This window comes from Lagenorhynchus albirostris, chromosome 9 (genome assembly GCF_949774975.1).
Source record: "Lagenorhynchus albirostris chromosome 9, mLagAlb1.1, whole genome shotgun sequence".
Taxonomy (NCBI): Eukaryota; Metazoa; Chordata; class Mammalia; order Artiodactyla; family Delphinidae; genus Lagenorhynchus; species Lagenorhynchus albirostris.
The window spans coordinates 56,301,513-56,878,228 of NC_083103.1; positions in this window are offsets into that span (position 1 = coordinate 56,301,513).

The following is a 576,716-nucleotide window of genomic DNA, read 5'->3' on the forward strand; positions in this document are numbered from 1 at the left end:
ATGGAGCTTACATTCCAATGGGGAAGAACAGAAAACAGACAATTAAATTTATAGAGTAATATACAATGTGTTAGGTGGAGATAAATGCTACCTAGAAACACTGAAACAGAAGAGGGGCACAGAAAGACCCAGAGAGTGAGGACCGCCTTCCATTCTCGCCTCCTCTATAGCCACTTTTGCTCACGCTGGTGGCCTCCTGCTTCTCCTTGAGCAGCAAACACACTGGTTTGCTGATTCAGCCGCATCTGTGCTTTGCTCCCTTGGACGGTGACCTGGAGATCTATTTACTGCTGTTCCCTCTGCATGAAGAATTCTCTCCAAGACTGGAAAAAGGCTTCTATGACTTATGCTTTGAGGTGGGAGTGTGTTTACGGTTCAAGGAAGAGCAAAGAGGCCACTGGCATGAGTGAGGAATGGGGTTGGCAGGGAAAAGGGGCCGGGTCAGGTGAGTCCTGGTGGGTCAGGGTTAGGCCTGTGGCTTTTCCTCTACATGAGCTGGGGAGCCATTAGCGGGCTCTGAGTCGAAGAGTGATCTGATCTGATTGATGTCTTAACAGACGCCTCTGTGTCAGATCCTGGGAGGGAAGGGTGGCAGCAAAGCCCCCTGAGGAGGCCACTGTAAGAATTCAGGTCTGAGATGGTGGCTTGGGCAGAGTGGGGACAGAGGTGGTGGTCACACGTGCTGAGGAGGGGAGAAAAGTGATGAGGTCAGTGTAAATGTAGCACGAAGTGCGAGGGGAGGGCAGGGGGGCGATGAGGCCAGAGAGAAAAGGGGGACCATTCCCGACAGAAGAACCCACCAGTGCCAAGGCTCAAATTCAACCCCATCCTGCCAGGCTCAGATCCTACTACCTATGTTTCTGCATTTCTTCTCTCTCTCATTGCAGGTGAGTTCAAGAAGCCTTGCTCTGGGCCCAGCTCTCTGGGTGGGGATGAGCGACTCCATCTCCAGGCTCCAAGAGGCCCCTCTGTCAGAGCTGAGAGCTGCGTTCACATGTAACACCATGGGATGTTGGGGGAACCAACGAGACAAAGGCCCTGGATGGGGGGATTTAGAGGAGACCACATTTCTTGGGTTTAGATGCAGTGGAGGAGGAGATTCAACGTTTAATTTTAACAGTCACATCCTCCTTACAAGTGAGCATGGATGGGGCTGAAGAGTTTACCTCCAGCCCAATCATCTTCCCTTGCTGAGTGAACCTCAGTTTTCTTATCTTAAAAATGGAATTGTGGGGCTTCCCTGGTGGCGCAGTGGTTGAGAGTCCGCCTGCCGATGCAGGGGACACGGGTTCGTGCCCCGGTCCGGGAGGATCCCACATGCCGCGGAGCGGCTGGGCCCGTGAACCATGGCCGCTGAGCCTGCGCGTCCGGAGCCTGTGCTCCGCAGCGGCAGAGGCCACAACAGTGAGAGGCCCGCGTACCGCAAAAAAAAAAAAAAAAAAAAAAAAAAATGGAATTGTAAGAACTACCTCTTGGGGTTGCGGCAGTTCGATGAGATGCATCAGTCAAGTACTCGGCACAATGCGTCAGTAAATGTGACCTAGTTTACTTGTCCCTCTCTATGAAAGGCAAACATCTTAACAGGTGTCCTCAGAGAACCACTATGTCTCCACTGCCGAGAATTTATCCAAGTTTGTAGTTATAAACATTCATCGGGCTGAGAGCAGAGGCTTCCTTCGTTGTTGTTTTCGTTCCCTGTTATATCCTGAGAGTCTAGCACGGTGCTGGGCCTTTTTTGTCAATATTCAATATGTCTCTGCTGAATTGCTAAATAAATGACTGAATCAGAGGTTATGAATGATCTAGCCTCTGGTGCTTTTTAGCTGGGAGACCTCAGACAAGATAATTAATGTCTCTGAGTCAAAAAAAAATAAATTACTGATAATCCCTTTAGAATGTGTTCATATTATTAGGTCCGAATATGAGTGATTTGGTAGGTACACCAGATTAAAACAACTAAATGAAATGTACAAAAAAAAAATTCTCTGAGTCTCAGTTATCTTACCTGTAAAATGGAAATCATAATATCTACTATGGCAGAAACAGTTACTGCGCATCAAACATCGACATTTCCCAGAGGCCTAGAAGTCAGGCAGGACCACGGGACTAGTTTTGGCCCACCGGCTGCGTGTCACTTCTGGGCCAAAGCATTTCAGAGCCAGTGCCTAACCTTCTGACTACCTCTTCCCCTGCTGCGGAGACCAAGGTGGCCACTTGTTCCCGAGGCTACACCTAAAACACGGCAGAGCTTTCATCAGGCTGGCCTGTGAGTCACTAGGTAGAGCAGAGCCCTCCACCTCCCCGGGTTAGAGCAAGAAATAAACCACTGTGTTAAGCCGCTGAGATTCTGGAGTTCATTTATTACTGCAGCATTAACTGAGCCGAGACAGACTCAGACTTCTACCCTACGAGATTGCCCCGAAGATAAAAAGTGCTTGGCTCTTAGTAGGTTTTCAATACAGGGCTCGCTCCCTGGGTCCTGGCTCCTTCCTCGGCTTCTGTAGCCTTCCTCACGACCCAGACTCTATGTACGATTCTCCCTCTCAAGCCAGAGAAGAAACATGGCAGACAGAACAGAGAGAACATTCTCTCTGCCGTGTTTCTTCTCTAGCTTGAAACATCCTTCTACTTCCCCCCAACCCCCGAAGTGTGTTCTGTTTCTGTCATTGCACAGCAGTATAAGAAAAGTCTCTGGAGAGCCATTCTGGCCAGCTGGACCTGGTCCCTGGACTGCCTGTCCTCTGGGCAGCCGCCCACTCACCTGCTCCTACCTCATTCCCAGCTACGCCTCTGATCCCGCTCCAACTCAGTTTGAAATGTAACCACCAAACTCTGGACCCCGCCCTTGGTGACCTGGGCCCCAGAATGACTCTCATGGCCACTGCGGCCTCTGTGGGCCCGGACCTGCACGGTGCTTCCCGGCTGCCGGCTCCTCCATCACATCCTCACTGGATGGCTGGTGCGTGCCTGTTCTGTCCGCCCACCACACTGGCTGCTGGCTTTGGCTTCCAGCAGCCACCAGTCCTGCTACTGCATCCGCTTCCCGAGAAAGCCACCTCCACCTGGGCCTGACCTTCTCCACTCCCCATGTGGCTAGCGGCAAAAGCCTTCAAACAGAAAGTACGCCTCTTTTCAGATTCCAAGATGACATTTCTCATCAAGACCGCAGGTTTGCAGTCGATGATGCAGAAAATCACAGCAGACAAGGGGACTGACCTGGCTCCATGTCAGCATGTTCTGAAGAGTCAGCAGTGTCCGTGGGCCCTGCAGCCCTCTCTCCGGGGCCATCGGATCCTGGAGGATGAGACGGGATCCTTTCTGTTAAAGCAGAGAACACAGACCCGAGTGAGCGGGGTGGCAAGGTGTCCTTGACCCGGCCTCACAGATCTGTCCCTGGCAGTCAGGGCAAATGCACACCAGTAGGGAGAGGGGGCTTGTTACTGGTCCCACACCCATGAAGAGAAGCAAGTGGGGTCCCAGACACCCTGGGAATCCCACACAAACGTACTCTCTGCAACCTTCCTTTCTTCTCCCATCTCATCTGGTCTTGTCTGACAGCCATTGTTGACATCTTTCCTCAAGCTGACCAAACCCCTCAAGGGCAGGGACTGCAGATCCGTCCTCTTTACAACCCAGGCAAAGGCAGCTTGGAGCAAAGTAGAGTGTTTCGTGAAGGACTGCCTGTACGCTGTGACGGGGGTGGGGAGCGTGTGGAACATGTGGCTGAGGCACTGGCCCCTGCAACGGTTCTACCATTGATTCACTGGGCAAATAAATACATCACTGAACCTTTTGAACCTTAGTGTCCCGCCCTATAGGATGGGCCCATCTTCCCTGTGATCTACCGTATGGGAGTACTGGGAGTCACACAGGCAGAATTCCTTACACACAAGAGCCTGGCCCTGGCCCACTTGTTTATCACTCTGCAAACCTCTAGTAAATCACTTCCCCTCCTTGAGCCTCTGTCTGAAAGAGAAAAATTCTGAACTAGGCTACTTGTCAGGTCCTTTCTGCCCCTAGAATTCTGTGACAATGTTGATTCATCTCTGCACCTCCAGTGCCCCAGGAGATATCTGTACACAATAAAGGTTTGTGAAATGAATAAAAGAAAGCCTATCTCACTCAAAAGAAGAGTGTGGAGAGGCTGAAAGGTTGTAAGCCATTTGCCTTAGGTCATTGCAAAAGGAGGAGCTGGGATTTGATCGCAGGTCCTCACATATTTAGGTCATTGCAAGAGGAGGAGCTTTTTATATAAAAGACACTCTAGGCTAAAGGACAATGCATGAAGGATACATTTAGGCATGTGAGGTAAAAAGTCATTGTTGGAGAAATTCCCTGAATACCTATTTGCCAAATATACCTAGGAGCCTAGCTAAGAAGACATTACTGTCTATCATAAGGTGAGGAATGACTGGTAATCGTCATTAAAGACAAAATTCTCCTAGCTGTGAGATTTTGCTAGTTTCATCTGCATTTCCTGTTTCTTTATTGTAAATTCTCATTATTCTAAACACAGAGTGACTATATTAGGTGGGAACATTCGCCAGCCTCTGCCCAAGTGCAGAGTACCCCTTCCCTCGGGGGTTAGGCTCCCGAACACCCTCCAGGTAGAAGACCTGATGGGCCGAAAGAGAATCAACAAGACAAAGTTTAGAGGTAAACCTAGAAAAGTCCTGATAAATCATGCTATATTCACTAAAATAAACAATTGGCAGTACACTCCATAGGAGATGACTATCATTTTATTGAGCAGTAATAGTTATTGTGCCCTTAATTTCTATTTACTACGCCTTGTTCATTATCAGTTTACTCTCCAAATTTTCAGAGAGGAGCAGGAAATTGTTTTACTGTAACAATGGACATGGTAAGAGGCCCTTTCTCTTGTGTACGGGCCTCTCCCCATATGCCAGAGCCTTGAGAATTTTAGGACTCAAAGCTGTTGGCTTTGCCCCCAAGGGTCCTGCTGGGGTCCCAGTCCTATCCTGTGACTTGGATGAAACACTCAGGGTCTTTCTCAAACCCCTCTCCTTTGTGCAGGTCACACAATTCCACTCTGCCTCCACAGCTTCAGGCCAAAGCTTGTGCTTTGGGCCGTCATCTGTGTCTCATTTGATCCAAGCCACCCCCCGTCCCTTTAAGAAGCTGCAGAACTGCAGTTCTACCCCTCTTCCACCATCTTTGCCACGCTTCCAGGGAAAGCCTCAACTTCTTTTCTTCTATTTACTTTATTTTCAAGGTGTATCCCTGAATTCCCTCTTTTTCAAGGTACAGTCATCACGTGGCACATGCAGGAGGACTGGTTCCAGGACCCCCTCGTGGACACCAAAATCCATGGATGCTTATATAAAACAGTGCAGTATTTGTATAAAACCTACACGCACCCTCCCAATATACATTAAATGACCTCTAGATTACCTATGATACCTGATACAAGGTAAATGATACGGAAGTAGTCGTAAATACAATGTAACTGCTACGTAAGTGGTTGCCAGTGGGGCAAATTCCAGTTTGGTTTTTGGAACTTTCTAGAAATTTTCCCCCCAAGTATTTTTGATCCGTGGTTGGTCGAATCCACAGATGTGGAACCCAATGGATATAAACAGCCGGCTGTACCTCCAATAAGCATCACATGACTGTTAATGAAACCCAAACTGTTAATGAAACCAAATGCCCATGGGTTGGCCAAAGGTTTTAGAAGTATTATACTTCTGCCCTAGCACTTTGTGAAGGGAAATCCAGTTAGGTGGGAATGAGGGTGTATCCATTCCTTTACTTGTTCACTCACTCATTCATCTCTATGCTGAGTGTTAGGTGTGATTCAGGACACACCGGTGACTCAGAAGCAAACCACGCCCTCGGGAAACTCACAGGATGACAAGGAAAATATGACAACACGGCCACAGGTAATGGAAATACTTGGCAGTTTTGTAAGTGGATACAGAAAAAACAGTGAGAGGAGGGAGGAATGGAGAGGCCCCACTCTGGCTCACAAATTAGGGAGCAAACCGTCACAGCATGCCGTTCAAGCCCAGCCTTGCACCAGAGATAGTGTCAGGTGGGGTAGCATGGGCACAGGGCAGGGCACTCGTGTGAGGAAGGACGTCACAGGAGGAGAAAGCGTGACAAAGAATGAGTGCGGGCTGTGTGGAGGGAAGCAGAGGATATCACACCTGACAGGGGACGTGGACCCCAGTGAGCAGGGCCCTGCAAGCCAAGGCAGAGAAAGTAGCCATCATTCAATGAGCGATAGAGAGGCACCGAAGGCTTTGGAGCAGAGACGGGATGTAACTGGAGATGTGCTGTAGGAAGAGGGATCTGGCAAGCTCGCACAGCTTGAGCTGGAAGGGGAGGGAGCTAATTGTGTGCCAGGCACTGGGCAGAGTGTTCGGTGCTGGTACGTATTTGATCTCAGTTAACCTTCTAAACAACCGTAGGAAGCACGCCTATTCCTTCCAGACGAGAAAATGAGGCTTTGGGGGATTTCAGCAGCTTGCCCCTAAGCCCCCAGCTAGGAAGCGGTGGAGACGACATCTGGATCCTGTGTTTTCCCTTTCCAGGTGAGCCTTAAAGCATGCTGTGACCCTGCACAGACACGTACACCGGACCCCCCAGTACACCTTCTGCTCCCAGCATACCTCCCACCCGCCCCAGGATGGGGGGAAGCAGGATATTTCCTGGGCTGCCCTTTGAGAGGCTCAGATGGAATTAAGTGCCAAGGGCCTTTGCTCCTGCTAGCTTTCCCCAAAGTGACCCCAAATCAAGCAAAAAAGACAATACCTTGACTTGGGTCCGAAACAACATGGACTACAGTCGCTTGCAGAGAATTTCAAAGGTAGCGGGAGACCACACTCCTGTCTTATAAGGAATGCTTGCTCTGTCTTTCCCTTCTCAGCTAAGCTTCACAGGAGCAGTGGACCCAGGAGCCCAGGGGAACATATTTCAATACCCAAGACTCTGCTGGACCATGGAGGATGTCAATGAAGAACCCAGCATCTATGGGCTGACTTCACTGTTTGGGAGAACTGCTCAGAGGACTCGATGGACTCCACCTGCAGCCTGGAGCCGATGATTATGAATCCCTCCCATCAAGATGCCTGCTGCTAAAACTTGTTTTTTTTCAGGGGGAAAAAAAAGATTTCCTCATTCTAAGTACGGGACATGGTGATGGCTGTACCATGCACCTGACAATCGAGGGTGCAGGCTTTCTTCGAGGAAGCCTGGCACAGTGGCATGAGCAGCGACTTTGGAAGCAAATCGGGTGGGTCTTAATCACACCCCACCGGTTACCAGCTATGTGGTTTTGGGCAGGCCATTTAGCTCCTTAAATTTCCTCATTATTAAATGGGAATGATAACAAGGGATTAGAGAGACTAAGTGCCAGGCACTTGGTACATACATAAGAATGTGTAATGATTTCTTCTTGTCTTTATGTTCAACATTCTGGCTTCACTCTCCCAGTGAGGTTGCTCTCCTCCTCACAAAGTTACCAACTGAAGAAATGGATATTTGGAGAAAAAAATGCTGCAGCTATAGCAGGTTGTTCATACCCTTGACCTAGTGCTTATTACCAGTGTCTTAGAATTATTTGTCAACACGTCCTTCTCCTCCACCAGACTGGAACCTCCTTGAAGACGCTGACCACAGTGGCTTCAATTCCTGGCACACAGATGTCCCGTTCTACCTTATTTCCGTTAGATTAAGATCCAAGCAAACCACACCGTCTGCAGTTCTTCTGGGATTTTATTTTCCCAGCCTGGTTTGAAGAGTGACTTCTAAGCAACGCCTTCAAGAGCAAATCCAATCCTCTGAAAACCATCTCCTTAGCATGGAATCATTAGCATGGAATGCTTCACCTTGTTACTCTGCTAAGACCTTTGGTTCCTAATCCAAGCCCGTTACATGTACCAACATATTCAATAACATCTTAATAATGCCAAACCACCCGGGTCTCTGGACAGAATCGGATGAGGTTGAGAGAGCTGGGGTCTAACAAGATACCAGAATGGCGCATAGCAGACAGGAAGGAGATGAAGCATTAAAACTAGATTCAAACCCTGGCTTGTACAGTTGGGACAGCCCTGTGTAGTGCCTGGGATGGGGATACATGTTCAGCAAAGGTTCATTCCCTTCTCTTCCTCTGACTCCAAAGAAAAGCAAAGCCATGAAACTCGTTTCAAGCAAACGGGGAGAGAAGAGAAGATTCGCCACATTCCTGAGTCCACTTAGAAAATTGATTTTTTTTTAAGCTTTTCTCCCTGAGGACTGAAGGAAGCAGGTTATTTCATTTTAATTATGGTTGCTCCAGCTGCCGCTTGTGAATCGCCAGACCAATTTTCAGATTAAAAAGAAAAACACACATACACACCCCCAAAGACAAACTCACCGACAGAATCTACTACGTTCGCAGAAGGACACCTCCTTCAGAGAGCACACCCAGAGGGCGGAGAAATCTGGACTGTCCTGCTCGAGACACTCAGGTCCAGGCAGAAATCCCTGGACGTGCTCACCACCTGCCTCCCCTCCCACATCGCCTCCTCTCGGCCCCCAGCGTCCAAACCCAGCTGGTGAGCCACACAGCAGCATAATGGAATGTTTCATGTCGAGCAGCTGTGCACTTTTAATGCACACAGGGGGAAATAAAGGCAGCAGATGGTTTTATGTAATCTTCCTGTGAATTTTTCACTGGGTATCCTCATTCACAAAGGCCTGAGAGAGTTTTTTTTTACAGGACCTCCATGGGTCCAGTGAGCCAGCCCCAGACTTGGGGGCCGGTGAGGATGGGTCTCTCATGCAGGGAAGGTGGGTGGAGCTCATTTGCCATTTTCTGGCCCATAGGCTGTATCCAGGTTTCCACTCAGTATTCTCCTGTGCGGTTCTCCCCCTGTGGCCTCCCCAGCAGCTCTCAATGTTAGCCACGGCAGACGATGGCTCATGAATCCTTCACAGGTGAGCTGCCCAAATCCGCACCACATGCGGATTTTTCCTGCAAAGGATTGAGGCGGATCCATGCTATTGCAGGGACCTTTGTCAGGGAGAATACTGGGTGGAGCAGATGGGGGCATCAGCGTTCAGCTGCCTGAGGGTAAGACAAAAGAGACTGGGCTCTCACCAGACAAAGATCATCTGCTTACGGCGATGCGTAAGAACTCTGCCTATAAGAGGTGGCACAGAAGCAAGCACAGGGTGGAGGGTAAACAGTTCTCAGGCACTACAAAGCAACTTGCTGATGTCTGTGGAAGCAGTGGAAAGCTTTCTCCGTTTTCTGAATCTTGCTTTTACTGCACCAATGTTCACCTTTAAGCCCTTCAAGCACACCATCAAAAATTCTGCGATTTGGGCTTCCCTGGTGGCGCAGTGGTTGAGAGTCCGCCTGCCGATGCAGGGGACGCGGGTTCGTGCCCCGGTCCGGGAAGATCCCACATGCCACGGAGCGGCTGGGCCCGTGAGCCATGGCCGCTGAGCCTGCGGGTCCGGAGCCTGTGCTCCGCAACGGGAGAGGCCACAACAGTGAGAGGCCCACGTACCGCAAAAAAAAAAAAAAAAAGAGAGAGAATGAAACCCTTTGTTGTTATAAGCCACTATGATTTGGGGGTGATGTGTACCTAGCATTAACGAGCTGATCTGACAGATTCATGGCTTCTATGAGAATTGTCGTATTCTTTTTTTTTAATTGAAGAATAGTTGCTTTACAATATTGTGTTAGTTTCAGGTGTAGAGCAAAGTGATTCAGTTATATAAATTCATTTTTTCCCGATTCTTTTCCATTATAGTTTATTAAAAGATATTGAATATAGTTCCCTGTGATGTACAGTAAATTCTTGTTTATCTATTTTAAATATGGTAGTGTGCATCTGTTAATCCCAAACTCCCAATGTATCCCTCCCTCCACTTCCCCTTTGGTAACCATAAGTTCGTTTTCTATGTCTGTGCGTCTGTTTCTGTTTCGTAAATAAGTTCATTTGTCCTGTTTTTTTAGATGGAATTGTCATATTCTTGAAGGACCCTGCCTCCCTGGCCATCACTGATTGGTTCAAGGCCGGGTGCCTTAGTAAAGCCAGATGAATCACAGTTGTGGGGGAGAGCAGAACCTGGTCAAAGCTGGACCAGTTGGAATTCTTCCCTGGGATTTTTGAAAACAGGAAGTGAAGAAGAATGTAGTCTCTAGTAGTGACGATTGTAAGAGATGAAAATTTGCTAGCTATTGGTGGCCATGTGAGTGTTACGGGTTGAATTGTGTCCTCCAAAAAAGGTTATGTTGGCATCCTAGCCCCCATGCCTGAGAATGGGACCTTACTTGGAGATAGGTTCTTTGCAGAGGTCATCAAGTTAAAATGAGGTTACTGGGGTGAGCCCTCATCCAATATGGCTTGTGTCCTTATAAAAACAGGAAAATTTGGACACAGAGAAGATCAGAGTTATGCTGCCACGAGCCAAGGAACTACCAGAAGCCCTGAGAGAGGCCTGGGGTAGACCCTTCCCTTCAGAGGGAACACGGTCCTTCTGACACCTTGATCTTGGACTTCTAGCCTCCAGAACGGTGAGACGAGGAATTTCTGTTGTTTAAGCCTCTCAGTTGCAGTGCTTTGCTATGGCAGCCCTGCAAACTAACACGGAAAAAATAGGGAGAGCTGGTTTGCAGGGAGAGAAAGAAGCTCACAAGGATAAGAGAAGTGACCAGAGCAGCAAAAAGAAACAGAACAAATCTTAACAGAATTAGAAGTGTGAACCCAATTCCACTGCATCGCTGCATTTTCTCTGGCTGCAAGGTTCGACTCCTTGGATTTGATGAGGTAGTAGTAAAAGTCCCTCTGTTTTGAGGAAGTTGATTCCGAGGTTTCTGTCACTTTGAATCAAAAGTCCTAAGCGGCGCTGTTATTCATATTTAATCATCATCATTAATGTTAAGAAAAGAAAAGAAATGTAGGTGGCTCCAAGCAGTGCTGAACTGACCAGAATGGTGACGGATGGACAAGCAAGCCCACTGCTTCCAAACGCTGTCCAAACATGTCCCAGGAAGAGACAGGGTTCCCTCCTGTCTGGGTACGACAGCTTTCATATACTCACACAGATTAATCCTCTTGCTGTTCTCTTTAATCCAGTAACAGCCAGAATAAAATCTGAAAAGGATTTTCTTCTGCACAGTTATGCCTTTCTTCCCAATCCAAACACAACTGCGTGCCTGGCCCCTTGAAATGCTCCAAAACAAAACAAGTCCAGCCCAAATCCCTCATCTCTTTTCATGTTATTTTCTTGGCTGCACAAACTTAGGGGCCTTTGTTTCTTCTGCTCTGCCCTTGGACGCTTCCTGTCCACATTCCCCTCTGTGTGACCTCCTACGTCAGCGGCAAGGGCTCCAAGCTAGCAGGAGAGAGGCAGTCAGAGGGAAGGCAGCTTGGAAAGTATTCACCATCCTGGACAAGAGCTGAGGTCCCCTGAAGCAACTCACCAGCCCTCTGGAATAACCAGCGCACACGGGCCCTCCAGGGCAGAATGTGGCTGCATAGCGGGGTCTGGCTTATGAGTTTGCTCTTGTAGAATAGAAGATAATCGTTCAAGCTGTCCTTGAGCCTCTGGGGCTGCAACCATTGTAAGAATAAGCGGAATCATTCTACCTTGACGATCCCACAAAAGAAGAGAGAAACGGCTCTCCTCCAAAGGACTAGGGACAGCAATTATCCACATGAGCAAGATTTGATGACTGCAGAGATTACAGAGCTCACTGCCCTGCCCCAAAGTAAAGGAGGATCCTGGTTTTTTTCCACATCTGTTCAATCCAGGAGAACAAACAAGAATATGATGCCTGTATCAAGCTGCCAGCTGTCTTGATGAGAGAAATTAGAAAAAAAAAGCAGTTTTCTGGGAGGGGTGAGGGCCAACTCAGCCTTGAACAAAGAGGGTGGGGAGGGTGAGAGGACTGAATGGATGCTGTGTCCTTCGTTTGTTTGCTCTCAGGCCCCATCCCCACACTTGCTCTATCTCATGGGGAACTGCAATGCTCACTGGCTTCTGGACAGGTGGGCTTATGAATGGAGGACACTGGCAGCAGATTGGAGGTAAGAAGAAGAGAGAAGCGAGGGTATCTCTCCCTCTCTTGCTTGTTTTAGACAGCATCCCTGGCAGTGGCCACATAACATCTGTCGCTTCAGGTCCTGACCCTGTAAAATGGTTCTGTCTCCTGCTGGATGGTCCCAGCTTTGGGGCTCTAGAAACATCACCTGCTCTCATTGTACCTCCAGGTCTAGGGGTGATAGTGGTTCCCTGTTGTTGTTGATCTCTGGGATGACTCAACTTGTACCATTTAGCTTCTTAGCCTTTGAATTAACTGTGCGGCCAACTCCCTCTATTAAATTCCCTCTGTTGAAAGACCTATGGTGGTTTCCATTTCCCTGCCTAGACTCTGATGGATAGAGGTGCTGAGAAAGAATCTGCAGGTGGAAGTGCCGCTCTGCAGCCTCGAGGACAATGAACGCATGAAGCCTCCCAGTGCTTGGGCTGGGATAGGGAGCCACTGCTAAACTGACCACTGCAGTCAAGCCCAGGAGGGAATAAGTGATCGGTGAAGCACCTGCCAGGCACTGGAAGGTTGGAAAGGCATCCCTGGAAGGAGGACAAAGTCAGGTCTCTGCGCTTTTTTTTGCCCCCATGAACTTAGGTAGCTTGAATGTGACTTCTTGTGTCGGTCAGTAAACTAATGTGGGAAAGGCCAATTACTGATGCAAGGGATGTGGGAAAGGCCAATTACTGATGCAAGGGATGCTGGGTTGTGAAGCTTCAGAATCCTTTGGCAGGTTAGGGTGGACTGAGTCTCTGTAGGGAAACCAGGCGTTTAGTGAAACTGAGACAGATCCAGAAAGACATCTCTTAGCAGATTCAGTGAGATGTTTGAGACTTAATGTGATGTGGCTGGATCTTGTCTCTGTTGACACCTACAACTGTTAAGGGTTATTATTGGTCCTTCCAAATTCAGACAGGTGGGAGAAGCCATGCTTTCTTGAGAGAGGATGGGGACAGGAATAAAATAGGAGAACATTTTTGGGACTGCTGAGAGAACATTCTTGGTTAGTCAAGAAGAATTTAGATGTGAAAAAGTATACATACACAGACAGACACAGGCTGGGACAGAGGAGACAATGGTGGAAAGAGTGCACCAGAAACTGAGGGAGAGTGGCTTTGCAAGCTCTCCTTGTGAGCTAGCCCCATGGTGGCAGGCAAGTTTCCCAGCAAAGGTCAGCTTCTTACAGTCAGAACGGGGGCTCTGAACCCTGACGCATTTGCCTTCTGCTTCTGCTCAGGCCCTTTGTCACAGGTGGCCTTTCAGTGACTGATCCAATTGTCCGAGACCAATGTCCCGCACAGGAACTGAAAGGACCACCAGGTGTGGAAGAGCAGGGCTGTTAACGAACTTCCACGTGCCTCACCTCCCTGGAAACCTCTATTGGTCCCAGAGGAAAAACCAGTGCTGGGACTTCAGCAAAGACGTGGTCTGGACCTCAGCATCCCCACCCACGCTGACACACGTGCTTGTTTCTATGTTCACGAAGCTGAAAACATTTGTGGGGGGAGAAACTGAATTGGAAAAGAACCAGTCCTTCCAGAGATGAGGAAACCCAAGTAAACTGGGGGGTTACAAAGGTTTCCCCACTTTAATTTTTTTCCATGTTATCACGTCTATTATGTTTTTTAATAAAACATATTGTAGAAGAGTTTTAGATTACAGAAAAATTGCAAACATAGTACAGACAGTTCCCATATACCCTGCTTCTATTTTCCCCTGGATTAACATCTTACAGGATGGTTCATTTGTCACAATTAATGAACCAATATTAATGTTATTATTAACTGAAGCCTATAGTTTATTTGAATTTCCTTAGTGTTTCCCTAGTGTCGTTTTTGTTTCAGGATCCCACGCAGAACGCCACATGCCATTCAGTCATCACAGGTTCTCAGGCTCCTCTTGGCTATGACGGTTTCTCGGATTTTCCTTGTTTTTGATGACCTTGACACTTTGGGGGAATACTGGAAGAGTATTTTGTAGGATGCCCCACTACTGGAATTTGTCTAATAAGACTCGGGTTATGGGCCATTGGGAGGAAATGTGCCTTGTTTTTAACTCTTTCTTTGTTTTAACTCTTTCTTATGGCTCTAGCCCAGCTGGGGCCACTGGTCACCAGCTCAGGAAGGCAGCTGCGGTAGATGTGCCCTGGAGTCACCACAGCACCTACGGAGTCACACTGTACACCCCAAAGTCCTCACAACGTGGCCACAACCGACCTCTCCAGCATCAAGTGCTGCATTTTCCTTTCCTTTTTCTCTTGCCGTATCAGACCTGCTTGCAATTTCCCAAACACACCCATACCTTCAGATCTTTATGCCTATGCAGTTGCTGTTTCCTCTGCCAAAAATGCATCCCTCCCCTTGGCTACCTGGAAACCCTCACTTGAAAGACAGGACCTAGCACAAAAGAAAGCATCCTCTTTGGAGTCTTCTCTGATCCCAAACAGGATTACTGGCCTTCTTCTCTGTGCTTCTTTGTACATTTCTGTGCGTTCCTGATCACCCTGCTTAGAACCGTGACACCCTCCGACACTCCCAGCCCCTTCCCTATCTCTTTCCGTAGTACTCTTCAGCATCTGACGTGCTCTATGTTTAACTTATTTATTGCTTGTCTCCCCTGTCAGAATATGAGCCTCTTGATGTTTGGGTATGTCTCTGTCTCTTCACGTGACGATGAACTTCCAGGGGAATGACCAGATCCCATTTAACAAGGGAAGCCCTGTGTTGAAGCCATGTCCTGCAGACCATTTCAGGACACCCTGATTATCATTAACTGCTGTCCCTTCTTTCAGGACGTCCCCCACACTCTCTGGAGTACCATCTCCTTGTGGCTGGAAGGGACAGGCAGTGTATTATTATGCAAGATCTTCTCCAGAAGTTTACAATCTAAGAGCTTCTAAGCAGGGGTGAGGCCGTTCTCTTTCTAGAGCTGGATTTCTGGCCTGGAACAATGCCCCTGCTCCAGTACTGGATGGTTGGGACCATCCCCAGGAGCTAACTTGGCCCTGACACCTAAGGAGAGGAGACCAGTCTCTGCCAGCGACTAGCATGAGGACACGGACATCCTCCCTGAGCCCCAGTTCCCTCAGCAGATAATGGAAATAACATCATTACCTACACTACTGCTACAGGGCTGTTGTGGGGATGGATTGAAAAATGGGTGGCAAAGCACTTTACAATCTGTCAAACCCAATCTAAAGCACTTTTGCTGACATCACCAACAACTAGCCCAGGGGTCAAGTTTTCCGAGACCATGACACTGCAGGAGCCCTTGGGCTCTCCATAACCCATAATGCAGTCAGGCAGCACGTGGGGGGGATGGGCATTACCAGGTTAAACTTTATAAACAAGTCGCTGGGCCTTTTGACTTAGATCAAAATCAAGTGTTTACTATAAAACATACACATAAGCCAATCATATGTTTATGGTACAAAAGATGTGTCCTCTGGCTGCTTATCAAAGGGTCTTGGGCTTAGTCTGCCTCTGATGTTCCTTTCAACCCACTGGACCCACTGGGAAAGAGGTATGTGCTGGGGAAGAGGTATGTGCTGCCTGGGAAAACCTGCTTCCAAACCTTGGCTGGGGTTTTAGCACACTGATTGTACAAGTTAATGTAAGCGGAAATTAATTTTGCTTTACAATTCTACACAATGAAAAGGAAAGAAAATAAAGTGAAAAAGACATCAAGCAGGAAACATATCTGTAGCATAGAAGAGGGTTAATGTCCATTCAAAAAAGATCTGGTGCAAATTGATGTGGGAACAAATTTAAGGACACCAATAAATAAATTGGGAGCAGACATGGGCATGTTACCCATTAAGTATATTAAGCAAATACACACATGGAAAAAATATTCAGTTACGCTAGTAACCAAAGAAATACAAATTAGAACAAAAAATAAAATGCCATTATACCTAAATTAGTAACCTTTCTTTTCCTCATAATGCTTTGGAGCCAGTTAGTTAAGTGTACTTATTTAGCACCTACTGTATACCAGCCACAATCCACTTTCTAGTTGTGTGACCTGGGACAAGTTATTTAACATCTCTGAGCTTCCCATCTCCTTATCTGTAAAATAAGGATAATGATACCTCTCCGTAGGGCAGTTGTGACAATTACAAAGTTTATTCACATATGCTAACACTTGTGATTCACCCAGCTCTGAAACTGGCAGGCAGGGGGCATTAGCCCTGAGCTTTAAGTGTGGAAGCCCACACTCAGAGGGGTGAAGTTACTCGCCCCAAGTCATATAGCCAAAGTGTCCAACACAGTTCTTCCTGCTTCCTGCATAAGCAGGAATGTGTAAGGGACTCTGAAGAGAGGCTGGTGAGTTGACCACTTCAGGTGGCTCAGAGGCTGGGGGGAGGTTAGGAGAGAGGGCCAGGTGGGGCCGGACTGTACGGGGGTGGGGGTGGAATGCAGGGGGTGGTCCACTCCCTAAGCCCTTCCTCTTAACTTGTTCCTGAACTGAAGATGTGCTTGTGGACCCCATCTGCGTTCAGCAATGACAGTGAGTGGGTTTTCCATTTCTTTGATAGATGATTAGAAAAGCAGGAGGTGGCAGCTGGCCTGTGTATTATCTGCTCCTCTTAGACACTCTGGAGTGATGGGCAGATGTAGTGAGGCAGGAATGACTGAGCACATCCCTGAACAATGTGCTCTCCACACGCTCAACAGCCACGGGCCCAGATACTAAATTCAAGACACGTTGTGTCCGGGAACAGAGAGAATGAAAAGGCATCTCTCTGAGTGTGGTTCAGAACTCTTATGGATAAGCAGTGTCTAGGAGAGCACAAGTGTCCTTCAGGCAGAACCTCAGCCAGCCGGAAAAGAAGCCTAATCCGTGATTTGTTTGGAGGTCGGAGCCTGGACCCAAAATGGCCAGGAGGCACGGAGAGTGGGTGGCTGAGAGCCCTCTGTCCATGCTGCTCCTTTTCTGAAAACCATCCACGAGGAAATTCCAGACTCACAGAACAAGGTGCTTCATGATCCAGCAACCACTGTCCTCTCTAACCTCACCAGGCACTTGCAGTTCCCCAAAGGTGTAAGGCAGTGTCAAGCCTTTGTAAGTGTGCAGTCGCTCTGCCTAGATTGTCTCCCCTTTCCCCACCCTCACCTTAAAAATTCTGCTCCCATGTCAGCTCCTCCAGAAGCCTCTGCTGAGGATGCCACCTGAGTCAGACATCACTCCTTTGGGTTCCCTTCACCTGCAGTTGACTTTGTTTATTTCTCTCTCTCTTCCACGAGAGACTGGACCACTTCTTATCTAATGCTGCATCCTAAGTCTAGCATGAAGCCTGACAGAGGCCGAGTACTCATATATCCCACAAATAGTTATTGGACGGATGGAAGGCTGGTTGGATGGATAAAATCAATGTTTTAACAAAGCTCGCCTGTAACTGTATGGAAGACGGAGGGGGTGGGTGGGGTATGGAAAGAGAGATGAACAAGACAAGTGGGGAGGCCGGTGCAGTAGTCTAGACTACGGCAGAGGCAGGGAGATGGGAAGGACGCAGAGGACTCCAGCGAGTTCGGTCGAGGGACTTAATAGAAACTGGTAAGCTCACAGAGAGGAAAGGTTGAGAGAGATGGTGCAGGGAAGCTGATCCCTAGCTTCCAGATGGAGCAGAATGTGATGCACTTAGGCAAGATAGGGACCCAGTGGTAACAATTCATATTGGGCGTGAGGGGTGGGGAACTGGGAGAGGAGATGGTGAACCCAGTTTTATCGGCATGGAAGGAGGCCTGGCAGAGTTCCAGTACATATTCTTCCCCTGCCTCTGGTGGCCCTTCGTGAACTTTCAGTGGGCAAGCCGTGGTTAAGATGGCCCGACAGGGTTTAGGTGATTAGAGCAAACAGAAGGCTCTTCTGACTCAGCACAGCATCTGGGGACCTTCCAATAAGCAGGAAGAAAGGGGCTCTTTCTATATGGCTGCAGGGAAGAGTCTGACAGCCCTGAATTCACCGCCCACACCGCATCCCCAAGGGGAGTACGTGGGCACCTCTGCCATGTGATGGATTCCAAGGGAGGCCATTCAGTGACTGCAAGGCACGCAGACTCTGGAGTCAGGCAGACCTGGGTTCCAATCCTAGGTCTACTGCTAAGTAGCCAAGCAGTCTTGGGCAATTCCCTTCACTTCTCTTAGCCTCAGATTCCTCATCCATAAAAGCGGGTGATAATTCTCACTTTCGATTGTAAATTTCTATTTAAATAAGCCTGCATTCTTTCCTCTGGGTACCTCATTCATCATTAGAGCCATGGGGAGAAAACTGTCATAAAGAAGCCTGTTAAGTACTTACTGGGCACTTGCTTTACGCTGGGTACCATGAAAGCTAGAGAAAAGTCTAACAGAGGGTCTGGTCCTCTCTGGACTTAAAGGAAATGGATGGCTACACACACGCCATTCCCTTTATAGACATGCGCACCTCCTGTCCCGCTGGCTCATCCTTCCTGGCCAAGTCACCTCGGGCAATTCACTGCAGGGCTCGGAGCTCAGCTTTCTCACAGGTTCAAACAGGGCCTGTTAACCTCTGCACCGAGGGCTGTCCCCAGGCTGGAATGAGATCACTTACGGCAAAGTGAGTGCCAAGGGGCAACTGCTCAGGGCACGTCCGAGTTCGTTTCCTGAACCTCAGCAGCTTTCCCAGCCTTCCCACAGGCTCCCTTCCACTTTCTCATTTGAACGCTTAATGGGTTTCACCCTCTTAAGTGACACCTGCTGGAAATGTAATTGTGCACATAATTGCTATGAGGAAAAGGAGGCAGCTCTATCTCCCAGTGCTGGTGCTTTAGGAAAAGAAAGAGCGCGCCCACGAAGGCTTTCCTGCATCCTGGCTGCTGGAGCTCTGCCCTGGGCTCCTTCCCTGGGTGCAGGGCACCTGCCCGGAGGACCGACCAGGCAAGGAGCAAATACCTGTGGAAGCATTCAGATTTCCAGAACCAAAGAGCTGGCATGGAGTCCGGGGAGGCGACGGGGCCATGTCATCACACTAAGAGGAGAAGCCTAAAAATTCCACTAGAATTTCCCCGACAAATTCTGATTAATTTCACAAGGCAGGTCGGTCCTGTGGTAGGGCAGAAGTGAGAGAGGTGGGGTTGAGATCTGGGATAGGGGTCCTGTCTGCCTCTCTAGTTGTGGGGTCTGTTACTGACTGTTACTGATTTTCTATTACTACTGATGGTCTATTACCAACGCCCCTCCCGACGGAGTGAGTACCTCTGTAGGGGTATTTGCTCCTAAATGAAATGGCCCCAGTGTTTTGTGCCCGTGAAGTTTCTATGCTTACTCTTTCTCGTGCTGGCATCTCCTCCCTGACCATCAGCGCTCAGGGGACACCTCGTGCGGGGATCTGTCATGCACCTTGTCCGTTGAGTCAGCCCTCAAACAACTCTACAACAGGACTTGGCTCACTGGGCTGTAGTTATCTGGCCCCAACTCAGCAGATTCCACAGACAGGCTTTCCCAACACCCTTGTCCACCCCTACCCACCCCGGCCCAGTGTGCTTTCTGTTCTACAGAGGCTAGATAGCTGGAAACATCACACAGACTCCCTTGTAGCTACACCCAGGCTCTCCTGAGCAAACACACCCACAGGATCACAGAGGGCAGACACTGGCTTGGGACGTGGTGGCTGGGCTCAGGTGAATCAGGGCTTCCCGTAAGCACAGTGGCCAAGGTGATCATTTATCTGGACGGCTGCATGGAGGTTTTACTGTTTAGTTCCTAGAGTTTTGAGTCCCATGGGGTGGGAATAAAGGAGACTCCAGTCCAATAGGCCTATGCAGTGTTTGGGTACTTCTCTGGTTCTGCGGCATCCAAGCTTGGGTCCCTGGCATTCCTGGAAAGTTTTCAAGCCACCTAATATCCTGTTCGAAATCCCTTTCTGTTTAAACTATCCAGAGTAGCTTGTCTGAAATTAAGAATCTTGACTGAGACAACATCTGTCCGCCCCCAAACTGTAAGCTCCTTAAGAGCCGGGATTCTCCTGCGTCCTTCTCTCCCCTGGGGCCAAAACATACTCCGTGCCTTTAAGATCTCTACTGACTATGGGACTAAACTCAGGTTGGGGTGGACAGACAGGTATCTCCTGAGGCCCCGCCCACTACTGCCAGGATGCTTTGTTGCTATCCTGCTAATGCCTGGGAAATCAGATCACCTCCTTTATTAAGATCTTGTGCAAAGGAAGAATAAACAAATAGGTTGTGATGTGGGTTGAGAGGACTTCTTATCAGAGAAGTGAAAGGATCGCAGTGCACAGACAAATTGAAATGTGTTCTGGTCGCCGCAGAGGCTTTTTTTCCCCGCTTCCCGCCTGGCTGGCTCTCTGCCGTGTTCCAAGTAGCTGAGGGACTTCCAGATAATCAAAGTTCTCTAACCATACATACTGTTAGTAACTCCTTTCAGACCCCTTCCTCTCCAGATGTACAAAGAGAATAACAAAGGGAAATAAATCCAACACTTCCTCGCTACACCCCCTAAACCTCTAAATCTCAGCAGTTCTGAATCATCAAACCTTGCATTTCTCATTAACTGCCCTCATATGCAGCATTTTCAATTAAGCTGGGAGCACTGCTATACTGATTATGTTATGATATTTGTCCTTGCAGATTAATATGCAGCTAACAGTTTGGGACTGCTGTCTGGATTGTATTCCTCTACCTACTTGAAAATAAACATTTCCTTGAAAGCTGTCCTTGACTTAGGGACTCAAGGCAATGGGACCCCAAAATTAGGTGCTCGCAGATGAGTTCTCTCTGCAGAGCCAGCTCTGGTTGTACCGGAATCTGATCCCATTGAGCTACCGGCAAAACATCACACGACGCCCTGGGCAGGGGCACACTTATATTTTCTCTGTATCCCCACATAGCCCTGTACTCATAGTAGGTGCTCAGTTAATGCTTTCTCATCAGACCAGCCATGAAATGTCCTACTAAAAACACAACAGAAACCCTGCAATATGTCTGCTTTTTGTTGAAAACATGGCTCTGTTCCATGAAAAACACAACCAAGGAAGGGCAAGGAAGTCATACATGCTGTTGCACGTTCTGAGTCAGACACTTTTAAAATACATCGGCTCATAAATCCTCCCAAGTACCCTGTGGGGCAGATGTTATCATCCTCATTTTACAGATGCAAAAACTGAGGTTCAAGGAGGTCAATCACAAAGTGTGGGACCAACGTAGGAGGCCACAGAGACCTGGAGGCATTGAATCTAGGGCCCATGCTCTGTCCAGGACAACTGGCATTCATTAACTCTGTTATGACAGTGCATTGATACGGACTGGGCGTCACAGAGCATATAAGATACATGTCCCTGTGCTCCAGGAGGGCAAAGGGAATAACAGTCATTTAATAATAATAATAACAACAGTTACACTCATTATTGACGTTCACTCAGCACTCATTACACAAAGGGCTGCTAAGGAGCATCAGGGCTACAGGACATCAGAGAGGTGAGAAATTGGATGCAGAGGTTGGGAAGGCTTCTGGAAGGTGGTGGACTTGATGCGTGCAGAAAGCAGGCCTGGCAAGTCCTGGGGGCAAATCAACGAGCACTGCTGCTACGTTAGCTGTGCTCACATGCTGTGTTCCATAAGTAGACTACGAGTTACTTAGGGACAGGGATGTCTTATCATGAACCTGTATTCCCCACAGTTCTGGGGCCTCCAAAAGCCACAGGGAAGCCTTAGTGGTAGATCCTGGATCTATCACTTTTTAGCAGAATGACTCTGGGTAAGTCATTTCAGAGCTCTCCAGGCCTGTTTCCTCCTTTGTAAAGGCGAGAACTCCTGATTGCTGCAGTGTTCAAATGAGCAGGGGTATATGACCTCATGCCATCAACTGTCAAAAGCTCTGCAAAGCTAACCAAATGTTGTACATCAACTATACTCCAATAAAATTCAAACAAACAAACAAACCAAAAATAAAACACCACATGCTGAAAACCGAAAAAAAAAAAAAGGCAGAAGAGCTAAATAGACATTTCTCCAAAGAAGACATACAGGTGGTTGAAAAGCACATGAAAAGATGCTTAACATCACTAATTATTAGAGAAAGGCAAATCAGAACTACAATGAGGTATCACCTCACACGGGTCAGAATGGCCATCATCAAAAAATCTTTAAACAATAAATGCTGGAGAGGGTGTGGAGAAAAGGGAACCCTCCTGCACTGTTGGTGGGAATGTAAACTGATACAGCCACTATGGAGAACAGTATGGAGATTCCTTAGAAAACTAAAAATAGAACTACCATACGACCCAGCAATGCCACTCCTGGGCATATATCTGGAGAAAATCATAATTCGAAAAGATACATGCACCCCCAATGTTCATTGCAGCACTATTTACAATAGCCAGGACATGGAAGCAACCTAAATATCCATCAACAGAGGAATGGATAAAGAAGATGTGGTACATATATACAATGGAATATTACTCAACCATAAAAAAGATGAAATAATGCTATTTGCAGCAACATGGATGGACCTAGAGATTGCCATACTGAGTGAAGTAAGTCAGACTGGGAAAGACAAATATCATATGAAATCACTTATATGTGGAATCTAAAAAAAGGCTACAAGTGAACTTATCTACAAAACAGAAATAGAGTTACAGATGTGGAAAATAAACTTACGGTTACTGGGAGGTAAGGAGGGTAGGAGGGATAAATTGGAAGATTGGGATTGACATATACACACTACTATATATAAAATAGGTAACTAATAAGGATCTACTGTACAGCACAGGGAACTCTACTCAATACTCTGTCATGGCCTATATGGGAAAATAATCTAAAAAAGAGTAGATATATATGTATATGTATGACAGATCCACTTTGCTGTACACCTGAGACTAACACAACATTGTAAATCAACTATACCCCTATAAAAATTTTAAAAATAATAAAATATACAAAAAAGAAAAAAAAAAGCTCTGCAAAGTAAGACACTAATTGAAGCTGAAAACTATGGTGGTTAAGTGCTCTGGAGCTAGACAGCCTGAGTTCCAATCCTGGCCATTTAATATCTGTTATCTGATAGCGGGACCTTAGGTAAGGCACGTTGTCATGGTTTCTTCATCTTTTTTTTTTTTTTTTTTTTTTTGGCCTTGCTGCGCAGCTCGCAGGGTCTTACTTCACTGACCAGGGATTGAACCCGTGCCCCCTGCAGTGGAAGCACGGAGACCTAACCACTGGACCACCAGGGAATTGCCTGGTTTCTTCCTCTTTAAAATGGGGGCAATAATAGCATCTACTTCATAGGGTTGTTTTGAGGATTAACTGGGCTACTGCATGTAGAATTTAGCCTTGTGCCTAACACAGGAATCTCAATCGTCATGAGCAGTGCTGGAAGTTCTGCTATTGATATCCAAGAATTAATAATAGAACTTGCGAATCTTCGGCCCTTCTATGACATGGACTCTACCCTAACTTTGGCCAGGCAAATTGTAAGTCCACCCCTTAATTGTAAGGGGTCTGAGCAAGGATGAGAAAGGCTCCTGATAACCACTGCTCATAAATGAAATCCATCACAGACCAGCTCCTCCAGAAAGCGCACCTGGACCACTCTGTCTCACCATAACCACTTCCTTTGCTGAATTCCCGTGGAAACTGAGATTCATCACAGACCAGCTCCTCCAGAAAGCTCACCTGGACCACTCTGTCTCACCATAACCACTTCCTTTGCTGAATTCCCGTGGAAACCGAGATTCATCACAGACCAGCTCCTCCAGAAAGCTCACCTGGACCACTCTGTCTTACCATAACCACTTCCTTTGCTGAATTCCCGTGGAAACTGAGATTCATCACAGACTAGCTCCTCCAGAAAGCTCACCTGGACCACTCTGTCTTCCCATAACCACTTCCTTTGCTGAATTCCCGTGGAAACCGAGATTCATCACAGACCAGCTCCTCCAGAAAGCTCACCTGGACCACTCTGTCTTACCATAACCACTTCCTTTGCTGAATTCCCGTGGAAACTGAGATTCATCACAGACTAGCTCCTCCAGAAAGCTCACCTGGACCACTCTGTCTTCCCATAACCACTTCCTTTGCTGAATTCCTGTGGAAACCGAGATTCATCACAGACTAGCTCCTCCAGAAAGCTCACCTGGACCACTCTGTCTTCCCATAACCACTTCCTTTGCTGAATTCCCGTGGACACTGAGATTCAGAGATTTTTACCTCATCGATGGCTATGCAACTAGTAAATGGTAAACTAGGATTTAAACTCAGGACACTGGATCCCAAAACTTGTCCAATGCAAGCATGGGAATCATTTGAGCATCTGTGCCCTGATACTTGGAGAGTTTTAGCATGAAATCATCTTAACCTGGGGTCTTTTAAAAAGCAATCATTTCATTAAAACTTCTCTCTCAATGTTCCCCCCTACACAGGATCTTTTTTAAGTTTTTCTACTTTTTCTTGAGTCAGTTTGAGAAGCTTGTATTGAATACTTTCCCAGAAAACAGCCTGTTTTATGGAGACTTGCAAACTTGTTAGAGTACACTAGTGCATTGTATTGTTACCATTTTAAATCACATCATTGCTTTATTTCCTTTCTCATGTATTTAGTTCTCCTCTTTTTAACAGATGATTTTCCAGTGCTACATCTATTTTGCAGTATACGGTTCAATACGAAGTGCACACACACGCACAAAGTTATTTTAAAATGCTGGTCACAGAGAAAGCTGCCTGGCTTGAAAAAAAGTCAGAATATATCTTTGAGAGAGGACTCTTTTGGTGAGGATAAAGCCATCATAAGACTGTTTGGCTCCGAAAGGGGAGGCCTTCTGGGTTTAAACAAACAATGAATGAATCTGACCGTGGACTGCTGGAAGAGGGGTTCTGGGGGGACCCAAAGGGAAGAGGACAGGAAGAGAGGGCCAGGCACCAAGGTGGCAAGCAGGGAAAGGTTGGCCAGGGAGACTTGGGGTGACAAGGGAGGGCCTGGGCATCATGCAGTCTGTGGGTTGGGGCCTGGGCTGTTTGCTTTTAACATGAAGAGGATTGGTCCCTTCAAGGTTGGAGGAGATCCCAGTGAGGAGACTAGGCTCACCCCTGAAATCATGGGAGCTTCCTAAGCAGATAGAAGGAAGAATGCTTAACTGAGTTTTTTACACTTGATTAATACTTAACTCATAGGGTCACTGTGGGGATTAAACAAGATGATGCAGCCTAGAGGCCTAGCATGGTGCCTGCTTGTTGCAGACCATCACTAAATGTCATATACACTCTGTAGATGGATGGACACATGCATGATATGTGCAAACGTGACGTGAGTGAGTGCGCACGTGGTGGGGCAGGGGAATGTTGGTAGGGTTGAGGCTGAACCCTTCAACCACAAGCCTTCAGAGAATACTTGCAGGCCGAGGAAGTATAACATCAACCACTACTCAGCCCTTAGCTAGGTAAAGCAAAACAAAACACCCCAAAAACAGTCAACGGGTGGCGGGACCCTGGAGTCCTTTGTGAAAGGCAGCAGGTGAAACCTGGCCCTGTGAAATTACCCCCCATCTGTGACCTGGGATTTGCAGGGTCCCATCAACAGGCTAGTCCATGGGCGGCCCTCCCGAATTTCATTTCTAAGCCTTGCATTTGGGCCCCATCTCAATTAAAATCAGTTAGAAGTCAATTTCACAGTGGTTGGTTTTATAAGATCCCTGAAAAATGATAAGCGGGAGACAGACAATCTCTTGTTTGGGGAGCAGAGGCCTTCCTCAGATGCTTTATTTATTTATTTTTATTTGATTTTAATTTGGTCAATAATGTTTATTTAATTTTTTTCTCTGAGTCCAAAAACAATATATGGGCAAGAGGGGAAAACAGCTGTCTTAGCCCTCACCAGCCCTCAGACTAATGGTGATTTTTCCCTTCACCGCCTGTGAAGCTTAAATAAATACAGTTCCCAAAGCTGACGAGAAATCATTTCCAAATGTAGAACCCCAGAAAGGTGGAAAGAAAAGGCAAAACAATCATCCACAGTCTTGCTACCCAAGGACAACCACGGTTAACAGTTTTTTTGTGTGTTTTTCCTTTCTGTAATTTTTCTCTAATTGTTTTACGTGGCTGAGATCACACTGTATGTGTGATTTTATATACCGCCTTCTGCACTTCCTGGTATATACCATAAACATTTCTGCATGTCGTTAAAATCTCTGTAAACATCATTTTTAACGGCTACAAAATATTCCATTCTATGAATGAACTGTAATTTACCTAACCAATTCACCAAAGTGGAGCATTTAGTGGTTTCCAATTTTTCACTCTTATAAATATAGCTGCAGGGAACACCCACGTGTATAAATTTTTGTCTGCATTTCAGATTGTTTTCTTAGGACAGATTCCCAGAAGTAGAATTACTGGGTCAAAGGATATAGACTTTTTTTGCAGCTCTTGAATCTTCTTGCCAGACTGCTTTTCTGAGCAGCAGTCCCAACCTCTGCACCGGCCCCAACCCCCTGCAGTGTGTGAGGGCCCCTCCGTGCATACAGGCAGCCCTGTCTGGTGCATTTTTTAAACCCTACACCCTGGGAAGGGACATTGCCATTTGTCTGGGGCCTGGAGCCTGAGGAGGGCTTTAATTCCTCTGAATCCCCTTTGGTGGCCCCAGGAAGGGTCAGTGGTCTTCTGTCCCCCCTGTCCCCTCCCCTTGTGTCTGGCTTCAGGCCTTTCATCTGGGGCACTGAGAGGGCTCTGTGAGTCTCTTGTTCCCAGCAAGGATCCGTGACACAGTAGGAGGCGGGGAATGGGGGAGGTGTCTGTGATTCCGAGGTCATTGTTCAGCACCTCTCAGCAATTTATCAGACTCAAGGTGTCCTGTTTGCTCCCTTTCTTAAGTATCACCACCAAGCGCATGAGAAGACTTTGTTGCACAAGTCTAATTGGCTGTACTCAAACCCATCCTCACCCAGTGTGTTTTGGGGTCTGTTTTGGAGAACCCTGGAGAAACCCTCTTTCTGATTTGTACTATACAGGTCACCGGTCATGCCCTGATTCAAGGGCAGTGCTGAATTTAAAGAAAAAAACAAAACACTTCAAAGGGGACACTGTGTGAGCCTTTCCACAAGCAGAATCGGAGAGCTCCAGCCAAACGCCATGGGGGATATTTAATCATGAGAAAAACATAAACACAAGAGGAGGGAGGGCTGCAGGAACAGAGCCGCTGGCATCCAGGGAGGGAGGGCGAGTGTCAGCGGGGCAGGAGGTTATATGCTCACCAGGGAGAGGCAGAAAGAAAAGATCTGAGCGCCTCCTGGGGAAGTGGGATTGTGGGAGGTCTTTCTCGTAAATGCTGGGACAGCCAGAAGAGCCAAGACTTCCCTTTTTACCTATCGGGACACTGTGGCTGGGAGGAGTCATGTGTCTATAGCCATAATCGCACAGCTAGTAAGAGACAGAGCGAGAATTCAATGTAGGACCAGCTGAGGCTGGGTCCAACGATGTCCTACAGGAGAGTTTCTCAAACTTTCACATACATGAGATTCAACTGGGGGTCTTGCTAAAAAACAGATCCTTTGGACTGGAAGAATCAACATTGTGAAAATGACTCTACTACCGAAAGCAATCTATAGATTCAATGCAATCCCTATCAAACTACCACTGGCATTTTTCACAGAACTAGAACAAAAAAATTTGCAATTTGTATGGAAACACAAAAGACCCCGAATAGCCAAAGCAATTTTGAGAACGAAAGAAGGAACTGGAGGAATCAGGCTCCCAGACTTCAGACTACACTACAAAGCTACAGTTATCAAGACGGTATGGTACTGGCACAAAAACAGAAAGATAGATCAATGGAACAGGATAGAAAGCCCAGAGATAAACCCACACACATATGGTCACCTTATCTTTGACAAAGGAGGCAGAAATGTACAGTGGAGAAAGGACAGCCTATTCAATAAGTGGTGCTGGGAAAACTGGACAGCTACATGTAAAGGTATGAAATTAGATCACTCCCTAACACCATACACAAAAATAAGCTCAAAATGGATTAAAGACCTAAATGTAAGGCCAGAAACTATCAAACTCTTAGAGGAAAACATAGGCAGAACACTCTATGACATAAATCACAGCAAGGTCCTTTTTGACCCACCTCCTAGAGAAATGGAAATAAAAACAAGAGTAAACAAATGGGACCTAATGAAACTTCAAAGCTTTTGCGCAGCAAAGGAAACCATAAAGAAGACCAAAAGACAACCCTCAGAATGGGAGAAAATATTTGCAAATGAAGCAACTGACAAAGGATTGATCTCCAAAATTTATAAGCAGCTCATGCAGCTTAATAACAAAAAAACAAACAACCCAATCCAAAAATGGGCAGAAGACCTAAATAGACATTTCTCCAAAGAAGATATACAGACTGCCAACAAACACATGAAAGAATGCTCAACATCACTAATCATGAGAGAAATGCAAATCAAAACTACAATGAGATATCATCTCACACCAGTCAGAATGGCCATCATCAAAAAATCTAGAAACAATAAATGCTGGAGAGGGTGTGGAGAAAAGGGAACCCTCTTACACTGTTGGTGGGAATGTAAATTGATACAGCCACTGTGGAGAACAGTATGGAGGTTCCTTAAAAAGCTACAAATAGAACTACCATATGACCCAGCAATCCCACTACTGGGCATATACCCTGAGAAAACCATAATTCAAAAAGAGTCATGTACCAAAATGTTCATTGCAGCTCTATTTACAATAGCCCGGAGATGGAAACAACCTAAGTGTCCATCATCGGATAAATGGATAAAGAAGATGTGGCACATATATACAATGGAATATTACTCAGCCATAAAAAGAGACGAAATTGAGCTATTTGTAATGAGGTGGATAGACCTAGAGTCTGTCATACAGAGTGAAGTAAGTCAGAAAGAGAGAGACAAATACCGTATGCTAACACATATATATGGAATTAAAAAAAAATGTCATGAAAAACCTAGGGGTGAAACAGGAATAAAGACACAGACTTACTAGAGAATGGACTTGAGGTTATGGGGAGGGGGAAGGGTAAACGGTGACAAAGCGATAAAGAGGCATGGACATATATACACTACCAAACGTAAGGTAAATAGCTAGTGGGAAGCAGCCGCATAGCACAGGGAGATCAGCTCGGTGCTTTGTGACCGCCTGGAGGGGTGGGATAGGGAGGGTGGGAGGGAGGGAGACGCAAGCGGGAAGAGATATGGGAATATATGTATGTATATAACTGATTCATTTTGTTGTGAAGCTGAAGCTAACATACCATTGTAAAGCAATTATACTCCAATAAAGATGTTAAAAAAAAAAAAAAACAGATCCTGATTCAGCAGGTCTGTGGAGGGCCTCGAGAGTCTGCATTTCCAACAAGCTCCCAAGTGACACTGATGCTGCGGGTCTAGGGACCACACTTGGAGTAGCAAGACCCTATCACTGTGGTTCCAAACTTTAGTTAGCATCAGATTACCTAGAGAATCCCTTAAAATACAAGTTTCTGGGCCTCACTTCCAGAGTCTGTGACTCAGTAAGTCTGGGATGGGGCCTGAGAATCTGGTTCCAGGTGATGCTGCTGCTGCAGGTCTGGGTACCACCCTCGGAGAATCCTGCTTTACACTATAGCTCTATTGGGGTGGTGGGGGAACAGTTCTCAGACTGCTCAGATGCTGCTTTGGGGGACTTCCTGCGTTCTGGAGAATACCGTAGGCCCTGGTTCTTAGGAAGGTCTGGAAGTGGGACTGCAAAGAGGCACTACTTTTGTCCTGAGACCCTCAGCACTTGGCTACAGCATTAGGAGGGACAGGACGTGTGCGTGTGTGTGTGTCTGTGTCTGTGTGTGTGTGTCTGTGTGTGTGTGTGTGTGTGTGTGTGTTGGGAATTGGTATGATGAGTCTCCAAAGCCCTTGTAATCTCCTTCCAGAACCAGACAGTGATAGGAGAGGCCAGAGAGTTTCTGCAGCAGCTTGAAGACTCACCCATTAAAAAAGTCCACTTTGCAGTACATCAGTTATATTATGTTGTCGAACAGAGCTTCCTGCTTGTTGGGTCTTGGAGTTTAATAAAAAAATATATTATGACTCATTCCAAACTTTACAAAAGTCCTTGGGGAATCTGAAATGAATCATGTTAAGCTCCTGTTATAAAACAAACAGTCCTCTCTTTCACAAGCCTGTATCTGCAGCAGCCCCGCAGTGCGGGGGAAGGAAAGGGAAGACAGGGAAGGAGACTTAGAGTGAGGGGTGAACTCTCTGCCCCGGGCCTTTCTTAATCAACCAGAGATTTCTGGGATGAAGGAAGGCAGAGCCCAGAGAGGTTGCCTGAGGAAAAAGCCTTCTTTAATGGTGGGCCTACTTGCTAAGAGTAGCGGTAGCTTGAAGAAGAAAGGCCTCGGAGGTCAACTCCTCCAGACAGCCTTCCCTGATTTCTCCAGGCAGACATGCTCTCAACTGCATGGCCCTTTATCTCTGCCTCTGAGCACAGAGGACCATCTCCTTCTGTGCCAGCTCTTTATGGCCATGATCACTCTTCAATGGCACTGTGACCCTGCATGTCTAACTGACTGATTGACTCTATAAAGACCCTCAGTCTCCATGTCTGTTTTCAGACACTGAAGGAGGAAACCTCCTCGGTGGAAGTAAGCCCAGGCTGCGCGAACAAAACCCAAACTAGGAAGAGGGTCAGTGCACAGACGTCAATCGGGCGTTAACTGACACCACATCTGTTCCTCCATGCTGCGTCCTGGCTGGGTACCCTCCGTGGAGGCGGAAAGCAAGCCTATGAACCCCGCTCCACCTCGTTCAGGCTGGGGGACTTAGAGAAAGCCACTTCACCTCTCTGTGCCTCAGTTCCTTCGTGTGAAAATCAGAGATAATAACAGAATTGGCACCATGGTTATTGTTGGGAAAGTTAAATCAGATGACACATGAAAAACACAGCACACAGTCAAAAAAAAAAGAAAAGAAAAGAAAGGATCCAGTTACTAGAACATGAGACCCGAAATCTGAGACAGAGAGAGCAGTGTAAGAGGTGAAGTCCTTATATAATTTCAGGCCAAAACCCACAGGTATGTGTATGGAAAGTGTGTTCCTGCCTCCCATGTCTTATAGGAAAGGAAGCTAAAGAAAGGGCATGAGCTGCAGAGTGGCCCGTACCTTTGGCTGGGTCTTCACAAGCGGGCACAGAAGCCCTGTTCACCCTGAGGGCTCATACTCTGGCCCTTTACAAAGGCACAGGACCAAGCCTTCTGTCTTGCTGAAGATACAAAAGCCTGAGGTTACAAGGATCTTCTGCAACTTTGAGGTGACCTAGTGGAACTTCACTGAGCTTCTCCGAGGCCCAGACCCCTCCAAAGTGAGGTACTACCACTCTAACTCAGAATTAGGTGGGCTACCGGTGCAAAGCCCCCAGCAAGGCGCCTGACACACAGTAGGCATTTAATAAATAAACACCTGTTGACCGAGTTTTCACTGAGTGGCCTAGATGATGAAGGGGTTAGAGCAGGGGTCCTGCAGACCTCTCCCTCCTGAGAGTTTGCACAGTTCTGGCAATCTGAATAAGCAAATCCTTCCCTTCGTGGCCAGGGACCACAGCGTTACAGAATTCCCATCAGGGCCAGAGGAGGGCGTTCTGCTGGCGCACAGGGTAAAGGTATTGGAGATCCTTCCAGAAGTGTCCACCACGCCTCAGAGACAGCCTATTTTGGGTGTCTCAATTGTATCTATAATTCTACCCCTGAAGTCATTCTGCACATCTTTCCAAGTATTCAAAAATAAAACTCCTGCCTGATAGAGGTGGTAAAAGGATTTTCAGTAAAATCAACAACAACAACAAAAACCCTTCAAATACTATTTTTAAACACACACACACACCTTCCTCCCTTCTCCTTTTCCATCTTCACCAAAGACCTTTGAGTTATGAAGCGCACTTAACACCATTAATTGCCATGGAAACCAAAGCATCTTCCACTGAATATGGTCAACTTTTTCTGCAGAGGATATTCTTTTTTTCCCTTTCAGCAGAGACGTTGAATAATGGGCTGTTTTTGTTCCTTTTGTGGGAAGACAAGGCTCCCCTCCTCTGCCCCATTCCTTTTGATGTGGTTACTTCCTCGGCCATAGTACTTCTTCCTCTGTGATAGTAGAAGCTGGCTCCCGGGTTTCCAGAAGGCTGAGAAAGAGGAAGAATGTCCTTGGAATTCCTACTTTCGGAGGATGCTACCTGTGGGATCCAGGTGTTCTCACCTGTTCTTCGGCAATGATTTACTCTTCTCCCATTTTATTCAGCGTCATTAACAACAACCCTAGCTGCATGCAGTAACAATTATTAGTAATTCCATTTGCTGGAGCACTTACAATGAGAATGATAGTTTTTATCTAGTACTTACTATCTGCAGGGACTAGTATATGTGAACTACATGTGCTTCACAGGGACCGTGTAGATATTAAGATTATCCCCATTTTACAGATGAGGAAACTGAGGCACAAAGAGATTAATCCACCTGCCCACAGGCACCAAGCTAATAAACACCCTAAGCAAGATCTGGACATGGGTCCCTCAAATCCAAACCTAGTCTACACATTTTCTACCATGCTTCTAGTCTACCTTTGAAAAGAAATGATAGTATAACCCTCAGTCAGTCACTAAATTATGAATGAATTGATTGACTCAATAGTTATTAAGCCTCAACTATATATCAGGCACAGTACTGGGTCCTCTTTCAAATCATGTACTCAGCAAACTCAGCTGTCTGAAACTCTTGTGAGAAAAAAGAATTATGCAAAAAAGTCTCTGAGCCACCCAAACATACCATAACATTCACACACTACATTTATTTGAGAAATACTCCCCCAACTTCTTTACTTTCTCTATACACAATGTAAATAAGCTGGTCATCTAAAATCAGAGATCTGGGTTTGGATTCCAGGTCCATCACTCCCTAGCTATGGAGTACTGGGTGATTTACCTAACGCCTTCAAGCTTGTTTGTAATATTTAAAATAGAAGTAATATCTCTGAGGTGGTTTTAAAGATTAAATCAGAAAATAGATGTAAGGTGACTATTCTTAAAACTGACACTTAGTAGGAGCTGAAAAATCTGTTATTAGCAGTAGTTGTGGCATTATTAATTCACTACAGAAACACTTACTATGTGTTGATGATTCCCAGCACTCTGTCTATGCTCTGCACTTATTTTCATCTAAGAAAATACCCAGGAAGTCAGTTGTGAGACTCATGAGATAATCAGTATACAGGCTAAACAGGGTACCAGGCATAGGACAGGCACACAGATGGTTTCGGTTCTGCCCATTGAAGGCTCTTCTCTGGCTACAGGGCCATTGTTTTTGTTGGAGCCGAGGACACAAGGTAGGAAGTGGCAGAGCTAAAATTTGAACACACATCTGGTGGCTTCCAATCCTGCACCCGGGAATAATTAGATTGGAGACATTTGTCCCAAATGGGGAATAGATTCTCACACATTCCCAAGTCACTGAAGCCAACTCAGCTGACCTACATTCCTTTTTGCAACTTTCAAAATTTCTGCCGTAACTTCTGCTCTTCTCGTTGAGGATGCCTGGTTTCTAGGCATTAAAGAAAGGAGTGGTCCTGGGGAAATACTGCCTTCTATCAATCCAACATTAGACACAGTTCAATTTCTTAATGACATTTCTGATCATTATGCCATGCTTCTAATTGAAAATTAATAATTGAAACTCCAATTATTACAAGAGTCAATAGAAGGCAACTCTAGACAGCAACTTGCTAGGCAAAAGCTTTAATTCTCATTCGCTTTTTAAATTCAATAGGTGTCTGGTTATTCAATTATTTAATGAACATGCATTTCTTTCGGCTATATCCTGGGAAGAAGTTTAAAAATAAAAGGACCTAGAAGTGATTTTTTTGATAAGCTGTAAGTGTTATTTAGACTTCCAGTTCTGGCAATATGGTAGACTGAATTTACGGAGAGAATTCAGTACCAAGGCCAAAGCCATATAGAAATGTGGAACAAAATAAAATGGAAGAAAATTAAGGAAGGAATGTTTAACCGGAGCATTAAGTGAAAGAACTGAAGCTGTGATGGCCCAGAAGTATAAAGACATAAGCATGAACCTTAACAGCTAAGAGCTGGGGTTTGAACATTCGTGTCAGCGGAATAAGATGTGGCCCCAGGGCCACATGAGGCAGCGAGTTAGAACAGAGAGCCTGAAACCCCTGCATGATGTCAGGACCTTGGAAGAGTCTCCTCCATCCATGCATGAGATCTCTGCCCATCGAGTTACAGAGGAGGCAAAGAAGCTCGTTTTCGCTCAGGTCTTTGGATAGAAAAAGAAACAGATTATGGCAGGATATAGAAAAACTCAAGCCTGTGGCACATGCAAGTATGAAATCTAAATTTGCACCAACTGTGGGTTACTAGAATCCTAAACCAAGAAATTAATGTAAAAACTGGCCCAGGGCCAATGAAACCTCTGTGGTGCTTGGTTACATCCAGCACAAAACAGCTCTATCGACTCTGTAAGGACACTTCCATAACCTTGAATGCAAGAAAATCCCATTGGAAAAAATAAAAACAAGAACAAAAACCACAGCACCTGAACATGAGTTTACCAAAAATAAAAATCACAAATCACCCAAGAAAGCACTTCACCAGCAGGCACAATAAGGAGGCTTACCACCCTTGAAATACTTAAATAGTCTGAGAGATCACAAATGTATTTCAACGACTAAAAAGATAAATGAAGGGATAACAATCTATTAAAAGGACAAGACACTACGAAGGCAGGTTTGAAAAAGAACCAAATAAAACTTGAGAAATGAAAAAACACAGTCATCATTACAATTAAAATTCACAGGCTGAATAAAATGGCAGATTGAGCACCGCTCAAGAGGGATACAATGAACTCAAAGAGAGGTTTGAGGAAGTTTCCCATAACGTAGTGCAGGGAGATGGATGGAAAATATGACAGACCTGTTAAGACAAAGGAGGAGAGAATCAGAAGATCCAATGTACATCTATCTAATGGAAATTTCAAAAGGAGAGAATGGGGGAGAGGGACTATTTGAAGTGATAACAGAGGAGAATGTTCCAAAAATGATGAATAACATGAAACTATGGAATAGTAAAGGCAAAGAAAAAATTATAAAAGCTCTTAAGTGTCGGTTTCTTTGAGTTTTCTCAAAGGGATCAATCTTTGGCCAGCTGAAGAATTAAGAAATAAGAAGCGTCCATGGATTAAAAGAAACACAAGACTGGGCAATCATCCCTGGGGAGACTGGTGCTCTGTCAAGCAATTCTGTTCTCTATCGTATCAGTCTGAAAACCAGGGTAACTACTATGTACCATGAATGCTATAGAGTGGAAGATTTCATTAGTGTTCCTAATTCTTCATTCCTCACCTCATGCCCTTTGCCCTGAACTTTTCAGTACTTCCTATTAAAGGCAGAGGGAAAAATGTGCCCCAGCTACCCTGCTAGTTCAAGGGAGATGAGAGACGTACACAGCCAATACGGATCCAACCCACAGGTTGGAGTCAAACCCAGCTAAGCCCAGTTTAGTTCAGCGGGCACCAACTGAGCCCTAGCCACATGAGTGGGAATAAATGATCATTTTAAACCCCTGAATTTTCCAGTTGCTTGTTCATGCAACATGATTGCGGCAACAGTTGCCCGAATGCATATATTATCTCAAAAGACTTCACAACTCTGGTACAGGCATCGTGGCCCCTATTTTACAGTTAAGGAAACTCAGAGGCTCCAAGAGTCAAGAAGTAACGCAACGTGCCCTGTGTCACGCAAGAGCAGATTCAAGAACTGAGGCTTCTTCAGCCTGTACAGCCCAAAGTTTTAGCTTCTATATCAAACTGCTTCTCAACAAATGTTTGGATGGATGAATGAATGAACAGATGAATAACATTTCATCGCCTGCACTCACCCAAATGCATGCTTAGGGCCTGTCCACCTTAAGGCCACAACACACTCATCAACGTATCCGAAGAGGCTCGTTTTCCTTTTATGAGGTGTCTGCTACACAAAGAGCTTGCCCAGGAAATGAATCCCCTTCATGCCAGGGGGAAGAAAAGACTGCACTGGAGTGGAAGATAATCACAGACTGTCAGGCTTGCTGGCAAGCGGATGGTCTTCACGGTCCAACAGAGGGTGTCAAGGATGTGACCTCTGGGGGTTGACAACAGGCAGCTGACGAAGGCCTCATCTAAATGGACGACACGGAGGCCCACAGCTGATCCGTGTCTTAGAGTCTGGTACTCAGCAGCTGCAGAAGCACAGTCTGACTGGAAGAGCTCCCCTTCTGAACCGCTGGGATGGTAAATAATTAATCGCCTTGTTCTACTTGGGGTGGGAACAGGCAGACCCTTCTGAGAGGCTACAGAGGGTCCCTGTTCAAGTAGCAGAGGAGAAACGTGTTTAGACCCTCATCCCTCTGTGAGATTGGCCATCTCAACATAAACAGAATTAAAATCGATGATAACATTTTAAAACTTGAGATTTGGATCCTGCTTCTGATTCCACAAAATAGTTTAAAAGTTATTTCTGGTTCAGTAGAAAAAAATTAGACAAAGGATAGGAACAGTCTATTCGGAGAAGAACAAACACAAACAGCTAATAAACATATGAAAAGATGTTTGGCCGCACTGATAATTAAAGAAATGCGGATCAAAACAATAATGAAATGCCATTTTTTTTTCCCCATCAGGCTGATAAAATTGGAAAAGCTTGATAATTCCCAGTGTCTGTCCCTAGGGAAGGGGCGATCTCATCTGCTACTGATGGGAGCACAGGCTGGTGGAACGTTTTAAGGGACACCTTGGCAACATCCAACAAAATTTAACTACATACGTTTTAGCCTATCAGTTCTTTTACTGGAAATTTACTCTCCAGCTATACCCACCTCCCCACATAGGTCAAGATAGGCGTGTCAGGAATTCACTAAGAAGTTACTGGTAATGGCAAAAATCTAGAAATACTTAAGTGTCTGTGGACAGAGGGTGAAGTTAACAATCTCAGGTACGTTGAAACAATGGAAGAATATCCAGCAGTGAACAAGAGTGAGTTAGTTCTGCAGGGATTGAAAGCAAAACATCTAGACGTGTCATCAAGGGGAAACCACGAGGTACAGAGCAATGGGTAGAGAAACCTCTTTCGTGTAAATAAAACTTGGGTCTACATTTTTTTTTCCTGGAAGAATAACAAGAAAATCTTTTACAGTCGTCACCTTTGGAGAGAGGCAATTAGGAACCTAAGATGATTGTATGTTTTATCTTTCTGTACACGCTGCACTTTCTGATCATGCAGGTCTACGCTTTTTTTTTTTTTTTTTTTTTTTTTTGGCCATGCTGCGCAGCCTGCGGGATCTCAGTTCCCTAACCAGGGATTGAACCTGGGCCATGGCAGTGAAAGCCCAGAATCCCCAATCACTAGGCCACCAGGGAACTCCTCCATGTCTATTTTTTTTTTTTTTTAACTTAACAGGAATTATCTGGGCAAGGAGATTAAAGGTCTTTTTTGTTTTCCTTACCCTCACACACGTTAAAAATGTAATAAATGTTACAATTTATTATAAAAAAGATGTGTTAACCCTAACATATTCAAGTGCCAGGCTGGGAGTCACACACGCGCGTGGAAGTGGCCTCGTGTACAGGGAAGGACATGAAGGAGAGACCGAATCCTCTAAGTGGGTTTCTTTGGAAAGCCCGAGTTGTCCTCTCTGGGGACAATCAGAAAAAAGACAAAACTGGGGCTTGGGAGGTGGAAAGGAGACAGTGGATGGCAGAGTTGGGCAGATGCTTCCACGTGCAGCCTTGAAAGACACGAAGGGAATAGAAGAAAGTCTCAAGATACTGCAAGGGCGCAGCGTGCCTTCCAGGCAACAGGGAGGGGAAGGATCCCAGGAGGGCCATGGCGAGAGCCCAGGAGAGGGCCCCCTGGGTTGAGAAGCATAAGCAGCAAACCCATGGGCGACTGGAAAGTTCTGGAAGCCACTGGGGAGGGGTGGGCATGGTGCAAATCCTCCCGCAGTTAGTTACGCAGGGTGAGGGGGGAAAATAAAGGTGCCTCCTATTATTCTATCTCAAGTGTCCATGTTTATTTTCCCACTGGACTCTAACTGAGAAGCCCAGGAAGATTCTCTGTCTCCTTTACCGCCCAGCACACAGTAGGACCTGTTTGTGGAACAAATGGGATGCCTGACACCTGCTGCTCAGTCTGGCCTCTCATTTTCCCGACACCTTGTTTGCATCTCACACACATCCCTGCAACACTGCAGCCAGGTAGCCTTCAGAGCACAGGCTCTGTGGCCAGAAGTTATTTATCCATGCAGAGAAGTTCAGAGAACTCCTGGAAAGGCTGACCTATTTCACCAGTTAGGCGATATCTAAACAATAAAGATTCATTTGACTCTATGAGATCAAATGTAAAATTAAAATTAATTTAAAACTACAGCATACAGCTCCTTACAAAAACACCTTTGATGTGCATTCAGTGCACTGAACAGCTGCAGTTAGGGAAGGCAAGAAGGTTTCAATTATCCCGGCTACTGGCGGAAAGAGATAACGTGGATAAAAGAAATCCACAGATAATCAAAATTAACAATCCTTTATTCTTTCTCTCCATTTCAATGTTGTCCCGAACACGCTCTTGTGAGGACCTATAAGAAATACTCCGATTTGTTGAATCTTCTATTCTGTCCCTTTTTCTGTAGAGGTAGACGTGTTGATAAGGTCAGGGACAGAAGTGGTCTGTGCTGAGAATCTACCGTGTGTCAGGCCAGGGCTGGGCTGGGCATTCTCTGTTTGCCCCTCCACCTCCTTTTTCTGCTTTCTCCTACCTTGTTCTGTGCCCCAGGAGGCTGACCTTTGGAGGTACTGTCACTGGTGTTCCTTTCCCTCTGACTTCTGCCTGGGTTTAGCCCACGGGAGGCACTGGCATCGGAGGGCCAGAGGAGAGAGAGGCTGGGGAATTTCCTCCCCCCCACACCTCCCTGCTAGGCTGTGAGTTGGCAAGGGCTTCTTTCTTCTTTCCAAGGCCATGGGTCCCCATCCGGCATCCTCTCCTGTAGACACAGTTCTTTCTCAGTAATTGCTCCCACCCATTCCCTTGTAGGCCTAGGGGTGGTGATGATTCCCTGCTATTGCTAATCCTGGGCTATTGCACCGTCCCTTACTTGTTTCCTGACAACCTGACATTAATTAAACTCTCCTCAATCACCCCATTTGAGTGTGGCCATCAGCGCCCTGCACTTATCATTCATTGTCTCATGTAGTGTCCCCATTTCCAAGAGAAGAGAGAGCCTCAAAGAGGATGACCCCTTGCCTGTGGTTGTACCTCTAGGAAACGGCAGAACCAGAATCCCCAGCCTGGTATGTCTAACCCTAAACCTTAGTGATCTGACAGCCTGATTATACTGCTGAGAAACCAAAGCAATCAGTGAGAATTTGCAAAATGTACAAGAGAACCACTGGAAATTTTCTCAGAGTTGGAAGGATTAGAAGGCTGGGTCTTTAAGACTGTTCATGATAGGTGTGTCTAGATCTGGTAGGAACCCTGCATTTTACCAATTACTTTGCCTCTTGGATTCCAACTCTTAAAGGTCTTGTTTCTGGACTCCAAGTCTCACAAGGCAAGCCGCCTTCAGATTTTGTGACTTCCATTGGGCTATCGGGCTTTCTGGGGACGGGGCTTGGGAGTGAGGGAGATGCTCAGCTAGGTAATTAATCAATCCTCTATGTCTTTACTCATCCATTCGTCTGGTCACTCCATTTACTAAGGGACTGCTCTGTTTCAGGTCCCGTGGGGTTGCTAAGATGAGCAAAACACAGCAGAATGTCTGATGTGGTGGAAAGAGATCTGTACAAGACGTAGTGTGAGCACAGAAGAGGGCAGTTCACCTAGCCAGGATCAGTGGCAGAGGCGTCCTGAGAAAGCAACCCCTGAGCTGCATTTTAGGATGTGTAGGAGTTAGGGTAGTGGGGGTATGGGCGGGGCCGGGGGGGGAGGGCAGGGACAGTCCAGGCAGAGGAAGTAGCCTGAGCAAAGGATGAGTGCCCGGGAATGCCAGAAGTTCAGCATTTCCAGTGGTGGAAAATGGGCTGGAAAGGCACCCAAGGAACAGACATGGTGGGTCTTGCTCAGGGTACTAAGGGACTAGGCCTAAGTTCTAAGATTAGGGTTCAGTGTCGAGGGCGGCCTAGAAGCCTCAAGAACTGGATGGTTCTCTCCCCAAAGACTGCTTTACCTTCTTAAAGAACTTATTTAAAGAGTTTTCAAACCTGGTCAGAAGTAAAGACAATACTTTAATGAACCCCTACAGACCTATGACTCAGGGTGCTGTTCCGTAATCTCCTCCAGTTTCAGATCAGGATTGGACCTAGGGCCTGAAGCTCACCTGGCCTGCAGGTGCAAAGACCCTCAGTTACAAGGACAGGACGGTGGGAGGCATCAAGGGTCAGCCAGCTGAACCGCAGCCAGAGGCGCTCCATTGTAAATCAACTCTACTCTAATTAAAAAAAAAAAAATGACAAACAAATACTGATCCACTTGATTCTGTTCACCTGCCCTATAGAAGGGTGGAGGGTTAGGGGCACAGAGCTAATGAAATAAAAGTAATAAATGAGAAAGAGCCGACACATGTCTTTGGCACATGGGCTACCAACCCCCGCCCCCCGCCCCCGCCCCGCACCACCTCCTGCTCCAAATAGAGGCTCCTGGAGTAAAGGAGAATATACAGGCAGGCAGAGCAGATCACACAGAATCTCCACCCGACCTGTTATCAAGGCCACTGCATGTGCTGTTCAGAAGGGAAAACTTCAAGCTGAACTTGAGACCAGAGAGGATCCCGATTCCACAAATGCTATCATTAAGAATCATCATAGATAATGCGGTTTTAATTAGAAGGGCTGAGATATTGGCAAGTGTTCAAGAAGCTCATCATCTGAGACTCCGCCAGCATCGTGGGTGCAGACAGCCTGCAGGATGTGAGGCTGCGCAGGTGGATGAGTTCAAACCTTCTTCCTGCACCCCCGGGGGTGAGGGGTCGCTCCATTCACAGTGCAGACAGAGGGGATAGAAAAAGCCTTGCATGAATGAGGAGAGGAAGAGAGGCTGGGTGGCTTGTCATGTGCTGAGGTAGAAAGGGGTTTTGAGGTCAGACAGGCCTCTCTATCAGATACTGACAGCGAGACCTTGGACAAGATTATAACCTTTCGGAGCCTTGGTTTCCTTGTGCGTCAAACGGAGACAACTACACCTATGCACCGCAGGGCTAACGGAAGGATTAAATGAATTAACGCACCTCAACAATGGTCCAAGTGACCTGGTACGAACTGGATGCCCAGAAAGCATTTCCCATTTACGTCCTTCTCCTGAGTCCCCAAGCTAGGAGGCAGGGGCCACATCGGAGCCCAAGTCTTTGTGAAGCCAGAGGTTAAGCCCCTTCAACAACTGCACACAACCTCTCATCCACTGCTGGCGAGGAACAGGGACAAGGCTTTATCTCACGGGGGTCAAGTCTGCAGTAAGTAAAAGTGAACTTGACTTGTAAAACGCCAGTTTTCAAGTGTGAGAAGTTTCCTGTTGCATCTCGAAATCCTATTAGCCTCCTGCACCAGGGAATCTTTAGGAATCTTTACCAGCAGTGATTCCATTAAATACCAATAGATGGCCAGCCTTCGGAGCACATCACATAATCCTTTCCTGCTAACAAAGCTGGGGGCTTAGGCAGACGCCCCCAGTTATTTCAACCAGGGTGCCAGGGAAAGCGGCTTGCCATTGTATGCAAGTGCCCCGTTGTCTCCTGGCCGCCCGAGAATGATGTGTCTGTCACTCACGTGAGCCCGCACCTCTCTAGGCAGGCAAATCACCTTCATGCTGGTCTGTACCTGGCAAAGTGCGTAGCTTTTACAATACCTGGCAATCACCTTACGTAGCTTTTATACTAATCCTACAAAATAGATTTTATCAGCCCCATTTTACAGGAGAGCAGACTGAGGCTACAGAAAGCATGTGATTTACGGAAGGGCACAGGATGAGGAAATCCATGGAACCCAGATTTGCCTCTTTTCTGGCTAGAGACCCCCTCGAGGGCAGACAATGTGACTCGGCCCCCTTGTGAGCCAGCAGGCAGTGGAGCGCCTCCTGGAGAAGACACGTGCTCGAGGGATCAGTGATCAACCCCTTGCCTTAATTCATCTCCCTTCCCCCTCCCTGGACAGCTCACCTCCTGGTGGCAGCTCAAGGCTCTCCAAGGCTGCCCCCCATTATCTCACCCTCCCTGGAGTCCCTGCTCCCGACACAGAGGGCCTGCGGCTCTGCTTGGGACCCAAACCCGACAGTGCCCGGTCTTCCCCGAGCTCTTCCATTCCTTTCTCCAGCAACTCCTTGAGCAAAGAAGACGACTGAGCTGTGTAAATGATGCTTTTGGAGCCTGGCTTTTCTTCTTCTTGGGAGAAGAGGAAAAGAAAAGGGAGAAAATGAAGCTGCTTTGAGAGGGCAGCCCAGGCAGTGTGTAATCACCTGGGCTCTGAAGTGGTTCTAAATGAACGACAATTTGCCATGAGGCACAGGGACCCATGTTCCCGTGTACCTTGATCTGACAGGTATGGAGAGGGAGGCTGCCTAGCGGGTAATTTCTGACAATGAGCCCTGCAGACTGGACCTCATGTATGGGAAATTTCCGGGGCAATACCTCCCCCATCCACTGACCCCCTCGCCCCAACACCTTTGCACCCCACGTTCGACCATAACGCAGTACCTGGCAGTGGACCTGGGCCTCCTTGGGCTTCTGGGGGGTGACCCAGCAGAGCTGCCGTCATGCTTCTGGGGTGAGGGAAAGCTGTAGAATTTGACCTCACAAACCTGCACGAAGGCCTGTGTTGGGGACCGTGGAACAGACACTAATTAGGCACCGACCATGTTCCTGGCCCTGTGCTAAGGCCTGTTTCCATGTATTCATCACCATCCCATGAAGGGCTACAGGGAATGGGGATGGCTTTCTTCCTGGGGTGATGAAAATGTCCTAAAATTGATGATGGTGACAGTTTCACGACTTGATGAATCTACTAAAAGCCACTGAACTGTGTATGATCTGCCTTGTGAATATTTCAATAAAGCTGTTATCAAAAAAAAAAGGAGAAAGAAAAAGAAAAGGTGTATCACTAATAGGATATTATTTGAATCCATGTTTTCTAACTCAAGGTGTGAATCTCTAACTAAATAAAATACAGTTCCTGCTCTCAGGTTTCTTTTCTTTTTTTTCTTTTTTTTTTTTTTTTTTTTTTTTTGCGGTACACGGGCCTCTCACTGTTGTGGCCTCTCCCGTTGCGGAGCACAGGCTCCGGACGCGCAGGCTCAGCGGCCATGGCTCACGGGCCTACCCACTCCGCGGCATGTGGGATCTTCCCGGACCGGGGCACGAACCCGTGTTCCCTGCATCGGCAGGCGGACTCTCAACCACTGCACCACCAGGGAAGCCCTCTTTTCTTTTTTTGAATTTTATTTTATTTATTTTTTTTATACAGCAGGTTCTTACTAGTTATCCATTTTATACATATTAGTGTATATATGTCAATCCCAATCCCTATTTTCTAACAGGGAAGAGAAGGAAAATACTCAAATTATTAAAAACATAAGATGGAACAGGGTAAGTGCTCCATGGGAGATTAAAGCAGGAACATGAGAGTTTGTCAGAACCAGCTCAGAGGGGTCATGGATTCGAGGTTTTCTAAGTTGCGCTGGGAATGCAAAACTTCTGCCCCAGTGTCCCCGCTGGTACACATGTCAGATCACATGTCCAGCTCTGGAACAGGGGACAAATCATGATAACACAACCCTTACATAGTTATAAGTGCTTTTGATAACGCCAGATACTCTTCTAAAGGCTTCAGATTTAACAACCAGTTTACACCCCACCGCAACCGGACGAGGTAGGTACTATAATCTCATTTAGATCTGAAGGTCAGAGAAGTGTGGTAAGTCGCCAGAGGCCATACAGCAAGTAAGTGGCAGAGTTCCAGCCCTGGTTTTCTGGCTTGAGTTAACACAACCTCTACACTATGAGGCTGACGGGCCCCCTTACACCCTGTCTCACTACCACTGACTCTGCCCTGTGCCCTCCCTCCCCGAGATCTAAATTCTGTAAGGCTGCTGGGATTGGAGTGACCCTTGGGGTGAGTGTTACAGAGGAGTAGGGAATGTGGACTCAGAATAAAACGCAGTCCTTCAGACACAGCACAGGAAAGGGAAGGGCCCTGGCCCGGGAGCTGGTGCCTGGGTTCTGAATACAGCCCTGCCACCAAGTCCTGCTGTTCCTTGCTTCTGTCTGGGCCTCGGGTTCGTCCTCTGTGAAATGAAAGGGTCAGACGGGAAACCTTTAAGCTTCCTTTTGCCCTAAAACCCCAGGATTCTCAGTCCAAGGCCTGGTCCCCACTCAATTTGCTGTCTCAGGGCTACACACTGGCCCTACCTGTGACCTTCCTGATTCTCAGTATCCAAGGAGGCCCCCTGACCACACAGAGTTGGGGCTATGCTCCCCAGAAACCTTGTCAATTCCTGACTTCATCTTCCCCCTTGTCCTACCTATGCAGGATGGCCACTCCCTCCTAAATATCGCTATTTTTGTCTTCAGTTATGGTAGTTGCCAAATTGTTAATGAATGAATGAATGAATGAGTGAATGAGCGAGTGACTAAATGCCTGCCTGTAAGTTACCCTTATCACAAGGCTGTAATGACTGCTTACTCATCTGTCTTCTTCAAAGAGCTATGATTTCACCAATGCCTAGGGCTTTTGTGCTGGGTTCTGTTCTGCACATATTCAGGATAAAATGATTGTGGTGAAATGTTCTAAAAGGTGCAGTAGCACAAAATATGTGACTTTGGAGCTGACTCAGGAAATCTGGGGAAGCTGCAGGACACACACAGCTGATACTGACAAGCCCGGCCAAGGGAAGCAAAATGCTGGACACACAAGGGTCACAGGACTCTGAGCTCCAGAGCCACCAACAGCACCTGGAGGAGGGGCCAGGGTTGTTCATGCCGCTCTGGGCCAGGCCCAGGAGGGGGTTCAGACCCAGAGGTGATTCAAACTGTTCGCTTTTGCAACTGGCTGGCTCTGAACCCCTCTAGACCAGCACTGTCCCATAGAACTTTCTGCACTGACAGCATGTTTTATACACCTGTGCTGTCCAATACAGTACTCGTCACATGTAGACTAAAACACTTGAAATGTGACTAATGCAATTCAGGCACTGAATTTCTCATCTTATTTTCTTTTAACTAAATTAAAATAGTCCATATGGCTAGCGGCTACCACGTTGGACAGCACAGGTCTGGACCTTTAATACATACGACGTGTCTGAATAGATGCACACCTGACTTCATGATCGCACACCTCTGACCCCACACGATACACCAGGCCAGGCCCCCGAGGACCGCGTGCTGCTCAGTTAGCAAGCCTGGCTACTCCCTGACCTCCAGCTCTGGCATTGGAAACCTGGGCTCTGGTCTCAGCTCTGCCTCTGACAAGCTACGGATGGCGCTGTTGGGCCTCTGAGCCTCAACTTCCTTATCTTGCAACTTCACAGGCTCGTTGGGGAAAAAGAGGAGAACATGTATGGCAATTAGCTGGCCCATACAGGGCACTCCACAAGCATTGGTGCCCTCCTCTGGTCCCCTCCTCCACCCAGGTCCTCACCCCTGCTCTTTACTCTGAAGGGTCCCATGATCTGTTGGAATTCAAGGACTCTCAACCATGGGACGGTTCCTCTAGAGTCCAACCTGCCTTTTCCCTCTGGGTGTGGCGTGGGTCTGAGCCCTTGGCCCATCCTCAGCTCCCTCTGCATCCCACACCACTGACCCCCGAGAAGCGCTCTCCCCACTCTCCACTGGGTCTGGGGGCCAGTCGAGGATACCCAAGGACAGAGAGAGCGAGCTGTGGGTGCAGCAGGATGTGGCAGCTCACACTTTTTTTGGACTGTTTTCTTCTTTAGGAGGAGGGATGTTATGGGTTTGGGGATGAAACTGCTTAAAAAGCACAGATCTCGACAAAACAAAGCCAGTGCTTCTTCCACAGTCGGTCTCTCAAATTTCTTCCCCAGCCCCCAGAGACAAATCCTGGGGTAGGCCTCCGAGTTCCTCCGAAGAAAGATGTTACGCTGCCAACATTTGGTTTCTTATAACCTCTGGATGGATGAAAGCAAGTCATAGGCATGCTCCATGGAGGCTCCAAAGGGGCCTGTGAGGAACATGAGATCACAGCCCAGCAAGGGTTTCCTTACTTTTTGAGAAAAACAGCCTTCAGGATAGATTACTTTTTCTCGAGGTGGAGACAGCGTGATGGAAGGAAAAAGCCTCAGAGCTAGGAATCTGAAGTTCCAATGGTTTGTGAATGCCCAGATATGCCAGGCACCAAGCCTGCACCTTCCTACACACAATGGGTCCGAGCTCTGCACGCACTTGACCGGGGGGCGTCTTGGGGGCTCAGTTTGCCCTCCCATACAATGAGGCCAGTAATGAGCCTGCCTCACGGGGCTGCTGTGAGAGCCCCGAGAGGCTGAGGAGTTGTAAAGTGCCACATAGCACACTGTTTATGGGAGGTTTCCCATGGTCTTCCACGAGCTCTATTCATGGAGACCAGCCTGGACCTTTCTTTGAAAATTACCAGATTCAACAAAAAACATCTGGCTCAGGGCAGGGAGCCCCCCAGGAAGTGGACATTGGCCCTGACGATTAAATTACCACTAACCCTTGGCTAGAACCGAACACAAATTTTCTAAGTGTAAACTGCTCCTTCCATCCATTTCTCCCAATGCTTTGAAGATCAGGCTCTTTCATACCCCCATTTCCTCACTACAGCAAGAAGAGATGCTTCGGAAATGAGACCTCGAGATGCAACCCTGAAAACAATTTTAAAAGGAATGTGTGACACAGCGAGTGGTCGAACCACTTGGAGAAGCGGCGTGATGTATTAGGTCTAAAGAGAGGGAAAAATTTAGATTCGAATCCCAGCTGAGTTCTAGGCTGGCTGTGTGATCTTGGCCAAGTTACTTAACGTCTCTGAGTCTTTTAAGTAGCTTAGCTATAAAACAGGGATAATGATAACTACATGGAAGGGTATTTTGGAGGCATATGTGGGGGTGGGGTGATACATAAAGGTGACTAGCGTAAGAGATGCTTAATAAATATTCAGTGAATTGAGATGAATCGAATCAGTGCACACCATTCTTGCTTCCCTGCCTCCCCCCAACACCTCTGGTGAAAGCTCAGCTTCACTAGCTCTCCCTGCCCCACCCGCCCAGCACAACATTCTTTTCCGGTGGACTCAGTGGCTACAGGAAGATGGAAAGCATTTGGCCAGAACGCCGACCTCATTAACTCCCTCGTCTCTCCATCTGTTATCTATCAGGAATCCCTTGCAAGGAGGCAGGTGACCAATAAAAGCCCTCCCGTTTCCCTTTGTCTCTGGGCCAGTGCGTGACCGCGCAAAGCCGTCTGCAACCGTGGGCCCCCGTCAGGGCTCAGCTCTGGCCTGTGATTCGTAGCTAGAGCAGGGTTTTTTTCTGGGCTCAGGAAAGGAAAGCTAAGTTCACAGCCAACTCGGAGGCAGCAGCCATCCCAGCTGGCCTCCTCTGTAGGTCAAGAGAGAGTCTGAAAACCAGCAGATGACACTGCAAACACGGTGGAGTAAGGAGGTCATTATTCACAGCACCAGGATCTCGGATTTAAATGAGTTCTTTATTCTCCTAGGGCATTAAAAACATTACTTGATTTATAAAAGGGAGAGCTGCCTTGTAGTTTTCCAGGAACTTGAAGCTTGCAGAAAGTAAGTTACATAAAGGGAGTCCATGTAGACAGTAAATGCTCAACAAATGTGAACTGTTATTACATCAAACATTTGCTGAGGACTTTATATTTCCTGCTGGTAGGACATGGGTTTGACTCCGAGTTTCCTGATGTCCAATGGGAAACAGCAAACATTATCAAGTTCACAATTTCCCAGTGTCTGCAAGTGTGTGTACAATACTACCAGGATGAGTGCAACCATTACTGGTACTGATACCAGAGAGAGATATTTCCCACACGTCCTCATAGGACAGACATTGCATAACATGAAGAAAAGGGTGTTCAGGAATAGCCCTGCAGGAAGACTCAGGGGCCATCTTCCTGAAGTTGCTGTAGCCCTTGCTTATCAGTACCCGATGGCAGAGAAGCCGTTGCTACTCTTCTCTCTGAGATGCCAGAGCAGCAGCTAAAAATGGACGAAATTGAGATATTTGTAGTGAGGTGGATGGACCTAGAGTCTGTCATACAGAGTGAAGTAAGCCAGAAAGAGAAAAACAAATACCGTATGCTAACACATATATATGGAATCTAAAAAAAAAAAAAGTCATGAAGAACCTAGGGGCTGTAAGGCGGGAATAAAGACACAGACCTACTAGAAAAGGGACTTGAGGATATGGGGAGGGGGCAGGGGAAGCTGTGACAAAGCGAGAGAGTGGCATGGACATATATACACTACCAAACGTAAGGTAGATAGCTAGTGGGAAGCAGCCGCATAGCACAGGGAGATCAGCTTGGTGCTTTGTGACCACCTAGAGGGGTGGGATAGGGAGGGTGGGAGGGAGGGAGACGCAAGAGGGAGGAGATATGGGAACATGTATATGTATAACTGATTCACTTTGTTATAAAGCAGAAACTAACACGCCATTGTAAAGCAATTATACTCCAATAAAGATGTTAAAAAAAAAAAAAAAGGCTGGAATGGCTGCTTCACATCCCAAGCTACTAGCACCCAGCGTCCATCATTTGGCCTTCGTGTTTTGTCGGTAAAGAAATTAGAGTATTATTAATCAACAAATCAGTCCAATAAGCCTCATTACCATTAAAGAAGAGAAAGTAAGCTTTATTTATGCAGTTATAAGGCATTTAAAAAACAAAGAGATTATTATTAATACTTGAGCCTGGCAGTCTTCCCAGAGTGGTAAACCGGCAAGGGCTTTGTTCTTCAAGAGGCGACACAGCAGTTACAGATTCCCGCCTCCCCTGCTCCAAGCTCCTAATGTGTGGGACGCCGCCTGAATATTCAGGGAGGTTAGGGGGGCCCCTCTGCCTTCAGGGCTGTTTGGGGGAAACAGCAGTGGGTTGGAAGTTAGGGGGCTAGTGTATTTTGTGACTCTGGCCAAAACAAACAGCCTCTCTGAGCTGCAGTTTCTCAGCAGGAGCATGTTAGAAACTGAACTAAAATTACTGGTAGGGCTTTTAAAAAAAGACTGGGTCTCCATCCCATTTCAGACCAACTGAATCAGATCCCTGAGAGCGGGGCCCAGGAAACGGTATGTTTAAGAAGAGCTCCAGGTGACTCTAGAACGCAAGCGGGGATGGCCAACCACAGCCTGGTGGTTCTCTAGGTCCATCCTATCTTTGGTCTTATCAACGCTTGGGATTTCTTAGAGAGTTCTCATCCAGGGCTCTCAGACACCAATGCCTGCAGTGGGCCCACCGGTAACCTAATGAGTGAAGCGTACCAGGTACAGGAAAAAGATGCTAACCTGCCTCGAGACTACGCATAACACCTGCTGGGTTATATTGTTTTTAAGATATGGTATAGGAAAATTCAAACAGCCAAACCCAAAGTATTTGCCAGCCACAGACAGCCCACAGGCCCTGGTTTGAGACCACTGATAAACAGACATATCCCAGGCCCCTGTAGATGGCCAACTCACTGGCCTGTGATTCATGAAACTGCACGCTTGCTGGTGACACACACCATCCCTTGTTTGACGTCATATCAGAAGCCCCAGGTGCAGAGGGGACATTCAATAAACGCTGTGTGTATGTAGAACAGGTGAACAAAGGTGTATGAATGGGAATGGGTGAGCCCCGGACATTCCTTAATTCTTCAGTTCTGCACTGTGTACTAAACTAAAAAGCGTAGGTGTCTAGGTCTGCACTGTCCAATACAGCAGCCACTGGCCATGCGTGGCTATTGCGCCCTTGAAATACGGCTAGTCCGAATTGCTGTGTGCGGTAAGTATAAAATATATAACGTTTTAAAGAAGGAGAATGAAAAACAAGAATTTAAATGTTTCACTGATAAATCTTATATTAATTACAGGTTGAAATGATAGAATATTTTGAATATTTTATGTTAAATAAAATATATTATTAAAGTTAACTTCACTTGTTTACATGTGACTACTAGAAAATGTTGAATACTATATTTCTATTGGAAAGTGTTGCTCTGAGCCATTTTTTTTCAGGTATGTATCCATGTCTTTCTTGTGCATGCCTTTTTACCCCAACATTTCTCTCCCACCAATAAACTTTATCCCCCTCTCTTCTCCTCTCCTTCTCATCTTCTAGAAGGATGATAATATGAGAGATGGGGAGGGAGCAGGTATTTAGATGAAAAAAAACTAGTCTTTCCCTAGGGCTCGGAGGATAGACTGTCTATTCCCACCTCCCAGCCACTGGCCAACATGTTTCCTTGTAAATGACCAGAACAACTGTCTCAGCTCCCTCAGCCCCAGATTTCCTCTGTCTGGATACCCTTCCCATTGCCCACTCAGGGAACTGTTACTCATCCCTCAAGACCAGCTCAAATGCTGCCTCCTCTGTGAAGCCCGCCCCAATCTCCCAGCTGGAGTCAAGAGGACCCCCTCTTGCCTCTCTTAGTACTCAGCTCCTATTACTATAGTAACACTTCTCTCAGGAACGTTCGTGATCTTTTGACCAGCTGGTCTCTTTCATAATACATCTTGAGTGTGGGGCTGGTCTACGCTTCAGTGTGTTCCCAAGGTCTGACTCAAGATCTGACACATGCTGAATAAGTGTTGGAGGACGGACTGGATCTTCCTTGTCATGGGGAAGTATCTTTTTTCACTCCTTCATCCCCTCAACAAATACTTCCTGAGGACCTACCATGTATCAAGCATACGAAGTACAGTCTAGGCCCAGAGAATACAGCAATTCTCAAATGCCTGCTCTCAGGAGCTTCCACGCTAGTGCTGGTAAGTACCTTGCATCATCCTGATGCCCAGATGTTCAATAAATATTCATAAATGTTGCTGCTGGAGAAGAGGAATGATGGGGGTGGGGGGTGGGGAGAAGTTCCTGTGCTCCAGAGCCCATCCTTCTGAAAGGCACAGGCCCTTACATCTGCTACTGGTCTCACTAGACACATCCTTAACAAAGTCTTTACAGCCCTCCCCTTACACCGTGTACTCAAGAGTTTAGGAGGTGCTGTAGCAGTAGGACAGTAGATATTTGTGGATTCTGATGGAGACGGAGGAGGTTCTGAATTGACCCAAGCACAGCTTTCCCTTTTCTTACAGGCATAGCAGAAGTGACCAAGAAGACTGGTAAGACTTTCAGGATAATCTAGAAAGAGGAACAATTAAAATTTTTTTTTTAACTGAAGCCATCACATTCATTAAACAAAGGCTCTCTGCCCTTCAATCCCACAGAGTTTTGAGTGAGAGACATACATTATGAAATACATACAAGTGACGGACAAAGGCTCCCAGCGCTCGCGAGTGAGCATTTCCTCTGAACGTCTCATGGAGCCTCAAGCTCAGTCCACACGGAACCAGCTCCTCGTCTTCTCTCCAATCTCAGAGAACTGAGATTCACGCCAGCCACCATCACCACATCCCCCGGATGCTGCAGAGCCTTCTCGCCAAACCCCGTGAGTCTGCTCTGGACACGGTCCCCTTTCCCGCCCCACCCCGATGCTCTGCAAAGGACACCCACCCGGTTCAGATCCAAAGATGGATGTCCTAGCATGAGAGGAATGTCAGAAACGCCTCACTGCCTAGCCCATAGTCCTGATTCTGCGAGTTGGAAGGATGAAGGTTGATGCTGGGTAACTATCTAGAATGATGGAGTAGGGTGTAGGGAATAAGTTTTGGAGTTAGACACACCTGGCTTCAAATCTCTCACTGCCTTGCTTTGTGACCTAGGACACATCAACATCTTTGGTCCTTGGTTTTCTCATCTGTAAAAAGGGATAATGACACTGAGCTCTGTGGCACAGACTCTCTTGGCCTATATACTACCTACCATAGAGAAAAAATGATGTCAGCCATGAATAGCACTCACACATAATGAGTTCTCAGTAAATGGTCATGAGCTAAAAAGATTATTTTCAGATAGTAAGTCTTTTTCTCCTTAGTGAAAACTACCATCCCTATAGAATCCTGGTCCTGCTCCAGATGAAACACTTCATTACTGGAAAGTTCAGATGCCTGTATAACCTTCTCTAAATTGATCACATTTTTGTGTGGAGATAATCTAACCCCCTTTCTAGTGTAACTGAGATGGAAGATCCTTTCTGTTCCTAACATGTGAGAGCCAGTTATCTCTAGTTTTTTTAGGCTTTGAGCTTCTTTTTTTTGTTTTGTTTAATTTATAAATTTATTTATTTTATTTTTGTCTGTGTTGGGTCTTTCATTGTGCGTGGGCTTTCTCTAGTTGTGGGGAGCGGGCTTCTCATTGCGGTGGCTTCTCTTGTTACGGAGCATGGGCTCCAGGTGCGCGGGCTTCAGTAGTTGTGGCTCTCGGGCTCTAGAGCACAGGCTCAGTAGTTGTGGCGCACGGGCTTAGCTGCTCCACGGCATGTGGGATCTTCCCGGACCAGGGATTGAATCCGTGTCCCCTGCATTGGCAGGCGGATTCTTAACCACTGTGCCACTAGGGAAGCCCAGGCTTTGAGCTTCTTTACGTCAATGTAAAGAAGGAAACATAATCAGTTATAAAATTCCCATTCTTCAAGAGAGAAAAACAGAGTGTTTAGGAAAAGCACAAACCATTCCGGTACTGAGACCAGAGAGAACGTTCTCGCCTCTGAACTAAAAAGGAGAGAATTTGGGATAATACAGGGATGGGCCAGCTTTTTCCTAAAGGGCTGGATTGTAACTATTCTAGGCTTTGTGGGCTATCTGATCTCCGTGGCAACTGCTCAACTCTGCCACTGTGGCGCAAAAGCAGCCACGTAGACAGGATGTAGACACATGAGTATGACTGTGTTTCAGTAAAACTTTATTTACAAAAACAGGCAGCTGGCCCCTGGGCTGCAATTCACTGACCCCTGGTGTCATATGATGAACCACAATCCAGCTATGTGACTTTGAACAATTTACTTCTGCTCTTTGAAACTTAGTTCAAAATACCAAAAGATGGGAGTTACTGGCTTGATTGAGAACTAAGTGAAATAAAAGCTAGCCAACCCTCATTTGTGGAATATGTATTTGCGAATTTGCCTACAATTTATTTGTCACCCCCGTGTCAATACTCGTGGGCTCTTGTGGTCATTCAGGGACACACACAGGATGGGGGAATTTGAGTCTCCGGATGCTCGAGTTCCCAGCTGAGGCAGAGCCAGGCAAGGCTCTGTGGTCTAGTTTCTGCTCTGATCCTGTAAACAAGTATCCTTTTCGCGGTCTATTTAGCGCCACATTTTTCACATTTTTGTTGGTGATTTTGCTGTTTAAAGTGGCCCCAGGCATAGCGCTGAAGTGCTGTTTAGTGTTCCTAAGTAAGAAGGCTCTGATGTGCCTTCCGAGAAAATACGTGCATTAGATAAGCTTCGTGCAGGCATCAGCTACAGCACCGTTAGCTCTGAGTTCAATGTTAACGAATCAACAAAATATACTTTAAAAGGTGCTTTGACACAGAAATAGCCACGAAAAAAGATGATGTATTGATCAGCTGATGAAAACGTGACCAGAGGCTCGCAGGCACCTCACTCTGTATTTCTCTAGGAGCAGTGGTTCAGCGTTCATTCATTCAGTGTTTGCGGCTACTTAGGACATAACTGCCAGGAATAAGGAGAATCGCCTGTATAGGAACATGTTGTCCAAAGCAGTGGGCGACAGTCATGCTATTACAAAACTCTCAGTAAGTAACAATGCTGTGACGATGCTATTCTTACTAGTGAATCACAATAGTCTTATCTCCTTACGCTGCCACGATGCTATTACTAATTAACCATGCTACTTCAATTCTATTTGTATTATTTAATAAGAGTGCTATAGTGCTGTTATTAAGTGCTTGTAGACAAAATCAGCTAGAGAATGTGTTCATGTCTTTTTTTCCCCTTGACATCCTGCAGGTAAAATACCAAAAAGAAAGCCTTTCTACTGACCATCTTCCAGGGGCTTCTGCAGACAGAAAACAGAAATAAGGGCTCTCTGGAGCAGTGATTTGGGGTAACGGTCTGAGTGGCTCCATCCAGGAGAGAAGCAGGGAGCTGTACCTGGTGGGGACTTGCGGCTGGGCCCTCCCGGAGAACACAGGCCTGTCCAGGACCTCCCTGCTCGGAGGGCCGAGCAGACTCTGGAAAGCAGCATCCGTCTCCTTGCTGGCCTAGTTAAAATGCCAGCCTGGTATTTATTTATTTGCTCCCACACAGATGCCAATTATGGGGGGCTGGGGAAAGAGACAATGGCCTCGGTCTGATTGACAACGGCTGCTAAACAAGGGGCCTCTGTGGCATGTTTAATGAAAAGACCACTGCGTTTTTATTGCATCTATTTGATTTTAGAGTGTCGTTTATAAAACAATTCAACGGGCAGGATTAACTGCTTCTGGGCTTTCTCTTCTCCCTGCGGCTCTGTGGGTGTCCCCTCTCTCTCCCCCCAGCAGGTTCCTTTCTAGACCTTCACGGGCCTCACGGAGAGACCAAGGCCTGCACAGAGCCTCGCCGGGCTAGGACTCCCCAGTGGCTCCTGGATTTGTCCCCATCGCCCTCTCTCCCCAGCACCACCTCTAAACTGGCCGCCAACAAGAGCCTCTCAAGCTTGCTTCCCTCACTTGTTCACGATCCAGGAGGCTCCTTCCCCCACCAGGCTTTTGGAAGCCTGTGGGGCAGGTTTGCATTGTGAGCCACAAGACAGGGAGTGTAACTGGTGCTTGGGGCCTGGGGGTGAGCACGACACAGAACGTGCCATCCAGGATGATCCCCCAGTGATTTTACCCCCTTGCCACCTTACAGCCAAGGTGATTTAGTTTCTAGTCCCACAATCTAATTACCAACTGGCATGGTATGTGAATTATATCCAAATAAATCTGCTATATATATTTTGAAAATCCAGTTACCATACTTCCTTACTCAAAACTCTTACATGACTAGGTATCATCTCATACAAGCTCCTCAAGTTGTAGGCCTGTCTATCTCCCCCATTTATCTCTTCTCGCTGCTCCCCACTGGTTCCCAGCCCCACTCCAACACCCCCTTCACTTAGATTCCAGCTCTGTCTGCTGTCCAGAGCCTATCTTCCAGCTTACCTCCTTCCCTGACAAATGCCTACTCATCCTTCAAGGCTCTCAAGGCATCACCTCCTCCAGGAAGCTGACCATGACTCCTCTCATCCTCAGGCTGCCTTCTCTGAGCTCCCCTTGTATAATCTGTATAATTTGCAGGGCAGTTACCCTACTCGACAGGCCCAGGCAGGAAGCAGATGGGATTCAGTGCCCAGCAGAGAGCCAGGTTGACAGAAGCAGCCCATCAGGAGGGAGAACAGCCCCTCTCTTCCCAACTAGAAGCAGCTCTGCCTCGTCCTGTTGTATTTATTCAGATTTCATGAGAGAATTTGTTTGAAGAAAAGTTCTACTGTCACAAACATTTTGGAAATGTCCTAAGTCATTGAGTTCGCCCGATGTGGAAACTGAGACAAACTCAAACTTCTTCATGACGGTGTTAAGTCAGTCTGAGGGTAAAAGACCTGCAGGTAACTGTACACCTCACTGGCCAATGAGGACTCTGAGATCTGGAGTGAGAGAAAGCTGGAAGGGGAAGGTTCAGACTGCCCTCAACAGCCAGCTATCCTGACCTGTCACATAAGCTTCCCAAGAGGACTCATGCCTTGGAAGAGGCCACGGAATGTTGACTAGGAAGACAGGTTTATGCTTCTAGAGCCTTTCTCGTGTCTTTCTAAAGGACTTCAGAGACTGTAAAGCCATTTGCTCCTCTGGGTTCTTGTGTGTCTGTGCATTTATCTGTACCTTCCACACCGTTCCAGAATGTTCTATTAACTGATCCTTTATCTGTAAGAGACCATGGGCTCTCTCTGGGGGAGAGGGGGTGAACTGTGTTCATACTTGTCCCCTGAGGGACACTGGGTCTGCTGAGGCCACCTCTTCATCTTACCACAGGGACCCCAGGTCCAGCCTGCAGGGGGCTCTGACCAAGGCACCCAATGTTCAACGGTGGAGCTGGGTGGAACCCAACTTCCACTGCTCACCCACGAGTCCTGGACTTGGCGAATGGCACCAGCATGGGCTCCTCAGCACACAAGCTTCCCACCGGGGCTGGGGGCAGAGGGAGTGGTGGTGTGTGACCTGGCATTGCCTCTTGGGGGAGACCACCTTGTAACCATATTCCCCAGCCCCAGAAAAGGGAAACAGAAGCAAATATATATTCACTGTGCACTAAGCACCAACTATGTACCAGATACCTTGTCTCTCTCTCTCTCTCTCTCTCTCTCTCTCTCTCACACACACACACACACACACACACACACACAGCCTATAGCCAAGTAGCATGATAACACAGGTTATCTCATTTGGTTCCCATAACAACCCCAGGAGGTCGTGATTTCTGTCCCCATTCTCCAGATGACAAAATCAAGGCCAAGAGTAAATGGCAAAATAGGGGTTTTCAGACTCAAGTCTTCATGACTCCAAAGTCTGGGTGCTTCTAACACCACCTACATCCCCAACCTCCTGGGCTGACTCACTCCATCTTGAGCTCCACTTCACAGAATCATGAGGTCCAGTCAGTGCAAGTTCAGCCCCATTCAGTAATCATTCCCTGAGAGCCAGCTGGATGTGATCCCCCACCCCAGGGCCATGGGACAGAGATAATTAAGGCACAGTCCTGCCCTCCCAACGTGGAAAGCCTTCCTTTCAGCAGGAAGTGGTGCATGCTAGGAAGTAAGGCAAGGCAAAGACTTCAAAAGCAACTAGCGTCTACTGAGTGCTTACTGTAGGCTAGACGTGTTCTGAAGGCTTTTTATTGATTCCTTGTAACGACACCATGGGGATATACTATTGTTATTCCCCACATTACAGATGGAGGGATTTGAGACTCAAGGTGATTTTGTCATCTGTCCATGGCCACACTGTTGTGAGGACTAAGGCCTGGCCAGGTCAGCCCAAAGACAAAGTCTGTGCTACAATCAACTGTGCATTATACCCGAGGGTCAAGAAAGGCTTCTTGGGAGCAGGTGGCTTTCTAGCCCCAAATAGTATTCCAGTCTCTTTCTTCTAGGACTCCTCACAAAAGCAAAGGTAATTCGCTGAAGATTTTAAAAGTTCTCCCCTGATTTTGGTCCTAAGAAACACAACGTTCTCCTCTAGTGTGCCACAGGCGTTGTCACCACACACCTCCTGGGTTCTCCCGCCTTCCTCACCCTGCAAGGTCCAGATCACTGCCAGCCTCCCTTGGAGGCTTCCCCCCTCCATTTCAGATAAATGATCACCTCTTCCTCTAAACTCCCCTAGCAGGTCTCAGATCTGGGGGTTGGAGGAAAAAAAGGGGGACTCAACTTATGAACAGTTTAGCATTTACAAGGCATTGGGTTGGGGGGTTCACATAATTACATTTTTTTAATCTCACTTTGCTTCTACACTTCTTACTGCATGAAGCAGGTGTTACCATGATACAGAAGAGAAAACAAGTCACAGAGGAGTGTCATGGCTTGCTCAAGGTCATCCAGCTCGTGAGCAACAGAGTGAGAATTACAGGCAGACCTCAGAGACATGGCAGGTTTGGTTCCAGACCACAGCAATAAAACAAATATCACAATAAAGCGAGTCACATGAATTTTTTGGTTCTCCAGTGTACGTAAAAGTTATATTTACACTATACCGTAGTCTACTGAGTGTGCAATAGTATTGTCTAAAAAAACCGAAGTACATACCTTAATGAAAGAATACCCTATTGCTGAAAAGTGCTTACCATCATCTGAGCCTTCAGCGAGTTGTCATCTTTGCTACAGTAACATCAAAGATCACTGATCACAGAGCACCCTAATAAGTATAATAATCACGAAAATGTTTGAAATATGGCCAGAATTACCAAAATGTGACACAGAGACATGGAGTGAGCAAGCGCTGTTAGAAAAATGGCACTGATAGATTTGCTCCATGCACGGTTGCCACAAACCTTCAATTTGTAAAGAGTGCAATACAGTCGTCCCTCGGTATCTGTGGGGCATTGGTTCCAGAAGCCCCTGGGTACACCAAAATAGAAGGATGCTCAGGTCTCGTACATAAGATGGCGTAGTATAATGAATACAGTCGGCCCTCTGTATCCTCAACTTTCGCACCCTTGGATTCAACCAACCAGCCAGCGGAAACATCCGCGGTTGGTTGGTTGAACCTGAAGAGTCAAACCTTGCTAATAAGGAGGGCTGACTGCATATTTATTGGTAAAAATCTGCATATCAGTGGACCACGCAGTTCAAACCCATGCTATTCAAGGGTCAACTGTACCTGCCAAGCACGATAAAATGATCCGTGCCAGTGATCTGTCTGACCCTTACGTCCACACTCTTACTTTATTGTGCTGGTATTGTATTTGTCTTCTTCTGTAGATGTCTATCCACCGGTGAACAGATGGTGCACTCCTTGAAGGCCGGAATAGCGTCACTGATTTATCTTCTAAGGCCTGCATTGCATTTGGATGTCCTAGTCATTACTTACTAGAATTTTATCAAATGAATATTTTAAGTGTTCCTATATCTTCAGTGTTCAGCAGAGTGCCCTACATACTATCGGTCTCTAATGAAACGTGTTTCTTATTTTCTAAAAATTAAGACAAATATTTTATTAACTGTTAAGCTTAGCATTAATGATTTTGCACCCCCTCACTCCCACCCACACACATACATAAAGTCCAAGACAGCGCTGTTCCTGCTAAAATTTCATTGCTATTTCAACTTACTTATTATAACCCTGGTTAACTCCAGACCTTGGTAGAAAGTTAACTTCCACCTATTCTGAACTTTGCTCTTAGCCTTTTCTGTGGCATGCAGATGACTTTGGAAATCCCAGGCTTATGGAAGGTGTAATGTGATAGAAATGCACTATTTCCTGTATCACATTTGGAAGAACTGGGTTTCTAGAACCTGCTCTAAGTAGCTTATTAACCTGATTCTCTCTAGTTCATCTCCCTATACCTTAGTTCTTCCAAAGAAAAACACAGTCAGGCTCCAGCTAAAACTCTGATGTTCTATGAATCAGGCAAGAGGACCTCTGAGGGTCTAGTGAAGGGTCTTTTCAATGGTGGAAATGAGTAAGCTTTCTTAACCACAACTGCACATTTGGCAAGATGCATTCCAGTGCTTTCCAACAGCCCTACCATCCCCCTATCCTCCTGCACGGTAGAAATTCAAACTTTGAAGAATTAATGAGAGCTATCCACCTCAAAATACTAAGAACAAGCACCCTTTAGGTGCTATGCATATAACAATTCTTTCTCTAAAGGAGCCTTTCTGCAGAAAGCTATCTTATGGCTGGAAGAGAAGCTTTGGAGAAATGCGTCCAGGGGAAGAAGCCACCCTTCAGAACCACTGTCTTCAGTATATTATTTAGAGTTACAAAGGTAACCAGAGGAAGAACTAAAAATGTGATAATACTGACTCCTAATTGCAAGTGCACCCTGGGAGAAGGTGGGAGAAGGTGGGAGAGGTGGGGTGTCAGTGAGCTAAGCCTTCACTTAATCCAGCAGGGAGGCAACAGATACCGTGTAAAGTTGATACATCACTTTGGAGCAGTTTAAGCAAATGCTATTTAATGACGTGGAAGCAACCACCATAAGAACTAAAAACAGAAGTGGTTAAATGTGGCTGCCTTCGGGGAGGGGGTATGAGGTTGGGGAAGGATTTTGCTTTTTACTACGAGACATTCTGCACTATTTTATTTTGCAATCATTTGTAAGTACATCTTTGATTTTAGAAAATTAAAACAAAATGCTGCTCCCCAGGAAGACGCTGTCCTTTAAGGAGTTTGGAACCATTCCCATGTCTCTGTTCAGCTGCCTCTCAACCCTGTGGCTTCTGGTGAACAGGATATGGTACTAAGAGAGAACAGGGTGTGTTATATGTTCATGTCAAGGCGGTGGGCACAAAGCAATGTTTCTAGAAGTGGTGGTGAACGCTCAGAAGTGCTCCGGGTTCTTTCAGAAAGTACATTTTCTGAAAACAGTTATGATCTAAACCATCAATAATGAAGCTGGGGAAATAGCCAGGCATCAGAGCGCATTTACAGGGGGGAGTAATTGCCAGGTGTCACATCTTTGCTAATTGCTTGGAGTAAGGGACCTAGGAAAGCACCTGCAAAACGGAACCCCATCACAGGGATGGTGTGAAAAGTTTAGATTCAGATGATCCGGGCGTCTGTGTCCTAAGCTGCATGGTCATTTTCAGGCTGGCAGCCAGAGATGGGGTATAAGAAGTGGGAAGGGTGCCAGCTTGGATTCAGAAGACCTGGGTTCTTGCTGTGCCCCTGGCAATACTGGGCTGTGGGCTCTGAGCTGCTTATAGATGGCCCTGCACAGAGCAGCGTCACGTGGGTCACCTGGTAAAGTCATCCTCCTTTCTCAGCTTCTGTCTCTTTAGCTGTACACGCGAATTTAACAATTTCTACTTCTAGAGTTGCTCTGAGGATTACGTGAGTTAACATGGCAAATGCACTGGAATTCTGCACCTTCTTAACTGATATCCCTAGCTTTATCTTCCCCAGGTTACACTCCTTTAATAACTTCCCATTTCCTGGTGCACTGTGTCCCACAATAACGTGAGCCACAAATCTGGGCCACACATGCGGTTTTAAATATTCTAGAAGCCACTCTTTAAAAAAGTAATTAAAATGTCATTAATTTTCACATTATCTAAAACATAATTTTAATGCATAATCAATATAAAATTATGAATGAGACATTTTACATTTGTTGTCATACTAAGTCTCTGGAATCCAGTGTGTATTTTACACTTACAGTACGTTTTCGTTCAGACTAGCCACATTTCAAGTGCTCAAAAGCTTCATGTGGCTGCTGGCTACCATACTGGATAGTGTGGATCTAGTTCTTCTTTCAGCTTCTCCAACGGGCCACACACTCTCTGGCCTCTTCTCACATGCTCTTCCCTCTGCCTGGAACATGCCCTCCACCACCTCCAACCCACATTGCTGGGCTAAACTTTCAAATCAGGTCACTTTCTCCTAGAAATTCCCCATGGGTCCATTAGCCTAGGGTAAGGGTCCCTCCTACATGCTCCCACAGCATTCTGTAGAGTCCCATTAAAACACTTATTAAATGGGTTGTAATTGCTCAGACTTCTTGGACTTTAAGCTCCACATGTATTTTATTTATCACTGAACCTCCAATGCCTATGACATACCTAGTTCATAACAGACACCCAGTAAATGTATGTGATTTTGCTTGTTAAAATAAAGCACCCTCCGGACCTTGGACACGGATCCACTCAAGGATGGTCCTAAGAAGCAAAGAGAAACTAGCTTTTAATATATGCACCCCTATGCTCATAGCAGCATTATTCACAATAGCCAAGACATGGAAACAACCTAAATGTCCATCAACAGATGAATGGATAAAGATGTGGTGTATATATATACAATGGAATATTACTCAGCCATAAAAAAAGAATGAAATAATGCCATTTGCAGCAACATGGGTGGACCTAGAGATTATCCTACTAAGTGAAGTAAGCCAGACAGAGAAAGACAAATACAGTATGATATCACTTATATGTAGAATCTAAAATATGACACAAATGAACTTATCTACAAAACAGAAACAGACTCACAGATATAGAGAACAGCCTTGTGGTCACCAAGGGGCGGGTGGGAGAGGGATGGATTGGGAGTTTGGGATTAGCGGATGTAAACTATTATATATAGGATGGATAAACAACAAGTTCCTACTGTATAGTGCAGGGAACTATATTCAATATCTTGTGATAAACCATAATGGAAAAGAATATGAAAAAGAATGTATAGATACGTATAACTGAATCACTTTGCTGTAGAGCAGAAATTAATATAACATTGTAAATCAACTATACATCAATAAAATAAATTGCCAATAACAAGAAGAAACTAGATTTTCCTCTCGACACACCTACCAACCTATCCACAGGTCTTGGAGTCAGGCAGTTCTCCGTTCCAATTCTGATTCCACAACTTAATAAATTTGTGCCCTGGCCGAGTCCCTTTACCTCTTGGAACCACAGTTTCTCCATCTGTAAAGTGGGGCTATCAATCTCTACCTTGCATGGTTGTTGCACAGATTAAGCAACTGATGTAAAGTGGTTGAGAATAGCAACGGGCACATGGTAAGTACCTAACACCCAATTTCATCTCATTGAAGATGACATCAATGACAATTCCTCCAGTCGTAAGACACATAGTTACTTTATTAGCCACTGAGAAAAGAGCAAAAAACTTCAACAACAGTACCAATTAAACTCTGATATGCCTATGACGTGTAACACGCATCTCGATTTCAGAGATGTTAAAATGTTAAATTGCATGTGTCTTTAATTGAGGACATATGGTAAGAGCTCCCCTCTTCCCCTGGAGAGTACCCCAGCAGAACTCTTAGGGAGAAGATGCTAATAAGCTCTGATTTGTGTCAAATTACATGGAGTCATGAGACTAGGGCTTCACTGGAAGGTGAGGAATGACTTCTAACTGAGTGCCCACTATTGTTTTATTTACTCCTCAAAACAATCTTCTTGGGTATACTCCTCATTTTTAAAAGGAAGAAATGGCGGCTCAGAGAGGGTAAGTTGCCCAGCTAGCATACTGTAGCCTGGGCCTGTGTCAGCAGAGCCCCGCTATCTCTAGCCGGCCCAGCCAGTATGAAAGCCCTGGGCTCCTGAGGCTGAGGCAGGCTCCCCAAGCCTTGTCAGCAGCATCCTGTTAATGCCCCGTAAAGGCCTAACGTCCTCAAACAAGCTCAGGATCAAACTGCCAGGCGTGAGCTTATTAGATTTAATGCCAGGAACAAACCTTGCAAACTACAGGTTAAGGAGACCCCTGCAAAGATCTGTGAAAGGAGTGGAGCCTCGCTCTCCAGGGGCTGCAGGCTGGCAGAAAGAGGGGTTTGCACAGCTCTGCTCACTCCACAACCAGTGGAAGGGAAGAAAGAACACTGGTCTCCCCCTCCACGGCCTCAGCAAGCCTCAACCTTCCTCCAGAGCACCCATTTGTGGGTGGGGAGAAAGGTGAAGGGTCCAAGGGGCTGGGATGGCCAGGGGTGGAAAATTGGGGGTGCTGTCAGAAGGGAGGCCCTAGTGTGTATGTGTGTGTGTGTGTGTGTGTGTGTGTGTGTGTGTGTGTGTCGGGGGGGTCACCTGAAGTCATCAGTGCTTGAAATTTACACGTCAAATGCAAACACCTAGTTGGTAGCAGGGGCGGGGGACAAAAACCAAAAAAGCAGAAGCTTCACGCTAGCCATGGGGGACCGGATTTGCTCTTAAATCCCTGTGAGGGTCTTTCGCAGGAGGCATCAGCCTTTTGCTCTCCCAGGCTCACTGAGGCTGAGATGGATGTCAAACGCTGTTCCTGCAGATTGAAGATACAGGGGGTTTGCGCCTTTAATTCTCTTGCCTTTGAAAGTTCAGCCTCTTTCCATGGTGTCAAATAAACCAGGTCCCTGATTTCTTCATCTACGGAAGTTTAGACTTCATGAGAATGTCTCAGGCCTTCTCTTTGTTTAAAGTAGCTCCCTCCATCCCCGTCATAATTTTTCTAGAATACCTCTTTGGAAATCAGGTAAGAGGAGCTAGTCTGGCCACGTGGAGGACAGGACTCGACAGGCTACCCATCAGACCCCTCCCCTCCCCTCCTCTGCTGAAACCCCAACACTGGCTGAACAGAGAAACCCCTGAGCGGGCACTTCCGGCTGTGGCCTTCAATGATTCTCCTATAAATTAGGGGGGGAAAAGCCTAGCCGTGTAAGAGTGCAGCCTGATGGAGTAGAAAGATGGCTGGCTTCGGATCACAGAGGGAAGCGGTATTTTCATCGTAGTTCAGCTGTGACCTGACCTTCCTCATGGTTTGGCTTGGGAGCACTCTAGGTTCCGCCATTCACTTGGACACCTTAGCCAGGGTACGTCTCTCTGGGCCTCAATTTCCTTCAGGAGCTGGGAGAGCTCAGTGTCTTTCACACTGTACTCATGAGTGTCCTGAGGCCTCCCATCCCCTTCCTCCCCCACCCTATCCTGCTTTCTCTATTTTATACACTGTGGGACCCTATAAAATTTCCTTTGAAGACAGGTTTTTGTGGCCAATAAAAGTTGGGAATCCGCCAGACTGAATAATCTCGTGTATTGCTTTCAGACTTGACATTCTCTGATTCTAAAAATCTCCAAGTTACACTCTATTTGCCGGAACAAACAACGCCCAAAGAAGTCTCAAGCTGCTGGATATGGGTAAGGTAGGGGTGTGTGTGTGTGTGTGTGTGTGTGTGTGTGTGTGTGTGTGTGTGTGTGTGTGTGTGTGTGTGTGTGTGTGTGTGTGTGTGTGTGTGTGTGTGTGTGTGTGTGTGTGTGTGTGTGTGTGTGTGTGTGTGTGTGTGTGTGTGTGTTTTCAATCCTTCAACATTTTTGGGGGATGCCTCAGTCTCTCAGACACAAACCACATGCAAACATGTCACCTGGGAAGTTTGGCTGCTCTCTACTTATTTCTGTGCACAGCATGCCCACAGGTGATGTGAGACACATGCGTGTCTGTGCCCAGGCCAGCTCTCTGCTTTGTCCTCTGCAGGTGGGGAGGACACTGCTGCCCCGTGGCTTACAAACGAGCAAACCAACTGAGAGAAACACAGCTCTGCCAGGCAGGTACCCACATCCTGGGCTTTCTACTTCTCCTGATGGGCTCCCTCCTTCCCCCAAGCCTTCCCTGATTCCTTCTCATCTCTCCAAGATGGAGAAAGGAAGATAGAAAATGCAATCTGGTAATCATTTCAAGATGGGGATGTGATACTAGAAAACCTGCACGGAAAGGGCTGCAGACTTACAAAGTTTCCCAAGGCTTATTGGGTGAAACTTCCAGCCCCAGGCCCATCCCAGCACCACAGCTGCAGAGACAGCCTGAGGGAAAATAAGATTTGAGGCTGGTTCTCCCTGGGTGACAGGTAATCCTCAGCATCCTGCACAGACAGGCCTTCTGGTCCAGCCTAAGACTCCAGCAGAGGGGAGCGAATGACAGGAAAGCCAGACTGTGAATAAATCTACAATAATAATAATAATATATATATAATAATCTATTTCTCTGGATCGTGTGGGTTTTATTTGGGGGAAGGGTAGAGCACACATGCTTTTCTGATTATACCTTCACTATGCCACCTAAAAATGGGGAGACACATAGACTATAAACCTGAAAGGGGCCCTAGAGATCATCTAGTTCACCTGCCTCATTTGAAGGATGAGAAAACTGAGACCCCATGTAAGGAAGCTCCTTGCTGGAGATCATCCAGCTAGTCTGGACCTCAGGCCATTGGCCATTTTATTCACCTGCTAAGGCTCAAGTCTCCTGCTGTGGCCTTCATTTGGTCACAGCACACTGTGGTAAGACAGGACAGAAGGGCTGTGCACAGCACGTGTGGAGACATGGTACCCGTGTGTAGGAGGAGCGTCAGGGCTGCCACGCACGGTTGGTCAGCTTGTTCCCTGCACAAGGGGCACCCACTCTGGAGTGAATGAGACCTGATACCTGGCTCCCACTCTGCCCGCCCAGCTGTGTGCCCTGGTGCAGGGCTGTGTCTGCCTGGAGGAAGGGCATCTTTTCCTCATTCTCACAGAAGTGCTGCAAGGGCCAGCAGGGTTTCCGGGGAGCAGGAAGTGTTTACAGGGGAAAGACTGGAGCAAGGCCCTGAGGTGAGTTTATGAGGCAAAGAAAGGGAGGGCAGACATTCTGTGAGAGGAGGACGTGCAAAGGGATGTATCAGAGTCCGCAGTCTCTGCAACTCTCTCCTGGCCCAGGCCCAGTGCCCTGGAACACATGGGCCCTGACTGCAGGCATCTCTAGGAGGACCAGGCCAGGAGAATCCCTCTCTGGACACCATCAGACTAGACGGTTACAGACGCTGCACATCTGGGCCACCTCCCCCCCCCGTTCCAATCGCTCTGGGATCCCAGTGGGAACCCCAAGGCCTCTGTCACTATCACACTCCTTGCTGCTCTGTGGGGCACCCTCTGCAGTCACCCTCCCTCCCCGCCGGCCTTCTTTCCTGCTCCTCTACTTGCCGAGGAGAGAGGAAAGGAGAACCAGCCCAGCTGTTCTGCCTGCCCCTGGGGGTCGACTGGCTGCAAACACTCCTCCCCTTCTCCCCTCAACTTCTGCTGCTTCAGGAAAGGGCTGAAGACACAGATTCTAAATATAGGTACATTGCCTGTCCTTCTGCCCAGCTAATATGAGCACGTTTGTGGAAGCCACTGATAATATTATTCCCTTTTTTTTGGCTGCACTGGTGGGAATTCTTCTGCTTACCGTAAGGTAGGCTGAGCCAGCAGAAGACTAGGGACCACACTGAGCCACACGCAGCGAGAGCTCTGCGAACCAGGGGCTGCGCCGGTTGATTTATGGAGCTCCGTTCCAACACAAGATTTATGAGTCTGTGAAGGGGGAGGCTCGGGAAGCGGGGGTGGGGGGGCCAGTTCTGGTTAATTGAATTTGTCACCTTCCAGATGGAGGGGGCACTAACAATTGTTGATACTTTACTCTGAGCCAGGGATACTAGAAGGATTGCAAATAGGGGGTTTCCTCGAATCTTCCCAAGGGCTATGAGAGGAGGCAGAACCCTTGTCCCTGTTTTACAGATGAGGGCACTGAGGCTCGACTGACGGGACCTGGCCTATGACTAACAGCGGGTCAATGGAAAGATGAGATGTGAACCCAGGTTTGGGGGACGGCAGAGCCTCGGCTTTTTATCCTGCTGTCAGGACTAGCTGCTTCAACGCTGGCTGAAAATCTTTTGAGAATGGTGTGCTTTGCTCCCTCTGTATGGTCTGCAGTCAGGGTCAGAGAAGTAAAGCAGCAACTCTGGAGTCCGGGTACTTGAACTCTGGGCCTGCCTCCATCAGGCCAACTTGGAGTAACTGCTTAAGCCTCTCTGAACCTCCGTTTCCCATCTGGAAAAGAGGGGTGCAGGTAAAGGAACTCCAAAGTCAATTTAAGCCCTGGCTCTTGGAGTCTGTGTTGCATTTCTTGGCAGGGAGGAGGGTCTTCTTTATATTGATGGTCAGTTATCACCATCCCAGCTCAGAAATGTAGCCTGAAAAGAGCACGGGGTGGGGGGATGAGGTGGGGGCCGAGGGCCAACTGAACATGTTATTGACCAGGAGGCCCCGGAAGCTGCCTTCCTACAAGACTGCAGCTCAGCTGTCCTGCAGTGCCTCTCTATGAAGTAAAAGAAAATGAGAAAAGCGAATGCTGCCTCAGGCAGCTTTAATACAAATGAGGTCCTCTCCGTTTCTCAAATACACTCAGAGAAGAGAAAAGGGGAAAGCAGATTGGAGGGAGCTTGTGAGCGACCGGTAACACGTGGGGGAACAGTAGGTATTGATTTCAGTCAATTGTTTCTTTTCTCATCCTGTTCCAGGGAGGATTGAAAGCATGGAGATTTAGGAGCTGGTGATGCCTGAGAGGAAGGCAATGCCATTCACCAGGAAAGGAGTCTATGAAGATGGCTGAGTCTAGAAACAAAGTTATAAGTGCCTGTCTCCAGTGGGAAAATGAGGCTGGCTGGACAAATTGACTCATGACTGCTGGGTTACTCTCTGGCACCTGCGGAAATGCACCCTTTAGGGCACCTGGCCTCACTGTCAGCATTTTGATGAAAGGCTCAGGACCAAAAGCAGGACCTCCTGTCCCACTTAATCTTCCCGAAGCTCTCTTCTCCAGAGGCCCCTGGGTATAAAACATCATTAAGGACACACACATTTTGGGTTTTATTGAGTCCCTAGAACCTCATGGAAGGATTCTCTTCCCAGACGCCAGACGCTGGAGGAGATTTCCCACCAAGCAGAGACAGAGGAAGTTCCCAAATCCTCGCTACTTCATCTTTGTTGTATTTTACCGAAGTTAAACCAATACTGAAATTTAATTTCCAGAAACGTTTCCTGGACCATTTCTCCGAGGAAGGAAGCGAGCCCATTAGTGAGCCACTAAGGGGGCCCGTGGCAGTCTCTCAGGAATTCCCAGAGCAGGCAGCTCCGGAGCACTGCCGGGTGTGTGTGTGCTTGTGCACAAGTGACAGGCGGGTGCGGCGACACTGTCACCATCAGGAAATCACAAACAACGGGATTGTTTCCAAGGTGAGACAGGGGTTCTTCATCCTCACAGAAACAGACAGAGCCTGAAGGGAAATCGCACAGACGTGCCAACATGCGCAGACTCAGACAAGTGCACAGGGTCCAGGAACACAGATGTATCCAACAAGTACCTACAAGGCCCAGACGCACATGTCCGCACAGCAGACATGTGCACACGCGTCTCCACCTGCAGAGTCCCCGGACACACAGGCATACAACTGTGGCTCAGCCCTCCAAGTGTCCGCAGACTTTGTTACTGGGGCCAGGGCGGGTAGTCCCTCCAGACTGAAGTCTGCCACCTTAGGGACTCCCCTCTAGGTACCAGCTCGGGAGGCACCCATCCCCAGCCCCCCGCAAAGTGTCAGTAGGTTCGTTTTCAAAGCTGTTTTCTCATCACCTCTGCCCAGAAGATCTTGGAGCAAGTGCTCCAGGCAGAAGATGAATAACACAGACTTTAGGGGGCTTAACATCGTATAAGAAGGACAGGGGATAGGGTAAGATGGTGTTAAAGAGAGAGTGGCAGGCAGTCAGGGAGATGGAGAGTAAGCCTGCTCAGAGGCAAGCCTGCTTCTGTACTCTTGGATCCCCAGAGCTCAGCAAGGCAGCGGCACCTGGTAGTGCTTCATAAATCGGGGGTCCGCGGCCCGTTAGGAAGCGGGCCGCACAGCAGGAGGTGAGCGGCAAGTGAGGGAGCGAAGCTTCATCTGCCGTGGTTCTCCCCATCGCTCGCATAACCGCCTGCACCATCCTCCCCCGCCTGCTGTGGAAAAACTGTCTTCCACGAAACCGGTCCCTGGTGCCAAAAAGGTTGGGGACCGCTGTCATAGATGATTACTTGATGCATTCATTCAGGGCTATTTCAGGCCAAACTCACTTGGTCTCTCTACCTTGCCTCCCCACTCCCCAGAGTATCAAGTCCACGTTCATTACAGCCCAGCCTACAGGACACTTCCTAACGAGGCAGAACCTGTCCTCCCATGGCATCCCTCCCACCTCCACCACGTCTGCCCTTCACTCACTGTTCCTGTTTCATTGAACTTCTTCCCATTTCTCCAGGACTCCAGGTCCATCAGGTCTAAGAGCCTCTGCCAGGAATACCCTCCACTTCCTCCTCTGCCTGATAAACTCTCATCCTTCAAGATGCACATGGACCATCCCCGGCTCTTCTGCAGCTTTCACCCTTCCTCCCCGCCCCTTGCTCTCCCTCTACGCAGATTCACTGCAGCCTCCAAAGAGCTCCTGAAGACCTTCCTTCATCCCTTTGTGGCTATTCCCCACGCAGAGAGCAACTCTGGGGGGGGGGGGAGCCCTGTCTCACTCAGCCCAAAGCCTGGCACTCGGTAAGCGACACTGGTGGGGACTTAGGGAAGTGGGTACCATCGCTCCCGGGCCTCATTCTGGGCTTTATTGAGTCCTGTAGCAAGTCCTCTCCTCATCTGGGAGAGGAGGGGAACAGAAGAAGCAGGGAAAGCCAAGAATGGGGATCAGACTGGAGATGGAACAAGTCTGGGACACAGACTGTACTAAGTCTGCTTCTAGGGCTGCTGTAATCACACGCGCCCTCCCCTGGGGCACATTCGAGGGTGTAATTCCCATTGCTCCACACCCTTGCCCCTTGGCAGGTAGCTCCTGCAGCCTCCTGTCCCACTTAATCTTCCTGAAGCTCTCTTCTCCAGAGGCCCCTGGGTATAAAACATCATTAAGGACATATTTCTCCCAGGTTAAACTTCCTAACTCCTCAGTGTGCAAGAGATACTGCTCTGCCTTTTGGCTGGAGAAACTGGGGCAGCCACACCAGGTCTGTGGAAGCAGGAGCTGTGAGCTCTTCCTGTTCCCTTAAGGAAGCCCCCAGTTGACCAATACCTGCTTAGCCCACTCAGCAAAATAAACGTATAAAATGAGATGATTTAATATGTTTTTTCAGGCTTCCCTGGTGCCGCAGTGGTTAAGAATCTGCCTGCCAATGCAGGGGACACGGGTTCGAGCCCTGGTCCGCGAAGATCCCACATGCCGCGGAGCAACTAAGCCCGTGCGCCACAACTACTGAGCCTGCGCTCTAGAGCCCGTGAGCCACGACTACTGAGGCCTGCATGCCTACAGCCCGTGCTCTGCAACAAGAGAAGCCACCGCAATGAGAAGCCCAGAGAAACCCCGCACACAGCAACGAAGACCCAACGTAGCCAAAAATAAATAAATAAAATAAATAAATTTATTAAAAAATAAATAAAATCTCTTTTCTTTATTGATTTATTTTTATTTCCAAAAGGTCACAGTCAATTCTTTTTTCAACTGGATAGAAACCTGGATTGAGAGGAGGAAGTAAATTCAACTGCAAAAACAACGGAATATCTTTAATATGCTGATCATCGTTATATGTTAGGCTCTAAACACAGAGCAATGAAGGAGATGTGTGTCCAACCCTCCAGGAGCCTCCAGGAAAAGCAGAGCTCCCTGTTCACATTCAGATTCAAAAGGCAATTCTTCAGCACCTTTGATGTGCCTGGGGATGTCACAGGGACAATAACACTTCCTTCTCATCGCAACCCCAAAGGGAGGTATTATGATCATTTCTATTTCACTGACAAGGAAACTGAGGCTCAGAGAGTGAAGATAATTTGTCCAGGGTCAGGCAGCCGGGGCTGCATTGGAATTTGAATCCAGGTCTATGCAGCTCCCAACACTGATGGTCTTACTTCCATAACGGACGTGGCACGTCTTTCGTCTAGCTTGGAGTGGAGATTTCTGAAGATGTTTAGAGAACCCTTATTTCATTTTGTTAGCACGACAACCCTAGGAAGGAGGCATCAATGTCCCTATTTTACCAACGAGCATGATAGGATTCAGTGCTATCCACTCCAGAATTCAATATTTTTGAGTCTGACCTCCTAGTGAGCTGGGATGGCTCTTCCAGGGCGATGGAAGGGAAGACAAGGTCCAGGAGATGGGGTATGCTGGATGAAAGGCCGTAGGAGACCTGCTTTCTATTCAAGGACAATTCTCCAAGGTCTAGACCTGACTTTTTCTATCAGATATGGTTTTAGTTCCGCCTCTCTGGTACCCTTGGGCTGCTGTCCAGGAAAGGTCACGAGTCATTAAAACATTTACCACCCCAGGATAAAGTGCAGACTTCTTCAAAAAGCACACAAGCTTTTTGGATTTAGGATTTGCCTCCTGGGGTCTCTCCACGTCATCTTTCAACACTGTTCCTTTAAGCCCCTGTGAATGACTGAATGTGGAGACAGACTGTTCTCAGTGACCTCCTGGTTCTGCCTGGGCCTCCATCAGGCCAATTCCTATGCATGCTTCAAGTTTCCCAGTGGACCATATCTCCTCTGACACTGTCTCTCCTTGATATCTCCTCCCTCTACATTCCTGGGACCTCCTTTTATGCCTGTGTTATGGCCATGATCATGCTTGGTAGTGACTATTGGCTTAGAGTCTGATCTTCCCCACCAGACTGGCTTCTCCCTTGGGACTGAAATGCATTCCCATCTGTGTGACCTGACACTGCAGTACAGGGCCTGCCATAGAAAAGGAGCTCAATATGGAATTGCTGAGTGAATTAATGAAGTGACTGAAGGCATGAGTGAATGACCACCACTCAAAGCGTCTTTCCTTTAGAAAAGCTCAGGGACTGAACATCGTGATCTGTCCTGTAATGTAGTGAAAGCTCAGATTCTGGTTTCTTGTTCCAAGCAATTTCAGTCAGGAATAGTCTTTCCTCATTTTCACATGTTAAAAAGTAACAAAAAACAAACACTCAACTCTTTTGTTAACATGGATGCCGAGCTATTAATATGTATGGATATTTTGATTTTCTAGGAGGACAATGACAGGTTTCAGCGGAGATAATGGTGTAAGCATTGGTCTTGTTCAGCATGTGGTCAAGAGGCCAACCTGTTGTCTGTTTTGGAGAAGGTTTTGCTTCAACAGAATATTCATCCAGGCATTTGTGCAGAAATGTTTAAAACAGTAAAAAATTTAAAAGAAAAAGAGGAAGGAACCATGTCTGTCTGTCCACCCCAGTTTCCAAGTACTGAATGTCTTGTGGCGTAATGGTAGGAGACTACTGTCCTACTCATAGGGAAATGTTCAGGCTTTAATCTAGTGTCAAGTTTCTGTGGTCATAGACTCACCCAGCACAGGCACATGATAAGGCATAACTGTGAGCTGTCATAAGCTTTGTCCTCATTACAACTCTTTAAAGTTCTCAAAAAAAGAGGCAAGATGAACATAAGTCCTTCATGAACTCTTGCAAAAAAACAGAAGGAGGAACGCTTTCCAACTCATTTTATGAGGGCAGCATTACCCTGACACCAAAATCAGTCAAATATATCTCAAGGCATAAAAACCTACAGATCATGATCCCCTTTGATTATACACACAAAGCTCCTCGACAAAATAATACTGAACTGAATCCAACAAATATGAAAAGGATTATACACCATAATCAAGTGGGGTTTTCCTAGGAATGCAAAGTTGGTTTAACATACAAAACCAATCAACATAATACACCACATTACGAGAATAAAGGAGAAAAATCTCACGATCCTGTCAGTAGACACAGAAAAGCATTGACAAAATCCAGCACTGCTTTATGACAAAAATACTCAATAAACAATGAATACAAGGACTCTTCAGCCGAACAAAGATCATCTTTGAAGAACTCACAGCTAATATCATACTTAACGGTGAAAGGCTGAAAACATTCCCCCTAAGATTAGAAACAAGACAAGGTGTCTGCTCTCACCACTTCTATTCAACATTGTACTGGAGGTTCGAATCAGGGAAATTAGTCAAGAGAAAGTAAAAAAAGGAATCCAGTTTAGGTAAGGGAAGAAATAAAACCATCTCTACTCAGAGATGACAAATCTTTTATATAGAAAATCCTAATAAATGCAGAAAAACTATTAGAACTAATAAACAAGTTCAGAAAGTTTGCAGGATATAAGTTCAATGTACAAAAATCATTTGTTTTCTATATACCAGCAATGAACAACCAAAAAATGATGTCAAGAAAGCAATTCTATCTGCAACGACATCAAAAAGAATACAATATTTAGGAATACTTTTTTTTTAAAGGACAGGCTTCTTCACAAGTGCAAGACTTCCTTACATGTTATATGTCTGATAATATTGAACATTATAAAACACCACAGAAAAGGAGAGACATTCCATGAATGTGGGATATCTCTCCTTTTCTGGTGGAAATCCCAGGTGGATATATTTTTTTAAGAAATTGGTAAGTAGATCCTAAAATTCACATAAAAATGCAAGAAACACAGAACACCCAAAGTAATCTTGAAAAAGAACAACGTTGGAGGACCCACACTTTCCAATTTCGAAACTTACTCTGAAGCTACAGTAATCAAAGCAGTGTGATATTGGCATCAGGATAGAGAGATTAATCAAATAGAATTGAGAGTCCATAAATCAACCTTCACTGGGGAAATAATAGTCTCTTTAACAAATGAGGCTAGGACAACAGGATATACACATGCAAAAGAATGAAGTTGGTCCTGTACCTCACACAAGATACAAAGCTTAACTCAAAGTGGATCATAGACTTACACGTAAGAACTAAAACTATAACACTCTTAGAAGAAAATATGGGAGTAGGTCTTCATGGCTTGGGATTAAGCAAAGGTTTCTTAGATGTGATACTCAAAGCACAAGTGACAAAAGAAAAAAACAGACAAATTTCATCAAAATTTAAAACTTCTGTGCTTCAAAGAACATTATGAAGAAAGTGATAAGACAACTCAGAGCATGGGAGAAAATATTTGCAAATCATATGTTGGATAAGTGACTTGTATCTGGAATACATAAAGAACTCACAATGCAACAGTAAAAAGAAAAATAACCCAATTAAGAAATGGGCAAAGGACTTGAATAGACATTTCTCCAAAAAAAGATATAAAAATGGCCAAAAAGCACATGTAGAGATGCTGAACATCATCAGTCTTTAGGGAAACCTGAATCAAAGCCACAATGAGATATTTCAAATCCAGGAGAATGGCTAAAAAAATAGCGAGAGAGACAATGAAAAGAGTTGCAAAGGATGTGAAAAAATTGGAAACTTCATACATTGCTGGTGGGATTGTAAAACGGTGCAGTTACTTTTGAAAACAGACTGGCAGTTCCTAAAAGTGTTCATCATAGAGTATGACCTAGCAATATCATTTACAGGCATGTACCCCAAAGAACTAAAAGTATACATCCACACAAAAATTTGTACACAAATGTTCACAGCAGCATTATTCATAATAGCTGAAAAGTAGAAATAACCCAAATATGCATCAACTGATAAATAGAAAAACAAAACAAGGGTGTGTGTGTGTGTGTGTGTGTGTGTGTGTGTGTATGTACATGTGTGTATTATTCAGCCACAGAAAGGAATGAAGCACTGATACATGCTACAACATGGATGTATAAGAAACCAGACACAAAGGCAACATATTATAGGATTCTATTTATATAAAACATCCAGGATAGGCAATCTATAGACAGAGAAAGTAGCTTAGTGGCTGCCAGGGGCTGGGGGCAGGGGGAGCAGGGAATGGGGGGGGTGACTGCTAATGAGGATGGGGTTTCATTTTGGGGGTGGACTGTTTTAAAATTAGATAGTGGTGATGGTTAAATATTTCTAGAAAATACTGAATCGTACAATTTAAAAGAGTGAATTTTATGGCCTGTGAATTGTATCTCAATAATGCTGTTATTAAAAAAGAACAAATGCAAGAAAGAGACAGCAGGGATGTGGAAAAATGGAAACAACTGACTTGCTAGAAGTGCGAAATTGGAAGGTAAGTTTTCTTCCTGTTATTGTTGTTTTAATGTTGTTTGTACAATAAAATGTGGAAAGGAGAGAGAGAGAGAGAGAGAGAGAACCTAGTAGAGGAAGTAAGAACTAGTTTGGAGTCCAGGGCTCTGAAGCTGGTGTCCCTACTCTGCTAGTTACTGACTCTTGAGTAAGTGGCTTCACCTCTCTGGGCCTCAATTTCCCTTTGCTCGAGAGTGGGATAATATCAGCCTCCTAGGCCTGTAGGATTACGTGAGACCTTATATCCCCAAAGCAGATATATAGCAGATACCCATAGTTTTTATTATCTTTCATCTTCGTTTATTTCTTCAAACAATTACGACACCTCTGTTATATCCTGGAGATATAGATAAATTAAGATTGGACCTTGTCCTTAAATATCTTGGAGTTTAGAGAAGTAGACAGACATAAATAACTAAAACAAGTTCTTAGGGAAGGGTCATAGTACAGATTTCCACAAACAGCTGGTTGGACAGTTTTCTGCACAGTCCCGAAACATTTGGGAACTTCTGCTGGGAGCTATCGGTGAAGGGGCCAGACCAAGAGGTGGAAACTCACAGAAGAAAGACAGCATCTGTAATCACCAAGTACAGGTTTGTTCAAAGCCTGTTCTCACGTGTGTTATCACATGCAATCCTCAGACAATGCCCGCAAGGAAAGTATTATTACCCTATGTTATAAATGAGAAGACTTAAGTCTTAGAGAGGGCAAAAGAGTGTCCTGTTCTCACAATGCCAGCTCACGGTGCAGGACCCCTTCCCTTTGCCATAGCCACCTCTTCTTCTGAGCAATCTTGGCCACATCCCACTAGGAAGGAATATTGGGGTGGTCGTGAAGAATCAGAAAATGCAGAGGAGTCCTCTGAAAATCAGAGCTGGTAGGAGGTATTGAGGATGTAACCTCCTCCCTTGGAGTCCAGTGAGAAAGCATACTGGATGGAGACCGGAGAACCCATTCAGCCCTGGATCACCCAATGAAGATTGAAAGCACTCCTTGAGGAAATCCCTGCTCTACAGGTCATCAATGTCTAGTAAATTCTTCACTGATCTCGCTAAGAAAGGAAGTGGGGGTGGGGAAGGAAAACATGGTATCATTTATAGAGTGCCTACTGTGTACGAGGCATTATACAAGGTGCTTTCCCAACAGCAGGCACTTGAGGCATTACAGTGGCCACTTTCTATATCGACTCTGAGGTAACACTGAGGACCAGAGAGGTCAAGTGCCCTGTCCAAGGTCACACAGAAAATCTGTTATCAGAGAGAGGAGTGAGGACTCAAATCAGACTCTCTTTCCACTCACCCTGAGGATCCTAAAGTCCTCCCTGTGCAAAGAAGTCATGGTCTGAAGGGCAGAGGGCTGAATCGAGGAACTGGCTGTAAGAGCTCAGAAGCCTCACAGCATCAGGAGGTGGTCGAGCCCTTGTCTTCCATCTACACAACAGTAAAAAAAACACCAGCTCACGTTTTAAGCGTGAGGGGTGGTAACAATGGTTTTATTTTTTTATCTCTAAGTGCTTAGCTTCAGAATAAAAGTATCTGTCACAGAATAGGAGCCTCTATAAGTGTTCTTTAACAACAACCAAATTTACCTTTGGTTTTGATGGAATCAGCCCTCGGCTAAAAGCAAAAGACCTTCCTTTACCAAATGCATCTTCCTTAAAGGAGGATTACAGATCACAGCATAGGCGCTCGGCTCAGAGACCCAGGTGGGTCCCTCAGTGATGCTGCCAGGCTTTCGGCAGCTGGCCAGCTGGACCAACTGAAGTCTTATTTATCAAGAGTTAAAACAAGTCAGTTGTTGGCTTCAGTGTCAGCCCCATCCCATCAATCATGACAGCGAGTCTGATCCCAAAGGCTCCCCACCACCGGAGCATCTCCGGAATTCAATAAAAACTGAATACCCCCAGCTGATGGGCCCAGGGGCCAGGCTGTGCCCAGCACTCTATAATTAGCTATACCCTGTTCAGGGAAAGCAGAAGGGTCTCCAACCCACCCAGCGGTGTGGGGTGGCCCCAACACTCTGCAATGGTTCATAATGACCAATGGGATTAGCAACTGAAGTTTGTAGAGTTCTCAGCCAGGCAAGACTCAAAAAGGAGAACCTAGAGTCATCACCTCAACAAATATCTCAAAGGTAGAGAAAAAAGGACACAGACTTTGGGAGCTAACAGATCTAAGATAAAGCCCACCCCAGTCATTTGCAAGATGTCTCATCTTCAAAAAGCATCTTAACCTCTCTAAGCATCTGTTTCCTCATGGGCTAACCACGGGTGCCGTTTATTGCTATTCTGGGGGCTAGAGAGGCGAGTCATATGGACAGATCTAGCAGGTGACCAGTAGTTGTGAACTGGGTGAAGAAGGGACATCTGAAGTGGCCGATGGTTGAAATAAGAATGGATGATATGACAAGAGAATACGTAGTAAAAAGTAAATTATTTTTTTAAAAAAATTAAAAAGAGAGGGAGAAGAAAAGGAAATGAATCATGGGGAAAACTGCATTTAGTTGCGGAAAAGAAAAACAAGCCACGATTCAAATAAATGGAATGTGGTCAAAGGGAATAATGAAATATATTTTAAAAATCACATTTTCCACTAGGCATATCAGGGAACTTGTCTAAGGTTTTCCAACTGTCCAATGTTGAAACATAAATCATAACACTGAAGGCTTATTGTTACACCATCAATGAACGTCTCCTACAGATGGAGAGGCCAAAGGGAGCCAATGGGTTCCTTCTCACGTGCCAATCCCAGCTGGTTGATAACGTTTATCTAGCATTGTTTTTGAAAAAATTCTGAGACCGCATCTGAACACAGTGGTAAAGAGAGCTGCTTCAATTAGTGACGTGTGCAGTAGGATGTACGGAAAGAAGGGCAGCCTGCATGCCATGTGTAGTGGATGCTGTGATGTGCTGCCCAGAGGAGCCCTTTGGGACTGAGGCACTCAGTGCCCCAGCTGTGGGGACTGTTGCTGCCGGCTGCTGACAGCTCTCAGTGGAGTCCCTCTCCAGGAATGGTCCTCAGCCCAAGGGAGCTGCCTTACCCAGGGGCAGTACCCAGCTGTTGCTGCCGAGGGCAGTAAGGTCAACTTCCCTTGACTCAATGCAGGGAACTGAAGGACCATCCCAGCTCCACAGCTCCCCGTGGGATCGGTTGATGCCTCTGTTGTGACCGCAATGCCGCTCAACTCCTCCCTCGATCTAATCTTACTTCCCTTACTCCCGGACAGGTGCTGATCCCGAGGGCAAGCCCCGTAAACTTTCAGCACACAAATCTCTGTCCCAGAGTCTGGTCCCAGGAACCCAACCTAATACATCATGTATCTGCCATTCCTGCACAAGCTATACCTCCCTATGTCTAGCTAATAGCTTATCATCTGTGCTTACTTACCCCTCAACAAAGACTCAGTGTTAGCCAATGAGAACATGTAATCTATCAGCTTTCCCTTTTCCCCTTGTTTGCAAGGAAACTCAAAGATAAGTTCTCCATTCTTTCCTCTCTTGCCTGTGCTAGAGGTTCTGCTTTAGGCTTGGAGGCTCTCTAAACTAAAAATGATGGATTGGCTCTTTTCCTCTCATTTTTCAGTCTCTCCTCCCAGGCTCTAGCCCTGGAAGAGATAGCATTTGCCACTGACTCACTTTTTGGAATCGTTATAGATTGAAAATGTCACCAGAAAGAGGGACAATATATGTTAATGACTTTCATTGGCATGGCACCTTCAACTTACATGTATGTATTATTTTATAGACCCAGCAACTCTTTAGAGTTATTATTATTTCTTTTGAACAGAAGGTGCAGAGAGGTTAAATGATTCCCCTCAGGTCAAACAGCTAATGAGGAGCAGAGGCTGGATATAAATCCTGATCCGCCTGAATCTCAAATGCATGCACTTTTATCTAACATTTCTTCTGCTATTCCTTCTGCCTTTCCTTTTATTTTGAAGAAAAGGGGGAAGGAAAGAACAAATGCTCATAAGGAATTCTGCCAGCAAAGCTGGTACATCCTGCCCATTTGAGAAAGCAGCTTGTTCGGAAAGGCACAGCTGAGTGAATCTGGGAATCATGTCCACAGGCAGGCAGTAAAGCCTGCGACCTGTCTGCTAAAGAGCAATGCCAGGCGCTGGGACAGAAAAGACCAGCGACCAGCCCCAGCTCCCACGTCCGCCACGGCAACATAACCAGGGCTTCTGCTTTGGTGGCGGTGGGCATGGTAGACAAATCGCTGAGCCCCGCACGGCCATGTGGGCTGGTGACGTTCGGGTGACTCTGTGGCCCTAGCATGGATGAGGGAGCACAGCGAGAACTTCTCAAAGGCAGCCAAACTGCTTTGGTTCTGTGCAGCCTGTGGTTCACAACGTGCCTACACTGGGATGCAGCTGGCTCTGCACAAAAGGGAGGCTTGCAACCGGGAGCGAAATTCAAAATATTTAACAACGGATACGGCACAGACGGCAACCAATCAGAACAGACACAAGAGCCAAGGAGAGCACATGTTGGCTGTAAACAAACAGCGCGGCCATGGAGTACATCCCAGCCGAACACCAGTCTTGGCAACAAGGAAGCCCAGTGAGCAAACAAGGGGAAGAGGATGAGCAAGGCCGGTGTCCAGGAGCCAATAGGGAACTGTCTGCCTATCTCCAGGGGAGGTCTCAGAGAGGATTTCACTCACCCCCCAGGGTTCTGCAGGGTATGGTTTAAAAATCATTGCTATGAGGGAAAAAGGAAATACCCTCGAGGCCCAGCTTCAAGAACCAGTATCACCACTGCTTTTGGGGTGCACAGGGCCAGCCTCCCAAGGAGTGAAGCCCTGAGCCACCCAAAGACATGTCCATGAAGGCTTCAACTGATGTGTCATCATGCTGTCGTCCTGCCTGCTCTTCTCTTGGCCGAGGAGTGTTCATGTGTGGTCTCCCAAAGAAGCTGTTCTGCTGTAGCATTTAGAAGAGGGCACCGGCATACCTCACTAGCGTCCCCGGGACACAGAACACACACCTGGATTCATGCAAAGTGGGCCCTGGCCCTGTCGGGAGTCAATAGTCAGAATCCTCGTCCCACCCGGGCAGCCTCCAGAGTAATTCCAAGTCCCTCTCTTTCCCAGCTCAAATTCTCCTCCCTGCCCCTTAACTTTCACTAAGAGCACATGCTCCCGCCCCCCTTCAGACAAAGTCACAAGGGGTCAATTATCCTGTGGCAACGTAGGTGGAGTACCATTTCTTCAGCTTGCGTAAGATGAAGCTCCCCATGATGAAGTAAGTCATTGGTCCATGAGGGCTTGTGGGAAGTTCCCAGCAGGCAAGGCCCTCCCTGGAGAGCAAGGCACCAAGGCCTTTCCCTCGCCCAACCTTACCCACCAACAAGTCCGCGGCAGGCTAGGTGCCAAGCCTAAGAAATGCCCCCAGAAAACGTCCCTGAAGTGCTTCACCACCACTGTTCTCAAAAGGTTGTGCCTCTTGATATATTGACTTCACCCCCACTTGTGTCCTATAAATCAGGTCTACTCTCCAGAAAGGAAACCCTCGTCTCGTCCATCTTATTAGTAGTTCTTCATACTGTCTTTCATATGTGACTGTGGCCCCCCCAGCCTTCACCAGCTTTCTCCCTTCTGGATGGAAACTTCACACAGCTCCAGATAGGCAGGCACTAAGATTTGAGTGACAGCTTCACAGGAAGTCACTGGAGGAGCCCTGGGCATCAGCTGTGGTGTGAGGGATGCTGGGACATCTGGGGGAGGCCAGAGCACAGAGGCAAGGCAAGACACCACAGGTAAGCAGTCAGCCGGGGTCCTATTTCCAGCTTTGCCACTTAGCAGCTGTGTAACCTGGGAACGTGACTCAAAACTCTTCAAGCCTCTATTTTCCTTATTATAAATATTATTGTAATAATAGTATCTATCTCACAGGGTTGTTTCAAGAATTAAACAAAATAATATACATATAAAGCATTCAGCACTTTGCCCAGCCCATAGTCAGCAATCAGTACAGGGAGGCATTATGAATCTTGTTAATCATTCAAACATTTATTGATCAGTTGCTCTAAACCCTGTACCTTGCCAGGGGCTGGGGCTTCCAGTTTCTGCCCTCAAGAACCTCACAGTCCAGTGAGAGAGGACCACAGAAGAACCATCGATTAGGATGCCATGTGGTAAGTGCTTTATTAAATAATTACTTTTAAAAGAACTGTCACGAATAGGTGACAACCATTTTCTGCTCACCATTGTGTGCTACGTGCTTTATAGAAACCGAGAGTATATGCTTTCTAATCCAAACACCTGGGTTCAAATCCTAGCATTATCACCGAATACTCAGGTACTCTTGGGTATGTTAACATCTTTGAAACTTAGTTATCTCATTTGGAAAATGGGTATAAAGTTAGAAAAAATATACTTAATATCACAGTGCCTTGCACACAGTAGGTGCTTAACAAAATAGATGTCCCTTAAAGCAACGACTAAGGGTGTTTGGAGAACTGACACTGGATGGCTGTTGCTCCAGCCCTGGAGCACTGCCCGGGTAAGCCTCAAGGTCAAGGCAGCACATCCACCCAGGATGTGTAGCAGGACTTTAACGTTCAGTGGCTTGTCCGGTTTGGAGCCAGTTCTGAGCCAGCCAACAACTGGAGCCATAGGGACCAGAGGCTAGTCCCTGCAAAGGAGCTGCTGGCAAGAACTAGATAGAACGTCCCAAATAGGGCAGCCCTTCCAGGACCAACCAAGGCACAGAGAAACTGAGTAGTTGGTGCAGTAAGAGGCCAAGCTAGGACTCTAATGAGCGCCTGGTATATTAATCAAGGCAGGAATACCCCCACTCAGGACCACTCTGCAGCCTGGAGCTACAGTGGCTTCTACGTAGACCACAGACACTGCACACTCAGCCCTGTGCCCGGTACCCCCGGGCTGGGTCCTGTGGAGGGAACAAGGAGGACCCAGGCAGAGCTCCACACCCTACGGAGTGCTTCACCTCTGGGAAGGAGCCGAGCAAATCAGAACACACCAGCCCCAGAACTGATCCCGTGCACAGAGAAGAACAAAATTACACAAACCCAGACCTGTTGACACAAATGAACATTCCTGCAGTGCAGCCTGATAAGCCTGTTGCTAAGCCTACCTGGTTTCCTGTCACGGAGCACCTCGTTCTCAGCTCAGGAAAGATAATAACTCTGGGAACCAGCTTCCTTAGGAGACCTGGCAGAATGCTTTCAGTCCAGAGCAAAACCTGTCTTTCAACACAGCTTCTCCTCCTCCCGTGTCAGACAAGAGGAAACCCAAGCCATGCAGGAAAGGGTTTGCACACATGCACACACAGCCCTGCTGGGTGTCAGTGGCTGTAAGTGACCCTCAGGGAAAGGAAGGAGCCCCGGATCTCTGGGCTCAGAGTACCTCCTAAACAAAGACTCTAAAGTTTCCTGCTGGGACAGGGCGAGACACAGGACGCTCAGATTCCAGGCGTACCCGCAGCTATCATCTGTCAGTCCTGACACCAGCCCTGTCTGTGTCGAGGTCCAAGCAGAGAGATCAGAAAGCGCGGGGTAGGGGCAGGGGCTGGGGAGGGCAAGAAAGGGGAGAAAGGCCTTTGGAGAGACCAATATGAATAGTAGGAGTTTTTATCTGACCCCAAAGAACAGGGCAAGGGAGAGCTGTGTGATCTAAGCCAGGATGAAACAAACAATGGCTGGCCTCCCCTTGTAATCAAAGAGTTTAATGATGCTTATTAAAAGCCCATTTCTGGGTCCTGTTGAAAAATTATACCCGTTAAGTGTTTTCTTTTTTTCACGAGAATTGCTTCCTAGAGATTAAACACACACACACGTGCGCGCGCGCGCGCACACACACACACACACACACACACACTCATCCCTTACAAACCCCACTCCCCACCGAGGCACACACATTCCCCACAAATCCCGCACATCCCAGATATCACACACATGCTAGTCATCTTCATTAAAGATGGCCACAATTCACAGCGTACACACGCACAGTAAAACAGAGAAACCAGGCCCAGTCCCTGCGGTGATTCACGCACCCTTTGAAATTCCAGACTTTGAGGGAGCCCAGGAGCTTCCTGCTCAAGCAGTTGTCATCCCACAGACCAACAGCACAGCCTCTAATCCACATCATTCTCCCTGTCTTGCCTGAGGCCAGGCAACTCTGCGAAAGCAGAGGCTCCCAGGATCGTTAAGCTTTGGTGGAAAGCAACCGTGTTCAGTAGGGTCACTGCGGAAGAGGGGGGCTGTGTCCCTCTGGCCCATGGCAGGCTTTCTCTGATATGCTGAATCGCAGCCACCTGAAGGAGGTGGCCCTGGGCCTGCGGCATGTTTTCCTCTGGTTATCAGCTTACCCAGAGCCCAAGGCTGCCTTCACTCTCAGGCACAGAAGACATTGCTTTCTGGAATAATCAGTTAGACACAGGAAAGTACTCCTTGCAGAAAAGTATCCCTGCACCAGCGTGGGTTTCCTCTGGGTGCCGATGTGCCCAACATTTTACTCACTGCTAAGGGACAGGGTACAAAAACGCCCATTCAAATGCCCAAACCTTCAGTGGAACAGTGTGCTGTTCTCAACAACAAATGCTTAGGAGCAAGTAAATCTAGCTCAAGGGTTTCAAGGGCAGCTCTAAACCTTACTCACTCAAGGGCCTGAGCCAACTCTCTAAGCCATAGTTTTCTCCTCTGCAAAATGGTAATAACAACTTCTTTCCATCTTACGGAGTTTCGGGGAAGATCACAAAATGCCCTAGAGATTGTAAACTCCAAAGCAGATGTTAGAAGTTCTCATGATGAGACAGTAATGAGGAAATGCAGGAGCTCATAAATTGGGCTGTGAGTGCCTCCCGGGCAAAGCTTATGTTGTGTTTACCTTGTTATCCTCAGTGCCTGACACAGAGGGCAGCACCACACATTCTGGGGAAAAACAGTTTGAAAGAAAGAATGAAAAATGAGTGAATCCCTGAGTTAAGTGGTTTGTTCAAGGTCACAGAGCAGCTCACTGTGGGACAGGAAGCCAGATCTCCTGACACCCGTAGTCCAGGGCTCTCTGTTCTAGATGAACCAAACTCTTAGATCTGTTGAAGACAGGGCAGTGATATCCCATTAGCCCCAGCACGGGCCTGGTTTGCTTACGAGGCCTTCACAAACCCACCTGTTAAACATTCCAACTCAACAGTGGGAACAAACAGAAACCACACGTGCAAATAATACCCAAACGCCTCTGACCAACTCATCTCCTGACTTCAATTGCACAAATCAGAAAAATCGCAAGATTGGGGAGATGGGGCTTCAGAGACTGAATCACAGAGACTAGACATAGATCTCATTTTAGGTTCACTTTCAGCATTATCACTTACCTACTGACCACGTGTCCGAGAGATCACCAGCCCTCTCTGATTCTCAGTTTTTCCATCTGCAAAACAAGAAGAAGATCACAATTAATCCCTTGAGACCACTGGACTAAAAGACGTCATAAGTTTTATACCCAATATTGGCTACCAACCGCTTATGAGCCCATGTAACTGGGGAAGTTGCTAATGATTAGGGGCTGGAAGAGAATTACTTCAAAAATGAAGCATGACAATTAAAATAGTTACATGCCAAGAAGGGCACCAATGGCACCCATCTCTCAGTACAGAAAATTCAGCTTTCCATTTTGGCAACTTTATTTTTCATAGATGTCAAAATGCAAGCAATCATTGATTACCAGGAGAAACAGAGCAAAGAAAAATGCTACTACATCAACATACTCACTTCTGACATTTGGGGGTAATTTTCCAATTTCTTTCCTTCTCTACATAGAGTTTACCCCTTTGCAGAGTAGGGTCTATGAAGATGTACTACACTGGAAAGTAGCCCTTAGATCACGACTACCCCCTCCACACCCCCATGACTGTTGCCTGTGTAATTAACTCATTTTCATTCCCACGCCTTTTGTCAGTTTCCCAAGACCTTTCAGGCCTGTGGTCAAGTCTCTGCCCCCGCACTGCACACACCTGAGCCCAGTGGAGTGAGCATCACATGACTTTAGGAGCCCTCAGCTGGTCTTTCCCCAATCAGGGTTCCCTTACCTCATCTGGAAAGTGAGGAAACTGGCCTGGCCAATCTCAGAGATCACTTTCAACTTCGAAAGGTGAGGCTAAGGAAAAAGGAAGGAAACATAGATTCGAGTCCCTACTATGTGACAGCTATTGAGCCGATAATATCTATGGATATTATCTCACGATCCTCATAACCACCTTGGGAGATGTTACGGGCAAGAGAATGGTAACTCAGTGAGGTTTGGCCATCTAGCCAGTGTCCACTGCAGTCACGTTGGCACCACTTTCACGATTTTCGCCGTCAATGTCTCACTGCTATTACCATTTACTAATTTTTCCAAATCAATTCACATATTTTACTTAACTCTAATTTTAATGGATTTTTAAAAACGTTTCTCACACTACTATATATAAAATAGATAACTAATAAGGACCTACTGTATAGCACAGGGAACTCTACTCAATACTCTGTAATGACCTATATGGGAAAAGGTCATTTGTATATGTATAACTGATTCACTTTGCTATACAGCAGAAACTAACACAACATGGCAAATCAACTATACTCCAATAAAAGTTTTTTAAAAGTTTCTGCAGTTCATTATTTCTTCCTCTTTTCTCTATAGCCCAATGGAAGACCACCTTTCAATTAACATAGATTCTATAATTGCAAAATGGTTGCTATTCAAAGGAATTTTTAATCACAATTATTTTTTGTAAAAATATCTATGAAGTCATAGGTTTGATGTGCTATGCATATACTTTTTCCAATACTCATTAAAATAAATGACGTTTGAAATTTAAAATGCTCATCCATTTCTACCCTCCTCCCAGCAGTGCCCCTGCTTTACCTTGGCAAAGCTGGTTTAAGTTCCCTCACTTTGCTGCAGTCAGACCTTGGAATCTAAGTCTGTCCTATTTCAAAGCTGAAACTGCAAGAACACCTGACGCTTATTATGTGTCAGGAAAGTTGCCAGAGGTCACACAGCTGGTAACTGAAGGATCTGGGACTGGGACCCCCACTGGCCTACTTCTGACCCTGTGCTCTGTGAGTGTATTAGGTTTCCCCTCTGGCCTTCCTCAGACCCCAAATTTTCAATTTCATGTCATAAGGCCACCAATTAAGTTCTGTTTGCAAATCAAGGCAGAGGTATCCCGTTCTGTTAGGTCACCAGTTTTTCCACAGTCACTATACCTATCAATGCATGTTTAAATTCCCCAAAGGGCACTTTGGTAGGCAGCTGCATAGTTTCTAAAAACAAGTTTAGGAAATGTGAAGTGAAAGCGACTCCTTATTCAAAGATCCAAGATAGTAACCAAGTAAATAGAAAGAGCTGATAACATAATATCGAGGAATGCCATTGCTACTGCAAATGAGTATAAGATCCAACCAGGTCAGGTGAGGGGCGAAACAGTGGCACAGTGACTATACTGGACCCTCTTCAAAGCTGTCGTTGAGTCTTTCTAGAGCTTTACGCTTCCATTTCCTGTCATCTGGTTTAAAATTAATTGCCATGAATGTTTTATGACCAGGGAGCAAACAGACTGAAAGGTCTGCAGAACCGGATCAATCAGTCCTTCTATCTGTGGAGTTCCCTATTTCTCTTGAATACGAGCTACAAAACTGTGCAGAAACAGGAAAACAAACCTATCCCTGATTATTCATTCTCGGTCCAATGACACCTCTTTCGTGAAGCCTGCTCCCGCCGAGTGAGAATTAGTTACTCCCTTCCTTGGGTTTCCTCGCACTAACACTTTAATTACAATCTCTCTTACATTGCAGTTATTGTCTTCTCATCTTTTAAAGTATCATTTTTTGAACTATTTACCCAAATACAATAAAAAGTCACCTGCCACTAGCAATGTGATGTGAGATAGATTTCCTTCTAAACCTCTTTGTATACATACCCACATATACAGACATTCACATACATACACACCCAGATACTTTATAAAATGGGACCATACTGTACACACTAATATTAATCTACTTTTTAAACGGTTACATAGATGTGTAATTAATTCCCTACAGATGGACATTTGGGTTGTCTGCAATTTTTCACTGGTGTAAATACTCTAATATCTTTGCACGTACATCTTTTTTTTTTTTTTTTTTGGCGGTACGCGGGCCTCTCACTGCTGTGGCCTCTCCCGTTGCGGAGCACAGGCTCCGGACACGCAGGCTCAGCGGCCATGGCTCACGGGCCCAGCCGCTCCGTGGCACGTGGGATCTTCCTGGACCGGGGCACGAACCCGCATCCGCTGCATAGGCAGGCGGACTCTCATCCACTGCGCCACCAGGGAAGCCCTGCACGTATATCTTTGTGTGGCTGTTGGTTAAGTACTTAAAATATATTTTTTTAACATTTTAAAAAAATTATAATTGCCACTACCCCCAACACACACAAGACCATATCACTTTCAATTTCTACCAGCAGCATACCGGGATGCCACTTCCTTGTGCTCGCAACAGTGTTAGCCATTAGCCATTAGGTAAAGGGAGTCTAGGTATTTTAAACTGCAACTGTTGGACATCTTTTTCTGTTTCTTGGCCTCATTTTTCTTCCTCTCCAGTGCCTCCACTCTCACCAAGCCACCACCATCTCTCATCTGGACTCCTAACTGGTCTCCCCACATCCTCTACTCCACTTCTCTCCACCCAGAAGCTAGAGGGATTAAAAAATAATAATAATACAAATGGAATCATGCCCCCTGCCTAAAACCCTTTGACAGCTTTCTATTCTTTTGAAGATCAAATCCAAAGTCCATAATGTGCCCTTGTGCCTTGAGAGGCTGCTTCTAGGACCCGGTTTCTGCACTGCCTGGTTTGTCAATGCATCCATCTGCCTCCAGTCTCTGCTCTTAGCAGGCTGGCTTCCCTTTAGGTCCTCTTCTTCCCAACTCAAGGCCCTGGACATGCTGTTCCCCTGCCTGGAGACTTGTTTGCTCTCCCCTGTGCTGCCTAATCCCGACTCATCCTGCCTCTCTCTGGGCTTAAACACCATCCCCTCAGAGAAGCCCTGAACCCCCAGACTAAGTGAGCTCCTCTGGCTACTTACCGGAGATTTCCTTTGCGGCCCATCTCACAACTGTAATTAGGTACTGTCTGGCACGGTTTGTTCAGTGAGTACCACACTGCAGGCTCCATGAGGACAGGGCTGGGGACTCTTCCCAGCACCATCCACTCAGAACTCAGCATGGGCGCTAGCACAGACTAGGCACTCAACAAATACTCACTGAATTAATTTCTTTCTTAAGTTAAAATAAAATCAAATAACCTGTCTACTCCAAGGGCCAAGCAATCAACTCTAGGTTTTGTGAATAAAGGAAGGTGGGTTTTCACACAGAAAGCAGACGATGTGAAAAACCAGGCCTGTTTTTAAGGGTACAGTCTCTGGTTGAATTAAGCCCAATCATGAAGGACTGTCTCCTCTCTTTCCATGGAAACATTTGGAAGCCTTGCCTTTGGCAACCACAAGATCACTGGGGTGGAAGGATGTGGAAGCAGGGTCCACATCTTGGGCCTTTCTGTAGCTCCCTTTTTTCCTCTCTACCTTGTGTTTTGCCCACATTCAAAGCATGTCTCTTAAATGGATTTCATTTCAAGTCAAATTACATAGTAATTACGGCTAATTCACTGCCTTTTCTACTGTCTAACATTTAAAAATAAATTTGCATTATCTAGCACAACTGACTTGATGGTCTTTCCCTCTATAGATCAATACCTACATTTAGGAGTACTTCCTCTTAGGTTACTTTCTGAAAACCAAAACCAGTGAATTACAGGTCAGAGAGCCTTGGCTCTCCTGCAGCTACATCTCTGCCCTGCTCCCTAAGTCTACCTTGTTCTCAGCTCAGCGTTCCGTGCACTGAATTTGGTGTTCTCAGCTCTGCGATCCAAGTCTGAGATCAGGCCAGGCTGTGGAGGCACCATTTCCCTGGCTTAATCTGGACTCTTCTCAAGTTAATCATGGAGCACAACATTGGTTATAACGATCAGTTGCAGGTAAAGTGTGGATGGACTCACTCTGGTCAACTCTAGCCACTGATTTCCTGGGCTAGATCAAGGATTTGCTGGGGTCTATTGTGGAGGGCTCAGATGTCCATCCATTCTAAGGGAGGTACAGAAGAAGAAGAAAAGCTTGTTTCCTGCCCTGGGGGAGATTGTGTTTCAGTTGGGAAGACAAGACCAAGATGCCACAGTCTCAGTCCCACCAATGTCTGAAGCCCCATCTGACCACTCCTCTAGTTGCTGCTCGAAGATTCCTTTCCTATGAACATCTCTCTATCTGAAGTGTCCTTCTCCATCTAAAGATCCAAAGAAGAATGACTGGGACACCTACTAGGGCTCAGTAAGTCCTTGTTAAATGTTGTTCAGAGGCATTGGCTCTGGAATCAGAGTCTGGCTTTGACCTCTGGCTCTATTCCCTCCCAGCTGGGTGACCTTGGGCTGTATCCTTCACCTTCCCATGCCTCTGTGTTTTTATCTGAAATGCAGGGATAGTAAAAAGGACCCACATTTTGGGTTGCTGCAATGCTCATGTGCCTATCACCTAGCAAAGGCTCAACAAATTTTTGGTGAATATTATTATTACTGCTACTATTGTAATTTTAGTTAACAGTGTAGTACTTATCATGTGCTAGGCTTTGTCCTAAACACTTTACAATATTAACTCATTTAATCCTCATAAACAATGCTGTGAAGTAGGAACTATTATTTTTCTCATTTAATAGACAGAAACTTCAGTATTAAGAGGCTAATAAAATTGCCCAAAGTCATACAATGAATAGTGAAGCCAGGATTTTGAACCCAGGCAGTTTGGCCTGGAAGTCATGCTCTAAACCACTAGATTATTAACCATAACAATTGTTATTTAATGAATTACCAGAATTCTTAGTTGTTAATAACTATTCATTTTTATTAATGATGGGTGCCTGCCCACTCATAGGTCCCCAGACACCTGGGGTGACAAAGATGCGGTTTAGGTCTGGCAGCCAAGCTCACTGAGCTTCAGAAGAGTCATCCAGTCCCAGGTTGGAACCACGGACAAGAAGAGGAAACAGGGGCAGAAGGCCAGTGTTGTGGGCTGGGCCATTATAGTGGGGATGGCAGAGGACCATGGGTGTCCAGTTAGCCCTAGGAGCTCTGGCTGCAAAAAGTGCACTGAACTTCCAGGCCCTACCGATTAGGAGGGCTGGGGTTTTCCCCTGAGCTTCCTACTACATCCTGATGGACTCTAGGCCTGAGTGGGTCAGGACCTGCAAGGGAAAGGACATCCGTGACTCAGTCAAGCAAGGCTGGAGAAGGCTCAGGGTCACGCCACCTTTCTGGGAGTCCCTGCTGCTCCTGCTTACGACGTCCCATTGACCCTCAGCTCAGAGATGCTTTTTGAGCTTTAAGTATCTCCTTTTCAGATGTGGAGGCTGTTGATCCAAGCTAAGCTGGTCGTGTTGCTGCCAGACGTCTGAGCGAGGAGGAGCTCTCCCCCGAGGACCATGGTCTGTCATTTTCAACCTCATCATGGTTGTGCATGGATTTTAATTTCTTTTTTAATTTTGCCTGTGTTGGATCTTCTCTGCTGCATGCAGGGTTTCTCCCGTTGCGGTGAGCGGGGGCTACTCTTCGTTGCAGTGTGCGGGCTTCTCATGGCGGTGGCTTCTCTTGTTGCAGAGCACGGGCTCTAGGTACGCGGGCTTCAGCAGTTGCGGCACACAGGCTCAGTAGTTGTGACGCATGGGGCTTAGTTGCTCCGCGGCATGTGGGATCTTCCCAGACCAGGGATCGAACCTGTGTCCCCTGCATTGGCAGGCGGATTCACAACCACTGCACCACCAGGGAAGCCCTGTGCATTGATTTGTTTTTCCTGGACTTCTGCTGCTTATTAGAGCCTCAAAACATGCTCACTTTAGCTTTCTTCTGGGTATTGCAAAGTTTCTGTCCTTCTTCACTCCCTCTTGGTTAGACTTCATTTTTTGGTGGGAAATCACAAAAGGGAAGCATTTTAGGCATGAAGCAATTTGGGAGAGAAAACTGGACTCTAGCCACAGGGGCTTGGCCTACACAACCTAACAACCCACCATGGCTTGGCAGGGTCAAGAAGAAAACCCTTAACTGGCCTTCCAAAGACAAGCTGTGTCCTCCTCTGGGCACCCTCACCTCAGCTGCTCCCAGCTGGGGACATGACATGAAGTTGCTTCCAGAGTCACGTAGTTTTCCATGTTGTAGAGCAGAGATAATGATGCTTTTATTATTTGCCTAAAAATGTGGATAGTCCAATAACAATCTAAAATGTTGCATGACACGATCACTTCTTTTCAACCACGCCCACAGAACCATGGGAGAGAGCCTTTCTAATTTTTAAAAACCAAGGAAGTCAGCTCTCCTTGACACATCAACTTTTCCACCCAGCAGCCGCGTGCTCACCCTTTCATCAGCAAGCAACTGCTGGCTGCTTCCTCTGTGTGTCAAACCCAGACTGGAACTGGTGGCTAGGAAAACGGAGAAAGCAGGGACCTGACCCATGTTTGAATCCCAGCTCTGACTCAGATGAGCTGTGTGACACAGAGAAAGTTAATTAACCTCTCTGAGCCTCACCTTCCTCATCCGCAAAGGGAGGTCCTTATCCCAACCTTCCAGGGCTGTTGTAAGAATTCTAAGGAATGGCATTTCTCAAACACTTAGCTGGGGCCTGCATGTCAGTCCTGAACAGCACGCACTGCTTTATAAAGTCCACTACTGGAATTTCCTGGTGGTCCAGTGGTTAGGACTCCAAGCTTTCACTGCTGAGGGCCCGATTTCGATCCCTGGTCGGGGAACTAGGATCCCACAAGCCACGTGGCACAGCCAAAAATAAAAATAAAAAAATAAAGTCCACTACTAATGATGGTCCATGTGACATGCTCCCTGCACTAAAAGGTACACAGTGTTACAGGTAGAATGCGGCAGTCTGTGGTCCACAGGGAGATCCAGCCCGGAAGGGGTCAGTCCTACCACAGTGGGACTGGGTAAAGCAGGCTCCAAGCAAGACTTCAAGTGAGCACAATGTTTTCAAAAGAAAAAGGTCCACGGCACGAAGTATGAAATGCAGACCTGTCCTGAGAAATGTGAGCAGCGGAAGGAACAGTGGACACTCTGACAGCACGGATGCTATGAAGGATGCAGGGCTGGAGCCAGGAAGGCCTCCTGGGCCAGGTTCTAGCAACAGGTTCATCCATCAGAGGGTTTTAAGCTGGGCAATCATAGGCCAGGTTTGTCCTTGAGACTAATTACTGCCTGCAGTGAGGCTGGACTGGAGGGGTGAGCCTGGGGCAGGGAGAGCCACGGAGCTGAGGCTGATCCAGGCTCAAGGGAAGGGTCCCTCACTTTGTTCGACAGGCTGCTAGTTGCCCGTGCCCAGCTCCTCATAGCAGCCTGACTGCAATGACCCAGATACCAGAGGCTGTGGGCACGGCTGCTCCATTGCTGCTCTGAGAAGGGTCCTTTTGGCATCAACTACAAAACCATCTGCCTAAAACAACCCGTTCCTTTCTGACGTGCCTGGGACAGCACCTGCTCGGCTACAGGGCACAGCCCTTGCCTGGAGCCACTGACAGGGTGACGGGGCCGCTGCCCCAGCCTCCATCACTCAAATTAATTCAATTCCATCCAGTTGGATGATTTTTGTGTGTGGACCCATGCTCAGTTTTGAAGCCCGTATGAGGTTGTAACAGAAAAGGTCATGGGCCCAAGAGGTTTATAATCAAGGACACAGGTCTGCGCTGTGACCCAAGGCTGAGCACTGGCTGTGTTCAGGGCCGAGTGACAGTGCTGTGGGGATAAGAGAGATGGAGCCGTGAACCCTCCTTGGCAGCATCAGAAAAGCTCCATGCAAGAGGTGTCACTTGCCTGGGCCCTGGAGACAAAGAAGGCATCTGACAGGCAAGGGGTGAGAAAAGAGCCTTCATTCCAGGCTGAGGGAGGGCACGTGAGGAGGAATTAGCGTTGCTTTCTAGAGCTGAACCACAGCGGGAGAAGAGGAGGTGACAGGAGGCAAAGACCAGGGGGGGCTGAGGTCCCGCTGGGAGGGGCCTGAGGTCACTTTCTACTTTCTTCCCCGAGGCACAAGAACGAGGGTCACGTAAGGAACAGCAAAAGCAGTAACTTTTATTAAACACCACTCTGCATCTGGCAATGTGCATTCCATTAACTCTACACAAGTCATTTGGTTTGAATGTTATAACCATCCTGGGAGGGACATATTGTCACCGTCCCCCTTTTACATGGGAAGAAACTAAGGTTGAGAGAGATTACATGACTGCCGAGGCTGCTGAGGCAGGAACAGAGCTAAATATGTGAACCTGAGCCCAGTGGTCCTTCCTCTGCACAACACCAGCTCCCTACATGAGGGAGACAGATGCCTGATACCTTGGCTTCAAACAGCCGAGGAGACAGGATCATCAACATCACCACCACCGCCTTCACCATCGTCATGACCACCGTTGTCATGGACTCCAAATTGTATTTCACAAAGGAGAAAGGGAACCATATGTGCCCCTTTGTAATAGGATCTTATAAGATTCCTGAGCATATATGTTTAATTAAAATCAACTGCTACCAGTGACCGCCTATGGTCACTGCCAGCTTACAACTTGGGAGGTGCTTCATGATGTGTTTCTAATAAGCTTTACAACCACCCTATAAAGCAGGCTTTATTTCCCGGGTCTTATAGTTGAGGGAATGGAGGCTCAGAGAGGCAAAGCGATCTGCCTTGGTTGTACAGAGCGGGAACTAGACACACACACCTCAGTGCTCAGCCCCACCTGCCATGTTCAAACTCAACACGTCCACGGCGCAGTCTCTACCTCCAAAGGGGCCTCTTCTGCTCGCCCATCTCAGTGAGTGATGCACTCTCCACCAGCACATGCTGGAAACCTAGGCCACCTCTCAATACGCCTCCCCTTTGTTTCACCCCCATATGAACCCCTCATCAAACCCTGCTGGTTCTCACTCTCCCTGTCCTATCCACTTCTCACCCCCTCCGCCTCCACTACCCAAGTCCAGGCCACAGCCAGCTCTCACCTGAGCTTCTGCAATGGCCTCCCAACCAGTCTCCCAGCATGCGAGCCCTTCCCTGGCTCCAGGGCCCAGAGAGCCTGGCTCCTGCTGTAGTAGCTCTGCTACCTCTGACCACACGCCCCGCCCCGCCCCTTTTACGTCCTCAAACACCACACTGTGTGGCCTGCTTCAGAGCATTTACACAGGCTGTTTCTTCCAGCTCTGCTCCCGGCTTTGCAGGCCCTGCCTTCAGATCTTAGCTCAAACGTCACTTCTTCCAGGAAGTCTTCCCAGACCCCCATCTCAATCAGTAGGTACACACCAGGACAGTTGTGCCTGAGACATGGAAACGCTTCCACATCAGTTGCTACGTAGTCACTGCCCTGAGCCCTGAGATACTGCCCACCACGACCTCAGCTCCTCCCCAGGGTCCTCCAGCCCTTGCCACAAGCCAGAGGATAAGGCATGTGTGGCAAGTGGAAGGCTCCCGGGCCCCGCCTGGGCATTATGGCAGAAGCCATTTCTGACTGGCCTGTGCACCTGCAGTCCCAGTTGTTAAATATTTTGAAGGCCACCTCCGCTCTTGATCCTGCACTTCTCACAGTTCATGGTTATGTATTTATTTGGGTGACTATTTGAGGCATGAACTCTGGGAGGGCAGGAAGCACAAAAGTTTGCTTTACCATGTCCAGGCTCAGTAGAGAAGGCCGAAGTGATATAATGAATTAAATGAATAAGAAGTGCTGCTTCCTCCACCTTTCTGGCTGTATCTGCTCAGCTTTTCCAATAACTTCAGGGACCAAGCAATGAAAGAAGCTGGGCGGATACAACCGAACACCAAGGTGCGTTCAGCAGCTGAGGTGAGGCAGGTGAGGAGAGGGGAGGGAAGGGGGCTACCTGTCCTGCAGCAGTGAGGTCATGGTCTCCGCTACGTACAGACACTGGGGAGAGAGGAGGAAGGTAGTCTTTCTGGGCTTGACTTTTTCCTGTTCCTTAGTCACTTTATCCATCTCATAAAGAGCTCTCAAGCCCAGCCCAGGCCCTTATCAATCAGGCAACGCCTTAGTCCCAAAGCTATCTTCTCTCATGGTTGCTACTGCAAGACTCTCTTAGCGAGTCACCCTGTCTCACCTCTCACTCCCTCTGATTCTTCTCCTGTACCAAGCATGGTCTTAAAATGTGCATCTGATCATGTCTTCCTTCTGTTGAAAATTTTGTGGCTTCCCACCATCCTCAAGATACGTTCAGAGCCTCCCCTAATTTACAAGGTCTTCCTCTCTGAGTCTTATCTATCCCTCTAACCTCACCATCTGTTCTCCTCATTCTCCTCTATTTCCTCCATCAAAACACACTTCTCCCTGTCTCAGGGCCTTTGCACATGCTATCCTGATTTCCAGAATTTTCCCAGCTCACTGTCATCAACCTTCTGTGTTTTAGCTAAAAAGCCATCTACTTTGAAAAGTCTTTGCTGACTAACACCAGTCGGTCAGCTCCTCCTATGACCCACTACCTTTCTTCTGATACACTCAGCCTGCCTGAACTAGCTGTTCAATGTCTGTCTTGAATAGAAGCCCCTTGAGGGCAGGGACTGGGCCATCTTATCTAGCCGGTTGCTCAGCCTGGTTCCTGACGCAGAGTGCTCAATCAATATTTGATGAAAGAATAATCGATATGATGAGGCTGTAAACTCGGACTTTGTCTCCAGGGTCAATGCTGAAATGTAAATTCTAACGGTTACTGTAGAGATCTCAGGAATGAGCCAGTCAATTTATCTCCCTTCATCTGAGGTATGGGAGGGGTCTGAAAACTCAGTGATGCAGCTAAGGGACCAGACTGAACTCTTAGGAGAGAACTTGAAAAATAAATAAATAAATAAATAAATAAGAAAGAAGGACTAAAAAGGAAGGCAGGAGGGAAGGAAAAGAATAGAAGATGAGCTCTCCGAAGCAAAAGATTGAGTAAAAGTGTAGGAAAGGACTCACTGAAGATGCTTTTCACGGTAAAGGAAGCCCCTTGGCAAGCTGAGAACCAGGTCATGCTGTTCCAGGACATGGGACTCACCCAGGATGTCCCATCCCTCCTCTGACCCTGACAAGCCGTGTGACCCTCTGTCAGGCATTTGTCCTCTACATCTTGCTTTCCTTCCCTGCAAAACAAGAAGCGCCCAGGTTCCCCAGATCTGGGATTTCTGCACAGGAGCCTCAGGGAAGACTCAGAGTGAGGGGGATGGAAACCATGGGGGTATGGAGAGTTAGGGCTGGAGTAGCACAGCGCCTTCCACGCAGGACACAAGGGGGGGCCCAGGCCCATGGCGGGGTGGGGGTGGGGGTGGGGCAGTGGGCGTTGCAGGAAGCCTCCATCCCCTCTCCTCCCACCCCATCCCAGGCTTGTCTGACGTCCTCGGCCACCAACAAATTGGGAGACGTTGGTCTGATGTAACCGAACATCAACCAGGCTGCACACGGCCTAGGAAATTGCCTCTGAAGCCACTACAGGTGTGGAAGGAGAGGAGGCTGGGAGGACGGCAGAAGTCAAGGCTGCGTGCTGAATGGGTGGCCCCAGGCCTGATACCCTTGGATCCTGGAGTCCAGGTGTTCAGGTGGCCTAGAGATCACCTGGGACATGGATCTCGGCCTTTTTGTCTCATGGAGCCCTTTGGCAGTCTCCTGAAGCTTAGAGACCCTTTCTCAGAAAAATGTTTCCAAATGCATAAAATAAAATCCATAGGCTTACAATGGAAACCAATTATATTAAGATGGTTACTGAAATGTTAAACTGATAAATTTCTGGTACAGTAATATTTTTATTTCTCTTTAAAGTCAAGATTTATAACAAACTCTAGTGGCAGGTCTAATAACTCTCATAACCTGGGAGTAATAATGAACGTAAATGATATTTTGAAGTACCTCTAACAACTGTAATGGGATACAAAAATGTCTGATTCCTCCTGGTAACAAAGTCCCAGAGACTTCAAATGCCATTGTGGTTTACTGCCTATATTCACAATGGGAGAAAATGCTAACTTTTTTCCCAGCCATGTGTTCACATTAAGAACCTCTACTTTAGGGCCATGACCTGACTTTACAGAGGAGGTGGCTGGAGCCCCTAGAGGGGCTCAGAGCTGTACAGAGCTACCCAGCAAGTTAGAGTTAAAAGCAGACTCAGCACAGCCTCCTGCTGTCTCCCAGCCAAGCTCCGCCCACTTGGTAGAGCCATCTCCGCATGCATGATTTTCCGAACACGTAACGCAGGACTGTCCCTACGATTCCCTGAGCCTTGGTTTCCTCATCAGTGAAATGGGAACAAGCACACCCCCCTCTGCAGGCTGCTGTGAGGACAGAATGAGAAAACGAATAGGAAAGGGACTTGATACCTGGACAGTGCTCTGTACTTGTGTAGATCAGTGACATAGGAGTACGTATTATACATCGCCTCACAGAAAATTAAAGGGTATGAACTTTGGGTTTCGGTAAGTGGGCAGGTCCGTGGTGGCAACCCCAAATGCTTATAGGGGTAAGGTAATAAGGAGGTGCAGGGACTGTGGCAAAGCCAAGAACTCACGCCCATCTGAAAGGGGCAGCCACCATTCGGTACCAGTGGAGGATGCCACCCAGGAAGGTGGGCCTAGTGTTGCCAAAACTGATTTTCTAAGAGATGGCAGAAATCCATATTCTTGGCAAAATGTCCTGATTTTTATATTAAACATCTTTATAATTAAAACAGGATGAGAGCCCAAAAACATGTCTATAGGCTGTCAGTTTGCAGCCTCTGGGGGGTACAGGTTTCACAGCCTGGGAAAGGAGATGAAACAGGTCAGTGCTTCCCATACAAGCAAGAGGGTCCTCACCCCAACCTGGCTTTGGAAGTCAGGTGGTACCCATATGGGATAAGCATTCTTGTCAGGGCAACCGAGGCCTCCCCAGTGGAGACAGCTGGTCCTAAAATTGTACTCCCCTCCGCTCGCTATGAGGCTTTGTTTTATTCATAAACTTGGATCGTGCTCACAGCACATCAAGGTAAACAGAGATGCTTCCAGGGCAGGTAATGCAGGCAGTTCTAATAGACGGAGAAACAGGCTTCCAAATATAAATAGGAAAATAAGATAAAGAGATGGAGATCCAAGTCTGCTTCATGCTAATTTGCAGGCTGTGAGCCACAGACTTAAGAGAACCGTGGATCATCTGGTCTGGAATGGACCTTTGTTCAGAGGATGGGGAAACAGGCCCAGAAATGGGAAAAGACTTGCCAAGGGTCACATTCCTTATGTGAACACTTCTGATTTCTCATAGCATCAGCTTTGTCATCTGAAGACTCTAACAGAGCCACACACAGTTTCCTGAGTGTGTTGTATTCTCTCCAGCCCAGCGCTGCTGCCCGCCCCCTGCTGTTCCCTCCTTCATCTGGCCGTCTCTGACTTGACCTTCAAGGGCAGCTTGAGTTTGTCCTTGGGAACCTGCCCTCACTCCTTCCTCCATGCCTTCATCAACCACAGCACATGCATACAGGATTGTCGCTGTTGGTGTAGGCGTCTGCCCCTCCAGCCAGCTGGGCGCTCCTGAGGGCAGGACCCTGCCTTATCCAGCTCTGTCTACCGAGAACCTAGCACAGGACCGGGCATATGGGAGATGCTTTCCAAACCTCCGCTGAGTGAAGCATTGAACAACGTAAGACCCTCTTGCAGAGGGAGAAGGACGTTGCAAACACAGATTATTACGGGAGAGCTCATCAAACACCACCTTGATATCGAGTTAACATGCCAAATGATCCCAAGCTTAAGATAACATAGAGACTTTGGTCTATAACATCAAAGACCAGCCAAAATGCAGGTGAGGAAAAGTACGCCAGTGACTTGGATAATATAATCCCTCTTGTGAACAAAAGAGATGCAAACCAGTTACTTCCGGAGGATTCAACATGTGCCAGGCTCCATGATAGATGCTTTCCCACATGGCCTCCCTTAACTCCCAGGAGCTTTAGAAGTAGGTGATACACCTATCTTACAGGTGTGGAATGAGGAAAGCAAGGTCCACCCATGACAGGAAGGAGAGAAGGCAGGATGGAAGGCAATCCATCCCACTCCAGAGTTCCTCCCATTCTATCAAAGTCATCACTATCATTAACAATGGAGTCCTCATCCTGCCTGTTCTAACCATGGCTTATCTCTTACAGGGACTGGAGCTTTGAATAAATCATTTCCCCACCTCCACTCCCAGGCCTGCTATTCCAGACCTGCCACTGCCACAGGTCCGGGGGCTTGGGAGGAGTGGGGTCAATGTGGGGGGTCTCTCTGGTCCTCTTGTGAGGGGGAGGGTGTGAAGAATAAAATGCGTAAGGCAGAAGAAGCCCAATCCCCTTCCCACCCTTCCCCCCTCCCAACCCCAGGCAATAACTACAGCCATGGAGTGGATAGGAGGGAGAGGGTTCTGTTCAGCTCTCTTTAGATTTTATTTTTAAAGTATTATTTACATTTGTGGATTACCCCCAGAAAACTTTGGTTTCAAGGGTACCTACTCTGAGACAGAAGTCCTCAGGTTCACACATTCCTTCATCAGCCTACTAGTAATAACTCAAGTAGCAGTAAGATGGGACGTGAAAAGGGGTTTGTGAATGTCACGGAAACCATTCTGATTGCTCAGTGCGTACACTGGGCATTTCCAGCTTCTAAGTGGACAAGCTCCTGCATCCAACAGTAACCAGTACATTGCATTCCCTTGTGTCATAAATGTTTGAGGAAGAGGCTTGGAGTAAGATACTGAAATCTCAAACCCAACTAACCTCTCTGAGTCAGTTTCTATGCCCAGACCTCACAGGAGTTCAGCGATGATGAGTAAGTGCAGGATGCCGGGCAAGTGGCCAGCACAGTATCCGACACGTTGCAGGCTGGTCTCCCGTTTCCCACCGCTTTCACTTCAGAGTTGCTGGTCCTGAGTGCCAGGGTCAGCTGAGACATGGAAGCAAACCTCCATGTACAGTACAGTGGATGTGCTATTTATTTCCACAGGCTTCACCTCTATTTGACCTTGTTACTCCTACTTTGTCGATTGGGCTAGTATTTTACAAGCCCACAATACATAGTTTTTTACGAGCCCATAAAAACTCTTCAGAGTGAAATCAGATTCATCTGCCACTCTCTGGCTTGAAGACTAAAGCCCAACACTTGGGCTTTCCCTCCTGGGCTCTCTGTTTCCTCCTGTGCATCCCCTCCCAGCATGCACTTGGGGGCCTCCATCCAGGTGGGCTCACCCTTCTCTAGACGTGTTCGGCCCATTCCTGCCACTGCACCTTTGCTTATGTTCTTCCTCTTCTGGAACAGTCTAAACCCTTCCTTCTCTCCCCACCACCTGTGAGAAGCATTCCCTTGCAATTTAAATTCCTGCTGCCTCTCTCTCTCCTCAGAATCCCACGATGCTCAGAGAAGCAGCATCGTTTGTATTTTCTTCCTGGCGACTGTTTTACTTGCTGCAGGGCCCTAAGTGAGATCTTTCAAGGTCTCTACATACTCTCCCAAAGAAGGAGAGCTCCTCTAAGGCAGGGCCAATGCAGACCCTCCCCCAAATGCATTCATCTGTACGTTCCCAGTGTCTAGCAGAGAATGAGGCAGGCAGCACGGGCTCAATTAGCAAATGCTCCCAACGCCCCCGGTTGGAAGGCTGCCACCAGGCATGGTGAGACACAAGATGGGATGAGCACCTGTCAGAGTGGATACAATCCCTGCCAAGCCTGCCACAAGCATATTCTGAAGTGGGCTGTTCTGCTTCTCTTAATGAGATGCACCAACCACAGAGTGGGAGCAAGCAAATTCATTCTTAGCAGCACGGCTAGACTTAGAGGCTATATGCTTTGTTACCACCGGGACTGGCTGCCCACCTATTTCTACATTCATTCAGGCTTCCACACACTCGGTTTGTTTTCCAGAAGGCCCCATCCTTAGTCACTGTCAGAAATGATAAGTCTGTGTGACTGGTGACGGTCCCCGACCCAAACTAGACGGCAAGGAAGTAGACCCTACATCGTACTTCTCTGACTTTGGTTGTTTTTATAACCTTAAGCCCCTGTTCATACGTGCAGTGTTGACCTTTCCACAGATTACAAAATGCGGGGTTTTCCAGTGTTACAGAATATGATTCCAAAGCCAAGTAAAATTAATCCTTTGGCTTATTTATTCCCAGACCAGGGTTCCAGACAGACAAAGAAAACGCCAGTTGATGAATCTGAAGCTACTGGTCCAGGTCTCCCCACCCCAGTTCTTCACCACAAAGCACAGTAAATTACATGTATTAGGCCCTTCCTCCCTACCAAAATATATCCCATGTAATGTTTTCCAAATGGATAATCCTCTGCTAAATCCTACATAATCGTCTCCAATGTTTGCTGGTAATGGACACCAGGAAGCCATCGAACTTGCCTCAGCTCTAAATACATTTGTGCTAATAACTCTTGTACAGAAAGAGCTCCATTGCTGCCAATTTCAAGGCTCTAGAAATCAGACTCCTAACAAATTTCCTTTGGCTTCGTTTCACATAATCCCGCTGCTGTCTGCTTCATGCTCTTCTCCAAATGTGTTGGGTCCCAATGGGCCATTGTCCTCCATGAATGATGGCTTCAGGCTCGACAAACAGCCCTCCATCCATCATCGCGGAGCTCCAGTGGCAACAACAGAGGCTGCTCTGTCTCCCTCGCAATCAGGCAGAGTGATGGTCCTGCCTTGGACTTGCCTCCCCCACCGTCTTGGGAGGGTTACCAGAGTTCGCTGGGAACTCTGAGGAAGGGGGTCAAGGCTGAGCTACTTCCCCTTTGAGTGTGCAGCCCTTCTGGTCTGGGGAGATCCCACTTATGCTCCCTTCTCCAGGTGGCCAATCCCCGAGGTCATCCATCCTCCCCTTTGCAACCTGAGCCCTTCTTCCAATCATGCCATTCATCTCCCTGTGAGGCTCTGAGAATCTAATGAGATAATCCTGCCAAGAGTGGTTTGCAAATGCAGAATGGACAGAGCGGTTAAGGAGAATTGGCTTTGCAGTCAGGAAAGCCTGGGTTTGAATCTGACTTGTCACTTTCAGACTGTGTGATCTTGGAAGAGCCGCTTAATCTCTCTCAGCCTCAGTATTCTCATCTGCAAAACAGGAATAATAATGCCTGCCTCATAGTACCAGCATGAAGCTCAGGTGGATATGGAGGTGATGGAAATAAAGCACTAAGCACAGCACCTGGCAAACAGGAGGCACTTAATAACGTGTTCTATTATTTTAAAAATTAATAGCATCATAATATTAGTAAGAATTCAATATTTCCCCTAAAACTCTAGAAAAATTGACGGTGAAGAGAAATCATCGTATTCACCTGTGGTTTTGGGTCTCCCTTCAGAGATGCTGGAGCCCGAGCCTGAGAAGCCTGGTGGTACCAGTCCCAAGTTGCCCCAGCACACCCCTGGATCAAGCTCAGACCCTGGCTCTGCCACTTGCTCTGTGACCTTGGCTAAGTGAGTTAAACTTTCTAAGCCTCAGCTCCTTCCAGTGCCAACTAGGATCAGTAAGGTCTACCTTATACGGCTGTGGTGAGTACCAGTGAGGTAATGCAGGGGAAAACACTAGCCTTTAGTTCCTGGCCTACAGCAGGTGCTAAAGAAACTTAAGCTAGTTACTGATTCACTAGACACTTAATAGCAGCCTAGGGCATTGTGCTGGGTGCTGAAAGAAGAAGAAAGAAGAGAAGGAGAAGGAGGGGGAGTGTAGCAAAGGGGGAGGGGAAGAAGAGGTGAATAAGACTTGATCTGTACCCTCATGGAGCTCACAGACTAATGCAGTGATTCTCGGTCCCAGCTACACATCACAGTCATTCAGAAAACTTCAGAAAACTATATATATATATATATATATATATATATATATATATATATATATATATATATATATATATATATATAATCTGCCCAGGCTCCATACCCAGAGATTCTGACTTAATTGGTCTGGGGTGAGACCTGGGCATCAGTATTTTGCAGAAGCTCCCGACATCCTTCCAATGTGTCCAGGGCCAAGAAAGACTGGCCTCTTAGGGGGAAGATAGGAGCACATAGATGGTTTAATAATATATGCTTAGGGCTCCAACAGAGTTATATACAAAGAGTGACAGGAACACAGACAAAGGCAAAGGTAATCCCCTATCACTTAAGCTGAGTAGTAGCGTGGGAGTAGGGCTTCATCAGAAGGAGGATCTGAGAGAAGGGCATTCTGAGACTTTTCTGCACGACCTTAAATAAAGGCAGAGCTGCAGTGAGTCACCAGGCAGGGCCTGGAGCAAACCAGGGCAGCAGGAGGAAAGTGAGATAAGTTGGATTATTTCCCATGTGCAGAGCTCCTCAGGGGACCCCAGCCCTGTGCTCTGTGCCCCAGTGCTTGGCTGGGGCCTTGGTCCAAGAGTTTCACCACTCAGGGAGAGAGACAGAAAGGAGAGAGCACTTCTGTCTGGTCAGGCAGCCTCTGGGAAGTTCCTCTGCTTCCGCATCAACAGCGTCACAAGCCTTGCAGAGAGACCAAACACTTAGGGTGACTCAAAGGTTGGTTGGTTTGTTGGGAGGGCCTCCTGTCCATGGTGCTGAACAGTCCCTATGCTGAAGAACCAGGCTGTTCCAGGTGTGTGTGTGTGGTCTGTAGACAGGCAGCATCAGTGCCACCTGGGAGCTTAGTAGAAATGCAGGATCATGGGCCCTGCCCCAGGCCTAAAGAATCAGAATCTGTCACTTATCACATCCCTAGCTGGTGTAAGTAAAGAAATGAATTTAATGCTTTGGAAACAGCATTTTCAAAGAAAAAAATGGAATGGTATAGAAAAGAATAAAAAATGTCAGCTTTCTTCACATCTAAGAGAAAGTTTTGTTATTACATGTATGGGTATACTGAGCAGGGTCCAAGAAGTGTCTATTCCTATGAGCTGCATTTTAAACAATGTCTGAAAGACCCTGCTTGCTTTTCCTAATCCCGGAACACTGATGATTTTTATCTAATACCTTCTAGAATTCTGAGCCAGATGAGAGGACACAGACAGTGGGATAAAAACAGGGTATAGGGCTTCCCTGGTGGCGCATTGGTTGAGAGTCCGCCTGCCGATGCAGGGGACACCGGTTCGTGCCCCGGTCCGGGAAGATCCCACATGCCGCGGAGCAGCTGGGCCCGTGAGCCATGGCCGCTGAGCCTGCGCCTCCGGAGCCTGTGCTTCGCAACGGGAGAGGCCACACCAGTGAGGCCCGCGTACCGCAAAAAAAAAAAACAAAACAGGGTATAGATCGACAGAGGAAGAGAACGAGAATGAGACAGAGACTGGACCTGCTGAAGAGGTAGATGCTGAGAGAACAATGGAGAAAGTAAAAAAATAGAAAAAAAAAAAAAGGCAGAGGAGACCAGATTTGAGTGTTAATGTCTATAGAGTTACTTCTTTAAAGTGCTTTTGGCTTTCTCCCTTCCTTTTTCTTTTTCTTTCTTCCTTCCTTCCTTCCTTCCTTTTTTTTTTTTTGTCAATGACATTTTGCAAAATTTTATACCACCCTTAGAACAAATTTTACAGTCAGTTTCTATTTCTTAAGGCACGCAGTTGTTTTACTTGAGAAATCCCTCACATTTCCGATGGTTTCCTCCTACCAGCTCCAGGGAAGCTGGTGGGGGGCAAAGGGTGGAGAGGGCCCATGACTTGAAGTCAGTGGTTCCTCCTCCCCCCTGCTAGGTTTTTTAGGTTTGCCACTGCTCACCATCAACCAAAACAATCAGAGACACAGCTCTAAAGAACTTTGCAGGGAACGAAATGGAGGCCTCTTTAAAATGCAAAGACATTTTGTTTGCTTCAAGGGGTGACAGAAAACAAAATGTCAAGAGTAGAAGTGACACCGTGATTTTTCTTCCTTTCAGAACCGGGCAATGGGAGTTATTAACCTCTTGCCACGAGCCTGTTCTTTCATTTATACAAAAGTGTTCTACAGGGCTTCCCTGGTGGTGCAGTGGTTGAGAGTCCGCCTGCCACTGCAGGGGACACGGGTTCGTGCCCCGGTCTGGGAAGATCCCACATGCCGCGGAGCAGCTGGGCCCTTGAGCCATGGCCGCTGAGCCTGCGCGCCCGGAGCCTGTGCTCCGCAACGGGAGAGCCCACAGCAGTGAGAGGCCCGAGTACCGCAAAAAAAGTGTTCTACATTTGATTTTGCCTAGGAAATTGGTGTCTAATGGAAGATGACCAAAAATGACTTTTAAAATAATTTTCTCTCAGGCTAGTACAGTTTAGAAAACACTGAGCTCAGTACTCTCACTTAGGGAAATTCTGCCTGAAGGTCACGATGTGGGACAAAAGTTTGTTAACACCTGCACATGGTTTCAGCTCCAAGGAAGACACAACTCCATGTACTGACACTTGTGTTTGTTCTGTAAAATGGCAGAATTAAGACCACGATCTCCTCCGTAATGAGCTACGATAAAGCCAACAGGGACAGTTTTAGTTTATTTTTCAAATAAAAAAATGACAAAGTAACATATATCTACTGCCTCTAAAGACAGATTCTTTTTGATGCAAAGAGAGTACCTGACTCTTCAGGGGCAGTTTAAGTCCCTCAAACCCTAAGTGAGCTGGCATGACTTTTGATATAAGTAGAGTAGCTTACTATGTTCTGGAGCCTTCATATCTTTATCTTATTTCATGCACTTGACACATAATAGGATGCGTGTTACAATCCCTATTTTCAGAGATGGTAAAATGGAAGCTCAGAGAGGTTTAGTGACCTGCCTAAGGTCACACAGCTCATCAGAGCAACACAGCCAGAACCTGAACTCCAGCATGTCAAGTCCCAAACTCCAACCAAGTTGACCAAGTGTCATCTTGTTCAGCTGCCTTTCTGCTAAGTCTCAAAAGCCTCAGTCTTTCACAATAAGTTTCTTCCCCAAGGGCTCCTGGTTATTTTACCAACTTGCCGCTTTCAACTCTCTGGGTCTTGCTGCTAAGCAGGCTGACATTTCTGTCTGGTTTTGTCTGGCACTGAAGAAACTGTCCTGGGTGCATGGCTGGTCACTCACAGAGATGGATGTCTGGAAGGGCACTGGATTTCCACAGTGGCCCCAAATGAGACCTGCTCTCCCTTTATTCAGTCAATGATTTTACAGTCCAATAGCATTTACTCAAAGTGGGAATATGTAAGTACCTTTCAGCTTCAAGGCTGGATTTCTTCAACATCACAATTCAAGCATTTCTAAAACTGGTAAATGCTTAGAGGGAAAAGTCCCATCTGAGAAATGACAGTTTTAAAATCCTGATCTGAATACGAAGACAGCTTAACACAACAATAATTTCTCCAGGGTGTCCCATGCTCCATGTACTGTGGAAAGGCACCAAGACATCATCTTAGACCGGGGTATTTATTGATAGTATTTTCACCAGTTAAAAAACTAGTATTTTTACCAGTAAAAAAAAAAAAAATCACTGAAAAATTCTAAGTAGAATTCAAGCAAGAAGGAACACATTCGAGCTCAATATAATAAATAATTCTCTGACCATCAGCACTTGTTCAACGATGAAACAGCTGACTTTATTAGTAAGTTTTACCCAAAGTGTGCTGATAAATATTTAACTGGATCTCCAGGAGACAAACAAACAAGCCTGATTTGTAGCATTTGCTGATTTCTGTGGTGTAAATACTCCTACCGTGGCCGATTTCAAGCTCTCCAAGTGGAGCCATTGAAAGTGGAGCTGGGGGGCTTCCCTGGTGGCGCAGTGGTTGAGAATCCGCCTGCCAATGCAGGGGACACGGGTTCGAGCCCTGGTCTGGGAGGATCCCACATGCCGCGGAGCACCTGGGCCCATGAGCCACAACTACTGAGCCTGCGCATCTGGAGCCTGTGCTCCGCAACAGGAGAGGCCGCGACAGTGAGAGGCCCGCGCACCGCGATGAAGAGTGGCCCCTGCTCGCCGCAACCAGAGAAAGCCCTCGCACAGAAACGAAGACCCAACACAGCCAAATAAATAAATAAATAAAACGAATTTATATTAAAAAAAAAAAAAAAGTGGAGTTGGGAGAGGATGAAGGACTGCAACTATCATGAGTATTTCCATCACACAGACAAAATGGATGTAAATAACCTCGGCAGCAAAGTAGAATGCACTAAAATAATCAGGAAGTGGTGAATGTCAAGTATTTTTCCCTTTTTCATATAATTTACTTAAGTGTAAATTTATACGATTTGATTTTTAAGTAATGGCTGTGTTTAATAACTGGCTCACAACATCCCTGAAAAAGGAACAATCGGTGCTTGTGAGCCAGGCTGGCGGGCTCTGCCATTCCTTGGGGCCTTTACCATAGCGGGGTGGGGGACGATCAGAGGCTGGGGGGCCATTTGTCATGGATATAATTACCTGAGTCTTTAAGCGTATCTGACTGCAGCAGCATCGTTGCTGACACTGCTGGCATTTCAGCGCCTAACATGTGACGAGAGTACTGTATGCCTTGTCTCATTTATATAATATCTTGACGAAAACCCCATCAGGTAGATGGGACTAACATCATCCCATGATAGAGCTGAGGAAGCTGAGACTTAGAAAGCTTAAGTAACTCACCAAGAGTCACAGAATAGTCAGTGGCACTATTGAAATGTTTGACTCCAAATCTCTTTTCCTTAAACCACGATGTTACACTGATATTATGAGAAATGCACTATACCTACTGGTTCGTGAACCTCCGTTATCCCTCAGGGCACTGTGATCTGTGAAGTAAGAGTAAAGAAGAGATGGGCTGCTCCCAGTTGCAGATTTCAGAAGGGCTGGCTAATGCATCTGAATTCAGAGACTTAAACTGAACCAACAGTACACCAAGGAAGTGTTTAAATGAATAGCACCTTCCTTTCTTTGGCAGCACTAAACAAACAACTAAAACCTGAAGTAGATTCACATAAAATCACCATCTTTATAAGCAAAAAAAAAAGTCGAATATCTACAGCTTAATTTTGTTCCACCGAATGGAACCTTTTGGACATACCTTAGGGACTGCCAGCAACATGCAGCCTGATCTAAAGTCTTGTGTCTCTGTGCTAACAGATAACAAACTTTTCCTTTAATCAAACTAAATAGCTAACATGAGTGGGGCACCGTATCTGTGTATCACAAAGGTGCAGGTGAGTAGAGACATCTTGCCCAGGATGGCCACCACATTCTCTACTGTATGCTCAAAGAGTGGAAATTCCAGGCTAAGCAAGCAGCCTCCCGACCTGCCCCATCCTCAAGCCCCGACCTTAGTCCCTGAATCCACACTAGGTGAGCACCCCGATGGGGCATGCGGTTGGCTGATAAGATGTTCTCACCGGGTGGAGGTTCCCTGGTGATTAAGAGGCCTGTAGGGTCACTCACTCCCTCTATGCATTGCCCACCTACCTTCTACTATGATGGAGGGTCCCAGCAGGGCAGAAAGAATGTCACCCACATTCAGTGGAGCAGCTTGGCCCCAGAGCCCACTGGGAGAGGCACAGCCAACTGGCTCCCCTTCCTCCCATCTTCTGCAGCCTCCTACCTCAGTAAAATCCCAGGACTGCAATTGAATGTAAGTGTTTGCACTCGGTGTTTACCTGCAGAGGCTCTGGTCATCGGCTTAACCAAGATCCCTGGGCTGTGCATGCTAGTTGCATTTTCATCATGCCTCCGTTGCATGGAATTATCGAGGTACAGCTGCATGATGCAAACTACCTAAATTCTGGGCAAGCGCTCCTGTAGCAAGAGACGCAGGGTAGGGGGAGGGCTGCTTGGCTCTTGGCCTGGAGGAATTTTACTTTGAAATCAATCAAAATTGCAGTCGAGAAAGATATAATCACCATCATAAATTTGTGAGCATAAACAATATGACAGGTGAGTTATTTGCAGTCCTCACAGCAGCTCTTCAAAGTAACTATTGCTACCCTACCTCTTGGATGGGGAAAGTAAGGTTCGGGAAAGTTGAGAAGCTTGTCCAGTATCACACTGGCAGTCAATGGCAGAACCAGATTTTAAACTCATGTTCGTTTACATCCAGAGCCCTTATTCTAGGCACCCTGCAACTCTGCCTACACAAAAGGGGAAAAACAATTACTAGAGGTCTGCTTACTCCACGACAACAATAGGGAGGATGATGATGACAATGAGAACAGCTAACATTTACATAGTGCTTACAAGGCTCCAGGTACTGTTGAAATTCGGGTGTTTAAATTTTCCCAACAGCCTTCATCTTAGAGAGCAGGAAACTGAGGCTCAGAAAGGGTCAGTCCTACCAAGGTCACAGTTAAGGACTGACCTAGGTGGCTCTGAATAATACTTCTCATAGCATCCTCTTATCAATCTTGAGGAAAAGGTGGTTAGCATGCCCAATTCACAGATGAGAAAAGTGAGGCTCAGAGAAGTCAAGAGACTTGCTCAGAGACACCCAGCTAAAGAGGTTGGAACCATTTATCCCAGCAGCGAATACATCTCAGGAGTAAAAGATCTGGCTTGGAGGTTAGCTCACCACTTGCTATCCGTAGCACCACAGACAAGTCCCTTGGCCTTTCTGAGCCTCGGTTTACCCCTGATGACAGTGAGGGCCTTGAAGCAGGGGCCTTCTGATCCCTCCCGCCTGGATGCACCAGAAGCCTGGGGCTGGAATGACCTATGTGAGATGTGCTCTCAGCTGAGAGGAGGAAAAAAGTACTACTTTCAGACTCAACCCATGTGTCTCCACCACCTCCCTGGCTGTTATATTTTCAAGCAAATAAACAGCCTCAAATGCTTCCCAAATCGCTGCTTAATGCTCTCCTTAGAGCATGATCTCGTTTATGGATCTGTAGAAAGGGTTTATGGCATCGCCGTTGATAGCACAACATCCCAAATGATTTATCAGAGAAGGTGATGTTAAAAGCAGCAAGAAAGCACAGGGGGGAGGCAGGGGGTTAACTACTCGGTTTTTGCCGGGAAGGAGAAGGGCAGACTGTGCTGGAGGGAGCAGGCCATATGTACGAGTTGAAACAACTTGTCACAGGGCTGCCTTTAGGTGACTTCCTGTACAAGCAGGGAACTGCAAAACGTGGATAGTTGGGAAATGCTGAAGGAGCTGACTGAAATTCACGGCGCCTGCTGATGACTCAAAGTCACAGAAAATCTGTGGGACACTGAGTGTGAAACGTGTCTCACAGCTTTCCTCATCGTAGTAGCTAGTTTGGGGCAGCCAGGAGCTTGAGGTATTAAGAGGCCTGTGTACGGATTTCGCATTAACAATGACGGGTTAGCCTGTCCCAGTGCATTGTGGGAATATCAGGCTGCATGGGAGAGTTGGGCAAAGGTCAGATGAGGATGTCTCGGGTCATGCGGACCCTCTGGGATTGAGATTGATATAAATTCCAGGTAACAGGCATGGCTCTTGGTGATTTATAGAGTCTGGCTGGTCTCACCTATTTTTACCTCCCCTGCATCGTCTCCTGCTACATCCCCTCTCACGACTCAACTCCCACATCCCCGTGTCTTAGCACCAGCTGTTCCCTCTGCCAGGATGGCCCCCCTAACCGTGCTTTGCTAGCAAAGTTCTACCCTTCCCTCCGGCTTGTTCGAGTGTCACCTGACTTGGAAATCCTCCTTCCTAGCCAGGGCTGGATGTGCAGGCATGAAATGTGGGCAGTGGTACAGGGCTCATGTTCAGAAGAGCCCTCCGCTTGGTTTAATGGTCTGCTACTGCTGTCTTCAAATTCTTAATAATTTTTACGGAAGGGGCTCTGCATTGTTGATTTGCACTGGGACCTGCAAATTATGAAACTAGACCTGCTCCCACGCCCTGAGATGGAGTCAGGTGCTCTCTACTCTGTGGTCTCAGCACCTTGGACGCTCCTCCAGGTGGGACCTGTCATCGTGCTTAGTTATTTGTCTGTGTCTTTCCACAATGCCTTGTTGCCAAAGAACAGAGTGTTCAGGTAGTTAAAAAGGATGCAAAAAGGGCTTCCCTGATGGCGCAGTGGTTGAGAGTCCGCCTGCCAATGCAGGGGACACGGGTTCGTGCCCCGGTCCGGGAAGATCCCACATGCCACGGAGCGGCTGGGCCCGTGAGCCATGGCCGCTGAGCCTGCGCGTCTGGAGCCTGTGCTCCACAACGGGAGAGGACACAACAGTGAGAGGCCCGTGTACCGCAAAAAAGAAAAAGATGCAAAAAAGTAAAAAAATAAATCCAACACAACAACAACAAACAGCAGTTTGGCATAAACTGGTAGTAGGTTAGCAATAAAACAGGAAAAAGAAAGGCAGGACGTAACCAAACTTACACCAGGAATGAGGTTAATTCTCTTAACAGGCAGACTGCAGGTTTGGCCCTGTGTTCCCTAGCAGTCTATAGGGAAAATGAGACAGTACTGTTCACACAGTTCTGTGTTTACAAGATAAAAACAAGCCAACTTCTCTGGAGAGACATATTTATTCTCAACATTGAGAAGAGGTGAAATTTTTCTGAGAATCTTCATAAAGAGGACCTTGTCAACCAGAGGGATCTTGCCTGGTGTCTGTACCTCCTGAAACAGTCACAACATTTGGTATATCTTGGGGCGAGCACTGTTTTGAAGGAAGGCTCCATGGCTTGGGCTGGATTCTCAGATGCACCTACAGCTCACAAAGGATTAAGATTCACGGGGCTGTAACGACAGGCACAGTAGATGCTTTCTCATAACAACCCTCAATCCAGGGTGATGGAATTTCCATAAAGCACAGTTTCCACAACAAGTCATCAGTTTGGTACTGAGAACTTACTATAATGTAATTGTTTACGTGTGGGCCCATCTCCTTAAGGCAGTGGCCTTTTCCTTTTCACCTCTGGTCCCAGAAGGCCTAACCTGAGACTCAACAGATAATCAGCATCTAGTAAAAGTGGCTACACAGCTGGATGGACAGCTGGATGGCTGGACAAAGGAGCAAATGGATAAGTGAACCGACCTTCTAACGATCCACTGAAAGCTCTTTTCACCCCAGCATGGGACTCTTGCTCGGAAACATCAGCCCACTCTCTGGCTGCGCATCTGGTACTCATTCCCTGGGTCTGAGAATTCAGCAAAGTGGGTGCTCACCAGGCCCTTGAGCTTCCTAAGAAAGGTGCTTTGCGCTCTACAGCAAGCTTCTCAGGGACTGTGATGGTTCATTTTACGGGTCAGCTTGGTCAGGTTACGGCGCCAGTGGTTTGGTCAAAGGCTAGTCTAGACGTTGCTCTGAACACCTTTTTGTAGATATGCTAAACACTCACATTCAGTTGACTTTAAGTAAAGCAGATTACCCTCCATAATGCAGGTGGGCCTCATCCAATCAGCTGAAGGCCTTAAGAACCAAGACTGAGGTTGAAGAAGCCATCCTGCTTCAAGATGCAACATTGAAATCCTGCCTACGTTTCCAGCTGACCTGCCCTGCCCTGCAGATTTTGGACCCAAGACTGCAACTCCAACTTTTTCTTGGATCTCCAGCCTGCTTGCCCTGCCCTACAGATTTTAGCCCAAAACTATGTGAGCCAATTCCTTAAAATAAATTTCTGTCTTGGTCTCTGTCTCATTCTCTTTCCTGATCTCTGTGTATGTGTATACGTGCACACACATACACACACACGTACGTATGCATATATGTCGATGTATAAAGAATGCATAAACAGATATATACACCCTATTGCTTCCATTCCTGTGGAGAACCCTGCACAGGACTTAGGACTCAATATCCTGAGCAGGTGACACTGCTGCTCTCCCCAGGGTTCCACAGAAGGAAAACAGTGTGTGAGAAAGGTGATTTCCAGAACCACAAGGAGTGTGATGGACCAGCTTCTTGGCCTTAGGTCACAAGAAATGGAAGTCAGAAGTGGCCACCGTCAGGGGACAGGCTCAGCCCCTCTGTGCCTTCTTCCATTCTTGGGGAAGGTCCTAGTAAGGGCAAACATGGCCAGTGATGGGTTTTCTAGGGAGGAGGCCGCTGTGGTGCCCCTGCCCCATCTACCTGTCTGGGTAAGTCGCTGAGAGGTGTACAGGTTGGCATGTGATGCGGGAGAGAGAGGCTGTTACAGGGAAAAGCTGGTTTAGGCCGGCTCTGCCTTGTCCTGAGAAGTGAGTGCTGTCCTGTTCCAGCGGGGTGGGGATCCCGGCCTCCTGACACTTAGTGACTCCTCAGGGGAAGCTCACATCTGCGGATGCCTGATGGGGGCCAGACTGGCTCGTTTAACCTCGTCATGGCTACTGTGAAGGAGGAATGACCACATCCATTTTACCGTCGAGGAAACCCAGAGAAGCAAGGTGGATTTGGGATGCACAGCAGAACTGAAAGACCATAACGGTTCCCCTCTGCTTTGTCCTTTGCTGGCTCATGTTCTGCTCTGAATAGAACGTCTGGTTGGTGTAATTCTGACTCCGCCTCCCAGCCATTCAGCGACCAGCTGTGCGAGCATGGACACGGACGCGCTGCCTCTGGACAGCAGCGTCCTCTGTCAAATGCCCACCTTTCAAGACGGTGCTAAGTGTGAACTGAAGCCCTGCTGCCCCGTCCTTGGAGGGCACTCGGTGAGCAGAGGTTATGGTCGCTGCGTTACCCTCCCCAGGTCAGGGATGCGGATGCCCAGTGACTGGCTCCCACGCCTACAAGGATGCACCCACACGGCTCCACAGCCCCCAGCAGAGGTTACACCGCCACCCCCTGAGGCTCCTGCCATCCTCAAGGGATCATGAGATGCCAGCTCCATCAGGGAATTTTTTGCACCAGGGTGGGAGGGGTGGGGGTGTGTGTGAAAATTAGGAAACAAAACAGCTCTGTGAACTCATTAAACGTGTGCCTGCTTGCATCTCCACGTGCTTCTCCTGCTTCCGCTTCGGGTCGGGCGCCTATTATTAACCACCACCCGCAGAGAGGAAACGTGCGTCTCGCCCCAGGAACATATTGTGTGGGGAGAAGCTGCCTGATATAGTGTAACCAACAAGTTTTTTTAAAAGTCCCACCTCTCTGAAGTAGAAGCTGGCTCAAAATCCAGCTTGGGCTCCCCACTGCCTGGAGAATACACTACAAGCTCCTGGATGGACACGCAAGGCCGTTATGACTAAGGTTCCGCAATCTCCTTTCCACTTGCTTCCACTCTCCTGCTATACGTAACCCAGCCCATGGGCCACCCGAGGTTAACCCAACAACTCGGCCCACGTGGTGCCTTGCTCAGTGTCACTGCCTGAAGCCCTTCCCATCGTATCCTTGCCCATCAGGTGTCCATCCGACCCTCACCGCCCTCCCCAAAGGCTTCCTTTTCTGCCAAGCCAGTCTGGACTCTCCAGTCCGAAGTAAACCCCCCTCACCTGAAGTCCCATAGCTCTTGGCTCATTTGTCTCCCACGGCACTTACTGTACTAGATGACAAACTGTCACTTTCTTGTATGTGTCTCATCCCCTCTTCCTGTCCCACCTGCTGCCAGATTGAGGCTGGATTCTCCAACAGCAACTACCCACCAGGCATGGGACTTATAAGCCACCCCTCTCCCATCAGAATCTCAACACTGACCGAGAGCCATGAAACTTAGTGCCTCATATTGGGTTCCCACTCAACTGTGTCTCTTTCCCCCGTTTCCTGGAAGCTTTTCATGTTCATGACTGTCTCCTTAGCCAGGCAGACACCTCCTTTTAGGAAGGGGCTGGGTCTCATTCTTCCCTGTCCCCACAGCCCAGTGCTACTTATAGTAAGTTTGGGAAAATACCTATCAACCATGGAAGAAATTAGGAAACGATCTAATCAACCAGTGAAAAAAGAAAAAAAAAAACAAAACCCTGGATCTCAAGCTCCTTAAGGGCAGGGGCCCCATCTTAGTTTTCTCTCTTCCCTTTAACGCTTTGGCTGTAGCAGATGCTCAATAAAAGAGAGGGGTTGCCCTGAACTGAACTATACGCAGGTCTTAATACTTAAAGCAGATCATTAATCTTCGCAAGCACTCAGACATTTTCCCGCCAGCCCTAGCGAAGTGAGGTTATGTAAGTCAGCCAGAAGGTGAAGCAGAAAGACTATGTGGACAATTCCAAGTGCCACAGAAATAGATAATTTTAATGGATACAGTATTTCTACAGAAATAAAACACTATGATTGAGATAGAAGCCAAGGGTTTCACCGCTGGATGACAGTGAACTTTAATTTGAATCAGTGAGGAAGGTCTACAAGTCAATTATCTTTCATTTCACTCCTGTGCAATAAATGAAGGTTTAGGGCCAGTAGCAAAAGAATCTTGGAAAGGAGCATTTTGCAACGTATCAATTCATACATAACCACCGGCACAACAAACTTTCTGTAGAAAACACTTTCCCATTGATTAGCCCATTGAGTTTAAGTCAATTTCAACTTGAAGTTCACAGTGAGTGAAGCAAACCTGTGTTTAGTCCCATTATCATTCCCATTTTACAGCTGAGAAAACTGAGTCTTGGTGAATTTGTGCATCTTGCCCAAAGCCACTCATAGATCCAAAAAAGGCAGAGTCAGAATTTCAAATGAGATTGTTCTGAACTCACCCAAGTACTACGGCATTTGTACAAAACCAGATCTACCTAAGAAACCAGTGGAAGAAGGGGTGGTGGTAAAAGGCAGCTTGGGGAAGGAATGTAAGCCCAGTGATCTGCACCCAGGGACCTCAAAGGCCTCTGTGTGTCCCCAAAGAGGCGATTCCACCACTGTCTTTTAAATGTCACTAAAGTAGGAAACTGCCTGAGAGCTAAAGGTTTTCAGGCTCTGCCCATATGGACTGGGAGGGAAAATGCTTCCCAGGCACAATTTAGGAAGCGAATGCTTCAGGGCGCTTAATGACAGCCCCGTGACCTGATCAAGCTCCTTCTGTCACCCAGAGGGACCATAGGCATGGGGAAACTGTTTCAAAAACTTCCTTTGCAAAACGTCTCTTCCCCTTGTTTTCTCTTTCAGACCCATCCCAACATACAGCCAGAACTTCCACTGAAGTGCCCTGGGCTCAGCAGTGCTGGGAGAGACCTTCTCCAGAGTGCCTTCTCTTGGAAAAGTGAGACATTCGTTCATCCATCAGGTATATTTGCTAAGCACCTCTGATATCCCAACCTCAGTCACAGACAACGTGAGGCTTTTATTTCAATGGAGAGATGGCAAATGAAGTAGGAAACAGAAGGCCTGGGGAGCTACCATAGAAAGTAACCTGGGGCAGGTGCAGGGGTAGGCAGGCAGGTGGACTTGTCTATATTGGGAGGGAGGGGTGGTCAAAGAAGTCTTCTCCAAGGAAGTGGCACTTGAGTAAAGAGCTGGAAAAGTAGAAGGAGCAGCCATGCAAAGACCTGGGGGCAGAGTACTCCCAACAGCAGGAGAAGTGCAAAGCCTTGAGGTGGGAAGGTGCTGGCTTTTTCCGGTAACAGTAAGCCCAGCGTGTTGGAGGCCAGGTTAACAGGGGAGATGGGGAGATGAGATCAGAAGTTGGCAGGGAAGGTAGAGTAGGCTGTGTGGGCCTCAGCAAGACATTTGGTTTTTATTCTGAGGGTTCCAGGAAGCCACAGGAAGGTTTTTACAGAAGGGAGTGACAGGAGCTGACTTACATTTTTAAAAGGTCTCTCCAGCTGCCTTGTAGGAATGGGTAGTAGAAGGGCAAGCAGGGGAGCCACGTAAAACCCGCTGAGTAAGAGGTGAAAGTGGTTTCTGCTAAAATGGCAGAAATGGAAATAAAGGGAAGTGGAGAGATTCGGGTTACGCCATTGATAAATGTTTAGTAAGTGGCTCTCAGGGGAAAAAAGTCCAGTTTGCCAATTTCTGTGGTGTAAATACTCCCACCATTGCTGATTTCAGCGTGACATCAAGGAAAGCAGAGCTGGAAAGAGCTGTGCAGAATCCGTTCTTGTGAGCCAGGGGAGGCGGCCAGCACACCACTGGGCTGTGGGTAGACCTGCAGGACTTGCTAACGGCCTGACCGTGGGCTGAGGGAAATGGAGGGATGAAGGGTGACTTCTAGGATTTGGGCTCCGGTGACAGGAAGGATGGAGAAGCCACTCTAGAATCATAGCTTCTGTCCATTGCCTGGACTCCTGAGTTTCTGAAAGGCAGGAGGCTTTGGGGAATGAGGGCGCCCACCAGGCTCTGGGCTCCCTGGGAGCTGACCCCAGGCTTAGACCTCCCTGTTTCCTCAGCACCCAGCACTCAGGGTGGTACACAAATGGAACTTATAAAGGACAAATCCAAGACAGAGTGACCTCAACTTCCTGATCTGCAAAATGGAACAGTGATACTAACACTCCCCAAGGGTCACTGTGAGAATCAAACGGGAACTAATATAACAGCCAGCAGAGTCGAGAGCTATGGGGCCCACAGGCATTACCCCATGATCCTCACATCAGCCCTGTGATGTTTTTCTACCCCATTTGACAGACAAAAAAATGAAGCTCAGAGCCATTAAGCTATGTGTCCAAATTCATTCAGCTTATATGTGGCAGAGCCGGATTCAAGCAGCCCCAGTCAGACGGACATTCTCAGCTGCTGAGGCCACCCAGCCAAGGGCTGGTCAGTTTCCACTCTGTCACCAGGAACAGCAGGGGCCACATGGAGTCATGGGGACACATAAGCCACCCCTTCCTTGCCCAGTTCTGCAGGGGAAACAACATGAGTGAAACACTATGGAGTCATGGGGACACATAAGCCACCCCTTCCTTGCCCAGTTCTGCAGGGGAAACAACATGAGTGAAACACTATGGAGTCATGGGGACACATAAGCCACCCCTTCCTTGCCCAGTTCTGCAGGGGAAACAACATGAGTGAAACCCAGGCAAGAGTTGGGAGCCAGAGCTTTCCTTCTGCTGACCAGGAAGGAGGAAAAGAGAGGCCCACCAGGATGGAAGAGCATTTGCTCGCCCTGTTTAGGATGAAGGATTCCAAGTGAGGGCAAGTGCAGGGATGGAGGCATGGCAGCCGGGCTGGAAAAAGCCCTAACTGTGCTCGGCACAATGGCGAGTGTGTTCCCCTGGTGGAGACGGCCTGCCCTGTCCCTGACTGATAAGTGATTTTTTTTTTTACCCTTTTGCATGGCCAACATTTTTTTCCCAGGCTGATAGAGATTTATGAGCCCTGGCCGTGGGGTCAGAGTCCCGAGTATGGACGATGGTCTTGCTACTCAAGGGCTGTGAGAGCAAGCAGTTCAGGTAAGCGTCCTGCACCTCCACTTTCTCATCTGTAAAATAGGGGTCCAAAAGAGCCCTCACCTCCAGGGGCTGTGGTGAGGACAGAGTGGGCTCACAGGCTGGGTCAGGAGGAGAGCTGGGGTGCAGACCATGTCAAGAGGCATCCCCTTCCTCCCCAACGTGTCAATAAACTGAGCAGAGGAAAAAAAAAAAAAAAAAGAACAGGAGGGGAAAAAGTCCCACCAACTCACTCGGAAGTGTAATACAAATGGAAGCGACATATTCGTTTACCTCGCACCCTGGGAAGGCTATACATTTTTTGATGTCAAACAGAGCCTAATGGCCCTGGTAAATCACAGCGCTTCCTGCAACTACCAGGCAGGGGAGCCTCAAAGGGGCAGAGGAGCCTCAGAGGGCCAGCCAGCCTCTCCTGCTCAGTCGGAGGCAGTGGGGTCTCCAGGCAGAATCCCCGCTTTGCCATACAATGGCTGCAGTCCCAGCAGCCTCTGCTACTCGTGCGGAGAGGACACCTGTTCTGAAATCACTGTTGTTGAAATACTTCTCAGGTTTTGGTGCTCAGGGGCACCACAGCAAAAACCCAACCAGCTTTAGGAAAGGATGATTCATATTATAACAGGATGCTTTGCTTTAACAAATAGATCCTGTTTGCTAAGCACTTACTCAGAGCCAGGTACCCATTTGATCCTCACACAAGCTGTAAAGCAGGTTTGATTACTATCCCCATTGTACAGCTGAAGAAACTGAGATCAGAGAGATTAAGTAACTCACCAGGATCAGCCTGGCAAGAAAGTAGCAGAGCTGGGACATGACCCAAGGCAGCCCAGCACCGGAAGCCAAACCCTCAGCCACCACTCCAGGCTGCCTCTTCAGCCCCTCCGGTGCTGTAGTGCTTTATTCCCAGGTGAGAGAGGCTGGATTTCGAGGCTAAGTCCAGCATTTAGCATAGAGAGCTAAGGGTACAAATCAAATGTCTTTAGAGACCAGAAAGCAGGTCTGGCCTGGGTTTCAAAGAGACAACTTGAAGTGGTAGGGAATGTGGCAAACTACAGAGGCATGCCATAGCTCAGCAATATGTGGCCAGGTGAAAATGAGGGCCCAGTTCCCATATCGTCCCTCTTTTTTTTCAAAAAAGTTGAACAACCTGAATTTTCATGTGAAATCTCTAAGAAAATAATAGGCCGACATTATGCAGGCCCACCAAAACCCAGCTGAGGGCCCAGCGTGGCCTCAGGGTCACGGTTTCCAACCCCTGTTGTTACTTTACTGTTCACAAGCCTTCTTCACACCCATTGCCTCCTTTTCCTTGGATATCCAATGATGTTTTACCCCCATTTCACAGATGGATAAGTTGAGACTAAGAGCTTCGCAACGATTGAATATTAGAGACGTTGAAGATACAGTCTGTACCTCTCTGTTGTCCTGGTCAAGCAGCCCACAACCTCAGCTTACACACCTCCTCCAGGGCCATGAAGTTCACGCCTGTGACAACACCTCAAATCATTTTTAAGCAGTTCTAACCTTGAGGAAGTCACCTGAACTTCCACCTGCCCGTCCCACTCTGGAATGCTGGAGATATATGCCCAATTCCCCGGCCACGTGACAGGCTTTGCCAACCAGACAGCAGTGAATATGCAGGGTAACAAAGAGGAATTGTCATTGAACACTTCCAGGGCAGTAAGCTCAGTGTTCAGAACTTAACACACATGTTTTCACTGAATCCTCAGAAAGAAGAGCACAGCACAGTAGGCGTCTCCATCACCATGTGTAATTAAGGTACAGGGAAGCCGAATACCATCCCCAAGGCCACAGTTGGCGTATGATGCCAAGGGGATTCAAAATGAGGTCTGCCCAATTCCATGGCCACCTTTCCATCCATCCATCCATCCATCCACCCACCCACCCGACCAACAAACATTTTTTGAGAACTTACTATATATCAGACACTGGCTCTAGATACAGAAGCATCTACCATACCACCTCCCATCATCTTCTTTTTCAGGCTAAGACGTGCGCTCTTTCATCTACTCTTTGTATAGTCAAGTTTCTGGGCCCTTCTCCTTCCCTGACTTGTTAGTACCAACAAGTGTCAACGTTCCTATTACAGTTATTGCCTGGAATGGAAGGCGATCTTTGAACAGAGCCTGAACAAGCACGTGGCTGGGAGTATCCCCTGCCTGACTTGGGTTCTCTCCTTTTCCTGATGGAGCCCATGCTCATATCAGCTTTTCTGGAGGCCTTCCCACAAGCAACTTTTCAACCAAAACCGTGAAGACTGCTTTCACAGCTGCTGCTACTAAACCATGTCTGGTTTGGGGATGTTGAGTTTAAAGACCCAAGAAAAATGGAACAATCCCTGATATCTACTGAGCCAATTTTATATGCAAAACATCTTACAAACATTTTAAAATTCATATGACTATTTCCATTTTCTAGAAAGAAAAGTGAGGCTCAGAGAGGTTAAGTGACTTTCCTATGATTATCCAGCAAGTCATGGAGCTGGGATATGGGTCCATGACTGTCTGACTCCAGGGCTTATGTTTTCCCAATGGGTTTCATTTTCATACCTATTAAATTTCCTCTCCTTTGAATAGGACTATTGCTTTGGGCTACTGTCTTTGATCCAATATCCTGGTGACTCTTTCTGCCTTTCTTAGCACAAAGAATAATCTGTGTAAGTCAGCTATAGTTCCTGAGCACGTCGACACTGAACATGGCAAACACCACTGACTACCTAACTGGGCTTGTGGCAGAAAGTAGACAGAGTGACAGCCCTAACAAAAACAAGCACCAGAACCAATAAGCAGGTCCCAGCCACCTTCCAAGTAAAGAGCTGCTACTAAACCCGGGAATGCCTTACATCGTCACATGCCGTCCAGCAGAACTCAGCTGGACCTCAGTGTGGGCTAGTCTGGGGGTCCTCAACGTCTCTGAGTGTGACTGTCTTGGGTTAGGGCTGAATCCCCTGACCTAGGCCAGGTGCCAGGGGATGCCTACATGTCCACAGAGAGAGACACCAAAAAGTAACTATCACACAGCCTCCAACCTGGAATCCCAACCTCCAGGCTCCCCTCCCTGGCCCACTTTCCCTCTGTGCCCTGAGTACTTTATAATACAGGCCCTGTTGGAAATCTTTCCTTGGCTACCCATCACCTTCAGGATAAAATTCCATCCTCACTCTATGCTATCAGAGGCCCCTCAGGAGTTGGCCCTGCCTCTCTTCAACCATCCCCAGGAAACAACCCTATAAGGTAGCTTAGCATTTTCCAAGATAGATTCCAAGGAACCCTACACTTAAAAGATGCTCTAAGTGTCATTAAGTCTGGAAAATGCTACAATTTCATGATTTTGAAAAATCACAATAAACAATAGCAAGTTGCATATGGCTGAAAAGTCCTGTCATTAAAAAGATCTATTCAACTTTAAGCCTGAATTTCTTGTTTGGTGACAGAACCTCATATCTGAATAATACCCATTAAAGTCCCAAGGGAAATATTTTTTTTTTTTTTTTTTTTGATTCACTGGTGATGTCACCAACTTCCCACTGCTTCTTTCATGCCTTTAGGGTACTGCATTATGCTGTCCCCTCCAACAAATACCTTATTCTTATTTCAACACCTACAACACTCATTCATACTTCAAAGCCTGGTTCAACTTACAACTCTTCTGAAAAATATTCCTATAAACTCAGGCTTGATTTTGTTCTTGCCTTCATGATTGCACGTATCGCAGGACCTGTTACAAGCCTGTCTCTCCGCAAGGACAGGAACCAGGCCTGGTGTTTCCCTAGAAACACCAGTGTCTGGCACAGTCTCCTGGAATAGTGGTCCACAGTCATCGTGTGATGGGCTATATGAGTCCATGAATGAATGAGGAAGTAAACAAGTCCAAGTGCATGACAGGGATTTGGTTCAGCCTGGCCCAGCTACAGAACCCTGCCAGGGATCCTGCCTACATGACTGGGGAAAGCCCCTCCCCTTGGCCAAGCAACACGATCTCAAGGCAACGGCTGCCACCCTCAACGGGAGTCAACAGGTCACTTCAGGAAGATTCCAAATAGATGCCATCCTGCTACATCACTTGGTGTTGCTAGGAAACAGCTAGTTTGCTACAAGGCAGGTTGATTAGCTTTGCGAAGAAGATCCAAACTAAGAAATGGCTGCGTCGTCTCACCCTTTCTAGACCAACCATCGACACAATTGCATCCATTTCTTATTCAGCCTAGCTGGAAAGGCAAAATTTGAAGTCAGGATTAAAGACCTGTGAAGGCTACTCGGAACACTCTGAGAAGCACTTCCTGAAGCATGGCAGTGACTCCGTAAGCACTGAGCCCACAGAAGGATGTGCTTCATTCCACCTTAGCCCTTTGCTTAGGGCCTTTGTGCATCTTAGCCTGGAGGAGGCACAGGATGGGAAAGATGAACATCCAGAGAGAAAGAGGGGGCCTAGATGCCTGCTGCTCCCTCTCCCGACTCTAAGTTATAGAGACCCAGGGGTTGGAGTGACTCACTCAACCCAGAAGATTGGGAGCGGTTTCCTGGGGCTTTCAAAAGGCAGATAGAAATGACTAGACCATGACAGGATGAAGTCTTACAGGCGGTTTCCTTTCAAGGAGGCCATCTTGGGAATCACTTCCTCTAAGAAGCCCTCTTTGCCGACTCCCTGTCTAAACTTCCAGAGCAGTGTGCTAGGTGCTGTCACAAGGACTATCACCCATTTATGGATGAGAAGCTCACAGTGAGCACACTACAAGTAATTGGCAGGCCAGGACTTGAACCCAAGCCTGACTAACATATGTGCTATGACATCACTTAAATCTGAACGAAACGGGAAACAAACAAATGCAATATTTTATCTTTCGATATTTTCCTTCTCCTATATATGGAAGAGTGTCTTGAAGGGTGGGAGGAAAGCACACTTTGGTCCACAGAGCCCCACATGTGTAGTCATGGGATCAGGTTGCAGGCCCTGCTCTGCCTTGAGTCTCCTCTGGGCCTCTAGCTTCTGATGTTAAATACGGACAACAAGAACCATCCTGTATACTTGCTTCTCTGGGTACTGGATGGTAAGTGGGAAAAGAGCTTTAAAAGGCATAACACACTGTGAATACATAGCACACAGTATGTGCTCAGAAAGAACTGGCTGGTTGAATGCTTGTAAGCTAGTACTGCAATGCCCTAAGGAGCGCAGACAGCCAGGATTGGGTTCCCACTTGGTTTCCACCATTTTGAGCAAAGCACTTAATCTCTCTAAGCCTCATTACTTCCATCTGTAAAATGGGGATTATAATGCTCCCTCGATAATATCGCTAAGAAGGTACAATAAGTTAAGGTCTATGTAAAGATCCAGGCCCTATAGGGATGCAACATATTTGAGTTACTCTCCACCCTTCTGTCCTCTGTCTAGAACCCCTGGAAGGCAGAAGCAGCCTGGAGCTGCCTGTCACTCCTGCTGGCCAGCTGCCTGGGAGGCCCCCAGCTGTTGGGATTGACCAGTACACATGACGGCACTTACTCAGTCGTGCCCAGCAGGATGAGACAGACTGTAATTTCCAAGGCTGAGCCCTAGCCTCACGCAGGGACACAGCATGAAGCCACTTTGAGAAATCCACATGCAAGGCACCGTCTCCCCAGGCCCCAGGGAAACGCAATAGCTGAGGGAACAAGAAGGTTACCAAGCTAATTGCTCCCCGATTAAAGCTACTGGCTGAAATCCAGCCAAACCAGCCTTTGCAAAGTTTAAGTTCTGTCAGTAACCAACAGAAATGCTCACACCTCACATCTGCACAGCATCTTACCAAAGGCCTCTGCAAAGAGTATTCATTCAATAAATCCTGGCATCGTACAGGGAATCAGCATGCTAGGCATTAAAACAACAACAACAACAAAAAACCCCGAAACAAAAACCAAAAAAAACCCGCCTCATTTAATTGGTCAGGGTAGCCTGGGAGGAGCAGGTGTGTACCAGATGTTTTATGGTGACTGCACATACCACCACTACCTTCTAAGAGAAGCTGTCCTATACACAGCCACCATGTTTTATACCAGGGGACCTGTAGCAGCCATTTTTTTGTATCACGTAACCAGGTCCCACTGTGCTCGTAGCTGATTGGACCAGAGGTGGGCACCTGTTCCATGCACAGTCCAACGATTGGCTGTTCAGTAACCTGCAGTTTGTCTCACTTCAATTTCTCCTTCATGGATTGGGACCTAGATTTGGGGAACAGAGACCGGGTAGCTAGCTAGCAGAGGGGAGAAAAACCCAAAGGAGTTACTATGAGCTGTTAGGTCATTGAGAAGGCCAGGATGGCGGGGACGGGCCTTTGCAAGTCAAAGCTTTGTGGGACTGTGATCTACGAAAAAGCAAAAGAAATGGGTGAGCAGAGAGGAAGACAGAGTAGAAATGCAGAGGGGAAAAAGGGCCACTAAGAGAGACCACCTGGATGCCTTAGCTACTGGTAACTTCCCATTCTGGGTTTCCACGAGGTCCTGCTGCATTATGCTTCTTGCCTGTGGACTCCCAGAAAGATCCTGCCTCGTTATCACCAGCCGTCCTTTCCCTTTTCCTGAGTTGGCTTGAGTGGGTCTCTGTTCCTTGTCAAGAAAGACCCTGAGCAGGACAGTACCAAGTGGGTACTGCTGTCCTCCCTTTGCAGACTAAGAACCTGAGCCACAGAGAATTGACGCTTGCTGGCTTCTCACAGCTAGATCCGGGTCAGTCCTGACGCAAGCCCAGCTAGGTCCTCAGAACACAGCTCTGTTGCTTTTCTGCTGTACTTCATTGCTTTTCAGGCTGCAAGAAGATGGAAAACTATTCTCTGAGTCTCAGAGGAAAGAAGAGATAGTACTAGACAGACAGATATTGTGCCCATCTGTTTCTCATCTATTTCTTCCACTAGAATGTGAGTGCCGAGAGGGTGGGGACAGTGTTATCTTGTTTACTGCTGTCTCCCCACAGCCTAGACTAAGGCTGATGGCAGAAGAGATGTCTAAGATTGTTTGCCAAATGAATAACCGAATCAATTAGTCAGTCCCAGGACCTTCCGGCCATGATGAGTCTTGCATATCCTCACCCACAGACAGCAGTTAAGTGCTGCTTCACTGGAAATTCCAGATACTTCTGGGGAAAAAAATTTTCACTTCCTACTCCCTTGGGAATTGTTTGTGAAAAGCAGCTGCTGTAAGCTTGAGTTCAACTCCCGGTCATCGCTGGGAGTAAGAGGCACAGAGGACCATTGGATCCTTGGAACGGGCTGGGCCCTGACTGCCACCCAGACATCAGATGCAGGAATTCCTGCCACAGCATCTCCAGCAAGTGACCTGTGCCCCTGCCCAAACAGCTGTGTCAGGAAGCAAACCACGAAGGTTGTCCCTTTCACCACAGAGCCACCCTGGCTGGTGGAAATTTGACTTAAAACTCACTGTTAACTTCTTTCCACTTGGCCCTGGATCTAGGTCTCAGGGCTTCACACAAGAACCCTAAACTATCGTAAGTGGAGTATGGAATGAACAAATGTTCTGGAATGGGGTCTAGGGAGACATGATTTCCAAATTTGCTGGGTGACCTTGAGGCAGTCGCTGACACCGTGAAACCAACAGTCCTGAAGTCTGGTAGACCTGGGTTCTCGTCTCAGCTGAACCTTGGGCTGATAGCTTTAGCTGAGCCTCAGTTTCCTTAACTCTAGGAGAATAAGACCATCCAGCTGAGAGTAACATCTGCCTGCGCAGAGCATTCAAATGGGCTGTCGAGTCAAGGCCAGCATGGAAGTCGGGTTTACTCTGGTGATGGACTCAGTTCACTTTGGGGCTACAGGACCACAGACTGATCCTTGAAGTGGGAAATGATGGAGGCCAGCTTGCAACCCCTTCTCAAATCTCAAACAGGACACAGTAACGGAGCTGGGGCTTGGAGGGCTGGGGAGACCCAGGACAACCTGATTTTCCCCAGACTACAACTCCAGGGTCAGGAGAGAGGCAGGAGGCCAAGTGGGAGAGGGTCGGTTGGATGGGCCGTGCTTGCATCCCATTCCATGATCCAGCGGAGAAAATTACACAGGCTCGGGGGACAGGCGATTCGAGTTGGGTAACGTGGGACGGATAACTAACATTTTGAGAGCCTTGGTTTCCTCATTACAGGCCAGGCTGGGTTACCTGCTCGATCCCCATCAAAGCATTGCCATGGAGATCAAGCATGGTAATGGGTTCAGAAAACTCTTGGTAAACTGAAAAGTGCCGTTCCTTCAAAAAGTATCACCCTGTCTCATGGTTTACCAGCAGCTCTGTGCCTTCCTCGTCTGGTGCCAAGTTCAGGGGCTCCTGTGCAGAGCTGCCTGGCTAGCACTGGCCCCCTTCCACTCTGCATATCCCTGTCTCCCTGGGGACTACTGAACAACTAACTGTGGAATCCTGGTCACAATCCTGTGAAACGCACATTATAATCCCCCCTTTACAGATAAAGAAGCTGAGATCCAGGGAGACCGAGTAACCTGCTGGGTCACATGATTGTTGAGTGATGGATACACCCCCAAGGAAAGAGTATGCGCCGCGGGGGGTTGAGTGGCGTTGAGAAATGAAAGAGCAAGACAGGGACAAAAATGGAAGGAAGTCAATATCAAAAAAGAAAGAAAGAGGAGAAAAGGCAGGATGGGGAGAGGGATGGGGAAGGAAGAGCAAAGGAGAATAGGCCTCCCCATGTTGGGGACCAGAGTGGACACCGGCCAGCCACTCCCTGGGGTTGGGTATGGGATTTGAGGCTCCCCTGACCCCCAGCCTCGGGCCTTTGGAAGTGACAGGTCAGCAGAACCATTCAGCTGAGCTAAAAAAGCCTTCTGCCAGGGTGGAGAAAAAACATTAAATGAGACTTCCTCGGGCTTTAGAAATTGCTGAAATACAGAGGTCACAATGGAAGATGAAGTGTCCTACAAAGGGAGTTCCGAATGGAATCAATTTCCCTGGGCCGACTTTTTTTTTATTGTATTTTTTTTAACATCTTTATTGGAGTATAATTGCTTTACAATGGTGTGTTAGTTTCTGCTTTATAACAAAGTGAATCAGCTATACATATACATATGTTCCCATATGTCTTCCCTCTTGCGTCTCCCTCCCTCCGACCCTCCGTATCCCACCCCTCTAGGTGGACACAAAGCACCGAGCTGATCTCCCTGTGCTACGCGGCTGCTTCCCACTAGCTATCTACCTTATGTTTGGTAGTGTATATATGTCCATGCCACTCTCTCACTTTGTCCCAGCTAACCCTTCCCCCTCCCCATATCCTCAAGTCCATTCTCTAGTAGGTCTGTGTCTTTATTCCCGTCTTACCCCTAGGTTCTTCATGACTTTTTTGGGTTTTTTTCTTAGATTCCATATATATGTGTTAGCATACGGTATTTGTTTTTCTCTTTCGGACTTACTTCACTCTGTATGACAGACTCTAGGTCCATCCACCTCACAACAAATAACTCAATTTCACTTCTTTTTATGGCTGAGTAATATTCCATTGTATATATGTGCCACATCTTCTTTATCCTTTCATCTGCTGATGGACACTTAGGTTGCTTCCATGTCCTGGCTATTGTAAATAGAGCTGCAATGAACATTTTGGTACATGACTCTTTTTGAATTATGGTTTTCTCAGGGTATATGCCCCTGGGCCGACTTTTATGTCCTATTATAAGAAATTGAAAAACTACTTCTGTGGGAATTTCGCTTTGCTGGTCCATCTCAGCAGAAGATATTAAGAAGGAAAATGGCTTCCAATAAGGGGGCCCCGGGTCTGGTCCTCCATCACTGGAGTTGATCCTCTCTTCTGTGGCTTGGGAGCCAGGGGAGGTGGGGTCAGGAGGAGTCTGGGAGGTGGTTATGGTTTGGGGGCTGGAGGGAAGGCAAGGAAATGGAGACAAATATGACAGCCCCAGGAACACCATCTCCTGATGGCCAGACACCCATGCTACCCAGCTGGAACTTGACACCCTTGAGGCTGGCCAGACTGGGCCAGAGTGGAATATCAGGATGCCCTGGGCAGGACGTCACACCGCAGAGAGGACTCCAACAGCTGCTGCCTCACCACACCTGCTTGCTTCCAGGGTCACGGCATCAAAGGGCTGCCCCCCACAGTGTTCCTTCCCTCACACCACACTCCTGTCGCCATGATCTTCTCACCTCTCCCTAAACATGGCAGGCTTTCCCTCCACACCTTGGGGCCTTCCCTGGAGGGCTCTCCTCTATCTGGATGCCCTTTCTTGCACCTCAATCTGGAAAGCTCCTCCAACCAGCTGAAATGTGCTTCCACAGGAAGGCATTCCTGACCTCCCTCCCTTGGGCAGCAGCCTTCTGTCCCCCGGTACAGCAACCTAAATAATGCCCTCCCCACCAACTGCCCATATCCTAATCCCCAGAACCTGTAAATAGGTTACCTTACATGGCAAAGGGACTTTGCTGATGTGAATGAGTTTTCTAGGAACACCTGATGGGACAGTTTTCTAGGAACACCAGCCTGTGACAGTCAGAAATAGGTGGGACCTGATGGACATGGTGAGAGGAGGGATTGGAGGGGGCGCACGTGGGCTGAGCAAGGAGCAGAGCCCAAGGGAGAGGGGAGGCTCTGAGACCCTGGGAGCGTGGGGTATGTGGCAAAGGTCACAGGGTCCTACAAGACCTGGGAGTCAGACCGGGGTGGTCAAATGGAGGTGGAGAGGGAGGGAGCAGGTGGGTTCCAGGGAGAACAGTGGGACCACCAGGAAATGAGGCACTGCAGCGCCTCTAGAAGCCTTTTGTATGACCAGAAGCTAGAAGTCCCAGGGCCTCTCAGTCCTGAAAGGACTGCAGACAAAAATCACCTGGAAAGTTTTCAAACTCCCGATGCCCAGGCTGCACTCTGGTCCAGTTAAGTCCAGTCTCCAGGGTTGGGAAGGGGGGACCCAGGCATCAGGGGGTATCTGTCACAGCTCCCCACGTGATACCAAAGTACCCGCACAGCTGAGAAGCACTGCTTCTAGGGCTCGGATCCAGGGCCCAGCCGATGCCAGCCTGGAGTCTCCTGGATTCCAATTTGGTGAATTCCTTCAGCCATTCTCAGTGCTATTTAAATGCGTCCCTTTCCCCTGCTCACCCCCTCAAGCCCTGCAGCTTGGCCTGAGCACGATACTTCACTTCCTGTCCTTGGCCTGAACTGGGTCTTTGTGTGTGTGTCCGGGGGGGGGGTAGGGAGGTGGTGCTGTCAGTCGTTTGAGGATAAGGTTCCAGCCTCCTCAAATCCCTGTGCCTGTGAAAGTGGTCTGAGGGCCCCACCTGCGGCACCCCACTTGCTGGGGGCTGGCGAGTTGGGGGCTCCAGAGGCCTAAGCGCTCCCAGCTCACCTGGAGCATCACTAAGTGTCTCTGCGGCTGACCCCTAACAGGAGAGGCCTGAGAACAAGGGGAAGGGGACGACGAGCTTCTTCCTACTGGCCCCGGAGAAAGAAAGAAAGAGCGTTTACTTAGCACTTGTTCTGTGGCTGGCATTGCATGAGGTGCTTCTTATGCACTCCAGTTAATTTATCCTTATTATACCTTACGAAGCAGATATTTGAAATCATCCTGTTCTACAAATGAGAACACAGAGGCTCAGGCAGTTGAAGTGACTTGGCCTAAGGTTTCCCAGATGGGAAATGTGAGGGCTGGGTCTCAGCCCCAGGTCTGCTGACTCCAGGGGCTTTAATGCTCACCGTCTCCATTTCCCACTTGTAACATGGGAATCACAGTATTTCCTCCTTCATAGGGTTATTGTGAGCATTAAACATGTAGCATGTTAACCTACATAAAACAGAGAATAGGCTGTTTAGAATTCAGCTGATGCTTCATAAAAAGGGCCCTGATTCACATTTTAAATAAAGGACTCCATCCTAATGTGTAGATGGTTTGAAGAGGTAGTAGAGCTACGTTTGAAGGAAAAAAAAAAAAAAAAAAGATGGAGACCAGAGTATTCTCTTTTCCCATCTGCACGTTGATTCTTCCTTCTCCATGCTCTTTGAAAGCTTGTCACCAGTGCTGATTAGCTTTTGTCCTGGCACCCAATCAATGAGAAAATGTGTAAGGTCAGCCACCTGGGGTCCTTTGGGTGCAAGCTGAGAGATGAGAGGCAGGGCTGATTCTCCAGGCCAATGCCTGGATCTGCTGGGGCTTGGGTCCACCAGGCCTCTGCTCAGAGGCACGAAGACCACATATGAGGTCTTGGGCATCCCAGACAGTGCCTGGCTACATTCACAAAGATGCAATTTTAGTGTTTATCCTTTTCAATTACCAATGTTTTCTTCCTATTCTAAGCCAGTCTCCTGTCAGTGAGGCATCCCAGATCCCACAGTGAGAAATATGTTTCAAATAGTCCCAGACCTGGGACAGAAGAGGTACCTAATAAATGTACTGACTGAATGAACGTGTGAAAACTCACTTATGCTGCCTATGACACCCCGTTTCCAGACGAAGTACCCTGGAGTTTTGTGGCCATTACTCACACAGGTGGTAAGGGGGGCTACTCAGAGCATGAGGCTTCCATGAACCTGAGATCAAGAACTCTCTCTCCCCCAAAGTCTGCGGGAGGTGAGATCAGGAAACAAGGGAAGAGAGTCTGACCTGGGCACACAAATAAGTACCTGGGAAGACAGGGAGGGGCTGAGGGTAGAGCCAGGGAATGGAAAGGACAGGGAGCTGTGAAAAGTCTCACATGGCTGAGTTGGCTGCAACTACAGAGCTTTCAGAAACAGATGGCATGGGAGGGCTATAGTTAGACACCCACAGAAGGGGCCAGTGTATGTCTGGCCATGGCGGAATGGCACTGGAGTTTTTGAACACGAAACTCCTCTTTGACCAACACTCAAGAATGCAGACCACTTTGAGAGGCTCCAAATCCTTCTCTACCTTCTCCCATCCCTCCCTGGCTCTTCCTTTTGACCCTTCCTGAAGAGCAACATTTCATTTTTCTATGAAAAGCCATCAGCCCAAGGCAGGAAGCAGAGTAGACAGGCCACCTTCCCAATTCTACATAAATTTCCTACCTAAATTACCAAGACAAATATTTCGGGAAACTGCACTTGGCTGCAATGGTCGGGTAATTCATTTTATTTACCATCTAAACACACTTGAGAGCTGAGATAGATTCATTCAAGTTGCCGCTTCTTAGTCGGATGCAATTCACAGTAGAAATCACTGCCATCCGAAGCTTCCGTAGCTTCCAAAATGTAATGGATTTTCTTCAGCCCATCTTTCTTCCCAGCTCATATTTGCTTGAGGATTCCAAATGGATTCTATTTACTGTAATTACTGTTCTAACTGCAGCTCACTTGCAATGGATCAGGTTAACGTTAACAAGATACCCAGCTGATGCTGGTAATGTGTATTCATTGTTCAAACTCTTTACCCGCCCCCTTTGGTGTTGTCTCAATCCTATTTTCTGAACCCGAAGGGGAGGGAGCAAAGGCTGGTGTTTCTTTCTCTGTTTCATTCTTCTCTAAAGCCATGGGCTTTTTTTCTCAATGGCTATCCACTGTTCTTGGGTTTTCCTGCTCCTGTATTTACATGGCATCATTACAAATGTTATGCTTTGCTTAAATACTGATTTACATGCTTACCCTCTCAATTTTTTTCATGTTATTAGTGTCATTAAATTTCCTATTATTTATTGATGATAACAATTAGCATCAACAAAGATCCCAACAATTTGAAAGACATATTTTGCCTCGATATCTCTATAATAAAGCAGAGAAATAATGGCCCAGTGTATCGAGAGTCTTCATCTCTCAATTATTGAGTAGGGTTATATTTATGTGTGAAAAAAGCACATTTCAGAGTAGGGAAGACTAGGCTTCAAATTCTAGTTTCACCACTTATTAACTATATATATAGAGTTTAGGTGAACTGATCTCTCTGTACTTGAATTTCCTCATCTGTAAAAGAACAAAACTAACACAACACCGATCGCATATTGTTGGGAAGTTCCTTGCACATAGCTAAGATGCTTAAATTACATCTGTTATTATTATACCTTATCAATAATTTCAATCATGTAGCCAGATCTTAGGGCCACAGCACACACAGGTATGGCTGTATTTTAACGGGGGTGTATTTAGGATTTCCAAACGGACTTATTGAACTGGAAGGATTTTAGAGATAAACCTCTCTTACTACTCAAAAGTGTGGTTCAGAAATCAGCAGCACTGGCATCATCTGGGAACTCCTGAAATGCAGACTCTTAGTTCCTTCCCCAAGAAAAAAAAAATTATAACTCCATGTAGGTGACAGAAAAAAGAGATTGCCCCTAGAAAGTGTCCTGACTTCCTGGACAATATGTTTCAAGCTGAAGGTCTTAGGAGATGCCAAGAGGAGACATTCCCAAAGAAAACCCTCAAGTCCATTCTGGCTTATTCCATTATACAAGCAGCTATAACCGCCCCGCCCCCACAGAGAACATTTTGCTCTCCTCCCAAGAGCAATGATCATTCAGCATGATGGAAACGAATGCCATTTGTCGATTCAGGTAGAGTCCGAGACACATCGCTTTGATGTAAGTCGAGCAGTTGCCCTCAGACTCTGGGTAAGTCTCTTTTCCTTTTCGCCTAGGTCACCTCATCTGTAAAGTGAGGATAGCAATACCTACCTCCAGGGTTGCTTGAGGATTAATGCAAACAGATGCCAAGCCTGATGTCTGGCACATTTAATTATGGCTGCAGCGGCAACAGCCTTAGTATTAGTAATAATGTGTGAGGCTGCAGTGGGAGGCAGGGATCGGATCTGCTGCTGCCATTATTACCATGTCTGCAAAAGCAGCGACCACGTCCCCGTCTGCAAAGCCAGATTCTTAGAGTCAGTCACCTCCTGTCATCAGAGAAGGCAAAGAAGAACTAGAGTTGGAATAAAAAAAAATTCAGCTTCCCTTCCTGTCTCCTAGTAACTTTCTCGGGAAAGCCACTTAACCACTGACAATATCACTTTCCTCATCTATAAAATGGACATAATACCATTTCCTCTGAGTGCCTCAGGGCTGGAGTGAAGAGCTCATAAAATAAAGCATCTGAAAGTGATTTGTAACCGTACAACCAGGCGATGCCAGTTGAACAAATGTAAGCGATCCCTGTGATCTCTGCTTCCTCCTAGGCCCCAAGCGCTAGTCTTGCAATGCTTCTCATCTGTTTTCTCTCATTCTTCTCTCTTTCCCCCTTTCCCATCAAACCCCCTGCCTTTGCAGAGGCCTCCTCTACCACACAGGTTCCCTGGAAGCTCCATCCTGGGTCCTACTCTCTTCCCTCTTCAGATCGATTTACTCATCACTGGGGATGAATCTTTCTTAGGGACACTGCCCTTTCTCTTCTAAATCAGAGGTGGCACGATCAGGGATGGGAGTGGGGTGATTCAGCCTCCATAAACCCCATTAGTCTCCACTATGCATTGCCTGCTATGCCAGTGAACTTCGAGGCAGTTCCTCCAGCCCTCTGCCCCACGCCCCACCCCAGGCCCCCAAAACATGCTTCTCCTCTGGTCCTACAGAGATTCTAAGCCGCCTCTCCATTTTCTGAACCCCTGCCGTGCCTAGGTCTGAGGGTAAGGCTATAAAGGCTGACGTTGACGCATCTCTTCCCCATGGTGAATTCAGAGACAATGGAAGAGACCCAGGTGACTGGCTGACTTTAGGGCCAAGGTGCTTGCAGCCACTAAAGGAGGCGTGGTGGGTGGGAGCTGGCCTCAGTGCCCCCCACCCAGGAGGGCCTCACTCGCATGGGACTTTGGCATCACTCTGCCTGCAGGTGGGGCCTGCCGGCAGCCACACCTTCCAGTACCTATGTGAACTTCGGCACGTGGCTTCTCTGTTCCTCAGCTCCTGGGCCTCTGAGCTTGTCTCAGCCTCTGTTTCCTTGTCTATTAAAAGAGGAACTTATCTCAGGGTTGGTGTGACGTTTGAATGAGGTAAAATGTGTGAAAAGAAGCTGGGAGGTTGTGGCACATATCGGACGTTTATTGCTCTTCTCCTCGCTTCCGTTGATGAGACCTCAAGGGGCCCCATCTTCGCAGGGTACATGAACAAATCCATTTTTTTCTTTGGCCGCGCGGCTTGCAGAATATTAGTTTCCCGAATATTCCCAGAATTAATTAATTCCCAGAATTAATAATTATTAATTATTAATATTCCCAGAATATTAGAACCCAGGCCCCCTGCAGTGGAAGCACCGAGTCCTAACCACTGGACTGCCAAGGATGTCCCCCAAACCTTTTTTTGAGCTTTCTATATTCAACCATAGTTATCAGTCTTTAACAGAGCTATTCACTTATATAGTGACTATTTAGTGAGTTTCTCCCACGTCTGGCACAAGGCTGCGTGCTAAGGACGTAGTGGTGAACAACATTCCCGTGGTCTCTGAGCTCATGGAGGTTGTCCTCTGACTGCAAGCTCTAGCCCTCTCCCAAGGACCCGTCCAGTCTCCAACCCAGGAGAATCTCCTAATTGGTATCTGGTATCAAAGCAGAGGGATCATGCAAGATGCCTTAGAGTCACAGTGAGGGAGCAGCGAATGATTGCAGTTAAGTTCTATCACTTGCTAGCCTTGTGACTGTTATGGACTGAATGTTTATGTTCCCTCACCCCAAATTCCTATGTTGAAGTCCTAACCCCCAATGTGATGATATCTGAAGATGGTATCTGGGAGGTAATTAGGGTTAGATTAGGTCATGAGGGTGAGGTCCTCAAGATGGAATTAGAGAGTTTCTAAGAAGAGAGAGAGAAAGATAGCTCTCTCCATCCGCATGCACAGAGGAAACACCATGTGAGGACATGGCAAGAAGGTGGCTATTCGCAAACCAGGAAGAGAACCCTCAACAAAAACCAAATTAGCTGGCACCTTGATCTTGGACCAGTCTCCAGGACTGTAAGAAATAAATTTCTGCTGTTTAAGCCACCCATAAAGTATTTTGTTATGGCAGCCTCTAATGCAGTGACCTGAGTTACTTAGCTTCTATATGCCTCAGTTTCCTCACCTGGAAAATGGGGATAATTACAATCGTATCCACGAGTTGAAGTGAGGATTAGATGAAATAATGTAAAATGCTTAGCCTAAGGACTTGCTCAACAAATGGTAGTTATTACCATACGATCCAGCAATTCCATTCCTGGGCATATATCCAGAAAAAAAGAAACCACTGATTTGAAAAGATGTATGCACCTCAACGTTCATAGCAGCACTATCTACAATAGCCAAGACATGGAAGCAACCTAAATGCCCATCAACAGATGAATGGATTGAGAAGATGTGGGGTGTGTGTGTGTGTGTGTGTGTGTGTGTGTGTGTGTGTGTATACATACACACACATATATATAAAATGGAATATTACTCAGTCATAAAAAAGAATGAAATTCTGCTATTTGGAGCAACAGGGATGGACCTAGAGAATATTAGGCTTAGTGAAATAAGTCAGACAGAGAAAGGCAAATACCATATGATATCACTTATATGTGGAATCTAAAAGACAATACAGAGAGAAGAGATATGGGAACATATGTATATGTATAACTGATTCACTTTGTTATAAAGCAGAAACTAACACACCATTGTAAAGCAATTATACCCCAATAAAGATGTTAAAAAAAAAAAGACAATACAAATGAATGTATACACAAAAAAGGCACAGACTCAGATACAGAAAACAAACTTGGGGTTACCAAAGAGGAGAGGGAAGGGATGAGGGACAAATTAGGGGTATGGGATTAACGGATACAAACTACTATGTATAAAATTGATAAGCAACAAAGATATATTGTGTAGCGCAAGGAATTAAATCCATTATCTTGTAATAACCTATAATGGAGTATAATCTGCAAAAATACTAGATTACTACGTTGTACACCTGAAACTAACACAGTATTGTAAATCAACTCTACTTGATTAAAATTTTTTTAATTAAAAAAATAAATAAATGATAGTTATCCTCTCTGTGCCCAATTGGAAATGTAAATCATAGGATGATAGAGCTGGAAAGGGTCTTGTCAGTCCCCTCATTGTATGGAGGAAACAAGGCTCAGAGAGAACGGCTTGCCCAGGACCACACAGCGAGAGAGAGTCTACCCTGGGGTCTCTCCCTCCTGATCCAGGCCTGTTGCCATCCACCATCCGGTAAAGTCTCGTCCTCCCTCCTCACCACCCATCCCAGCCTTCTGCTCATCCCTGCCACGTGGTACATCCAGTGGAAACTGCCACCTCTCACGTGGTGAGTGGCTCCTGTGTGAGGTTGCTAGGAGATGAGGATCCATCACTGAATTCCGCACCTGGAAATTCTCTTAAATTAGGTTGTTGGAATTCTTCTCTTTGAAGAAAACCCAAATAGAAAAAAAAAAAAAAATCTCATCCATGTTTGCCTTGAAAAATGCTGTGGGCGGCATCAGGGCTACGCTAGAGTGTGAAGCACATTTATAATAATAGCCCAACACCTTCCATTGGTTTTGCCCTTTATGGTTTGCAAAGCATGTTTCCCCAGATTGTTGGGCTAAGCCTCTGGAATCATTCATCCATTCATCCATCTATTCATCCATTTATTCATAAATATAAATTTAGCCCCTTCCATGTACCAGGCACTGTTTTGGTGCCAGGGGTTTAGCAGTGAACAAGCAGACAAAACCCTCTGCCTTCATGGGGTTTCTGCTCTACCAGGAGAGACAGACAATATATAAGTAAATAAATAAATATGTAATACAGAAGTACTGGCAAATGTTATGAAAAACATAAAGCTGGAGGAGGGAAGAGAGAGGGAATTGTTTCGAGTAGCCAGGAAAGCTTTCTCTGAGATACGTTCTGGGCAGGGATTATTCACATTGCTGGATAAATGACTGACCCTCAGTTTATAGATATAGAAACATGGCCCAGACTCACAGTGCAGGTAGACGGTAGACTGGGACGAGAATTCATATTCTGTCCATCCAGTCCTGTGACAATGCAAAGACTCAGGTCTGGATCCAGGAAGCCAGATGCAGGGACAAGGTAAACTCAGTCTGCAAGGAGATCAAGCACTTGTGTCCCATCCGGTCTCACCACCCACTAGCACTGTGCACTGGACCCTAGGCTGGGCGCTGGGGCTAAAGAGATGAAGCACGTGGTCCCTGCACTCAGGGAGCTTCCAGGCTAGAGAGGAATATAAGACAAGTTCACATGTAACTGTGAGTTGCGTTACAAAGGACATGTCTACTCCAGGCCCTTCAGAATGGGGCTGCCTCTCCAGCACACACTAAGAAAAAGCTCTCCAGTCTCCCGGATTTTCCCCTCTTTAATCAACAAATGTGAATTACGTGCTGACTCCAGGTTGCTCACTGCGAGGGATCACCTGCACAGTCTCTACCACCCGGGCACCTCTACAGCTGGCCCCCTTCTCCACACCATGGCCCCTTGCCTGGAATACCATTCCAGCCTCCTAACTTCTGCTTCTCCCCTTGCCTGTGACCAGCACACACTTTCAGCATGTCGTCCACTCAGCAGCAATCCTGTTAAAACTTGTATCAGTCATGCCACTCCTCTGTTCAGAACCCTCCAGCAGTGCCCAAATCATTCAGAGGAAAAGCTAAATCCTATGTTAGCCTCCAAGACTCTACGGGATCTGCCCCCATCTCACATCTAGGACTTTACTTCCCTCTTACTACTCTCCCCTTCCCTTCCTTCCCTCAGTCACACCCACCCCCTCGTTCTGCTTCCCATGCACCGGGCGTGGGCCCACCTCAGGGCTGTTATACACTTGACCCTTGAACAACGCTGAGGCTGAGTCACATGGAACTTACAGTTGGCCCCCTGTGTCCCAGGTTCCTCTGTATCTGCAGATTCAACCAACCACGGGCCACATCATACTGTAGTATTAATACTTACTGCTGAAAAAGATCTATGTGTAAGTGGACCCACACAGTTCAAACCCACGTTGTTCAAGGGTCAACTGTACTTGCTATTCTGCCTGGAATGTTCTTCCTACAGGTATTCACAGGACTTGCTCTCTTACCTCCTCTGAGTCTTTGTCCAAATCTCTTTTTTTTTTTTTTTTTTTTTTGCGGTACGCGGGCCTCTCACTGTTGTGGCCTCTCCCGCTGCGGAGCACAGGCTCCAGACGCGCAGGCTCAGCGGCCATGGCTCAGGGGCGCAGCCGCTCCGCGGCATGTGGGATCTTCCCGGACCCGGGCACGAACCCGTGTCCCCTGCATCGGCAGGCGGACTCTCGACCACTGCGCCACCGGGGAAGCCCCAAATCTCTATTTTGATTTGCGGCCTCCAGTCCATCCCCATCTCAACGTTCCTATTCCCAGCTTCTTCTCCCTGTCATTTATCACCTTCTCCTATATGGTATCATTTACTCATCTATTTTGCTTACTGTCTGTCTCCCCTTACTAGAACGCAAGCGCCATGAGGACAGGGATTTCTGTCTGATTTGCTTAGTCCATATCCAAATAGCCCAATGGGACAGTGCCAGTCATATAGAAGGCGGCTGATAAATATCTGTTGAATAAATAAATATCTAGACCAATCACCTTCCCCACACCAAGCCTATTTCTCCTCCGATATCCCTTTTTTTCTGTTGATGGCAGGATCCTCCCCAGCTCAGCAAGCCTTGCTTGGAGCCAGTGATGAAAATATTTTATCTACGCTGTGGTGATGGTTCCAGGACTCTGTGCATTTGTCAGAACTAATCCAATGGTACTTTATTATATGTAAATTATACTTCAATAAAGCTTGACATTAAGGGGAAAAAAAGGTCCAACAAGCCTTGCTTGGAGCTGAGATGATGACCCTGCACTAGTGCCATGGGAATGAAGTGAAACCTTGTAGTTCCTCTTCTTTCCCCACTCCTCAAATCCAAATGAAACCTCAGTCTTTACATCTGTAAACTCAAGGTAATACTACCTATTTCATAAAATGAAATGAGACCATGTGAATAAAGATTCCAGGAAAAATATGTGCCACAAAGCAGATGCCTAATAAAAAGTAATCCAGCTGGTACTGAATCCTGGGGAGACCTGCTCCAGAATGTCTCCAAACGATGTCAATTTCTCACCCTCTTTCCCATCCCTGCTGCTGCCGGGATGAGTTAGGAGGCTGGAAGGAGCCGTGCTTGGAGGAACAGAAAGCACTGAGGGGCAGAAAGGAGAGGCGTATGGCGGGGGGTGGGCGGGGGGTGACCCCGAATGCCAACAGGCAGTTGGTTTTAGTTGAATTCCCAAACCAGACACGATCAGCGGCAGTCATGTGTACCAGGGGTGAGACCACAACTCTCCAGGGCCACAGAACCCCCCGGGCTCCCAGAGCACCGAGGGAGCCCTCCTCCCTCCTGTCTCCTCTGCCTCAGTCACACCCAACCTCCATCCAATAGGTCTCCTCTCTCTAGAGGGGCGCTTTACACCACTGCCCGGGCGACGGCTGTGGGAACAGAAGAAGCCACAGAGTGTGACTGCCTGCAGCTAATTGATTTGTGTGAGCGGCTGACAGAAGGATGTGCACAGTCCCCACGGAAGATCAGGGGTGGGGGCATTCCAGGCAGAGAGGGTGGGGGGAATCCGCCTTGGTTCTCTCCGCCAGCCTGCTGTGTAGTCCCACAGCAGACTCCCTGTCTGGCCTCTGTGAGTTTATTCCAAGGGAAAGAAAAGGAGAGAGACAAGCAGGAAGGGAAGAAAGGATAAAGAGAGGGAGGGAGAGAGAGAGAGGGAGAGAGGCAAACCGTAGGAGACAGACATAAAAATAGACGCACAACAAATTAAGGTTTTTGAGCATTTACTATGCACCAGGCCCAAGTTCTCACTAAAGAAGTAGACAACAAAAAGGCAAGGGAAGAGAGGTGGACCAGAGAATGAGGTGGGGACAGAAAAAATGATGGAGGGACCCAGGCCACTTGGTACCCCCTCTGACCAGGCTGGTGACGGATGGACAAGATCAGTCCTGAATACTGGGGTAAACCTGTCTCTGAGTTAGAGGTCTGTGAGGGGGAAAGGACATGGAGCTCTTTGGACCCTAAATACTTTTACCTAATGGGAGAGGAAAACAAGGATTAGCCAGCACAGAGGCACAGAGGAGCAATGCCCACCGCAGGCAGAAGAGGGGGAGGAAACATTATGAACACCACGCATCTCCCTCCCTGGACCAGATCATCTCTGACATCTCATGACCTTGTGCTTCAATCGAGTGTAGTTTACAGATCTTCCTCGACTTACGATGGGGTTATGTCCCAATAAACCCATTGTAAGTTGAAAATATATAAGTCGAACATGTATTTAACACACCTAGCCTACCAAACACCACAGCTTAGCCTCACCTACCTTAAACGTGCTCAGAACACTTACATTAGCCTACAGTTGGGCAAAATGATCTAACACAGAGCCTATTTTATAATAAAAGGTTGACTGTCTCATGTAATTTGTCCACTACTGTACTGAAAGTGAAAAACAGGAAGGCTGTAAGTGTATCGGTTGTTTACCCTCGTGATCGCGTGGCTGTCTGGGGGCTGTGGCTGCCGTTGCCCAGCATCACCAGAGAGCAACGTACGGCTCATCACCCACCCGGGAAAAGATCAAAATTCAAGATGCAAAGTACACTGAATTATGTATCACTTTCGCACCATCATGAAGTCTAACCATCCTAAGTTGAACCACCATAAGTGGACCATCTGTAGTTTAAACTTGTTTTCTCTGGGGATTTTCCTTCTCTTCAAACCCATCTGATAAAACCGAGTGTACAGGGAAAACTCCTGGTGATGATTCGTAGAGAGGGAGCATCTTCACTCAGACGACCAAGCCCAGGAAGGTTTTCTGACCTAAGCAATCTCATTTCTGGACTGGCTCTCAATGTGGCTGTCAGGGAAAGACTAATCTTCGCCTTAAACCTGACACATCAGACACTGCTTAGACATCCTAAGCCTCATCTGTCACTCCATAAACAACGCCATCCTGGAGCTGTGACGATCTCTAATGCATCATGGTTTATAAATGAGTCTGACATATCACCTGGTACATGAAAAACACTTGTAATCAATCAGGTAAATCTGAAACACTGTAAAAATAGCTTATAGGTTATGTACCTAGTGCCAAGAAAAGCTACAAAGTAAATACACATGACCCACCAGCCAGAGATGTGCAATTAAAATAAAAGAAGGAAAAAGGGGGAAATGAGAGGACAGTGTAGTGCAGTGGCTTACACCAGGGGTTGCCAAACTCCGGCCCATGGGCTTTTGCGAATAAAGTTTTATTGGCACACAGCCACACCCATTTGTTTACACATCCTCTACGGCTGCTTTCCTCTACAAGGCAGAGTCCAGCAGTTGTGACAGAAACTGTGTGACCTGCAAAACCTAAAACATTTGCCATCAAGGTCTTTACAGAAGAAGCTTGCTGACCCCCAGGATACAACATGGGTTCATGCTTTGCGTTCACAGAGGCTAAACCCAGGGCGTGTTGTTTTCTGTGACCTCGGCTTTTCCACTGATAAAATGGGTTTATAATAACGATCTCCCAGGCTGAGAATTAAGTTTTTTTAAAACGTTACGTAACAGCACTTTACCCTGCTTGTCACACAGGAAGCGTTCATCAAATAGCGCCTTTGTGTTACCAGCATCATTTTAGCAGATGCTGCTTCCAGGAGACACAGAAGTGCAGGGGAGGCAGGGCTGGTTGACAAACTGCACCGTGATAAATGCATCCCAGGGACTCTCGAAGGAAGCTGAGGGAAGCCCCCGCTTAGTGAGTGGCGCTCTGTGGCAAGTTCATATTATTTCGTCTCTGATTCTTGGAAGAACTCTGTGCCATGTAACAGGGAGGATGCGGAGGCTCAGTGAAGTCAAAGCCACACAAAGCCAAGGAAAGCAAGCCCAGCTCTGTGTGCTTCAAAGCTTATACCATTAATCTGAGTGTTTGAAGGTGCCGGCGGTATTTTACTTAGAAGAAGAAGAATTAGTGGTGACACAGTGGCCTGCCTCCAAATACTTGTGTCTCTGTGTCTGCAAGGGCCCTGATTTACAGGAGCTTCAGAGGAGAAAACCAGGACAAAATCTGTCCCTTTTCTGATCTCATTCTGTCTCGAGGATACATGATAATCTCAATGTGAAATGCACAGAAACACAAAAAGCAAAGCAAAAAGAATCAAGTCCAAAAGGTTTAAGTCTGTTCTAAACATAATCTGACAAGAAGAAAATAATATTCTATGCGTGTAGAGTATTGGTGAGTTACAAAGAATTTCCATGTATATGATTTTATTTGATCCTCACAAAAATCATGAGGTGATGATATTTAATAATACTGTGTTGTATACTTGTAATTTGTTAAGAGGATAGATCTTAACTCTTCTCACCACACACACACACACACACACACACACACACACAATGGTAACCATAGAGAGGTGGTGGATCTGTTAATTAGCTTGATGTAGTGATCATTTCACAATGTATGTGTATACCAAAGCATCAAGTTGTATACCTTAAATGTATACAATTTTTATGCCAATGGTATCTCCATAAAGCTGTTAAAAATAATTTATAGGGCTTCCCTGGTGGCACAGTGGTTGAGAGTCTGCCTGCCAATGCAGGGGACACGGGTTCGTGCCCCAGTCCGGGAGGATCCCACATGCCGCGGAGCAGCTGGGCCCGTGAGCCATGGCCGCTGAGCCTGCGCGTCCGGAGCCTGTGCTCCACAACGGGAGAGGCCACAACAGTGAGAGGCCCGCGTACCGCAAAATAATAATAATAATAATTTATAGCATAAATGTAAAATAATATGAGATTTAAAAATAAAAAGTAAAGCACACAGAAAATAAAAAATTTCCTAAAAGTGTAAAATCCAATCATGTAAGGAAGGTGAGATACATGTCATATCCTCCCATTTTACAGAGAAGAAAAACCAAGTCCTAGAACCGTAAGTGCCTTAGCCAAAGTCACAGGGCTCGCTGGCTATAAATCAGAGCTTTGGCTCAAACCTGAGTTCTCTGAGACAAGAGTGGTCGATCACGGGGCCGCAGCAGAAGAAATGTACACAACTGAGTGTTTGTCAAGATGAGAAATGAAAATTACTCTGGTCCTTTTAGCAGCCAGAGTCAAAAACTTGCAGGGAAAAAATAAAAAAGCATTTTCTACCCTCAGAGGTCTGAGGGGCCCAAGCGTGACAGAACCTCTCCTATTCCTTAGATCTACAGCTAGCTTTGGAGGCCCCCATGGGCACCCACATGGGGTGTTCCCTGGTCGTGGGTCTCATCAGTGGTCACGGGCATCTGGGCAAGATAAGTGCAAGGCGTGGTGCCTGTCAGCCTTACATCTAGACACGGATCCAAGGAGAGGAAAGAGAACTCTCCCTCCTGTATTTAAACTTCTCCTGCAAGAGCGTGGGTAGCAATAATAAGGGAGCTCTGGAGGCTGGGATTCAAGTCCCCCTAACTAGTTGGGTCACCTTAGGCAAGTGACATGACCACCTTCTCCAACCTCAAGCTGTACGGACCAAACAAGCAAATGCATGTGAAATAAGTGTCCAAGTGTCTGGTGCAGAGTCCGCAATAAAAGCACGGTGGTTATCCCTGTTGCCACTGTCACCACCACTACCACACTGGACTGCATGACAGCACACTGGAAGAGAAGCACCACTTCTGGGACTGCTCAGGCTCCCAGTCTGACTCTTCTCACTATTTGACCCGAGCTAAGCCACCTAAGCCCTCTGAGCTTTAGTTTTCTCCTCTATCAGATGGAAATAATAAGCCCGTAATATCTGTGTAATGGGGTCATTAGGGGGATCAAGGAAGACAATAGATATGAAAGGGCTTTGCAAACAGTGAAGTGGTGATCACAAATGAATCAAGGTCACTGCCAGCATCACCACTGTTAGTCCGCAATGACGGAAGTGTTATTGTATTGGGTAAGGAACTAACCTGCAGAACCATTCCTATTCTTTTTTTTAAAAAAAACCTTTATTGGAGTGTAATTGCTTTACGCTGCTGTGTTAGTTGCTGCTGTATAACTCATTTTTGTATCTAATAGAACAATACCTTTTTTTCCCCTTTGGTCTTTTGTTTCATGATTTGGTGCTTGCTCTCGGCAATCATGTGCATACTATATACTCATAATGGATATGATGAGACAATGACAGCTCTCTCTTTTTTCGATCCTACTACTGTATCCCAGGAAGAGAGACTTCTTCTGTGACATCGCAAAGCCACTAGGAGTCAGGCATTATCCTCATTTTACAGACAAAGCTGCCCTGGGTCCCAGGCAGGGACCGGACTCTCCTCTCCTCTCCTCTCCTCTCTCTCCCCTCCCCACCACACCCCAGCAGGCCAGAAGACAGAGCAGATGAGGTGCTGGTTACACATGGTGGGAGAAGCTTCAGCAAGTGACCACAGGCAGCCCTCTTCAAAAGGTCCCACTAAACAAGGCAGTAACTGACATATGCCTTGGCTAAGGGCTATAGTCTCTTAACCTAGAAGTTTCCAAAGAAATGGCACGCCCTCGAATGCTACACGCTCTCTTAAGAGTCTCCAAAGAGGCATGTATTGCAGACTTAGCTCAGGATATCTCTCCCTCTGTTTTGAGGCCACTTTCATGGCCAGCTCTGACATCAGCCTGACTTCAGAGACGGCCCTGTTGGTAGAGATGTACAGGCGAGGCACACAGCCTGCCAGGGGGTGGGGGAGGCAATCCCCCACCAGTCCCCAGGGCACAGGTTGAGGCCATCTTAAATATCACCTGGAGATGTCCTCCACTCCACTTAGTGTCCCAGCTCAACCCAGCTATGAGTGTGACGGGGCAGCAGTCAGCGCGAGACCGTTAGCGCAAGACCCGCTCCACCAATGGTCCATCTCCCAGTGGTCCTCGCTGCAGACAGTGCTGTGAGAGGGCGGATCGTGGCCTTCTCCCTGGTGTCCCCCAGGCCCTCCAGGCTCAGGCTGGCGAGTGAACTGGGGGCCGCGGGGGACAGGCTAGGGGCTGTGTCCTGCAGAGCTCCAGAGCCCTCGCCGTGGCCTCCACTGGCCAGGCCCAGGCCTTGAAGCAGCAGCAAACCTCTTCCCCGATCCCCATCTCTACGACCTAGTGGTAGCAGCGGCTCCTTGGGTCACCGTCTGCGGGACCAGCCTGGTGGCCTGAGGAGCCTGTGGGCCGGCCGGGTCCTGGGCGCCTGGCTCCCTCAGTGATGGTGGCTGGGTGGGGTCTGGGGACCGGACCCTGAGGGCACTGCCACCTGAGATCTGCCTCCTCAGCTGGGCCTGGGCAGTGGCGAGAGGACCCAGACTGGGTGCTGGACTAACGCTCCCGGGCAGGGTAACAGGCGGTGCAGGGACCCCCTCCTCTTAGCCAGGGCCTGGACCTCGGAGGGCGAAAGGTGAGCCTTGGGACCTGGCCCTTTCTTCTCAGAGCAGAGAATAACATTTGTTTTGGTGGAGGTTTACAGGAACATCATGACCTGACTTCAAGAATAAAGGATCTGACACCAAGAAGCTGGCAAACGAACCTCATGCCCCCCTCACCCTTCCCATAAAAGGGCTTTGCTGAAAGCTTTCGGGGAGTTCAGGGTTTTTAAGGCATGAGCCACCCGTCTCCTTGCACGGCCCTGCAATAAACCTTTCTCTGCTCCAAACTCCGATGTATTGGTCTCGTGTGTCGGGCACAAGGACTTGCGTTCTGTACTATGAGGACCCAGGATCTTGCAGACGTATTGACTCGATCATTCTCGTTCTTGACCACCCTGACGGTAACCCACTGTCTTGGCAGTTCCTGTAGCGTGTATAAGGGGGACATTTTGAACAGCCAAGTGACTACCGATACAGCATAATCACAAAATGCTGTCCACGGTACAGAAGGTATGAAATCATTCTAGAAACAATCACTTTACACCAAGTTCTCCCACCCTCCCAAAAGAAAAAAAGGGAGGAAATGAGTGTAACTGATGACATTTTTGGGGTCAAATTTACGCCTGGGGTTGATAACCCCGAAATTATCTCACTCACTCCTACCAACAACTACCGGAGTTTAATGTGTCCAAGAGTGGTGTGTGTTTATAGGTAAATAAGCACTGTAAGACATACCACAAGAACAAACATTCGATTCCTGGAACATCAAAATAGCTCCTGTACCACTGTGCATTAGGTTAACTGAGAGATGGAAACAGACTAAATGGAATGGAAATGTTTCCCCATTGATGTTAACACAGTAATTACCAGGCCCAGAGCCTGATCTGCCATGATCTGAGGCTACCAGATCACTCCTTTACAGCGCTCCCATCCTAAAGGCTTCTGGGCTCTGGTAGAATCAGGGCTATAATCACAGCAGTCCTGCTAGATGAAGAATCCTCCAAAATGCCTTAGAATTATTAGCTCTTCATTCACTTAGCAAACTGCCCCCCTGCAACACGGCGTTGACAATTTCAGGAATTAAATGATATTTTTAAAATGAACTTCAGCACAGTGCCACCTGTGTGAATGCCAACATTCAATCACATTGCTCAGAGGCCTGGGCAGCCTGTGAGGTGAAGGTCTCTCCCCAGGGAGCTCTCGCCCGATGCAGAAGAGGTTACTGTCAGGCCTAGGGACTCCCAGGATGGGATATATGTCAATCACTCATGGGCCCAGTGAAAAACGTTTAGGTCACCACATGTAAAAAGTAGGATACCTACACGCAGTATGATCACAAGAGTTCCAAATTATGCATTTGTAAGACGTTGCATTCAAAAATTGATGTGGGCAGTGAGGCTAGGAAGTGCCTTCCTTCCTCCTTTCCTTTCCTTCCCTCCCCTTCCCTTTATTTCCTTCCTTCCTTCGTTCCTCCCTACTTTCTGTCCTAACTTACCAACTTCCTATATCCCTCCTTCCCTCCTTTCATTCAATAAATACTATGGGTCAGGCACTGTACCAGATACTGATGGTAATATAGTAAAAATGAAAAAAACCTTTATCTTTCATTGTATATTTATGCATTTTCACAAGCCACTTTTTTAAATAATAAAAAGACATTTCTTCTTTCTTGACATAAAAATAAATGTATTATTAAAAATAACTGGTTGTGAAACTTTAAAAAAACAATCATGGAACCTGGTATATTGACTGGATAGCTGTGGCTATTAAGGATCTATTGGCAATAAGCTACCCATGATCAATGTTTTAGGGCTTTCTTTAAGGTGAGGAAATCTTAATTTTCTAGAGGTATGCAACTGAAGTATTTACAGATGAAATAATATGATGTCTGGGATTTTGACTCAAAGCAATCCAATGGCCAGGTACTGATAATTGTTGATGCTGGGTGGCGAGTACATGGGGGTTATTACAGGAGCTTTCAGTTTTGCATAAGTTTGAAATTTTCTATAATAAAAGCAAAACGAAACAAAAACAAAAATTATCATATAAAAGTAAATGGGACAAGTCTGCTGGGAAGTGCTGAGGTCCTGCGGGTGGGGGAGGGTGGAGAAAAGGAAAGTAGTTAAAAATTATTTTTAACCTTCCTCTACCTCCTCATTTAGATAGACACTATCATTGTGAAGTTTATCCAAACACAAAAACATTCTTCCTGTTTTCAAGTTCTTCGTTACAGACCCACAGCCTCTACCTCAGTGGGTCCCCACAGTACTCTGCACGGTTTGATGATGGTATTTATTCTGCCATATTATCGTTCATTTATGTGTCTGACATCTCTGTTGACTCCAGGAAGGCAGAAGTTACCTCTTGCCATTCCTGAGTCCCAGTTCTTCATACTGGGCTGGGCCTACAGTGAATGCCTGGTTGAAGTGATCTCACAAAATCCTGGTACAATTTGTAAGTTTTAAAATGTTTCCCCTAAGGGAGATCAGCTCGGTGCTTCGTGACCCCCTAGAGGGGTGGGATAGGGAGGATGAGAGGGAGGGAGATGCAAGAGGGAAGAGATATGGGAACATAGGTATATGTATAACTGATTCACTTTGTTATAAAGCAGAAACTAACACACCATTGTAAAGCAATTATACTCCAATAAAGATGTTAAAAAAAATTTTTTTCCCCTAAAATTGCAATAACTGATGTCATAGGTCAGAAAGAAAGGCTCTACATATGAAGTGTAAAAGCAGATTGGCATTTTTCCCCACGTCAGAGCAGCATGTCGATTCTGCCCACACAAAGAACCTCTCCCTTTGCAGCTGGAGTAGGAATCTGTCTTTGGCCAGGTTTGCAACCAATGGAACTACCAAAGAGCACGCAGGACTGTGCAAAACCAACTACAGAAGCAAATTCCAATTCCAATGATCAAGTTAAATACCTCTGTTCGGGATTTGAGTGGCTAGACGAACTGTCAGATATTTAGCCATCTCAAGACCCAATTCTCTTAAGACTTTAAGGGTAATTTTTATGAATGAATGGGCTAGCAATGAGACCTTTTCATTATTTATGAGATATCTTAAAGTGAGAAGGGGAATTTCTTAAATCTAAACCTCACACCTACATTGCACAATGTATTATAGGAATCTCAACTCCACTGTGTCCCGAAATGAACTAAGACCTGTCCCCAAGTGACCTCTTCCTCCTGTAAGCCTCACCTTGCTGAAAGGTGGAAACCACCCCTGTTGAGTGGTAGCATTCGCCAGGCCTGCCCTGCCCAGTACCCGCAGCAGACCAAACTACTGGGCACACCACAGGCTGGTCACATTACATACAGAGCTGCATGAGATGGTACATGCATGATGCCTAGCAATTATCAGGCAACTGTGACAATGTGGCAAGATGGCACTGGGGGCACAGATGGCAGAACCTAGATGTCAGGTCCAGATGACGTTGAAGGCAACAACGTTAGACTTTTGGAGTCAAGTGGGTGCAGACCTAAGATCTGAGAGGCATAATATTAGTGCCACCACTGTGAGGAATTTGGGGAAGCCTGAGAAGCTGAACTCAACGATCATCTCCCAGACTCACCTGGTGTCTTCAGCTGTAGAAGGATCCTTTGCGTTTATTGCAGTAAAATGTCACTTGTATCAGATTTAGGAGTTTAGAGTGCTCATTTTCACCACGCCTCAAGCCTCTGCTGGGCTAGTTCCCACCCCCACAACAATGTCAGAGTGAAATCTTTTAAGTCTGAAGCCAAACAATGCTATCACCTCTTCAAACCCTTCCATACATCCCCATCCACGGAGCTATTTTCTCTGGGTTCCAGTCCTTGTACCCTCCCCTCCCCCTCTAGGCCCAGGGTGATAACAGCTCCCCACTGTTGCCATCTGCTGGGAACTTCACCATCACCTACGGGGGGCCCTGTCCTTGCCCACACCTCTATAAATAGACCATTCATTAAACCCTCCTCAGTCACCCTATTTGAATGTGCCATCTATTTCCTGCAGAGAAATACATGGACTACTTTGTAAAATAAGAATAAAGATGGGGCAGTTGCTCCTCCAGATATCAAGCTATGCTCCTTCAAAAGTGTGGTATAGATGAGGAGATAAATAGGTCAATAGGAGAGGATCAGAGGCCTTGCATATGTGGGATATGATATATGCTGGAAGGGGCAATTCAATGAATGAGGGGGAAAGAACACACTCTTCAATAAACAGTGTCAGGACCACTAGCCAGCCACATACAAAAGTAAAACCTGTACCACACACACTGTGCAGATGCTTACTTACTTATAAGCCAAGTCTAAAAACTAGGCCCTGAGTTCCTCAATACTTAGCCCACATTCAGAGACTTAAAGAATCATCGGAGTTGGGACAAAAACAGATGTATCTCAAGAGATTTTCTGGACCAGATCCCTGCATCCTGTTAGGAAGAAGGATCATTCCCATTTAACAGATAAAGAAACTGAAACCCAGACTGATTATATGGCTTAACCGGGTTCCCCTAAGCAGTAGCAAAGGAGACACAATCAGTAGGGCCTCGTCTCACACAGCTTTGAACTTGAAGACAAGACTCGTAACTGCTGAGTTTTGCACTGTTTTCCCCGGCAGCCCAGTTTTTAGTGCAGAGGCTTGGACACGAGTACAGACAGCTGCTGCATGTCAGCAGAGGGGGAAATAATACCTGTTCATCAGGGAGCTAATTCTGCAAAGCACACCATCTAATTGGTACCATATACACATAAATAGGATGCTCTAATCAGCAGGAGGACATGAACTGCAATCTATCCCTCGTGGACCCAAAGTATAATGGAGCAAAACTGAATACGACGTACAAAGCACTTTACTTGGAAGACTGATGCTTTTCTAGGCAAGGTGTTCATTTCCAGAACAAGTTCCCACACTGTCGGACATCCAATCCCAGAAAACAATGGACACCGAACAAAGAAGTGTCTGGGGCAGCTTTTCTGTATTTCTGGAGTCTGTGGGACTCTTTGCACAGTGCAAAGAGTAAAAAGCACAAATTTAGAAGCAAGGCAGATCGGGGTTCAAGCCCTGCTCTGCTATTTCATAACTCTGTGACCCTAGGTAAGTCTCAGCATCTCCAATCCTGCTCTCTCGCCGGAAAGAGAAGGATAATAATAGCCCACTGGAGTGCTGGGATATTCAATAAAATAACAGAGGTAAAGTGCCGGCACATCCTCAACAGTCAACAAGCTTTAGCCGTTACTATTAGACTGATTTCTTTGTGTGGCCCGTTGTCTTGTTAAACAACATTCCCAGGGCAGCGTTCTAAAATGTGAGCAAGGCCAATACTGCTGGATTCAGCACATTGCCTCTTGGAATGCAGCCCTGCCAGTATTATTGGTCTGCAAAGTTGTTGCTTTTTTTCTTTCTTTAAATTTAGTTAATCGACAATAAATTAAAATCCTAACATTTCACATAAAAATCTGGATTTCCAGGTTCTCTTGGAACAATAAAAGGTGTGGTGACAGAATATCAGCATTCCCTCTTTGCCGCAATGAGCTGGAGCTGAATGGCAGCTGCCCCCTTTAGAAGGGCCACCGTGGATTCTCCACTGCCATAGTCCCTACCCAGCCCAACCGCCCCACCTGCCTGATCCTTTGCAATATCTGAGTTTGGCACTCATCCTGATGTGAAGCTTTCTGTCCCCAACCTGAAGGTAAAAATAATGTGAATTTGGCAAATGTAACACTTTGTCAGAAGGCAACTTCTGATGTAGTAACTGTGGATTTTGGAACTTGGATTTTGGAATTTGACGGACTTGAGTTTGACTGGGGCTCTGACACTTCCTAGCTGCGTGGCTTTGGGAGAGTTTGTCTCTGAAACTCAGCTGTCTCTGAATTATCCCTGAAATTCACATTTCTTCATCTGAAAAAGGGGGCTCAAACCCTTATCTCCCAAAGCAGGTATGAGGATGAGATCAGTGAGATGCCTGTGACTTTGTTGGCTTAGTTGAAAGTAGTACATTAGTCAGAGGAATTTTTTCCAGATCTGGTCCTTCATCTTAACGAATGTGAAGTTTTCACCTGGAGCCACTGGCTCCCATTGTCCGAATTCCATTGCGTTCCCAGAGATGAAAGGTCACTTCACTGATTGAGATGGAAAAATCCTCTGGGGGACCCTTATTTTACCTACTTGACTTGGCTTGAGGGGGTGTTTTTCAAACACCGTCCACAAAACAGAAGGCTACTGTGTAATCTTAACTTTGGTTCTGGAAACTAGTCACTAAACGCACACATGATGCACATCTACACGGGCCAGATGTTACACTTGCTGGACAGTGGGGATAAAGCAGTGAATGGGACAGACGCGGTCCTTGAACCCATGGATCATACGTACTTGACTGGGCACGTCAGAACCTGGTCACCTTCCTTACATTCAGCTCCTCTATCGGTCCCACATAGATGATAAGACATTGGAGGTATGGGGCAGAGCTCCTCCCTCCAACTTTCTCCTCTTGCTGCCTCATCGATCTTATTTATTCCCTGCCCATGTCTGAAACTTTTTTTTCCTAGTTATCTCCATCAAGAGTGATGTCAAGAGTCATATGTATCTAACTAAAATCCTCACAGGTGTGGAAAAGATATGTTAAAAAAATGAATGAGGGAAATTTACTGGTGGGCAATGAATGATCATATTAACATGATCATTAACATGATCATTAACATGGTCATATTAACAGTGACAACAAAAATAATGAGCACTTATTAAACATCTGTCACTTGCCAGGCACTGCACTATCTCATTTAATCCAGCAACCACTTCCTCAAGGTATTAGAATCCCAGTTTTACAGATAAGGAAGCTGAGGCTCAGATCACACGGAGGCCCATAGTCACACAGCTGTAAATCCCAGAGTGAAGGCTTTACCCCAGGCCAGTCTGACTCTCAGGCCAGTGGGCCTCTCTTCTATATATTATCCAATATCTGCGTCAAAAATCAGTCTGTATAATTTACCACCTTATAAATTCTCTCTTCTCAAGTGGATATAATAGGAATAGTTAAAACCACTCAGCTGGAGACATGTACAATACAACAGATACATTGCTTTTTCTTTAAAATTTAGTTATCTTTAAAAGGAAAACAAAAACCTTTGGGAGACATGTTTCCAAATCTTCCTAATGAGGTATTCAGCTGATAATCCACAATGGCTTTGACTGTGGGATAAACATGGGATTGCCATCCAGACTTTCCGGAAGACATATGTAATTACAAAGACGTAGCAAAGTATGAATAACAAATTGTTTTTCCACTCCTGGCACTGAAAATTGCAGCATCAAGAGGCTTTAGGCTGGGAGGATAAGCATCACATCTGCCCCAAATACCCATTAGACTGTAGGTAAGCACCTTTCTCTTGTGCCAACTCTCTTCCCAAAGATTGGGATAAGGTGTCTGCAGGGTCTTTGATGAAGTAAAAACCCAGCCCATTGGCCCTCCTTCCTTCTCGGGCTCACCACTGCCCCCTAATGAGTTAGCCAGCTTCAGAGCTCCCAGCAGAAATTACATTATGACTGATTCCAGGTTCTTTGTATCAGGAAGGTTTTGAAGTCATGAGATTTTAAAGCAAACAGGACCCTGGGTATTTAAATCCTGCCAGATGGGAGGAAACTTCCAGGGCTGATGGATCAGTTGATGGCACTGATAATGATGATGGTTTCATCAGTCTATACTTATCTCCAAACACATCAAGTTGTATATATTAATTACCTACAGCTTTTTGAATGTTAATCATATCTCAATAAAGTGGTTAAAAAATGTTATATTGGTTAGATACTGGATGTGTAATAGGCCAAGTGTGCTTCAAGACAGGTTCTTTGTCCTAAAGAAGATTTTGTTCAGAAGGTGTGGTTGAAAGTTGTGACTGTCTTACTTCTTCCCCCCATGGACAGTCTGAAAACCAACCCCAGGCGGTCTCCTAATAAAATATATCCTGAGCAGTTAAAAAAAAAAAATCCTGTCAGAGACAGAAGTCAAATACCCATATGAGGCTGACCTCTGCCACCTTCCAACCATGCTCCCTAAATTCCATCGTCTGCTCCAGAACCTCATTTGGCCAAGCTCTGGGCCACAGGCCCAGGACACAAAGATGAACAGCACGGCTACTACCCTTTGGAGTTTATATTCCAGTGGAGAGACAAGTATTAACAACCAATTACTGGGTCCGTGACAAGGGCAGAGAGACATAGGAGAAGTCAAGAAAGCAGATGGGGGACTTCCCTGGTGGCGCAGTGGTTAAGAATCCGCCTGCCAATGCCGGGGACACGGGTTCAAGCCCTGGTCCGGGAAGATCCCACATGCCGCGGAGCAACTAAGCCCGTGCGCCACAACTACCGAGACTGCACTCTAGAGCCTGCGAGCCACAACTACTGAGCCTGTGTGCTACAACTACTGAAGCCCACACACCTAGAGGCCATGCTCCTCAACAAGAGAAGCCACCACAGTGAGAAGTCTGCACAGTGCAACGAAGAGCAGCCCCCACTCACTCCAACTAGAGAAAGCTCGCGTGCAGCAAGGAAGACCCAACCAGCCAAAAATAGAAAAGAAAAGAAAGAAAGGAAGGAAGGAAGGAAGAAAGAAAGAAAAGAGAGAGAGAGAGAGAGAGAGAGAAAGAGAGAAAGAAAGCAAGCAGATGAACATGGGCAGTTCAGCCAGATCTTGGGAGGGTTTGGGACGGTCCATGGAGGAAGTGACACTGGAGAAGCAGAGTACATTGGAAGAACCTGAGGATGCCCAGTCGGGCTGCAGCGGGGGAGCCTATGGTGGGGATAAGGCTGGTGAGGCTGCAGGGATTGGGTAAAAACGTGCTGAGGGCTCTGAACTCTATTTTGAGCTCAGCGGGAAGCCACTGATGGGCTCTAGGCAGGGCGTCCACTGTGAAAGGTGACCGCAGCACAGTGGGGTAGATGGTGAGGTGGAGGCAGTGGTGAGCTGGAGTGAGCTCGCCCAGCTCGAGAGAGCCACACGTGCATCTCTTCCCAACTCCATGTCCAGTCCCCTCGTGTTGGCGGCAGGAAATCAGCCATGGTGGGAATATTTGCATGTCAGAAATCAGAAAACACTTCAAATCAGGGATCCCCCTGCCTCAAGAGCGCCAGTTGCTAAATATTTACCGCAGCGCACCACTGGTTTAAGAGGACAAGGATGGTGGGGGGAAGAGCGCTTAGGAACAGGAACCCGGCAGGAGAGGGGTTTTCAGGGTGGCGGCAGTGGGGATGAAGGAAAGGAGGTGAGTGTATGTTTGTCTACCAGCTGTGTAGGATGAAACGGAGAGACTCATAGGCGTCACAAATATTCCTAAGCCCCTCCCACGTCCAGGCTGTGGATACAGAAGGGAGAGGACGGACTGCAGGCCCTCAAAGAGAACACAGCCATGTGAGAACTACTTTAGTTCATGGTCAGATATGCCCAGTTTCAGAATGCATTAAATCCTCTAAGATACATTCCGGCAATAATAATAACAGCAGCAGTGGCAGGTATAATACTTACTGAGTGCTCACTGAGAGACCAGCACTAAACACTATTTAATTCCTATTACTACTCAGTGGAGTACGTTTTACAGATGAGAAAACTGCGGCTCAAATGACTGAGTAATAGCCTCACAGACATAGAAAACAAATTTATGGTTACTAAAGGGGAAAGGGGGGTGCTTAAATGAGGAGTTTGGAATTAACACATACACACTACCATATATAAAATAGATAAACAACAAGGGGACTATAGCACAGGGAACTATATTCAATATCTTATAATATAATGGAAAGAATCTGAAAAAGAATATATATATACACACACACATATATGTATGTATATATATTATATATACACATATATATATAAAACTGAATCACTTTGTTGTACACCTGAAACTAACACAACATTGTAAATCAACTATACTTCAATTAAAAAATCAACATCTGGGCTTCCCTGGTGGTGCAGTGGTTAAGAATCCACCTGCCAATGCAGGGGACACTGGTTCGAGCCCTGGTCCGGGAAGATCCCACATGCCGCGGAGCAACTAAGCCCGTGCACCACAACTACCGAGCCTGCGCTCTAGAGCCCGTGAGCCACAACTACTGAGCCCACGTGCCACAACTACTGAAGCCTGCGCGCCTAGAGCCCGTGCTCCACAACAAGGGAAGCCACCTCAATGAGAAGCCCTCGCACCGCAACGGAGAGTAGCCCTCACTCGCCACAACTAGAGAAAGCCTGCGCGCAGCAACGAAGACCCAACGCAGCCAAAAATAAATAAATAAATTTATTAAAAAAAAAAAATCAACACCTAAGGAAAAAAAAATCAACACCTAACATAACAAAAAGGTTGAGAACTTTCCCTCACCACCTACTGGTGTTGGAAGCACCAATGGAGGAAGAAGATCCCTTTCCAGGGAAGGCGGCACTGAGCTCTGCTCTGAAGGACGGGAGCACGTGAGGAACTGCAGGCAGAGGGAACAGAGTGAGCGAAGGTGAGGAGGTGGGGAGACAGGACTCCCAGGCCCCTGAGTGCACCACGGTCTCTGTCACCAGTACTCACTTCTAGCCCTGCAGCACTAAAATAGCCACAGACAATACAGAAACAAATGAGCATAGCTGTGCCCCAACAGAACTTTGAGGACGCTAAAATTTGAATTTCATATAATTTACACATGTCACAAATACCATTCTCCTTTTGATTTTTCCCCCCAGTCATTTACAGTGTAAAAACTTTCCTTACACAGACCATGAACAAACAGGTGGTGCGCCAGATGTGGCCCTTGAGCTGTAGTTTGCAGATCCTAGTCTACACCTGAGCTGTCCAAGAGAAATAAAATGTGAGCCACAGCAGTAATTTAACATTTTCCAGTAGCCGCCCTTTAGAAAGTAAAAGGAAACAAGTGAAATTAATTTAATAAGAGATCTTATTTAACCCAGTATATATAAAATTTTACCATCTTGATGGGTAGCCAACATAAAAATTATTACTGGGAAGTACATCTTTTTAAAAAATTGGTACCAAGGCCCTGAAATCTGGTGTGTATTTTATACTTACAGAATATCTTAATTTGGACTGCCACACTCAATGGCCAAGGGCCACCGGAAGCAGGACTAGACTCTCTACATTTTTCTTGTTTAATCCTTAAAACAACCTGCACAACAGACAACTGTGTGCCCATGTTACAGACCGTGCTTTTTCCACTGGGACTCCCCACCACTGCTCCACCCCCAGCTCTGACAGTGTGGCAGGACCGCCCCTGATGACTCAGGGCAGCGTTCGTGGAGGTACAGAGTTTTCCAGTCATTCTCCAAGACCCTTCTCAGGGATTGCCCCCTGCATGTCACCTTCTTGATGAGGGCCCAGGCTGGTCGGGTCCTGGGAGTAAGTTTACCATGGCATTTGCTACCCTGCACGGGGGAGGGGCCTCATAGGAGCATATTTCTTTTGCAACTTCAACTATACAGTTGTAGGGGCTGTTCGAGACAGAAAGACTTGAATACTGTAAGAAACCTACCAGCCCCTGGCGCTCACCATACACATGCCCCGGACTGACGGGGTGCCTTGGAGTGACATGACTGGAATGTAAATTCAGTGTTCCCTCAAGCCTCACTTGGTGTGATCATCTCTCTGCTTCCAGGGCAATTTAAGGGGTTTTCGAGGGTAATGTAACCTACAGGCAATTTTATAAATTGAAGTATAGTTAATTTACAATGTTATTTTAGTTTCAAGTATACAGCAAAGTGATTCAGTTATAATACATATATACATATATATTGTTTTTCAGATTCTTTTCCATTATAAGTTATTACAAGATATTGAGTATAGTCCCTGTGCTATACAGTAGGTCCTTGCTGTTTACCAGTTTTATATATACTAGTGTGTATGTGTTAATCCCAAACTCCTAATTTATCTCCCCCCATCATATCCCCTTTGATAACCATAAGTTTGTTTTCTATGTCTGTGAGTCTATTTCTGTTTTATAAATAAATTCATTTGGATCATTTTTTTAGATTCTACATATAAGTGATAGCATATGATATTTGTCTTTGTCTGACTTATTTCACTTAATATGATAATCTCTAGGTCCATCCATGTTGCTGCAGATAGCATTATTTCATTCTTTTTTATGGCTGAGTAATATTCTACTGTGTGTGTGTGTATGTGTGTGTGTGTATATATGTGCGTATATATACACACACACACCACATCTTTAGCCATTCATTTATCGACGGACACTTAGATTGCTTCCATGTCTTGGCTATTGTAAATAGTGCCACTATGAACACTGGGGTGCATGTACCTTTTCCAATTAGAGTTTTCTCTACATGCATGTCCAGGAGTGGTATTACAGGATCATATGGTAACTCTATTTTTAGTTTTTTAAGGAGACTTTATACTGTTCTCCATAGTGGCTGTACCAATTTACATGCCCACCAACAGTGTAGGAGGGTCCCTTTTCTCCACACCCTCTCCAGCATTTATTGTTTGTAGACTTTTTGATGATGGCCATTCTGACCGGTGTGAGGTGGTACCTCACTGTAGTTTTGATTTGCATTTCTCTAATAATTAGGAATATTGAGCATCTTTTCATGTGCCCGTTGGCCAACGTACAGGCAATTTTTACTTCTGGTCCTGACGTTAGATGTTAACTCCACCCCCACTACTCCACAGTATTGTGCCCCAGCTGTCAGCCTCCCTGTCTCCCCACATTCACTGCAAGCTCCGTGTGGACAGGGGACGTGTTCTATTCCCCCTGGGATCTCTAGGCCCTGGAAGAGTAGCCAGCAGCTGAAATACATCAAACCACAGAGATATCACATTATGGTAGATGGTTGATGAATGAATGATACAAGTCTCTTCAGAAAAGCCCTATCATTCATTCCACAGCTCTGCCAGAAGACACAGGCCCATAGATCAGTCAACGACTAGTCACCCGCTCACAAATCTCATCTGAGATTTATCCATATGTGCTTCTCGCTTGGATCAGAGAATAATAATAAGGTAGGTATCATTGACATAGCTCAGGCAAAAAAAAAAAGGACTACAAAAGGCAGAAACAACACTTTGGGATTTTCAGACCTGGGTTCACACCCTTATCCCGATGCAGATCAGTTGAAGCACCTTAGACAAGCCTTGCCTTGGGCCTTGGGCCTTCATTTCCTATCTGTACAACGACGAGATGGAGCTCTAGCTAGTTTGGCAAAACTGGGAAGATAAAATGAGCAAATCTATGTGTGCACATCTGCAAAGGAATCCCTGCTCAATAAATGTGGTGTTTTCTTTCTTTCCTTCTGACCTTAATATGCGTGTGTACGCTAGAAGCCCTGATGCTCCCATTGGAGGGTTCCTTTACAAGCAGCTACTTCCCATGAGTCAGCCAGAAAGAGGGCATTTGATGGTGCAAGATTATTTTTGTTTTCTCTCTCTCCCTGCTTCCTTCCCTCTTCCTCTTTCCAAGAGAGTCTAAGAAAATGGTTCCTTTAAACATCTATTCCTCCTGCCAGGAGTTAATAGACATCACACCTTCCCTGATGCACATCTGTAATTCATTAGATATATGAATTGGGGCTTTGGAAATAACTTATTTATGCTAATCCAATGTGTCAACAGCCTGCTGAAATCACCTAAAATGGAGTAATTTTACGATCATTTTGATCCAAATTATTGGAAGAAAAGAAAAAGTGTGACATTCAAATGGCCTGCTTTGACCAAAAAAAAACAAACAAAAAACACAACTTCTTCCTTGAAGGCTTCAAATAGCCACAATTTGGCCGGTTACTGATCTTCCTTTTTGGGAGGTCTTTTATTCCTCAGGATCAAGAGTTTCATACCTTCTCTGTGTCAGATTAATAGCAATAATAATATAGTCTCTTGCTGTAACTAGATCTGACTAAAGCGGGTGGAGGTTGCTGTTTCTTTATTCGAAAGAGAGCCAGCCTGGTGTTGAGAGAGTCAAAGTCCTGCCCTTTCCATCCCTCAGTGTCTGTGGGGGGAGGGAGGATTTGGTCCCAAGGCCAGGGGCTCCTCCAGGGCAGGACTACTGGGCAGGTCCCATCTCCGGTCCCTCAGCACACGGCCTCACCCAGAGCACCCAAGAGCAGACACTCACTGTTTGAGTTCGTTCCACAGATCAAGCTTCCAGGAATGATCCCATGACTGTAATGCAATGAACCAGTAAGTGAACCCCTCCTATTAGAAAGTGGCCCAGAGCCACTATTAGTGGTGTGACCTTGGGCAGAACATGTGGCGTCTCTGAGCCTCAGTCTCCATCTACCTCAATGGGAGATGGTAAGAATTAACTACACAGCCATGGGAAGCAACAAGCACAGCGCCCACTCACGCTCAGCACTCAATAAATGGCCACCTGTGATATTATTTATAATAGTAATATCCTTATCAAGGAGCGGGGTGAGAGGCTGTGGTTGAAAGGGCAAGGACTTTTCAAGTATATCAGACCTGCTTTCCAACCTCCATCCTAGTGGTTAAAGCACAGGATTGGAATTGGCCTAAAAACAGTCTCCCTGTTTTTACGCCAATTCTGCCATTTATTGGCTCAGGGCAAGACTCTCAACCTTTTCATGCCTTACTTTCCTCATCTGAAAAATGCAGATCATACCAGCACCTACCCTACAGGGTTACCGTGAGGATTAAATCAGTTACACATGGCAAGACCTTAGAATAGCGTCTGGCACATGAATATCAATTGCTCTCATCATCGTCATCATCACTGTATTGGGCACGTTAATTAACCTAGTTTCCCCACCTGCAAAATGGGAATAACAACGCCTGCCCACAGAGATGTGAGGAGTCAATAACAGGAACCTAGTACACAGTAAATGCCAAATAAATGTTAGTTTTCCCCCTCCTTCCTTTTCTCATTCCAGTAACTAGCGAGCTTTGTCAGAGGGGCTGTGGCATTTGTAATGCATACTAGGTCATTCTTGCCTGCTTTTATTTCTTTGCAGAGTCCCTTTCTAACTATCTTTTCTTTTAATAGTCTCAGGTCCCCAGACAACAAAGAATAGGCCACATCCTAGGCAGGAATGAAATCTTTTTTTGACTGGGCAGGGCCAGGAGCCAATGGAAAGGACGCCACCAAATTACCAACTGGTCTCGGAGGTTTCTGAGAGAGGATTAAGAACCTGGGCAAGGTTTGCAGCACTTAACTTGCCCAAGCCTCGTCAATTGCAGCTTGTCATCCCCTGAGTGAAGTAGTGGATGAAATCAGCATGTATAATTTCTCATCTTCCAAAGGTTCAGAGAGGAGCGTTACATTTCAGCATGATTAACACTGCATTTACTTTTTTTTTTGCTTTTGCATATTCCTTTCCCAAGGATCAGTGATAGCTTTCAAAGAAGCGAATAGGGACAGAGATGAGTACTTCCATAGAACAGCTGCCCAGCTTTAAGTGAAACACTCAAAGGATTGATAGTTAGGGAGAGTAATCTTCCTTTCCTCGCGCTTTGCCAGATTTAGCAAATTACCAGCGACAGAGAGAGAGAGAGAGAGAGGGAGGGAGGGAGGGAGGGAGAGAGAGAGGGAGAGGAGAGAGAGAGAGAGAGAGAGAGAGAGAGAGAGAGAGAGAGAGAGAGAGAGAGACAGACAGACAGACAGACAGACAGACAGACAGACCAGGGTGCGTGCGGAAACAACCAGCCTCTTAAACCCAGGCTCACAGTCATTCATTCATCCATCCATCCACCCATTTGTTCAACAACCTCTCACCTCTACTAGGTTAAGCTGGACTCATCTGCAGACTTCAGGCCATTTCCTTCTAGAACCTTCTCTGATCTGAGACAAGGTCAAATTCCTCCAAGATCTCACAGCTCTGAGCATATCTCATCTAAAGCACTGGCCACAGTGGCAAATACAACATTTATTTATGTAATTATGAAATGAACAGCTGTTAGAGTGAGGTTCAAACCCAGGACCCTCTGTCTCCAAAGCCTGGGATCCTTCCAAGTGGAGCAGTCAGAGCTCTGGCCTGACGCTAGGAAGCCTGGGTTCTAGCCCTGGGTCTCCAATTCACAAGCTGTGTGATATTTCATAAGCTACTTCCTCACTCTGGGTCTGTTTCCTCGTCCTGCTTTGATCTTCTAGAATTCGTCGTCACGTAGAATCGATGTGTACAAGGAAGGGGTCCTGGGAGTGAAGCCCAGCAAATGTCAGAGGCCCCTTGACTCTCGGAGCCAGGCTCCTGCTCACATCCCACGGCAGCCTTTCTGTCCAGAGATGGGCTCACTAACGTGGAGGCCTGGGCCCTCACGCCATTACCACGACAGCACAAGCCCGTCTCCTCCCTCTTTTCCTCTGACTTTGAATCTCACAGGTGCCTCTGTGCCAGACACCAGGAGCGATCAGACTTCACTGGGGATGGGCGCCATGGGCCTCCTCATCTCAAGATGTTATAGCAGCAGAGGTCCATAGCGACACATCTGCTCATTAACTATTGCCTCTGTGATATGAGGTATGGGCACCCCTGAAGTTCAGAAAAATTAGAAAGTGGAAAATTTAAGTAAAGCCCTGTCCATCTAATTGCCTTCCTGTTGGCTTATACGGTCCTTCGAAGGAAAGAAAACAAAACCCTCTACCCTCCATGTAGGCCTGGGATTCATAAAACTTGAGCATTCTGCTAGCAGGAACACAAGGCTGATGTCCCCTCTGCCTCTGTAGGCTATTAGAAGGAAATACTGAAGAATGTCTTTGTGACCAGCTGATGGGAACAGACTTCTCAAACCACCCCACAATGCCCAAATTCTAAGGTAAAAAATATGAAAAAAAAGATGAATTTGGGGCTTCCCTGGTGGCGCAGTGGTTGAGAGTCCGCCTGCCGGTGCAGGGGATGCGGGTTCGTGCCCCGGTCTGGGAGGATCCCACATGCCGCGGAGCGCCTTGGCCCGTGCGCCATGGCCGCTGAGCCTGTGCGTCCGGAGCCTGTGCTCCGCGACGGGAGAGGCCGCGGCGGTGAGAGGCCCACGTACCGCAAAAAAAAAAAAAAAAAAAAAAAAAAAAAAAGATGAATTTGATAATCCCGGAATTAAAGTGATTGCTTAACAAAATCAATAGAGTTTGAGAGAAGATACTTGTCTACAAGAGACAAGGGTTTAGTATTTAGAACACACCAAGAACTCCTTGCAGTGAACAAGAAAATGTCAGCAACCCTAACTGACAAATATACAAAGGATTTGGAGAAGTAGTTCAGTGAAGAGAAATGCAAAAGGCCAACTTGCTATGTAGATACTCAGACTTATTTATAGTCAAATAAATAAAAAGAAAGTTGTTGTTTTTTTTAAAGCTATGCCTACACCCATCAGATTGGCACAAAATTCCACCCCAAGTGTCAGAGGCTACGAGGAGGTATAGGAAAGAGGAAGCTTCATGTTAGGGTGAGCGCAGACAGGAGCACAGCCTTGGAGGAGAGCCATCTGGAACTACTTAGCCAAGTTAAATACGCATGTGCTCTCTACCCCTGGTAGACAGCCTGGAACAATTAAACAATTCTCACACAGGTCTGTTGGGGGTGTGCAGGAGGATGCCCACTGCAGTGCTGTTTATAATGGCAGGGAGTTGGAAACCCTCCTGGTGTCCCTCTCTGGAGAAATGTGTATGTAGAACATCATGTATGCAGAGAGGGACAATTCTGTATACACAGCAACACGGATGGATCTTAAAAATGAAGCACAACAAGAAAAAAGTAGGAAACAGGATGAGGTCTACAGGGCAATGTCATCTATGTCAATTAAAAATATTTGAACACAAAACAATACCTGTTTTAAAAGAACACACATAAACAAACCTATGGGGGAGGGCAATAAGAGTGGGGAATGGAGATAAAAGAGAATGATTAGCTCAAAAAAGTGGGCCTAGCAAGGCTCAAGGATGATCTTTCATAACAGGAAGAGAACAATGAACTCAACATTCAGCGCCTGAAGTTTAAAAACAGCAATAGCATTGACCTGCCTCGCTGACGGCGGCTGCTGCTTTGTCCTTCTCACCCAGCAGAGGCAGAGACTTATACTGAGAGAGCACCATGGCCTACCAACAGTCCCCATGAGACGTTCCAGGGAAGTTCTTGGGACTCAGGGGAATGTGATGGGCCTGGAAATCTGACTGACCTGGTGTCAACCTCCCCTCTTTCACAGAGCAGATGCGGGACTCAGCTAAGCCTCGGTTTCCTCCTTGTGAGATGGGGTACTGACCCCACCCTGCTTTGAGTAATTATGAGATTTTAATTGGACACATATGAAACACCTGATCCCTGGGCCATGCTTGGTCTATAGCAGGTACTCAATAAATGATAGTGTCACTTCTATGCCCTCTAAGGTGTCCAATGTCCCCATGGTTTCCTCCCCATTTCCATTCCTAGCAAACCCTCCTCAAGAAGGATCTAGAACTCACACTAACAACAATGATGAATGCCCTCTTCTAGGCCAGTCATTGATCTAAGTGACAGAAAGACATCATAAAGTTGGTAGTCTAATCCCTACTCTGTGGATGAAGAAACAGAACATTAGTGAACTCACAGACTTATTCAGACTTTGTGACCAACTCTTCCCTTTAGTGAAGTTCATCCAGGAATGAGGCTGAGAGTAAGAAGCAGCTTTCCCAGGACCATGTAGTCCAGCCAGCATGGTACGTGTTCGTAGTTCGTAAGATCAGTACATTATCCAGATTAAGCCTCTCTATGCTAGGGTCTGCCTTATTTCCTAGTGGATCATTTTTCTTCTCAAAGCAGGGCTTCTTAGTGAAGACAGAACAACAATGTAGACATTCTTTCATATCACAAATGCTTACTGAGCACCTACTGCATACTAGTAGAAGCAGTTCCAGGCACTGGGGGTGTAGCAATGAACAAATGGGACATCACCCTTGCCTTCATGGAGCTTACATTCTAATAGGAGAGGAAAGACCACAGAGAACAATGAATAGATAACAATATAATGTCAGGGAGTGACGACTGCTGAGAAGAAAAATAAAATAGAAAGAAAGAAGGATTGGGGATGGGTACTATTATAAAAGTTAGGACTGAACTCTGACCAATTATAAACAACAAGGGCAGGGCAGGTGGACATGAAGAGGGGTGTGTGCCTAGATTCCCCAACCACTAATTGATTTAATAGTAAGTCTTACAGGGAATAGTAAACATGCATCTCACAAGATTCTTCTCCCTCATCTCAAGAATGTGCAGAAAACACAACCATAAGAATCTAATGGGGAGCAGCAAAAGCAGTCCTAAGAAGGAAGTTCATAGCAATACAGGTCTTCCTCAAAAAACAGGGAAAATCCCAAATAAACAACCTAGCCTACTACCTAAAAGAATTAGAAAAAGAAGAACAAGCAAAACCTAAAGTCAGCAGAAGGAAGGAAATAATAAAGATCAGAGAGGAAATGAATAAAATAGAGGTTAAAAATAGAAAAAAAGTCAATAAAACCAATAGCTGGTTCTTTGAAAAGATAAACAAAATCCACAAACCTCTGGACAGGCTCAGCAAGAAGAAAAGATAGGGGACCCAAATAAACAAAATAGGAAATGAAAGAGAAGAAATAAGAACCAATAGTGCAGAAACACAAAAAATCATAAGAAAATAATATGGACAGTTACATGCCAACAAAATGGACAACCTACAAGAAATGGACAAGTTCCTAGAAACATACAGCCTGCCAAAACTGAATCAAGAAGAAACAGATAATTTGAACAGACCAATTACTAGAAGTAAAATAGAATCTATAAAAAACAAACTAATACACAAACAAACAAACAAACATGAAAAATCCAGGACCAGATGGCTTCACTGGGTAGGGAATTCTACCAAACATACAAAGTAGAACTTATACTGATTCTTAAAACCCTAAGGTCTCCACAAAAAAAACAATTAGACTCATAAATGAATTCAGCAAGGTAGCAGGATACAAGATTAATATACAGAAATCTGTTGTGTTTCTTTACACTAACAATGAAATATCAGAAAAAGAAAGTAAAAAAAAAAAATCCCACTTAAAATTTCATCCAAAAAAACCCCAAACATACCTAGGAATAAACCTAACCAAGGAGATGAAAGACTTATATGCTGAGAACTATAAAACATTGATAAAGAAAATCTTAGGTTATTCAAGGAAATGGAAAGATATCCCATGCTCTTAGATTGGAAGAATAAATATAATTAAAATGGCCATAGTACCCAAAGCAATCTACAGATTTAATACGATACCCATCAAATTACCTATGACGTTTTTCACAGAACCAGTTTAAATAATACTAAAATTTACATGGAACCACAAAAGAACAAAGCTGAAGGCATAACCCTTCCAGACTTTAGACAATACTACAAAGCTACGGTAATCAAAACAGTGTGGTATTGGCACAAAAACAGACATATAGATCAGTGGAACAGAATAGAGAACCCAGAAATAAACCCACACACCTATAGTCAATTAATCTTCAACAAAGGAGACAAGAATATACAATGAAGAAAAGAAAGTCTTTCCAGCAAGTGGTGTTGGGAAAGCTGAGCAGCTGCACATAACTCAATGAAGTTAGAACACTCCCCCTCACACCATACACAAAAATAAACTCAAAATGGCTTAAAGACTTAAATATAAGAATGACATCATAAAACTCCCAGAAGAGAACATAGGCAAAACATTCTCTGACATAAATCATAGCAATATTTTCTTAGGTCAGTCTCCCAAGGCAAAATAAATAAAAGCAAAAATAAACAAATGGGACTTAATCAAACTTATAAGCTTTTGCAAAGGAAACCACAGACAAAACGAAAAGACAACCTATGGACTGGGAGAAAATATTTGCAAGCAATGCAACAAACAAGGGCTTAATTTCCAATATGTACAAACATCTCATACAACTCAATATCAGAAAAACAAAAAACCCAATCTAATAATGGGCAGAAGACTTAAATAGACATTTCTTCAAAGAAGACATACTGATGGCCAACAGGCACATGAAAAGATACTCAACATCACTAATTACTAGAGAAATGCAAATCAAAACTACAATGATGTACCACTTCACACTGGTCAGAGTGGTCATCATTAAAAAGTCTATAAATAATAAATGCTGGAGAGGGTGTGGAGAAAAGGGAACCTTCCTACACTGTTGGTGGGAATGTAAATTGGTGCAGTCACTATGGAGGTTCCTTAAAAAACTAAGACTTATATGATCCAGCAATCCCATTCCTGGGCATACATCTGGAAGGACGAAAACTCTAATTGGAAAAGACACATGCACCCCAATGTTCATAGCAGCATTATTTACAATAACCAAGACATGGAAGCAACCTAAATGTCCAACAACAGATGAATGTATAAAAAAGATGTGGTATATATACAACGGACTATTACTCAGCCATAAAAAAGAATGAAATAATGCCATTTGCAGCAACAAGGATGGACCTAGAGATTATTATACTAAGTGAAGTAAGTCAGACAAAGAAAAATATTATCTGATATCACTTATATATGAAATCTAAAAAAAGTAATACAAATGAACTTACTTACAAAGCAGAAACAGACTCACACACATAGACAACAAACATGGTTAGCAAAGGGAAGTGGCAGGTGAGGGATAAATTCAAAGCATAGGATTAAAACGATCAAAAAAAAAAAAGAGTGTGCAGATAAAGTTCTACAATATGCACTCCCATCTTCTAACTCTGATCCAGGTAGAAGTGGGCTCCATTTTACAGATACAGGAATTGAGCTCAGAAAAGAGAAATGACTTGCACCAGATCATCCAGCAATTAAGCACCAGAGGCAGGAATTAAAGCTCAGTCCCACAACCCCTGCTCCAATGCCATCTCTACTAGGTAACACTGCCTGACTTGCTGATCAATAAAACAAGGCTGGTTTGTTGGCGTGTTGGCACCAAGAACAAGAATGTTAATCGCATTGCATGATCACTTTATAGTTGCAAAGTGCTTTCATGGCAAAATTTCATTGGATACTTTCAAGAAATGGGTCAGAGAAGAGCCAGGCTTGATCTTGGTCACATGGTAGAAAGCAACATGGGTTCAGTTCCAGGGCTCTGACATACTGAAACTATCACCTTTACCATCATAGGACGGGCCTCACTACCAAGACAAGAGCATAACAAACGCTTAAACACAGGGCTCACAGTTGGTTTTGAGTTCTCCTAAGACTCACTCGTGCCCCCCCCCCTGCTCCCCGCGGGCTTTCTTACCTCCCCTTCTGGAAGAAGAAAATCTGCATGAAGGGTCTGCCCTTCCCAACAGCCCAGACCTCTTCACCCCTGCTGTCCTAACAGCCCCTCTCGCTGAGATGGGCTTTGAGACAAGCTAGGGAATTGTGGTCCCCTACAAGGCACAAAGGAAATATGAGCTGTTGTCAGGATGATGCTGGTTATTACTAGTGAAGGCAAGAAACCTCCAGGGAATGTACACAGCAAATGTGATCACCCACAGCCCCAAACCCTGTAATTCTGAAGAAAAGAGACTTCATTTTACCTCCCAAGCTCAGAGTGACACTTTTGCCCTGATGAGTGGGGCAAATGGTCCCTAAAGAGCATTTAGAAATATGTGGGGATGAGAGGTGGGTGTGAATGCATGACAGCTGCCATTAACTGGTTACAAGCCCAAGATGTCGGGGCTAGAACTTGGATTTGGAAATGGCAAGGGATCCTTTAAGAGCCGCATGAGCAGAGCTCCTGCTCTGCCCTACCCCCCTCGTGGAGACGAACTTCTGGACTTTTACAAGGGTCAACAAAAGTGGCCTAGACAAAATGACTTTTGCATCATTATGTCAGCTTATGAAATATGTTTTGAGTGGCGGTTTTATTTTTATTTTTTCCAATCTCGACCTCGAAAGGTCAATCCAATACTTAATAGATGGACATCCCAGGGCTTGTAATAAAGTCAGGACCCGTATGATGGGATTTGGATGGCAGGACCATTTTCTTTTGCAGAAAAAATGTAATGAGAGAATCTGTAAGAAGGGGAGGTTAAAATTATATTTTGAGGGTAGTGTATAGTGCTGTTCTGTCAGAAGCGCAAAAGCCCCTGCCCCTCTGGTAGAACCAGGCCTCTCCCTTCCCGGGGTTCCTACAGAAAAGCAGCCCAGGAAGCGGGGGGGTGGGGGGCAGTTAGGGAGATGGGGCCAGTCCCCCGGCTGCTAATTACGACACGTGAAACCAGAAACTGATCTTTTTCTCCAAGCCAATGATGGAAGCAGAGAGGACTGTAACAGAATCAGGCAGAACTGGTGTGAATCCTGGTCTGCAGCCACCAGCTTTGAGAATATGGACAAGTCATTGCCTTTCCTAAATCTAAGTTTCCTGTGCTATAAAATGGGAACAAAATGCTTGTTTGGCAGGATACACAAGCTCATGAAGCTATGAGGCTTAGCATGCAGTAGGTTCTCAATAAATGTCAGGTTCCACATGACTCCCCTTTCTTTTGACAAATTCACTTATAATATTATACATAAGGGAGATGGATATGAGCCTGGGCGGGGTGAATACCAGCTGACTTGGGCAGGGGTCCTCTTCCACAGGCTGGTGGGAAATCAGCCATGAAGCCAATAAAGTATATTAACGAAGCCATTTTCAAAGCCCAGAGGAGAGATGACTAAATGCTTTAGGACAGGAAGTTTATGCCTGTTTTGTCAATAGTGCAGATTTTTTTAACTGAAAAAAATATATGTATAACAAAAGACATTATACGTGTGTGTGTGTGTGTGTGTGTGTGTGTGTGTGTGTGTGTGTGTGTATAAAGAGATTTTTATCTTTATTATTCACTGCTGTATCTGCAGTGGCTAGAATAGTATCTGATATATAGTACATCCTCACTAAACATCCGTTGGATGGATGGATGGGCGGATGGACGAATGGAGGTGTGAACAGATGGATGAACGGGTGGGTGGGTGGATGGATGGTCACGGAGCACTTCAGAGAGGGGATAAGAAAGAAACCAGCAGGGAGACGCAATGCAGGAAAGAAGAGGGAGGTAGAGGGAGCATATGTAAGATTACCAAATCCCTGCACTTTCTCCAACAATACAAATTATCATCTAAAAGAACAAAAAACATTTTGTTAATCTAAAATGTAAAATATGGTGAGATGGCTGATTCCTAAAATAGTTGTTTTATATAAAAGGCCCAACACACCACGGGGTTCAAAGTAATCTCCGTGCAGCCATTAAGTTAAAGGCCACGATACTTATTTCCAAGCTCAAGGGTCTAGTGATTGCTTTCAATTCCGTGCATTCCCAGCAGAGGAAGGCAAGTATTCCAGGATATTCAGGGTGGAGGGCTATCCAAGGGGTTAATTAATATGTAATTAATGGTGATATCAGCAGAAAAGCTCCCCGTGCACTTTTGCAGGTTTGGGGTGGGTGTGGGGAGAACATGTGTCCTTATGTGACCAAGTCACTAGTCATATAAATCTTTATACATATATTTACATCTACCCATACACTAACGTAGAAACTGAATCTACAGTAAGAAATATTTCACATACTGTCTCCTATTATTTAAAACCATCATTTCAAATGGTAACATTTAGCCCACTGAGTGAACACAATTACTGGAAAACCCATTCCCTTACTGCCAGAGATTTAGTTCACCTTGTTTCCAACTTTTCTCTACTATAGTGGATAGGGTAATACTTCCTTTAGGTATAAAAAATTCTTTTCACCTTAGATCATATCCTTAAGGTAAGAATTCAAAAATGGCATAATTGAGTCCGGGATATAAGCTTTGTCAAAAAGTTTTCCAAAGGGGTTGAGATTACATGAGGATGCTAGTTTTACACAGACTCACTAATAGAAATAACTACTAAAATTTTCACTTAGTAGTTTCATAGGAAAAATGATGACAGGTTAATTTCTAAAATAGCTGTAATATATAGAAAGGCATAATAGCACAATAAAGTTTTAACAGACTCTAAGAACGCATGACAAAGAAGGTAAATGAAGATGAAAGTCTGGCATAATTAGTAAAATACACACACACACTTGATGAGAATTCTGCTCTGGCTGTGACTATGGGCACGCCTAGAACTCAATCTCCTTTCAAAGCCACTAATGCCACTTTCCCCCTTTCTGGGCGTTAGTCCCTGTGGGAATTCCATGAGAAAGGCTGGAAAGGAATGAGAGAGAGGGATTTCAAATATTCCCTTTGTACAGCCCATAATAAGGATTATTCTAAATCTTTTGTCCAGCATATATCAGATACCATGGCAGTTAATGAATAAGTTAATTGGTTAAATCATTCTAGTGCGGACCTCCAATTCATTCCGAGTAAGCCTGTAATGTGTGTGTAAAAGATTAGGACTGTGTACAAGAAAAGACCAAGACACCAGATGGCTCAAAGGAGCCTCACCGATATTTTAATTTTTTTACAGAAGTGGTATGTTCTCATTAAAGAAAACCTGGAAAAAAGTAAAACAAAAACAATTATCCTAAAGTTTCACAATCCATGGCCAATATGTTTATAGATTTTCCAGTAAATATACATGAATTTTATAAAATTGAGATTAGACTGTATATAGATTTTTATCTTGCTTCTTCCATTAAACAATATAAGCATTTCTAATAAAAAGAATTCTTCCAAGATGTCTTTAAGGCTAAAGATTATTATCTAGTATGGATGTATCACGAATGTTAAGCCATTTTCTTTGTTTAATACTTCTGAAGTTTTCTTTGATTTTTATTATTCTTTCATCCACTCAACGTATATTTAGTATATGTTTGCTATGGGGTATGGACTGGGTCAGTAAGACAGTCTTAGGCCCCCGCACTCAAGAAAAAAATTAAGCACTTAACACACAGATTTAATCGAAGCTGTGTAAGTGCAGTAAGAGGTGTGCCCCTTAAGCTGAGAGGGGACAGTTGACAGTGGATAGCGGGGTCAAATGGGAGGAAGCATGTCCCAGCCCAGGGTAACACACGTGCAAAGACTAGGCAGGGAGGAGCTGGTGTCGCTGGTGGAAGGACTGTGGCAGTGTGATGGGAGGGGCAGAAAGCCACATAGCTGGTCACTCCATACTAAGTGCATCGAAAAGCCATTCACACTGTGAGAAACACAGGACGTGCTTTTACATTTAAAAAAAAAAAAAGATGCGTTAACACTGAGATCACCATGGGACTGGATTCCTTAGACCTGACAAGCCTCTAATTAGCAGCTGGTTTGCGTTCAGATTTCATGGCTGGCCAGCCTGCCCATCTGCCGACTGCAGGCCACCTGGACAGGAGAGCAGGGCAGGCATCCAATGGGAGACGAGCCCAGTCACCCTGCAGAGACTCCAAGAATCTGTTCTTTCCCGTTTCGGGGGTTTCACCCAGAACGAGGGCTAGGAGGGGGAAGTATACCAGGCACACTGCAAACAACAACAAGATGAAGTATCTGGCTCCAGGCATCCTTGTCCACAATTGAACTCAGTCCTACGATGACTGAAGTGGAGCAGGCATAAGACATTTGCTCAATAACTTTTTGATGAATGAATGAATGAACTGTGGTCCCAACATCTCAAATTTAATTCTTGTTAAGAGCTGGCCAAAGTGCACCTCCCTCTGCACCCAAAGTGCATCGCCCTGCTGACTGCTTATCCTGCCTCTGCCAGGGTGGCATGTCCCCTCTGAGGGGCTCACTTTCAGCCCCGCCTCCTGCCCCACCCATATCTGTGTTCAGCAGAGGATCTGAGCTTTTTTTGTGCAGCCTCTAGAGCTGATGTGGTAGGCTGAACAATCAAAGACATCAAGTCCTAATCCCTGGAACCTGTAAATGTTACCCTATTTGGAAGAAGGGTCTCTGCAGGTGTGATTAAGAACCTTTAAAAGGGGGGATTATTCTGGATTATCTGGGTGGGCACTAAATGCCATCACTAATGTCCTTAGAAGAGAGAGGCAGAGGAAGATTGAACATACACATAAGGAGAAGGTGATACGAAGATGAGGCAAAGATTGGAGTGATGTGGCCGGAAGCCAAGGACTGCTGGCAGCCACCAGAGGCTCGATGAGGCAAGGAATGAATTCTCCCCTAGAGGGAGCACAGTACTGGTGAAACCTTGATTTCAGCCCAGTGGTACTGATTTTAGACTTCTGGCTTCCAGAAAAGCAAGAGAATAAATTCCTGCTGTTTTTAAGCCACCAGGTTTGTGGTAATTTGTTATAGCTGCCACAGGAAACTAATACCTCTGCGTATTGGATGGTTGTGAGGTCAGCACACCTGGCATGTCATCCTAGCTCTGAAACTCACTCAGCAAGTCTCTTTTGGAACTGGGATTCTTGCCCAGGCTTCAACTTGACTCACAGCTAACGCTGGGCAAGACTTTAGTTTCCTGGCCAGCAAGGTGGGAGAGTAGCAGTGACCAGCTGGCAGAGTTGCTGGGGATTGAGTGGGACATGTACAGTACAAGGCCAGGCACACAGCACTCACTCCGTGTGATGACCTCTGCTCTCCCTTTAATATTACCAAAAAAAAGCCAGCACTGGCTGAGTGCTCACTGTGTACCAGGCAGGAGCTCAGCCTTCACTTGCGAAGGAGTTTCTGGCCAGCATTTCCAAAAGGGGAATTGGAAGGGTTAAGTGCGCCCCTAAAAGAGAGGCACTTTGAGCTCCCTAGAAAGAAGGATGACAGAATGGGATTTACTGAAAAGGTACAATGTCCCAGAAAGAAACACAAGGCCAAAAAAATGTACAGCCCTGTCACCAAATATAGAATTCTTTTTTTTTTTTTTTTTTTGCGGTACGTGGGCCTCTCACTGCTGTGGCCTCTCCCGTTGCGGAGCACAGGCTCCGGACGCGCAGGCTCAGCAGCCATGGCTCACGGGCCCAGCCGCTCCGCGGCACATGGGATCTTCCCGGACCGGGGCACAAACCCGTGTCCCCTGCATCGGCAGGCGGACTCTCAACCACTGCGCCACCAGGGAAGCCCCCAGAATATAGAATTCTTTACTCTGCCAGGCTACCCTTCCCATCCTCTGGGGAAACCATGACAGTATATTTTCCTAGGAAGTGTGTCTTTCCCGTAACACAGAGGTCAGATGCAAACACTAAACACAACTGGGCATCTTTTCATTTTGTCAGTTCCACCCTCTGTGCCTTCCTTGAGAATTGACTTTTCTGGACTCACTGGTCTAAAATGAAGGAAAAAAAGGTAAACCAAAACAGAAAGTTGCGGGTATCAACTACAAATCTGGGAGCTAAAAGGATGGCTATTTTCCCCTAAGTACTAACTCTTTGCTCTCTTGTGTGAACTCTCTCTCACCCATGCCATGGATCCTAAAGACGTGGAGAAAACCTGCCAAAGCCCCCAGGCCATCCTGTGCCCTTGGGGCCAGCTGCAGGCTGGAAGCAAAGCGCTGGGCCGCGAGGGCCCCGTCTCGTTCCTCCTCCTGGTCTCTGGGTGAGGCCTCACAGCGTGGATGTGGGATCAAGCCCTCCCACAGGTTTGAATACCAGTCCCACCACTGATGAACTAGGAGACCTCGGGAAAGCATCTCAACCTTCTCATCCTTTAAGTGGCGACAATACAAGGAAGACGGGGAAAGCACTGCTCAGCCAGGCTGTTACTCATTCCTTCTTTGTCCCTCCTACTGCATTCATCCTGGAAACACAGTGGTCAAGCCGAGTCCCTGTTCTCAAGGAGGGCAAAGGGCCAGTAGGGGTGCCTGACAATAAATGAGAAAATAAACACTATGATTACCACCGGGGGGAAGTATTTTGATGAGAAAGACAGTCAAAGGGGAAGGCCTTCCTAAGAGAGAATGCTGAACAGGTGCACTGGTAAGAATAAGTCAGTATTCAAGAATGAGCCAGCAGCATAGGCAAATTCCACTATCTGGCGAAGGGCTGGAGGGATTCAAGAAACACAGCAGAGGTGTTAGAGTGCCTGGAACAGCACAGCAGGGTGAGAACGGCACAAGGAAGGCCAGAGAGCTACCTCACAGCCCAGGTCACGTCGGAGTGGTTTACATTTCATTTTAATTGTGATGCAAAAGCTACTTCGAAGGCTTGAGGCAGTGGAGTAAGGCTGTCACATCTGGGTTGTAAGAAGATCACTCTGGCTGCTGTATGGAGACCATCCGAGAACAGATTGGAAATGGGAACCCGTTTGGAGGCTACTGCAATGGTTCAGGGAGAGATGACAGTGTGGACTGCACTAGGGTGGTACCAGTGGAGATGGAGAGAGACGGACAGGTCCAAGAGGAGTACTGATAACGGCTGCCATGAACTTGAGTGCTGTGCAGCACGGTAGAAAGCACTATGCACTCCTATCTCGTGTGATCCTCCTGGCAGCCCTGTGAGGTCAGTACTTTGATTTTCTCCAGGGGAGGAAACTGAGGACCAGAGAGGTTAGGTAACTTCCTTAAGACCACACAGTTAGGAAGCGGTAGAGGCAGCCTCTGAACTGAGGCTATCGGGTTCCAGAGCCCACACACCAAACTGCTCTTCCTCCAACAGGCTGGCCAGTGGGTGGGCTGAGGGTAGTGCAGGGAAGGAAAATGGGGAAGACTTCTAGGCTTTAGGCTTGAACGCCTGGGCCGATGGTGGTGCTGTTTACAGATAGGGATGAGTTGAGGAAGGGACTGGCTGGAGGAAGGTGGGTGGGCTGACTGGGAGTGGAGGATCACTGGTTTCGAGAGCTCTGTTTTGCACATGTTGAGGCCCTGTCCCCTTCACTTACTCCTCACTCCTTTTCTGTTCCCTGCAAAGCAGTGAGTGGTGGGGCGAGTACAGGGGGTGGGCTGGTGGGACAGAAAAAGCGGGGCCAATTGTCTTCTGTCTACGTGACCCTCCCTCCCCCAGCAGACACAGGTGTGAGCCTCCCAATGTCCTTTTATAAGAGGAGGTAGGATGGCAGACCTGTTCAGAAATGCAGGAAACGTTTAGTGAAAAGAGCAAAGCAAAACTACCCAAATGCATTTTTTTTTGTTTTCTCATAAGTTATCAGGGCATTTTCCACATCAAGACCGTGTGAAGAAGAAATGGGAATGAGTGACAGTACAGGACTGTGCTGCGTTTCTGAATCCCAGAGGCAGGAGTCCAAAGCTATTTCAGGGGTTGGCACAGTATCATAAGAGGATCCTGTCCTCGGAGGCCCACTTGCTGAGCCTCCGAGCCCTGGGAACGAGGCTGATTCACCTATTTCAGCGTTTACTTGGCTCTGTAGGGCTTTAATAGCATTAACAAAACAAAGGTGCTTGTTCACATAGGCTCGGGAAAAGCTGGCTTAACAAGGCTTGTTTACTGCAGGTCTTCTCAGAATCTTGAACCTGGGAGTGTGCGTTGTGACTCTCCAAGAAGGAGACCCATTTCCCAAACGTATCTGATCACAGGAGGTTTTTGCAGGCAAGCATCACGTGGTACAAGTGCTCCAGGGAAAAGATTTTGGGAAACGTTCAGCTAATCCGTTCCATTCTTAAGGGAAAGGCAATGCTGAAGGTTCCAGAGTATGTGATGGGAAGCCTTGGAGGGAGTATAGAGTGTTAGAGGCCGTGTGGTAAGGCTTGGGGCCAAGTGCATGCTGTGTGACCGTGAATGAGCTAATGAACCATCCTGAATCTTGGTTTCTCAACTGTCTGTTGAAGGTGAGAATAACACAGATTTCTGTGAGAATTACAGGAGTTAACTTATAATGAGGCCCAACTGCAGGAGACCAGCACACAGTCGGCCCCTCTGGAGCTCAGAGATACGGAGGTCTCCAGCAGGCTCCTTGCCGGCATGACTCTTCAGCACCTGATTTGTGCAGGTCAGATACCCCTGCTGACTCCCCTGCTACCCCAGCTCCACCTTCCCTTGGCAACAGTGCCCCTCGGGTGGCCCAATTCCAGGCTATTATCAAGCTTCTCAAGTGGTCACTCAGGAGGCAGCTAAATCCAACCTGGAACTTCAAAACAAGCCCCCCTCTGGCAGGCGGTAATTGTAGCCAACGATGCAATCATGTGCCACAGCTTAAATGGCCTGAAAAAACTCCAGGAGGAAAGAGTCAGTGTGCCCAGCTTTCTACATGCATCGGCGTTCTGGAACGCTCCAAGGCCTCTCTACTTACGGCAGCCGTGGCTTCTGCAGTGGCTCAAACATGACAGACCTAGACTCGTACTTCAAGAATCCCCATCATTTGCTCACCACTCAATCATTCATTCAACACAACTTGACGGATCCTCTCTCTGGACTGGACTGAACATGGGTACAAAGGACCTGTTAGTCCAAGTGGAGAAGGTAGACAAGTGAGTCTGTAAGCATTGGGACAGAGCTGTGAACAAAGGTGTATGAGAACAGGAAGCACCAGGCTTCGGTTCATTCCAAAAGGTGGCTTTAAAATCAGCTCCCGTTTAGGGAGCATTCGGCGTGGGCCAGAGAGCGGGGAAGAAGATTTTTGCGTCAAGAGCTCAGCTCAGATACAATTATGAGGCCTTTTTGCTAAGGAGAAAACTGAGAAGCAGAGAGGTATGGGAGGTTGCCCAAGGCCTCACAGATAATTAGGGGAGAGGCGAGATTCAAATTTACGTCCTCGGTCTGGGCGCCCTTCTGCAGGTGACCCCTGAGCTGACTCAGCTGAGCAGACAGTTCCCATGCCAGGGGTTCCCTGAAGATTAGATGAGATGGTGTCTGGGAACATCCTTCATTAACCCAGGAGCTTCAAACACATGCCCTTGTTTCTTTGGCTTTGTATTTTTTTCCTCTGTCATGTGCAAGCTTTGCTTTTGATGGAATAAAAGCCTGCCACTTAGGCAAATGCCACTCTCGGTCTAACATTTAGAGAAAATGAGCAAACATAGATTCCCAAAGAAGCTTTTACCAGTGCTCACATGTCCCCAAGCCCTGAGAGATGAAATTCAGTAACTCCACTGCCAGCCTCTGGGAAGACTTCCTGGAGGAGGCTCCCCAGGAGGCAGAATCAAAGGGATTCGAAGTCCAGAGCCCCTGCAGCCCACGCTCCTGAGCCCTCAGTGGAGCCGGGGTGGGACGAGGTGGATGGGGAGGGATGCTACCATGAGATTTCCCCCCCCCAGAAGAGGCTGGGAGGCTCACCCCTAAAGGCTTGGGGCTGGCTCCGGGCCTGGGAAACCAAACCCCCCCCTCTCTTGTGGGGAGAACCCTTAGAGAAATATTTAGGAGACATTAAAACTACTGTCCTCAACTCTTTAAAAAATTCCTGTACATGTAATTATGGGTCCAGGATGAGATTCCTGGATATAGTATAATTACTTCCCCGAAGCTCACATTCCCAGGGACGGAGGGCAGGAACACTCTGCCTGCAGATATGCTTCCTCGTCTCCCGGGTTCTCCCTCTGCGCCCACAAACTCCTCCTCTCGTGAGTGTGCTGCTGCTCTCCCACCTGTCACCCCCGCCCCCTCTGTCCATTCCCCACCCCTCGCCGCCCTGTGCTGAGCTGGGGAGGATGACGCAGCGGATGGACGGCCCTGTCCTCCTGCAGACCAGCCCCCGGCACCTGTGGGCTCTGGCTGCTGGGAGGATGGGAAGGTGGGGAGGCGAGAGGAGAAGAGGCGGAGGCATTTCCCACCTGCTCCCCCTCTGCTTTGGTGCCGCCTCCCACGCCCCCTCAACAACCACGGCCTCTTCAACCAGGACCCCGCTCTCCTCCGGCTCCAGAAACACGACTTTCTCTCCTGCCTCTCAGACCTGGGGCGGTTTTGGGCCCACCCACCTAAGGTGGCCCAGCATCCCTTGCTGGTTTCCTCAACCCTTTCCATCCCATTAAAGTCACTTAATTTGAACCCTCTGGGATGAATTCTCTTTTCTGATGGGAATCTGACAATCAGCAAATCAGGAAGAGGAGTACAATATTTCAGGATCAGGCCACAAACTAGGTGAGGAATAAACTCGCTCAGTCATCACCTCACTGGTGTGTACCGGCACCTGTGCCACGTGCGAGCGCTGGAGATGCAGGGGTGCTGGGCAGGGGAGGGTGTCCCACAGCCAGGGAGGCGCGCCGGTTCCTGTTTCTCTCTCCTCTCCTCCCCTCCCTGCCCACCCTGTGTGTATGGGCGGTGGGGGGGGGGTGTATATGATTTTATATATATATTTATACACACATATATGTGCAGATATGATTTTTTTTACCCTAGTCTGAAAGAGAACACCACACTACCCACATCCTTGGTCAATAAAATATTAGAAAGAATTACAGATTTTTCAATTTTTCATTCATTCACCAAACCTGCCTGAGAACCTTCTCTGTGTCAAGCCCAGTACCAGAAGCTGCGGAACCAAAGTGAATAGCTACGTAAGGTGTGATCCCTGCCAGGCTCCTGAACCTCCCATTTCTACTGAGCGACCGAGGAAACCTTCTCCACTAGGATAAAGAAAACCTGTGCCTTGTCCTTCCCTCCCCACTGGTTCACCTGGTGGGACACACACACACACACACACACACACACGCACACACGCACACACGCACACACGCACACACGCATGCTTCAGCCCCATGACCAGGAATTCTCACCCAGTGCCACAGCAGTACCGACCTGCAGCATATTAGACGCAGGCGGGCCCCAGGGCACACAATTCCTTCACTTTCCTCCACTGACACCTAATCAGTGTTTCTCTGGTGAGAAGAGTATTCACATGAGGCTTTGCAGGCGAGCAGGGTTCATTCACCAACACTCACGGAGCCCTGGTCTGTGCCCAGCCTGGCACTTGCCCCTCGGTCTGCACAGCTTCCCTGTTCGATGTCCTTCCGTCTAGTCAGGGCACACCCCCGCCCCTGCTACCGTCCTGCTCTGCAACCCTGCCCCTCTGCTGACTCTGCCAGGTTGTCAGCTCCTGCTCTGTGACTCAGGAGGCCTGGATTTCTGTCCCGGCCCATTACTGACTCACCTGCTGTATGAACGCGCACAAACCACTGCCTCTTTGTGATCCTCGGATTCCCCACCTGCGCAATGAGGCATCTGAATGGATGGTCAGGAAGACCCCTTAGTGAAAAATCACTGCACATCCCAAAGCCCGTTGTCACTGAGCGATGAGAGGGATAGTAAGACAAAGCTGCCTAAAGACACAAGGTGAGGTTGCAGCCCAAGGAGGTGCGGGAGGAGCTGTAAGGTGAGTCCCAGGAACGTGAATTCATTCTCTCTGGGCCAGTGGGTTTCTCCTTGCCTGCACATTACCATCATCAGAGGAGATTTCAGGAATCTTGATGCCCACGCTGCTCCCGAGAGCAATCAAATCAGAACCTTTAGGGCTGCAACCCAGGCATCAGTAATCTTTTCAAAGTTCCCTGTGTGATTCAAACGTGCAGTGAAGACTGAGAACTGCTGATGTACACTCACTGTCCACATTTGGGGCAACTTCCACCAGATAGTCAGTCATGTCCATTTAAAACATATATTTTAGATTCAGAGGGTAAGGTGGCTTTTAATCGTAGAAAATTAAAAGCAGCTAGGTTATTAAACACTCTCCACTTACTTGTGCCTCATCTACCAAAATATAATCCCCTATTAAGAAGAGAGCATATACGGATTAACATCTATCATCAAAAAATGTAATTAATAACCCAGTTAGAACAAGATTTTGAAGAGCTAATAATTGCTAAGTACAAATTATGTATTCTCATTAAAATCTAGCTGTTACAAACTCCACTTAACCAATAAACCCTTGTCTAACAATTTGCTTTACTCTAGAGCTATTAGAAAAAGCATAATTTTTCCCCTGTCCTTTGGGATTACCTCCCAGAGCTTTGCAAAGGTTCATGGGCTTCAGCGTGTTGCCAGCACTTTTCCCCAATACGTCCCTCTCAGTGTGTAAACACAGGCTCTAATTGTCCCTCTTCCCTCCAAGTTATACCAAATCCCCACACAGCCAACCCCCATTTGCCATTTGGGACTTTGAGTACCTGACACATCTCTGTTAGATAGCACAGAACAATCCCACTCAAACATAGCATATTATGTCCTTTCATACTTAGCTTGCTCCAAAATCACTTACTCAAATTTGTTCCATTATAAAACAATGAAAAGAAGATACAACACTTTGAAATCAGATAGCTTTGGCCTAAAAATTTGACTCGAGGATTCCAGAAGCAGACTCCCAAATGTGTAGTCACCTGACGGCTGACGAAGTTGCTACTAAAATACAGTGGGGAAAAGGGAGTCTTTTCAAGAGATGTTACTAAGCCAATTGATTATTCATATAAAAAAAAATGAACCTTGACCTCTATTTCACACCATATAGAAAAATCAATTCCAGATGGACTGTGGATCTAAACATAAAAGGCAAAACAATAAAACTTTTACAAGGAAACGCAGGAGAACATCTTCATGACCTTGGAGTAGGCAAACTTTTCTTACACAAGACATAAAATGTTCTAACCATAAAGGAAAAAAAATTGATAAACTGAACTTCATCAAAACTAGGAACTTCTCTTTATCAAATGATACCATTAAGAGAGTAAACATAAACCACAGAATAGGAGAAGCTATTGACAGTATCTGACAAATGACTTGTGCCAGAATATATAAAGAATTCCTAAAGATAAATAAGAAGAGGGACTTCCCTGGTGGCACAGTGGATAAGACTCTGCGCTCCCAATGCAGGGGGCCTGGGTTCGATCCCTGGTCAGGGAACTAGATTCCACATTCATGCCGCAACTAAGAGTTTGCATGCCACAACTAACGAGTCTGCGTGCCACAACTAAGGAGGCTGCCTGATGCAGCTAAGGAGCCTACGTGCCGCAACTAAGGAGTCCATGTGCTGCAACTAAGGAGCCGGCGAGCCGCAACTAATAGCTGGTACAACCAAATAAATAAATAAATATTTTTTAAAAAGAAGAAGGAAATCAGACAATCTAATTTTTTAAAAGTCTTGAATAGGCACTTCACAAAAGAGGCTATCCAAATGTTCCAATAAACACATAAAAAAGGTGCCTTACTTCATCAGATACTGGGAAAATGAAAAGTAAACCACAATGATATATAATTATACAACTACCAGAACAGCTAAAATGGAAAAGGAGGTTGTTAGGGAATACATAGAGGAATCAGAACCCTCATACACTCCTGGTGGGAGTATAAGTTAGTGCAGTCACTCTGGAAAACGCTCTGGAAGTATCTACTAAATTAGAACTTACATGTATCCTATAACCCTGAAACTCCAACCCTAGGACCAAATTAACGCCCAGAGACATGTAAAGAATATTCATTGAAGCACCACTGGTAACAGCCCCAAACTGGAAAATAACTGAATGTCCACCAACAGCAGAGTGGATAAATAAACTATGTGTACTCACACCAGGCAGTACGTACAGAGCCACAAAAATGAATGAACTCCAGTTCCACGGAACAACATGGCTGAATCTCACAGACATAATGCCGAGTGAAAGCAGCAGACACAAAAGAGTGCGTGCTCTATGATTTCACTTAGATGAAATTAGAAAACAGGCAAAACTAATCTATAGGATTACATGTCAGGATAGCAGTTATCCTCACAGGAACTGAGGGGAAAAAGAGCCTGAAGGGGGACACGAAGGGACCCCAGGAGGTGGCAATATTCTGTTTCACGATGAACTTTCTGGTTACGTGGTATGTTCCCTGTGCAAAAAATTCACTAAGCTATGCACTTACGAGTGGTATACATCGATAAAAAGTTTACACACACACACACAATTTGGCTGTTCAACCTTTTCACTGTGTGTAACCTTGGGCAAGGCACTTACTCTACCTGATAGTAAGTTTCCTTTTCTGTAAAAATTGGAATTATGATACCACCTACTTTGAAGGGTTGTTGCAGGGATAAAATGGAAAAAAAAAAAGAAAAGTAGATTCACGTATGTAGCACCTGGCACACAGAGCATGCACTCCATAAATGAATTTCCCCACCCTTCCCTAATGTAACTCTATAATAGTCTCATGTAACAGGGGACTTGAGGACTTTCCTTTTTGTATATTTAAAAATAACCAAACCAATACCAAAACAAAGCAAAAGATATTTTGAGTGTTAAAGGTGGCACAGGGCCCTTCATAGATAGTCTTGAAATGTTTGGAGAGTCTGTCTATGGGTGGAAACAATCCCCACCTCCAGCGAGGTTAGAACCAGGCGTTGGTCACAGCAACAGGGCTGTGAGTTAAACACAAGGACTGCCCCCAAACCCGGTTAATCCATAAATGGCGACAGCAAGCACTGCACTAAGAAAGAGGACAGAAAGAATGCAGGCTCTTGCCTGCCAACGTGGCAGCCACTATCTTTTAACCACACATGGGCTGAATTTTCCAGCAGCAACGTTCTTCACAGACAGAAAAAATGAAGAAAAAAACACTGTTTCCTTAAAACAAGTGCCAAGTCACAATGTGAGAAATAGCAAGTCACAGAAAACATGAGATACCCAGAAAGTAAACTTGTGATTACGAGGAATTGGAAACCAACCATGGTCACACCTTCATCCCCACCCCTCCAGACCTGGCTCCTTTGAGTGTGCGGGGAGTCCTCTGACCTGCATGAGGCCAGGGCCCTACGCAGGCCACTGAGTTTGTTCCTTAATTCTTACATTCGCCCAGAAAACATTTATTGATGGGGGTGCGGGGGCAGCCTTGTGTTTGCTGGACACACGGCATCCAGAGAAGAATGCGCCTGGACCCTGCCCTCACGGAGCTTACGGCCTGTGGAGTATTCAAGAGGTAAACAGGCAAATACAATGCAGGGTGTTGTATGCTAAAATGCAGAGAAATACAAGGGACTTAGGGCCCAGAGAGGAGAAGACAACTTCCTAGAGAAGGGGACACCTGAGCTAAAGCTTAAAGGATAAAGAGTCAGATGTCCCCAAACAGAGGGGACAGTGTGAGCAAAACCCAAAGGAAGAAATTGCTATTGGTATTGCTGGAACAGAGAGCAGAGACAAGGAGTGCCAGGAAAGGAGGCTGGGAGGTTGGCAGCACCAGATCAAGGTGGGCCTTCCGTGGACTCTGTCCTGTGGGCCAGCAGTTCTCAGTCCTGGCTGCATATCACACTCCCTGAGCATCTTTCAAACCACACGGATGTCGGTGTGGTCCAGGCTCATGCTCAGAGGTGCTTGCTTAATGGGCCCAGGCTTGGGCCCCATCATGAGTGATTGGATGCATCTGGTGTTGAGAAGCATTGCTGTCATCCAGGGGTCTGCAAACCACAGTCCCGGGGCCAAATCCATTTCTTTATGACGTGAGAACTAAGAATGGTTTTTACAGATAAACACTTGTGATCAATTTCATGGTAGGGAATACTAACTCCACTTAGCAAAATGTTATCCCCCACCAAAAAAATGAAATTCCATTCTTCTCCTCAGTCAACTTGTATTGCAAAAAAGTATTCAGTTATTATTATAATCTGAATTTCATCACTTAAAAAACTCATGAAGTTTGCCTTCGCCCTTATTATATAAGGACTCACATAACACCCTCAGTTTTGCCTCTTGGCCTGCAAAACCTAAAATATTTATTATCCGGCCATTTACAGATGAATGTTTGCTGACCCCTGCCACAGTTGATGGGGAGAGATGGACTGGTTTTGAGCAGAATAACATGGTGGGTTTGTGTGAAAAAAGAGGCCCCTGGCAGCTGTGTGGGGACAGACTTGGGGAGAAAAGACTGGAGAGAGGGAGGCCGGGAAGTGGCCATTGTTTAGTCTTGGCCCAGAAAAGAGCAGCAAAGCCTGGAGCTGTGCAGTGGAGGTGGGGCAGCAGGCCTGGATCTCGCAGGTTAGAGGAGAGGGTGACACACACAGGCTTGGTGGCTGATGTATGTGTGAGGTGAGGACAAGAGGGAGGTCCAGGAGATGTCCTTGGACCACCAAGGACCATACAGGTGGCCAGCACCACCACTTCCCCACCCTGGTCGGGAAGGGGAGCCCTGAGGCTGTCCCAGCACAACTAGAGGGAGGCGACTAGAGCCTCTTTGTCTTCTATTCTCTGAAGATGCCATTTGCTTTTTGTAGCCCTTGGAGATAGTTCCCTTCCTGATACATGTGTACAAGACAAAAAAGCACAAAAAACAACATACTGTGCTATGGTATCCTTTGGCACCTTAAATCCCAAGGACCATCCAGCATGGCAGTCTGACCCCATTTTACAGACAGGAAGCGGGGGCCGAGAGGGCCGCTGCACCTTGCCCTAGTGAAGTCTTCCTATTCCCCCTTCATGTGCTGATATGCAACCCAGACTGCATGTCCGGCCCCGAACCGTTCTCAGACTGTCCTCCTTATCTCTGTGTCACACGTGTCCCTGAATCTCCGCATAAGCTCCTGTAGGCCAGCACCTGTGATCTCACGCCCTCAGATCCTTGGCTCCCATGCCAGTCGGCCTTGGGTTCAAATCCTTGTCCCGCCATGTCCTCACGGCTCTGAGTCTCGGTCTCTCCACCTGGTAAGTGGGGTTGAGACTCTTCCATATATGGTTGTTGACAGGCTTAAGCAGTATCCTACAAAGTGCTTAGTCCAGTGTCTAGCGCATGGTAAGTGCTCAGCAATGCACAGTATTTCATTAGGGCCTTTCCCTCTTGGCAATCCGAATTCCTATTCGTGTGAGTCTGGCTGGAGTGGACGTATGCAGAGACGCAGTATAGTTAGAAGTGTCAACTCAGGAGCCAAAAGGCTTGGGTCCCAAGCTCAGCTCTGCCACTTAATAGCTGTGTGACCTTGGGTGAGTCACTTACAAAAATAGTTGGTATCTCATAGTGTAGTCATGAGAATTCAGTGAGTTAAAATACGTAGGGCATTTGGAACAGTGCCTGTCGATAGCAAGTGTTCTATAAGTGTCAGCTATTGTTAATGTTTCATGGTTATTTTTATTTTCCATGGTAATGTGAACATCAGGCCAGGTACAGGGGTCCAACAGAACATATACCAACAGTGAGCCTGGTGCGTTAGTTAACCCAGAATTTTCCAGGTGCTGCCTCAGTGCCTGGCCTGCGCTAGCCTTTGGGATGTCAAGTTGAATCAGGCTCCCCCAGCATATCTGAGGTCCTCACTTCTCTGTGAACTGCTAAAAAATGACTTATACAGCCTCACCCAGGTGGTCCTCATCTCTGTATGGATTTATACCGTGAAGTAGTAAATACTTATAGAGTCACAGGTTCTTATCAGTCCTGACCCTCAAAAAGTCCTAAAGCCAAAAGATATTTCTTTCTTTTAATAACTCATTTGCTGGCAAAACCTGGCCTGAAGTGATGGGAAGCTATTTATTGTCTTTATTTTTCCCACTTAGTGTGAACAGTTCACTGCAGGGAAATGAATGGGTTTGATTATGGAGCACTGCCCCAGACTCCAGCGGGGGTATTACGTCGTATACAGTATATATGCCCTCGCTCCTCTCTAAAATCTAAAAATGCACCAAGTTCCAAAACACGTCTGACCCCCAAGGGCTTCGGATGACAGATTGTGGACATTCATTTATTATTTCCGTGGGACAGCTGTAACCACTCTTATCGTTCCCTTCAACCAAAAGATACAGAAAACTGGTGTTTGCCCATAACCAAACGACTTTTTATTTCTCTCTGAAACAGAAATCTGGGGTGTTTTCCAGAGTGATCTGAGAAGTGAAATCGGCTTTCCTCTTTTTAATGCAGCTGATATTTCAGAAAACATGTACCTTATAACCAGCACAGACTCCAAGACAGGAAAACCCAGGTCTGAGGTCAAGGACAGCCCCTGTCTCAGATGGCTGAGCCCAGGAACACTACAGGATGGGTGCAGAGTCTCCCTGAGCAGAAGCCTTAATCCTCTGTCTCATAACCCAAGATAACACTCTCCTATGATGTCTGCTCACTGTGAAATTCTGGGCGGGCGCAGAAGGCTTGTGCTGAAGCTGGGCAGGAGAGAGGCATACTGTGAACTTGGAGGCAGAAAGAGCAAGGCCAATGGAACCGATTACTTCATAGGCTAATTGGGAGAGACCCACTTTGTAAATTGCTAATAGCCTTGGGGCACTGGAGTGACAGGCTAAATTAGCAAGCAGGATGGCTGGTCTGCTTGCTAGTGAATACCCTACTCAATAAAGGAAAGTCTCAGAAAGGAAATGCACCATATGATACTTCTATATATGTGCTCCCAGACTGCAAAGTTTGGGGTAAGGAAAGTAGGAAGTAGCAATCAGCCTACAGGGTTCCATTTCCCCTGAACGTCTGGCCACCAGCCCCCTGGCCCCAATCCTGTGGCATGCAGGGGCAGAGGGGACTGAGCCGGTGATGGGAAACGTGAGTACTGATCTCCACCTACTTGCTGAGCGACTCAACTCGGGGCAAAGTCCAGAGCCCTCCGCGTGTCACCTTACAGACTTGTGAGGCAGGAGGCATGGACCTTTAAGCTTCCTAATCAAACAGGCTTTGATGCCTGGGCTGCTTCAATCACTAGCCTGCCTTTTCTTTCTCCCTTTTCTCTCTTCTCACCCACAATGAAATATGGAATTCCCAGCATTTGAACGTCCAGGAGGGACAGAGTGATGCATACACATCAGAGAGTGAAGAGACAACTAAGAATTCAGGGAGAGATTCATGTTGGCCCCATGGTTCTCCACTGAATGTTATTCAGCTGGGACCTGGCTTCACCTCTAATCCTCCCACCCCCCACCCAGTGCCCAGACAGCACCTGATCTCTTCCACACCCTCCAGCATCCTGACCTCCTTTCCCTGTAGCCATTATTTTTTCCCATAATTCCCTGCTCCTTCCACTCTGAAATCCAGCTACGACCGACTAAGTGCCTACCGTGTACCAGCTTAGTACCCACACAGAGATTACTGGGCTTGCTCCCCCAATCGGCCTGTGGCATAGACAGCCTTCCTTTTAGAGAAGGGGAGGTCGTGGCTTAGAGATGAAGAAGCTCACCCAGAGTGACATGCCCGGCAGGTGGTGGAGGAGATATCTAAACTCAGGTCCTTGGGAAGGCCAAGGCATCCCTGGGCCTCCACTTCCTCATCTGACCAAATAAATACTACCTTCTTCACAGGATGCTTCGAAAAACTAAATGGGACAGCAAAGCCGCCCATCAGTCCTCAGTGGCTACCAGAGTGTCATTATATCCCAAGAAGGGGTGAAAGCACGGCTTCTGTTTCCCATCTGTGGTCTCTGCATGACAGGACCACACCAGCCCTCCTGGCAGCTCAGCTCCTGCATCTCAACAATAGCAAATGAAAGGAAAGAAAGGCAGGCTGAGGAGATGGGAGTGGTGGGGCTGCTGGGGAAGAGCCTGCCCAAAGGAGCAGAGGTGGGAACTCCAAGACGTACATGGGAACAAGAGAGGAGCTGAGTCTCACTGCTAGGCAGAAGGGGGAAGGAACGTTCTAGAAGGTGGGGGAGCCAGGGGAGTCTGGACTAAGCCCTGGGGCAGTGGGGAGCTCAGTTGGGGAGCGAGAAGCAGATGTCCAGCTCTGGCAGTCACCAGGTGGGGGAAGGAATGAGGTGAGGGTGGGCCTGAGGGAGGGGGTGAGACTGAAGGAGGGAGGGGGCCAGACAAGAGCAGAGGAGGCTGCTGAAGCCTGACCTCTGGCAGAGGCCTCGGGCTCGTTCTGTGAAAGGGAGAAAATGAGAGTTGCAACCCTGGCTCCCCACAACCTGGAGTGAAATCAGCACAGAATCGCCCAAAGACCCTCTCAACCCTAGTTCTTCCCAAATTTGGCGTGCCCTCTCTGGCATGTTAGATAATGGTCATGTTTGCTACCCTTGAAGGTTCTCTCCAGGGCAAGGGTGAGCTCCCAAGTGCACTTACAGACTGCCTGGCTCTCACCGAGCACCCATGAGCCCTACCTGCCCCTGCATCCCAGCAGCTGCCACAGGGCAGATGCACAGCGGGAAACGGGCAGCTTCCAGTCAATGTCCCAGCTTCAGGTCCTTCTCTGTCACTTCCTAGCTGCATGGTTTTGAGCAGGTTGGGTTTTTTTTGTTTGTTTGTTATGTTTTTTTGTTTTTTGCAGTACGCGGGCCTCTCACTGCCGTGGCCTCTCCCGTTGCGGAGCACAGGCGCCGGACGCGCAGGCTCAGCGGCCATGGCTCACGGGCCCAGCCGCTCCGCGGCATGTGGGATCTTCCCGGACCGGGGCACGAACCCGCGTCCCCTGCATCGGCAGGCGGACTCTCAACCACTGCGCCACCAGGGAAGCCCCTGAGCAGGTTGCTTTTTGAACCTCAGTTTCTGCATCTCTAATCAGGCCAGTGAGGCCACCTACTCTTACGATTTTTGTGAGACTTTAATGCGATAATCAGTGCTTCACGAGCTATAAATCACCCTGTAAATATACTATTCTGTTTACCACTACTATGTGATGACTACTGAGGGTTGGATTCGTGTCCCCTAAAAAAAAGATGTTGAAGTCCTTATCCCTGGTTCCAGTGAATGTGACCTCATTTGGAAACAGGGCCTTTGCAGGTGTAATTAAGATGTAACTTAGGGGCTTCCCTGGTTGGGAGTCCGCCTGCCGATGCAGGGGACGCGGGTTCGTGCCCCGGTCAGGGAGGATCCCACATGCCGCGGTGCGGCTGGGCCCGTGAGCCATGGCTGCTGAGCCTGTGCATCCAGAGCCTGTGCTCCGCAACGGGAGAGGCCACAACAGTGAGAGGCCCGCGTACCGCAAAAAAAAAAAAAAAAAAGATGTAACTTAGGTTGAGGTCACACTGCATTAGAGCGAACTCTTATTCCAGTATGAGTGTGAGACAGACACGCAGAGAGGTGAGAATGCTGTGAAGACACAGAGGTGCACAGAGGGAAGACGGCCACGTGAGGACAGAGGCAGAGACTGGAGTTATCAGCCGCAAGCCAAGGAACACCAAGGACTGTTGGCGACCACCGGAAGCCAGGAGAGAGACGTGGGACAGATGCTCCCCGCTGGAGCCCCCAAGAAGGAACCAACCCTGCCAACACATCGATTTTGGACTTCTAGCCCCTAGAACTGTAAGAGGATAAATTTCTATTGTTTTAAGCCGCTTAGTTTGTGGTACTCTGTGAGGGCAGCTCTAAAAAACAAACACACCAACAATGCTACCATGTAGAAAGTACCCTAACAGAAGAACAAGGTGTGAAGCACAGAGAAAGAAGCACTCAGTTCCTCCCCAGCTGCTTGCATCTGTTGCCGACTCCTTCACGCCAGGCCCTTGCCTTCCCACCCTGTGCTCAGTCAGACTTGTCAGGAAGGTCTCTCTGGAAACGAGCCTAACTGGTACTGACCAGCATTTTCTAAAATGGATACATCCAATAATAGCTAAGCACCCACTACATCCTGGGGCCAGGCATTGAGGGTACAGAGATACACCATACAGATCCCATTCCCACCTGCACCGAGTTCACAGTCTAGAGGGAGGATACTTTGAACAAGACATTGCAAGTGGGAAACAGGCATCCAGACACCGCAGAGGAAGTAGCATGTGAGGTTCTCGGGGGTAATGCAGCAAGAGGATAAAACATCACCCACTGCGTCTGTCAGCAGCTCCGTGTTGACAAATTCACACAAGTCCCAAAAGGCCACAGGCATCAGATCACTCCACAGTTCAAGAATTTTCTATGACTCCCAGTGGCTATAGCCTCAGGTCCCATCTTTGTAGGTTTTATTCTTAATTCTCCCCATCCCTCTCTAGACTCTTGTCACTCAACTCTCTTTTACAAACACTTTATACCCACTCCGGCAAACAGGTAACGCAGGCTTTGGAGAATCCCGAGTTAGAATCCATACCCTTGAGTATGCTGTATGCCTTTTAATATCATTGAATATTTGTCAGAGGCCTATTCTGGGGCTCTGTACTCAGGATACAGAGATTAATAAGACATGTTTCTCCTTGATTGCCAGCAGCTAAAGAGCTAGTTAGAGCTCCTGGGCCTCAGTTTGCTCATCTGTAAAATGGAGGCATAATATCAGTCCTACCCTACCTGTATAAGAAGTGTTGAATGCTCTGCAGGTATGTGATAAACACCAGATCCTCAGGCATTTATTTCCCTGGCTGTATCTTTTCTCAAACCTTCCCCATGCCTATGTCCTTTCCTTTCGTCTCTACTTCCCCGTGGCAAATACATTTTTAAGACTCAGATGAAATCCTGGTCCTTCTGCAAGCTTTTCTTGACCAGTTTAACCACTCCTCAGCAACCTAACCTCTATAACACATGAATCTCAGTACTCTCCCCAGTTGTATGGTCCAGTTAGGCATCTTTTCCTTGGCTTGGGTCTTAACCCTGTCCTAGGCTCCTTGCCTCTCTTAGCTCTTTGTATCATGCTTTCTATCTGGTTCTTATTCAAGGAACTCTGGAGATTAGCTGCTGATTGCGTCATTATTGCAAGTCCCCCCAAAAGAGGGAGAAAGTCAAGTAAACCCCCCCCACAAATACTGAGCCACTCAGGAGCCCACCCTGCCTCAAGGTTAAGACAAGGGGACTGTCTGCACTAGAAGCCTTGTGATCCCCAGACCTGAATGGCCTCTTCCCTTCTGCCTTCCTGGCTCTCAAAGTAGCCCAGCTGCTCACACTCTTGCAGTGGCCCCTCCTGCCCGGGGGCAAGGAAATGGTTACCAAAGTGCAGCTCTGATTGGGAGGCAGCAGGGGAATGGCTGGGGACACAACCGCCCATGGTGGCCAAACTGAAACATCTGTCCCCCTCCTTATGTGTCATTCCCAGCGCATTAAATCGCACAGACGCCTCTGACTTTCAGGCATGGCGGCTACTGGGTCTCCCAACCCCTCTCCTCTCTGGTTCACACTCCATGGGGTCATCTCACCTCTCAGGGGTAGAGAAGGGAGAGTGGCTTGAATAACTCTCTGAGTCACCGAAGCCCAGAAGGACACACCCAAGGGAAAGCCGCTCTCTGGGTCAGCAGGGGCAACAGCGGCAGGGAACTGGGCCATCGTCATGGACAGAGGGACTCTGCCCCTCATTCTCTCTGTACATGAGTTTCTCCTGAACGCTGCATCAAGGGGCTTCAGGGTCAACTCAAGGACACAGGAGTTTCAGCAGGGACTTTATATTCAGATGGAAGATCTACAGGGCACAGAGAAGGAAGCCACTGGCTTTGGCTTTGAGGAGTTAGGGAAGGATTCAATGGGCTGGCATCCAGGGAAAAGCAGGGGCTAAGAAAGCAAAGTCCATCAGGTTAGCCAGGGCTGGGGACATAACATTCATGGTCGCCTACTCTGTACTAGGCAGAGCGCTCATTGATTTTTACACGATTTTACTTTATCATCAGGTTAGCCCTCTGTCATAGGAATTACTGTTATTAACATCTCCATTTTGCAAATGAAGGAACCCAAGCACAGGGGACCTGAACAAGCTGAAAGCCGGTAAGGGGAAGAGGCAGGATTCTAATCCAGGTCTGAGGAACCCCAAAGCCTGCCCTCTCTACCATGTGCTACACAGCTACTGGGTGACAGCACACACGTTCCTATCATGCTTCGTCTCTGGATGCTGTTTCCTGAGTTAACCTGCTATTCCCAAGTATTCAGCATCTGGATAATCCCTTTCCGGGCCAGAGGTAGCTGCCACTCATGGTTCATAAGACAGGACATGCCCGTAAGCAGGCACAGTGTAAGATTAAGTGGGGGAGTGCAAACAGCCAGGCTGCTCTGAGAGCCACAAGGCAGAAGCGACAAGGCCATTCAGGTCTGGAGATCACAGGACTTCTGTGGAGAATGTTCCTCTTGTCCCAGAATTTTTAGGGAGGGCTAGCTTCTGGGTGGTCCAACACTTGGGGAGGGGGGAGGTTATATGACTTTTTTTCTCCCTTCTTCTGAGGCTTGCAAGCAATCAGCAAACCATCCCATAGATACTGCCAAAGGGAGGCTGCAGGGTGGAGAGTTAGAAAGAAAACAGCGTTTCAAAATGCCAGCTTTACGGCGCATGCAAGACCTCTTTGTATGTGGTTTCTCATTAAATCTGCATGACAACCTTGCACAGAAGCTATTATTGTTCTCATTCCTACGGAAGAAAGATTAAAGTTCAGACAGACTGTTTCTTAAATTAATGAACTTCCATATGCGTGTTTATTTACTTCTACCCCAACTTGTGCAAGAAAAATTATACAGAGTCCTGTGCAGACAGAAGGTATGACATCTCAAATGTGGCCCCAGGTTGCTGCGAGTTCTGTGCTTTCCTGTCTCTCCTGTGCTCTGCAGCACCGGCGGCACGTGTCCTTTAATCTAGGACACCCCCAGCCCTCCCCTCCCAACCCCACGGGTCTAAGATAGGATTCAGTATGGAAAGGTTCCATCTGCCTGTGAATTTTCAGAAGCAGCAGACAAGCACGAGTGGGGATGTCTCATCTGGGTTGAGAATTTAGGTGAGCAATGTTCACCCAGCCCCACCTCTCAGAGCCCTGAGAGAGACATGAACTTGAGGCCGCTGCTGCACTCGCAAACTGCGTGATCCTGCCTGGAACACTTAATCTCTCTGTGATTTTGTTTTCTCATCCGTATCATGAGACTATTAATAGCCCTGACTACTGCTCACTGACAGAGCTGTTCAGGGGTGTGAGTGGGGAGACGGGTGTAAACACACTTTGTCAGCCATAAACTGCTAAACAAACGTGAGGGCTTACTTTCATCCCTACCCAGGTAACCACACTCAGCAGTATGGACCCAGCGAGACCGAACCTTAAGTGCAACACGCTCAGGGCTGACAGCAGAATTCAGCTATGTTCAACAGTCATATTGGAGTAGCTGGCCCTGGGATGGGAGATCAAAGACAGACACTGAACAAAATAAGGGCCACAGTGCGTTAGGTTCTAGAACTGACATGGAGGCCCACAGAGGAGGCTGGTAAAGTGGACCAAGGATAGACAGGGCAGGAGCTGCTGCTGAAAGGATCTTGGAACTATGTCTTAAAGAATAAGTAGATTTGGCACAAGGGACACAGAAAAGGCATTCCGAGCAGAGGGAACAGCACGGCCAAGGCACAGAGATCTGACCAGGACAGTGTGTAGACAGAAGTGTGCTAATTCAGTGGCGGGGGGGCAGGGGGTGAGCCTCCCAGGTGCCCAGTGGGCAGCAAGCCTGGCCCCCATCCTTCATCTGAAGGGAACAGCATTTACTCGTCAGTGGAACATCATTGCAACTGCCCTGCATGACTTCTCACAGCCAGACCCAGGGAGACAGCCCCATATCTCACCAACCCACAGGATTGCCAGCATTTCTCTAGCCATTTGTTACCCTGATTTGCTAGCAGTTTTCTGAAGTCAAACCAATCTACTGGGCACATAAGTTCCCACTGCTTTAGCGAGCAGAAATCTACCGGTTCCATTTTCTTCCCTGGGGAAGGAGGAAAGGCTGAAATGAGTAGTCATTTCGCATATTTACATAGTTCCTTTCTTCTTGCTTGCAGTGACTTATGGACAAGCATTAATCTGTTAGGAAGGCAGAGAAAAATTACGACCTCTGCCACACTGGCTAAGGAAGAGGGACTGGGGGCAGGAGGGTCATATTTCTGCTTTGTCAGAACAATTAAAGACTTCGATTCTTTGAAATCTGAGATGAGGGCTTAAAGCGAGAACAGATCTTGGATGTGATCTTGTCCAACATACAAGTGCAAGACTCCCTTATAAAACCGCCTGTCCAACCAACAGGCACCAAGACCTTGCTTGACTGACTTTTGTTTATTAATTTGACGATCTGATGTATCTTACTTCTGACGGGAACACAAACACTGCACATCAAGGAAAAGGGGGAAACGGGAAAATGGGGATTTTTGGAAAGAGGCCTGGAGTCAAATTTGGCTTTTCTGCTTCCATATATTAAGCTACTATAACCTTAGGCAAGACATCGAAACTCTCTGAGTTTCCTCCTCTGCAGAGAGTGGGTTATAAAACCTTCCTTGCTGGGGTTGATGTAAGGATTAAATGGACCAGTTTATATAGAGTGCCCAGTAGAGTTGCCTGGCGCGCAGCCGACACTCAATAAATGGTAATTATCATTCTCTCATTAGCCCAAATGCCCACCCAAGGCAGAAATCCTTCTTTACACAACCCTGACACACTAAAGAGCTATCAGATCGCTACTTGAATAAATATTTGTTGATTGATTTGGTAATCCGTGGGTTCTAAGTACCCAAGGACACACATAGCCTACCTTTATTCCTCCAAATTCTTAGAGATGCTTTAGTAACAAGACCACATACCTCTCCACTGGGTGGCACTTAATGGCGAAATCCTCCGCACGGAGCCAGACTCTAGTCACTACAACTCTTCTCCAGTCCGTGGTTTGCTTCCTTAACCACTTTTGTTTTAAACATGCAGTCTCCTTTGAAGAACTTCCCAGAAAGCTGCACATACGTGGAACCAGTTGCCTACAACTTCAGGGGTGTCTCAGACCTCGTGAAGGGCTCTATGTGTTCCAGGCTGAGCACTAGTGTTATGGAACCTAACCAAACAAGGTGCAGACGCTACTGCTCTGGTTCACCAAACATCCTCTCATCCTCTCTGCCCAGCACTCTCCCTGTACCTTCAGAAGAGGACGCAATCTCTGTCATCAGTAGACCACAGTTCAGATTCCAGTTTCCCCATGTAGTTTGTCCTTAAGCCTCAGTTTCCTCATCTACAAAATGGGGATAATCACAGTACCTACCCTGCAGGGCTGTTCTGAGGGTTGAGGGGGATCATGCACATGGATGCTTAGCACAGTGCCCGGCACAGTGTAAACACACAATAGAAGTCAGCTATTGTTATTTGTCCTAGTATATCTGTTCCCTTGCCCCCATTCCCTCCATAGACACTACAGCTTGGCATTGCTCCACTTAAAGGGATGCTCCGGAACATACATTCAACTCTAGGACTCAGGATAGGCCTGGGTGTCATGCCCGGGGTGTCAGGCAGGGGGCGCTCTGCCCAAGTCAGACTTGGGACAGCAGCTAACAGGTGTCAGACTCAGCCCCAGAGGACCTCTGATTGGCATGTGTATGGTCTTTGATTAATAAAGATGAGAAAAATTGAAGCACTGATTTAAAAATGCAGTTGTTTCCGCAGATTAAAATTTAATAAACAAATGGTCCTGGAGAAGGGAAAGATGAAATGGGATCTACGGAGATTAAAAAAAGAGAGAGAATCCCAATGTCCTTTCCTCTTTATTCTCCAACCTCCTTTCCTCCCTCTCGTCCTTCCTTACAAAAAACAAACATGTATTGAGTGGTTACCTGTGTCAGCCTTGTGCTAGGCACCGGGAATACAAGATGAATAAGCCCTGGTTTCTGCCCTCAAGGAGCTCACAGTCTTGGGGTGGGAGTGAGGAGGGGTGGCGGGCACAGACTTAGAAAGAGAACACAGTGGGGCAAGTCCAACAACAGTATAAGTACAGGTGCTCAGGCTGCTGAGGACAGAGCCTCAGACTCCAGGTGAGACACAGAGGAATAGGGGTATTTCCCCAAGAAGGGGACATTCAAATTGAGACCTTTTAACCATTTCTTACTAGACATGTTTGCTGGTTATAAAGGTAATATATACTTACTACGAGAGACTTAGAAAGCACAACAGTGCCAGACAAAAAAAATCAACCATTTCTCACCAGAGAAAGCAACCACTGATACATTCGTGAGCATTTCTCCATCTTTCAACCTATATATTTAACATAAATGAGCTCATGATGTCTAAACAATTTGATAGGCTCCCCTTTTCACTTAACATCGAAACATAAGCATTTTTCCTTCAAGTTCAGTCCATAAGAGTGACCTCTGGATCTCTGATTTGGGGGACAGCGCCCCCGGGGCAGCCAGGGTTGGTTGGCCCAGAAGAGACTGGACCAGCTGGGTTTCGGCAAGCAGGTCGAGTCAGCAGAGCATCCCACGTCCCACAACTGTGGAACGGTTGGAGAGCAGGGCGTGGCACGCAGGAGAACGTCCAGGCCGAGAGGGTCCTCGGCACACAGGCGGTGGTCGACGCCATGGGATGGATGAGACCCCTCAGGGAGGGTGTGCAGGGTGAGAAGAGAGATGACTTAGGGTAAGGTCCCTGCCCTCTAGAAGCTCACAGTCTAGATGCGTTCATGTGCAAGTCGTTTACCCCCAGCTAGATTGTAAGCTCCTTGAGGGCAGTTACCACTTCACACACAGCGGTCCCTCGCCAACCATGGGGGTTGGGTTTCTGAAAACCCCTGGGGAGGAAAAGTCAGGCTTGAGGAATTTAGGACCTTACTGGGGAAAAAACAGGGTTAGGGGAATGAAGTCACGAGTGAACTTATGAAAGCTTCACATTTTTACATTGATGGAAAGAAAAACAACAAGCACAGCATATTCAAAACATCGAGTAGCAATGACTCTTCAATTATCAACGTGCCCTTCAATTAACAACACAGACTTTGCAATTTATTTTCATTTACCATCCATCCCTTGCATTGAGCCCTCCCCTTCGCAGGTATAACAATATGCTTGTATATCCATTTGTTTTCATTGCTAGAAAAAATACACTAGCTAAGAGTCATCTTCTTTGGTATGTTTCCCCATGCAAAGGTTCAATGCCTTTCGGGGTTTTTACGACTCTGAGCTACTAATTCCTATCTCTTGGTCCCCCCCTGCAAGCACACTCCCACATCTTAACAGGTAGGAGTGGGCTTTTGGTGTCTGATGGACCCCCCTCCCACTCTTTTCTCTTCCCTGCTTTGGCAAACATCTCTCTCCTCGTCTGCCATCCACTTCACCTACTTCCCTCTTCCCAACCTCTGGGCAGATTTCATCATCCCCACGGGAATGACCTCAGATTCTCCATGGCTTCTGAAAGAATATGCAAACATGAAGTTGTCAGTATTAGAATCTGGTGTCTTTCTTCCATAGCGCCTAGTACATCGTGCACTCGCTAACTCACAGTAGGTGCTCAGAGGACTCCTGCTGAACTGAGCCATCTCCTAGCCCAAAGGAAAGGATGTGCATTTTATTTCTCTTTGCACTCACTGCTCCAGATGAATGTTAAACCTTGCACACAGCGTAAATATTGAAATATCTGTAGGCACATTTAATTTTCCCTTCTGACAGGTCATGATGGCAAGAAGGAACTAATAGATGCAATCTACCTGCATTCACGAAGGCAATTTTGAGGTCCACATGACATGCTGTCAATAGACTCAAAAGATATGGCCCTTTAGTGAAGGAATTCTCCATCTTTTCCAGCTCAGAGACCACTTGGATAAAGCAAAAGACCTACTAACCCACAATTCCCCCATGCACATTCAGGACACAAAAAGTGATCACCACCTGACTACATGGCAGAACTAGCTCTGTTTTTGATGAGTACCAGCAAAACAATACCTTTTAAATGAAATGATAATCAGTTACATTTACATAGCACTTTATAGTTTACAAAACGCTTTCATGTACATTTTTTTAAATCTCACTTGTTTTTCACAGCTACTCTGTGAGGTGGTCAGAGAAAGCACTGATATCTCCATTTTGCAGATGAAGAAACTGAGGCTTATTCTAAAGAAAGGGGTCAAAAGGGGAACAACTCACTAATTCAATTTGAGTTCTCACCATGTTGTTACAGGCTGGATTACACAGAAAGAAACAACTCAATTACAATGCTGTTTCACGTCCTATAACTGCCGCTGCCCAAGACAAAGCCTCCCCCTACTTACTCCCCTCCCCGCCACCTGTCTTCTGCTCTCCTGGCCACGAACTAACCAGCCTGGCGCATGAAGACATTTGAGTCCATGACCTACGAGGAAAGGTAATGAAGACATGTCAAGTACCACACGTCCACATGTACCAGAAATTGCATTCTGCACTTCTTATGCATGATCTCATTTTAGCCCCAAAACAGCCCTGCAGAGGAGGTCCATCTGACTGAAGCCTGTGATTGGAGGAGGGACACAGAGTATATTCAATGTTTCCAATTGTGGAAAAAGTCTTAAAATATAAAAAAAGCATTTTGAAAAGACACATAGTCACATTAGCCAGAAATAACCACTATTAACACTCTAATGCGTTCACTTATGATTGCTTCTGCATTTTATATAGTTAAAATAAAGCTATAGGTGCAATTACATATTCTGGGTTTTTTCCCCTTACAGTGGACTCAACATTTGCCCACATCTCCACAAGTCCCATGCATCTTATTTTGAATAGTTATATCTATTCTGTCCCAGGGATGCCATAACTAACTTTTATCTTAATGTTGACCAGGTGAGTGCTTTCCAGTCCTTTGTGTATATAAATAATATATAAATAAAATATATAAATAATATTATATTATTTATGAATAAGAAATATTTGAACATTTTTGTCCATCCATTTCCTCTGCATTTCTGCTTTTTTCCTAAGGATTTTTGTATTCTCAAAGTGCAATGAACCCCATTTCCTCATCTGGAACCCTGCCCGGCAAAAGCATCATCTGTGGAGGTTTCTCCAAATACACACCCCTGGCTCCACCCCAGAGCTAGGACCCTAATCTCCTGAGTGGGGTGGGCTCACTCTGGTGGCTCTGGTCCCCCCACTGTGCCAGGACCGATGCTCCCCAGCCTCCTACCTGGCCTGACTGCACTGCACGGACATACAGTCTTGACACAAAGGAAGTTCCCCCTCCTCACGGCACCGACTCCTGACAGGTAGAGCCCAAGGCCTGTTGGCCATCATCTAGGTTCCAACCTTCTTGCTCCATTTTTGTGATTTCTACACTTTCAGGCTACCTGCACTATTATTAACCTAATTTTTTTTTACTCAACTTACTTTTTGTTTCTTGAATTCATTTATTCAAAAAAAAGGAAAATGTATCTCGTTATGCTAAGTTTAAAAAAAAATTTCTTCATGTATAGCAGAGAAAACTTAAAAATAAACACAATGAGTACAAAACCAAGTAAAGACCGTTGCCTCCTTATCCAGACCCGGACCTTTGTTAAAATGGGAGATTAGCAAGCGTCATCCAAGGTATTTAATACCTACCAGCACCACAATCAGGCTCTCTCCTCAACTCAGTCACAAAGATTGAACAGGAATTGAAATAGGACTCTCTCACCATGTGAGTCAATGTTACTTAATACTCTGCTTCGGTAACACACCTACAACCATTTGGTACTGGTCCCCCAGTGGAAAACACTGATCTAGTCCAACTTTCTCCACTTACAGAGGACAAAAGATGCTGAGAGTTCAGGGACAAGCCCAGCCGGCAGGAAAGCAGAACCAAGAATCCAGGTTTCCTGGCTCCTAAGTCTTATTTGATCACTCTGAAAATTTCATTTAAAAAAAAAAAATGTTAGGCAGGAGAGTATATAGGGAGAAAACTGTATTTTTCCTTTGATCTTTGCTTACAGGATAACAAAGCATGTTATGATAGAAGAGAGTAAAGATACAAGCATTTCCTTAAAAAAATTCAATCAACAGGAATTACTGACCATTTACTTCCAAGCCAGATTCTACCCTGTGTGCTGGGCTTATAATAGAGAACAGGAAACAACTTCCAGCCTCTGTCCCCCAAACTGACTGTGTGTGGGCAATGTTCAGATTTAGAGTAGCGTCTGTGGATTGATCATTCATTCATTACTCCACGAACATGGATGAGCACCTACTGTGTGTCAGATTTCCATAAATGATTTTTAATGGGAGCACTGATGCTTTTAGACAATTACTCTGATAACCATACTAATTGCTAAGATTCAAACATAAGAATGGCAGGCTTTAAAAATATCATTCAAGTTAGCTACAGAAAACTGTTTTATAAAATCTATGCTGAAGACATAGAGAATGGACTTGAGGACATGGGGAGGGAGAAGGGTAAGCTGGGATGAAGTGAGAGAGTGGCATGGACATATATACACTACCAAACGTAAAATAGATAGCTAGTAGGAAGCAGCCGCAGAGCACAGGGAGATCAGCTCGGTGCTTTGTGACCACCTAGAGGGGTGGGATAGGGAGGGTGGGAGGGAGACACAAGAGGGAGGAGATATGGGGATATATGTAAATGTATAGCTGATTCACTTAGTTATACAGCAGAAACTAACACACCATTGTAAAGCAATTATACTCCAATAAAGATGCTAAAAAAAATAAATACATTTATAGTGTTTAAAAAAAAACCTATGCTGAACTTCTAAATGGAGGATACAATTTTAAAAGCATTACACAGTTTAGATATTATTACTACTAATAATTAACACAAGCAAGCCAACCATACAATTATTAACAATTAGCTACTATTTATTGGACCCTATGATACACTTGGCATTTGGCTCAACACTTCTGCAGACACTGACATTTAATCCTCACAAGAATCCTGTAAAGGATTATTATCTGTAATGTACAGACTTGGAAGCCAAGGATTATAGAGGTTAAATAAGTTTCCCCAAATCGCATAGTTAATAAATGGTGAGACCTAGATACAAATCCAGATAGCTGGCTGAAAGTTTAAATCTTTCCAAATTTGAAAGGCACGCTTACTAAAGGAAAAATAAATGTTAGGATTTTCTTCACTTTAATGATACCCAAAGAGGAGGGGGAATTTCAAAGCTCCTTCAAAGTTCAACCTCTAGTTTAAGCATCCATTAGCGGTTAAAAAATGGTCAGTGACAGTGTTTTTCCAAACTTTAGAGTGCACCAGAACCACCTGGCGGGCTTGTTAAAACAGAGTGCTGGACCCCACCCCACAGTCTCCCATTCGGTAGGTCTCGGGGAGGCTGAGGATGTGCATTTCGGGTGATGTTCACGCTGCTGCTCTGGAGACCGCACTTCGAGAATCACCTGGTGTGGGGATCATGGGCTTTATAATTAGACTTGGGTCCCAATCTTGACTCTTGTTTTAGGTGTAACCTTGGGCAAGTCACAGAGGCTAAGTTCTTCATCTCTAAAAGAGAAGATCACTATTGGATAAGGTCATTGTGAGGATTATATTAAATGAAATCAGGCATATAATCTGCCAAGTACCCGGCATGAAAAGAGAAAGGAACAGAACTGCGCTTCGGGGGATAGTAATATTTCATCCCACATAATCACATTTGTCTCTTCTATGCATAATGATGTTAGCGGATGTTGGCCGATACAAAAAGGAAGATATATGTGGTGGGAAAACCATCAAAGCCAAACGCCAGCAGGTTAAGAAGGGCCACTCTTGCCCAGCAGCCACAAGAGGTAGTGGTAGCATCGCACAGAAGAATTCATGGATGGCTTGCAGGCAAAACCAGAGGGACCTGAAGCCATCTGGGCTTTTCCTGGGGCTCAATGCAGATTTCATAATTATAAAATAACCATATAACTGTTTGGGCTTTATAAAGCACCTTGCTGTCGAATGGAATACATGGGAAGTGTTAAGTAGTCCTTTTATCTTCTTCTGCCCGATTTGTAAAGTGTTATCTGTGGGGAATATTGTGTGTATGTGTACGTGTGTGTTGTTTGTTGCTGGTTTTATAGTAAGTCACAGAGACAAACCTGGTTGTGAGCTTCTCGTCCAGAAAGAGTGGAATATATTAAGGCTGGAAATTGGCTTTGGGGCTAAATACAGCCCAGTGGTAGGATGGAGTGGAGGGTGTGCTGGGGCACCTTTTCAAGCTGTTGGTGAGTATTTGAAACATTTAAAGGTAGATCCTGGTGCTATGGAGTGGTACTTAAATCATCTGACAAGGGCTGTCTTCGTAAGGCCGTTTGTAAGCTCTTTGGCTAAATAAGAGTGAGGCATATTGTGTGACCCAGCCAAGAGGGACCAAAGAGGGATGGAGATGGCAGAGACCTGCCTGGCCTGCGATTAGCACCTGCGGGGCCATGGCTGATGAGCTTTCACTCCTGCAACTCCAGGCTCCCACAAAGGAGAGTGGAAGGATGGTTTCCCAGGAGCCATGTGGCTTTCACTGCCCCTGGCTCCCTGCTAGCCAGCCCCTCTTATTCATGCCTCAGCTCCCACGCTGGTCTCTCTGACCAGCTCATCTACAGCAGACACTGTGGATCCCCTGGGCGCCCTGCTGTGCCCATGGACAGTCTCCAGACCACACAGGCTTCCCACCTCGTTTCTCTGCCGGGGACTCTCTGGCAGTGGAAACCCACACACAGGGCTGGGTGGAAACACCTGGAGGTTAACATCCCTGGAAGCAGTCCACAACCAATGAGAAGCATACCTCGGTAGATGGACACCCCTGCTTCTTTGCTCCCTGATGGCACAACTGTCCGGCCAGTGCATCAGTGTCTCTCAGAAGGCCCTCGAAGGACTAAGCCCCCTGCCCACGGTGGTGACCCAATCAGTGATGTACCTGCGCTTAGCGTTCCTCCCTTCCCTGCCCCCTCACCATGCCTCCTGGAATCACGGCATAAATAAACCCCTTTCCTCTGGGTCTGCTTTGGGGAGAACCCAAGCACTAAGAACTAAGACATTATCTCAGGTCCTCCTTCCCACCCCCCCGTCTCTCTCTATCACACCGTCCCGTCCCGTTTCCTTCCTGACCACTCTCTGAACAGATCTGCTTTCTCTTCTTACTTCTTCACAAGGGCCGGGCCTGGGCCTGCTCCATCTCCACCACCCGGAACTATGCCTGGCCGGTGCTCAGCAAACATAAATTGACTAAAAGAATAGTATTGGCCACTTGGAAATGGCTTCCTCCTAGAACTGTTTATATAAACAGGAATTATACTCTCACCTCTTAACATCAACTCTCTTTCTTTCCCCAAATATAGCCCTGTCCTAAGACACATCTATGAATAAGCAGAGAGGTTTCATGGAAGGGTTTTGAAATCCAGAGAGCTGTGTGACTTTGGGCAAATTATTTGCCTTCTCTGATCTTCCTTGAGACCATCTCAAGAACTAGGAATAGTATTGCTTATCTAATGGATTTACAGCAAAGGCTAAGAGCTTAGAGATGTAGTAAAATGCCTGGTACTCGGCAGGCATTTAATAAGTGTGAGTTCCCTTCATCCCGTTTCTTCCTCTTATCTTCTCTCTCAACCTTCATAATAAGTCCTACACTCTACAGAGAGAGGGGATTCTTTGAGCACGTCTCTCCATGTCTGAGCTGCCTCCAACCCCTACCCCCTTGCTAATCATCCCTGTCCCTGTATAAACACACACACACACACACACACACACACACACACACACACACACACACACACACACACACACACACACACACACACACACACACACACACACTTGTAGATGGTGTCATTGAGTTACATAGCCAGCACCATATTCTGAATTGTCTTCAACTTCCTGCCTCCATTTAGTAAGCCCTTCTAGGCAGGTCCAGACCCTTCCATGTAGGCTACTTGGCCATTTCACAGATAGGGAGAGTGAGGCCCAGAGAGGGTGGGTGAGTGCTCAAAGCCTCCGTGCTAGGGCAATGCAAGCCTGTCTACTCCTCTCTAGACAACACTACCTTCACCAGGCTCCTAGCAAACTCCAGAGACTACATGGCTGTGACTGAGTAACGCCCTAAGGACCTGTGGAGGTTTGCAGCAATAGATACCCCTGTGCTAAATGGTCCTCCTCTTGCTTTTGTTTAATGAAAATTGATTCAGTGCCCTTGGCAGTGTCCTGGACAAACCCACTGCGGTAGGTATTATGAGCCCATTTAACATTCGAGGAAACTAAGACTCAGAGAAGTTAAGCAGTTTGCTCTCCATCACAGAGTGAATAAGTAGTGGAACCAAGAATCAAATCGAGGTGTGTCTAACCCAGAGCCTAAGTTGTCCTTAGAAGACACGGTCCTTCCTCTCTCTGCTCCCTTGTTCTTCGCTGCTGCTCTCCCAGTGTTTTTCTGTCACAGCCCCGCTCCCTCTCAGCTTTCCTTTTCACAAAAGGCAGGAAACTGAAGTGCATCCACTACATTGCAAGCTCCCTGAGGTTTCCTTCACTCATCTCCAGGCACTGTTAAAAGCTCAGGAAAGATCTGGACAACTGAAGTGAACAAAGCCTCAAGAGGAGTTGACTGGAAGACGTTTTAGCTTCTTTCCAACTCTGGAAGGCTACACCCTGACGGTTCTATTTCAGCTCTGTCAACACATAAGGACAAGCATTTGTAGCCATTCAAAACACTGAACAGCATTATTAAACACCAACAAACGTTCATCCTCAAGAGGGGATTCCACGACCATGGGAGCCAGCGCCTGGGGACTCCACCTTTGCAGGGGAGCCCAGAGGAGCAGCATCTCCATTCGGATCCATCATGTCACAACACAGCTCCAAATGCTCAGCCTTCCTGCCAGGGGCTGAGGCTCTGTGATCAGAAGGTGTTAGGAAAGGAAACAGGCACAGCCACCACGACCGCTCTGGAGCCTTCCTGAGCACCCCAAGAGAACACAGCCTTCCTAACCCTATTAACCACTTAGCTGACCAGTGAAGTCCAAGGGCATCCTCAAGAAATAGCCACACTCACTGAAATCCTGCCCCGTGAGGGTATCCAACAGGGGGTGAGGCATCAGGCCCCAGGACTGTCAGAGAGTCTGGCTCCTTCAAGATGGCCAAGCTGGGTGACAGGTCCTCTGCTGTCTGGTCACCCAGGACAGCCTTAATGCCATCCCTGCTACGCACCTTTCAGCTATCAGAGTGACTTCCTGATCGTGGAACACCCACCCCCACTCAAACACATAGTGCAGTGACTGAGGGTGGACTCTGGAGCTGGGTTGTCTGGGGCCAAGTCCTGGCTCCACTGCTTACTACGTACATGACCTGGGACAAGTCACCCAACCTTTCCATGCTTCAGTTTCCTCAAACATAAGGTAGGAAAAACAACACTCCTTACCTCATAAGGGTTGTAAGAAAATTCATTTATTTATAAAGCACTTCTAAAGTGCCACTGCAGAAGCATTTTATAAGTATTTATCAAATAAATAAGTACTCATCCCATCTCCCAATAACTTCCTAGGACTAGCCTCTTGGAAAACATACCTATTTATTATGCTCTCACACATGCACGCCTCCACTCAATTCATTCTTCTTCCATGCGCTCCCACGGTGTTCTGCCTAGTCACAGCCCGTATCACTCTGGACCACCGTGGTCTATTCCAAGAGCATCTTCACTGTACCTCAGCCACACACTGTATCAGCACTGAGAATGCAATGGTCAGTTCAGAAAGGAGGGGGATACGGGTCACGGTCGCTACGTAACGAAGGCAAGGGTGCAGTGCTAGAGGCACCAGCAGCGGGCACCTTATGGAGGTTATCAGTTATACTATGTCTTAATGATGTTGTCATGATTAAAAGGCATCTGATCCATCTACAGCAAATAGGAATCTCTAGATGTCCACAGGACATGTTCATTCTCAAAAGGGATAAAATGAGAAGCAGAGGGCTTCCCTGGTGGCGCAGTGGTTGAGAATCTGCCTGCCAATGCAGGGGACGCGGGTTTGAGCCCTGGTCCAGGAAGATCCCACATGCCGCGGAGCAACTAGGCCCGTGAGCCACAACTACTGAGCCTGCGCGTCTGGAGCTTGTGCTCCGCAACAAGAGAGGCCGGGACAGTGAGAGGCCCGCGTACCGCGATGAAGAGTGGCCCCCGCTTGCCGCAACTAGAGAAAGCCCTCGCACATAAACACGAAGACCCAACACAGCCAAAAATTAATTAATTAATTATTTTTAAAAAGTAATAAATGTTCAAGTACAATTGGTGTCTTTTAAAAAAAAGTGAGAAGCAGAAAAAAAAGTCAGAGTAAAAACACATATTCCAGGCCCCTTATATTCCAAATCTGCTCCTATTCCTCATAGGACTCCCAAACCTCCTGGCAACTGTCCCCCGTCCCCAAGGCCAGCGGCCACGGGTTCACTCCAGGCTGTTTACAAAGTCTTGTGAAAACTTCCCGCCTCCTGAGCAACTGGCCATGGATTCAGGTCACTCTGGTTCCAGCTGCCTTGGAATCCACAGCCTTTCTGGCAGGCAGATAGATCACTCTGCCTTTCCCTGCCTCACCGAGACTCTCCATCGACTCCAGCTCCACCCACTGATTGGTCAACGGACATCAGAGGGAAGGCACAAATGTTCCCGTGAGAAATTCAAGGCCAGGCCCTAACAGCTGTCTCAGCTGGGGAGGTCTTTTTCACTCTAATTTGGAGGTGATTCTAGCTCATGAAGACTGCTTATTAAGAATGTTGGTTCAACATACCAGCCAAATATAATGCATACATTTTATCTGGATCCTAGCTGAGGAGAAAAAAAAAGCCAGGAACACCTTTTTTGGACAATTGGGGCAATCTGAATATGGACTAGACATTAGATGACAATTATAAATTATTGTTACCTTTCTTAGGTATTATATAAATATCATATCATGGTTATGTAGAAGAGTATCCTTATTTTTAAAAGAAGCATGCTAAAATATGTAAGAAAAAAGCAGCATGTCTGCTAAAGTGGAGAAAAACATGTATCTACATATATGTACACACACATGGATCAAGCATATATGGCAAATGCTTTAGGAAAAAGAATGATCAACTCCTTGTGGCTCTATATAGACCTTATTCATGCACCCTATACAGAGAACTGAAAAAAAAAAAAAGATGCAGAAAGATACATACAATTTATCTCCAAATTTCAAAATTCACCTTGACTTTGCCCTGGGAGGGGAAGAAAATCCCTTGGTCATCCCCACTGCAGCCCTGCCAACACACACTGGAAGGTACCTCCTTTGAGTTCAAAGCCTTAAGAGAAATTCCAGAAAAGCTGGCCTGGAACAGTGTAGAGCTGGCATTCCCCACTAGGAGACTTGGGTTGAAACCCTGCTGCACAGGGTTAGAAGCCACTGAACTTCTGTGGGTCTCACTTTCCTCAAAGTCACGCAGGAGGTGAACAACCCTGCCTCCCAACCCCACAGGCTGAGTCCAAGGACCAGGAGAAAGAAAGCCTGTAAAGGCACCATCTGAACGCCCCTTATTACTGCCTATGTTCACAGGAAGAGAGGCCGAGAATCGCACACGTGGAGAGGTATCGGTGCTCTGTCAAAAGCTTCTCGTGTCAATCTTCTGGAATTGGGCCTCCAAGAATTTACTTTTCAAGCTGTTCGCTACTGGAAAAACACATAATTCTTATAACCCTACATGTTATGGCCCAAGCAATAAAAACACAACTGGCTTTCGATTTTTTTTTTCAACAGGCATTCCCAAAGCAATCTTATATAAATGGTTCTGAAACACGAGGCAGAGATAGAGGGGCTGAGTAGAGAGACAGAACTCAAACAAAGAGTCCTGCCTGGGTCACGGACAAAGAATGCCAAAACCTTGGCCCGTGGCCCCCTGAGCTCCTCGAATCTGACTTGGGCAGAAAACCTCATTCATTTACAATTCATTAAATCTGATCACTGGGACATGGCCTCAGCTGACCTTGCCCCTGTTCCATCTGTGAAATGCAGTCTGGCTAGAGGTAGGGGCCCCACAGAGCACAGGCAAGCTGGCTAACTGGGTGGCCAGGAGACCAGGTTCACTCCTTACCCCACCACTGTGTAACCTTGGACAAGACACCTTCCTTCCCCAGCCTCAATGGTCGTCCCTATCAAACAACAGTGTTGGATTAGAGGCTGTTCCTGTCTCATCCAATTCTAAGATTCTATGATTAGTCCCTTCTTTGGGGAAGTCGTCCTGATCCCTCAAAGAATGTTTGCTGAAAGGAACTGGTATCTGTGAAATTAAAGCATGCTTAATCAACCAAAAGGAACAAACTGTTTTAGAGCACATTTAAAGCACTCATTTCTGTGTCCCAAGGGAGAACAAAACATTAACTCATTTTGATCCATAGGAATTTTCACCTGTTTGCTGTTGGTCTGAGGTAGCTAAGTACTTTACAAACCTGAAAGTAATAAATACTACTATCATTACAGAGAGCAACTTGGGGCATTCACTGCATAGAGTCAGACTCTAGGCTAAGACCTCTATATACCACAGCAATGGCATGATACAGTCTCATTAACTCCACTTTTGTATGAAAAAACTGCAGCTCAGAGAGGTTAAGTAACTTGTCCAACGTCACACAGCAAGCGGTAGAAGTAGGAGTCCAACCGTATTCACTGTGGTAGCATCTGAAGCTAACCTGTCATTTTATAAACACACTCTGGTTTATGAGTGTTACTTGTCTTTCCTTATAGTGGACATCAACTTCGAAAAAGCTTTTTGAGCTATAACTGATGTGCAGTACTATACATTTTTAAATTGTATAACTTGATTTTTGGTATCAGTATACAAACTGTGAAGGGTCACTACAATCAAGACGGTGAACATATCCATCACCCCCAAAAGCTTCCCCTTAACCTCCTCCCCTCACCCATCTCCAGGCAACCACCGATCTGTTTACTATCACAAGATATTACTTTGCATTTTGTAGACTTTTGTATAAACGGAATCAGCACATATTTTTCTGTTTGGCTTTTTCCACTCAGCATAATTATTCTGAGATTCATCCTTGTTGTTGGGCTTATCAAGAATTCCTTTTATTTTTATTGCTGAGTAATATTTCATTGTATGGGATATACCACAATTTGTTTACCTATTCACCTGCTGATGGACACTTGGGACATTTACAGGTTTTGGCTCTTACAAGTAAAGCTTCTGTGAACATTCCTGTACAGGACTCTGTATGTAAATATGCTTTTATTTCTCTTGGGTACCTATCTAGGAGTGGAATGGCTGGGTCATAAGCCAGGGGTACATTTCAATTTTTATGAAGCTGTCAAACTGTTCTCCGAAGTAGTAGTACCATTTTACATTTCTGTTGCTTCATGTTCTCGCCAAAGTTCAGTATAACCAGTCTTTTCAATTTTAGGCGCTTGAATGGGGTTGAACTCATACCTCATTATGGTTTTAATTTTCATTTTCCTAATGATTAATGATGTTGAGCATCCTTTCACGTGCTTACTGAAAAAATCTTTAGTTATGATATAAAAATTTGACAAAAATAACAGTGCTAGTTACCATGTATTACACCGTTACCCTGTAATCCTACTACAGGTATACCTGGAGGTATTAGGGGTTCGGTTCCAGACCATGGCAATAAAGTGAATACCGCACTAAAGTGAGTCACATGAATTTTTTGGTTTGCCAGTGCATACAAACATTACATTTACACTATACTGCAGTCTGTTAAGTGTGCAACAGCACATGTCTAAAAAAAATGTATATACCTTAATTAAAAAATACTTTATTGCTAAACAATGCTAACCATCATCTGAGCTTTCAGCTTTTCAGTCGTAATCTTTCTGCTGGTGGAGGGTTTGAAATATTGTGAGAATTACCAAAATGTGACACAGAGACATGAAGTGAGCAAATGTTGGAATAATGGCGCTGGTAGACTTGCTCAATGCAGGGTTGCCACAAACCTCCAATTCGTAAAAAAAAAAATGCAATAGCTGGGAAGCACAATAAAGTGAGGTATGCCTATATGTGACAGATATGATGCTAAGAGTTTTACATATATTATAGCATCTCACCCTCATAACACATTAATGAGGGCAGTATTAACATCCAGTTTATAGATGGGGAAACAGACTCAGTGAGGTCAGCTAGTTTGGCCTACTTCCCACGATGAGCTGGAGGCAGGGCCAGGTTCCCTTCCAGCTGCTTTACACCCCAGAGGGAGGGCCTGCCATTTACACTGCTCTTGTGCAGGGCTGGCATCCCATCTCTCAGGCACAGTCAGGACTTGGGAGCATAACCAGACAGCGGCCAAAAACAACAAAAAAGAAAAATTTTGTCTCCACTGCAGATAAATGTAACACTGACACTGTTACCTTTCACGCAGTCATTCCCTATTTGCTAGAAACACAGGACAGTTTAGCCAAGGCACACTGTGGCTGAGACCCTGATCAATATACTGATACTGTGTAACATTAAAGGCAAAACAGATATCTGGAAAGTCGTTAACTGAGAGCCTCAAATCTAAGAACGGGCATCAGAACACCAATGCTGAGCACATTTACGGTGCGCTGACAGAATCACTGAAAAGAACTTTATTTTTGTTCCTTAAAGGCAGGTGTCCTTCAAGCTGTTGACTCTTATGTAAGCACTGGAAATGCGTCTGGAGTTTTCCTTAGCCCAGAGACTAAGTTCTAGCACCCAGGGCAAGGCTTCGTGCTGTAAGGGAAAGATGAGCAGCTAGGAGCAGGCCGGCGAGCCTCTCTGGACGTCAGTTTCTTTCTCTGGGCTGCCGATGGCTCATGTGGGATTTCTCCCTAATACCCTTCTAGTGCCGGCATACTGCTGTTTGCACTTAATTGGCAGGAAACACCAAACATGAGAGTGGTAGTAAATGAGACAGTATAACAAGAAGAGCCCTACCTAAGTAGAAGAAATTTTACCTTTGCATTTTACTTTAAATTCTTGCCTTTAGGGGTGGGATAGGGAGGGTGGGAGGGAGGGAGACGCAAGAGGGAAGAGATATGGGAACATATGTATATGTATAACTGATTCACTTTGTTATGAAGCAGAAACTAACACACCATTGTAAAGCAATTATACTCCAATAAAGATGTAAAAAAAAAAAAAATCCTTGCCTTTGAATTGTGGTGTTTTCATTCCATGTCTACAGAATTACATAGCCCTTGGAAGAGCAGTATTCGCATCTCCCGCCATCCTGGACGAGGCCCACGACTCTCCTGCTGATACTCACGATGTGATATCACCTATATATAGCTCCCTTGCACCATCAGAAAACAGGCCAAGCTCCTGAGTTGGCTTCCTTCTTCCTGAGGTCACCACATCCCCCCCGGCTTCCCCTGTGGATGCACTTTTCCAGAGCTTACAGCCTTCTTCTCAGGCTCTGTCCTCTGCCTGGGGAGTCCTTCCACATTTTCCCACTTGGAGAGCTCCTAAACTCACAGGGTCCATGAAGAAGAAGGCCTCTCCTCTCCAAAGACTTACCCCGGTGGCCCCCAGGCAGATTAAGTCACCCTTTACCTGCATTCCCCCTGGCTGGAGTGCTCACCTCCAAGGAGGCCCCTTTCCCACTGTATATCTCACATGGTGAGATATATAGCATCAGCAATGATATACAGCATTGCATATATATCATATATATATGGCGTATATGATACCTAGCACTGCGTCATCAGTAAGCTTGTCTGTTTCCTCCCACTTGACCAGCCCAGCCCAACAGAAAGAGAAAATACATACAACAAATAATTCTGCATGACTACTACAAATATAATAAAGTATAAATAAAATTTTATTCTACCCACATTTCAAGGATCCAATAGCAACATGTGACAAATGGCTACCATTATTAGAGAGCACAGATACAGAACGGTTCCATCCCGGCGGAGCTTCTACTGAAAAGCACTGGTCTAGAATATCTCTTTGGGGAAGACTTCTCAATGGTGGTAAATTTGCTTCTTTAAAGTGCAGTTGATTTCCCTAAATAAGCAAAAGACACTGGGACTGCAGTATGCGGAACACGGACACCACCAGGAATACTGATACTATTGGTTACAAGATGTCACTTCTACCTGATGAGTCACAGCCAACCATGCCACTTATAAGCTGGCTTTGAAGGTCAATGCTGGCTATTAGGAACCCCTCCAATCTATTCTCCCCCTTACCACTTCATCACCCAGTACGACACCTTTTGCTTGAGTCCTTCTGAAATAACTTGATCTACCATTTTCCTGTTTGTATTTGTATATGCTGTTCCTGCCGTGTAGAACATCCTCTCCTGTCACCCTGGCTGACTCATGACCCTTCAACATAGTTCAAGCTTCACCTCCTGTGTGACACCTTCCCTGATGGCCTCTGTGCAGAAGTGGCTGTCCTCCTGTATGCCCCCTGTATATGTACACCCTTCTTCAATCACTCCTTCACTGGCATGTGTCTTGAAGGTAGCAGCTGTCTTTTTCCCTGACTTGGCCAACCACGGTGCCTGGCAAATTGCACATGCTTGACAAATACTAATTGATAGACTTGTGAATGAATGCCTGAACTCCCAAAGTCCCAAGGAGGAGTTCCAACCCTGTGTCCAGCAGTGACAGCATCACCTGAATGTGTGGCCCCTCCAGGTACCACCTCTGAAGGCAGCCCTCCTCGTTGGAATGTGTACATTCCAGGCCATATTTATAACAGGCTTGGCTTATAAACTTTTGAAGCATAGAATGGAAAGAAGTCCATGGACGGCAGCTGAGCCATCCCCCTGCCTTCACAACAAACTCACATCCAAAGCAGGCAAGAAGATAAAAACCTACCTGGCTTTTTACAGAATTCAAAACCACCCCCAACGAGCCATGGCAACCCTGAATCAAGAACTGAGGGTACCTCCCTCTCTGTGCTGCGTCAGTGGCCTCTGTCTGCTGTGTGACTCACCCTGCTGCTTATAAACCACCTGAGCAGCTGGGAACAAGGAAGCTGCGGGGCCCACACCCACGGGGATGAGTACTGCTGCCTCCACGCTCAGAATGGCGCCCACTGTGACCACAGCCCGGGGACGGATGTGATCTCTCCTGCCTCACTCACTCAAAGGCAACGGGGTCCATCAATCCCCAGCTCTTTCCTGTGAGTCAGGGGTGGGTACTGGGTAAGATGGTAAAATCAGATTGGCAGTCAAGAAGCTCGAAATTTGGACTCGATGCTGTGATATGGACTTTACGGTGGGTTCAAGTGCCACTACACAGCCAGTCACCATACATGGTGTGTTGCAGATAACGTCCCAGCCTTATTTCCTCCACTTGAAGTGAAGCTAACGCCCTCCTACAGGGTTGTCTGTAAGGAGGTAGAGAGATTAGGGGCTGCCACACAGCAGTTGAGAAGATATTGGACACCATCCCTGTCTCCTCCCCTTGGCCAGATGTCCCATGAACTAGCTGGCTTTGTGGTTGAGGCAAGGTCCATCCTCCTCTGAGTCCTCAGGTTCTCTAACTACACAGGTGAGCCAAATTATCCCTCAGTTCCCTTCCAGATCCAGGGTGGGAAGGTGTTGGGTATGACAGTTTGGGGTGTGACAATTCCAGTGTGATGCTGTGTGTGTGTGTGTATGTGTGTGCGTGTATGGGGGGGAGAGGGGGAGAGAGGGCGAGGCCTTTTTTTTTTTTTTAGTTCCCTTAATGGAGTAAGGCAGATTGAAATATTTTGATTCCAACCCATTGTGTTCTCTTTGTTCTGTATATATTTTTAAAGCTTATCTTTGTCTTTTAGCTCTTTCAACAATGCAAATCCTCACAATACAAGGTAAAGTTTTTCTCCCTCCCGATGACTTAACATATAAAAAAGAGTTAAACCCTTATTCTCTGTATTTAAATCTTTGATGCTTCCGATAAAACAGGTTGGAAGGGGTTGGAACAGAAAAGCACTCGGTTTATCTGAGTGACTAATAGAAAGAGAAGGCAGGCTTGCTGCCCGCCAAGAAGAACGGCAACCAGAGCGCTTGCAGGGCAGCCTTCTGCCTTGATCACTTCTCAGAACCCTGTCCCTTCTTGAATCCATGGAGTCAGCACTTCCCAAAGAGTTTCTGAAGGAATGCTGCTCTTAGGAGAGGTTCTGCAAACACTTTTTTAAACTCTTATGTTGGGAGTTCGAGAACACTTATGCGCTATTTCCCTCTCATGGAGATTCACATCTGTAGAGTCAAGGCTCTGAGAATTCCTGCAGTGCGAGAACACATTTAACCTGTCTAATTTGGCATTTCTCAAACGTATTTGGACACAAACCAGTGTTTTAATGGGGTTCTTCTCCTTCACGGAAAAAAAGAAAAAAAGCTATTACACCCTTCCACATATCCACACACACACGTAATATGGAAAAAATGCTTGAAACCCTGTTCCAGGAGGCCAGCATGGGGCAGAGGTAACAGCACACATTTCAGAGTCGGATAAAGTCAGGTTCAATTCTAAATCCACCAGCAGGGTAGCCTTAGGGATGTTACTTAACTTTCCATAGCCTCAGCTTTGCCATCAGTGAAAACCCAGCTGATAATATCTAGAGTGGCGCTTGTGTGTGCCTTAGGTGAGACGAGCCCTGCCCTGCACAGAAGTTATCTGCCACACAGAGGAATTTTTTAAATGTGACTCTGTCTCATCTCTCCCCTTTGCAAAATCATATGCGGAGACATTTGAAAACACACTGGTCATTTTTTTAAACGCTCATAAAATTTTAAATCAAATCAAACTATTTTACATAAGAAGCCTTCTTGGAATGTCATTCTATTACCGAGTCTGCAAGTTTTCTTAGAGTCATCCAGAAAAAAAAAAAAAGGCACGGCCGCTTCCATACGCATATATGTGAAGGAGACCGAGTATTTCACACAGCCCTCTGGAATTTAATATCAAGGAATTTGCCTGTGTCAAATAGTACTTTATTTAACGGAATGTGATACCACTTGATACAGTCATAAAGTGCCTTCCTATCAAAATACAGCTGTTATTAACATTACTAACAACTGCTTTATCCCAGTGCATTTTACTGAAGTCATAACGATGGGCACTTTTGGAATAAGTGTCCCTGGCTAATTTTCAGAGGCCTATCTCCCACAGAGAGTTCATATGGTAATTCCAGCGGGGTAAACCCCAGCAGGGTTTTCACCAAGGCAGAATGAAGAGTTTAAAATGCTTGAAAGAGAGTCATCTCCAGGTCACCAATAATTAAATAGGAGCTAAAGGAACAGAATATGGAAAATGCGTAATCTTCCCTGGCTCTAAAATAAAAAAAAAAGGTATCAGGGGACAGTAGGTTTGCAGGGAGACTTGATCTCCATCTACAGTAGGATTCCTTTCAAGTCTGGATGTCTATTTCAAAATACCCATTAAAAGTCTATGATGGACTTTAATTATGAGAGGCAGGTGATAAGAGTGCACTCTCTCCCGTTGTCTGGGGTGGTTTAGAGCTGCTAATCACCCCCTTCTAAGAGGTGCAATGTACAGATACCACTTTAAAGAGGATGGCTGGACTGCCAGGGAGGGCTTCTTACCCCACAGGTGGTGCTGACAGAAAGCGAGTTAAAATACCTTGGGACCCTGCAAAGTGCACTGAAGGGACCTCTTCTTAAAATCAGTGACAGGGCTTCCCTGGTGGAGCAGTGGTTGAAGAGTCCGCCTACCGATGCAGGGGACACGGGTTCGTGACCCGGTCTGGGAAGATCCCACATGCCGTGGAGTGGTTAGGCCCGTGAGCCATGGCCACTGAGCCTGCGCGTCTGGAGCCTGTGCTCCACAATGGGAGAGGCCACAACAGTGAGTGGCCCGCGTACCGCAGGAAAAAAAAAAAAAAAAAAAAGCAGTGACAGTTTTCCCATTAATACACAGTTGTTGGACCAAGGGACTCCCTCATCGCCTCTCACTTCTGAGCCTCCAAGGTCATGTACACACACACACACTCACTCACACACACACACACACACACACACACACACACACACACACACGGTAAAGGACAGCAGAGAAAGGAGCCCATCTTTTTTTTTTTTTTTTTTTTTTGGGGTACGCGGGCCTCACTGTTGTGGCCTCTCCCGTTGCGGAGCACAGGCTCCGGACGCGCAGGCTCAGCAGCCACGGCTCACGGACCCAGCCACTCCGCGGCATGTGGGATCTTCCCGGAGCGGGGCACGAACCCGTGTCCCCTGCATCGGCAGGCAGACTCTCAACCACTGTGCCACCAGGGAAGCCCGAGCCCATCTTAACAGAAGCAGCCAACTCTAGAATCAGAAAGACCTGAATTTGAATCTTGACTCCCTCACTTCCTGCTGTGCGGTCTTAGGTAAGTTACTTAACCTCTCTGAGCCTCCACTGTCTGTCTGTAAAATGGAGACAAGAATACCTGCCACCTAAATTTAATGAGGCCCCTGATAATAGGCTACCTCATAATGTCATCCAGCCCTAGGAAAGCAGAAGCCTTGGAGTCTGTGTTTGTCTGACTCCATTGTTTCCTGTATAGCAACTCCCTCCGCCCTGAGAGAGAAACTTGCTGGAGAGGCCGGCTGAGAAAGAAAAACGATAAATTATTCAGAGGCATTAACATCAAGTCTGATGTAGGTATAAAAATAGTTACAAAACACCACAATCCTCTTGTTTTCATTACAGCAACCTTGCCTCCCTGGGAGGAACAGGAGGGGCTAGGGTCTGGCCTGAGGCTGGGGCTTGGGCCTGGGGCAGGAAAGCCTCATCAGGCTTCAGTTTTGCTCTTCTAACTACTCATCTTCCAACAAAGACCAGGAAGGCACTTGCTTGTCACCTCTTTATTTTAAACCAGGCTTCGGATAGGCTGGCTTAGCTTGGAATTGACAGTATGCTCAGCTATCGGAGCAGCGAGAATTCTCTACATCTTGCCTTCTGTGAGCTCTCCAGGGATGCTGGGCCTGATCCCAAAGCTCGGATGCCAAGGAGCTGGCTGGTAGGCTGCCCTCAGCCTAATCCCTCTAGGAGTCCCACGCCACGGGCCTGTGTCGCCCAGAAGGACTATGCTGTTCCCAAAGGCACATATTCTGGGAAGAGAACAGGAAGAATCCAGCTGGAGTTAATGTTTACTAAGCACCTACTCTGTGCCAGGCACCCTGCCAGACACTTCACCTATTATTGCCTCTGACAGCCCTCACAACAAATCCCTAATTAGTTGAAAGCCTGTACATTTCACAGGTGAGGAAACTGAGATTCAGGGAAGTTAAGGGACTTCCACCAAAGAGTCAGGGCTCAGACTGAGATAACCTGACTCCCAAGCTTGCTCTCTCCCCCACCCCCTCCATAAGAGCAGAGCATGTGGTATGAAAAGGTCTTCATGAAATATTCAGCTGCCTTTGTAGCTCCTGTTGCCTCCAGGCCAGATCTGAACGCTTACTCAGGGCTTTTTTTTTTTTTGGCAGGGGAGCTACATGGAAACAATTTCCAATTCATACTTAACAAGACAGGGAAAAGGGCCTGTTCTTGGCCTGCTCCAGGTTTGGGGGAAATCTATGCTCACACCAGAAACAGTAGGCACGGAGCGGGACTTGAGGGAGGGTTAAATGGGAGGCCAGAATCAAACCTACTGCTTCCATGAGCCAAGGGTCTCAGAGAGTCTCTTTGGCCAACTTTGCAGGAGAGAAAAGGGGAGTGATTGGCAAGTGAGAGGAAGCCCCGGAGGACAGAGGAGGAATATGATCGTAATATTTCTTGTCCTTTTGAAAAACATATTCTCACCCTTCAAGTCTGACCCCAAACACTTCTTTCTGTTGGAATCTTGTTTTGCCTCCCCCAGACAACCTGGGTATGAGAGTTCTTTCTCAGATGTGTCTCCCTGGTGCCCGGCTGTGCTGGAGGCCCGATTAACGTTACTCCGTTTCCTCCTTAAAGCAGGTCCTGTTACTCCATATTAAAGATGAAGGAACTAAGACTGAGAGGTTACTGAATCTGCCAAAGGTCATACAAACTAGCGCAGCGGATCTCAACCAGGGACCACTCCGCCACTACAAAGAATCGTCCAGTTAATGGTGCCAAAACGAAGAACGCGTGGGCAAGGGATGGCTCAGCCAGGATTTAAACAAGGTCGGCCTGACTCTCCAACTCACCACGTCTGATAATACTCTTATGCTATCGTAAGAACCTTTAGGTCTGAGTGGATTCCCCTGCCCTTCTGTCCTGAAGGACACCTACTGCAGGTTACAGCTCACTCAGCAAGCTTTAATGGACTGATTCATCAGGATACTCCCTAACGGTGCCAAGGATCTAGATGAGCAGCCTCAGCAAAGGGAGCCAGCCGTTCTGTAACTGAATCTTTAGAGTCCAGCTTCCCACCGCCTACAGGAAGCTTCTCCTCCATACTCTGACAGCCCCTGCTTGCACTCCTCCCACAATGGGGAGCTCACTCCCTTTACAGGCAGTGCAATACTTGGTAGGATGTTCTCCCTGATACCGAACTGAAGCCAGCTCTCCACCCAGCTCTGGCCTACCTTGGCCTCTGGAGCCCTTGGGGAAAGATTGCTGGTTAGCTCCTAAGAAACCAGCCCCAGAGTCCTGGTCAGGTTTTCCTGACTGCTGGAACGGTGAAGTAGAAGAACACAGATGTGGAGCCAGAAAGATCCAGACTCAAATTCTGGCTCCATTGCTCACAGAGCTGGTAACGGAGCATTGCAAGTCAGCCTGGCAGAGCTGCAATGTTCAGCACACAGTAGGGATCAAACGGCCTATCTTAGCTGACCTGGCACCCCCTCTGCTGTGAGCTCTGTGACATCTGCTGGCCTTCCCCATGTCACATCCTCTCTCTGGCCTCTGCCTGCCTGCCTGCCTCTGGGGTCCACTTCTGAACAAGTAACTTGAATTTCACGATTATTAAGGGATGGGAAACTGAGATGAGTGACAACACCAAATCAAGAAATGACAACCATGAGAGTTACCATGGCAACACTTTAACTTGAAAAGTTCCAAGAATGTGCTGTAAATGATAGGCATTCCACCCACCCATCCCCGGCCCCGCCCCCCCCAAACATACACATACACACACACACACACACACACACACACACACACGCGCGCACACACACACACCGGCCCAAAGGTGGGGGCCTTAGAAACTTGTTTGGTGCCTGAGACAATCACCCAAACTCTGGTGTAGAATGAATTTCCAGCCTATTTCCACCTTCAGGGGTAGGTTATGAAGGGAACTTCTCTTTCTAGGAACCTTAATTAATTTTAGCTACAAGGCACCAGTCATCAGTGCAGGTAGGTGTCGGGAGAGGCTGCACATCTTCTATTAAAAGTTTTAGCTGAAAATTCAGAGACAGCTGAAGATGGTGTGTATCTTTTTCTTTCTTTTTTTTTTTTTTTTGCGGTATGTGGGCATCTCACTGTTGTGGCCTCTCCCGTTGCGGAGCACAGGCTCCGGACGCACAGGCTCAGCGGCCATGGCTCACGGGCCCAGCCGCTCCGCGGCATGTGGGATCTTCCCGGACCGGGGCACGAACCCGCGTCCCCTGCATCGGCATGTGGACTCTCAACCACTGCACCACCAGGGAAGCCCGATGGTGCGTATCTTGCTCCTGCCACAAAGGAGAGTGGACAAGCTCCCCACCCCTCCACTTCCCGTGGACTAACTACAGAACAGCTCCTGCAGACGGACATCTCCTTTACGGTCAGGTAGATCTGGGCAGGAACCCTGGCTCCCTGACTCACTGGTGGCGGTGCGGGGGTGACCTTGGGTAAGAGGTCGAACCTCTGTGAACCCCATTTCCTCCTCTGGAAAATGCGAAAAACAAGACCTCAGCTTGAGGGCTGTGAAGACTCAAGAGGTCATGTAGGCCAAACGCAGCACAGAATTCAGCAAAGATTGAGAGACTCTTCTTGAGAGTGGCAGACACTCTCTAGGCACTGGGGTTACCTCAGTGAACAAAACACCAAGATGGCTGCCTCGTGGAGACGCACCATGGTCCCGAGAGGCTAAACAGACAAATGGAAAACAGCCAGACATATATGAAAACAGAAATCTGATCCCCCAAGCTCTGCAGGAACCAGCCCCCCATGGTCAGGACTTGGTCAGTAACCTGCCAGCTTTCCTAATTTTTCCTCCCGTCCACATCAGGACCAATGAGAAAAGACAAATACGCTTCCCAAACCAAACACATAAGACGGCCCGCTCCCAGCTTCCTCAGGCCAACAGCCTCCAATCAAAGCAGCGCTCAAGCCTTCCCCTGTTTTCACTGTCAACCTTCCCCACTTCCCTGCCTGCCTTTGAGTCTCACCCAAGGCTCATGATGGTGGCCGGTTCCCTTGTTACAGCCGGCTCTGAATAAAGAGCCTCTGCCTGCTCTCAGCTGGGCGGCCTTTATTGATGTCCACAGCCCATACGCATAACAAAGAAGTAAATTATAGAGCATGTTCTGCCCTTGAACTGGACCCCCAGTCCTGCCCTCAGATTATTCTTAACGCAGCAGCCAGAGTGATCTTGTTAAAATCGTAACACACGGCTTCCCTGGTGGCGCAGTGGTTGAGAGTCCGCCTGCCACTGCAGGGGTCACGGGTTCGTGCCCGGTCTGGGAAGATCCCACATGCCGCGGAGCGGCTGGGCCCGTGAGCCATGGCCGCTGAGCCTGCGCGTCCGGAGCCTGTGCTCTGCAACGGGAGAGGCCACAACAGTGAGAGGCCTGCGTATCGCAAAAAAAAAAAAAAAAAAAAAGTCGTAACGCATAGTATTTAACACCATGGAAAGAAGAAAATACACAGGGTAGGAGGGGTCTGGAAAACTAGGGGCAGGGAAGGGGGTTCACCAATGCAACAGGATTGTCAGGGTGGGCCTTGAGGAGAAGGTGATGGAGGAGCAAAGACTTGGAGGTGGGCAGCTAGCCATGCAGATGTCCAGGGGAAGAACACTCCAGGCAGAAGTCGTAGCCTTGAGGCAGGAGTGGGCCTGAAGTGTTCCAACAGAGCAGGAGGTGGGGTCAGAGATGCCGGGGAGACTTGGCATGGACTCCTCCACGTTGGAGGAGTCCACCTCCTTTGTAGGTCGTGTAAGGACTATGACCTTTACTCCAAGGCCAACGGGGAGCCATTAGAGAGTTTTGAGTAGAGGGGTGACTCGTTCTGATTCACGTCTTAATGGGATCACTCTAGCTGCTGTGTTGAGAATGAAGTGCAAGGGGGTGAGTACAGAAGCAGCAGCCCAGTGAGGGAAGCTATGCAGTCCTCCAGGTACAAGAAGATGGGGCTCCGACCAGGGTGGCTGAAGTGCAGGTGGTGGGAATGGTCAGGCTCTGGATATATTTTGATTATGAGCCTAAAGTTTGGGAGACACCGTGTTAGTGGCTTTCTTCTCCCTTTCCCTCTTCCCTCAAAAATACAGACATCTTCACAGATCCAGGAAGCACACTGCGGTCCTGGTCACCCTGACAGCCCGATGACCATCGCGCTGAGCACGGATGCCATTCCACACACACTGGCCAGGAGCTGGGGTGCCAGTGGGGCACGTCTGCTCTGGGTGCCTCCAGTGATACCCTGGCCCTGCTGGTGAGTGACAGCGCCCCACATGAAGTGTGAGCACTGATCACTTCCTTGATCTAACTCTTAGCAAACAAGAGGGAATTTAAACTGGGCTCAATCCTTCCCCGGGACCATTTAGCATCACATATCAAAAGCCTTAAAAAAAAAAAAAAAAAAAAAAAAAAGCTGCATACTCTTTGACCCAGCAATTTCAAGTAAAGAAATTGGGCTGAAGGAAATAAACAGACAAGCACATTAAAATGTTGATCTCAGCATTACTGACAGTGGTAAGAAACTGAAAACAGCAACAGGAACTTGGTTAAACAAATAATGACATATCCTTGTGACGGACTACTACGTCGCTATTTAAAGTCATTTTGGAGAGAAGGTTTAATGGCGTGGGGAAATGTGATATACTAAGGTTGCAAAACCTTGGTATAATCTATACAATCTGCTCCAAATGGTGGGGGAGGGGGTTGGGGGAGGGGGAGTAGGATTATATGTGGCCTCAATATTGGAGAGAAAACCAAAAGGCTGGGAGGAGCAACCTCTACATGGCAGGGTCATGGGTCATTTTCATTTGTTCTCTGGATTATCTTAGGTTTCTAAAATTTTCTGTTGTGTACAGGTACTACTGGTGTAATCAGAAAAAAAAAATCACATGAAATAAAAACATGATAAACGTGATAAAATTTTCAAAGTAATATTTATCTTAGCAATAAAAATAACTACCTATTCCACAATGTGTCATGAGGTTTAATTAGTTTGAGGACATGAAAGAAGCCTGAAGAGGACAATGTAGTACGTGGAACTGGAATCTCTCTGTGACACTATGAAAATGGCCAGTGTTTACTAGGTCTAGCGCCCCCTGCATATTCCACCACTGAGGCCACCACAATACGACAAAGAGATGCGCAGATCTGATGGACTGCACTCACTCTGATACTCCACGCGTGGTAGTCCTGAACTTGGGGAGATGAGAAGGAGGAGGGAGCAGGAAGGAAGATCAAGGTTTTAGAACCAGTGGGCCTTCAACAAACAGCATCAGCATCTCCTGGGAGCTTATTAGAAATGCAGAGTCTCAGGCCCACGCTCCCGCTGACTGAATCAGAACCCATGCTTGGAAGAGTCCCCAGGCAGTGCCCATGCATGTTAAGTTTCAAAGGCCCTCTCCAGAACACAGCATGTTTTCCCAGCTTGGGGCACGGAGGTGGGGTGTGGTTTGAGATGATCTCAAGTAGGAGGATTTCTCAAGCAAATATTAATTACCCAAAAGATGTAAAAATCACCCAAACCATCCACAGGTGCAGAGTCTCCGAGCCTTTGGGCCATATCAGGACTCTGGCACCAACCCTGAAGAGCTGCTTCCATCTCATTAGCCTTTTACAGGAAGTGGAACCGGATCAGGCATTCCCTTTTCTACCCAGGGAATCCTGAGGCCCCGCTGGCTGGGTGGAGAGCTGTGCATGAATAGTTAATAGCGCTCTGCCCAGAAACAAACATAAAAGGAGCAAAACCAGGTCAAAGCAGTATCACAACATCTCCAGGCGAGGGCTAGGCCTTTTCTAGCACTCAGAACATAACTGTGTTGGAACAAGAGGATAGGCTGGGAGACAAGGCTACTTTTCTAACCCTTGAAGATGCCCCAGTTTGCCAGAAGGCCCCGGGGGAAGGGTGGGAAAGAAGCCTTGACTGCTATATCCGTAGTCCCACGGCTCAAATAAATTAGGTCACCTGCCTCATACATAAATTCCTCAACAAAAGATCACTTTACACTCTTTGAAGAAGGGAGGAAACAAACATGTCACGAGGTTCTACACTCTGCACCATTTCTCAGTCTCGGCTACACCTTGGCATCACCTGGGGAGCTTTGCAGAGCTCTGATGCCTGGGTCCCAGCCAGAGCCGTTATAGGGCACTCGGAGGTGGGGCTGGGGTGCTGGTCATTGATAAGAGTCCCCAGGTGATGCTAAGGTACAGCCAAGGCTGGAACTCGAAATCTAGCACCTGCCGACCGCTCAGAGAAGCAGGTGGGGAATGATTCTGACCACGCTGGTGCAGAGTGGCAAAGGGACAGAGCTGGAATCAGAACCAGGATGGTTTTTCCGCTTCTACAGGCACCTCCATTTTCAGAAGGCAGGGATGCCAGAGGTCCTCTCGGAGTCTGACCTGCAAAAACCTGAATAGGCTTCCTTGAACCCTCCCAAGCACCCAGACTGCCCCCCCACACACATGCACACCTATGTCCACCGCTGAACTATGATGACAGTTCAGTCAAGGCTCTGGAAGGAAGAATCACAGGACCAGGAGGTGAGTGGGTGAGGAGATAACAGGAAGGAAAAATAGCGATGCCAAGAGCTGCCATTCACACAGAAGACGCTGCCTGTGAGGCACTCTACAGGCTTCACCAACCCCACACCAACCCTTTGAGGTAGAGACTTCTAGTTTCCATTTTATAAATGAAAAAAAGAATGTTGAAAGCTCAGAGAAGTAACTTACTGGAACTCATACAGCTACCAGGAGACGAACAGCGAATTCAACCCAAAATCCATTGGCACTGACTACTGTCTTACATGGCTTTAAAAAGTACTTAACTGAAGTACCTGGGAGAACCATCCGTAGTGGAGGAAAAAGAACTCATGACTCTGGTGACCCTCAAGAAGTTACTTTGAAGGCTCTGGAAATAACGATGCTCATTCAACAATGACAAGGACTCACAAAACTGCCACATTCTTTCATGATAATCCTCTCAACATCCTTACCCAGTAATCATTATTATTCCCAATTTATGTATAAGGAAACTAAGGCGTGGAGACATTAAGTAACTTGCCGAGGTCCCACAGCAATAAAGTATCAGGATTGGCAGCGGGGCCATCCACAAATCCAGGGTCTCTTTCAAGCTACCAAGAGGGGAAGTGTGGGAGGAGACCTTTCAAGAGGGCAAAAAGTGAGCTGGACCACAGCGTCCTGGATACGTCCTGGAAAGTGTTTCTAGGCCGAGCATCCCTGCCTCTGTCACTCTATCAGGACTACTTTTTAGTTAGGCATCTTTTTGCTATAATCATTCAACCTGCATAAAAGGAATGTCCACTTTATTTATTCCTGGAGAGGGACGAGTGCATGGCTGGGAAATGTTGAGGGGTTTACACCGGATTAGGATGAAGTGCATCCCAGGGAAAGCAATACACAAAGGAAAACGGCCCAGGCAGCAACAGAGCTTGCCAGCCTGTACCAGAGACGGCGCATGACTCAGCATCAGCCAGGAATCGGCTGAGTCCCAGCTCTGCAAACCCGAACCCACGTGACAGGGACAAGTCTTGCAACCACCAGATGCCACACTCCTTCGTCAGGAAAGTAGGGATCCTGCCAACCTCCAGAGAGCATCCTGGGGGACAAAGTGGCTGACGTTCTCAATGGCCCCAAAGTCACCTGCATCATTACTTACCTGTGTGTGCCAGGTGTTCTGCTGAATGAACACTTAATCCTCACAGCCGTGTGATATGAGATGGGCTCCGCTGCTTTCCCGATTTCACAGATGAGGACTCTGAGGCCCAGAAGGGTTGCCCGAGGTCACACAGCCAGGAGGTGAGGGTCAGGGTCTGACCCAGTTCTTTCGGGCTCCAAAGCTGATGTTCTCCCCCAATACTCCAGGCTGCTTAGTCGTAATCACCTCGGAGCGCTCACCGTAGAAACTGACTTCAGGGTCTGTAAAGAGCAATTCAGGTTGGATGCTAGGAAGCACGTCCAGGCCTTGACGGCAGACAAACACTAGACAGGATAAGCCAGAAATTCCAAACTGCTAGAAAGGGCAGATTAGGAACAGCTGGGAGTCCCTGACCGCACAGCACAGGGGAGAGCACAGGGCCCCGGGGGGGCACACAGTTGTCAAACTTTATAGGTTAGTTAAGTTAAAAAAAAAAAAAAAAGTAAAATAAAATAAAACACAAAATTTAGGGGAAAAAGCTAAACTGATTCTCTCAAAATCATCAAAAATTCTATTAATTCACAGGTTACAACCTTTAATACTTTGTCTACTTCTTTTCAGCCCTGTTTCAACAGATGTCTGCTTTGAAAAATATATTTGGGATTTAACAGTAGAGTGTTCAGTATTTTTCTAAACATAAATTGTATTGTGGCATTTTCCCATGACACAAAAAACATGTCAGAAACAACATTTAATCTTTGTATAATATCCCACTGCTTGGCTCTGACATATTTTACTTGTCCAGTCCAATTGTTTTTCTTCTTTTTTCACCATTATAAGTAACACTACAATGAACATTTTTATTCTTACATCTTTTCTGCCCATCTCTGATTATTTTCTTTGGCGAGATTCCTAGAATTGGAATACTGGGATAAGGGGAGTAAGTGTTTCTAGGACTACTGACAGTTATAGCCAAATTGCTTTCCTAAAAGCGTATGTTAATTTGCTTTCCACCAGCAGCAAAGGAGAATATCTGTCTCCCAGCACCTTCTGCAGAATCTAACATTGTCTTTCAAACAATCTTGGCTAGTAAGCGAAAAATAGTAGCATGAACCTGCAAAGAGGCACAGAGACTTTAAATAACCTACCTCTAGTCATAGAACCCGTACGTGGATGAACAGGGATTTGAACTGAAGTCTGAGCTCCAACGGGTTGGGTCCCTACCCACCACCCAGAAGGACCCAGCCACAGCTTGGGTTATACAATGGCTGTCCAATATCAGGTATCCTTTTAGGCTATTTTACATGAGAGTTCCAGAAGGGCAAGGACCTTTGCCTTAGCCTTTGATTATCCCAAGCTTCTAGACCAACAATGTCCAAAAGAACTCTCTGCGATGATGGAAATGATCTGTATCTGGGCTGTCTGATAGGGGAGCCACTATCCTCTCTTGAGTGCTTGAAATGTGGCTAGTGCAACTGAGGAAATGTATTATTAATGTGACTTAATTTTAATTAAATTTAACTTAACTTGTGACTAGTGACCACCACCTTGTACAGCACAGCTCTGGAGTTACCTAGTGTACCACCGAGTATTTATTAAGTGACAAACTCATGGAGTCCCCTAATGTCACCTACCTCTATCACCCTTCCTGAAAGGCAAGAGTTTGCTTCTTCTACCCTTATCGCTGTGTGTCCGTTTGTTCTCTCAGATGCAGGGTTAATGCTATTTATCTGCCGTGTGGGGGTGATGTGAAGATCAGCTAATTAATGTATGCAAAGAGCTGCACTGCTGACTGGTTCTCAGAATAACTGCACGTTAATAAAACGTTTCAATGACCAATACTCATCCAGAGGCCAAAGCAGGGCTGGGTTTATTTAGTAAAAGGCTGGTTTCTCTCACTCATCCTGAACCAGATCCTTCCACTGTGGCTCTCATCAGTGCAAAGTCCTTTTATTTGAAAGATTTCACCAATCGGAAGATACTGAAATTTACCTTCACCATGGTTTTGATGTCACAGTTTGACGAATACATTAATAATACAAACAAGACTGGGGAGGGCGGATATTTAACCAACTTGAACAAATTGCTTTTAAGCTCTTAAGCGCTTTAATTGCTTGCATGACAATGATGCGAATTTTTAAATGTCTTGATCCACTCTTAGGTAGGCCCAGTAAAAGCACCTCTAAAGGGAAACACTTTGCTAAGCACTCAGTTTTAATCATGTGGCATTCTAGAAAGTTACAAAGTTGCCACGCTAAGAAAAATAAGGTTTGCGGGCCAAGAAGTGTATGATCAAATGCTGGGCCTTGGTGTGTGCCCCTGGGCGGATGGCTTGACTTTCTGAGCTTGTCTCCCCATCCAGAACATGGCCCGGAACAGCAGCTACCTGACACACAGAAGGCACTCGGTTTTGCTCCTGCCCCATCCTTCCACTTCCTGGACAACCACGGGATGAGAGGATTGACAATGTCCCTGCCCACCCTGCCTGGGGAAATGAAGATGCCAATTCTCAAAGCCCCAAAGGCAAGAACGGACACATCCTTTACAACACCAAACTATAAATATAAGACCGTTCCCCCTGACATCTGGAGGTCACTATTATCACTTTCTGTAATAATGTCAGAGCAGGAAGCAGCTTGAAACCTTGCTACTCCAAGCTGGACTATGGACCAGCAGCAAAGCATCCCCTGGGAGCTTGTCAGAAATGCAGATTCTTGGGCCCCAAGAATCTTCAGACCTACTACAGACCTACTGAATTAGAACCTGCATTGTAACAAGATTCTTGGGTAAGGTGTGTTCATATTAAAGTTTGAGAAGCACTACCTAATAAAACATCAAATCTACTCTCCTCTCCCAACCTAATCTTCTAGAGAGGGAAACTGATTCCAGGAATGGGCAAGTGTTTTACCGGAGCCATAAGTATTAGCTCCAACTCTTTGGTTTGACTTTCAAAGAGTTCAAAGACCAGACTTTTAGAAATCAACAATCATTCCACAGCGAGAAAATGGGGTCTTTATGAGACAAACATCCTTAAAACCTAGGGTTCTTGACAATTATAATGAATAGTCAGTTGCATCTGATATGCTTTCCCTACCGTGGGCCCAGGCCACAGGGCTACCACTCATTGGCAAAGCAAATGCAGGACTCAGGGGACAGGGACGAGGGGACACGGGACACCTGCTCTTGAGATCCTGCTACATTGATGTCCCGTTTCCTTTTTGTTTTCCAAATGAAAGAAAAGCCCCGATTTGAGGTTTGGAATGTGACAAAGAACAAAAATATTCTCTCACCTTCCCTAGTGAAACTGGAGTGGAATCAGTATCAAGGCAGCATCTAAACACTTGTCAGAATTCAGAGTCTGTGATCAGCAAAGTGGGTTTCCTTTATGGTGACCACACCATCAGACAATGCTGAGGTGTCCTCTCCATCCCATCTAAAGGAACTCCTGATGTCTCCTGCTGAGCCTGGGGACACCTTGGTAATGGGAGGACAGGACTTCCCCCACTGGCTGCACGGAACCCTTTGTCAGATGACGAGTCATCTAACCACAGGGAACAAATCTTTTCTGGGTCACAGAAATCTGACACGTGAAAGAGGAAGGCTGACAAACACACCCTCAGATTGAACTGGCCCAGGCAAGGATGGGACAAGAGTAGAGCCCAATTACTACCACTTTGGAAACAGCAATATCGGCATTTTTTTTTTTTTTTTGTGCCCAGGGATCATGAAGTGAGACATTTAGGCTGACTTTCCCAATAAATGCTGTGCAGGGTAGGGTGGGGTTAGGAGGGTGGATAAGCTTACTGTGGGGTGATTTCCTTACTAAGCTTTTCTAAGGCTTCTGAACCAAAAAAAAAAAAAAAAAAGAAAGAAAAGAAAGGCAGGGGGGAATCCAAATGCAAAGACACACTCACTTCTCTGAGAACTGTTTGTCGTTCACCAGGGAGCCAGCCCCACCTACAATACAGAGACACATATTTACATATTTCAACTCCATTGCTGGCTGAAGGGCTACAGAGAGTGAAGACTCATTCGAAGAAAAATGTTCTTGGAAAAAAGATTTGCCTAACAGTTTAGCAGAACAGCTCAAAGTTATGCAAATCCCCTGCTTGAGGTTTGTTTATCACCCCTACCTTCCTCTACTACCTAAGCTCCCAAGAGGGATTGCAAAGTAAGCTGTCATAGTCTGGTTAAAAAAATGAAGTAGAAATCACAGTAGACCCTACTGCTTCTCATGTGTGACAGAAGTCTCACCATGGCATATGCCTCTGACCCTACAATCCCACTTTCTAGGGATTTATCTTAAGGAAATACTAAAATTACACAGTGTGTACAAGAATAATTACTGCAGCTTTGTGATAATAACCAAAAAAAACTAAAAATAAACGAAAAGTCAAAATTTGGGTACTGTTCAACTAAATTATGCCAATTAAAGCACTGGGGTTCTGTGTAGCCATTAAAAATGTTGCCATTGGGGGAAAAGTTATAACATGGAAAGCTTTATCATTAAAGGAAAATAAACATTCAAAATATTGTAACTATGATCTCACTTTTTTCTACAGTCAGAAAGAGAAGTCACAAGGTACAACCCAAAATGTGGTGAAACATTTTCTTTTTGCTTTTCTCTATATTGTCTTACTTTGCTACAGTGAACATGTATTGCTTTGGTAATTAGAATAAAGACAATAAAAGTCAGGAAAATAACTGTGACAAAGTAAAAATATATAACCTACAGAGGACTAAGCCTCTACATTTACAGTTTCATGAGAAGCCTTCCTTATGGAAAACTATAAATTCAGGGATCCACGCATGCTTGGTTCCCTGGGAACTGGGGCATGTGTCACTTTCAAAGTGGCCCCCATAGCGGTCTGTCAGCGCAAAGTAAAGATGGAGCGATTTAGTTTTCAGTTACAATAAGCCAGGCTGATAGACCATGTAAGAACTCAGGTAAAAAAAAAAAAAAAATTGGCCCTGAAATTGACGTTGATTTACCCTGCTAGGCTCTTGGAATCAAACCTGCAAGGAGGTGATTTAAATCCCATTGTTCTTATGTTTTATGTTTTACATTTCTGGACGTGGGAGAATGTATTGGGACAGGAACAGCAGGAGGGTTGGGGTCCAGGTAGAGCAGCCGTTCATTAGAACTACACCGGCAGCTAAGTACCCAGGTGAGGATTGTACTGTGCGCTTAGTAGGTTTCATTTTCCTTCAAACTATGACATTTAAAGAGTCAGCAGGCATCTCAAACTGAGTCCCTTGCTTGTGTTGCCCAACAGTATCTTGAATTCTTAATCACTTTCTTTCCCATATTTGTAATTTTTGATCTGGAAATATCAGGTTACGCAACATGCCAACCTGCACAACAATGTAATTCTGTCAGAAAAAAAAGGACCCAATGAGGGAGAAATTCTAACAAAACTGGAAATGACTTTTCTAAGAAAAGAGAAGATATTTTGGTTTCAAGCATTTGAGCTGTTTTTAAATAGACTGTGGATGCAATATTGCTGGTTCTTCTGGGGCTGTTGAGTTCCCTGCCCATTCCCCACCCTCAAATGCACAATGTTCCAAAGGGATGAAGGAGGTGGGAGGGAATGACCATCTGTGAATGGCCTGCAGCGTGTCAGAGGTTTTATGGACCTTAATCCTTACAGTGTTGTAAACCAGACAATATCTTCCTATTTTACAAGCAAGAGAACTGAAGTTCCAAAGGTAATTTGCCTAAGGCCACAGAGTCATGACTCCCCTCCAGAAAATTAAGGGGTTAAAGCCACATCCTATCAGTTTACTGCCACAAAACCAGAGAGGGTTGAGGAGATTCTACGACCTAGAGTCAGATCTATTGGAAGAGAGCCTTTGGAGATCTAAATCACCCTCTCTTACAATACCCAGCCTTCTACTGCAACACTCGTTTCTACGGAGTTCACTACCTCGTATTCCAGATCGTTCCATTCGCTTCTAGAACTGTCTTCTGATGGTTCTTTTTAAGGCTGAGCCTTGATTCTGCCCCCTGGGCCCCCGCACTGAGCAAGGCTGATCCCGTTTCCCCCACAGTCCATCAGGATGATTCACTGGCCTACTGCCCCCATTCCACCCCCCTTCCGCCCCAAAAGAGAGGCCTTGATACTAGCAGGCTGACAGATGAATCCAAGAGACCTCTCTAGAAAACTGAACCTCTCCGTCCCTGACAACTTCCCCACCACAGAAGATGGCGAACTCACACACCAACCTGCACACTGCCCCCACTCAAAGACACGTGGTAGGAACAAAACCTTCCCTGAATTAGTCCCCTAAAACTATATGAACGTCTCCATCCTAAGTCCTGAAGAACGTGGGGACGTCCAAATATCCAAACATTCGCAAAGCAGGGCCGAGAGGAGACACACATTCACCTCAGGAAAGTCAGCTCCGACTGGTCCAATTCCACCAGGTGAAAGGACTTCCCATCCTCACCGTCACCAGAGAAAACAGATTGCTTCTCAACGCGCCCTTCTAACGCCTACAAAGAGAGGAATCTCCTTTGCCAGATGACTGGCCTCGCCGCGCACCTCCCCTCCCAGGCGCGCGCGCGAACACACACTCGAGCGCGCGCGCGCTTCCACTGCCACCACCTGTGAAAACATCTCCTGTAACTTTGGCGAAGAGAGCTCCCGGCAAAGCTGAGCGGCAGGGCGCCGGGAGCGCGCCGGGGGTGGTGAGGGTGGAGGGCCGGGCGAGGAAAGGGGAGGGACGCGCCGCCTGCACTCCGCGCCGCGGGCTGGAACTTGGCCTGGAACGCGGCGGTCTCGGCTCGGGTTTCCCGCCCCGGCCCCGCCCACCCAGCGGCCCAGCTCGCGCGGACTGCGGCTCGGCTCGCTGAGGAGCCTCAAGCCGGGGAGCACGGGCAGGCGTCTGGGGGAGCGCGACTGGGCCTCGACCCGCGCAGCCCACCGTGGACCCCCGGAGGCTGCCTGAGGGCGGCGGGGAGGAGGGTAGCGCGGGGCCAGCCCCAAGGCGAGGGGCGGGAGTGCGCCGCCCCTGAGCGCAGGGAAACAGGTTGCTGCGGAGCCCCATACCCTCCCCGCGGCCGCCCCGCCGCGACCCGATTCCCGTCCTGCCCCGGGAGCGAACCCAGCCCCTCCAGGGCGCCCTCCACCTTCCCGGACCCCCGCGGCCCGGCCCCAGCCCGGCAGGCAGCCGGGTTAAAGGCGCCTTCAGCAAGGTCAAGGCGAGGCCGGCCGGCACCTGGGGATTTTTCCCAGCCGAGCAAGAGCTTTGCAATCGCATTGTTAAGGATCCTGGCAGTGGCAGGAAATCCGAACGGCCCCACAGGTCTGCGGGAGGGAGGATTTATTTTACAGCGCGGAACACACTCAGACAGACCCGAGATTTCGGCGGGGGCCGGAGGGCAGGGGATCCGAGGTTTCCGGAAGATGGAATGTGGCAAAAACAAAAATTCCCCACCCGTGCACGCCCCCACCCCCCGCCTGCGGGAGGAGGGAGCTCAGGGCCACTGTGCCCCTGGCTTCAGCGATCTGCAGGGCACTGGCAGGTCTGGGGCTGCTTATCCCGCTATGGGCGAAAAATAAGATTTAAAAACACTCTACTATGGTTTCTCTATCAAAGACCATCAATGTGCTGCAGGCGGCAAAGGGCAGCAGCGAGATGTGGAGAATAAACAAAACAGAAGCAAATTGCTGTCCGCGTAGCAGAGAAGCGAGGGGGACGGAAGCCATACTCGGCACCCGTCCCCATTCCATCAAAGCCGGCCTAGCCCAGGAAACCAGGAATAGGTACCTGGTGGTGGCGGGCTCTGGCAGAGGCCAGCACTCTCCCTCCGAACCCCGCGCCAGAGTGGGCCTGCATTGCTGGGATGCTTGGCATCTCGGGGGGCGCGGGGGACCAGGCATAGCGGGCAGGTTTCTAAACATGAAGGGAACTGCGTGTGGCAGATGGGGAGGAGGCGCTCGGAGAAGCAGAGAAAAGGGCCTTTGGGGTTCCCCAGGACACAAAGCCAGTTTCCTCATACAGCATTCCCTGGAAGGCCTCCCAACACCCCCAAGGGGAGGCTTGGGCCCTGTAAACTCAATGGATCCTGAGTTCTGACCGGCTTTTTCTCTCTGATCAATCCCAGATCCTTTTCCCAGTCCCTGCCTCGATCTCCGGTCCTTTAGGGACAGCAGCATCGGCACCCAACGCCCGTGGCAGGAGTGGCGAGGCGGCTCCCTTGTCTGGTCCCGGGATAGGAGCGCCCCGGTACTTACATTCCTCAAGCAGGCAAACTTTCGGGCTTGTCTTTCGCGAACAGGGGGCTCGCATCACGGTTCCCGGTAATCACTGAGGCAGTTTATGTAATTGCCCGCGATGCCATTTGGCAGATCTCCCGGCGTGCGCGGCCGCACAGCTCAGCACATGAGCACCCTTTCAGCCCGGCGCTCGAATCCCGAGTGTGCCCCGCAGCCGCCTTCCAAAAGTAGCGCAGCGATCTCGTGGTCTAGTCAAATACCAAGACTGCAAGCAGGACCCGGCAAAACCCAGGCTGTCTCTCCGCGCCGCTTTCGCCGCATTGGTGGCTTACAGATAGCTGCATCTCTACAAACCTCGCCAGGGCTGGTGGTAGGAGGGGGTGAGGGACCGGGCGAGGGATTGCCGCGATTCTGAAGAGGGATCCGTAAGCCACCTGAGTAATAATACCCTCGTCCACATGGACCAGGGTGCACAAATCACTTTAACGTCTCGCCCTGAAAGGGGAGCCAGTTTCCAAAGTTAGAGACCACGCAGTTGAATTTCCAGTACTTTCAAACCTCGCCTAGGCGTAGGCAGGGCAGAGAAGGGAGGGCAGCGGCCAGCAAAGCCCACCCTACTGCCCAGCTAACGAGGACTCACCAGTTGAACCTCCCCTCGCCCCAGTAGTTGACTGTGATTCCCTGGTTGCGTGTACACACACACACACACACACACACACACACTCTCCTCGAGACCACCTTCCCGTCTGCTCCTCCAGTATAAAAACTGCATATTTAAATCGCGAAGAAAATGACTAAGGAGCTCGGTGATCACATTTCATTCCAGAGCACATTTCCCCGAAGCTGGGGGTACAAGCGATCTCTCTCTCTCCCTCTCCCCCCCCCCCCTCTCTCTCTCTCTCTCTCTCTCTCTCTCTCTCTCTCACACACACACACACACACACACACACACACACACACACACACACACACACACACACACGAGCGTTCCGCGTGTCCACCCAGCGGCTGCAGCCTCAACTCGCTCCGAGGGGAAGGTGGACACCGCGGCAGGCTAGGAGAGAGGAGCGCCGCGCCGGCTGCAGAGGGCGCGAGGCTGGGGTCGCTTCTCCCAGTTCTTCCCTCCAACCGCAGCGCGTGCGGGGCCGCCGCAGCCGGCGCTTGCCCCTCAAGGCAGGCTGCAGCCCCGGAGCCCGGCGCCGCCTCGCGGGCTCCTCCAGCGCCCGCCGAGGCCCTGGGGCGGGCGGTTCTGCAGAGTGGCTGCGGGCGCTGGGGCCAGGGTGGGGAAGGGGATCCGGGCGAGGCCGACGAACCTCGGCCCGCGCCCACCTCCCTGCTCTCCCCTAGCCCTGGCTCCCAGGCTCCAGTCCGCGGCAAGCTCCGGGGGCTGCGCGGTAGAGGCTCGGGGCTCCAGACCGACTCGCCTCACCGGCAACCCGCGCCCCTGCCTCCCCCGGTGCGGGCCGGGGGAGCGGGCGAGCCTCTCCCGGAACCCTGGGCATCCTCGCGAGCTGCTCCGACCCTGCCCCAGCTAACGAGCGCAGAGAGTATTGAGAGCGGGCGAGGCGCCGCCGCGGTCCCCAAAGGCGCTTTTCCGTAGAACGGATCGCGCCGCCTTACCGTGGCTGTAGGCTGCCACCGCCGGAGAAGCGGGGAGGAGGGCGGCAGAGAGGCAAGGCGCCGCGCCGGTGGCTCCTCTCGCTCTCGGCGGCGAGGCTCCTCGGCTCCGCGTGCCCGAGCAGGACGCCCAGGAAGGAGCAGGTCCCGGCTCTGCGCTCAGCTCCAGCGAGACCAACAATAGCTCCCGCAGGGAGCGAAGCCCCAGCAAGTCTCCAGCCCCGCGCGCACTCCTGGCTCCGGCTCCCGGCCGCTCCCGGCCGGCGTCCCTACCAGCACTGCTGCCCCACATGAAACAGCTGCAATCCCGAGGCTTCTGGGGGGTTGGGGCGGGTGTGTGCGCGCGCGCGTGTGTGTGAGTGTGTGTGTGTTTAATAGCTTCCCTCCTCTTCTTCCCCTCCCTGCCTGCTCGCCTGCCTGCCTCCGTCCCCAACCCTCGCTCTCTACACACAGACGGAGAGGGCGAGCGAGACACACACCACACACACTCACACACACACGTACACGCACACGCAGGTTACATGAATGGGAGGCTGGAGCCAATCCTAGGAGGCTGGGCGAGCCGCGGCTCACAGACGAAGGGAGCAGGACCGCGCCACTGCACCGGGGGGCGCCACGCAGGTGATGCGCGTCCTCCCGGGGCCACTCACCCGCCTCTCGGCCAGCCCAGTCTGTCTGTTCTTTCTGACGTCTTCCCCTCTCCCCTTCCCTCTTTTCTCTCCGCTTCGTTCTCCGTCTTCTCTCCTTCCTATTTCCTTTTCGTTCTCGAATTCTCCGAGTTCTCTCAGCTCACTTTCTCGGTCTCCTCTTTACTTTCACCGTCCTCGCTTGCTCTCTCGCCCCCTTTCTCAAACTTTCTCCTCCCTTGTCCCAACTTTTCTCGACTTCTTCTCCTCTTGCCCTTTGTTCTATTTCCTCCCGCTTTGGCCTTCTCCCCCGTCTCTCTGCAGTGTTTTCTGGTCTCCTTTCCTTCCCCCCATCGCCTGTCCCTGGGTCTCTCTTGGGCGCGTGGCCCCGCTCCCAGCCGACTCCCTGTTGTTATTTCACGCCCGCAACACTTTTGCAGGGACGTCTCTCTCGCCCTTGCTGCTTCAGCACAGCCAGAGGTAATAAAAAGCTGAGAACTAGAGTTCCTTCCTCAGGCACGCAAGACGCCCAAAGAAAGGCCTTCCTTCTTCGGACAACTTCCCCAGAGCCATGGTAACAGCTACTGACTCGCGATAACAATCATTTAAAGAATAACTGCAGTGAATGTGGTCCAAGAGGTTTCTGTCCTTCGCCTGTCTAGATCGTGATCGCCAGCACAATGCAAGAGAAGGGCATTTTTATATGATGGGAGAGGCAGCTTGGTGCAGTGGCAACTTGCTGGGGCTTAGGGAAGAAATTCCCACCCCAGCCCTGCTGCATGCTAACTGTATGACTTCGTGCAGGCCATTACTCTTTATCCAGCCTCAGTCTTCTCATCTGTAAAATGGATGGTTATGGTGAGGATTAAAAGAGAGAACAAAGGAAAGAAAGCTCTGGACATACAGGAGATACTCCATTAATGTTAGTTTCCTTCCCTCCCATCCCTTTTTAAAACTCCCTTCATGATCTTCCGCTACATTATATCTCCATGATCTCCAGCGCTTAATGAAGGAGGAAGTGTGACAATGCTAATGTCATAAAAATGTGAAACAAGGTCGAGGATATTTTAAAATCTGGATTGTGTGGTCAGGATACTGTCTAGCCAGTAGCCATCCACTGATTACAGAGGCATCAGAGATTACAGTATAAACTTGGGGAGCTGGAACGCCCTTTCAACATCTAACTGAGGCTTTCCAGAAAGTCAGGGATGAGGGGAGGAATGGGTGAGAGATTTCCACACACTTTGTTCAATCTGTTTTTAAAATGTTCATGATCACTGAACACTGACCAGTGACAAAGCCTCTGAGACTAACTGAAATGTCGAGTCTCTGCCTTTGGATAATATTTATCAACTTGGTGTCCTCACTGCAGACATCAAATGCTGGGGATAAGCTGGGATTGGCAGTCAGATTCAGTCCTTTGACAAAAATCTGTTGACCACTTACTCTGTGGTTGGCACTCTGACTGGCTCTTGGCATCCAGTAGGGAGGCAAATGGGCCCTGCCTTGGTGAGTATACAGTGCAGTAGACATGTGTGACAAAGGTGTAATAGGAAAATGAGTCACATAGACCTTGAGAAATGCCACTTGTTTGGTGGACAAAAATCTTTCAAAATATGAGGTCCATGGAGCAGTAGGGGGTGGAATAAAGGGATCCTTGAGAGTGAAAATTTTGGAATTCACTTTTCATTCTGTGCACCTCATTTGACCAATGAGAAAGCAGAGGCCCAAATGATAAAAGTAGTAGATGAAAGTATCATGAGAAACAAGATATTCTGCATAGTCTCAAAGTATCTTTGATTAACTTCAAAGGGGAGAACATTAACTTTATAGTTGAAAAATCTGGCCAATCCACCTTAATCAAGTAATTACTAGGTCAGCATCATTAGGAATATGGCAGACAGACATCATATGCCTCCTGATGTGTGATGCACTGAGAGGGACATCACATCTCTTCTGTGGTATTCCTGCCAAAAATGAATAACCTGAATCAAATCATGAAGATACATCAGACAAATGCAAACTGAGGACCATTCAGGGAAATAACTGTCATGTACTCTTCAAAAATAGCAAAGTCTTGAAAGACAAAGACTCTAGACAGTTCCAGATTAAAGGACCAGTTTACTTGTCATAGCGATAAATGCAACATGTGGTCCTAGATTGGGACATTAATGGGACAGCTGGTTAAATTAAAATAAGGTCTGTAGATTAGATAACAGTTTGTATCAATGTTAAGTTCCTGGTTTTGATAATTACTGTGGTTATGTAGGAGACTATCCTTTTTTTTTAGGAAATACCTGACTGAAGTATTTAGTGGTTAAAAAGATGAACAAAGCCCAATCCCCACCCTTCGAGGAGAGGCACAGTGTGGTGGGTTTCTGCCTAAGAAATGGGCAGAGTGTGAGCACAGAAGGATGCCCAAGCAAATTTTTGTGGGTAAAGGAAGACTTCCTGTAGGAGGTGGCATTCAAGCTGAGTTTTGAAGGCAAGAAAGTTTGCTAGATCATGAAGGGAGGGGAGGTGCTTTTTAAGTAAAGGTAACAGTACAAGGACGTGGACAAAAGCATGAGACACTCACTAAGGCCATGGAGTTGGCCTGTGAAGGGAATGCCTGGGGTAGAGTCTAGAGCAGTAGGTAGGGTTGGTTCTTGAAGGGGCCTCAAGGAAGCTGAGGATCTCATGCATCCTGAAAGCTCAGGTGCTGGGTGTGTGGGGAGCAAGAAATTAGTTATTAAAGGCTTTTAGTAAGAAGAGGCAAGTGATTTTAAGTGTATTTGAAAAAGGTGATCTTAACAGCACAGTGGAGAAATGAGTTAAAGGGAGTAGCTTGGGAAGACCGGAGATGCTCATTTAGGTCATTTAAGTACACTAAGGCAATTGCAGTGAGGTTGGAGAGGGGAGGAGACATTTGAGAGAAATGGAGGTTGTAAAACGAACAGATTTTGGTGCCTGGTTGGATGGGCTGGGCAAGGAGAAATCCAAAGTGACTCCTAATTCTCAAGCTTGGGTACCTGGATGGAGGGTGGCTCTAGTCACTTCGACGTCCAGAGAAATTCAGGAGGAAGTGGAGGTTTTAGAAAGAAAAGTAAGGTCAGTTGTTACCATCTTGTAATCTAACTACAGCTAGCTTGAGATTCTCCTGTACAGCTCCTCTGTTCCACAGAGCATTTTACACTGCTGTAAAATTCAACCTAACACTCTCCAAATGGCCAGTCCCATGTATTAACCAGAAAACAAAAAAAACAGTAGATTAGATATCATAGTAGCACATTATTTGTAATAAAGGGAAAAAATGGAAACAGCCTAAATGATCAACTAGGATAAGTAAATTGGGGGACAGCCTTGTTGAAATATTATGCAGCCACTCTAAAGTTTTTCTCCTTTGCAGAGTTTTTTATGCCATGGGAAAATGCCAAGGTTAGCATGTAAATTTTTTAAGAGGCAGAGTTCAAAACTGTTAACTACATAAAAATCATCGGGGAGAAAAATCTGAAAAAAAATCATGGCAATTATTGACAATGGTTGCCTCTGGGTGATAGGGTTATGAGTAATATATATTCTTCTTCATGCTTTTTTGAAACTTTCTAACTTTCCCACAATGAACATTCATTATTTTCATAACAAACAATAAAAATCCATCATTAACAAAATGGAAAACGGCTGTGACCCCCCTTCCACTTTATCCCTTTTCAATCCACCCTTCCCACTCCTCCTGTAGACTAACTGCCTTTAAGCTTTATCTTTGAGTGAAGTAAGAGAGCATTTAACAAATCAGGGGAAATTATCAGCTGGGCTGAAGAGGGGGAGAAGGTGTTTCAGGCAGGCAGACATGTTATTAGAGCTGTTGAAACTGTATATATTAAAGATGTTTGCATTGCCCTTACTGATTCTGTGATATGTTACAAGGAGAAGAAAACCTATAACGGGGCCAAGAAAATGTGCTTCTTTAAAGGGCAAGTTTTAATTAGGAAATGCATTTATTTGCAAAAACACTTCTTTTCATAGTCCCGCAGTTACTGTAAAATTGTTTCTAAAGCAGGTGTTTCAAGTAAGGAGGCAGGTGGGGCAAGGGGCAATGCTTCGTGCCTGTTGTGCGATACTACATCAACTACGCAAGCTGGTTGCATAGGATTTGGATACCCACTGATAAGCACCATCAAGTGTTCACAATTAGAGAGAGAAGTGCAGACCAGGGGATGCCCTTATTCTTTGGAAAGGTTGCTGTAAATGGTACCCTGGTTAGGTTCCCTCAGCACCTGTGATTTTTCATCTCATGGAAATATCTACTACGTGGCTAGGTTCCCCAACCCAATAATAATAACACCTTCCACAGCACAGCCCTTTCCCCTTTTGAAAGGCCCTCCACATCTGTTGATTCACTCAAGCCTTGCATCCATCCTGGCTGGGATCCTGTTATTTGAAGTTTACAAGGGAAGAATGGGGACCCAGAGAGGAAGAGCAGTGGCTAAAACTAAAGGAAGAACAGGGACGTTCTTGGAAAGCCTTCTGTGTGGCTCTGGGGCGTCCAAGGTTTGTTACCTCATCACATCCTCAAGATAACTTGGGAGGGAGGGTGAATAAACTGAGGCTTATGTGGTTCCGGCTCAACAGAATCAGAATGGGAGCCCAGTTCTCAGAATTCCCAGGCCAGTGCCTTTCCCAGCACGACCCCATTTTTAAAAACCAAGAGGTGAGGCTAGGTGTTATTCTCTGACAGTTTGCGCAGAGAGCTGTCTTTCTGTATGATGGAAATTAAAAGCTGGTATGTAGGGGTAAACGATGACTTTTGAATGTGTCTGCTAGAAAAGAAGGGGAAAGCCTCTGCTTGGACTCACAGAAATTTTCTCTTTTAGAGAAATGGTTGGTTCTTGTCTCTCTCTCCCCACCTCCACTGCAACAGAGTATTTGGCACTTAGAGGTTCTTAGTAAATATTCCTTCCCTGAGTGAAAAAACAAATGCTAATAACAAAATAGCTAGCATGTATTAAGCACTGTGCCCAGGACAGAGCAAAGGTATTTCCTCATTTAAATTTTAGAGCAACACCATGTGGTAGATACGATTATTATCCCTATTCTGTAGGTGAGAAAACCGAGACATGGAGAAGGCAATTTGTCCAAGGTCACATGGCTGATACATGGCAAAGCCAGATTCCAACTTGGATTGTTCTGAGTCCAGGCTCATAGCCACCATATGGTATTGGATGGATGGATGGATGGAATTAATGATACCAGCAAGGAAGTGAGCTCTCCATGAACTGCAGTACATCTTATGGTATGGTTAATCTTGTCTAGAAGAGGCCATCCCATTGCTCTCCATGATTGTGCCCCATTTATATCCTACATCACATGTTTCACAAGCTGCAATTATTTGTGTATGCATTTGTTTTACTTAGTTTTTTGAACATCTGCCCAACTTGCAATGTAATTTCCATGAGTGTCTTGGTCACTGTTACGATGACCAAGCACAATGCTTGGTGCAAAAGTAGGTGTTCAATAAGTATTTGTGAAATGAATGAATGAACGTAGGCTCCCATCCCTTTAAAGTGGTAGAGGGCCTGTGAGTATGTATACACATGCCCTTGTAAAAGATGGGTATTTTACATGCATTTACTCCAACCCACACCAACTCTGCCTTGAGCCATGTGGTTCTGGTAGTGGGGCTGAGGTGCAGATGAGCATGTAATGGTTCTGATTGTGTTCCTTCACTGACATTTGCTCCCAGATAGCAGGGAAAACACTCATCAGAAAAAAAGCAGCATCTGTTATGGTCAAAGGTGACGAGCTGGCAAAATTCCACAGTGGAAGCATGCTCTCTGATTAGGTCAGCCCCTACTTTCACAGCAGAGAGGCGCCGTATCAGCTGACATCCCTTTCTGAGAGCTGGCGGCAATGGTTTCCTCAGAAGGAGCTCTCCTAAAGCTTTCCTCCTGCATGCTGAATGCCATGTGGTACTTTCCAAAGAGGATGCATCCTCCTTTCTTGACAATTTTTGTCCTCTTTTCTCATCATTTGCCTAACAGACTTCTTTGCCGCTCTTGTGGACTTGCCTTTTTTTTGCACACCAGGTAGATCAGGTGGCAGCTGCTGGTCTTCTGCGAAGCTAAATCAGATCCATTTCCTAGTCTTGGATGTCTGCAGCCTTAGAACTGCACATGGGTCCAGAGGGCCGTGGCCACTGGTCCAGGAGTAATCAGGAATGTAACAGACAAAGCAAACAAAAAAAGCAACCACAAAGTCTTCCACTAAATAACCAAAGCCTCTGTAGGGTGATTCTAATGACTGTGATGCCAGGCCCTGACCCAGTTCTTTACGCAGATCCATACACTTAAGCCTATGACAGTCCTACAAACTAAATTCTATTACTACTCCCAAATCAGATTGTAATGTGGTATTTCTAGGGCTGATTAGGCTGTGGGATGAAAGGAGTGGCATTAATGTTAATTCCCAAATAAGCACACACTGTTCTGTTCTGTTCTGCATACTGCTTTTTCCATTTAACAATATGTCTTGGAAATAGCTGCCTCCTCATTCTTTTTTATGGTTGCAAACTACTTCATTATAGGGATGGACCCTTTGAACTTAACCACAAGGATCACAGTGATTATGATACATTCATTTAAATAAATCTCAAGAAATTAACGTAAGATCAGGTACCATCCCCAAAACGTTAAATAAGTGAATTAAATTATATTCTCACTATCAAGTCTGTTCACTCTTAAAAAGAAGCAATCCAAAGGATGTTGAAGTTTCAGATCAGTTGGAAAAGGATGAACATTTCAATTCCAATTAACAGTGCTGTGGTAACTGACAAACCATTTGGGGGTTGAGGGGAGTTAGATACCCATCCCTTTCGGTATCACTTTAAAACTTTTCACACTGAATATTAAAAAGAGAAAATATGAAAGTTCTAGAAGGAAACATAGATGAGAATTTACATGATTTGGAGATGGATAAAGATCTTTTTAAGTGAGTCATGAAAAGGAAAATGTCATAAAGGAAAATGTTAAAAATTTGACTATATAAAAAATTTGGAAAATTTTATACTTATAAAACCAAGGGAAAAATCAAAAGAACAACAAAACGTTGTGGAAATATGTGAAACATATATGAAAAAGTGCTACTGTCCTTAATATATAATGAGGTTTTACAAACATATAAGAAAAAGACATCTCAGTAGAAAAGTTGGAAAAGGACATAAAAAGCTACTTTACTAAAAAAGTACAAAGTTAAACAAATGATGTATATTTAACTCACTTATAACTCCAAGAAATGCAAGATACAAGAACACTGAGAGTTTTTTCTTTTTACGTATCAAATGAGAAACGTATAAGACAAAAATGACATACTCAGAAAATAGTTACTCTTCCTATACTGCCAATGGTTATATACTGACACAACCTTTCTGAAAGATAATTTAGCAATATTTAACAAAAGCCTTCCACTGTGTGGGGCTTTCAACCCAGGAATCTATGTCTACATTTAATAGAGTTAATTAAAATAATCATGGATGGACACAAAGAATTATGTAAGAGTTTTATCAGTAGTAATAGTGACAGATTGGAAACCATCTTAATTGTCAAACAATTAGTAAATGATCAAATGTATTATGGTACATCGTAGTATGATGAGCTATTACACAGCTATTATAGATCATGGTGTAGAAGAATATGTAATGAACTTGGAAAGGATTCACAATTAATATTTTTGTGACTTATTAAGGAAACTTATTAAGGAAAATTCCAAACAAATATAAAGTTTGGTGAACAGGCTCTACCCACCACCTAGTTTCAATTATTATTACTAAACAGCCAAACTTGTTTTCTTTTTTGTTTGTTTTGATAGATCTTTATTGGAATATAATTGCTTCACAATACTGTGTTAGTTTCTGCTATACAACGAAGTGAATCAGCCATATGCATACATATATCCCCATATCCCCTCCCTCTGGAGCCTCCCTCCCACCCTCCCTATCCCATCCCTCTAGGTCGTTGCAAAGCACCGAGCTGACCTGTGCTATGCAGCTGCTTCCCGCTAGCTATCTATTTTACATTTGGTAGTGTGTATATGTCCATGCCACTCTCAGTTCGCCCCAGCTTCCCCCTCCTCCCCACCCTGTGTACTCAAGTCCATTCTCTACGTCTACGTCTTTATTCCTGCCCTGCCACTAGGTTCATCAGTACCACTTTTTTTTTTTTTTAGGTTGAATATATATGCATTAGCATACGGTATTTGTTTTTCTCTTTCTGACTTACCTCACTCTGTATGACAGACTCTAGGTCCATCCACCTCACTACAAATAACTCAGTTTCGTTTCTTTTTATGGCTAATATTCCATTGTACATATGTGCCACATCTTCTTTATCCATTCATCTGTCGATGGACATTTAGGTTGCTTCCATGTCCTGGCTATTGTAAATAGAGCTGCAATGAACGTTTTGGTACATGACTCTTTTTGAATTATGGTTTTCTCAGGGTATATGCCCAGTAGTGGGATTGCTGGGTCATATAGTAGTTCTATTTTTAGTTTTTTAAGGAACCTCCATACTGTTCTCCATGGTGGTTGTATTAATTTACATTCCCACCAACAGTGCAGGAGGGTTCCCTTTCACCACACCCTTTCCAGCATTTATTGTTTCTAGATTTTTTTGATAATGGCCATTCTGACCCGTGTGAGGTGATACCTCATTGTAGTTTTGATTTGCATTTCTAATAATTAGTGATGTTGAGCATCTTTTCATGTGCCTCTTGGCCATCTGTATGTCTTATTTGGTGAAATGTCTGTTTAGGTCTTCTGCCCATTTTTTAATTGGGTTGTTTGTTTTTTTGATATTGAGCTGCATGAGCTGTTTGTATATTGTGGAGATTAATCCTTAATCTTGTTTTACTTATACCTCTTCCCATTTACTCCCTCCCCCATTATTTTGAAGGAACTCCCAGGCACCATTTCATTTTGTCCATAATTATTTCAGTAGATAGCTCTAAAATATATGAACTTTTTTTTTTAAAAAAACCACAATATATTATTACATTAAAAAAAATAATTTCTTAATGTCATCAACTGTCTAGTCACTGTTCAAACTGCCCTGATTGTTTCATAAGTCTTTTTTTTTCCAGTTTTTTTTTTTGCATTAGGATCCAAATAAACTCCATGCACTGCAATTGGTTGAGGTATCTCTTAAGTCTCTTTTGAGGCACAGGTTTTCCTCCATCTATTTTCCCCAATTGCACATTACTTGTGAAAGAGAACAGGTTGTTTATCATGTAGTTTCCCGTAATCTGAGTTTACTGATTGCACCCTTCTGGTTTAACATGTTCTTCTACATTTTATATTTCCTATAAACTGGTAGTAAATTCTAGAAGCCTGAGTTCATTCTTTTGGGCAAGACTGCTTCCTAGATGCTGCTGTGTACTTCCACCTGTCTTTGTGATGTTAGCAGTCTTTGGTGTTCCTCGACTAGATTCATCATTTCATTAGAGGTTGTAAACTGGTCATATTCTAATTCGAGCATTCCTTTTTCACTTTTAACTGGAATACTTTGATAAAGAGAAACTTCCTCTCATGAACTCTTTTCTTACCTGAAAAGGCAAGATGTACGTTTGTTTCTTTCCTTTTATTTACCAGGTTTCCAAAGAATGAGTTAGTTCTCTAGCATCCTTCAGAGATAAGCAATGAAGTTTTTTTTTTTTTTCTTTTTAAGAGTCATTATGAGCTCATGTATTTAAATATATTTGATGTATTTTTATTCATTTCAGTTATTATTCATATTGATGTTCAGTTGCCCCATCTCTGGTTGGTGGGAACATCTTCTTATTGACTCCCAAGTCCTTGATAGCCTCCTTTTTTTCTGGAATAATAAGGTGCTCCAGGCTCATCTTGTGTCTATCCTAAGCCAGACCTGAATTCATCCATTTTTTTTTTTTTTTAAGGACCCCTGGTTCTTTTTAGTGGGAAATGGTATTTAGAAACCATACTATTGCTACTAGGTGTTGCTCATTGCTACTGGGTTAGTATTGTTTCTAGCTTTTTTTTCAATTGGCAGGTTTAGTAAATATGTAATTTTTTGTTTGTTTTTGTTTTGCAGTACGCGGGCCTCTCACTGTTGTGGCCTCTCCCGTTGCGGAGCACAGGCTCCGGATGCGCAGGCTCAGCGGCCATGGCTCACGGGCCCAGCCGCTCCGCGGCATGTGGGATCTTCCCGGACCGGGGCACGAACCCGTGTCCCCTGCATCGGCAGGCGGACTCTCAACCACTGCGCCACCAGGGAAGCTCGGAAATATGTAATTTTTTAAAAATGAAAATTCACTATGAGTTTATACAAATACTTCTAATTGAGTTTTTACTTCACTTCTTCAATCTTCAATCTGTAACTCTCTTCCATTACAAATAATAAATGATGTTATAGAAAAATATTTAATGATTTGGGAAAACAGCCATAATATCTATTTTAGATAATCATCTATATATAAATATGTAATATATAAATCGCATGTATATCTCAAACATATGGAAGTTAGTAGTGATTATTTCTTGATGATAAAATTAAAGGTAATTTTAGTTTCCCTTTTTTTGCTTTTTAGTATTTACAAAATTTCCAGAATAAACCCATTTTATTTTTGCTATAAGAAAAAATTTGCTAAAAAACATAAATAAACCAGATGGTATAAATTATAATATAGTAAACTGTCTGCCAATCATATGTGGGTAGAATAACGATATTCTATTACATCTGTGGAGTGCTTTACAGTTTACAAATCATTTTACATCCATTACCTTTCACTGATCATCACAGCAGCACTGTTAAGCAGACAGAATAAGCATATTGTCTTATAGTATTTTAAAAAAATGAGGTTTAAAAGGATCACATATGATGGAATCAAGGCTGGAACTCAGGGCTTCTGACTGCCTGGTCAATGCTTCTCCCCTGCGAAACATCTGTCTCTAGATGGTTGTTACCGTGCTGTCGTTTCACAGTAAGGCAAGAAGACCCTGCAGTGTCCTGCCTGCTGCTTGGAATGTTATCCTCAGAACTTGCTTTCTTTAGAGCGAGGCTTGGAGGCCCATAGAAATGCCAATACTTATTTTTCAATTTTATTTTTATTTTTATCAAAGTGATTCATTAACCTAATTTTAGAAGTCAAATATTCTACAAAGATTTTAATGCAAAATAGAAAGTCCCTGCCCTGAAATTCACCACCCCACTCTACCTAATATTCCTTCTCCCCAGAGGCAACCACTTTCAACCACTATTTCTTTTTTGAGCTGCTTCTTATTTTTATTTCTATATTACCAGGTAATCTGTTCTACTGCAATTCCTAGGTTTTTAAAAATGGCTTGAATTAACTTTATTTTTTCTTCCAGTTTTGTTAAGATATAATGGACATACAGCACTATAAAAGTTTAAGGTATACAGCATAGTGATTTGATCTGCGTACACAATACAATGATTATCACAGTAAGTTTAGTGAACATCCACCATCTCACACGGATACAAAACTAAAGAAATAGAAAAATATTTTTTGTTTCTTGTGACAAGCCCTCTTAGGGTTTACTCTCTTAATACTTTCATATATAACATAGAGCAGTGTTAACTATTTTTATGATGATGCTGTACATTACTTCCTTAGTACTTATTTATCTTATAACTGGAATCTGGATTTTTAATTATTAGGTATTATCAATATACTTTCTATTCTTGAAGATGATAATTTAACTGCCTTTTTTCTCTTTACACAGAAAATTCCCTTTTCCCCATCCTCTCAGTGTACTTACATCATAAGTTTTGGTTAAACATTAGTATTTCCATTATAATGACTCTGTAAGTATTATTCTCAGCTGAGCCATGTGGTGTACTATGATGTGAATTCTTGTATTAGTTTTTGTTCCCTCTTGAATTAATAACTGACTTTTTTTTTCATATGTGCTTAGAGTTTTAGGTATCTATCACTGTTTCATCCTCAAACTCTACCAAATTATAAATCTTCTCTCATTTCTCTCCGATCCATCAAACCATCTGTCAATTTCTTTTCTTATATTTGCTTTCTTTTACTTTCTCCTTTCCTTTCCTTTCCATAGAAATGCAATTCCCCTTTGTCTGAATGATTCCAATATGGACTGGTTGCTTTCTAGGCTTGCTGTTATAGCTCTTGTTCTAGGATCTCCCTCCACCATATTCCTGGAAATTTTATTGGATCTCCTGTAATTGTATCTTTTATTTACAGGATCCCATGTCTTCCTCCTTCTTTGTTTCCTCTTCACACTGAGAGCAAATGTATGGGAGGTAGAGTTTTCGAGACCCGATTTTGTTGGATATAGAATTTTACGTTGGAAATAAATTCCTTGTAATTTTAAGGACATTAATGGTTCCATTGTCATCTTGCTTCCCGTGTTGCTCCCATTTTGCCTCTGATACCATTTTGCCTCTTTACTCTGTTTATGTGACCTTTTTTAATCAATCCCCTCTGAAAACTTAGGATCTTCTCTTTTCCCCAGTGTTCAGAAATTGTATGACACTTGGTGTGGGTCTTCTTTCTTCCAATGTGCTGAGCTGTTTCTGGATTCTCTTACTTTGGAAACTGAGAGATTTGTTTGAAATATTTCATGCTGATTTTCTTGTTCTCTATTTCCAAATCTCCTTTTATTCAGATATTGGACCTCCTAGACTATTTCTAATTTTTTAATCTTCTCTTTTTATATATATATGTGTATCTTTTTGTTCTACTTTCTGGGATACTTTCTCAGCTTTGTCTACCCACCCATCTGTTGACATTTTTTATTTCTGCTATCATATTTTTTAATTTTCAGGAGACTGTTTTGTTTTGTTTTGTTTTTTTTTTTGCAGTACGCGGGCCTCTCACTGTTGTGGCCTCTCCCGTTGCGGAGCACAGGCTCCGGACGCACAGACTCAGCGGCCACGGCTCACGGGGCCAGCAGCTCCGCGGCATGTGGGATCTTCCCGGACCAGGGCACGAACCCGCGTCCCCTGCATTGGCAGGCGGACTCTCAACCACTGTGCCACCAGGGAAGCCCCAGGAGCCTGTTTCAGTTGAGTGTTTCTCTTTAAACACCCTCCAGTTCTTGTTTCGTGTACATATCTTTCTTTATCTCTCCAAGGATATTAATGACGCATTTTATGAAATTTTATACAGTTCCCTGCATTGTCTCTGTGCTCTTTAAGGTTTTTAAAAAAGGTTATTTTGTTTTTGTGTTTGTTTTTCATTGTAAGGGCTTTGCTCATCAGATACTGGTGATCTACGGTTAACTATGCCCAATCAACTAAAAACGAATTGGAGATTTTAGGGCATACGAGCCATGCATGTTGCCTGGTAGGCTTCCCTAGAGGATGATCTGTCTAGGTCATTTCATTGGTGATTCCCTAACAGTATCTGTAAGTCTTTTCTCAGGGGCCAGTTTCACAAGAAGGGAATTCTCCAGTCTCTTCCTGGGGGTGGAGGTGGGGATAGGGACAAAACTGGCTGCTAAGATTTTCTAGAAGGTTAATGGGGGAAGGATTGGGAGGCAGTCTCACCATTTCTATATCGATTTCATTCACTCCTCCTGTTCCTGTTTCCAGCGCAGAATATCTACCCTCACCTGTGCTGCTTTCCAAACGTCCAGACTTTCTCAGCCTCACTCATTCAACAGATACCCAGTCCTCTCCTTGTTGGAGGAGGGGCAGGCACCCAGGAGAGCAGGACAGCGGAGGGAATCTTAAGACATTCAACCAATCTTCCTGTTTTCAACCCTACCCAGACCCCTCACTTGCAGAAGTGCCTGAGCTTCTAATTTCTGAGTCTTCCTGGGGCTCAGCAGTGAAAATATATAGATTCTGGGCTTTCGCCACTGGTCACTTAGGTTTTACTTTCTCAGTTCTGCCTAAGTCAATTATTTCCTGTCCATCTGCTTGACAGATCCAAAGTGTTATTGTCTCCTTTCCAATTCCTTTCTCATTTGTGGTTTTGTTCCTTTTATTCATTTCCCTCTCATTTTTTTAACATCTTTATTGGAGTATAATTGCTTTACAATGGTGTGCTAATTTCTGCTTTGTAACATAGGGAATCAGTTATACATATACATATGTTCCCATATGTCTTCCCTCTTGCGTCTCCCTCCCTCCCACCCTCCCTATCCCACCCCTCTAGGTGGTCACAAAGCACCAAGCTGATCTCCCTGTGCTATGTGGCTGCTTCCCACTAGCTATCTGTTTTACATTTGGTAGTGTATATATGTCCATGCCACTCTCAATCTGTCCCAGCTGACCCTTCTCCCTCCCCGTATCCTCAAGTTCATTTTCTAGTAGGTCTGCATCTTTACTCCCGTCTTGCCCCTAGGTTCTTCATGACCATTTTTTTTTTTTTTTTTTAGATTCCATATATGTGTGTTAGCATACGGTCTTTGTTTTTCTCTTTCTGACTCACTTCCCTCTGCATGACAGGCTCTCTCTCAGTTTAGTAGGTGCTGGGGAGGGAGCGGGGATGAAAGTGTGCATGGTAAACCCTCCACGTGCAGCAGAAGTCCACACCTCAAAGGCCAGCACTTTAAGGGATATTCAACCACCTCCTGGTCTTGTGCTACTTCTGGGAGAAGCACTGTGGCTCTGCTCTTCACTGTATCTGGGGCCTGAACTTGGGACCCCGAATTTCCTCATCTTTCAAGAGCAGATAATATAATAGTGCCTGCCTTGTTGGTTGTAGTGAGGATAACTAGGATGCTATCTGGGTTGTATTTTTAGTTCCTAGCCCTTTGAAAGATATCAATAAACACCAGCCACCTTTTTAAAGATTAAAATTGCTGGTAGGCTGTGCTGGGGGTAGGAGGAAAGCTCACTGGGTTACTGAGGGAGAAGGTAATGCATAGGGAGCTAGAGAATCCTCTTTTACAAATGCTTTGGTGACAAGCTCTGGACTTTGAAAGGTAATAATAGTGGGGCTTCCCTGGTGGTGCAGTGGTTGAGAGTCCGCCTGCCGATGCAGGGGACACGGGTTCGTGCCCCGGTCTGGGAAGATCCCACATGCCGCAGAGCGGCTGGGCCCGTGAGCCATGGCCGCTGAGCCTGCGCGTCCGGAGCCTGTGCTCCGCAACGGGAGAGGCCACAACAGTGAGAGGCCCGCGTACCGCAAAAAAAAAAAAAAGGTAATAATAGTAATGATGATAATTACTATTTACTGAGAATGTGTGTGCATCAGTCACCATGCTTTACATGTTATCTCAGTGAAACATCACAACGACCCTAAAAACAGGTACCATTAGTATCTTCATTTTAGAAATGAGCAAGTAGAGGAGTGGAGACGTTAAAACACTTGGTCAATATCACACAACAAAGATGTGACAGATCTCAGATCAGAACCTGCAATTTGTCTAGAGCTGTTAATACCAAGGCCAGAGCTTCTCAAACTTTAATGTGCTCACAAATCACCTGGGGATCTGGTTACAGTGCAGATTCAAGTTCAGTCGATTTGGCACAGGGCTGAGATTCGGCTTTTCTACCAAGCTCCCAGGTGACCCTGAAGCTACTGGTCCAGGGACTGCATTTTTACTAGGCTCCGGACTGAGATGTCTCTACGGCAGCTGTGTCATATGGAACCTAATTTATTTCTCAGGGTACAAAGGAGCCGATATGAACAGTAATGGTGCCCCTTTCACTATCTTCCTCTCCTGTGTGCAGAACCGGCAGGTACTCATGTCCCCACCATACACATTCCCCAAGAGTCCCAGTATGTCTCCTATGTGCTCACAGCCCTCTCTACTGCTGTGGCTGCAAGACACTCACTTCTTCCCACCACCTTTGAAGTCCAAGGGTAGCCTTTCACTACTACTACCGCTTCTAGTGCCTTCTCTGAGCATTCCACCTGGAGTTCTAGTTCTAGGTGTTCTGAAACACAGGACCCTCAAGGTGTAGAAAGGCACTGAGTGCCTTCCTACAAGCCCTCAGCAGCGTTGTGCCATGTTTCTTGCAGAAATAGGGAGAAGCCCGTCTCCCACACAAGGTCACGTGGACCCCGGGCAGTAGCACTGAACCTCACAGGTTCCTTATGAAAACAACTCTGTCAGCTGCCACCTGTAGGCTTACTGACCTGGGGAAATAGAACTTCTGTCCTCCTGTACCCCCTTCCCCCTCATTAGCCTCTACTCCCAGCTCTCCTAGAATTCACCACCCTGCAGGCAAGTCAACTCAGGCCAGCTTCCAACCTGGGTGGAAGGAATGATGATCCATTTAATTTGCTAGACATACCTAGCTATGCATGAATCTCAGGCTCAGCTAGAACCACGCTCGTGCGTCACACAAGGCATAATAAAGGAGATTCTGGAGATGCATCTCAAAAATTCAAGTGTATCAGAGGCTCAAGGAAAAGCACTGGAATAATTCTGGGATCTGAGGTCAGAGATGCACCTCTGTACTTAGCTGTGTGACCCTGGGCTTTTCAGGAACCCTCTCTGGTTTTCCAAAACTATAAAATTATGAGGCAGAGGCTCCAGATGATCTTTAAGCTGTACCTTTCAGTTCCGTCTGAACTTCTGTTATCTCCTTATAGCACTTAGTGGTCTAGATTAGTCTATAAGAAATTATTCCTACTCATGAACTATCTGTTCAACCAATTAGAAATCAGAGCAGTGCTCAGGAGAGAGAGCTCAGAATATAAAATCAAATGACTTGCTTTTGCCACTTCTTAGCTCTGTGATGTTAGTCAATTCACCCTCCTTTCTAATTCTCCGTTTTCTCATAATAAGTGAAGGGGTTGGACCAAATGAACTCATAATATCAATAATATACAGTGGTTTCAAACTGTAGTCTCTTGGGCGGCATTCAGCCCACAAGCATGTTTTGCGTGACCCATGTAACATTAAATAAACTTTGAGTTGGGTTGCCAGCCTTTGAAAATTAGGAGATTTACATAAAAATCTGGTTTCCTGGCTTTCCTTGAAAGATCAGAAAATCAGCAACACGGGTCACTGTTCTTGGAGAGTCACCAGTGGCCTGAACTGCGTTGCAGCTGTCCTTTGAAAGGGCCATGCCGCCTCTGTATTGTCACAGCCCCTCCTGGGCCCATAGTACTCACTCATATTATCTGCCCCAGCCCTGTAGATGGCTGAATTTGTGGTCCCTGGGCAGTAGTTACACTGAATAGCTGGGTAATATCAGGTGAGTACTTATCCTTTTTAAGACGCAGTGTCCAAATTACAGGATGGGGACAATAAATGCTCACATTCTTTCATTGACTATATTAATGAGAGATCAGCACACTTTTCTGTAAAGGACCAGAGAGTAAATATTTTAAGCTTTGTAGACCACATAAGGTATCCGTTGCATATTGTCTTGTACTTCTTCTTCTTTTTTTAACAATCTTTTAAGAATGTGAACATTCTTAGCTCTCAGGCTGTACAAAAACAGGCCCTGGGTGGATTGGGTCTGTGGCCCATGTTGCCATCCCCTGAAATAAAGTATGTGAAGTGCTTACAATAACGCCTGGCCAACTGAGTATCGAGAAATGCAGTTCTCGATATTGCAATTTCGGGCCTCTCGTTCCCTGACTCTGGGACCTGGGTGGATTCTGCAGTGCCCATCAGAAGTCCCTGTAGCTGCTCTGATTCTCTTCTGACAATACAGAGGGGGACAGCGTTCTGCCTGCTGAGACACGTCTTGCTAAATAGAAAGCCCTGCATGGTGTATAAAGAGCTCCGGAGCAGCACGACAAATACAGTGCAACTGTGTCATCACCATGAAATCAAAGCCATTGTTTAAGCCATTTGCTAAACCACGTCCCCATTCCAGTTATTCTGCCTGAAACAATCACCTCTGGAGGAAGAGTTGCAGGCCCTTTAAAATCTGACTAGAGGCCCCCTGTTCTCATAGCCTTCCTCCTTTGCTTTGGTCCTTTAACTCCCCTCCTCCCTACCACCCCAAACACCTTGTGCTGTATTAGTTATTATTTAACTTGAATGCCAGGGATGCAGCTTGTGATGAAAGGCACTTGACAAAATAAAATTGCACTGTGTTGTATGACTCTCACACATGTGGCTTGGCATAATTAAAAACAGACATGATATTGTTTTCTCATGTAAAGAATGTGAGAGCTGAATCTGAAGAAATGCCAGTTATTTTCCACGGTGTCCAAGGAACCGGAGGAGAGCATGCATTGAAATAAAAGGGCCAAGGAGTGCATCAAGAGATTGTCCAAAAGATCCACTTACTTTTGTTTCCTTACTGGTCTTTCACCAAGAAATGGAACAAAATCGTATAGGGTGGCATAAGCCAAGCTCCTAGCATGACCTTGACCTCAATTCCTTTGACCCGGGCCATGCGCATCCTGTTTGTGGGGACTCATCACTCTTCCATTCATTTAGCAGGCACTGCTTATGTCCCTACTGGGTGTCAAACCCTGTGCTAAGTGCAAGCAATGGAGAGATGAATAAATCAAGTGCCCTGATATCAAAGAATTTATGGTCTAGGGAGGAAGACCGATAGGTTAAACACATATAAAGTATTCATTAGTGCTGTGGTAGCATGAGCCAACACTTAATAAGCACTTACTATGGGCCAGGCATTGTTTTAAGTGCTTTCTACAGGAGCAATTCATTTAATCCTCTCAACGATCTGAAGGGTTATATACAATTTTAAGTGTCCATTTTACAGATGGAGAAAGTGAGGCCAGAGGCTACATAATTCTTAATTCTTTAAGGTCATGTAGCTAATAAGTGGTAGAGCTGTGATTCAAACCCAAGGACCCTGACTTCAGTGCCAGAGCCCTTGAAAGACTAGTACTAAACAGCCTCTTGATAAAAGCACTTGGACCATGTTCTGGGAACACAGTACCAAAAAGCCCCGAATTCTGCCTTTAGAGGCCAGGGAACACATGAGATAACATGACAATTGCCTGGAAGATTCCCTTCTCAGGGAAGGTGGGCAGGACATTCTAGGCAAAGAAGAAACACATGCCTAGAGAATGATATTTGTAACAGATCCCAAAAAGAGAACATTCAAACCTGTTTTGCTTGACTCTTTTTTTTCAAAGCAACACTCAGCATTACTAGCGGTGCCTTGTTCAGTATTAGTCTTTTCTGCAATTCTGGAAACTTCAAGAGGGCAGGTCCCTGTCTTGTTGATTACCGCAATGCCTAGTGCCCAGTACAGGCTTAATAAATATATCTTGAGACTAATGAATAAATCTACTCAAGGTTGAACAGCAGGATGAGGATTAAGCTAATATTACATCTACTATGGACAAGGGTTAATGCTCAGCTTTATTTTATACTCATAAAATATAATTTAAAAATTCTCATTTCACACTGCTTTTTTTTAGACATGCCCATGGTATTCTTAAAAAGGCTTTAAAATCACAGTTATCATCAAAGCTCCCATTACTATCTGTATCAGTAACAGTCTGTACATATACCTGGAGCAATTTTTCTGTGTGCAGAATTCTAAGTACAATGCTGTACTTTACCCATGATAGCCATTAATTAGGTGAAATGAAATGATGTTACAGCTGCATGCAGCACATTTTAAAATGCAAATCCACGTGTGGTGAAAAATGAAATTTCTTTTTTTCTCCTGCAGAAGGAAACCATGCCGATGGCCAATGTAGAAGCCTCCCAAGCTGTCAGGCTTTCTTAGGGAAACTGACACAACTGTCTAAAGAAAAGAACTGTTTTGATTTGCTAGTCAAATCAGCAAAGATGTCTAAGGCTGAGGGTAAGGGGGAAAAGATGGGATCCATTTGCCAAGGACTTGGGAATAGGGCTCCAGAAGGTTTAGTGATTTCATGATTTCCTTCTCAGACATATTTGCAAGCATCACACTGAGAGCAGATATGTCTGATAGGTTACGCCTACTCTTACAGATCTCAAAAGAACAGGGACATGCGGTTGTGTGAGTTGAAGGGGAAATCTTTCCATCCATTCTGTTTTTCTAACGTCTCCATGAATCTGTGACTCTTTCCTGATAATTTTTTCCTACCGATAAAAAGTTTTGATGAGGGAATTATTGTAGAAGAATGATTCAGATGTTGAAGACAATATTTGACTTTCCCCTGAAATAATTTCCCAAGAGTGGGTCACAGAGAGCTTTTTACCTACGACCAGGCAGAACAACATGTTATTATAATTCCTATGCATCTAGTGTAAGCAGTGGAGTGTTGAAATCCCAAAACAGTGTCCATTCCCCCATCCAGGGGGACAACCGTCATAAATGCAGGTGGAAGTTTCCAGCACCTACCTACAAGTGGGCTTCCTCTGGATAATAGTTGATCTTCAGGTTGTTAAATATACTCCTGTAGAAAGAAAAGTGGAGATCTTTGGGTTAGCCTGACCTGACTTCCACTTCTGGCTCTGCTACATAGTAGCCCTATGTCTCTGGGCAGATCCTGAGACTGGCATGGAATGGTGTTCCCTCCCCTTTCTGATGACATGTCCAAATCTGACAGCGGAACAGAAATGGCAGCAAAAGCTACATGTTCCTTTAGAGATAAAACAAAACAAGTTGTGACTTGCCTAACCCTGGAATTGAAAAGACATTTACGGTTGGAAAAAACATATTACCTGGCCCTGCCCTGTGCTCTGAGACAACATGAAGCATGAGAACCATATTTTCGTTTCATTCCACAAATACTTATTTGTGTTTACATTGTTCCAACCAGTGTGCTAAGCTCTAAGGATGCCATGGAGAGCAAATGCAGACATGGTCCCTTTGAAGTAGTTTGTATAGACATCACCTTCCATACATATTAACTCAATGATGTGAAATTTGCATTGTTGATAACTCCATAGTACAGATGAAAACATTGAAGCAGGAGGCAGGAAACCTTGAGTTTAAGCAAAGGGTGGAATCAAGAGCTACAGTCAGAGAGTCTGGCTCTAAAGCCAGAGCTCTTTGCACTGTACCTGTGGCCTCCTCATTTCTGTACCAGCAATAGCAACACAGATGTCTGTTTCATGTGGGCAATGGACAAAGCACTTTTGCTTACTTGATTACAACTGTCATACAACAATGCTGTAATATTGGTATTTTTATTATTAGTATCTTCATATTTCATTGATGAAATTGACCCACAGCGGTATGGCAGCCTGTCTAGTTGGTTAGTGGCAGAGCCGAGACTAGACCCCAAGGCTTCTGATGCCAAGGTCTGTCCACCATAGGTCAACTCCCAGTTCAAATATTTCTAAATTCAGAATTCTGAAGCCATATTTTCACTGTTTTAGATTATTTCCATAACCCATGTCAATTAAATTGCTGCTAACAGGCCATTTTGTGGCAAATTCTCGGTAATCGGGGAACCAAGGCCCTCAGGCTTGCAAAGTTATTTATGGCTAACTCTGAGGGCTGCCATTACTCAATCTGTGTGTGCTACAGCAAACTGTTTACTCGTGTATGCAAGCTGGCTAGTCCACTATATTTCTCCTCATTCCCCCTCAGCAAAAATGGAGACACCAGCTTCTAGCATATGGAAGCATTTCTACACCGCTAGATTTTCTGAGGAGGGTGGGGTAGAATGGCAGAGGTGTGATTTGCAGCTATGTGTCAGAAGAAATGCGTATTTTTGAGTGTGGCTGATGGGACCACGTTCCAGGTGGCAAAAGTTGTCTCCAGAAAAGAGTTTTTCTCTCCACTTTACCCACAATTCACCATTTGTGAAAATAAGCGCTTTCTGAATCTGCTTACAACGTGTAAGGGCACAAAATCCAGGAAATCCTGGCTTTTTGTTTCTTGTGCTAATGCTGATGTTCTCTGAGAGGCTCAGGTTTCTGCCGGCTGCTTCTAAACAGGGTGCAAACAGGGAGCTCAGAGCTCCCTGCAAGTTCAGCAGCTGCATGCGTGACCACACTACAGTATTTTGCTTAAGCAAATTAAATTACTACATGTGTAAGTATTGTCTGAAGAGATGGTACCTTTAAACTGAGAATGCCCAACATGATGATTTTATGAATAAACCTCTACATAATACATTATTCTATTCTTAAACTAACAAAAGGCTTACAAAGCTGCAAAGGGCATGACAAGATGACACATATTTTTAATGTTTTAAGAAATATCCATTTTTCTCCTTCAAGCAATGCTTTTTTCCCCCCTTTATTTGGGTTGAAAATTTTTATGGCACTGGTCTAATGCATCAGCTAAAGACCTCTCCACCGTATAGGTCCTTCCCTACCTAATTTGCTATTTAGAAACATATATAAAAAGAAACCAGAGGAGTCATCTGCATGACTTAGAAGAACTTGTGGGATATTCTCTTTTTCTCCTGCTTTGTCATTTTCACAGTCCCCTAAGACTAACTAAATTTGTGGCCCTCCACCTAGTTCTCAAAGAGCCCCAACAGACAGACATCCTCTCATGTGGTCCCCATAGCATCCCTGGGAGAGCATCATCTGTAAACATCCCTGTTTTACAGGTGAGAAAACCAAGGATCAGAGAGACTAGGTAACTTCTCTTAGGTTACACAGCCAGGGAGTGATTTGAATTCAGTTCTGTCAGGCTCTTCAGCAGATTTTTCACCTCCTCTCTGGATGCATGTGGGTACATAGGGAGCTCTTCCCAGGGTCTGGAGGAAAGAGCACTGGACCAGGAGTCAAGGGACAGAGAGGTTTGATCCGAATTGGCTGTGGGCCCCGAGGAGGTCATAGACCCCTGGGAAGCCCGGTCCCACATTTACAGAGCAAGGGGGCTGCCCTGCGTGTCATCCATAATGTTTCCGCTTCTCTGATGCCCTGTGGGTCCTGTACCTTCAAGACTCTATACCTCTAGGTAGTCACGCTAAAGGTCTTTCATTTTGATTTTTGCATTTTATTTACTGCCTTTCAAGTATGTCATATAGGTCAAATTCATAAATACTTAAGGATAATAACACTATTTCTTAAATGACTCAGAAGGAGGCGGGGATTGAATGTTTTCTTAAATCTGACATCACCCTTGAAATGTTCACATGTGTATCTTATTCCCTAATATGACTTAACTCCTTAATGGCAAAGTTGATGGAACTGACATGACTGTCCTTCCTCCCTGCAAGTATCCCAAAGCCCTTTTTCCACCTTGGGCACTAGTACAGTGCCTCCCTAGTAGTTACTCAATAAAGAGCAGCAGTTTTGCTTTTGTTATTTTTATATTCTTATTTAATTACTAATTCCTAATGGCCACAGGATTTGTAAACATTAAAGAAATATTAATAATTAATGCCTGTCATGTAAAATAACTTTTTATGATAACATATTGTATCACTATTTTCACCTGTGCAAGCTATACTCAGATAAGAATGCAGATCAATTAAAAACAGGGCCACCTTCTAGAAAGATCTGAAGAGTTTCCGATGTAAAGGGCACTGAATACTGTGAATAAGGGTATGCCTGATCTTCTAGGATACTTCTCACTTCCTGCAATTTTACTTTTCTCAATAAAGGCGAATCATTAAATGTATGACAGGATGTGATTCCACCTTTATACCACTGTCAGATTTTTCATACATATAAATTCATACAAATTCTTTTTCAGGCCACGTCTCCTGATTTTAGTTTGTAGAAATTAGGTCCCTACAGGGACCCTTGAGAAGCCTGTTGGGTAGACGGGCACATGCACACTCCTCTGCTTTATAATGTGGGAGGCAAAAGACAAATACTGCAAATCAATTCATTTCCAAAGCGCCCAAGTGATGGGTGTTCAGCGTGTACAAAGTTTTGTATTATTCACAATAACCATGCCTGCTGACTATATTAATAATTAATATTATTATTAAACTCTCATTATCCCCAGTTTATAGAAAGTAAAGTTCAAAGCCACACTGCTGGGAACTGGCAGAGCAGAGTCAGATGGTGATCTTTGGAGCCCAAAGCCCACGTTCTTTCCACCACCACCTAACTGGACTCAGGGGCCCCCGACTTCCTCCTCTATGCAGAGTCCACCGGCTTCAGAGCTCCCAGCTAGCAACCATTGCCTTCAAATGACACGGGAAAATCGAGCTGGTCAGATGTGACCCAGAGCAAAGATCTCATTCAGAATCATTTAGTTTCATACCTGCCACCTGAGACCACAGCCACATTCCTCCAGTGGCGGTACCTTGACCGAACAGCATACTTCTCTTGTAGACACACAGCAAGATTCTCTCAGACTCACGTTTTAGGACCAGCATTTACGGAGGCCCTGCTGCCAAAAGGCTTCCCAGCAACTAACATTTAAAAATCACACTTGGTACACGACTGTAGGAACACCCATGCCTACTTACTCAAAATTCCCGTTCTCTGGTTTTTCCTCGGATCCCCACTTGCTGTTCCGCCCTGTGCCTGCATCCCCAGAACCACTGGGCAAGTCTCAAAAGCAAATGCTCAATTTGTTCTAATGATGCAAGAGGTAGAAAGAGACTCTTGAAGTCCTAGCTAACTGATAAAATTCATGGGACTCATCCTTTGCCACAGCTCACGCTTGATTTTTATATTAAAAACAAACTCAAAAATGCTAAAGTGAGTATCTCATCTCTGAAAGAGAAAGCACTTCTAAGGATAATAAAGGGAAGACGTCACAATGAGAGATATCAGTAGATTGACTACATAAGACTTAAATGGCTGCATGTCAGAAACATTCATTAAAAAATAAAAGGCAAATAACACTGAGGAAATATTTTTAATAGAGTGACAAAGGTTTAATATCCTTAATAGAGATGGATCTTTTATGAGTTGATGAGGAAAAAAATCAGTAGAAAAATGGACAAGGGTCATGAAAGGATAATTCATAGAAAAGTAAAAACAAAAGGCTAATAAACATGAAAAAGAATTTTGTCTCAATAATAATCAAAGAAATGTAAATTAAAACAATATTAAAGGACTAGTTTTTGTGTATCAATATGTCAAAGGTGAAGAAGAAAAATAATTCCCAATGTTTGTAAGCATGTGGGAAATGCTTCTACTTTTTTTCAGTTTGATACACACACACTTGCCCCTCATTATTGTTTTACTTCACATTTCTTTGACTACAAAACGTTTTTAAAATGTCAGTGTTCTTTGACCCGTTAATTTCAATTCTAGCAATCTATCTGAAGGAAATAATGCCAAAGATGAGAATAGGAATTATGACCGTTTATCACAGCACTGCTTACATTAACCAAAATTGGGGAAGAAGGGGATCTAAATGCCCATGAAAGAGGGCTGGTTAAATAAATTATGGTACCTGTATTACTATGCAGGCATAAAAACTGTTATAAACAAACAGCTGTAATGACATTAGAAAAGGCTCTTGACATGCATATCATACAGATGCACATACACACACATATACACAATGTAATCTCATGGCTTAAAATGTCCCCTACACACAAATGCACCCAAGGAGGAAGGAAAGTCTTAAGTGTGCAACAGTCATCATTTCTGCGTGGAGGAAATATAGTATTGTGGGTATCTTATTCTCTTCTTTACGTTTAACTAACGTTTTCTATAAGGAACATGCATTGCTTTTATAATCAGGAAAAAAAAAAATCCTCCAAAAGATGTTATTAACAAATCAGAAAAGAAAACTCGTAGGCAGCCTGTACTGGAGGCCCCACCAGGAAAGTCTAAACACAGACCCTGGTCCCCAAGAGCTCCACCCACAGAGCCCATCACAGAGCAGCTGCTGAGTCAGATTCTGGGGCAGTAGGCAGGGGTATGAGCCTCCTACAACTAAGCTTTAACCCAGAGCTAAAGTCAGGACAAGCCAGCCAGAGCACGCCTGTTTATTGTCATCACACCATGGAAGTGGTAATGTGCAAAATACATTCTGATACCTTCTTAAAAGTAGGGTACAGAGCTTCCCTGGTGGCGCAGTGGTTGGGAGTCCGCCTGCCGATTCAGGGGACAGGGGTTCGTGCCCCGGTCCGGGAAGATCCCACATGCCCCGGAGCAGCTCGGCCCGTGAGCCATGGACGCTGAGCCTGCGCGTCCGGAGCCTGTGCTCCGCAACGGGAGAGGCCACAACAGTGAGAGGCCCGCGTACCGAAAAAAAAAAAAAGTAGGGTACAATGCCAGTGAGATAATTGCTACCACAAAGGTGAAATATTATTAGTTACTAAAATTTAATGTGATGGGTAGAAACATGTTATACTGAAAAAGCACCATTACTTAATGTAAAATTCCTTTTAAAATATTTTAAAAAATTTACTTAAAAGTAATATACATACATCACAGAAAATTAGAAAATACAGAAAAGTGGAGCAAAGAAAGAAAATTATATTTCTACCATGCAAAGATGACCACCATTCAAATTTTGTTGTATTTCTGCCCTTAAGAATGGTATTTTTATTCTTATTGATTTGTTTCTACTCTTGCTTTTCCCACCTCATAGTTGAGATCACAGTATATTTTGTTTTTAAGAAAATAACTTGTAACCAGTTGCCCCTTTCTCTTTTGCATGGGAGGAAAGCTCATCAGAAGTTTAAAGGAAATTGTAATTCACTGAGTGTGTGCATGGGAGAGAGCGCGAGCGCGAGCGCGAGCGCGAGCGAGAGGGGGAGAGAGAGAGAGAGAGAGAGAGAGAGAGAGAGGGAGAGATACTGTATCCATGCCTATGATGGAAGAAGAAGCTCATACTAGAGGTTTGCAGGACAAAATTGACAAGCAAAGACTATTGCAAGTAAATTTGAAAACACGCAATAGTGGTATTTTCATTTCCTAACTTGGATCGGTATATTTTACAAGACTTTGGAATTTTTTCAGTCTCCTTTTGGAAATGAGGGTTTCAGTTTCAGAATGGTCATGAATTCATATCCTCAGGCCTGAAATGAGGCCTGGAGTCTAAATAGTAGTTTGAGGTTCTGAAGGCATTATATTGTATCCATTTCTATGCCAATAAAAATAAGAACGGGCCAATCATGGTCTTTATTTTCAAGGGATTTGTGGTTCTTGTTTGAATCATCAAATACTTTGTCAGACGTGCTTGGGTCTGTAACTGCCATACATACAGTCATAACCTGTAGAGTCATGTCAGCCAAAGACGGTTCACCCTTAAATTTCACTGCTCTCTGGCAAGGAGAGTCCATTCCTGAAATAAGCATTTGGGGGTGATGTTTGCAGCACAGTTAAAGCCTTGAGAAATGCCTAATACTTGAATAAAATCCAGGTGATATTTTCTGTTATCTCCACTCATCACTTTAGAAAACAACAAGTGAAGAAGTCGATGAAAGAAGAGAGGAACTGAGAAGCTTTCACGTGAAGAAAACAGGACCCAAGTAACAGGAAAACTATGTTTAAAAAGATATAGAGTATTTTTGTTCTTTGATCTTTATTTTTAAATTATGGATTTGAATAATAAATACTAACATAATAACTGGTACCATTTATCAAGTGCCTCAAGCACTGTGTAAGAGCTCTTTCATAGATATTATAACATTTAATTCTCCAACAGCCCTTGGTTGTTACCCCCATTTCACAGATGGTAAAACCGATGCACAGCGGAAAAGATGGAATTTGGATACAATGTTTTTTGGTTTTTGGTTTTTCGTTTTTGGCAGTGGATGTCATAATGCAGTCATTCAGTTGTATAGATCATGAAGTTACAAAGGGATCATTTTGGTCTCTGATAATAATTAGCTGAGATTATTATTTATTTTTACAACCATCCCCAAAAGTGTTTCAGCAATAGGACACTTTGTTAAAATGTGTTGTTTTCTTTATCCATTTCTGTAACATCAAGAGCTGACATGTATCCAATGTGACAGGCACTGCTTCGATGTTTGGCAGGCATTACTACCTTTCATCCTCACTGCAATTCCAGTCTGGGGGGTTGGGGGAAACTAACTAGCAAAACCATTTTTCAAAGGAGGAAACTGAAGCATAGGAAAGTTCACTGACCTGCCTAAAGACACACAGCTAATAAGTGACAGACCAAAATCCGTACCCCTAGCAGTCCAGGCCCCATCTACATTCACTGCATTACCATTTCTACTAATCAATAAGACCTTCTCATCATAGAATCCCAGGATTTAGAGCAGGAAGACATCTTAAGACATCTTAAGGGGCTCCTTATAACAAAGAATACAGACAAAGGAACAGGAACCCAGAGAGATCAGTCATTTGCCCTGGGTCACCCAGCAGAGGAGTGAGTGGCAGGGCAGGCTGTCTGGCTCCCAATTCAGCCTCTTAAAAATAATTTCATTATCATCTGATACAGGTTTATAGTCACACGTAGGAGTTTTGCTGGTAGCTTCTTGGCTATCAATCTTTGATCGTTTGAAAGTTCTATCTAATTGCTTTGATTTCTGACTCTTATTCAGTCCTTCATGTCAAAGACCTTGGGCAATAGTGCGATGAGAAATGCGTGGCAAAGGGGCAGGTGCCCTGGCTGTTCCCATGCCCTGCTTCATCCCCTTGTCCAAGGCCCAGAGGTATACAGACCCCCAGATGCCACTTAGGATCACCAAGCACCTGCTTCTACTGATGGTTCACAACTCTTGAGCCACGAAGACAAGGTGAAGTTCCTATTCGCTCACATTTTAGACAGCTCTTGTCTCCTCACCTGAAACATGCTTTATGGCCTCCCAACTCCCCCGGGGGGCCCACCCCATCTGTGACGGGGACTCAGTGCTCAGATCCCCTAGGTTGGAGCCCACGAACAGGACAACTAGAGATAGGTCTAGACTTCAGAGCTCTCTGTGTAGTGCGGTCCTGAGCATCGCTGCTAATAACTGAAGTCCAACCACCGCATCTGGGACTCTGCACGGCCTGCATCATTTCATGGCCCCTCGGGTGCTTCTCCAGGTGAAGAAGAGTAGCAATAAACAGCAGCTTGACCTTTCTGCCTGTGCTTACAGACATCTCTGCCTCTCTCAGAGCTTGCGAGAATTGGCTGGAGAACAGTCCTTGACTCTAAATAACTGAAAAATATACTTAACACTGCATTGATTTTCCATATAATTTTATAAGCACAAACATTCTTTCATTTCCTGACAAACAACTCTATTCCCCAAAGTGTCCAATAAAAATCAGTAACTTGCACATCACTATCATCAGTGGCTGTTGTCTGGAGTTTGTCACCAAGGCCAAGGTCTTTCTCCAGCCGCCTCCACCTTCTGCCAGCCCTCCTCCCAAGCCAAAGTGGGGGGTAGTGGTGGGAAGAGCTATATAGATCTCTCTGACTCCGTTCAAAGCCCTTTACGGGAAAATACATAATTTTCAAGCAATCCTTCACAGATAAAGGAAACCCGGGGTGGAGATGAAGGGTGTCACAGGAAACAGTACAGCGGTGACCCCACAACTCTTGAGATGCATAGATATGCAGGGCACCTCCCCACACCATCTCAGGTCTGGCTGTGAGGCTGTGATCAAGGACATTTCTTCCACATTCTGTGCACAATTGCGATGACTAATTCAATAACTAACAAACGTCTGAGGCTAAACGGGCACCCTGACCTCCAATTGCAGGTATTACTCTAAGGTTGCATCATAAGACAAGCAATGACAGAGTGAGAATTGCAGTGGGAAGTCGTGTTCCTAGGAATCTTTGTGGTAGCCTCTTCCCCGAGCACCAGAACTTGGTGCTCCTCTTTCTGTGCCATTCCTAACTTCCAGGACAGCCTTTCCTCCCAACCAACCTCACCTCTCTTTGAAACAGCAACCCAGGCTGAATGTGGCAGCCAAGGAACAAAGAGGAAGGTGTTGATTCTCACCCAGAAGTCTTGTTTCCACGAGGTCCTTCAGAAGCACAATCCTCAGGAGACCGGGGGCTGCCAAGGGGACCTGAAATACCGGTTTGCCACAATCCTGAATGAATCGACTCCCAGGGCCAAGAGATGAGAAGATGTCAGTCACTCAGAACCCACTGTAGCTCTGATTCTGAAGTGGAAAAAAAAAAAGAAGCAAAAGCATCGCTCAGCGATGGGCAGGCAAGGGAGTTAAGACACTGGGCTCTTTGGAGAGAGATGAGGCAGCTCTTTCAGATCCTGATGGAGTCAGGACCTCAGGGCTGCCTGCGTCAGGAAGTACTCAGTGTTCAGGTGTGCTTTTTCCCCCTCCCTCTTCCCCTGAGCCCTGGCACTGGGGAGTGTGGAATGGCTCAACCTGTTGTAATCGAACATGTGAGTTGCTGCTTGTTGCAAAGCTATTGCAGCAGCCTCTTCGTTAAAGGAGGCTGTTCTTCCATGCTGAGAATTAATTTCCTTTTCTGTGGTTGCTGGCTTGTACTCTGGGCTGGGGGTGGAGTGGGGTGCTGGGATGGAGTGTGGGGAGTAGCGCAAAGGGAACCCTGGGCCAAAGGGGACTGGCTGTGCTGTGATGCCCTGTGGAGCAGTTACCTACTGTTCCCACTGGCTGGAGCCAGTGGGCTCCTGATGACCACCTTGGTGTCCAGTTCTTAGGAGATGTAGCAGCTGCTACAAGTGACTCCCAGCAAAGGGATAGTCTATGCACAGTTGGGCCCTAACCCTTAATCCCACCCTCAGACCTTTAGCCCTGAACGCTGCCTCCTGGAATCTCAACTGACCCTCTGAATCGTAGGTTTTCTGATCACCAGCACACTCAAGGGGGTGGGGTGGTCCTGGGGGAAAGAGGGAAGGCGTTCATTCACCCATTTGTTGGCTTATTCTCTCATTCATTCATTTCTGCATGCATGCATTCAACAGTTCATTCATGTATTCATTCATTCACTCCTCCTTGCATAAATTCATTTATGTGTTCCTGTCTTCCTTCACTCTTATATGTTCAGTCGTCTATTTAATATTCATTCATTCGTGAATGCATTATTGAATCATTAATTCACACATTCATTGACATATTTATTCATTCGCCTATTAATCCATTCATTAATGGATTAATTAATGCACTCCGTCAAGGTGCACGCATGCATTTTTGGGTATGTACAGCGTTCACTTTTTCTTACGTGTGCTTAATCCTACACCCATCCATTCATGTATTCATTCAATCATTTCCAAATTCATTTATTCAGAAATATGCTGTCCATTATTTAATTTATATGTTCATTTATTTATGAATTCATTTATTTAACTCTCCATCCATTGAACACGCATCCTAAGTGCCTACTACATGCTTGGCAGTGTGGGGGGGAAGTGAGAGGAAAAAGACAGAATCAGGCACCCCTCTTGGCTTCAAAGAGTCAAGGAGAGTAGACAAAGCTACGAGGAGCCATAACACAAAGAAGAAGTGATGCATGCCACAAGAGTGGGGTGGAGGAAGGTCAGGGGAAGACAGGAGGTCTCAGGGGCCCCCAGGCTGGGGGGCAGCTTGCAACATGGGAAAGAGCACTGAGCTGGGATTCAGTCGCATTGACTTGGCCTTGAATTTTGCGATGCCATCCAGTGTAGCTTTACCCCAGTTAATGAACCTCTCTGAATCTCAGTTTTCTTACTTGTAAAGTAGGGAGGAGGCAGGTGTACCTCACCACGTGGCTGGCAAGACTAAATGAGGTAGTTGATATCAGGTGCCTCACACAGTTTTACAAATGTGCTCAGTAAATAATTATTTTCTTCCTCCTCTTAAATTTTTTTCAAACTTTTGACAGCAAGCTTATATTTCCCTTCTCTGGGAGGTGGGGAGAGGCGGAAGAAGAGCTTTAGCTCACACAGGGAGCTGGTCTGAGGGCTGAAAGCCAGTGTTAATCCTGAGAGGTTTCTAGATCTTCCCTAGGGCCCCTGAGAAAGGCTGAGTGAAACTCTCAAATACTCTTTCAAATGTAAAACCTGTCCCGTGAATCGGCCAAAGGAATCTATTAACAGGATTTGCACAAACCCTCTTCATTGGGTGAACGGGGATGAAGGATTTTATTGAGAACCCGTGAGATGTGGGGCTGGGTGCCAGGTGGGGAGGGGTCTGCGAGGTGGGGTGCTGGGTGTACCCCTGTAGGCCTGTGGTCCAGGGGGAAGGGAGGGAGCTACATTTCCGGAGCAACCCACTGTCTTGTTGAGACCTTGTGTAGATGTTGTCTGTACCTTATCTGGCTTGTTTCTGAAAGTGACCTCATAAGCCACATGTTATTACAAATGAGGAAACAAAAAGGCTCAGCAGTTTGCTCAAGGTCACACAATTAATAGGTGGTAGAAGCAGAATTTAAATGCAGGTCTATCTGATTCCAAAACCTCAGCTTGTATGCGCTGTAACGTGTTCCACCCTGAAGATTTCTGCCCTCTGTGAACATTTTTTTGAACATCCGTCTAATTGGGGTATGTATGGCTATTGTCCAAAGATTCTTTACTATCATTTCTAACTGACACTTGAAATGTGACCAGAAATAGGCCACACCTTCCAAGGGAGTAAATGAGAATTTTTATTTTAGAGCCATACACAATATGCGTACATAGTATATCTTGTTTTCATTTAAAAAAATATTTTTAGCTGGGAGGAAATAAAAATATCATGCCGAACACAAAAGGTTTCATGGTTTCCCATTCTGCTCCAAGGTAGGGGGTCCGGATCTGTGGCTGTCTTGGCAGTACTGGTTGCATAGCCCAGGCTTGCAGGGGAAAATGAAGAATGTGGAGGGTTCAGAGCTGCTATTCCAGACATGGGAGCACAGGTACGGCATGGGCACAGAGCAGTCAGAATCCTGGGTCACAATTGAGGAGGGCCAGTGTTCTGGGCTGAATTGTGTCCGCCACCGTTCACATGGTGCAGCCCTCATGCCCAGGACCTCAGAACGTGACTGTATTTGGAGACAGGGCCTTTATAGAGGTAATTAAGTGAAAATGGGCCCTGACCCAATCTGACTGGCGTCCTTTTAAGAAGAGGAGATCAGGGCTTCCCTGGTGGCGCAGTGGTTGAGAGTCCACCTGCCGATGCAGGGACACGGGTTGGTGCCCCGGTCCGGGAAGATCCCACATACCGTGGAGCGGCTGGGCTCGTGAGCCATGGCCGCTGAGCCTGCGCGTCCGGAGCCTGTGCTCCGCGACGGGAGAGGCCACAACAGTGAGAGGCCCGCGTACCGCAAAAAAAAAAAAAAAAAAAAAAAAGAGGAGATCAGGACATACAGGGAGATGCCAGGGGCACGCCCAGAAGGATGAGCATGTGAAAAGGCAGCAAGAGGACGGCTGCCTGCAAGCCGAGCAGGGGGGCCTCAGAAGAATCCAACCCTGTTGACACCTTGATCTTGGACTTCTGGCCTCCAGTACTGTGAGAAAATAATCTTCTGATGTTTCAGCCTGTGCTTTTTGTTATTTGTTACAGCAGCCCTTGCAAACTAGTATATCCAAGGAGCATCTGTGTTTGGGGGGATTAGGAACAGCTGTTATTGGTAATGAGTAGGGAAGTTCTTCAGTATTTTCACAATTACTGCCACCATTCTGGGGCACACCTCTGAGTCCTCAGGAACCATAGTGATATAGATAAGGAAGAGGGCCTTAGACCCTGATTACTGGTCAGAAGAGACATTCCAAGTTGCTAGAGACCCAGTGTCACTGGGAGAGAGAGGGGTGTGAGGTGTGAGCACTGGCTCCCCCCACAGAGGGTTCCGGAAGGCTCAGATTTCACGAGTGAAGGAATTATGAAGGCACGATTTCCTGACCAAGGCGTAGGATTGAGAACACGTGTCTAGTTTTATTCCCTTGGACAATGCACTACAGTTTTTGTAAAAGGCGTAATCTGATGAAGACAGAAGGAAGAGAAGGTAACAGCAGCATGTGAGCAGATGGAACGCAGGGGAAAAAGAGGCTGGAGGGAGCCTGACCCCAAGTCAGTGGTGGGGAGACCTGCCAGTTGGCGTGACCCCCGGCAGAACCCGTAAACAGCCCAGGGATGGGCAGCTCAGGGACTTCTGGACTCGGGGGGGAGGGGAGCAGTGAGACCCCCAGACCCCCTCCCTTGCTTCACATTTCCTGGAGGTTGTCCCTCGGCCACCTGGCAGACACGTGGATTTATTTTCTGGATAGAAAGCATGTTCAACAGGGTTTGTCTGAATTGAAGGACAACAGGTAGGTCGAGGCAGAGCCCTATACCGAACATAAAAAGATGTGGAGGGCATCTCTGCACAAGGAGGTCAAGGCCATCCCCGCTGCCAGCTCTCAGCGCTAGGCTGCTGTAACTACCAAACAACACAGGTTTATTATTTTACAGTCCTGGAGGTCAGAAGTGCAACTGGTTTCAGACTAAACTATGGTCAAGGTGGCAGTAGGGCTGTGTTCCTTCCGGATGCCCAAGGGGAGATTCTGTTTCCCTGCCTTTCCAGCTTCTAGAAGCTGCCCACATTCCTTGGCCCATAGCCCCTTATCACTCTGGCCTCTTCTTCCATAGTCATATCTCCTCTTTTGATTCTGAGTCTTTTGCCTCCTTATTATAAGGATCATTAGGATAAGAGTGGGCCCACTGGATAATACAGGTTAATTTCCCCATCTCAAGATCCTTAATTTGATGACAACTGCAAAGTTCCCTTTGACATGTAAGGTAACATACTCGCAGGTTCTGAGGATTAGCACTGGGACATCTTTGGGGGACCATTAGTGTGCCAACCACACATGGCACTGGAAGGATCTTCTCTGGAGAATCTCACTAGTTCCAAGAAGAAAGAAGTAGAAGGACTGATGATAGGGGTTCCCAACACATGGCTCTCCCCATGGTGGCTTTCACACTGGCAAACCCCACCTGTACGTCCAGCCAGCCTTTTATCTCCAGTTCTTAGATACTGCCAGACAGCTGAGGAGAGCCAAGCATAAAAGGTGGAGACCAAAACAAACAGAGAAAAAGGGATTGGAGGAGATGGAGTCCATGGAGGGAGTAGAAAACATGAGAAAAAAAACTTTCAGGGAAATTGCCCTCGTTAGGAGAAAGATAAAGTTGAGGAGATCTCCTGGGAAGTAGAGCAAAAACAAAAACAAAAAAAATCTCAAGGAAATGGAAAGTATGAGAGAAAAGACAAGTAAATTAGAGAAGACAGGAGGTTCCATATCTAAATAATAGGAATTCACGAAGAGAAATCACAGGAAATGAGTAAGGACATCATCAGTAAAATAATTCAAGAATATTTCCCAGGATTGAAGGACATGAGTTTTCAGATTTAAAGGCCCACTGAGTGCCTAGAAGAGTGGATGAAAGCACATATGCTTGAGGCAAATCACTGTGGGATTTCACAACATTGGGGACAAAGAGATCTCACAACTTTCCAGAGACAAGTGAGAGCCAGACAAGGGATGAGGGATGTAAAAGTCTTTGCATTGCTCAATGGCAGCTCTGGGAACTGAAGACAGAGGAGCAACGCCTTCCAAATTCTGAAGGAGTTACTTCCAACACAGAACTCTACGTGAGAGTGTGGGATAAAGACATTGTTAAATACTCAAGACTTCAAAGCATTTTCCCCTTCCACGTACCTTGTCTCAGAAAGCTACCGGAGGATGTCTTCTCCCCAAACAAGGGAGTAACCAAGAAAAAGGAAAAGATGCGAAACTGGAAATAGGGGATCCAATAGAGGAGACGGGAGAAGGGTGAGGCCAGGAAGGCAGCAGTGTGCCAGGCGTAGAGGAGGACAGTCCAGACTAGAGAAGGTTACAAGGTCCAGGAGAGAATCTGCATCCTGCTCTCAGCCCCGCCTGGCCAGGGGCATGTAAGGAGCTATCTCCCTACCAGTAGATGAGTCTAGAGTTAGTTTTACTGCCAAAGACCCTGGCAATGGTTTTCCAGGGTGAGCCCACACCTATGTGGCCTCATTCTCTCAGCCTTTCTCCATTTTCCAGCTCCCTCTTTACTGCCCTGCCTCAGTTTACCCTCCAGCATTCTAGGTCCCCGATGCCCCACACCCTACACAGTTGACTGGGATCCTGCCTCCCTGACATCTTTCTCAGTTTTTGCCAGTCTCTTCCTTGGGGAAGGTCTGGAGGCTGCTTCCTGGGCTCCCAGCCATGTCTGGGCAGCTTACTGGGGGACTGGGATATTGCTACTGGGGCTGGCGCTCCACAGGCTCATCCACCTACTTGCCAATGAACAACCCATCTATCCTGACACCCTCTGGCTGATTAATGCATGCTGGACTGGACTCTCCCCCTCCCTCAGGATTAGCCTCTAAAAACAAGTCTCCCCAGCTCATACTCTGCACTGTCAAGGTCTCTTCCTTCATCCCATGATCCAGCGTGCTGACAGGTGTGTGAGCAGGGAATAACACAGCCCAGGATGTTTTGTGCCAGAGCCTTTCAACGTAGAACACCACTGCCTTTTAGGATTGGTTTCCTCCTCCTGCTGGCTCCAAAACCAGGACCCGAAGATGAGGCTAAGCGAGCAAATGAAGAGACTCAGTCCACTGTTGCTTGGCTACGCCTTCACCCTTTGCCCCCTACCAAAAAGTACATTTGAACACAGACAGTGATAGTGATTTTTGTTATAGGGGTAAACTTGAATCTACTCTAATTTTAAAAAGCAAATCATTAGCAAATATCAATCGGATGGTGTTATGAGCTATCATTAGTAAAAATTCCTTATACATACTTCACTGCAGATCATGACACACTAGTGTAAATAGTGGTCCATCACTGGTTTCTCAGAAAAAGGCCAAACTCTCTTCCTCTTCTATTCCATGGTTTTCCCAGAAAGACACCTATCACTTGGAGAAAGGGTGGGGGTCATAGAATGGTATTCAAAAGTGCTAGTGGAAATCAGTTTCAAGGAACATTCATTGCACACTTGCCATGCACCAGACATTAAGCTACAGGCTTTAAAATACTCCATCTGATTAAATCAGGGAGATGGTAGCACCCAGAATTCTTATTATGAATTATAGCCACCCATAAACTGGGCATCATGCAAAAGTCCCTTGGTCACCCCTCCTTTTCTGCACCTGTCAAATGGGAATGACGTTTTCCAGCCCAGCCTACTCTATGAGGCAAAGGACCTTATCACCCTGCAGGAACCCTAAAGTGCCTCACAAGTATTGCTGCTGCAATGATTCTTCCTCATGAAACAGCACTTCACAGGTCTGAAAGCATTTCATGTCGATTATGTATTTTATCCTCCCAACACTCCAGGGAGGTAGGCTGGGATTAGAACTTTTCTAGTATTTTGGGCAGTGCCATCAGAAAGGGGAAAGTATGGTGTTGACCCAGTGTCATCAGCATTTGGAATCTACCAGGTATAACTTGAGTTTTTTCAGTGTAAATTTTATTATTTAAGAAGTGTTCTACATAAGGATACTAACACATGAGTAGGGTTGGTCTGTTCTCTTTGGCAGACCACGGGCTCCCTACCAAGGACTGTATCTCACTCAGCTCAGTGTCCCCAGAGATGAATCTAGCACCTGGAGAAGAAGACGGTTCAGGTGTGCTCCTGAATTAATGAATGAATGGATTCCCATTCACGTCCATACAGGAGATTGCCCTGGTGGCCAGAAAGCGCTATCACATCCATCTGAGACTGGGCTGCCTCCCAATGTAATGAATACAAGATAAGAAGTTCCCAGAATAAAAACTGGAATTGTAAACTGGGAAGGGAATAGATTAAAATATATATGTAATTTAAACATATGAACATATGTTGTATTTAATTAAGATCAACAATAAGCAAATGAGAAGCTGTGTCTGTTGACATCTCAGTTCTTACCATAATTTTTGATGAACTTATATTTCCTCATTATGAATCTTGAGATATTAAAGGGGCTTTTTAAAGGGAGCGAAATCCTGAGAATTTGCAAGTAAAACAATAAACACAGCACAATTTTCCACTTAACAAAATTTAAATGATATCAGTTTTACTTAACCAACTAAAGAGGAATCGGCTGCATTAATTAAGTGCTCAAACATGGAATGACCAATAGCAGCGTCAACAAAGACCCTTCCCCTACACTGCTGGTCATAATGGGCCTTTCATCTGACTGACAATAGTGAGCATATAGCAAACAACAGCAAATTTCACTAAGGCCTGGAGGCTAAAGTAATTGTGCTCTAGACTTTTGGTCAGAGGATGCAAATAAAGAGTCATATTATTTTCACAAAAGTAAATTCTTTCCTGGACCAAATATTTTTCTCATCTATTAAACGGCAATGAATATAATTCAACACTACTGACAGTGAGAAGTTGCTCATTTAACAAAAGTTTTTGTGGAATCGGCTTGATGACCTTGAACAAGTTATTTATGGTCTCTCAATTTCTGTTTCCTCACCTGTAAAATGAGAAGAGTAGTAATAATAATAATATCTGCTTACAAGGGGAGCTCTGAGGATTAGGAATTTACAGAAAATGATCGGCAGACTTCTATCATGGATTGTGTTGTGCAAATGTGGACATTATTTTTGTTATTCCCCTCCAAGTTTAAAACAAATTCTAAAGCTTTTCCTATTGTTCAAAACTTTGGGGGGCTTCCCTGGTGGCGCAGTGGCTGAGAGTCCGCCTGCCGATGCAGGGGACACGGGTTCGTGCCCCGGTCCGGGAAGATCCCACATGCTGCGGAGAGGCTGGGACCGTGAGCCATGGCCGCTGAGCCTGCGCGTCCGGAGCCTGCGCTCCTCAACGGGAGAGGCCACAACAGTGAGAGGCCCGCGTACCGCAAAAAAAAAAAAAAAAAACAACTTTGGGGTTTCCTCTTTGGGAATAGCATGCAGGGGTCTCATTTCTAAGCCTCTCACAGAAACCTTCAGGTCTGCTACTCTTCTTCCAGCACCAGCTCAAGGAGAATTTACTGTCTCCACTTAGCCTTTCAGCACATTCACTTGATTTGGCCTCAAATGACTCAAGATTAGTTTTAAATTTCAACTGGAAAGGCCAAAGACTTGCCCTCATTGAGAAGCCTAGAACCAATGTTTTATTGACAACTTGGGGGTAGGGGGGACAGAGGAAGTACTTTCTAGAAGAAAGCTCTCCTTATCACTGGCTTTTATTTGACCCCTTGACAACTCTAGAAAAGCTAATATTTTTGTGTGTTTATTTTGTCTGTTTGTAAATTTCTGTAAATTTACAAATTAAATTTGTAAATTTCTGCAGGGAGAAAAAGAATGGTAGTGAAAGATGTTAGAAGGTTGGAGACATGGAAAAGACACACTCTTTTTGATATCTGACATCTGATATTTGCATTTCAGGCGTCAGATTTGGGAGAGTGGAGATACACAGATCTCTGGGGGACAGGGCAAGGAATACTCATGTTTCCCCTAGTCTGGAACAGGGTCTCCAGAGATCTTAGCAGTCTGTTTTTGTAGTTTTGAAGCAGCCTTCTAATTAGACATGGGCTGTATCTTGGTGCTGGAAAGGAAGCTGGAAGGGGGCCGGAAGCCAGAAAGTTCTAGCCCTGTGTCTGCCCTCCTGTGGTGTGGTCTTTGAGCACATGAGTCCCCCTTTTTCAATGTCAGTGGAATTATATTTTTAAAATAGTGAGGTCCTTCATGCCCATCCTTTTCACCACCAAGGATCCTCTTTTCCTTATTTTCCCCACGGGACTCTATGCTTTGCTAGACTTTGCCTACTAAACAAACAAGATTGAGAAGGGGATTGATACGGCGCTTGTGCAAGAGCAACTGGAGGCAGACAGATGACCTGGGAGGCAAATTAGCCTTTGGAGGGCAGTTCTGTCCCAACGGCCGAGATAATCCCGATAATAATTCTAGCTGCACTGACTGCAATCATTTATTAGGTGCTTACCATGGACCAGACACTCTCTACACATTATCTTATTTAACTCATACCACAAAGAAGGAGAAAGCTGACATTATTTCTCCATTTTACAGGTGAGGAAATTGAGGCTTAGGAGTTCAGTAGCTTGCCTGAAGTTACACAGCTAGTGAGGGTCAGAGGAGTGGCTCAGCTCAGGTCTAACTCCACAGTCTAAGCCCTTAACCACTAGACTCAACTGCCTCTCAGTTTCAATAGAATAATGTTGCTTGTGTAGGGCTTAGGTTCCCAAGTCAAGAAATATGCAGAACAGGGAGATCAGCTCAGTGCTTTGTGTCCACCTAGAGGGGTGGGACAGGGAGGGAGAGAGGGAGACGCAAGAGGGAGGAGATACGGGGATGTATGTATACGTATAGCTGATTCACTTTGTTATACGGCAGAAACTAACACACCATTGTAAAGCAATTACACTCCGCTAAAGATGTTAAAAACAATATGCGGAAAACTGCACACAGTTATCATTGTCCCTAAAGTCCCCTAAAAGCGTAAGTGTGGCAAGATGCTCACACTACAACTGAGGCCAAATATGGAAGAACTGTACCCACTTCAGGTCTGCTCTGGGCACACCTTGTTAGCAGAAGGGTGGGCAAAACTGCTGCCTTATTTAAAATCTTTATAGACATTTCTCCAAAGAAGACATGCAGATGGCCAATAGGCATATGAAAAGATGCACAACATTGCAAATTATTAGAGAAATGCAAATCAAAATTACAATGAGGTTTCAGAATGGCCATGATTAAAAAGTCTACAGATAATAAATGCTGGAGAGGGTGTGGAGAAAAGGGAACCCTCCCACACTGTTGGTGGGAATATAAATTGGTGCAGCCACTATGGAAAACAGTATGGAGGTTCCTTAAAAAATTAAAAATAGAGTTACCATATGATTCAGCAATCCCACTCTTGGGCATATATCTGGAGAAAACTCTAATTCAAAAAGACATATGCACCCCAATTTTCATAGTAATACTATTTACAAGTGCCAAGACATGGAAGCAACCTGAATGTCCATTGACAGATGAATGGATAAAGATGTGGTATACACACACACACACACACACACACACACACACACACACACACACACACACAATGGAATATTACTCAGCCATAAAAAAGAATGAAATAAATCCCATTTGCAGCAACATGAATGGACCTGGAGATTATCATACTAAGTGAAGTAAGTCAGACAGAGAGAGGCAAATATATGATATCACTTATATGTGGAATATAAAATATGTTACAAATGAACTTATTTACAAAACAGAAATAGACACACAGAGGTAGGAAACGACCTTATGGTTACCAAAAGGGAAGGCGGGGGTGGGGGAGGGATAAATTAGGAATTGGGGATTAGCAGATACAAACTACTATATATAAAATAGATAAACAACAAGGTTCTACTGCATAGCACAGGGAACTATATTTAATATACTGTAATAACCTATAATAGAAAAGAATCCGAAAAAGAATATATGTATATATATATATAAATAAAATATACACATATATATATAGCTGAATCACTTTGCTGTACACCAGAATAACACATTGTAAATAACACATTGTAAATCAACTTCAATTAAAAAAACCTTTATATTATATATTATTTTTCCTTTCAACTTTGTTTTTTTTCCTCCTCCTTTTCTTTATTGAAACAGAATGTTAACAATAGTCCATGTAGGGTGGTAGGATTTTTTTGGCCTACCACACTGTTTAAGTTAAATGACTGCACGCTGGGATGACACAGTATTAGAAGTATGTGGCATGTAAAGCTCCTACGAGTTCCATGTGCCCCTTGAGGGTAGGTCCCGGGATATTTCATCAATGGACCCTCAGAATCCAACACAGTGTTTATAGTAGGTGCTCAATAAATGTTGGTTGCATAAATAAATGAATGAATTGACAGAATGGAAACTTCTAGTGATGATCTCCCTAATGCTCCTTTTTTTCCTTTTCTCCCCCCCTCTTTTGAAGACCAGCCACTGACATCAGCCAACATTAACTACTGTTAACATTATGTTTTACATACACATGCTTTCTTTTTTTTTTTTTTTTTGCGGTATGCGGGCCTCTCACTGTTGCGGCCTCTCCCGTTTGCGGAGCACAGGCTCCAGACGCGCAGTCCCAACGGCCATGGCTCACGGGCCCAGCCACTCTGCGACATGTGGGATCCTCCCAGACCGGGGCACGAACACGTGTCCTCTGCATCGGCAGGTGGACTCCCAACCACTGCGCCACCAGGGAAGCCCTACACATTCTTTCTTGAGAAGTGCTGTGCTAGGTCACTGAGATAGCCACCAGGGAGACAAAGACTTGTACTTTGGCCTCCAAGAAATAATCCAGTCCAGTCTAGTCCAATTCAGCCTGGCCCTTAGGCTTGCTCCGGTGCCCAAGAACAGGACTATATCCATTCAGGAAGCATACGTTCTGCTTGTTTAGCAATCAGCCTTAACTGTGTATCGCCACGCTTTAATGCCACCTTGGAAAACTCTACTTCTAGGAGTTTCCTCAGTCAACAAGGAACATCTCTCCTGAGAAGGGACAGAGAGATGTCCTGGCTTCCAGTTCTGACTCCACACTTCTCTGGGACCTTTGGCACGTTACTTGACCACCCTGAGTCTTATTTGTGCAAAGGAGACAATAATAATAATACCTATTTCATAGGGTTGCTGTAAGAATTTGATAAAACGAGATGTAAAAAATGCCAGCTATGCCACTGATTACTCCAGTCTTCATGGTGGAAGGGAACTTAGGGTCCGTCTGTCTCTCCACCAGATGGAGATACCCTCTTTCTAGTCTTCCTGGTACATGTTGGTTTGGCCTGTGCCTTTTCACTTAGACTGATGGGGGCACCCTGCCTGGTGCACAGGTTGATTGTGGGCAACCACTGGTCCAGCAGTGCTCAATCCTTTTCAATGACACGCATGAAAAATCCGCAGTGAGGGTAGGAGTAATTACAGCAGTGGTGGCAGCAGTAGTAACGATGATGAAAGTTAACGTTCATTGAGTCTCTGCTGTGCTCTGTACATACTAAGTGCATCATCTCCCTTAATCCTCATGACGATGCATAGGGTACAGACTAAATTTATGTTTATGTTTAAGATGAGGAAGCTGAAGCTCAAAGAGGTTAAGAAATTGCTCAAAGCCCCAAGGTCAGTACATGGTAGAGACAGGATTAAAACCCAGATCCACTGAATTTCAGAGCCTGGAACCTCAGTTCCCGGGGTTTCACCTACCCTCACACAGAGGCCAGGCAGGGCATTTAGATGGTGGTCCAGACCAGCAGGTATGACTGGGGTGAATTGCAAGCCACTTGCCCTATTTAAATGGGGTGGCTGCTTGCCTGCTTCACCTCACGATGCTGGGGTGGTAGGTGGAGCAAATACAGATACAGAATTGTCAAATCTTTTCCTTTTTGCAATAAATCCCAAGAATTTGGATATTTTAATGTGATACATCATGATTTCAGATGTTACCTCAAATTTTTGGAAATTGCTTATGACCTACCTAGCTTCTAACTATTGTCATTGCCCTTTAAATGCACATTGAAGCTAACGTCCTGAGGACTGTTACTCTGTCCCCTTCTCTCCCACGCAAGTTCTGCCATCGTAATGGAAGTGAGAGAGGGGACCTACTTGCCCAGAAAGCCCTGCATCTACTCTGATTATCTGTTATGCAGACATTAGTCCTGAATGTTGGAGCTTTAACCATGACTTGTGACTGGTTGAGAGGCTAAGTGCTGGGGTTGAGGATGGGCTGGGGGTTAGGGTCAGAGAGGGATGGAAGGAGAAGGTAGGGGATGGATTGGGGGGATGAAGGGTAGTGGCCCCTACACGGTAGCAGCTCTTCAATTGCATACAAAGGAGGGAGGGGATGAAGGGAATCCTGGTGGTTTACGGGACCCCAGTAGCCACCAGGGATCCGCTATGGGAGAGCGATCTAACCCTTTCTCCAAAATCTCAAGGCAAAATAACTTTCACAACCTCTTGGAGGAGGACCATCTCTTGGTCCGAGCCCAGCCTCCAGGCGCTTTCCCAATCCTGCTTGCTGAGCAGTTTAACCTCGTGTCCGCTCCTGGAATAATTAAAATGACTGTAAATGTATTATTTATAGATTGACTTAAACCATCCCTTTTTCCACAAAAAGAAGCTGAGGGGTCTAATTTGCACAGCAAGGACCACATACTGAAGAGCTTTCACAGGATTTGATCATTTAACCCTGACGACACCCTCGTTTTACACAGGCAGAGACTGAGGGTCAGAGAGGTTATGTGACTTGCCCAGGTCACTTAGTGAGTAAATGTCAGAGCTGGCAATTCTAAACTGGCCCCCTGACTTTGTCATTGATGCGCTGTTTCTTGTACTCCGCTCTGATGGAGTGAGGATTGAGCCCTGCCCCCCAGCATAATCAGTAGCATCAGCCCCATACCAGAAAAAGAAGAACTGCAACCTTAACAGCCCTGCTCTCACATCCGCCTGTTCTTATACAGCTCTCTGAAGGCAGGAATTTCTAGCAACACAATGTCACTGAAGAGATATTCATACCCCACACAAACTTTCAGTCCTCTGCCCCATGTTTCATAAACACTATGTCAGCGGCCTTCCTGGGCAACCAAGTTTGATTGTTGCATTCACTGATTTTAGAGTTTCTTGATTTATGTTTTATATAACTTTTCCCTCTAATAATTTGAAGATAAGATGGATTTTTGATATGCTTTTAATATATCAGTGTAAAGGATATATATATATTTTTTACTGCTTATGTTTTATTTTGCCTCAACTTTTTTGAGTTATCTACAGAACAAAGTTTCTTCTTTTCAAATTAAAAAAATGTATATAGAGCTCTCTGGAATATATATATATATATATATATTTTTTTTTTTTTTTTGCGGTATGCAGGCCTCTCACTGTTGTGGCCTCTCCCGTTGCAGAGCACAAGCTCTGGACGCACAGGCTCAGCAGCCATGGCTCACGGGCCCAGCCACTCCGCGGCATGTGGGATCTTCCCGGACCGGGGCACGAACCCGTGTCCCCTGCATCCGCAGGCGGACTCTCAATCACTGCGCCACCAGGGAAGCCCTGGAATTTATATTTTTATACTTTCAAAATTCTTAGAGCTTCTTACAAATCCATGTTATAGAACTATCTTAAGAAAAGAGGATGAAGATGGATCTAGGTACACGGCTGCTTATAGAGTTGACCCTTGAACAACATGGGTTTGAACTGTGTGGATCCACTTATATGCAGGGTTTTTTTTTTCAGTAGTGAAGACCACAGTACTACATCATCTGTGGTTGGCTGAATCCACAGAAGCAGAGCTGCGGATATGGAAGGAGCAACTGCGTTAGTGAAGGAACCTCAGAAAGGGCAGAACCGTGTATATGGAGAGCCGACTATAAGTTATATGTGGATTTTCAACTGTGTGGAGGGTTGGCGCCTCTGACCCCTGTGTTGTTCAATGGTTAAGTGTATATGGTCTTTAACAACTTTTTAAAAAGTATGCATAAATCACATGTGATGCCTTTGATGGAGTTTTCCAGTAATGCCTGGTTCGTAGAAAGACTGGGATCCTGGAGGTATCACAAAACTTCATATTTAATTCTAAACGGTTCCTATTTTACAGCTGTGCAAATTGAGGTCCATCAAAATTAAATGACTTGTTTCAGGTGACATAGCAAGGTTTTTAGTCAAAAGCTGAGTAAACTGTGAAACCGGGCTAGATGAGAGTTCAGGGCCACCGCTAGGTATGGAGAACAATGGCTTTCCTTTTAAACCACCTACTGCTCTCCCAATGTGGGTTGTGTTTCTGGCAATTTCCATCGTTAAAGAGGAAGGGTCCTACAGCATGTAATCTTACTTTTGGGGGTAAGAATGGGATGGGGTCTAAATTTCAGCATTTTTGAACTTGGTTAGAGGTCACAAGGTCTCCTTCAACATTTTCCCCAGGAGGGCATATGTCCCTTATGCAAATAAGACTCTGTCTCCTCTGAGTTTCTTGGTAAAAGTGTCTCATAAGGCAATCAGTCATTCACACACTAGTGTGTTTTAATCCTCTCTAAAGAGGTAACTCTTTGAGGCTAAGACTCTGAAGGGATAGAGGTGGGAGGTAGGGGAAAGTAATGCTTTGCTCTCTCATCTTCGTGCTGTGAAATCCTATTGATCTTTCAAGATCCCATGATTTGATTTGATTCAGTGAGTCAAATGTCATTTCTTCCAGAAAACCTTCCTTGATCTCTCTTGTTAGAGAGATTGCTCCCTTTTTGCTCCTTCAATTCATAACACCCTTTCTCATGTTCTGGCCTGGTACTTCTCATAATCTCTCCCATACATTTACTTATTTGTGGGTTCATCTTACATTCCTTATATTTCTCCCAGGACTGTGAGCCCCTTGAGGGCAGGGATACTTTTACTTCCTTGCCCCCATCTGTTGCCTAGTTTGGAAAAGGTAAGGTTATCTTCCTGTATCTTAAAGCCGTGAAACTACTTAGAAGTCAGATGCAAGGTGTTTATGTTCAGTTTTGCACAGGCTTCCTTAGCTCCTGGGTCATCTCTCTACAGCAAAGTTTGCACACTTGAAAAGGAGCCTTCAATCTCCTCTCCACTCTCGTAGCCTCGAGTCTCGTGGTCTCGTAGTCTGTACAATTGGTGCAGAACCAATGGTCCCCACTCAGTGTGTGCTGCCTGTCCGGCTGGTTTTAGATAATGCAGGGCAGATTCCTAGCTTCACGACTTAAACAAGTTACATCATCTCTCTCTTCAGTTTCTCCTTTTATAAAATAGGCATAATACTTGCCTCTTAAGGCCTTTGTTCTGAGGATTGAGGATATTACATCTGCAGTACTTAACATGATGCTTTGCACACAGTAATCTCAACAAATAGTAGCAATTATTATTTTTTCAATGAGGTAAAGAACAAGAAAATTCTTAGGACAGTGTCTGGCATATAGTAAGGGCTGTGTGTAAGCTGTTATTTTTATTCTTGTCTTAGGAAAGCAGTAAAATGTAGCTATAAAGAGCAAGAGCTTTGGAATCCGTTTTGGGTCAAATCCCTGTTTGCTAATTGCTAGCTGTGGTATCTTGGAAAAATTACTTAACATTTCCAAGATCCGGTTCCTCCTGCCTAAAATGGGGATTTTGCTATCTTATAGAATTGCTGCAATGATTCATAGGGGGACAAAAAGGATTTCAAAAGTCGTGGCAGATTGCATTTACCAAAGCCGTGAATAGATAGCCGTGAACTTTGGATTCATTGGTTATGCGGCAACAGTTACCATAATAGAGTTCCAATAAAGCGTTAGTACATAGTAGAGACCAGATAAAAGAACAGTATGTGTTATTAGAGCAGTTATTACAATTATGACTATCTCATGAGGGTAGTCCACCCAAGAACCCCTACTGTGCCCCCCAGCTGCCAGGAGAACTCGGCCCCTCAGGCTTCTGCTCCGCCCACCAGCCTCTCAGCCAATGAGAACCCAGCCTGTAAGCCGCCCTCTCCCCGCCCCCTCCTCCTGGTTGTTGGGGGGCCGCAGAGATGCGGCAGGTGCTCGAAGCGCTTTTATTGGCGTCCTGGGTCAAAACTGCGGGAGTGTTGGGAGCGCTTCTTCCTTGTTTGGGCACAGCTGCGTGCCCTGCCCGGCGAGGGGGCAGCGAGTGCTCCAACTGCTTTTGTGTAGGGCTGGCCGGCCTCGCCTGGGTGAGGACAGTCTCGTTAATCTCCCGTCCTCTGCCGCTGTGACACGGTGACTGGACAGGGGTCAGCTTCATTGGACACATTCTTTGTTGCAGTTAAGCCAAGCCCTTCAGCTCTTAGAATTGGTTTAAGCTTGATTAACTCGTGAGGAAAAGGAAAATTTACATTTGGGGGACTGGAGAATAAGGTATTTAAAAGCTGCTCTCTTAAAAATAAATGCTTTCCATCTTGCTACTTTCAAAGCCTGCTGCTCTCTGGCTCACTTTCTCTCTCTCTCTCCCCTCCCTCCCTCCCCTCATACCCTTCTACCCCTTTACTCCCTTCCTCTCCTTTTGCTCTCAGACTGGCTTTCTCTCTCCTTTCCTCCTCTCTATTGTTTGCTCTCTTTTTCCCCCGACCCCTCCCAGCTCTCTGTTCTCTCCCATCTCTTCCTGGTCTGTCGCTCCCTGCGTGTCTCTGGTTTTTCTGTCTCTGCCCGGCTCCTTCCAAACTTGAGGTGTCACTTTTCAGCACCTTTGTTCCTGAGTGGCAAATACGTGCAGCTGTCTTTGAAGCTGACACCAGTGTAGTCCCTAGAAGGTTACAGAGGGAAGCTGGAATTCTGGAACTTCCGCATTTAGCTCTGCTTAGAGTCTGAGCTTTCTTGGTGGAGAACGTGCCCAGCAATGTGTTGCACATCTCGTGAGCCAAATATTCCTTTGTCAGCAGAGGGTTACTGCGAGCCGCCCTGGGGTTGGTGGCCCATCCATCAGGGCTCACTGGGATGTTTCCCAGGCTGTCCTTAGGGGACAGTCACAAGGCTTTGAACAAGGCGGAGATCTGAAGATGATTAGGCCTCTCTCTGAAGGCTGAGGGAACAGCACTGGACTCGGGGAAGAGATCTCTGGCCCCCATCAGCTGTGGGACCTCCGGCCAGTCACTTTACCTCTCTGAGCCTGTTCCTCATAAAATGGGTTAATGGCAGTCATTCTGCCTTCCTCAAGGAGCTATTAGGGGGCTCCCACGAGCTAATGAATGAGAACACATTTTGTAAAGTATAAAGTGCTGTACAAATTTAAATGCTTTTTATTATTGTTGTTATCATGATCATAATTTTTATCTCCCACTAACGCTTACCTTACAACTCATCAGTGTTAAGAAGAATATGCTCTAAGTGGAATGAAATCTTGCTTCTCCCTCGTGCATGAATTTAAGGTGTACTTGTGGGAAATCAATATTACTGTTTCAAGAGGCCTTTATCAAGCCCCCTGCTTCTGCCCCACCCGGCTCCTTTGAGCCTGGCGGGCCCTCCCCTACAAATGAGGCTGGAAAAGCCAGAGTTGGTCCTGCAGGGGACCCACCCCTTTGTCCTGCCCTTGCTCCCCACAGCCTGCTTCATTCCTGCATCTGCCTAGTGTCTCGTAAGCCTGGCACCCATCTTTGTTCCTGAGACAGAACAGCTCCTCCGAGGGTAACTCAGTGCACCCCAGTGTACCTCCATCTAGGTATTCCCTTGGCCCTTCCTCTCCCCTAACCTGGCTTTCCCCCATCCTCAGCCTCAGTCTCTTGGGCTCCCCCTTGTGGCAGGTCCTGACCAGGCCCACTTTACTGACCCTCCAGGAGGTCCTATAGCCCAAGAAGCCGTAAATCACCCATTTGGGGAACTGTGGCTCCTCCCACCTGCAGATTTATTTCTACATCGGTGCAGGCTGCCGAGACCACTGGCCGCAGGTGCCTTTGGGAGGAGCAAGGGTGGCTCCAGGGAGAGGCCTGCATCTCATCACCTGTGCTCAATTTGGCAAGCTGCTCTGTTAGTAAAACCAGTCACCATAACCTTGTTCTCACCTGAATCAGTGTTCTCGTCAATTCTCAAACCTGCATCAGACTCGTAACTCTTGAAAGATGAGAAGGGGCTTACAAGGTGGCACAGGAAAAAGAGAGGGGTGCATTCAGCAGAGTTTGTCTCCATTCACTGTGGGGCCTCACCCTGGGGGTGGGGACAGCTCATCCAGCCCTGAAGCTGTTTCTCCTGTGGCACTTTGCCCCTTCTTGCTCCTCTCTGGGCCTCTGTCCCCTCTCTGAATCCTGGGGTAGGCTTCCACTTGGTTTCTCAATCCCAACCCCACTTTGGTTCCCACACCTACTCTCCAAGGAGCTTTGTTGCATTTTACAGATGAGAAAACAGAGGTCCAGGATATTAAATGACTTCTCTGAGGTCTGAGGGCTCTTGGAGTGGTGGAGCCAGAGGGTGACCTAAAGTCATGCTCATTCCATTACAACAGACTGCCTCCTCTTTGGTTTTACAAAAAAAGTGACAAAGGCAGGCTTCCCTGGTGGCGCAGTGGTTGAGAGTCCGCCTGCTGATGCAGGGGACACGGGTTGGTGCCCCAGTCTGGGAAGATCCCACATGCCGCGGAGCGGCTGGGCCCGTGAGCCATGGCCACTGAGCCTGTGCGTCTGGAGCCTGTGCTCCGCAGCGGGAGAGGCCACAACAGTGAGAGGCCCGCGTACCACAAAAAAAAAGACAAACAAAAAAAACAATGATAAAGGCTTGGTCTCTGCCCTCAAGGAGCTTAGGGCCTAATGGAACAGCTAGGGACGTAAACAAATACCTACTACAAACCAGGGTAATAGGGAGATAATGGAGATATTTACCCATATCTCTGAAAATACAAAAGAGCTAGTTACTAATTTTGGTTGAAGAGCTGTTGGTGGTGATAGTGGTGTGGTAGTGGTGGTAGTGGTGGTAGTGGTAGTGGTGGTGGTGGTGGTGGTGGTGGTGTGTGTGTGTGTGTCTGTGTGTGTGTGTGTGTGTGTGTGTGTGTAGTACAACTTTTAGAAAGGAGGCTGCTGTGAAGCAATTTTGTCAGTGTTTTCCAGAGGTCAGAAACTCCAGAGAGCAAATATATGCAAAGCTTGGGTGCTGCCACTTCCACAACCCTGCCTGGGGCAGACATCACTAATCAGTCTTTCCTCAGGAACCCAGGCATGTCTTCAGAATCCTTTGCAGCAAAGTATCCAGGTGGCTTTACCTTTTAATTGAAGCTGGCAGGCAAGAGAGCATTTTTGGCTATTCTGGAGTATTAGACAAAATGAGTGTTTTCTAGAAGAAGAAACAGGGTCAGAGAAGAATGACTTTTCTAGTTCACTATTGTGCAAGAACACCTGAAATCCCAGCAGGATCTGCTTCTCTGAGTGATTTTTCTTATCTCGTGTACATCAAGGAACATTTAATGACTTCTTGCTAGGTGGCACCTTCTGTGACATGAACAGGGAGTAACCTGTGTTACCTCTCATTCTCACAGCTATCTGTGAGGTAGTCGGGATTATTGCCATTTCACAGAAGACAAAACTGAGGCTGAGAACTATAAATGACTTGCTCAAGGTCACACAGCCAGGAGGTTGTAGAACCGACCCCTGTGTTCAGGTCTGTCTCACTCCAAAACCTATTTATTGTTTTCTTCTAAATTTATTACAAAATGTTTAAAATTTTAAAAAGGTTTCAATAGTGACAATACATGCCCTTGTCACTATTCCCCACTTAGGACATGAAACAAAGCCTGTTTTATTTTTGTAGAATACCATATGACCCTTCACAACACATAAAGAAGGGGATTTAATAAAGTAATTGAGCAATGTTGAACATTTCTCAATGAAGCCCGCTTTTAGTGGAGTTTTAAAACAAATTTTCCTTATAAATTGAAATCATGTCTTTGGATAGTTCAGAGACTGCAGCCAGGGAAGTCTGCAATTTGTAGACCTGCTCGTCTGAAGGGTAATTTGATGCCACTGACATGGATCTCTATTTCTCTTTTTTACCTTTAACCAATTTTAACAAGCCAGATGGTCATTGCAAATGGGTCCTCTAGCATCTCCCTTTTCTAACTCTGCTGCTTTCGGAGATTTATTTAAATTTGGTTCCTGGCAACAATCTAATACCTTCCTATTCTCTGCTATTCCTGGCTGCTGTGTGGGTCACTCCTTAACTATGTCTTCCCCAGCCTCCCACTTGGAATTAACCTTTCCTGGTATACTCTACAATCTCCCCCAGCACACAGTAACTCCAGTAAAACAGACCTATACCTTGTGTTACTTATTTATATGTGTGATTTCCCCATTAGACCCTACCTTGCTCATCTATAGTCAACGCAACAGTAATTATCATAACTACGAATGCTTTGCAGTTTCCAAGTACTTTTCATAGTCATAATATTATTTAATACCTACAATATCTCTGAGTTTTTTTTTTTTTTTTGCGGTACGCGGGCCTCTCACTGTTGTGGCCTGTCCCGTCGCGGAGCACAGGCTCCGGATGCGCAGGCTCAGCGGCCATGGCTCACGGGCCCAGCCGCTCTGCGGCATGTGGGATACTCCCGGACCGGGGCATGAACCCGTGTCCCCTGCATCGGCAGGAGGACTCTCAACCACTGCGCCGCCAGGGAAGCCCTCTGAGGTATTTTTAAAATATTTTCAATTTTACAGATATGACCATGGAGCCTCAGAGAGGTGAGGCAACTTGCCCCAAATCACAGAGCTAGCTAGCTGTAAGGTTTAGGAGCAAATTTAGTGTTCCTTCCCTGTAACTAGAATATTGAGTATTCTACATATAACTTAAAAAAACTGAGATTTATCAAACTCTCACTCATCAATTCTCTTATTCTATAAATATTTATTGAGCCCTTACATACCAGGAATTATGCTGGGTTCTAGGGAAACAGTAGTCAAAAAGACAAAGAAAGTCTTTGTTCCATGGGGCTTACAGTGTAGTAGAGAGATAGTAAACAAGTAATCAAATAAATAAACAAAATGTGGTAGGCTGAATTATGCCTCCCCCATTAAAGATGTCCACAACCTAGTCCCCCAAACCTGTGGATGTTAGCTTACATGACAAAAAGGACTTTGCAGATGGGATTAAGTTAAGAATTTTGAGTTGGGGGATTAACCTGGTTTACCTGGGTGGATGGACCCAATGTAATAATAAGAGTCCTTAGGAAAGGGAGGTTGTAGGCTCAGAGTCAGAGAAGATGTGATGACTAAAACAGAGGTCGGACTAATGTGATTAAAGGTGGAAGAGCTCCATGACCCAAAAAATGAGGCAGCTTCTAGAAGCTGGAAAAGATACAGAAACAGATTTTCCCTCAGAGCCTCCAGAAGGAACGCAGTCCCACTGACCCATTTTCGACTTCCAGAACTATAAGAAAATAAATCTCTGCTGCTTTAAGCCATTAAAATTGTGGTACTGTGTTACAGCAGCAATAGGAAACTAACACTCACCTAATTACAGATTGCGGTCAAAGCTATGAAAGAAAGAAACATCTTGATGATATAACTACTGGGGAACGACTCTCTGAGGAGAGGATGAAAGTGGACCAGCCCAAGGAAGAGCATTCCAGGCAGAGGGAAAGGCAGGTGCAAAGGCCCAGAGGAGGCAATATGATGAAGATCAAACACAGGCCAGTGAGGCTAGACATCAGTGAAGGATGGAGAGTTAGGCTGGAGTCAGATCATACCAGGCCTATCAGGCCATGGCAAAGGGTTTGGATTTTGGACTACAAGAAACGGGAAGCCCTTGAAAGATTTCAACCAGGAGAGAGGTAAACTGCCATTGCATTGTCTAAAGTTCCCAGAAGGACAAAGACCCTTCCTTGGGGTGGAGGAAAACTTAAACTCAGTCAAGACCAAGCCATCCTCCAAATTAGTCCTCCTGTGCTCTACCAGGTGCTGAGAACGGGTCCAGTCTTCATTAGGAAGCACGGGGTTTTCTTTGTGCCAACTTGGCACTCCAGTTCTGTCGGGGTGTGAACCATGGGCATCAGACATCGCTGTAAGCTTGGGTGTGATTTATTACAGTGAGGGAGGGCTTACGTGCAACGTGGAGGGGAACTTAGCATTACCGAGCTTAGAAATGCCCGTCAAGGGGCAGAGCTTATCATTTGAAGTACGTATATAATTATTTTGCTTCTGTCTTTAGACTGTAAGCTCTGTGAAGTCAGGGACCATCTGGACATTTATCCCTGTGTTTTCAGTGCATATTCGCAGTAGGTACTTGACAGGCACTTGTGAAAACATGGATGATCGGACGAAAAGGGCACCAATAATTTAGCTCAGCTTTTGTAGGAAACAGGAACTTGAAGAGGACTACTAAGCAGTAAAAGACAAACATCAAAACAGCCTACATTCCGTTCTGCTGAAATGCTTGTTTTGAAAGCAGGAAATTTGTTCTAATGCAACTTATACGAGGGAACAGTGTAAGCATACCTACTTTCCCCAGTGAAAAACACTAAATGAATGCCCAAATCCCAGCTGAACGGAGCCATATAAGACACAAAATACACACACACATCAAACACCCACCAGTTACCTTAATTCACTGCCTGTGGTATGAGCCACAAGCATCCACATCTGGGTTCCAAATCTCTGTCCAGTTTCAGACAATTCTTCACAATAACTCAAGGTTCTGATGTCCGCCTCCACAAGCAAACCCCAGGTCTTTTTCAAGGTAAAGGGCTATATTTATTGTAATATTTATGCATTTAACCATTCAATATATTTAAAACTGTGCTGACATTTTTTGTCAGGTCCCATTTTTTCTTTTTTTAAAACTGGGTCATTGGTGAAGCTTTTGAATGTTGTGGCTTTAACTCCATTTCTACCACAAACCGGGGTTTTTTAATGCATGATTTTGGATAGTACAGTGATTTTCAGAACACATATGTGGTGTTATAGCAGAACTGACTGTACTTTCTTCTTGCAACACCAAGCAAACAAGAAAACACACACAGTGATTAGCAAGATGTTAAAATCAAACCACTGAGCACTAGGAATGATTCATAATGTCCGTCTGGTGTATAGAACACTCCTCATTATTTATTTATTCATTTTTCATCTATCCTTCCATCCATTTATTTAGTCTAAAGATGTTTATCAATGACTATTATGTGTCAAGTCCTGAAATAAACCCTGGTGATATAGCAGAGAACAAAATTAGTCTTAGGAAGTCTTAGCATTGGTAGAAAATAATAATGTATAAATTAAAAAATGATGATAGCTGCAATGGTCCAAACGTTTACGCACCACCTGCGCCCCCCCACCATTTCCAAATTCATATGTTGCAATCCTAACCCCAAGTGTGATGTTATTTGGAAGTAGGGCTTTTGGGAGGTGATTAGGTCATGAGGGTGGAGCCTTAATGAATGGGATTAGTGCCCTTATAAAGGAGACCCTGAAGAACCCCCTTCTCCCTTCAGTCATGTGAGGACACAGTGAGAAGATGACCATTTATGAACCAGGAAGCAGTACCTTACTAGACACCGAATCTATCAGCACCTTAGTCTTGGACTTCCCAGCCTCCAGAAACATGAGAAATAAATTTCTGTTGCTATAAGCCACCCAGTCTGTGGTACTTTGTTGTGGCAGCCCGAGCTGACTTAAACAATAGTAAATTCTATTGTAGGCTTACTATGTTCCAGGCACCATAATCAGCAGTTTAAATACATTTTATTTAATCTTTTCAGTACTTGGTAGTCATTGGTAGGTGTTACCAATAAGTGGAGTAGGCATTATTATTCTCCCCATTTTCCAGATGAGGTTACTGAGGCTTAGCAGTAAGTGGTGGAGCCAGCATTTACACCCAGGCAGTCTGACTCCAGAGCCTGTGCTCTTGAATGATACCATTGACGTCTGTCTACCCCATCTCTGCTTGATTATCTCCAGTGGTGGGGAACACTCTGCCTCTCAAAGCAGCCTGTTCCATCTTTGGCAGGATATCAGAGGGGTGAATACTTTAACAGCTGACACTAAAGTTCACTGTAGGGGAGAATTGAATCTGTTTAAGAAAATACACCAGGAAACCACCACCCTTGGGGGTGCAGAGGAAGATGAGGGATAGTCTGAAACGACGCTAAGTTATACTGTTTTACTTAAGACTTTAATAGGAAATTGTGGGTTGGGGCAGAGCAGAGGAGGATGAAGAAGAGAAAAGGTTCCGTGTAACCTGGCAGAGCACCGGTGCCCATGGGGAACAGTGGCTAGTGAGGGGTTCTTGTGGGTGGGTGGCTACAGGTTTTCAAAGGCTAGGGAGGCAAATGTTTTCATTTACATAGTTTGACTTGCTGCGGATGTAAATACCCTTCCCCTCTCCCAGACCTCCATACAGTCTGGGGCACACCTGGGGGAAGATCAAAGCTGATGGATCAGGTGCCAGACTGGGCTGGAACAGAGCACCCCTGGGTAGGAAGGGCCCCCTGTACGTGCCCAATAAGTGATGGCCAGTCACTCCAGCTCTTCCTCTATTAGCTGAGGGACTCGAAAGCCACTGTCAGGACTGGAGGAAATCAGAACCAGCTGTGCAGTGAAGACCCAAGTTCCCGGGAATTTGCAGACATCCGGGCAGAGCTCAGCTAGAGGTTGGGGGGATACAGGTCTGTTTTTACGCAATTCTCAAAGGACTAGGGAACCTTAGATGGCCTCTGGGTTACAGCTGTTAGAAGCAAGGCTCTCAAATGGGGACTCTTGGGTTTGAATCCCAGTTTAGCTAGTTAATGTGTGACCTTGGACAACTTAACCTGCCCGCCTCTAAGGTCTTTTCATCTACAGCTTGAAGATGGCCTTTCTTACCTCGCAGGATTATTTTGAGAACTGAACGTATGTAGAACGTTTAGCACATGCTTGGCATAATGATCAACCAGTGGTTGTACTTCTAACTCACTCTAAGGGCGTGGCGTAAACAGCACAGGCTTTTCTACTTGGTGGCACCAGGGTTGGGGATCCACTTCCATTACTCACTAGGTCTGTGTCCCTGAGCATGTGACTGAACTTCTCTGGCTCTCAGTAAAATGGGCAAACAAGACCTCCCTGGTGGGGCTGTGAGGATTAAATGAAAGAACAGAATCTGCTAACCGCTCTGGTGGGCCTACCAAAGGTACCCAATGATCAGCACCAAGGCTAATCCATAAAGCCTTTTGAGAATTAGGCTTTAGAGAAAGATGCCTCCTCTGGGAGACCCAGCCCATACAGATTTCAGCTCCGATTCACCCTGGCCTGGGGGCTTTTGTGCAGTGCGCAACTGGCAGATCTGTATAGTGCAGCCTGCCAATGCTGGGCGGCTGTTATGACTGTGCTAATTATGATCCTTTTGCCCCCGACTTGCCCCCTATATTCTGGCTCAAGACTGTTCTAGGTTTGGAAGAAAGTACCTAGGCCCCTTCCTAATTGTCTCTCTCCGGGTTTCAGCTGCCCTCCTTTTTTTTTTTTTTTTGGCGGTACGTGGGGCTCTCACTGTTGTGGCCTCTCCCGTTGCGGAGCACAGGCTCCGGACGCGCAGGCTCCGCGGCCATGGCTCACGGGCCGAGCCGCTCTGGGGCATGTACGATCTTCCCGGACCCGGGCACGAACCCGCGTCCCCTACATCGGCAGGCGGACTCTCAACCACTGCGCCACAGGGAATCCCTGCCCTCCTTCTTGGGACCTGGTTTCTCCACCCTACTCTCCCACTTCCCATCCTCCTCTCCTAGTCCTTCCTTCCCCCCATCCCAGGATCCTGACTCCCCCTCCCTGTGCAGCTGGCTTGAAGACCACTCAGTGGGGAGGCTGGATCGATGACCTCCCGCCGGCCTCGCAGGCCCAGCCTGGGTTCTGGAACAGCCTCTGCCGAGATAATCTAGTGCTTTCACTGCCAACAGCAGTCAGAAGGAAGCAGATGATCACGGCCCCTAAAGAGCGAGAATCCTCCGTGGGGAGCTGGCTTGGCTGCAGAGCCATGGAAGGCTATTTTTAGCGCCTGGCCACAGAGGTGCCAGGAGAAACTGTCAAGGCAGCCAGCCTGAGGGCTGGGCTCCAAGGGGCCTGACTGCACTGTTCAACCCCAGCTCTTGTGCTTTCTCTTCGTCCACGGCGAGGGCTCCAGGCATAGCTAATGGCGGCAGCCATTCCTCCGCTGGAAGCCAACGTGGGCCGGGAGGGACGATAGCCGCCGGTGCCCGGGTGGGGTGTTGGGGCCAGGTGTTAACTCACCGTGCTGGGGGCTCAGCTCTCTTGGGGCTCGCACTTTGCAGGCGAGGTAACTGGGCCTCAGAAGTAAGGAATGACTTCCTTCAGCCGTTCTACCGTGAGTTCTCACTGTGGCTGTCTTTGTCTGTCCTTCCTCAGAGCATTTAGTGGGTGGAGTGGTGAAGGGGTGCGGCCAGAATCCCTGGGTTTGCCTCCCAGCCTCGGACTGGTGTGTGACCCTGGGCAAGTTCCCTACTCTCCCTGAGTCCTAGGTTCTCATCTGTCAAGTGCAGGGAGGAGGGTGCCCCTGCATTGGGTTGTTGGGAACTAAAGAAGGGACAGCAGGGAGGGCTCGGACAGGTGTGCCTGGCCCGTCTCTATAAACATTAGCCGTTGGTGTGGTACCTCTGTTGCCAGCCCATCTGCCAGCACTGGACGTGCATCCCAGCTAATCCTCACATGGACTCAGCAAGGCATTTCAGCTCCATTTTTCAGATATGGAAACTGAGTCCCAGGGATGAACTGAATTTCTTAAGTGGGAAGGGTAGGAAATGGGCCTTGAGCTCAGGGCTCTGCCCTCCCAGTTCCAAGATCCTTCTTCCATGTAGGCTGGAACTTCCTGTGTGCTGTGTCTCCTGGGAATTTGAGCAGAGGGGCCAGGTGTCAGGAGCTGTGGAAGTGTGTGCGTGGGTATGTATGCACGCGTGTGCACATGTGACGTGTTAGAAAGGCTGGTGGAGAGAAAGAGGAAAGAACTGTAACTCAGAGCTCTGGTTCACAAGAATCTAACTCCCCTTTCCTCCTTCCTGGCTTCCAGGGTGTCCCTGAGACAAATGATGGGAGAAGGCGTTCCAAAGTCATCCAGAGTGACCCCCATGGGGTTACTCTCCCATGCTGCCCCTGCTAAGAGCACACCAAGGGGCTGTGAAAACCAGGGGCTCTCTCTTCCTGGCTGGGTCTACCAGAGTCCAGGTGGTGCCCCTATGGTCTGGTATCGTGTATGGCTCTCTCAGCCCCAGCCCCGCTTTGCTCTGCCCCTGACCATTCTGCCTCTAAATATTTCTTATATGCACCCTTCCCTCCCTAGCCTGCTGCCACTGCCCCCAATTTAAACCTGCTTCTTTCGGCTGGACCACTGCCACAGCCTCTTAACTGGCCTCCCTGACACAGGTCTGGTCTACCCTCAATCCCCAGGGGCTGCCCCAGAGGGACCTCCCCAAATGTGAATCTCATGGGGTCACCTCCCTCTTTATGTCTTTTCCCAAGCTTCCCAGGGCCACACCAATATCTTGATCTTCTAGCTCTCACGCCAGCCCCATCTGAGTCTCTCCCCAAGCCCCAAATACCCAAGTAGTGAGGCTCATAGTTCTGAAAGGCGTGTCCCCAGAAAATAGGTCTTTGGATTATTAAGGGGGAGGGTTAGCAGGGTAGAGCATTCCATGGGGAATTTAGTCTGGGAAAAATACTGAAGGAGGGTTCAGCAGGTTTATTTGTTGTGGGACTTTTCAGAGCCTCTGTTATGCAAATTTATGACACAAAAGCTCTCCAGTGGATCCCTGGCAAGGTTGCCCTGAAAACAGTAGGACTCTTAGTTTTAACAATAGCTGACACTAACATAGCACTTACTACATGCCAGGCACTGGTCCCTGTGCTTTATTAACTCATTTAATCCCCACAACTCTGGGAGGCGGTGCTACCATTATCCGTATCTTACAGATCAGGAAACTGGGATACAGAGAAGTTAAGTGACCTGCCTACATTCACCCAGCTAGTCAGCAGGGGAGCTGGGACTCCAGCCCAGACATCCTCTGAAATCAGCAGTTGTGGCCACTATGCTAGACCCAAACTTTCAGGTCTTCTTAAGTACCTGGCATTGTGATGAGTGCCCTTGCTGTGTTCTTTCACTGAATCCTCACAACAACCCCACGGTTATTATCAAGGAAACAGAAACGAAGAAAGCACACATGGAGTCAAGAGGTGCCTGAGGTAGGACTTGAACCCAGGTCTTCCTGTGAATTATGAATCTCTAGCCTGTCTTGTTCTGAAGACAGCAAGACATCCTTCCATCAAGGGGCATCTTGCAAGGTCGGTGCTCCGTAAAATACCCACTGGGAAATGCTTCCCTGGCATTTACTTGGAAATACTCACTGTCACCGAATTATCTTATTTCCTGACACCAAGACTTTGTGCCCTTCCCTCTGCCTGGTGTGCTGGCTCTCTACTCAGTCCTCCTGACACCAGGGAAGAGCTGAAACAAGGTCATAGCTCTCTCTCTACTCAGTCCTCCTGACACCAGGGAAGAGCTAAAATAAGGTCATAGCTCTGGTTTTTCCAGACTTTTCCTTTCCAAGCAGCTGTTCCCTAATCTGTACTTCCTATTAAAAAAATGTGCACTGATGGTCTGTTTCAGTATAGATTCCTTCCTTCACTCACTCTCTCCCTCCTTCACTCATTCTTTCATCCATTCACTCATTAAGTATTTATCGAGCAACTACTAAGTGCAGGGCATTGTTTTAGGGCCTGTGGGTACAGAAGTGAACAAAATAGACATGGATGTAGACCCTCAGGAAACTTACATTGTAGTGGGAGAAAAGAGATACCTAACACAATAAATAAACTGCATTTAGTATTTTTGAAGGGATAGGGTAGGGGGCACAGGGAGTGGGAAGGGACTGCAATTTTAAATAGGGTGTTAGAGAAGGTCAGCCTGAGGCTGTGAGCTTTGAACGAAGACCTGGAGTAGGTAAGGGAGCCAGCCACAAGGTATCCTGGAGAAGGGTCACAGGCAGATGGAGAGAGGGGATGCAGAGGCCGCAGTGGGAGGCATGTTCCCTGACCAGGACCCAGGCCTTTGCGGCTGTTGTGGGGTGAGGGAGGGCAGAGTAGCAGAGGTGCTCAAGAAAGGTTTATTTGGATTGCTTCAGGAAAGTTGAAGATTTTCCCAGCACGGTTAGCGCCAGACTTCTCATTAGCATTTTCAGAAGAAGATATTTGACTAGGAACTAAAATGTGTGTAATCATTGAGTATCTAACCAGCACATCACAGTCTGAGGGGGCAGTGAGAACCCAGGGAGTTAGGGGCCTGCTTTGCCTTTGACCTTGGGCAATCCCCTCCCATCTTGGCCACTGTTCTGTCATCTATATAAGGTACCAGAGGATGTATCAGGGTGCCTTCTGATTCTGGCTCCAAGCTGTTTCAGGAGCCTCAGTTCTCTTTTCTGTGAAATGGGGGTTATAATACCTACCTCCATCCCTCCTTTGGTTGTTGTATCAAATCAGGGAAGGCTGTGACTGTTTTTCTTTAAGTAAAATTGGAGTCCAAACTAGATAAAGGCTAGTTTTAATAGAAATGCTATCATTACGTGGTAGTAACCAAATCTCTCATTTCCGATCTTTAGATTACATCCTCCCATTGATTGTAGCAGTGATGCTATGACTTGGGCACAGCGACCGCATTTTATGGTTGAGGAAACTGTGCTCAGGCAGTCTAATTCACTTGCCCAAAGGCACAGAGCTAGTGAAAGGAGGACCCAGATTCAAATTCCAGAATGTGTAAACGTCTCTGCGGATTTCTCAGCTGCACAGAAGCAAGGCTGAGGCTGGAGCTAAGCTACCAGAGAAGGACAAAACAGGGCCAAAGACGATATGAAACCAAAGGAAAATTCCCAGCCCTTCCTTACAGCTGCTGCTAGCCGGGAACAGGGGTACCCACAAGGTAAAAAAAGAGATGGAGGGTGAAATGAATCGTGGGCCACTCCTAGGGAACAGAGCTTTGGACCAAGACTCTAGGCCAAGTCAGGATGAACTGTGACACGAGAAGCTACTGGCCAGTCCTGGCTGTGGCCACAAGTCTTGGTGGGCACAGAGGGCCATGCCCAGGTCCCTGCCAGTGCATCTGTGGGTAGCAAAGGGCCAAGGGTGTCAGTCTTACCCAATGGGATATTAAGTTCATTGAAATAAATACCAAAGACCCTACAAAACAAGGGGCAAGACTAAACAGGGGAAAAAAGAGCAGAACATTCTTTTATATATTAAAATAAACATCCTAAACCAAACTATCTTTATTAATATTTCCACAATGTGATAAGACAGATGGGTTGGAATTAGATCTGGAAAGATGTAATATTCTACAAAGGAAACTCTAGGGAGACCCAGGGAGTTACAAAGGTCATTTCTCATCAAGGGTGAACTTTTCTGTTCTTTCCTCCTCTGCCTTTCTTCCAACTAAGCCTCCGCCGGAGCCAGCAAATCCCCGCTCCTTTTGTGTGCTGGAAACGGGCTGCGGCACCAAATGCCCCTTCAGCTCGTCCGCGCAAGACTATTTTTAGTTCTGCCAAACAACAAATGGGATTGTTGTCCATTCTTGGGTAGTGGAGGTTTTTTTTAATTGTCTGTTCAGCTGCTCTGGAGTACCGGCAGCATATTAACTGCATCTTTTGGACACCTAGGACAGGGGAAGGTGATGAGTTTCCCTTGACCTGGACCACAGGAGAAGCAAAGTTGCCTGAATTTCGGAGGGAGCAGGCACCTTAGGAGAACGGTGGGCTTTGAGGTAGACCCGTCCCAAGACATAGGCACCTTGGCTGTAAATGTGCATGGTAATAAGGAGGTCGTGTTGCTGTCTGTGAAGTGCCTGTAACGGCATCTGGAAAATTCGAGGAAGAAACACTTGCTCGAGGAGTGGATGGGCGTCAATAGGGGTGTGGTCCCCAGCAGGGCAAGTGGCTGTTGAATGCGTGAGAATGCGCGTGAAGTCTTAGCAAAGAAAATTATTGTTGGGGAGCGCTATGGGTTGAACTGTGTTCCCCCTCCCAAAAGAAGCATTGCAGTCCTAACCCTAGCACCTCAGAATGACCTTATTTGGAGACAGGGTCTTTACAGAGGTAATCAAGGTAAGATGACTTCATTAGGATGGACCCTAATCCCAAAAGATTGATGTCCTTAGAAAAAGAAGAAATTGGGACACAGACACACACACAGGGAGAAGGCATGTGGAAATGAAGGCAGAGATCGGGGTGATACATCCCCACGCCAAGGAAGGCCAAAGATTGCCAGCAAACCACCAGAAGCTAGGGGAGAGGCCTGGAACCGATCTTCCCTTACAGCCCTCAGAAGGAATCAAGCCCATGGACACCCTGATCTTGTATTTCTAGCCTCCAGAACCGTGAAGCAGTAACTTTCTGTTGTTTAAGCTGCCCAGTCTGTGGTGCCACGTTAGGGCAGGATTAGGAAGCCAATGCAGGAGCATTAGTGAAATTATGTGCTGTGCTGTGTAAGTACCTGGCTCTGGCCTGGCATAGAGCACAGACTCAATACATGTTTCTGAAATGGATCCATGAGAAAATGCAGAGGAAATACCCCACACCGTATCTGGCATATAATAGATACTTCCTAATATTCGTTAGTTAAAGGAATAAAGGAATGAATGAGGTCATTCATAAAGACATGTACCCCAGCGCTGAACATATGAGCAGATGCTCAGTGAGTATTTGCTAGTTGGTTGGTCATCAGAGCTAATATTTATATATCATTTACTAAGAGTCAGGCGGTGCTCAAAGTGATTGACATGTATGTTACCCTCATTGGATCCTCACAACCACTCTATTACTGATCCCATTGAAAGGAAGAGGGAACTGAGGCACAGAGAGGTTCAATCACTTTCCTGAATTTACCCAGCTGAGTGGTAGAGGGAGTTTTTGGATCTGGCTGGTTTAGGATGAGGGTCTCTACTCTTAACCACTGTTTGAAATACTGCATGTGAAGAGCCTGGCACACAGTAGGTGCTCAATTCCAAACAAGTAAGTAGATGAGGAGACGTGAGCTAAGCAGGGAGTGCGGGGTCCTGCCCCGGTGGCCTGAGAGCTGACCCTATTGTTCCTTCCTCTCCTAAATTCCCCCCGGGTGGGGGGGGGTCGGGGCTCACATGTCAGCCCCACCTCCAGTCCTGTCCCTCTACTGGGAACAGAGGAAGAAGCCTGCTTGATGATAAAGAAGGGAGTGGAGCAGAGAGGACATCAAAGATGTGCTCCGTCTGTCAGCAAGGCGGCTTGGCTGTCAGAGGAACAGGGCACGAGCACCTGCCTCATCTCCATAACTCATCCCAAACCAAGTGCCCAGCATTGACTCTGCACTTCCACTGCAGGGCTCCACCGGCTGTTCACATGCTTTCCCAGACTCTCCTGTCCTGAGCCAAGGACCAGGCACGGCAGTGATTTACGACGTCACAGGCCAGCCTCTACCGTGACCACTGTTGTTGGCCACAGGTTTAATTATTTAAACAGATTTTACATTTTATGAGCATGCCCTCTGTCCTGGCAGAGGAAAGCCTTAGGAGAAAAAAAAAATTTTTGCTTGAAAGATTAAATTGAAATATGCAAGGACAGAGGACGGGAAACATTCCAAATTCCCAAGTGTGTGTGTGGTGTTCAGGCCCTTCTAAATTTTCCCCATGTTACCGGCCCCCTCCTCAGCAAATGCACATTTCTGCCTCACTGCAGAACAAGGCAATTCTTCATCATCCTCGCAAGTCCACAATTTTGCTTCTGCTGGCCAACGTGTTTGTAATGCACGTGCACCATACACACACACACACACACACACACACACACACACACACACGTTTGCTCATAGGATCTTGCTATGTACCTGTGCTTTGGTAGGGGGTGCATTAGTAAGCAAAACACACACAAATCCCTGCCCTCATGGAATGTCCATTCTATGGCAGAAGATTTCCTTACCTCATCTTTTGAAGACCCTGTTCTCCCATGAGGGTCCTGCTAAAATGCTACTTCCTCTGGCCTCCCTGACCTTCTGGGTGAAATTAATGGCTCATGTGACACTTTGTAGTTGGCTACCAAAGCTCAAATTCACTGCGCTGCAACTGCCAGTGAACTTGATACTCTCCCATTTTTTTAGACTGTGAACCCCCTGAGGGTAAGAACCTGTCACAGTGTCTGGCACATAGTAGGTGCTCACAATATGGACGGCCATTGGAAGACTCTTCTGCTTCTTTTTGGCCAAGAGAATCTCCTGCGTGTTCTCTCTACTCTCACATTTTTCTTTTATTGTTCATTCATTCATTCACTCCCTCTAATCATTCATTCATTCAGCATTTAATTACTGAGTACCACTGGGTATGAGAGCCTATTGTAGGTGCTGGGGATGTGCCGATAAAGACAGAAAAGGCCCCTGTCCTTGGTGTGTTCACATTCTGGTCATGGAGACAGAGGCTGCTGTTCTCTGGTTCTTTGGCTGTTGGCTTCTCAGATGGCTGTAGGCAGCCTTCAGCCCTCAGGGCCACGGCACACCCAGGCTGGATGTGGGATGAGCTACACTAAAACTCAGATCAGGAGGTGTCCGTGTTCCTCCTGCCTGGCTCAGAGGACAAGGCTGGAGAAAATGAATTTCACCAATCTCCCTCATCTAAGCTCTCCACCTCTGTGTAAATTGGGGACACTGAAGTCCTAAACTATTAAAATAATAGTGCAAATAATCCATACTTTTCATCTTAAAAGCACTTCTGGAGCGTCCGATTAATCTTTCCAGTCCCTTGCGTGTAGCTAAGTATAAGTTTTTGCTTCTAGATGAAGAAAGTGAAACACAAGGTGATTAAACTACTGGCCTGAGGCTACAGAGAAAGCAAGGTTTTTGAGCAGGGATTCGATTCATCAGTCCTTAGTTACTTCGCACAATTGCAGACTCAAAGGCCCATGTCCCTCAGGCAGCTGCTGGGGAGTGAAGCCAATTTGCCTTGGTGGGCAGGGCCGCTTGGTGGTGAAGCGTCAGAGCTTTGCAGGTGCCCAGACCTAGGTTTGGTTCCTGTCCCGGACCCCCACTTACAGTTGGGTGACCTTTGGCAAGTGGTTCAAGCTCTCTGTGCTCCAGCTTCCTCATCTATAAAATGGAGGTAACACCTGTGTTGCAGGATTAGGAGGGTGAAAATAAATAAGATTATGTTTGTGGAGTGCTTAGTGTGGTGCAGGATATCTTAAAGATGTATTGAGACAGAAGGCTTTGAAATGGGCAAGGCGTTTAGAGCTAATCATCATCTTCATCATTTTCATCATCTTCATCATTGTCATCACTATTATCCAACATTGTTTGGGCACTTGGTATATTCCAGATGTAAAGTTGTCTTAGCATAATTTCATTACATGCTTGGTGTCTTTTTATTAATACCAGTTGGTCGTCACACCTACGTTACGTCATCCATCTGATTTCTTTCTCCATGAATGAATGCCAAGGCCCTGTGCTACATGCGGTAGGAGATACAGAATTGCCTTGAATGTGAACCCTGCCCCCCGCCATTGGTCTGGGCCTTTTCAGCCCCCTTAGAGTCATGAATGCCCTGGGTTTACACTGCTAGTTTTACTCAGGTTGTTCTGAAGCCTTAGTGTCACCTGCAAGGGGTGTTGCACTTATGCTTCCTATAAATAGCTAACATTCTAGACATGCTTGGACGGTGCCAGGCACGTAACATGCATCGTTTTTAATCCTCAGGTGTTTAATCTTCACGCCAATCCTATGAGACATGAACAATTCTCACTCTACTTTTGTAGATGAGGAAACCAAGGTGCAGAGAAGGAAGTAATTTTTGCAAGGTCCCATAGCCAAGTCCATAGCTGGCCAGTTTTGAGTTTGGTATGCCCCAAAGGAGACCTGTGTCTGAACAGAGAGAAGAGAGGTGTAAACGAAAGCCAGATTCATAATCCAGTTCATATTAACTTGCTGTGCAGATTTCAGGCTGTCACCAAATTCTCTGTGCAACTTTACTTACCACCAAGTATTTATAGGACCTCTGTTATTGGCCCAGACTGTTTTAGTCTCTGATGATGTTACAAGAGTGATAGAGGAGTCCTTTTTTCTTGAAGAGATATTGAGACAGAAGCATTGGAACTGGACATGGTGCTCGGAGCTGCTAATCATCATCATCATCATCATCATCATCATCACCATCACCATCACCATCACCTTCCAGCATCTTTAGGGCACGTGCTATATTCCAGATATAAACATGTTTGCTATAGACTATCCCATTTAAGCCTCCCAAATCTCTGTGAAAAGGCATTATTCCTCCCATTTTAGAGATGAGAAAACTGAGGCATGCCAGAAAGTTCACAGAGGTTAAGTAACTTGGTTAAGGCCCCAGAAGCCAGCAAGTATGAGAGCTGGGTTTTAACTCATGCATGGCTGGGTACATGGGAGGGATTGTTGCCACTCCAGTAGGGTCCCGCGGGGAAAACCTCCTGTCTTATTTCCTCCCTCAGTGTTCTAGTCAGGTTTCTCCTCCAGCAAGAATGAGAATTCATAGCTCTAAAGTTGGAAAAGTCACTCCTTGGTTTACCCACGTTTGCAGGGCTGCCTTGGGAGGACACTTCACCTCTGTCTGTACTTCCACTTCCTCATCTCTAACATGCGCCTGCCTCCCGGGGCTGTGTTTGTATTATTAATGATGGTAAAGTGAGCTGAGCACACTGCACTGAGATTCACAAGACATGTAGAGTGCCATTCATCTTGAGAACCACTTGACAGGGCCACGCGGAGCTGAAGGACATGGGGACCCTGCTTTGTGCAGGGCCTTGGCATAAATGCTTTCACATCACGGTCACATCTGATCTTCTCCAAAACCCTGCATGGTCGGCTGCATGGGAGATGGGTGACTGGATATCAGGGCTTCAGAGACTGATAGAACTGTGGGCAGGAAAAGAGATTTGGGGCCAAGGAGAAACGTACGGCACAGAACCACTAGTGCTCACTACTACCAGCTATACAGATTTCCCAGCGTTTCTTGTAGTTACGTGTGTCATGTGACTCAATCCTGCCAATGGACTGTGGGGGGATGGGGTGTGTGCCACTGCCAGGCATGGCTCCTACACACCTCCCACTTGTGAACTTGCTCTCTTACTGCTAGAAGGCTTAAAGGAGGTGGAGCCACAAGACGGAAGCAGCCTGGGTCCCTGAATGATCGCTGAGTCCCTGAAGACTAAGAACAACCTATGATGTGGGAAATCAACTTTTACCACATCAAGTCCCTGAGACTTGGGGTTCACCTATTGTATTCACTAACATTAATTGCCTAATAAATAATAAAAATAATGTGACTTTTATAGTGTTTATAGTTTTCCCATCACTTTCATATATATATATATATATTTTAAATAAATGTATGTATTTATTTATTTTTGGCTGTGTTGGGTCTTCGTTGTTGCAGGCGGGCTCCCTCTGGTTGCGGCGAGCGGGGGCTACTCTTCATTGCGGTGCGCGGGCTTCTCAATGTGGTGGCTTCTCTTGTTGTGGAGCACGGGCTCCAGGCGCACAGGCTTCAGTAGTTGTGGCTCGCAGGCTCCGCAGTTGTGGCTCACGGGATCTAGAGCGCAGGCTCAGCAGTTGTGGTGCACGGGCTTAGTTGCTCCATGGCATATGGTATCTTCCCGGACCAGGGCTCGAACCCGTGTTCACTGCATTGGCAGGCGGATTCTCAACCACTGCGCCACCAGGGAAGCCCACTTTCATATATATTATAACTGGAGGATCCTTGGGAGACCTTTGCGGTTTCAGTGTCATAAATAGTTGCACGTTTCTGGAGAAAATTATTTGTCTTCAACCTTAAGGATATCTTGTGGATGGAACATCTTTTCCTCTGATACCCTGACTGCTAGCAAGCTCACAGACATTGTGGCCTTGTGATCAGAATTGCATGAGGTTCAAGTACCAACCTCACTACTGGCATCATTTTGCTTCCTAAGGGGTTCGTTTTCTCCAAACCTCTGTCGGTCCCATCTGTAAAATGAGGATTGACAGAGGGCCAACTTGATTGGGTTGTGGGGAGGATTCCATCTGCCTGTGTAGCTCACACCCAACTCTGCTGCAGAATCATTTTCCAAAGCCTGAGTTCCAGAACACAGGACGTGGCAGGAGGCTTAGAGATGACCACTCAAACCTTTCTTTCACTGCTTTTCAAACTGCTAGGGATTGTCAGTGGGGCACTGGGAGGTGAAATAAGCCACAGGACAAATATGGCACAATTCTGCTACATTTTAAATGTACAGAAATAAAACTTTCAAATTTTGATGTGACGTATGCATACACAACCTCAGGAAATGTTTTCTGTGTTACCCAGGCTTAACGTTCTCCCCACCCCCACCTGAAAAAACCCTGAAAGTGGAACATTTTTCATACGTGCTAGTGAAAGAACAGCTTGCCACTTGGCTATGATTAAAGTGCTACCAGGTGACCCCTGGCCCTGGCAGCCCTGGCACCCTGAACTGCTGCCAGGTTGCTCTGTAGGACTAAGGCTTTGGCCTTGACCACACTCCCTGAGAGCAGCAGCAGTATCTTTTTTATCCTTGCACATCACTCCCTAATTTGCATGAAGTGCCCTATGTCAGGAATTTCTCCCTGACTTTTGCGTGGGAAAAGCACATCCTATCCCAAGGAAGAGTCCTGTGCTCGCTGCGATAAGGAGCCTGTGTAAACTATCAAATTCCGCCTTTTACCTCGGCAGCCTGAAAGCCCTGATGCCCATTAGTTTTCTCCTGTTTCATTTAAACTCAAACAAATTGTTCTTTTTCTCTCTCTTCCCCCGTCCCTTTTCTTATTTTTCTGAAGTTTATTATGAATGCCTTTTTTGGGCAACTTTCCTCAAATCTTTTCTAGAGTAAGGCAGCATATAAATCAATTCAAGATATTACATAATGCCCACGAGGCCGGCCTTGGTAAAGTTCTAAGTGGGCCAGATGCTTTCTTCTTCATGCCACTCCCTCCTCCTTCCTCCACGCTCTGTAATCGCTGGTCACTGCACAGACCTCAGGCCTCAGCCCTCTGTTACCCTTCCGCCTTCCTCCCTGCTTCCTCATTCTTTATTACCCCGAGAAATAATCCTGGCAAAGCCACCAAATAAAAGGAACTAGTGGCTTTGATGAAGTCAAAAGACATCCAAAAGCTCCCCTTTAATGTCAGCCTCAACTGTTGGATGCCCCAGAGGTGGTGCAGAGCAATTAGGCTGAGGAACTGTCAACGGGAGCTTCCTGCGCCGAGGGGATCTGCAGGGGAGGGGGGTGTCTGGTGGGAGGGGGGAGGGCTGATGATGGAAGCTGAGGGGTTAATGCGGGGAAGAGGGTGGTCAGGTGCACTGGCAGTGCTGAGGCTGCTGAGGAGCTGGTGTTACTTTTTTTTTTTTTTTTTTGCTGTACGCGGGCCTCTCACTGTTGTGGCCTCTCCCGTTGCAGAGCACAGGCTCCGGATGCGCAGGCTCAGCGGCCATGGCTCACGGGCCCAGCCGCTCCGCGGCATGTGGGATCTTCCCAGACCGGGGCACGAACCCGTGTCCCCTGCATCGGCAGGCGGACTCTCAACCACTGCGCCACCAGGGAAGCCCTGGTGTTACTATTTTTAAGTGGGTTGAGAAAAATAAGCTTTTCCCCCCGTGTGTTGGATTTTTTTTAAAAAATTGTAATAGTGGAAAGTTGTGCTTAAAACAAGGTTACCGGAAACAGAGCCCAGGGAATTAAGCCTCCACCATCAAATATTCAAAATCACTTTGGACCTAAAAAAATCCACTTGTGAGCTTTAAATGCTTTTAATATATATGTTTCAAAGCTCTTGTCTTCTTTTGCTTTTTAGTTTTTGGATTCAATGTCTTCTCCCTGCCTCCCACCTATGACATCTGAAGTTGTTTTTACTTTTTTTTTTTTTTTGATAACTGGATCATAATTCATTTCAACCAGGTTCATTGTCAGGTAATCTTTTCCTCGGTGGTTAGAGAACAAGGGTGGAAAATCAGGAGCCTGATATCATTGCTACAGGGGCAATTCTGCCAAGTCCTGTTGACCCCATCAGTTTGCAAGACATGATTCTTGCCTGTTTGGGTTCCCAGACAATGAAATAGGACACAGATCCCTCTCCACTCAGTGCATGTGGATTGATGCCCTTATTATATGCTGGGCCGAGTTCAGCATCATCCTTGAATTCAGAGAGGGGAAAACTGGAGTCCAGAGAGGTAATGTGATAACCCCTAAGGTGAGAGAGCCTGTAAGAGGCACACCTAGTACCAGAATTCAGGTCTCCAGATTCCTTGGTTACAGAAAGCCTGGGCATTTGAGTCTAGGTGGAGGCACATGAGAAATAATATTTATTGAGCATGTACTATGTGTCAGGCGCTATGTTGAGTGTTTTACTACTACAATTACCACCACTGCCAATGTCAGTTACTTCTTGTTGAATATCTGCTACTTGCTAGACTCTATGCTAAGTACCCACTTGCACTGGGTCTAACCCTTATGGTACCCACGGGGCAAGAACTCTTCTCATCTTTACAGATGGGAAATCAGCCTAGAATAGCTAACTAAAATTACCCAAGGACACAGAACTAGGAAAAGTGGGAGCTGGGGTGTGAATGAACCCAGGGCTGTCTGACTCTAAGCCCGTGTTCTTTCTTGAATCTCTATCCTTTTCCCTCAGTCAAAAGTTCTCATTCGACTAATCCAGCCTTGGCAAAGTCCCATGGTAGGTGTTTGCGATCCAGCACGTGGGTAAAAGATGTCCTTTTCTGAGATGTTTTCTTTCTCCTCTCTCTGCTGTGCTTCCTGCCCTCTGATCAAGAATCACACACTTTGGGGGAACACGCATGGCAGAATGGGAAGAGCATATAAATGTCAGTTCAACCCCTGCTACAATTCGACCTGCCATGATATCAGGCAAGTTCCCTAGCTTCTCTGAGCCTCACTTTCCAATATCTTTTAAAGTGGAAGTAATAACGTCTATGCTTGCAGGTCATGAATTTGTCTGACCCACAGGAGCTCAGAAGGTGATAATTCTGTTATAGTATCCCTCGCTAGTTCTGGATGGCCTTGCTGTTAGAGAGACTGCCGAGAGAGCTCTCAAAGGTCCCCTGAAACCTGAGCTCCTGTCCCTTCCCCTCCCGTGTGTGACTTTGAGTCTGGAAGTTCTGGGAGGGCAGGGCTGAGGGACCATCTATGTGGGGCTGTTCTGGGTCATGAATCATTGCCAAGGGTGGGAATTGTTGGGTTCATGAGACTCATTTCCCAGTACATGATTCCCACCCTCATTACGGGGTGATGACAAAATTCTCACTTGTTCTACATGTAATATGGAGGAGGAGAAGAAAAACATCCCCAAAACATGGCTTGGGAGGAGGGGGCGTTCCCAGAGGTGGATGCCAACCACTTCCTGCAGACGTTGAGGCAGGGCAGTGAATAAGAACCATGCGACTCAGTGGTAGAAGATTTCCTGGGTGCATGTGTGTGCGTGTGTGTGTGCGCACATGTGTGTGTGTGTGTGTGTGTGTGTGTGTGTGTGTGTGCGCACATGCTCCCTTGACCTTGCTTTGAGCTCTTTTCTGAGGAAGTTCTCTAGGTCTCTCAGAAGCTACAGGCTTGGTCTGTTTTAACCTGCTCTGTTGGGGACATACACAGGTGTGGTTGATCTCGTTACTAGAAGTACTGAGATCTATTCTAGAGATTCTTAAACCCGGATGTCATCAGAACCCAGGAGCTTTCAAAACACCCTGCAGTGTCGCAGGCCCCCACCTCTAGAGAGCTTGATCAGAAGGCTCTGGGTGGGAACCAGGTATCTATTTGTGTTTTAAAAGGCTTTCCCTGTACTCCTGCTGGGTAGAGGCTAGGAGCCCTGGTACAGCTTGTGTCATTGGTACAATGGACAGGTCATGGTGTAGGAACCAGACCCAAGTCTGAGCTCCCATTACTAAGCACTACCCAGAGACCAGCCACTCACACTGTATCATCTTATCTGCTTCTCAGAGCCTCTCTTTGTGGTATGTCTCAGCATCCCCCTCTCATAGAGAAGGAAAAAGCCTTACCCTGAGTCAGTGCATTTTCTCATCACCACTACGCCCATGGACTCATGGACATAAGCTATCCTGGCACTGACGGTCCTGGAGAGCCAGGGTCAGGCACACGCCCTCTGGCCAAAAGTGGTCATTTACTTTAAAAAGTAAATTACAATTGGAGCATTTTCAGTCTGCAACAATAAAGAATAATTTCTCTTCCTTGTGCACAAGAGCTCCAATTATGATTTAATTCAATTCCGATTAACTATGCTTCGATGGCATTTCCATTACCTAAAAACTGAATGTATTAGCCAAGCATAATGTGTTTTGACTATAGTTCTGATGCTATAAGGAGGCTGTTTGGTGGCTATGATCCCACACTTCATTCCACAGTTGTAAAGAACCAGAGAAGGGAGAAAAAAAAAGGATGAGGCAAACTCTGAGAAATCCCACACAGAGAGGTTTTGTGGTTTGGGGGTGGCAGGGTGCTGTCAGCATATGCTTGGTATTCACAGGTTCGCTCTCTCAGCCGCGGCTCAAGATGCTTCGGGATGTGAATGTGGGCAGGTACCAAGGGCTATTCCGCCCGCGAGGGTGGCCTCCTGGGCAGGGGTGGGGTGGAGGAGAGGTGTGAAGATGGAGCTGACTAAACACACTGCATGTGGGCGTCGGCAGGCCTGTCCCCACTACGTCCATGACAACGGTGCCCCTCCCATCTCTGGGGCTTTCTCACAGTCTGAGTGGCTTGCAGCCTATGCCTTAGCTCCTGGCCCCCAGTCACCTGGTCTCCAGCTGGACAGTGCTCTCCAGGTGTCTAATCACCCTCCCTCCTGCCCCTGACGCGTCTGTGCCATTACTAACACCTTCCTTGGGTCCGTGGCTCCCAAGCACCCCTCCATCCCTGAAGAAAGGGACTCACCTGGGTGAGCCTCGGTCCTGACACTTGCTTTAGAGCCATTATTCTCTCAACAACTGCCTGAGGCAGGTTTCTGTTCCTGTTTTATGGAAGAGGAGACTGTGCTGCATCTGGGCCTGTTTGCCCTCAGATTCACCTCTTGAAACTTTCTCTCTTCTCTCTTATATGGCAGGGGGTGCTGACCCCTGCTGGCTGGTTTCCCCTGGGTTTGGCCAGTGGCAATGCACTGGCCTGAGGTGTGGGGGGGCTGGAGGTTGTATTACTTCCGGGCACTGGCTTCCATCAGACATGTCTGACCCGGTTCCAGCTTCTACAGGGAGACCCCAGCCCCAGACTGTGGAAACACCAGGGACTCCCTTTGACCTTGGGGTGCGCTCATCAGCTTCTGGCTGTGGCTAATCTTTGAGTCGCCTCGTTCTTCCCTGTTTGGCTTTCCAGCCCTCCATCTCCTGTGTATCCAGTTCCACACAATAAATTCCCTCTGTTTCAAATACTCAGAGAAGTTTCTGTTTTTCTGGATGAAACAGAAGCTGCAAGAGGTTAAGTAACCACCCAGAATAATAGCCTTCAACACTTCAGTGTATTTCCTTCCAGGTTTGAAAAATGTGTATACTGATTAAATCTTCTCTTTGGAGTCTATCTATCTATCATCTATTTGAATAACCAAAACATAAATGGGTCCTACTCTATGTATGTTTTAATCTGCGGTTTATTACATTGTGAGAATTTAATTTTCTCATATAAGTTCAAAAATACATTTAATGACTACTTAATACTGTTTTAAGGATTACTTATTTAAATAATCTGAGCATTTAGGTTCTCCATGTCTTTTCACTTACATAAATAATTACAAGGAAGTTCTACCTAAGGTGGCAAAATGAAGATAGTTGAGCAATTGCTTTCCTCTGGTTCTGACTAAATGAACAATAGAAAATAAAAATCTGCTCGCTTTCTCTCTCTCACCAAATCATAAGTAGCATCAAAAAAAAAAAGAAAAAAAAGTTCCCACGTCACGCCATAAACTTCAAGGAAAGCTTCTGACACTGCTGGTGTGTCTCCTAGTCCAACCCCCTCAAGTCAGAGGCCAGACTGGGGAGATGAGATGACTGTGCAAAGGTTTGAGGCTTCTCACTGATCACCCCATATCTGGAGAAAAGCAGAGAAGGATGTGGGCATGCCGTTCAGAGAAAAGCCTCATACTCCCTACTCACTATCGCCGGAACTTTAGGATCAAAGCCAGCATGGGCAGTCTGCCCCAGCTCATCATTTTTCTAGGATATTATGTTCATGCTGTGAAACATGTCAGGAAGCACTGTCTGGGACCACCGAAAATGCCTAGTATTGCAATACCAGGGCTATTAATGTAGAGCTGGAAAAGGAAGAATGGATATCAGATGTAATGGGAAGGGATTTGAGAAAAATTTAATCGTATTTCATAGAAATAGAAAGAAATGGATAGTCTGAACTGCCCAACTTAAGCATGAGAAAGATGAAAAGAAACCATGTAGAAAGTAAACAACCACTTATAGTCCCCACCCAACCTAGAAATAAATGAAAAAAGACAAATAGATAAAAGAAAGTGCATTTCTTGCCAAAAACAAAAACAAACCCCAAACCGCCCCCAAAAAACCCAAAACAAATGAAAAACCCAACCTGAAAGAAAACATATCCCAAGAAACAAAGAAAACTTCCAACATATATTTTGCACTACAGAGGAATTTACCAAGAATCGGAATCCAATAAAACAAGGATTCAACAATGAGAAATTAAATACAATAAGAAAAACCCTTGCAACTCAATGCAAGAGTTTTCTTATTGTATATTTATCCTTTTTCAATATTGATAAAACTCAATACAATAAGATTGAAAGAAGTTCACAATGCTAGGAAAATTAAGGACTCACTACAATATTACAGAAATTATAAATAAAAAACTGAATCAGACAGCTGAAAATTGTATTTCTGACCTAGAGAGAAGACAGAATAAAGCTAATGCATGTGAAGGACAAAGTTGATTCCAAAAAAAGGATAATCTCTGCTGAGGAGAACCCACAAGTGAAATAGAAAATACATTTTATTCTTGATAAACAGGAGAGAATATCTTGATACTACCAAACTTGAATCATGAAGAAATAATTCTTCTGGCATCTACACAGAAAAAAAGAACAGTCACCTTCAAGGAGCGAAATCAAGCTGACCTCAAACATCTCCACAAAGACGTTCAATGCCAGAAGGCAGTAGAGCGATGACTAAAGGGTTCTGAGGTAACGACAAAGGAACTAAACATGACCATATGTAACCAAATTATTGTGGAAGTATAAAGCCAAAAGGTAGACATTCAGAAAATGAAATAGAGGGACTGACCATCCATGAACCCCTCCAGAGAAACCACTCAGTTGAAATTCAGCCATCGATGGCATGAATGGACGGCAGAAAAGCCAGTGCCACACTCAAAGGCAGAAGGTGGTGGAGCAATGCCTACAAGATCCAGGAGGAAATGTGTGACCCATGATTGTTATAGTCCGCCAAATTATCTGTTATAGGTAAGTGCAACAGAGGAGTGCTGTATTTTCAACTTTTAGGAATCAGAGATTATAAATATGAGCCCTCTGTTACAAAAAATCAAAAACGCTGGTTGATGACATTCAGTTACCATAAGATGAACCAATACCCAGAACTCTAGAATGGGGATGCTAGAGTTAGTATTAAATCGATTTAAATAAAGAAGAAATAAAATAAAGACTAAACAACTACAGGGAGTATAGTTGTATCAGAGAATTTAAATATTACAAATGCCGATAAAGTAAAATTACTAATAGACTTCCTCAAACTGGAAAATACGGCAGGGGAGGAGGGAGTGTTATAAAAGTCCTAACTTTCTCATCTTTCATAGCAAGGGGTCTAGCAATACTACCTAAAATCAGGCCATGGAGATAAAGACATAATGAATCAAACTTCATATGATATTTTCAGAATAAGTTTTCTTAAAGGAAATTTTTATTTCATTCATATATTTGTTATGGGTTGAATTGTGTCTCCCTAAATAGATACATTGCAATTCTAACCCCTAGTATCTCAGAATGGGATCTTATTTGCAGATAGGATCATTAGAGAGGTAATCAAATTAAAATGAGGTCACTAGGGTGCGTGGGTCCTAATCCAGTATGATTGATATTCTTATAAAAAGTGGAAAATGTGGACACAGGGATATGCACATACAGAGAAGACGGCCAGGTACAAGCCAAGGAACATGAGGCTACCAGAAATTAGGAGAGAGGTCTGACACAGACTCTTCCCTTGTGCCTTCAGAGGGGGTGTGGCCCTGCTGACACCGTGATTTCAGACTTCTGGTCTCCAGAACTGCGAGACAATAAATTTCTGTTGTACAACCTAGTTCGTGGTACTTTGTTAAAGCAGCCCTAGAAAACTGATACCATGGTTTAAAATGCATTGTTTTATAAATGAAACACTCTTATAGTAAAAAAAAAAAAAAAATTGTCTAACATCTAATAATGCCCCAGTTTTACTTCAATTTCTTTTTCTTCTGTGAACTAAGTAAAATAAGTGGACTGGTTTGTTTTCCTAAAAATAGTATTATATGAGACTATTTTATGAAATTATGTCCACCCATCCAAACACTTACCAAACCATGTGCCCTATCCATCTTTCTCTGTACAGGTTCAGAAATGTACCTGGAATGTGGTCACCTTATTTTAATGATGGTTATTACTAGGTAATATGATTTTGGTTGACTATTTTGCTTTTTTGTGCTTGTTATTGTTTGAAATATTTTTCAATGAGCATGTGTACTGTATTTTAAAATCCTAATACTGCAAAGAAAAGTCCTTGTATTTCAGTCCACGTCTACATAACTCATTTTTAAAAAGCTATGGACTCTCAGATGGAGTCTGAATATTTTTAAGGCTCATGGATACCTGTGGTTAAATTCCTTTCTGGATTATAACAGTTTAGAGTCATACAAGCAATGCATTACAATTCCTACCTTATTACACAATTGCAGCATTGAGTACTCTTATTATTTATAGTAATTTGATGGGTTAAAAATGGCATCTCATGTACACTAGATCCTTTAATTACTAGAGAGGTTGAACATTTTTTGCAAATCTAGAGCTACTTGTATTTCTTGTTCTGTTCATGTTTTTGTATCTTTTCTGTGGTTGTTTCTTATTTATGAGTACATTACTCACATACACATTCTCACAACCATCTGTCCTGTTCACTGGTAATATTCTCTTAATCTGTGCTTAGCTTTTTAATTGTGTTCTTCATGTTTTGAAATGTTCATAGATTTTTAATATTTTAGTCTGATATTTTATTTTCCTCTCACTTCCCTCATTGGTTTTGATTGATTAATTTTTTGACAGGTTTTATCCTTTTTTATGAACACATCACATCCTCCTAACTCTGGTTATTCCTTGAGGATAGCATCTCTCATCACTTCCCTATGCATTTTTCTCACCATTTTAACCACTTTGGTGCAAGTCAGTGGCTTTTAGTACATTCACAATATTTCCAACGATCACCGGTATCTAATTCCAGAACATTTACATCACCACAAAAAGAAACCCATGTTAATGAAGCAGTCATTTCCCATTCTCCTGTGCCCCCAAGTCCCTGACAACCACAGTTCTGCTTTCTGTCTCTAGGGATATGCCTATTCTGGACATCTCACAGAAGTGGTCATACAATATACTGTCTTTTGTGTCTGGCTCTTTTCACTTAGCATAATGTTTTCAAAGGCTTATCCATATTACAGCATGTCTCAGTGCTTCCTTCCTTTTTTATGGCTGAATACTATTTCATTTTATGGATATACCACATTTGGTTATCCATTCATCAGTTGATGATTCTTTGGGTTGTTTCCACTTTTTGGCTATTATGAATAATGCTGCTATGAACATGTATAGGCATGTTTTTGCTTGAACACCTGTTTTCAATTCTCTTGGGTAAATACCTAGGAAGTGAATTGCTGATTCACAGGCTAATTCTATGTTAAACTTTTTAAGGAACCACCAAACTATTTTCCACAGTATCTGTACCATTTTTACATTTCCAGCAGCAATGTAGGAAGCTCCAAATTTAATCACATCCTCCCCAATACTTGTTCTTTTCCATTAAAAAAAAAATATAACCACCCAGTGGGTGTGTCATCTCATTGTGGTTTTGACTTGCGTTTCCCTAGTAACTAATGAGGCTGAACATTTTTCTTTTATTTTTTTCCTCCAGTTTTATTGAGATATAATTGGCATATAACTTTGTATACGTTTAAGGCCATAGTGGTGATTTGATACATGTATATATTGAAAAATGTTTACCACAGTAAGGTTAGTTAACATATCCTTCATCTTGCAAAATAACCTTTTCATTGTTGTTGCTGTTGTTATGGTGAGAACGTTTAAGATTTATTCTCATACCAACTTCCAAGTATACAATACAGTATTATTAATTATAGTCACCATGCTGTACACTAGATTCCTGGAACTTATCTATCTTATAACTGGAAGCTAGTACCTTTTGACCAACATCTCTCCATATTCCCCAGCCCCCAGTCCTGGGTAACCATCAATCTACTCTCTTTCTGAGTTTGAGGTTCTAGGATTCCACATATAAGTGAGATCATACAGTATTTGTCCTTCTATGTCTGACTTATTTCACCAATCATAATGCCCTCAAGCTCTACCCATATTGTTGCAGGATTTCCTTCTTTTTTATGTCTGAATACTATTCCATTTTATGCATATACACAGCATTTTCTTTATCCATTCATCCACTGATGGACATTTAGGTTGTTTCCTTGTTTTGGCTATTGTGAATAATGCTGTAATGAACATGGGAGCACAGATAGCTCTTCAAGACAGTGATTTCATTTCTTTTGGATATCCAGAAGTAGGATTGCTGGATCATATGGTAGCTCCATTTTTAATTTTTGAGGACCCCCCCGTACTGTTCTCCATAGTGGCTGCACCAATTTAGATTCCCACCATCAGTGCACAAGGGTTCCCTTTTCTCCATATCCTTGTTGGCATTTGTTATCTCTTATCTTTTTTTAGTTGTTGTTTGTTTGGTGACTGGGAGCCAATTTTCTAAAATCTGTCTTGTGTGGCCACTGACTTCTGTTCTGATAACTTAGTGGTCAGCTAGTGATTCTACAGAGACTGCCTTAAATGTCAAGGTTTAGCTGTTTGTTCTTCCTTTCTTCCTTTCTTTCTTTCTCTCTCTCTCTCTTTCTCTCTTTCTCTTTTTCTCCCCTTCTCCCTTCCTCCCTTCCTCCCTTCCTCCGTTTCTTCCTTTCATTCGTTCTTTCGTTCTTTCTTGAGTGAAAACAGATTTATTCAGGGAGATACACATTCCACAGAGAGAATTTGGACTGACTCAGAAAGTGAGAGTGGCGTAACTATTATTTCTTCATTCAGCATTTGCATAGCTCCTGTAAACTTTTGATTCGTTTCCTGAGTTCTGATAAAGTTGATTCTTACAGATTTTGCCAAGGTATTCACTGCCTTTGTAGAGGGATGGGCTCTTGGAATTCCCCATTCTACCATTTTTGCTGCTGTCACTACTTAGGTAGTATCTTTTTCATGATTTTATTTGCTAAATTAATGAATAATTACAACTCTTTATTGAGTACCTACTACATGTAAGAAACAGTAGTAAGGGTATTCATATATAAACCTAAGGATGCCCTTATAAACTAGGCAATACTATCATCATTTAGGTCTCTTAGGTTAAAAACATATGACTCTGTCCTTGACAGCAGGGAGGAGAGGGCTTGAGGATGTCACCATGGGATACCTTGATATCAGTTGCATATGTGCTTGAGATTCTGGTCGGGGAGGATTAGATTCAGCCTTAGATGCCAGATTCTCACTTTTGCCAGTGAAAGTGACTGTCAGGCCCCAGAGAGTTGACTACAGGCAGACCTCGGAGATACCGCAAGTTTGGTTCTAGACCACCGCAATAAAATGAATATCACGATAAAGCGAGTCACACAATTTTTTGGGGGGTTTCCAGTGTGTATAAAAGTTGGGTGTAAACTATAGTCTTTTGAATGTGCAATAGCATTCTGTCTAAATAAACAAAGTACATAAATTAATTAAAAATACTTTATTGCTAAAAAATGCTAACCATCATCTGAGCCTTCAGAGAGTCACGGTAGTAACTCAGTCACTGATCATGGATCACCATTACAAATATAGTAATAATGAAAAGCTTGAAATATTGAGAGAATTACCGAAATGGGACACAGAGACACAAAGTGAGCAAATGCTATTGGGAAAATGGCGCTGATAGACTTGTTTGACGTAAGGTTGCCACAAACCTTCAATTTGTAAAAAATGCAACATCTGTGAAGCACAAAAAAACCCCACAAGATTCACTTGTACTTGCAGGGAACCTTTGAGGTGATCTCGTGCAATTCAAGGGCCATAGATTCTAAATCTGATTAACCTGAGTGCTCATGACAGCTTCACTACTTTCCTAGTTCTTTTATCTTCACCCCTTTGAATCCCCATTTCCACACCTTCAACATGGCCTTTCAGTGAAAAAGCTCCTCACAATGGGCATGTCTCAACAAGTGGGGGATTTCCGTTTGCTCTGGCTGAAGGAGGATGAAGTTTATGTCCTATGGAGACTGTAGTGGTCTAGGCACTGTGCTAGCACTCAAGGTCACAGGCCGTTATCTACTACACTCCTAATTCTGTTATAAATTCGTCTGGTTTTGCAGGTCTAGCTGTTGGGCCTTCTGTGGTCTGTTTTCCTCCATATTGTGCTTGTTGCCAGAGCTGACACCAGATCCTTGCTCAAAACCTGCCAACTCCCCTTGAACAGAAATTAACATACATCTTTAAGTCACAGGGTCTGGAGGTGAAGAAAGGAAGCTATACGAAGAGAAAAACAAAAACTAAGTAAAACCATCTAGAACCCAAATGGCGACAAATCTGACCTCCAACAGACACTGAGTCTCATCTTAGGTTGGTTCTACTACATTAGCGTACTAAATGACACACCAAGACTGGAAGATGTGGACCAAAAAAGGTTAAAAAGAGGGTGGTACCCCATTCCCTCAGAAAGCCGTGCCGCCTCCCTGTAGACTAGTACATATGCGTCCCCATCATTAGCCTCACTCCTTTCCCCATTGCCCTAACTCTTTAAAATCAAATCCCTCCTGCCACGTGGGCGAGAAGCTGATCTGTGAACTAAGTTCTAAGTTCCCACTTCTCCATTCTTTGGCCATTGAATAAAACTTACACTGCATTGATCTCAGCTTTGGTTTTGTTTTTTGGCTGCATGAACCTGAACGGAAAAAGAGCCTATGAGCAGGGGCTCCTACGACTTAATTTGCTAACACCTCTAGTCAAGCTGTACTTCCACCTCAATCCTGTTCTTCTTTTCACAGCTTCATGTGTCAAAATTCCATCAAGGCTCATGTTCAGGGTCACCATTACTGGGAAGCCTGTCCTAGCTCTTCAACTGGAAGCCAATCCAGCAGGCTCTGAGCTCTCGCAGCACTTGGTCAGGAGCTTCATGTTCTCCCATCCTCTCTCCCTCTATTGCATCCACAGCCTTCCTCAAGTATGAGAGTTTCAGGCAGTGAACAGCCGGTGAGCCAGCCACTGAATATAACCAACTTATAAATGCCCTCGTCAACAAAGAGTCATGCTCACTGATGCTCTGATAACACTGAAACATTATTGTGTGATTATGAAGTATGATTTTCATAGTTAATTTTTATAATTTCCTTTGTCATCAATTTTTGGTGTGTATATAAAACTTTGGTTATTTTGGGGAGGACCAGGGGCTCACCCATATGAACATCATCCCTTGAAGTGGAAGAGTCAGGAGAAACACTTCCCAGGAACATGAGTTCTGCTGTCTGGATCCGGACTTAATCCAGACTGTGTTTCCAGCCCTTTGGCATCTCAGGCACAAAGTCTATGCTCTGGGAACATTGCAGAGTTGAATTTATCATATTCCCAAGAACAGTTCTTTTCTCTCTCTTATCTTTGTCTGACTTGTAGCATTTTTTAAAAAAATGAGTCAGGTCTGTATATTTCAGTACGTTTAGAAAATGACTTTCCTACTCTTCCTCTCTTTCTTTTCCTTCTTTCTTCCCACGGGCGTAGAAATATCTCATTTCCGTAGTAAGTGTTGAGATAGAAATTTAAATGTGAGGGGATTGCTTGTCAGGTTCAAAAAACAGTCACTTATATTAGGATCTTACACAAACCCCCTCTCTTCTACCTACTCCCAAGGCTAACTTCTCTTGAAGGAAGCCTGAGGGGGGTCCAGTCAGGGATCTGCCTCCAGGAAAATACCAGTGGTCCCTTGGGTCACCTACTGTCTGAGCAGTGCCAAGGTGGAAAAACCACAGGCTTGAGAGTTGGGATAGCCTCAGAGTCCAATTCCAATTTTTTACCTAGGATTTGTATTTCTTTGGGCAAGTTTCTTCACTTCTCTGAGCCTCAGGAGTCTCACTGTAAAATTAGAACCATAATATCTCCCTCACAGGATAATGATCAAGGTTAAGTGGGTTGCATACATGCTCGCTGAATTCACGAGTGAATAAATGAGTCAATGGTGTCGCCATCACATACATACATGCTGGATACATGTAGTTGGCCTAAAAATTCATTGACTTAGGCAATGGTTTACCAAAGAATATGATGGGAGCAGAGAGCCCCTGGGAGGGATATTTCATCATTGACATTGTTTGGAATTGCCAGAATTGGGGGATAATAAAAAGAAGTTTGAATTCTGCTTCCATCACTGTTTTTAAATTCTCTACAGACCGGGTACCCTCTTATGTTTATACCCCAGTTGGACTGTTCCCTGACCCTTCTTCCCCAATCAGGGCTGCAAATACAGCCACTTCACTTGAGATAGGACTCCAGGATTATGGAGATAGAAGACCTGGCCCTGGCTATCCCTCTGAGCCCATGATTGTAGATTCTGAGCTATTTCTGAAACTCCTTGCTGGTTCAATCTGAAAAGTAGTTTGCAATGGAAATTTTCCCCCCTTGAAATCCTTGTTAATCTACTTGCAATTGAAATGCATAAATGAAATGACAAAAGCTGCATTTTATCAGCAATTATAGCAATTTTCTTTTATTTACTGGAGTCTGACCTCTGCTGTATTGATGAATTGCCCTTGTTCAAGGTCTATTTTCCCATCAGCGAAGTCAGGTTGTTTATAAAATGATTGGCACAAAATGTCGTTCTCCCATCACCTGTTATTCACCTCACATTTTAAAAAATGTGTCCCAAGTCTGAAGAAATTGACAAGGAATTTATGGAGCCTGGACATTTCTATCTGAGTGTGTATTTTTACAGGGAGCTCTAATGCATCCAACGACAGTCTTTTCAATGCCGAAATCTGAAAAATATGCAGCATACAGCATCTTGCACCTCTGTCTCCTTCTGAGTCCTTAGAGGTTTGGTGTGTGCAATCTGCACCCATTATCTTTTCAATCAGCCTTCTAACTGCTCCCTTGCAAGGTCACATTATCAGGAAGTCACAGAAGTTTGAGACGAATGAGGGGCCCTGCCCCTCTCCCCATGTCCAGGCAGTCCTCAAGGCCTACTGACCACACCTCCTTGAATTTCTCCCTTTCTCTCCATCCCTGCTACCACTGCCCACTCTCAGGCTTTTATCCCCTCTCCCCTGGACCCCTGCAACAAACAGCCTCCGTACAGATTTCACAGCCTCAGCCTTAAAGGCCTTACTTTGCTCCTTTTCCAGCCTCCCCACAGCTGTCAAAATGACCTTTTAAAACCAATCAACCCGCTATTGCTCTGCTTAAACTCCCCAGAAGTGCCCCATCACCTGCTGGAAAACATCTCACCTCTTGAAGATGACCTGCAGGGCCTCAAGTGACCTGAATCTGAATCCCTCCATCTTTCCCCAGCATGGACCACCTCCCCCTGCCCTGCCCCTTGCCCTACACTCCAGGGACCCAGAACTGGCTCTTGTCATCTTCTCTGTGTGGTACCCGCCCTCCTCCCCTTTCTTTATGCTGTTGCCTTTGCCTGGAAAACCTCCTTCCCCCTTTTTCTTCACCTGGCTAACTCTTACTCAAGTTTTGTCATAATTTATCTCTCACCTTTCCTGTGAAGCCTTGATTTCTTTTTTTTTTTTAACATCTTTATTGGAGTATAATTGCTTTACAATCGTGTGTTGGTTTCTGCTTTATAACAAAGTGAATCAGTTATACATATACATATGTTCCCATATCTCCTCCCTCTTGCGTCTCCCTCCCACCTTCCCTATCCCACCCCTCTAGATGGTCACAAAGCACCGAGCTGATCTCCCTGTGCTATGCGGCTGCTCCTCACTAGCTATCTACCTTACGTTTGGTAGTGTATATATGTCCATGCCTCTCTCTCGCTTTGTCACAGCTTAGCTTTCCCCCTCCCCATGTTCTCAAGTCCATTCTCTACATCTGCGTCTTTATTCCTGTCCTGCCCCTAGGTTCTTCAGAACTATTTTTTTTTAGATTCCATATATATGTTGTTAGCATACGGTACTTGTTTTTCTCTTTCTGACTTACTTCACTCTCTATGACAGACTCTAGGTCTATCCACCTCACTGCAAATAACTCAATTTCGTTTCTTTTTATGGAAGCCTTGATTTCTTTGATTTGATTTGTGTTACGCATCCCTTTATCAAAGTACTTACTACTTTATATTGAGATGATCTTCAGTCAGGTGCTCCCCTATCGGACTGTGAATATGTTCCTTGAGGGTAGGAAAAGTAGCTGAGTTAGCTCTGTAACACTAGGGCCTAGTGCAGGCGCCCACTTACACACGATCTGTTAAATTATGCTACGTAGTAGTTGTTCAACAATTGCCAATTACCTTTCCCACTTTCCTCACTCCTCGGAGTACTGGTCCCCCATCTGTAAACTGTGTATGAAATTACTTATCTCACCTAGCTCCATGCATTGCTTTGTGGTTCTAATGACCTACTGGCTATAAATGTGTGATGTAAACTTGTAAGTATATCCTGGTGTTAATTTTTTCTATTACTGCTCCTCTTTGGCACCTCCATGCCCCTGCCACCATCAGCAACTCTGACTGAGTAAAATATTTCAGATGAGCCGTGACAAGCCAAACACCATAAGTCAAACAAAGTATAACACCAAGTGAAGTGGGTCCTGACTAATCTAGGCTATCGACTTGTATTGGGGGCTTGTTCAATGTTTGCCCCTTTCCCCTCCAAACCACATATATGTCCAGGCTTGTGACAGCTGCCCCTTCTTTTGTCTCCCAGTTCACACTGTAGCTCTCAATTCCTTTCTCATGGACTGTCTTGTATTCTCCGCAAATGACAGTTAACATTGTTAACGATAGCTGACATTAGCATTCACTATGTGTCAAGTGCTAAACTGAATGGACCGACTCATTTAATTCTCCCCCAAATCCTTGGAGGTGGATACTCTTATCATCTTTTACAGATGAGGAGAGTTTGGACTGGCTGAATCCCTTGTTCAGTAGCTCCCCAGTTGGTAAGAGTTAGAAGGGAGTCCAGAAGATGCACACTTGACCTTCACCCTCTACCACCTCTCAAGGCTATATGTCAAGTTCTCCCTCTGGACTGCAGTTTCTTGGATCATAGGGGCTTAGTCAGGTACACCCTTGCCCCTCCAGACTTCCAGAAAACACTCCTCTGACATGGAAAGACTCCTATTGGAAGTACTGTACTGTCAGGGGATAATTTCCATGGAGACAGAAAATCCAGATTAAAACTCCTGACTTCATAGCTTTAAAAGTGAGCTTCAGTTCCCACTTCTGGAAGATGGGAAGAAAAAGAAATTGACATCATAGATCTGTTGGGACATTGAATGAGGTGTTGCAAGTATGAACACGTGGGCAGTGACTGAGTTACAGGGGATGCTTGGTAAATACTAGTTTGAGCCTCTTGGGGCTTCATTTTTACCAGTCATGGAAGTGTCTTTTCTATATATTATCGTGTTAAAGCTTACATCAACCCTTTTGGTGTGTGTGTGCACGCACGTATGTGTGTGTGTGTGCATGTGTGTGTGTGATTGCCATTCCCATTGTATGAAGGAGGAAACTGAAGCACAGAGGAAGGTTGATTGGATGTCCCCTGGGCACGTGCCCCTGATGTGAGAAGCACCGTTACCCTGGCTGTCCTGGAATGCCTTGGGCCATTTAGGAGCTTATACCATTGCCAGGCCTGTTGCAAGTCAACCTGGATGACTCTCACTCTCTTTGCTTTGTGCAGTCTGGTGAAATAACTGTAAATGATTCTGCTGTATCACGTTTCTCTGAAGTCCCTCAACCAAGAATGTAAGATGTTGTGACTAACCAGGTAGAGTTAGATCTTTGACCTGAAATCAACCTAAGGGAAATATCTTTGATTTCATTCTGTTGTCCTTTAATTTTTTTTTTTTTTTCATCCTGATAGCTGTACCTGAAGTGCCTTTGACCATGAGAGTACCAACGGTGCCGTCTAGGACTGAGTGGCTGTGACAAAGCTCTCCAGCACAGATGGGGAAGAACCAGTTGGATCTTACTCTCAAGGAGGTCCTGGACAGCAGGAGAGAACACATGTAAGCCAGGATTCCGGAAGAGTCATGTAGAATTCCCCAGGAGGGACATTTGGTATGTTTTTCTGGGTGGAGATATCAAGAAGTGGATTTGAAGCTGGTCCTGGAAGGACCCGTGGTAGTTTACTAGGAGGAAAAAGTGGGAAAATACAGTTCTGGTGGAAAGATGTGTGGGCAAAGGCACCCACCATAAAGGTCTAAGGCAAGAAATCAGCTCTCTTTCAGGGAAGTGGTAGAGTCAAGTCTGCCTTCTATTTTGAATCTGCAAAGCAACAGGTGGGTAAATATTTCAAGAGGGACCTCCTAGCCAGGAGAAAACAGGATGCATTGGTCCTGGCCCTTCCCTTTCCTGGGAGTTTATTTCCGCACTTGTCATCTTAGCTCTACCAAATATTTAAAGTATGAATAATGGGGACCCATGGTTAGGAAATCAAAGTCTGATTGTTCTCTTCATTGAGATTAATGATTGTAATTTTCCCTGTGGTGAGGCGGGGGCAGTGGGGAGAGCTATGTAAGAAGAAAGGTTTACTCCTTGAGGAGCGTAGGCCTCACACAAGGCTTAGCTTGACAATTACAACTTTGCACAGAGTTACACGGAGGAACTTGAGGCAGCAGAAATAATCCCGGGAAACGGCTGGCCTCATGCGCTGTCCAAGCCAACCAGGTTTCTTTCCAGGATCCCAGCTGACCTGTGCCCAGCCTGGTATGGCTTCTTCAAGCTTTATTCTGCTTCTGTGCCCTGCACAGTGCCTTATACACTCAACACACAATTGACAAACTCAGCATAAAAACAAGATCTGAGAGACAATACAGCATAGCGGTTCACAGCAAGGACTGAGGCTCCAGGAAGACCCAGGGACAAATGGTGGCCAGCTACTTGCTAGCTCTGTGAGGCAGGTTATTTCTCTGAGGAAACTTCACGGTCCTCATCTGCTGGTTGAGGGTGTCATGAGGAGAGTCTGGAACATACTAGAAGCTTAGTGGGATCATTTCCTCCTTTTCCTAGATATCTTTACCCTACCCCATGTTCTCCTCTGAGGCTCCCAAGGGCAACTGGAGAAGTTGCCAACTGCAAGTGAGCTGTTCAGAAAAAGCACTGGGTATACAGGGTCCAAGCCTTAGGTAATCCGAAGACAAGACATTCAGGGGCATTTAGCATCTCCCCAACTCTGAGTGTGTTCCTTCTCCTAAAGACATCACCAGCTTTCAGGGATGGGATGGACTAAACTATGACCTGCCAACCAGAGATGATAGTACGATCTGTGGCTAAGAATATCACCTCTGGTACAAAGCTGTGTGTTCAAACCCCAACCTTGTGACTCCCTAGCTTAGTTTCCTTGGGCAAGGGATTTTACCTCTCTGAGCCTCAGTTTTCTCATCTGCAAGATGGAGATAATAATGAGACTTGCCTTAGAGGCTGTTAGTTCAGTAACATATGTAAAGTTCTCAGGTTCTTGGAACAGTGCCTGGTGCATAGGAAGTACTATGTAATTGTTTGTTATCACTCTTTCCTTTTATTGATTCTTGCCCCAAGGTTTTTTTTTTCTAATTAAAAAAATTTTTTTTTAACATCTTTATTGGAGTATAATTGCTTTACAATGGTATGTTAGTTTCAGCTTCACAACAAAATGAATCAGTTATATATACACATATATTCCCATATCTCTTCCCGCTTGCGTCTCCCTCCCTCCCACCCTCCCTATCCCACCCCTCCAGGCGGTCACAAAGCACCGAGCTGATCTCCCTGTGCTACGCGGCTGCTTCCCACTAGCTAACTACCTTACGTTTGGTAGTGTATATTTGATTGTATCAATACTTTAACATTCCCCCTCCTTGGGATAAAAGCCCGTCTCTGTCTTTCTGTCTTCCTGCTCTCATCTTTGTGTGGGTGCCCTGAGATGCCAAGGCAATGAAGAGGAGGTCATTTGGTGTGTGTGAATATTGATCATTGGTACTCAAGACTGTTGCTTTAGGAGACATGACACCCTAAAACTCCTAGAAGTGAACATACCTAAAGTATTCTCTGACATAAATCATACCAATGTTTTCTTAGGTCAGTCTCCCAAGGCAATAGAAATAAAAGCAAAAATAAACAAATGGGACCTAATCAAATTTATAAGCTTTTGCACCACAAAGAAAACCATAAATAAAACGAAAAGACAACCTACAGACTGGGAGAAAATAGTTGCAAATCATGCGACCAACAAGGGCTTAATTTCCAAAATATACAAACAGCTCATAGAATTCAATAGCAAAAAAACCAAACAACACAATTGAAAAATGGGAAAAGACTCAAATAGACTTTTCTCCAAAGACGACATGCAGATGGCCAATAGGCACATGAAAAGATGCTCATCATTGTTAATTATTAGAGAAATGCAAATCAAAACTACAATGAGGTATCACCTCACACCAGTCAGAATGGCCATCATTAAAAAGTCTACAAATAGCAAATGCTGGAGGGAGTGTGGAGAAAAGGGAACCCTCCTACACTGTTAGTGGGAATGTAAATTGGTGCAGCCACTGTGGAGAACAGTATGGAGGTTCCTCAAAAAACTAAAATAGAGTTGCCATATGATCCAGCAATCCCACTCGTAGGCATATATCCAGACAAAACTATAATTTGAAAAGATACACGCACCCCTTTGTTCATAGCAGCACTATTTACAATAGCCAAGACATGGAAACAACCTAAATGTCCATTGACAGATGAATGGATAAAGAAGATGTGGTATATATATAAAATACAATATTACTCAGCCATAAAAAAGAATGAAATAATGCCATTTGCAGCAACATGGATGGACCTAGAGATTATCATACTAAGTGAAGTAAGTCAGAAAGAGAAAGACAAATACCATATGATATCACTTATATGTGGAATCTAAAATATGACACAAATGAACATATCTATGAAATAAAAACAGACTCACAGACATAGAGATCAGACTTGTGGTTGCCAAGGGGGAGGTGGATGGGAGAGGGAAGGATTGGGAGTTTGGGGTTGGCAGAGGCAATCTGGTATATATAGAATGGATAACAACAAGGTCCTACTGTATAGCACGTGGAACTATATTCAATATCCTATGACAAACCATAGTGGAAAAGAACATGGAGAAGAATGTGTGTGTGTGTGTGTGTGTGTGTGTGTGTGTGTGTGTGTGTATAACTAAATCACTTTGCTGTATAGCAGAAATTAACACATTTTAAATCAACTGTACTTCAAGAAAACTTTTTTAAGAAGATTGTTGCTTTAGGGATCCAAGCCCTTCCCTCCTTTCCTTTGATGTTAGAGGAGCCCTGCCTCATAGTGAGAAGTGGAAAAGGGGGAGGAGAGGGGAGTCTACCTTTGACAAAAGAGAAAACTAAGGCAACCCTTAACCCATCTGAACCTCTGCTTTCACATCTGAAAACTAAGCAGTTTTAACTAGATGGTCTCCAAGGGCTCTGTCAGCTCAAAATTTCTGACACTAAGACAGCAGGAATTTAATTCATCTGAGAGCAAAAAAGAGATTGAGGGCACGGTGCACGATCTATTCCACATAAGAAAAATGCCTTTCTAAAAGCAATGGTATATTCATGTGGTTATTTTTTAAAAATCTGTATTATCCTGTTTTAGTAAAAAAAATATGCAGTCTAAGTCTGAGCATGATGGGAGATCATCTTCCTGAAAATTAAAGTCCTAAAATGCATTGTTCCATATCCGAGCATAAATGCTATTACTAAATAATCTTTGGATATTCAGAAGAGGGGCAATGTCTCCCATAGAAATAACAACAGTCCCATTAATTACAGGGCATTTCATTATTTTAATTAATTTCTTCTCACTGTCTTTTGGCCCAGGGTGCCATTGGAAGTGCACATCATTAATTCCAAGGAGGAGTGTTCTTTCATTTCTGGTAGGGGGAGTGGGGGGACCTCTCCATCCTATGATTAATAGCACTTTTGAATAATTTTAAGTTCCATTTTGCTAATAGAAAGTAAATTGTCCTTGGCAATGACTCCCGTATTGGTTTAAAAAAAGTCAGTCCTTGTAAAGTGACACACAGGTGTCTACCTTCTGGTCATATCGTTGTTAGAGATGGCTGTTCCCTAACACCCAGCAATCACAGGTCAAGTTAGTTTAAATCTCCTTCCCTAGTAAAACATCCCAGTAAGCCATTTGGAAACAGTAGATCAAACATTGTAGGGGAGCTCATGTTGCTTTCTGATGCAATAACCCAGTTATTTCTGGCATGATGGAAGCTTGATGCTGGGGGAAGGACCCTGGGACACCAATTCAGGTTTTATGAATGACTTGCTGTGAGACTTTTCACCAAGCACTTAACCTCTCTGAACTTTAGTGATCCCAACTGAAAAATGAGAAGAACAAGATTCACCCTTTTCCCCTCCCAGGGCTGTTTTGAATACCACATGATAACTATGTGGAAGTACTTTTAAAATTCTGAACTTTTATAGTCAAGTAATTAAGAGATGGTGATGAGCAGTCAACATAATATTGCTTAAAGGGGGTACCAGTAGTAATTCTCTGAAATAATACAAATTTGATCCGGCTCTGTCAAATTTTCTAAAGATCGAAGCTGTTTGGCAGAGTGAAAACTAGTGATTATATGTTGATCAATCAACCCTTAGTTATAAAGTCCCTACTATGTGTGCCTTGTCTAATTCTGCTAAGTTCTGGAGGGAACGCACAGTAGGAACAGAATTTGCCCAGCCTTCTTCGTTTTTGAGGGTTAAATGGCCTCATCTACAACATATTTTTTACCTTCCTTCCTCCCTTCCTCTAACAGACGTTTATTGAGCACTCACTATGTGACAAGTATTATTCAGGTGCTGGAGATAGAACTGTGCGCAGACAGAAAAGCTGCCTGCCCTCGGTGAGGTTACATTCCAGTGGGGTTGATGAACAGACAGATATGTAATATCTGGTAGAGATAAATGCCCAGGAAAAGAAATCAAGTGGGAGAAGAGGAGGGAGTGTCCGGGGGATTATTTTAGATAGGGTGTCAGGGAAGGCCTCTTTGAGGAGATGCCAAGAGCAGAGACCCGAAAGAATGGATGGAGTGAGCCATCTGAATATCTGAAGATTGTGCAGAGGGAAGAGCAGTGCAGAACCTTTGGAAGATGGAGAGCGGGGAGTGTCTCTCTGATTACGTTTCAGAAGGCCCCCTCTGGCTGCCGGACGGAGAGCAGACCGTGGGATGAGGGACAAGCGGGACCAGCAGACAAGCGAGGGGGCTCTAGGCCTGGGGCGGGAGCAGCTGATGGCGGCTCCAAGTAGGCCAGCAGCGACGTAGGACGGGAGAGACGGTCTGACTCAGGGTATACGCTGAAGGGAGAAGGGGAGTGAGAGAAAGAGAGGGATCCAGGAGAGCTCCAGTGTGTTTGGCTGAGCCCTTGGACCGAAAGAGTTTCCATTTGGGTACACATGGGAGACCATGGGTACAGCAGGTTTGCGGTCAAGGAGAAGGAATCACAAGTGCACTTTTTTCTTTGCGGTACGCGGGCCTCTCACTGTTGTGGCCTCTCCCGTTGCGGAGCACAGGCTGCGGACGCGCAGGCTCAGCGGCCATGGCTCACGGACCCAGCCGCTCCGCGGCATGTGGGATCTTCCCGGAGCGGGGCACGAACCCGTGTCCCCTGCATCGGCAGGCGGACTCTCAACCACTGCGCCACCAGGGAAGCCCCTCACAAGTGCACTTTTGAGAGATGCTTTTTGTATATTTTAATGGAGATATCCTATACACCACTGGATATGTGAGTCAGGAGATAGATTGGGACTAAAGGTACTGGATTCATCCAAGCATTCCCTAAACACTTGGAATATGCCCTTTGGGTAGGGTTTTGTCTAATCACAGCTTTATCCCTTACTGTTTGCTTAGTATAGAACAATCCCTTGCATTGGCAGTTAGGTGCCAATATGTATTTCCCTTGCCCTGCCAACCTTGGTGTTGAGGAAGCACAGACTGGGGCAGGGAGGTCCCCGTGAATTCTCCCTTGGTGTCCACTGCTCCTTTGCGGCTGTTCAGAGCCCTCTGAAGTCCTGAGAGGGCCGGATCTCTCTGACAGTCTTGACTCTACATGCATCAGAAGGAAATACTAATTATCCTGTTTATTCTGGTTTCTAATCATAACCTCCAGATTCAACTCGAGGACAGAGTCACAGATTGCACACCAGGAGCCCCCATCAGTCTCCCCCTGGTTTCCGGGCATCTCGCTGGGACTGCAATGTGTTTTGCCTGAAGCTGTGGCTATGTGTGGAGAACTCACATTGGGGGGAAATTAAGAAGTCATGGCAGACAACTGCTACTGGTTCATTAGCTGACTGGAAGCTGTCGCCCTGTCCTTCTTCCAGACTGAGAGAAATAAGCCTGCTTCAGAGCAGGGAAAAATGTCAGCACCCTAAGCACCTAACTAAAGGGGAGAGAACTCCATGCTGGCAGTGTCTAGACAAAGACTGCAGCCAGGGTGGTGGAGGGAGCCCTGGGCTGAAGTCAGGTGACTTCTATTCTAGTCCTGCCAGGAGTACTGTTGTGCTGTGTTACCTTGGGTAAGTCACGTTTCCTATCTCTTCCCCTATGTGCTCATGAAGAGGTTGAGTTACAGGATGTCTACGGGTCCTTTCAGCTCTAAAATACAGTGGCTCTGAGTAGGAGAGTCAACAGTTGACTTTGCCACTGTACTTTCCTCTGCTGGCTTTCCTCTGTCTTATCTCCTCCGTGTCAGGTTCCCCAGGTTGAATCTTCCACCTGCTTCTCCTCTCTCTGCACACTCATGATGGCTGTGCTCTTGCCTGGGCCAAGGCAAGAGCTACCACTCATGTGATGAGGACACTGGTGGCTCCGGCTCTAAAGCCAGCATCACACTGAGAATCTTTATGCAGCTGTCCACAGATCCTTTAATATCAAGATGCTCAGAACTGAACTCATCACTTTCCCTTCCAGAACTTTCTCTTCCTCTTGAGTTTTGGGCCCTCATTAATGACACTTAGTCTCCAAATTCAGAAATTTGAGCCCACCCTAGGTCTGTACTTCTTATCCAATCAGGCATTGAGTCCTGTCAGTTCTATTCTGCTGCTACCCATTCTATCCATCCCAGCTACTCCATACTCCTTGCCAGTGTCCTGGTATAGCCTGACACCATCTGCCTCTCCTCTCAGCCTCTGGCTGCCTTTAGCGCTGTTCTTCTATCTCCGGGCCTGCCTTGTTAATTTCTTGCTTGAACCCTCCAATGACTTCTTACTTCAAAGAATCAATGTTTGCTCAAAAAGTGAAAGTTCATTTTTAAAAACAGCAGTAGTCATTGTTTATTGCATTGGGCTTAAAGTTTTATTTTCATTATCTTACTTAAGCCTCACGTGTGGAAGACATTTTTACCCCCACTTTATAGATGGGAATGGAGATTTAAAGAGGTGAATTCACCTGCCTGAAGAACCCTTCTAGCAAGTGGTGGGGCTGGCAGTGAAATCAAGGTGGAGTCAGACATTGAAGGTCTGTCTGTCATCTCTGTTCTGCTCCTGCAGGGTCTCCACAGTGGTCTCAGCTTAGTCTTTCTATCTCCCACTGCTCTCTTCATCTCCTTCCAACACATACCACTTGTCTGTTTTTATTAGAGTATCTACTACAACTCAAATCCACCATGGACTTTCACATCAGAATGCCTATGCTTTTGCTGTTTTCTCTGCCTGGGATGCTATTTCCATCCAGCAAATTCCTACTTCTCTTGGGGATTCCATTCTAAGAGCATTTCTATAAAAACTCTTCTCTGTTCCCCAGGAAGAATCTATCATATTGTCTACTCTGTCAAAGCACCATACTTTGCGCTCTTCCGTAGCATCAACCATGCTGTGATTGAATGGCAGCTCACTATGAATACACCTGAAGATTCCGAGTTCTTTGATGGCAAGGACTGCATCTTTTTCTATTTGTAGCACTTTGTATCATTTGTCAATGCCTAGGTAAGTGCCTGATGCATAGGAACAGCTCGATAAATGGCTAGTGAATTGAATAGAGCCCAACCTCAAATATCATGATAGCAGTGGATGACATCACTGGTAATGGCAGTGTTAAAGAGAAGAGTAATGTAATTCAAGTTATCATACTCCACAGTTTTATTGATCATTGACTGTGTATCCTGCTGTGTGTTTCAGTTTGGAGGAAACCAAAGATAGAAAAGGCACAGTTATCATACTGGTTACCATTAATCCAACACTTACTATGTTGCCAGCTGTGTTTTATGTGTAGTTTCTCATTTAATTTTCAGACCAGGCCTATGAGCTACACATTGTTTTACTCCTATAAAAAGAAAGAGTCTATAAGAAACAGTGTCTAACTTGATTCAGAAGACAGAATTCACATACTGAAACATAAATTATAATGTGTATCCTAATATTATGAGATGCAGCAGAAGTACAGGAGAATGCATTGAACTAGAGATCAAGAACTTGGGCCCTAGACCCAGTTATGCTGTTCATTCACAGTGCGACTTTGAGACCTCAGTTTCTTCATCTGTGTAACTAACAAAGGGTCAGACAGACCCTTTTATGTCATGGGTCATAAAATCTCAAAAAGACTTGTAGCTTTCCATCACTTCTATCTCCAATGTTTGCTACAAATTTGGAACTTGCAAAATAGTCATTATCTTGTGTTTTGGGTTGAATATTATCTCTCCACCAAAGTTCATGTCTACCTAGAACCTGTGAATTGACCTTATTTGGAAATTGGGTCTTTGCAGGTGTAATCTCATTAAGATGAGTTCACACTGAGTTAGGATGGGCCCTACTCCAGTGATTGGTGTCCTATAAGAAGAGGGAAATTAAGACACAGAGACACAGAGAGAAGGTACCATGTGAGGACAGAGGCAGAGATTGGATTGATACACCCACAGGCTAAGGAACACCGAAGATTGCTGGCAACCACCAGAATCTAGGAGAGACTCCTGGGACAGATTCTTCTCCTGGAGCCTCCAGAAAAGAACCAACCCTGCCACCACCTTGATTTGAGACTGCTAGCTTTCAGAACTCTGTGAGAATAAATTTCCGTTGTTTTAAGTCACCCAGTTTTAGTACTTTGTTGGGCAGCCTCAGGAAACTGATGTATATTGGATGGTGATTTTGGTGACAACAATAGTGATAATACTAGTAATAATCTATAAAAATACAATTGAATTTCCTTCTGTGGAAGCGCTACTGCAGAAGTTTAAAATACCTGCGTGCATCCTGACCAGTTTGTTTGGGGTGGTCTGGCTGAACATGTAAGGCAATGTGTTTGACATGCACTTAACTCGGCTGCCTTTGAAGGCTCCTGAAGGAGATAGACAGCCACCCTTCAGGAAAACCCCATGTAACTACTGCTTGGGAGAGGTACGTCATATATCTCGAAACACCTTGGACAGAAAAAGCAAATAGTGGTTTACAGCAACAGGGCCAAATAGAAGTGCCCAAGGACAGACACTGGACCTGCAGGCTCTGATTTGTGAAGGAGCTACTTCTCACAAGGACAACTCTGTGTACCTGCCTTCCAGGTGAGCGGCAGGCAGTGACTGATTTCAGTGTGGTTAATGATTCTTCAGCCTAAACCTAGGGAGGCCAGCTGGCGCCTTAAAAGAACCAACCCTTAGGGAGTCCTTACTCTGTGAGATACACTGCGTGAAACACATGACAGCATCTCATTTAATGCTGAGAGCCACAATCACCCGTATCTTATAGAGGAGGAGACCAAGATTGATTAATAGAAAAGCCAAGCAGTTTTCCCCAGGGCACAGGGTTTGAAACTGGGACTTTGATTTTGGGGCCCGAGTTCTTAACCACGACACTTCACTTGATGAATCCCTCTCATTTTTCAGATGGAAGAGAACTGCCAAAAGCTAGTCGATAGCGTTCGAGGTTAAAGGTTCCATTAACTACCGCATCTATACATCCCACTGTCCAGGATGAATGAACAGCTTCTTCCACGAAGTTCAAAACGTTTTGTCCCAACAAGTTCAAAGTATGTTATCTGCCTTTTCTTTAGCGCACCTTTCATCCTGGGCTGCATTTTAGTTGGTTTTATACATAACCAAGATGCCAGTTGAGGCTGGACATTCAAGTTAAGTTGGCTCGAACCCCATTCATGGGCAGTGGGAGCCCCAAATCCTCTCTCTCTGATGACTTTGAGTGAGTGTGTGTGTGTGTGTGTGTGTGTGTGTGAGAGAGAGAGAGAGAGAGAGACAGACAGACAGACACAGAGAAAGAGACAGAGATAAAGAGAGAGAGAAAAAAGAGAGAGAGAATGTGGTTTTCTTCGTCCCTTCTGCTTCCAAGGTTCTGTTTCCGTTTAACACTTTCAGCTCCTGGAGCATCTCACCATTCCTTCAGTCTGTCTCGGTTCTATATTACTACAGATGGGGAAGAGAACCTTTGAAGCCATTTATTGGCCCAGGTTGCTCTGCCACATTCCCCTCAGGCTTTTCACCTTGTCCAGGCTCCTCTCTACTCAGTCCCCTTACTGCTCCCCACTCCCATCCCCAGGCTCTGAAAGGCCCACCTTGCCATGTCCAGAGACTCAAAAATACGCTTTGCTAAACAATGAGCTATCTACGTGAACCCTATCATTAGCAGAAGTAAAAAATAGGCAGGGACTTTGGAATTTGGGTTCATGCCTCCCCTGCCTATCTCAGTGAGGGCAAGGGAGCAGTTTAGGAATGAGATAATCCCAGTACAAATTAGCAGAAGTGGCTATTGTTAATTTATGCTGTAAATTGCAGTGATATCTTTCCCTCCTCTTGATCACTTGTCTGACTTTGCCAGACCACATGCTTCCTGGAGGAAGGGACGGGGTGACATTATCCCTGACTCCTTCTGGGGACCCACCATAGCGCCTGTTACAGCGGAAGGGCCCAGAGGGAGCTGGTGAAAGTGGATTGCTTCTCTAGGTAGTCATTTTCTGGGGACGTCACCGTCAGAGAATGTAATTTCTTGCCTTGGACTTTTATTTTTTTTATTTATTTTTAACATCTTTATTGGAGTATAATTGCTTTACAATGGTGTGTTAGTTTCTGCTTTACAACAAAGTGAATCAGTTATACATATACATATATCCCCATATCTCCTCCCTCTTGGTCTCCCTCCCTCCCACCCTCCCTACCCTACCCCTCTAGGTGTTCACAAAACACCTAGCTGATCCCCCTGTGCCATGCGGCTGCTTCCCACTAGCTATCCACCCTACGTTTGTTAGTGTATATATGTCCATGCCACTCTCTCACTTTGTCACAGCTTACCCTTCCCCCTCCCCATATCCTCAAGTCCATGCTCTAGTAGGTATGTGTCTTTATTCCCGTCCTACCCCTAGGCTCTTCATGACATTTTTTCTCTTAGATTCCATATATATGTGTTAGCATACGGTATTTGCTTTTCTCCTTCTGACTTACTTCACTCTGTATGACAGACTCCAGGTCCATCCACCTAACTACAAATAACTAAATTTAGTTTCTTTTCATGACTGAGTAATATTCCATTGTATATATGTGCCACATCTTCTTTATCCATTCATCTGTTGATGGACACTTAGGTTGCTTCCATGTCCTGGCTATTGTAAACAGAGCTTCAAAGAACATTTTGGAACATGACTCTTTTTGAATTATGGTTTCCTCAGGGTATATGCCTAGTAGTGGGATTGCTGGGTTGTATGGTAGATCTATTTGTAGTTTTTTAAGGAACCTCCATACTGTTCTCCATAGTGGCTATATCAATTTACATTCCCACCAAGAGTGCAAGACTGTTCCATTTTCTCCACACCCTCTCCAGCATTTATTGTTTCTAGACTGTTTGATGATGGCCACTCTGACCAGGGTGAGATGATATCTCATTGTAGTTTTGATTTGCATTTCTCTAATGATTAATGATGTTGAGCATTCTTTCATGTGTTTGTTGGCAATCTGTGTATCTTCTTTGAAGAAATGTGTATTTAGATTTTCTGCCCATTTTTGGATTGGGTTGTTCGTTCTTTTGTTATTGACCTGCATGAGCTGCTTGTAAATTTTGGAGATTAATCCTTTGTCAGTTGCTTCATTTTCAAATATTTTCTCCCATTCTGAGGGTTGTCTTTTGGTCTTGTTTATGGTCTCCTTTGCTGTGCAAAAGCTTTGAAGTTTCATTAGGTCCCATTTGTTTATTTTTGTTTTTATCTCCATTTCTCTAGGAGGTGGGTCAAAAAGGATCTTGCTGTGATTTATGTCATAGAGTGTTCTGCCTATGTTTTCCTCGAAGAGTTTGATAGTTTCTGGCCTTACATTTAGGTCTTTAATCCATTTTGAGTTTATTTTTGTGTATGGTGTTAGGGACTGTTCTAATTTCATACTTTTACATGTACCTGTCCAGTTTTCCCAGCACTACTTATTGAAGAGGCTGTCTTTTCTCCACTGTACATTCTTGCCTCCTTTATCAAAGATAAGGTGATCATATGTGCGTTGGTTTATCTCTGGGCTTTCTATCCTGTTCCATTGATCTATATTTCTGTTTTTGTGCCAGTACCATACTGTCTTGATGACTGTAGCTTTGTAGTATAGTCTGAAGTCAGGGAGCCTGATTCCTCCAGCTCCATTTTTTGTTCTCAAGATTGCTTTGGCTATTCGGGGTCTTTTGTGTTTCCATACAAATGGTGAAATTCTTTGTTCTAGTTCTGTGAAAAATGCCAGTGGTAGTTTGATAGGGATTGCATTGAATCTGTAGATTGCTTTGGGTAGTAGAGTCATTTTCACAATGTTGATTCTTCCAATCCAAAAACATGGTATATCTCTCCATCTATTTGTATCATCTTTAATTTCTTTCATCAGTGTCTTATAATTTTCTGCATACAGGTCTCTTGTCTCCTTAGGTAGGTTTATTCCTAGATATTTTATTCTTTGTGTTGCAGTGGTAAATGGGAGTGTTTTCTTGAATTCACTTTCAGATTTTTCATCATCAGTGTACAAGAATGCCAGAGGTTTCTGTGCATTAATTTTGTATCCTGCTACTTTACAAAATTCATTGATTAGCTCTAGTAGTTTTCTGGTAGCATCTTTAGGATTCTCTTTGTATAGTATCATGTCATCTGCAAACAGTGACAGCATTACTTCTTTTCCGATTTGGATTCCTTTTATTTCTTTTTCTTCTCTGATTGCTGTGGCTAGAACTTCTAAAACTATGTTGAATAAGAGTGGTGAGAGTGGGCAACCTTGTCTTGTTCCTGATCTTAGTGGAAATGCTTTCAGTTTTTCACCATTGAGGACAATGTTGGCTGTGGTTTGTCATATATGGCCTTTATTATGTTGAGGAAAGTTCCCTCTATGCTTACTTTCTCCAGGGTTTTTGTCATAAATCTGTGTTGAATTTTGTCAAAAGCTTTCTCTGCATCTATTGAGATGATCATATGTTTTTTCTCTCCTTCAATTTGTTAATATGGTGTATCACGTGGATTGATTTGCATATATTGAAGAATCCTTGCATTCGTGGAATAAACCCCACTTGATCATGGTGTATGATCCTTTTTTTTTTTTTTGTAGTATGCGGGCCTCTCACTGTCGTGGCCTCTCCTGTTGTGGAGCACAGGCTCCGGACGCGCAGGCCCAGCGGCCATGGCTCACGGGCCCAGCCGCTCCGTGGCATGTGGGATCTCCCTGGACCGGGGCATGAACCCGTGTCCCCTGCATCGGCAGGCGGACTCTCAACCACTGCGCTACCAGGGAAGCCCGTATGATCCTTTTAATGTGCTGTTAGATTCTGTTTGCTAGTATTTTGTTGAGGATTTTTGCATCTATATTCATCAGTGATATTGGCCTGTAGTTTTTTTCTTTGTGACATCCTTGTCTGGTTTTGGTATCAGTGTGATGGTGGCCTCGTAGAATGAGTTTGGGAGTGTTCCTCCCTCTGCTATATTTTGGAAGAGTTTGAGAAGGCTAGGTGTTAGCTTTTCTCTAAATGTTTGATAGAATTCTCCTGTGAAGCCATCTGGTTCTGGGCTTTTGTTTGTTGGAAGATTTTTAATCACAGTTTCAATTTCACTGCTTGTGATTGGTCTGTTCATATTTTCTATTTCTTCCTGGTTCAGTCTCGGCAGGTTGTGCATTTCTAAGAATTTGTCCATTTCTTCCAGGTTGTCCATTTTATTGGCATAGAGTTGCTTGTAGTAATCTCTCATGATCTTTTGTATTTCTGCAGTGTCAGTTGTTACTTCTCCTTTTTCATTTCTAATTCTATTGATTTGAGTCTTCTCCCTTTTTTTCTTGATGAGTCTGGCTAATGGTTTATCAATTTTGTTTATCTTCTCAAAGAACCAGCTTTTAGTTTTATTGATCTTTGCTATCGTTTCCTTCATTTCTTTTTCATTTATTTCTGATCTGATCTTTATGATTTCTTTCCTTCTGCTAAATTTGGGGTTCTTTTGTTCTTCTTTCTCTAATTGCTTGAGGTGCAAGGTTAGGTTGTTTATTTGAAATGTTTCCTGTTTCTTAAGGTAGGATTGTATTGCTCTAAACTTCCCTCTTAGAACTGCTTTTGCTGCATCCCATAGGTTTTGGGTCATCGTGTCTCCATTATCATTTGTTTCTAGGTATTTTTTGATTTCCTCTTTGATTTCTTCAGTGATCACTTCGTTATTAAGTAGTGTATTGTTTAGCCTCCATGTATTTGCAATTTTTATAGATCTTTTCCTGAAATTGATATCTAGTCTCATAGCATTGGTCAGAAAAGATACTTGATATGATTTCAATTTTCTTAAATTTACCAAGGCTAGATTTGTGACCCAAGATATGATCTATCCTGGAGAATGTTCCATGAGCACTTGAAAAATGTGTATTCTCTTGTTTTTGGATGGAATGCCCTATGCCTTGGACTTTTAAAGAATGGGAAGCAGAATGTACACACCTCGGTGTGTGTTAAATGGAGAGTATTGTGGGGAACGCTCCCAGGATTACGACTGCTGGCTTCTCTTATCTCTGCCTTCACAGGGTCCAGCATCCTGGCTCCTTTGTTGGAAGCACTGCTCGATCAGGGTGCCTTATTTGGATCAGTGGGGATCCTTCTCCATACAAGAGAACTCATTCCTTGCAACTGCAGGCGGGCCTGAGTCAGGCACAGTGGGGACAGGGCGGGCAGTTCCCGTGCTGGGAGGTCTCTGTGTTAAGTGTCCAACTAATTAACACTGCTCAGTGGAGGGACATCCCTTTGATTCATCACAATTTGCAGAGAAGTCAGAGCCTGGAAAAGCAGCACCTTCACTGATGTAGTACCTGCTACGTACTAGGCGTCTATGTTGAAACTTTATCTCTACCTCTAAGTCAAAAATAGTTTCTTTAGGCAGTTACACATAAACTCTTTGCTTTTTAAAAATCTACTTAGAAAGTTTTACATAATATGGTTAGGGAAACAAAACTAACCAAACTTAGAAGTTTGTCTTAGAAGAACTTTTTCTTAGAAGTGTGAAGTCTAGGGCTTTAAGAATAAGAACTTCTGAGTTCAATCTCTAGCTCTCTGATGTCTGTGACACCCTCTTGAGACTACAGGTAGAATCAGACTGTGCACACAGTAGGTATTAACTGAAGGATTAAATGGAAGAATCAATGGGACGAGATCTTGAGATACTGGTAGGCGGGGCCTCTCTCCTTCCCTGAAGCACTGATACAGAGGGAGCATGCACACGCAAACGCACATGCATGCACGCGCACACACACACACACACACACACACACACACACACACACAGAGGGTATCCAGGGATGTCTCAGAAACACAGTGCTCTTCGTTCCCAGAGCATATCTGTGTCATCTGGAGTTGGATGGAATTTTCCATTGCTGACACTCTTTCACCAATCACAATATGCCTTACTTCTAAGATACACAGATATTAAAGAAGCATTGTGCCACAGCTTAATTAGTGGATTTTTTTCCTTTGTTCATGTATATAGGATAGTTGTGAGTCCTTGGTGGCATTTTAGATTTGATGAAATATAGTATGCAGAATCACTGTTAAATTGGATTTTTATTGATTATTTTGTTATTATTTGAGCAATGATTGGCCCTATTTTAATTGTTATTTCTGCCCTCTTAATTCTTTGTTGTCTCTGAGTCCTTTTACATCTAGGAAGAAGACAGAGGTGACAGCTGGGCTGCAGTATTTTTTGACATACATCAGGGGGCTCCAGTCAAAAGAAATTGGAGTAAGGACTTCTGCCCCAGTCCAGGGTACATATTCAGAGAGCCTGTGGCGTCTCACCTTATTCCTGCATCTGTGTCAGACATCACTAATGGATCACCACACTCTTTCCTGTGGAGCTCAGACAGGGCTCACAATCCTTACTCTACTGCGTGTGGCAGTCACTCTCAATCATCTGGGCTTGGCATTCAAGATAAAACCTATCTGACATCACAAGCACTCTAGATCCTGTTCCTGGATCAAGCCACACCATCAGAAGGCTTTGCCTTTTATCTTATTTTCTTTGCATTTGGCAGCTATACCCTAGGCTTTTATTGAGAAACGATAGAAGATTTGCCTTATGAAACTGTTTTCTGCATTTCTGTGGGGAAGTTGTTAAGGTCACCATTTACTACATCGCTTGGTGCACCTCATATGGAATTTTTTAAAAAACGATTAACTGCTAGGAAATACTTAAATATTTTCTATCTCTTGAGAAACAGTTCTATTTCTTTCTCTGATGATTAAGACTATAACCAACCGGGTCTCCCTTTGGTTTCGGCTGCCAAGAAGCTCAGAGCCAGATCTGAGAGATCTTTATAGATTTGTTTAGCATTTATATTTTTGTTCTTTCTCCAGCCCCAATTTTTGACTTTTAGCCTTATGTATTTATGAATTCCTCTTTTATGCTTCATCACATGCTATGTATTTCATTGTATAATATGTATTTTTATTGTAAGGCCTTTTTTTTTTTTTTTTTTTCCGGTACGCGGGCCTCTCACTGTTGTGGTCTCTCCCGTTGCGGAGCACAGGCTCCGTTCGCGCAGGCTCAGAGGCCATGGCTCACGGGCCCAGCCGCTCGGCGGCATGTGGGATCCTCCCGGACCGGGGCACGAACCCGTGTCCCCCGCATCGGCAGGCGGACTCCCAACCACTGTGCCACCAGGGAAGCCCTATTGTAAGGCTTCTTGTGGGCTAAGGTGAGCTAAAGAGTTCAGTTGGGTGTTTTAGGCTATCGGGGCAACAGGAGTTGAGACGAGAGAGTGGCATGGATATATATACACTACCAATGTAAAACAGATAGCTAGTGGGAAGCAGCCGCATAGCACAGGGAGATCAGCTCGGTGCTTTGTGACCACCTAGAGGGGTGGGATAGGGAGGGTGGGAGGGAGGGAGACGCAAGAGGGAGGAGATATGGGAACATATGTATATGTATAGCTAATTCACTTTGTTATACAGCAGCAACTAACACACCATTGTAAAGCAATTATACTTCAATAAAGATGTTAAAAAAAAAAGAAAAAAAGAAAGAAAGAAATGGCCAAAGTTTTCGTGGAGGAGAACAGGCATGCTCATAATGAGGTGGGAATGCTGACCTCTCAGATCTGGGTGGCTGGGTAGGAAGCTTCTGAAATGGTTCTCAGTGATTACCGCCTCCTGTTCTTCACCCGCTGTGGAATCCCCTCACCTTTATTGCAGCCTGTCAGAGACCCCGAGCCAAACGACCCGGCTAAGCCACAGAAACTGTGAAATAATAAACTTTGTTGTTTGAAGCCAATAAGTTTGGGGGTCCTATTTTTGGGGCTGTAATAGACAAAACAGTGATCCTTCACGGCTTATGCAGGCCTGTTATTGGATTCACATGTCAACGCTCACAGGTAGTGTTATCCTCACTCAGAGATGAGCCAGGTCGTAATTAAGTTCCCCCAGATAATGGTGGAGAACTTGAGATTGGGTTGTCTGATTCCAAGTCCCCAATAGTGAGTTCTTAACTCAGGGTAGATATGAGCTCTGCTGTACGGCAGCTGACTGCAATTAAGTTAAATTAAGTGAAATATAAGTTGAATTGGTGGAACTTGACAACTTCCACCTGTATTCTCATGCTGTTGATATAAGAGCACGTTTTATTGACTGTCTGGAGAGTGCTTCATTTGCTGAAGTTTTAGTCTTCACATACAGAGTAGATTGGACAGTGAAGATCTTTAGTAATCACAATTTTGTAACAAGCATATATTGAGTATCAGTGTGTCAGTTACTTTTACACCTGCTATCTCATTGAATTTATGCCACTGGAGCCTCACAGCTGCCCATTAGGTAGATTACAGATAGGGAAATCTGAGGCTCAGAGAGGTTGAAGGACTTGCCCAAGGTTACTGAGCTAAGAAGTCACAGAGACGGTGAACCCAGCTGTGTCCAATGCTAAATCCCAAGGTTTCTTTGCCATGAATCAGCAGCCTTGCTTGGATTCCTTTTCTGTAGCTAGATTAATTCCAGAAAGCTGGCAAGAGTTAAAGTAGGGGGAAATTTCCATCTAAAGTTTTCTTTTTGTTAGTGGAAACAACGTCTCTTTGATGAATCCTAAAACTCTAAAGAACAAATTCAAATTCCTACTGCTACCACTGTTGGAACTTAGGACTCAGAAGCCACAAAATCCCCACTGTATTAAAAGACATCTTCTCGTCCTCAAAGTAAAAAGAATAAAGACATTTTGAAATTGGTTATCAGCTTCATCTTTAACAGAGCCTTCTCAAGGACTTTTACATGTAAAGAACATCATTGAACACTTAATTTGACATTTATTACCTTTAAATATTCATAAACCACTGAGTATGGGAAACACCTACTGCACCGTTCAAGCCTGGCTGAGTCTCTCGAAATATGATGAGTACGTGAATTACCTTCAGGAACTGTGGGGAAACTTCACGGTACAGCTTTCTTCCCTGAAACTTTCATGGCGCTAATTTTATGAATTGTCTTGTTTGCAAACAAGGTAGTAAACCTAACAGAGCAACCCGTATCTATTTCATTACCCATGTGAGGTAATGGAGGTAGCAGAAAGACATACACATTTTGTCTCAGCCTGTCCTCCCAGGCTTTTTCCCTTCCCCTTGGTGAAACCACCAAACTCTGGAAGGATTGAAGTCTGCCTCCTTTTCATCCCTGATCATTATGACCAACATTTGGAATCAGTTCTAAAATGTGAGATGGGAAACCAACTTAGCCTGACAGCAGTGAGAAAGAAAAGGCATTTCTATTACACTGCAAACACTGTCCTGTGTAGATGGGGAAATAAACCAATACACCGATGCACTGGTTAAATTCTGGCTGTGACTTGTTTTCCCCTCTTGGATATTGGAGTAAAAAATATTACTTGGGCATGAAGTCAGAGCAGTAAGAATCTGCCTAAGGATGTAGAGGTGGTAGGGATGAGGCAGGTGAGAGAAAGAGATCTATTCTCACCCTTTACAATTCCTCCAGGGCAAAGTCACACCATATTGTTGATGCTGTAGTTGTCAGTATCAAATCTCTTTCATGTTGATCATAATCATAATAATGACCATCATACTCATTTTATAGGTAAGGAAACTGAGGCTCAGGGAATTTGAAAGATTAATTCAAGGTCACATGGCTGAGATTTAAACTCAGCTATTGTGACCCTAAATTTAGTACTCTTTCCACCACAAACACCTGATTTTAAAAGTTCTGCCCCCATCTTCTGGGATTTCCCAGCACCCTTTGAAGGAGCTAGAGATTAAGAGCATGAATCAGAGAAGTCCAAGGGGAGATATTCTCTCTGTCTTCAAGTAGAAGGGCAGATGGGAAAGGAATTAGGCCTGTTCTGTGAGGTTGTGGATAACAGGGTTAGATCAATTGGTGGAAATTCAAGGAAGCAGATAAAAGGAAGAATTCTCTAGCTGTCAACACTATCCAACAATAAAATAGGCAACTGTGTTAGGCGTTGGGCATCTTGTTCTGAAAATGCTCCAACAGAGCCTGGCTGGCCCTCTGACTGGGATGCTGTGGCTGGGATTCCTGAGCTGGGCGAGAAGTGGGAGTAGAAGGGGTTCGGAATTTGTGGTATACCTGATTGCTGAGAACAGAGGTCCCTGTTACAGCTGCCTATGACATCAGCTCAATTAAGTGCACTAATGTAAAACTAATGTAGAAACCTCAGAATCAGGCAGAGGTGCTGCAGGGTCCTCCAAGTGCTCAATTTGAATTTGAATTTTTTTTTTAATTTAATTTAATTAATTTATTTTTGGCTGCATTGGGTCTTCGTTGCTGCACGCGGGCTTTCTCTAGTTGCGGCGAGAGGGGACTACTCTTCATTGCGGTGTGTGGGCTTCTCATTGCAGTGGCTTCTCTTGTTGCGGAGCACTGGCTCTAGGTGCGCGGGCTTCAGTAGGTGTGGCACGTGGGCTCAGTAGTTGTGGCTCATAGGCTCTAGAGTGCAGGCGCAGTAGTTGTGGTGCACGGGCTTAGTTGCTCCGTGGCATGTGGGATCTTCCCGGACCAGGGATTGAACCCGTGTCCCGTGCATTGCCAGGTGGATTCTTAACCACTGTGCCACCAGGGAAGTCCCCTTGAATTTGAATTTTAAAAGTTTTATTTTTTTCTAAAGAAACAGAAAAAGGAGACTTTGAAATAGAACCTAAACAGATGAAAATTTATTAAGTAATTAAAGGTGGCATTATAAAAAAAAAGGATAAATTCTTCAATAAATATTTTGGGACCAATGTCTAGCCATTAGGACAGAAACATAAAGCTAGACCCCCTTCCTCATTCCTTACATAAAAATATATTCCAGGTTAATAAAAAATTAAACCTCAAAGATAAATATTTAGGACTTCCCTGGTGGCAAAGTTGTTAAGAATCCTCCTGCCAATGCAGGGGACACGGGTTCGATCCCTGGTCCAGGAAGATCCCACATGCCGCGGAACAATGAAGCCCATGAACCACAACTACTGAGCCTGCGCTCTAGAGCCCATGAGCCACAACTACTGAGCCTGGGTGCCGCAACTACTGAAGCCCACATGCAACAACTACTGAAACCCGCATGCCTAGAGCCCATGCTCCGCAACAAGAGAAGCCACCACAATGAGAAGCCTGCACACCACAACAAAGAGTAGCCCCCGCTCGCCACTACGAAGACCCAATGCAGCCAAAAATAAATAAATAAAAAAAATATTTAGAAAATATGTGTGAATATACAGGCATATACACACAGACATGCACACGTACAGCACACATGATAGATGAAGGACTGATTTCCTTCATCTATACAGAGCTTTTAGTGCATACTTGGAAGTTCTTGCATATGTGTCATTGATCAGGCCAGTTGCAGCTCTGCATCTTTTGGTTGTTAAAAGTCAGGCTTGGGACTTCCCTGGCAGTCCAGTGGTTAAGACTTCACCTTCCAATGCAGGGTGTGCAGGTTCGATCCCTGGTCAGGAAGCTAAGATTCCCCCATGCCTCATGACCGCCCCCCCCAAAAAAAAAAATCAGGCTTGTGCATGTTGTTCATGGGAATTTATTAACTCTCCAACCCGGGTCTGCTGAAGAGAATGCTGTGACCTATTCCCAGCATGGCTCCTGTGTCTCTATTCTTGGCTCCATAAGAACAAAGTGCACAGTTGAATAAAAGTAGCAATCACATTTTAAATATTGTATTTTGGGGTAATATTGAGTTAGGAATAGTTTTGTTGTTTACTGTAACTTTGGGGGATTCCCTTTCTATATTTCAGATGTATGTAAAAAAAGACAAGGTGTTGCTGGAGGTCATTAGTGATTCAAGTTTGAAAACAGTTTGCTGCTGCTGCTCTTTGGAGCTGTTGGATCAGATGATTTGAGGAACATCCTGAGATTGCAAGACAAGCCATTAAAAACGTGCCATTTGTAGCTATGTATGTGTGCGAAGAAGGGTATTCTGGGGACTGGCAGAACTACACAATGTAGAGAAGTAAAATGAACGCGGAGGTTGATGTAAGTCTGTAACTTCACAACCTCATTATTCTCGTTGACTTTATAACTCAATGTTACATTTTGCACATAAGAATAAATTGAAGCTAAATAAACTTTTGATTTTCTTATTGGGGCTCTTGATAAGATTTCATTGGGCGAAAATGTTTTTCACTCTTAACATGTTTGAAAATCAGTGACTTACGATGCGCTTTTTTTTTCTTAAAAAAGCTTTCTTCTTTGATTATCATTGACTTTACTTCTCTCTTTTTTGCCTTGGCCACAAAGATGCTCAGAACTATGATGTTTTCAACTGCAGTAGTGCCCACAGCTTACATTTTCTAGGATAATTATTTCCCCTCCCCCATCATTATTCAAATTCTTTCTGCTAAGGATATTTGTTTTTCTACTCTCTGTAGATTTATTGCCTACTCTTTTTAAACAAAATTATTTCTTTTTTTCCCCTGGAGGCAGGGGGTTATATTCATTCAATAAATATTTAATTTAACAAATATTTATTGCATGTCTACTATATTTCAAGTACATTTCTAGGTGCAGAGACATTAATAACAAAGCAAAATCTCTGACCTCATGGAGTTTACATTCTAAAAGGTTGAGGTAGACCATAAGAAAATAAACGTGTAACATATCGGGAAATGATGAGCACCATGGAGAAAAAGGAAGCAAGGTAAGGGGGCAGAGGTTGAAGGTTAGAGGAAGGGTCTCATTTCACGCCACAGATGGCCTCTTTGGCAAAAGGAGATTGGAACAGGGACTTTAACAGTGAAGGAGCAAGGTATGGTGACATCTGAAGAAACAGCCATTCAATCTAAGGAAACTGCAAAGGCCATGAGACAGGAGCAAATCTGATGAATTCAAGGAAGAGCCAGAGGACAGGGGTGGCGGGACTAGACTCAGCGAGAGGCAGAGCAGTAGGAGATAAGGGTAGAGAGGTAATAGGGAGCCTTGGACACACTGTGTACACATCTAAAAGTGAGAATGATAGGGGTGATTGCATTTTCTCCTTATGTCAACGGACAGTGACTTGGTTTGGTGGACTGCCAACTGTATTCCCTCACACACTTGTTTGCTTTTGCTGTCCACTCACTTCTGTGGACACTCTTAACCAGGGCAACAACAGAGTCCTTCTACAGAGCTCAGACACTACAGAATTCTTACCCATTGGGTTCTGCCATTTTTCAGTTCCACTTCTTTATAGACAAGGATGTCTTCAGCCTTCTGGCTGAGTCCTTTCAGCTCCCAAGCTGGTCCTAGTCAAGGGCTGACCCAGAAGTGAAGAACTAACCTCGATACTTTGGAGCTGGCATCTTGACTACCAAAATGATGATGGTGATGATGAAGATGATGATGATGACGATAATGGTAATGATGATGGTAGTGACAACAGTAGCACCTACCATTTATCAAGCGCTTACTCAGCAGTAGTCCTGACAATATTGCAACACTCCCGTTCTGTAAATGTGGAAACTGAGGCTAAAAGATGACAAATACATCACCCTAGACCTCACATCTTGGGAGTGGTGACCAGGTGTTTGAACCCAGGCCTACCTGACTGCAGAGAACTAGTTCTTTCTATAACGGGTACCTCTGAGGGAGAAATCTGGGCTTCTGTGTGGTCACTAAGAAGCAGCCCACTCCAAATGCATGTCTCTTTGGCTTCGGTTCAAGTTTAGGGCCTCTTTCACAGTTCCTGATTAATGCTCTAGCCATCTGTTGGAAGAACACTTTGACTGCTATCTTCCAGAATCTTGCCTGGGATGATGGACCCTAACCATCATTACCCAAGAAACCCCCAAAATAAATCCTGAGTGTTATGGACAACTGTCGTTTTCTGAACCTTGGACATCACTGCTGATAGGCATTTTGGCTGTTACATTTCAACCACCATGAACCAGGCCCAGCTTTGCCATATATTTTTTTTTAGTCCATATAATTTGAACTTCAGGTTACTTGCTTCAGGGGCCAGTCCTCTAGCTAGTGATTTTCTTTAGCGTGAGTTCCAGACAGACCCTGCATGGCTTACTCTTCTTTCTCAGTCCCCTGGGTTATGATCCTTTTCGTTGATGTGAGAGCATATTCTACAATGCAGAACTATTTTGAGCATTTTTACCAAGATTTTATCCCCTATGTGCTCACTTTTCTTGGGATACGGTCCAAAATAATTTTTTTTGCAGTATAATTTCTGATGAAGGAGATTACTGTGTTTAAAACCTGATATTTTAAGGGCAGATGAAGGTTTTTTCAAGAATTAAGAAAACACTCCGTCACTTATTTCTCTGGCAGAGTATCTGCATTTGTTTGTCTTGAAATCTTCAAAAATTAAGACCATGCTGCATTCATTTTCAAATTACAGAAAATAAGCTAGAGGAGTGAATAGAAGAAAAGAAAGACAAACTTTGCTGAAAGCAGAGTTTTCTTAAACTGCTTTGTCACATGGATTCATTTATTTGTTTAAAGCAGGAACTGGCAAACTTTATTTGTAAAGGGCCACATAGTAAATATTTTAAGCTTTGTGGCCATACAATCTCTCGTAATAACTTAATGCTGCTGTTGTAACATGAAAGCAGCCATAGACAATGTACAAGTGAACTTGTATGACTGTGTTCCAGTAAAACTTTATTCCTAAAAACAAGTGGTGAGCCAGATTTGGCCTGTAAACTATAAATTGCTGACTCTTATCATCTTATGCCAGCAACAAGATAGAAACAAAGACGATCAGAACTGGAAGGACTCTTATAATCCAGTTCCAAGTCCCTGATTGCATCTATGAGAATCTGTTGATTACTCGAGGCTACACAACATCTTAAGAGCAGCATCAAGAAAGGAAAGAAATTAACATTTATTGACTCTGCACCATGACAAAGATTGTTAGTTGTCACCTTTCTCCATCTTCCTTAGTAACGGAACCCAGATTTTTATGTGGAGTAATGGCCACTAGAATTGACTATATTTCCCAGTCTCCCTTGCCTTTGAGTGGGTCATGTAACTAAGTTCCACTCAGTGGCTGTATGCTACTTAAAGCAACTGTTCTTAAAGAAAGGGAGTGTGCCATTCTTCTTCCCTTTTTCTTTCCTGCTGGATGTAGGTCTGACGGTTGAAGCTTGAGCAGCCATCTTTCATTATGATGAAAGCATTGCACTGAGAATGGTGAACCAATAAGAGATAAAGACGTCAGGTGCCTGATGCTGTGGAGCACCACATCTGGAATGAACGGTCTCCAGGCTTACTTTAGCACACTGTGAAGATGTTATCCGATTGCCTTCTGGTTTGGATTGCATCTGATGAGACGTCTGCAGTCATTCTTATGTTTGTCCCTTTCTATGCAACGTGTCACTTTCTTTCACTGCTCTTAAGATTTCCTTTTTACTGCATACGTTTAGCAATTTGATTTTGATGTGCATTGGTGTGGTTTTCTTTGTGTTTATCCTTCTGGAGGAGTGTAAAACTCTTGGATTTGTAAAATTTTAAGCCATTATGACCTTAAAAATTCTTTTCATCCCTTCATCCAACTCCCACTTTCTGAGACTTCAGTTACATGCATGTTGGATGACTTTTATTGTCCTACAGGTCATTAAGGCTCTGTATTATTTTTATAGCTTTCTTTCTCTATGTGACCCAGTTGGATAACTTCTATAGTCTTGTCTTCAAGGTTACTGATTGGTTTTTTTCTGCTGAATCTAATTTTCTGGCAAGCCTATCTGGAAAATTTTATCTCAGATATTATAGTTTTCAGCTCTGGAAGTTTTGTTTGTTCTTCTTTTTAATTGTTTCCATTTTTCTCTTCCTTATGTTCATATTTCACCTGAAATTCTCAAAAATATTTGTTATACCTTTTAAAAAACCTTCCTCTGCTAATTCAAAAATATTGATAAATTCTGTATCTCTTTCTATTGATTAATTCTTCCCCTCATTATAGATTACAATTTCCTGCTTATTCACATGTCTAGCAATTTTTATTGGATGCTAGGTATTATGCATGCTATGTTTTTGAATGTCTAGATTTTGTTGTCTCTTTGAGTGTTGATTTTGGCAAGCAGTTAATTTACTTACAGATATGCTGTTTTTCTGAGACTTTAAAAGAAGTTTTATTAGGGCAGATCAAGAGGTTTTACTCTAAGGATAGTTTAGTTCTCTTCCTAAGATGTGATCTTTCTGGAGTCTCTACTGAAAATTAACTGAGTGTTCAATGTGTTTCAAATTCTGGGAGTTGTTCGACTTACAGCTTTCCCAGTTATTCTCTTTCTGTTATTTATTCTTTGCCTGGCATCATGGAGTCTTATCTTACATATGTGAAGCTTAGTGTTGAGTCTAAAACTCAAGGAGATCCCTATGCTGAGTTTTTGGAATTCTTTTCCTGCATAGTTCCTTCTTCTTTGGTATAATACTCTGCATTTCAGCTGCTTCAGACTCCCTGAACACTCTATTTTTGCAAGATTGTTGTGCTTTGCTTCTTTCCCTCCCTGTTCCAGGGGGAAAGCCTCCAGGTAGAAATCTGGGGCACTCATTAGTCTCACCTTTTTTATTTCCCTTATTTCAGGACATGCACTGCCTTTTATCCAATGTCTAAAAATAGTTGTTTGATATAGTTTGTTCAGCTTTCTAGCTGTTTATGGTAAAAAGGCTAGTCTAGTACCAGTAATCACATCATAAGTGGAAATGAGATTATACTCATGTGTAAAAGAAAGAGAACAAGAAATGTCTACTTGTATCTTGTTTAAACCAGTGTAATTTTCAGTCTTTCTGCTACTTGCGGCCAGATCCAATCTTCAGTACTCCAATATGCCAAGCACAAGCTCAGTGTTTCATACACATTATTTCATAGATCTCACTTTAGTGCCATGAAAATCTCATAAAATAGTAGTTACTGCTATTCCCATTTTACCAATGAACAGAACTGAATTAGAAAGTAAGAGAAAATGGAATTAAGGAGTCTCCTTAAAATTCAATTAAGCAGGGGGGCGGAGTCAAGATGGTGGACTAGGAGGAAAAGGAATTTGCGTCTCTGCACAGCTAGGGCACCTACCAGGCAGTGGTGGGGGACTACGAACACCTAAGGGGATAACAACCAAAGTCAAAAGGCAAAAAAAAAAAAAAAAAAAAATTCAACGAAGCAGTTAATAAGGGTCTGTATTTGAGTATCACAGAGAAAATGAAAAGTTACCTGAAAGACATTGGAAAGATAGAATTAGTTGATATTAATAAGTGATTAATATGGAAAGAGGAAGAAACTGTGAGTCTTGGTGTTTAGACTAATAGCAGTATCCTGATATGCACCAGAAAGATTCAGTGATGGCCACTGTGCTCACTGAGGCCAGATGAAGATTGGTGTTGTTGCAAAAAGAAGTTCACAACTCAAGGCAACACGTACTTATGTTATAGTGCTTATGACATCATCAATTAGAAACCCACAATCCTCAATTCTTTTGAGATATATAACTAGAGTTTCACTCTTCGGGACTTCTGGCCATCAGAGGGGACTTCTGTAAATTTGGGACCAGTGTGATCAGCACAGGGTAGCATGGCTTCTTCCTTGACTAACCTTACGTACTGGATGCCTCTTGGGGTTCACCTCAACATTCTCTAGGCCTAACTCCTTATTTTAGTCACTGCTCTGATGACCCATTTTTTTGCAGGTTTTGGCTGCTTTGTGTAGGTATGATTGGACTGTACCTTGCCTTGGGCCTCATGCCATGTATCTTACGCTCCTTCCTTGGGACTTCTCAGACACCACAGGGTGGGATACCTCTAGAATCTGCTCTACTCGCATACAGCAATTAGGAAGTTGAAGGGAGTTAACACCTATGGGGCCAACCTGACTAATGAGGATGCCCAAAGGATAAGTTCTCCCTCTCATTCCTCAGGCAGTTAACTCTGAGTTGCTTTCATGAGATTTCTGGGAAGGTCCTGGCAGAATTGAGAACCAGTTGCTTTTGTGGTGACTAACTCAATGTCACATCCTTATTTTTGCTTCTCTCTTTCTCCCTTCCCTGGGATCACATTCCCAGATGTGACCCACACACATGGTCTTAGACTCTGCTTTGAGAGGAGTGTAGGCCAAGCCTCCCTACAAAGGGGAGCAACTCATAGGGAGCAATTTTGAGAGCACAGCAGGTCAGCATTTTGGGGTCAGTCTCCTAGAGAAAAAGGCACTTTGGGGACTAGAAGAATGGATAGAAAGAGATGTGAAAAATGAGAGAAAATTCCAGGAAGAAAAGGAAGGTAATGTCCTCTATCATATGAAATACTGGATCATGGAGTTTAGAGATAAGTGAGCTCCTTAAAGTGTCTCCTGTGACCAGTTGTCTAGAAATCAACTTAGATTTATGAAGAGAAATTGGAAAAAGCAATTTAATTTCTTCTTAAGATGGCCAGGTAACAAAGAGGGAAATTAGTATATATAATCCTGTTCACAGAGACTTGATTTCTCTGGATCTGAGGGTCAGGAGGCAATGAGGGTCAGGTGAACTGAACTCTTGATTATAAAGTTGACTCAACACTTCTCTAATAATAGCCCCTTTACTGGGATTCCCCACCTCTTGCCTCTTCCTGATGCCCACAACCAGTTCTACTCAACAGTAGCCAGAGAACCATACGTAAAGCTCAGCAGTGGTAAGATCAGTCCTCCCCCTCACAGACCCTCAGTGGTTCCCCACTGCTTACTTTAGCTTTCAAGGCCTACAGAATGTTCCCAATTTACCCCAAATTTCAGTTAAATTGGACTACTAGCATGCCTTGAATCCCCTCCATACCTTCCTGTCTTCAGGCTATTTCCTTTGCCTGGAGCGTCCCGACTTAACTACATCTGTTGCAATTACACCCATCATTTGAGAATCTCTCCCAAGTGCTACTTTCTGGAGGAAGCCTGAACACCCAATCAGAGTGACCACTCCTTCTCAGAACTCTGTGGTATTTTGTGTTTCCTCTCTAGGGCTTATTATAAGCTGCCTTGTATTAGAGCTATTTGTGAAAATGCCTGTACCACATTTAGGGTACGGAATGTTCTTCTCCATTCATAGGTGTTGAGTTGAATTATGAAATGGATATATAACCAAAAGAGGTCCTTAGGAGACTATAAAATAAGAATCCACACTCTTCTGACTTATATAGGGTTAGGTGAAAATGGAAGGAAGAGAGTAAGGAAAAGGTAATTCGTCTTTATGGCATATTTACTAGGGTGCTTTCCAAAGTTAGCTCATTTTCTGAGTCTTCACAACACCTTAGACACATGCAGTACTGTCCTCATTTTACAGAAGGAGAATGTGAAGCTCAGAGAGGTTGGATGAATTACCACAGAGCATAGCTAGTAAGTGGTGGAGTCAGGATTGGAACCCAGGTCTCCATGACTTGAAAACCTCTGCATATTCTATTATAAATAAGGGACATGTAATTTATCATCCTAATAGGGATACTTTTGAAAGTGAAAGGGAGTGCTATCACCAATTCCACTGGGGTAACTGGAGTAAGCTGAGACTGTCCTAAGCAAACTGGGTCCTATGGTCACCCCAATTAGAAACCATCATTGCCTCTTTGCCTTGAGTATTAAACTGGTCTGAAGCAGAAAACGAAACTAAATCTCTTGAGATCTTAATTCTCTCGGACAGGATAACTTTTGAAGAAATAATTTGGTGTGGGAACAAGTTTCCTTAACTGATAATTGGAAAGAAATCTATATTATCCAAAAGAATAGATGAGGAATCATGTCTTCTCATGCTGTTTTAAGAGTTGGGAACACTCTTGTCCTTTTTACTGCCTTCTCTAAAAGGCTTGGGAGTTGAACAAACCATCTACTGAGGCAGAGTTGGATGAGTTCACAGGAATCAGGCAGACTGGGCCTAAACCTGGCTTGACAACTTATAAATAGATGATAATAATAATAGCTATCTTTATTGAGCTTTTAGTATGTACAAAGCGTTTTATAAATGCATTATTGTAACCCAACAGGGCCCTCTGGGGCCTTCCCAGGACAGACCCCTCCCCCATATCCTCTGCTTTAGCTCCTCTCTGACGTACCTAGATAACAGTATCTGATGCACATCTCCTGAGTTGTTTTATAGATGCTAAAACCACCACCAAACGGAAGAAATTAACTACTTGATGATCGTGAGAACGTAGCCCCCAGACTTCTGGCACCTAAGGATTGATAATGTTACCACTATGACATCGTCCTGTTACCTCACCATCAACCAGTCAGAACCGTATGTGAGCTGATCACATACCATGGGAGACCCCTCCCTCACCTGGCCTTTAAAAATACGTGGCTGCAACTCATCAAGGAGTTTGGGCTTTTTGAGCACTAGCTGCCCTGGACTCCTTGTTTGGCCCCTGCAATAAAGGCTGCACTTTCTTTCACCACAACCTGGTGTCAGTAGATCAGCTTTACTGCATGTGGGAGAGTGGACCCAACTTTGGTTTGGTAACATTATCTTATTTGTTTTATATACATTTTATATATTTTCTCCTTATCTCATTTATTCTTCATGATAAGCCTGTAAATTGGGTTCTAGTTTTACCATTTTACAGATGACAAAATTAAAGTAGAGGGTGACCAACTGAGTTACCCAAAGCCACTCAGCTATTGAAGCTGAACCCAAATTGTTTGACTCCAAGACCCAGTCTCCTAAATACTGAGCAACGTGGACCCCCATAAGGGGATCATGGTACCAAACCCACAGGGTTAGTGGGAGGATTAAACAGTAGCACATTTATAAGGCACTAAGTACTGTGCCTGGTAGTAGGTATGTAGTCAATGAATGGCATATGCAATTAGTATTTTCAAACCCAGCTACAGCTTTCAAGGAAAACATGCTAAATACCTGTTAGTACCCCATGTCTCTCTCTGACACCCCCTCTTTGATTTTGCCATAGAATCACAAGAGGTTATAAATGCAAAGAAAATTCACCATTTAACAAGCCAGTGCTAGGTCCTGGAGACAGAAAACCCCAGTGTCCTATCTTGTTGAAGTCACATTCCAGCAGAGAGGACCGACATCTAGGGTAGGCAAAATAGTGCTTGATATAACAAAGATATGCTCATGATGCCCTGGGGTCATTCATTCCAGAAACATTTGGTCCATCCCACACTAGACCTTGGAGATATACAGACTATGGAAGCACAGAGTCAAGAGCAGCTAGTTCTACTGAGGGCAAGTCAGAGGCATCGTGGGGTCAGACAGTCCCTGCCAAGATGCCGCTGATACCTGGACTTGTCATCTCTGCATGAGCATCCCTTTGCTGGGGGTTAGTGCCCTCGCCCATTTGCCTAGGTCAGGCTTTGGAAATGTGTGTTGTGTGGCTCTGCTCTGTCAGGGAGGGGAGTGACAATCATCTTTCCTTGGGGGGTTTGGCACCTCACAATTAAGACATGTACAGATCACATCACACCCTTTTTGTTGGTGTTTGGGCATGGCTCCCTTGTGGTAGCATTTCCATTATGGCTTCATGCCTTTTTTTTCAGCTTCCATGTTGCTGTTGTCAGTACTCAAAATACAAGAAGAGGTTTTTTGACTGGGGGATGTACAACACAGAAACTCCCCAACATATAAAAGATCACAATTGAGGGTATGGAAGCCAGTGAATGAATGTTGGAAAGTTGCTAAAATAAACAGATTTTAAATTTCCATTTTGGTATTTGAATTGCCCTCATGAACCTTTGTGACTTTCACGAAGTTATCTGGACTGCTGTGGAGTAGTGGGGGATGAAACCCATTTATTGAGCACAAACTATGTGCCCAACCCTGTGGGTAAAAAGACTCAGCTCATGTAACAGGTATTGAGTGTCTATACCACGGTGTTAGGAGCTGAACTGTGTCTCTCCCAAATTCATATGTTGAAAGTTCTAACCTCTAGTACCTCAGAACGTGTCTATATTTGAAGACAGGGTCTTTAAAGAGGTAAAGTTACACTGAGGCCCATTAGGGTGGGCCCTAATTTGATATGTCTGATGCCCTTTTAAGAGGTTAGGTCATGGTCATAGACAGAGAGTAGATCATGGGAAGACACAAAGAGAAGACAGCCAGGAGACAGTAAGGAGAGAGGCCTTAAGGGAAACCAACCCTGTCAACACTTGGATCTCAGACTTCTAGCTTCCACAACTGTGGGCAAATACATTTCTGAAAATCACCCAGGCTCTAGCAAACAAATACATCAGGGGCTGGCAAACTTTTCCTCAAAGGGTTAGAGAGTAAATGTTTTGACTTTTGCAGGTAAAAGGTCACTGTTGCACATCCTAAACTCTGCTGTGGCAGAGCACACACAACCACAGACACAGTGTAAGCCCAGGGCCAGAGCTCTGGGCAGCCCTGTCTCTCTGGGACACTTGTTGGGGGAGGGGAGTTGCCTGAGGAAGCCTCAGCTCCCATAAGAGATTCTTCTTCCTGACAGTTTTTATCACTATATTTTTTGGGGCGAGGCATTCTATTTTCTCTGGTTTTAAATTTGTACTACACACACACACACACACACATAATCGCAGAATATCTGAAAGATATTAAAAATTGTTAGCAAATAGGAACATTTACTATGACCTCATCTCTCTGAAATAATCACTATATATGTGTTGGCATATTTCCTGTATGTTATTTTGCTAATTAAAAAAAACTAATCGAGTTGTTTTTTTAATACAACTTTGGAATTTACTTTTTACCCTTTAATATTATAAGCATGTTCCCATACCATTAAAAATGTCCAACTCCCACCTTTCTTTCCCTTCCCTGAGTCTCAGGTTGCCTGAATAAAGCTTTCTCTGGGCAAAAAGCAATCCATGAACCTTGGCCGGGCAGTAGGAGCCCTTGGAATGGGCACCGGCAGACCCTGCCCTTGACTTGCTGGTGAAGCGGATCTGGTCTCGCCCATTCATGGGCCCTCAGTTTCTTCATTTTTATGGAGAGGTCTGGTCTGTATGCCCTCCGAGGTATTCTCTAGCTCCAGGATGCTGCCCTATGCCCTGCTCTTTCTAGTAAAGCGCCTGGATAGGTTTGCTGATAGGGAGTTAAGAAAATTTCCAAACCAGCTTTCCTCAAACACAACATTACTTTGAACACACTGACTGAATTAGGTGTGCTTTGCGCAGTTAAAGAGGATAGATTGCCCTATAGGGGCAAACGGACGAATGCATACATTAGATACCGTAATTCAAGTCACACCACTATCTAAAAATATTTTGAAGGTGCGGAAGGGAGGGTGAATGGTGAGAAATAAGCCTTAATTAGGAGGGTCTGCAGCTGACGATTCTCTTTCGAAGGCCTGGCTGGCCCTTTCCCTCTTCTGTGGTCCTCAGGGTTCACCCTGGGCCTCTTCCTCTTCCTTTGGTAGAACTGAGAGTCAGTAAACCGTATTTTTTAATACTATACTTCCCTGAAGCAATGGGGTGGGAGAGTCTGGTTTTTACTCCGAAGCTAGAAGGGAGCTACAGACGGGTTCTGATTTACCTGAGTGTCCCCTGGACTTCAGAGGGGCCCTCACCTGGATTTGAATCTTGGCTCTCACACTTTTACTTGTGGGACTTTGGGCAATTGCTCTGAGTCTCAGTTTCCTGATCTGGGAAATGGACATGGTAATACCAAGCATGACAGAATTGTTGAGTGGAAGGCATGAAACAACACACATGCTATATCTAGTACCAAGCTTAGGAACTTTATAGGGAGTCTTATAATTATAATGGGAGTGGGCTTGGGAAGCCTGTGTATGTCATTTATGTCTTAGAGAATGTGATGCCTAAAATCCCCAGATATAATTCTCAAGACATAAACTACCTGTAGCCTCTAGCACGAATGTATGCATTCTCTGTGTACAGAATGAACAGTGAGTGAAATTCCTGTATAATAATCCGATAATTTTTCCTTGAGCAATGACAGCATTTTAAAACCTTTCCCTGGGAGAGATTCTGATAAGAGTTTTAGGTTGATTACTTTTTATATCCCATGTCCTGTTTGGCTGATAAGCTCCAATCTTTGCATTTCACATTGTTTTTATCTTCCTGGGCTGTACTCATCTTGTCACTGTCATCTTTTCAGTTGTCAAAATGAAATTGAGGGAAGACAGAGGGGAGGGGGAGTGAGGCATTGGGAAGGGGGTGGCTAAGCCCCCAGGTGAGGGTGACAGGTCAGTGTGTCCTCAGAAATGGCTGCTCGGGATGCAGGAATTAAGGAGGTAATCTCCAGGAGACAGGCCCTGACTAATCTGGTGTGCAGAGTCTGGCTTTCACATGCTGCTGAAGCCCCAGGGCCCCTCTTCCTCTGTCTCGGGCTAATGCAACCCTGGATGTTTGCCACACTTACCTCCTATCCACATACTTTCTTATCCCGTTGTCATTTCTGGGGAGCTAAAGTGTTTTGAGAATCATAGACTTTTAGGGGACTCAGAAAATGTCCAGTTTAGGGAGACAAAAGCCTAAAGGAAGAGGAGGTGCTTCCCCAAGTAACTCAACAGGTTCCAGATGGCATCACAGGATATGAGCCCAGCTCCCCTCCGTGGGTGGGCTGGCCCTTGAGTGATTTGCAATTGCACCGACTTATTTGTGCTTAAGCCATCCGTTAATGAGCTCTGGGTGGTTCCTTCCAGAGTATGGGTTGGGTTCTCAAGAAATAATTCCCTGAGCTTATAAAACCTTGATCTTATAGCACCTTTTGGGTGCTGTTAGGGAGAGAGACTCAGACAATTTTGGAATCATTAGGCCAGGACCTCATTTGGGAAGCCTAGAACACGAGTGGATCGTATGGAATGGGATGAAGCCCAGACTGTATCTCCTGACTGAGGACTCTGCTGGATACTGGTTTGCTCTACATCCATTTCAATTCTCCTTCTGTCATGTCTGCCTACAATGTAGAACCTGGAAAGCTAAAAATGGTATTTCCCAGAGTGCTGTATGTCTGGGGTCTACATGTGATTTAGTTTTCCCTATTAAGATACACCCATGCACAGTGGAACTTTTTGCCCTGGGCTTCTACTGTTTTTGCTGGCAAGGGTAGTCATGGAGGCTTTGATTTTCTGTGTCCCTAGTGGGACAGCATTTCTATCAGCAAAGGAGGCACTGCTCTGGAGCCAGCACACGCAGTGGTAGCTTCCCACTCTGTTAGGCAAGTTCCTGTTTCTACTGCTTCCCGATGACAGCAGGGGCAGCAGCCCTCTTGGAAGCTCAATTCTGCTGTGTGGCTTTGAGGGTTATTCCTGGAAGCTCAGCCTAGAGTCAATTTCTTCAGCTTTCTCAGTGGTCCTATAAGCCAGGGGTCAGTAAAATTTCTGTAAGGGACCAGGCAGTAAATATTTTAGGCTTTGTGAGCTACATGGTCTCTGTTGTTAACTATTCCACTCCGCCTTGTAGGATGATGGTAACAGCCATGGGTGTGGCTGTTTTCCAAAAAAAAAAAAATAAAAACTTTATTCACGAAAGCAGGCAGTGGGTCAGATTTGGCCCATGGGTTGCAGTTTTCTGACCCCTACATGATATATCCCTTTTTACTGAAACTTGGAAATAACCTCTTCTTTTTGTGCTGTGCTCTTCAGTTTGCCAAGTGCTTTCACATGCGCTATCTCATTTGACTCTTGACACTCTATGAAGGATGTGAAGGGGGTAGAGTTGGGAAGTCTTAGAAGCATTCAGGTTGTAATTTTCTCAAGTCACATGGCTTGTGAGGAGGGGAAGCAGAACTTGAAGCTAGGCCTCCTGATTCCCCCAGTCCAGGGCTCCTTCCAGGGTTCCGTTACAGTCTCAGGAGCTCTGAACCGACGCTGGGGTAACCTTCAAAGAAGAGTCTGACAACATTTGGGATTCCACTTGTGGAAGTTTGGAGAGCATTAAGGGACTTTGTGCAGAAAGGCCTGGTAAGAACTATCTACAGCTTTGCTACTCAATGTGTGGGCCATGGACCAGCAACCCCTGGGAGCTTGTTATAAATGAAGACTCTCAGGCTCTACCCTGGACCTAACTGAATAAGAACCTGCTTTTTAACAAGATCTCCAGGTGATTCTCATGCACAATAAATCTTCAAAGTAAGGTAGAAAGGGGCACATTCAAAAGTTTAATGCTTGTAACTGAATTGTCAAGGTTTAGGAGATACAGCATATGCAGTAGAGTCAAAAGTCATGGGGAGTTTGAATAACATTAAAGGGTGATACTAAGATGCTCTTGTTATGCTATTTGGCTAGGAGATCCAGGGATACCCAAATCTTCCTTGATCAGCCACTTCTCCTCACTGTAAATTTACAGTGAGCTGTATACCCAAAGGAGGAAAAACAAAACAAGATAAACCCTAAGGTAGAACTGGAGTAAATATGTTTCATATAAAATATTCTTTAATTTTGCATTTTCTCATTTAATATTACCCCACTGACCCTGTAAAATAGGTGCTATTATTTTGTTTTCCATTTCACCATCACCACCACTACCACCACCACTTCTACATAGCTTGTATCAATGTTCTAAGTCATCTGCATAGATGACTTAATCCTTGCAATAACTTTATGAAGTAGCTCCACATTCCTGATAGGAAGATAGGAAGACTGAAGCATAGAGAGTTTTAAGCCACTTGCCCAAGGTCACACAACTAGTAATGTAGTAGATCTGGGATTGAAGGTCAGGCAATCAGGCTTTAGACTGCATGCTTGGAATCTCTACACCATACCCTTTTGCTGAGCAGAACAGTCAACCAGCCCAAGATCATACAGCTAACAAATGGCAGATGCAAGGTTTAAACCAGAGTCTCCTTCTAGACCTGTGCTCTTAACAATACATGGTGCTCCAAAGCAGGGTGAGATTCCTAGTATCCATGCTGGACTTCCTCAGCCTCTGGTGATATCTGTCTGTCTATCTATCTATCTACCTACCTACCTACCTACTATTCTATTGCTCAGCTCTGGTCAGGCAGCACAGTGCTACACTCTGTCTCTGCTGAGTTAGCCACATTTGTAGTCTCTATGGGATGTTAGTTTTTTAAAGACATGTTCTGTGTCTTATTCATCTCTATGACCCCAGTCCCCAGTACCTAGCTCAGGACTTGCCTCATAGTAGTTTCTCTATAAATGTTTGTGGTGTACTCCCCAGGGGTCATCACTCTAGGGCAATGATTTCCAAACATTAGTATGCACCAGCATCACCTGGAAGGTTTGTTAAATGACATTACTGGGTCCCACCTCGAGACTTTCTGATTTGGTAAGGCTCAAGAATTTGCATTTTTATCAAGTTTCCAGGAGACGCTGATGTTGCTGGTCCAGGGACCATGTTTGAGAACCACTGATCTAGAGTCTTCAGAAAGGAGGAAGGATTGAGACGGGCTTTGAAGGATTTGCAGGGAACACAGACAAATGAGGAATGTTATCATTATACTGTTTAAAGTTCACATTTCAAGAGATGAGTCACCATACCCTCTTATAAGTAAATGACCCTGTAAATTAAGTATGGGAAAAATATGACATCTGATAATAAATGCTTTGAGACAATGTGCCTTTAACTAGATCATATTTGTTAATGTGAAGAAGCACAGACATAGACTTCAGCTATCATCAGCTGATTGGGAATGCACGGTTAATCTTTTCATTTTGTAACAATGCATTATTGTTAGAAATTCATCACTACAGGGTAGAGTGATATTACTTGGTTATTGATTTGAAGGTAACACATTTTATTAAGTCATATTTGGGTTAGAAAACAAAAAAGGAAACCTTATCTAAAATAGAAACAGACAAAATGAATGGGTAAAAACAAGCTACATGATATTATTGGCTCTTACTGTTTCCTAGCAATGCAGAGTGCAGACAGCTGGTTATGGAGGCCAATAGTAGTGCTTGTGTAGACCAAACCAGCATACTATCTAGGAAGGGGGTTAGAATTTCTAGTCCTCATGGTCTTCTCTAGTTAACAATTTTATTCCAGTGATGGAGACATGGGATGGGGCAGAAAATGTTTCTCTAAACTATCCTTTCTCCTCCCCAATCAGATTCTTCCAGGAATTACCTTCAGAGAAAGATAACAGGAGCCACCCAGAGGATGGTGGCCAGATTGGTGAGGGGCCTGGAAAAGAGGGACAGGAAATTCTTCCCAGAGAAGGGAATGTTGGGTGTGGGTGTACATGATTATGCTCCCTTCACAGGGTCAACCCTCATATCTTCTCTCAAAACTCTAAACATTCTTGGTGTGTTGCTGTTTAACAGATCAGACTGTAACCTACAAATCTGCTTACCTACCTGTCTCTCCTGTCTCACCATGAGTTTTTTGAGGGACTCAGTCTTAGTCATGCCTAAATCCCTAACATTAACTATTAACTATTCCTTGAATAGTATGGAAACTCAATAAATGTTTTTTGACTTTAATTTAAATATTGTATTGTTGGGAAAAGGGGGAACATCTGGTTTGTGTGACTCCAGATAACAGAACTGGACCAGGGTGGCTATGGAGAGGGAAATTTATTATGGTCTATTTTATCAGTTTTTGCATCTATATTAATACATGGATAATAATGCTACTTGTGAAGAGTAAATGAGATAATTTTATAAAATGCTTAGCATACTGCCTGGGGCATAGTAAGTATTCAAAGTTTTCTGATACTATTAATATTATCAAGTAGCCCTTTTAAATTCTACATTGTAAGCTTCCATGGATGCCCTAACTTTGGTCTGAATCTCTTTTCCTGTCTCCTTGCCTTTCTTCTTTCAACTACCACTCAACCTATCTTTTTATTGACTTATCCATTTATCTATCCAACCACTAGATGTTCATTCACTCATCCTCTTGTCTACTCTTGATCTATTCATACCTATATTACTTACTTACTTAACCCATCCATTCATCTTGAATTGGGTGGCTGTGGTGTAGTGGGAAGTGCCTGGATGTAGTCACATCCATACCCTATGAGTTGAATCCTTGGATGGCACTGGCTGTAACAGAGAGTAGGGGGCACTGATACTGGGGTCTTGAGTGGCTGAGAAGTGGACTGTGGCCCCTGTCCAAATGACTTTTCGTGGTTACTTCTGAGATCCACTGAGGTCTGTAGTCCCCATCAGGGCACTGAAGCCATTCAAAGTAGTGGGATCTGAGCGGTGATGTGTACATTTACAATTAGCTGGTATTATTCATCACAAGAATATTTTATTTAAAGAAACCAATAAAGCAGATGGAGATTGTGAAGATGTGCCTATTTTAGCTGGCACGTTTGTTCAGCAACTGGAACAACGAGAGAGGTGCAGAAGAGCAGATGAGATGAAGAACACCAATTATTTTAATTTTCTTGAAGAGGGGAACTGAGATCACAGTTTTGACCTTCACAAATCAGAAAATTATCTGGAATCTAGGTAATTCAAGATGATCATGGGACACCTGGCAGAGCAGGAAAAAATTGGCTGTAGCTTTAATGTTTGACTCTCCTGTGCAGCTGAATTAATTGAAGTGAAATATCTAGAGGAATAGGAGTGATTCTGGTAATATAGTAGAAAGAGCATGGGTTTGGTGTTGTTCAGAGGAAGGTTTGGATTCCTGCTCTTCTATCTACTAGTTGTGCGTGCTTGGCAAATGGTTTAATGTTTCTGAGATTCAATTTCCTTATTGGTAAATGGTATTAGTGACACCATTAGTCAATGAAGATTAAAATGAGATAAAGTTGATAAAGCAGCTGGCCGAACGCTAGATCCAGCTCAATACATATCGTTCCCTGTTGGTTCCAACACTGTGTGCTGGTTAAGAGACACCTGGATATTCTGTTCCTTTCTGCTCAAATGCTATAATAGTTTAGCATGTGCTCTGAAGAGTGAACAGGATGATGAGGGACTTGAATCCATGTTCTGTGTTCCGAAAGGAGATGAAATGTCTAATATGAAGAGCAGATACTCAGGAGAGACAATATTGGGGTCTTCAAATACTGAACAGTATTGAGGAAAGACAGTGAAGACTTATTGTATATGTTCTCTAAGAGATTGAGGAGTGGAAGCTACAGGAAGATACATTTTAGCTCAAATATGAAAAAAGAAATAAACAGAAGACTTTCTACCAATGAGTCTAACTGAAGGAAAGTGGCAAGGCTACTGAGAAGAGGAGTTGAATGAGCTGGGTCTTCAAAGTGCAGGGGGTCTAGAGAGCCTGGGGACATTGGTGGTGTTGGTGGGGTCATCCCAGACAGAGGAACATCAGATTCGGAACATCATCACGCGGGGGTGAAATGGTGTGATGTATGGACATTTAGCCGATCCTGGAACATGGATTCGGTGGACGTTGCAGTGAGTGGCAGAGATCATGGAAGATTTCAAGGTTTTCCTGAGATAATCGAAGGCTTTTGACTGGACAACAATGTGATCAGATGTGCTTATTAAAAGAGAATCAGTGATGACAAACAGGACAGCCACGACAACCATGCCTAACTCTGCCATTGAGTATGTGATCTTGGTCAAGCTCTTTCAAGCCTCCAAGACACACTAGGAAAATGGAGCTAATAGTCTTGTCTTGCTTCCTTCTTGGGTTTACCTGAAGGCCAAATGCATCATGGATGTGAAAACACGTGAGAAAAATGCAAAATGCAACAAAGGCATTTTATTGAAATCTTCCCCATTCCTGATGAAGGTGAGTGGTGTGACAATGGGTTGAGAATATGTGTTCCTTTGAGATCTTGGCTTTTTTTTCCTGCATTTTTTCCCCCTTGACTGTGCTCCAACAAACCATAGCAATGCCCTGTGTCCCCACCTCATTTTGTAGACCAAAAATGTTCTGGCCCTTCCCTTCCTCATGGTCTCTGTCTATCTGCTGTGCAGCTGGGACTTGGGTGCCTGGGCTGTGTAATTCTGAAGTGCTGTCATCTATGAGGCTGCTGATCCACATCTTTGTTAGAACATCAAACTCATGGTATCCAAAGTGGGGCCTGAGAAAGATCACAAATAGGCCAAGGTTCTAGTTCTTTCATCTTTAAGTTGGGAATCAAACTTCTGACTTACAGGACTATTGGAAGGATCTAATGAAATACAGTAAAGAGCCTGTACAGTATAGTCAATAAAAGACAAAACAAATAAAAAAAAAAACAAATAAAAAAATAAAAACTATAGAAAGCAGTAGTCATTTAGTGAGCCATGGATATGAATATATTTGTACATATTTTAATTATGTGTGTATGTACTATATAGCCAGGGACTTCTGTTGTTTGAATAAGAACTAAAATTAAGAAAAAAGAAGCACTGGATGTACCTCATTTCATCCTGGTGAGAAGACCTAAGGTCTTCCTCGACACTGAGGCAGGACTCAGTGTTGCATTAGACAATTCTCCAGTCCAGACTGTTATCTTGTTTAGGTCAAACTATAGCAGTAATTTGGATGCACAACCTCTACAAAGGCGTAGGGGTGGGCCTGGCAGCCTGAAGAACAACAATACAGCTTCCAACCGTAGGTCATGGGCTCTAGGTCAGGATGTCAGCTTCTAAAGGCTCGTCATAGTTGGGTTATTTTGTTAAGCTCTTGATTGCTTTATTTTCTTGCAAAAATGTTGTTATTGTACCATCTCCATTTGCTCCCCCTGCGGACTGGTGTGAAATTCAAGACCAGAACCTCCCTTCCCCCACCTCCAGGTGCTTGTATTTGGAGATGGACTTTGAGATTCCACTTTTCCATAAAAATGGCTGCTTATCTCTCTGGAGTGGTCCTGCCAAAGGCAGAGGCCTGGCCCTTGTAACTATGACTGGGCTCTTTGAGCTCTGATTATGAGTGGCTGTGTGGTGGGACTAGGGGACACCCCTCGGAGGGGTACTGACTGCTTGCTTCTTCACAGTGACTTTCAGGGTATCCCCAACTTCAGCTTATAGACATGGATTTGAGGGGATCTCCATCATAAGCCTGTAAAAATTCTTACCATTTTTGGAAGTATTTTACCCCTGAGCAATTCTGATTTTGATAGAATTTATGAGTCCAGTGGTTGCTTCATTATTAATAACAGTATCATAATAGAAAGAGTATTATATAGAGTGATTTTGGTAATTAAAGTTAGACCAGCACTGAAGTCTGGAATCTACTTCTTATTAAATTATGATTCTGGGAAATTCTCTTAACCTCTTTCTGTCTCAGTTTCCACGTCTTAAAAACAGGAATGATCACACCAACTCTTCAGAGTTATGGTTTGTGAAGGGTAATATGACTTGCCTGAAAACCAACCCCATCTTAGTGTCATATTTCCAAAGGGCATTAAAAGTAACTGATAAGTGAGCAAGAAAATATATATGATATCACTTATATGTGGAATCTAAAAAAATACAAATGAACTTATTTATAGAACAGAAACAGACTCACAGACATAGAGAACAAACTTATGGGGAAAGGGGAAAAGGGGAGGGGAGGGTTGTTAGGAATTTGGGATTAACATATACATACTACTATATGTAAAACAGATAAACAACAAGGACCTACCGAACTGATAGTGAACTATGTAGTTCACTAGTATGAACTATCATACTGATAGTGAACTATAGCAATATTTTGTAATAACTTATATGGGAAAAGAATCTGAAAAAGAATATATATATGTGTATATAGATATGTATATCTATACACACGTATCTATATACACATATCTATATATCTATATCTATATCTGAATCACTTTGCTGTGCACCTAAAACTAACACAACATTGTAAATCAATTATACTCCAATTTAAAAAAATTGATAAACCATTTAACTTTTTACGACAGACCTCTCAAATACAGTAAGTACAGAGTATGTTCATAGCACACAACATTCATTAAAACATTGCTTTCTCCATCAGTTTATTTCTCAACATCTTTCACACTGCAGTTTCCACTTTCTCCTTCTGGACGCCTGTAGTGTCCAGGCTCTCTCATAAAAACCAGCCTGTGTGAGCTCTTTGGTTGCCCTTTCCTCCGTTCCTGCCTTCCCTGGCTTTCCCCAGAAAAGGAAGGCCCTGGGGCTGATCCTGAAAACTGGAATCCTTCCACCTTAGGAGAAGGGGAGGGAGGAGGGGGAAAGGCTACAGACACAACTTGGGTAACCGGCTGGAGAGTGGAGGGTTGGCTACTGGCATGGAAAGCTGGGAACAGTGGGGTGAGGGGACCAGATTCTAAGAAAAATGATCAGTGGCCACACATTCTGGCCTGACCTCTGCCCCCGCAGCTTGAGAACTGTTTAAGCAGAAGACTAGGGAGATGGGGAAATCCTTCCACCGCGAGTCTTTAGTCTAGCCCATGAACAGGCTGAAAGAACCCTCCATTGAGGACCCTGGCTGTGAGACGCTGTGGGGTGGGCTACACTGGAGGGGAGTTGTGTGTAGGGGGGCAGGTTTGCAAGACTTTGGCCAGGATGTGAACTTCTTTCCTGGTCAGAGAAACAAACACTGAAAAGATCTCCTGCCCTAGCCCAGCCCCCTGAAGAACTCTCACATGTGCCCACAAGAGAGCCAGGGTTTGGACCTCCGCCATCAGGCAGCTGTTGTACTTAGCCTGAGAAGCTCAAGGCGGAGGTGATGACACAGAATCCAGGTAAGTAAGAGAAAGTTGCTTCATCCCACCTTCTGTTCCCTACTTAAGGTACAGGTGTGTGAACCTGCCCCTTACCTCCATAAGTCACTTAGGCTGGAGACTGGCTAGCCCTGGTGGAGAGAAGATGGGATATGAGATGTCAATAGGGTATAAGATTGAAGTTTCAAACTAGGTGGGACACTTTTATACTCAAAAGCAACCAGAAAAATACAGAATCTGTCAAAGGTGTCATTAAGGGCTGGGAAAGGGACATTTGACAACATGGTTGAAGGGAAGGATTAGAGAGAAAAAAAGACAAAAAAAAACCTGTTTGTATTTGTGCCCTGCTGAGTTCAGACTGTTCAATAAGCCAGTTATGTCTGATGAATTTTCCTTTATCCCTGATACAACAATATGGATGAAAATGTCCTATAAGCCGGAATGTACTATACAAATATTAGTTATGATTAATAATCATTACAAATAGAAGTAGAGAAATAACATGAGGGTTTCCTTGAATTATCTCAATGTTATTTTAGAAATATAAAGCATCACAGCACAATTCCTGGTCTGGAGTGAGACGGAAATCAGCAGTGTTTCAAAATACCTAGCACATGGCCACAGGGGAATAGGGCTAGATTTCTGGAGTTGGCTCAGGGCTCTGGCAGAGCAAGGAGTGCCTCATTTCGCATCCTCCCTAATGACACCACCATTCTGCAGAGACCCAGGACCCTCTGACTATTTTTTTTCTCCTATCGCTGACCCGAGAGCAGTAGTTATACTTTGTAATTGTACTTGTGAAATGCTTTCACTCTGAATCCTCTCTCTCTCCACCTCTATGTACGTAATGAAAACAGCTCAGTGAGTGTCAGATACTGTTTATGCGTTATCCCACTCACCCTTCACAGCGGCCCCATGAAGTAGGTACTACATTATCCCCAATATACTGTACAAACGAGAAGACTGAAAGTCAGAGAGGGACAGTCACTCATCCAAGCTCACACAGCTAGTGGGTGGCAGCGGGCAAACTTGACTTGGAAGACTCACCTTAACCCAGGTACTCTATGTGCACTTTCTCCATTTTCATTCATCCTCCACTCTGCTGCCAGGGTGCTCTTTCCAAATCTTATGCTGTCCCTGTCCTGATGAAAATCCTTCCAGGGCCCTTTAATGCCCACGGACAAATTCCACATCCTCAGCCTGGTGGTCCAAGCTGTCCAGGAACTGCCACCAATCTCCTTCAGGCTCCATACTCCTTGGAGCCCTCGGACCCCGTGATAGTCTCTGATGGGCCATCTCTCTCCTTCTCCAAGTGCTGGAGCAATACTGTCTGAGCAATGCCTGACCCACATAGGCCTCTCTGGTTCTCTAGCAAGAAGCAGTTATGTGGGATGGTTAAAGCAGAGCTTCAGGAGCAGATGCATTTGGGTTCTTACATCAGACTCAGCCTGTTCCTAGCTGTATGAACCAGGACAATTTATTTAACCTCCATGAGTTTTGGTTTCCTCAACTGGAAATAACGGTAATTATGATAGAGGTACATGAGTATTTACTCAGCTGATACAGGCAAAGTGCTTAGCATGGTACCCAGATCATTCTAAGCCCTTCACTCATTCCGTCCATATATGTGGAGCATATTGCGTGCCAAGGGTATGCCAGGTTCTAGGGATACCACGATGAACAAAACAAGTCTAGTTCCTGCCCCCATGCACTTTAAACTGGTGAGACAGACATTAACATACCAAACATAATTATTTGAGGTGCTTTTTGAGAATGTTCTCTGAGATGTGGCTAGGTGGTATGGGGGCTACCCTGACTTACATAATGTGTGACCCTGGGAGGTGAGCATTGCTAGCCCCATTTTACAATTGAGGAAACTGAAGCCTGGACCCATTAAGAGATTATCTCAGGACCAGCCAGACAATAAGGAGTAGATACAGCCTGGAACTAGATTCATCTAACTTAAAACACTAAGCTCTTTCTTCTATACCCACTAGCTTTGCGCTATTGGTGGGAACCTCGACTGCTCTTTTTTTTTTTACATCTTTATTGGAGTATAATTGGCTTACAATGGTGTGTTAGTTTCTGCTCTATAACAAAGTGAACCAGTTATACATATACATATGTTCCCATATCTCTTCCCTCTTGCATCTCCCTCCCTCCCACCCTCCCTATCCCACCCCTCTAGGTGGTCACAAAGCACCAAGCTGATCTCCCTGTGCTATGCGGCTGCTTCCCACTAGCTATCTATTTTACGTCTACCTATTTTATCTCCATCCATTTGTATCATGCCACTCTCTCGCTTTGTCACAGCTTACCCTTCCCCCTCCCCATATCCGCAAGTCCATTCTCTAGTAGGTCTGTGTCTTTATTCCTGTTTTACCCCTAGGTTCTTCATGACGTTTTTTTCCCCTTAAATTCCATATATATGTGTTAGCATACGTTATTTGTCTTTCTCTTTCTGACTTACTTCACTCTGTATGACAGACTCTAGGTCCATCCACCTCATTACAAATAGCTCAATTTCGTTTCTTTTTATGGCTGAGTAATATTCCATTGTATATATGTGCCACATCTTCTTTATCCATTCATCCATTCACAGTTGCTTTATATCCTGTTCCATTGATCTATCTTTCTGTTTTTGTGCCAGTACCATACTGTCTTGATTACTGTAGCTTTGTAGTATAGTCTGAAGTCAGGGAGCCTGATTCCTCCAGCTCCGTTTTGATGATGGATACTTAGGTTGTTTCCATCTCTGGACTATTGTAAATAGAGCTGCAATGAACACTTTGGTACATGACTCTTTTTGAAATTATGCTTTTCTCAGGGTATATGCCCAGTAGTGGGATTGCTAGGTCATATGGTAGTTCTATTTGTAGTTTTTTAAGGAATCTCCATAATGGCTGTACCAATTCACATTTCCACCAGCAGTGTAAGAGTGTTCCCTTTCCTCCACACCCTCTCTAGCATTTATTGTTTCTAGATTTTTTGATGATGGCCATTCTGACTGGTGTGAGATGACATCTCATTGTAGTTTTGATTTGCATTTCTCTAATGATTAATGATGTTGAGCATTCTTTCATGTGTTTGTTGGCAGTCTGTATATCTTCTTTGGAGAAATGTCTATTTAGGTCTTCTGCCCATTTTTGGATTGGGTTGTTTGTTTTTTTGTTATTGACCTGCATGAGCTGCTTATAAATTTTGGAGATTAATCCTTTGTCAGCTGCTTCATTTGCAAATATTTTCTCCCATTCTGAGGGTTGTCTTTTGGTCTTGTTTATGGTTTCCTTTGCTGTGCAAAAGCTTTGAAGTTTCATTAGGTCTCATTTGTTTATTTTTGTTTTTATTTCCATTTCTCTAGGAGGTGGGTCAAAAAGGGTCTTGCTGTGATTTATGTCATAGAGTGTTCTGCCTATGTTTTCCTCTAAGAGTTTGATAGTGTCTGGCCTTACATTTAGGTCTTTAATCCATTTTGAGCTTATTTTTGTGTATCGTGTTAGGGAGTGACCTAATCTCATACTTTTACATGTACCTGTCCAGTTTTCCCAGCACCACTTATTGAAGAGGCTGTGCTTTCTCCACTGTAGCTTCCTGCCTCCTTTATCAAAGATAAGGTGACCATATGTGCGTGGGTTTCTATCCTGTCTGGGCTTTCTATCCTGTTCCATTGATCTATATTTCTGTTTTTGTGCCAGTACCGTACTGTCTTGATTACTGTAGCTTTGTAGTATAGTCTGAAGTCAGGGAGTCGGATTCCTCCATTTTTCGTTCTCAAGATTGCTTTGATATTCGGGGTCCAAATTGTGAATTTTTTTGTGCTAGTTCTGTGAAAAATGCCAATGGTAGTTTGATAGGGATTGCATTGAATCTGTAGATTGCTTTGGGTAGTAGAGTCATTTTCACAAAGTTCATTCTTCCAATCCAAGAACATGGTATATCTCTCCATCTATTTGTATCATCTTTAATTTCTTTCATCAGTGTCTTATAATTTTCTGCATACAGGTCTTTTGTTTCCTTAGGTAGGTTTATTCCTAGATATTTTATTCTTTTTGTTGCAATGGTAAATGGGAATGTTTTCTTGATTTCCCTTTCAGATTTTTCATCATTAGTGTATAGGAATGCCAGAGATTTCTGTGCATTAATTTTGTATCCTGCTACTTTACCAAATTAATTGATTAGCTCTAGTAGTTTTCTGGTAGCATCTTTAGGATTCTCTATGTATAGTATAATGTCATCTGCAAACAGTGACATCTTTACTTCTTCTTTTCTGATTTGGATTCCTTTTATTTCCTTTTCTTCTCTCACTGCTGTGTCTAAGACTTCCAAAACTATGTTGAATAAGAGTGGTGAGAGTGGGCAACCTTGTCTTGTTCCTGATCTTAGTGGAAATGCTTTCAGTTTTTCACCATTGAGGATGATGTTGGCTGTGGGTTTGTCATATATGGCCTTTATTATGTTGAGGAAAGTTCCCTCTATGCCTACTTTCTGCAGGGTTTTTATCATAAATGGGTGTTGAATGTTGTCGAAAGCTTTCTCTCCATCTATTGAGATGACCATATGGTTTTTCTCCTTCAATTTGTTAATATGGTGTATCACATTGATTGATTGCGCATACTGAAGAATCCTTGCATTCCTGGAATAAACCCCACTTGATCATGGTGTATGAACCTTTTAATGTGCTGTTGGATTCTGTTTGCTAGTATTTTGTTGAGGATTTTTGCATCTATATTCATCAGTGATATTGGCCTTTAGTTTTCTTTCTTTGTGAAATCCTTGTCTGGTTTTAGTATCAGGGTGATGATGGCCTCGTAGAATGAGTTTGGGAGTGTTCCTCCCTCTGCTATATTTAGGAAGAGTTTGAGAAGGATAGGTGTTAGCTCTTCTCTAAATATTTGATAGAATTCTCCTGTGAAGCCATCTGGTCCTGGGCTTTTGTTTGTTGGAAGAATTTTAATCACAGTTTCAATTTCACTGCTTGTGATTGGTCTGTTCATATTTTCTATTTCTTCCTGATTCAGTCTTGGCAGGTTGTGCATTTCTAAGAATTTGTCCATTTCTTCCAGGTTGTCCATTTTATTGGCATAGAGTTGCTTGTAGTAATCTCTCATGATCTTTTGTATTTCTGCAGTGTCAGTTGTTACTTTTCCTTTTTCATTTCTAATTCTATTGATTTGAGTTTTCTCCCTTTTTTTCTTGATGAGTCTGGCTAATGGTTTATCAATTTTGTTTGTCTTCTCAAAGAACCAGGTTTTAGTTTTATTGATCTTTGCTATTGTTTCCTTCATTTCTTTTTCATTTATTTCTGATCTGATTTTTATGATTTCTTTCCTTCTGCTAAATTTGGGGTTTTTTTGTTCTTCTTTCTCTAATTGCTTTAGGTGCAAGGTTAGGTTGTTTATTCGAGATGTTTCCTGTTTCTTAAGGTAGGATTGTATTGCTATAAACTTCCCTCTTAGACCTGCTTTTGCTGCATCCATAGGTTTTGGGTCTTCATGTCTCCATTGTCATTTGTTTCTAGGTATTTTTTGATTTTCTCTTTTTGACTGCTCTTAAAGAGTATTCCTAACCTCTTGCTCTCGAATGATTAGATGACTAAATGAATGAATGGCTGAATGAATGAATGACAAAACATTAATTCGTTGAAAGTATAACAGAAGACCTCACAGGCTAGTGAAGGAGAGTCTTACTTTAAAGTGGAGGTACCCAGTCAGCAGTGGTCCTTCCTAATCCCCTGGGGGTAGGAGGCAGACTTAGGCCAGCTGGCATGTAAATATTTAGGTGTGTTAGTAAACGTCTTCTGAGTAATGGATAAATATATCAGTTTTTGTGAGTTGGCAGCTAAGGAGTTAAAAATAAAGACACTGCTTTGTCCCCTCTCCCCTACTATCTAGCTTCAATCTAACCAAAGCAATACTACCATCATCAATTTCATACTTGGGGTGGGGTGGGGGAGTCCCATGAAATATTTCTTTATAAATAAGAATTGTATGCTTTAACAAAAGATATTTGGAAACCACTGCTCTAAGGGATCAGCTGCCGCAAGATGGCTCAGGAGGATCCCCGGATTTCCAGACCTGTGGAGGGAGGGGGTGGCTGGTAGCTGTGTTTACCTTGAATGCTACTATCCCTCCTCCATCTCAGTACCTTCTCACTCAGAAAACACATCCAGCTTACGTCTGGGGAGTGCGTTAGAGTTTACAGAAAGCTTTCACATGCCTTATCTCAGCTGATCCCAACAATGACTCCTGAAGAACTGGGGTCCTCTCCAATTTAAAGAGGAGAACACTCAGGCTGGCAACCATGAGTAGCTACAAAGTTGCAGAGCCTGGGCTCTGAGAGTTGTGTCAGGCCCCTGTGGGGCTTCCAGTCTTTGTGGTCACTTTACATGAAGCAGATTCCACTTTGCTATTTTCGAGAAGAAACACAAGCCAGCCATCTTGCCTGGTCTAGGCTGGATGTGGTCTCCTTTCAGAAGCATGTGTGTGAATTGGGGGTGGGAGCCCTGGAGAAGAGGGTCACCAGCCTGTGGAGCTCGGGTGGGGGGTGGTCATTTCATTGCAGAAAAATAACCCATATGTGCAAAAGTCCTTGTGCCGCTGCCAGACGCAGTAGCTTTGAAGGGGAGGGAAAGGTCTAGTCCTCTGGGTAACATGTCTTTCTTGGGAACTGTTTCTGTCTGGACAGCTTGGCATTTGTATAGCTACATTTCCATGGGAACCCAATCAACCAACTCTCTGAACAAAATATAGGCAGAATGTTGTAGCAGAGGGAGCACTGGATGGGAGTTAGGGAGCCTGGTTCTCACATCGCCTCTCCCGCTGAACACTTGGTAGCATTCCTCTCACAGCCCTTTCTTCCTCTGTAAACCATTCTAAGACTTCTCTTCCATTCCAGCAGCCTCCTGCCTTCCTTCTAAGCTCTGCTTCTCTTGGTTGCAATCCCAGACTTGAGTCCATCTGATCAGGATGTTTGTCTGAGCTGGATGGAAGCTCACTCTCCTGGTCCTCGGCCATTCAGGCTTGTGCCTGGGTCTGAACTGCCATATGTCATGGAGGATATTTGCTCCTGATGCAGGCTCTTGGAAGGCCAGTTGAATATGTTTCTATATGTCTAATGGGCTCTTTCATCTCCTGCTCATGAGCTAAAGGAAGTCATGTGACTTCCTTGTCCAGCAGGTTAAGGCCACACCTCATCACCCCAGACCATTTCCTAGACACAGGATCAAATGCAGCTGCTGTAAATCACCTGTACAGGCTCTCTCTCTTTTTCTCCTAGGCGGTCACTGAGCTCAGAGCAATGACTAACTTCAGGGATCAGATTCCTGCTGCTAGGAGGTTGATTCAAATTTCAGAGCCTGAGGTGGCTCTGCTTTCCCCGCTGGGCAGGAAGAAAAGGGGCTAAATGCAATGAATCTAGCCCTGCTTCCATTCCTTCCCCAGGTCTCTCTGACCCGGAAGACAGGTTCAGATGAAGGCAAAGGAATAACTGTTGGTAAACGGGTGAAGTTAAGAGAGGGAAAGAGAAAATAAGACAGAGTGACCTATGCTCAATTCCTTAGTCTCTGTTGGTGAAGTCCGCACTGGAGCAATGTCACTTGGAAAATAACCTGGCCTTGAATAGCAAGAGCTTGAAAACTGTTCATGTCGTTTGATCAGTAATTCCGCTTTCTCAAATCTGGCCTAAGGACCTGATCAGAATTGCAAATAGAGCTTTATGTACATGAATGTTTATCACAGGGCTGCTTATTATTATAATGAATGTTATTAATAATCTCAGTGTCTGATCTGGGATTAGTTATGTAAATTATGACTCATCTATATAGGATGAACCATCCTATAGTAATTTAAAATGATGCTTACATAGGTATGTTCAACATGCTTATGATGTAATGTTAAGCAAAATCAAGCAGAACAAATTTTGGAAAAAATATCAATAATAATATGTAAAGATAAAATATGCTTAAGAAATATTCTGGGAAGAATGTGCCCACATGTTATCAGTGGTTGACTCTTGAAGGGGATAACGTTTGCTTGAATTTTCTAATTGTTCATAATGATTATGTACTTCTTTTATAATTAAAAAAGAGGGGTACAGTGAAGGAGAACTAAAGAACTATTTTCTCCCTTAAAATCATGAATGCTCTGGACGTCTGTTGGGCCCTTGGTTCTGTAACTTTGGCCTAAAGGCGGCAGGCTCTTGGCACTAACAGCAACCAAATCAGAAGAGTCCTTTACTTAAGTCCTATATTTAAGGGCCAGATAAAGATGGTATCAGCAGTGATATTCTGAAAGCTACAGAATCATCTTCTCTAAGAAGCCTTTCCTGGCTCAAGTCAGGCACTTCTTCCCGTGCTCTGTTCCCTCCCATGGCCCAACTGCGCTTTAGCATCTAAAGGATTTTGTGGCATTTTAGGGATGAGCAGGATCTTAAAGATCATTTAGCCCATTCATTCATTCATTCACATAGTCACTCATTCATTCTATACTTAGTGCCTATAGCCGATAAATATTTTCTGAAAGACTTCTAATTGATCCTGCTTAGTTCCAATACAGTCAATATTATAACTATTTTGGGATTTGTTTTCAAGCATAGCTTTCCAGGCAAATCGCTCCTTTTGGGGTTGACTCGTGCCCTGCTGGCTTTCTTGGACTTTCCAGGCAGGCTCATCCTTGCTTACTCCCATGTTGCACCCTGAAAGCCAACTGTTGCCCTGGTTACCAGAAGTCATACTTAGCCTGCCAAACTCAACTTCCTCCCCACGTTCCTGCCACATTGGTTCCTTCCTGGGCTAGTCCTTAAATCCACCTTGTCCAATCTGCCCGTCTTCTGTGGCAGATGCCTTACTTACCATTCAGAGGAATGACCAAATGAGCTGTGCACGTGACTTATCCTGAAATCCAGGCCCGCTATCTGGAGAAGCCAACACTGCTAGGTTGCGGGGGGCCGGGGTGGGGTGACAATGCTGAGCGATGGGGGCCTCACACCACTCTGATTACTTCGTTCCTTACGAGAGTAAACAGGTCAGGTGGAGCCTTCAGGAATGTATCTACCCAAGTTTACCTACCTCTGCCTGGTCATACTTTCCCATGTCTCAGGAAGTGAAAAATGACAGAGCTGACCAAGCTTGGATGACCTGGAGGGTGCTTCTTTCACGCCATCCTCCTTCTCTACCCCAGCACGTGGGCTGCCCCTTCTCCTGTCTTTCATGGCTCTTAGGATCGCTCCTGCTCTGACGCTTACAGGAACCTCAGTCCTGAGCCTGGGCCCAGCACAAAGTCTGCCTGGGAAAAGGGGCCGAGGAGAGGATGGAGAGTACTGGGAAGACCTGGGGCTTGGAGTCAGGCAAATAATGTGAGTCCCTCTCAGCTGTGAGACCTTAGGAAAGTGACTGGCATGCAACTGAGTTTTTTCCCAAGCAGTTTTGAAACAGGAGGGAAGGGGGCAGGGCACAACCTTTAAAAGAATGACATAGCCATAGGACATGACAAAAACTGGTTAGAACCAAACTAGGTCCAAGATGGTGGAAGATCTGACTAACAGTGGACCTTGAGCCTCATCACATGCTCACTGTAATACATTAACATAAGCTAAGTGACACACCCACCAGCAACATGATATGGGGGGGGGGGACCAACAAAGATCGAAAAGTGGGCGGTGGGGCTTCCCTAGTGGCGCAGTGGTTAAGAATCCGCCTGCCAATGCAGGGGACACAGGTTCAAGCCCTGGTCTGGGAAGATCCCACATGCCGCGGAGTAACTAAGCCCGTGCGCCACAGCTACTGAGCCCGCAAACCGCAACTACTGAAGCCCGCGCACCTGGAGGCCATGCTCCACAACAAGAGAAGCCACCACAAGGAGAAGCCCGTGCACCGCAATGAAGAGTAGCCCCTGCTCGCCGCAACTAGAGAAAGCTCGGCGCAACAAAGGAGACCCAAGGCAGCCAAAAACAAAAGCAAACAAAAAAAAGTGGGCGGTGGCCCAATTCCTGGAAATCTCTGCCCCTTCCTCCAAATAGCTGGAATAATCCTCCCACTCATTAGCCTATGAAATTACCCAGCCCATAAAAACTAACCACCCCGCATTTCAGGGCCTTCTGCCTTCTGAGGTGGCCCACACTCCGCGGAGTCTGTTTCTCTCCAAATAAATCCACTTCTTACCTATCACTTTGTCTCTCACTGAATTCTTTCTGCAACGAGACATCAAGAACCTGAGCTTCGTTAAGTCCTGAGATCAGTTGTGTGATCCGTCAACCATGGGTTCAAGTCCCAATCTGGGTTTTAGCTGGGTTCGAGTTCCGGCGTGTGGGTTCAAGTCTCAATCTGAGTTACACTGTTTCGGTTTCCATTTACCCTCCTTTGGGTAACTAATATTCTGCACTCAACTATCATGTGTAGGTTTATTTCCCCCATACCACTAAGCAATTTTCCAACACCAGCTAGGTGTCCTACAATTCAACTCAATTCTGACAGTATCTACCTAGAAATAGCATCTGCTTCCACAGATAGAGGGCTGAGTCCCAGGCGATACTGCCCTTCCCCAACTTCAAATGCCAATCACAAGTCCAGTTTGTCACCTGTGCTTCTGACTGACTGGCTGTAGATTGGAGGTTTCAATGATCCCCTCTTTGGGTTCTATTTGTTTGCTAGAGCTGTTCACAGTAACTCAGAGAAACACTTTACTTACTAGATTACTGGTTTACTTTAAAAGGATGTAACTTGAGAATAGCCAGCTGGAAGAGAGGAGGCACAGGGCAAGGTATGGGAAAGGGCACAGAGCTTTCCCACTCTCCCTGAGTGCCACTCTCCCCAGATCTCCATGAGGTCACCAACCTGGAAGCTCTCTGAGCCCAGTCCTTTATAGGGTCTTCACAGAGGCTTTGTTACATAGGCATGATAGATGAAATCGTTGACCACTGACTATTAATTCAACCTCCAGCCCCCTCTCTCTGCTCCCAGAAAGTCAGGGAGTTAGGACTGTTAGTTCCAACCCTCTAATCACAAGGTTGATTCTACTGGCAGCCAGACCCCATCCTAGATTCAGTCCAAAAGTCACCTCATTAACATAACAAAACACACCTTAATCACTCCTGTTTACTGAGGAAATTCCAAGGGTTTTAGGAGCCGTGCACCAGAAACATGGATGAAGACCAGATACATATTTCTTATAAATCATCATACCACAGTAAAGGCCCCCTGACTCTCCCCTGCAGAACTGCTCTCTCCCACACCGTTCACCAAGGATGGAGCCTAGGACTCAAGCCAGTCAGCCCACAGACTTCCTTTGATCACTGTCCTGGACTCAGGGAGGGGCACATTGCACACTCTGAGCCTCTGAGAGGAAGTGGGAATTTTGGTAAACCTTTCTGGAATGAGAATGTGTTTTTCCCAAGGTCCTGAAACTAAGAGAAGGCAGGAGCTACAGCTGTTACTGTGAACCTGAAACTTAAGACTGATGTCAGTTCAGCAAAAACGGATCAAGAGACGGAGAGTCAGGTCCCAACAAGGAAGACAGGTTAGAGATCTCTTTCCAGTCAGGGTCTAACAGGAAATAGATGGTTCACCTGAACTAGATGACATGAGCAAGGTTTATTAAAGGGACAGTTCACTGCAGGCAGAGATGCAGGGTGCCGGACCACCTAGTGCAAACATACTGCAGGGACTCAGGGCCAGTTGCAGTGAACTGTTACCATTTCTAGGTCCAAAGGGATGTGGGAGGGGGTAGTTTCCAGAACCTACAAGGAAAAGGGTCATGTAGAGAGTGCTACCTTGAGAGAAACCATGACCTGGAATTGAGGGACAGAGCCAGCCTGGGGTGATCCTGCAGGCAGGAGCCCGAGGAATAAATACCTTGGCCTCCCTTCGCTCCCTCCCTTCAAACCTCTGCTGGCCTTTCCCATTGGCTATCCTGGCAGCCAGAGGTTGCGGAAGCCCCGTGGACATGGCTCAGGTAGCACAGGCTCCGGGGACAGAGGGCAGGGAGAGGAAGGGTAGCAAGTGGATCTGCAGGGGGAAAGGGAAACAATCCTGCACAGCCCTGAACCCAGTCCTACCCCTAGACTGCTCCGTGTATGTGAGCCAGTAAATTCCCCCTTTACCTAAGCCAGCTGTACAGAGCTTTCTGTCCTTTACATCCAGTAGAATCCTAATTGACACGGTGGCCTAAATGAGCTTCATTTTCTCCCGCTGTATCTTTTTTTTTAATATTTATTTTTTTATTGTGGTAAAATCTATACAGCATAACCATTGTTGTTATGGGCCCCTTCCTGCCCTCTGCAGTTATCAGTCCAGACGCCCTGAGCCTCAGGCTCTGGGGGGTCTGGAGACACCTTCCCTCCCCAAGCGGCCGCTGCTCCATCAGCCTGCATTTAACCGAACATCTCAGCAACGGCACACAGAACTATAAAACACAGCTTCTGTGCAGCAGACATTTACAGTCTAAGACCCAACCAAGCCTTCCCTCCCTCCTTCAAAACTTAACCAACATAACCATGGTAACCATTTTAACCATTTAAAATTTTAACCATTTTTAAGTGTACAATTCAGTGGCCTTAAATCCATTTACATGGTGCAACTGTCACCAGTTTCTAGTTCCAAAATTTTTCATCACCCCAAAAAGAAACTCTGTACCCGTTAAGCCATAACTCCCTATTTCCCCTTCCCTTTAGCCCCTGGCAACCTCTAATCTACCTTCTGTCTCTATGAATTTACCTACCTATTCTAGCTACTTCATGTAAATGGAATCTTACAATGTCTTTCCTTTTGTGTCTGGTTTCTTTCACTTAACATCCTGTTTTCAGTTCATCCATGTTGTAGCATGGGTCAGAACCCTATCCCTTTTTATGACTGAGTAATATTCCACTGTATGGATATACCACAGCTGGCTTCTCCATTCACCTTAGGATGCTTTCACCTTTTGGCTATTGTGAATAATGCTTCAAAGAACTCTTCCTGTGTATTTTAAATGCCTCCCATCAGAAGAAGAACGAAGGAGTAAAGGAGATAATGGTAATAAAATGCATGGAGCCTTGTGGTGGGAGCTCACAAAATCTGCTCAGAGCTACTGCCATTGTGTGTCAGGGCACACCTCCCACTCAGGAGCCAGTCTCCTCTAAGACTGGCACCGAAGCACCCTGTGCAGAAGTGAAGGGGGTGAAAGAGAGAAGCCGTTGACTTCTGGAGTGCGGAGGCCTTAGGGTGTTATTTTTAAAAATACCAGAAGCCCACAGTAACCTAGTAATTAGAGCGATGCTGTGGCCGGCATTTGTTTAATGGCTGAGTGATCAGAAGTTTTCTTTCTTTCTTTTTTTCATTCTCCTGTCACCTCTGGCTGATTAGAAAGGCATGTGAGTCTCTCCTTACACATAATCTTCCAAGTCTGAAGTGAGAAATTGAACTGAACACAATTACAGCAGCTGATCTAATATACTTAATTGCACACAGGAGCTAGGAATTTGAAGGGTTCCTTGGAGGATGGGGTAAAGTGGACTTGGAGTTACAGACGTCACATCTACCTGTGGGCGTGCATGTGGTCTCTGGGGCACCTAGGCCTCACCCGAGCACAGGTTTGTGTGTATACACAGATGAGAGGCAGATGCTCTAGGAGCGTGTCCTCCAAGATGGCAGCACTTCCTGTGATGGTTTGGCTTATGAATTTACAATGGTTTTCAAGTGCTAATTCAGAAGCTTGGAGGATTTTTAAAATGTCTCCTCTCCTCACCCCACCAGCACCGAGAAACTCTAAGAAAACTAATGAAAAGAGGTGAAACACAGGAGGAAATCTGATTGGAGGGCAGAGCCTGTTGACCAAAGAGGAAACAATGAGTAGGACAGGTTGAAACCACCCTGTCCCTTAGCAGCAGTCAGTAGCAGCAACACGGCGTCCCTGAGAACTACAGGGCACTGTAATCAATACAGCAGCCCCACGCTGAGGAGCTAAAACTCCTCATAATAATGACCGTTTACTGAGTACTTCCTGTGTGCTGGATACCGTGCCCCTGCTTTTCACACGTTACTTTCCACCTTCAGAACTATCCTGCACAGCCGGTGGTATTATTCTGTTTTTACAGACGAGGACTGCAATGTTCAGAGTGCCCTGCCCCTCTGTACAAAGACTTGCTGAAACAGAATTAGATCTCAGGTCTGAGCTAAAGCCAAGGATTGTTGCCTTATGTCCCGGTGTCACATCGCAACTCCAGAGTCTGTGGCACAGAGACTGCGGGGCAAGACAAACACACTCATCGATCTGCTCCCCGTTCCTCCTCTTCCTCTGCCTGCCTTCTGCTTCTGTTTCCACAATCTAGTCTCCTCACCCTTCATGTTCCCTTCTCTCTCATCTCCATCCTTCTGCCAAACAATCTCCCATTTCCCTTCTTCCCTCCCCATTCTCATCCAGTTTTGATCAAGAACTGGTCACAGGGTGGTCACTCTGAAAACAAAAGAGGGAGCCCCAGGAGAGAAAACTTTCCTTTGACATCATTGTGAGCTGGGAAGCTGGCAGGAGCTGCCGAGGGTGAGCCATGAAACTCTGAAGGGCAGCAACGAATGGACAGAAGGAGCCCCTGGCCCATACCTGGCATCTGCAACCCTGCTCCCATCCTCTGACTTGAGCTGTAACTCATCAAAGGGGTGGGAGAAATGTCTTTAACTTGGAGAGGTAGGTGCTGCGCCAATCCAGGGCCTGTGTGGAGTTGAGCATCACATGGTAGGAGATGGGGTCGCATTGGCCTGGTACACAAGGAGAGAGCAGCCACGGGGAAGCAGGGCATGGAGCCGGGGAATGGAAGAGCCAGGGAGATGTGAGTGGTGAAGTCACATCAAAGCCAGTCAGCAGGAGGGCGGCTCCAGGTGAGCCCGGGCTTGCCGCCAGGGACTAGCTCTGATGTGCCCGACTCTCCTTGGCATGAGGTAGGGCGGGCCTGAACCATGTCAAGGCCCGGGAAGAAGGCTGCTGCTATCTGCTCTATGACCATTAACACTGTTTCTTACTGTTCACTTTTGTACACTTCAGACCCACTTTGGTGAGTCTGACCAATGAAGTCATCGAGGCAAGGACCACTTACATGATTATCCTATTTCTACAGAGGATAAAACTGAGAGTCACGGGTACCAAGAACCTTGTTCAAGGTTCCAGAATTAAGAAGTGAAAAGGCTGGGGTCACACGTATAAATTCTTCCCACTTGCCCAGGCTGCCCAGTGCCCTGTTTGAAAGCCAGGTGGAGTGGTATTTGGATACAAGCACAGGACTTGGGATGCCCCAGATCCGGTCTTGAATCTTGACTTCAAAACTTATCTGGCTCTGTATGGATTTCCACTCTCCATGTTTTCCTGCTATACCAGGCTCTCTCTGTGCTATGGTCTGCTTTATACAAGCAAATACAACAGAATTCAGAGGGAGAACTGCTCCTTGGGGAACAAACGCTTGGTCCCCGTTAGCCACTCTGAGCACACAGAAAGCAGCCTGACAGCATGGACCTTGTGGGAGGGAAGCCTTAATCCTGCCTGGAAAAGCCTAATTATCCTCAGAGAATAACTTTCACCTGGTGGGATCTAGGCCTTCAAGGATGCATACGTGTGGCAAAAAGTATTTTCCAAGTGAGAACTTGGATGCTGTAAAAACAAAATGGAATGATTAGGGAGGTGCTGGACCATGGGAATGTCCTCCTTGAGCAAGTCTTTTAACCTTGTGGGAAAGCTGACCCTCTCTCAGGCACTGACAGCCTTTTTGGAACACAGGGAACAAGCTAAGTCCTTTTTAATATATATTAAACTGAGCCTGTTAACCTTGACGAAGTCCCTTTAAGTAGATGGTCACTAAGAGGACAGCCTGCCCAGAAGACACGCTCCAAGGCTGTGTAGACGGCACTCCCTCCCGCGATTTAGGCTGAACAAAATCTTGCTCTCTCCCTCTCTCCCTTCTTTCCTTTCTTCCTTCTTAAATAAAAGCGATCGCCAGTTAGTGATCACTTGGTCCAAAACCTGTGCCAAGGACTTAATATGTATTCTCTGATGTATCCCTTATAACATTCCTATGAAACAGGTTCTATTTCATTCTCATTTTACAGAAGAGGGAAGCAAGACTCAAAGAGATGCTGTGTCACAAGTTAGTAGCTTCTAGTAAGTTAGTCTGACTTCTTCGCTTAGGCTCTCCCTATCTTTGGATATTATTAGCCTAACAAATGAAACTCTTTCCACTTGCTATGTGTTCTTCCAGGCTCCCAAGCCCATGTGTATACATAATCTTTACACAATTGAAACGTTAATTATGGTAGAGCTATGCTCTGGTATTCTTTTAAGATTAAGTTTCATTTTTATCCAAGTACATCTTTTAAAAAGCCACATAGTGTAAAATACATGCCTTAGAAAAACCCCAATCCCGGGTCATACTTGCTCTCTTCTGACATTGATCTCCAATTACTAAATCATATGTTTGTGGGGCAATTTTTCTTTTTTTGGCCACACCACACATCTTGTGGGATCTTAGTTCCCGACCAGGGACGACGGAACCTGGCCTCCCTGCAGTGGAAGTGTGGAGTCCTAACCACTGCACCTCCAGGGAATTCCACTATACGGCTATTTCTTGATTGATCAGTTTTAGCTGTTGACTTCCTTGAGTGGTAGATGAAGATCTGCTCTCTCCCTTTTCTTCCCTTCCCTACCGCCAGCATGGTTATATCACTCATTGATCCCTAAGTCGTGAGGATTTCTATTACGCATTTGTGGATATCGTGCAGAGTCAAGTTAAATGGATCACACTTTGGTTTTTGAAAGGTAATAATTACTTTGGTTTTTGAAAGGTAATAATTACTTCGCTTTTTTATTTCCATACTTTCTTCTACTCTTTCTCTAACTTTCTCTATAGGTTCCCATATCTGGGTCACTCACCTATCAGGAATTTTTCTATAAACTCAAACATATCAATTCTAGTTGTTGTTTTTTTCTTTCCCCTAGAGATTATCCCTCTGGAGCCATCTGTCCTTCTGTTCCAGTGTTAACTGGTCGCTTTCCTGGATGGCTGCACAGCTAGTGCATGGGATCTTCTTCTGATTATCATCCTGGGAAGTCCTTCTGTGGCTCTCTTGTGTTGATTTCTCATTTCCTGCAGCCCATAGCTTCCTATGTTGTGATTCACTTTTCAATTTACTTTCCTAAGAAAGAGTATATGAGTTATAAAATTTTTTGAGTCTTTGATTGTCTTATTACTCAGTTAAACTTATGTGATTGTTTGGCTCGGTATAAATTTCTCATTTTAAATTAATAATTTTCTTTCAGGATATTGAAAGCAATTTTCCATTGTCATCCAGCTTCTGGTCTTAGTATTGAGAAGTCTGTGACCACTTTGATTCCAACTTCTTTGTATGTGACCGTTTATTCACTCTGGAAGCACTGGGATATTCTTTTTATCCTTAGAGTTCAGAAAGTTCATGATAATGTGATTTGCTGTAGGTCTTTTTGCATGCATTGCACTCAGAACTTGGTGGATCCTCTCAATTGGAGACACATGTTGTTTAGTTCTGGGAAATTTTCTTGTTTTACACTGAATTCTGGTGGAAAGATTCCCTAAAATTTGGCCTAAACTGTTTTACTCTACACAAAAGAATGGAAGTCAATTAATGTTTGAACAGCTACTATGTGTCAGTCATTGAAATAGAGAATTTTCATGTGCTATTAACTGTATCCTTATAGAAAATCTTCAAAACACTTGTTGGCATTGCTATCTTATAGGTGAGGACTCTGTGACTTAGAGCAGTGGAAGGGTTTGTGGACAGATACCCAGCTGTTAAACATCACAGTCAGAATTCAATCCAAGTCTGGACAACTCAGTCCACTAAATGAGCAATTCCCCAATGGTGCTCCTTGGAACACCAGTGTCTCATATGTTCCTGTAGGCTAATATGTTTAGGAAATTCTGGGACTCAGTTACAGGATTTCTCAGAGTCCTCGATATCCTAATTTGCATTGTGAGCTTCTGAGGAGGAAACTGTAAGGTACCATTTCCCAAAGTAGATGGAAGTGGTACTGAAGCTGTGCCTTGAAGGGTAGGTAGAAACTGAGTATGAGACATTAGACCTGGTTGCTGGCTAGCTGGCCATAGCGGCAATGGACTCTGTGGGCCTGCCTATAACACCCTGTTCTCCTTGATCCTATTCTCTCTTGTCTCATTCCCCCAGCCCATCTTGCCCACTTAGCACCAATCACAGGGCCCTTTTTTTTTCAGTTTCTTGATTACGCAATAGCCACACTGGCTGTCTTTCAAATGCATGGAAGCCTCTTTCTGCCTCGGGACTTTCTGGTACACTGCTCTCTGTCTGGAGTACCCTCCCTTCCTCACCTCACTCACACCTCCTCTTTCAGAGCTCAGCTTAAAGGCAGCCTCCTCAAGGAAAACTTTCCTAAACATTCTGATTAGGTTATATCCCCCTACATTATGTTCTCAAAGTATATTGTACTTCTATATCATATCAATTATAACATCATTTGCATATGACATACATGTCAATTGCAATCATATAATTATATGGTTTTACTGTTTGTTCATTTGTTTACTGCCTCCTTTCTATAGATGGTAAGATCCTTCTGGAGCAGGGACCATGTCTGTCTTGCTTATTACCATATGCCTAGAATGAGTGTAGTACCTAATGTATGCTAGGTGTTCAGTAAACATTTGTCAAGTGATTGCATGAATGATCAAATTCATGAATGAAAAAGCTACTTCATTTGTCATCATCATTAATGATGATGTTAATTATTAAATTTTCCTTTTATAATGGTTGTTCTTGTTAGAGTTCCAATAGCCCAATTCTGTTTCACAATTGATCTGCAATGAGACAAGGAAATAATGCAAAATATAACCTTGAATGTGATGAATATTCTGTGAAACAAAATCCTAATTAAAAAGAAAAATGTTTCTGTGCATGAATTATTCTTGCCAACAGGTATCTCAGCATGAGACTACCTCTACCCCAAAACACCCAGTCTCAAAAGCATATTCGAGTAGTTCTTCATGAGACCTGCAAATCAAGTTCTCATCACAGTCAAGACAGCAGATGAATATTCTCTTTTAAAGTGTGAAAAAGCAAATGCTTAGAATAAAAAGAAAGAGCTGGGTTGGATATTTTTAAGGGCTCACTTTTCCAGCCTTGGATGGTTAAGCAGGTAAGCCTGACCCAGAGTCCTGGACCGAAGCCTCCATCTCCCATGAAATGTGTGATTCCATTAAGATGGGATATTCTGGTAGCTGTGCCTTCCATTTTACCATAGAGGGCTTCTGGGAAGACTAAAGAGCATAATACCCCCCAGTATCTAGCACAATGCTCGTTCCTTACCCTTCCTCTGCCTCATCTGGCTGCCCTCTGCCCTAACTTCACTGATTGATGAATTAGCTCTTCCTGTAGGTACCTCCAGCCTAGACAGTAGACACTTAAAGGCAGTCATAATGTCTTCTTATGCATCTTTGCACCTGCAGCCTTCCTGCAATGTCTGGCACACATGGGACACTCAATGCGTATTTATTGACGAGGAGTAAATGATCCCATCAGCAGCGCTGCAAAGTGAAAGTGCGACCTTGTATCATCCCCCATCACACAGTGGAGGAAACTGAGTCCTGGACAGTCCATGCAACTTACTCGCGTGAGGATCCCACTGATGATCCCCAACCTGTACACACTCTTAATGAAGGATGACATTCACAGTCTTGCATGAGCTGGCCCCTGCCTACTGTTCCAGACTTTTCTCCTGCTGTTCGTCACATTATTCTTTTCTCTCTAGTAAAGCATGTGACTCTACACCTGTACGCTGATCGAATACATGTTGGACAAATGTTTTTTGTGCGTGGCTGTCCCTTTGTTCATTTTGTCCTCTCCGTCTGGCAGGTCCTCCTTTTATTTACCTTGCAATCCTCTCTCGAGGCATCGCCCAGGGAGCCTTCCATGCATAGCACTTCCCTACTCTGGAGTAGCTCTCCCGGCTCTGTGCACTTATCATCACACCTGCAATGTGTGATGGTGATTGTTTACTGGTCCTTCCCCGACTGGAATGTGAGCTCCTCTGGGGTAGGGGACGGAGCCCACTGGGGTTAATGGAAGACATGCCGCAGCGTGGAGCTCAAATCTTTGTGAAGAACAACCAGGAACACACTGGGGGACCCAGCCTGCCCTCCTGGCCCAGCGCTCTCTCCCAGACACCACACAGCTCCACACATTGCATAATGTGAACATCAGGAGAAAAAAAATAGATCAAGTGGCAGCACAAACCCAAATTGGCAGCCCTCCTCAAGATGCTGAGAGGTCGCCCATCTGTTCTCCTCGCGTTCTAAACCCACAGTTGTGCCCTACAAGCTGGGAGTGCTGGCAGCAGCTGGCCCCCTGCTGTGAGTGAAGAAAGGAACAATTTATGACAAAGGGCCCTCTCTAAATCAATCTTCGAATCTGCTCCACGGGCTGAGAGCAGAGGAAGCTTGCAGGCAACATCCTGTTCCCGCTACCCATGCCTCTGCATTCCAGCCACATTTGGCCAGAGCCTCACCAGGGCTTGAGGGAGATGCTGCTATTCATTTCTGGGAGCAAGTTTAGGAAATCAGAGATGAGAACATTTGATCCTGGCACGTCCCAGGGCTGTAGCCTCCATGGCTGGTATCTGGGGGATATTCATGGTGCTGCCCAATGGCTACTTCTCAATGAGGCCTTTTGTGGAAACTGGCTTTCATTCCTGATGACTCCGACTATCCAGTGATGTCTCTGGCAGTCCTATCTGGGGATTTCTCTTCTTTGGGAATCACTTACAATATTCATATCCTCAGTTGGGACTTGCAGGCTGGATCATGACCCAGTACTCTGCAGGAAGTTAGCCTGAAGTCAGAGGTGAAAGTCAGCCCTGATGGGTCAACATGGATCTTTTCTAGAGTCAAGCTTGCTCTGTTTGGGGCCCAAGCTGAAGGTCATGGCCCTCTATATCCCTGAGTTATATATACAACCCTACACTCTGGACAGCGCTGATTGAAATAATTAAGAGTAGTCAATCTACAGGCTGGTGTGTGACCCACAATGTGGTCTGGTGCTAAAAGGTCAGCTGGGCCAATGCACTTACTGTCTTAGGAATGAGAACTAAGGTATCCCCAGGGAACGAGGCTGTTCATTTCTGGGAGCAATTTTAGGAAATCAGAGATTAGAACATTTGATCCCTTTAAAACATTTGATCCCTCTACCACCGTAGAGCTGAAGCTGAAATGTCAGATGGAGAGAGACCAGAGGGGAGTGGTATTGATGGGCTACATGCAAGTTGAAGGCAGATGCGAGCAAAATGATGAGTGAGTGGCAGCCGTGGTACAGAGACACATGGGCAGAGGGAGAGTGAAGGAAAGGATGGGTCAGACGTGTGCAGGAGGGAGGCATCCTGATGACAGACTGCAGACTGTGAGGATGCCTGTTCCACGAACTACAAAAGCCTTATTTATGCGTTTGTGCATTGAACAGGTCTACAGTAAACCCTAGACTAACTGCGGGGATACAGGTGTGATCAGGGTAAGATCCCTGATCCTAGGGTTTCACTGTCCTGTGGGGGAGAGAAATGTGTAAAGGGGCAATGACTCAGCTCAGCAGTGAGTAGCAAAATGCATAAATGTAAAAGGTGACATAGGAACAGACGGAGGAGCATCTCCGTCCCAGCCAGGTGGGGGGAGGGTGGGTGACAATTCCAGGCATTTGAAATGGATTGTGTAAAAGCCTGAGAGCACAGTGTGTCTCTGGAGATCTATAAGAAGCAGGGAACTGCTGGAACATAGCTTGAATATTCATTCAAAGAAGAAAATCTAAGAGTAGGTAGTTAGTTATGATGAGAAGGAAAACAATAGGAGTCAGCAAATTCGTCTTCAGAAGAACAGTCTGGAGGTTCCTCAAGAAACTAAAAATATAGCTACTGTATGATCCAGCAATCCTACCCCTGAGCATATACCCAGAGCAAACTCTAATTCAAAAAGATATTTAGCTGGCCAAAAAGTTCGTTTGGGTTTTCCTTAAGATGTTACAGAAAAACTTGAATGAACTTTTTGGTCAACCCAGTACACGCACCCCAGTGTTCACAGCAGCACTATTTACAATAGCCAAGACATGGGAGCAGCCCAAATGTTCATCGACAGAGGAATGGATAAAAAGGATGTGGTGTATATATACAGTGGAATATTACTCAGCCATAAAAAAGAATGAAATAATGCCATTGGCAGCAACATGGATGGACCTAGAGACTTATCATACTAAGTGAAGTAAGCCAGACAGAGAAAGACAAATATATGATGTCACTTATATGTGGAAACCTAAAAAAAAAACAAAATACAAATGAACTTACTTATAAAACAGAAGTAGACCCATAGACATAGAAAACAAATTTATGGTTACCAAAGAGGAATGGCAGGCAGGGATAAATTAGGAGTTTGGGATTAACATACACACACTACTCTATATAAAATAGATAACAACAAAAAAACACACAAAAAAATTAGTCTTACAAAGCAAAAATCACAAACTTAGAGAGATGGAAGGAAACTTCGAGATCATCTAGCCCAAGTGCGTTATTTTATCCGTGAGGAAACTGAGGCCCAGAGAAGGGAAGGCATCTGGATGCTCCGTGGAGCTTTCTGGAATTGACCAAGGAGTTTGGGGGTGGGGTGAGGGCTGGAACAAGATGGGCCACCTGAGTGTTGGTTCCAGCCTCTGTGTAAACCAGGTGGCTGGAGTGTTGCAGTGGCTCTTCCACTTCAGCCTGATGCTTTGTGGGGGAAAGGAAAATCCAACTGACTGCTCCTGGACAGAAGCACTGAGAGCCCAGTGTAGCCAACGCGGACACAATACACTTTGACTCCGTGAATAAAGGCGTGAGTGTATGTTTGGTTCCAACGCTCACTGACAACCTGGAATGCCCTCTTGGTCTTCTCCAAATCCTGTCCTCCCCTCAGGATCTGGTTCAACTCCCTCATTCTCCAAGAAGCCTTCCATGACCACAGAGAGCCCATAGTTCAGAGGCTTCTCTCCTATGGTCCCTTGGGCTCTGACATTCACAGGAAACTCACCTTCCCTTCCTGTTGCTATGTGAGTTTCCTGCTCATCTGGGTGATCATTTCTCCAACTGGAAGCTCCTGCCTGGTGGAGGGGCTACCTCTCATACTTTCTTGTACTCTATAACACTTAGTTCAGTGTCCAGTGCAAAGAAACTAATGGACTCTTTTAGACTTTACAAAATGATCTTTTCTGCCTTCCCTCAAACCGTTCCAAAGCTAATTGGACTTGTTATGTTGTCTAGTTTATACTATTGTCTGCCAGGGACTCCCCATGTTTTCTTAGCATTGAATGATGAGTTTAACATCATTTATATTCATCTGGAGCTTCAGAGTTGAAAAATACCCTGCCACACCCGTGGAGATCGAAGGTTAGGAAAGTAAAGCCACCCTCTAGATACTGGGCGTGTTGCTGATCAAAGTGATGGATGAGTTCCAAGTCACACTTAGGCTGACTGAGGGCTAACAGGAGCTTAAGGAGAACCACTGATTTAAACACCTTCAAGTAAGTGGGAGTTTTTGAAGAGGCACAGGATGTAGGGATCACCCCCTTCTGCATCTCAGAGTTTTCATACATGAAATGATCCAAGCGGACAAGCTGAGGAATCTCTCACCTCTGACAGTCTGTGATAACACAATAGTTGCTGTGTGGGCTTCATACTCATGGCCCAAATACTAGACCCATTTATTTACCTGCTCTTGGATGTTTATTTTGTTTTGACAGATGAGATGCTTATTCCCATTGTCTGATAAATTCTAAAATACAGCTTTTGCTTCTTCCTTCTTTCCACATCATCTTCCTCTTAATTTACTGCATATTCAGCTGCTGGCTCAGTCACATTAATCACATGCCCAGTGTACGTCAAAGGAGGTCACCATGCTGATATATTTCGTTCAACCCCAAGATCCAGTTTCCACTCTCCTCTACCCTGCCTGTACTCATAGAGCTGTCCCCCCCTCCCAAGGACTACATCCGTGGGCTCTCTTGACTCTGGTGTTTTACTGGGTTTAGCCAATGGGAGGCACTGTCAGGAGGTCAAAGGGTGGGAGGAGAGTAGAGGTCAGGGTATCAACTCCCCTGGCTCCCCTCCTGTTGGGTCACTGCAGAGCCCTCCATTAAAGACCACAGCTCCTGTCAGGGGCCACGCAGCCACCTTTTCTGGTTCTGGTAACTGTCCCTTTGGGTCTGGGGGTGATAACAACTCCCTGATATTACTAGTCACGTAGTTTATATCCTCCCTTGTAGTTGCCTTAAATTCTGTCCAAATCTTTGCAAATACTCCCTTTCTTAGGTTCATCAATTATCCAATTTGAGTGTGTCATCTGTTTCTTGCTGGGACCTTGACTGATAGTTACCATAAAAAAAAAAAAAGGAATGCTTCCACTTATATGAGGTACCTAGAATAAATAGTAAAATTCATAGAGACAGGAAGTAGAATGGTGGTTACCAAGGGAATGGGAGTTATTGTTTAATGGTTACAGAGTTTCAGTTTGCGATGATGAAAATGTTCTGGAGATGGATAGTGGTGATGGTTGCATAACAATGTGAGTGCACTTAATGCTGCTGAACTGTACACTTAAAAATGGTTAAAATGGTAAATTTCATCTTATGTATATATTACCACAATAAAAAAAATAGGGGGAAATAAAAGCTGATTGATCATTAATACTTGGTAGGCTAGAGCCAAAAATATATCTTTTTTTTTTTTTTTTACATTTTCGATATTCTAGAGGAGAGACCAGGCCGGGTCAGCCCTTGCATTGACTGGGGACTTTTTATTCTTGCCAAGCAGTTTGCAAAAATCCTCAACAAAATACTAGTAAACAGAATCCAACAGCACATTAAAAGGTTCATACACCATGAATATTGGAAGAATCAATATTGTGAAAATGACTCTACTATGCAAAGCAATCTACAGATTCCATGCAATCCCTATCAAACTACCACTGGCATTTTTCACAGAATTAGAACAAAGAATTTCACAATTTGTATGGAAACACAAAAGACCCCGAATAGCCAAAGCAATCTTGAGAACGAAAAATGGAGCTGGAGGAATCAGGCTCCCTGACTTCAGACTATACTACAAAGCTACAGTAATCAAGACAGTATGGTACTGGCACAAAAACAGAAAGATAGATCAATGGAACAGGATAGAAAGCCCAGACAGGATAGAAACCCACACACATATGGTCACCTTATCTTTGATAAAGGAGGCAGGAATCTACAGTGGAGAAAGCACAGTCTCTTCAATAAGTGGTGCTGGGAAAACTGGACAGGTACATGTAAAAGTATGAGATTAGATCACTCCCTAACACCATACACAAAAATAAGCTCAAAATGGATTAAAGACCTAAATGTAAGGCCAGACACTATCAAACTCTTAGAGGAAAACATAGGCAGAACACTCTATGACATAAATCACAGCAAGATCCTTTTTGACCCACCTCCTAGAGAAATGGAAATAAAAACAAAAATAAACAAATGGGACCTAATGAAACTTCAAAGCTTTTGCACAGCAAAGGAAACCATAAACAAGACCAAAAGACAACCCTCAGAATGGGAGAAAATATTTGCAAATGAAGCAACTGACAAAGGATTAATCTCCAAAATTTACAAGCAGCTCATGCAGGTCAATAACAAAAAAACAAACAACCCAATCCAAAATGGGCAGAAGACCTAAATAGACATTTCTCCAAAGAAGATATACAGACTGCCAACAAACACATGAAAGAATGCTCAACATCATTAATCATTAGAGAAATGCAAATCAAAACTACAATGAGATATCATCTCACACCAGTCAGAATGGCCATCATCAAAAAATTTAGAAACAATAAATGCTAGAGAGGGTGTGGAGAAAACGGAACACTCTTGCACTGTTGGTGGGAATGTGAATTGGTACAGCCACTATGGAGAACAGTATGGCGGTTCCTTAAAATACTACATATATAGAACTACCGTATGACCCAGCAATCCCACTACTGGGCATATACCCTAAGAAAACCATAATTCAAAAAGAGTCATGTACCACAATGTTCATTGCAGCTCTATTTACAATAGCCCCGAGATGGAAACAACGTAAGTGTCCATCATCAGATGAATGGATAAAGAAGATGTGGCACATATATACAATGGAATATTACTCAGCCATAAAAATAAACGAAATTGAGCTATTTGTAATGAGGTGGATGGACCTAGAGTCTGTCATACAGAGTGAAGTAAGTCAGAAAGAGAAAGACAAATACCATATGCTAACACATATATATGGAATTTAAGAAAAAAAAATGTCATGAAGAACCTAGGGGTAAAACAGGAATAAAGACACAGACCTACTAGAGAATGGACTTGAGGATATGGGGAGGGGGAAGGATAAGCTGTGACAAAGCGAGAGAGTGGCATGGACATATATACACTACCAAATGTAAGGTAGATAGCTAGCGGGAAGCGGCCGCATAGCACAGGGAGATCATCTCAGTGCTTTGTGACCGCCTGGAGGGGTGGGATAGCGAGGGTGGGAGGGAGGGAGACGAAAGAGGGAAGAGATATGGGAACATATGTATATGTATAGCTGATTCGCTTTGTTGTAAAGCAGAAACTAACACACCATTGTGAAGCAACTATACTCCAATAAAGATGTAAAAAAACAACAACAGTGTATTTTGTTCAGGACGCTGTTTAGTTTATTTGGGGAAATAAGATATGTGCTGCTCTTGGTCTGGAAATAAAGATGGTGCTGGTACGTAATACTGACAGGTAGTAGCCTCCTTTGGCCTTATCCTTAGTTCAAAGCCCAGCTCATCTCCACTTATTTCATGGAACTTTCTGGGATTGCTCCAACATGCTGTGTTGCTCTTCTCTTCCCTGACTCTGAACTCCAACAGCTCTGTGCCTGCTTGGTAGAAGTTAGCCTCTTAATTTACTTCTGGTTCTATTTCCAGACAATTGTCATGGAAAGATGCAGAGCTCCTTGAGAACAAAGATCGTGGCCTTACTGTCTTATTCCCCACACAGCTAGATTGATGCTGAAGGATACTCCACACATGCCTGGTGAATGGGTACAGGCTTACATACATAGTAGTATGCAATTTACATAATGAAAATACCACAAACCAGAATGTGTTTCTCTCTGGGTCTGGTATCTGCTTGCCGGATACACAACCTATACACAGACCAGACTCTTGACAGCAGTTTGGCATCCAGGAAAAATGATTGTCTTGGGTGCTTCCCCCCATCCTCCGCGTTCCTTCAGTTTTCCACAGCCTCTGAGCCAGAACTTTGTGGAAACAGCTAAAATCTTCAAGGAACCGTGAACTCCACTCCAGGAACCTCAGAGGTGGGCAGCATCAACAGAGCTTCCGTTTCACCAAAGAAAGGCCATCTGTTCTGCTGGAATTGTTCTCAGACTGTTGTCGCATCCTCTGAATTTCTCTTTTTCTCTCTTTTTTGAGCGGTAAACTACATGGCCTATTTATATCACGATCCTTGTGTTGTTTTTAGTGTGGCTTTTTCAGTAGAACGGGGAATTTGGTTCTATTCACACTATAACAAATGCTAGTAAACTCCAGTCCCATTCATGCGCTCTCCTCACATAACCAGACATTTTAGAGACTTGCCAGGAAGCCCTGTCACCCCAAGGCTAAATCTGCTTCTGTTCTGACTTGAAAACTGTAAAGTCCTCAAACTCGGATGTGAAGATGCATTAGAACCGTAGTATGTGCAGGTTCTTAGCTCTTTTATTTGTTATAACCTCTTATTTTTTTATTTGTTTGCATAAACTCTTTCTACATTAAAGATAATAACCCACCATATGTCAAAGTTACCACATTTTTAGATTAGTTTGTTGTTGATCTCAATTTTATTTGTGGCACTAATGGAAACTTCATTTTTATGTAGTCCTTATATATTAGTATTTGTTCTGGCTGGGTGTTTTGCTCCATTGAATCGTCATTTTCTGTGTTAATACCATGTTTAATGCTAGTGAATTAAGTGGGCATTTTTCACACCCTTTTTTTTGTGGGATATAATTGATCTAACTTTTCAGGAAAAGCAATTTGCCAATAGATTTCAAGAACTTAAGACCTGCTTTTTTTTTTTTGGCCATGCCACACGGTTTATGGGATCTTAGTTTCCTGACCAGGGATTGAACCCATGCCCTCGGCAGTGAAAGCACAGAGTCCTAACCACTGGACTGCCAGGGAATTCCCCCTGAAACCTGTTTCTACCCTTTGACACAATATTTCCCTATCTAGGGACCTATGCTAAGGAAAGAGCAAGAAATATAAAATAGTTATGCCCTAAGATGTTTGTATTAGTGTATTAATATTAGTTATAGTAGTGAAAAATTGGATCTAATGTCTAGAAATAAGATTACCATGTTTATCATTAATAGATTATCATGTATCCATTAACATTTTCAATTTTAAGACCCAAGAAATGCTCATGATATAATCAGTGATGTGCTTGCTAGTAAATGTTTAACCACAGGCTGTCTGAAAAAAGAAAAACAAAACAGCCCTGCTTTGTAGTGTCTGCCAATTTCTGTGGTGTAAATATTCCCTCTGTGGCTGATTTCAAACTACCAATGTAATGTCACTGAATTCAGAGTTGGAAAGAGATGAGCTTTGGCTCTCGTGAACAAGTGTGAGCCAGATACCATGTTACTTGACAAAAATAGAATGCAAAGGGTGTATACAGTATGATCTCAACAACGTAAGTAATCTACTTAAAAAAAGGCTGGAAGAAGAGAGGTTACCTTTGGGTAGTGGAATTACGAGGAATTCTTTCTGCCCTGCATCTCAGTATTTCTCAGAACTTCACAGAACGTTGATAGAGAGCCTAGAGGATTATTATGATCAGAAAAAACAACTGATGCTTGCTCTGCTTCCCTCTGCCCCCATCTACTCCCCATCATGGAGCTTGGCTTCTTTTGCCATTCCACGGACTCCAGTAACAGTACTACATTGGGGCCTTTGTGGGAGTCCATCTTGAAGACTTGCTTGATCGTTCTCGAGGCTTTTCTTTGCTTCAGAACATCCTGTCCCTACACTTGTCTCCTTTTTCATCCTCCACCAAGAAGGTGCTCCATTATCCTGGTACAGCAGGCAGAGGGATGAGAAACACATACGTGGGTAGCCCCCAGTACAGCTTATGTCTCTGCTACGTGTGACAAAAGTGTGCCTCCTGTCACACGAAGTGGATGGGAAACCCTCACTCTGGAAGGAGTGAGTCATCCCACCTCATTGTCAGATGGGGGAGCATAAGGCCAACAGATTGGTTTACGGGCCCACAATGAGCTAGTGGCTGGGAACCCAGGTCTCCTGACTTCCAGTCAGCTGCAGTGTTCAATGGAGCGGTGCCAAAGGCAATGATCCACCTAGAACTTCCCATGTATAACAGAAACTGCTAAGAGATGGCAGTCTCTTCATATGCCCTCATTCTGTATTTAGACTCGTGTGGACATCCGACACTGTCACTGGGCACTCTGCCTCAGCTGGCAGGGTGGTGAGGCCATGCTGGGGAGACTGCAAACCTTACAGTTCTCTGGCAAGCAGCCCCCTCCTTTGCTTTCACAAGTGCACTTTTGGATGTGGTCAGTTATACACTGAGAAGAGGACATGGCAGGAGCTTGGGGGCAGTTCAAGAACCTGCACTTCCAAAGCTCCATTCCAATAAGCAGCAACTTTCCAGGAAGTCTGTTAGTGTAAAAGTAGGCACAAGGATGGGTACATAAATAAAGGGGAACTTGTTTTTCTATGTCTAGGGCACACCTGAAGTGCAGGCTCAGCAGCGTTTCTCCAGGAACAATATTGGCCCCTTGAAGTGGGGCCTCAGTGAAGTCTTCTCCACTTTGGAATTCTGAAATACAGTGTCCTTGCTTGACTCCCCCGCCCATTTTCTAGGATGCAGCACTCCTGCCCTGTTCCCCATCTCAGAGAAGCGGGCGCTAGTTAGAAACCTCGTCCTCGCTTGTGCACTTGTCCTGACGTGCCCTGATATTTCTTCCTGCTCGGTCGCATTATCCTCCAATCCATCACCAAACAGGCCACTTCACTCCCAGGCAGCTCCGGATTCGCTCTCTTTGCATCTGTGTCCCTTGCCCTGAGCCATGCTTCCATTGCAGGTTGCCTGGATACCGCAGGAGCCTCCGTCCTCGGCCTTTCTGCATCCACTCTGCCTCCCTTCCAGGCCATTCTACACATGGTAAGGCAGCCAGAGTTGTCTTTTCACAATGCCCTTGGGTTCGTGTCACTCTGACTATAACCCACTTCTCTTAGGACAAGAACCAAACCTTCCCCGTTGCGAAGTTCCTGGAAGCACCTGTCCTCCACCACATTCCTGTCTTACCCTGGTTTTCTGGGCTCTGGCCCACTTTCAGTTCCTTGACTGTGCTGTGCTCTTTCCTATAGGGCTTTTTTGGTCTGTACTACAGCTCTTAATACTGCCACCCATATACCCTATAAAGCGCATCTCCCCCCTTCCCCAGCTCAAGCACCCCTTCTTCAGGGGATCTTTGCTGCTCCCATACCCACTCCCCATACCCCCTTCGGTGACCAGGTCCTTTGTCATATGCTCTCAGAAAATCATGCCTCTTTCCTTCAGAACACTTAGTTGAACTTACAGTTACACATTTACTGATTAAATCCATGCCCTGTCTTGACTGTGGGGACCATGATAGCAGTGGCCATGTCTTTCACTGTTCATGAATGTATCCCCAGCATCTACCACCATGCTTGCTCGCAGCTCGTTAAATGCCCTTTAAATGAATGGCTGAGTGAACGACATATGACTTCCTCTGTGAACACTTCCAGACTGCCCCTTGTGGAGCTGGTAACTCCTGCCTCTGTGCTCACCTGACACTTCTTCGTATCCATCTATCAGTTTCCTCATCTGTAAAATGGGGCTTATGATACATCCCAGTGTTGAAAGGAAGGTGAGTTATGCTGATGGGTCTGGACACACTCCAATGGCTGCCATAGAGTGGGTACTCAAAAAAATACTTGCTTTCTTGACAGTCATACTTGTTTCTTTTGATCATTAGCACTTTAAAGGTACAGGCCTCACGTCATGCATCTCAACGGCCCTCACAGGGACAGCCTCGCACACAGCAAGTGGGCCCCCATGAATGCCTGGATGTGTTTGGACAATGGGACTGAAACATTAGCTTACATGCTCCCTGGCTGCCATTCACATGACTAAACCCTTAATGACCTCCTCTTCCCCTGAAGCATCTTTTCTGATCCCATGACTCATGGCACTCTCTGGCTAATTCATTTTTGATCAACTGGATTGCTCTACACTTACATTCCTCTGTAATGTCGCCTCTGGAGTTCCCCTCAGCACTGGAAGGCAGTCTGGCTCATTTGAACAAATTGCTTAACATGTTAAATTAGATTCAACCGTCCTTAGGAAGAAAAATTAAAAAGGAAAAAAACGAGATGAACATCAATTGTCCTCATACCCACGATCTTCCAAAATTGCCTTATTTTACTGCTGACAGCTCCCAAGGCATGTTTGCTTTGTAATTGTGCAGGAGGTTTAAGTAATTTTCGCCGTCACCAGCCAGCACTCCCTGAGAATGTACTGACGGCTTGGCACCGAGCTCACAGCACTGTAGAAACATTGCTGACCTGACGATACGCCTGCTGCAACTGGGGTAATTCATTCCCTGATTGTTAACATCATTACTTTGTCTAGTCATGCTTTTCTCTTTCACTCAGCCCTATCCACTGTGTACCTGTTGAACTCCTATTTATTCTCTAAAGCCCGGCTCAGGTATCCCCACCTCCCAGAAGCTTCTCCATTCTTTCATAAAAAAATTAATCCTTCCTTTAAATTGGGCTAACTCTGTATGTTGAACACACTTCTCACACCAACACTGTGTTTTCTTTGTTTAATGTTTCTCTCCCTTATTGAAGTGTGAGATACTTAAAAGTAGGTTATTAGTGTCCTCAGCACCTGTTATATGGTGATTTGTATATAGTACATGCTCAATAAACGCTTCTGGACTGGACAGATAAATTCACTCAGCCAACAAATATTTATTAGATCTACTATGTGCTAGGTGCAAAGAGTAGCTTCTAGATCCTGCCCTCTAAATGCTTGGAGTTATTTTGGGAAATGACATACATATATAAAACATAAACCAGAGTGTCATTAATGGAATCACAGAGGTGGGTGTAAAGTACTATGAAAGCCCCGGGGGTGGGGATGGCTACCACATACATAATGAATAGACACGTAACCACGAGGCAGTAAGTCAGTACTTAGAAGTGAACCACCACTAATTTAGAGGAGGGAAAAATTAGTATGACTGGGACGACGAAGGTAAGATTTGGCCTAGTCCCTTGATATTTGGGTTATGATTTGATTATACAAGCAGTAGTTTCTTTCACCATGATCAAGTTAAAATATACAGTATTTATCCACAATAAAGAGGATAGATCCAGACTGAAGCGTGTGTGAGGCTTGGGGCAGCTGACAGCCAGCTGGTCTCCATCAAGCACCATGACAAGTGTCCTATCAGGGCTTGCCTTCTGAAACCCAGTTGGCTGAGTTTTAGGGCTTGGACACTAAAGCATAGATAACTAAGTACAAATCAAAGAATTCATCCTAGATGTAAGCTTTGAGTTGGAACCTGGTTTGTCAAGTTCCCACAGTGTGCGAAGGCACACACTTCACTGGCCTCCAGGCAAGGCCACCTGCCCTCAGAAGCAGCCGCAGCGCTAAAGCAACAGGGGGAGCAGCTCAGGCCCTGGGCTCAATCTGGCTGCATTGGCCTTGGGCAGCAGTGGCAGCTTGCATGCTGTCTCTGACTAGGGAAAGGACTCTTGGTGGGAATCCAGCACTGGGATGGTGGTGAGCTTGGGGCGTGGGGTCAGGTGGCCTCTGGGAGGTTCTGAGCACCCTCCATGTACAGACCACCGTGCAGAGAGGACGAGAGCCCCTCAGGAACCCCCCCCACCCCAGGCGAACATACACATTCACAGAAGCTCCTCCTTAAAATGACAGTGTTGGAACTACCCAAAGCGGCGTCACATAAAAATCAAAGATGGGAAATCAGGAGGCATGGCTCCAAAGTCTGCCAACCTGGTAATACGGCAGAACCACCTGTGAGTTTCGGAAGCTCCTCAGTCATCTTTAGCTGCGGGTCTAGACAAGAGGAAGGCATGGAAGCCTGTTGCTTGACCCTTTCCTCCAATCCGGGCCACATTTGGGTTCCTCCTGACCTTAATAATGCATCACTGTTTTGTAGGAAAAAAGTGAGCGTGAGTGGGATTCAATCCTGTACCTTCAAGACCTAGTTCAGAGGCACTTAATCCACCCTGTCTGTATTTCTTTTCTCCTCTGCTCTGTTCTGGCCCTTGTAAGGGCAACCCTGTGCCCATCTCCCCTGCGAGCTGCCAAGGAGGGAGCTCAGACAATCAGGAAGACGAGCCATGCAGGGAAGACAATCTAGCTTCAGTCCAGTTGTATCTATGGCCCCTTTCCGCCTCTCCTTTAACGCCCCACCTTGTTACAAGAGGCTTCACTGTGTGCGCCTGCGCAGGGCACTTCCGGGCTCCTCCTCTGGACGGGGAAGAGGCCTTGGCTTCCCCAGCGCCTGGAATGTGCCACCAATGGGCTGGATGCCTGGGCACGGAGCAGCGTTGAAGGAGCACTGCAGGGCACACCTCTTCCATAAAGCGCCTCTTCCGTGAAGCATTTGCTGCTTGTTACTTTTCAGTCCTCATAACAGCCTCAGGAAGATAGTATCAGTTAGCATCGTCTTACTGATATAGGAGTGCAAAGCTCAAGAAATAAAGTGAGTTGCTGCGGTTACCTCTGTACTGGGATGAGCTTGCTTGCTGCAAGGAAGATACCAAAACTAAGTCTTTGTGAATAAACCCATGTGTGGACCTGAAATGGAGCCACAGGCTGGTGGAAAGAAAGGTGGAGTCAGAGAGAAAGCATTCAGGCTTTGCATCTGTTTCTTTTTCATGTAGACTTCCGTGCTCTCTGGCCACCTACCCCAGTCTCCCCTCATGCTGACTGGCCAGCTCTTTCCACTCTCCCCATCCGTACCCAGAGGGGCCAGTGGAAGTAGCTTAGCCATTGCCCCTTCGCCAGTTGGGCAGAACTCAGGTGCTCAGATAACTCGTTGGGCTTTGAAAACAGTGACTTTCACATTTGGGGAAAAAAAAAAATCATTATTGTAAAAATTATATTTTACATCATGAGTAAGTACACACATATACATATACACACACGTCATGAGGTAAAGATATAAATTTATATGTACTACTTACAAAAACACACAGATATATAAATATACACACATACATATATAAGCATATATGTTTGTTTTAGAAACATACATAACTGAGAAATATTTCATCAAACCACACTATATACAAAGTACTCTGATATTTTCCATTCTTTTTTTTATCGTATTAGAAAACGTACGGTTCATTATCCTCCAAATTGATTTCATGATCCACTAATGAGTAGAAACCCTCACTTTGAAAAACACGGATCCAAAAGTTGGAAGGCCTCGGGGCTCATTCCTGGCCCCTCTCCTGTTCTCTTTCTCACACTCTCCTCTGGTGAGCTCCTCTAGCTTCATGATACTGATGATACCCAAATTCACACCAAAGCCTGGACCTCCTCCTGCATCCCCAGGCTCCTACAGCCAATGGCCTATTTGACACCTGTACTTGGATGCCCCATGGCGTCTCAAACCAAACTCCTGTTCCCATCCCAAGCCCACTCTTCTTGCAGCCTATCCCACATCAGGAAATTGCAGCTTCATTCTCCCAGATACCCAGGCTCAAGCACTTGGAGTCATCCCTTCTACCACTCCCTTTCCAAACCACCTGTAGGTACTCTTGGCTTCAAACTATGTCTAGAAATGAACAACTCCTACCACCTCCACCACCACTCTCGCTTAACCACCATCACCTCTCTCCTGGCTCACTGTAATATCCGCTTAACAGATCTCTTGTTTTCATTTCAGCCAGAGTCATCCTTCAAAACTATGTCAGACCATGTCACCCCTCTGCTCAAAAGCCTCCAGCGAATCCCCATCTTATGCAGTGTGAAACCCAAAGCCTTTCCACGGCCTCAGGGCCCTACAGGTTGGACCCAGTGCCTCTCTGACCTCAGGCCCTGCCGCTCTCCACCCCACTTCCCCTGCTCTCGTGGCTTCTCTGCCACACCAGCCACACTCCTCCCTCGAGGCCTTTGCTTGCCGTTCCCACTGCCTGCACCTCTCCTTCTCCTGTTATCCACGTGGCTCACTGTTGGAGTCGGGATTCTGAAAACAGAATCAATAGGACGTTTAGATGTATAGAAAGAGATGTATTACAAGGAATTGGCTCCCGTGGGTACGGAGGCTGATGAGTCCCAAGGTCTGCAGTTGGCAAGCTGGAGACCCAGGAGAGCCAATGGTATAGGGGGCTTACATGCTCATGACCCCGGAAAAGCTGAGGTTTCAGTTCAAGTCTGAAGGCAGGGAGAAAAATGATGTTCTAGCTTGAAGGCGGCCAGACAGGAGGAGTTCTCCTTACTGGAGGAAGGATCAGCCTTCTGTTCTATTCAGGCCTTCAACTGATCGGATGAGGCCCACCCACATGAGGGAGAGCAATCTGCTTTACTCAATCTAATAATTTAAATGTTAAACTCATCCAAAGACACCCTCACAGAAATAACCAGAATAAAATTTGACCAACGATCTGGGTACCCCATGACCCAGTCAGGTTGACACACAAAATTAATCATCTACTCCTTCCTTCACCTTTAGGTTTCTGCTCCAATATTGCTTAATAAGACTTCCTTCAGCCAGTGATATATAAAGATACTCCTTCCCTCTCTCATGGTCCTTCAAATCCCCTTACCCTGCTTTCTCTTTCTCCAAAGCACTTATTACTAACCTGACTTATTATATATTTATTTATTATTATTTTAAAATTTACTGTTATCTACCCCAAATTGTAAATTCCATGGGGATAGGGACCTCGTTTTCTTTTCACCCATCTTTCCAGTGTCTAGAACAATGCCTGGCATATAATCACCACCTAAGTAACATTTTTTGAATGAATGAATGATTCTCCAGATAGCCAATGAAGAACTCATTCTTGGACTAGGTACTTGCCCTGGGCCAGTCAGTGGTCACTTCTTGTAAAGAACAGCTGCCTTTGTTTCCTGAGCTGGGGGCAGTGGAAGGACTGAGTCAGTTAGAAGGGGTCTCTGGGCATGGTAAGCCCACATATGTTGAATTGGTGTGGACTGTCAATCAGTGTTTTTGTCCTTATGAAGTCTCATGGAAAATAAACTTATAAGGGTCACAAGAAACTTGAAGACGCTATGCATGTTCGGAGAAGGGGGTGTTGATTCTAGCTTGTGGAATAGAGAATCTTGTTGGAGGAAGGGCAACTGAACTGAGCCCTGATAGTAAAAGCCAGGACTGGAGATGGGGCTGAGCAGGAAGGGCAGGAAGGGCAGATCAGGTTGAGGGACAAGCATACACACAGATAAAGGGGTGGGAAAGTATGTCTGCATGCAAAAAAATGAGTGAGAAGTTTTGCCTAGCATCGTGTAAGGACCAGCTGAAGACAAATCATTGTCCTGGGTGGAAGAACACTGTCACCTTCAGGTGAGATACAATTCAAGCCCCCCCAGGTTCCATTTTCCTCTGCAGTGGTTAAATGACCTGCATTACCCAGAGCACTGCTTCTCCTCTCCCCTCTGGTGGGCTCTGCATCAGTGCAGCAAAAGCTTAGAAATCCCCTGGCTTTCCTGTTTAGGACACTTTTGATATTCAACAAGTACAGGTGAGGGCTTCCCTGGTGGCGCAGTAGTTGAGAGTCCGCCTGCCGATGCAGGGGACGCGGGTTCGTGCCCCGGTCTGGGAGGATCCCACATGCCGCGAAGCGGCTGGGCCCGTGCATCCGGACCCTGTGCTCCACAACGGGAGAGGCCACAACAGTGAGAGGCCCGCGTACCGCAAAAACAAAAACAAAACAACAACAAAAAAACAAGTACAGGTGAGATCGTGGTAACTCCAAGAAGTGATGGGAATTTGTACTTGCAAAATGCTTGTCTCCACTTTTGGAGTGCTTAATTAGTTGATTCTCACATCTCCCACTGTGCAGGGGCACCTGGATAGTCCTCATGGCAGCATGAGCTTTTCCTACAGATCAGGAACGGGTAGCGGGGCGGAAAGCGTGAGTATTTGACTGAACAATTTGAAGCTTGTCAGAGCCAGGATTTTCCTCTCAGTTTTCAACAGTTGCAGAGATGCTCCCGATTTATTCAGACTTGCCAACGATCTGTATTCTTTTTCACCCGCCTCTTTTCAAAAGTCACCAACTTTTCATCATTTTAAGGACCTCTTGGAAGAAAGAAGAAAGATGAAAAGATGTTCTTAGCTTCTAGGGCTGACTTTCTCTTTCTCTTTATTTTTTCTTCCTGCCTGTCTCTGTTTCTGTGTCTGCCCCTTTGTCTGTCTCCTCTTCTCTGTGGTCTTCTGTCCACTCAATCTCTCTGAGAGGCAGTAGTGTCTACTGCACAGGAAAGAATACTTGAGAAAGAACGAGAACGACTGGAATGTGTGCATCACCAGCAAGTTGCTGAACCTTTCTTTTTTTTTTTGCGGTACGCGGGCCTCTCAGTGTTGTGGCCTCTCCCATTGCGGAGCACAGGCTCCGGACGTGCAGGCTCAGCGGCCATGGCTCACGGGCCCAGCCGCTCCGCGGCACGTGGGATCCTCCCGGACCGGGGCACGAACCCGTGTCCCCTGTATCAGCAGGCGGACTCTCAACCACCGCGCCACCAGGGAAGCCCTGCTGAACCTTTCTGAAACTTGGTTTTTCTGGACATATAATGTGGATTTGCCTCAGGACTGGGAAGGCGGGTTGGTGTCACCAAAAGCAAGCAATTCTAGGTTCTTTGTGGGCCCTGTCAAATACCAACTCAGTGGCCCTGAGCAGGTTCTTAATTGCTCCCGACACACACGCACACTGCATATCAAGTTTCTCACTTGACAGAATGAGGACCATGTGAGGCTGTGGGCAGAAAAAGAAGAGGCAATGACCTAGCAGGGAAAGTGTGGCTTCAAGCTCAGGAAGCCTGGGGTTTGATTCCCACTAATTACTAGCTGTGTGGTCTTGGATAAATTACTTACTAATAATACTTAATAGTCATTGTGCATGTACCACGTGCCAGGCATTAGTCTAAGCTTTTGTTTGGATTATCTCAATGGGTCTTCGTAATCTGATAAGAAGGGGATGATATTATCATCTCCATTTTGCACACAAGAGAATGGAGGCTCCGAGAGGCTCACGCCATTGCTCAATGTCAAGGGCTACGACCTGGCAGAGCAGGGAAGCAAGTCCAGCTCCTTTGACTCCAGAGCACACACTCTTTACCGGTGGGCTATCATGACTCCAAGGCTTCACTTAGGAATTGCAAGTCCGCAAGTAGAACTGCTTATATGATAAGTACTAAGTAGTACTTACCTCACGAGGCTATTGCCAGGAATAAATGAGATGCTACTTACAAATGACTTATCACAGTGTCTCATATAATATAATCCTGTAATAAATGTCAGCAAGTATGTATGTACTACCTCACATATTTATTTTTGGACCATGATGGGGTAAACCCTATATACTTCATGTACGTGAATAAGTGGCAATGACCTTTTAGGCACTCTGCAAGTCACGCATCACTGTCGTGAGGACAATCGCTGACATTCCTTCTCGCGCTGGATTCAGACCTTCTATGACTCATTTTCCCCAGGCTCTATCAGCTCCAGTGAAAGTTCTCAGGCCACTTTACCCAGGGATGACAAATGGTTCCAGAGCTCTTTGACTTCTGTATTAATTAAATGTGAGAAAACAGAGAGCTCCATGAAAAGACACCTCCGTGGTTTCTTTTTAAACCCTGTACTTCCACCTCAACTTGCAGCTGCACCACTCAAAACCGCCCGCGATAGAACAGTGTTCTATTCATTCTGCACAGTGAGTCACAGATCAGTTATCAAGACTGCACCTCATGTTCCCAAAAGAAATGATGCACCTTGAGAAGCAGGGGAGGAGAAAGGTGAGTCAAGGCGCTTTGAGTAGTTGGTGCAAAGGTAGCAAACACGATGCCAGGCTTTACCCACTCACTCACTCACCAATCATTTATTAAGCCCTCACTCAGTGCTGGGCACTAGTTAAAGAAACAAGTCCAGTAAGTCTGGCTTGCTGTCCTGGAGGAGGAAAAGGGAAAGGATTTCCCATCCATTGCTTGCTTGCTTTGGGCTGGGCACTGAGCTGGGAGTCTTGAAGATAAGGGGATTGACAAGGGATTCACCCAAGGATCATACAACTGGGAAGTGGTAGATTGGGACTACTGGTTCTGTCACCATTTTCACCATGCCTCTGCTTAGAGAAGCTCATGTCTAGCGGAGGACAGAGACTCAAATCATGACTCTATGGGATGCTAAGCTTCTGGAAGTTTAGTCTCGCAGGATGCGTGAAGCCTGTAGCGAGAGTTCCTAGCAGCTATTGTGAGCTTCTCCACTCTCAGTCTTAGAGAAGGGCGTGACGGATCAGATTCCTGTGTGTTATCTCAATCGCTGTGTGTCCATCTCTTCAGTTCAACTGCCAAGGAAGATGGCTTTTTAATTCCCAAGAAACTATGATTCTAGAAGTCAAGACTTCTAGGCTTCAAACCGGTGGATTTGAAACCCTTTGTAAAAAGCAGCGTAACTTTACATTTAAACAAAACACCATGTAATCCCAATTTATAAAACAAGTAAAACTGGGCTTTCCTGGTGGCGCAGTGGTTGAGAGTCCGCCTGCCGATGCAGGGGACACGGGTTCGTGCCCCGGTCTGGGAAGATACCGCATGCCGTGGAGCGGCTGGGCCCGTGAGCCATGGTCGCTGAGCCTGCGTGTCCAGAGCCTGTGCTCCGCAACAGGAGAGGCCACAACAGTGAGAGGCCCACGTACAGAAAAAAAAAACAAAAAAACAAGTAAAACTGAAGCAACTCTGGCTAATGTGCAGGGCCCGACTCTCCTGACCTTCCCTCAGATGCTGAGAAAACAGGTTGAAAACCACAGCTCTAGAGAATCCAGGTCCTCGGCTTTCTTCTGGCTGAGCAGATCTGAGCTGTAAGGCCCTGCTGGTCTAGTGCCTCCTTCTTCCTCTCTCCAGGCCCTGTACCCTGCACATCCAGGCCCTTTCCCCTCTCCTAAGACCCTCTTAGACCTTGGCCATGAGAGGTTAAGGATCCTACTTAAAGGATCCACCATGGTAAAATGGTGGCACAACCAACAGTCCCAAGCTACCACTTCCCAGCTGCATGATCCTTGGGCCAATCCCTCGTCAATCCCCTTATCTTCAAAGTGGGAATTACGACTTGCAGCCTTGCAGCGTATGGCCCTGGCTCCAGGCCTGGCTCTGACTTGGCAAACTCTCATGTTGGGGCTTCTGCAGCAACTGACTTTAATCTCCACTTTCCTGGCTCCTAGTCTCCACCTAGAGTCCCCATCAAGGCACTAGAACACTCCCCCCCGCCTCCTCATCCTCTCCCTCTCCATTTGCCCCTTCATCCCTGGTCCTGAGAACCCCCATTTTTGGGCAGTAACTCACATTTCCTGAGCATGCCCTCTGAGCTGGGCACAATGCCCATGTTTGATACTCACATCAAAGCTGTGAGTCAGGCTTTACTAACTGTACCCACGTCACAAATGGGGACACTAAACCTCTTAAACAGCAAGTGATTTGCTCATGGTCACTCAGCTGAGAAGCTGCTGAGCTGAGCTCACCACCCGGTTCTTCCCGGCCCTAGAGCCCACGTCCAGTCCACGCTCCAGGGGAGCCCATGCCTCCTGGGTCCGGACCCTGTCTTCCTCTTCCTGGTTATCCTCTCAGGCGACAGGACCACTCACTGCTTGAAGACAAACAAACTTCCTGCCTGCTTTTCTGAGTCTCAGCTGCCTCTGAATTTTGCTTTGTCTTAATTTGTTCAAGTACTCTCACATTTATTAAGCCCTTGGTATATACTGGGCATGGATTTCAACACCTTACACGTATTAACTTATTTAATCCTTTCAACAGATATATGAGGTAGCCATACTTGTTATATCCATTTTACAGATGAGAAAACTGAGGCCCAGTGAGGCTGAATAACAGTCACACAACTATTAAATGGCAGAGCCAATACAAACCTGGGCCTCTGGCTCCAGAGCCTGAATTCCTGTATGTAGCCTTCCGGCTGGGCAACTATGTCCTCCTTACCAGCAGCAGAGATGGTAAGACTCAAGGATATGGGGACTCAGTGAGGCTCAGTGACTGCCCCTCCCTAGAGGTTTCAGAATGGTAAATACTCCACACAGCTACTTTGTCATGGGACCATTTTTTATTCAAGCTAATAAATCAGTGATGAGAGCTTTGTGTGTGTGTGTGTGTGTGTGTGTGTGTGTGTGTGTGTGTGTGTGTTGGGATGGGGAACAAAGATATCTCTGCATATATTACTTGGTAAGTTAGCTTTTCCATTTCCATCTAGCTGCATCAAAATATCTTGCTTTGCTTCAGTGAATGGTTGAAGTTCTGGGTTGACAAATAGATTTCATCTCTTGTTCCAAATTTGGTCGATTTATTGCGGTGCTTGGAACCACGAATTGGGAAGGATTCTGCAGTCACATTTGGTCTCAGCAGGAAAGAGAGTCATGATCTATTAATAATGTCTGCCATGTGCAAGGGAGGTGAAGGTGATGCCTATGAGTCATTTACCTGATATCCATGGACTGATTTCCTATCCTGGCTCATTCTTATCTGTTTTATCCTCAATCAGTGAAATGGAGGCAGGACTATCCTTATCCTTAAGATGTGAGCTGAGTTTTGCCAGGCACTCTATCCACTTCATGTCTGGATGACCTCAATATAAACACGATGCTGGATGGGGAGATGGGAAGACGGACAGAGGGGTTTACAAAAAAAGTGTTGCTTGAGTGTGCTTTGTCTTGGCATTCCTTCATAATTCAAACAGAGCATAGAAGTGTCCATTAATAGCTTGGAGAATCAGAAAAGAAGATCTCTCTCTATTCAGTTATTGGGCTCATGGCTCTGAGATCTTTCCCAAAGGCACTATTCTGCATCTTATTTTGCTGAAAGCCACAGCAATAAAAACAGCAGCTCCACTGTTCTGGGCTCAGTTTCCTCCCTCAGTGCTCTTGGACCAGGTCGTGGCAGATTGTGAGATCTGCAGTATTTTTCCTCAGGTCTTTCCAGAGCTGATTTTCCCTCATCTTTCAGACTTTAATTCATATGACCCTACCTTAAAAAGGGTCTCCTTCAGCACCTTATCAAAAGTCTTCCTTCGCCATTCTCTGTTGTTATTATTTTATTTTCTTCGTGTCTTGCTTCACTGGCTTGACTTGTTTTTCTTACTGATTTGTTTACTTGTTAAGTGTCTGCCATGTAAGCCCCATTGCTTTTCTCTCATGTTTGCCACGTAAGACCCATTGCTTTTCTCTTGTTCACCACTGTATCACCTATACCTCTGAAAAGTAAAACAAAAACCAAGATTGATGCTAGAAATTCCATGCGTGGTCTTCTCTGAGGTGAATGACAGCTGGCATTTCAGTGTTTGCCGGTGGTTTGGACCATCCAGCACAGGTGAGACAATCTCCCTTGTAGCAGCCTGGATCTCTGAAGTTTCTTATAATCCAAATGCCTCTCTACCCTTGATGATGTTTTCCCACGGTACACACCCAACATACCCTTCCAGCTGGCCTCCTGCCTGGGGTTTCCATCAGATCTGCCAGAGGCTAGGGATATCAGATATCTGGTAGGTTCCATTCTGAGAGTGAACTGTAGCTCTTCACTCACCCAGCCTTCTTGGACCAAACCCAAGAGTTTCATGCAGGCTGGAAGAGCCCGGGTGCCCAATTTCTTCCAAAGTGGCCTTATTAATACATTTCTTTGGTCATATCCCTCCCACATCCTCTCCAAAATCTCTAGTGGCCCTCCAATGCCCATAGACCAAAGTATTTAGATTAAGGAATTCAAGACTTTTCAAGTCTCTGTCTCTTCTCTTGATTTAAGTCAAGAATGGATGTTGGTTTGTTCCCTGCACAGGCCTCGGGCACACCCTTTCCGCCTTGTGGTCCTTGCCCAGCATCACTCCTTGGGCAATCTTCCTGGTCTCCCTCATCTTTGCAATGGATGACGCCTCTATGGGCCTGCTAGCACTCTGCACTTTTCTGCATTGCTGCATGCTGACACGTGATTTTGAAATATATTTTTCCATGTTATCCCAAATAATAAGCCTATATAATAACATTTTAAACTATTATCCTAAATAATAAGCCTGGGGATAAGTACTACCTCTAATTTGTTTTTGTATCTTTAGTACACCTAGCAGAGTGTCTAGCCCAGATTAGAAAAGAATGAATAGAATCACATTTTCATTTTTATGAATGAGGGGAAAAAAGATCAGAGCATAAGGGTCTTGCCCAAATCCATGCAGCTGGTTGCCAGGGGAATCAAGATTTGAACATCAATCTCTTATATTTAAATCATATGCCACACACTCAAAAGTCCAAAGGGACCAGGCAGATTACATGAGCACGAAAGCATGTGGGTGAAATATAGTCTGAAGTGGGGGGACCTGTGTATCCAGAAGGAAGGCACCAAACAGCTCAGCTGACAATCGTCAGGTGAGCATGGGAGTCCAGTCTGCAGGTTGCACAGAAAGTTGAAAATCTGATTGGTGAGTGACATCTCACAAAATTCTGAATGTTGCCAACTGGTTCTAATTAAAAATACTGCCTGATTCAAACACATCCCCTCTGTGAGCCAGATGAGGCATCAGCCTGCCAGTTGGTGACCCATGCTGTTCATCCCTGTGAGGCCGCCCTGGAGATGGTACCATGGGTCAAGTGGCTCCGACTTGCAGAGCAAGAGACAAGTTCCAATTGCCTTTGTGGTCAAATTATTTAAAGCCACTGATATTGGGCTGATTTGGGGGCCCTCAAGGTGAGTGGGATGAACATCGTTGAGTTTCACATGGGTGCTCTGAAGTTGTGTCAACTCCAGATGATGGTTTTCCTCATCACTGAAGTTGACCAAGAACTCCAGTGATGGTCTGCAAATGGGCTTTGCTGTGGATAAACACAAATCAATACAAATTATGAGAGAGGTCCCTTGTTGGATTGGCTGGCTGTCAAGAAAGATAAAATACTGCAGAACCACTGCAAAAGGGGTATCCCAATTCCTGGCTCTTTGGAACTGGAAGGCAATTAACTATGTAACAGTTACATACATGGGGTGGGGCTAATGCTCAGCCTTAGAGAAAGTGATCAGCTCTGTCTTAATACAGGCAGAGAATTGGGCAATGGGAGTTCTGGCCATTGAATTGAGCATGCATTTATTATGACAAAATGAGCCAGTACTGACCTGGAGGCCCTACTGCAGGGTATCAGCCCATTAATAACAGGCTGTTACATGCTCTGTGTAAAGGCTGGGGATGAAATCTTGCTGTCCTTTCAAATATGAAGGAAGCAGTGTCTTTTAGATTTGTAGGTTACCATGACCACGTGCGAGTTGGAAACTGGGGAATAAAGGGGGACAGCATGGAGTCAGCATGGGCTCACATCTCAATTCCAGTCCCCACTGGCCTTATAACCTTGGGTGCGTTGCCAAACCCATTTTCAGTCTCAGATTTATCGTTGCTAAAATAGGGATGATAACGCTTTCCTCTCAGGTTGGTTGGGCAGGTGATTTTGTAAATGTCCTTCGCACAGTGGCTGGCACAAACTGGATGCCACGTGCATATTTATTTCACTTCCCTTCCCAATTTCCACAGCCCTTTATCTGAGTCACTTTTGTGACTTGGTTGGCTTTCTATCTGAATTTTATAGTCTCTCTGTCCGTGTATTTTCCTCTGTTAGGCAATGGATTCTTTCTGAGCTGAGTTTTCCACTGATTCATCTGTACATCTTTCACAGGGCCTGCCCACAGTAGGTCTCCAATCCCTATTTGTGGCACTGATGGATTAATGACACAGGAATTGCAGAAGTCTGGGTCCATCGCACCAGTCAGCAACTTCCCTGTCAGCCATTGCACCATATGCCTCAGGAGGAGCAGACAAACCTGCTGGTCCTGCTGGTGCATACGTGCTTTCCTAGATCATCACTTGCTTCAAGTATGGACTGATGGCCACTGAGCATGGAAGGAGAAGCTGTAATATCCGTGACTGAGGGTGCGAGGTAGAACCTGGGAGTCTTCTTTGAATACACGACTTCTGAAATGGGCCATGGGGGATCAGGGAAATTTTTCTAGGCAGAAAATGAGGGAGGGCATTCTAGGCAAAAGAACCAACCTGTGCAAAGTTATGCAGATGTGAAAATATAGGATGTGTAGCTAGAGGAGGAAGAGAACTGGACTTCATGAGTACCTACTACATGCAGAAGCTTTATATCTGTTACTGCATTTCATGCTCTCAGTTGTCTTGCTAGCGAAGCATTGTCCTTCTTATTTTAAGGGGAGGAAAAAAATAGGGATCAAGTCTAGTAATTTGTTCAGAGCGCAAAGCATGAAAGTGGCAGGGCTGAATCTGGGGCCCGTTCTCACACCCATGGCACATGTGAGGGGCAGGGAGCAGTGGGCTAAGGGACTGAAATTCACTGGCAATTCCCAGCACACCTTCATCAACTTCAACCCTGAGAGTGAACACACTCTTCTCTGAAACTGTACTCTCTTTCAGTTTTGAACATTTCTGATGAGTTTGAAAAGTGATCCTCAAATGTCTAGCAAGAAGTGGGTTTGGGCACATACAGAGAGAGATCTGTCTTCAGTCATAGGGTTTGTTTCATTTTGCAAGTTGTAGCCAAATTGCTTGAGCTATTTTTATACTTGGATTCCAGACAGCTTGCTGAGATTCATATTATCTGATTTGGGGTGTTTTTGTGCAAAGCTTTTTAAATTTTATCAGGTGCATTTCACTCCCCCACAGCCCAGGCTAATCGCCCCTCGTGCTGCTTCGGGAAATTGGGTTGGCAGCTTGCAGAGGCGCTGGAGACAGGCATTTCCATAGGCGTTGTTAGTCCAGGTGCACAGGGGCTCCTGATAGAGCGTCTCTGGGGATGAATTTGGGAGACCTCCTTCTATCTGATGTAATCATCTTTTAGATTCCGTGGGCTTCTGGGTTTCCGACGGGCTGGCAGGCTGAGTTGTCACGCTATTTTTCCTAAGTTGAGTGCCATCCTCGGTGTGACTTTATTAACTGGATGTGGACATTTCTTTCAATAAAGGTGTGTAAATAGATGGGTACTCAGCAAACCATGCAAAGTCAACAGAGGGGCCACCCTGTTCAGGAGCTTAGACTTTGAGGGTCACACAACCTGGACTTAGAATCCTTCCCCTCCCTTTACTAGTTGTGTGACTGTAACAGGGAAGAACAAATCTGACTCCATATTGGATACGTTTCTTTTACTTTGAATCTTTGTATTCTATTGCTTTTGCTACAAGTTAAGAATGTTGCCTATAGCCTGAAATATGCAGGACAGTTCATTTTCAAGGCTCTGACCTTTAGAGGTATAACACTTTCCCCTTCATAGAGAGAGAAAAAGTTGCAGAACAGAGAATAAAATTGGTCTTTTTGGAGGTTTACAGGAACATCATGACCTGACCTATGTGGACACCTGCGAAAACAAAGGATTCCAGGAGTTTGCAACGATCAGTAACACCCCCTCTCCCCTTTTAGTATAAAAGAAGCCTGAATTCTAACTCGGGTAAGATGGTTTTCTGGGACACTAGTTCACCAACTTCTCGCTCTCCTGGCTTTCCAAATAAAGTCACTATTCCTTGCCCCAACAAACTGTCTCTCAATTTATTGGCCTGTTGTGTGGCGAGCAGTATGAGCTTGGACTTGGTAACATGACAATGGGTGAGCATTTTAACCAGTGCACACCTTAGTCTCCTCAACTAAAATACGGTAATATTAATACCTTTCTCCTAGGGTTGTTGTGGGAATTATACAAAATGGCATTGTAAAGCTCTAAGTACACTTCCTGGCATATACCACCCCACTCCCGAACCCCTGATTGGGAAAGAAGTTAAATAACTTAAGTGATAAGTAATCGAAGTGTTACTTTTATACCAAAACAAAGACATGCTTTAGGTAGTAGATATCAAAATTTACATGACATTTTAAGATTTATGAAGGAAACCTCAAAGAAATTTGAAGCTTCCGGCAGTTCCCTTGAGCTAAGCTTGCATATCTCTAGAGGGAGACAGTTTTGTCTATTGGAGAGATTTGGTGGAAAAATTCAAGTACAGATCAGGTCCAGTCTTCCAACCACTGAAAGAAGAGTCTGATCACCAGCCATAGATGCTGTTTACACATTTAGTTGCCCTTTTCCTAGGTGGAATGTCAAAATTATCTCTGTGAATAGTTATACAATCACTTCCTTAACTCGCAGAATTACAGAGAACTCAAAGAGAGCTTTTTTTATGCCACGTGCACCTCACTCTACTGGCCACTTGCCATAATTGGTCCAGGACAGTTCTGGAAATAGGTTTTCTGCTCGGCAGGAGACACAGAGAAAATTGTTTCCACAGGGGGTGACAGTTCAAGTGCAAGGTGGCTCCTGGTAGAACTTCTTTGGGGACTAAAGTAGGACTGGAGACAATGGAATTTGCAAGATTCTGGGTGAACACGTTGGATTTTCCATAGGATTTAGAACGAGATTTTGAGATGTTAAGGGGCAGGAGACCACCAGAGGACCTCTTGGTCACACAGTGTTGAACAGACTGGCCAAATGGGGAGGCTTGGGAATCTACGTCTGAGTTCGCATCTCAGATCTGGAAGCCTTGGCCAGTCACTCAATCTTTCTGAACCTCTGTAAGGTAGGCCTAATGTTAGTAGTCACCTTGTCTGGTTGTGGTGAGGATGAAATAAGAGAAGCACGTAAAGCTCATGGCAGGGAGCTTGGCCCAGGATTAAGCCCTCAACAAAAGGTAGCTTACACCTCCCATCACTACGGCTACCACAACTAAACTAAACAATCATACATGACTGACTGTGATCTTCCACATCTGTAACGCACTGTCTATGCTTCTTTCATGATCCATGTTGCTTTCTCCCTTGAATTAGCAGGATTTGTGTCCCTGTCATATCTCCTGTAAGTCACCTTGAGCCCAGTGACCTCAGACAACTTACGGCTGTGTCCTTCCAGCATTCAGCTCAGGGCCATGTCTTGGTTCAGATCCCCAGATAAACCCCTTTTGCTGCCTATCTCCCCGCCCCCACCAAAAAACACAGAACACTTTGCAGTGATGCTTTCTTTCTCTGTCACTAGCTGTTCTCTGACTTAGTTGGAGCCTATAGACGTAATATCTGATGCTGATGCAACAAGTTATATTGCAGTCATTTGAACGTAGGAAAAATACATGTTGAAATGTTAGTGAGGAATCGACTTTAGCTCTATGTTTTCATGGAGCTGGGTTTACTTGTTTCTGGGGCATTCAGTCCTGATGCCTGAACGCTTTTACAAAGATGAAAACTACCCCTAGGCCTCCCATGAATACATAGGGTGTTATGGCCACCTTTCTGAGGCTGCTTGAGCTGTAAGATGTGCACTAGATCTGGCTGTTGCCTCAGAGTCAGCCCCCAGAAGTTTCCTTCCTGCTGACAGTGTATTGGGGACGAGCACACTGCCGGGACATCTCCACAGCCCCTCCACTACTGCAAGAGTGAGCAGTATGTGTCTTGAAGTGTGAAAAGGAGGATCCTTGACTCGCTTTTCTGGCCAGAGAGTCTCCTTTTTTCCTTCTTGGGGCCTGGCGAAGAGAAGAGGGGTTTTAATCCTGTGTTCTTTGTGTAAAGCCCTTTATTTAGAGGGAAAAAAGTCTGCATCTCAACTTTTCTCTGGAACTAGAAAGTCAGTCTCTGACGGGACAGATACAGGTTGGCATTTAGTACTCAGTGATGTGTTTGATGACCTGGTATTGTGGAAAGGACATGAATTTTAGAATTAGGCAGATCAAGATTTGGATTCCTGCTCTGCCACTGACTAGTTTATGCAAATCACTTCCTAAGCTTCACTTGCAAAATAGGGAAGATACCATCCACCTCTCAGGATTGAGAGAATTTAATGAAATCACATATTAAACTCACCTAGCAGTGCTTGCTTGGCCCCCAGTGAGTGCTAAACAAGAGTTAGTCTCTTTTGTTCCTCTTTTCCTCTGGGGAAAGGAAATAATGTGGAGACTGCACTGGATGCCGGGGTAAGGGAATTCTGATGCGGGCTCCGCCACAACTCCTGGTGCACCAGGGGATGTAGTACCTTACCTTTCTAGATGCCAGTGTTCTCATTTTAAAACAGATATTAGGGAATTTGTCCGTCTAGCGTTAGCAACCTCGATTTGACATAGACCTTCTTTAAGGACAAACTAGCAGTCTGCTAAGAAGATCCCACTTCTCCGCTACTCCACGGCCACTTGCTTTTCCCTCTGCTACACCAGCCAGATCTCAGGTGTCCAAGTAGGGTTTTCCCTCGCTGTGTATCATTAACGAATCCAAGTCATTCAGAAATCTGCTGCCTAGTTATCTCCACAGTTCAAATAATTCTTTTCAAAATGATGAAACTGGGTCTTCTGTCCTATGCAGAACAGAATTTTGATTTTACCCAATTTCTATCACAGAATCTTTTATTAATCTCTAGTTAACTATGATCTCATTCCCTCAAATCAGAGACATGTAGCACCCTCTTGCTTTGCACATTCTATGTGGACAGCATCTATACCAAGAAGTAGAATGTTTTGACAAGAACACAGGGTTTGTTTTCCAAAGCTGACTCAAAATGTTCACTTTCATGATTTGTTAGCCCTGGGACAGTGGGCAAGTCACCACCTCCTGAAACCTCTGTGTCCTCACCAGGAAGATGGGGACATAGGAAGATAACACCTTTCAGATCCATCTCTTAAGGCTACTCAGAAGATTAGAGTAACACCATATATGTAAATGGGGCTTCATGAACTATTTTTATATGTGTGAAGTCTCTTTACCCTTCTGAATCTCAGTTTCCTCATCTGGAAAAGGGGTTGGTTAAGTCATCCTCAGTGAAGATGCTTAATGTAGTAGTTGGCACAGACGGGCACTCAGAGAATGGCAGCTTTTAATAATCAGTGCTGAATCTCATGATAACCCTTGACAATTGAAATAAGATTATAATTCCATTTTACATATAAGGAGAGAAAAGTGCTGTGTAAAAGTTATTATAGTACTCATCACTACAATGAGTATTTTTTAATGTTTGGGAGCCAACCAGAGCTAGTTTATACACATTTTCTGTTCCTCTTCTTTGATATCAGTACCATGGGACTCAAAGCATGAGGTATGCTTATTAGCAATTGACAGTTTACTGAAATCAAAGAGGAATCGGCAGAGAATCTACTTCTGAGAGACGCTGTCAGCACCCACCATGGAGGATCCCTTTTACTGAGTGTGTGCTGCCCTTAGGGACTCCCGGCTGCTCTGGAGCCCAATCCTTGTCAGTGTGGTTTTGCTGCTTTCTCCATAAAAAGTAATATGTGACAAGCCTTCCGGGGGCAGGAAATAGGTTTGCACTAATGAGTTTGTGCTTCACTGATGCTTTTGCATTAAAATCATGTTAACTGTGCCCCCCTGATTATCATCTCCAAATCAATTTATTAATTAACTCATTTTGGGAAATCGCAATTTAGCCAGTGCTCTCCAGCTCATTAGCATGTTACCAGAACAGAGAAAATAGATGTCATTGAAATCCCTCCTTACATGTTTAGCTCATCAGGACACAGAGTCTTCTTCAACCCAGTTGGTTTGCTCATTCACTAATTCATTGGATAAAGAATTATTGAAAGGGTCCCATGTGCCTGACTATGCTTGGTTTGGGGAGAAAAGGTGCAAGGCACAGCCTCTGCCTCAAGACCATCAGAAGGTTGGGGGAGTAAGACTTGGGATTGGACACAAGTGCCAGGGGCCTGTTTAGGGTCCTGCAAGCTTAGACGACCCTTAAACCAGGCACTGTCTCAGGAGCAGGCATCACCTTTCAAAGTCACTTCTGATTCAATGGGAAATGGCTAAATGAGTTTTCTGTAGGGAGCTCTGAGATTATACAGCCCAATCTCCATCTTTATAATAATGAAAATATTAGTAACAATAAGAGATAACAGGACTTCCCTGGTGGCACAGTGGTTGAGAATCGCCTGCCAATGCAGGGGACACGGATTCGAGCCCTGGTCCGGGAAGATCCCACATGCCACAGAGCAACTAAGCCCGTGTGCCACAGCTCCTGAGCCTGTGCTTTAGAGCCCGCAAGCTACAACTACTGAGCTCGGGTGCCACAACTACTGAAGCCCATGTGCTTACAGCCGGTGCTCTGCAACAAGGGAAGCCACCGCAATGAGAAGCCCGCGAACTGCAACGGAGAGTAGCCTCCGCTCGCCGCAACTAGAGAAAGCCCACGCGCAGCGACAAAGACCCAACACAGCCAAAAATAAATAAATAAAATAAATTTATATTAAAAAAGAGATAACATTAATGGATTGATTACTGTGTACTAGGCACCGTCCTAAGTATTTTCTATGCAATCACTCAATGATAATGACTTAATAACTCATTTAATCAATGATAATAATTGAGTTAGAAATTCATCTAGTCTTTACTAGAATCCTATAAGGTAGGCACTAATAGTCTCACCATTTACAGATAAGGAAACTGAGGCAGGTTACACAGACTTGAACCCAGGCAGTTCAGCTCCAGACTCACATAAGGAAATAAGAACCACGCCAGGAGGTAACTGGCCCCAGGTCACCTAGTGAATAGTGAGAACAGAACTTGGGCCTTCCCTGTGGCCAAACTGACATTCTTTGCCCTGTTATTTGCCCTGCTATTTGCTTCCAGAAATTCCAACCTCTGGATCAGGCCACTGTCTCCTGAAGGTTCCCTGTAAGATATAATACAGACTCTGTGTGTCTTGAGGTTAGGGTCCAGGTCTCAATTTGACTATCTCTAGCGTCTGGCATACAATACTCACACAATTTATATTTATGGATTGGTTCTATGAATGTGTACATATTTAGGATTTAGTCATTTGGTAACACAAAGATCTGATCCCAGAGAAGCTGCAACGTTCCAGCTGCGTAAGTGGGAATTCTTTCTAAGCCTCAGTTTTCTCATCTGCAAAATAAACCTGAAAATAACTTCCAAGGGGCATTGTGAGGTTAAATGAAATGAGATTGAAAGTGTCTCATGACAGGTGCATCAGAGACTTAGTCTCCATAGGCAGAGCCATGACTGATGCATATCCTGTGGTCCCAGCGAGGAGCCACTCCATAATGGTCAGGCGGTGTTGAAAGAGTGCACAGAGCTGAGCATTTCCTTTCATTTCTGGCGTCCCTGCTCTGGGTCCCAAATTTTCACACTCTGTTTCAATTCTCCTGCACCACCTCGTCTCACCATATATACAATCATCTTACACTTCCCCTTCTTCTCTGTTTCTCCCAGTCCTGCTAATAATTCATATTCCACACCCATTTCCTCCATAAAACCCCTGCCTCTACTTAGAATTTCTTCTCTCTTTTTCAGGCATTTTTTTTTTTTTTTTTGAGGGCAGGACCTCTGTCATTCATCACTTTATTCTCAATGGCTCATACATTACTCAGGACCAAATAATGATGATAACAATGATGGTAATGATAATAATACGATCATAGTAGCTGTCATTTATTGAGCACTCACTCAAGACACTGTGCAAAGCATTCGACATGATTCATTTCATGTACAGCCACGAGGTGGTGAATTACCATTCCCATTTTACAGAGGGTAAACGTTAATGAATTAGTAGGACTCAGACCTCCAAAGTCATAATAGTCACCCAACTAAATATTAACTGGACTAACTTGGAGGGGAGGGGGAAGGATGAAGCAGATCGAACTCTTCCTTCTGCTCTCTCCGTCTGTGTGTGTATGCTTTCTTTCTTTTTTTCGCCTTGAGCATCAAGAAAAAAGAATCCTAGTTCCTAGAGCTCCCAGGCAGGCATGCGCATTAAAATGAGCCGAGGTGCCATGATACCCATCAGGCCTTTGGGGGCTGATGAAATGAGGATTTTTCTGTGAGGCTCCCGTTTCCCTTCTTGGAGAAATTTGTGACTCAGCAGCATCCCCTCTTCCCTCAGATGCAGGTGGTACCTGGACTCCGATCCCGTCCCCCACAGCAATCATGGAAACCCAGCTGAGTTGTAAATTAATATGCAGTTATGATCTTGGCAAGTGCTCCAAGGAAACCCAAAAAGGGCTTAACTGTGTGGCTCTTTCCCTGGTGCTCATCCCCAGACAAATGGGACGAAACACTTCTGATGAGCTCCGGCCTCAGACAGCACAGGGGAGGGTGTTGTGACCTCTGGGGGTGAAGGGTGCTGCCATCTGAGGTGTAGTGATGGGAATTCAACCTGACAAGTGTTTGCTAAGCTTCAGGCGAAATCCACACCTTTAAGGAACTCACAACTAGAGGAAGAGACAGGAAAAAAACTACAATACGAAACAACAAACTGGACTGCAACTAGAATCAAATGTCCTAAGTCTTCCCAAGCAGGATTCTTTGGAACCCTGTCAAAGGCTGGGGGTTCAGCCTATGTGGGAGAAGGTGGAGAAAGGCGGCCCAGCGTTAGTGCCCCACAGCGTTAGCTTGAGCTGTGCGATGCACACGTCAAGGTCAAGACCCAGGATTGAGATTGTAGGGAGGCATCCTTAGACTCCACCCCAATAATCAGTATTCTCATGAATCTCCTACTTCCCACCATACACAACAATAATGTCCAGATGCATTAACGATTTAAATGAAAAAAGGAAGGAAGTGAGCAGAGTATTTGTATAACCTTGGAGTTAGGGGAACCTTCCTCAACAAGACAGGAAATTTAGAAGCCTAAAAGGAAAAAGTAAGTATATTTGAATATATAAGCAGTGAAAATGTGTGCACGTCAAGACACCATAAACAAAGGCCAAACCCTGCACCACGCTTCCCGCCCCCAAACCCCAAACAACAGTCTGCAAAAGTATTTGCAAAGCATATGAAATAAGGATATCGGGTCCTAGGTTAATGTGTCTGTAGACAAAGTGCCTTTACAAGTTGACAGAAGAAAGCCAGGCAACTTAATTTTTAAAAATGGGCACAAATTATACACAGCAATTAATGGGAGAGAACATCTAAATGGCCAATAAGCATGTGAAAGATGCTCAGTCTGGCTAGTAGCCAGAGAAATGGAAATTAAAGCCACCGTGAGATGCCACTTTTCACCATCTAGACTGGCAAACACCACAGATGGCAAAAATACCTATTTACACAGAGGATGTGGGGCAGCAGCAGGTCTCAGGCATGGCTGGTGGGAGTATGATTTAGTGATGGTTTTGGAAAGTTACCTGACAATATCTTTTAAAATTAATATCACACAAACCGTTTGACCCCAGATTTAGAAATCCATCCTACACCTAAAAATATTGGTATGTAAGGATTTACTGTTAACAAATTTTTTTTTTTGCAGCAAACAACATAAAATATTACCAAAGAGACCTGGAAACAATACGGATGCCCATTAATGTGAAAATTGTGAGTAAATAGTAGTACATGTATACTACGGAATATTACACAGTTATGCTCTACGAGTTCATTGTGTATCTTTGTATAAATTTTGACTTGGGGCGCTCTCACATGGTACTGCTGAATGAGAAAAGCAAGCGTAATGTATATGTTATAATTTTGAGGGTAAAAACAAATGACAACAACACTATTTGTACACATATGTATATTTTTATGGCTATGAAGAAAGGTGTGGAAAAGGGAGTGGAGTGGGCGATGAATATTAGATTTTCACTTTTTCATCGTTAGTTGGAATGCACATAAATTGCTTTCATAATTTAAAAAACCTGAAATAATGGGAATACAGAATGAGAACGAATGAATAAATTATAATAGTTAGCAAACAGACCCAGGGGATGGGCTGGCCACTCAGGAAGACAGCTGGAAGAGACTGGTGGACTGCAAGTCAGGATTCCCGCTCTGGTTGGGGGATTTAGTTGAAGACACCTGAATGCCCCTCTAGCTTGAAGAAAACTTGGTTAGGTTAGAGGCAAACCAGGACAGTGCATAGGCACAGCAAAGTGATGAAGGGAAGACTTCTGAAGCGGAAGTGGCTCAGGCAGAGGCCATGCCACAATGGGGGCACGAGGGTGAGGCTCCAGGCTCCCATCTTTGATGAGCAGGTGGTGACTGGGGCCTGTAAGGAAGCAGCTTTGGACAGTCTGTAAGAGCCCTTGGATGGCAGGAATTGTAGCGGGGAGGAGTATAACCCACCGAGTCCGCAAGCTCTGGGCTGAAAGGTCAGTGAGAGATGGTAGCCAGGCGGAGGGAAGGTTTAAGCTTGGACACACCTGAGCTCATTCAGAGAAAGGGTGTTGATGTGAGCCGGTAATCTACTCATTGAGGTGTGCTAAGAGGCTGGGGGTGGGGTACTGTGCACACTAAGAGAGTGTCCGAGTCTGGCTTGGGGGCAGAGCACTTGATCTCTGAAACAAGACGGCAGGAAAGGGAAGAAAGGAAGGACTTTGTGTTGGATGGTTATCACCTCTGGAGACAGGCAGATCGTGATTCACAATCCAGGGGACTAGGTCTGTGGTCCTTTCTGTCTAAGCCTTAGTTACACTTATTAAATGGAGGCACTTAATGCCCACTCCTCAGGCTTGTTGTAGATATTCGGAAAAAATGCACGTCATGACTGGCCCATAGTTGGCACTGAATACATGACAACTGCTCCTACTGCATAAGAGGCAGCATAGATAGTATGGAGGGGAGGAGGCGGAACTGGGAGTCAGACGGGCAGGGGCCAGGATCCAGGCTTGGACGCTTGCTAGCTGGTGACCCTGCAGATGCTAAGGGAGGCTGGTCTCCTCATCTGTGATGGGAGCTCTGCATGTCAGGTTGTTGTGAGGTTCAGAGAGAATGTTTGGCGAGTAACACGCATGGAACAAAGAAGGTGCTTAACACACAGAAGCTGCTATTGTTTGTTTTTCGCATCATCCGTCTCATGGCAGGTGAGGTCATGGGGTGATGGTCTTTGCAGCCCATTAGGAACACTCTGAGAAATTCACAAACAGTTTTCCCAGTGGCAGAGAGGCCCTGCTCTGTGAACATGATGCGCTCTAGCCGGTCTCGGCTTCCTGGACATGGGAGTGGGCAAGGAGACAGAAGATGGGGACCGAGAGGAGTAAGGAGAGGGTGAGGCTGGCTGCCCCCTTTGATCACCACCCCCTACTCTTTCTTGTAACTACACTTCTTTGTGAGCATTTCTCTTTTATTTATTTATTTATTTTAACATCTTTATTGGAGTATAATTGCTTTACAATGGTGTGTTAGTTTCTGCTTTAAAACAAAGTGAATCAGCTATACATATACATATATCCTCTTATCTCCTCCCTCTTGCGTCTCCCTCCCACCCTCCCTATCCCACCCCTCTAGGTGGTCACAAAGCACCAAGCTGATCTCCCTGTGCTATGCGGCTGCTTCCCACTAGCTATCTATTTTACATTTGGTAGTATATATAAGTCCATGCCACTCTCTCACTTCGTCCCAGCTTACCCTTCCCCCTCCCTGTGTCCTCAAGTCCATTCTCTACGTCTGCGTCTTTATTCCTGTCCTGCCCCTAGGTTCTTCAGAACCATTTTTCTTTTTTTTTTAGATTCCATATATATGTGTTAACATACAGTATTTATTTTTCTCTTTCTGACTTACTTCACTCTGTATGACAGTCTCTAGGTCCATCCACCTCGCTACAAATAACTCAATTTCGTTTCTTTTTATGGCTGAGTAATATTCCATTGTATATATGTGCCACATCTTCTTTATCCATTCATCTGTCAGTGGACACCTAGGTTGCTTCCATATCCTGGCTATTGTAAGTAGAGCTGCAGTGAACATTGCGGTACATGACTCTTTTTGAATTATGGTTTTCTCAGGGCATATGCCCAGGAGGGAGATTGCTGGGTCATATGGTGGTTCTATTTTTAGTTTTTTAAGGAACCTTCGTGAGCATTTTTGACGTATAAAGATTTCTTTGCATCTGTGTGGTATTATAGGGAACCAGCAGGAGACAGGGGTCCAGGTGGACCTGCAATTTGCTCAGTTGATCGCTTGCTTGCTGGATGATAATGAGCAAGGGGTTTTACGAGCTTCAGACTCCTGTCTGTAAGATGTCTAATGATTCGCACTTCGAGACTACAGAAGCGTGAGCTGATACCGAGCCGGGCGCAGGGTAGATGTTCAGTAACTATAAAGTTTGCTTCTCTTGGCTGCTAATGAGGGCCACTGTCTCATTCATCGCTGATGCTTCACAGACAAGCATGAGTCCTGACCCAAAGAAGGTACTTACACAACAATTCACAAGTCAACGAATCAATGAGTGAGCAAATGAACTACTGAAGCCTTCTGGGAACAATGTCAAAATGGATAATCCCTGCAGGTATTGGTCCACTGTAACACAGCCGTGTGCTTCTGGTCTCAGGAAGTATGGTAGCTAAGAGAACTTGCTTCCTGCTATCAGAGGCAGTGATAAATAGTAGATTACTTTACGGCCAGCAGTAATTAGACAAGAGGGTCATGGGAGTCTCTCAGCTCTCAGGGAACATTTATGGGGCTCAGAGGGCAGCCATCTCCTGCCGCCCTTGCATCTGTGCTGATGCCTGTAATTGTGGGCCTCACGGACCCTGTGCTGGGGGAGAAGGCCAGGGTAGGGCTGGCCGTCACTGCCTACCGCAGCACATCCTAGGCCCGCCAGATCATTCGAGCAGGGTCTCGACTTCCCAGACAAGTAAGTAGGATTTATTAGCTGTATGAGCTTTGCCAGGTCCATCCCCTTTCTGGTTCTCTCTTCAAAAAAATGGGAAGTTTGGGCTTCCCTGGTGGCACAGTGGTTGGGAGTCCGCCTGCCGATGCAGGGGACAAGGGTTCGTGTCCCGGTCCGGGAGGATCCCACATGCCGCAGAGTGGCTGGGCCCGTGAGCCATGGCCGCTGGGCCTGTGCGTCCGGAGCCTGTGCTCCGCGGCGGGAGAGGCCACAGCGGTGAGAAGCCCACGTACCGCAAAAAAAAAAAAAAAGGGGGGAAGTTTACCTTAAATGACATTTAAGGCTCTTCCCACTTTGAAATCCCATGTCTGTATTGATCTTTTTGAAGGAAGTATAATATTTAGCTTGATTTGGGGTCAGGAATACCCCCGAGAGACAGTGCCTGTGCAGGTTTTCTGGAAGTCCCTTCTGGAGCCCTCAGATGCTTATGGATGCTGTACTTACTGTAACAAGCTCAGCTGGTGATTAAGATTACATAGAGCAGAACTACTTCTAAAAGGAACCCCGGTGGTCTTCTAGTCTAGAGCTTATGATGTTTTACTGGCCAAGTTGGGCCATGGAAGGGTTTTGTTTGGCTGCCCTCATTCTTAAATGTTTTAAAATCCCTTATTATCTTAACACACTTCCTGATTTATTAATTCTTTTTTTTTTTTTTTTGCGGTACGCGGGCCTCTCACTGCTGTGGCCTCTCCCGTTGCGGAGCACAGGCTGCGGACGCGCAGGCTCAGCGGCCATGGCTCACGGGCCCAGCCACTCCGTGGCATGTGGGATCTTCCCGGACCGGGGCACGAACCTGTGTCCCCTGCATCGGCAGGCGGACTCTCAACCACTGTGCCACCAGGGAAGCCCCCTGATTTACTAATTCTTATCGCCAATCTGCTCCTCAAGGCCTTCGAGTCTGTGACTCTTGAAAGAAAAGTCTTTTAATTTTACACACAAGTTATCAACTAAGAAGGAGGGAAGGTAACTTCAACAAGGGGCTTCAACAAGAACTTCTGACTCGACCCCAGGCTTTTTCTTCCACAGCGATCTAGAGATACAGCTCAAGTACGTATGTGACAGGGATGGGCAGGCCTTTGACATAAGCTACCCTGGGGGGTGTCTGATAGTAGAGTTCTCCTTGAAGTAGATTTTAATGGGAAGAACAGAGACTTAGAACAAACAACATGTCTCAGATGGTACTGGCCTCAGTTTCCTCCTCTATAAAAACGGATGCTCCTAATCTGCTCTCTACTTTGAAGAGTTTTGAGGGCTTTAAGTAAAACAGTGCCTGGACAGGAGCCTCAAGGTACTCAGGATTGAGGGACATCTTCCCTGGAACTGCCTGAATATGGCCAATGGGTTGACTGGATCTTACTGTTCTAATCTCCCAAATTGAAATCATTACACGCATTCTTGCTTCCAGGATGGTGCAAAGGTGGAGAATATGGGCGATTTATAGGAAGATGCACAAGAACACTTTGAGCTCTCTACCAAGAGAGACTTGGGAATATCAAGGCAAAAGCCCTCACGGCAACCTCAATACCCACCCTCCCTCCTTGTGGCACCCGTGCCTGAGACAGTCTCCTGCTAGGATGGACCATGGGCTTGACTCAATTTCCCTGCATTTGCATACTGCAAAAAAACATTTATTTTCACAGTCCTACCCTCTCTAGGCTGAGAAGCATTTTCTTTTCCTGAAAAGAGCCATTGCAGATGCATCACCATACTGACAACACATTCTCTCACCCAACAGATTGGAGTGATCATTTAAAAGCTCTGAGTGAAAGCTCAGGCTTCTGATTGATCCAATCATATTGTCTCATTCCCATTTTAAGCAACCTGTTCTTTAAATTGCATATAAAAATACAGTCCATGCAATATTAATACACTAATGAATAATACACTAACAATTTGAAGCGTGCCAACACACCCAAGGATTTTTCATCTCCTGTATGTTTCAGCAGAGATACTTAGTATATACGGAGTAACTGTTAGGATGATGAAAATGATAATAACCATGAAATAAATATAGAGGAATTTTATCTGGTGGGGAAAAACATGAAAGGCAATTCTCAATTAGAAGTGAGAAATGGACGCCTATGATCCAGGGATGGGTCTCTGCTTTTGGTGTATCACAGGCAAGGGCAGCTGCAGCTGTGTGGGAGTATATGTATAACACAACCTCACGTGTCTAGTGCTGTCAGAGGAGGTGGTATCGCACAAAAATGGAATTTCTTGACATCATAAGTAAAATGGTGAGAGGCAGAGGACAGGGACTTTGGGGACAGCTGGCCCTGGATACAAGTGCTGGGTCAGTCACTTAATTGCCCTGTGAACTGTTTCAGGCTTCTATTTTCCATCAGGAAAACAGGATAATGATTACCCTACAGGATTACGGAGAGGATGAAAGCATCATGTATATGAAGATGTCCGGATCAGGGCTGGAGACCTGAGAGGTGTTCAGCAAACTGTTTCCTTCCCCAAAGGCCGGTGGATGGTACCTGCAGAGGCTCCACAAACCTTAGTTCCCTTTCACTTACACCTGAAGCCTGAAAAATCCAGAGACTTTTTTCTTCTTATCTGTGAGTTTGAGAGTACATCTCAGACTATGGGGGTTTGGGGATCTCTGATCTCTAAATAGAGAGGTGTTACAGCACAACTACATCCAAATATGGATACAAAAGCATGGAAGGTGTGCCAAACGCTCTACCAGGAAGCGACCCTGTCGACAAGCATTACAAACCTTTTTTGAAGCAGGAAGTAGATTTTAAAAATCCATGATTTGGAGGAAACAATTTTAAATGGGATTTATTTTTTGAGGAGTTGTGGATTTTTTTCTCAAAAAAAAAAATAAGTGCATTCATTCATTCATTCTTTACTGAGTGTTGACAGTGGGCTAGTCACCATGCAATAAACATCTAATCCAAGGAGGATGACAGACCCATAAACTAGCTGACTACTTAAACATAGTTAAAAGCTAGAATAGAGGATAGAATGACTGGTGAATTCTGACACCTGTGCTGAGGGACTCTTGGGAGGAAGTGGTATTTAAGGTAAAGAAGGTTGGGAGTGCGTTGGGGCTCCTGGCATAGAGTTAAACTGAGAAACACATAGGGTCCTCCAAAGACTTTGGAGAAGGGTAAGGGTCGTAAGGTGGTGTCAGGGTAGAGGACGTGATGTGCTGTGTGCACATATATGTATGAGGGTGCTGGTTGGGTATGATGCTAACACTAGTCTTCTATTAGTCATTGGCTGCCCAGTGTGTTCCAAAGCACTTTGCAAATCAGTCGCCCATGTTGTCTCATTTGGGCAACATAAGTACCCTGCAGGCTATGCAAGGTTGTCCCCATCTTGCCTTTGAAGAAACTGAGATTCAGAAAGGTAACGACTAGGCAGTGCTGTACTTGGAATTCCATTCCGTCTTCCTGGTTCAAAGGCTGTGTTTGAGCTCTACTGAATTCCAAGGCACTGTTTTAGAGAGGTTGCAGAAGAGGATAAAACAAGATCTTGCACCCAAGAAAACAGTTGTGAGAGGAAGACTTAGATGTGAACAGAAATTTTAAGATGCAATCCGTTTCAACCTGGAGGCAGGTGAGCTGCCAAGTTCATGGCTGGGGTGAAGTTTAACAGAGAAGGGGCTTTTTGAATGAGGTCTTGAAATAGGGTTAAGGCTTTAGCAAACTCAGAAAAGGAAAGGGCACACAGTCAAGGGGAACAACAGAGACTGGGAAGCACACATCTAATTCTGGTTCAGAAACAAATCAAGAGGAAGACAGGGCTTCCCTGGTGGCACCGTGGTTGAGGGTCCGCCTGCCGATGCAGGGGACACGGGTTCGTGCCCCCGGTCCGGGAGGATCCCACATGCCGCACAGCGGCTGGGCCCGTGAGCCATGGCCGCTGAGCCTGCGCGTCCGGAGCCTGTGCTCCACGTACCGTTAAAAAAAAAAAAAAAAAAAAAAAAAAGAGGAAGACAATGTGAGTAGGGAACAGGAGTAGAAGAGACTGGAAAGACCTTTTAAACGTGGCTCCAGGACATCAGGAATTTTTTTGCCACTTCCTTTTTTGACTAAATGTGACACCTTAGTTAGGCAAGGCGTTTGACCTTCTTTATTTAATCTTTTTTTCCTCAAATGTCAAGAATGGTCTTAAGAACTGTCATGAGGTTAAGTCTGACTCTATGAAAAAAGCAATCAGAAGTCACTGATGGGAAGGCATGCTGTCAGACTGGGGAGTTATACTGTAATGAATCATAGCAGCGTGGCCCAGGGCAGTAGGTCACCATGGCAGGGAGAGGGGAGTGAACTAGACTCTCACATACCTACCAGAGACACTTCTGCATCAGGCAGCAGACACCTAGCCCAGTCCTGAAACTCACCTCACAACGACCAAAACTGTCACTGTTTAAGCCTTTAGCAATCTAGGGAAAGTTCTGGGCCCTACGGCATTAATAGACCACTTTTTGACCAAACAATTAAAACGTGGATATGCCACTATTTGTGCTCTGTGATTCAGGTAATGCTGTTTTGCCTCCCTAGATCTCAGTTTGCCTATCTGTAAAATGAGGGAGGAGGAGATGTTCCCTAAGGTTATCTACAGATATAACGGCTTGTGACAATGGAAAACGACAATTCATCCAGGGTTACCTGTGCATGGTCAATATTTCTCAACATATTGTTCCATGGATGCCAGTATGTATCAAGCAAAAGTCAGAATGAAACAAATAAAAGCAGACAAAGGAAATATTAAGGAGGAGGGATTCTGTGGTCAAATTGGGTTAAACAAAATTAGACAGGGCTCTTTACTGTCTAACTTATTTATCTACATATTTAAAACTTATTTGGCTACATAATCATTTTCTCCCAGAGCGAGTGTACAGCAGATCATACTTGATGAGATAATACACTAGGCTTGACCTAATGAATTCAAACCCTTGGTAAGTCTTCCTGAGGTTCAGGACCAAGCATGATGCAGTAGAGAGGCCCTGGACTGGGTGTCTGGGCCCCAGGGGGACCCATGTTTTAAGTCTAGTTCTGTCCTCCTTCCTGTTGTGTAACCCTGGGAAAGTCCTTGCCTCTCCTTCTCTATAATTAAAATGAACAGGATGAAATGATCTCTGAGGCCTCTTCTAGTTCTAATATTTTATGAATACATAGTTTTCTGTGGCTTATTCATTCATTCTTTCATTCACTCAGCAAACATGTGTAGAGCACAGGATGCGTGCTCGCGACTGGAGATAAAGATCAAAAAATACATCCACTATCTGTCCCGGAGGAAGTTCCAGACCAGTGCGGGAGAGTGACCCATGCCCAGGCAGTAGGAGTCCAGAGTGATCAGTGTTTGTGTCCAAGGGTGGCTCAGAGATAGCATCTCACCAGCCTGGGGGGACGGGATGGTTAGAAAAGGCTTAGTGGAGGCAATGTCACTTGAAGGATGAATAGGAATTAACCTGGTGGTGGAAGGAGCTCTGCATGAAGGGACATTGTGGATAAAGGGATGGAGGGAAGAACGAAGGCAACATATTTTGGGAACAACAAGAGCAACGTCATCAACAATAAAAGCAACAATAACAACAACAGCAATAGCAGGTGTGATATTTCAAGCAAATATTAAGTGTCAGGCGAGAGCTAAATGCTTTGCACTCAGTAGCCTCCAATTCCCACAACCCTACAAGTAGATATTATCCCGATTTTACAGTTGAGGCAATAACACGCAATTCGTTTTGCTTTGTGGGGATTTTTTTCCCCCCAATACAGTTAACTTTCAGCGAATCGCAACCGATCCATCCACTTCATCTATTACTCACGTCACTTTCAGTTCAAGACTGATCTTTTCCTTTCATTTAAGTTACTTCTGGCTGCTTCTTACCAACTCTAGTGAGGACACAACGCATAAACCCCTTTCAATGTTAGCTTAGGCAAAACAGTAAGATGCACAGGGATCGTGATGCGTTTTCAAACCCAAAATAAATGATCTGCAGATTTTTCAAGCAACAGCTCTCCCTTCCATTGGGGTGGATCACTGTGATGAGGGCTTAGTTAATTCAGTTGTCCTTCCTGAAGGAAAGGCTTGGACATTTTTTATATTAATGCATTCATTCATCAATCACTTACTGAAAACCTATCCCATGCCAGACAGTAAATAAGATACTCTGGGGATTACCTCAAATCCCCCATAATTCAGTGCAGGTGGTACATTTTCCAGGAAGTCTTTCTGGCTCCACCTTCTCACCCCCCACCCCTGCAAAAAGCTGGGTCAAGAGACTCTGTGCTCCCGAACTGCCCTGGACCTTGCTTCACCGTAATACTGGACAACTGTCTATTTGCTTATTTGTAATTTTTGGTTTGGTGTCTAGTTTATCGTCTACGAGGGTGGGGATGGTGTGTGTTAGATTAACTGCTGTATCTCCAAAGCCTAGCACATGGCCTGGCTGCATTGTAAGTGTTCAACAAGTAGTAGTTGACCGAATGCATGGCCTTTCAGCTCTAGCAATACTGAGACTATGTCTAATGTTTTAAAAATCCCAAGTGCTTACAAAGCTGTGTGGAAATAGTAGGGGCTCCTTAGATATTTGTTGAATAAAGTGAATGAGTACAAGGTGAGAGCTATGCTCTCTATCCCAAGGAGATTATTATCTAGCAAGGGAGACAGATTACATGTTGTTGACCAGCATCCATCTTGTCTGTGAAGCAAGAGGACCCCATCCTTCCCTACTTGCGGGCCAAGTTGTTTGGATGGGGATCCACCCCTGGCTACGGAGAGAGAGAGCTCAGTCCAGAAATTGATTCATGGAGAAAATATGAGCCCTAAGTCTTGGTGGGGAGAGTGCTGGAGGGGACCCTGGCTTGCACTGCCGTTGGAAGTAAGGATATGAGACTTGGAGCTTCTGCTACTATGAGGGAGGCAGGCTGAGAGTGGAGCCAACCCAGAGGAAGGACAGCCAAGAAATTGCCCTCAGCTGAGCTCAGGGCCAGCATCGTTCCCTTTACTGCTGACAGTGGTGTGAGTTGGAGTTATCAGTCATTTGTAACAGATTTCCAACTGATAGAGGCACGGGCCCATGACGCTATAAAGAAGGAAGATTCTCGAGAGATGCGGAGAGAATTCAGGATAGTGATCACCTCAGCGAAGAGCTCAGGAAGCAGGTGGAAATGCTCACCTCGTGCCATCAATGCAAGCGATCACTTTGAGCACTCAGGTCAGACTCAGTTGGAGATGTTTGCATCAGGCCTTGAGAGATAAAGTGGATTTGTCCATCAAGTAGGTGAAGCGATTCCAGAAGAGGACACAACAGGAGCAACGTTATGAGCCCAGAGTATAAGGAATAATTGGGGGTAAATATCTGGGTGGATCCTGAGATCCATCATAGGCAGGGGCAGGGGAGAAGCGAGGACAGGTGACCAGGAGCTGGCTCACAAAGCCCTTGAATGGCAGGCACTGCAGACGAGCTCTGCAGCAAATCTGAATTTCTCTTCCTGGGGAGTATGGCGTAAAGTGGTACTGCCCTATGGAATGCCCATGGCTTGTCTGCCAGGACCCACAGAGAATCCCCTGAGTCCAGCCCAGACTTTGGGGATCAGAAACAGAGCCCAATCTGCCTCTGCTTTATGACAGATACATTTCCCTATCTCCTTCTTGATCTCAAGTGCAGATTTCTGACTGCCTATTTGTTAGGACTGGGAGGGAAGAAGAGAACAGCCAGGTACCCATGAAAAGGCCCTTTTGAAGCCACAGATCTCAAGATGAAAACTGCATCCTAAAGATATATTGACTGACAATGGGAATGAACCAAAGGAAAGGAGACGAGGAAATAATGAGAAAAATAGTGCTGTGAAGATCCTCTTCACTTGTCAGGGCTGGAAAGGAGGAATGGGGCCTTGGAAAGTAATACTTCCAAACTGGCAACTGGGCACATCTCTGGAATTCCACTCCTATCTGAGGCAGAGGATGGGTTTTCATCTCCTCCCTACTCTGCTGCCTGGACCAAAGTGGGTGTTTCAGGCTGTTTCTACTCAGCTCAGATTCAGTAAGAATTTAGGCAAAACGAGCCTTCTCTGGAAGGTCAGCTCCACAAGCGTGCAGTCTCGTGGGCCCCATGCTTAGACGGACCCCAAGCTCGGTTTAATGTTCTGATGGTACCCTCTTGAAATTCTTAGTACTTTTTGAACAGAAGGCCCTGCATTTTCATGCTGCACTGGACCTTGCACATTGTGTAGCTTACTTTGCTTCTATTTCTCTGAGAACACAGGAAAAAGTCAGAGGTCACTCATTCGGATCCTCTCCTTTGGCCATCCTGGGTGGCAGGAACCTGCTTTCCCTGGGAGGTCTTACATACGCCAGCACCTGCCCTTCCCTTTTCCTTTTCTCTATTCTCCCTCCCTTAGAAAGTGCAAGTTCCACCTCAGTGAGTCTAAATCCTCCCCACCTCTCAGGAGCAGGTAGAAACGATACTTCCTCCACCATGTTTTCTCTGATTTCTCTTTTAGATGCGTTTCCTCTTTCTTTGTCACCTTACGTTGAACTTTTGTCACTTTTCTGTTGTATTATGGTTACTTTTGCCATGTGAGATGAAGTCAGCATAAGCTTTTTTTATTTTATTTTTTTTATTATTTTTTTTGCGGTATGCGGGCCTCTCACTGTTGTGGCCTCTCCCGCTGCGGAGCACAGGCTCTGGACACGCAGGCCCAGTGGCCATGGCCCACGGGCCCAGCCGCTCTGCGGTACGTGGGATCCTCCTGGACCGGGGCACGAACCCACGTCCCCTGCATCAGCAGGCGGACTCCCAACCACTGCGCCACCAGGGAAGCCCCCAGCATAAGCTTTTAGAGGGAAAGTCCTGGTTGCAAATAAGCGACCCAGGACATCACAAACTCTCTTTGAGTCTCAGCATCTTCAGTGGTAAAATGGGAGGCAGAACGGGGCTTTGTTCAGGGTAACAATACGTGATTGACACACAAATAGAGGGCTGCATCTCTGGCTTGACCAGGACAGTCCTGGTCTACGCCAGTCACCCAGATGTAAATATTAATAGTGCCCCCTTTAGCCACAAATTGTCCTGGTTTAGATGACGAAGTTCGATGGCTCCCTTGTTGCACATTTAAAAGTGCCCAGCTAGGCATCTGACATATTACATAAAGATGCTCAATACAAGTTTGCTGAATAAGAAGCTTAAATAAATGTTCCCTTCCCTCTGCTGTGTGTGTGTTAACATTTCTGTATCTCTACCAAACTTTACAGATTTATAACTAACGATAAACTATGCAGAAACTCAAACAAAACAACTCAAAACACCACATGATGGAAAAAATGACAATAGCAGCGCTTTTATCGTGCTTCTGACTTTCCAAGTATGTGGCAAAGGGGTCCTGCTGACCTTTTATCTCCATTCCAGCGGCCCATGTGTTTGTCAGTCAGGGGCCCAGTGGCAGGGGGACTGTGACTGATTTTATTTTATATTTACGCTGAATAAATTGATGCTAATGCAGACCACACTCCTCCATCTCCCTTGGGGAAGTCTGGAGACTGGGAAGGGAGCCCCTCTTTGTGCAACTCTGAGCTATTTAGTGAGTATCTGCTGTGTGTCCAGTGCCGAGACCAGCCCTTTATACCGGCTACAGTGAGGTCCGTGTCCCCTTACAAGTGCTTCTGGGGTAACTGGCTTCATGGAATTTTGCTTCAGCAGGTACATTTCCCTCTCCTGCCATCCAGGGAACATCTGACCTGTGGAGCTGGTTGGCATGACCTGCCCAACTCTCTGGCCAGACCCCTCGAAAGACCCTGTTATAAGAGAAATGTACCAGGAAACGGAAAGCAGGGCATTCTGATCTTGTTTTCTGGGCCTGAACACTTTGCCTTTGCTGCTTTTTTGTTTTGTTTTACTTTTTTAATTTATATTTTTAAAATAAAATTTGTATATATTTAAGGTATACAACACGATGATTTGATATACGTATACATACTGAAATCAATACTACAGTCAAGCCAATTAATATATCTATTTCATCACATAGTTTTATATATATTTTTTTGCTTCTTTTGTGGGGAGAGCACTTGTTATCTACTCCCTTAGCAAGTTTCCAGTATTCAGTACAGTATTATTAACTATAGTCATTATGCTGTACATTAGATCTCTAGACATATTCATCATATGGAACTCCAACGTTGTACCCTTTGACCAACATCTCCCCATTTCCCCCAGCACCCCACCCCTGGTAACCACCATTCAGCTCTCTTCTATGTATGTGCCTTTTTTAGATTCCACACATAAGTGAGATCATGCGGTTATTTTTTTTCTGTGTTTGCCTCGTTTCACTTAGCGTAATGTCCTCCAGGTTCATCCGTGTTGTCGCAAATGGTAGGATTTCCTTCTTTTTTAAGGCTGTGTATGTATATATACCACAATTTTTTTATCCATTCAGCTGTCCATGGGCACTTAGGTTGTTTCCAAGTCTTGTCTATTGTGAATAGTGCTGCAGTGAACATGGGAGTACAGATATCTCTTTGGGGGTATTCATTTCATTTCCTTTGTGCATATATATATCCAGAAGAGGGATTGCTGGATCATACATTAGTTCTATTTTTAGTTTCTTGAGGTGTTTTCCATATTGGCTGAACCAATTTACATTCCCACCAGCAGTGTACAAGGGTTTCCTTTTCTCCACATCCTTGCTAATACTTGTTACATTTTATCTTTTTGGTAATAGCCATCCTACTAGCTGTGAGTGATATTTTATTGTGGTTTTGATTTGCATTTCCCTGATGATCAGTGACGTTGAACACCTTCTCATGTACCTGTTGGCCATTTGCATATCTTCTTTGGAAAAATGTCTATTTAGGTACTTTGTCCACTTTTAAAACTGAGTTGTTTGATTTTATGATATTGAGATGTATGAGCTCCTTGGATGTTAACCCGTTATCAGATTCATGGTTGACAGATATTTTCTCCCAACCCGTAGGCTGCTTTTTCATTTTGTTGAGTGTTTTCTTTGCTGTACAGAAGCTTTTTAGTTTGACGTATTACCACTTATTTATCTTTGCTTTTGTTGCCTAAGCTTTTGGTGCCATATCCAAAAAATCAGTGGCAAGGAGCTTCTTCTCTCTGTTTTCTTCTACAAGTTTTATGGCTTTCGGTCTTACATTTAATCCATGTTGAGTTGCTTTCTATGTGTGGTAGCAGATAACGGTCCAATCTCATTCTCTGGCATGTGGATTCCATGCACAATACATGGTGGAGCCCGAATACCATTTATTGAAGAGCCTATCCACTCCCCATTATGTATTCTTATTATATGTAGTATGAGAATGGGTTGGAATGATTGGATTAGAAATGCAATGGGGCTGACCTAGACTTTAGTATGATCCTGAAATGTCTGACAGGTATTATAGCTTACTCATGAATTAACTAAACAGTAAACAAATCTATTAGTTTCTTATCTAATTCATAATGAATATCACTGCGGAAAGGATCAACTTTAAACAAAACTGACGGCTGTCAAAATTGATTTCCCCACAGACTAGATTAGGTGCTTCTTCTTGACACTCCCTTGAAACTTTACCAGTGGTCACACTGCTTTCTAATATCTGAGCTTAAGTGTCTCTCTTGCCAACAAGACTGGAAACTTACTGAGCAAAAATTCTTGTTTTTGTGTCTATGTCCAGTTCAGGGCAGTATTAGTCCAGGAGTCTAGGACTTGCCTCACCTAGGGAAGGCGAAGCAGCTCATCCATCAGAACCTTTACCTCCATTTTAATTTTAATTTTTAAATTGAAGTATAGTTGATTTACAATGTTGTGTTAGTTTCTGGTGTACAGTAAAGTGATTCAGTTATGCATATATATTATTTTTCATATTCTTTTCCATTATGGTTTATCACAGGATACTGAATACAGTTCCCTGTGCTGTACAGTAGGACCTTGTTGTTTATCTATTTTATATATAGTAGGTTGTATCTGCTAATCCCAAACTCCTAATCACCCCCATTTTAGAATCTGCTTTGTGTGTGGAGGAAACAATACAGAGGCTTGTAAGTCACTGTAAGGACCTTCACTGGATTTTATTTTGAATGAGGTGGGAGCACTTAGAGGGCCTGGAGCAGATGAGTGACATGAACTGACTTATGCTTTAAAAAGAGGGTCACTCTGGCTACTGTGCTGAGAGTAGATTGCTGGGATGGAGATGCAGGAGACTGGTTGGGAGGCTGTGTCGGTCATTTAGATGATGTATGATGGTGACTTGAACCAGGGCAGGTGTGATGGAGTGGTGAGAAATATTCAGAAGTGTTCTGTATTTTGAACACCAGGCTGATGCGACTGGCTGTTAGAACAAATACGGGGTGTGATGGAAAGAAAGAGGCACCAAGGATGAATCCAGTGTCTTTGACCTGAAGAATAGAAGGTAGCAGTTGCTATTACTGAGCTGGGGAAGAACAGAGGTGGGAGTAGGTTTAGAATAATGTCCCCCCTAGGGTGGGAGAGAACTGTTGTCATTGGGCGTGTTCCCAGCCTTCCCCAGCTCCACTTTGCTGCCTTTGGGGAACCTCAGTCCTGCTGTGGCTGCTAAGGCACCAGCTTCTGACTCCTGTCTCCTTCAACATCCCTTTACGTGCTGCCCTTTCCCTGGAATGTCCTCGTGTCTGTCAGATGCAGCGGGAAGGAAAATCAGGTGCTACCCAATTAGCTCATCTTAAGCAGATTTCACTGTGCATTTAATTAAACCTGTTATAATCTTGAAGGGTATTTTCATCCATGGTACTTGATACAGAGTAATTAGACTACTGTGGGCATGCACATAAATATCTCGGGGCTGAGGGTTTAAGCTGGCCTCTGCTGCTATGGGTTTGTATGCGCTACCCTGCTGATGATTTCAAAGCTGATATGGTTTATACACTCCAAAGTTTGCAGGCTTCTCAGCCCTTCCGGCTGGTGGATCAGCTGCAGGGTCACTGGATATGCTTTTCTATGGCTTTGAGGAAGGATTCCTGATCCTATCACCCTCCTGTCCAAATGATTTTATGGCTCCTCACGGAGTATGGAATGAGGTCAAAACTCCTTGAGTGTGTGTTCTTGGCCACAAACAACTTAGTTATCCACTGCGTTTCCAGTACAGACTGTCTGAACAACCAGTCCATGAGATACCTATATGGCATCTGCCTCTAAGCCTTTGCTTCAGTGGTTTCTTCTACCTTGGGATTCTTTTGTCTCGTATTCTGTGTCTGTCAGAATAGGCTAGGTTATGCTGCAGTAACAAATGACCCTGATATCTCAGTAGCTTATGATATCAAAGGGTTTGCTTTTCCTCACTCATTCTCTACGGCCATTGCAGGTCAGCTGCAGCTCAACTCCATTGCCAGTTCTCAGCGCAGAAGGAAAAAGAGAACGTGGTGAATCACATACTGATCTTAAAGCTTCTACTTACAACTAGAACACTCACTTCCACTAACATTTCCTTGGACAGGTAAGTCACATGACCAAGGCTGCCATCAATGTGGTGGGGGAGTATAATCCTCCGAGGCACAGAGCGTCAAAGTTTGGGAGTGACAATACAATCTAGAGCTGTATTACGGCTCGTTCTAAGATGACCCCTCAGTGTTATTTCCAAAGCGGTAATCACCTTGTACTTTCCATTAGAGATTTTTGTTTGTTTTGTTTTGTTTTTTTAAGTTTGTTCTTTCCTCCTTTAAGAGTCAGTGTGTAGCTGGAGGGAAGGGCCATGTTCTTTGTCATCTCTCTTATCTATTGTGCCTAGAGAGTGCTTTTCCCCATTGGACACTCAACACGTGTTCTATGAATTAGATGTTGCATTTCAAAAATGTACTAGTACCACCCAGGAGGCAGCACCTTGAATTTGAGAAGCCTGAAAAAGCTAGAACTGCTTCCCTTAGAAGTACCTACGAGTCTATTCTGTGATCATTGTATCACATTCAATCCTGTGTCAGCCTTGGGATGTTGGCGCTATGTTTACCCCCATTTATACCTACCAACACCTGGAGGTCCAGAGAGATATGGCCATGCTCGCCATCACAGTGAACTAAATTATTGCCAATTTAGCACCTCTGACTTTAGAATTATGTCTACAAATGGTTATAGTTTCATGGCCAAAGGGATAAGCCCAAGCCTTCGGTCTAACAGGAGAATGCTTCTGCTAATACATATGTCCTCTGAATTCCAGGGAGTGGGGATGGGGGAGAATCACCCAGTAACCCTGCAAGATTCAGACAGATTCACTTAACTGTTGGAGTTTACTCTGTGAGTTCTTTTTTTTTTAATTACATAATCTCTTTATATTTGCCAAGATCTTTACTAGCTTTTAAAAATTTACCCTTTATATCTTTTTTCTTACATTAAAAATTGTGGTTCCCAGCAACATTAGTATTAGCATCATTCTACAATACATAAAATACATAAAATATTACTCTGTAATACATAAAATAGTTAAAAATAATCAAACTAATATTATTACTAACAATTGGACTCCCAAATGAAGTTTAAAGTTTCTTTCCAGCTTTATTTTTAATTAAAAATGTGTGTGTGTGTGTGTGTGTGTGTGTGAATTCATTAGATTATTTTGTTAGAGAGAGCCAGAGAGTGAAAATGGATCCTTTGGGGTGAGAGTGGAGAGAAGAAAGAAATAAAGAAGAGAAGAGAGGAATGGAAGGAGACAAAATATGAGTGGAGACGTGTTTAAGAAAGTAAATTTCTAAAAGAAATAGTCTTCACGTGATTCATTATTTAGTACCATCAAATGCCAATACACGGGCTACGTATTGGAGATACAGAGATGGAAAAGAACGAGCCCTTGCCCTTGAAAGGCTTCAGCCTGGAAGGGGAGATCCCTCCTGATGTAGGCCAGAGTCACAGCCATCCTGCAGGAGGCCCACACCAAACACACTGGCAACACAAGTGAAGGAGGAGGGGGGAGAAGCCCTGCAGGGAAATCTGCTGAGCCCAGCAGTGTTACTCTAGTCCAGGCGGCTTATTAACCAGGTTGTCAATAATGTCAAGGTAAATGTTTCTAATGTTTTTTTCCAAAGCCTCCAAGCATTTTATTGCATTTGACCCTTCCTCTGATAAAGCTATCTTCCTGCACCAAGTGGTGTCGGCACGCCACTTAACATGAGTGGCCCAGTCCGTTCCAAGACTCACGAGGGTGCAGGGGGGTCCTTCGTGGAAAAGGGTTCCCCCCACGATAGGTCTGGCCCAACTCACACCCCAGGGCAATCTGAGCTGTGTCCTGGGGTGTGCAGCCCAGTCCCCCCCAGGCCTGTCTGAGTTACATCCCGGGTGTGTGTGTGGGTCCTAGTTCCATGCGTGACACCAACAAGCTGTTCCTACTGGAAGAGCTCCAAAGAGCAAGAGCCCGGAGTGTGGGCTCCTGAGTCAGCCAGCATGTCTGGGCACGTCCTGGCCTCCACCATTGAGCCTCATCTCCATGGTGAGCATCCGTTTGCTCATCTTTAAAATAGGAATTGTGACCACCTGCTTGCCAGCTTCCTGTGGTTACTGTGAATCTCTCAGCATTTCTCTACTACTGGCCCTGCCACCGCCGGTAACACTCAGTACTTAATGGAAACTTGCCTGGTGCCAGGCTGGAGGCTGGACACTTTCTTCTCAGGATCCTATTGAACCTTTACAGTGCCTTTGTGTTAACTGCGTCTTTACCTCATTGCATAGATGAGGTAAGTGTGGTTAGGGTTAGAGTTAGTTATCTCAAGTAACTTGTTCAATGTCACACAGCTATTCAGTGGCTAAGGCAGGACTTGAACCTAGATTCATCATGCAAACCAAGATAAACCTTTATGATCACACTCCACTCACAAAATAAACAGAGAAGTCACGCCCAAGCCAGGCTACATACATTACTTGGGAAAATTACACCACAAAACACACACACACACTCCCACCCCAGCGGATTCTGATTCTGTGCGTCTGGGGTGAGGTCCGGCAAGATGGTCCAGGTAATTAGACAAAGACGGCACTTAACACAACGCTTGGAACCAAAATTTGACTTGAAGGATATCTTGTTCGACTCATCTCTGATACCTGAATCTGATCTATATCCTCGGACATTTTAAATCTCGCTGGAAGGTCATCCCTCCATCCACTGACTCTGTGTACCTTTGTGCTGGGCATTGGTGACAGAGGTGGGGGGAAGGCACAGCTCCCAGTTTGGAGGCACTCGTGGCTCGAGTTGTTCCTGTGTTTACCAGAACTCTACCTCCTTTCCGCTTCTCGGCAGTAGCTCCGGTACGTGTTCTGTGGAGGCCTAGTGGATGAGCCTTTTGTTGGCCTCCAGCCCTTCCTTGGTCCTTTCTTCTCTGAGTACAGTACCCCCGAAGGAGAGGATGGAGGGAAGAGTGGTTTGTAAGCGTGGATTACATCTCTCAGGGCTCACTGTCTCTCTTCAGCGCTCCCTCGTGGGCAGCTGGCTTGGTGAGGACCTGTGGTTGCTTTGTCTACCTTCCTGTTGCATCCCAGCAGGTCCCCCAAATAAGCATCAGCAGCCACAGGGGGACCTACCCAGTCCCCACCCTCAACAGCTGAGGAAGGGGTTTGGCAACTTGGAGGTGGGACGGGGAGGGAAGCAGAGGCAAACCAAAGGTTCCCCTGGGGAGTCATGGATGGGTTTTGGGGGGCCCACAAACCCTTGAAATAGTACACATATGCCTTCTATGCACTGCATACGTGTGGTGAGGGGAGGTCCACGATTGGCTCTGGGTTTGCAAAGTGTTTGTGACTCTCAAAAGCTTGAGAGCAACTGCTATCCATTCCCTCAAAGGGGGTAAAACCCTGTCTTCAGAGAAGAGCTTCCACTGGGCCTCACCCCTTCCCTCAATTTCTTACTAAAGAGTCTTATCTCATTTGATCTTTGCCACCCTCCTGTGGAGTGGTTATTAGCTCTGCTGAATGATTTGAGAGATGAAGGTTTCTCAGTTTCAGTAAAACTGAGGTTGCTGTTTCAGATGAGAACTCGGCCCATGACCCACAGCTACCAAGTGGAAAAGGCAGGGTCCACACCTAGGTCCAGCTGACTCCCAGCCCAGGGATCAGGCCATGACATCACTCAGGCTTGCTCTCTGCCACGGTCTCCTGCTGGCCAAGCACTGAGACCCTATTTACGGGGACAAAATCATTCATTCCACTACAAGAAATGAAAAGTCTCTAAACTGATCTCAGGAAAAATCTGAGAAGCAACCACTTTAAATGAGTAATGGGAGTTCAGTACCCCTTTCTGAGTACCTACTGTATGCCAGGCACTCATAGATATGATTTCACTTAAAGCACTAATGTATATTATTTCATTTACTTTTCATGAGAACTCTGAAAGTCCAGCTTTCTGCTCTACAGATGGGGAAGATGAGTCCCAAAGAGGCTGGAGAAAATGTCCCAAGCGTGCACCTCTGGAGTGCCAGGACTTGAACCCAGGTCTATGGAAGTCTTCACAGTTTACAGTTTTGTTTCTAAACCTTCCCCCCAACCCCCAACTGTGACTTATGGGATCTGTGTAGGAAGTAGCTGGCTATTGGCAGAAGCAGAGAGTTGAGGGAAGGGAACGCAAATGGCAGGCTACTAAAGCTCTCAGAACCTCAGTTTTCTTCATCTGTAAAATGGAAGTAAATCACCTATTGAATAGTGACTGCAAAGACCGAGTGCGGACATGCATTTGTGAGCCTGACACGTGGTAAGGCCTCATTGCCTTTGGCTGTTCTCTGCTGGGAAGGAGAAGCACAGGCTGCCAGCAGTTAGGCCGCTTGTCCTCAGGTCTCGGCTGCCAGCAACGACTTCCTGGCCTCCTGTGAGGCGGAACCAGCTTTATTAGAGAGTTTCTCTTTTTAATCCTGCCGGGAGATTTGAGGAGTCAAAAACCATTTTTCACAATACATTTTGACATTTAATTATACACATCCTCCTCTTTAGATGTAACTTCCCCTGTCATGTCTGCAACAAGCAGGGGGTTTTGATGTACTAAAGCATCACTCCTGCCGCTCCATGATCAGTTCCCTGCCTTGAAAAATTAGTAGTCTGAACATCGAAGTCCAACCACCCAGGTAACTTAATTATTTCCCCTTCTCCTTCCCTTAACCAAGAAGAACCAGCAAATGACACACTGGTTTATCTAGGATTTTAAAAATGTGACGTTAGACTGCACAGGGGAACCAGTGACCCTTCTCTCAGACCACATTCAATTAATATGCAAATGAGTTAGACCTTCTGGGTCAGTATTCAAGGGGCGGGGTGGGGAAGGAATTAAATAACCCTATGCCCTTTGAGGAGTTTCAGACAGAGAACAGAGTTTGAAATCAGATCAACCAGGATCTGAATCCTGGCTGTACCATTTACTTGCTTTGTTACCATGGTCATGAGATATACCCTATCTGAGCCTCAGTTTCATTAACCTTAGAAATGGGATAATAATTTTCTGTCCCCCTCTGACCTCACAGGTTGCGACGACATTTGCCGCCTGGCTAGATGTCTGCCCCTAGGAGAGCAGAAACTAAAGTTTCTGTCCTTTGCTCTCAGGGGTCATCATTTGCCTCTGGTGCAGAGGTTGTGAACTCAAAGGCCTCCAGGTGTCAGGTAGGAAGTGCAAATGAGTCAAGTGGGCCAGGGTAGCATGAGGAAATGGTAGGGAGTGATGCTGCAAACTAGAGAGTGCAGGCCTCATACAGACAAAAGGCGGCAGCAACAACCCTGCTTCAGTGCAGCAGACCTGGGTTGTCACAACTTCTGCTCTTTTGAGACGAGTCTGCAATCTGGATTTCATGTAACCTCTCCCTGTGTGCACTGCGCCTGAACACACACAGCTGCAGGCTGCCTGTAGCTGGGGAGCATCCAATGTGCACTAGTCTAGTATACTTGGGGAGCAGAGGTTTGGCTCACTTTTGCTCAGAGTCAGTGTACCTTGTAGCCAGCCTCCTTCTGCACCATCTCCAATTTTCCTTTTAGCCCTTGAGACCCCCCACTTCCTATTTTCCTTAAACACTGGAGAGAAAAGTAAAAAATCCTGTTACTTTAGTATGCACGGCAACTTGGCTCTCACTGGCTACCTAAAAGCAAGCTCTGGAACTTGCGTGTTTCCACCTCAGAAGGTCTATTAGCAAGCTTTCCCGAACAAAAGAGCGGTGTTCTGTGAGATGGGATCCCAGGCTGGAGCAGGGAGGAGGGGTGGAGACCTCTGGACACAGCCTCAGGACCGGGATTCCGCTTCTTACTCTACCACAAGGCAACTGGGTGGAAATGCTCCTGAAGACGTTTGCATCTTAGTATTTTCATGTCCGTGATAGGAATAATAACAAACACTTCCCTCCCTCCCTAATACTTTAGGAGAGTTAAAAATCCAACAGTAACTTAAGACATTTTCTGAGTGCCTGCTCTAGACCAGGCCCTGTGTAAGAACATGGAGTCGCTTAGATGGATGAATGAGACCAACCCTGTTTTCAACAAATGCAGAGTCTAGTGGAAAAGACACATGTTAGCAACCGCTTACTATAGAATAAGGTGACCGGAGCATGGGAGGAATGTACCAGGACAGTGGTAAGGAGGAGGAGAGAGCCTACAAATCTTCTTGGGGCAAAGACACCAGGATGTGTTCCATAAAGAAAAAGAATTTTTATTGGTTGGGTGAGAGAAAATAGTCAGTGTATTCTGTCAAACAGCAGTGATGTTATAGGAAGATATTGGAATTTCATTTGGTTTATTAATTTATGAATTTATTCAACACATTTACTGAGTTCCTACGAGTGTAAATCTCATTGTCTCAATTTAGTCATGTTGCTAGATCTGCTGACTCCACTCAATGAGCTGGTATCTGTATTCTCAGCCCTTAGCAGAGACCACTGAGTATTTATTGAAAGTGAGCAAACATATGAACACTTTTGATGCAGTCCAAAACTTTAGAACTGGTCTCTACATGTCCTGGCAAAGATAAATTTTTTGTGATTCTACTAATTTGGGTCTATTGCTGTCAAATGCACTGTGTTTGGGAAGAACAATCTTGCTCAGAATTCTTGAGTTCCTGGGGCTTTAAGAAGAATGCTTGTCCTATGCGACCAGTTTATCATCTAGTTCAGGGGTGCCCAACCTCCTGGCCATGACTGGTACCAGTTCGCAGCCTGTTAGGAACCGGGCCGCACAGCAGGAGGTGAGTGGCGGGTGAGCGGAGCAAAGCTTCATCTGCTGCTCCCCATGGCTCACATTTCCGCCTGAACCATTCCCTGCCCCCACCACTGTCCATGGAAAAATTGTCTTCCACGAAACTGGTCCCTGGTGCCAGAAAGGTTGGGGACTGCTGATCTAGTTAATGCACTTCTGCCTGGGAAGGACTCAGGGACACGGCGGTGTGGAGAAGCGGGAGCCGGTATTGGCAGGCTTTTCTCTCCTGCTTCCTTTGTCCAGTCTTGCTTCCATAGTGGAAGGGGTGTCACTGTTCATTTGGTCCAGGGCATCAGATTGTGCTTTGATAGACAATGGGGTGTGTCTCACTGCATTCTGCAGCCAGGTGGACCTCCCAGGAGAGTAGGACAGGACTGGTACAGGCAAGGGAAGAGTAGGTGGGGATTGAGGACCAGGGAGGCGGCTGGGGAAGGTGTGAACTCCCAGGGATTTGGTCTGAGCTTGTGGACACCTCGAACCTTCTTCGTGCAAGTGTTCAAGGCCTGCTGGGTATAGCAGCATGGCTCTCTTTTTTGACCACAAAGCAAACCCTTTATCCATCCATCTACTTACCCACCCACTGACCCATCCACTCAATCTATGCAACCAATCATTACTGGCAGGCTCACTTCTAGCCACTGTGTATACAGAGATGAATAGAGAGCTATGGGCACGTGAGCAGGTAAATTAGGTTACAATATACCTAAAGCAATAGAGAGATGTTGGGAAAACCCACAGAAGGAAACAACTAATGTGGTGAGCATGACTCACAGAAGGCTCCCCAGAGAAAGTGCTGATTGGCTGGGGCTAGAGGAATAAATCTGAGACTCCCAGGACAGGAGATGGTGGAGACTTACACCAGGAGCTGGAAGGGGCCATTTCAAGGGCATGCGGGCGAAAAAGAGTGTGAAATATTTGGGGAAGTGTGGCTGGAACCCAGGCTTGTGAAGTTCACAACACATTTCGCAGGGCTGATTGATTTTTCGTTTGCTGAGTTTTCAAGAGCTGACCTTTGGTGGTACAAGCCTCGAAGACATCAAAACGCATTTAATATCAAACACGACTAGGTTAAATGCCCAGCTCTGTGCTCTCGTATGTGTGTCCCCTCCCCTGTATGTCCCCGTTTGAAATGCCAATTGCATGTTATTTCTTCTTTTCATTTATTTTAAAAAACAAGTGTTTATTATGTAAGTACTCTGCGCCAACAAAGGTGCAGCAAGGTTAGTTTTTCCACACTTACCCAGCTATGTTCACCATAGTAAGTGTCTCCTCATGGGTCCCTTCTGACCTTGCATATCAGTGAACAAAACAAATGAAGACTCCTCTCCTTGGTTTTTGATACCGTTAAGTCCCCTGCATACGAACGAGTTCTGTTCCTGTGGGGCTAGTCTGGTGTCATTTTGGAGAGGTCTTAAGGAGGCCCAGCATTGGCTTCATTGATAATGAGGATTATCAATACTGTGGCTCAGACCCTGTGAGGAGTTGTGTTAGGCTGTCTGGGCTTTATAGAAAGAATCTAGAACCTAGAGACAGGAGGCTTGAGTTCTAATCCTGGCTCTGTCACTTGTGAGCTGTGTGATGTCATCTTAATTACTTAGCATCTCTGGGCCTTGACTCTTCATCTGTTAAAAAAAGAGGTTGGTCCAGTCATTTCTACTCTTCCCCAGCTACGTGCTCTCCTTTCAATTTCCACTGCTAATGAATTAATTTAGCCTCTTTCGGGTAAAAACTGCTGCTATTGACTAAACGTTTATGTCCCCTCCATTCAAATGTATTTGGAAGGGAGGTCCTTTTGGAAGGTGATTTGATCATGAAGGCAGAGCCCTCATAAATGGGATTAATACCCTTATAAGAGAGACCCCAGAGAGCTCCCTTCCCCCCTCCTTCCACCATCTGAAGACACAGCAAGAAGACAGCCCGTCTATGAACCAAGAAGTGGGCTCGAATCTGCTGGTGCTTCGATCTTGGTTGGACTTGCCAGCCTCCAGAACTGTGAGAAATAAATTTCTGCTGTTCAGAAGCTACCTAGTCTATGATGCTCTGTTATAGCAGCCTGAACAGACGAAGACAACTGCCAAGCCTCCACAGCTAGTTCATGTACAAATTAGAAAACGGTGATCCATCTGGGCATATGAATTAGAAAGAGCTGACTTTCCTCTGTGACTGGACCAGGGGCTTGATTTTGACCCTCAATTCCCCCGAGGTAGGCACTCTAGCACGCTGTGCAACCTGCCCCAACATCAACTGTGGCCCCATCTTCCTCACTAGTCTCCCAGCCGCCAGACACAGCTGTTCCATTCCAGCCCTTCCTCCACACCCTTCCAGGAAATCACTCTCACACTGAATCTGATAGTCACACGCCTTCCTGCTCAAACCCTGACTGGGGCCTCATGGTGTCAGGGTAAAACCGAGCTGCTTTGCCAAGCCCCACATAAGCTCTTCATCTCTCTGTGGGCCTCAACAGGTACATCACATTCACGGCTCCCTGAACATGCAGTGCTTTTCCTCACTGCCAGGCCTCTGCAGGACCCCTGCTCAGAAGGTCTTCCCCAAGGTCATCCTCTCCATCCTTCATCTCTGCTAATGCACAGATACCCATTGATACTCAAGCGTCATCTCTGGTAATCTTTCTGTGACCCCCCGAACCCTCAAGACAGGTGGGGGTCCCCTCACTGAGCCTTTGCATAGCTGACCCTTTGCTAATAAGAATGAGAACACCAGGAGCAGCATCACTTACTGAGAAGTAACCGTGTGTCTGGCGCTGACAGCCCCCTAGTGATGGAGGCATTCTCATCTCCAGCTTACACCTGCAGAAGCTAAGGTGATGAGTGACAGCTCTTAGTGTAGCCCCCAGTCCTACAGCATTGGCTGGAAACTTGGGAAAAGTGCAGAATCTCCAGCTGACCCCAGACCTAATTGAATCAGAAATTCTGATGGTGGACTCAGAAATATGAGTTTAAAGCCCTCCAAACAATTCTGATGCATGCTAAAATTTGACTTATTGAGCACCTACTCTATGCAAGGCAGTTTGTGAAACAATGGCCTAATATGCAGCTGGTAATGGGTGGTGCTAAGATTTAGAACCATATGAGTGACAGTTGAAAAAATTAATAAGCTTGTGCTTTTAACTTCTATGCTCTGAACACCCTTTGCTCAGGGAGGCCTCTCCTGGCCACCTGATTTAAAAATCACAGCTCCTCCCCTCCTACCATCTATTGCCAGCATTACAACCTCCTGCCCCTTTACTCCAGAGCATTTCCCACCAGCTGGCATGCTATACACTTTTTTTTTCTTTCTTGCGGTACGCGGGCCTCCCACTGTTGTGGCCTCTCCTGTTGCGGAGCACAGGCTCCGGAGCCGCAGGCTCAGCGGCCACGGCTCACGGGCCCAGCCGCTCTGTGGCATGTGGGATCTTCCCGGACCTGGGCACAAACCCGTGTCCCCTGCATCAGCAGGAGGACTCTCAACCACTGTGCCACCAGGGAAGCCCCTGCTATACACTTTTAAGTATTTATTTACTGTTCATCTTTCTCTTAGCTTGGGCTGCTATAACAAAATACTAATGACTGGATAGCTTAAGCAATAGGAATTAATTTTCTCGCAGTTCTTGAGGCTGAAGTCTGAGATCAGGGTGCTAGCATGATTGGGTTCTAGTGCGAGGTCTCTTCCTGCATGCATGGGAGCGAGCGAGAGAGAGAGAGAGAGCGCGCACGCGTGCAGGAGAGAGCACATGGCCTCTGGTATCTCTTCTTTTAAGGGCACTAATCCCATCATGAGGGCCCCACCTCATGACCTCATCCAACTCTACCTCTCAAAGACCCCATGTATAAACACCATCTGGTTTAGGGCTTCAACATTTGAATTTGGGAAGGACACAAACATTTAGTCTGTAACAATCTCCTACTACCTGATTGTAAGCCCCAACTGGGCAAAGGTTTATCTGTTTATTTCATCTGTTAACTACTAAATCCTCAGTGCCTAGAACACTGCCTTGCACATAGTAGGTGCTCAACAACTGACTGTGGACTAAATGGTCACACAGCTGGTTGGGGACACAGAGGCAAGGCTCACTTGGCTCTGTTTATTCACATCCCAATATATTTGCTATGTTCCCCCTTCCTTGCCTCCATTTAGCGTTCTGATTAGCACTTCCTCCTTCCTAGAAGGGTCATTTTCCAGAAACATTTCTTTAACAATCCCCACTTGCAGGAAGTGAATCTTTTCCCAACAGGGCTTGCAGACAGGTTACCCTAGGTATGATTTAGCTCATTTACTCAGTGCTTGGTCTTAATGGTTCACCAAGTGGAGATTCTTTCAGTAATGACAGTAAATGCATTTGAAATGCAGATATCGACCCAGGCAATGCTGCATATTCAGCTCATCAAATTTTGATGTTAAAATTAAAACCCTTTTTTTTTTTTTTTTTTTTTTTTTTGGTGGGAAGGGAGAAAGCTAAGTGTTGATTCCAATTGCATTACTGGCATATTTTTTTTTCCAATGATAGGAGAACGTTTTAATCCTCTAGCCCTACCTTGGCTGCCCTTATGCTGCCACATAGTAGGAGATGATAACAAAAGAGAGGCAAAGAAACCAGATGTGTTTGCACATATCACGTTCTACTCATGGTGCTAAGCTCTACACTGGAAATGTACATGGCATGCTTGGCCTCGCCACCCTCAGGCAAAAGAAATGCCATCATCATTCCATTCTTTCTCTCCAGTGAAATCTTTCCAGGCCTCCCAGATGCCTCAGTCATTATCGGAGGCCCTCCCAACCCCTGCCGCATGATGAAAACAACCCTCACTGTATTTCATCTGATTTATCTCCTCCTCAGCTAGCTTTACCTACCACCTCTTCAAATAGATAACCTTGTTCTTCTCTATTACATCCTCCTAGTGCACATCATAACCCACAACTATTTTCTTCATTCATTTTTTTTAACTAGTTTATTTTCCTTTGGTTTGTTATCTACTTTAAGGAGAGCCAAGACTTTGAAAACATAGCTAGCCTCTCTTTCCTGGAGGAACACCAACGTATTTCCTGTTCATTTACCCTCCTACCTATAGGGTCCTGACTTACTGCTTTTAACAGCAGGCTGAGGTAGGACACAGCATGGCTACTTTGTAAATGAGGCCATTGAGGCCAGAGCAGTTAAAGGGAATGACTGGTGCAACACAGGTCATGAGTGAGGGGACCTCAGTTACGACCAGGCCCACCCAACTCCAACGCAGAGACCAGTGGCAGAGCCTGCAGGCTCTGAAGCCAGTGACTAGCTTCAGATTCTGGCTCTGACACCTGCCAGCTCTGTGCAACTCTCTCAGCCTTGGGTGAGTTATGTAAGTGCTCTGTGTTTTAGTTTTCCCACCTGTGAAATGGGAATAATAATGACATTTCCTTCATGGGGAGGCGAAGGCTGAAGAAGTAAAAACATAAAGGGCTTCAAATAATATCTGGCACATGGTTGCTATTCAATACATTTTAGCTAGTGGTTCAACTTTGCCATGCTGGTAATTCATGATTTCTCACATTTGAACAGGCTTTCACAAAAGTCTGAATTAAGATAGGTACTCCCCCATTTTTCAGATGAGGAGAGTACGGACCAGAGATTTCTAGCCACTGGCACAGCCCACAGAGCTAAGAAGCTGGTAGAATCAGGACTAGATTCTGGGCCCCTGGCTCCTTCTCCAGTGGCTGCCTTTTCAGGCCAAAATTTACATGGGCTCTAGGTTTCCAGGTTGCATTTGTAGACTTAGGGTGCCAAAGCTTTCCCAATTCCTTAAAGGGACTGACAAAACGCATAAAATGCAGCGAGGCCTCTCTCTGCCAAAGCAATGTTGTGAAAGGGATATCCAAGCCACGGCTTTGTAAAGAGGGGCTGGTGGGCCTGTCAGAGTGGAGATCTGGGGCCCCTGTAAGTTTTCCCTGATGAGCAGGTGAGGGCCCTTCTGGCCCTGCTGGCATCTCCCCATCCCAGGCCTTCGATTATCCTTCATGGCAGGACCTCAGCCGCTGGCCAGCAAGACTGGTGGCTGCCTGCACGGGGTGATTGGAAAAATTCCTCTTCCGTCTAACATACCCAAAATAATCTCCCCAGACAGACGGCCAAGTCTACCATTCAAGATACTTCTCTGGGATAAAGAGCTGTTCTTCCAGCCTCTTGCCCACAGGGCAGGGGAAAGTTTTCAGGGTCACTTCTGAAATCTGGCTCTCCCTGGCTTTCCTCCAATCTACCCGTCAAACAATCCTAGCCAAAGGGAAGGAGCCTCATATTCTACCTCGGGCAGCTTCTATGTTGCAGGAACAGGTAGCCTCTTCTGCATATAATACATCATTCAACCCTATATCAACACCGCGATATATGTAATAGTGTTTCTTTTTGATGCATAAGGAAACAAACTCAGAAAACTTAAAGAACTTGCCAGAACTTACTTAGCTCATAGCGATGGGCCTAAAATTCAAACCCAGGCATGAGCAGCTCTGAAGTCTCTGCTGTTTGCATGACAGCAGCGTTTCCCAGGTCATGAGCTCAGCAGCTTGGCTTTCTGTGTGACCATGCACGTATCCATGCAGACTCTTCTGCCTTATTGGGCTATTTAAGTTGGCACCATTGGAGTCCCCCTTTCTGAAAACCTGAGTCCGTTTTCTCGGAGGCTAGGGGTCATGCTGAAGTTCTGGAAATCTGTTTTCCCAAAGTCGAGAAGGCATGAGGGCTAATGCTAGATGAAGCTGGAAATCTCAACCTAGCTTTACTCCAACATGGCAGTCTCTTGTTACCAAACCTTACGTCTCAGGGGCCTCACCATCAATGATTCAGTACCACTCAGCCCTGAGGACGGTGCCTAGGAGCACTGCTTCTTGTGGCTCCTCCGTTTTGAATATTAAATGGTCAAGCAAAAGAATGTGTGGGTGGTCCTCCCGGCATCCAAGAAGCTTCTGGGGAGTCTGCTATGGCTCAAGCCTGAACCAGTGCTGGGTTCCGTATTAGAGTTACCTGAGGGTGAGCAGGGTGTATGGTTGGCAGCTCACTCCCGAGACAATATCAATTCTGTGTCTTTCTTTTCTTTTATCCACAGCCCAAATGCTTTATCTCACATTTCCACCACACTGTGTAGATGTCCAGCTTGATAGTCCAAAGCCTTCATCTCTCCCCTCCTTAGAGTTTTTTTTTCTCTTCTTCTTTTTTTTAATAGCATATCTATTTCCACTGTTATATTACAGTCATTCAACAAAGCCCACCAAAGCCTTCAAGTGGTATGTGAGTTCCTGGTACACACTCTTAAGTTTTCTTTGTTTCCTTCCCCTACTCACAATAACAAAGCGTAGACAGCTAAAGCCATACATAAGGTACCGAACAGAAACTTGTCTCTTGTCTCCTCCATCCTTGCGCTAACGTATATCCTGTAAATCCAGTCTTTAAGGAAGGGGAATTAACATGCATGGAGCATCAGCCATACGCCAGGCACCACTTTCCCTCATATTGTCTTAAGTACACCTCAGAGCAACTAAGAGAGGCAGGAATTTTCATACCCATTATATAGATGAGAAAATTGAGGTTCAGGGAGGTTAAATAATATGGCCAAACTCAAACTCTTGAGGGACTTCTTTCGACCATTCTTTGCTTAACTTTGAAGGCTACGTCTTTCTAGTACAAAGCACTGGCTAGCTAGCACTCAAGACCTTCAGCTCTTCTGACACGTTCTGCTTTCTGGAGGAACCAGGTATTACAACATGCTGTTCTGTGTCACTTGTGGCCAGGTTGAAAATTAGAGCAAGGCACGCCAACTTTATGCCTCAGTGGTCACTCTATAAAGCAACATGAAACACACACATATCCGCAAACAAAATCTAAAGAAACCATGACTTTTTAAAAGGTGTTTTAGAACCTACAATCAAAAAGCCATTTATTAACAGTCCCATCTACATTCACCAGTTAGGTGGCCCTGTCAATTATCTGCTTGGACATCAAGCAGGTCGGCAACTATTGTCTTAATTAATCAATTCAACCCTTTATCCCCAGGGCAGGCCCTGGGAGACACCTGGCTTATTTTCACAGCGGCCCCTGATGTTCAGCTGTCAAGCCACATCACGACCGGCAGTGTGAGCTTCATGCAAGGCCAAGCACTTAATCTCTTTAAAGGAGACCTGTCATCACTTTCTTTCACTCCGGTGCAGCCCCAGTCTATGTTGAGACATAATGTCTCATGCACCTGTCTCCCCTTTCCCATCCTAACAGCCACCAACTGGGTTTAGACGCTTCTCAATTCCTCTCTGAATCACTGTTCCTACAATTTGAGTGCCTGCTCTGGGCGGGCACCATGCTATGTGTTTCATATTCCTCTTCTCCCATTCACAAGACAACCATGCAGCATAGCATTGTCCTCCCCAGATTCCCCCAGAGGAAATGGAGTCTTAGGAAAAGGAAGTGACTTGATCAAGATCTTTTTTTTTTTTTTTTTGTGGTACGCGGGCCTCTCACTGCTGTGGCCTCTCCCGCTGCGGAGCACAGGCTCCGAACGCGCAGGCTCAGCGGGCATGGCTCACGGGCCCAGCCGCTCTGTGGCATGTGGGATCTCCCCGGACCGGGGCACGAACCCGTGTCCCCTGCATCGTCAGGCGGACTCTCAACCACTGCGCCACCAGGGAAGCCCTTGACCAAGATCTTTTAATCAGGGAGTTGCAAAGCAAGGATATGAACTGAGTTCTGTATCGACTTCAGTAATTATGTTTCTTCCACACTTCCGTATTGCCTCTAGCCCTGCCTTTAATCTCTAAGATCTGGGAATGAAAAACAGGTGCTAGCTAGGCTATATCCTGCATAGAAAGGTAAAATAGGGGCCCCCGAAAAGACATGGCAGAGAGAGGACCTAGGGTACTTAAGAAAATTTCAAACAAACTTTTAAGCGGTCTGCTGTGGAAGTACCACGTAAATTCTCTCCATCGTTCTGTTTGTGGATGCTTCAGTAAATTTCACATTGTTCCTGATATTTACGCACAGTATATTTATTTGGTGGTGGGGGTGAAGCAGGTGTTCAGGGCTAAGAGGAGAAGGAACAGACGGTAGACACTTGGAGTACACTTGGTTTTGTCATACTGGATGAATTTAAAAAAAAAAGTAGATGAAACAGGGTATTGGGGTGTAGTGGTCCCCAAAACCTGAATAAAGGAGAAGGATATTTCAGGTGAGGAAACAGCTGGTGCAAAATTCCAGGGCTGTGACAGGGCCCACATTCCACAGCCACATGTGTTCCTGGGGGCACAATGGCTTTCAGAGGGATTCTTTCTGCACAGAAGACGCTAAGCTTATCTACTTATCTTCCTGACCAGCCTTCCACGCCAAGTCATCCATAGTTTCAAAAGTTCCAACTTTCACATTCCCCCCCCCCCACCCCCGGCTTGCTGCTAAGCATTTAAAAAGAAGAGGAAGGAGGAGGAGGAGAAGAAAAAGAAAAAAAAAAAAAAAAACAGCCATTTCATAACCATTGCTTCTTAGCGGCCCTAGGGGTGCCACCTCTAACCTGAAACCTCCCATAATTGTCTGGGGCACATGGGGTCTCCCAATGGCACCTTCATTTAATGCCATTACAGTGGGCTCCAGGGTCTTAAAGCCTGGTACCTGCCCTCTCTGGCTCTTACTACCAGAAGGAATTGCACTTAAAAGCTATCCTTTCTGTGACTAAATTGCCTCTTTCTATCGCATCTTGCATCCAGGTAAGATGACGGGACAATCACTCCCCTGGTCATGGAAGTAGTTTGAAGCAGGTCTGCTGAGCGCTTCCCAAAGCATTTCCAATAGAACATTCGGCCCATGACCGTGGCTTCAAAAGGTAAGTTTAGCGATCGAATGTTCTTGGGAAACACGGCACGCTCTATCTGAATCTTGGAGGCCCCTGATGCATATCGGCGGATTAAAGGCACAGGAAGTTCTGCAGTAGGAAACCTCTTGAACCAGGTATTTCCTAAACTTATTTGGTTAAGGAACCAAACTTTTTGCATTATCCCTACACCCTTTGAGAAGTGCTGCTCTAGAAAATAATAACCCCTTCCCGGTGCATGTTATCTCGTATTTTACATTCTGTTAGAGCAGGAAGTGTGGAAGGCAGTATGATTTGCATTTTACAGGCGATGACATTGAAGGGCAGACGTGTAAGCGACTTGTAGTAGAGAAAGCAGGTGGTGGGAGGCAGATGGAATCAGGGTTTCTGATCTGAAGGGTGGGGATCTTGCTGCCAAGCTGCCTCACTTTTTTGTTGAGGCCGTCTGTACCCCTTTAATAGCTGTGTCTAGAACACACATACACAGCAAAGCGAGCTTTGTAAATAGGTTATTACTGTTTGAGAAAAAACACAGAGGGGTAGTTGGGGAAAACCAAGTAAAGAAGTACTTGTTTAGTGCATAGAGGGTGCTGGGTGCTTTGCCTCCGTTACCTCCTAAATCCTCACAATAATCCCGAGAGGTAAGTATTATTATCACCATTTTACAGAGGAACATACGGAGGCTCAGAGAGATTAGGTAACTTCCCCAGGGTCGGCCAAGCTTTACGTTCACGCTTAATTGCAAAAAGCATTCCCTGTCCTCTTCTCCCACTACCAGTTTTTCATAAACGGCACCATCTCTGTGATCCTAGAGCCCAGCAGAGAGAGCTACATTTATCTGTATGCCTCTGAGGACTGGGCCCTGTTTGTGTTCCAGCAGCCTGTTTAGACAAGACTGGCTCAATCTGGAGGTTCAAGAACAAGAGGAATATTGAGAATCAGTAATTCTGCACTCAAAGGAGATCAAAGGGAGTTTACGCTTAAATGGTTTGACAGGGTTTTGTCCCACGCTGGAAAGTGTATTTGGGATTTTTATCCCCCAAGCCAAACACAATTGTTGATGTCTTCTTAGGGCACTGAGTGAAAATAACCAAGATGGATTCTGGAGATGCCTCAGGCTGAGAAGTTGCTTATAAGCAAACAGTGGGGGGCAGGAAGAAGGCCATGGTTCTATTCTGGGCTATATGCACCCACAGAATGTGTGACCTTGGCAAACCTCTTAAACCCACTTGGCCTCAGTTTGTCACATACAAAAAACGGGGGTGTGAGAAGATGCTCAGAGGTGATAATTACTGTGAAGGATAAGGTCTATCTGGAGGTCAGGGGTTACCACTTCTCTGACCTGGATGGCATCCTCTCACCTAGTTAGTCCTGCCAAGAGAGGTCATTTTAGGTCCATAGGATGGGAGAAGTTTGGGTGCCCTCATCCTTCCCAAGTTAAAATGAGACAGTGTCCCCGACCCTGTACCTTACAGGGAGGGCGCTGGGACCCAAAGGCCTCGGGTGCTTCCTTCAGTGGTTTCCTGGTTACCTGAGTTTGTGTCCCAGTTGGGGAACCTGTAGACGGCTTGTTTGTAGTCTATCTGTTTGGGGCTGGTTGGCGTGGAGGTGCAGGGACCCTACTGCTTCAAACCTTCTACCGCCAGGCTCAGGTGAGGCGGGCCCTCAGGGGTGGAGAGGGCTGTGGTAGTGCCATAAAGAGGGAAGGAAGCCGAAGGAGGTCCTGGGGCTCGTGAGAGGGACAGGAAGGAAGCCAATTGCTGACCTAGGCCTGGGCAGGACCCTGAGCTGAGCAGTAGAAATTTCCAGAGGCTCCTACGATAGGAGGTTGGTTTAGGCAATTCCTCAGCCCCCTCCCAGCTCACACTTCAGGTGTGATTTCACTTCCCTGCCTTACCCCGCTGCAAACAAATGCCTCGGATGAGCTCAGACTTGAGAGTAACTCACAAAAGAGCATCGGGGCTGCCAGGCCTCAGACAGCAGATTATGATGGGCTCCTTTGTAGGTCCCTGTGCACGTGAGTCCTGCTCCAGAGGAAGCTCTCTGTCTCCTGTCCAGGTTTCCATGGGCAAACACAGTGCACAGGTGTGGCTCAGGCCCCCACTGGGACCAGCTGGGTACTGGATTCCAGACGTTCTTGGGGCCTCCCCGGGACCACTGCCAGTTCACCCGACATAAATGAAGATCTTAAGAAACCTCACCTCTTGGGTCCCTCAACAGAGGAAAAGGAGGGGAGCTCTGTTACTCTTCGGGAGAGAGACACAAAGGCGGCCACGCCTAGATTCCAGAGTGTGGGTGGACAGATGTCATCAATACCTCAGTAGCACCAGCTGTCAGGACCCAGCCCCGGGCTTCCCCTCCACCCCTCCTCACAAGGCTCTGGGTCTTCCCACCAGAGAATGTTGGCAGATTCTCCCAGGCTGGGGGCTGGGGGCAGGAAATGATGTCAGCAATGCTGTCAAGGTGAAGCTAAAACATGGCATCTCCAGGGGACAGCCAGTCTGTGGGTCATGGCTGAGTGGGTGGCTTGGTGTGTGCAGGCTGTGTGAAGGCAGGGACAAGGCTTGCAGAGTCCCTGACTGCCGTGGTCCCTTAATAAACAGTTGCTGAATGACCGACAGAGAGGTGGTAAAGTGAGGATTATTGAGGGGTCTTAAAGAGCGTGACTGGAGAGCTTGGGTAAGCAGAGGTCTCCGGGATTTGGGTTTGGAGAGGGAAAAGGGAGAATTAGGGAGGAATCGAGGACTGACTGTGGCGCAGACATTGTGCTTGGCACTCCACATGAGTCACTTCTTTTAGATCCTACCCAGGAGTTATGACCCCTCTATATGAGTTGAGCTTTGTGAGCCTATGTGAATCGCCCAAAGATAAATCATTTGTGAAGTGGCAAAGGCGGGACTCAAACCTGGGTCTTCGGATTCATCTGCCTTCCTATTGTTAGGTCGTGATTTCCCCCATTTTACACAGAAGAAGACTGAGGCCCCGAGAAGCCAACTCACAGGTAATAGAAGGTGGAGCAAGGATGAGAACTCAGAACTCTGACCTCATTCTTTCCCAGCCCTTTGCGGCCTGCCTGATCTTCTCCAGGGACAGGTCTCCCTCACTCCAGGTGGCACGGAATACATTCCACAGCTCAGCCTGTCCCCGAGGGGGCTGGGACTCCCCTCATCCCGCAGTCTGCATCTTCTCCCTCATCTGCTCATTGCAAGCCAGGGAATCCCTGGCAGCCCCTTTGGGGAGGGCAGACATCTGGCTCACAGCTGGCCGAGGTACGGCTCATGCAAGTCTGTGGCAGAGAATGTGGGCTTTGTGTGTGTTTATTTTTCTTTTCTCTGTAGACAGTAAAACTGGATAATGAGCCTGATGAATGGAGCGCCTCCAGAGACCAGTCAGGAGTCCTGGTTCTAGCACTTGCTAGAGGTGCCAAGCTGTGCCCCTGGAATGCCCTTTCTGGGTCCCCAGGTTCCTATGTGGAACACCAGAAGGTGTGCCAAGTGACACCCCAGATATTCTCCCAGCGCTGACTTTCTAGAAATCTCTTTGAAACAGGTCAGCATGCATAGACCGGAAGAGTCAAATACTCTTCCTTATGTAGCAAACTCTAAAATTAGACACACATAAAATATTTTGATGGTTAAAGCAGACCTTGGCATTTTCTATTCTCCTTATCCTTTCATCCTTGTATGAATTTTTAAAAATAGTCTTCATTTTATGATAAAAGTATGTTTTCCCTTCATAGATGCATAGAATTTCAAACTCTTCTTGTTGTTTGCATGCATTTTTTCCTAAAATGTAATTAAGAACCACAAAAATTGGGGTGGCTACAGTGATGTAAATATAAAAACTTTCTGGGGTCCCTGTTTATCTATATCTTATTATGATGGTTAATTTTATGTGTCAACTTGGTAAGGCTAGAGTGTCCAGTTGTTGGTCAAATACTAGTTTAGATGCTGCCATGAAGATATTTTTAGGTTATGAATAGCAGTTGTAATCTGTTGACTTTAAGTAAACCAGATTACCCTCCATAATGTGGGTGGGCCTCATCCAATCAGTTGAAGGTCTTAAGAGCCAAGACTGAAGTTTCCTAGAGAAGAAGGAATTCTGCCTCAAGGTTCACATGGAAATTGGCCTATTGGTTCTGTTTCTCTGGAAAGCGCTGACTGATATGTCTGTTAGATTCAAAGATTCTTCCACCAGAAATGTCATAAAATTCATTGTTGTTAGACTTTTTCCAGGAATGCTGTCTTCACTCTCTGGCTATGTTACCTCGTGGTCATGAGTTCGGGACTCAAACAACCTGAGTGCGACTCCAGCCCTGCTGCTTACTAGTGTGGGGTCTTGTGTGGGCAGGACTCTCCCACTGGGGAGCAGGGTGTGTGATGGTAACCCCTTTGCTCAGGGGTTGCTGGGAGGGTCAGATGAATTGATGCATTAAATCATCTGAAACAGAACATGAACTTGATAAAGAATAAACACTACTAACATAATGAGTATGACTCCTCTTCCTTTTATCGGCATTATTAACTGGACTCCAACAATATTTTTGGTGCACCGGCTGGCAGCCAGGTCCTATGCTTGGGAGCTGGCGATGGGAGATGAAAGTCAACGTCCTCCCCCTTCAGGAGCTCAGAGTTGACTGAGGGGGGAAAGCTCTGTGTGCACCATGAGCCACAAGACAGGAGGGCATAAATCATAGCTCTCCCAAGCTTTCAAGGCCCAGTCCAAATCCCATCTCCTTCACGAAACCTTCCCAGATCCCCCTCTTAGAAATTAATCTCCCAGCTCCCATGTCCCCAGGACCTTTGGCTTGTACCTTTCCTGCGGTACTTACCACTATTTACCTTGTATTAGAGTGATTTATGCACAGGTCAGCCTCTCTCCCTAGAATGTGAGTTTCTGAGGACGGAAATATTTATGAAGGGCCTTTCTGTGACTTTGGCTCTCGTGTGAAGGACCAACATAACAGCATCAATAATCTGCCTCACATTTTAAAATGATTTTATGGCAACATAATTAAAATGGAATATAGTTTTAAAATTATTTTCACATTTTTATTCTCATAGTCATCCTCTCTTTTTTTGTGTCCATTTTACAGATGCTGTGCAGAAGGCAGAGAGCTTGCCGTGACCTGTACAAGGTCACAGAGCCAGTTAAGAGCCAAGCTAAGCCTAGAACCTGGACTGTTTGTGCTCAGCTGTCTAAGGCTGGCACTCAATTGAGATGACCGCGTAGCATATTCCTGGTCCTATTAGGTCACTCTTACCGACTAACTCCACATCCTGCCACACACAAGCAGTTTGGTGTCCTAGTCATGTGAGTTCCCTCCCTGTTTAGACAAAATGAAGCCAGATGAAAAAAACTGCATCTTTTAACTGCCTTTCCAGTCTGGTTGTGACTCCTGCCCTAGCAATTTTCAGGTTGGCAAAGGCTGGTCTCCAGCAATTTCTCCAACAAAACCATGTGGCTTTGGAGTGATTAGAGCTGGGCGTGCTTGCCCACTGATCTTTCCACTTTTTCTCCCTCGGACTTCTCAAGGCCTTGTGACAACACTGAGATAGAAGCTCAGTTATCTGCTACTGACAGATGAGGACCCTGAAGCTTGAAAAGATGGAGTGAGTTACGTGCCCAAGGCCACACACAGCCAGGGTTCAAATCCATGTTTGTTCTGATGCTAAAGACTTCCCATTATGCCCACACTGGATTCCTTCTCTAACTGGGGCGGACTTGGAAAGCAGAGGCTGATTCTCCTATCTCTAGCTGACCAACTTCATAAGATGAGTGAAGTTGGTCAGCCAGAGATAGGAGAATCAGCCTCTGCTTGGAAAGCAGAGGCTGAAAATCACCAGAGGAGTGATTTTCTTGGAGAATTAGTCAAAATCATTCGATGACGACAGCAACCCAAAGAAGCACTTTTGAGATTGGTACATACTAATAGAAGGCTGATTATGATTCTTTTTTCGTCTCCCAGTTTGGAATTTGAACACATTAATTGGCAAAACTTTCCACTGTGATTTTCTACTGCAACCTTCCTTCCTGTAGCCATATCTGACTAATGAGAACACTGAATAAAACCCTTCATCCTCTCACCCCCATGCCTTTACTTCTGTCATGTTTCCCACTTGGAACGTCCTTTCTCCACACTTATAACTAGGCTTCCTTCCCTCCTTCAAGATCTGACTTGACTGGGCCTATGGACTGACTGAATTGAATTAATGTCGATTTTTGCCATGGTGTGAGACCAGCTTTCATGCAATAAATAGTAGAGGAAGAGTCAAAAGTAAAGGATAACTAATAATTGGAGGCAAAGTAGGGATGTTGGCGAGGGCCACGTTTGGTTAAGAAATTTGCACTCCCTTTGTTGAGTGGTGGGGAGCTATGGAGCAGAGGGGTGGGCTACATGAAAGGACTTATGTTTTGGGAATGCAAATCTGGTAGGAGAAAGTAAAAGTGTTGTCACTTTTACTACTCCATAGTAGACTCTTAGAGTAGTCTAATTATGTGGTGATCAGAGCCTGAGCCAGGGAAGTGGCCGTGGACTGGAGAGGAGGGAGAGACAGGAGGTATTTCGGATGGGTAAACTAGAGTTATTTCCCTAGTGGAATCTTGAAAAAAGGTGGCACAACACAGAAGCAGGGATACGGGCTCTGGAATGAGGCAGGCTCGGTTTTGAATCTCAGCTCAGCCACCTGCAGACGTGCGACTTTGGCAAGTCGTATAAACTCACTGAGATTCAGTTTCTTCATCTGTCAAGTGGTAATACTATTGAGCACTCATAGGCTTTTGTGAAAATCAGCAGAAACAACAAAAACACAAAGGTAGTCACACGGTAGGTGATCAGTTAGTGATCAGCTTCAGAGGCGACAGAGGACATCCTGGCTAAGGCCTGGGCTGGAAGCATTGCTCTGCTGTCCCTTGTCAGCTGTCTGAACTTGAGCGAAACTGAAGCTAGGAGAACTAGGTGAAGTGGAGATAATAATGGCTCTCACAGGTCTGTTGTAATGAACTTTAAATCCACTGGGAGAAATGTATGTTGAGTGATGGGCCCAGAGGAAGTCCTCAGGTAGGAGGGAGCTGTTACCATCAGCATTCTTAGTGCACTATGGACAATGCTGGTTGGTGACCCAACTTCCATTCCCACCCCCTTCCCTCTTTTCCTCTCACATGATAGAAGTTACAAGTGCTAAATACTCTTTTCCCCAGCTTCCTTTGCAGCTAGGGTAGCGATGTGACTGAGTTCTGGTCAATAAGACATGAGCACATGTCTGCTGGGGGGATCCTGGGAATGCTTTTACTTCCAAGATTAACAGAAGAGACCCAGTCAGGATGGCCCAACACCCCTCTGCCCCTGATTCCTACTTTAAATTCAGGGATGATGTCCGAGGCTGGGACTGCTAACTCACAACCATGAAGAAAAGGCTAAGAGAATGACAAAGATGCCAGCCAGCCCAATGCTGGGGAGCTGCCAGTGTACACCAGTGCCAACAGCTATTCATTTATCCAGAGTTCTTGTCCTGTGAGGAAAATAAACCCTTATGTCCAAGTCACTGTATTTGGGTTTCCCGTGTACTTGTAGCTGAATGTTGGCCTAACTGATATAAGAAGTAAGGGAAAGAGAGCAGAAAAAGTCACTAGGTGGTTTCGAGCAGCAACGTTTCAGCTAAGGAAACCGTTCCATGTTTTTCATAGAGGCTCTGCGTTTCCCTCCTGTGCTTTCTCTTACAGGAATCTCCCTAAACGGAGCCTTCCTGCCCTGCCCAACCCCCATCTCTGTGTGCATAAATCTTCCCAGCCTCGGCCTAGTGCCACCTTCTCCACGCACCATCTCCATCCCTCCATGTACAATGAATCTCTCCTCTTTAAATTTCTGCTTGAAGCACTTTAGGCTTCTATTTTTTAAATTACATTTTCAAATACTACATCATAATTTGTTGTCGGTGTTCACATCTTACCTCTTCTCATAGGAACTAAGCGTCTTTACATATATTATTTCTAAATGAGATTGTGCGTGAAAAGTGGCGCAATCTTACAAAAAGTTAGATATTATTATTATTATTTTGTACTTCCAATGTTTGGTCTAGTCATTCAACAAGTATGGAGTAAGAATCTACTTAGTACAAACATGTGACGATGACCTATGTGTACCATCAGGATTAATAGCATCTGCTCTGAGGACAAACTGGGCTTCACGGGACAATTTTCTCAGTTTCTTTATCTTTCAAATAGGGATAATGGTAGTAAAAGAGGTATTATGGGGAATACTTGATTTAATATATGCAAAGCATATAGAACAGTGCGTGGCATGCATCAAACGGAATATTATTATTTTGTTATTATCATTACTAACCATGCTATTAGTCTCAAGGGAGATACCTAACATGCTTTCTACTATATAGTAGGACCTCAATAAATATTGAACAGATAACTTGTGAATAACTTGTGTATGTATAAAATTCCAAGTAAGACTGATTTAAATTCATATATAGTTAAGGATATTAACGTTCATGAATAATTCACTTAACAAATATGTGTTTTTAAATTGATTTTCTTTGGAGATTACATTAAGCATTTCACAACAGCTCTTGAAGTAACTGGAGAAGCACTGGCAAACACCACAAAGCCAGAAAGAGGAATGACTCAGGTCAACTAGGAAATTCACTCATTTTTAACCTCAACAATTGTCTACACCCTCCCTGCTTCAGCTCAGCACCTGGGGAGACTTCTACCACCTAGGTCTCCAGAGTGAAAGTCAACCCTCTCCTCTGGTTCACAGGTAACCCCCCAGGCTGAGCCCAACACTAAACATCAGCTTTGTTTTCAACCCCTCGTGGAGAGTCTGGGCTCTGCGATCAGAATGCCTGGGTTCATCCTCCTATACTTTTGGTGGGAATGTAAACCGGTGCAGCCACTATGGAGAACAGTATGGAGGTTCCTCAGAAAACTAAAATTAGAGTTGCCATTTGATCCAGCAATCCTACTACTGGGCATATATCCAAACAAAACTATAATTCGAAAAGATACGTGCACCCCAGTGTTCACTGCAGCACTATTTACAATAGCCAAGATGTGGAAGCAACTTAATGTCCATCGACAGATGAATGGATAAAGAAAATGTGGTATATATATACCATGGAATATTACTCAGCCATAAAAAGAATGAAATAATGCCATTGGCAGCAACATGGATGGACCTAGAGATTATCCTACTAAGTGAAGTAAGTCAGAAAGAGAAAGACAAATACCATACAATATCATTTATATGTGGAATCTAAAATATGACACAAATGAACGTATCTATGAAATAGAAACAGACTCACAGAGAAAACAGATTTGTGGTTGCTGGGGGGTGGGGAGGGGGAGGGATGGAGTGGGAGTTTGGGGTTAGTAGATGCAAACTATTATATATAGAATGGATAAACAACAAGATCCTACTGTATAGCACAGGGAACTGTATTCAATATCCTGTAATAAACCATAATGGAAAAGAATATGAAAAATAATGTGTGTGTGTATATATATATATATATATATGTATAACTGAATCACTTTGCTGTATGGTAGAAATTAGCACAACATTGTAAATCAAGTGTAATTCAATAAAATCAATTTAAAGAAAAGAATGGCTGGGTTAAGATTCTTGTTCTGCTACTTGCTAACAATCCCTCCGTGCCTTCGTCCACCATGTACAAAATGGAATAGTAAGAGTATCCCTCATACTGAGTGACTGGGAAGCTGAACTGAGTTAATCCGAGTTAAGTGGTGAGCGCCGTGCGGAGCAGAGGGTGTGCGATCAGTAGGTTGACTCGTCTCATCTCAGTTCCTCAGCAGTGCAGCCTCCCTGAGCTGTTCCCTGGCTTCCTTCCACACTCCGCAACTTTGCACCCGCCCATCACACATCATTCTTTTTCTTGTTCTTCACTGGATAAACGCCTATTGATTCATCCAGACTCATTACAAATGGCACCCTCGGGGGGTATATGACATGACACGAGCATGCATTCCCGGAGTTTATAATCTTTGGGGGGAAACCAACAAGTGAACAATAGCACTAACAACAACAGATAATCTTACGAGTGAATCACTTAAAGGCCCCCTTTCCCAAGCACCCATAGATCCTACTAGTCCGGGATATTTGACATGTCTTTCTATTCACCGTTTGATGTAAGAGAGTGCTAGGAAACACCCGGGAAGACAGTCCTCTTCCCTTGAATTGGGATAGAATATCTGATCTTTGCTGATCAGGGAGGGGACTGGTATTTGTGGAGTACCTATCGTGAGTTGGCCCTGCGGGAGTACTTCTTTTTTTTTTTTTTTTTACACTTTATTAGAGTATAATTGCTTTACGATGGTGTGTTAGTTTCTGCTCTATAACAAAGTGAATCAGTTATACATATACATATGTTCCCACATCTCTTCCCTCTTGCGTCTCCCTCCCTCCCACCCTCCCTATCCCACCCCTCCAGGCGGTCACAAAGCACCGAGCTGATCTCCCTGTGCTATACGGCTGCTTCCCACTAGCTATCTATTTTACGTTTGGTAGTGTATATATGTCCATGTCTCTCTCCCGCTTCTTATGTCCTCATCTTTACTATCACCCTACGAAGTAGACAGTGTTACTCATTTTAAACAGGAGGAAACTGAGGCACAGAGAGGTCATATGACTTGCTTGCATTGACACAGCAGTATGCTGGCTCTGGAATTTGCATTCAAATCTCTGTGCTGACAGAGTCATGTTTCCTTGGGTTTTGCTGGAGAGGAGTTACGGAGCAGTATGGGATTAGGGGAGCGGAGGGAGAATGAAGAGAGAAGTTCAGGCAGGCAGGAAAGCCAGATTTTCTACCCTTGCCAATCCTATTAAGGGCGGATCCTGACCAAAATCCTGCCAGGGGTACATCAATAAGAGAGGAAAACATTCCTGCGTAGGCTCATTTTATTTGCAGAGTGGGAATTATTGGGCTATGATCACCAGAAGCGCTTCGCTTGGAAACCAAGAACTTCGGCCACCGTACTCTGAATTCATACTGAATTACTCACGGTGTGTTGGAAAGCCTGCTTTAGAATCAGTCATTCCTAACTTGGGATTTGGATTCTAACACACAAGTTGTCAGACTTCAGGCCAGTGATGTGACCTCACTGAGCCTCAGTTGTCTACAAATGGGATTATTGGAGATACCAACTCAGAGGTTGATAATGAGAGACTATACATGACGTGTGACTAGGGTGCATGTAAAATGTATTGTTCAAACGGGGACACTGTGTGGGGAGAGTCCTGCTGAGAATTATGCTGGGACAACAGGGGTAAACTGGTGCTGTCTTGAGGAAACTGCACAGTGTGGTCACACCAGGTGGGAACTGTAAGAAGTGTCTAGCAGAGGGGCTGCTACCTGGGAAGCCCCTGCAAATGCTCTTCCCTGCCAGTATTTTAAGCACAATTCCAAAGTCAAGCTACACTGCACCACTTACAATTTTCTGACCATATTAGACTCACAGGCAGAGATAGCTCAGCCTGGCTCCTATATGTCGTCAGTGAGTCATATTTTTAAGTCTGATCGACCAGTGAACGCGCGGAGACTCATCAGAACAACGTAAGAGTCTTCTCAGTGTAGTTAGGACAGGACAATGGGAGAGAGTTTGTTTACAGGGAAGAGGAAGGAAGGTGTGTGCTGTAATCTATTTAGAAACAAACAGAAGACACACCAGCTTCAGAGAAGAAGATGAGAGGGGGGATGTAAAGCAACAGGGGGAAACAAGTTAGAACACTCCGTTTTGTCACCTATATCTGCTAAGGAGTGAAGATGGAGTGGCCAACATACTGCAGCAAGGTGAGGCATCTTTAGCAACTGCTGGACAATACCTGGTGGAAATCGGAGAGGAAGGCAGAAATCCTAGGATCTCGTTCTTCCTGACACACGGTGGATACTTAACACGTGTTAAGTTTCTTTCCTTTTGCTTCTTTTGTGGTAAGGATTTGTAAAATAATCTGAGAAGGTGATTTACAGTTTACGCCCATAGCCTAGAAGCTGATGATCACGAATGCCTGCGTGGTCATCAATTTCTCTTCCTTTCCTCCCTATCCCCCACTCCCTCTCTTCCCTCCTTCTCGCAATTTACTGAGCCAGGAATTGAGGATATGAGGGTGAATAAACAGGTTCATATTTGCCAGAGAAGACAGACCCTGAGCAGGTAATTAACCACAACTGTAGTCAGTGCCCTGAGATCGAGGGTGCCCCGCACCCCAAACCCTTGACTTCTACTACGGTTGACGTGCCCATGTGGCTTTAACGCTGAACTCATGGTCTGCCTCCTACATCTGGCTCTTCTTCCTGCCTTCCCTGTCAGAGTTGATGACATCAGTAACCCTCAAGCCCTCATCTTTTTACTACATCATAGTGCATGGTTCACTGGAGCACAGTCTTGGGGAGAATGTGATTTGAGTTTTCATAGAGACATACAGAAAGCTCATGGGAGAGCAAATGTCAGGGCATGCACATTCTGACCACTAACTTTGGGGTTGCATTGTGTGTGTGTGTGTGTGTGTGTGTGTGTGTGTGTGTGTGTGTGTGTGGCAGTGGGGGCCTATGTTGGGGGTAGGAGAAGGGATCTCTGAGTCGATAACAGTCCTAGCTCTGATGAATCCAAGTTCATCACGGATCGAGGAATGTATATCTCCCCTTCCCCTCTGCAGTCACCCTCTCCCCTTGATTTGTCATTTTCATCATCAACAACAAAAAACCCAAAATACAGTAGGAGAGCTGAAGTCTGTCTTCAACCTGCGTTCTCAGAATAAAAGAAGACTCATTTGCTAACTGCCTTCTGTGACAAGAAGACAGCAGCTCCTGTGGAAATCTCCACCCAGACACTCTCCAGCCCCATACCTCCTTATCTATCATCTATTTACCCATTTGAGTAATGGGAGGAAAAACCAGCTTCATAATCAATCTCATTCTCCCGGAGTGCTCTGTTAAAAGTCATTTGCATTTCGACAATGGTCCAGCCGTTTCTTATCCCATCCATCAATGTGAATGATAAATTGGCTGCCCGGTTTCCATCTGATCTTTAAATGAATAACTGCATGTTATCAACATAAATTTGCAGTTTGGCCTAGAGCTTGTTTTTCATGGGGGGGGGGGATTTGCTTCTTTACTAAAGCGTTTCCAATTTTAAATTTATGTTATGTCCACATAGTAGTGTGTGTGTTTGGAGAGGAGGCAGGTGTGTGGTGGAGAGAGAGAGCAATGTGACGGGCTGGGGAAGAGATAGAGTGAAGGGGTGAAACCACAGACATGAACACTAATTAGAATGGGAAAATAAAGTTCTTTCACTTGGGGCCACAGGCAATGAATATTCCTTAAAAAAAAAAAAAAGTGAAGCCCCTAATACTTACAGATTTGCAACCAGGTAATAACTTTGCAAAATGTGACTGACAGTTATCAGATTATCTCCTTTATCACACCTTTACTTCTATTAAGCAGGGCTTATGCTCCCAGCAGGTTTCAAACATGTGTTAATGCTGAACATCCCATGGAAGAATCAAAGGGCTGTAGTGACTGGAGCTTTGTGGAGGGACTCTACAAATAGAAACATCCAGAAAAAGGGGCAGAAAAACCAGGGCAGAGCAACTACAGCTTCAGTCTTCTCTGGCTTAAACAAATATCTCTTCCCCGCAACCAGCGCAGACTGTCACGAACTTCGGAGGAAGGTGATAGAAACGTAGAGGAAGGCATACAGATCAGCAATCCTGCAGAAATTCTTTTTTTTTCTTTTTTTTTTTTTGGTCTCAATGAAATCTTAGGATTCTAACAGTTGGTTGTTTTAAAGGACTAATTCCCATAAGACATAATTAGCATTTATACATTTTATTATGAGTATTCTTTTTCTTTCCATCCAAATGTCTAACTGCTCTGAATAGTGGACCTGCCAGTAAACCCTCAGCAAGAGAGGAAAGTGATCAGAGTCCCAGTTTGTGGTTTAAAACTGAACCCCTCATGAGGTCCAAGGTAGTAGTTACTGGATCCTCTTCCCAGGAGTTTGCACAGAAGGGGCAAAGGAAATAGATGCTAGTGAAGGATCTAAACTAGTAGGTACTGTGTATCTATTAACTCAGTCAATCTTACCATCTGCACTGTAAGCTAGGTATTGTTATCCCATATCAGAGATGAGGAAACTGAGTCCAGAGAGATCCATTAACTTGCTCATATTTAGAAAATCATAGTTAGGATTTAAACTCAGATCCTTCCTCATTAGCCAGCTAAGTGGATGGAAAAAAGTGCTCAGGATGGTCTCTAGGTCCATCCATGTCTCTACAAATGACCCAATTTCATTCCTTTTAATGGCTGAGTAATATTCCATCGTATACATGTACCACATCTTCTTTATCCACTCCTCTGTTGATGGACATTTAGGTTGCTTCCATGACCTGGCTATTGTAAATAGTGCTGCAATGAACATCGGGGTGCATGTGTCTTTTTGAATTATGGTTTTCTCTGGGTATATGCCCAGTAGTGGGATTGCTGGGTCATACTGTCATACAGAGTGAAGTAAGTCAGAAGGAGAAAAACAAATGTCATATATTAAAACATATATGTGGAATCTGAAAAAATTGGTATAGACGATCTTATTTACAAAGAAGAAATAGAGACACAGATGTAGAGAACAAGCATATGGATACCAAGGGGGAAGGGGGTAGTGGGATGAATTGGGAGATTGGGATTGACAATATATACACTATTGATACTATGTATAAAATAGATAACTAATGAGAACCTACTGTATAGCACAGGGAACTCTACTCAGTGCTCTGTGGTGACCTAAATGGGAAGCAAATCCAAAAAAGAGGGGATATATGTATAGCTGATTCACTTTGCTGTACGGTATAAATTAACACAATATTGTAAAGCAATTATACTCTAATTAAAAAAAAAGAGATCAGGAGCTGTTTGGAGGTTTTCTCTCTGGATCCCATTTTGAAGGATCCCTGCTTCCCCTCTGTTTTGTCTTTTAAATTTCCTTCCAAAATCCAAATGTGTGCATGTTTTCCATTGGCTCCTTCATATTCACTCTTTTCTACCCTGATCTGTGCCTCAGAGAACAGCCACCCTTGCACTCTGGCTTTGAATGGTGTTTGGCCAATGGGAGGACCTGGTGGCAGATTGGAGGGAGGGAGAGGATGACCTTGGGTTGCTGCCAGGTTGCAGTGGTGGTTTTCCAGGTCCTGCCAGGTGGCCATCTTCACAGTGACTCTCTCCAAATTGCAGTCACCCAACAGTTCCCAAATGTTTTGATTCAGGACCCCTTTAGACTCGTAAAAATTGTTGAGGGTCCCCCAAAGAGCTTTTGTTTCTCTCTCAGTGTTTACCACGTTAGAAATTAAAACTGAGACATTCTCAAACACAGGAATGCACAAGCATACATTCCAGTAAGCCATCAGAGTGAGGACACCATCACAAGTCATGTAGCCTCTGGAAAACTACACTGAGTGCTCATGACAGGATAAGAGCAAAGGAGGCAAAAAAATATCTTAGTATTACTGGAAAAATGGTTTTGACCTTGTGGACTTCTAACAGAGTCTCAGGGACCCCACAGGTTTCCAGCTTTGAGAACCACTGCTCATACTGCCCCTTCAGACTCACCCTGGGATAGTTCCCCAGCCCTTGCTAGATCTCTCACTCTGCCTGTACCTTCAAAATTACCCCCTTATTCAACTCCCCTCCATCATTCCATTTTGACTATGCCCTCTGCTTCCTACCGGAACCCTGACTCATCAAGGACTAGGGTATGACTGGAAATTCACCTTGGAGGTAGGGCTGGGGCCAGAAGAGGCTCAGGAATGCCAGCAGCAAAGAAAAATATTCCTTCCGCTTGCACTGACCTTTTTCCTGTGAACTTTGATTCATCTTTTAAATTGTATTTATTAATTCCTCACTGATAAAAGGGTGTATCTAGAACCAGAGAGATGACCGTTCCTCTTTCCTAGACTCAGGCCAGAACATAAGAGATCTACTTCCTGTTAGAGGTGTAGACAAACTGGACCACCTTTAGAGGAGACTCTGGAAACCAAGTTCGTAAGGAAGAAATTAAGGAAAGTTTTCTCTGAAGAAAAGGAGCCTCAGAGGAACTTGGCCATTTTCAGCTATCACTTCATCTGGTGGCCTTTGTTTCAGGGAAGAGTTCTTCATCCCTTCTACTGGGGTCCCATTGAATTTGTACCAGATCTCAATTGTCCCATATCACTTTATATTGTCATTATTTGCATATTTCTCTTTCCCTTTCTAGACTGCTAGCTCCTCAAGACAGTTTCAGTCACCAAGGCAGTTCCAACTCCAGTGTGTGATAAATGTTTGTTGAAGGAAGGAGTAGAGATGGCACTCTTTTTCATAACCGCCATTTTGTTTCCCATAGTCAACGGGAGACAGTTCATGCTTGGCTGCAAAGGCCGTCTTTTTTTTTTTTTTAACAGTTTTCTAGGGGTATAATTGATCTACAAAAAAATGCACATATTGAAGATGTATAATTTGATGAGCTTGGACATATGCAAACACTCATGATACCATTAGCACAATCAAGGACATAACCAATACCAACCCAACTTTCCTTATGCCTATGTCTCTTTTTTAATTATTGTTTTCTGTGGTAAGAACACTTAACATGAGATTTATCCTCTTATACTTAACAAATTTTTAAGTGTGAATAGAGTGTTGTTAACTGTGGGCACTATATTATACAACAGATCTCTAGAATTTGCTCATCTAGGTTAAGTGAAACGTTTTACCTGTTGAACAGTGACTCTCCATTTCCCCTTCCTCCAGCCCCCGGCAACCACCATTCTATTCTCTGCGTCTATGAGTTTGACTATTTTAGATATCTCATGTAAGAGTAGATATCTCACGTAAGAGGAATCATGCAGTATTATTTTTATAAATCACATAGGAAGTCATTCAATATGCCTGCAGAAACAGAAAGGGAAGCCCCTGAAATGTTTATGCAGGTCTTGTGATACCTTGGGGATGCATGATTGGAAATTAAAAAAAAACCTGAGTTTCCATCCCAGCCCCACCACTGACTAGTGGGGCTGCATTTTACAAGTCACTTCCTTTCTCTAAGCCTCACGTCCTCAGAATGAATGGTTTGGACTAGAAGAGTGAATGCCAACTTGTATGCATGGTTCCACATCTCAGGGCGCCATTGCAAGGGATCTGGAATCCACAGGGGTAACAAACACTGTTGGATGCCTAAAAAACTGGTATATCTGGTGCATATCTGAATTATGTCTTCACATATATGGAGCTGTGCTTATAATTGATAAAATACAAGACCCTCAAATCACTCTTGAAATTGGTATGTATATTTTGACTCTTTTCCAGTCAAAAGATAATAAAATTATTTGGTGTGTCATACTCTGACTCTAGAAAGAAGCTCTTGTTCTTGGGAAAATCGGAAATCACTGAGCCTCAAGCCTTGGTTTTGCCTCTGAAGGCTGTGGATCTGATGCAGGAAGCAAGAACAGGCAGTTTTTCTCACCTGCAGATAGGAAGGGCTTTGTTAACCACAGTTATGAACAATGATGTAGGAAATATCTGGAAAACGTCAATGAACATGTTTTCTAGTTTTCTAATTTATTTCCTTCTCCACAGACAGCATCCATGAGATAAACACAGGCTCCATACTATGAGAAGAGCCTGAAAGTGTTTAAAGTGTGTAGAGGCAATAAGATCCTTTTTTTTTTTTTAACCAGACAAAACATTATTTGCTCTCACTTTTACCCATCCTAATCTATTATTATCACTCAAAAATATTTTAGAAACTTCCTTCCTCTAATGGATGAAAGAGATTGGGGGGAGAATTAAAGCTATGGAATAACATGTCTGGGGAGCCACTAAACAGATTAAAAGAAATTTGTTAACTTTCAGGGATATTTGTCAATGCTCAATTCAAGAAATTCAGTGACAACTGAATGGGAATTGTCTCCTCTTATAACCAATGAACTAAACAATCATGCTTTAAAATTTTTCGATAATAATTCTTTTCTATATTTTCTGCTACCAAAATAATACATATCTATTGTAGAATTTCAAAAATATAGAAAGCCTCCAAAGAAGAATACATAAACTACCATTAATTTACATGCAGTATTTTATATGCTTGCATATATCCCTATCTCCATACTTAGAAATTTTAAATGGTTTCATATTATTTATTCATGCTGTTTGATAACTTGCTTTCTCTTAAAAATTTGTATTACATACTATTAGACACATAATAAAGGACTGTAAATAAAGTATGTATAAGTTATAAAGCATGATAATAAAATGAATAACCATTAAGCTACAATCCTACTTACAGATTCAAATATCACCATTATTGTTGAACCTATCTACATGATTCTCCCCAGTTCTCCTGACTTGAATGCAGATGTGATGCTGGAGCTATAGCAGCCATATGGTGGGCATGAGGAAAAGGCTAAGAAATTTATGAAAAGTCTGGCCTTGACCATTCTTGCACTGACCTATCTACAAATTTCTGCTTATGTGATTTTAAAATCTGGTTATATGATTTGCTTAAGTGCTATAAATCTGATTTTATGCAAATGAGAAATGAATATAGTCCTGATTGAGATGGCATCTTTCATCCACTTAGTCCCCAAACTAGATCCTCTCATTCAACAGCAACCAAAAAGGTAGTGAAGAAGTTCCACAAGTAATTTTTCTAAATCAGAGTACACATTTCTTAGTGAGGCTAACACGGTCTGGCCACTCCCTGTTTTCTCAGAGTGCTGTTATCACTCTGCCTCATGCATTTGGCTTCACCCACTTGACCCTTTATAATTTCCAAGAAAATACTAAATTCTTTCCAGTTTCATGTCCTTCAAACATTCTATTTCATTCACCTGGATCCCTTCCCCCTAAGTTACCTTCTCATTCTAAATGAGCCCCGCCTGTTACTACCTCTTTGTAAGCAAGTCACTAGGCTTTGAGTTCCACTAGAGGAACCCCCGTGTCAGCTTTGTTGATTGTACACCAAGCAGAGCCTAGCACACTCAAACATATTTTGTTAGATGAGAGGTGAATATGTCGTGTACTAATCAAGTGTCAAACAATGCCTATCCCCAGCTGCTCTTTAATTTCCCAATCTCGGGTTTTTCATCTTTGAGACGGGTTAATAATCCTTCCCTCTCAGCGCTGTTTGAGAAATAACTGCAATCATTGTGTGTAGGGGCTTAGATAGGGGCTTGAAATGTGGTTCACTTGCCTCGATAAGGGGACTCTTTATTCCCCAATTAACAAATTTTCCTTCCAACTTCTCACTTTAAAAGTAATACTTGGTAGAATTATTATTACTGATAATTACAATCCACTCCAACACATGCTGAGGGCTTGCTCATATACTTTACATGCCAGGATGTTCTATGCATTATTTATTTTTGTGATGTGGCCTCCGTTATCATCCCTTTGTTGCAGATGAGGAAACTGAGGCTGAGACTAAGGGCAAGCCTCTTGGGGTGCTCGGCTGCTGCCTACAGACAGACACCTGTGATTGGGCTTGGTCAGAAACTAGCTAACCAGAGAGCCTGCTGTTTACAGGAAGTGTTCCCTGCGCTTGTTTCCTTTTGTTATTTTCCTGAGAAAAAAGGCAAAGCAGAATAAAATGAGCTGATATCAAATTTTTTTTCAGAAAAGCACCTTCCGAAGGCTGCTCCGAGGTCAATACAGATTTTCATTCCAATCTTCTCTCCTCCTAGATCCACAGGCTCTGAAATGAAAACTGATGCTCAAGCTGGTGACCCCAAGGCAGGATCCTCAACCGGAAAACAATGCCTGAGTCAGGCCTGGTGTAGCATACTTTCCAGGGCCAGAAAGCAGATGAATAACACATTACAGAGATTTTGCGACAAGAATTGATAGCCGAAGCCATTTGTTTTAACCAGAGCTCCGTATTTAGAACCTTATATGTAGGAGGTGCTTAATAAATGCCGGTTGAAATGCATTCCATGGCCTCATGTTATAGTGAGATTTTATGATTTTAATATAGCTTATTCTGCATGTCACTCAATTTCATATAGCAACCCACGCTCTTCAAAACTTGCCCCAAACTTGCCTTCCAGGTTCTTCTCTGAACATTCCAGCTCTTGCACATAGTTCTAATCACACCTGAGTACTGTTTCCTAAATACTCCCTGGCGTTTAGTTGCTCTGTGCCCCTGCTTGTGCTGCTTCTGAGAATTCCTACACCCCAGCCCCGCCTCTTTTCATAAAACTGGCCAACTCATCCTGTAGGTCTCTGTTACAGTAACTTTTCCCCCATGAAGTCCATCCCAGGTGAGACATATCCATGCCCGTGAGCTTTCCAATTTTTTAGATATAATTATAGCAATATTTTCCATCTGGTGGCACAGCGTGGCTGGCAGATAAAGCATAGACTTTAGAGTTGGAAATATCTGGCCCCAGATCCCAACCCTGCCACGTCAAAGTCATGCATCCTGGTGTGATTGACCTAACTGTGAGCCTCCATTTCCTCTTTGGAAGTGAGGGTGCTATGACCTGTCTGTTAGGGCTGTTGTGGGAATAAAGGCGAAGAACATTTAAAGTTCCCAGCACGGATCTGGTTCATGGTCAGCAGCTGCCTCGTTCTGGTTATTCAGGTTCTCAGCTCAAATATTCTCTCTTGAGAATGGCCTCGATCTAATATCCCACCCCTCCACCCTACTCCCTTCTTTAAGCTTTGGGCCCAGGTTGTCCAAGTTCAAATTCCAAGTCTGCCACTTATGAGTGCAGGTAAGTTACTTAATTCTGTTCCCTCACTTTCCTCATATGTAAAATGGGGCTAATAATAATAATGGTTTCATAGGCATGTTATAGGGACCAGTGGAAGGCTCAGACGAGTACCAGGCAAAGAATAAACTCTACATGCTCCTGTATTGTTCATTTCTCTATCCCTGGGGTACACATTAGCACCTGGCCCAGGGAGGTACTCATTTCGTGTTTGTTGAATGAATAAGTGCACACGCTCTGTTTTCTTCCTCCTTCCCTTGCATCCTAGCCCTGGTTCTTAGAATAGAACGTGGGCTCTTCTGGGGCAGGAGGAAGGTGCCATTGCTATTAGGCAGTTAGCGCCCAGCACAGGGTCTGGCACCACGCAATGCTTACTCAATTTCACGGACTTGAAGGGATGTTTTCCACGGTGTATTCCTGCTGCGTTCTGTTGGAAGTGAGTTCATTAGCATCAGCTGGCAGAACAGTCAGCACTCTGCCCACCACTCAGCAACCTCTTGCCATTGCTTATTCAAGCACACTTAACAGAGGGTGACCCAGGGACGCAAAGCCGCCTCCTCTCTGGCATGACAAAGACCCGGACCATTATCTCTCTTGACTGGGTACAAGCTTCACCTTATTCTGCTGGCAGATGTATTTAGATGATGCCCTGTTTGGCTGTCAGCAAGGGGACTCTTTTCTTTTTTTGTGGGTCTAATCCCTTGAATCAATATTTGTTCCCACCTCCCCCTGTTTACAGATGGAGACTGCTGGGCTGAAATGGCATCTCCAAACTAAGAGGACAAGCGTGGGCCAGGAGTAGAGAGTCTGGGAAAGAGAAGGAAGGGTCCATCCAGAAGGCATTTCAACAGGTCAGGGGCTCTGCTTTCCAGTAAAACCAGTCACTTCCTTGGTGAATTAATTTAACCTCTTTGCCAGCTTCCCAAAAGTGGTGGCGTAGGAGGGGTGGAGGGGCAGCCAATTAAAATTCAGTCTGACCAACAAAGAGAAGTAGGCCATGGCTGACTAACAGAGAGGCATTGACGGAAAGAGGCCCTGGCACCAGGAGGTCACATGCTTGGATGTTCTTTTCTTCCAAAACAAGAGGGCCTCCCAAAGCATGGAGTCACACTGTCCACGTCTGCGTTTGTGAAGTGTGTGTTTCTCTCATGCGGAGCCCGAGGCACAACCTCTTTGGCTCGCTCGCCATTCCCTCCCTTCCTCTCTATGGGACACAGACTATTTTTGTCCATTCTCGATACCATCATCACTGAGTTTTCCTCCTATTGCCAGATGTAATATCTCTGCATAGCTGCAGGCAGAGTCTGACTCTGTTACCAGACTGATGTCATTTCATCACACATGCACACTGGATGTCAACATGAGAGCCTTTCCCAAGTCTTCTGCTGGCTGACCACTCTTTAGGTCAGATGGGAGGAGAGAGGGGGAGAGGGGTAAAGAGAGAGAAGGAGAATGACTGACCGAGGAAGCCAAGGGAGCATCTCTGACTTTTAAACCAGATGTGATGGAAGGCTGCTTGAGAGAATGGCATACCCTACTTTCATTTGTGTGTCCTTGAAAATGTGTATGAAACCTGCAGCAGGAGAACGTCAATCCAAAAACTTGTAGAATAAGGACATTCCCTTAAAAGCTGAAAGTCATTAAACATTCACTAACTCATCTTACTTTTTAGACATAACAGTTGACATATAGTCCGTTCATTTCATACATAATTGTTAATTCGGCTCTTCTCTTGCACAAATGAACACAAGCTGGAAAGTTTCAGCCTAAAATGGGTCCAACTGAGGCCAGAGTTTACTTTTTGGACAGTCAACATTTGCCGTCCTTGACTCAGTTGTACTAAGGTAACAAGACCGGTTTTACTTCCTGTAGCTGTCACTTAGCTATTATAACTGGCCTTACTGCTATTCGTGTCACAGATGAGGGAAGGGACACTGCTGTTGTCTGGGGGTCAGCATCTCCACGTTCACAGTGTTTATTCCACCAACCGAATGACAGCAGCACATGAAGGGGAAAAGTCCTGGTTGCTAAAAAGTCACATGTGACATAGTCAAGAGCCATCTGTGGTGGGTAAAAACTTGGGTTTTGTCAACACAGGAGGGCTTGAATCCCATCTGCTGGTTCTGAAACTCTTTCCACAGTGTCTGGGGTCCAGAAGACCAGGACATGCCTAAAGGTCAGCGCTATAAATATCGTCATCATCATGAGCTGAAGCCTGATCATGGGAGGAATGAGTCAGAATAAGAATAAGCCCTATTATCAGCCGGTAGTGGAATTTATTTGCGCCAGAAGGGGCTGGCCGGTTTTAACACTTGGTATCTCTTTTGTCTGTCAGCTCACCCAAAGCCACCCAAGCTGGGCTTCCGTCCTTTTCAGTAGAGCACAGTGAAGGTCATAGACTTGAGAGTCCCAGAGCCCTGGCCCAGATCTGTTCTCATCTTCTGCATGAACTTGGGTACATTCATTACAACCCCTGGAATTTCATTTCACTTATCAAATGAGAATAGTACTGCTTACTTTATATTAACTCTTAGGAGTGTTATGATGTTTAAATGGATACGCATATCAAATTATTAGCGCAATCTGACACATAATGAATACTTCCACTGGTAGTTCTCAACAGAGGGTGATTTTGCTGCCCAGCAGACATCTGGCCATGTCTGAGACATTGTCCCGACTGGAGGACTGGGGGCAGCAGATACCACTGGCATCTAGAGGGTGGATGTCAGGAATGCTGCTAGCCATCCTACAATCCACAGGACAGCCTCCCGTAATAAAGAATTATCTGTCTCAAGATGTCAACAACGCCAAGGCTGAGAAGCTCTGGCGAGGTAAACAGCAGCCACTACGTGTCAGGCTTGTTCCTGTACACGTCTGATCTCTTCCAACTCTACAGGTTCCAAAATGTGGATGCTGAGTTATAAGGCTGATACCAATGACAACATCTACTCATTTATGAAGAAATTCCACACACACACACACATATATATATATATAATTTCATTTGATTTTCTAAAGGACCTGTTTATAAGTATTATTAATGCCATCTTATTTTACAGGTGGACAAACTGAGGCTCAGAGACCTTGGATTACTCAGCTGGTAAACAGCAGCCCAAGGTTCGGGCATTCAACTCTTGTGCACCATCACATGCATGTAGCATGTTCAGATAACATGGAAGCTCAGCTTTGAATAGTTTGGGTAATCCATTCAGCTGTGAAATGGGACAAATCATACTGATCTTTGGGGAGCAATCACTGCAAGGAGGACATGAAATGACGTACACAGCAGGCACTCAAAAACCAGAGCTCTATCAGCGTCTCCGATCGCTCTTGATGACTGGGCAACATACGGTCCTTAACCCCCATAGGTAGGTCAAGAGACTCTCAAGGCCAACCCAGTCTTCGTGTGTTTTGTCGGGTCCCCCCGCATAAGCCTGTGCAGGAGGGCTTCACCAGGCCCCACCATCCACAGTTGCTTTGTTCACTGAGTGACACCGCCTGTCAGGCATCACCCTGTGCTGGTTACCGAGGCTTTGCAAGGACCTCCAGTCCTTCTGGTACCCAGTACCCTGGGGCTGACGCCTTGACAACTGTGCCACTGCTCTCTCGTTACCTATCAGGAGGGTCACCTTTCTGACAGGCAGCTCTGAAAATTCTTTATTAAAGATTTTTTTTTTAGTAGAAAAGACAGATTACTTTATAGTTCTGACATGCTCTACTTATTATGACATGAAACAACGTTCTTGTTTCTTTTGCTTGGGGACGCGTAACTGCTGACTTAGGCTCGCATGGCGTGTCACTATGATGTATTGGATATTTGGTCAGACCTTCCATAACCCTTACATATGCATTCACTCATACATTCATTCACTCAACTATGCATTTGAATTTCTGTTGTGAACCTAGCAGTCTGCTAGGCATTTACTGGATTAAAAAAATACATTTCTGTTCAATCCTTGATCTTGAGGACTTCTCAGTCTAGTAGGCAAAGCAAGGGCGTAAAGAAGATAAATTTTTAAAGTGGTAAGTGAAACAGAAGAGGTATGTGTTGTACCTGGCAGGATGGAATTCAGAATTAGTAGTGGATCTGTAGAGTACGGCGCCTGGTTCACTCTGGGTGGTGATGGTAGAGAAGCAGCAGAGGCTGAAGACTGGATTTGGGTGGAATATGCTGTAATCTGTGCACAGGGGATGGAAGAGGACTGAGCATCCACAACTGAAGTAAGCTGATGATACTCTGATCCGGAAGAAGGCCCAGAAGCCCATTTTTTGGCCCTGAGTGACTTTTAACAGCCACGATGTATACCTGATGAATGCTATCTCAGAGGCACCGCTGAGTATCTGAATGTATTAGCAGAAAGCTGTAGAAAAGGGACTTACTAACCCTGCCCCAGAAGATGTGTTATTTAAATAGGGTATAAAGTATTTAGAGAGGGTCCTCTTGTGAGGAAGAGAAGTGAGGGCTTTCTGGGCAGAGCAAGTGTGAAGCTGACACCCTCGGAGAAGGGTGATAATGTGGCTGGAGCAAAGCACGGTGTGAGGGAGTGAGGAGTGAGGTCGGGGGGTGGGGTGGAGGTGAGGTTTGAGGGCCCTTTGGACCATTTGAATGCTGGGCCGGGGAATCTGGACCCTCCGTAGTGGGACTTGCTGAGTTGTGGCTGATTTATGCAGAGAGGAGGTTTGGTAGCATCCGCACTGTTGACGCATCTCCCTGGGAGTGGTAGGGGACTGTGGGAGGCTGGCCCGGGAGCTCAGAGACAGGAGGCAAAGGGACAAGTCAGGCGGCTGCTGCAACCACCTGAGAGAGACTGTGAGTTCTTCCTCAGGTTTCATCCAATAGAACAGTCTGTACCCCAGCCCAAGCTGGTTACCCATGCGTCCCACCAGATGCCCCAGCACATATTCAGAGAAAGAAACAGGGAATAGGCCGAGAATGAATGAGTGTCTTAAACAAAAATTTAAGAGACAGAAGTAAGATGTGTTAAATACTCCAGCACCTCGTAGAATTTGAAGTGCACATACGTGATGGAATAAATGCATAAAGACATGAGAAACAAGGAAGTACAGAGTGAGGGTGAGCGTCTAGCCAAAGGGGCTCTGAAAATGTTGTTGGTGAGCTTTCTGCGGTGCTAATGTCAGTCTCATGCCCAGGCAGGTGTAAGGCAGGGGTTAGTGATTTGACTCATCCTCTCCTTAAGAACAGCCACTCCAAACTGTGGAGCTGCTCTTATGGTTCATCGTGTATGATGCTCAGGGTACCACATATACCATTTCAGTCCATCTTTATAAAAACTACAAAGCAGGTTTTATTGGCCCTGAGGTTTAGAGAGTTTAGGGATTTGCTCAAGGTGACAGCGTTAGTAAGTGTGAAATTGTGGTTTGAACTCCAGTCTGTCCAGCTCTAAAGCCTTCTCATTAGTGAGTACACTACTGAGGACAGCAGATCCATCATTGTAGGACGAGAAATGCATGCAAGTTGTTAATATCATCTCCCTTTCTGCATAGTAAAGACCCTGATTCAGAGCCTTTAGATCCCAATGTGGACAGAGAAATCAGATTTGGGGTAAGGGAGAAAATGGTGAGAAAGAGAAAAAGAAGAATAACATATCTACCTTCAATTTTTGTTTTGGGTTTGTGTAAGCTCATTATCCCTTTGGGTCTGAGATTTTTCTTCACTAAAATGAAGTAAATCAACTAAATCATATGCAAGCTATATTCTGCCTTAGCAGTCCTGGGATTCTATGCCCTGAGCTGAACTCCTTATCATGGAGTGGAAAGCAACATCATGAAATATGATGGCGTTGAGTTTTTTTAAACCAATCTGAAGATAAATTAGGAAATCAGTGTGTTCAATTTCAGATGAGAATGGAAATGTAGAGTTTCCAGATTTAGCGAATAAAAATTTAGGGTGTTCAGTTAAAGTAGAATTTCAGACAAGCAACACATATTTCCTTAGTATGACTATGTCCCATGCAATATTTGGGATGTAGTTATACTAAAAGTTTTTCATTATGTACCCAAAATTCACATTTAACTGGCTCTCCTGAATTTTACCTGGCAAGCCTAAAACCTTGACAAAATAAAAATAATGTATGATTAAAGCCAGAAGGAAAGGTTGAGGAAAGTATAGAGGAGCTGGTTTTCTTATCTCACAGAGTAGCAAACCGGTTGATACCACCTATAGTGAGGGTTCAAGAAACAGAGGTTTAAATTTAATATCTGCGGTTATAAAGATAACCAGTAGAAAAACTGATCAGGAAACTATAGTAATAATAATAAAACCCCCAGGAGGCTGGGAGGGCAGGAGGGAAGTCATATAAGGGTACCAAATGCTTCCTTTAAAGAAAGGAGCCGAAGATATAGTCTGCAGTGGATGAATCAAAAAGTAAAAACATAAAGGTATTATTTAGCAATATGGTGATAGTTGCCAAAGATCTGAAAATGAAACAATTAAAAATGGCTTTTTCTAGGCAGTAGGGTTTGGAAAGTGGCTAAAGAGAGAGATAGCTAATTTTCATTTTATTCTACCCTCATTAGGTTTTTTTAATTTTTTGCCATGGTTAACATTAGATTAAAAATAAAATAGCTATATTAACCATTATTACTGCCAACCATCATTCAACAGATTATAAGGGTTTTGCTCATGTTTACGCTCATGTTCTCAATCCAAAGCTTTGTTTATTTGCCTCTAGCGTCTTCATTTGGTATCAAACCATTAACAATCAGATTTATGAACCCAAAGATGCACAAATATCTGCTATTGCTTTGCATGTGTGGCAAAAATATTTCCATGTTTTCTAGTATAAAATATAAGAAACTTCAGATAAATAAACTTGGTTCATTTAATTTAAAACAAATATTTGGGGAGAGGCACTCCCCTAGCATGCCTTTAATTGTGAGTTGCCGTACATGACCCTTAATACATACTTGCAAATTAATTAACCTTTCATAAGCAGAAATCAGAGTACCAGCCAGAGCAAAGATCAGTTGACTTGCTCAGGATTTGATTGTTCTACCTTAGAAATATATGGATTTTTGTTGGACACTCCCATTCAATTGGAAGGAAGGTACACGAGCTCAGTTGGGGCTATCAGAAAAAGGCAAGTATTAAGAAGTTTGATGTTGAGGCGTGTGTGTGTGTGTGTGTGTGTGTGTGTGTGTGTGTGTGTGTGTGTGTGTGTGTGTGTGTGTGTGTGTGTGTGTGTGTGTGTGTGTGTGTGTGTGTGTGTGTGTGTGTGTGTGTGTGTGTGTGTGTGTGTTACATAGCATGCCTAAGAGGCAGATGGTTTGGACCATGAAAAACTTGCTGATTCTAAGGTGAAGTCCCACTAGGAGAATGCTTAAGTACCATAAAGATGTACAGCTGTAGCTTGTGAATAACGGTGCTTTCACCCAAAACATTACTAATGCATCCTGCAGCCCACAAACCTCTAATTGCCTTACTTCAAACCAATCTTTATCATCCTTAAACTCTCCTGCCATCACCAGCTTTTTGTAGACCCTTTATATGAACTTTATAATGTGCTCAAGTACACCATATTTCTAAGGGCATTAAAGACCCTCCCCAAGCTTGCTGATCTCCCAAGATGGAGATCAGTATACAAACTGTATTCCTAGGCAGTGCTCGTGGAGACTTGGAAGGGACCTCCACAGCAACCAACATTTTGGCCTGCTCTTCTCACTTTGCCCTGATATGGAATCAAACCTTTCTTTACAGCCTGGCCGAAAGGCCATCTCTTCCAGAAAGACCTTCTGTCTCCCTCCAAATCAAGAACTAATATCTTCTTCTCAACTCCTTTCAGAGTTATTTTGAAGAATAAATAAGATGACGGTGGAAGCTTATTAAGGAACTGAAGATTTATATTATGCAGAAGGAAAAAAAGCCAAGGCCTGTCTGGTTCCAGGGCAAACGACATAAGAACTTTAGAAGTAACAATAAAAACAGCAGCAACTACTACTGCCACAATTCCGTCATTTACTGAGTACCTATTATGGGTATGTTAGGGGTTTTATAATTTTCATCTTATTTTAATTCTCACCACGGGATGGGGCATTATTATCCCTCACTTCAAAATGAGGAAAACAAGGCACAGAGGAGTTAATATCCAAAATAAAGGAAGAACTTGTATGACTCAATGGCAAATGCTCAAACAATCCAATTAAAAAATGGGCAGAGGAATTGAATCGATATTTTTCCAAAGAAGACATACAGATGGCCAACAGACACAGGAAAAGGTGCTCGTATCATTAATCATCAGGGAAATGCAAATCAAAACCACAATGAGATGTCACCTCACACCTGTTAGAATGGCTATCATCAAAAAGATAGGAAATAACAAGTGTTGGCAAAGACATGGAGAAAAGAGAACCCTGGTGCTCTGTTGGGTAGGAATGTTAATTGATGCAGCCATTATGCAAAACAGTATGGAGGTTCTTCAAAAATTTCAAACTAGAATTACCACATAATCCAGCAATTCCACTCTAGGTATTCATCTGAAAGGAATGAAACACTAGCTCAAAAATATACCTGCACCCACACATTCACTGCAGCATTATTTATAATAGCCAAGATAGGGAAACAATCTAAGTGTTCACTGATGGATGACTGGATAAAGAAAATGTGAGAAATATATACATATATATGTGTATGTATACACACATACACATATATATGTATACACACACATACACACACAATGGAATATTACTCAGCCATAAAAACGAATGAAATCTTGCCATTTGCAACAACATGGATAGACCTTGAGGGCATTATGCTAAGTGAAATAAGTCAGAGAGAGAAAGACAAATCTCCCATGATCTTATTTATATGTGGAATTTTTAAAAAGGCACAGAGAACGACAGATTTGTGGTTGCCACAGGTAGGGGATAGGGGTTGGGCAAAATGGGTGAAGGGGTACAAACTTACAGTTCTAAAACAAGTAAGTCCTGAGGATGTAATGTACAGCACGGTGACTCCAGTTAATAATATTGCATTGTATAATTGAAAGTTGCTGAGAGAGTAGATCTTAAATGTTCTCACTGCACGAAAAAAATGTGTAACTCTGTGTGGTGATGAATGTTAACTGGACTTACTGTGGTGACCATTTAGCAATATACACATCTATTGACTCATCATGTTACACACCTGAAACTAATATAATGCTATATGTCAATTATATCTCAATAAAAAAAATTAAAGAAAAAAAGAAGGCATAGAGAGGTTAAGTAACTAGCCTAGACTCACAGAGCAGAGAAGCTACAAAGACATAATTCAAGCCCAGGCCTGTTTCAATGGGAAGCCCATGCTATAGACTAGTCCATGGAATTGCCTCTCTGGGATTCAGTAAGAAGGCTAAAGGAGAAACTCATACTAAATAGCAGAAGCAGTTTATAAATAAGCACTGACAAATTTTGTGTGTGGTCCACATTAGCTATTTAAAATCACATGCCTAGAATCCCCTTCTAGGTCATCCATCCACCCAGAAGTGCTCAAGCCTATGTGAACATGCACTGAATAAGGAGCGCCAGCAGTACATACATGATGGCGCATTACTGCCCCATGACGGTGGCACAGAACAGAGGAAAGTGTGGGCTGGGGGTCACACAGCCCCGAGCAGCTGCTGAGCAGAGATAAACCTTGAGATGCAGCCCAGCTGTTTGCCTGGACTGTACAAGCCAGGCAGCAAATGAAGCTGATCAGATACTCCTTAGGGTGTCTGTTGCTGTGGGGCCCCAGGGAGATGGCGGCCACCTGAGAGGGATTCTGATTGCAGGGAGGGGGGGTTAAGAGCATGCAACAACTTCTGAAGCACTAGACAGGCATCAGTCACTCTACAGAGAGGCATTTCCATGGGCTAGTTTACAGCATGACTTCATATTGAAACTGACCTGAGTTTGCATTATGCCTTGCAGCTTTTTTTCTGTGATTCTGGCCTTGCTACTTAACCTTTCTGCGCCTTATTTTCCTCACTTTGAAATGAGGAATAATCATGCCCCATCCTGTGGTGAGAATTAAATAAGATAAAAATTGTCAAACTCCTGATATACCCATAGTAGGTACTCAAAGATGGTGGAAATGCTGGGGGTAGTAGTTGTTGCTGTTTTACTGTTACTTTTATAATGTTTATGTCTTTTTTTTGAATTTTTAAATTATTATTTTTTTAAATAGCACAGCACCTGACTTTTTCTTAAAATTAATCAATTAATTTATTTATGGCTGTGTTGGGTCTTTGTTTCTGTGTGAGGGCTTTCTCTAGTTGTGGCAAGCGGGGGCCACTCTTTATCGCGGTGCGCGGGCCTCTCAGTATCGCGGCCTCTCTTGTTGCGGAGCACAGGCTCCAGACGCGCAGGCTCAGTAGTTGTGGTTCACGGGCCCAGTTGCTCTGCGGCATGTGGGATCATCCCAGACCAGGGCTCAAACCTGCATCCCCTGCATTGGCAGGCAGATTCCCAACCACTGCGCCACCAGGGAAGCCCCAATGCTTATGTCTTTTGCACTGGAACCAGACAGGCCTTGGCATTTTTTTTTCTGAATCCAGTTCGAACTTGCCAAGTCACATGGCTGGCCTAGTAAGAGTGGACAAGTTGCTTCTGGTTGGATCAGAGGATGGCTTGAGATTAAGGTTTGTCCACTGTGAGTGTGGCTTGCCCCTGCTTCTTCTCTCTTGCCCAATTCCTCCTTCTTTTTTTGTCTTATCTTTTCATTTCCTTTTTTGGCTCCTCTGGAATTCCGGGTCCCTGTTGCAATGGCTTTTGTTTAATTGCTTTTCCTGCCTTTACTGAATCTTATTCCTACCTCCTTTCTTCCTATCTCCCTTAACAGAATATTCTTTACTGCACCAAATACTGTAAATATATAAGATGAAGGACTATTTCCTAGGGACCTGACAACACCTCAGGGAAAAAAAAAACTGTCTGTAACTATAATACGGGATAGGCTATATTAAGTGCCATTCTTAAGGTGTCTTTTTCATTCAGGAAATAGTCTTTTTCACCCCTTCTAATTACCATGCACTATGCTTGGCACAGATAAAATGCTATGGGAATTTAAGAAGGGTGCAATTGCTTCTGGCTAGCCAGTGGCCACCAAGAGGGCAATATTGGTGAAAATAGAACATTTACCAGAGATAAATGTTAGGTTGTTACCAGAAAGCCCTATTCCTTTACGTTTAGTCCTCTATTGGACAATAAAATAGGATTTTCTGCTGATACTTCTGATCACGTAGAAAAGCGTCTTCTCTCCGTTCTCTTATCTGGTGTTACCTATGGCCACAGTAACTATCTCATCACACACACACGCACACACACGCATACGTACATCATCTCCTCCCCTCTGTCTTCTCTTTACTCCTCCTGTTTCCTGTGATTTGCTCTTTTCTTTTCCTTCCTCCTGTTTTTTTTTTTTCAGCACTGAGTTTCAGTTTTATTTGGGGACCTTACTGAGGACTAAAACCCAGGAGACAGCCTGTCCGATAACTCTGAGGAACTGTTCCCTTCCTTCTTCCTTTTCTCCTCTGTTTAACTCCATTCATTCGTTCTGGTAGCTTTAGTTGCCATGAGTGGTGCTCAGCTCAGAATGCTCGCTGACTTCAAAGCGTTCAGGAGTGACATTTTGATCGTGAGATATTTTCAGCAGCTACGTGTTTAATATCAGGTGTGTGGTTCTGTGAATTATTACTGTTCATTCATTTCCCGGAGTATTATGGAGGCTCACTTTAACCAGATCTTTGCTTAATTGCATCTCCTCAGACAGACTTCCCCTCAGACAGCACGCTAGCCTCCTACCCGGCCTCAGTCTCCCTTACTGCCCTTACAACTTAAGTGATTCTCTTGTTGTGTGTCTCCTCCACAACACGGCAAGCTCCCCGAGGCCAGGGGCTTTGTCTTCTCTATTAGCCATCTGGCAGATGTTCAATAAACATTTCTTGATTGAATGGATAAGTATAGGCATTATAATTGTATAGATGCATAATATTTCATAACATGAAATTTCCCTTTCTATTAAGTGAAATGGTAGAAAATTATGCTATACCATCATCCCAATTGCATGAGATATAGGGCAGAGAAAAACTACTGAATGGAAGGATTCGTGGTCCCTGTGCTTATCTCTGGGTGGTCATATTTTCCTTAGATTGATCTATATTAATCTGAATTCCCCTGGTATCTTCCAATGAGCACATATATTTTTGTTTTAAAAAATTAGCTTCCTTTAAATAATAGTGAACGCTGCTGGCTCAGTGCAAAGATTTTTGTGGCTGGGACAGACTGAGGGATGTGAAAGTGACAGAAGGATCAGTGCATGGCCGGGAAGATAGTCCGGATCTAGCTGACTCATTGCCCTGACCAATAGCTGAAGATTCCTTTGACTGCCAGTGATGTGTTTAAAGTGAATGTTTTGATGACACAGTGAAACTGAAGAAGTAGAATCAACAGGCTCAAGATTGTTTTCAGGGTGTTAGAGCTGAGACATAAAAGAAAGTGAGGGTTTGGCAGAGCCCGTGTTTTGATGGGTGCCAAACCCTAAATGATCAAAAACTGCTTCAAGATGTTGATGAAACCTCAAACAGAGGTTGCACACAGGCCACTCATTTGGGCTTAATGTTTTGCAGACCCAGGACAGACTGAGATGGAAGGTCACTCCTTTGGCTGAGCGGATTGAGGGAGGATCTGTGGAGAAGGGTTTTATCTGCCCTTTCAGCGTTTTACTTGCTGCCACTGGTGCTATGTCCTACCCACAGACTCAGCTTTCTTCTTCTCTGAGCACATCTTCCTTCAGAAGAGCACATTCAAACTCACCCAGTAGAAGTTCAAAGAAGTCTTGCTCTCTGAATTTTCATCCATTCCTTCAACCGTTTATGGAGAGCCCACCATGTTCCAAGCACTGGGCTGGACTCTGGGAAATACATACATTAATAAACCAGACAGAAATCTTTGCCCTGATGAAGTTTACATTATAGTAGTGGGCACACAGTCTAGTCTTGAGGGCTTGCCAAGCCCCAGTTTTCTCTTATTGCTTTTAGAAAAAAATCTGGATTAGTTTCAGTTTTACTGTGGGATGGTTGCCTCAGTTCCCCAATTAGCACTAGTTCCTGGAAGGAGCTGGAAACAGCCTTGGAAAATAACTTTGGCTATGACCCCGACGCACTGCCTTGTTCCTAATTTTCCTCAGCAAATCTCCTGAGGAATCTGGAGATTTGCTGCCCCCTGAACCTTTAGAGCCATCTAGAGTTTGGCTTTGAACCAAATGTTTAACCAGAACAACTACTCTGTTAGCTGCTCATCCTAATAAATAATAATAGCTATATCATTTATCGATCACTCACCACGTGCCAGAAATGTGCTGAGCCTTTTCTTTCATTGTCTCATTTAATAGTCACAGTGTCTGTGAGGTTTCTGCTTTCAGTATAGCCAAGTAAACTCCTACCAGATCCTACCCTTCCACGGGTCACATCTGTAAACTGTGGGCTAAATACAAAAGCAAAAACGAAAATCAAAACAATGATGTGCAGGCACTAGAAAGTGACAAAATAGCAGGTGGATTCTGGAGAGAAACAAAAAATTTGAAAGAAGGGTGTAGTGTGGGGTACGTTTTTCATTTTTACGGCATTTAACCTGAGGACAAGCCAAACTGATGCTATGCTGAGTGGGTAAACCTATGATACAAAACACCCAGTCCTTCCAGCTTGAAGAACAAAGTAGAAGAGTTCAGGGTGACCACAGCCCCTGAAAAGTGAGAGAGGAATCTCAGAAAAGAGAGCCAAAGTGTGTTTATAAACGCTGTCCAAGTCTCCGGCTTATTCCTACATGTGTGGGGCAAGCTGAAAGTAGCTTGTACTTAAGGCTTAAAGAATGCACATCTACTACAAGTGTGCAGCTTTGCAGTGTGAGTCTAACCAAGTGTGATGGTTAGTCTTAGATGTCAATTAGGCCAAGTTACAGTTTGCAGTTACTTAATCAAATACTAATCTAGGTGCTGCTGTGAAGGTATTTTGTAGACATGGTTGATATCTACAATGGATCGACTTAAACTAAAGGGGATTACACTTGATAACGCTGGTGGGCCTCATCCCATCAGCTGAAGGCCTTCAGAGCAAAAACTGAGTTTCCATGGAGAGGAAGGAATTCTGCCTCAAGACTGCACATCAAATCCCGCCTGAGTTTCCAGCCTCCAGCCTCCAGATTTCAGATTTGCCAACCCTGTAATTTTGTGACCTAATTCCTTAAAATACATCTCTTTTATCATAATCATATGTATTGGTTCTGTTTCTTGGGAGAACCCTGACTGAGACCCCAAGTTAATTGCTAAAACAAAAATATCAACACTCTTCAGAACTCTAATGAATCTAGAGGTTCCACAACATAATAATCACAATGACCAGAAAAAAATCCAAAATGACTTGATGTACCAGGAACCAGAAAATTGTAGCCCAGCTGCAAGAGGAAAGACAACCCACTGAAATCAACTCTAAGATGACCTAAGGGTTGGAATTAGCAGACAAGGGTTTTAAAGAAGCCATTTTAACTATGCTTAGTGAGGTGGGGAAAATATGGTTGTGGTGAATGAAAAGACACACAATCTCAATAAAGAAGGCAATGAATCTAATAACCAAATGGAAATTCTCCAAGTGAAAAATACAATCTGTGAAATAAAAATTCCCTGGGTGGACTTAACAGAATGGAGATGATGGAGGAAAGAGTCGATATTATCCGAACTGAGAGTAGGGAGGAAAAAAAAATATTGAAATAAATGAAAGGAGACTCAAAGGAACTAGGACAATAACAAAAGGTTTCCTTCTGAATACCCAGAAGGAGGGGAAAGAAAGAAAGGGGCAGAAAAATTACTTAAAGATATAATGGCTCATGGGATGGTTAATAACATGTGTCAACTTGACTGGGCTAAAGGATGACCAGATAACTGTAAAACATTTTTTCTGGGTATGTCTGTGAGAGAATTTTCAGAAGAGATTAGCATTTGAATGGGTTGACTAAGGAAAGAAGATCACCCTCCACAATGAGGTTGGGCATTGTCCCATCTGCTGAGAACTTGAATAAAAGTAAAAGGTGGAGGAAGGGTGAATTGGCACTTCTTCCCTCAGCTGAGACATCCATCTTTTCTTGCCCACAGACATCAGTTCCTTGATTCCTATGTACTGAATTATACCACCGTTATTTCCTGGCTCTCCAGCTTACAGATGGCATATCATGGGACTTCTCAGCTTCCGGAATCACGTGAGCCAATTCCTATGATAAATTTCCCCTTTTTTATACCTCTCTCTCTCTATCCTATTGATTCTGCTTTTCTGGAGAACCCTAAGACAGCTGAACTTTTTCAAACTTTGAGAAAGACATAAATTTACAAATTCAAGAATTTAGAGAACTGCAAGCATGATAGATATAAAGAAAATCACATCTAAGGAAATCATAGTCAAACTGCTGAAAACCAAAGATGAAGAGAAACCTTTAAAGCACCTTAAGGAAAATGACACATTACATAAAGGGCAATAACCATGCAGAATATTGCTGACTTCTCATCAGTAACCATGAAGTCCAGAAAGTGGTGCAAATATCTTTAAAGTGCTAAAAAGAAAAGCAACCCAGAATAAGAATATCAACTGATATTTTCTTTCAAGAATAAAGCTGAAATAAAGACACTTTAAAATAAAACTAAGAGAATTTATTGATTGAAGATCTGCGCTACATGAACTAATAAAAGGAGGGGCTTCAGGCTGAAGGGAAGTTACACCAGATGGAGACTTGATTCTTTGGGAGGGAAGAAAAGGTACTGGGAGTTGTAAGTATCTGGATAAATATAATAGACTAGATTTTTCTATTAAATCTCTTATTTAACATATATATATATATATATATAGGACTCATTAAAGTAAAAACTGTAACATTGTCTTGTGGGAATTATAATGTATGTAGTTGTAATAACAGGGCAATTATAACCCAAAGAAAGGTGAGAAGAGATAAATGGACCTATGGGGTTTCAAGAGTTCTACATTTTATGACAAATGTTGCAAGATTAACTCTAAGCAGAGAGGAAATTTAAGAATGTATATTGTAATCAATAGAGTAGTCACTTTTAAAAATGCAAAGAGATATATGAAAAGGCCAAGAGAGAAAATAAAAATTGAATTCTAAAAAAAATTCCAAAGAAGGTCGTAAAGAAGAAAGAAGCAAAAACAGAGGAGGCAAACTGAAAAAAAAAATAATAAACTAGTAGAGCTAAAACCAACCATATCAATAGTTACAATAAATGTGTATGAAGTAAACACTCCAATTAAAAATCAGAAACTTGACAGAAGGATTAAAAAAAGACAAGGACCAACTATAGATGCTGTCTAAAAGGAATGCATTTTAAATATAAAGATGCAGATTGGTTGAAAGTATTTGGACAGAAAAAGATAAACCCTGCAAAGAGTAAACATAAAGAGGCAGGACTTGCTTGATTTGATATCAAACAAATTACACCTTTTGCCAGTAAATAATTTATTGTTTCTCATCTCCAAATCCATCCTCCTTGGCCTGCTTTGTGATGTTGGAGGTGGACCCTGTAATTATTTCACCTTTGCCGGTTCTGCTAACTTTTGTCAGTAGAGGGCGCCGTAGGGCCACTGCAGGAGGAAAAGGCTTCTCTCCCTGATTGGTATGCTTTTCTCCTTACTCTCTCCCAGGGCATGTGGTGGTCCACAGTGTGTGTGCAGGACCTCCAGTGGTGCTCACTCCCCATGGACTGTCAGTGGCATCCTTGTGGGTGGCTTCTTAGCAAGTTGACACCAGCACCCGAGCTGGCAATCCAGTGACTCTTGCAGGTGCCTCCTAGGCACCTTCCCCGTGAGTTTCAGAAGCAGCCTAGCAGGTGTCTTCCGGGAGCATTCATTTGGTGCCTCAGAAGGTAGCTTTCAGTGAGTCTCAGTGATACCTCAGTAGATGATTTCCTAGTGAATTTCATCAGCTCACTAGTGTGTTCTTTCCTACATGAGAGCTGCGGTCTGTGGCACCTCATTGACTTTCTCTGCCACCAGTTTGTCAAATCACACACTTTCCAACAAGGTCTGAGTCTCTTGCTTAGGGTCCCCTTCCTTGGGTATGATTCCTCTGCCCCAGAGGTAGTGGCTGCTCCCTGTATCAGCTATTACTGTGTTCCTCAGAGGTCTCTTTTCCCCTTAGTAATGAATCCTCTGTTACTAATTAATAATTCTCTACATGAAACTTGCTCTTCAAATGCTGTGTGATCTCTGGACCCTGCCTGATACAGACTTCAAGACAAAGAGCTTTATCAAGGATAGAAAGACCCTTTGTAATGATAAAAGGACACTGGTGAGAAGACATTTAAAACTGAGAGAATTAAAGAAATAAATAGGTAATTCCAATTATAGCTGGAGACTTTAACACCCTTCCCTCAGAAACTAGAAAAAAAGAAAGTAAAGACATAAATGTTCTGAACAGCACTGTCAACCACCTTGACCTAACTGATATCTGTAGAACACTATACAACTACAAAATGCTATTTTTTTCAAGTGCACGTGTTCATCAAGATAGACCATAGTTGAAAAGGATCAAAATCACATAGAGCTGTTCTCTGACTTCAGTGGAATTAAATTGAGGTCGGTAACAACACAATATCTAGGAATATCTAAAATATTTGATAAGTAATATACTTCTAAATAGTATATGGACCAAAGAAGAAATTAGGGAAATTAGAAAATATTTTGATCTGAATGCTAACAAAGATACAATATATCAAAAATTTTAGGATGGAACTAAAGCTGTGTTTGGAGGGAACTGTTGATTTAAATGCTTGTATTTAAAAAAAAAAGAAAGCTTAAAAAAAATCAATGACCTCTTATTTAACCTTAAGAAGCCACAAAAAGAGGGCTTCCCTGGTGGCGCAGTGGTTGAGAGTCTGCCTGCCGATGCAGGGGACACGGGTTCGTACCCCCGGTCCGGGAAGAACCCACATGCAGTGGAGCGGCTGGGCCCGTGAGCCATGGCCGCTGAGCCTGCACGTCCGGAGCCTGTGCTCCGCGACGGGACAGGCCACAACAGTGAGAGGCCTGCGTTACCACAAAAAAAGAAAAAAAAAAAAAAGAAGCCACAAAAAGAATAGCAAAGTAAATTCAAAGTAAATAGACAAAAAAATAAAAAAAATAAAAATAAGTGTAGCAATCAAGGAAACAGAAGATTGGTAAGCAATAAAGAAAGTTAACAAAATCCAAAATCCATTCTTTGAAGAGCCTGAGAAACTTAGTAGAAGTCTAGCTACATGGATCAAGGAAAAGGGAGAGAATGGAAATGACCAATATTAGTCATAAATGAGGGATAATTACTACAGATGCTGCAGACATTTAAAAGACATTTGAAGGATTATCCATAACTTAAGAATTCAACAAATTTCTTGAAAAATACAACTTAGCAAAACTGACTTGAGAAAAAACAGATCATTTGAATAGTCCTATATCTAATAAATTTGAATTCATTATCAAATACTCCCCCAGAGAAAATTCTAGACCTACAAGTTCTGACTGGGGAATCCTATCAGATACCAAAGGAAGAAATAATATCCTATCAGAAATGAAAGAAAGAAGTTAAGCCAGTTTTAGATAAATTATTTCAGAAAACAGAGAAGAAAAAACTTCCCACTTGTTTTATGAAGTCAGAATAACTATAGTACCAAAACTTGACAAAATATTTTAAAAAATTAGACTAACCACTGTTGCACATAGATGCAAAAATACTGAATGAGAGATTAGCAAATTGAATCATGGAAGGCTGTTTTAACATTTAAAAATCAATTAATGTTATTTGCCATATTAACAGAGTATAAGAGATACACTACATAATCACTTTAATAGATGCAGAAAAAGAAATTTACAAATTTCAAAACCCACTCATGATAAGGAAAAATTCTTAGAAAACTAGGAATAGTTGAGAATTTCTGTAACCTGATGAAGCACTCCTACAGAAATCCTACAGCAAACTTCATACCTAATAGAGAGTAATAGAGATACACTGGTAAGGAACAAGCCAAAAAAATGGAAAGAAAGAAAAAAAGGAAGGAAGGAAGGAAGGGAGGGAGGGAGGAAGGAAGGAAGGAAGGAAGATGACTGCAGTAGAGTACAACTGATTGTATTTTCACATAATTTGATCATTTACATTGAAAATCCAAAGAAACTACAATACATATATCAGCCCTAATAAATGTAGTTAATAAGATAGTAGGGTATCATATTAATATGCCTAAATTACTTGTAGTTATATATCCTTATAGCTAATATGTAAAATATTTCATTTAAAACAGTGCTTATAAAACATAAAGCATTTTGGAATAAATTTAACAAAATATGTGGAAAATCTCTATGCAGAAAACTATAAAACATTGCTGAGAGAAATTAAAGTAGATCTAAGTAAGTGGAGGAATATACCATGTTCAGTTACTTAAGATGTAAACCCATCCTGAATTGATCTATAGATTCAACACAATCCCAGTCAAAATCCCAAGAGGATTATTTTTTTGGTAGACTTTCACAAGCTGATTCTAAAATTTATATAGAAATGCAAAGATATCCAAAGCAATTTTGAAAAAACAAAGTTGGAGAGCTAACACTACCTCATTTCAAGACTTGTTCTAAAGCTACAGTATTCAAGATAATACGGTTTTGACATAGAGATCAAGAAATAAATCAATAGAACAGAAATGGAGAGATGGAAATAGACTCCCATTTATACTGTCATGTTATTTTTCAACAAAGGTATCAACTCAATCCAATAGGGAAAAGACTTTTCCCCAAGTTCTAAAAATTTGTGGTAAAATACACAAAACATTTACTATCGTAAGCATTTTTAAGTGACAGTTCAGTGGCATTAAGTACATTCATACTGTTGTGCAACCGTCACTACCATCCATCTCCAGAACTCTTTTCATCTTGCAAAATTTGAACTCAGTACCCAGTACTGAGTAAATGTGAACTTCAGTACTCAGTAAATGTGAACTTCTTCTCTTTTCCCTCCAGCCCCTGGCAGCCACTATTCTACTTTCTGTCTTTATGGATTTGACTACTCTAAGTACCTCATATAAATGGAATCATAGGGTAATCTTTTTTTTTTTTTGGACTGGCTTATATCACTTAGCATAATGTCCTCAAGGTTCATCCATGTTGTAGCATGTGTCAGAATTCCCTTCCTTGGGACTTCCCTGGTGGCGCAGTGGTTAAGAATCCACCTGCCAATGCAGGGGACACAGGTTTGAGCCCTGGTCAGGGAAGATCCCACATGCTGTGGAGCAACTAAACCTGTGCACCACAACTACTGAGCCTGTACTCTAGATCCCGTGAGCCACAATTACTGAGCCCACGTGCCACCATTACTGAAGCCCATGTGCCTAGAGCCCGTGCTCCGCAACAAGAGAAGCCACCACAATGAGAAGCCCGTGCACCGCAACGAAGAGTAGCCCTCACTCGCCGCAACTAGAGAAAGCCTGTGCGCAGCAACAAAGACCCAACGCAGCCATAAATAAATAAATAAATAAATAAATAAATAAATAAATAAATAACAAATAAAGAAAAAGAATTCCCTTCCTTTTTGAGGCCGAATAATATTCCATGGTACGTATACCCCATTTTTCTTATTCATTCATCTATTAATGGACACTTGTTTCTACATTTTAGATACTGTGAATAATGCTGCTATGAACCTAGGTATACAAGTATCCCTTTAAGATCCTACTTTCAATTCTCCTGAGCATATATCAAGAAGTGCAATTGCTGAATTATATGGTAAACCTATTTTTAATTTTTTGAAGAACAGTCACACTGTTTCCCCACAGTGCACTATTTTACATTCCCACCAACAGTGCACAAGGGTTCTAACTTCTCTACATCCTCACCAGTTAGTAGTCAGAAAGAAAATTTTTATTTTTTAGTTGTACCCATGGCTAAGACTTATTATAGTGACATAGTAAAGGACACACAGCTGGATCATAAGGGAAAAGGCAGGCAGGCAGGGTCTGGAGGAATCCACGCGCAGGTTTCCTTATGTTCTCTCCCTTCCTTGAAGGGACACACGGAGCACACCTCTCCCCCAGCATTGAAAATGCAGTAACATACGTGCAATCTTTTTGCCTAGGGAAGCCCATTAGAGACTCAGCACCCAAGATTTTTACTGGGAGCTAGTCACATAGGCACCAGAAAGGAAACATTTTAACCAAATGTGCTAGAAAAACTAGATGTCTGTAAAAAACCAAAAACCCACTGTGATCCTCCATCCTTACTTCTCACGATCTACAACATTATTTCAAATGAATCATTTAACTCTCTATGAGTAGCCACGTGCTTCCCTTCTAGGGAAGTGGGGGATCAGAGCAATGAAGCCACTCTAAGATTACACAAGTAAACGGCAGAGTCAGGCTCTGAAGCCCGATTTCTCCGTCTCCCACACCTGTGCTGTTCATTGATCTTCAAGCGTCATCCTAGAGTTCTACCTAATCATCTTTTTCATCATTGAACACCCAAGGACCAGCAGCTTCTGACACCTTGTAAATATTTGTTGACGAGATGACTGAACGGTCTCTAGGACAACCTGCTGCCTATCTGAGCACCACCCCCTTCAAATATGCAGCACACACCGAGTAGCCAACATCTTGCCTGGCTACCTCCTCTGTAAGGAGCTTGGCCGTCAAGCTTCATGCTTAGAGATTGTAGCCAATTTATGAGAGAGAGAGAGAGAGAGAGAAGATCACTATAGGCCTATATACCAGAACAGAAGTAAGTTTTACGTAGAGAGTTAGCGACATATGAATTTAAAGTAAAATAAATTTTAAATATTTGAGCTCAAAATCAACATCATTTTCCCTCTGACTCCATCTAGAGAAAATTTAAGATACTCAAGTTGCTTATCTTTAAACTTAAGAGGGGGCCATCAAATTCTATGTACGATGTATTGAAATAGTGGAAAAAGAGGGCTTGTAGGAGAATGGATGAGGCTGGAAGATGAAATAGAAAAAATGTGTAAGGGAGAGTAGGGGGAGGGAAAGCACATGTACAGGGAAGGACCGTAAGGGAATATTCTGCTCATTAAACAATGCATGGAATCTGGCTCAGTTTTAAAGTATCTAAATGGCCAGGACTGGGTCCTGGTGAGTTTTTCCTCCCCTGTGGGTTGTGATCCCTGATGCCCCTGGGGTAATCCTGGGTCCCAAGAGTATAATGTTCTGCTTTTGAAATCTAGCCTCAGAGTAGAGAAAAGCCTGTGAGTAGCTGTGTAGTGGAGCACATGACATCTCTCAAATTAACACTGCCAAGCACTCACGGAAACCCCAGAGGAAAATAGGGGCACCAGAGCCACTGTTATATTCACAACACACAGATTTCTGCCTCTGCAGGAGGGAGGCCTAGGGACACCCAGGGACTCTGGCCTGGCTTCCTGCCTTCTCCGCTCCAGGTCTGCCTCTCCTGACACCATCACTTTATCTCTTGCCCCTCAGGTCTGTCTGCAAGAGTCCACGTCACCTTCCCGACTGAGGTCTCCAAATCCCCATCTTTAGTTCCCTTGAGTAACTTGTACCCAGTTTCCTTTTCTCTTTCTGTCATGAAGAAAATGACTCTTCCACAGTCCTCAGTCACCTGCATTCATGGACATACAGAGTTTACAGGCACTTGCTCAGAAGCAGCCTTTTACGATTTGATTGGGGTTCCTTATTCATTCATACAATTTATCAGTCAAACCTGGATACTTCTGCAAGCTAAACAGAGACCTGTTAATAGTTACACGGGGACAAGAGGCACACACAGTTTGTTTGGGGCTGGATGTATGGTTGCCCTAGTCACAGACTCACAGTGAATAGATACTCTAACCCCAAGCTGTCCTATTACAGTTTGTAATACAAATCATCACACAAACAGTAATAAACTTATTTTCTTCCGGAGAGAAAGATAAATAGAGGGAGAGAGTCATACACATAAAACTATATAGGAAGGTGAGAGGAAAAGGGAGGAAGAGAAAGAAGAGAGAGACACTGTAGGTAATTGTCTCTACAGGTACTGGAGTGAATGCTCACAGAATAGGTCTTTTTCTATGTTTATACAGAAGAAATTTGTCCTTTGGAATGTTAAATGCGCTATTTCCTTAATTCTAAGAGGGACACTTTTTCGTATTTTAATGATTCTGAAATCTGAATGTGTATTACAAGGGAAGCCAGAAAGAACTTTTTCACTGCTCCTAGGAAGAGGAACAATTTGTGACAGAGTTGTCATTGCCTGTATGCGTACAAACTCAGCAGTGGGTAAAAGGTAGATCTGTTCAGACTGACATCTTGGGTGAGATATTTGCAGTGATAGCACCCCATTTTGAATTTTGATATATACTAATTGTTTCAAATGTCCCCAGAATGGCTGTACTCCGATGTCATATTATAACAAAAAGTTACAACATGCAGAGAATGATCTGCACTTTCCAGGCAGTGCAATTAAAGGCAGTGGAAATCACCAAACCTCAAGTGATTCACAGAATTTTCAAATCTAGTAGAGGTAGATGTTGACAAGTCATGCTTCAAGAAGACCTACCACTTAGGTACCTGTTGTCTATCTCTCAGAGGCTAAGGCTGACTTTTAGAGAAATCTCTAGAGATAATTAGTTCAATTAGAAAAAAAAAAAAAAAAGCTATGAATTTAACCATACAGCTGATGTAAATCAAACAGTAGTCTCTTTCCATTTGCTGTGAAGTCACACCGTCCTTTGCAAAGGTGTTAAAAAGGACGAAAGCTAGGCTTGCCCCGTGATGCAACACATGACTGCTCATGGCCAAAATATTCCAAAGAACGCCAAGTGTTAAGAAGGTTCAGACTCCCATTTTCACGGTGACACTTAAAATAAATGGTGTGTATATGAGTAGATAAATTGATGCTGTTATTATGTTTTCTAAAGTTAATTTGCACATAAATAAGTGTGCACTCCCTGTATACCAATAACTACCCCCAAACACCGTACCTGAATTAACGGTCCATTTCCTAGTTGATTCTGTTTTAAAGTTAAAAAGAATATGATAGTTGCCACCTCCACACCTGCCTTAATCCTGGTCTCTGGAGACTCCATTATCAAATGGTTAAACTCAAGTTGACTAGTCTGGTGGGAATCACTTAATGATGCAAGAGTAGTAATTAGAACCCTATGTCTTCTAGAGCTGAGAGATACCTGACCAAGCACTGGGTTTGTCTCTGAGACGAAAAATTTGTATTCCGGATATTGATATACATTTTAAAGCTAGATACCAGTGGTTCAAGGTGTCTGAACTAAGAAAAATACATTGAGTATGTGATAGCAACACCACTGCAGAATATTTTAGGATAATTTAATTTTGATAGCATTCATGTTGCATCAGTACAAATTTAAAATATTAGCCCAATTGAGTGGCTACTGGAACATTTAACATTAAAGGTAAATGCCAGATGAGAAAAGATTTATTGGTCCTTAATCCCAAGTTAGTAAACTTTAGCCTTAAAGTGAAACAAAATATTCACTGACTGTGCTTTTTAGATGATTTCTCTTAGATTTTAAGAGTCTTGCATGGGGAAGTTAGAATCCACCAGAGCACTGAAAAACCTGAGAAAAAAGGCCTAAACACATCATCGAAAAGGGTAATCATTCTTGTGGTGCTATCATCTTTCTATTGTTTCATAGAATATTTACAGAAATATTTTTGTTGAGATTTTGGACAAACCATTCTACCCAACTTGCCCTAGAAGTAAAAACTGACTTCAGATGAGGTTAATGTACAATATTATTTCCCTGTTACATAAATATTTACACTAAAACATTTGATGCTATGTCCTATATTAATGTTAGCAACTGAACTGGATTCAGTAGTATTGTAGAGATGAAAATAATTCCCCACAGGTGTGTTGAGGGACACACCAGAAAAGTTCCTTGCAATGGCATTTTGGGATTTTAAGATACACACAATATGTTTTTCAAATGTAATTGAAATTCTGATTTTGTTTTTTATGATGTTAAAAAATGAAAATGTTGGGCTTCCCTGGTGGCGCAGTGGTTGAGAGTCCGCCTGCCGATGCAGGGGACGCGGGTTCGTGCCCCGGTCTGGGAAGATCCCACATGCCGCGGAGCTGCTGTGCCTGTGAGCCATGGCTGCTGAGCCTGCGCGTCCGGAGCCTGTGCTCCGCAACGGGAGAGGCCACAACAGTGAGAGGCCCGCGTACCACAAAATAAAAATAAAAACAAACAAAAAAAGAAAGTTTCAAGTACGCCAATGTTTTCAACAATGTGCCAACAATCCAAAAGTGATTATATTGTACTTGGATGGGAAAATAGAAATGGAATTGGCTTAGAACCAAAAGTAAAAATAGTAAGGCATTTGTGATATGCGGTGGTGGGAACGGAGGAAGGGATGGAGGGATATATGATCAGGTTGGTAGAAGGAATATAATGACTTTATTTTCTGAACCAAAAATCAAAACACAAGGTCTAAGACTCCAAATATATCAGTGGGATCAAGGATAGAAAGTTATGGCTGCCCCAGATAATCCAAATATTGTTGCTTTAGGAGTGCATGAAGAAGTAGTAACACTGACAAAGAAGTAACACTGACAAAGTGTTAATACAGGGAAAGAAAACCACAAAAAGAACCAATTATTGTACAGTGAATTAGATTTTTCAAATCTGCTTCTGTTTTCCCCAAATTATTGCTAGTAGTACAGGCGAAATGTGTGGGTATAAAAAGATGTGTTATGTTCACTGTGCCTTCTGAGTACATTTACTATTCCCAATTCACGCATCAGAAAAATATCTTGCACAAAAAGCAAGAAACAACTTAGTCTCCAGAATGAACCCTTTTCTTTACAGAAACAAGACAAGCTTCTTATCACACACCTCTAGGTGCCTCCCAATAAACAAAACTGCAAATCGACCTCCCTCGAAAAAACAAAGAACAAACAACTAGAATAATATCCCAATCATTCAAAAACTATAAAACATGCTCTGAAGAAGAGACCAAAATAGATAACATGTCTGGAAATATATTCTGCTCTTCCATGGGAAAGTAGCTAATGTGAAGGTCAGAATTATTTTCAAGCAGTTTTGAAATATCTCATTTTAATATCTACCCTTTGATTTTTCTCAATCTGGGGCAAACTCTGTATCTTGTCATCAACATTTCAACAACATATCAAACCAAAGCAGTTATGACAGCAAAGTTTCATTGTTGAACAGAAGATACACTTCCAGTGTGAATAAATGATCACTTGTTGAAGAAGACAAAAAAGGAGTGATTGTTTAATTTTTCAGATAAAAATTGTTTAATTTGTCATATTTTAACAGGATTCCTTTGAACATCCAATTTCTCTAGAGGATGTAAATTTTATATTTGCTTCACAAACATCTGGTTTATACACAACTCTTCAGCAATGCACCGGTGGACTAAAGAAAGTTTACCTCTAAAGGTGTACAGAATACCTATATGCCTAGCAGAGTATCCAAGCTACAAGCCTGGGAGGTTTGAGAATCATCAATACAAAAGGACTCAAGAATAAAAAGTACCATTCAAATCAAGCTCTGACCACAACTTAGCTCATGACCAAAGGTGACCAATGGGAAGTAAAAAACCATATAACTCACCAACACCACCGTTATCCGGGTAGAAGGACCCCGTGACAAATCCAAGCTCTATCAATGACAGTCCTGTAAAGAGAAAGAGGAAAGGAGTGTTATCACTTCTGTAGAAGTGGAGACACCTATGAGCAAGGAATACAGTTGACCACATTTTGACGGAGTCATATTGCAAGGCAGACTTGGGTACATGATGGGAAGGAAAGGGAGACGGAATATTAGAACTGCCTTGCTGCTACTTCTTCAACCCAAACCCCATATGTCTACTGTACATCCCTCTGGCCCACATATTGAGGCCAGTTCCAACCCTCAGCAAGAAGTAACTAGCAAGGTTTTGATTAATACCTTCTTAATGTACCATTAAATGTACTTTTGCTGGTCTTTCTAAAATGCAGATATCATCAAGGTACTTCCCTGCTTAAAATAGCTTCCCACTTTGAGGGTCAGGGCAAAACTCCTCGCCAGGATTTATAGGGTCCTTGGGGACCTGATTTTAGCCTCCTTGCCTCCCCAGCTTGCTGTCTCCTTCCCAGCCTTACTAACTCATTTGCATCTTTAGAAAGTCAAGCAATCACCCTCACCCATAGGCCTCTGAGTATGAGGACCCCTCTGCCTTGAAAAACATGCCTCCCCAGTTCCCATAAAACCTCTTACCAGCCTGACCTCATTCATGCTCAGAACTCATTCAGTTATCATCTCTCCTGACCACCCACAGCTGATTCAAGGGCACACTTACCATTGTTCCTACACCACCTTATTTCTAACTCTACCTTAGCAGGTAACAGCTTAGACTGTGACGATTTATCAAAGAATCTGGTCTTTATTGTTTTGTATTGTTATATATCGTACTTACTATCATACTGTCGGTACCTAGCAGAGTTCCTGGCATATAATAAGTGCTCAATATGTGTCTGATGCATAACTATACAGACTGAATGAATAAACATATGACAAGTAAGTAATTTAGTCACTATTTATCAAGTACTTATATACCAGGTACTGAGCTAAATTCATTACATATATTCCCTCTTTGTTCTTGCCTAGATTCTGTCTTCAAATGGTACAAATGATTTGTCTTGATTCTCTAAACCTATTCTATTCTCAAGACTGTTTGTTATTCAGCCTGCTAGCTTGGGTTCCTGGCTTAACTACCAAATCTGGAGTTTGCCTGAGGAAACCTGTCTTAGTGGACTGTCTTGAACTTGACTCTGAGGGTCTGCCAGAACTCTTCTTAGTTTTGAATGAGGCTTTCGGTTCTTTTCTTACGATAAGAGCTTTGAAGCTATTAAAGCCCAATAGGCTATTTGGTTTAGTTTAAGAGGTTAACAAACTATAGCACATGGGGTAAAAACAGCTCACTGCCTCTTTGGATAAATAAGGCTTTATTGGCTCACAGCCATACCCATTTGTTTCCATATTGCGTATGGCTGAGTTTGCGCTACAACAGCAGAGTTGAGTAGTCGGAACAGAGACCGTATGACCTGCAAAGTATAAAATATTTACTATCTGGCCCTTTACATGAAAAGTCTGCCACCTCCTGATCTAGAATATCTTCCCATCTAAAGATGGGACCTCCCTCTACAACCTTCCTGAGACATGGTTATTCAGTCTTTTCACTGAAGAGCAGTTTTTAACTTGTTTAATTATTTATTGGAAGATCTAACACAAAGATCTCTCTTATGTTAAATTGAATCTCTATGCTACAAAAGCAAAGAAGAAGACTAGAAGGAAAATCCAAAATGTTAACTTTCTTTGGTCACAGGTATATTTGAATTAGAGACTTAAAAAAAAAAACTTTTTATTTTTCTAGACTTTTTAATGTTTTTCTTTAGTTATAAGTGAAAAAAAAGAAACATGTAAAGACTTTTACCCATTTGTCCTAGGTCTATCTACTCATCTGAGCTCTTTATGGAGGTTATAGACTCTTTTTCATGAATTTCTCTGTAAAGGGAAATGGTAAAAACATAAGGGTGAACATAAACTCTGGTCGTACAAATAAAACTATCAGGGGAAGCAGATAGCTTCTAGATTGCGTTGGTGGCTAGTAGGTCTAGAATAGGAAGACCATGAGGTTAAACCGGTCATTGAGAGTTACCCTACGAAGAAAGAGTCACGTGAGTTCTTCTCCTTGGACTTCCTGCCTTTAGTCTGCTTTTCCCAGAGTTCTTGAGACCACCGAGCCTCACGGCTGGCTGCAAGGAACTTTAAAGTTCCTTGGTTCTCCCTTGATCTCCCTTATCCAGTCCTTCAGACTCTTCTGCATCTCCATCTCTGCAGACTCATGCCACACATCTCTAACAATGGGCACCTACTTTCTCCAGAGGTAACACATTCTGCTCCTGAGTTATAAAAAACATTCTTTGACATCTCATGTTAAGATTGATCCTCTAGCATCTTCCATTCATTGGTCCTAACTCTTCCCATGTGACCCTACACACCAGTCTACTCCCTTTCTTCATGGCAATCCTTGAGAAGTTTGAATCCCTGAATTTCTTCTTCTTCCAGCTGGACATCCCCAATTCCTCTAGATTTTCCTCGTGTGATGCCATTTCTGGTTCCCTCACCATCCTTTGTGCCTTCTCTGAATATACTCCAGTTGGTTCCTATTTCCAGTGTGGTTTGCCCCAAGACAGAGTGGCACTACCTCCTTCCTACTTTCAGATACTGCGTTTTACTGAGTCAAATGTTACATTACGCCTCATGTCATGCCCTTGCTTGCAGCCTTTCAATGCATGGTTACTTATAAGTTCCAGGTTTGTACATGGTTCTCACATCATAATTTTAGATCACGTTACCATATTCTCTCTGGGAAAGACCATCCATTTATGTGGCCAGTGTTCTGATATTGGATACTTAGGTTATTTCTACATTTCTTCTATTATAGACAATACCACAGAAAGATTACTTTCCCCCCCACCCCATAACTCTCATCCTTAGAACTATTTTAAAGATTTTCTTCCCAGATAATTATTCTTCATCAATGAATTTTGGTTGAAAAATTAAAAGATAATAGAATATAAGCACATTTTAGAGATCACTGAATCCAACCTCTCACTACAAGTAAAGTCACTTGACTGGGAACAAATAGCAACTTAGCAGGAGAACTCATGCACCAGACTTCAATCCAAAGGATGTTTTAATGACTTTCCTTTTCTACCCACCGCCTACCAGAACTACTATCTCTGTCCATTTAATGAGGCACATAAAGTCCAGGTGAGTAATGTGTATACGTTCCAAATAAACACAGTGATTAAAACAACAGAAAATAAAACAAATGAAGAACCTCTACAAAACAAAACAAAAAAATCCCCCAAGTAGATATATTTTGAAAATATTTCCCTCTCAATGATTTAGATTACTAGAGGAAATAATCAAAGGGGTGTGGATTTTTAGAATATGAAGATTTCTATATAGAGAATAGTCTTAATTATTTAAAGCTTGTGGAATTGCTCAGTTTTTCAAGCTCGCCCATATGAGAAAGGCTCTTCCACTGCAAACACATAGATTTTTAAATATGCACAACTTCTTGGATTATGTGCAGGATTTGCCTCAAAACCTTTAAAAAGATTTCTCCAAGCACTAGCACCACTTTCAAAATCCTAGACACTGAAAATGCTTATCTATCCCTCACTGGAGCAAGACAGGCAGAGAATATCCTCCCGTGCTATATGTTAACCTGGGAAATATTTTCCCTCATTTCCTTTCCTTCGTTTCTTACTCTTCTTTTTGTACCAGTTTTGGGTGTGTAATGAATAATACTTTCCCCTTGAAGTTTCTGCGTCGTTTAATTAGTAGATCTCCCATTTGCACTGAGTTCCAGGCACCACGTTTGGCACTAAGGATACAGCTATGAACATGGGTGTGGTCCCCGCCCGCCTGGTAGTTACTGCAAACTCCCCTTGGCAGTTTCTGCAAATGATCACTATGATCTTCAGGTCTGATTCTGGCTTCACCTTCCTCATTGTCAGCGGACTGCAGAAAAAAAGGATAATTTCATGTGGGGAAAGTACCACACTTATTTCAGCGTCTGGTCAGTTTACAATGATCTCTCTTTAAGCCCACTCCTGCTTCTGTAGAGTTGACCCGTAGAGGCCACTCTGGATAAGAATACAACCTCCCTGGCCACAGTTGCTTGGACCAAGCACTACCATCTTGCTACTCAGAGTTCTTTCTCCAGCAGTCTGGAAGGTGGACCAATACAATTAGATTTTTTTAGGTGGCTGTATTGTAATATATACATTTAGAAGCTGGAAATGACCACGTCTTTTTCCACGTGTACAAGACACCAGAGAAAGCCAGTCGTTGGGAGAGAAGAATAAAGTGGCCATGTAGAGAGGGGCAGAGATGAGAGATGGAGAAAGTCCAGGCAGCGTTCTCAGCTTCACCTCCAATCCTGACCTTGTTTTTCACGAGAGAATTTTTTTCTTATAATAAATCCCACTCTTTCGCTTAAGCTACCTCAGGCTGCTTTCCGTAATCTAAAATCAAGTGGGGGTGGGAAGGTGGAGAAGGACACTAGGGCTATCCCCTCAACAAATCCAAGTATAATGGTCTCACAGCGAGGGTGACTAGAGTTACTGTGCACAAGAAGGGGAAATTATATGCCCAAACTTGATGTAAATTAAAAGGAAACCTGAAAATGAGAGGTAATAAAAAATGAGGGCTGTCAGAATTTGAGAGTTGGCACAGCGTCTTCTTAATCAGAGAAAGAGAAAGAGCCTTAGAGATGTAGATTTTAAAAAAAAAATAGAGGTGAGTTTCAGGTATAATTCAAGATACTGGCTTGCACACTGGTCTTGCATTCAAAGTAATGAGACTGATTGCTTTAACAGGAAGGCCAGAACTGAAACATAAAAATCATCCCCGACTCATGAAAATGGTCACCTAAAAAGGTGGGATTCTTATTCCTGTAAAGCTGTGTAAAACAATTCCAGAGCACTGGTTGTTTAGATCCCATGGTACACAATTAAACAGTGCTTTAGACAGATCCCAGCTGGCTACACAATTACCAGCTGTGTGACATCAGGAAAGTTACAGGACCTCTACAGGCCTTAAGTTCTCTCATTTCTACCTGAAAAATAGAATGATGTATATGCAACTTAGAGGATTTCAGTGAGAATAAATGACATACAGTAAGTAGCATAAGGCCTGGTGTAATATCTAACAATATATGTTTGCTCTCTTTCTTTTTGGCTTGTGACGATACACTTATGTCTTTGGTCAAGCCAAAAGGTGTTTGGAAGAAAGACTAGTCGAGCTTCCGGGAAGATGGCGGAGGAGTAGGACGCGGAGATCGCCTTCCTCCCCACAGATACACCAGAAATACACCTACACGTGGAGCAACTCCTGCAGAGCACCTACTGAGAGCTGGCAGAAGACCTCAGACCTTCCAAAAGGCAAGAAACCCCCCACGTACCTGGGTAGGGCAAAAGAAAAAACAGAGACAAAAGGATAGGGACGGGACCACCAGTGGAAGGGAGCTGTGAAGGAGGAAATGTTTCCACACACTAGGAAGCCCCTTCGCGGGCGGAGACTGCGGGTGGCGGAGGGGAAAAGCTTCGAAGCCGCGGAGGACAGCACAGCAACAGGAGTGCGGAGGGCAAAGAGGCGAGATTCCCGCACAGAGGATCAGGGCCGACCGGCACTCACCAGTCCGGGAGACTTCTCTGCTTACCCGCCGGGGCGGGCGGGGGCTGGGAGCCGAGGCTTGGGCTTCGGTCGGAGTGCCGGGAGAGGACTGGGGCTGGCGGCGTGAACACAGCCTGCAGGGGGTTAGTGCGCCACGGCTAGCCGGGAGGGAGTCCGGGGAAAAGTCTGGAGCTGCCGAAGAGGCAAGAGACTTTTTCTTCCCTCTTTGTTTCCTGGTGCGTGAGGACAGGGGATTAAGAACGCTGCTTAAAGGAGCTCCAGAAACGGGCGCGAGCCGCGGCTAAAAGCGCGGACCCCAGAGACGGGCAGGAGACAATAAGGCTGCTGCTGCCGCCACCAAGAAGCCTGTGTGCGAGCACAGGTCACTCTCCACACACCCCTTCCGGGGAGCCTGTGCAGCCCGCCACTGCCAGGTTCCCGGGATCCAGGGTCAACTCCCGCGAGAGAACGCACGGCACGCCTCAGGCTGGTGCAACTTCACGCCGGCCTCTGCTGCCGCAGGCACGCCCCGCACTCCATGCCCCCCCCCCCCCCCCCGCCCCGGCCTGAGTGCGCCAAAGCCCACGAATCAGCCGCTCCTTTAACCCCGTCCTGTCTGAGCGAAGAACAGATGCCCTCCAGCGACCTACATGCAGAGGCGGGGCCAAATCCAAAGCTGAGCCCCTGGGGGCTGTGAGAACAAAGAAGAGAAAGGGAAATCTCTCCCAGCAGCCTCAGGAGCAGCGGATTAAAGCTTCACAATCAACTTGATGTACCCTGCATCTGTGGAATACATGAGTAGACAACAAATCATCCTAAATTAAGGAGGTGGACCTTGGAAGCAAGATTTATGATTTTTTCCCCTTTTCCTCTTTTTGTGAGTGGCCCTGTGGATGAAAGGCACTTGGTGCTGCAGCCAGGAGTCAGTGCTGTGCCTCTGAGGTGGGAGAGCCAACTTCAGGACACTAGTCCACAAGAGACCTCCCAGCTCCACATAATATCAAATGGTGAAAATATCCCAGAGAGCTCCATCTCAACACCAGCACCCAGCTCCACTCAACGACCAGCAAGCTACAGTGCTGGACATCCTATGCCAAACAACTAGCAAGACAGGAACACAATCCCACCCATTAGCAGAGAGGCTGCCTAAAATCATAATAAGTCCACAGACACCCCGAAACACACCACCAGACGTGGACCTGCCCACCAGAAAGACAAGATCCAGCCTCATCCACCAGAACACAGGCACTAGTCCCCTCCACCAGGAAGCCTACAGAACCCACTGAAACAACCTTAGCCACTGGGGACAGACACCAAAAACAACGGGAACTACGAACCTGCAGCCTGCAAAAAGGAGACCCCAAACACAATAAGATAAGCAAAATGAGAAGACAGAAAAAACACACAGCAGATGAAGGAGCAAGACCTAACAAATGAAGAGGACATAGGCAGTCTACCTGAAAAAGAATTCAGAATAATGATAGTAAAGATGATCCAAAATCTTGGAAATAGAATAGACAAAATGCAAGAAGCATTTAACAAGGGCCTAGAAGAACTAAAGATGAAACAAACAATGATGAACAACACAATAAATGAAATGAAAAATACTATAGATGGGATCAATAGCAGAATAACTGAGGCAGAAGAACGGATAAGTGACCTGGAAGATAAAATAGTGGAAATAACTACTGCAGAGCAGAATAAAGAAAAAAGAATGAAAAGAACTGAGGACAGTCTCAGAGACCTCTGGGACAACATTAAACACACCAACATTCGAATTATAGGGGTTCCAGAAGAAGGAGAGAAAAAGAAAGGGACTGAGAAAATATCTGAAGAGATTATAGTTGAAAACTTCCCTAATATGGGAAAGGAAATAGTTAATCAAGTCCAGGAAGCACAGAGAGTACCATATAGGATAAATCCAAGGAGAAATACGCCAAAACACATATTAATCAAACTGTGAAAAATTAAATACAAAGAAAACATATTAAAAGCAGCAAGGGAAAAACAACAAATAACACACAAGGGAATCCCCATAAGGTAACAGCTGATTTTTCAGCAGAAACTCTGCAAGCCAGAAGGGACTGGCAGGACATATTTAAAGGGATGAAGGAGAAAAACCTGCAACCAAGATTACTCTACCCAGCAAGGATCTCATTCAGATTTGATGGAGAAATTAAAACCTTTACAGACAAGCAAAAGCTGAGAGTTCAGCACCTCCAAACCAGCTCTACAATAACTGCTAAAGGAACTTCTCTAGGCAAGAAACACAAGAGAAGGAAAAGACCTACAATAACGAACCCAAAACAATTAAGAAAATGGGAATAGGAACATACATATCGATAATTACCTTAAATGTAAATGGACTAAATGCTCCCATCAAAAGACACAGATTGGATGAATGTATACAAAAACAAGACCCATATATTTGCTGTCTACAAGAGAGCCACTTCAGACCTAGAGACACATACAGACTGAAAGTAACGGGATGGAAAAAGATATTTCATGCAAATGGAAACCAAAAGAAAGCTGGAGTAGCAATTCTTATATCACACAAAATAGACTTTAAAGACTATTACAAGAGACAAAGAAGGACACTACATAGTGATCAAGGGATCAATCCAAGAAGAAGATATAACAATTGTAAATATTTATGCACCCAACATAGGAGCACCTCAATACATAAGGCAAATACTAACAGCCATAAAAGGGGAAATCGACAGTAACACATTCATAGTAGGGGACTATAACACCCCACTTTCACCAATGGACAGATCATCCAAAATGAAAATAAATAAGGAAACACAAGCTTTAAATGATGCATTAAACAAGATGGACTTAATTGATATTTATAGGACATTCCATCCAAAAACAACAGAATACACATTTTTCTCAAGTGCTTATGGAACATTCTCGAGGATAGATCATATCTTGGGTCACAAATCAAGCCTTGGTAAATTTAAGAAAACTGAAATTGTATCAAGTATCTTTTCCGACCACAACACTGTGATACTAGATATCAATTACAGGAAAAGATCTGTAAAAAAATACAAACACATGGAGGCTAAACAATACACTACTTAATAACGAAGTGATCACTGAAGAAATCAAAGAGGAAATAAAAAAAAAATACCTAGAAACAAATGGCAATGGAGACACGACAACCCAAAATCTATGGGATGCAGCAAAAGCAGTTCTAAGAGGGAAGTTTATAGCAATACAATCCTACCTTAAGAAACAGGAAACATCTCGAATAAACAACCTAACCTTGCACCTAAAGCAATTAGAGAAAGAAGAACAAAAAAACCCCAAAGTTAGCAGAAGGAAATAAATCATAAAAATCAGATCAGAAATAAATGAAAAAGAAATGAAGGAAACAATAGCAAAGATCAATAAAACTAAAAGCTGGTTCTTTGAGAAGATAAACAAAACTGATAAACCATTAGCCAGACTCATCAAGAAAAAAAGGGAGAAGACTCAAATCAATAGAATTAGAAATGAAAAAGGAGAAGTAACAACTGACACTGCAGAAATACAAAAGATCATGAGAGATTACTACAAGCAACTCTATGCCAATAGAATGGACAACCTGGAAGAAATGGACAAATTCTTAGAAATGCACAACCTGCCAAGACTGAATCAGGAAGAAATAGAAAATACGAACAGACCAATCACAAGCAGTGAAATTGAAACTGTGATTAAAAATCTTCTAACAAACAAAAGCCCAGGGCCAGATGGCTTCACAGGCGAATTCTATCAAACATTTAGAGAAGAGCTAACACCTATCCTTCTCAAACACTTCCAAAATATAGCAGAGGGAGGAACACTCCCAAACTCATTCTACGAGGCCACCATCACACTGATACCAAAACCAGACAAGGATGTCACAAAGAAAGAAAACTACAGGCCAATATCACTGATGAACATAGATGCAAAAATCCTTAACTAAATACTAGCAAACAGAATCCAACAGCACATTAAACGGATTATACACCATGATCAAGTGGGGTTTATTCCAGGAATGCAAGGATTCTTCAGTATACGCAAATCAATCAACATGATACACCATATTAACAAATTGAAGGAGAAAAACCATATGATCATCTCAATAGATGCAGAGAAAGCTTTCGACAAAATTCAACACCCATTTATGATAAAAACCCTCCAGAAAGTAGGCATAGAGGGAACTTTCCTCAACATATTAAAGGCCATATATGACAAACCTACAGCCAACATTGTTCTCAATGGTGAAAAACTGAAAGCATTTCCACTAAGATCAGGAACAAGACAAGGTTGCCCACTGTCACCACTCTTATTCAAAACAGTTTTGGAACTTTTAGCCACAGCAATCAGAGAAGAAAAGGAATCCAAATCGGAAAAGAAGAAGAAAGCTGTCACTGTTTGCAGATGACATGATACTATACATAGAGAATCCTAAAGGTGCTACCAGAAAACTACTAGAGCTAATCAATGAATTTGGTAAAGTAGCAGTATACAAAATTAATGCACAGAAATCTCTGGCATTCCTATACACTAATGATGAAAAATCTGAAAGTGGAATCAAGAAAACACTCCCATTTACCATTGCAACAAAAAGAATAAAATATCTAGGAATAAACCTACCTAAGGAGACAAAAGACCTGTATGCAGAAAATTATAAGACACTGATGAAAGAAATTAAAGATGATACAGAAACAACATTGTGAAAATGACTCTACTACCCAAAGCAATCTACAGATTCAATGCAATCCCTATCAAACTACCACTGGCATATTTCACAGAACTAGAACAAAAAATTTCGCAATTTGTATGGAAACACAAAAGACCCCGAATAGCCAAAGCAATCTTGAGAACGAAAAACAGAGCTGGAGGAATCAGGCTCCCTGACTTCAGACTATACTACAAAGCTACAGTAATCAAGACAGTATGGTACTGGCACAAAAACAGAAATATAGATCAATGGAACAGGATAGAAAGCCCAGAGATAAACCCACGCACATATGGTCACCTTATCTTTGATAAAGGAGGCAGGAATGTACAGTGGAGAAAGGGCAGCCTCTTCAATAAGTGGTGCTGGGCAAACTGGACAGGTATATGTAAAAGTATGAGATTAGATCACTCCATAACACCATACACAAAAATAAGCTCAAAATGGATTAAAGACCTAAATGTAAGGCCAGACACTATCAAACTCTTAGAGGAAAACATAGGCAGAACACTCTATGACATAAATCACAGCAAGATCCTTTTTGACCCACCTCCTAGAGAAATGGAAATAAAAACAAAAATAAACAAATGGGACCTAATGAAACTTCAAAGCTTTTGCGCAGCAAAGGAAACCATAAACAAGACCAAAAGACAACCCTCAGAAAGGGAGAAAATATTTGCAAATGAAGCAACTGACAAAGGATTAATCTCTAAAATTTATAAGCAGCTCATACAGCTTAATAACAAAAAACAAACAACCCAATCCAAAAATGGGCAGAAGACCTAAACAGACATTTCTCCAAAGAAGATATACAGACTGCCAACAAACACATGAAAGAATGCTCAACATCACTAATCATTAGAGAAATGCAAATCAAAACTATAATGAGATATCATCTCACACCAGTCAGAATAGCCATCTTCAAAAAATCTAGAAACAATAAATGCTGGAGAGGATGTGGAGAAAAGGGAACCTTCTTGCACTGTTGGTGGGAATGTAAATTGATACAGCCACTGTGGAGAACAGTATGGAGGTTCCTTAAAAAAAAACTACAAATAGAACTACCATATGACCCAGCAATTCCACTACTGGGCATACACCTGAGAAAACCATAATTCAAAAAGAGTCATGTACCAAAATGTTCATTCCAGCTCTATTTACAATAGCCTGGAGATGGATACAACCTAAGTGTCCATCATCGGATGAATGGATAAAGAAGATGTGGCATGTATATACAATGGAATATTACTCAGCCATAAAAAGAAACGAAATTGAGCTATTTGTAATGAGGTGGATAGACCTAAAGTCTGTCATACAGAGTGAAGTAAGTGAGAAAAGAGAGAGACAAATACCATATGCTAACACATATATATGGAATTTAAGAAAAAGAAATGTCATGAAGAACCTAGGGGTAAGACAGGAATAAAGACACAGACCTACTAGAGAATGGACTTGAGGATATGGGGAGGGGGAAGGGTAAGGTGTGACAAAGCGAGAGAGAGGAATGGACAAATATTCACTACCAAACGTAAGGTAGATAGCTAGTGGGAAGCAGCCGCATAGCACAGGGAGATCAGCTCGGTGCTTCGTGACTGCCTGGAGGGGTGGGATAGGGAGGGTGGGAAGGAGGGAGACGCAAGAGGGAAGAGATATGGTAACATATGTATATATATAACTGATTCATTCTGTTATAAAGCGGAAACTAACACACCATTGTAAAGCAATTATACTCCAATAAAGATGTTAAAAAAAAAAAGACTAGTAAATACAAACAAGGTTAGAAATAGTGTTTAAAACAAGGTGAGATTGTCTAACAGATATTTATTTAGCATCACCTGCTTGCTGGACCCAGTGCCACACTATCAAGTAATAAAACATATTAACTTCTCTCATATTAACTTTACTGAGCATGAACTTTGATTTTCTTAATCTTAATTGACATTCCAAATGAGGACAAATCATTCAATAGAGCACAACTATTTCACAAAAACTGGAGCCCATGACTTATTCCCGTGTTGCATTTCCTGAAATGGCTAACCAAATGAATAAACAGTTTCTCGCCTAGCACACAGTGTCATTGTCATGATGGTCTAGCTTCTTGTTGGAAGGCCTGGATCGACTATAAGCTTCGTAAGATAAGCTTACTGATCTTTTCTGCCTGATTAAATTCCCAATTCTGAGAGGGCTGCCTGATACACAATAGGTAATGTAGGAAGGAAGGAAAAATAAGAGAAGGATGGAATGAAGGAGGAAAACAAGGAAGGAAGAAAGGAATTTTATATCTATAAAATAAGGGAGTATGGACTTTAGTAAACTTTAGGGTCTTTCTACCATGACTACTTTAAGATTTTGTAAGTCTATGTCTAGAAGACATATAGTAGCAGAGGACTGCTTAGACTTCTACCCTGATGCCCCTACCAGGAAAATGACACAGAGAGTCTTGTGCTTTTTATAACTTATCAGGAAAGAGTCAAAACATTTTCCCCAGGAAGCAGAATTCACAGAGAAGCCCTAGTTGTGAGTTGTGAGCTGGAGCAGAAAGGACAAGAAATCATCTGTAGAGGTCCAGCTCTACTGACTGAAATGTACAGATACAACCCCAGGATGGGAATGAAGTCCTAGGAGGGAAAAGCCCGTGGGTAGCACAGTGCTCAGGGCAAAGGCACCATCCAACCACTCCTAAATGTGAGTGAGCACACTCACTACTTGGGCAGATCTAATTTTGGGGTGAACAGGAGAGAGATTAGTGATATAAGTTCCAGGATGCAACTATGCCACTGAGTCTCTGGGTGACAGTCTGATTCATTTATATATGTACATTCAATTAATAATTCAACTAATGGTTACTGATCGGGAAGGCCAAGTTATATGAAAGTACTTGGGAGGAACCATCAACCTAGTCTGAGACTTTAAGGGGGTAACATTAAATGTTAGGAGGTAGCATTTCAGATGAGAGAATGGATGAGTATGACCTGGTTAGCTGAAGAGTAGGAGAAAGAATATTCCAAATAGAGGAGACAACATACACAGATCTCTGGCCATTACAGGGAACCTGGTATATTTGGGGGAGTTACAAGGAGTTCAGTATGGCTGTGGCATGGGAAAAGAGGGGAAAGGCAAGTGGTGGGGCTGGTGTCTCGAAGGGGCCAGGTCGTGAAGTGTTTTGTTTACCATGCTAATGGGGGCGTAATCTTTTTTGGAGAGCAGTGGGAACCATTGAAGGGAGCTTGGAGACCAGTTAGAGGGCTGTGGAACAGTCAAGTGAGAGATTATGGAGGCTTGAATTCCACAGTAATGGCTGTGGAATTGAGAGAAATGGACAGATTAAGAGATAATTAGGAGGTAAGAATTTTAAGTCTATCTTTGGTTTTCTCTGTGGTTTGGATCCCTCATTACAGGCCTGGGTGTAGATTAAGCGCTTAACAGAAGAGTCATCATCATGACCTGGGTGCAAATATATTGTCATTGCTTTTGAATGTTGGCCGGGGTCAGGCCCTTAACCCTGCTGTGATATTAGCCAGATAATGTAGCCTGTGTTATTTTTTTTTTATTTTTTAGCTTGTCAACACCCAAGGTCAGGGACTCTGTCTGCTTCACTTCCTTGAAGCTATAAAACCACAGCACAACTAATGTAACACAACAGACCAAAGACTGACCTCAGTTTTCCCATTGATCTGAAGGCCCTGATCAGGGATCAGACTTTAACAGAGTGGGAGACCTCTGCTCTTTGGTACCATCCCTGCCACATGCATGCCACAGTTAAATGTGCAATTTTAAGAGAAATGAAATGGGGTTCAGAACGTGGTTGCTGAAGCTGTGCGTATTCTATCCTGTTACTTGGGTATCTGTGGGTAGTAGAGCTGCAGTCTTAGATTCCAGGGCAGTCAAGGTGATCTTGCAGCCTCAGGGATCTGGATGACTGCCCTTGTGCCAGCTCCTCAAGGTACGAGTACATACGTTAATTGTTCTGTCTGTTGTCTATTCCTTCCTACTCGCAGTAGAATGTAAGCTCAATGTGGGGAGGGTTTTTTTCTTTTTGGTCTGTTTTCATACTGTACCCCCAATGCTTATAACAGTACCTGGCACAGAGTAGGTGCTCAATTAGTATTTGTCGGATTATCAAATTCGCTGAATGAACTTGTGGAAAATTATTTGAAATCCTGCTTGAGGTTGATCTGTATTTCAAATGGGATTAATCATACATGTCTTATATCTCTTTCAGGGCTCTTTTAAAGGTAAAACGAAAAAGGAAAGGTCCCCTAGTTGAATGTTCAGCTGCCATCTTTTGTATTTTACCTAACTTACAGTATCTTTTTGTCTAGCTGGCTATCCATCTATCTATCCATCCATCCATCCATCCATCCATCCATCGCTTTAGTTTAGTACCTACTACGCACCTTTGTAGAGCATCTACCATTCGCTGGCTATCCATCTATCTATCCATCCATCCATCCATCACTTTAGTTTAGTACTTACTATGCACCTTTGTAGAGCATCTACTATTATTCCAAACCAAAGATTGTCTTAGACACAACATTCACCATCTCTAATGTTTACATCAGTATTGCTGTGTAATCATCTGTATCTTCTTTTTGTAAATGAAGAAGCTGAGGCTTAGCAAGTTCACATGTACGGAAAGTGGCAGAGCAGACATTCGCATTCCACGTCTGTCTAATTGGCTTTTGACTGCTGCCTCTTCTATTTCCTCTCTCGAGTTTTCTTCTCTGCCTGCTTCACAGGACACTATGCATGTGCCTGGCACAGTAAACTATATAAAGCACTTGCATGGTACCTCACCAGTTGCTGCTGTCACAGGTATTCCCACCGGGCCCCCCTAATGGTGGTCCTCACGGCAAATCACACTCAGTGCTCTTTTTTGATCATCCTCATGTCATTCATCATTTATGGCCATTTCGGCACGAAAACCCCATGATGTTGCAGACTCCTGTGGATCGCTAGTGTGTGTTGGCACCTAGGTGTCCTCTGAGCTTCAGAGGTTCTTCCTCAGCTCTGTTTTCTCTCTTCTCCTGGGTAAACTCTCACTCCTGAATTCAGATGCAGGCTGTCTCTGGGGAAGCTCCAGGTGTTCCCTTATGGCCTCTCATCAGTCCCTTCCTATTTAATTCCATGAAAAAGCCTTCTCTTAAAGAATCCGTTCAGTAAACAATGACATTTGATAGGAACAGTAAAAGTAGTGCCGTGTGCATTGTTTATACAAAGCTTAGAAAACAATATTAAATACTAAAAAGTATACAAATATTTCATTGCCCCCTATTAACTGTGGCATTTGGGGGTAGTTTCTTACAATACTGAGTATCAAGGCCTTGTTTGTTATGTAGAGAGGCCTTCTGATAAACACAGGCCCGAATCCAACCCAGCTCTTTCTAAGAAATTAACCTACTGGGTGACTGTGCATTAGACACAGAGTCATGCCACCCTGGAAACTGATTTTCTCTCTTTTGGCCTCTGTTTCACCATGGCAAGGAGGAGAAGAACGTTATCTGAACATCGTAGTAGCTAGTTCCACACTCAGATCACAGGGGAGCAGAGGGCTGAGAAATCAGTTACTGGCTGCCTGCAGTGAGCCAGGCAAAGGTAAAGGTGTTTTACATGTATCTCATATTATTAATTTTTCACAACTCTGCGAGGCACATGATCTCATTTTGTAGGTGTGAAATCTCAGAGATCTAACATAATTTCTCCACATCATACAGGATTACACCTGGAAATCAAAGCCAAGCCTCTCTGACTCCAGAGCTGGTACTCTTTTCACTCCACCCCATACTTAGCACAGCTCATTTGTACTTCTGTGCCCTATATTATTTGTGTGTATGGCTTTTATCCTCCTTTGAAAATGAAAGTAATATCTTCTTTTTTTTCTCTTTATATTTGGTCTTGTCCTCTACCACCTAGTGCATTATGAATGCTTAATACATGCTGCTTTTAGAACATGTGAACATGATTTGCTTTAATTATTTACTATTAACTCCATGCTCCAGACATGAGAATCAGACTTATTCATCTTACATCTTTCTGTTGGCTTTTTTGTGGCCATCCATGCTTAGAACTGTCTTGGAGATTTTGCCCTTGAAAAATGGAATTTCTTTTTCCTTTAGTTATGAGAGTACAATAAAAATCCCCAAACTAATAATGTTTTGATTTTTTTTCTTAGTTGCCTTTTTAAAACTTCTATTACTTATATAAAAATGGCAAACTGCCTTCTTTATTGCTTCAAATTACTTTTTGTTAAAACACTTCTGTACTGCCAAGTTTCAACCTGAAGCCAATGCTCATATCCAAGTCACAAACAGGAATGAAGAATACGTTTGGGTACATTTCCCTACTTTCCTTTTTAGCACCTCAATCCAAAGTTTCCTCTATGGTAAAACTATATTTCTGTTAACATTTGAAGACATTGAGATAAGAGTATTTCTTTCCAATGATTACATCTGGAAAGAGTTTGACCCTGCCTCTTTTTATATGAATTTCAATGGAAGCCAAAAAAAAGAAAGAAAGAAAGAAAGAAAGAGACTGTACTGTACTCAGAGGAACAAGAAGTCTGGTGACATGCAGGGTCCTGGTGAGATCAATGGCATTGGTCACAGTGCAATGTTTGCTCACTCAAAACTCCTTCCTCAAAACAGAAATAATCCTCAAGAAACAGACATATGGATTAGAGGAAACGGCGACCTCAAGGAGATAACCAAGCTCTCATACTAATGGATGGAGTTTTTTAACAGCAGAAACAAAACAATTCTTGGCTTATGATGGTTCATTCTTTCTGTTCTATGCCGGGAGGGTACACGTGTGGGGTGTACCAATTTCTGGAGCATGCCACACGCTTCCAACTTTGGAAAGCAACAGGGAACCATGGTGGGGTCCAAAGAAGGAAAATGGAGCACCTAGTTCTTCCTCTAGGTTGTATATTGAGCAAGCATTAGATGTCATTATCCCCTCCTCCAGAAGATCTTACCAAGATTGCCAGCAGGGCGTGTGGGAGAGGGCCTGGGGCTAAAATCTTGGGGGAAGTTGTGCTTTTTTCAGGAATATACAGAAACCAAGCATAGCTGCAGAAGGTGGCTGAATGGGGATGTATCTTGGTTACCTCTCCTTTGGACATCACAACTAACAAACTTAATTTCTTTGAACCTTGGTTTCTTCATCTATAACAAAGACATAAGTATTGTTGTTTCCTGATGAATGAATTGGGACAGATGATGGATGTGAAGTTGCTTTGATAAGGCTACACTGATCTGGAGTCAGATTGCTGGGGTTTGAATCCTACCTCCAGCATTTACTCGCTCTACCATTTACTAGTGTGGCCTTGGAAAAGTTACTTAACCTCTCTGTGCCTTGGTTTCCCTACCTGTTAAATGAATATGGAGTTCTTGTGAGAATTAAGTGAGTTGATAAATATAAAGCACTTAGAAGTCTGTCTGGCATGCAGTAAACATGCAGTAATGTTAGCTCTATCCTCGGATAAGTCTAGGGTAGTTAAATAGCATATCCTAAGCTAGTAATGCCTGTGACCCTGGGATATTCAAGACTTATGTGGGATAATAGAGTATTTTCTATGTTTATTAGAAACATGAGTTGTGGGTTTATTCATTCTATCAACAAACATTTTTATAAACATCAACTATGTGAGGCATTGAGTAGGATACTGAACATACAGAGACATATGAGACACGGCCTCTGCCCACAAGGCATTCTGAGTCTAGAGGGAGAAACCAATAGATAAACCACAATTATGATAGAATGGGAATTCCATGCTATAAGAACATAGTGGAGAAAGCATTTAACTCAGACTGTTCAGAGTCTGGAAAGATTTCAGAGAAGGGGGAAACAGCATTGCAGGCAAGGAGAAGAGTAGGTACAAAGGCCTAGGGATGAGAAAAAGCATGGTGTGTGTGTGTGTGTGTGTGTGTGTGTGTGTGTGTGTGTGTGAGAGAGAGAGAGAGAGAGAGAGAGAGAGAGAGAGAGAGAGAGAGAGAGAGCCAACTCCAACCCCAGATAGATTCTCTTTGAGAATCCCAGACTCCCCCGGTCATGGGAAGGGGGGTGGGGAAAATGGAGGTAATTCTCTCTTTCTGCTTCCCTGCCTTCCCCAAGACACACCTCTGATCCTCATTTTCCATCTCTTCCATATTATCCACACTGAGCTTCATCCAGTCTCTGGAGGACTCATTGAACTCCCTGGTCCAGGGTCTTTGTATATATGTTGTATTCTCTGTCTGCACTACTCTCTTTTTTCTCTTTTTTCCACTCATCCCTCAGATGTTTCCTGGATATCATGTCCTAGGAGCAGGAACCCTTCTTTTATGCTTCCATGGCCCCTTCCTTTACCTGTCCTAGCATTTGTCTTTGAGCTTTACTGCTCTATTCTTAGCCTCCAGCAAGGGGCCTGGCACAAAATAGGTACTTAGAGAATATCTGTTCAATGACTACATTGAAGGCACAAGGGATTCTCCTTACAGACTTCCTCTACTATTTCCTCTTCCTTCCCGGACAAATGCAATTGATCACCAAGCTTTATTCTCCTAGATGTCCCTCCCTTGTCTCCTCACTTGTCCTCTCTTGCCTGGATCACTGCCAGAACCTCCTTATGTCTCCAGAGGCATTCCTGCTACTGGACCCTATAATTCCCCACTTAGAATCATTCTGTGGCTCCCTATTGCCCCATATTAACATCCAGCATCTTGGTTAGCAGCCAAAGCGCTTTCCGTTGTATTACATAGGCCCCCATGTCTGTCTAAAAGCCTCTGCGGTCTTCAAGGGCTTGACCTAGATCTCCTGATAGCTAATGCCCAGCAGAGCATCCGGAACACTATTTATGTTCAGTAAACAACTGTGTAAAGAATAAGTCAGAGTTATATGAATCTAGTGTAGAAAAAGATGGTTTTGTGTGTTAGGCTAAAAAGCTCTTCAGCAGGGCAATTAGTTTCAAGGGAAACGTCGCAACAAGGAAACAAGAGTTAAATTCAGCACAGCTGAGTGCTTAACAATGCCATTCGAGGACATAAACGAAATTAACTTCTCTTGTCACATTTACTAACAGGGCTGGTGTGTAGGGGCACAGGGAGGCTGTCCACATCGGTTACAGAAAAAGCTCCTGCCAAGGAAATCACCCACAGTAAACCCGAGGTATGCTGAACGCCTAAGGTTCATTCCTTGCCAGTCCGCTGGCCTTCATGACTTTTTCTTTGGGAGTACAACTTTTCTCTCCCTGTTCCCTTTCCTTTATTCATTTCTCCTGCACTGTGGCCTCCCCCTCAATTCTTTTGCAGAAGACATGGTCTTGGCAAGGGACTTTTCAGAAAATCAGTTTCTTCCTCTGAAAATCATCACCTTCCTCAGACTCTTCTTGTAACAATAGTTCCATTGTTATCAGTGGTAGAGAAGATATGAGCCGATAGCCTTTGTCCATTGCATACTCCATTCCAAGCACTGTGCTGAGTACTTACGCTGAGTACTTTTAGAGATTCCTATTTAAATTAAAGAGATAACCCCAAGCCCCTAAATTCTTAGCATGGTGCTTCTTAGCACAGAATACCTTCTCAAGAAATGTTAGTCATCGTTATATTGTTTTCATTTAATCCTAACAACCATTTTCTGAGGTCAGTGTAACTTTTATATTTTTTCTGTGTGTTGATAGATGAGGAGTCTGAAGCTTTCAGAGGGTAAAATAATATTTAAGAGTGAACTTGGGGTCCAGACATAAGATGACTGTCTACCAAGGCCATGCAACATAACAGGTATAAAAACACTTTGTGAGACGTAGGGCTGTGCACATGTATTAGCTGTTATCACTACATTCAGGAGGTTAAGTAGGTAAGAGGTCAGAGCCTATAAAGAGGCAAGTAAAACAGTGAAATAAAATGGTGACACAATTACCATCAAGTGAGAAATTTTATCTTAGGTCACAGGAATTGTGTGTGTGTGTGTGTCTAGATGCATCTTCTTGGAAGATTGTTTAAGGACCCAAAAGGCTAAGTTCTCTAGGAATAGAAGGTACCAGTGGGGCTTCTGAAATGATTGACATCTCAAGTTTTCAGGCTTCCGTGTGGGCTCATGAGGCTCCTCCAGGGAGACGGCATGGGAAGAGAAAAGCAAGACAGGTTTCCTCTCTATGACCTCCATTAAAACCTTGTGTCCTGTCACGAGGCACACCAAGTAGGAATTCTCATTTTACAGATGCACAAACGGATAAGCAAGAGACCAAGAACTCACCTGAAGCCTTCCTGTTTGTTACTTTAGTGTTTCTGGCCAAAAGTCTCCTGACTTCAAAAACCATTCCCTTTCTTGAGTAAATCACTTAAAAATTCCAACTTTTAATAGACCAAAAGTTAAATCAATTACAGCAGGCTCCTCTCCCCAGTATTTGGGGACATACGGGCACTGAATAGGTGCTCAGGAAATCCAGGTCTCAGTGTTGGCTCTGCCATGAGCTTCTCCGTGACCTCAGTCAACCACCTCTCGGGTTGTGTTTCCTCATCTGTGGACTGAGTGGGCTGAGTCAGAGGATTATGATTTCCAGCTCGAAAAGAACAGGATTCTTCTGAGTGCAAAACATGCTTTTAGACATACATGTTGTTAGACATTAACACGTATATTTTAACTTATAAAGAATAGAGTTTAGAAATCAAGATTGTGGAGTAGGGGGACGCTGGGGTCACCCCCCTCACAAACACATCAAAACTACCACTACATATAGAACAACTCTTGCTGAAATTGACCTGGGGACGAGCAGAACAGCTGTTCTACAGTCAAGGCTGGAAAGAAAGATCCTCATGGAGTCTGGTAGGAAGGGAAGAGAAGAAATCTGATTGGGACCTCTATCCCTAGCGAGGGACACAGAAGAGGAGGGGGATATCACAAGGCCCAGGGTTCCTCCCTGGGGAGTGATGGGTTAAAGCTCCATATTGGGCACCCCAGCTCTGGGGTCTGACACCAGAAGATACGCCCCCTTAGCTGGTTTGAAAACCAGCAGAACTTACCTGAGGGCTGTGAGAAACCAAGACTCTGCTCTTACAGAACAAGACACAGACTTGCTTATTACCAGTCACAGTGCAGAGGCAGCAGATTGGAAACTGCCTGGGGCTCTGGTTGGCCGCCAGGACCACCCCAGCGCATGCCCCAGCCCTCACTGGGCTCCTGCTCCAGCCCCTCTTGCTCTGGCGCTGCTCCCCACTAAGGTGCCGGCTGCCGTTGCCAACAAGAGTGTGTACACTTGGAAGGAGTGGAGCTGGCTCAGAGCCTGGCCCTGCCTCTGACCAGGGCAGAGGCAGCCATTGCCAGCCCACGCTGTGGTACACACAGTTGGAAGAGAGTGAGGCTAGCTCCAGGACAGAGACAGCCACTTCCAGATCGAGCATCACTGTGCACCCTTAGCAGGAGGCAGGGCCAGCTCAGTGATGTGGCACCAATGCCTCGACTTCCACCCAGCCGCTGGCCAAGGTGTACATACTGGGGACAAAGTGACCCGAGCACAGAAATGCAGCTCCAAGCCCTGAAGCCACAGCACATCCCAAACCAAAGCAGAAAGTGCCATAACACCTGGGAGAAACCCAACTCCCTCAGGGCACCTGCTCCAGCCCCTTGGGTCCTGCCCTGTGATAAAGCAATAATGTCCACTGAGCATAGGAAAAACCCAGGCTTGTACCTGGCTCTGGCTCTAGCCCCTCCAACTCCAGCCCTACCTCCCACCAAGGTAGTAGCTTCCAGCACACTCTGGAGGAAGATGCAGCCTGTGTTCACTTCAGATCCAGCTCTCCCGTCAAAGCCAAGGGACGCACACAGAGTACATAGGAATGATTCCACACAAGGACATACCTTCAAGACTGGGATAGGTAACTGTTTCACCCAATTTCATAAAGAGAAAATTAAACACAACGAGAAGACAGAGGAATATGTTTCAAGCAAAAGAATAAGAAAAAACCCTGAGAAAAACCCTAAATGAAACAGAGGCAAATAATTTATCTGATAAAGAATTGGAAGCACTAGAGCCTGTCATACAGAGTGAAGTAAGTCAGAAAGAGAGAGACAAATACCATATGCTAACACATATATATGGAATTTAAGAAAAAAAAATGTCATGAAGAACCTAGGGGTAAAACAGGAATAAAGATACAGACCTACTAGAGAAAGGACTTGAGGATATGGGGAGGGGGAAGGGTAAGCTGTGACAAAGCGAGAGAGAGGCATGGACATATATACACTACCAAACGTAAGGTAGATAGCTAGTGGGAAGCAGCCGCATGGCACAGGGAGATCAGCTCGGTGCTTTGTGACTGCTTGGAGGGGTGGGATGGGGAGGGTGGGAGGGAGGGAGACACAAGAGGGAAGAGATATGGGAACATATGTGTATATATAACTGATTCATTTTGTTGTAAAGCAGAAACTATCACACCATTGTAAAGCAGTTATACTCCAATAAAGATGTTAAAAGAAAAAAAAAAAGAATTGGAAGCAATAGTAATAAGAATGCTAACTGAACTGAGGAAAAGAAAAGATGAACAGTGAGAATTTTAACAAAGAACTAAAAGTATAAAGAAGAACCCGTCAGAGCCTAAGAATAAAATAACTGAAATAAAAAATACATTAGAAGGAATTAGCATCAGATTAGGTGATACAGAAAAAGCACAATCTGGAAGCTAGAATAGTGGAAACCACCCACTCAGAACAGCAAAAAGAACAATACATTTTAAAAAAATGAGAATAGCTTAAGGGACCTCCAGGCTAACAAGTATAATAACATTTATACTATAGGGCCCCTAGAAGAAGAAGAGGAAGAGAGAGAAAGGGGTAGAAAATGCATTTGATGAGATTATGGCTGAAAACTTCCTGAACCTGAAGAAGGAAACAGATATCCAGGTACAGGGAGCACAGAGGGTCCCAAACAAGATGACCTCAAACAGACCCACACCAAGACATATCATAATAAAATGGAAAAAGTTAAAGAGAGAATTCTAAAGGTAACAAGAGAAAAACAAAGAGTCACATACAAGGGAACCTCCATGAGGCTATCAGTATATTTTTCAGCAGAAACTTTGCAGGCCAGTAGGGAGTGGCATGAAATATTTGTAGTGCTGAGAGAAAAAAACACTGCAACCTAGGATACTCTACCCAGCAAAGTTATCATTAAGAATTGAAGGAGAGAAAAAGAGCTTCTCAGACAAGCAAAAACTAAAAGAATTAATCAATACTAAACTATCCTTACAAGAAGTGTTAAAGAGTCTTCTTTAGTGGAAAAGAAAAGCCTACAACAAAAAGCAAGAAATTATCGGAAGGGAAAAAAAATCCCACTAGTAAAGGCAAACATACAATAAAGCCTGTGGACACTCAATTAAGTAAGCTAGTACAAATGTTAAGACACAAAAGACGATAAAACTGACTAAAACTACAATAAACAGTTAAGGGGTAGACATGAAGATATAAAATATGACATCAAAAACATAAAACATGGAGGAGGGGAGTAAAAAGTGTACAGCTTTTAGAATGTGTTGAACTTAAATGACTATCAGTTTAAAATAAGCAGATATGGTTATAGTCAACGTATATGAATTCTATGGTAACCACAAGTCAAAAACCTACAAGAGATATATAAAAAACAGAGAGAAAAGAATACAAACGTAACACTAAAGAAAATAATGAAACCCCAAAGGAAGAAACTAAAAGAAAAAGAAAAGAACAGGGAAGAACTACAAAAACAATCAGAAAACAAATAATAAAATGGCAATAAGTACATAACTATGTATAATCACTTTAAATGTCAATGGACTAAATGCCCCAGTCAAAAGACATAGGGTGACTAAATGAATAAAAAAGGCCCATCTACATGCTGCCTTCAAGAGGCTCCCTTCAGAGCTAAAGACACATACATATTGAAAGGGAGGGAATGGAAAAAGATATTTTATGCAAATACAAATGAAAAAAAGCTGGGGCAACAGTACTCATATCAGAGAAAATAGACTTTAAAACAAAGTATGCAGTAAAAGACAAAGAAGGGCATTATATAATGAAAAAGGAATCAATCAAAGAAGAGGATATAACATTTGTAAACATATGTGCATCTAACATAGAGCACCAAAATTTATAAAGCAAATATTAACAGACATAAATGAAGAAGTTGACAATAAGACGATAATAGTAGGGGGCTTTAACATACCACTCACATCAATGGACAGATCAGAGAGAAAATCAGTAAGGAAACAGTGATCTTAGATGACACATTAGATCAGTTGGATTTAATAGATAATGGCATTTTCATCCAAAAGCAGCAGAATAGACATTTTTTTCAAGTGCACATGGAATGTTCTTCAGGATAGATCACATGCTTGGCCACAAAACAAGTCTCAACAAAGTTAAGAGGACAGAAATTATATCGAGCAGCTTTTCTGACCGAAACAGTATGAAACTAGAAATCAATTACAGGAAGTAAGATGGGAAAAACACAAATATGTGAAGACTAAACAATATGCTACTAAAAAATCAATGGGGGGCTTCCCTGGTGGCGCAGTGGTTGAGAGTCTGCCTGCCGATGCAGGGGACACGGGTTTGTGCCCCGGTCTGGGAAGATCCCACGTGCCACGGAGCAGCTAGGCCCGTGAGCCATGGCCACTGAGCCTGCGCATCCGGAGCCTGTGCTCCGCAACGGGAGAGGCCACAACAGTGAGAGGCCCGCATACCGCAAAAACAAAACTAAACAAAACAAAAAAAAAACAACGGGTCAACAAAGAAATCAAAGAGGAAGTCAGAAAATACCACAGGACCAATGAAAACCGAAATATAATTTTCCAAAATCTATGGGACACAGCAAAAGCAGTTCTAAGGGGGAAGTTTATAGCAATAGAGGCCTATCTCATGAAACAAGAAAAATATCAAATAATCAAACCTTCCATCTAAAGGAATTAGAGAAATAAAAACAAACAAAGGCCAAAGTCAACAGAAGGAAAGAAACAATAAAGACCACAGAGGAAATAAAATAGAGACAAGAATAAGAGAAAAGATCAATGAAACCAAGAACTGGTTTTTTGAAAAGATAAACAAAATTGATAAACCTTTAGCTGGGCTTATGAAGAAAAAAAGAGAGGACTAAAATAAACAAAATAAGAAATGAAAGAGGAAATATTACAAACCATATCACAAAAAAAGAAACAATCATAAGAGAATACTATGAACAGTTATATGCTGATAATTTGTACAACCTAGAAGAAATGGATACATTCCTAGAAACATACAATCTTCCAAGATTAAATGAGGAAGGAATAGATAATATGAACAGACCAATTACTAGTACTGAAATTGAATCACATAAAAAAAACCTCTCAACAAACAAAAGTACAGGACTGAATGACTTCACAGAGGAATTCTACCAAACATGAAGAAGAGTTAACACCTATCTTTCTCAAACTATTCCAAAAAACTGAGGACGAAGGAACACTCCCAAATTTATTCTACAAGGCCACCATCACTCTGATAATAAAACCAGACAAAAACACTATGAAAAAAGAAAATTACAGGCCAATATATCTGATGAATATAGATATAAAAATCTTCAACAAAATATTAGCAAACCCCATTCAACAATATATAAAAAGGATCATACACCATGATCAAGTGGAATTTATTCCAGGCATGCAAGCGTGGTTCAATACACACAAATCAATCAATGTGATCCAGCACATTAGCAAAGAAAAGGATATAAATCACAAGATCATTTCATTAGATGCAAAAAGAGCATTTGAAAAAAATTAACATCCATTCATAATAAAAACTCTTAACAAATTTGGTATAGAGGGAACATATCTCAACATAATAAAGGCCATTTATGAGAAACCCACAGCTAATATTTTACTCAATGGTGAAAACAGAAAGCTTTTCCTCTAAAATCAGAATAAGACAAGAATACCTATTCTTGCCATTTCTATTTAACATAGTAATGGAAGTCCTGTCCACAGCAATCAGACAGGAGGAAGAAAGAAAAGCTATCCAAGTTGGAAGAGAAGTAGTAAAACTGGCACTCTTTGCAGATGACATGGTAGTATCCACCAAAAAACCACTAGAATAAGTACTGGGTTAGCCAAAAAGTTCGTTCAGTTTTAAGTAAAAATAAAAGACACATTTTTCATTTTCATGAAGAACTTTATTGAATGTATTTACTAACCAAACAAACATTTTGGCCAACCCAATAAATTCAGTAAAGTTTCAATATACAAGATTAACATACAGAAATCTGTTGCTTTTCTATACTCTAATAATGAACTACAAGAAAGAGAAAGCACAAATAAATCCCATTTACAATTGCATCAAAAAGAATAAAATACCTAGGAATAAACTTAACCAAGGAGGTGAACAAACTATTCTGAAAACGGTAAGACATTGATGAAGGAAATTGAAGAAGATACAAATAAATGGAAAGATATTCTGTGTCCATGGGTTGGAAGAATTAATATTGTTAAAATGTCCATACTACCCAAAGCAATCTATAGATTTAATGCAACCCCTATTAAAATACCCATGACATTTTTCACAAAACTAGAACAAATAATCCTAATATTTGTATGGAACCACAAAAGACCCTGAATAGATAAACAATATTGAGAAAAAAAATCTGGAGATATCAGGCTCCTTGCCTTCAGACTATACTATAAGGCTACAGCAATCAAAACAGTATGGTACTGGCACAGAAACAGACACATAGATCAACTGAACAGAATAGATAGCCCAGAAATAAAACCAAGCATACATGGTCAATTAATCTCCAACAAAGGAAGCAAAAGTATATAACTGGGAAAAGACAGTCTCTTCAATATGTGGTGATGAGAAAATTGGAAAGCTACATGTAAAAAATGAAATCAGAACATTTTCTCAAACTATATACAAAGAAAACCTCAAAACGGATTAAAGACCTAAATGTAATAATGAAAACCATAAAACATGTAGAAGAAAACATAAGCAGTACACTCTTTGACAAAAGTCTTAGCAATATTTTTTTTTTGGATCTGTCTCCTCAGGCAAGGGAAACAAAAAGGAAAATAAACAAATGGGACTTAACTAAATTTGAAAGCTTTTGCACAACAAAGGGGACTTAACTAAATTTGAAAGCTTTTGCATAGCAAAGGAAACCATCAACAAATGAAAAGACAACCTACTGAATATGAAAAAAATAATTTCAAACATGTCTGACAAGGGGTTAATTTTCAAAATATATAAAGAGCTCATACAAGTCAATATAGTTTAAAAAGAAACCTGATTTTAAAATGGGCAGAAGACCTGAATAGACATTTTTCTAAAGAAAATATGAAAAGATGCTCAACATCACTAATCATCAGGGAAATGAAATCAAAATCACAATGAGATATCACCTCACACCTGTCAGAATGGCTATTATCAAAAAAACAACAAATAGTAATTATTGGCGAGGATGTGGAGAAAAGTGACACTGTTGTTGGGAATGTAAATCGGTGCAGCTACTATGGAAAACAGATGGAGGTTTCACAAAAAACTATAAAAAGAGAACTACCATATGACCTAGAAAATTCTACCCTGGGTGTATATCTGAAGAAAACAAAAACACTCGTTCAAAAAGGTATATGCATCCCAATGTTATTGCATTATTTATAATAGTTGAGATAAGGAAGAAACCTAAGTATCCATCAACATATGAATGGATAAAGAAGATATGGTAGATACATAGAATGGAATATTACTCAGCCATAAAAAAGAAGGAAATTTTGCCATTGGCAACAACACGGATGACCTGGAGGGTATTATGATTAGTGAAGTAAATCAGACAGAGAAAGACAAATACTGTAAGTTTTCACGCACTGGAATCTAAAAAATAAAACTAACTAATGAATCTAACAAAACAGAAACAGACTCATAGATACAGAGAACAAACTAGTGGTTATCCGTGGAGAGAGGGGTTGGAGGAGAGGCAAGATAGGGGAAGGGGATTAAGAGGTACAAACTACTAGATATAAAATAAATAAGATACAGGGATGTAATGTACAGCACAGGGAATATAACCGATATTTTATAATATCTTTAAATGGAGTACAATCTATAAAAATATTGAATCCCTATGTATATACCTGAAACTAATATAACACGGTAAATTGACTATACTTCAATAAAAAAGAATAAATTCATATATATATAGTGAATAAAAACAATAGAGTTCAAAAACATTTGTTTTTTGCTCAGTGCTGCTGCTACTGCTTCCCTTTCTTCTCTTTGTCCTCCTCTTTTTAAAATAAGCCACATTCCCCTGTCGTCACCTCTCTTCCAAATGGTGTTTGGGTGTTGATCCATCCTGCAATCTGACCTGGGAGGGCTCCTGACGGCTTGCTGCCTGGTTAGCTGCTGGCCTCCTTGGTAAGTAGCTCCTCACTATGTTCTGGAGCTGTGTGAGAATGAGCTGTGGGATGGACCAGGCAGGTAGGGGTGTGAAGGAGGGCAGCAGCACCGTCCAGGCCTCCCACTAATGTTGCAGTGCTATAAATGCTTGGTGACCCTCCGTCTTACTCCATTCACTCAGTGGATTACTCAACGTGATCATCACTTCTGTAGAGCCTGGCGCATGCTTTCCCTACCAAACTGAAGTGATGAACAAAAGCTCGAGCAACAGTCCAAAGCAGCATTTATCCTCTGTTCTATCAAACCCAGTGGAAGCCCTTGTCCCCTGTGTAGCCAGACTGTGATTTCCACATGTTGGTTGTTGCTTTCTCTAGGCTGGGGCACATTTCATGAAGGTGGTCTCTGCAGGCATGAAAACATATACTCAGAGGCCCTTTCCTACTTTCACATAGGCCTTTCCTGGATTAGTAAAACTAGCCTGGAAGCTGGACCAGGAATTTCTGGTTCTGAGTGTTTGTTGTCTTTAAGTTTCTCTGAATCAACTGAAGGGGTCTCAGTTGCATCAACAGATGTAAATGGCCCAGAGGAGAGAGGCAACAGAGAGAATCACCACGCTGTACATCAGATCGTCAGAACTTATTCTTCTTATAACTGAAAATTCGTACTGTTTAACCTTCCTCATGCCATTTCCCTTTCCCCAGCCCCTGGTAACCACCATTCAATTCTGTTTCTATGAGATCAGTGTTTTTCTTTTCTTTACTTTTTATTCCACATATAAGTGATATCATCCAATATTGGTCTTTCTGGCTTATTTCACTTAGCATAGTGCTCCCCAGATTCATCCGTGTTGTCTCAGGCTTTCCTTCTTTTCTATGGCTGAATAATATTCTTTCCTGTGTATAGATATTTTATTTACCCAATTATTCACTGAAGGACATTTCAGTTGCTTCCATATCTTGGCTATTGTGAATAGCACTAAACAGAGCTACAATGTACATGGGTATGCAGATAACTCTTCTGTATACTGATTTTAATTCTTTTGTATATATACCCAGTAGTGGGATTCCTGGATCATATGGTAGTTAATTTTTTAATTTTTTGAGAAACCACCATACTGTTTTCCATAATGGTGGTACCATTTTACAGTCCCACCAACAAATATAAGGGTCCCCCTTTTTCCACATCCTCGCCAACATTTGTTATCTCGTCTTTTTCATAATAGCCATCCTAACAGGTGTGAGGTGATATCTCAATGTACTTTTGATTTGCATTTCCCTGATAACTAGTGATGTTGAGCCCCTTTACATTGGAATTTATGTCTTTTTTTGGAATACCTCTTGGCCATTTGTATGTCTTGTTTTTTGAAGTATCTTTCAACTGCCCATTTAAAAAAATGAATCAATTGTCCCAGCCCACTACTTTATTGCTGATTTTGCAGACTTCATCAAATAGATGTGTATCCCTCATTTTAGAAGCCCTGTACCAGGAAGCAAGAGACTATGATTTTGAGACCCATCCTTGACATTTCCTAGCTGCATCATCCTGGTAACAATAATGTTGATAATAACCACTTCCTTTAATTGAGCACTTACTATGTGCAAGGAATTTTATAATCATTATTTGTAATACTGACAATAACCCATTAGTTTCAACCAGGGGCAATTTTGCCATACAAGGGATTTTGGGCAATGTCTGGAGACACTTGATTTTCACAGTTTGGGGTATGGTGGGGCTACTGGCATCTAGTGAACAGAGACCACAGATGCAGCTAAACATCCTACAATGCATTGGACAGCTGGTACCACAAAGAATTATCTGGCCCTAGATGTCTACAGTGCCAGGGTTGAGTAACCCTGCAATAATTGTCGGGTAGATGCCACCCTTGTTTTACAGAGGGGAACCTAATGGTTCAAAGAGGTGTAGTGACATGCCCCAGGTATACATACAGCTAGGAAGTAGTAAGCCAAGATTTAAACATAGCTTGGTCTTGGCTCCGAAATCCATTCTGGTAGCCTGCAGATATAGTAGAGATTTATAGAATACCTCCAAGTAGCTGCATCCTTTTGTAGTCATGCAGAACCCAGGCTGGGCTCTTGAGAGTCAGAGCTCAGCACAGGGGTGAGTTGGATGCCTTTGTAGGACAGAAAGTCAGAATGTAAGCTCAGGGTTATATCACGCTAAACAGACAGCTCTGCTGAAGAGCCAGTCCAAGTAGAGGTATCTGGGCACAAACTGGAGTCTCAGAAATAAAACAGAAAGGTTTGGAATAGAGCATGAGAGACCCCACAGAGAGAATCTGTGTGGCCCTAGGAATAGAACCATGGGGGTTTTTGACAGTAGGTGTGAGGCTGTGCTCCACAAGGGGAAGGGACTGTGTACCAGAGTACAAGACAGGTGAGACCTAGGACAAGTCCCTTACTATCTATAAAATTCAGTTTCCTTTTCTGTGCAACTGGGAAAAACTTCCTTACCTATGTTGTAAGGCTCTGCAGAGGGGATGGATGTGAAAGAGATCTGTAAATGACTGCTGTGACTTAGACCACATGTATTCTAATTGTGATGTTCAAAGGCTCTTTGTCTCTTTCTCCCCAAATTATACCACCTTCTTGGCTCCCTGTTCTTAGGCTGGTGCTAGCTCTGTGTGTATGTAATGAAAACAACCTGAATTTGTTCCTGTTCGCCCAATACACTGTCCCCAGTGGTCTGCAATTTGTCTATTTACCTCCATCACCATCTTTGTTCTACACTATCTTTGTGCTGTTAACATTATTTGTCAATAAATCATTGCCTTTTCCTGTGTTTGAGTGCCCAGAGGCCATTGCATTTGGGTTCATCTTGCAAATCCAAATAATGTAAGTAAAAAGTATAAATAATAGATCAGCTGCTTATTCCCCAGGGGTCTTGGCAGGCCTGTTCACAAGTGCAGTTTCTCTTAGTCTCTGTCCAGCTCAATTTTAAGGTCTGTGGGAACAGTGCTTAGACGTGAATAAGAAAATATTAGTGTGGTAGATTCTTTTTCCTATCAATGATCTTCTTAAGAATTATGTGTACAGAAGAAAAGTGTGAGGATACATGCGATCTGAAATAGACAGAATTTGTCTATTTCAAACATCAGAATTCCAGCTTTTTTCCCCTCACATTTTCAAGATGGGAGGAGGAAGAAGAGATGATAACCCTTGTGAAATTGCCACTGATATATCAAAATAATAATAAAAATCTTCATTAAAATAGGAAAATTATCCTGCCATGAATTTAACACGTATCAGCCTCAGGCCTATTTCTATTAATTTGCTCTCATTTATTTATTTAGTTTTCCTCTCATACTCTCTCATGCAAAAGGAAGGCAATCAATGAAGGCACTTAACACAATTCTTTCCTCCTCACTCTAAGGTAAAGCTAACATGTCCAAGTTCTTATTTCCTAGATTTGCACAGAAAGCTTAGAAGCTACCATACATATTCACTGTGCCCCTAGCCTCTCTCCGTTTAAAACTATCTTCCCCATAATTATCCAGGTTCATTTCTTAAGATATATATATATTTTACTCCCCAGCTGAAAAATATTCAACTGCTCTCCATTGACTGCATGAAAAAGTTAAAAGATAAAATGTAAAGTCCTCACCTAGTGTTTAAGACTATCAAATTCAAATCTGTGGATTCTGGCCAAAGCAGAGTAACTGGGACCAGTATAACATTCTGTCCAAAATAAGTAAAAAAAAAAAAAAAAAAAAAAAAAAAGCTGGACGAAGTATAAGAAACAACAGTTTTCAGACACTGAACATCAGGGAGGCAGTGCTAAAGAGTGACCCCTGATAGACGGAATCCAAAAGAGGGAATGCCTACAATTGCCTGACTTTACTGTCTGGAGGGAGGTTCCAGGTCACAGCACAGGGAAAGGGCTTAAGGCAAAGGACCGAGAACAACTTGAGTTGATAGAGAGTTGATGAGGCAGAGTATCAGAATAAAAACTTCTCAGAGAGAAAGTACCAGACAGTTACAGAAGGTCCTTGAATCTTTATCTGAGTACTGATCAGGACATGCATGTGGGAAAACTACCCAAGGACAGGGGAAGTACTACCCCAAAATAGGAAATAATCACTTTAGCTCACATAGGTCTGGAAAGAGTTCTTGTCCCCACTAGCTGGAGTAAAAATTGCTCATAATCGGTAAAATAGCAGGTAGAGTACTTGGTAGAATTTTGCCTTGGTAGTGAGATAAAATTAGCACTAGCCTAGAGCCTCCTCTGGTCCTGCTTGTTAGGCAAACTAGAAAGGATTAGGTTTGTGCTCAAGGAATTTAACTTTATTCTGCATCCCAGAAGAAAGTGCAAGTGTATTTATAGGAATATAAAACATTCAGCACCCAACCAGACAAAATTCACAGTGACTAGTAGCAACCAATAAAAATTAACATGCCTGTAAAGAAGCAGGAGAACAGGACTGATGATTAGAGAAAAATCGATGAAAACTAACACACACGATAGGAGAATTACAGAAATAGCAGAAATCACACTATAGAATTAGTAGAGAAGATGTTAAAATAGTATAATGATATTCTGTAAGTTCAAAAAGGTAGAAGAAAGCATGAAAATGTTAACAAGAGACATAGAAGATACCAAAAACGCAAATATAATTTTTAGAGACAAGTAAAACAATGTCTGAGATTTAAACACACGCACGCACACACACACACACACACACACACACACACTGAATGGAAATAACAGAAAAATAGGCAGTTCAGAAGAAAAGAAAATTAGTAAACTTGAAAACATAGCAATGGGAACTATCTGAAATGAAACACAAAAAGAAAGAAATACTGAAAATAACATGAACAAAGCATCAGTGCTGTGGAACAATTTCAAGTGGCCTGACATATGTGTAACTGCAGTCCTTGAAAGGGAGCAGGGCAGAACGAAATTTGAAGAAAAAATGCCTTCAAATTTTCCAACTTTGATGAAAACTATAGACCATAGATCCAAGAAATTCAATGATCCCCAAACGAATTAACTTGAAGAAAACTATACCAAGATGTAGCCTAATCAATTTGCTGAAAACAAAAGATAAACAGATCGTCTTGAAAGGAGTTGTGGTGGGGACCGTTACATACAGGCGAACACTGACATGAATGATCTCACAGGAGAATGGAACATCTTTAAAGTAGTGAAATGAAAAACTCATTCTGAAATTCTATATCTAGTAAACATATCTTTCTAAAATGAAGGCAAAATAAATATTGTTTTATTTTTTTTCTGATATAATGAAAGTGAAATAATTTGTTACCAACGGATCTGTATGATAAGCAATGTTAAAGCAAGTCTTGCAGACAAAAGAAAAACTATCCCAGTAGAAATCTGCATCTATCAATGAAGAGCACTGGAAAAAGTGCTTTGCTCGTTCTTTTTTCCCTACTTTTAAAATCCTTTAAAACATAAAAATAAAGAAATAATAAATAAATACATAAATCAATCAATCATATATAAGGTAGTATATATAATACTAGGTAAAATGGTCTATTACTTCAAGACAGACTGATAAAGATGTATACTGTAAAATCCAAAGCAATCACTAAGATAACAGCAGAGAGCTATAGCTAAATGAACGAATAAAATGGAATCACAAAATATTCAATTAATCTAAAAGAAGGCAGAAAAAGAAGAAAAATGGAGTAAGAACAGATTAGATAAATAAAATACAAATAGCAAGTTAATAGATTTAAACCTAACCAGATCAATAATCACATTAAATGTCAATTAAATGGCAGAGATGATCAAACTGGATAAAAAAGGGAGGACCAACTATATGTTGCTTAAAAGGAATACACTTTAAATTTAGAAACACAAATATGTTACAACTTAAGGCACAGAAAAAATGCAATGCTAATCAAAATCAAAAGGATGCTGTAGTGAAAGTATAGTATATACTAATATCAGAAAAAGTAGATTACCAGAGATAGACTGAGACTTTTTATAATGATAAAGGGGCTGTCTCATCAACGGGACATGAGAATCCTAAATATTTATGCACCTAAGAAATGAAGCTTCAAAATATATGAAGGAAAAAAACTAATAGAACTACAAGGAGAAATAAACAAATCTGCAATTATTGTCAGCTATTCCAGCACTCTGCTCTTTGTATTTTATAGAAGAAGTAGAAAGGAAATCAGTAAGGATCTGGTAGATCAGCCTACTGTAAACAAACTTGACCTAATGGACATCTGTAGACTCACTATGTGACAAGAGCAGAATACACATTTTTTCAAGTGTACTTTTTTACAGTATCGACCATATTCTAAACCCTATTACAAGTCTCAATCAATATAAGAGGATTCAAATCATACCACGCATATTCTATGAGTACAATGGATTAAATTATAAATCAATAATAAAGACTTCTGGAAAATCTCCCCATATTTGGAAACTAAATAATACACACCTAAATATCGCATGGGTCAAAGACTATATCAAAAGGATGTAAAAATATTTTAACTGAATAAAAATAAATACAACATTAAAAGTTTATGGAATGCAGCTAAATCAGGACTTAACAGGGAAATTTATAGCAGTAAACACGTATATTAGAAAAGAAAGTCCCACACCAATGACTTTAGTTTCCACCATAGCATATAAAACCCTTCATAATCTGAATCTGCATATTTTTATAGTGACATTTCTCTCTGCTAACTACCAATCAATACTAATACCAGTGTCAGTAGTAGTTGTAACCTCAATTGTTGTAACAGCTGCTGCTAATTTCTTGGGCATTTACATGCCAGATTTTTTTTCATACATTACCTCATTTAATATTCCAGTAAATATCACATGTCTGGTCTCATTTATTCCTTACTATAATTCCATGAGGCAGTATTATTATCTCCATTTTAATGATGAGAATACTAAGTGTTAGGGAGATTGTAGAACTTGTCCAAGGTCACATAATCACACTGCCATTGAAAAAATTAATGAAAATCTGCTACGTGCAAGGCTCTCTTCTAAGTACAGAGCTAATGAGTTGCAGAATCAGGACTTAACTTCATATCTGCGTGGTTTCCAAACCTATCCTCTTAGCCATCTTGCTTCGTTGCCATTTATATACGCCCCGATTCTCTGTACACTTTCTGTGAACTTCAGAGGCTCTGTATAATGTTTGGAATGTAGTTAGGACACAGGAATTAAGAAAGGAAATTTCGTAATTCATTAAATGATTCTTTTGTATCAGATCCTATGATTGCCTTTTACATATATTGTCACCTTTATTCTTCAACTGGCCTATGTGAGCTTGGTATTATTATCTGCTTTCCAGCTTTCAAATATATTTGATTCTTTCCTCTTTTCTACATCTTCTCTACTAGCGCTGTGGCCCAGGACACCATCATTTCTTGTCTAGACTACTGATACAGTTTCCTAATTGGTTTCCCAACTTCCATTCTTGCCTCTTAAAAACCTGTTTTCCACAAAGCAGCAATACTACTTTAAAAAATAATATTTAAAAATTATACATCAGACCATGTATCTCCTGTACTTAAAAATCATCAAATGCATTTAGATTAAAAGACAAACTCCTTAAGGTGGCAAACAAGGATTGACATGATCTGGTTCTTGTCATCTTGTGAATTTCATCCCTTTCTACTTAACTTCTGGCTGCAAACAGCCTAGCCATACTGGGCTTTTAGTCTTGGAATATAGCAATCCCTTTCCCATCTGTAGCTTTCACATGTGTGCTTCCTTTTATCTGGTGTATATTCTTGGATAATTCTATTCATGCTTCATATCCCACTTTGTATATTATTTCCTGTGATTTTTTTTTTTTTTTTTTTTTTTTTTTTGGTGGTACGCGGGCCTCTCACTGTTGTGGCCTCTCCCGTTGCGGAGCACAGGCTCCGGACGCGCAGGCTCAGCGACCATGGCTCACGGGCCCAGCCGCTCCGTGGCATGTGGGATCCTCCCGAACCGGGGCACGAACCCGTGTCCCCTGCATTGGCAGGTGGACTCTCAACCACTGCGCCACCAGGGAAGCCCTCCTGTAAGTTTTTGACCCTCTTCCAATATCAATTTGCCTCATTAATTCCTCTGATAGCTTACTGTTCTTTTGTTTTGTAGCTCTTATCACAATGTCAAGTCATATTTTTATTTATGGCACTGAGATTCAGCAGAGATCTAGATGTTACACAGTCAACAGTCAATCCTCTATCTTACTCTATTTGCAGCAGCACTTTCCTCCCATTGTTGTCCTTTTTGAAAAGAGTTTCTTCTTTGGCTCCCATGTTTTTCATCCTCCTCCAAAGGCACGGCTTCTCATTTTTCTTTGCTAGAGCCCCCTTCTCTTCCAGAATTCTAAATGTTGGCAGGCCTTGGGTTCAGTTGTAGATGATGTTCTTTTCTCTGTCTTATCTTTATCTCATATCTCATCTTTATACATGGCTTTAAATCCCAGTCATGCACTGATTACCACTTGCCTACTCGATACCTCTACTTGGATGTCAAACAGGCATCTCAGACAACATGACTGAAGGAGATTCTTCACATCCCCCAAAACACATAAAACAGATTCTTTCAAGCCTTCTCCATCTGCATAAATTGCTACATCATCTATTCAATTGCTCAGAAGAAAATATTTAGAAGTCGCTCCCGATGGCTTTTTCTCAGACCTAATTATTAATTATTCGTAAGCCCTGTTGACTCAAATCTGAAAAAAAACATCTGAAATGAGATTTTTCTCACCATCTCCATTGCCACAGTCCTAGTCTAAGAGCCACCTCCTTGCCTCAACTGGACCCTGGCATTAACCTGCTAACTGATCTCTTACCTATGCTATTGCAACCCTTGGAAGTTTCTTGAAAATGTGGACTGCCTCTGTTACTCTGTTGCTTTAGAGCTTAGAAGAGTACTTGGCTCTTAATAATCAAATATTCCTCGACTGACTGCCTAGATTTTCTCTGCTGAAATAGTTCGTTTGGAAAGACCTCAGTGACTTTTTAATTGGATGCCAAAGATTTAAAAATATTTTTCATGCTGACCTGAACAACTAAACCCCAGTTAAGGCAAAAAGTTCTGCAAGAGGGAAGAAATGTGATGACTCACCCAAACTATAGATTGGCCCTTTCCCAAGCTGGGAGCCCCCCTTTGAAATCTCAAAGGCCTCCCAGTGAAACTAAAGCATCATCTAAAGAGGGGAGAAAAGGGACCAATTTCAGATCAGGAAGCTGAGGTCAGCTTAGGTTGGCAACAATTAGTTTTATTAAATCTCCAGCTCTTTCCGAAATTTAAGCATGACTGCAACATCTTTGTGATGGAGTTGAGGTTTTAGAAACTAACTGGAAATTTGACAGTGAGCTTGTATTTGCATACTGACTATATTCTATTTTGTACAAGCCTCTGCGAATACAAAGAGAGAAAGACAGGGAGGGAGATAGATATATCACAATCAATCCCAGTGCAGCATAATCAGCACTGCAGCAGAAGAGGAGAGAAGAACAGGTGCATAAATACTGGGGAGTCAGTAAGGATCTACGCGGAAGGTGACATTGGGAGGGCAAGCAAAGCATTCACCTGGCAGACCAGATAGGAAGGGCATTCAGGAAAAAGCAAGCATTTTGGTGAAGCTGGGTGGTTGGATGTTTCAGTGAGAGCGGTAGAACGTGGGGCAGACTAAGTCAACTCACAGAAGGCCTCAAACAGGCTAACGGGTGTGGATTTGATCTTGAAAAAATAATAAGCTGAGTCATGATGGTTTTGAAGCTAAGACAGGGGGAAGGTGATATCCTCCAGAGAGTCAAAGTTGGACTTCCTCAGTTTAGAGATAGGATGGTGGCTCTTTCATTCTTTATCTTTTACCCTAAAAATGTTCAGATAGATATAGTAATGTTCAGGCCCATTCCCAATGCAGGATGGGGACAATTCTGAAGTAGGAAAGGCTAGTACTTGTAGGTATGGAGCGTTAGAAGGAGGAGTCTTTGAGCAACTACTCTGTGTATATATGCACATACATGCACACAGGGACGTATACACACACACTCACACACACACACACACACACACATATGGTCATTTTCCTTTTTACGTGAACGTTCATGGAAACTTTATTTGAAATAGCCCCCAAATGAAAGCAACCCAAATGTCCACCAATGCATGAATGGATAAACAAACCCTGGCATAAATCTGTGCAATGGAATACCACTCCTGACAAAAAGGAATGATGCCAATACCTGTACAGACAAGAAGAAATCTCAGGACACCGAAGCTGAGAGGAAGAAGCCAGATTGAAAGAAGAGCACATTCTATGTAAGTCCATCTATATAAAATGTTTGTTTAATAAATTTATTTATTTTATTTATTTATTTTGGACTGTGTTGGGTTTTCATTGCTGTGCGCAGGTTTTCTCTAGTTACGGAGGGGGGGGCTACTCTTCATTGTGGTGTGCGGACTTCTCATTGCAGCAGCTTCTCATTGCAGCAGCATGGGCTCTAGGCGCGTGGGCTTCAGTAGTTGTGGAGCGTGGGCTCAGTAGTTGTGGCTCATGGGCTTTAGAGTGCAGGCTCAGTAGTTGTGGTGCACGGGCTTAGTTGCTCTGCAGCATGTGGGATCTTCCCAGACCAGGGCTTGAACCCGTGTCCCCTGCATTGGCAGGCAGATTCTGAACAACTGTGTCACCAGGGGAGCCCTAAAAATTTTCTAAATGCAAACTTTTTTTAGTGAAAGAAAGTATACCTGTAACTGTCTGGGGTGTGGCCCTATTTTTAACCTTGCAAGAACTGCACGGGATAGGCCCTATTATTATTTCCATTTTATAAATAAAGAGATGGTGTCTGCAGTGGTACATTGATATTCTGGGAGTCTTTCTCTGACACCAGACCTTAACATTGTTTTAACCTTAATATGATGTTAGTATTTCAATGACTTATCATAATAACTTTTACTCTTCAATTTTTATAACAGCAAGATTTGTATTGGTTTCCTGCTGTTTATGGTCTGTAAATACCCCAATCTGGCAGCATATAAAAATCACCTGGGGAACTTTTTAAAACAGAGATTCTTACTTATCCTAGACAAGTAGTTCTCAAATGTTAGAGCGTATTAGAAATGTCTGGGAAACTTGGTAAAAATAAAGAGGTAGGATGTCTGTATTTTTGTAATAGCACTTCAAGTGATTCTTATTATTACTGAAATTTGATAATCACTGTCCAAATAAATTAGTATGTTCTGGGTAGTGGTTTGATATTTGTATTTTTAAAAGGCCTATCAGATGGTTCTGCAACCAATCCATGGGAGAAATTTTGGCTGTAGGATAAAATCTAAATTCATTATCATCTTGTATAGAATCCTTCAAAATCTGGCTGCAAACTACTTTTCCAGTCTCATCGGTCACTCTCTTCCAAACAGCATACATTCCTGCCAGCCTGAACATCTCACAATTCCTCCTAGTACCATCCAATGGAACACCCACCATGTAGAAGGCATTGTTCTTTCACAACTTCAGCTCTTTCCATACCTTTTCTCAAAATGCTCACCCCCTGTCTCTTTTTACAGAGTCATTTATTAGGTAAAATTCTCAAATATCTTTCCCTCATCAAAGCCTTCTCTGACATCCCAGGCTCCTTCCTCTATGATCTCTTGGCATTTTGGAATCATCATTTATCACTTAAACTTGTATGTTCTCTGTTTACACACTTCACTGACTGCATCTGAAGTCAGGAAATCTAATGAAAATCACACAGACGTTTAAATCCTATGGACTTGTGTACATTCCCAGCTCTGACACTTAGGAGCTGGGTGAATTTGGTCAAGTTACTGAACTTCTCTATACCTCAGCTTCCTTCTATGAAATTACAGTAATGATTGGGTTTCTTTCATAGAGCTTTTCAAAGGATTGAAGTGGTAAAAAGGAGAAAGCATCTCCTAGAGTAACTGGCAAATAGTAAGCACTCAATGTAGGCTAGTCATTATTAATGTTTAGGATAATGTATTGTCTTATTTACCTTCATATTTCCAGTACATGGGAGGCTCCAACAGGTCTGCTGGATGAATTTATCTTCCATATAACATGAGTACACAAAAAACCTGTTCTAGGAAAGACCATTAGAGACAACTTTTGCTAAACTACAAACCATGTTTCTGGCAAGAGAAAGGTCCTGATGCAATGCAGTATCTACCTCACATACGACAGGTGCATTAACTCTGGGCCTTGTTCAAGACTTGCCACACATGCCCAATTGCAGTGCTCATGCTTACGAAACTTGCGACTCAAATATAACTTGTATACCTTATGTAGATCACCACATTTTCCAGAAACATCCTGGAATAAGCCATTCTTGGCTTTGCAAGTTTGTGGCCATGGAAACAACTCTCACACTCCCACATTTTATTCCAGGGAAGCTGGGCAGGAAGACTTCTATGAACACACACACAGAAGTTGCTCTGAAGGAGACAGCACACAATCTGGTGGGGTGTTTTAACAATGAAGCCAAGGCTAATTACCAGGAATCTCCAGCAGTCTTTACAGTGAAAAGAGCAAGCATTGTAGGAGAGGCAGAGGAGAAAATGGGCAAGGGTGCTACTCACTGGTTTCCAGGTCTGGATTTTATTTATCTTTGGGGCTTGCCAAAGTAGCAGTGAAAAAAAAAAGAAAGAAAGAAAGAAAATGCAACAATGATCTCTCCAGGCATTTTGATTCATTTTGAAGTTTTACTGCCAAACGGCTGACCGTCTGTATTTCTGTGCCAATGATTCAGGTGCATTAAGGAGTAAAAGCCAGGAGGCAAAGTAACATAGTCCTAATTGAAGTCCTCTGGTGATTAATTTTGCCACTGTTTCATTCCATCCTCCACAAAGTCACTAGCAAAGTATTCTGAAAATCCTAATCAGATGCATTCACTCTTGACCAAAGGCCTTCGATAGCAACCCACTGTTTATAGGATAAAATCCAAATTCTGTAACAGAGAATGTAAGTCCCTTCATATCTGGTCCCATAAGTATCTGTTACCTCATGTTCTCCTACATTTAATTTTATGAAACTGTTCATCCCAGAATGAATAATGTTGTTTCTTTCAACTCCGTGCCTTTGCAAAGTTCTCTTCTTTTTTTAAAAACGCCCTTCCTCATTTGATTTGCTTAGCCAACACCTATTCATTTTTTAAGACCTTGCGTTATGCTTTCTTTGATCACTCCTACCTTCCCCAGGCTTCCCTCCCATGAGCTGACTATGTCTGTCCTAACGCTACTAGCTCTAACACATATCCTTATCCTAATACTGCAATGCAATTAGATATTGACATGTCTCCCCCATTGGACTGGGAAGTCCTTGAAGGCAGGACCTGGTATTGGAGGAGGGACTTTCCATACTTCTGCCCACTTCTACCTCCACAGGCCCCCCCTCACCTTGGACTTGCACCTTGTATCCTGCTCATGCGTGTGGGCTGACACGAAAAGAGAGATGGCTACTAACATTTTGAGTTGGGTAATGGAGAGAGTATTACAGAAAGTAATACTTCCTATGTGCCAGACATCATGGTGGGAATATGAGGCTAAATTAAACAGAGAGCTTCCTCTTGAATTTTCACTTCTGGAATAGCTATCATATTTATTAAATTGTGAGAGCTACTTTAGTATGTTATCTCAATTAATTAAACAAAACAACCTTAGAAGATAGGTCCAATTGTTATGCAATTTTAGAAACGGGAATAAGTGTTAAATGGCTTTTCCAAGATCTTACATCTCATAAGAGGTCCAGAATTGGAACCGAGTTACAAGGTGAAGAACATTCTTTAAATAATTAAATTTCTGATTTATTATGCATCTGCTGTGTTAGGAATTAAGTTCCATACTATATTATCACTAATTTATAATAAGCCATTATGATAATCAGGATTGCCTCTATTTTGTTGATAAGGAATCTGCTGTTGAGAGAGACAAAGTCATTTTTCTAAGAACACAGAATAGGCGAGAAGCAAAATCAGTATGTGAACTTGGACCCAACTGACACCAAAACACCAAACTTCCTAAACCCATGCTTGTTGAAATTTTTACTTCATGGTCACCCAATTCCCTTGTATTATTCAAGAGCTCATAGAAACCCACACAGAAAGCCCCCTAAGAGACTGAAAGTTTAAGCAGTCTCTGTAGGATCATAGTAAGGTAGAGGGAGAAGGTCATCCCTCTGAAGAGGTAAATAAAGGGGTTTTGGGAATCTCTGTGCATGCATAGAAAGAATCGATTATCAAAGGCTATTTTAGGAAGCAAAAATGGAAGAAGTTGCTTCTCTCCTTTCCTGTTTTCTGGTTCTTATACATCCAACAAGGAATCCATCCAATGGGCCCTTTGGTAAGAGTTGGGATAATGTAGATAGTGAATGACCAATATGGTGAAGACTCAAAACCACACTCTTTGAGGGGAATTTAAAAGAGCATGGACATTTTAGACAGGAGCATGAATGATGAATGATTCAGCACATGTTAAGAGAGAACTCTTCAAGTATTTAAAAAGGAAGGAGCAAAAGGAAGATAGAAACCCCCAGGAAGATTAAATTTCCTCCTAGGGTCCCTATGTAGAAACAACCAATAAACATGTTTCTTCCTAAACGATATAAGGAAAGAACTTCTGAAATTACGTCAGGGAAGGTGGTAAGCTGTCCATCACGGGAGATGCTCCAATAAAGGTGGCATGACCGCTTGGTGGGGATGCTGTAGAGAAAATTCAACAACTGTTAAGGTCTTTAAATTTCTGCCATTCCAGGCCCCTCTGATTCTGAGAGCTGCATTGAATTCAGATGAATAACACTAAAACCATATTTACCATAGGCATTATCGTGTCTCTAGCCATGGGAGGAGATGGATGTTGTCTTTGCTGTTTAGATGGGAACATCTAGTTGGGAATAGAATCCAATCACAGTAGGTTCCAAATGGACGAGCCACTGGGGTATAGCAAATCAGAGCCCCTTAGGGGAGAAGATGAGTCACAGATTACAATCATAGCTGGTGTAGTTACAGTCTCCCGGGTCCTCTGCTACATGGCGTTGAAATAGGCTGAAAATATTATCTACTTGGGGTGATAAAATATTCCTTGGTAAGCATGCAGATTCATTTTCCTAAAACAAATAAATCACTTGCACTTTTCTTCTCCTAGATTTTCTATTAGCAGGGTTAGAATCCTGTCTGCCAAAATTCTGTCTAAAAATAAGTATAGTTTTTCAGAGGGACTGTATGAAGAGTAAACACATGAAAGGTCCCATACCAGGGGACCATTTCCCTGTTTTGATGGGAGCTGTCTAATCAGGGCTACCAAAATGTACACGTTTTGTGAAGAGCTCAGGGGCCTAAATTCCCAGTAACGTCTAATTTTCATTGAAGTCATATACTGAAGAACACAAATGGCTTTAGGTATTGAAGGGAAAACTGTTGCCCAAACTATAAATTCCATCTAATAACTCAAACTTCCATTGTTTTCCCTTTGAGTTTCAGTATGCTCAGTCTGAAATTTGAATGCTAAATCTAGGCCAAACAGAACTTTCTTAAAGAATTCCCAGTCCTGGGGACTTGGAGGTTGTTTTGAAAACACTTGTAATGGGAGCATTTTTGCAGAGGTAACATGTACTGAGTTTACTCTTTGAAAAATTAGTTTCGAGCACTATCTCTGTGCCAGGTATTCTGCTCAGCATAGGAGTGGGGAGTATGATTAAGACATAGTTCCTGCCCTGAACAAACTCATAATTCAATGATGGGGAAGACAGATTTACAAGTTTATAATGCACAGTATTCTAAGGGCTACTTGAAAGGTATTTATAAGGAATAGTGATGTAAACAAAGGACTAATTGCATACATCCTGCATATGGGGGTTGTGTGTGGAGCGGTAAAGCATGTAGGAGAAAGTTTCTCAAAAGAATTAATGTGCAACCTGAGAGCAAGATGTTGGAGTTAACCTTTTCCTGTGTATGTAAAAGATGAAAGGGAATTCCAGAGAGGAGGAGCATCTGCAAAGGTGCCAAGGTGTGGCAAAGCATGGCATATTTAGAAAAACCTGAATGTGGCTAGTAGGGTATCAGTAGAGTTGTACATGAGATGGGGCTGGGAGATAGCACAGAGTAGAGGAAGTGCTAGCCTGTGCAAATGTAAGCATCCTTTGTTAGTGGGGAGTCAAAATATTTCTAAAGAGGGAAGTGACATAATCAGATTTTATTATTTATAAATGTATGCATCCATAATATAAAGATTTGACTGGAGGGGAAAGAGAATGGAATCTGGAAGCACAATTAAAAGTTGATTACAGGGCTTCCCTGGTGGCGCAGTGGTTGGGAGTCCGCCTGCCGATGCAGGGGACGCGGGTTCGTGCCGCGGTCTGGGAGGGTCCCACATGCCGCGGAGCGGCCGGAGCCTGTGCTCCGCAACGGGAGAGGCCACGGCAGTGAGAGGCCCGCGTACCGCAAAAAAAAAAAAAAAAAAAAAAAAAAAAAAGTTGATTACAGGGCTTCCCTGGTGGCGCAGTGGTTGAGAGTCCGCCTGCCGATGCAGGGGACATGGGTTCGTGCCCTGCTCTGGGAAGATCCCACATGCCACGGAGCGGCTGGGCCCATGAGCCATGGCCGCTGAGCCTGCGCGTCCGGAGCCTGTGCCCCACAATGGGAGAGGCCACAACAGTGAGAGGCCTGCATACCACAAAAAAAAAAAAAAAAAAAAAAAAAAAAAAAAGTTGATTACAAAATTTCTAAGTTTGATAAAATCTAGTGGTGGTAAGCCTATGGGGAAACATGCATTCTCATTTCTCATACACTGCTGGTGGAAATGTAAATTGGGATACTTTTTTTTTTTTTTTTTGCGGTACGTGGGCCTCTCACTGTTGTGGCCTCTCCCGTTGCGGAGCACAGGCTCTGGACGCGCAGGCTCAGCAGCCATGGCTCATGGGCTTAGCCGCTCTGCGGCATGTGGGATCTTCCCGGACCGGGGCACGAACCCGTGTCCCCTGCATCGGCAGGCAGACTCTCAACCACTGCGCCACCAGGGAAGCCCTGGGATACTTTTTTTAGAAGACAATTTCATAATATGTAGCAATTACATTTCTAGAATTTTTCTTATGGACATATTCACACACATGCATAACAATATTTGCTATGAGCAATTGTGAATAACCTCAATGCCCATCCAAAGGGAACTGGCTAAATAAAGCAGCATATACTGATACAGTGTAAAGGTGTATTGTTAACAGAAGAGAAATGAGTTGCAATACAGGCGATAGCTAGCTAGTTAGATGAGATAGATATTGGTAACTATCCTGTTAAGAATAAGTAGCAAAGCTAAACCCAAACTAACAATATAGTTTGAAGGAAGTGGAGAGCTACAAAATTATCATAGGTCTGAGATTCAGGAAGAAAAAGGAAATCTGGAGAAATGAGCCCAATATGTAGGGTAGTTTTTCTACTAGAAGTGTCTGCTGGCTCTGGATCAGGCATCTAAGAAGCTGAGAAGTTGTATATACAGATTCAACAGATTCCTAGAACTAAGGGCAAAAAAAAATGAAGTTTGGGCTCCCCAAGCTATGAAGCATAATTCAAATAAACAGCTTTATTTCCTGTTGAGAAGTTAAAGGTCTACACCTAGGAGTAATGGTGAAGCAGAAGTATATTTTCCCTCCAAGAGAATGAAGTCTAGCTTCAAAACATTTTAATCTCAAATTGGACAGATCCAGGATAGCTACTGACACTAATGAATCTGCCCAAAGTCAATGTACATATTTTCTGGAGGAATATATATTATCCTAAGTTTAAATTAAATACACAATTTTATTTTATGTAAAATGACCAGAATTCAGTAAAAAATGACAGGGCAAAAGAAGAGATGAGAGATAGGACTGAAAATCAGTAGATGTAATACACAAAAGAAACAAGCTTATGGGGGATGCAGATAGTGGAGTGTAAAATAGAAACATTTAAAATAGCTTTTCTCTGGGTATGCTCTCTGTAGTGGGATTGTGGGATTGCTGGGTCACATGGCAGTTTCATTTTTAAGGAACCTCCACACTGTTCTCCATAGTGGCTGTATCAAGTTACATTCCCACCAACAGTGCAAGAGGGTTCTCTTTTCTCCACACCCCCTCCAGCATTTATTGTTTGTAGATTTTGTGATGATGGCCATTCTGACAGGTGTGAGGTGACATCTCATTGTAGTTTTGATTTGCATTTCTCTAATAATGAGTGATGTTGAGCATTTTTTCATGTGTTTGTTGGCCATCTGCATGTCTTCTTTGGAGAAATGTCTGTTTAGGTCTTCCCCCCATTTTTTGATTAGGTTGTTTGTTTTTTTGATATTGAGCTGCGTGAGCCGTTTGTTTACGTTCACCCTAATGTTCATTGCAGCACTCTTTACAATAGCCAGGACATGGAAACAACCTAATGTCCATCAACAGAGGAATGGATAAAGAAGATGTGGTACATATATACAATGGAATATTACTCAGCCATAAAAAAGAACAGAATTGGGTCATTTGTAGAGATGTGGATGGGCCTAGAGACTATCTACAGAGTGAAGTAAGTCAGAAAGAGAAAAATAAATATTGTATATTAACACATATATGTGGAATCTGAAAAAATGTGTATAGATGTTCTTAATTACAAAGCAGAAATAGAGACACAGAAGTAGAGAACAAATATATGGATATCAAGGGGGAAGGGGGGGTTGGGATGAATTGGCAGAATAGGATTGACATTTATACACTATTGATACTATGTATAAAATAGATAACTAATGAGAACCTACTGTACACAGGGAGCTCTACTCAATGCTCTGTGGTGACCCAAATGGGAAGGAAATCCATAAAAGAGGGGATATATGTATACATATAGCTGATTCACTTTGCTGTACAGTAGAAACTAGCACAACATTGTAAAGCAACTATACTCCAATAAAAATTTTAAAAAAATAAAACAGCTATGCTTAATGCATTCAAGGAAATAAAAAATAGTACTAAGAATTTCAGCAGAAAACTGAAAACTCTATAAAATAAATGAAAATTCTGTAACTTTATATCTATATGATAAAGGAGATGATATTTCACACACTTACACATTCACAAAATTTAAAATCCTCTTTAAGGTTATTTAATCTAGTTCTTCCCCAATTCCTCACCCCTTTTCAGCCTCTGAAACTTGAACTGCTTCAACCATGGCTCCATCAAGTGGATTTTCAGATACTGCTTGAATTCCTCTAGTGATGGGGAAGTCATTATGTCCCAGGCAAGCAACACTCAGTTTATGGCTCAGTAACAGAATTCTGATAGTTAAATATTGAGAATTAGATTTAATAATTGAAAATAATTTGACTGTAGGATTACACGTTCTTATGCACACACACACACATATATTAGTGCAATAGACACAGTGTGAAGAAATAGGTAAACACTGATAGTTTATGCTCACGAGTAATGTGAAACATGCTTACATGAAACTATTCAGAGACTTGTTGACATATTTATACATATCCCATAGCATCACTCACTCATCATCTTGACTATGTCAGAAAATGAGAATCTTTTGCTCTTTTCAGTGAGGATAAGGCCATTTCCTATGCCTTGAAAAGTTACAGAACAAACCCTTATTTAACGGGTCTCACAAAAAGATATGATGATAATTTCCCATTGTACCACTGCTCACAATGTTGGCTGGTCCGCCCTGACCCTCTGCACGCAAGATTTTCCCTTCGGTAGGCCACGGGAAGACACCTGGTGTGAGGAGAGGGTTCAGGTGGAATTCGGCATCTTGGGACAACCTGCTTTTTCTCACTGTGCAATGAGTTATATCTATTCCTGTCCCTTCATCTGGAACACCATTATCTCATATCCTTACCATTCATCACCTTTTGGGGTCAAGGGCTGAATAAAATGAAGACTGAGGTATAGAAAGATGAAGTGTTGTACGAGGTTCCATAGTTAAGTGATAAAGGCAGAATTTGAACCCACGTAGTTGGGCTCCAAGGCCCATGCCAAGGATGGCAGAGCAGAAAATGAGAAAAGTGTGGGTCCCTGATAGCATGACCGGGTGCCCAAAGCAGCCCCTGACACCTTGATCAGGTTACATTCAGAAGGTAAATCTCCGACTTAAGCCACTGCAGCAGGTGTTTTCTTGCAGCTAATTCAATCCCGATTCCGTTTGGCTTGTTGTGATATCAGGAGAGAGCCCTGGGCTGGGTGCCAGTTGACCTTGGGTTGAGTTCAAACTCAGCCTGGTGACTAGCTGTGTAACACTGTAAAAGTCACTTCCACTCCTTGGGTGCTGCTTCCTTGTCTTTGAAAGGAGAGGACCAAACGAGATTCCTGTCTAAGCCTTTCAGCCTCCTCTTCTGAGATTCTTCCTGTTTCTCATGGCTGCCGTTCCATATTTTCTGATGTGTTAATTGTAACATCAAAGGATAGACTAGCACTGGGCAAGTCCTTTGCTTTCAGAACAGCAAATGCAGAGATGCATTGGAACCTGGCCCTTGTCCTTTACCACCCTGCTGGTTGGTAGTTCATAAAAGTCACTTGAGAAACCAACACATGTTGAACTTAATATCATCAGAGACCAGCTTGCCTTATAGTCTTACTATCTCACCATTTCCCTCTATAATTATCCACCAGGCACAAGAATTTCTATTTAATTCTGTTAAAAAAGCCTTGCACAACCCTGGAATCAGCAATAGCTAGAGTTAACGAGAACAGTTTATCCAAGAGAAGACAATTTTGTCAGGCCAACTACGCATAGTAACTTAACTTTGCTCTTTCTTGGTCACTCCTTGGAGATGTTGGAATCACTCTAAATAAATTCTGGTGATAACACAGCAGAAGGTATCCATATAGTAAACACTAAAGCTGTCTTATTTATCAGCTCTCAGGCTTTCATTGCCTGATCATTAAGAAAAACACTACAGGAATGCGGTTTTCTGATGGGCTTTAAGGACATACAGAATCAGGGGCTAATTGAGTAGGACTGGAGCTTAAAGATCATCTTGTCCAAAGTTTTTCTAAATTTTTGCTTCATGTTAGAATAGCCCAGGGCTTTTTAAAAACCCCCAAGTCCAGGCTTTACCCTAAACCACTTAAATCAGAGTCTCTGTGAGTGGCACACAGACAGTGTATTCTAAATCTTCCAGGTGGTTTCTATGTACAGCCAAGGTCGAAAACCACTGATCTCCGTCAACCCCCTCCTCCCGCCCCCGGCCCTCCCCCCCCCCTCGCCTTCTATTCACATGAGTGGCTGAGGCTCAGTGGGGAACCAGCTTGACCAAAGCCTCATCATCATCTACAAACTGAGGTCTGTGATGCCTGTGGTTTTTGCTCCCTACCGTCTCAGAGCCACAACACACCCTGGGAATTCTGGTCTCGGACAATCTCAACCTCACCGCCAATTCCAAAGCCCGTGTGGAACTGTAATTGCAAAGGCATGGAAAAGAACTTTGACTCAGACATTTTGAGAATCAACCTGAAACTTTTCTTGCCTACAGAAATCCATTATGAAGGGAGACAGGCTATGCAGCCCAGGGTCTGCGGAATGATCATGCTGTATAGCAGAGGGGAGCCATGGGGGCTGGGAGATGGACAGTTAGAGGGAGGGAGAGGAAAGAGGCAAGCTACGTCTGCTGGGTGCCTACTTCTCTGAGCAGGGGCCACATGCTAAACACTTTACAAAGACGAGCTAACTTAATCTTCAAACCCAGGCTGTTTAGCTGGTAGGTACAGAAATACCAGCACTGGTTGTTAAGATACTCAAATAATTCTATTGAGATTGGTAAATAGCTATTGCTCCAAGACAGCTGATTGCTACCCCTTTTCCTGGCCCCCTGTTTGTTCTTCTTTTTTTTTTTTTTGCTGTACACGGGCCTTTCACTGTTGTGGCCCCTCCCGTTGCGGAGCACAGGCTCCGGACGCGCAGGCTCAGCGGCCATGGCTCACGGGCCCAGCCGCACCGCGGCATGTGGGATCCTCCCCGACCGGGGCACGAACCCGTGTCCCCTGCATCGGCAGGCGGAATCTCAACCACTGCGCCACCAGGGAAGCCCCCCCTGTTTCTTCTTTAGGACCCCCTAACCTCTCCTTGATTCAGCGCCCAGAGTGTTGACACATGGCATGGCAGATGCGTTTGGACCCTGCTCTAGGGCTAAAGTCCCAATCCTTTCTGATTACTCAGTTCTCATGTTTCATGAACTGTTAAATCTTTTAAGTCTCACCTCTGTTCACGTCCTCCCTCCTCCTATGGCAAGACAGTTTCATAGCTTTACAGATGAAAAGACAGATGCTCAGAGAGGGTGCAAGACTTGCCCAAAGTCACACAGCAAATAATTGGCAGTCACCCCAGCCACTTCCTGCACTTGAGTCTTTAGGCAGTGCCTGTGTTTGAAGAATGATGCCTGGTAGGTGCTCTGGGATCAACGGTGCATTTAATTCTTTACCTCCTTTTCTTTAAAGCATGAAAAGAAGAAAACTGTAACGGCTCTGCTTTACTTGTCTCAGATACAACATATACTAGGATGACTGCAGTGAAGATATCAACATTGCCTGTGGGTATTTTTTTTTAAACAAACAAACAAAAAAATTGATTTGAGGGGAAAAGAATGACAGTTTTAGGCCCAGCCTGAGAACTTGTCTCCAGGATTGGAGTCTGGAGTAAATCAAGTAACCACATTGCCTGTATCTACTAACTACCCCGCTCCTCTCCTTCCTCACTTCAGAATCCCCACCCAGAGACTTCAAAATAGTGATTAACACTCTCAGGTACTGCCAGGGCTGTGTGGGCATTACTCTGTAATATGGGGGAAGCACTTACACGCAAAGAGTGCTCAGTAAGTAACATTTACTGCCCCTTTACCACCACTTTTCCACAGCACGAATAAATCTGGAAATCATTTTTTAATATTGCAGAGCGGGGCTATTTATTCTGCATTGAACTCCACTTTCTTGTCCTCTTGGGACTTGTAAAGAATGTTAATAAATTCTGTAAATTGTAGAATTTCATCAGCCAAAGAGAGAAAATGATCCAGAGTTAGTTCTCATTATTCGAGCAAATGCTTGGATGCAAGACCACGGGTTCAGGGCTTTCTTCATGGCGGGCACAGCATTTGGCATGGAGAAGGTACTCCGTGAAAAGCTGTAAATTCAATGTTTAGATTTTTTTTCCAGAAGAGTAAAGGACGAAGCATGATTCGATGTCTCATTTCTAGGTGTAGGTGCAGTGGCCATTTCAGACTGCATTAAGTCATATATTTTTAGTCACCTCCCCGTATTATAGAGGATTCTCTCCTTTTTGTTATATTAGAACAGATTAACTTTAAAGCATGGAATAAGGTAAAATCTAGCCTTTATGAAAGAAAAATCTAAATTTTTTATTCAGATAATTTCTGTCATTGCTATACCTCCGTGACTTAACTGATACCAAATAACCCATTTGAAAAGGAAGATGAGAGTTTCACAAAGAACTTCTAAGTAGTGATGCCGTACGATATCACAGCCAGTTTTTCATGGGCAGACAGAGCTAGATCCCAGTTCCTGCCTGGCCATTCACAAGGGATGTGACCTCGGACAGAAAGCTTAACTTTTAGAAGCATTGGTTTCATCATCTTTCACAAGGATTCTAACTCCCTGCCTTCCTTCCCTGGCTGCTGAGAGGATTAAAGTTGATGGCAGGTGTAGAATTTATGGACTGGGGCTGAGAACATGTTAGGTTTTAGAAAAACACTGGTCTTCTTTCCCCCACTGATTCAAGGTCCTGGGATACACCAAGAGATGCTGACAAAAAAGTCATATGATTTTGTAGCTCATGTGTGTTTTACATACAGAAAAGAGTTTGAAATTGTTAAGATAAGCTTTCCCATAAGAAAATTAAAGGACCTACAATTAAATCAAATTACTGATTGTTTAATTTAATAATTACAATTACTCTCTTCTTTTCCTCAGCTAATTTACAATTATAAAATCATTCACAGTTATACTTTTCTTGGAATATTGTGGTTTAATATTTTTATTTTTCCAAAAAGTATTATAAAATTTGAGAAAAAATAGTTTAAGTCCAATCTAAGAAAAGTGGCTGATGAATATCCATTTTTCTGGATAAAATAAATGAATGAAAAACTGAATAGCAGAGCAAAGGAAAAGGATAATATTATCAATCCCACTGCCTTGCTACAGCTAAGAATGATTATTTTTACTTCACATATAAGGAAGGTGGCTTCATTCTACAAGGTCAAGTCCCTTCTCTAAAACCATATAGTCACAGTTGAAGAGTTGGCATGACCCGAGCTGATCGGATCACAGCTGGACATCTGAACCTGTGAACCAGGCCAGTGAGATTCTCTCTTTCAAGAACTTGGAGCTGGAAGGTGTTGGGCACTGAAACAGTACTGTTAAGATGGGGCCCCAGTCAGTACTTCAACCCAAAGCCTCGTGAAGGCTGATATTCTAGGAACCAGGGGTTAACAGTCTTACCTAGAGAGAAGAAGAATGGAGAGGAGAGGAGAGGAGAGGAGAGGAGAGGAGAGGAGAGGAGAGGAGAGGAGAGGAGAGGAGAGGAGAGGAGAGAGGAGAGGGGAGGGGAGGGGAGGGGAGGGGAGGGGAGGGGAGGGGAGGGGAGGGAGGGAGGGAGGGAGGGAGGGAGGGGGGATGGGAGGGAGGGAGGGGGGACGGGAGGGAGGGAGGGGAAGGGAGGGGAGGGGAGGGGAAGGGAGGGGAGGGGAGGGGAAGGGAGGGGAGGGGAGAGGAGGGGAGGGGAGGGGAGAGGAGGGGAGGGGTGAGGGGAGGGAAGGGGAGGGGAGGGGTGAGGGGAGGGAAGGGGAGGGGAGGGGTGAGGGGAGGGAAGGGGAGGGGAGGGGTGAGGGGAGGGAAGGGGAGGGGAGGGGTGAGGGGAGGGAAGGGGAGGGGAGGGGTGAGGGGAGGGGAGGGGAGGGGAGGGGTGAGGGGAGGGGAGGGGTGAGGGGAGGGAAGGGGAGGGGAGGGGTGAGGGGAGGGAAGGGGAGGGAAGGGGAGGGGAGGGGTGAGGGGAGGGAAGGGGAGGGGAGGGGTGAGGGGAGGGAAGGGGAGGGGAGGGGTGAGGGGAGGGAAGGGGAGGGGAGGGGTGAGGGGAGGGAAGGGGAGGGGAGGGGTGAGGGGAGGGAAGGGGAGGGGAGGGGTGAGGGGAGGGAAGGGGAGGGGAGGGGTGAGGGGAGGGAAGGGGAGGGGAGGGGTGAGGGGAGGGAAGGGGAGGGGAGGGGTGAGGGGAGGGAAGGGGAGGGGAGGGGTGAGGGGAGGGAAGGGGAGGGGAGGGGTGAGGGGAGGGAAGGGGAGGGGAGGGGTGAGGGGAGGGAAGGGGAGGGGAGGGGTGAGGGGAGGGAAGGGGAGGGGAGGGGTGAGGGGAGGGAAGGGGAGGGGAGGGGTGAGGGGAGGGAAGGGGAGGGGAGGGGTGAGGGGAGGGAAGGGGAGGGGAGGGGTGAGGGGAGGGAAGGGGAGGGGAGGGGTGAGGGGAGGGAAGGGGAGGGGAGGGGTGAGGGGAGGGAAGGGGAGGGGAGGGGTGAGGGGAGGGAAGGGGAGGGGAGGGGTGAGGGGAGGGAAGGGGAGGGGAGGGGTGAGGGGAGGGAAGGGGAGGGGAGAGATTTTCTATACCTAGGTTCCAGGAAATCCCTCTCTATTAAAAACAAATAAAGACACACCATTGTAAAGCAATTATACCCCAATAAAGATGTTAAAAAAAAAAACAAATAAAGGACTTTTAAAATAAGACTTGAACGTGTTTCTGTTCTTTAAAACAAAAGTTCTCTAAGACTGGAACATTTACCACAGAAAAAAATATTGTGCTGAGAATGGTTAAGAGGTTAGAGAAAAATAACCTTTACATCCCCACACCTCCCACCACGTGTAATTACAGCTATAATACATAAATACGGACAACCTACTTTCATGATGCATTCTAAAGAAACAGAAAAAGCCTGCGGTGGCAGTGAGCGCTGAGCGGAGCTGGACTTCTCATACTCCAGCCCAGCACTCGTGCTATGGGAAATAGTATTAGCTAGAGCTGTATTAGTGCACATGAGAAAGGCTCTGTTATTTAAAGTGAAAATGTGGGCAATTGAAAACAGGAAAGATAATTAGCTGTAACTGGTGTACAACCTTAATGCCAGAATGGGACCAGTTCACGGAGCTAAGGAAAGAGATGTTCCCAGGCAAGGACCAGAGAGGAAGATCAACTATAATAAAGGATCAGGATAGCACAAGGGTAACGAAAAAGAGAAAAGGGACTAATGACTTGGCTATTCCCGGGTAAGGATTTTTCTAGGTCCTTAGTGAGAAGGTATTGAGGTAACGTCAGACCCACATGATATATTATTTGCGCTTTGTTGTACATACTATGGTTTATGTAGTTCTTTAAATGAACTTTACGTAGTTCATTCCATGCATGATAGTAGGAATAATAGCTATTATTGATTGCTGTCTTGCTATATACCTGATGTCCTGCTGGGCATTACATAGATCCACATTTCCCTGCTCACGTGACCCCCATATCCATCCGTTCGAGAGTGGAAGATGAGCCCCTGCTGGATACTCCCTAGGCTGAAGGAGTGGTCGTGGGAGTCTCTTCCTGTGAAATGTGGACGAGCTTGGACACGTGGGTGGAGGTGTCCATGTGCTTGTGAACTGAGTCCCCTTGCAGCATGGATAAGAGACTGTGTATGCTGGGCGCCGGGTCTACACAGCCACAGTCCAGCATGGAACTCTGAGAAGCCCAAGGATTCTAAGGTGGAACCTGGCCATCTGGGTTTTTATGAAGTTAGATTTGTTACAGGTGGAGGACAGAACATATTTAACAACTTGATTTTTATAACCTACAAGTATTTAGCCATAGGATATGTGGTCCTCCATGGGGGCTAAGCCTCCCACAGAGCCTGAAAATTCAGGGTCAACCTGGTGCCCAGTATAGAACCAGGCACATAATAGGCCTTCAATAAACATAGTTTGATTATTTGTTACTCTTTTTAAGGCTTATATCTGCTTAGTAGGGCTTTGAGTTATACACAAAACAGTGACTTGTGTGTTGGATGGGGTTTTGAAATAGGCAACAGTTAGATTCTAGAATTAATTATCCAAACAGAACAATCCTGAATCCTTGAACAAGAAGGGCCTGGAATAATAACAGGTGGAGAGAGACCGTTGAAGAGGACCCGGCCCACAATATCATCTCTACTCCACTAGTTGGAAGCAATTAGCTGGGGAAAAGGGGGAGAGGGTAGCACCAAGAGGGGAACAGCTGTTCCTGCAGCTGTTGGTAAGAACACAGAGGCTGAACGTGAATTAAAGTTCATCTTCATGCGTTGCATTGTTTCAGCAGCAGAGAGCGTCAGCCATTTGTAAGTTGCACAGAAAGGATGATCAATTAGATGTGCCCTGCACATCCTGCACTGACAACTTAGTGACTGGGAGAACTTTGTCTCTGCAATAATAGAGAACTGGAGCTCAACCTGAGCAAGAAGAAATAGCGAGGGGTGGTGGAAAGCACTGGTCTAGACTTGGAAAACACATCCCCGATTTACTGAATGTCTACAGGTAAGTCACCTCACCTCTCTGAGCTCCATGATTTCATTAAAAACACTAAAGCACTTAGCTTTATTCAATATACAACCATAGGTGAACTTTCGTGTCAGCAGCCGCTACAACTACTCCTGTTAATTATGTCTCCCCAGTGTAAAGTGGAGATAACATTGTCCTTCCTGCCTGCTTTAGGGGTAGTTGTAAGGATAAATGAAGTAATGGATGTGAAAGTGATGTGAAGTCTGCAGATGCTGCTGAAATGTGAGGGGTTGTTAATATATATTCCAGAGGAATGATCTACCTGGTCCTCAATGGCCTATCTGACCCCTGATATCTGGTGTATAGAATTCTTCTTTTCAACGTATTTCTTTGATGTCTGGAATTCCTATATTCTTTCTGTCCAATAGAACTTTCTGTGATGATGGAAATATTCTATATCTGCCTTGTTTATGCTATCTGATGCATGTGGCTAGCAGCCACTGTACTGGATACCACAGTCTTATGTGAATTTATTCCTAAAGAAGAAATATACATTTATAATATATTTCATTCACAGTTTACTTGCTATGGGTAAGACAACTTTGAGTTTAAACAACATCAATAATTATAATGATAGTCATATGAATACCTTCATAATCATATGAACAGATGTAACAGCTGATATCATGCATAGCATATTCACAGCCCTCTGAGTTTGTTGTTAATTCACATTAGGGAAGAGACATTGGAAGCTCAGAAAGATTAACAGATGATGTAATAATATAAAAAAATAACAATGACAAGCTTTATTGAGTGTCTATTAGCCAGAAATTCTCTAGAATTTTATAATCATTAAGTCATTTGATTCTTACACTAAACCTACATATTATTATTATAGCCATTTTGAGGAAACTGACTCTAAGTAATTTGCTTGAGATTACATAGCTAGGAAGTTGCAGATATACAATTTTCACCTAGGATGTGTAATTCCTAAGAGAAACTGTCCTACCTGAGTAGGTATCCCTTACCCTTTACTCTCAGCCACTGCTCCTTATTGCTTTTGTACATTCGTCTTACCATAGTTTAAAATTATGAATTTGCTTGTTTGTTTTATTGTCTTTCACTCCCCTTATAAACTCCACAAGAGTACAGAGCTTTTTTGTTTTATCCAACAATTTTAATCATTCCCATAGTAGATGCTCCCATAGTAGATGCTTATCTGTTGTTGAGTAAGTAGGAAGTGCCTTTTGGCTATCATCATAATTATCACCATCACAGTCATTGCTTATATTTAGACCTTCCATATGTGCTGTAATTTATTGGTTTATATCTATCTCTCCTCTCTTAAACTAGGAAATCTTTGAGTTTAACTACGCTTTTATCTTAGTATACCTAACCTGGCATACCGGAGGGCTTCACAAATATTAGCTGCACTGAATGGGATGGAATTAAACTTCTTCTGAACAGAAATGGGAATCTGAGAAACTGAGACATGGAGTTAGAATGACCTCACAGAGGGAAGGACATAAAGGAGATAGAGAAGGGGCTCAAACAGCAGATGCTGTTGGGAATGTGAAGGTGGGTTGGGATGAGACCCCAGAGAAGCTGGGGAGGCAAGTGAGCAAGATGGAAGTCTCCTTTATTACAGTCATGGGGGTACCCGGGAGTTGTGGGCGAATAGACCAGGAAAATGTTACTGTAAAAGTAACCTCTTCAATACAGGAAGTATGTTAAAAGAAACACTGTTTGGCCCCTTTCTAGGTGGGAAAATGTTGAAATCCAATGAAAATGAACATTCTTTTCAGTATCTTCTCTTAAATGCTGTCAGAACATGGCTTTTCCTTTCCTAATTATAATAAACAATGGCATTTGTTTAATGTCATTTCCTGATGGAAACCTTTCCTGACCATCTCTGGACTAGGTCAGTACACCTAGTCTGCGTTCTCAAAGCACAGTGTGCGTTCTCTTTGTCGCATTGTCATAATTTTGGTTGATTAATTGTGCAATGATTGATTTATGTCTGTCTCCCTAGTGGACTGAAGCTCACAATTACACGATGCACTGTCTTATCCCCAGCATCTAGTGTGATGCCTAGGAATAACAGTAAGTGCTTATTAGTTATTGATTATTTATTGAATTAAAACTAACCATACTAGAGGAAGTGCTATGGCTAATTATGCGGTTTTTACTCTCTAGGGAAGCTTATCACCCAGACATCAGTGAGGTCCTCTACATGCCAGGCATTGTCTTGGACATGTTGATGAAAGTTTAGTGGTAAGAATGTATAGAAATCACCCAGTTCAGTCTCAGGCATATTGTAGACATCATGTGCATGTTAGGTCCCAGCTCTCTCTCTCTCTCTCTGAACTCTTTTATGTAAGCTTTCAAATATAAAATATAAATAATGAATCACTATAAACAAGGTAAATACAATACATAAAATCAATTAAATTGATATTTGCATCTACAAGTGCTAGGCGCTCTAGGGAAGCTCCTGCCCCACGTCCAGAAAGTTCGTACTCCGGACCATGATTTTCAGTAGGAATCACATGGGGAGTTTCAGCATTCAAATTCCTGAGCCCCATCTCTAGGAATTCTGATTCTATGTACCTTTGATGCATTGAGGAATGATACTCATACACACTACTATAAAATATATAAAATAGATAAACAACAAGGAGCTACTGTATAGCACAGGAAACTCTAATATCTTGTAATAACCTATAATGGAAAAGAATCTGAAAAAGAATATATATATACATATACATGTATATATATGTATGTACAACTGAATCACTTTGCTGTACACCTGAAATTAACACACTGTAAATTAACTATACCTCAATTAAAAAAAAAAAGAATGCTGCTCGACGAAACTTTATGCTGCTCAGATTATTTCCCTCTTGTAATATTTCCTAAAAGTAAAATAACTGTAGGATTCACTGGCAGATGTGGAAACAAGCTTGTTGGCCCCGCTACCCACTAGATATTAGGTAACAAGGATGGGTTTTCCCCTTGGGCAGGGACTGCAAACCTGGCTGATCAGTAGCATCATCTGAGAGGAACATTTTAAAGACCAAGGGACTAAGTGTGGTCATTCTGATCAACTAGATCAACTAGATCTGACTAGACATAAGGGTTTCAAGTTCATACCAGCTGTTGCCTTCTACAAGGCCCTCTCTCACATCTCCCCATTCTGATACACCTACGTGCAAGCAAGTTCCACCCTGCATAGAGTTCGTGAGCCAGAACCTTGAGCCCATCAGATCTCAGGCTTGAATAATACCTGGGTTATGGCTCAGGTAGCACAGGACTTTCCCTCTCCTCTCTAACACTTCCTGTTTCTCCTAGAACTGCCTCTACCCTGAGACCCAACTTACTTGTTTCTTGTAACTCCCACTCCCAGAGCTGGAACCTGCTAGATCCTGTGCTGCTTAGAAACAGGCATCTTACTTACTGTCTGGAGATCTGCTTAAGATCTGCGGTTATCCTCCTGGCCTCACTTACCACCTGCTGCTTAGACTGCTGTTCAACCTATGGCCTCCCCCTCCTCTTCCTGCCTCTGTCCCCTTTGTGTGATTAATCTTTCTTGTATATAGACAGTTTTCTCAATGACATCCTTCAGTGGGCACTGAGCATTCATCTGCGCAGCTGCCTCTGTGAGGCCAAATTCTGTGCTCACCCAGCATGCTTTGCACAGTTGCCAATACTGATTTTGCTAAGTATTACAGTATTCATTCCATGTCCATGTAAATCATTTTGCCCTTTTAAGAAATTATTTTGTTTTATGATATGTGTGTGTGTGTGTGTGTGTGTGTGTGTGTGTGTGTGTGGTGTGTGTTTGGGAGGGAGGGGTCAAATTAATTATGAATCTTCCATCCCAACAATCATTCATAAAGCTAGCATCATTTGCATCTTAAATAGTCTCCAGGAATTCAGAGAAAGAGTGCACCATAGTCACAATGATAAACTCAGTAATAATTAGAATTATTCCCAGGCTGTTAAGTAATGCAGACATGTTAAAAGATTTTTAGTTGAGCTTATTATGTTCTAATAAAATGAAAGCATGGCTAAAGGGCAATATTGGTTAGCAGCTTGTCCATTACAAAATCCATATTCTCTTTGGCTGTTTAGATACTGTCTAGGTGTTTACATAGGCTCACACAAATGCTTTAAAAAATCCCACCACCACCTCAGACCTACGGATGCAAAAAACAAAAACACAACAGAACAAACAAACCAAAACTCCTGTTTTCAATACAGTTATTTTTCAGTTAGAATTTTCACCACTTCCGAGCCAATAAGTAATCCACTTAAAACTTTTGCAAAGCTTTTTAATGCAAACTTTAGTTTTCAATATCATCATGCTCTACTTTATAGATATCTGCCAGTTCTGATTTTATTCTGTTCCATTCTACCCCACCCTACTCTATCTTATCCTATCCTGTCCTTCCTGTTTTATTTTTTCTGCATTATCCTATCCGATCCTAGGCTATTTGATTCTCTGCAGTTAATACAGCAACCACAGAAACTTTGGGCAATAATGAAGAGATGAACAGGTTGAAGACTTTGCTCTCAAACTTTTGGCTTCAGAGTGGGGAGGAACTATGAAAAGTGTACAAGTTACTGTAAAATAGGGCAGACCTGTGATGTGAGGGACCAGGGTGTCATGGAAAGACACATGTGACAATAGAAAGAGACTGGTGTGGGGTTAGGTGGGTGGAATGCCCTGACATCTGATGTCACATCACAGTGCTTCAGATAGGGAAAGGGCCACTGCGCAAAAGATCACCAGACCGCTAAAAGGATATGAGATCAGAGTCAGTAACTCCAAAACAAAATCTACAGGCCTATTTGTTCTGTAACTCTTACACAAATGGTAAAAATTTCCCCCATGCCAAAAATAAACACAACAAAGCAAAAACTTGGCGCACCATGAGATGAAGAGCTCCACCTTTAGCATGTCCTTAGCGTGTCCCCCTCAATTTCCTTGTCTTTCCACCAAATCTTTTTTCCCTCCTTCACATTATTGCTCATCTGGCTGAGTTATTCACTTGCTTTATCCCATCTCATCCATTCCTAGGAAGGATCATGTCTAAAACCTATAAAACACATGGGACCGGGCTTCCCTGGTGGCACAGTGGTTGGGAGTCCGCCTGCCGATGCAGGGGACACGGGGTCGTGCCCCGGTCCGGGAAGATCCCATGTGCCGCAGAGCGGCTGGGCCCGTGAGCCATGGCCGCTGAGTCTGCGCGTCCGGAGCCTGTGATCCGCAACGGGAGAGGCCACAACAGTGAGAGGCCCGTATACCGCAAAAAAAACAACAACAAAAAAAACACATGGGACCTATATGCTCCTCTTCGGAAACAGAAAAAATAATAGTGATGACAATAATAACATAAGTAATAGCTGTCATTTCAGGAGCACCTCTCATGTGCCAATCATGATGCTTAGCTCTTCCCATGGTTTAGTTTTAGCCCTTATATCAACAGGTGAGATTGGGACAATCATTACCCCTAGATGAACATGAGATTAAGAGACAGTAAGTGACTGGCACAGAGCAAGATTACATAAACAGTTGTTAATCGAATGAACGTATGACTAAATAAATGGGTAAATGGAGGGACTGTCCAAGGTCCCTATGCAGTAAGTGGTGGAGCGTAGCCTTGAACCATGAGACATGGAAGCGGTTGCTCTTAACTACTGCACTGTTGTACTGTATGGGGCGTTAGGGCTTGGGAGAGTAGAGAGGTGGGGGGAGGGTGGGGGCAGCCATGGGAGAGGATGATGGCAGATGGAATCCCTGCTGCAGACACGAATAGGGAGGCTGGAGAGGTGCCTGGATTTGGGAGGGGGCCCAGGAGCTGCCAGACAGAAAGGCCTGAGGCCTTCACTAACACATTCCTTCAATGTCAGCTTGAAGTGACCTTTTCCATTCTTCTCTTTTCTACATTTCACACCCCCCAATTCCTCCCTTTCACCTCTCTGGCAGTTTCCAGTTTCTTCTCCATCTCTGTCACCCTTCCTTGGCTCGACTCCATTTCTTTCGAGTGTCTCTAAAAATGCATATGTCTCATGATTCCAATTGCTGGTGATACTCCTTCACCCGAGAGGGTTGAAGCAAAAGTTTGAAAAGTTTTAATTTTTTTTATTGAAATATAGTTTATTTGCAATGTTATGTTATTTTCAAGTATACAGCATAGTGTTTCAGTATTTTTGCAGATTATACTCCATTATAAGTTATTACAAGACAATGGCTATAATTCCCTGTGCTATGTAATATATTCTTGTTGCTTATCTACATTATACATAGTAGTTTGTATCTGTTCATCTCATACCCCTAACTTGTCCCCCACTTCCCTCTCCCCTTTGATGACCACAATTTTGTTTTCTACATCTGTGAGTCTGTTTCTGTTGAAAAGTTTTAAGTTTTTATTTTAATTTTAAGGAAGAAAACACTCTGCAGACCTACTTCAGGACGTTATCCAAACTGGCAAAATTTCAGCTCCATGCTACCACTCCACTAAAGATTACCAGCGAGGAAGACACCCACTGTGTGAGAGATGTGGAGGCCTGCACTGGCCAGAGAGCTGTAGGACGGCAACAAGGAAGACTCCAAACAGCTAGGGGTTCTCTCCTAAGAAATGGTATAGTCCCTCGAGTAGAAAAACTGATAAGAGAATCAGGATTTTTATTCACCCTCCTGACAAGACGCAGAAACTCCCACACACATCACCTTATCCCTCACAATAGCCTTCAGAGCACCTTGTGCTATATCTATATATTTTTGCCTTCATCACAAACTCATTTGCACGTGTCAGCACTAATTTTCAAATGTGCCTCGAAGCAGCGAAAAATGAAACTTCAGATTAGTAGCAGCTTTCAAATAGCATTCACTCACAGTGGGCTTTCAACTTTTACTTGTTATTAAAAAGGGGGAAAAGGCAAAATTGGTATTTTTTTTTATCACTCTAATTAAGCCTTTAAGAGCTGCAATTGCACAGAAAAGAGACTGAGAATAGGGGAAAAACAACAACCAAACAGAGGTTCTACTTTAGAAATAAAAGTGCCAACTTAATAATAAAATTCACAGTGACAAACTCCGATGAAATGACTACTTTCTCAAACTCGTGATCCTTGATCTGTGCTTTTGAAAGAAGTGGGCGTGACTGCAGAAAGGAACTGTTTACTTTTTGGGCAAACATAGGGCCCTGTGGTGGAGATGAGTGCAGACAGGAAAGAAAGAAAATGCCCTTTAGAGAGGGCCAACCTCATCCCAGAACGCTAGAAATTTTGCCTACACTGCCTCATTTAATTCTCACACCTTTTCCTGGAGCCCATCTGAGATGAACACTAAAAGAATAAATATAGTAACAACTTAAATAAACAGTGCTCTGACTATGTGCCAGGCCCTGCTTTAAGGGCTTTATGTGACAAATCTCATTTAATTCACACAGCCTTGTCAGTTATGCCCATTTTTATCCTTTTTAAATAAACTAGTTTACTGATGAAAAGGTTAAGAAAGGGCTCAACATCACATGGCTCTGTGGATCAAAGCTTTGGACCTAAGCAGTGTGACTCCAGGGCCCACAGCCCTCTCTACCGTACTAAGCTGTTGATAGGATAGGTCTCCTATTGAGAGAAGTACACATCAAGGCAGACAGTACTGGAAAAGGAAATGGTTCTCCACTGAGGCTGAAAGCGGACTGGGTGTTACCTTAAGAACTACAGTGAAGATGCTGGGCTTTATTCTAAGGAGGAGCCAATGAAAGTTGAAGCAGGGGAGTGACAAGGTCAAGTTTTCTTTCCTGAAATCTTATTGACTTTGCAGGACGGAAGACTGGAGGGAGGCAGGTAAAAAGTAGGGAGACCAGTGAGAAGCCTGCTGCACAATCCAGGTAGAAGACGATGACACCTGCAATAAGGGATGTGGCAGAAGGACAGAGGGAAGCGGAGGGAACTGAGAGAGAGATAGTAAGTAAAATATTGATACTAGGACCTGAGAGTGACGGACTGGATACATGTGTTTTTGAGGGGTGGGGCTAGCGAGGAAGAGATTGGGGGAAATGTTGAGGATGTGATCAGAATATGAGGAGACAAAAAGAGAAAAAGGTTTAATCTCTTTGGGAACTGGGATTTTGTAACTCTAGGGTTAGTTTCAACCTTCTTCTCCCTCTACTCATTTCCCTGAGAAAGATAGGGGCACAACAAATTTCTGTATATTCCAGGCACTGTCCTGTGTACTTTAAGAAGTTGGTGCCTTCAAAAGGAAGAGAATATGCCTCAGCAGCTGGAATCATTTAAAGAATGGTAAGTGGAACAGATTGTAGATTCAGAGCCAGGGAACTTCCTCAAACAGACAGAAGACTTCTAAATAAAACCGAAGTTTACCTCATACTTAATGGTGAAGACTAAATGCTTTCCCCCTATGACCAGGAACAAGACAAAGATGCCTACTCTCACCACTTCCATTCAACTTTGTAATAGAGGTTCTAGCCTATGCAATAAGGTAAAAAATATTAAAAGGCATCCAGGTTTGAAAATACATAGTTACACTGTCCTATTTGAAGAAGACGTGATCATCTCTGTAGAATATCTGTTGGAATCTATAAAAAGATATGAGAACTAAGAAATGAATTTAGTGAAAGTTGAAGGATACATTATCAATATAAAAGTCAATTTTGTTTCTGTATATTGACAACTGAAAATAAGAAAATAAAATATTTTTTTTCAAAAAGTATCAAAAATAGGCTTAAGGATATGTCTAAAACCTATATAATGAAAACTATAAAACATTGCAGAAGTTGAAGAAGATCTAAATAAATGGAGGGCAACATTATGCTCATAGATTAGATAACTCAGTTGTTAAGATATCAATTCTTGCCAAATTGATCTACAGATGAAACATAATTCCAATCAGAACCTCAACAGAATCTTTTGTAGACATTGACAAGGTAATTATAAAATCTATACAGAAATACATAATACCAATTATAGCCAAAACATATTTGAAAAAGAACACAGTTGGAGGAGTTCTACTACTTGATTTCAAGACGTATTATAAAGCAATGTAAATCAGTACAATGAATGCAGTGTGGTACTGGCATCAAGATATACAAATAAATCAATGAATTGTAAGATAATCCAGAAATTGACTCACACACATATGGTCAATTGAGTTTTGACAAAAATGCAAAGGCAATTAAGTGGAGAGAAGAGAGTTTCATCAACAAATGATGGATAACCATATGCAAAAAATTAAACTTGGTTCCATTCCTCACATCACATAAAAATTATCTCAAAATGGATCACAGATCTAAATTTAAGAGGTAAAACATAAAAACACTAAAAAATTATTGGGAACAAATATGTGCAGTTTACTATATTTAGATTATACTTCTAAAAGGAAAAAAAAATCTTTATGACCTTGGTTTGGTATGAATTTAGTGAATTGGTTTGGTAAAGAGTTCTTAAATCATCAAAAGCACAATTCATAAAAGAAAAAAATGCTAAACTGGACTTCATTAATATTAAAAACTTCTGCTATTTGAAAGACACTCTTAAGTGAAGGAAAAGAGAAGATAAAACTGGGAGAAAATATTTCCAATCGTATATATTTGGTAAAAGACTTGTATACAGAATATATGGAAAAAAACTCTCAAAACTCAGTAAGAAGTAAACAAACAAGCCAAAATTTAAAAAATGGCAAAATATTTTAACATTCCTATCACCAAATAGGATATATGGATGGCAAATGAAGACAGGAATAAATGCTCAACATCATTATTCATTAGGGAAGTACAAATTAAAACCACAAGGTTATACATATTAGAATGTCTAAAATTTAAAAGACTAACCCTACCAAAGGTTGGTGATGATATAAAATGGTACCAACACTTTAGAAAACAGTCTGGCAGTTCCAAATAAATAAATATACCCCTATCATATGAGCCAGCCATTCTACTCCAGGGTACTGAAGAAAGAGACACGAGAGCATAAATCCATACAGAGTTATACATTAATGTTCATAACAGACTTATTTGTAATAGTCCCAAACAAAAAGCACCCAAATATCCATCAGCAAGTTAAAGGATAAACAAATTGTGGTATATCCGTACAATGGAATACTACTCACCATCAATGGAAAATTAACCATTGCTACATGGATCAACACTGGTGAATTTCAAAATAATTATGCTGAGTGAAAGAAAAAAGACAAAAAGAGTACAAACTGAATAATGTCTGAAAGTAAATCAGTGGTTTCCTGGGAGGGAGAAATAGGAGGGAGAAGCAGGGGGGAAGAATTAGAAAGGGGCACAAGGAAACTTTTGTAGTGATGAGTATGTACATTATCTGAACTGTAATGGTGGTTTCATGGGTATTTATACATGCTAAAACTTATCGAAGTGTACACTTTAAAAAAGTGTAGTTTATTATATTTTGATTATTCTTCAATAAACTTTTTTCAAAGCTTATCTGTGCATAATTAGATTTTTATTTTATATTCTGAGAGTCTAGGTTTCTAAGAATGTACTCTCAATCTGCATATATAACCCAGAGCATCTCCAGAAGTGATGGAGACCACCTTCTCAGATGCCAGTGGATTATCCCCAAGTAGGACATGTTCTATTGTGTAAGAAAATGGAAAATAAATTTCTTCCAAGTGTTATTCTGGCCCCAAGGGCCTAAGAAAATATGTAGCCATGACTGATAGATGGAGAGCCAACTAGTACAGTAGCAATGTTTTTCCAGCTGTATTTCCTGTCTATTGAGGTGTCCCCCAGTTAAAGTGGTAATTGAACTAATATGTGTCATCATTTCTATCTTTGGGACTTCCCAAAATCACATTCTTCTGCCTCACTTGCAGAGAGGAGGAGCTACTTGCCCTTGTCCTAACTATTGTTTAAATAAAGAACACGAAAACTTTATTTCTGAACCTCTTCTACAGATATAGCATACAACTCTATTATGATTTTTAATGCAATTTTTTTGTTTAAAGTTTATATTTATGAGTTTATAATTGTGATAGTAATTATATATCTAGTTCCTATTGAGCTGTCTTAAAGTTGCATATTATCTCATTTAATCCTCAGAACAATCCTGTGGGTGGTATTATTACTGCATATTACAGATAAAGAAACTGAGGATTAAAAGACTATTTGCCCAAGGTAATATGTGTTATTTTTGGAGCAGGGATTTAAACCTAGATCCAGCTGACTAAGAAGCCAGTGATTCAAACCACTTTTGTATTATGTCTCATTGATTAATTTATTATTTATTCTTTTCCCGCAAAAAAATCGAGACATCTTATTATAAACACAATATAAACTACTAAATCTTTCAGTTGAAATTACACCCCAGAGGAAGGTTCTTATAATGGACTGTGAGGGCTCAGAACATGTCCTTTTCTTCTTCTTTTTCTTAATTCATGCATGATTTAATTTTTGTTTTTTTTCAAATAACCAGTCTATTGCATCATATTTTGAATCACTTTTATAGAACTTTTCCTTACAACCAGGTCATATATTGTAGATTATTCACTAGTGTTTTCTATTAATACTTATTTCCTTGTTTTACATTTAGATATGTAACCCATTTGGAATTTTTTCTTGTGTTTGGTGTGAGAATTGGATATATTTTCATCTTTATTCAATGGCTCTCCAGTTGTCTCAATACCATTTATCCCAAGTCCATTCAGTGACTAGCCCTGATAAAACATAAAGTGTCTAAGATTAAAACATGTGCTATCTTTTTTGTTATTGAGCTGTATGAGCTGCTTATAAATTTTGGAGATTAATCCTTTGTCAGTTGCTTCATTTGCAAATATTTTCTCCCATTCTGAGGGTTGTCTTTTGGTCTTGTTTATGGTTTCCTTTGCTGTGCAAAAGCTTTGAAGTTTCATTAGGTCTCATTTGTTTAGTTCCGTTTTTATTTCCATTTCTCTAGGAGGTGGGTCAAAAAGGATCTTGCTGTGATTTATGTCACAGAGTGTTCTGCCTATGTTTTCCTCTAAGAGTTTGATAGTTTCTGGCCTTACATTTAGGTCTTTAATCCATTTTGAGCTTATTTGTGTATGGTGTTAGGGAGTGATCTAATTTCATACTTTTACATGTACCTGTCCAGTTTTCCCTGCACCACTTATTGAAGAGGCTGTCCTGTCTCCACTGCACATTCCTGCCTCCTTTATCAAAGATAAGGTGACCATATGTGCGTGGGTTTATCTCTGGGCTTTCTATCCTGTTCCATTGATCTATCTTTCTGTGTTTGTGCCACTACCATACTGAAGAAAACAAACAACCCAATCCAAAAATGGGCAGAAGACCTAAAGAGACATTTCTCCAAAGAAGATATACAGACTGCCAACAAACACATGGAAGAATGCTCAACATCATTAATCATTAGAGAAATGCAAATCAAAACTAAAATGAGATATCATCTCACACCAGTCAGAATGGCCATCATCAAATAATAGAAAGGATAAATGCTGGAGAGGGTGTGGAGAAAAGGGAACACTCTTGCGCTGCTGGTGGGAATGTGAATTGGTACAGCCACTATGGAGAACAGTATGGAGGTTCCTTAAAAAACTACAAATAGAACTACCATATGACCCAGCAATCCCACTGCTGGGCATATACCCTGAGAAAACCATAATTCAAAAAGAGTCATGTACCAAAATGTTCATTCCAGCTTTCTTTACAATAGCCAGGAGATGGAAGCAACCTAAGTGTCCATCATCGGATGAATGGATAAAGAAGATGTGACACGTATATACAATGGAATATTACTCAGCCATAAAAAGAGACGAAATTGAGCTATTTGTAATGAGGTGGATAGACCTAGAGTCTGTCATACAGAGTGAAGTCAGAAAGAGAAAGACAAATACCGTATGCTAACACATATATATGGAATTTAAGAAAAAAAAAATGTCATGACGAACCTAAGAGTAAGACAGGAATAAAGACACAGACCTACTAAAGAATGGACTTGAGGATATGGGGAGGGGGAAGGGTAAGCTGTGACAAAGTGAGAGAGTGGCATGGACATATATACGCTACCAAATGTAAGGTAGATAGCTAGTGGGAAGCAGCCACATAGCACAGGGACATCAGCTTGGTGCTTTGTGACCACCTGGAGGGGTGGGATAGGGAGGGTGGGAGGGAGGGAGACGCAAGAGGGAAGAGATATGGGAACATATGTATATGTATAACTGATTCACTTTGTTATAAAGCAGAAACCAACACACCATTGTAAAGCAATTATACTCCAATAAAGATTAAAAAAAAGAATGGAAACAAACAAACAAATAAAGATGTGCTATCAGCACATTAATAGATGGATATAACAATTGGATAGAATAGAAATTCCAGAAATAGACAAAACTACATGTAGAACTCTACTGTATGATCAAGATGGTATCTCAAATCTTTTTAGTCTTTTATCACTCGTTCTTGGTACATAGGGTCTATAAACTAAAATTTGGTGAAATGTATATTTTAAGAATCCAGGCTTATGGTTTATCCCAGGATATTGAATATAGTCAGTAATGGAAAAGAATATAAAAAAGAATGTACATGTGTATAACTGAGTCATTTTGCTGCATAGCAGAAATTAACACAACCTTCAATTAAAAAATAAATTAAAAAGAATCCAGGCTTAGAGAACTTTGTTTATTGTTAAAAAGAAAAGGAGGAATTTTCTCATTTATAAACTTCCTAAGAAGGGAGACTTTAAAATTTAGAAGCAAGAAAGGTCACCACTTTGGCTTTAGATGGGTGTTAGGCCATTCCTATTTTGTTTGTCAGGAAACCTTAGTGACGCTAGCTTGCCTACTGCATCAGGAACTGTGGAATATCAAGACAGGTCTGCAGGGATGAAAAAAAAGTTCGGATCTAATTATCAGGCACCAGAGTGACTAGAATTAAGTCTCTCATAAAAAAAAGGGGGAGGCGATTGTGACCCCAGGGCTGTCTCCGGAAAAGGCAAGAAATTCTCCCTGATCTAGGTCACTCTTTCAGTACTGACTCAGCATTGGCAGGAATGGCTGAGGGGATACCACCAGATAAAAATAGCCATAAGAGCTACACCCACTGAAATCTTACTACGTTGCAGGCAGCAGTGCTAAGAGCTTTGTAGGTATTGCTTCATCTCTTCCTCTCAACAGTTTGGCAGTGAATTTGTAGGTACTATGATAGCTGCATTTTACAGATGATAAAACTGAGATACAAAACGTTTAAGTAACTGGCCCAAAGTTAAACAGATAGAGGAGACAGAGCTGAGATTCCAGGCTGCACCCTTAACTTCTGTGCAAGAGTAAGGCACTAGAGGGACTCCGTGCTCATCCCTGGGGGAGTTGGTGAATGTCTCCAGGCAGAGCTGTGAAGCTGGATGACCACGTGGTCAGGAAACATTTTAGGATTATCATCCTGATGTTGACCAGCAAGAGTTGGGTGTTGCAGGGCGTGGGTATATTGGCACCACCAGCATGTGTGAGCCCATTTCGACCCCCAAGGCTGGGAGGAGACTAGAGGTGAGTGGTCCTTCCTTCCAATGATTCACATACTATGTTTTTTTTTTTTTGTCCTTAATTGAAGTACAGTTGATTTACAATATTGTGTTAGTTTTAGGTGTACAGCAAAATGATTCAGTATATATATATATATATATATATATATATATATATATATATGTATATTTATATATACACACATATATATATATTTTCAGATTATTTTCCATTATAGGTTATTATAAGATATTGCAATAAGAATCAGACCTTGAGCCAAGGGAAGGAGGGTGGGAGGCAGGGAGATGTTAGAGTTAGAATTTTAGAAGAGAGAGTAAAAGGGGGCTGTAGTAAACCACACTTTTATCTGGCCTTCCATGGAACCCCATGTTTTCATTTATCTTTCACTTATCCACAATTCATCATGAATTTTTCAAGCACCTACTGTCTACCAGACACTGTGGTGTTAGTGCTTATTGCATAGTAATGATCTGTTTCCTTCCCTGGTCCCCAGCTGCCTGGGAGTTCTTGTTGAGCAGGTACTGCCTCTTTTATCTTTTTATACTCAGTAGAGAAAAAAGTACCAGGCGCGTATGAGGTGAATGAAGAAAGACCTGAATTTAACTCCTGGATCTGTCACTTACTAGCTGTGAAATCTTGGCTAAGTACTTAACTTCTTTGGACCTTAGTTTCCCTGACTGTAAAATCAAAAATGTCCGTCTTATAAGTACGTAAAGATCAAGGAGTATCTGTAAAAGCGCTTCATAAAGCGCCAAGTGCCATGCAAATGCTGCTCTTTGCTCTCCTTAGTTTCCTTTTCCTTTTTCCTTCCTTCTCTCCCTAGTTCTTCTTTTCCCTTTCCTCCTCTTCTTCCTCTTTGCTTTTCATACCCCCACTTCTGTTACTTAGTTAAATGAAACTTGTTTAAATTGCTCCCTTCTGAAGTAGATCAGGAGCAAAATAAAACGAGGAGGTAACATACATTTCAAGGACAAATTTTACTTTGAAAGAATACGCAAGTGGATCCTTCCTCATAATTTTTTCATTGCTCTTTCACCATCCCACTGCTTCTCTGCGAGAGGGCTGCAGAACATTCTGTTCTTTGTGACTGAGCTCTGAAGACCAAGTTCAAACAATGCAGCAGATTCTGAAGGTGCATCCCCAGAAGCTCTTAGAACCTCTTCACCTCCCACTCTGTAGCACTGTCTTTCAAAGGCTAGCCAATCCCAGCCCTGGGGCACCCATGGACAGGGCACATCCTCCCTCCAGGGTCACACAAGGCTCCTGCAGCCCAGCTCATGTGGAAAGGCTCAAAAAAGGGTTGTGACCTTACTGTTGTGACCTTACCTCTGCAAGATGGCCTCGCGGAGCCATTCATGAGGAACAGGGCTCTCCAAATTTGGCCATCTGGTACAACATTCCTTTTAGAACCCCTGGGCATCCTGCATATCAACCCCAGAACCAGAGCTGACACGGGAGGGGACTGCTTACCTAAAGATAAGTTCAGTCTGAAAGACAAAAATAAGCACCTGACTCTATCGTTTGTGAAAGTCTTCTGGAGTGATTTCTCTGAACTATCCATGTGCGAGTGATACCCTTGCAGTGCCTCCCAGTGCCTCTGGGCTCCAATCTACCCCAAGTCCTTTGTGATCTAGATCCTGTTCTAGTTTCAGTCACCATTTAGCTTCGGCTAGAAATTCCCCATGTTTTCTTTGATTCTTCCGTGCCTACCATGTGCTACCTGCCTGGCATCTGAACCTTGGAGAATTCCAACAGATCCTTCAAGATCCCACCCAGACATGACAGCTGCACTGGCATATCTCAGAAGAATGCACTGTTGAATGTTCCCACTATACTTTACCTGTGCCTCGGTTGTAAAACTCCTCCATGAGGCTGACCTTGTTGAGTGCAGAGAACCTTATCCCTCTTGGTTTCCCAGTGGTTGACAGATAAGAAATACCGTCTCTGGGGTGCACTTTAAAGCTCTTCTGGTCTCTCTGTCCTCGCCCTGACTTCTTTCTCTACCCTATGGAGGGAGGATCTTCAATAGGTTTGCCAAGTTCCTCTGGTACCCAGAACGCTGGACTTGGTCAACAGTTGTTGCACGGGTTCTTTCAAGGTGTTAATGGTAACGGTTGTAGCACAGCTATGGACTGTACTCTTTTTTCTCAACCTCTTTCTCCCTTGTCCTGGTCCCTTCCAGGTATATGGCTAAAGGCTGAGTCTTGCATATCACTAAAGCGATAAAAGGATCCCTGGACTATGTTACGAATACCTTATTCTCCTTTGCTTGCTTTTTTTTCTCAAATGCTGGTAGATGTGGCCTTTTAGTCTCTCACTCTGGTTATACAGATAATTGGGTCTACACATTGCATGAACATAGAATAGGTTTAGGGTCTGCTTAGTTTCAAGGCTATTTAACCTTGACCAGTAGACTAGTTGGACTTATGAGGCCACAACCTAAGGAATACTGGGAGCTTCCAGAAGCTGAAATAGGCAAGGAACAAAAAGCTCTCTGTGTGGTCTGGCTTGGTTTACTATGTTCTGTGAGGCCAAAACTCCAGAAGATACTAAAGTGGAGTTTTGCCTTCTTTTGCCTTTACACATCTCTTTATTCCAGGAACCTCAACATCGTGAAGGGTGGCAGGGACAAGGCAGGCTTTAGGTTTCCTGGACACCCATATTTTTGCTATCATACAAATGCTATTCCTGAAAAGGATCCCAAACACACTACCCCCAGAGAGAAGGAAATGGGGAATCAAATTAGCCCGTCTTCTGGGCTTACAGCCCCGATGTCATCTTCAACCCATCTTTTCATTTTGTCTTCCATTCAGTCAGCCCCTTAAGTCTTGTGAATTCTACCTTACTAATCCCTTTCATATCCCGCCCTCCTTCGTTTCAGCCCCATCTCTAGCATCACTGGCCTACTTCAGAGGCTCAGCATTGTGCATATGGATTCTTCAAACAGTCTCCTAACTGGACATTCTCAGTCTATCCTCATGGTGCCCCCAAATGGGCTTCCTAACACACAGTTAAAACCTCGTCTCCTCCTTGCTTAAGACATTTAGGGATTGTTAATCAACTGTACTCCAATGTAAAATAAAAAGTTAAACCAAAGAACTTTAAGGGTGCATTATTCATATCAGAATCCTTGGGTTTGTGGCCAGCAGACCAAACCCACCTTGCATTGTTTTTGGTTTAACAATTAAAGAAATACCTGAACAAACCTGGATTCAATATTCAAATATTGGGAAGTTGACTGTAAAGATCCGTATTTCCAGATTGGAAAAATCAGAAAATATGATGCAACTACACCAAAAGTCCCAAAGGGCCACTGTCAGCTGGAGGTAATTTGGGGCTCTGTAAGCGATCACACGATGTGCCCTTGAAGCCACCACAGCCCCTCCCCACACGATGGAGGCGTGTGTGCATTCACCGGCCAACTTTTCACTCACAGGCTGATTGCTACTAGTGAGGTTGAAATGTCTCTCTTAAGAGTGAAATCCAGACTTCTTAATTGGTGTTTGAGGATTGACAATTGTGTGCACTAAATAATATCCTCCCACTGTGTCCATGCCCTTATCCCCAGAAGCTGTGAATGGATTCCTTTACACAGCAGAAGGCATTCTGTGGCTATGATTGCGTTAAGCGTTTTGAGATACGGATATTATCCTGTATTCTGTATGGGCCCCGGGTAACCACAAAGGTCCTTCTAAGAGGGAGGCAGGAAGATCCAAGATCAGAGAAGAGATGCGATGGTGAAAGCAGAGATTGCACTTATGAGGCCACAACCCAAGGAATACTGGTAGCTTCTAGAAGCTGAAATAGGCAAGGAACACGTTCTTTCCTGGAGGCTCCAGGAGGAACCCCTGTCTACACTCTGATTTGAGCCCTGTAAGACTCACTTCAGACTTCTGGCCTCCAGAACTGTAGTGGAATATATTTGTGTCATTTTAAGTCACCAGGTTGTAGTAATTTGTTATAGCAACAATAGGAAATGAATACAACTCACCCCAACTTGCTTTTCCAAATTTATCTTCTAGGGTATCTACCCAGAACATATTGTACACTCTTCTTCCAATGCTGTATCATTTTTAGATTCTTGTATTTTGCCTGAACATCTACTTGGATTGCTCACTTCCCCATCTCCATGAGTCCAAAGTCTCCCCAGCTCTCAAATGCCACCTCTTCACCACCACCTCTTGCACCTTTCCATTCTTTTGGATTTACTTGATAAGAATACTCCATCTTTAATCTTGTCTACACTTTTATCGAATTCCTACAGTGTACCGTCCTCTGTATTTAAACTTCACAACCATTATCTTACATAACCCTTTCAAGGAGAGGGCCCTGTATGAGCATGCCCGTGCTTGGACAACTCAGCCTGCAGGCCCAAGCCCTACCATATCCTCTGAAAATCCCTGTCCCTTGACCATCTTTCATACTGAAGGGGTCCACACAACTGGCATGCAGTCTTGACTCAAGAAGATATACCAGAAGAGGCCCACACAGGCCCAGGAAGGAAGTTTTGGGTTGTGTTGGCAAGTAAGTTTCGGCTTTGGATTACACAGAGCATGGGCTAGAAGCTGGACATGGGTTCTGGGTCTGCATGTCCCCTTGGCCTCACAGCATCCGCACCCTCTGAGGAAGGGCATAGCCAGATGAGGGCCAGAGCAGGACCCTCCTAGTACATAGCCTGGGTCAAAGTCCTCTCTTCTCTGGGTTTGTAGGCAGTAAGGATTTAAACATCTCATGTTTATAACTTATCTCCTCAACTGGTTCTGACTGAACCACAATCAGATGAGTGGGTAGAAGGGAGACTGAGTTTACTACCTGCATATGGTATGCTTGACACACAGGTTCTCTTATTTGATCCTCCAGACCTTTGAGAATGATATTGAACCCAGATTCAAAAAGTACATTCCAGGTAGAATAAGTCATTTGGTCAAGGTCACATGACCAGTTAGTGGTAGAGTTGGGATTTGAACTCACACCTGTCAACTCCTGTCAACTCCTGTCATGCTCATTCATGAATACACTGACTCATTTAACAGTGTTTTATTGAGGATCTACTATGTGGCGAGTATTTCACTGACTGCTGGAGATATGATGTGAGAAAAATCAGATACTGTCCATGACTTCATGGAGCTTAAAATCTCCTGAGACTGTCATGGAAATGAGCAATGACATTTCTGTGTGACATTTGCTAATGGAAGTAGATGGTATACAGTCCTTTCACAATGTCAACTCAAATTTCTAAAGGCAGACCTTAGGATGGTATGACAAGCTGTGGTAAAGAGTGCTATCAAGAGTAGGGTAGGACCCAGGACCTCTCAAACCATGTTAGATTGGTTTAGCCCCATTTATAGGACTACTCAAGTTATAGAAATATACAATCAGCATACTCTCTGGAATAACCATAACCCTGCATTACAGAGTTAATATAGAATTTGCTTCTTGTATTCCTCAGAGTAGAATGGTCCCTATTAGAAAACTTGCAAGTGTTTGGTGGTGTGATAGGATTAAATTTATTAACTTACCGTGGCATTGAATTTGCTCTATAATTAGTAAAGACTTCAAAGTTACATTCAGCATGCTACTTTGGAAGTGTTGGGGAATAGCGTTTACTACTTTAAACCCAATCTCAGTCAGGCAGGTTGACACCAGTTTTTGCACTATTTTTGTCGTTGTTGTTTATTTTTGTTTTTAGTTACACACAGAAGTGCAAAAATATCAGGGAAGTTGTTCAAGGTCACACAGCAAATCGAGGGCCAAGGTGAATAGGGTAGTAGAAAGGAGG